Source organism: Atheta coriaria, unplaced genomic scaffold (assembly GCF_025399875.1).
Source record: "Atheta coriaria isolate IRGN ID8LTWV9N9 unplaced genomic scaffold, Caltech_Dcor_3.1 hic_scaffold_1_pilon, whole genome shotgun sequence".
In the NCBI taxonomy this organism is placed as follows: domain Eukaryota; kingdom Metazoa; phylum Arthropoda; class Insecta; order Coleoptera; family Staphylinidae; genus Dalotia; species Dalotia coriaria.
Genome location: NW_027045443.1, coordinates 4,131,711 through 4,624,831, shown reverse-complemented (window position 1 = coordinate 4,624,831; position 493,121 = coordinate 4,131,711). Strand labels below are relative to the sequence as shown.

The window sequence follows — 493,121 nt, the reverse complement described above, 5'->3', positions numbered from 1 at the left end:
TCGTCGCGCGTGTTTCGGCCGCCCGCGGCTGGTTCGATACGATACCATTGACGAAATTGGCGATTACGCTGAAAATTAAAAATTATATCGATAGCCGAGTCTGATGAGTCGGCGACGGCGGCGAGTGTGAGCGATGCAGACGCCGGCCGTGGTTGTTTTTGAGCGCGTATTTCCACCGTTCTCTACGAGCGAGCGCGGCAATAACAACGGCAAACATGTGTGCGGCGCGCAAACACAAATGTTTTCCAAGCAATTAAATCAAACAGACGAGATATGCACGTCGGGGCGAAGATGTGATAAAAGGGGAGCGTGCAGGTTCGCCCAGGTTAGTGCCGGGCTTTTTCTGATCGAAATTTAATTGTGTCGCGTTTTAATCAAGTGGAAACACGAAAAAATTACAAGTGCGCACGAAAGAGGACGGACAATCCACTCTGTTTTATGCTCTTGTTGTGAGTATTTATTTGTTTTATTTAATTTGATTGATTGAGCGGACTTTTTTAATAAATTTTTTATTGTTTTGTTGTAATGCTTGGAAAATATTTATGATTTTTAATATGAGTACGAGTTGGATGAATAAAAAAAAAAAACAAACCCACAGAAGAATAGTAGTGCGGAGTGCGCGAGTTTTCTCCCTCGCGAATTCACCTCGGCGACGGTAGGAATCGCTTTGGCTCAGTATCCAGCGCGAGTCGGCGGCGTCTGCACGTCCTCCGCATCGCTCCTTCGCCTCCCTCGCATCATCCGCGCGAGTGCCGCGCCGGTAGACGCGCACGCACGCATGCCACGAGCCGCCGCGGCCACCGAGCGACACCGCAACGCGCTCGCCTTCTCAGTGCAACTCAGCCGTCGAGTGAGGTGCCGTGCTATCATCGCGGTAGCTCAGTACGCTACACGAACACGCCGCGCCGCGCCGCGCGAGAACACGCCGCGCTGTTGTTTGCACAGTCTTTCGGACGCGCTCGCGACGCTCGCACACTACTCCGCTGGCGAATTTGAAACGAAAAGTTGCGACGACGTCGGAACGGCCGCCTAAACAAACTGACCCGACGATTTCGGCCGGCTTGGCGGTTTTTTTCTCTTTTCTTTTTAACAATTCAACTTCGACTTTTGACCAGCGCCAAGATGCCGCGACTCCGTCACCATCACGTTGATTAGTCCGCACGCATCAACGAGGTAAGAACTTTGAAAAGTGATTTTCCCGCATTTTTGCAATTACTTCAGAAATATGTAATGCTAACGCGCTGAATATCGACGATATCGAGTGACGCTCGCGCTTAGATAGTAAACGTAATCTGACGAGTTCACATTTGTGTGTTTTCCGTTTTATCGCGCTGCCAAGAACGCAGATAAGCGCGGCGAGTGCTGGCAGCATAATTTATTGAATATATTTCGGCGTACTTAACACCATGCATGCAAATTCTAAAACTAAATGTAACTAAGTTTTGAAGAAAAAAATGCAAAACAATATAAACAACGCGTCTTGTTTGCACATCGCTGCCGGGTGTCGCCGCATTCTGCATAAATAATAATGCACCATCGTCGCCGTAAGCCGATCCACTCGTTGCGTTTATATTATGCATTGATTTGTAATTTTAAGCGTTGTGAATTAATCATCGCATTACTGTGTTTGCAATACATAAACAGCGCGCTAATAGAATTACGTGTAGCGATGCGTGATAATGACGAGCGGCGTAAGTTATCAAATAAAAACGCCGTTCGCGGCGACCAGTAATGACAATTCGGACGTGTGTCCGAAACACGAAAAATCGTCATCAAATTTCCCGTCCTCGCGTGCGTTTGTGCGTTTTTTTTTATTTCCACGTCGGGCGTGATTTAATGAATGCGATGAGCGATTTACTCATAAATATTTATAAATCCGTGCGTCGTGCGCCGGCGGCGTCTTCGCCGGACTTCATATCACCGGGCGCGTTTGTTTGTCCTCTTCACCATCCGACCGGCAGGCAGTCAATACGCGTCTTATTTGTTGTTTATGCGGCGTCGTCCTCGTCGTTGGGGTGATTGCCGACACAATGCGCGAGCTGCTCGCGGTGCTGAATAATTTAATAGATACACAAAATCGCGGTGACAGTGTTTTCCTTCAGCGCGCGTTAATTACATGTCACGTCGGGTCGGCAGCTTCGATTTCGCATCACGATAAAAATAGCACGCACTGTAAAGTGGCATTTGTGTTGAGTTGACTACCAATCCTGCCTGGACATTGAAGGACTGCCGGCGCGTATGCGGTGTCCTTGCACGTCGGGCAAAATTCATTATTATGGTAATTATGCGCGCGAGGGCGGATTTGTCGCAAAGTTGGCAACAATTTGCAATTCATGCAGTTGCTACCCATCGCGGCTTTTTAATAAACGAACACAGTACATCATATTATCACTGATAAGACGTGCTGACAAGCGTTCATGCTTTTTTTTTGTAGCAGGGAATTGATTAGGACATGTTTCTTTTGAGCGTTTAATGGATTAATGCAATTTTAAGCTCGGTTGATCACAGCGAATGCGATAGAAATCAAATTTTTTTGTCTACATGCACACATTATCTATGAATGTGTGCGAAATTAAAAAATAATTTTGGGACTTTGTTTCATGTAAAATTTTTTATTAAAAAATAAAAAAATGACGATGAATTTAAACGCTAAATTACACTTTAATAAATATAAATAGTAATAAAATTAATTTACAATTTTATTCCGTATTCATCGGACGGGATAATTATTTCACACACTTGGTCGCTGACAATTTAACAAACAATTCATGTAAATATTAAATACCGGCAACAAAATTGCGCCAAGCTACTTAAAACCGCGAATATTTGCGCGCGTTGTTCCGGACGAACGGATCGCGGCAAGTACAGCTCGATTTATATTAATAGATATACATATAGTTTAAAACATTTCCGGTGCGAATTTGTTTCAACTCAATGGCGAGGAACTCGAGTGCCGACTTTTTTTTTTGTCGTTCGGCAACAATTGCGAAGAACACATCAGTCTGTTACACATCACGCTGACCGCAGCACCCACGTTTCGTAAATACCGATTAACAATGACAGGTGTGATAACAATGGATAATAAAAGTCTACGGTAATGTTGCGTGCCGATTTTAACTACGTGTACCGAATTTTCCAGTGCATGTTTTATACGCGATTTTCTATGAGACCCATACGAACTCTGATCTGGAACGCGGTTCGTAGGCTTAGCGTGAATTTATTTTATTGCCGGAACAAAAGAAACCGGCCATTAATGAACGTAATTATGTACGATTAATTTATTCGTTTTCATTTCTGCGGCGTTCGCTATGCACGTGCACACACACCTTGTGTTCTGCTGCGTTTTCCCGGCCGTGCGCGCGCGGTTTGTTGCCTTCGCGGAAAGCTTTCCACATTCGGCGGCGCGCGCTGCCTGCAACTAAATTAGTTGCAGCGGCACACGCATTGTGGCTGTGCGCCGATGTGGAAAATTGTCGCCGAAGAGCGGCCGTAATTGTTTGTTTAACTTTTGAAAATTGCCGGGGACGTACCCGAAGCGCTGCGCAATTCTGCAAGACACGATTAATTCGAATTCCCCGCATGAGAGTTGAAATTTTTAAATACGCACAATTATGCAAACTATGCATGTTTCAATTATTGCGTTGTGTGTCAACCAACGCAAGAAAGGAAAGTTTTCCGGCGTGTGCGTGTTTTCACTTTCTTGGTTTTCCACAGCATTTAACAACATGTTTGGGATTTTTTCGCATAATTTTTTAAATTCAAATAAAAATGATGAAATTAGAAGTATAGTCGATTTTTTAACAAATTCTTTCTTTTTTATTGTATTTTCTTGAGTTTTGTGTCGGTTAATCTCGATATTGACATTGAAAAAAACTTCGGACGTAAACACTTGTTGAAGCCGCGTTGAAATACGCGAATGCTACAAACTTGTAACACAAACATCGCCTATTTTACAAAAGACTCGTCCGACAAGTGTGGTTTAATGCCTGTTTTCGGTTTTTATCGATCATATTATCTCAGCCATTGAAACACGTTGCTTTCAATGCGCGCTAGGCCAATAAAATCTGCTCGACAACTCGCGTTATTAATTTTCCACGCGTGCACTTGCAAAATTGGTATTCTTTGAGCGTTATCACACGTCGCTTTTGTTTTCTATCGAATTACACCGATGGAAACTCCTTCGACCGAAACGTGATAAGCACGTTATGTGCCCATTTGTCGAAGTTCGTAGGTGTTGAGTAATTAGCACGTGTGGCGCTCGTAAATCCACCAAGATATAAATATCCTCAGACGTAATACAATAAATATCTAACGAAAATGACCGGCTGACGGCGTAAATTTGCGACATTTTGATCGACACTTGCTTGACACACTCTCTCGCCCTGCATGCGGTCTAATTACATAATGAGCGAGTTCACGATGGCATCGCGTATCAAACCGAAATGCATGTTATCATGTACATGTGCATAACGCGCGCGCCGTGTTTTGCCTGCGCTCGGCTGCATCGATTTTCGTGATTATTTCAGCTAGGCGTCGGCGTGTGCTATGCTGCCGGTTTTTTTTTTGTGCGCGCCGCTGAAAAGAAATTGCGAGATTTTGCAGCGCGCTGAATTTTTAATACTGTCTGTTATTAATTTTAGCACGGCGCGGGCCTTTTGCTTTGCTCCAGCGAGTTAGTTTGATCGTTGTTAGTCCGTTAGTTTAGTCCGTGCGAACGCAGCACGTATTTGTATTAGCTTGACGATTAGCTCACGCGATCCGGCGATAATTTAAAGCGTTCAACGCCTCGCGCCGCCGTCAAAGGGCATGTTTTGTGCATTTTTGAATCGCGCCCGTTTATAATTTACTCTCCCACTATAATTTAGATTTATCAGGCGCTCGCGTCGGAATATTAAAACATTAATTCTCAAATTGTTAATTAATTAACGCCGAAAGTAATTTGCCAGTTTTATGACGTTATTAATGTAAACATTAATTTCACCGCCGGTGGTGGCTGCAGAACGTGACACTCGGTATCACCGAAACAAATCGTTCGGTTGGGGGTTTTATTTTCTACGGGTGCAAATGTGCGTATGACTATGTGCTTTCAAACAATTTTGTAAACTGTTTGACGGTTAACACGCCCAACTATAGCATTTATTCGGCTTGGGTGATTCTGTTTTTTGTTGTTTGTTTTTTGTTTGTTTGGATCGGCTCAGGTAGCTAAATCCAATTTTTTGCGTTATATTTTATTAGCCTTTTAATGGTTGATGAAATGTTTTAAATTTATTCCTATAGCGAAATACTCGTTCTTAGAAATTCGTGCTCATTAGTGAATTCAGAACCTAAATGCCCGGGATTTTTGTAAGCGGGTGGGGAAATAAAATCCAAGCCGACTTCAAGCATCTTCGGTTTTTCTAGGAAGGATAGCATCGGGTTTATTTTTGTTGCTATTTGGTTTTGTTGGCGATTGGAGAGTGACTAAGTGGAAGTTAAGATAAATGAGAAATGACCTCTCCGTCTTCCTGCTTCTCGGTATCGCGCGCGCACTGCAACAAAGAAAAAAATGATCTTTTATCAGTATGCTGCGCCGGTTTTATATGCTAATGAATTACAAACGTGATAATACCCATTCATCGTATGCGCATTCGGTTTCATTGAGTCGCGCGCGCGCGCACAAATTCAAATTCAAATCTTTATTTTTTTTTCTCTGCCGGGCGAATAAATAAGTTCGCGGCGGGGTGCGAGCGCATGAAAAAGCGTGTTGAACACGTCGTAATTATGAGCGCTTAATTGTTTCCCGCCGCCAGTGTCGAAAGTTTGCGCGTAATATTTCAATGGATTTCATTTCGAATTTCAACGAATTTGTTAAACACACGGCGCACGCCTTTGCCGCACTGCCGGCAGTGGCAACAAATCCCTTTGTTATCATTTCCGTCCCTGGCCGTGGAAGCATGGCAGGAACGTCTAAGACTAAGAACAAGGAGGTGGCGTCGCCCGCGCTAAGCACTCCAGTGCGCGATCGTTCGGAAAAAGAGCGCGCCGGGGGCAGGGACATTGCAATATAATAAATTTCGCGCATTGCGAGCGCACCGGCGGCGGCGGCGGCGTGCCCGCCATCGACTCCGCTCGCGCGCGCGGGCGGCGCGGGCGATTAATTAAAACATTTCATTTTCCATTCGCTCGCTTTGCAGCCCGGCTTTGCCGGCGCTTCTTATTTTTATCACCCGCGCGACCGCCGTCTTTGCCTCACTATTCTTGAGCGGCGTGGTGCAAATTGCGTTTCACGTTCTTGTGTTTCACTCTTTTAAAATGTGTTATTATTGCTTCAATTATTAAAAGCCTTATTAGGGCGGCAAACTATGGAAACACAATTAGCACCATTTGCAGCCCTAGCAATTTGCGTGCGTCTAATTTTCGCTTCCAATTAATTTTCCCTTCAACATCTTGCAAGACGTTCGAAACAAAACAACAAAAAAAAAAACCAACTCATACAACCTACTACGACTATCTACACTATTTATTTTATGGCAAAGCAATAAAAAAATTTTACAATGCACTGCAACGTATTAAGTACCTATTAAGTACATTGTCGCTTTGGAATTTTTTCGAAAAGATTTTATTGGCTTGCCGCCTACGCAGGCCCCGCTTTTATAGCGCAAGACCACAATACAGGTCATAAATCTCCGCAGGATTTAACAATAATTGTTTACTTTTCGTTTGCATCAGTGCGATGCGATAATGTATTGCGCAACGTGTAAGAATCAAATCAATACGCACGAAAATAATACGATTAAATCCAGCTCTGAGTGAGTTCATTCTCGATGCGTTGTCGACTGGTCTAGCCTAGACGGGCAGCAGCTGAGTTGTTGCTGGTGCTCTGTGTGTCATTAATTTATTGTATAACACACTGGGCTGCCACCGCAGCGCGATACATAACAATGTAACAAGCGTATTATACATTACGTTTTATCATGGATAGGACGAGTTGACAAGATAATGCGGCGCGTCGTTACGTTTTGAAGAAATCTCGTCTGGCCTTCCCGTGTGAGTGACTGGGTGTAAGTGAGGCTTTGATTTCGTTTTATTAACGTATTGAGCTCGAATTTGGACGCGCGCGCGATGACGAATCATGCGGCTTCAAGTTTCCATTTTTAAATGCCTCATTTTAATTCATTATTCAATAACAGCGCATTAGCATTGTGGTGTGCTGTGGTTAGAAACATTGAGCTGCGAGTGAGTACTTCACGACGCACACTTAGATACATGTGTATTGTTCGGTGAATGTGTTGTAAACATCGAAAAAAAAAACCGTCGACGCTTGTCGCTTGTTTGTTTGACGGCGGAATGCGACAAGGCTGCGCGCGAGTCACGACAATAACGCACGAAATCGTGCGAATAGCGAAGAAAATCTTTTTTGTAGTTTTTCCAGTTTATATCATTCGGATGTCGATGATGACGCCGGGCGTCTTTTTCGCGTTGTATTTTATTTCTAATGAGCGATTTTTTGCTGGCGTTTTATTAAGGACTGATTAGGACGATAATTTTCTACTCTCGGCGGGGTAGTGGTTGTACGAGTTTTTGATGGAGTGCGACTGGTAGCCGGCGGCAGCGACTCGAGCCTGTTATCGGCGCGTTATCGCATTATCGTCGAAATAGTAAATGTTAATGCGGCGTAATGATTATTGCGTTAAGTGTGCCTTTGGACGGGCCGCGCACTCTGCACATACGCTGACCGCACACGAGCATGCCTGATGTGATGATTAAATTTCTTTGCCTGATTAATCGGCTGGCGAAATTAGTTTGTCACCTTTGGCGGTGTTACCCAAAGCGAATTTTTGCCGATTAGGAAAAGTGCAACGAGAGGCCATCAGGTGCACGCGGGTGGCTTTGAGTCGATTCTCGGCTCGCCGGGCCGTTTTATCGGCTGTCCTTTCAGCGAATCAAAAAGCTAGCAAAGTGGCAATGTTATTAAAATATATTGCCATTGACTACAGGGTGTTGCCTGGCGGATATCGCATTCACTAAATAGTTGCATCGTTTTTCGCTTGCCGTGCTGACTGGCAATATAGTTCGCAACGAGTATTAATTGCCGATTGAAAATTTATGCATTCGCTAGCTATTCCTTTATCGTGCGCGCCACCGCCACACGGCCGTCACGTTGCACAGCGCCGCGTAAATATTTTATTGTTGCATGTTTTGCCAAATATGTACAATGTTAACAAGCGCGCGCGCGGGACGCTTCGACTTTGCGCCGCGTGCCTGTTAACGAATTGCCGGTTTGGCATTATTTTTGCTTAGCGCTCATTCGCGGAATATTGCGCAAATGAACGCAAATTCGCGTTTAATGGACGCGCGATTATTGCGATCAGCCTCATTAGGTGTATAGGTACGTACAGTTTGCAAATTGTTGCGCTTTCAACCCGCTGCAAGCTGAAATCGTTTGACTTGAATATCGTTTTCTTTCAAACGCGAAAATTACATATTTACTGATTTACAGCTCGTGACCAGGTTAATCCATGTTTAATACACTGTTATGACTCTGCTACGATTAATTTAATGTACCTTTGAAGCCATTTCAAATTCAACTAGTCATGTATTTGTCACGTTTGTTGTTCCTATTTTTTGTTTCACATCACACAACACACGCGAATTGCAAAGCGAAATTACAAATAATGTACTTGACCTTGTGCTCGGTTAGTTCCATGTCAATGAAAACATTTCACAAATGTTTCTGTGTCGTACATCAGCGCATGTGATTCATTTCAACCATGTGATAATTACATTATGTGTGCGTGGATTTTTTCCACTGTATCTTTCTCTTCGGCAAATGTTTGCCCACTGCGTGTGTAAATTAAGCAATTAAGAGTTGTTTGATTGTTTGCACGGCAAGCAGAAATGCCATCAGGTGTTTACATTGCTAAGCTAAACTTCAACAAACATTCAAAACTGATACCTCGCATCGTTTCGAAAATTTCGGATAAAACAAATTGATGATAAAAATATTTTCGGTAAATTTTACGCGTGTTGCTCCGGCGGAAAGTTGGAGTTGAAAGTTAAAGAGTTGCGCACTTCACAGAAGGGTCGCGAGTGGTACTTATTTCGGTGTTTAGAGTGTACGAGTGTACGTAGAGTGCCCCTATCTGCCTCTGCCCCCCTGTTTATTTACGCGCGTGTGTGCAACTTTCGATAGAGTAAGTTAGGATTCGGTAAGGTAACAAGAAGAAAGTTTTCCGGTTGCGCTGTGCTCGGCCCGCATTAAAACTGCCTGTGCCGGCGTGGAGGGTGTAGAGGGTGTGTAAATCACACCGCGAGACGTTTAATACAGCGTGTTGCCGCAAAGTTTCACTTTTTCACGTTTACGTCTTGTGTTTGCTTTACAGTGAGACAAGGCCGACTTATATTTAAACGCTCTTGATGCACACTTGCACTTAACGGCGTGTGTGCATGGACTAGATTTCGTTTGTTGTTTGTTGTTCGATGGCACGCCGCTTTCCGTGATTTCAAGGAGTGGAAATTTGCGTTTGCCAAAGATGCGTTCAACTTTAAATATAGGTTGAGTGCTTCGGGAGTTATGAAACTATCGATAAATTACACACCCGCGGAAATTGAAAATGTTGTCTCTAACTTTTTGTTGAACTTGTAAATAAATTAAATAAAACCACGACACATCGACGGGTGTCTTATGAAACATGTATTCTCACCACGAATCAAATTCTAGACGAAATCTATCGAATACAATGAAAACACGCGCCGGCTATTTATATTCCAGTACTACGTCCAGTTCGGTGTAAATGACATCCAGTGCATTTAATTTCCCACCGCTTGTCCACTAGAAATAATTAAAACACCTCGAAATAATTCGAGACTTTCACGTGTCGCGCGCTTGAATCATGAATTAGCCTCGCGGTCGTTTAATTAACGATGATCTCGTCGATTTCATTCAGGCGGCCACCAATGCGATTTCCTCACCGAATACAGCACCACGCTGTTATGCAATATCACCTAAAGTGCGAGCGAAGGTGTGTAAAAATACGCGAGGATGCGTAAGATCAAATTTGAAGGTGTACTAAAAATATGCCCGCCCACGCATTCAACTGCGCCGTGAATGCGAGTGCTGTCTTCGCTGAATACCTACATACATTCATCGGTTAATTCGTATTAGTGTCGCACGGCGCTCGTGGCCAAATCACATCGCGAACTAAAATTGGAACCGTAAACCTTATTGACGTAATCCATCGCGAATTACGCGCCACAGCCGCCAGCAGGCTAAACAGCCAGCAAGCGAGAGTCAATGTGCCGCGGGGAAGGGGGGACTCTTGGGTCAGTTGTAACAATTTTATGTCGGGATACTTTATGCAATGGCATATTATTGCAATGTTTACAGCAATTGTTACAATTCACACCGGCGTGCGGACACACTAATGATATTTTGATGTTTTCTTGCGTATTTCTTACAGTTTTATGAAAAAAATCAGGTGTGGACGGTTATATGGGAATATATGGTCAGGTACCAACTGTAAATATTTATATTTAGGTTTAAAATAGAAAAATATATAGAAATATCAATGGAGAATCAAAAATAGTTTTATGTAAGTGTTAGTTGCGTTACTTACCTAACGGGCGATAGTTTCGGACGGTTTTTGGACCGTTATTTAAATGTTTATTTAAAAAGTTATTCTTCTGAAACGGTTTAGGTACCAACTACTTATCTATGTCTAGATTTTCATTTAAAAATAGTTGATAACAAGTGATAGGGATAAAAAAAAATAAAAAAAATGGATACTACGCCATTGTGCTCGTTGTTTGTACGTAATCTCCAACATAGTGTTTTTATTTTATTTTTTATTTTAAACATTACAAAAGTGTAACATTAATTGTTTCTATGTTGATCAGTAAAATCGATTTGTGGCTGTAAAAAATGTTCAACACGCGTGCTAAAAGAAAGGAAGAACAGTATCGCATGTGGACGCAAGTGAATGTATGTTTTACACTGTGCGCGCGTCCGTTTTGCTCGCTCAAACGTAATTAACATAACGTGATTATTAGCACGTGGAATTAGCGCCGCGATGAATAAGTGTTCCTGCGATTAGTTTGTATTTTTTTGAAATTTCTATACTCATACTCATACTTCACGCGATGCATTTCCCTGTCGAATCCAGTTAATTCTTGATTACGTTGACAATTCCTACAAAAAAAGCAAAACAATTCTATTAGGGAAAATTAGGCGTATTTTTCTGTGTGCGCAATGTAAATATGTGTACTTTCTCCACATAATAATTGTGTTGGATGTTGGAGTAATTTCGTAATTCAACACTTTTATTCGGTTCGCTGTCAATATAATATAGTGTAAGTACATGATGACGCGCCCTCAGTCCTGAAAAAGGCGCGTTTTACCCGCGCGCTGTCGCAATTCAATTTGAACTCTTTGAATGTTTAAACATTTGCGTTTTCAATAATAAACGAATGACATCGGCAATCATTCAAATCCGGTCGAACAATAATGAGACCTTTTTCAGCGGACATGTGTTGGTTGTGTACACTGCCGATTGAAAATGCAGGCTGGTATTTGTTTAAACATGCATGCCAACATGTCATCGGCGGTGAAATTTTCAGTTAACATCATTTGTATTACACACAAATTGTTTTGTTGTTTTTGTTTTTTCTTCTTCTCGTGGTGGTCATTTTTTTTTGTCAGGATGGTGAATATTTTTAAGTACTGGTCTGAGACGTACGCCAGCCAACAAATCCGCGTGACAAGCGGCGTGTTCATTGTTGCATCGATAGTTTTGCGCTCGAGCGCGGGATCAAAAAGCATCCGACATGAAAATAACCGTGCGCTAAATTCGCCGGTTTTCAGCATTGCGTACCCAGCCTGAAAGCAGCGCGCCTGCCACGGCTGCAGTAATGCGTATCGCCGATCACCGCCGTATCAGCTCGACGAATTGTACAAAACCACAATTTAATGTTTACGTTCGCTTATATGTAACGTACAGAAATTAGTTTCGATGCGATTGAATATGAATGCGCGAGGCGGTCGTGATGCCGGCAATCCTGCAGGCTCCTGTTGACCTGCGGCGCACATTAATGCATAATAGTTGCCGGATGGCGATAGCTGTATTAATAACACAAACATTACGACTTTTCGCTCTCCTTTACTCACGCCACGCTCTGCGCACGCGCGCCATCGATTGCAATTTGTGTAATCATGTACGCGTAATTGTTTATTCGGCCTATCGATTCATCTTTGCATCGTATCAACAAGATTTGCACGTGCACGACAATGGCGGCGCTAATTGGCAATCATCAATCATGACTTCGGGCCGTAAGTCCGACTCCGGCGCGCGCGCGTTCCGCGAAAGAAAAAGTGAAAATGTTGGCGATATTTTTAGCCGAGCTAAGAAGTATTTGGGTCAAAGGTATCGTCTCGCTTTCGGGATAATTCGTCTTTGCACATAACTATTTATATAAATATTCGCACTGTGAAAAGGAGACAGTATGTATGCTGGCCTTCAAAAATTTGTCGCGCGCCTGCTGAAAATTTGCATTTCAAAATCGCTCTTATCAGAAAAAACAATATTTGAAAATATGCCTGACGTGATGATTAGTGTCGATCCTGGAAAAACCACTTCACTGCTGCGAGCGAATCCAAAAGCCGCCGAAAGCGGTCACGCAGATGCACAAAGCGTTTGACGTGTTTATCGAACACGATTGCACCATTAGCAATGGCCTGCCGATGAATAAATAAGGCTCACATCGCTACCGCGCTCTCAGCTCTCGCGGCCGGGAACGCATCATCAATCATTTCCCCATTACGCCGAAGGAGAAAAAAAATTGAAGTGGACAATAAGCTAATTGTGCGCGCCGCGCGTCTTCGCCGTCGTCTGTCACTTTCCGAGCCAGTAGAGCGCGCGCCGCCCGCGCGCTGCATTCCAACTGTTTTATGTAATGAACGAACGATTGAAAAGTTATCTTCATCAATCCGACAAGTCTCTGAGTAACCCGCTTCGTTTCATCCGAGATTTAACATTTTCCTCTCTCGCGTGTTAGTTATTGATTCGATTAGTTCATTCGTTATGATATGTTTATTCGGCGGCTGTGCGAAAAGATGGTTATGAAAGCCGCGCGCGATGAGTCAGATGCCTGTAAAATAGGCCATGCTAACCAGTTAGATGTAATATGTAACAGATCCCAGTTGTCTGGCTTCCAACTGCACTTGCCGGTGAGGGCGGAGGGGAAATGTGAGAAACTCAGGCGTAATTATTAATGTATTTATCCATTTCGACCAGAAAGCTTTTAAAAATAGCGAATCGAGTAAAACAATGTGGTTTTACATATGCGGTGCGAACATATGTTTAACTTTGGTGAAGTAAGTGTTGATAACTCGTCTCTAAATAGAACCAGCGCCGGGCGCGCCGCGAGTTTGTGTAATATCGCGGCCGCGAAATGCGATTCTTTGCCAAAATGACCACAATCGTTTAGCGGGACACATGTGCGGGCCGGTTGTGAAAGAGTCCCGCTCGGGATAATTAAAGAGACAATAAAACTAACCAATCTAATATTAGTTTGATTTTTTTTTTGTATCAGTAATAAACGACGACTTTCCATTGCGTTAATTATGTTTTAAAAATAGTTCATTAGTCGGCGGCATTAAAATGATTACGAAATTTATGCATCATTTACCCGCCCGAAGATACGAGCGATTATAACATTATAACATTATGAATTTCGCACCTTCCGCAAGGTTGGCTCACGTGTGCAGCGCGCGGTGCGTTAGCGCCTCATGTTCCAATTTTAATTAAGATTAATTGCACGAAATTAATTACGGCGTCATAATAGAAGCTGGTCGTGCGCGCGCGCGCACCAAGTTACAGTTACAGTCTGTTGCGCGTGTCGCATTTGAAGATGGTTGGTGGCTGTTGCCGCTCCCGGCGGACGTCCGAAATCGCAAATATTTGCGCAGCGTGCGGCGATATTTATTCGCAACAATCGTATGCTCGAAGATGCTTTCAATGAAATTAAACACCCCGGTTTGCAATTGCAGTTGATGTTGGTTCGAAGCCAGTAATAAACTGACTGGATTATAATTTGCATCGCATCGCACGGCGAAGGAGAGATTAAGGTTAACGCTTAATTTAGCAAAATAAACGAGTGCTCAAGTTGGAAGAAGAAAAAAAGGCGTTTGAAGAAATCGATTGACCCCGGCGATTGCGATTGCATAAGCGGCAACGCGCACATAATTCCGGAAGAGTGTGCAAACTGTACACGTTCGAAATTAAATTTAATATATTGCATGGAAATGCAGAGATAAAATCATTTTATGCACGCGAAGCAAATTGTCTCAAATGTTGTGTGATTCAATTAAGAAAAAATGCCACTATTTGGCGCTTGTCCGGCATGCCCGCAGGAAATAAATGTAAATTAATTGTAAATGAGATAACAAGACGCACAAAAAAATGGTGAAACGTGTAATTAAGAATTTAACAAGAAGGCACGTCGGTACAAACAAGCTAACAAACTTTTCGTTGTAATTTTATAATTCGTGCGAGGTTCGTTGACTGGATTAATTTCGAGTGTTGTGCTGCGAAAAAGAACTCGTTTAGGACATTTTACCTCCGCTCATTCATTTGACTGTTCATTTTTTTTTTCTGATCTGGAACATCATCAGATCCCCGAGCCTTTCATTAACATTTGCAATTAAACGCAACAATAAAAAGCGGCGTCGCTCGTTGTTCGATGATTAGCGATGTTCAGCATTTGCGCGTTTGCTCTGCCTTCCGGTCTTTTCTCTGTCGCCGTGTTTATTGAATTTCTTAATTATAGATTCGGTTCAATTAACCTTTCGTCGCAGCAGCCGGCAAGCGAACTTATATTCGCCGTATTCTTTTCTCGTCGTTGTTTTTTTTTTTTTTGTATTTTTTGCTCGGCGCCCTGTTTATTAATTCACAAAAACCAGCGAAAAAGCGTTCCGTTTAATTTTTCGCTTTATTCGTTTGACGCGCATTCATTTGGCAAATGAGCGCGACACGCGTAAATGAAATCTCATCAAAATTGTACATTCCGGTGGGCAGCCGCCGCCGCAGGAACGCTGGATTGTACAATAATCCCGCATAAAAGCGTAATAATTACGCTTGCGTTTCGTGTAATTATCGAAAACAATTAAAAACCACTTTTTGCTTTTGTTCCTCGCCGGCGCATGGGCGCATAATATTCTTGCATGGGCCACGGCCGTGGCATTTCTTCTCACGACCACGCAACAGCTTAATTTTAATATGATGTAAAAATTGAAAAGTTTTTATTATTAAAAGCGGCTATTAATGAGTCGAGCTAATTACCTAGTTGATGCATAGAGGCAGAGAAGAATGAAGCGTTGAAAGTGATAGTTTTGTTATGCATACTCTGTCGTTTCGATTGCTATAAATTCATCAAAGCGTTGATCTTCTAGTTGGGGACTATGCGGCCGACGATTGTCGCCCAGCTGCATCGTGTTACTTCAGTTACATGCGGTTTTTGGCTTTCGACGCGAATCTCGGATGCAGCACTGCATGCTCAGCTGCGTCCGGCTTTCCTTCGCTTTCCCGACAAGTCTCTTCGGAATTCGCGTTTAATGAAAAGCAATGTCCATTGTGGTTTACAAGCGCCATTCCTTTCGCTCCTCCGGAGGACTTAAAACTCCCATTCTTCACGTCGAAGAATAACTGCTCGGCGGCAGCGGCAGCGACGACACAATGAGTATACGGCGAAAATTCGGTCGGCACGAAATCCACGAAATGATTAACAGCGCGCAACCTTGAATCGGGAAAAACCTTCGGCGCGCTGCGAGTTAAATATGCATTAGCGGTGCAAGCACGGAATGAAAAGGAACGAATAAAGACGTCCGGGTGACATTAAATAAAGAATAAAGCGAAGGATCAAACAAGTTGCGCTGAGTATTCCGGCGATACCGCGTGTTGGCCGAAAGCAAAACGCTGCCGAAACGCTTGTCCATCACAAGATATCATTTCTAGCGTGCGCTGGCTTATTGTAGGTATAGCGTGATGCGCCATCAGAAACGAAATTTGCGCCGCAATTACGCTCGCAATTGCTTGTTTCGCACGCGGGAAATTTCGCGCAAGCCGCTGTAGCAGCACGCCCGCCCGAAATGTACTTCTCGGGCGCGCACCGAGCGCACCGAACATAAAACGCGCTCCTTTTGTGCGGATTACGTGCCGAGGCGAATTCGATTTTAATTACGCTAATCGATCCTAATCTCAATGACTTGTTCAATTAGTCGAAATGCGCGCTCGCGTTCGCTTCCAACGACCGCTCCACGCGGCGACTGATGGACGCCGGAGTCGAATAATAATAGTGGTAAAAACCGGCCGGCGAAGAGAGGAAAAAATCACATCGACGCAAAGAAAACGCGAGCGTCGAAGCGGATGCGGGGTTCAACGCGGGCGACCGGCTCAACGAGCTTTTGCATTCGGCGGCGCCTTCGCCACGCCGGAATAATAGCGCTCATTAAATAGCGTTTTTCGGTTTCCATTCGACGTCGAACTGTTGTGGGATATTTCAACGGGAAGAATGCAATCGAGCGCACTGCATTCAATGCAGCACGAGCGTGCGCCTATTAATTGTACATTTCGGCGAGCTCGCATCGCGAAAATATTAAATTAGAGCCGGCGACTTTGGTCGCCGATGAAAAATGATCGGCGCAATGGAAAAAAGCGCACCGCACCGAAGCAGTTATGGGCCGCTAAGTATTATTTATGCATTTTTTTCTCCTGCCGTGCGCATGTTGTTTGCGAACGTGAAAATTATGCAAATCCAATTAAATTAATTAAGTTTTAATTGCCGACAACACAAGCACTGTTGGTGTCTAATCTTCCACTTCTCGCGCGCCTCTCATGTCTGCTTCGGAAAGTTAAAAGCGTCCCCTATTCGCGACGCGACTGCAGCGCGGGTTTTTCGTTCGTTTTTGGTCGTTTATTCGCTTACTTGTCCCAATACCAAGCCGCGCGATAAGAACCAGACGCACTTAATAGGCAATTAGCTCGTTATTAGTCGACTAATTAATTAATTTATAACTTCCGTAAATCTAAATATTAACTGCGTTCGTGTTTTTCCACTCGAAAATGCACGGTTTCTCATTTTGAACGCGTCTTCTTTCTGTTGCAGAATGGGGTTTCACCTGCGGTGTTAAGCGGAGACCCTTAACCGAGGGCTGGAGCCCAACGTTGATGGGCTGCAATGTCTAGAAAGCGCTGCGGCCCAATTCGATACATTCCAATCAAGGGAGGCCACTGAACGTTCAACGAATGTCGTTGATGTCCAACGGTCACCTCTTAGTTCTAAGTTACTAGCCCGCAAGTACAGACGCCCTGTACCGCCGCTACCGCCGCCGCCAGCATCCACACAGACGTGTTTATTTAATGAAACCGGCAACAGCACCAGCGGCCAGCAGCAGCAACTACAACCGCCCGAACCACCCGAGCGGCACGGCGTCGACGCACACCATCCGGCTCACAATCAATTTCTGAGTCAGCCGCAACCGACCCTTGGCGTCGATGGCTCGCCGGCGCGAAGACGCAGTCTAACTCCCAGCCCACAGCGTCCCCCAACTATCTACGTGCCCGAGAATCACATCCAGGAGCAATACTCGCCCGACCCACGCCGCTTGAGTAAAGTCTTCGAGCTACCGCTGATACAGGTCGACGAGGCGCCGCACGAGCCGAGTCAAGACCAGCGCACACTCACCAAGGAGAATCACGGGTTTCTCGTCGGTAAGCTTACGCGCTTTCTCAACAAGCGCACGCCGAGCCCCTACTCCGAGAAGAAGGTACAGTTCCTTGAAGTCCCCCAGCCCTCCGACCCCAGTCTTCCGCCCGCCTTCGAATCTCCACCTCCTCAAGTTAACTACTCTTCGATACCGTCTATCCCGTCCTCGTCTAAGAGCAAGAAAACTTATAGTACTCTATCGGACGGCAGCAACTATTCACAAACACGCGGGCCTATCACGAATGTCATCAAAACCGTCACCAAGACCATCCTCAACACCAGCCCGCATACTGTTGTACTGAAAGAAACCAAACGCTACGACGTTATAACCACCCCACCTGAATATAGCGTTGATTTTGAAGATCTACAACCGCCCCAAGCTCCCGTGCGAAAGAAAAAGCGCAAACTCCCCGGGATACTTAAGAAAAGTCAGGAGAACTTAATTGATCCCGTCGCCGAGGAGTTTATACGACGCAAGTCGGTCAACCTTGAACACCTCGAAGCTCTGCTACCAGAGCAGGAAGAAGAACGCAAGTTCTTTGACCACGTCCGCCGCGGTATCAAGAAAATCCGCGAGCCGCGCAATCGCGCCAAAAGCAAGTACATTTCCGGCAGTCGATCCACCGACTGCAGCCCCAGCTTAACCCTCACCCAACGCATTCAATCGGGTTTCGCTAATTTCAAGAAAAATCTCAGTAGTACTAGTCTAGATCGCAGATCCAACGTCTCTAGCTCCAGCTACGACTCCACCAAGGATTTCAAAGACTTTGAAGTCGATTCTGACACTGGTAAAGAACCACCCTCCAAAGAACCATCCAAAGGTCTTCTGCGCAAGTTCTCATCGCGCAAGAAAGACGAGTTTAACATCCGCACGTTTGAAGAGTTACCGCCGCCGGCAATACCGCCACCTAGTCCCAAGAGTTCCGGTCTAACTCGCGCGTTCTCATTTAAAAAGTCAACGAGTCAACCGCAAGTCGAGCAGGAACGCTTAATAGGCGATGCACCTCCTAGTCCGAAACCATCGAAACTAGGACGCAAGTTTACCTTCAAACGGTCGCAGGACGATAAGGAGCTTGCACGTAGCAACAGTATTCGAAAGAATCTGTCCAGCTCGAATCTGCAATTGAACGAGCGTAGTTTTGAACGTTCGCAATCCGCGCGTGGTTTAAGACGCAACCGCTCCACCGACAACCTTCGCGATTCTAGTCCGCAAGCAAGACTTAGAAAGACCTCGATTACAAATCAGGACTCTCCCAAAGCCCCACCAAAGGATAATACCAAAGATAAAAAGGCTTATTTTGTTGATACCACAACTGTGACGAAAACAATCAACGAGTATTTCAAGAAGACGAAGTACTCCCCACCGCCGATACCGATTTATCAACGAGCGACAACTGCTGCTTCTCCTCCAGCTGTTCCACCACCTTCATCAGGTGGTCCACGACCAGTTCTCAGCGGAGGACCAATAGACAAAGGAAAACCCTCTGCGCCGATTCCGGTAGCAAAGGAAGAAATTGAAGAAATCCCTGTTGAATCACCAAAAAGTCTGGAAGTCACCCTGGTAAATCCGGACGCAAGCCGGATTGAGATGACCAACGGCCCTACACTACGCCGATTATTTTCTGTATACTGTACCAGCCCAACGATGCGTCTCAAAGAGCGTTTCATCTTCTTCGCGTGCGTAGTCGCCGTGTTGTTTACCATGCTACTGGTGCTCGATCTACAGATGGATCTGGGCATGACCGGCAAACACCTTGCTAGTCAACATGGGAAGATCAAGTATGCAGATGAGGACGATGCGCCCGGATCAGCGTACAATAGCTTCCGGAAAAGGTTCTTGCAGAAAACTCACAGGTAAGCCGATATGATTTATATACCAGGAAATCGTTTGATTTTCTTTTGATCGTTTCCTGCGTGCATGCGTTCGATGCACAACACTTCCGCGCCTCGGGAATTACAATAATGCATATCAAGTAGTGCAAGCGAAGTAGCAAACTGTAACTGTTCACTGCGTGTGGTTGTTACGAAAGACACCTCCAAGGTGGAGAGTATTTACCAGTGAGATGACCATGAAAATTTTGCAACACATACATTACCATCAATTCACTTTTCCCTAACAACTTTTGGTTCTTACGCGCTAAAAAAGTAAAAAGCAGCGAACAGAAACAGAGGACTAATTCGTTGCTCATTGTTTGCGCTGCGTTCGGCGTGCGAATTCGCGAACCGTGACAATGGCTGCCGCATAATCATTGCAGCAAACCCATTCGCTCTCTTCGGCCGCCTTCGCGCTTTTCTCATCTCCGGCGGCGCAGCGCAGCGCGCTCTTGAATCGAAATCGAAAAAGTACACGCGCACAATCGTCGTTTTTCTGGCGTTATTTAAATTCATTTTAATTGTTGCCGAGGGAACGCAATAACTCGCGGTGAACGTCCAAGTGAATAACAATTGTTCTCAGCGCGCGCCTCCCCCGCCGGGGGACGCCTCTAAACGCTCCATAAACTGCCTGATAGAAATAGATGCGGTGAACGAAAGTCGACGTAAACACTACGATGTGGAATGAATGAACTAATGATAACTATTGAGCGCGCGCACAAGAAAAAATACCGATGCCGATATTAGCATTAATTTTATGCCGTAACGGTGCAACGATTCATTTCACTTAATCAATGCTCGCTGTATTTTTTTTCCGTCGTGTTCCTGGTTTCTTGCATTGTTCTAATTGCTGGCATTATTTAATTGGAAAGTGACTCGAAGACGTGCACTTTTGATTTCTATATTCGCATTAATGCTGCTGTTTTTTTAATTTTTATTTCCTCGTGGTTTTTACTTTTAATCGCATATTAATTACACGTCGTGTTTTCCGCTACTATCAATCAACTGACAGACCTGTTCATTAGTTACGTGTAAACCTCATCGCTCGAAATAACCGTAAGTAGGTAATGCACATTTTCGAAGATTACTTCAATTTCACACTTTATCTAGCAGAAAATTATGAATAAAACCGAAACGAAACACATCGAGGTCATAATGTTAACGACATAATTATCAATGTTTCTACGAGTCGCATCGACACCCAATATCATCACAATGAATATGCATGCGTTCGGCGCATGAATTGAATTTCAAATATTCGTCGAATATTTAATGCGGTCGGACACGTCGCGCGAATGCAACACGCTATACGTCACAAAGAAAGGAAAATTGAATAACAAATTGTTGCCTAATGTGCATTAATAATAGTAAAATCTCTTGGGATCTCCCAAGACACTTCAAAAACGCAAGAAACGGCGCAAAACGCGGCGGAATTTAAATTGTACATTGTTACATGCGCCGCGGTACTTAGCTTTGTGTAAAAAAATGCTGCTTGTTGTTTTATTATTTCTATATAAAGTGTTGTGTAATTTTCATATGTAGGTAGCAAAAACGTTTTATTCATATTTTATTCGCAATTTACATCGTGTACATCGGTTGTGGTCCTGCGCTGTAATTTGTCGATATTTTATTTACACTCATAAGCGATTATTATTCAACATGCGAATAAAAAATCATAAATAAACGAAAATTGAATGCATTCCGCGATATTATTTAATGTTTTCATTGTTTTATTATACGTAAACAGAAGTTCAATAATACGACCAGCATGTTTATGGCTTTTGTGTTTCGTGTTGTATGTTATCGTATCGAATTTGAAAAACATTCCACGCTTGATAAACTGAGACACCTGTCGAATATTTACTGCTTAATCACTGTTTAGCTACCGTTAAAATGTAAGGCAAAGCATTGACGAACGAATTTTAATTTTCAAATTTTACAATGTCGAAATAGTTGAAATTTATGCATACGACTAAGGTCGGTCGCGCGTAATTCGACAGTAAACTTCGTTTCTTGCCTCGTTCATCGCGGCGCAATAATACGAGGCATCCGCGAGCGTGCGCATGCAAGACGTATTAACATAAGCGGCCGTGAAGACGCTGCGCGAGGAAACTCATCCGTAAACGCACCGAATTTATTCCCGTTTTGCATGTAAATCACCAGACTCACTCACTCGATGGTAACCATCGTGTATAGTTCTCGAGTTAATGCGTACAACTAATTAGGCGCTTACGTTTTGACTGCACGCTTAATGAACATTTCCGACCGTCGAAAATGACGACGGCAGACGAGCATTGTTTTTGCCAATGATTTTTTTTCCGCGCGCGCTCACAAAAACGCTGAAATGAAAACAAATTAACATTCGATTTTCTGTCAGCGGCACGCGGCGTTTACAAGAGAGATGAGCGCCGACACCGAAAAATAGTTGACGCACGAAATAAATTTACATTAATAACGCGTGCGTAAAAGGTGGGTACGTTTGTTAGGGGTTGGCGGCGCGTGCCAGCTTGCAACAAAGTTTAAAGCCGAAGAAACAACCAGAACGACTTGCGACCTTTAACTTTCAACGCACACACTGAAACAATGAAAAGCTTTTTAGTCCGTAAAGTTTTCGGCGCTAGTGCGCCGACGCAGAATTCTTTTTCGGCGGTGATTTAACTATTTTCAAGCAATTATTCCGCTTGTTTGGTTAGGTTCACATGCGAGAAAATTGTTTGCAAGTTGCGGACAGCTAGTAAATTTGGCACAGCAGCGAATTCCCAGCAAATAGGTAAGAATCGCGCGTTGTGGCGGCGGCGGCGGCTCGGGAATTGCTGGAATTGTGGAAGCGCGCGCGTTGGATCGTGCGCGGCGTGACATTACACGTATATATTATCGGTGATTTCGCATAAATCCCGAATCGGGAATTTCCTGCAGCCGGGGCGTCGGTAGGTTTACGGTAATGTAGCGGTTTACAACCAGCCCGACGACGGCTAATCGCGGCAATGTTGTGTTCTTGTATTGTGTGCCGCGCCGCGCCCGGCCCTCATGGTTAATGGGCACTGTTTGCGTTCGACATGTAACTACCATATTCATATTTAACTAACAATTGCGATACGGAGCGAAATAATCGTGGATGAGTTTATTGTTCCGTCATTAAACCAATCCCACTCTTGAAATTATCGTTTTTTTCTAGTTCCAGCACAAATGCATCGAAAGAAAGCCTCCAGAGTGATCATCCGGGTGCCGGAGGCGGTACAGCCACCGGCGGTGCATTCGAAAAGGTCCGCACTCGGCCGTACACCTCGACAAGGCGCACCACAACCCCGCATGATGATTTCTCCGATCTTACCGATTACATGCTGCTGGACAGCAACGAACGCGCCAACCATCGCCTAGAGACCGATCGTGAATTCGCCGTCGTGCATCGCGATGGCTACGGAACGCAGATCAAGGACGAGAATCCATCCCTCTCCGACCTGATGAAGATTCCCATTCGGTAAGTCCGACCGAAACAATATCAAAGCGCCCAGCGCGCAATTACCGCTCGAAATGTTTTAATGACGCGTCTCGTTTTGCGCATAATATGCCGCCGCGCTAAATTATAAACTTTTTCGGCGCTGTGCTTTTTTTCGGCGCTTGAAAAACGAGGGTCGCATCGTTAGAGGAAAACAAATTTAAAGGGCAATAACTTCACTTTTCTAACGAGTAAGGCGAACGTGAACTACATAGGCTTATCACACAGGTCCGTATCGAAATTTCACACATTTTTTTATAATATTTACATTGTTGGTAGAAGATCCGTCTCTGGAATCGTCCAGAATGTGTGTGATAGTTCCAGAGGAGCTTGCAGTTGCAGTTTTGTGAAAATCGTCCGGATTTAGCAAGTTCCCAGGGCTAGGGCCATGTTGGTGTGAAGTGCGGAGGGAAATGGGAAACGCGAGCCATCCGGGTCGTGTTTTCCTCGCGTTTGGCGAACGCGCCCGCCGAAACAGGCACTAAACTGGCGTGGCACCTAACTAACGTATTATAAAAGCGTATAAATTACGCGCCGCGCGCGCTTCTGCACGGCTCCGACGGCGTCCCGACGGTGCTTACCTTAAAGCCATATTCATATTCTACATACTCATGCACAGCCGCGCATACCGCGCGCTTCATTCTTTTCGCGCGCCGGCTTTAACGAACAATTAAACGTTTCAGCTTGCAGCGGAAAAAAATAACATCACGCCGAAAAACGCCGGTGACGATTTCGTCGGCGGAAATTTTGTAATATTAAATATTTGATCACTGCGCGCGACTTTCAAACACTTTGTAGATGTGCATACAATTTGCGAGCGTACTCATTAAAATTCTATATTAGTACAAGAGCTCTTTTCGTGTTGAGACCGACCGAAATTCAGTGAAATGTGTTTGAATTTTACCTACGCGCGTATATCGTAAATGTTAAGGGTCTGGTTGTGTTGACGAACACATTTTCACCCAGCGCCAACTAAAAACAATGCCCCGAAGGCTAGATAAACGTTTTTTAAACGAACAAATTAACGCGTAGAAAGTCATTGTTTGCATTACTAATTACTCAACGAGCGCCTACGTGTCGATGCGTTCGTCATGAATTGTTGCGAGTTGCACGTTTACATTGTTTTTTTCACACCAATTAACAGGCGCAAATTATTGTCGGCAAAATGCGGAAAAGCGTCCACATGCGTATCTAATAGCTTCACTCGTCAGGATGTGTTTTGCATCAAACGGTGTCGTCTACGTCGACCGAAAAATGAATGTTTTATCGCAAATTATACCCTGCGCTATCTTTCTATGTCGATGCGATGCTTAATTGTTGCTTTGCCGAAGCACAAATTACGAACACAAAGGTAGTGACAATGCATTTTTGTTTTCGTTTTGTCGTTTGCCCGTTAATTAATACAACTAGTTAATTATGGGCACGAAGAATGCGAAATCATATTGTACCGTTCGTCGTCGATCAATGAATGTAACGCAACGGTATTCGCCGGAATTTATGGAAAGCGTATTCTTCTTACATTTGCAATCGAAACAAAAATGTTTTAACTGCAAACAAAAGCAAGGAAGCAAGGAAGGGAACGTGACAATACACAATCGAAGAAAAATTAAAATTTGCGCTTGGAAACCAAAACGTGCACGAGCTGAATTCATCCGGAGACTTATTGCGCGAATATCTATCACACTTGTTCATCAACGGCGTGCTGGCGTTCGTAATTGTGTGCCCCAACGACACGTCGTTTAAACGATATAATCGACTATTCTTCGAGGCAGTTACATTCACTTTGCGCAACGTGCCTGGAGCGCTCAATTTGTCATAGCGTCAAAACAATATCGACAATATCGATTGATTCAAAACCACCAATTATTATTTATTTACAATATTATTATTTACTTTATTATGTATTGCGGCCATTTGCGTTGTCGCCCTGATAAATCGAAGGCACGGCCGCACAATCAATCACTTCCACGATAGTAGCAATTATTTTTTATTGTTTGCTCGTAAATGGTTCTTGTTAGTTAGTGCTTATTTATTGTTTAGCATAAAAATAACGAATGTGGGCAGTCCGAATAACGAGCCGGCTGCATTCTTTTTACTGTCTTTCTATATTACGGCTTAATGCCTGTCATCTACGTTGGTCACTTATTTCGTCTTATACTTTTGATCAACTATTGCTTAATTAAGTAACAATGTTTGCGATAAATCATAAGTAAGTTTAAATTGCGGGACATTGATTGCGTATTTTTCAAAATTATGACCTGCTCGTAAAGCTACACTTAAATGTTAAATGAATACTTTTGTTTAAGTTTTTCAAAGCCTCCTACGCCGTTTTGGTGTGATATAACGAACTCCACGTGTTGAGTACCGCTGAAAGTTATTTTTTTTATGTTAAAAACTTTCTGTCATTGTTTGACACACGGGGCACTCAATAATTTAATAGGCGGCTTGTTAAATTATAATTTATTTGTTTCTGACAGCTGCTAACTGTCATTTATTGGCTAACAAAATTGTATAGCGAGTAATTTGGTAATTTGGGTGCAAATTTTACTTACTTAAATTTTATGTGATAAATTCCTTGAATTATTCCGAAATGCCGGCCACAAAACGTTCACATGACAAAAAATCGCGTCCTGCGAAACCAGTAACAATGGGGAATGCAATATTACAATTTTTGAAGACATTGACCGTGATGCAATCTAATATGACGCAGTTGCAATCGGCAATCAAGGGATTCGTATGGAGTGCATCTGATAAGCGGAAAATCAATAAGCAGGCTAGGAGTCTCAGGTGTAAAACGTCGAAAATGTCCAAACATACGAGATCGGCAAATTCTAGGAGGGCTAAGAGTCAGCGTAAGAGGAAAGGATGCAAGGCCGCTAAAACTACGAAGTTATAGAAGCACCACTTTTTTGTATTACATTTTTTTGTGGATAAATTCATTTCTTTCATGCTTGTCGCATTTAAAATGCTAACTAAAATGCTTACTTGATTTCGATTTTAGAAAACAAAATTTTAGAAAACAAAAACTGTTTTTTATTGAATAATAAACGCATTGTTGAGAAAATGTGTTTTGTCGAATTTTCTATTACGATTTTGTTATATAATTAATCTGAGCATGCCGTGAATTTTTTTTTCATTCGTTTAAACAACGCTTCACGTCAAATTGCTCATAAAAATTCTCGTCCCGATCGATTTAAATATTTCATTCCTTACGATCAATTCAAACACAAATTCATTCAAAATCGTTAACCATGCCGGCACGCAAGACGAAACCAGCATCCACACCCAAGAAAGTCAAGTCCACCACCCGCAGAGGCCGAGGTAAAGCAGCACCAAAATCACAAACGGAAGGGTTTTTAGGCTATGTCAAAGAATACAACAAAAAACATGGGAATGTTAAGCCACTGAAGGATGCCATGCAAAGCGAAGAATCTGTACTGGCCGAGGTATCGAAAGTTATGTTAAAAGAGTCTAAAAAGCGCAAGGCGGCGAAGAAGGTGGTTAAGAAAGTGGACAGTGACCAGTCTGTTGTATCAACGGTAACCGTGTCGAGCACCGAAAGCGTGCAGAAATCAGACAAGAACAAAGAACTGAAGAAGGAACATAAGACAGATCAGAATAAAGACCAGAAGGACGAAACCAGAATTAAGAGAAGGAAGACACCGTCTGGATGCGTTCAGAAAAATACAACAATTAAAAAGGTGTCGGTGTGGCAGCATATATCAGACACCGTCACTAGTATTTTCTTTTATTGCTTATATCTATAAGCTGTTTGACAAAAATCAATTCAGTAGTAAACGACACGCATTAATTTTCTCATGTAAATATATGGAACAATCACATTATCAGTATTAATCAAAATATTGTTTACTTCATCGTTTGACATATAATTCAGCAAAGTGCAGAGAATTTTAGTAACAAAACTGAGTTGATAATTATTTTAGAGGAGTATTCTGGTCTAGAAACTTAAAAAATATCAAAACTGTTTTTTTAAACGATTTCTTAAGTTCTACTCAACCGATTTACTTCAAATTTGGTGGAAGTCTTTTTTATTGACTTCTACATCACATGAATTATCACCATTGTCAAATTTCAATTTTTACTATTTTTAAAAATTCGGAAAACAAAAAAGTGGTACAAAAATGAATGTTTTTCTCTAACGGTCGCCATTCTGTGATAAAAAAAAATGTTCAACTTTTTTATGGTACAACGATAGCGGCATTATTTTAAATTAATAATCACTCTAAATTAATAACCTCAGATTGCTAGGAGGTTTGGAATTGTGGAATTTTTTGAGATTCCATATTTATTTTCGTGTGCCTCAATTAACCACGAAAGAATATTTTGATATACTCCGACAATCCGTAGAAGGGCGCTGTGACGTGTGTATCCGGAGCTAATTAACAAGAACAATTAAAACGACAGCGTGTAATGAGAATCTGCGTGAGCCGCAGCAGCGACGATCGCTTGTTGTGGTTTTCGCATCCGCACGCTCCCCGCCGGCCGGCCCGGAGCTGCTGCCGGCCATGCCATCATCATCGTATATCGTTACTAATTAACGATGCGCGTCTAATATTTCGTGCGCTCCTCGGAAAATGAATGTGCGCTGGGCGGCACCGATATGCGATGCCATAGAAAGACAAGCGGATGATAATAGACCGGCACAGATTGATATGTGGCTATTGATGGACGCCCGGCATCATCCGATTCGATTTCATGTTTGTATTTTTTTCTCTGTGATATCCCGTGAAGGGTTTGGGCTTTTGCGTGGGGGCGCGTACGCGTGCACACATCGTCTCCGCCGCCGCCGCCCCACGAACCACTTGTTGCACTTGTTGGCTTAACGCCGACGGCGGTGCTCCGGCGGCATGCTCGAAACACTCTTAAACACACTTAAACAGCGCTCGCGCGCCTCCTTTTCCGCTCGCTGTGTGCGTTTTGTTTCGTTTCGTTTATTCAAGCCGTATAATCGCGCACCCTAATGCAGCGCTCTCGGACCGCTCGAAACTTCGGCGAAATAAATTCGATCCGCAGGTCGCATTTTCCGTCTATGCGTGTGTATATTGTGTTTGTGTGTGTGCGCTGCGTATCGTTGATGCTCCTTAAGAGTCAACAAAGGGCGAATAAAACGCGAACAGGTACTTTCCCGTAACCGGCGTACTTGCCATTCGCGAAAATGATAAAAACAAGTTGTAAACTCCGAAGTTGCGATGAATTATGCATGCGCATCAGTGTTTTTCGAACAGATACAAAGTACGCGAGTGAAAAACGTTTAGATTTTCACCGCGCCGCGGGCCATTGTCCTTGACAGGAGGTGGTATTATAGCAGAAAGAAACTTTTGTGCGAAAAAACTTACAATCTGCCGCCTACAATTACATCCGCTTCATAAAAATATTCGTTACATATTGAAATGAGATCGACGAAATCAGCACGCGAGTTTCCGAGTTAATGACTTGATTTTCCAGCCGGCGTTTTTTTTTTTCTGACTTGCTGAAGGTGTAAATATATCGCGCGTAATTCCTCGCCGTCTTCGCCGGCGTTTATGCGCCGCGCTCGCTTTTTTAACGATTCCACATTATTATTGCATTATTATTATACAACTTGGAAGTTTAATAACATTTTAAATATTTGATGTGCGCGGAAATGAATGCCCGCCACCGTTCATTGCTTTCGTGGGGCGGGCGGGCGTGCTGTTAGCGCGATACCGCCACCGCCGTACCGCCTGCGCGCCCACCCCACAGGACGAAAAGCGATAACGAACCGAGGCGATAACGTCTCGCGGTCGTTCGCTAACGACGCGTCGATTTTTTATTGCGAATAATGCGCCGCACGCTTTTATGTCTTCGCTCGCGGGCGCGTTTTTTGAATAAAGATGCTGTCTAATAAAAATCTGCGTAATTATCGCACCTTTCAATTCACGGATACGCAGGCGGCTGTTTCGATTTCACCACCGCGATGTTATTTCCGCCGCCGGGCGGGCGGGCGAGCTGCGTGTCGAAAATAGGTCATAAAGCTTAGTTGGTTTTTAATGTGCGGTGCGCGTTTTATTGCTTGTTTTTTAAATACTCCTGCTAATAGTCTACCGATAATCGCTGTAAGCTTTGAATGCGCTTTACGGTGCGCGCACCACGGTTTTATTAGTTTTGAGAAATCATAACTTTATCGCGCTCATTCTTTGCGCGCTGTTATTATTGTGTTCGATTGCATCGATATTGCAGGACGTGAATTATCGTAACATTGTTTCAACATAATCGCCGAACACAAATAAGGAACAAGGAAGTAAAGTGTGTCTATTCATATCGGACGCACGCTCTTCGCGTGCCTCTGACGTCAATGAAAACTGGTTCTTTTCCAAATGTGAAACAATGTAAATTATGCGACGCGCGTGTGCTATCTTATCGAGGCGAACTGTTTAGCGAAATTATTCGAGCGCCGCGATTTTTGCGCGCCGCCGTCCAGCGGCATAGATAAACCAAAACCAAACCAACATTTTGATATGTTGGGCAGTAAAATATGTTATGCGGAAATGGGACCTTCCGCATCAAAAATATATTCTAACTTTATGATTATCTGGGGAAATCCGCACGCGGAAAATTGTGCGCGTATATTTCCGGGTATGATGCAAGCATGGATTTTTAATTGTGCATTTTATTCACTAACGTCGCAAAAATGGTGAGTGTTGTGCGTTCGTTGGTCCCTGCAAAACACCGTGCGAAACACTTTTGGCAGAGCGCACGCAGTTGGTGCCGAGTGTGTTTTTCACTATTTTTCGCGCGCGCCGGCCGTGTTTTTCTATTCTAAATATATTTTCGGCATGTTGTTCTAGCTATCGCACGCATTATGTTGTAATAATACGGTTGCGCGCAGCGTGCGGCCGTCCCGCTCATCTTAGGATTTGCTTGCCATTGTGAAAGTTTGCGTTAGATTTTCGGCGGCGGCAGGCAGTTAAAAGCATCCTGTCGACCGCCCGCCGGATTAAATGGACTCATGTGCGATAACTCATACTTGCGCTCGTGTCGACGCACTCGCATGTCCTTCGCGCTTTCGCACCGCCGCCCTCGATTTCAATTATCGCATTATCGAAAAAGTCGATTACGCCCATATTGCCGGAATATGTTAACGCTACCAAACACACCACCGAAATTCAGCCGCTGCGACATGTTTTTAAATGTAAACCGTCGTAATTTATAACGCGACAACGCGCGCGACGTTGAAATATGCGACTCGAAAGAAGTTTTCCTCTGACAGCGGGACTTTTCCTTTTCGGCGCCGGGCGGCACACTTTTAAGTAAACGCACGCTGATTGTATAGTCGCCGACCGGGACGAATATTATTCGCGATAAGAAAACGCCGGTGCGCGCTGGAAAAAGCTCCGAGCGCCTGAAAAGTGACAAAACATTACAGCGACACGCGACAGCCCTGAGAAAAAAGCCAACCCGCACGAGAAACAAGAAACAAACTGAAGTGGCACGCCTGTTTTGGAAGTAAGAAGCAAGATAAATATGCGAATGCCGGCGCGCCAATTAAATTACGCTTTTTAGTTCTCGTCGAAACTAGTTCTGGTTGGAAACTAAAGCGTTAAATTCAGCCGGGGAAAAACAGCTCCTTCTGTTACATCGACAGTATCGGGGAGTAAATAATGCTGTCGGGGTTGTGCGCCCGTTCGGTCCTGGACTGGAGGTTTTTTGCAGCGCACCGCACACGCTGTTCGACATACTCATGCATACGAATTGCTTGTAATAAGCGAATATATTTCCCTCGCATAACCGCAGTGTCTTACCTTCCGATGGCGCGTCCGCCTCGATCTGGACATATTTCATTGTACCGACGTCCGGCCCCGCCACACCAGCAGGACCCAACCGGGACGCGCTGTTTGCAATTTATACAGATTCGAATTTCATATTCCGCGCATCGATAAACGATTGCGGCGCGTCCGTAAAGTATTTACACGTGATTCGATAAGCGGCTGCCAAAAAAATTGCGCGCGCGAATAACTTATGTGGAATTTATTCGCTTTTTTTTGTCTTATGAATGGCGGCACAGATTCGATCTGGTAATTATTGTATGTATAAATCACTCAAATGTTTTTATCAACTGCCTACATGCTCATAACGAATCGATTTTAATGCACTGTTAATCAAGAATTAAAAATGCGGCACGGGTTTTGTCTAGATAAAGTCGAAATGTTAAAAAAAAGCAATTTCGATGAGTAATTTGAGAAAAAAACACTGAGAAATGAAAAAATAAAACTTTTTTTTGTTAAATTTAAACATTTTACGCGTTTTAACATGAATAGAAATTAATTTTTGCAATATTTTTTGTTTTATCACTAACCATTTATAAATTACAAGCGAAAATCTTTAAATTTGACTTGAAAATTATATCGTAAGTGTACAATTTTGGTGTGACATGTAAACGCGCCCATTACAGATGTTATCCATGCGCAACGGATTAATTAATTTAAAATCGACACATTGTTTCGCATCGAACAAGCACCGATTTTCATCTTGACACGCCTGAGTAAAACCATTTGCGCGCGCGCGCGCGTGTCGTAAATTCATAACTGAAAACGAATTGCCGATGATGCAAACGACTGCCGGGGCCCAGCACCGCTGCGATTTTCAAAGGTGAATGCATCAATTACGCGTGAACGAGTAAGTATAGGCGTGGGAGAGCTGGGATTGCAATGCGCATTGTCTAGGCTCGGACCCGTCGCATTGTGCGAGTGTCCACAATACAATATTCATTCCGCAGTCCCATCAACGTCGTCGTACGTACGGCGACATGTTAGTTTTGTGCAATCGCGTTTGATGCGAGCGCTTAAAATGTTTTCTGCCGCCTGCGCGCGCGTGTGTTGTGTAGGTGGATTCTTTTTATTCAGCTAGTTTTCATTTGAAATTGTACAAAGTTTGCGCAAGCTGCGCTGTGACGCAAACGCACGTAACCGTCGCCACACAGATGCAGACGCGATTAATGCGTAGATGTATTAAAACGCAATACGCTTCCAAAATCGTCTTGGCAAGAGTAATCCCGTTGCACTGCCATTTCACCACCTTAAATAATATTTTTCCAAGTGGCGCCCGCGCGAATTAATTAATTCGGTTTTTTTTTCTCTTTCACTGAGCGCTCGTTGTCCTCGCGGCGACGTCGGTCGCAATCGCGTTGCGTTTAATTAAAAACAAATTGAGCTTGTAAGCGTCGCGCTGCTCCTTAAACTTTCGCCCGGCGGCGGCAACGGCGGCGGCGCTTCTCTTCTTCATTTTTATCTCGCAACGCATTTCCGGAATTTTTCGCTCGCGCGGCGGAATTGTAGATCTCGGATTGAGGGTGGCATTGTACTTTTAAATTTCTTTTAAAGGTATCGCACCCTTTAGGGCTATAAAAGGACGACATTCCTCCATTCGATTTCGTCTTTTGGGTGCACTTATCGTGACACTCGCCTCGTTCCATTCCATTTTATTCCATTCCGGCGCGGGCGCGCAAACAAAAAACGCATCTGCGCCGCGCCGCACGCAAAAGTGCACGACGCCAATGAAAATAACGACGGCGCGCAATGCAAATAGACAGATTGTGTTACTGTTCGGAAGTTTTGTGTGTGCCTGGTTTACACATTTCAATGTCACATTGTTGCTGCTGCCGCTCACTTTGATGCTTTATTGCGGCTCGTCGTAAACTTCGGCGCGCGCGCGCTTTAATGAGCTTTTTCTGTGCTAAATGCACTCGAGTGTGGCGCGCGCGCTGAAAAATGCAGCGACCGTAATGTGCGCACTTTGTGTGCTTAATTAATTACCGGCGTTTGAAAGGATTAATCAGTTCAACGTGTAGGCAAACAATGCGGCGCATAAGTAATTGCTCGACTGAAGAAATTGTGCTTTTCAACTTCTAGACACGCACGATATTTTATTGGTAAATATTGTGAAAAGCACAGCGATAAATCAAATTGGATAGATGATAGATTAATTTTATGTGGCAGTCTTTAAAATTTACACAATAATTGTATCTGTGAGTCCTTGACACAGACGCATGAAAGTTTTTCATTTTTGCCGAGCAAATAGAAATCTAAGCGCGCGCGCGACGAAAGAGATTAATGTACACGGCGCGCGGCGGTGATATTAATTGAAACGCGTTGGGGGCGGCAGCGGCCACGCATTCATAACCGACCTGCACAAGCCGCTGGTCCGTAATCTAGTCCGGCGGGCCGCGTCCAAGTGCGCCGGTTAAATAATAGAACGACGGCCGCTCGCGCTTCTACTAGCTGCGCTGCGGTGGCGGTTATCGTCGAAATGAGCAAAAGTAGTTTTCCATTAATTCCGGGCCCCGGCCTCGCCGTTTAACCATCTGCCGCTGCTTTGCATCGCCGCCGCCGCCTGTGACATAACACATGCGATGACGTCGGACAACGAACATCATAATAAATGATGCGAGCAGCGCGTGCCCGGGCAAAAAACAATGCAAGAAACGAGTTGATAATTTATCCATCCGTGTCGGCCGGCCCGGCGCACTTGCCAGCGACGTAAGAAGTGTTTCGAAGCAGTGTTTTACGTATTCGTTCGGATTTATGGCACACATGGCAAACTCGTTTTTAATGGAGCCGTAATTAATTTATCCCGCTGTATCGAAATGGCTTTTTGCACATTTAATCGCTCAAACTATTTAGTCGCCGGACAATCTGTCGCGCGCGACGCGAACTTTGGCGAGTATGAGTTCGGTCGAATGTGGTCTCTGCTTTCTGCTGCCTTACTTTTGCCCTTTGCGATGTTTGCCAAAACGCAAACTGCATTTCACATTTCGACACTGCCGGCGTACAGTTTCAGGTGGCTGGTTTAATCAAGAGGGCGATGCATTTTTAAACCCGGCGCGCATAAATTGAAACACGATTACATTTCGGTGCACATCCTGTGTGCGTCCTCCTCGAATAAATAGCGTTGGCGGTGGTGTCGCGCGCGCATTTTCGAAACGACCGAAAACCGTCGAACGGGGACCCGTAAATCTGTGCCCGTTTTTTTGATGTGTCCGGACGGTGTTCCGCGCGCGCCGGTATTGCGTTACCGTTTAGAGTTTAGAGCGGAGGCGCCGGGCGACGGCAATCCTGTTTCCGAACGCAGCACTCCACCTGTACATACGCGTTCGCATGTAGATTATATTCGCGCTGGTGGATGTAAAAGGATATTAGAACTAGGCGTCGTATATAAAGCGGGCAGAGGGCGGCCGACGGTCCTCGACACGTGAGTAACGAATGGTCGACCACACTGGGACGAGAGTCAGCAGGAATGGAATAAGCTGTAACTATCGCTCGATCCGCACGATCCCAATTCCGAACTCGTCCGGCGTCCTCGGACGTGCGCGCGCGTTTTTTTCGCCTTCTTATTCCATCCGCGCAAGTGTTTGCACTGTGATTCGCGTTGTACATGCATTTACCGCTCTTGCGGAGGGCTTAAGGACGCGCGCGGGTAATGACGGCGCAGCGGGGAATTCATAATTAATAAGGGCAATTAAGTTATTGCGCTCCGATGCGATGCGGAATGCGTTCGCGCGCGCCAAACCGGCCCACAGTATATCATCGGTTTGTTTGGTCTCGTATGTTCACTCGGTCGGTCGCCACCCCCCAAAGCGGCCCACCGCCACCACCACCACCGCAGCACACGAATGGTTCGCATAGTTTCGTCCTGCATTTCGCCGGCGTTTTCCCGTGAAATTATCAAAGTCTCGGAAATACGAAAAGCGAATATTTTACGTGACCGCGCGTCGACGGCGGCGCGGGTATTAAAACTTTACGCGCGGCGCGCACACACGTCAGGAAGGAAGAAAGAAACACACTCGCGCGCGCGCACGCTCGCCAACACACAAAGGAATTATTGCGATTTGTGCAGCGCGCGTTGTTGTACACCTTCTGGCGGCGTCTAATGCACGTATTAGGTGCACACCAACCAAGATTGGAAGCGGGACGTGCGGGGTGGTTAATACATACTCACATATACAAGGTCTTGTCACCGCTTGGTTCACGCGTGTGCACATTGTGCGCTGTCCAAAATTTCGCGCCGCTTGTATATTGCTGTACTGACGCGTTGCTGAGTTTTGTTGTGTTGTGTGGCGCTCGGAAAAGTTACTTCATTATTTTACGAGCTAATATGTCTGTTCGTTCGTGTCAACAAGTGCGCGATGCTTCAGAGCGAAAAATGAAATTTGTGAGATTAAACACATCTACTCGCCAGCGTGCGGAACGCAATTAAATTAGTTTGTAGTCGCGATTAAAACGAACTTTGTTGGGGGGCTTGCGCTGGTGGCTTGACGACTCCTTATCGCCGCGATGTACGCGCGCGAATTGCAATTCCTCTCGACGGCGGCGCGAACTCGAGATGAAGTAATCCGCAGCGGGCGTCGATGGCATCAATTAGACGCTCGTCGCACCTCTCGTATCGCACACTCGATACCACCACCACCCCCCCGTGGCGGCGCGCCGATATATCTATCCCGGAGCTTGTCATTCATGCATTCCAGCACGTCGCAGACGCCGGCAGTTCGTTAATTGATATTTGATTATAATCTTAATACGCCTTCAGTCTCCGGCTGATTAAGTTTCCTCGCGCGCGCCGACAATGATATTACCGAATATAATGGTTATCAAAACGGCGCTCCCGGAGACGAGCAAACAGCAGCAGCGGCGCTTGTAAAATGCGGTTAATTTGTTTGTAATTAATGTAAACGCTGTTCGCGCGCAGTAATTGAAAGCGGGCTTTATTTGATTTATGCGTTATTTTCCGGCCTCGGATTAAATGCTTTGTGCAGACGATCGAATTATTTTTGCACGCCACGCATTCTTTTTGTCTGCTTATATTTTTTTGTGTTTCACTTTCCACTCTTAGACGGAAAATGTTAAATAGCAAAAACGAGCACTCGGAGAGAGCCTTGGCGACAGGAGACGTTTTAAGGCAATATAAATTTTAGCGGCGTATTCAATTTATTATTCCATTATTTTTGTCCCGCCGGCTAGCGCAACACTTGCGCTAGATTTCAGCTAGCGATACAGATTGTTGCGCGAAGCATGCAAATCTCGTTCAGCGCGCGACAATTTTTCGAAAAATTTTTACAAGCACTCAAGGTGTTATAGTTAGCGCGCGGCGAGCGGATGTTGCACCGCGTCTGAATGCGTCGTTGAAAATAACGTCGACGCCCCGCGACGCAATTGCCGCCGCCGATGTCACTTCGACGCCCTCGCTTGAGGCCCTAGCATAAGCTCGGGCCTAATTTATTTAAATCGAATAGAATAAGACGTAAGAAGGGCGACGAGGACGTATAATGACAAAAGCAATTGGCTTAGCGCTTAGAAGCGGCGGATAGACAGGTGGAGGCACAGGACAATCAACCTGCGCGCCTTCAATGCTCTGGGTGATGATATTACGAGAATTACACGCGTTGAAATTGAAACGAATTATGCTACACGTGTAGGTAGATACTTGAATTGAATTGAATTTTAACAATACCTTTTTACCGGCGTTACTCACTGTGTTAATTTCAGTTTTTATCTTTCTGCTTTCTAATCAGCCGTGAAACTAGATGCAATATTATTATTATTAAAGTAATATTTTACTGACCAGACATTAAAGTAAATCTAAGTTTTATGCCGATATAATTAAACTTTAAAGTACATTTACTTAGTATTGTCTTCAAAAATGCATAATTTACACACTGGGAGACAAAAAACTTCATTTTTCATTTTTTTTAAAATTTAAATCTTAAAATGTTGTTTATTTGCTTTATTTCGTTTTATATGTGCTGGAAAACCATAACTGCTACCTGGGGTACCGCCCATCCGCTTTGTTTTTGAAGATTTTCTAACTTTAATCAATCACCTGGTGGTGGCACCTTATTGTATGAAAACTTAATTAGTAATTTTATTGTTCGTTTAGTATAACTCGATTCCTTACCCGGCGCGGCGCGTTTAATCAGATTTTCACAGAGTTCTAAAAGTTTATTGCGTCCGTAGTTTTCCGTCGGGAGCGTATTGTTATGAGAGGCGGTTTATATGGAAATCTCAACACGCTAAAATAGTGTTATGTTATTAGTGTTTTCATTATACTCGTTATGTGTCTACCTAAATGGTTTTTTTCTCTCTATATATAATGATTCGGACAATTATCGTCACGTTAATGATTATATGTCACAAACCAGGTGTCACATTCAACATTTGTCAAACATAATCATTAAATATTTATGTTTCACACAATGCTCGCAAGTGGACTAAACTATTAACTTTGGCGAAACGATGCATCAGATAATAATTTAGTATTTTATTAAATGCATTTTGATTAAAGTGAAATATCTAAGAAAATATAAATCACACAGCATTGGTAGACATACAGAATTAAAGAGAATTTAATTCTTCTTCGTATGCGCATAGTGCGCGTAGAAATCTGAAGCAAAAAACTAAAATTTTTGAGTGGCGCTGCTGTGCTTAAACGAATATCAATACGTGAATACTCATATGAAGAATAAAATTACAATTTTATTTTAATCAATGATTTCTTTGTTTCAGGAACAACATGAGCATACTGGAGAAATTCCAGCTGAGCATCTCGAAGCGTGAGCTGTATCCGAAGACCAGCGTCCTGGTTCCGCAGCTTCTAAATTTGATGGCGACGGATGCAATCCTTCACGTCGGTGAGTACCCCGCTTGTTTTCTTCTAGTGTCTTTTCCATACCTACACCGCAACGCGATGCTTTTATTATTATTATCGCGGCGCGCAGCGAATTTGTTTCGGCCGCCGTCGGTCCGCGCGCTCACCTCGCGCCCGGCGCTTAAGATTTATATACCTCGGAGACGTTTATCATTTTCGTAATCTACCCGCCCGGCGGAGACGTCGCGCCATTCCTATCACCTTCCGCCGTCGTGCTTCTTCAGCGATTGCGTAAAGCCTCCCGCGACTTGTAAATATGTCATTTGTTCGCCGCGCGGCACTGCAATTAGTGCACGCGGTTTATGATCAAGGTTACAATGCGAAAATAAACTAAACACGCGAATATTTTTTCACCTTGAGCTCTGGAATTATTGTTTTATAATAGGAGATTAGTGATATTAAAAAATAATTATTATCCATGTTGTAGTGGAATGTTAGCAGTGAATTTACGGCTGAATTGTATAATTTTGTTGAAATTACGAGATTAGTTTGCTTCACTTTATTTTGAATCTACACAACGCCGGCGCTCCCCACGGGCTGGTTTGAATACGATCTGGCCGCCGGTATCAGCTATCCTTTACGATTGTTTGTTTGTTGACCGTCGGATGATTGACAACATTGGTCTATGATTTTCCTGCAACATGAGCAACTCAGCAACAACAGGAGACTGGCAAACACCGCGACACGACCCGCCACGCGCACACGAACAATAATACGTTGATCAAACATTGCGCTAATGCAGAATGGACTCCACTATCAACAGCAAAACATTATTACAACGCACGGCGCGGCGCTGGTACGCCCGAAATTCCAGAAGCGGGCGCGTGGCGCGTGTATGAACCGCCGCCGCCGAAACCGACGCACCCGACTCACCCGCCCGGCGCATTCACCACCGCGAAAACATGCTTTGCATGCATCGGTGCGCAAGTGTAAACAAGTGCGGATTTTTCGCCGGCGCGCCGCGTTTGTGAGATTCGTTTGATGTCGCGATACTTCTTGATGATGTCGGGGTGTTTGCGAGCGCAATTTGCAGTTTTCTTTGCGTCATCAGCCGGAATAAGAATGGCGCGCGCGCATAACGAATTCGCCGGAAATCTGCTTAGTTTTAGAGGGCCTCCTTGTATCGAAAATGTGGCCCCGCACTCTCTCCACTCGAATGCCCCAACTAGATTGTTCGTGTTTTTCATATTGTGCATGTGTCGGATGTGTTCAATTTGTAACACAATTTGTACGTGTTATCGTTGTAATTTTATGCAACGATACGCACACGTCACTTGAATGATTACAACGGCTTCGTGTGGGCGGGTTTACCATAACGTCGTTTGCATCACTCAGTAGATTCAGAAACTCGCAAGTATAACAGGGGAAAACTAGTTTCACGCAATACGATTTTGATTTTCTTCCTATTCCAATGTTCTCTTATTATATTGCCGCTCGCAGGTAGAACTTTAGCGCATAAAATTATTCGCACAAAAACGTCTTTTAGTGCAAATACTTAGATTTATGTTTAATGAGATTTTTAAAGTTTTTTCTACACTTTCCAAGACTCGGCACTTTAATCATTTTCAGAGCATTGCGATTGTGATTTGCATGCAATCAATTAGAATCGGACAGAGTTTTTGATTTGCCAGCGATTAAAGTGTTATTAACAAATGTTTCTCTGTTCATTTGCATCCAAATGATCTGCGGGCCTCGACTACTTGAAGCAAAACGCACGTGAAACATTAATTTAAATACGTAATCACATTTGTCGTTGGCGGTTGTTCGGGCGGGTGGTGGTGCGCTAGTGGATGGAACCAAATGAAAGCACAAACATGGGCGAGAGTCATTTTTCACGATTTGCCGTCAGCCGCGTGTGCGACTTTGCCCTCGCACAATGGGAGCGCAATCCGAACACAATACAATATCCATATATACATAAACGTCGTTCTGTTCGTTTTCTTGCGGCTGGCAATGACGGGGCGGGGGCGAAGACGAAAAAATAAATACCGGCGCTATTTGGCGCTGCCGGGCGCGATAGGCGAAGTAATTCAACGATTCACGTTTATTCCACACAGTAGCAGCATTCATTTCGATTTGATTGATGTGACGCGAATTACCATATTTAATATTATTTTCTATTAAGTTAACATATTCGAATGGCCGCGCGGGCGTTCGCTAGCCACGCGACGTGGGTGGAAAGTGTGGAAACGAATGCCGGTGCATTCGAGTGTGATTATGAGTTTTCATTCGATTGAATTTTTCTAGCGTAGGTTCAAATGTGTCATCGGCGAAAATAATAGCGGTATTTTCTCAGCTTATTATCTCTTTTTTTTTATCTCTCTCAGAGCCAATTTTTACGCGAAAATTTTTACATTTTGCGTCCGAATTCAAAGGACAGTTTTACCATTGATTCGATTATAATAGACTATTATTGTCTTGATTGGGCTGCTGCATAAACCAGAATGAATACCTGTCGGGCGAAACAAAAGATGTGTTTTGTTGCCGAATTAATTAGCCGCTTTTGATTTGCCCCGATGGGGATTAACGCCGCGCATTAAATGTAATGAGTCGCGTTTTAGTTAAACGCGGCGCGCCGCGACCTATTTGCATCGCCGGGCATTCGACGGGGCGAATGCGTCCACCGTAGTCATTCCGCATCCGTCCGACCGCAAATATTTCCACCCGCTTCCGCAAATTCATTATCAGTGCAGTTATCGGGTCCCGGTCGATCGTGCGATGCACTCCGGCGAGTTAATAATGCCACGAGCAAAACAATGGCGCAAATCATGCTTCGTGGTCGTGGACGTCGACGTCGGCAAAACTAAATATTAATAATAGTGTCAATTACGAGACTCAGCCGGCCGCCCGGCAGGCTCCATCTTGGCGCCGCCGCCGGCTGGCGTCTATTCGCAATCCGACGTTGTTAATGTTGTTATTTCGATGACGTAATTATGTACACCTGGTAAAATTTACAATAGTGCCCGTAATGAAGGCGCGCGCGAAATGGGCGCTCGCACGCCGGAAGGGTGGAGGGTAGATTAATATATGAAAGCAGTTAAGACTGTAGCAGCTTAATGAGGTGTTTTATACGAGATTGCGTAGCAAAACGAAGCGGGAAAGCAAAAACGCTTTTCTCGGCTTGGTTTTTTTTCTGCGCTCCCGCCGCCGCCGTCTCAACACCTTCAATCACCCAGGCCGGCGGCGTGAACGTGTTGCTACATTAGTTTTTGCCGGCGCGCTTCTTCGCTGTGGACCGGCTCGTCCAGCTTTTCTTTGTTTGCGTGAGTCCGCACGCTCATGAAACATCATAAAAAGCACATCGCATTAGCGCACCAACTCAACGGCAAACTTTAACCGAACTGCGGGTGTGTGCAGGGAAAATATGAAAAATGCATTCCACCGAGATATTGTTACGGATAAATGCAAGTAATCGACGCTAATCGACGACTTGTAGCTCATAAATTCTAACAATGCGAGCACAGAGGACAAAGGGATGTCTATTAACAAAACACGAATCTTGGGGCTCTGAGGTGGCTTAATCGATGATAGGAATTTCTTGCTGATGTTCTTGCGGAACGTCTTCGCATCGTCTTATTTTCGTTAAATTACTGCCGAAGCGACCCGAGCGCTTGTGCGCAAACTAATTAATATCTATTGCGGTAAGCAAATGATTCATCCGAGCGGCCGACGCTCGCGAATCTGATACAGGCCGAGGGCCATTACGCGCGGCGGCGTTCGTTACGCTTTGATTACTACCCAGCTACAAGGTATCGTGTCGTCTCGCGGTTATTGTTCTTGTATTAAATGTGCACGTTCATGCCCATTGCCGCTGCCGCCCGGGTGAAACCCGCCACCACCACCACCACAACCGCCAGCCATCACCCGACGAAAGGTGACGCGACAGAGGTTAGTGGAGGGCGGCCGCGGTCGAGGAATCCACCTTTCCTTACCGACGTGTCTGCGGCTTGTAATGTCAGCGGTAATGTCGGAGGCGGTCATCTCGGCTCTCCAGCGAGCAGGAAGGTTTATTGAGTCGTCAATGCGGTTGCACGTAATGGTTCATCATCCTGATTATGACGGCGGCGTCTTTGCGCGGGCGGCACACTTGGCGCGTTAAAAATGGCTTGTATAAATACATCAAGTATGGACATAAACGCGCCGCCACTATTATGCGATGTTACTACCCTCAGCCGGCGTAAACAAACAGCTTTCACCCACACGCTTTTATTTTGAGAGATAGTCAAACAAGCGCTATGTTTGCCGTCACACTGCGGCTATAATTACGGAAAATTCCACACAAAAATCAGAGCTTCTCTATTGTAAATTGAATTTTTCGCACATCCACGCAGAAAATCAAAATTTAATAAAAATTTTCAAAAAAAATTTTTTTTTTGCTTTTGGATAGTATTCCCATAGAATACTTTACTTTTCTTCCACTCGTGATCAACTGCGCGACTAATGTGTGTATCACAAAACGTGTAAATTACACACTCACCTAATGCGCATAAAATCGTGGTGATTTCCTGCAAATTTATATAATTCCTTCCATTGTGTGCCTTTGATATCCCCTTATACTACGACGATTGCAATTCGTTCAAGCGGCCAGTAAAACCATAAATAGAAGTACCTGGGCGCATTACACACGTAATTGAATGCCTCAATGATTCAATAATACAATCAGTTTACAATAATGCGCGCCCGAGTAATAAATTTCTAATAAAATTCTCTGTGCGATTTTACAGCGCCACTGTGCAATGTTGGTAGAAATTTCCATCGGCCGCCAATCCGATAATGCCTATCACAGGATTGTAATGTAGCCGAAAATGCACGCCGATGATTAATTGCGTTTAATTCATACATTTATTGATCCGATTTGACGAACTTGCCGCGTGATTTTGTCCGTAACTTCACGTTGATTGTGCTCATTGTTTCCTTTCGGTTTGCTCCATTTGCGCCGCGCGTCGTTTCGCTGCGATTTTATGGATTTCTAGTTTTTATCAAGCCGCCCCCGCGATTAACAGCGCGGCACAGCGACGCATGAAGTCTATTTTATTGTTGTTATTAATTGATTGTTCTGTTTTGTTGCAGCGCAAAAGTCAGGCGGAACGCAGATTAAACTCGTCATCGACTATCCGAACAATGTCCAATCTTTGTTCAAACCAATGCGGTGAGTACTTGATCTGCAATCTATGCGCGCTGTACGATTATCTAGCACAAAAACCGGGGCGAAATCGCTTGTCGGATTTGTTTTGCTCTCTTACCAAGTTGATTTATCAAACGGTGGGGTGTTTGGGCCAGAGGCTATGCTCGACATTTTCTTAGATCGATTCAGCGAGAGATTTGAATATTGGACACATGTTTTGGCACATTGTTCGACATTTACAACTTTGCGGGGGCTTTTTTCTTTTTTCTTTGTGGATCTGGTTTTCTTTTATTTACTTTTGGGTTTACGAGGCGCAGTGAAAGAATTTTCAAAGATTTTTCATATTTTTATATATCCTTCAATCTGTCTCGTTTATTTTGTGAGTTTTCTAATGCGATATCTTTAAAATATTTATCGAACAGAAATCAAATCCTAATTATTTTATATGGTAATAGATTTGAAAGTTTATTCCTGATGCACTGACAGCGCGATTGTTAGTAATGCGATTGCGCTGCCGATGCACAATTGCAAACGCTTCGAAGTTGGAAGAAAAGCTCGTGAATGCGCGATAAAAAACGCAAACGGCTCGAATTGGCATAGATTGCGAATAGACGGCGAAGTAGGAAAGTGGAAAAATTTAGGCGCAATATAAAGGGGCTGCTGGTGGCGGTTGTGGTGGTGGTGCCTCTGCCACACAAAGCGAAGAAAAAACATCTGCCGGCATAAATCTGACCGATCGCGAAAACGCATCGATACGAAGCGACCTCCTGTCTCCCAGTGTGTTGTTCCCATTCGGTTATTTCCAGATTTCCACCTTTGGCTCGGTTTCTTTTTTTCTTCTGTGCGGTCTCCAAAAAGGAATGGAAATGCAAAAGATTTTTCACTATAATACACATTACCTATACTGAGTGTCCACTGACAAACCCCAACTGAAACTTTTCTAAAAATGCGTTATTCGAAGCGTTTAAAAAACGAGATTCAATAAATATAGCCAAACTGAAAAGAAAACTTTAATCACATTATTATAAAATAATGTTTGCATTTTACAAAGTTTACTTTTAGCATCTTGTAGATGCCACATCCAATATATAGGATCTATACCAATCCAATAATATTTGTTTCGACTTTATTTTTTTCTTTGCGGATGCATAAAATATTTACGCGTTTTTCGGATGCGGTGCGCGACGTAAGGTGCCTATTCGAAAAAGGAGCGCTTCGTTATTTCGCCCTTTATATAAATATAAATTTTGCGCGCCCCTTTCTACCCGCCCCCGTGCATGGGCGCACATTTTTCTCCTCGATATTCGTTTTGTTGGGCGGCCGAACAAATTCTTTTATCCACTTTACGCCGAATTTGCCGACGATTTGAGGGCAATAAAAAATACCCGAGCGTAAATTAAAACTGAATTAAAACTCGAACGAAGTTTAATAGCGCGGGCGCGCACGCTGTTGTGCCGGATTGATATTGAAATAAGAAATAATCCGACAAGGGGTTCGGCGCTCCGCTGACAAATAGCTGTAGATGCTTGGGGATTCCCGGGGGGATTTTCAAGGCGTGCTCATCGTCATTGAAGATATTCGAAGTGTCTGGGGAGAGTCGGCATCCACAGTGCTTTTCTTATAGCGGCGTACAGTGTGTTTCGAATCGGCTGTAATCCGGCGGCATTCTTCCAGCGGCAATAATAGTCGAGTGTGAAAGATTTTCACTTAAAAACTTTTCTAATTAGAAAAATCTTATTAGCGGAACATAACCGCGTTCGGCATTTTTGTGTTCTAATGGGCGCAAGTTTTGCACTTTTCCCGTCACCGTCATTCCCACGATGAGTTCGCGGTTAGTGACACTGCGGTGGAGGAGTCGAGGGAGGGCAAACGCCACCCGAGACACTGTCTAAGTGTCGCCTATCGTCGTGTCCATTAAATTCCTTATATCTAATTCCGACGCGATGAGTTATCAGACGGCAGCGCGCGCGCGCGCGATCGTGGCGTGTTAACATGTTACAGACATTATCGTGTCATGCGTCGATTTTCATTAAGCGCCAGCGCGTCGGGGCGCAGGTAATCGAAAGGTTATGTCGATCATGTAATCTTCATTTTGTTTAATCATATTTTAAATTTATTTATTTATATTTGCTTCTCATGGAAACAAAGAAAAACATTTATTCATGCATTAATTACATATAATGTAGTTATTAATATATAAGTTTCGGCGAGTGCTACACTCGAGTCAATTGGTAAATATTAGGGCAGATTTTGTTTAATTATAATACTTCACAAGGCGGGCGGCACACCGAGGCGAGCATGTCGTGCCAATCGACAGTAAAATAGAATAGAATAACCAAATTACAAGCACAAAAGGAGAGAAACTTGTTTTGTCACAGGTCCGTAATAAAATCGTGCAACATATGCTTCAACTTCTAAAATGAGTGAAAGTTCCGGTAAAGAAATTGCTTTCTTGCGGTGATTATTCGTATTACGGATCTGCTCGTGAGTCATTTTGATTCGCTGCCTCCGCCTCCGCCTTACAGTGGCATAAAATATAAAAATATTATTATGATAATAACCAGCACAACGAAAAAAGGAGCCACCCCCGCTGAATATTGTAATGTAACGCGATCGTTATCGCCGGCGGTTATTTGTTAATGCCGGCAGGCACGGGGCCCCCGAATCGCCACCGCCGGCGGCGGCTCGCGTTCACGTTCCGGCGCGCGGCTGGCCCATTGTTGTCGACGACGTCGGCTGCGGCTGGCGCGCATCGGCGGCGGCCGAATTGGATTTCGCTTGATATAACAACTATATTAAAGCAATTACAATTTTACGCTCCAATTTCGTCTGTGATTTATTTCCTTTTCACACGTACCGATAGTTTTCTCGCCGCTGGCACGTGCGATGACGACCTGACGCTCACACGATGCGAATGAAAATGAATTTCCCTTGCCGTTTTTATCCATTATAATAAATGTGTTATTTCTTTAGTTTCGCAATAGGTAGGTGCCTGTTTGTCATCGAAACCAGTTCGCGATTCGTCAACATTATCTTAATGCAAAGCGCGGGTGGCTGACAGGACGAAAACGAGCGAAATATGCAAAACATGGGCACTAAACGTCGCGCACGAGTACAACCCGAACGCTAGTTATACATTAATGGATTTAAATTTAATACGGAGCGCCTAATCTTATAATAATACAGTGTGTAAACAAATTAGCAACTAAAATGAGCTCGACTTTGTGCGGGGCTTTGATGCGGACGGCGGCGGCAAGAGAGAATATTAGAGCGCGATAAGTATCCAGCGCGACTTTACCGTCGGCGCCGCTCCAGCGACACTCCGATGCTTTCGGGGGCGGCGAATCGAAGCGTTTGCAAGTCTGCGCTGTCCGCTCATCCTGCCGGCCGTCAGGAACGCGCCAGACGGCGGCGCCCGCCGGAGCGGAAACCTTTACGATGTGTGTTTATCGTCATTCTATTGCGCTCTCCGTGCACACCGGCGTGTTACTGTAAATGTAAATGCGCGGCGCCTCTTTTGTGCAATTGCGAGCGCATCGGAAACTCCTCGCATTTGCACATTCTGATTTCCGGTTGCTTGGCCTGTTTAAATTTTGACTACTCTGCGGTATTTGATGACAGCCCGCTGAGCGAGCCAACAGGTATTCCGGAATGTTTGCGCTGCGAGTCAAAAGTTTGCGCGTTTTATTCCCCAACTTCAAAATTCCCTCTTGAATTATAGCTGATGTCAAAGAACATTAATCAGTCATCAGACCTGATATTCTTCACAGCCTATTACAGAGTGCCATTAGTTTCTCCAGCAAGTAAGCAGCAATATCCAACTGATACTGACTAATGTTCTTTTGCATGTTGCCAGTGTTCAGCCCATTGGAGAACGGCTTACCTGATATGCATAGGGTTGCGCACGCTGGAAGAAATGAAGACCACTGATCTACAAAACCAGCAAACTGGGAAGAATTTACGTCAAATCAAGTCAAAATAGTCATGAAAGTAATTCGATTGTCATGCATGTATTCTTGATCATATTGCTCTATTGCTTAAAATTGATAATTTTGATAGTGAAGAAGAGATTGATGGGTAAGTGCATGGTAAACCATTCTCCAGTATTCTGTTCCTTTTGTTTCAAAAATTCCCCGGACCCTTGCGAATTTCTCAATTTTCAAGCGCACGATAATGGGACACGTTTTGCGGTGCTGTAAACCGCCGCCACGTTCCGCGTTGGCTTTGTGTCCTTTGTCTCTGCGCCTGACGCCGTCAGTCGTTTGATACGCGCACACTCTGTATAAATATGTAGCAGTTAATCTAGTGTGTTATCATAGTTACCCGTTTGTCTATCTCTTGTATCTCGTGCATCTTATGGAGAACTATCCGGTTAAAGTGTACAAGTACGAGTGTATAAAACGTACACGACCCGCGCACAACTTTCCGAAAACTGCTGAATTGCCCATCGCTTCGCTTGCACATTAATGAAACATTTCGTGTGGTGGTGTTTTTTTGTGAGGTGTCGTGGATGCCGCGGAAATGTTAACGTCGGTGTTTTCCATGCGGCGGCGGTTTTATTGCGGGCGGTTATTGTGCCGTCGAATCGTAAAACTTGTACGCCGGCCCGTAGAAAGAGGATATAAGTAACAGTAGTAGATGTAGATATAGTTGCTCGGACGGTTTGCGCTCGCACACGGCGGAGCGAAAGACTCGGCTGGCTGGCAGCGGCGGGAGGCATTGCGGGTAAGCAAAGATAACCTGTCCGGCGGTGGCTGATTTGCATCTCCCCAGAGGATGAACTATCTCTTGGCGAGAGACCCTCGAGTGCCTTACTCCGATACGATACCGAACGCCCGGCGCTTCGCCGAAACGCCCGTGTAAAGCTTCGCAAACTCTTGTCTCGCGTCTCTCGCTTAAGACCGACGCGATGAATGAACGTGGCGAGCACATACCGATTGTTGGTCGAAACACACAAACTAATCAGCGAGGATTTACGCTCAAATCAAACAAGAAGTGCTTCTTTTGTCTCTGCAAATGTCCAAGCAAAGCAAATGTTATCAGTGGAATCTCTCGGCGTGAGAAAACTTGATGCTTCTGGAGTTAATGTCGTGGCCTTTTTTGTGTCGCGATGACACGAAGAGATGCAATCGGAAACATTTGGTATGCGCGCACAAAGGACAAGACGTAAAGATCTACGGCCCGAAAATGTAGCGGTCGTTGTGACTTGTCCTCTCCCAGTTCTCGCCAACGTCGTTATGCGCCGCATTATGCCAACTGTAAGTCGTTACGGCTTGACGGCGGCGGCGTTCAACTACTTGCCGAAGTAAACTATCGCGATACAGCAGGCTCCGGCCGGTATAATCACGCAACATAATGTAATGTCCATATTGGCATCGGCGACATCAAAAGCGCGCCGCGCTCGTAATGATATCAACAATCAGCCGGGCGCGGCTGCAGTGAAGAAGTCACCGGAGCAAACAAAAGTTACATTCGGCGCGAAATGTCTTGACTTATTGCCGAGTTAATTTGTCTCTTTGTGACCGGCGCGCATTTGTATTCGCGCGCGCTCGCGGCTATCAAAGATGACACAATTTGTTAAGGCAAACAAAAACACGGCGCCGCGATGAATATGAAAGGGACTTATTTCGCAAATAAGCATTCATTATGCGCGAGTCGCCCGCCGAAACGTGAAATACAAACGGCACTCGAATGATGACGAGAAGGAAAAACGGGGGCGATGGGTGTGAGGGTGTCGCGACGCGCGCGCCAGAATAAGTTAGGAGTTCGCTTCATTGTCTTTCGCTGCAGGTGCGTTTAAACAAAAAATATGATTCGCATTAAATTCTCTTCTATATTCATTGCGGCAAAATAATTTTTCCGACTGTTTGTCTGTGCGCGACTGCGGCCCGCCGGTGCGACGTCGTGCCACCACGACACGGACGAGTTGGCGACGCCACCACGCCAGCCGCCCGCGCTCGCATGCATAAGTTCTTCAGCGCGGGCGGCACTTACGTTCGGGTTTTTGCCTCCGGAGCGCGCGCTGGTGTGCGAGCGCTGCTCCTTCTGTTCAGGGGGGCGCGCGTGGATGTGGGGCCGAACGAGATAACGAATTGAGCTATGCGCTACGTGCCTTGAGTGGCGATCGTGCGACATTTACATATCTCACCTTGTAGATCTAATATTATTCGGAAGGAGAGGAGGCGCGCGGTCGCGACGAAGACAGCGGCGGCGGTCTATATACCTGTGTCGGCTGCACACCTTCCTCCGGCATATGCCCATCCATTCTAATCTCGTGCAGCGTCTCCTCGTGGTTCTTTTCTCTGCTGGCGTATCAAATTTTAAAAAGGCATCGCGTTAGAAATGCATTCCGCATCAAATAAACAACTTCTAATTTCGATTATTGTTCTGCTTTCTGTTTTTCTTCTGATACTACCTAAATCGTATAGATTCAAGGGTAAAAATCCATCAAAACAGTATTCGTTTCGCAACAGACGCTCTGGAAGCAAATGTATGTCGAAGGGGTCTCAGTTGGATTGTTTAAAAATCTTCGGCGAATCTTTCCGTGAGAATCGAAGTCTTTCAGCGCGCCCCGGCGAACGAACTTCTTTATATTCAGTCGGTGGAAAATTATAGAATCGAATCATATCTAGGCGAAACCCATTTCACGTACGTCTTGCTTGTCTTGTCTGCTTCGCGCGCCCGCCGCCCGCCAGACCGCCGACCGACGTCTTAACGCGCCCGCCGCTCTTTTTGTTTCGCACGCGCACGGCTGTCTTTATCTGCTGGCTTGCGCCGGAGCATAAGCGCCGCTTTTCCGCCTACTTTAAAATCGCCGAAAATCACGCAAACGCACGCAAAAAAAGCGGAGAAATGAAAGACACCTAAACGGAAAACCGAAATCTCATTATTCAAACCTACAAAAAGCTTCCAGCGCGCAGAAAGCGCGCCCAGAAAAAAAAAACAAAAAGAAAACTGACGCAAGAAAAACAATTTGTTTATTGCGCGTGCAAATCTTGTTTTCCACCAAAGAAAAACATACATTTTTTTGACAAATTGCGAAAATATTTGATTAGGTTATCGGTACGTAGTAAATTATTAACTTAGTTTGGAGATATGCACAGCCACAAACAAAAAATGATGACGTTCAAAAACTGGTTTGGATAACAAAAAAATGTGCGCTCATAACTCACGGCAGCTGAAAAGAAATGGCGAGGAAGATGAGACACTTTGGTATTATGCACATTAGGTCGTCGTGTGGAACATAAGGAGCGTGCAAGTTCTTCACATTCTTCGGCTGCCTCTGCTTAACGTCATTTGTCTTCTCGTTGACTGCATTACGTTATCAGAGCAAACTCCATACTCTATGAGACCGCACTTTATTCCGCGTGAGCGTCGGCCAGCACACAATTCAATTCTTTTGTCGTTTGGACGGCGGCGCTGATGCACGCCTGATGTCTTCGGCCGAAAGCGAGATTAGCCACGTAGTCGGCGAGGTCTTGATGACTCTTGATCTTGGCATTATGCACTCTGCGGTCTTCAGCTATCTCTGCCCGTTTCCGTTCCATTATTTCTCTATTCAATCGTTTTTTTTTTCGTTCTGCGCACACAGCGCCGTTGCAGGTCCCTATTGTTTTATTTGCGATTTCACCTCGGTGTGTGCGATGAAAGAAAGCGTTCGGGGAAAAGTGCGCCGCTTGATTTGTGGCGAACTATATATTAATCAAGTAGGCGTTAGGGCGGAATTGACGATCGGCGTCGCTTAGACGACGCGTACTGCGAAGCGGAGCGAATTGCTGAGTCTATAACTAAGCGTATTTGTTGCAGATTCCCACGGGAACAGCAGACTTTGCCCAATCACTTCTATTTCACCGACTTCGAGCGTCACAACTCCGAGATCGCCTCCTTTCATTTGGACAGGTAAAAAAATTGCGCATCGCTTGCATGTCTCTTTCTTTGCGAGTGTTGAAGGTTTCCTCGCGGCCTGCACAATAAATCGCCCGATTTCAAACGCTAAACTGTTTTGACTTGATGCAGGTTGTTGGGATACCGAAGAGCGATGCCGGTGTCAGGTCGTCTGGTAAACATGACGTCGGAGCTGTATCACAAAGCGGACGGCGAGCTATTGAAGACGTTTTTCGTGTCGCCGTCGGATAATCTCTGTTTCCATGGCAAGTGCAGCTACTACTGCGACACCTCGCACGCAATCTGCGGCAATCCCGACATGCTCGAGGGCAGCTTCGCCGCATTCCTGCCGCCCAACGAGATCGGCGCCCGAAAGGTAAGAATACTCTTCACACCTAATAGCGCGCGCGCGCTCTGACGTCATTGTTTTCACATCGCACGCCTAGGTGTGGCGGCATCCCTGGAGGAGATCCTATCACAAGCGGAGGAAGGCCCAATGGGAGCTGGAATCTAATTACTGCGCTCTGGTGCGCGAAATTCCGCCCTACGACAAGGGACGACGTCTCTACGATCTCATGGACATGTCCATCTTTGATTTCCTCACCGGTAACATGGACCGACATCATTATGAAACCTTCAGGTAGCTATCCGGACGCTTTTTAGCTCATCGCGTGGCTGTTTTGACGGGTACGTCCGTGTGCTTGCAGGGAATTCGGAAATGACACCTTCACGATTCATCTGGATCACGGCCGTGGCTTTGGCAAGCCGTTCCACGACGAGCTCTCCATCCTGGCGCCGCTGCTGCAATGCTGTATGATTCGCGAGTCGACGCTCACCACACTGCTCAAGTAAGTTTCGTTTCTTCATCGTCAATCTAATCAATGCGCGTCTGTCTGCGCCGGTTTCACGAGCGTCTCATTTATTTACGACTAGCGCCTAGACGCGCGCGCGATTAACGTGTAAATAATGCACGCGTAGAGGCGGCTAATGAGTTCCCCGCGCCGACTTTCACCGGCACGAAATCGAGAGACGCGGATGGGCGATAGCCTGGCTCCCTCGACTCACAGGCGTTGCCGTCGCCAACACGCGCGTCGGGGGTGGCAAGTCTATCGGAACGCGTGATTGTCAGGGCCTTTTCCATCCGCCCGCACCCGCCGAAAACGATTTCCACATTCATCCAGCGCGAGTGAATTATTCATTCGGACGTTGTGAATAGCTTTCCGACCGATTAATTGATTTCTGAATAAATGATGCGCACATTTCGGCCTCGATTTTTTCGCCGCAGTCGGCACTCCGGCTGTACACTCCGACTGCGATAAACGTTAACAAATAAATAAAACAGCGCGCGGACGCGCAAGAAATCGGAGCGAAAGAATGCTTTGAATAAGCAAAGAGCATCCGATCGAAAGATGGTCGGGGCGCGACTTTGTCGAACGCTTCGGGCGAAATAGATTCGACCTTTAAGATTGCCTTAAATATAAAGTAGCAATCAGGCGCGCGCGGTGGTAGTGTCTCGGACCTCCTCGAAGAAAAGGAGTGAGCGAGTGCGTTTCGATTTCGAATTAGCTTTGCGCGTCGCGACGCAAATGCGCGCTCGTCCCCGATTACGATCGCGACGCGCACGTGCGCCCGGGCGGAAGATTACCAAATGGAATTATAGGAATCGTCGGAATTACACATCTTCGCCGGACATGTTGATTGCATTGGTTGATGGACAAACATTCCGATCGTCTCTCCAATTGCGTGGAAGCCAGGTGACATGTTTACGTGTAAACGTGCGCTGAAACATTGCGCGAGCGTAATGACAGTAATAATCCTTACTGGGCGTAACGTCGAAACAAGTACGCGTCTCTTTTTTATTACGCTCGCATCAGAAAGCAGCGAATTAAGCTTTTATTGTCGTTTAGGTACGCGCACGTGTACCGAAACAATCCCAAGCATTTGCAATCGATTGCGCTGCGTACTTATTAAAGTAGCACACATTCAATTCATCTGTTTCATTGCGATACGGATCTAAATCCAATACCGGTTAAAGGGTGATCTCGCCCCCGCTCATCTGATCGTCGTCGCTACTTTTACGATCGCGCTTCTATCGCTTCGCGTGAGTTAAATAAAATGAAGTGGCGGCGCGGAATTGAATTTGCGCAATCTAATGTGCAGCGGCGCGCGGCCGACGTGGAACTCCTCGAGGGGCGGCAGTTAATTGGCTTCCGGGAGTAATTGGCCGCCTTTTAGCGTAATCCGTTGATTGTTTAAACGCTGTCGAGACATTAGCGCGCGTTTTCCGCCGGCAGCGCATCTCTAACAGCATGCGAATTGTTTCCACGCGTAGGCGGTTGAGGTCGCCGAACGACGTTGAATGACGATTAAGTTAATTAACGGAAAAGGTATACGGAGAACGGCTTAATATCATCGCAGCAGCGTGCTAAAAATTGATTTAATCCGCTGCGCGCATTAAATTTCGACCGTTACACACACTGCTATACTGCAACGGGCGCGCGCCGGCGGGCGGATCGAAATCAATTGCCCGAATCATGTTGGGGCACTTAAACGACGCAACACAACTTGTTAAGGGATGTTTGCCTGTTGGAGTTTCCGTGCACGGCCCCTACTATTGAACGATTAAATCGATTGCGTGTACGGCGCGCCGGTGCGCTTGATCCCGGCTTAATTGATATAATTAAAAAATAATTAACTTCGACTGTGTATTAAATAAAAATTTCAAACTCTTTTTGATGCGTTGCAGTGCAAAGTTGCAAACTTTTTTACACGTAATTAGTTTCAAGCAAAGCGTATAATCAGTTTAACATATTTTTAAATTGTATGATTCATTTATCACATGATTTATAATCCGCTTTTGGTCGGTAATAAATCCGAAAATAATTATAAACTATCCGGGAAGTAATGAGCGTGCAATCCTTTAAAATAATGCGCCAAGTATTCGAGCGTGTGACATCCGTAGATTAATTCACTCGCGACGCTGAAGAAAGCGCCGAAGAAAAAACAAGCCGAGGATAGGAGATTAACGAAATCAATTAAAGTTTATTAATTGCGACGTACGGCCCTTGACGATACAACGCGACCGCCGTCGGGTTCGTGCCGCCAACGTCTTAATCGCCCGCCGCCCTCGACAGGAAACATGCCGAAACGACGTTCTTTTTTCTCTCCCTGCGGTGCCGCGAGATGCCCCCATACCGTCGTGTATTCCCAGTTTACTCTTCGCATTATTTCATGTTTCCCGGCAGCGCGTGTTTGTGTTGCGTATTTGTTTTCGGTTGTTTCGGCCGGCGGGCCACGCCTTGTTATTTACACTCGTTTGTGCGCAATCCACCGCAATTTCGGCGTGGCGTTTTTATCGAAAGCTGATTATCACTTCTGTTGATTCTTTTTGTTCGCTTATTACTAGTTTATTAATTTATGGATTACCTGCTGGTGCTTTCGCGCTTTGACAAAAACGAGGAGTAAATGATTACGGGAAACGGAAAGTGCGCTTAATGTTGTGAGTAATGTTTTTTGCGGGCAGAAAAAAATGCATTAATTTCTTGTTCGACACAATGTGAAGGCGCCGGGCATGAGTCTTCGGCTGTTGTGTTTGAGCGCACGTAAAAGCCGCTAATGTTTTTTAAATGATGGTAGATGTAGTTTTGTTTTGCTTTTGCCTATTGTTCTTTGCAAATCTATTAAAACGCAACTCGCTAATTTGCAAAAAGGGGGAAATGTTGGTGAGTATATGATTTCTACATATAATAAAATGAATAAATAGTTGCTTGTTACAAAAAGCACTGAAAATAAATGTATCTATGTTAATACAAATGAATATTCACTTAAATATAATTATTTACTACTCAAAGAGCGAAAGTAATAGAGTATCAAATGAAATATCAAATCAAAACACAAGAATTCACTTAAATTAAAACCAGGTCGAAGTTTTTTTCCGATCTGTGGCTGATAATGAGTCCGAATTTAGTGTGTTTTATTAGTTTTGTTTCTTTAACGTGTCGACGTCGAGAGGAAAACGACGCGGAAAAAGCGAACGTGTCTATGCATTACTCAGGAGGGCAGATTGGCTGCTGTAATATGCACGCGGGGAGAACCTGTCGCATCAATATTAAATACTTTCTCCCAGGTGAAGAGCACATTTCGGCGTCGCGTCGCCGTGCCTTTCTGCTTTTGCGTACCAAAAAGCGTCGAAGGGTTACCACTGCCACCGACGAGTCTAATTCTAATTCCCATCGAACCCACACACGTCCGTCGTCGCCTGAAATAACAGCCAAACGTCCGGAAAACCTATCAACCGCACGAGCAAATCAAATACATTAATTTTTTACTTTAATTTTTATTTTATCAGCCCGGTTTTAATTTCGCCGGCCCCATATACGAGCAGCACTCTCCAGTGAGTCGCCATGCAGCACTTCAAATCGAAAAGTAAAAAATTCGTTGGCGTTTGTATCATTTTCCATTAATTTTTTGCCCGGCGAGAAAACAAAACACACAACGTCGCGTCTCGAGAGAAAAACACTCGGAGTCCTGAATAAAGTAATAATATCGATAAAGTAAATGCCCGGATGCATGCTGCATTAAAGTGCGCCCAAATTTAATTTCTCTCCCCGTTTGACGTCCTATCATAACAGATATTATTGGTTTAGGAAATATGGGAAGCGCTCGGCGCAGCGGCCAATAAAAAAAAGCGCCAATTAAACCGAATAAACCTGCGCGCGACTCAGGAAAAGCAGTTAATTAAGCATTGAACTTTTCATAATCGAATCATACCGCTGTAGTGTTCGGCGCTTTTCATTGTTCGCGTTTAATTAATCACCGCGCTTTGTATTTATGCCGCTTTTGTATACACGATTATTAAAAGTGTCACATGTGTCTGCCACTTTGCGCGACATGCGTACAAGTAAATATTAAACGCAAAATCAAACGTAAATAACATTACAAAGGACAACGTTGTTTTTTGTTGCTTTGCTGAAAATATTTAGTGTATAAATAGAGTTGGAGCGCGTCGAAAGCAGCCTGTATTCGCCTGGAAATAATTAGTATTAGGAAATTAGGAAACGCATAAAATTTATGAAAATTCATGAAAATCTGCTTTATTACGGCGACTTCACCGCCGTTCGTAAACGTACAACGCCGCGCAACAAGGTGAAATCGTTTTCGGGTTTTACGTGTGCACGTATTATATTTTTATGTCGTACGTTTTATGATTACAACATTAGGTAGCGCGGCGGGGGCGGCAGCGCTCTCGTCTTTTATCTCTCACACACGCGGACGCGGGGCTCTCGTATGCTGCCGGCTTGCGCTCACCGTATGTATCATGCATGAATACATAATCTGCGCGGGTTGAATAAACACTACACATTTCATAAAAGTCAATTTCCGGCTTTCGCATCGCGTCCTGCCTTTCCCGTTTTCGGCGAGGCGCGCGCGCCGGTGCGTTTGCGGCGGCGGCGGCAGGCGGTTACTTCCATTACTTGCGCCCATGCCCATTGCCGTGCTCTCGTGATTGCATAGTCGTATTTTAGCGCAAACCACAACGTCGAAAGCTTCTCAGGATGGAGAGACTTTTCTCGGGAAAGAGCATTCCATTAAAACGCGCCTGGAAATCATATTTTCGAGATTTTAACGCAGCGGATTAACGTGGTGGACTGACTCACCGCATTCGAAGACAACGTGTGCTGCAAGTTCACGAGTTCAAAATTCGGACGCCGGACAAACGACGCTGCTGCGCAACAACGACGTTTCCAACTAACATCGAATATACGAGCTCCGTAACAAACTATGCTTTTCACTACCGAGAAAAGCGGCTTCTTCTCGCGCTCGTTCCGCCAGCCTTCCACTCTCCGGTTGGCGGCACGGTCCGCGTCTGCCCGCTGTATATCTAGATTAACAGGGTGTGTAAATATTTTACGTAGCGCTTCCGGACACTTTTTTAACGTCTATTTCTCAACAAGTCGCCGACGGGCGTTATATACGAGCGCGTTTTTCTCAACTCTCCAGACTGCCCGGCTGCTTCCTCCTTTTTTGCTGCTACTCGGCTCCTTGCTTCTTTTACTCGCGTTTTATTTTGTCGCAGTGTTTTATTTGTTAATGCCGCGTCGAAGGCATACGGTCTCGCGACAAATTTGACGATAATAGACGCTAATTCCTACAATAAAAAGCTAACATAAACTCCATTAAACGCAGAACATCATCATTAAGTTGTAACAACACATGTAACTTCAAAGTGGCTCGAAGAAGGGTAAAATTGTGGATAAAATCTATTTTGGCGGGAAATTTCAAAATTTTTCAAATTCAGTTTTGTCTTGAGCCAATCTACAATTGGCGTGTACTGGAATTGAAATCGTCGTTTTAGTTCCTGTGCGAACGCCAAGAAAAACTTGCAGGCAAGCACTCTGTGATTTATTTTCGAATAGAGATTTTCTTCCAATTTAGTTTTATAGTCTAATACTTCACAATATTTAAGCATCGAGCATTTTTCCTGCTATCCCCGCTCATACTTCAGGCATGTGCGGTTTTTTCCCTTCTTTCCTTTGCTTTATTCTTTCGCGTGGATAATTTACGAGGCACAAAAGGTGATAAATGTTTCCTATTTGAATGAAAGTCTTTATTACAAACTAACCACTATAATTAATTCGTGGGTGTTTTCCCCGCTTGCATCGCCCGGCGAGTATTTCGGCAGTTCGTGCATTTTTACGTGACTGATGTATCGCAGGATTAGCCTTTTGCTTTCGATGTAACGTTTAAATCATTGATAGCAATCTGCGTTGTCTGTCGACAGTCGAGCGCCACAGTACAATCCAAAAACATAGCGTCCACATCACATCCACTAGGTGTTTTACGGAATTACTTAATTAAGCGTAATTAACTAATAGGATACGCGTTCGTACGTGCGTGATGTTCCGAACGCACTTCACTCTGATTTATCTTTTTCGCGCACGGCTTCCGCCGGTGATTACTTTATTCGCAAGAGATGAAAGCGCGTCGAGTGAAAATTAATTCGCGAGGTTTATGCGCACGTTCGCTGGTGTGTTGTTGTTGTGTGTGTGTGTTTTTTTTTCTGCGGCTGCGGAATTGTTTGCTTCCACCTTTGCGCACCGCATGTGCAATTGTGTTGTCTAGCACGTTTGCAATCGCATCAAAAATTTAGTTTCCATTAAACCAACCGCAACGATTTCATCGTCTTGCTTTCCGTTGAAGCTCTGCGCAAATTTTACTCTGGAGATATTGATGGGAATATTCACGAATTACAGAATTTATGTGCGCGCAATTAAAAGAAAACTGATTGCGTGTAAATATCAACTCCGGAGACAATGTATGTTGTTATTCTGGAGAGCGCTCCGGATTCAATTCGAAGGTGAAAAGCAATCGATTGCGATTGGGTACTGACAATATAACTAGCGGGGCGGGCGAATGGATTAACCAACATTTAAACATGCGTGGGGTACATATAAAACATTGAAATTAATTGTATTGCGGGTGATTGTAAGCTCTGGCGTACATTCACGCGCATTTCCTAGATTGCTATTATTCTGTGGCTTTGTACGGTCGAAATCGAAATTTCCCCGCCTCCGCCGCCGCCGCCTGGTTTCGAATCGCGCGCACTCCCAAGCACCCAAGTACCCTTCCCCACCTCATCGGATCATAAACAACGATTTCCATTGTCCGCGCATTTATTTATTCGTTGTTCATTAATCAAAAAACCTTTTTGTGTATTGACTTTTCGGTTAAAAGCAATCTATGCGGGCCGCTTGTGCGGAAGATATTCATTGGCGGCGGCCGGCGGATTTAACACGCTTTCATCGCGCACTTTGCGCACAATAAGCGCGATTCGTAACCGATTCTTAGCAAACAAACAAACGCGTACCGACCGCACACCGGCGAATTTCTGCATATTTTCCGCAGGCCGTTCGCGTAATGACTGATTGTCGCGTATCGGCGAGGTACGCGTTGCGAAAATAACGAAACATGAAAATCCGACTAAGTCGGCGACGCTTTAAGCCCGCGCGCTTTGTGCGCTATCGAAACAGTTTAGCGAGGGCGCGAGGCGCGGAGGCGTCGAGGGTATCGCCGCGACGACTGCGGTTTCCTGTGTGTTGAGCATTAGCGATGAATAGCGCTCTAAACAATTTGTATTTTATGCTGAAACATGTAGTCGCCTGTGTGCGCGCCATTCAACCTCACACTCAACCCTTTCATGTCGAAAAACTCATTGAAACGGTAACGCGCTGTTCCGCCCCGCGTCCACAATGCACCCGAAATTCAACACAAGTGGTTTTTTTTTGTGCGCGAAAATAAACAAACACAAAGAATATTGCTTGCAATTTATCCGCGTTTTATTGTACGCGGGTGTAAACTAAAAATAATCATTTACATGTCGCAACGCGCGCATTTTTCATGCACGGGCTAAGTAATGTATCACCGAATGCTTTCTAAATAATTATATCTTTGTTATTCTCGGAGCTAATGCGCGTTCATTTCATTTTTTACCAGCGCTCGGTGCTTAATCAATTTCTGATTAAACATTGATTCCGATTTGCGGCCGAAGCTGTAATTGCCGTATTGTCCTTTCAACATTCGTGTGCGCGCGCGGTTTTCATTTATTTTCGTTTTCATTTGCATTTTAATTTGGACCCGGCGCGAATCCGATGGAAGCGGGATATCATTGACATTCATTGTTTTCAATCAATCTCGAATCAAAATAAACGCATCACACTGCCCCGCGCGCATTTCTATAATTTCATTTCCATTTCGGGGGCGTTGCAATCCCATTAAGTATTGGGCAATCGTGCCATCGTCCTCGCAATCCGCATTCAAGTAATAATACTAATTGTGTCATTTATCGTATTTGGTATTATTAAATTTCACCTGCAGTGAAAGATTATACGATTTAAGCGAGTAAACTTAAATCAAAAACTCAAGCGGGTTTGTAATTAAACAAATTGCACTTGGAAATTAATTAAAAATAGGTAGATAGCTTCATGGAGGGTCCGAAGTTGGCGCTAAGTGCGTGTAGCGTATTAATTTCGCCCCCGCCGAATGGACGACGATCTCTATGGGTCCAAGTTCGAACCGCGCCACAAAGACGGTAATAACCAACTCGTTTCGCACGCAATTTGCGCGAATTGCGCTCGGTAGGCTCGTAAAAATCCACCGGCGATCTTAAAACGAATGAAATCATAATTTCCACCAACTAATCGAAGCGGTCAGAAATAAAATCAAAGTAGCTACGGCATATTAGCTCGAATCACTCATTCTGACACAAATCGACTGGCGGAAAACGAATGGAAACTTTTCAACCTTGAAGTATCTACTTTAACGCTCGAACAATTCTCTAGTGTCTCGCTTGCGATGGATCTTCCGGCGTGCGCGGCGCGCCGCCTCCGCGGGAGCGCAAACTGATTTCGCATCGGCGCTCCGATCCGCTCGCCGCCGAATACGAATCGCCGCCGCCGCGCACTCAAGACGCACTTAATCCTTATTTTCCATTAAACTTATACAGCACTCGAACGCGTTATATCAGCGTGCGCGCGGCGCAAAAGCTGCATAAAACGCGCGATCGCTCATTAGTCGCGGTCTCGGATTTAAACCACCCCGCGCGCCCCCGCGACGCTATTAATTAATCATCAAACGGTGTTCTCTCGCTGTTGCAGCTTCCACAACGGCAAGCCGCTGAAGCTGAGCGAGGCGATGCGGAAGAGCATGGAGGTGGATCCGGTGGCGCCGATCTTATGGGAGCCGCACCTCAAGGCGCTGGACCGCCGCGTCGGCATCATCCTCCGCGGCATCCGCGACTGCCTCAGCAAGGGCGACGAGGGCGGCGAGTCCAACAACGACGTCGAGGATGTCGACGACAACAACATCAACAAGCAGTAGGCGGCCCCCCCATCGCCGGTCGCGCACAATGAATCAATGTACAAACCACACGCGCAACACACGGAACGAAATCGATAGCTAATTTACATTTGTTAGGTAGGGAAATCACTCGAGACGACTCAATCCAAACAAGGCTAGTTGTATTTGTAAATACGCTGTACATAAACTATTTAGAGAAATCTTTTAACAACTTGTAACACATGTCGCAACTTGATTACCCTTGGATGTACCAATGAAAAACCAGAAGTCACTTTTAGTTTTATTTAGTTTCGAATTAGTTTAGGAACAATTCACTTACTAGCAGAAATATTTACCGATATATTAAGTCATAGCTATTTTATTTGATATCTTAAAGTGATTTGTTTTGCCAAAAAATATTTAATTCAATCTTATTTTAATCGATTATTATTATTTACTAGTACTTATTTTATTTCTGATGAATATTCCTTTTAAGTTAGTTAAATATAATTTATACAAATGGGGTAGAATTAAATTTTAACATGACGATCGTCGGATATCAAGCGCTAATCGTTTCAATGAACTTACTTAAAGGTTGTAAACAGTTGTAAACATTAAACTATTTTTTGAGCGAACACTTTATACACAATTCGATGGAAACGACCGATGAGGAATTGTGCAAATCTCAACTAAGATTAATGAACATGTATAAATGTAAATGTTACTATTAACGATTAGCCACTATGCTAAAGATACAGATATTGATACATAAATTTGTAATATATGTATATCATAACAAACAACTATATACCATATAAATGTGACTTTGTATTATGATGAAAGCTTGTCGGAGTAATCCGACAGCGGTGAAACATTGTATCAATCACCATCTACCAAACTAAATATAAATGTGAGAGATAAACATGTGAGAAATATGCCAAAGCGCTTCATATTATGTTTGTACATAGAACGCTTGTTGTGTAAAGCCGTCGGACGGCACGGAAGCAACGCAGGTGACCAGCAGCATCAGCTGTCAATACTGAATCGCAAATACCACGCCTGTGTTTGGTTGTCGAGACGAGCAGTTAGCGATTAACTGTCATCAATTTGCTTGTAAGTGGGTGGAACAATGTAATACGGCCACAGATGAAGTAAAACCAAACCATGCGGCACTTAAATGGAACTAAGCTAGATAGGAGATAAAGCTAAGCGGTATATAAATATAACTATAACGATAACGATAACATGTGATGAAAATGATGATATTTAAAATAAAAGTGATTGAATATTGAAACTTGCTACCTGCTCAGATTTATTCCTTGTGTTCACTTTTGTTTTTTCAGATTTTCGAGGAAATCGCGCCTGAAAAATGTTTTTCACTATGTCCTAATTGCAAATTTTAAAAGCTTAACTCATGTAGAATTGTTTGCTGTACGTAATGCCGTTTATTGTTTTTGTTTAGCTTCATTAGTTTGTGAGATAATTGGCAATTAAGTATTGCTGCAAGTACACGTGACAGTTACCCTTTGTCCTTCTGAATAAAAAGTTATATCAATAAGGAGATTAAAAGCCCCTCTACACAATGGGATAATTAGTTTTTGATGTTTAAAACAACTTCTAATTAAAATTTCAGCGTCCCCGAATTTTTTTTATTAATTAATCACATTGTTTGAAAACGTGTGAGATCACGCAATGTGGCTACCTATTTACTTAAACATAAGTAATTCTTCAATGTCAGCCAAGATGTCGCTGAAATGCGCAAATTTATATTAAAATTCTGAATTCGTTCATTGCAGCGTGTTGTTTGTTGGTGGTAGTGAGTGCACATCGCCTAAGCTGGCGAATTGCGGGCCCGGTAATATCACGCGATTTTGTACGTCACCTCGTGTTTTTATCAGGTTGTTTGTTTACATCCGCCAATCTCCTTGCCGTGGGATCTAACGCGCAGCGACTCTACTTAAGTGCGTTGCATTCGGGCAGTCGCGCCTTGTCATTCGGCTTTGCGGGGACACAGTCGACTCCGGTTCGCGTATCTGTGCGGTGCTTCACACGAGTCGCAATAACGAAGTGTTAATTCGATAAATCGCATTGTTTTCAATTAAAATATCGATGCCATTTAATATTGGTTTTTGTGTATAAACATCTTCTGTTATCGCGTTGAACCAGCTCCATGCTGCTGCGCTAGCGTTCGAACGTTTCAGTCAATTCTAACCTGCACGCGGTTCGCCACGTTTCTTTCTTTCAATTCAATTTAAAGAATTGCATTACATTTTATAATCTGCTATGAATATCGGCGTAAACATCGGCACTTAATGACAAGAGACGTGTTTAGTATTTTGTTAATGATAATTTGTGCGTGAAGCGATTATAAAAGTAGTGTCTTTATTTGTGTGTAAGTGCTCCGTCGGCCAATGAATTATTTTGGTAATGACCATTGGAGTTAGATATACAACTGGCAAATTCAAATATGTGTATATTTTCGCTATGATCGGATCAATATCCTAACACGCGAGGGTTTTTTTCTTCATTTTATAACTCAATACACTGGTAAGTTTGTAATATTAATACATTTCTTTTGTCAATCCCTCGGATGCGTTTTTGGTATCTCTACAGAATGTCTCACCGAGCTGATCATCTCTTTAATTGCGCGAAATTTTCTCAGCTGGTATTATTCTTTTGTATTGTTAATTTTGATATCACAATGACAATCAAATATTGCTCATAAACTGTTTGTAAAACGTAACTTCAATGTCCTTCGCTTATGCATGTGCGATGCCGTCGGCCGACACTTTGTCTTGTTCGAAGTGTATCTCAAAACGCGTCGCAAAGAAAATTCTAGTTTTGCTATAAAATTTTGTAATTGTGTTCTATTTGTCTATTTATTTTGATAGGGAATTTTCCCTATTTTCCTTTGATGGGTTGGAAGGAAGATAGCCCTTTTGTAAGTGCCCTGAAAAGCAATATAATAATTTGCATTTTCTTAAAATTTGGAGACATGATGTGGAAAATACCCTGTATCGCGTGAACTAATTGACTTTTTTGGTGTTTGTCTCCATCAAGTTGAAGTTCGAGAATCACTCTACACGATGCATGCTTTTTTGACCTACTAACCCTTCCAAAAGTATCCTAAAATGTCTTTCAAAAATAGGTATTTATCATAAAGATTAAAAACATGACGTGGAAAACACCCTGTATTTCGCGGACTAATTGAATTTCTTGATGTTGCTTAACGTCATATTGAAGCTCAAGCGCTTATCTACTCGTTGCACCCCCTTTTCAACCTCTAGCCCTTCCGGAAGTGCCCTATAATGCTCTTCAAAAATAGCTGTTTTTAACAAAAATTAAAAACATGGTGTGGAAAACACCCTGTATCTTGTGAACTAATAGACTTTCTTGAAGTTTCTTAACGTCATATTAGAGATTTAGAGTTTATCTACACGATGCACCCCCTTTTCAGCCTGTAACCCTTCCGGAAGTGCCCTATAATGCCCTTCAAAAATAGTTGTTTTTAACAGAAATTAAAAACATGGTGTGGAAAACACCCTATATCTTGTGAACTAATAGACTTTCTTGAAGTTTCTTAACGTCATATTAGAGATTAAGAGTTTATTTACACGATGCACCCCCTATTCAGCCTCTAACCCTTTCGGAAGTGCCGGAAAATGCCCTTCGAAAATATCTGTTTTTCAAAAAAATTAAAAACATGGTGTGGAAAACACCCTGTATCTTGTGAACTAATAGACTTTCTTGAAGTTTCTTATCGTCATATTAGAGTTCGAGAGTGTATCTACACAATACACCCTTTTTCAATCCTCTAACCCTTCCGGAAGTGCCCTAAAATGCCCATCAAAAATAGCTATTTTTGTGCCATAAATTTGATTTTCTGGTCTAAAACCTGGTTTCAAAATCGTATTTATAGTTATTTTTTGTCGAATTACAGGGTTGAAGGTCTTTCCTGATGTTTTTCTTTTAATCATGTCATTTTCTTTTTGCAACACCCTGTACATTTGTTTTCCTTGGTCCAAACAAAAATTGACTACATTTCTGGTTTTATTGAACTTTTTAAATATGGTAATTTTCCGTTTGTTACACCCTGTATAGTAATTTTCGTTGATTTCTTAATTAGAATGGTGTATGTATTTTACAATCTTTTATTTAATTATTGAATAAAGAAATGTCGAAAGAGATTGTGATTTTCCTATCCGCACGTAGAAAATCACCTTGTAGGAATTCGACCTGCAACCCGCGAAAATTGGCATAAAAGGGTGAATTTTTCACCCTTTCTCGTGAAATGTTTGTATTTTTTTGGGTTTACGCGCGATCTAAGCGGCTCACTAACTTCACCGCGGTGTTTAGTGATGTGGAATTAAATTCTCCATCGGGTGGTATTTGTTTGTTGCAGGAATTCGGTGTGCAACCCGCGAAAATTTGCATAAAAGGGTGATTTTTGTCACCTTTTCTCGAGAAATATTTAAATTTTTTCGGATTTACGCGCGATCTAGGCGGCTCACAGCGCTGTGTTAGGAGATGCGGAATTATATTCTCCATCGGATAGTATTTGTTTCTTGCAAGAATTCGACCTGCAACCCGCGAAAATTAGCATAAAAGTGTGAATTTTTCACACTTTCGAGAATTGTTTGTATTTTTTTGGGTTTACGCGTGATCTAGGCGGTTCATTAACTTCAGCGCGGTGTTTAGAGGCGCGGAATTTAATTCTCCAACGGGTGGTATTTGTTTGTTGCAGGAATTCGACCTGCAACCCGCGAAAATTCGTATAAAAGGGTGAATTTTTCATCTTTTCTCGTAAAATATTTGTATTTTTCTGGTTTACGCGCGATTTAGGCGGCTCACTAACATCAGCGCGGTGTTGAGAGATGCGGAATTAAATTCTTCATCGAATGGAATTGGCACCATACAAGGGCAGCGATCGAAGTGACTCGTATTCAGGGCACCGTACAAGGGCAGCGGTAGAAGTGACTCGTATTCAGGGCACCGTACGAGGGTAGCGGTAGAAATGACTCGTATTCAGGGCACCGTTCAAGGGCAGCGGTAGAAGTGACTCGTATTCAGGGCACTGTACAAGGGCAAATCGTCAATAATTGAAAAATTGAGTACTTTCAGTCGCGGTTTGAGACTTTTTACCCCATTAAATAAAATTATTTTAAATTTCCGTCTGACTGAAAATTTTCTAATCTTCAATAATCTATAATTTCCTACTTGCTACCTCTTTTAGTTTAGAATTTGCCCATTTTTTCTTATGAATTAAAATTTTATCTATTTAAGTTCCAATTGAACTAACTTATTCTTTTGGTATGCCGAGAAATATTTAAAGTAAAAGTAAATTTCGTGCATAGGTATGTATTTCAACATTGTGAATTTTTAGTTTCGTCTCAACTACGTGTTTATCAGTACGTTTGGGTATAAACAACTTTTTTTGTTCGACTGACGCGTGATATTGCTGCATACCTGCCTTGAACTACGCGCAGCGCACACGGCAGTTGTTTCACCGCGTGGTCCGCGAGCGTGTCTCTAATCGCTACGCGTTTTGAGGTTTTAATTGGATTAATCGTCGTGTATTCTTTCGGCTATCGGCAAAATGTTCGCAATAGGCATGTGTGCCTGTTTTGTTTAATGATTTGGCGGTTAGAGTCTTCTTAAGTGAGTAATAAGTGTCCGTTAATCCCTGCGCGAGTTTTCAGTTGATAGAAAATATTACAGGATAGAAAATCTCCTCATCAATGCACAGGTGGGTGGATAATTAAAATTTTTCGCGGAAAGTTAGGGCGGTTTAACATAAATTGATTATTCAATAACATTCTTCATTTAATTATTACAAGCACGGTTTTTCTCTGAGGATTATTAAAATGACAATATTCATGTGGTCGACCACGCTTACTTTGCCGTTGGCCGTCGGTTCGGTCATGTTTTCGAGAATCACGAAAACATTTTTAATCGAATTGCATCATTAAATTAATAATTTCTTGTTGAAATATTGCGTTTTCGCAATCTAATTATATCTTAATATTTACAAAGAAATAGTTATTTTTTCGTCTTTAACCAATGTCTTGTTACACGCCGTCGCTTGCCGTTTGTTGATTTAGATGTTTTCCGCTGGATATTCTATCAATTTATGATGATGCTTCACCCGTCGGTTACCTTATACAGTTGATGCTACCATCAATTAATAAATATATATTCACAATATATTAAAATGTAAGTGTTTAATTTTTGTAGCACCCTTTTGCTCAATTTTCCGATGTTTTTCGGGCAAAATCTCTGTTTTTAAATTAAAATATTGTTGTTATTTTGTAAATTTCCCTCTTCATATTGTGAATATTGAATCCCTTTGTAGTTTCTAAAAATTTCTTTTTGTAACACCCTGTATATTAGTTTTCCTAACAGCACGTAGAAAATCACCTTTAGTTGTGAGTTTTGAGTGCTCTCTGTTTTGAACATGCAATTTTCTTTCTAAAACACCCTGTATATATGTTTTCCTTTGCGTCCGTGAAAATTTTGCTTTAGCTCTCGTTTTTAGTATTTTCCCGTTTGCACCTTGAATTTTCCTTTTGTAACACCCTGTATATTAGTTTCCTTTTTCAATCACCTAGAAAATTGGCTACTTACTAATTTCATTATTCCGGTATAACTTTATGAAGTAGGAGTACTTGCTGGCATGTGAGCGGCTGTGCAGGTCGTAAGTCCTGTTTCAATATGTGGCGACATGTATTCTGTTGACTTGTAAAATATAAACTTGTATTCTATTGTTAATAAATAAATTAGTAAGATATATTGACTTCTTTGATTTGTGTACCCCTTCTATCATTTCAGGAACAGGTCTCTAAGAGAGTTCCCTCTCTCAGGGATGATCCCCACTATAAAAATTGTTAAGGTATCCTGTATGATTTGTGTTCTCCATCTTTCATTTCAGCTACAGGTCAGAACATGTAAGAATATTTTTAAGTGTCCCCTCTCTTGAGGCGACTTAAAACTTAAAAATATTTTTACAAGTCCTTAAAAGGATGTCCTTATAAGGAGTTCCCTCTCTCTGGGGGTGATCCCCCACCATAAAAATTGTTGATATGCCTGATAATTTCGGGGATGAAGCGCAGAGACATCGTAGCTGTAGGGTGGGCCGGGAGCAATGGACGCATCGAAGCAGTGGGCGATCGACCTGTGACTGTCTTATAACGACACGTGCCAAAAAATTTAAAAATTCCGTCACCCCTATTCTCTTTTCTTCCTGTACTCTCTCTTCTCTTCTTACTTCTCTCCTATTCTCTTCTCATATTCTCTTCCACCATCTTCTACTTATTCCTATTGTTGCTCCGTACTCTGCTCTTCAACTTATTTCTAACATTCGAATCTATATTTCTGTGGTATGCAACCCACATTTCTTAAATTTCTTATTCTTTAATAAAACTGCTTCCTACAACTGAGATTCGAACCATGAACCACGAATCCCAAGCATGCTAGCATACGCACATGCCAGCTGAGCCACCGAGCTCTCATATCAAAGCATATTCGTTTCAGGTATAAATGTTGTTGTTTTTGTTACCTTTTTAAAAACAACAACATTTATATACCTGTTATTCGCATTTCAAACACGTACTATCAAATGCGGTCTCTAAATCTAATTCTGAAAACGACAAAAAGGAAACACAGACAAATATACTAGCAAATGTAATATTAAAAGTATAGTTTATTGCAACTCATACAATCACAAGAGTACATGTTGAATTTTAAAATTATTTGTTAAAATTGAATTATTTTTAGAGTATTTACTTATACAACGGTTACCTCGCTTTTCCTTAACGTCTGATAAATTTATTTCGTCCATGAAACATCTTCACTAATTGTTTAATTCATCGAATGTTAATGTTACAATTACCTACGTGCACTTTCTCGGTTAAAATGTTCCACACGGGGACAAACAGTGTTTAGTTTCACAAATTAATATCATTACGCAAATAAAACCACTGGGACGGACTTCTTAGCCAACGTAAGATATCCGACGGTAGACGGCAAAAACGTGCGCACATTGTAAAACTACACAATTCTGACTTCCACGCGCGATTCATTAACTGCACGCCGTACTAGTCCGTTAATTCTAAATATTATCTTTGCTGATCGATTCTAATTCAACTACCGACTTAAAATCACAAGAAACGCGCAAACTAGTTACGAAGATCGACTTGTGAACAAAGCACGTGTGTACTGAACAACATCGCACGATCGACTAAACAAGGAAAAGATATAGCAGGCTACGTGAACAGGGCCAATATGAAAATGATAAGAATTTCAATACTTACAATTGAATGCGGGCACGATTGTACACCGAGGTCACGTTCAACTCCTTGAGATCTAAAATCAAACACAAATCAGATGCGCTGTGATTTGTCACTTTAATTAATTTATAATTCGCTAAATGAACTAGAACTATATAGCACCTAAATATAAAGATAACAAAAATAAAATATAATACGCTAATGGAGTACTATACGCAACAAGTACTATGACGCACACACACATCTTTCAATATAACTCGCGTTACGGAATTTTCTTGCAATAAATTTCAATACAGGGAGATACAGAATTTAATTCTGCATCTGGGAAATTTATTCCGAGCTTATTGTGTCACCGCGTTCGCATGTTATATCAAAGAAACTACAATTCCAAGCGCAACGAGTACTACGGCGCACACACACAACTATCAATATAACTCGCGTTTCGGAATTTTCTCGCAACAAATTTCAATACAGGGAAATACAAAATTAAATTCTGCATCGGGGAAAATTATTTAGAACTTATTGTGACACCGCGTTCGCGTCTTATAACAAAAAAACTACAATTCCAAGCGCAACGAGTACTACGGCGCACACACACAACATTCAATATAACTCGCGTTGTGCAATTTTCTTGCAATAAATTTCTATACAAGAAAATGCAGAATTAAATTCTGCATATCGGAAAATCATTCCGAATCTATTGTGACACGGCGTTCGCGTGTCATAACAAAAAAAACTACAATTCCAAGCGCAACGAGTACTACGGCGCACACACACAACTTTCAATATAACTCGCGTTACGGAATTTTCTTGCAATAAATTTCTATACAGGAAGATGCAGAATTAAATTTTGCATCTGGAAAATTTATTCCAAACTTCTTGTGACACCGCGTTTGCGTGTAATAACAAAAAGAAACTACTTTTCCAAGCGCAACGAGTACTACGGCGCACACACACAACTTTCAATATAGCTCGCGTTACGGAATTTTCTTGCAATAAATTACTATACGAGGAGATGCAGCATTAAATTCTGCATCTGGGAAAATTATTCCGAACTTATTGTGACACCACGTTCACGTGTCATAACAAAAAAACTACAATTCCAAGCGCAACGAGTACTACGCCGCACACACACCACTTTCAATATAACTCGCGTTACGGAATTTTCGTGCAATATATTTCTATACAGGTAGATGCAGAATTAAATTCTGTATCTGGAAAAACTATTCCGAACTTATTGTGACACCGCGTTCGCGTGTTATAACAAAAAAACTACAATTCCAAGCGCAACGAGTACTACGGCCCTTCAAATTAACTCGCGTTTCGGAATTTTCTTGCAATAAATTCCTATACAAAAAATGCAGAATTACATTCTGCATCTGGGAAAATTATTTCGAACTTATTGTGACACCGCGTTCACGTTTTATATTTAAAAAACTACAATTCCAAGCGCAACGAGTACTACGGCGCACAAACACAACTTTCAATATAACTCGCGTTACAGAATTTTCTCGCAACAAATTTCAATACAGGGAGATACTGAATTAAATTCTGCATGTGGGAAAATTATTCCAAACTTATTCTGACGCCGCGTTCGCGTGTTATATTAAAAAAAACTACAATACAGGGAGAAAAATAGAATTGAATTATTAACTTACCAGTGTACAGCTTATCGGACTGCCAGGCACAACGAATGCTGTAACTAAATAAAAACATTTAAATTTAAACAAATATATTTCATACAATGGAATTATGTAATTAACAATCAACACAAAATAAACAATCTGTTCTGTTAAAACAATCCTTACACAAGCCTGATAGATCTTTCTGAATGGGAGCGATATAAATATATGCGATTAATTTAGTAACCGACACCAAACACAATGCCAAGTGAAGAATGTTTTCAAATCCACTATCACGCGACTTGTAATATACATAACAAACGCGATCAAAAACCGGCATTTCCTAACTTAAACAAATTACTATAGTCGCAAAGTACAAATAAATAGTCGATTGATCTTCCAGTATAACACAAATTTTGAATATTAAAGTCCGAATAAACGATATAAGTCTCTCAAAACACGACTGTATTAACCAGCGACCGGCACGAAACTGGCTGCAATCCACCGATAGTGCATGCCGAAACTGCGTAAACAACGACGGGACAGTATATGATAAGAAAGTAAGAGGTGCGCAAAGACGGTCCGTCGAAGACACGCGGCCTTGTGCGCGAATTTGCAATAGGCACAATAAATCGCAGAAACTATTCTACGGACTATTGTCTATCAGATAGGATAGTTAAAAGGGAAATCTGAGAGATGAAATTTTAATTCTTAAGAAAAAATTGCCAAGGGGGGGGTGCTTGATACTTTTTTTTGACAATTTTTGATAATTAATATCTCTTTAACTAAAAGAGATAGCAACCCACGAATTGTTGATTATGAAAGATTGGAAAATTGTCTATCAGACAAAAATATAAAATAATTAAATTTCTCACAGTAAAAGGTCGAAAAACGCGACTAAAAGTGCTAAAAAGTGACATTTATCAATTTTTGCCCATTTCATTCAATCGCGAATATCTCGTAAACTAAAAGAGATAAATAAGATCTGATTGCAGCGTCTTAATCTACGGACTATTTTCTATCAGATAGGATAGTTAAAAGGGAAATATGAGAGACAAAATTTTAAGTCTTAAGAAAAAAATTGCCAAGGGGGGGTGCTTGATACATTTTTTTGACGATTTTTGATAATTAATATCTCTTTAACTAAAAGACATAGCAACCCACGAATTGTTGATTATAAAAGATTGGAAAATTGTCTATCAGATAAAAATATAAAATAATTAAATTTCTCACAGTAAAAGGTCGAAAAACGCGACTAAAAGTGCTAAAATGTGACATTTATCAATTTTTGCCCATTTCATTCAATCGCGAATATCTCGTAAACTAAAAGAGATAAATAAGATCTGATCGCAGCGTCTTAATCTACGGACCATTCTCTATCAGATAGGATAGTTAAAACAGAAATCTGTGAGATGAAATTTTAAATCTTAAGAAAAAAATCGCCAAGGGGGGGTGCTTGATTCTTTTTTTCGACGATTTTCAAAAATTAATATCTTTTAAACTAAAAGAGCTAGCTACCAACGAATTGTTGATTATGAAAGACTGGAAATTTCTCTATCAGATAAAACTATAAAATAATTATATTTCTTACAGTAAAAGGTTGAAAAACGCGACTAAAAGTGCTAAAAAGTGACATTTCGCAATTTTTGTCGATTTTATTCAATCGCGAATATCTCGTAAACTAAAAGAGATAAATAGGATCTGATCGCAGCGTCTTAATCTACGGACCATTCTCTATCAGATAGGATAGTTAAAACAGAAATCTGTGAGATGAAATTTTAAATCTTAAGAAAAAAATCGCCAAGGGGGGGTGCTTGATAATTTTTATCGACGATTTTCGATAATTAATATCTCTTAAACTAGAAGCGCTAGCAACCAGAAAATTGCTGATTAGGAAAGACTGGAAAATTCTCTATCAGATACAAATATAAAATAATGATAGTTCCTACAGTAAAAGGTCGAAAAACGCGACTAAAAGTGCTAAAAAGTGACATTTTGCAATTTTTGTCGGTTTTATTCAATCGCGAATATCTCGTAAACTAAAAGAGATAATTAGGATCTGATCGCAGCGTCTTAATCTACGGACCATTCTCTATCAGATAGGATAGTTAAAACAGAAATCTGTGAGATGAAATTTTAAATCTTAAGAAAAAAATCGCCAAGGGGGGGTGCTTGATTCTTTTTTTCGACGATTTTCGATAATTAATATCTCTTAAACTAGAAGCGCTAGCAACCAGAAAATTGCTGATTAGGAAAGACTGGAAAATTCTCTATCAGATACAAATATAAAATAATGATAGTTCCTACAGTAAAAGGTCGAAAAACGCGACTAAAAGTGCTAAAAAGTAACATTTTGCAATTTTTGTCGATTTTATTCAATCGCGAATATCTCGTAAATTAAAAGAGATAAATAGGATCTGATCGCAGCGTCTTAATCTACGGACTATTCTCTATCAGATAGGATAGTTAAAACAGAAATCTGTGAGATGAAATTTTAAATCTTAAGAAAAAAATCGCCAAGGGGAGGTGCTTGATAATTTTTATCGACGATTTTCGATAATTAATATCTCATAAACTAGAAGCGCTAGCAACCAGAAAATTGCTGATTAGGAAAAACTGGAAAATTCTCTATCAGATACAAATATAAAATAATTATATTTCTTAAAGTAAAAGGTTGAAAAACGCGACTGAAAGTGCTAAAAAGTGACATTTCTCAATTATTGGCCATTTTATTCAATCGCGAATATCTCGTAAACAAAAAGAGATAAATAGGATCTGATCGCAGCGTGTTAATCTACGGACAATTCTCTAAAAAATAAGCTAGCTAAACCCCTTATGCGATATCAGAATCTGATAAAAAGTTTGATCATTTTACAAAGGCTTTCCGCAATATGATCTGTTTTCCATAATACCATTATGTGAAATTTATACGGCCCCCCTAATTCGAGGGCTATTGCAAGACGCAGGTGAAATGTGATAAAACATTTAACGGAATAATATAATAGTAATTTGTGAGGCGGGGTTTTTAAGCAGTCTATTAATATAACTTAATTATAAACTTACCAATGCAGCGCTCCTCGGATTGCAAGAATACGGCAAGTACGCTAATTAAAAGAAAACATAAGTTAAAACAAAAACATTTCATACAATATGATAATATTATATTCACACATGGGAGAAAACAAAATTTCTGTGCTGAGTATCGCAATGGTCAGATAAAAGTAACTTACTCAAGCACGAATAGGTTTCCAATTGATCTAGCGATCGACCACGTCCCACAATAACCGACAATAAAACCGCAGCATTGTAATTTGAAATATAAACATTAAAAGCAAGCGAAAAAAAATTAGGCACATTAAACGCACAATTACTTATTAGGAAAACACTGCAGATGCATATTACGACTAAGTCGATTGATGACCGAATATAATGCAAACTTTGAAAATAAAAGTCTGATAAAACAAAACGCGTTGCGCGATATACGTTTGGACATGGCAGAGAGCGGCACGAAACTAGCTGCAATCCATCAATAGAGCGTGCCGAAACTGCGCACGCAAAGATGCGACAGTTGACAAGCAATAGATGCGCAAAGCCAGCGCGTCGATACCATGCGACCTTGTGCGCGAATTGCAATAGATGCGCAAAGCCAGCGGCGCGTCGATGGCCTGTGATAAGAACTAAAGTAAAATGTGCTGCATGCGACAACGCGACGAGAATCTTACGCGTAGCACCTCGCACGAGGAATGCGATAAGAAAGTTGTTTATAGACAAACACTGATAATAGAACTGTCTTCAAAACTAATGCAATTCTATTTCATGATTTAGTTCATTCTAGTGAACTAAAATTTAAATCATGAAATTATGATTTGAGTTTTATTGAAGAAAATAGATACTATAAATGATTAAAAATTTTACTTACCACTGTATCGAACACCGCAAATCAAATGTGAGTTGATACTGAAATATGTTTACCATAAATTTCGTCTTGTTCTCCATAATTATTTAAATTAGTATTCGTACCAGGTAACACATTGAGCCATTGAGCGAGTTGTGCCGAAGTCAAAAATAGTTCGCAGAAGTCCAAAATATTATTTATAATCACACACAAAGTCTGCCGGCCGGCGTCCGACGACAACCGATCAGAAATCCACGCGAAAATGTAATAAACACACAAAATATTCAATTCCGAAGATTACATACGCGATAAATATTTACCGAATTATCAAACACGTTAATTAACACTTAATTCAATAAAATATACCGCAATATACCGAATTTACAATGAGAAACACGAATACTCGACGCAGTATTCTTATCTGTCGCACGAAGTAAGAGCTGCGCGCCGGCATCACAACTGTGCTCGTCGACTTTCACTCGCAGGAATATTTTCAGTTAAAACATGCATCGTTGCGCCACCTGAGAATACTTTCTGGTACCTCCAGAAAATACAAAGCGTTTCAAAAAGTGTGGCGTACATTTGAGTCAGTGAGCGATTGCGTATGAGTCAGTGAGTGGTCACGCACTTAAGTGGCCGTGTTCGTGTATCACACGTACACGAGAGTGCGCATGTGTCACCCTATCAAAACAAATAGCAATGTTTATACATAACTCAAGACTTCAAATATAGAAGTCAATAAGATATACTTATTCAAAATAAATAAATCGAATTATAATATTATTAAAATTATTATTGTATTATTAATTGATAGTTTTTATCGACAATTTTCGACAACGAATATCTTCTAAACAAATTATTGATTACGGAAGACTGGAAAATTCTTTATCAGATAAAAATATAAAATAATTATATTTCCTAGAGTAAAAGGTCGAAAAATGCGTCTAAAAGTGCTAAAAAGTAACATTTTATATTAATATACATTTTATCAATAATTACAATCTGATGCAAGAATGGTTCTTCTAGGACATCGGGTTGAGGAGCAAAACCCCTAAACAAGCTAAAACTTTCGAAACACAAAAATGCAATTTTTGTCGTGCTTTTGTGAGTTAATCACAAAAGTTCTTTATGAAAATGATAAAGAAATTCAATACTTACCATAGAAGTTTCCCCACAGTAAAAATACATGCAAATCATTAACCACGAATGGAAGCGCGCAAATGCTTGCGCATTTAATTGCAAATGCCTTACACTCGTATGTGCAGTTGTGCTTTACCTCCCCGTCGTTGATTCCACATGTAGGTATTTGTTTTATTCGGGAAGTATCCCACTTCACACACTCCGCACCATCAGCACGACGAGGGTGGAAATTGCTGCGTTTGTAAGTACCAGACCATAGGGCCTCGTACGTCGACTGCGTTCGGCCAAACTTTCCAAACACTTGACTCTCGAAAACTTAAACATCGAACCGACTCGTCGTTCGGCGAACATAAGCAATTAACATGGAAACGACCGACAGGCCGCGGCAACGGCAAAAGCACGTCAAACCCGGCAAGGAAGCGGTCAGTTTCACCCGCGAATTATATCATACATTGTTGCTAAGAGCAGCGACAGTTGACGGCCCAGTCAAAGTTTAATTATCGGAATAGACCTTTTTATTCGGCTGGGCACACCGGTGCGCGTTTACATCCGTCAGTCATCTTTGGAAATTTCCCTCGCTGGCTTGCTTTTCGCGTGTCATTCGCAGATTGTTTGCCCTTTCGTGGAAATTTCGGACGGCTCCGTATTTAATTTCCACTCCGGCGTCTGGAACTATTAAGTGCGGGACATGAAATGAATAAAATAGTTGTATTTGAGTAGGGCCGGATCAAAGACTCAGAAATAATTGATTTTTATCTTCACATGTTTGCCGGGGAAAACTTTTCGAAATTAATCTCTCCGCCTCACTCTGTTTTCGTTCGCTGTGGCTGTGGCAGTGTCAGTAATTTGCTGATTTATTATGTCGGCTTACTCACGTTAAGAGTACAAAGTTGCATCACTTGTAATTCCGTATGTGCGCTCGAAGTTGCGCGTCGGCTGAAAAAGTTCGCCGCGAAAGCGTCACCGCAAGTTCTCGTTTCGTTTGATATTTTTACTTTTAATTTCTCCAAGTTAAAAAAAACGTGCCGCGAGTCGGCAACACGCTCAGGCGCAACTTTAAATTGAAATAAAAAAGCCGGCGGTCTTCGGGCGTGTTACTTTTAGTGCGCCGATTATGTGATCGGCATTACAAATACCTATTTATCAACGTTGTGTGAACATGACGAGCGCAACATTGCGCGCCCGTAGAAATTCCGCCTCCACCCCCGCGCGAGGAAAGCTCGCAGCTTACGTTTTCAATATGGCGCGCGGCGTGAGGAATCTGCACACGCGAGGGTTCAAATAAAATCTGCCGGTGCCGAACGCGCTCGCCACGACATTCCGAAGCCACTCTTAAATTATCATAAAGGTTCGAAGGTCTTTAGGACCGCTAATAATTTTTGGGGATTATATTTGGGGCGGGCGCTTATGCCGGCAAAACCGAAGCCAGTAAATTCGTTTAAATACCTTCGGCCGGGGCCGGCGCTCGCCGGCTTCGTTTTTGGCGGCGCGCGGGCGGCGGCTGGCTTATCTGTTCGGTAACCTGCGGACCCGGCGCGCATTTAACTTCTTTATCGTGCGAACGCAACCGGCGCGACGATGAGCGGCGGCGGCGGCAGCGCCAGAGACACTTTTTACAAGTTCATAAATTTCGAGATTTGCCGCCGCATCTCCGCCACTCCAGACTGTCGCGCGCTTGTATTTCCGCGCTATATATTTGCGAGTGCATGCCATTTCCGTCCTGCATTGCATTTTCCGCTTGGCACTCAGCGACGTACCAAGTAATTCGCCCCAAACCGCCTCTTGCTGCTTTCTAATATTACTACATTTTATCTAAGTCACAACTCATTTTACTTCAATATTGATATTGATAGCAACAAATCTATAAATAGAAATATATGAACACTGCTTTGATTCAACAAATTTTCTTCCTTTAACAAACTGCGCAGACAAAATAGCAGTCAATATTTTCTTTGATCATTTGGATTTGGATGTGACTTCACACATTTCACACAGTTTTAAGAATTCCTGAAATTAATAATAAACAAAACAACAAAAAATAGTGATAAATAACAATTTTATTTAAAAAAAATTCTCTTCTCTTCAACTCAAGCCCTAAACAGAAACAAAATCACTATAAGAAACATTAACAATTGCAAAAAACAAACCTTCTCCTTCTTGTAGGTGCTTGTCCAGTAGTATACCAATACTTGAACATCCAACATGCTGGGACTTTACACGTTGCGTCCGGGCAACGTTTTGCATGTAGTGCGATCTTAAATGCCAATGCCTGACATTTTATGCAAGTTTTGATCTTGTTGCCGTGTTGATCCACACAAAGAGTTACATGTGCCATTAGTGATTTTGTACTCCGGCATTTGAATCGGTTGCAATTGATATTTTTGCATTCATTATAGTGCAATAATAAAGGCACAATCTCTCGTACTTGCACCAACATCAGTCGGCCCGTCAGATAAGTGAATTGATCATTTGTGAGCGTATGTATTGCTCTGATGAATGCTTCTCTACTCATTTTTATTTTATTTTAAGCGATATTAAAACTAAAATTAAAATAATTCACAAAACAAAATTCTATTAATAAATACTGTAATATCTTGACTACCTATTTCCATTTTACAATGAATGCAATGTATTTAAGTAATAAATCTCTTTGACTGTATCAAAAGATGTCTGCCTACTTAGGTACTTACCCTGTGTCTCCGTCAACGGCTGCTGCGGTTATGCGAACATTTCTCTTATTCACGTCGAAGGAAAATGCGGTTTTGGCGAACGCGCAAGCGTATTGCACATGATCATTTGTTTTTGTTTGTTGAATATCATAGCAACAAGGCGTTTTTCACTTGTTGCTATGACGTAAATCAACAAGATTCACGAAAAAAGAAAGTCGATGACTTGGCACTTTCCGAATGACGCGTATCTCTGTCTCAGTCATACATTTAAAATGATTAAAGTAAAGTTTTTCCGCAGCAGGCCATGATAATAATTAAATGAAGCCAATTTTCAACGTTGTTCTTTGGCAACATTTATAAATAACCACTAAAGTTGGAATGTTTTCTCACTTTCCGGCCCGCATCTATCCTCGGCCAAAGGCACATTTTCTTCCCTTGAAGCGCGGCCGCTTCCGTTCGCTCCGTTTCAACCCAACTCTTAGAATTATTAAGAAATAATTAATATCATAACGCATTTGAAATTGAAGTAAAACTACGTGAAATTCAGCGCGTTGCTACGGAAACAGCGCGTCCAGGCAACTTACGAGCCAAGTTCAACCGTTTTGCCGAGTCAAAACTCGAAATTGCACGCGAAATTCCAAAGATTTTCCGTTTTCGTCTGCGCGCTGCGCAAAAACGCTAAGGCCAATTGCGCTGCGAATAGTTTAAATTACGAGCCAAAGTTTAAGCTTTGCGTTTCATGCGCTTCTCAAAAAAAATAACGCGCAACGAAAGGTCCGTTTTCTTAATAAATTACTTGCAAATTGTTATTTTGTATAAACGTTTCCGGCGCATGACGTGCAATTCTTCGAGGATGCTCGTGCGCGAAGAATGAGATGCATTATTCATACGTTTTCCGATTTTTTTCGCCGCGTGTATCCGCTTTCATTGGAAGCGCTTTCCGTTGTTTCGCGTTATTTTTTCGGTTTGCACATTTGTTTTGTTTCTTGATCGAATCCAGACGGTGCGGAACAGACAACTATAGAGAAAACATTATCCTTTACAGCTTTACACATTGCCACCGTGCGGGGGCGGTGCGGGACGGCGGCGGTAGCAGTGGAAAAATGGTAAATAAGTCGCGGGGCTCGCGAGACAATAGCGAAGGAGCGCGAGACGTAAATAAAAACCCGGAGAGCTATTGTTAAAGATTATCTTTTAAATAAGTCTTATTGCCCTCGAGGAAGAAAAATGATACGCCGGCACAATAACGTCGAGGCCAGGCGCAGCCAGGCAGTGATACACGCGGCGGCGGCGGCGCTATTTATGCTTTTCATTCGCGGCAAGTTGAGCGAACGCCAGCGCACAATGTGTCTGTTAAAGCCCGCCAGTGGTACTCATCTTGTACTCTGCTTTGTTCCAACTGGATTTGTTTTCTTCTCCTGAAAAGCGCGCTTTTTAAACGCGTCTGCATTCGTGTACGCAAAACTATACAACTCGTACGCAATCTTCCATTGTTTTGCTTTTATTATTGTTTTCTTGATTTTTATTTTAGCGTTAAATTTTAAAGCTCATATTTTAGTAAATTGCTAGACTTTTGTTATCAAACAGAGAAATTTAAACATCAAAAACTGAAAATCTGCAATATTCCTTCAATATTTTACGAAATAATTGTTTTTATTTTTGTTTTCTTAATTTTTATTTTTGTGTTAAAATTTAAACTTCATATTTTAGTAAAAATTATACTTTAGTGATGAAACTTTGAAATTTAAGTGTCAATAATCGTAAATTTGCAATATTTCATCAAAATTCCGCAAAATACTTGTTTCTTTTATTATTTTCTTGATTTTTATTGTTTCGTTAACATTTAAAGCTATTATTTAGTAAATTGTGATATTTTAGTGTTTAAACTTTGAAATTTAATTATTAATATTCAAAACCCTGTAATATTCTATCAATATTTGAAGTACACGTTGAAAATCAAGCATTTCCTCCGATGTTCAAAACCCAAACTTATTTCCAATCGCAAGCGGCGCGCCTGTTCCCATCGACGACACGCAAACCACGAATTTATCATAAAATCGGTGTTATCCGCGCCCCGTCACCGAGTTCATTGTTAATCCATTAACAAAACGGTACTCGGATACCAGTTTCGCCGCGATAATAATGCGCGATTGTTTCACCTCTGGAAAAAACCCGGCGCATCGACGTATTTCGCTGCAAGAAGTGTGTAGGCGAATCGGCAAATGTTTCAAGTTTGATGGTTGATGGCGGGCCATCCGGCGGCAGCGTTCTTTAAACGACTGTTACCCTCCCGAGGGCTGTTTGCTTATTGCATGCCGTTACGAGACTTATTTTTTCACGCCAGATGCCCGCCTGCCGTCGCAAACGCTTCGGAATGCTACAAAGCGGACGGCGAAATAGAATGGAACGCGCCAGAAGCGAAGGGCAGAAAAACGTGCGCATATTACGCGCCCGTGGACAAATCGCTTTCTAACGCGTTCAACGTTTGCTTCTGCCTTCACCTTTAACAACTTTGTGTATATAAAGTATCTGCCTGCTACATTTTTATGATTGTAATTGTGCGAAAAGATTACCAACGCTTAATTTACTTCGAATCTTATTCAGTGCTGTTTGAAATATTACTTGTTTAGACTTCAACGTTATGCAACCCATTCTACACGTTACAGAATATACAGTTTTATTAGTTGTCACTGTAGGCAACCTCAATGTCAAAAAATCAAAAACTTAAAAGTTTTTTCCTGCAAAAATTGAAAATTTAATAAGTTTTTTAACAACTAAAACGTTGGTATAGCAAAATCTGATAGAGTATGATTGTAATCATTTGTAATTGCTTAGTTATCTTCAGAATTCGGGTAATTCGCTGAAGAATCCGAGTCAATCAGCGGCTCAGTATCCGATTCGTCTCGATGATGATGCACCATTTGCACGGTACTCAAAACTCTCTTCACCGCGTTCCGTGCGCATTTCTTCGCCTTCTCTCTGGCGCTCTTCGCCCGTTTAGTACCGGATGGTTTCTTATATGAAACACAAGTGACATAAGGAAATAAGGAAATATATTTCATGATATCATGATAAACATTTATCGTACAATAACATCTGTATGGAACTCTGGAAGGCATTTTCAAGTTTACATTTAAATTTATACATTTCAGTTTTGCTTTGAAGTCCTCGGCTAACAAATAATATTGCGAAATTGCTTTGGTAAACGCAACCCGTTTGATAATACTAGTTTCCGCACGCATATAAAAACTCGGCGGCCATGCACTTTTTAAGTGTCGCTGCTGCGTTTTGCTTGGTTTTCTGTTTTGATTTGTTAGTAAACTCCCGCATCATTCAACTGGTCAAAGACTAAATTTTAAAGTATTACAAGTAGTACAATTATAGTCAGTATCGCTAAACATCGCTAGATGATATTTTGTTCAGTCAGGAGGCACAACGGTTAAAAGTCACCCTTTAATTACAATTTAATTAATTAATCGGCAATTACTTCCTGATTGAGTTGATTCTTCTCACAGATAACAGACGGATTGTAACATTGATTTGTAATTCACTGACGAGAGATTTTGTAGAAGTGTCAATTTCTCATAAGGCATACATCTAACACAGTCATGGGAGTAGGTCACATAAATCACATTTCCAATGACTTAAGCGCCATTTTGTAACATTTAACGTCTGCAACGTGTTCGCATCAAATAACATCGAATGAAAGATTGGCAAACACCATGCCACGAATACACATTGCTTACAGAAGTTGTGATTGCTTGCTACCTGTCAAATTCTCATCGATTAATACTAATTGTACGATTTTAATGTTCGCATCCGGGATGATCACAACAAAAACTCAGCTTTCAGTTCCGTAAAAAAATATTAATACATTCGTACACCGTTTTGAACTAAAATGTGCGCTTACCTTTAAAATAATTGTGCAAAACTCCGTCGTCCCGGACCTCAGATTACAAACTAAATAATATAACAATATTTATAACAAAAATATGCAACGTGCGTGCGTTGACGGTTAAATACTAACAGAATACTAAACGAAACTACTACGCGTGCGCAGCAAATGACTAGATTATATAGAATAAATTCCCTGTTGCACTTTGGTTCCTTCTGTTTTGTGTGTTGCGTCTCGTGGACGTCGAGGCGCGCGCCATAACTGCCAATGGCTGACTGGTCGGTTACAGCACGTCCATTTTGTGTACAATACACAGTTTAATTTAATAGTAACTTTGAGCGTTTTGTATCTTTGGTGAAATGTTGCGACGAATTTGGATTGATGTGTAGCTGGTTGCGGTATTTATTGTAGGCTACATACCAAGTTTTCGTCCTTTGCGCCGTGCGCCATTGCGCGGCGGCGGATACCCTCTAGGTACACGTCCCGGTTGAATAATCCTGCGTTCAGCGGCATCCTAAAGTGATAATTTAAGGTTGGTTTATATAATTATATATTTATTTGACAATGAAATGCCTACGTGTCAATTCCAGGACGAACGTGCGCTTTGAACACACCCCAGACAGGTTTGTGATCCGATGTGGTGATTGATGGTACGGAGTCGTATTCGAGACACGTTATCGGTGGTGTATCTGGTTGGGTGCTCAGCCGACGCGTCTGTCGGTGTTTGAATAGAATTCGATCCGTGTACGCTGGTGCTCGCTGTTTCGACGAGGTGTCGAAATTTTGTGTGCCAGGATCGTACTAGATTTAATGAAAACATTTAATACCGCCAGCTGTTAATGAGGGCGCACGTGTTGTTTACCTTATACGTCGGCGGAAATGTGATATTTGCCTCCATGAATCCCCTAAATGCCGCGCCGTCGGTTAATACTGAACAAAGCTGATCGTGATGCATGTAACCGTGAGGCAAATGTGCTGGGAGCGGAAAACTCGTATGCGACAGCCATTCCAATACGTTTTTGCGCGGTGTCGCCAATCGAAAGTTGAGATCGCCGTTCCAGAAGACATAGTCAAAGTTCTGCGTCACGTCTTTGCTCTTATTGCGACAGGGAATGTTTTTCGGCAAGTCCAGTGACTGCACGATCTTTTTCACGTCCGACACGCGCTCTTTGACTTTCTCCTGATGCGCGGTAAGATGTGTGTTGACAAACAGAAACGACGTACCAAAGATCATGAAGCCGGTGGCGACTGCGCCCTTCGTTTTGAACGCGACGCCGGGCCGCACGGAAATACTTGAATCCTCCGGTAAAGATGCGTACCAGATGAGGTCTCGCCGCATGAAAACAGCGAGGTGGAGTGTGCCCAGTGACACCGAATGGAAGAGCACGTGTGTGGGACCGATGGTTTCCTGTAGGGACGCTTCCCATTCGAATTTTTCCGAACAGGACTCTTGGGTACCGAACGCAAGGATATCCGGCACGTGCTCCATGTTAATTGGTAAAACAAAATCGTTTAATTCTCTGCAAAAACGCAAAGAAAACGTTTTTTTTTGAGAAAATTTAAAAAGTGTTTTTTGTTTACCTTGGCGGCGTTTGTCCGTTCATATTCCAAGTCCCAACAAAAATATGAACCTCACGACGCGGTAGCGTTTTCTCCAGTTCCTTACTGCCAAGCAGTGTGTTAGTACCCATTCTTCCGTGTAAAAAGTTCCTCTGTCGCGCTTTCACTGTAGGTATAAGGTGTAAAACTTGCGCTGCCATCAACGCCTTGCGCGCTAAACTATTCGCGCTTGACGGCGATCGTGACACATTAGTGGAGCCATCTTTCAGGATTGTGTCGTGCGACATGCTGCGCTCTGACAGGTTGGTTTCGGCAATCAGCGACGCTTCCGTTCGTATACTGGTGTCTTCCACACTGCTACATCTTCTCAACTGGTTGAACGACCCGCCGAAGTCTCCGTTTACCTGCACAATACAAACAAATGTCATTTTTATACAAAAAAAATGCTATGACTTTGTTTTTTTTTTGTTTTTTTCAATGCAATTCACCTGTAATCTATTGCCTTCCAAGTCAGGTGACAGAAAAGGCCTGCCAGCCAAAGAGGGTGAAGGGTTTTGGCTGCATCCACTTTCGGAGTGTGTGGGGCTGATGTTAGAGACGTCCAGGCTGAGCGGGCGGCGTGAAACGATGATCGGACTCTTGGGTAGGTGCGCTTCGTCGTCGTTGGGTTTCTTCCGTCTGATTGTACTTTGCGCTCGGGTGATCACAATGCCAACTTTATTGGGATTCTTGCTGGGCAGCAGCAGCTTTTTGATGCTTTTCTTCTGGCTAAGTTTCGAATTATTCGGACTTGAATTTTCAGTCTCCATTGTCATGATTTATTGCTATTTGGCTACGTGAGTGAGTGTGATTTAATTAAATTTTCGCGGTGCAAACCGGCGCCGAAAGATCACATAATGTTCCGAAATGAAATCGAAAAAAATTAATTAACCCATGACGATTTACGCGCAAATTAAAATTAGACGTATGTTAGTGAAAGGTCATCGTCGTTAGGTTAGACGGCGGGGGTCGTCACGACGTCCGAACCCTCTCACAATGCGCAACAGGACGAGGTCCTGGCGAGCACGCCGCGCTCGTGATATAACGCACCGCGCGATTCGCACGAATTGTTTTTTTTTTTTTGAAAAACGGACGCCGCGCAACTTGTGCGTCTCCGCGAACTCCGCGAGATTCTCAACCGCCGCCGACGAGGCGGACGCGGCGCGCCGCTTGTTTGTATTGACGGCGCGTGTGTTTCGCTAGCCGAGCGCTGTCTGTTTGCACCATGCTGTCATGGCGGTCGGGCGCCGCGACGCTCTGCGTTGTGGTGATTCGGCGCGATTTATTGATTGCCCTTGAATGCCCACATTTTTTTTCGCCTTTCTCGAAATGCCAAGCCATGTGTGTGCCGCGCGGCTCACGCCGCCGCATCCCCACCGGCCGCCGGCCGTGCTAAATATAAATCCGGCGACACATTCGAAATGTTGTCGCGCGGACCCAGCGGCAGCGGCGGGCACGCATCGTGGAGACGCACTTGAGCGATTCGATAAATATAACTCATAACTGTTATTCAACAGCATGCTTAACTTCTATGTATTTGCTTGCATTGCGATGCAAACTCGTCACCAAGTTCATGACTTCACCGACATTTCTTCTCGGAATCTCATTCTTACCATTAACAACGCAAAACAACACAAATCACAACTTTACATTCACATTCAACTAATTCTCTTGTAAAATTATCACCTGTTGCGTCGTAAAACCTCTCGATTTTGCCGAAATACTCGATATTGAATGATTTATTTTCGTCAAACTTGAATGCGACTAACTTTCGCGTGTTTCGAATATTAACTGGTTCAACTCATCTCAATACACAACTTTGTATACACACAGATGTACAACGACACTTCAAATATTGGAATGCAATTTAAATGAGTGTGTAATGCACCTGTTGCATTTTCTACTTCAAATTCTAGTGAACCATTAATAAAAGGGTCGTAATTGAACAGAAAAACGTCGTTATCACTGAATAAACATAATTATTTCGCTTCAATTAATTACAATTATACCCGCAATAAATCATCCGTAGTCTTTTCATTACGCATATCTCGTGTTTGTGACAAATGTACGTATCAAACAAAACGCATTCGCGTTTAGAACTCTTCGTGCGCATTCAACCTTGGGTCTATTTCATCCGCGTCCACCTCGCCATCGATCTCGATGCTAGAAAACAATATACACATTAACATTAACAAAAAAGCATACAATGGCAACAAATCGATACGAGTTATTAGATATAAAATAACGAGAAACAAAGCACAATAAGTGTTCACAGGATGTTTGATTGAGGTACATAATAAAAAAGCAATCAAGCTGCTTGCAATAACATTCAATAAATTTTCTAATACAAAGATACCGTTCACCCACACGCCCCAAAACACAACATTTAGGCCAAATGACAATATATTAATTTGGACTTGACACGGTTGCGGCCGAATGAGAATTCCTCATTGTCCGTAATGTGCGGGTTGGAAGTACAAAATTGAGATTCGTGAGCAAACACACAGGTTGATAATTACATTGACACATTTAGAATTAGTTGTACGCCAGGGCTTTTGCTTGTTTCATGGTTTCATTGTAACGTTGCGCTGTGGTGGCCGTGATATTTACTTGCTTAGCGGGACGTGGAGATACTCGGCGACGAAGACGCGGAAAATCTTGTTGAGATTCTCGATTGTGTTGACGTCGATCGCGGTGCGGTCATCCGAGACTTTGTGCCACACTTTCGGGAAAGGTGACGGAATGATATGCAAGATAGGAACACCTAAAATAAAATTATTAGAAATAAAAGGTTTAAAAATATGAAAATTGTTTACCTTTTCGCATGAATGGCAAGTGATCATCTTCCACATGCGAATTATATCTTTTCTCTTGGAAATATTTTCGTTTATGATTGGATAATAAATGCGATTTGGCCAGAGCGTCTTCCGCACGACTCAAAGTCAAATAATGCCTGTCAGTGTCTGGGAAATAACTGTAGAATGTCGGGTTTGGTGTACCGAGCAAGTCCAGCAAGACAAAAACATCCATTCGGTCAAGCATTGACACACTCTCGCCGTTTGCAGAGCGGCCTAATGAATTGTCGAATTTTTTCGCCAGGTTACGCGCGCCATAGATCGAATCAGTGTCTGACCACTGATGGAATGCTTCCTCACCATCCAGGAACAACAGCATTAAACTAACATCGTTGTTTTTGACAGCTTGCAGCTCAGATTTCATGGTTTTGATCAAGTTCAGCATCATTGCACATGGAACAGCTGAATCAGTTGCAGCTACAGGATACAAAAGTTATAAAATTATCGATTAGAGGCTGAAATTGTAATGAATTACCAAGAAATTCAAAGTTTGCAAAGTATTTGCTGTCATAGTGACATGCTAACACCAAGAATCTCTCTGCATTTGGATTGAGCACTCCTATAATGTTCTTGAAAGTCAAAGAGCCAAATATAGGCACATTGTCTTTGAACATATCAACCTCAACAGTGAAATCATTATCCTCTAGTTGCTTCTTGATGTATTTGTAGACTTTTGTGTGGGTTGGTGTTTCAACCACTCTTGGAATTAAAATGTTGTCCAAAACAGAGTTCAGATGATCCACATCTGACAGTCTTGCTAAATGCTGAATCTGATGTCTGTTCAGCTGGTGGATTGAATGTTGCTCCTTTAAAGAATCAAATAATTAGTCAAAGAACAAAGCACTCTAAGTTGAACTTGAAAAAACTTAATTCTCGCCTTTTTGTATCGAAATTGCGCGCAGAGCACAACGTTTATCACCAGCACAAACAGTAATGAGATTCGCGAATGCATCTCAGGAGCGCGAAGGCAAAAGCTGGCACGCCGATCAAAACTGATTAGTGATAATCACTTGTTGATTGCGAAGAGCGTTCAAAGCATATGTCAAAAACTTAGGCGGGTTACGCTTTTTTAGCGAGCGGTGGGATTTGCGTACATGGAAAGCATTATGCTTTGTTCTACTTCTGGATGATTGGCTTATCAAAAAAAAAAAACTACAATGGCATTAATTTTATAGCACTTTTACGATGCAAGCAATAAATTTGCGGTATAAGTGATATTCGGGTAGAATTAAGAGTTTCGATATGATTCGTACGAATATTTTGCATCGTCGACCATATGACCGGCTTCGAAATGCGCGCAACCAGAAATACATCGACGTCCACAAATTATGTACATATTTTCGTATTACAAAATTTATTCCGAAATATGTTATATAAAATATTCTATATTTGTAAATCTACTGTTTTAATATTAATTCAACAACATATTTAATATTGCCACGTTGTTCTTTAATAATTTCATAAATCCAACATGCTGCAACCAAGAGTACAGCTAAAATAACAATTAATAAACACTGTACGATGATGATCGTAACCTAACAAACATGTTTAAACATATCAACGTAAAAACACAAACAAAAACGGTTGTAATAGTCGCGAACTTCTCATAACGAGATGTCGAGCGAAGAGAGTGTGTATAATCTTGTAACAAAACTATGTGAACATCACTTAGCAAAGAACTCCAAGTGTGTACGAATCAATGATGTGAAACGCCTCAGAGCCAAGGCATTTAAAGTGCTTTTGCACCAACCCAATCCTGTATCAGGTAATAATTTAACATTTTATTGAGATTTTACTTATGTCACGCCGAAAATATACTATTTAATGCATGCTTAGTACTTCTGGAATGTCAAACAACTAAAATTATAATTGTAAATGCAATAATTTAAAATTTTGATCCATAATTGATGATTAGATGCATTCTGGTTGCCAAATTGCAACTGCTTGGAGAGCCAGTTCCTTACCTGGCAGTACAACGTGCAATTTACGTTCAAACAGCCGGAACAAGCGAAAAAAATACAAAGTTACTATGATACAATCAGTAATTCCAGCTGGGATGATCTAACAAGTAAAGCAATTTTACATTTTTTGCTAAAACTGCGCAAAATACCTTTAAAACCCAAGGTAACACAAATTTAAACAATAAAAATCATCAAATATTCATATATCTATGATCTACAGAATGAAATTGCGCCACGTTTGTACGAGAGCGGTTATCGTGTATACAATGAAAGCGATTTTCACTTGGAACCGATTGAAAACACATCAATTAAATTCTCAAATTGCTCCCTGGGCGACACATCTCGCTGGAGTGATCTCTTCATCGATGCTGATATACTAGACAACTCCACATCGAACAATTCTGATGAAGGATTCGATAACCGAGCGTCACCAGAGCCAAATATCTGGGATGTTGTCTCCCGGATGAAATACACAAAACGTCGGACGTGGGAATCTTTGGGTAATCCACTACCGCCGAGTGAAAAACCATTTCTTTCAGATAGTAGTTTTAATGTGTATGCATTGATGGATAAAGGAAATTGTCTGAAGAAATGCGTTAATAAACCGGTGACAGTCATAACTAAAGAGCAGTACATGCGAGATTTGAAACAAGTTGCTCGTAAGTTAATTATTAATACAAAAATGTAGAGAAAAAGTGTTGAAATTTATGAAATTTTAGTTGGACTTGAGTCTCACACGTTTGAATCAAGTGAAGATGGATTCTCTTTGAAACCAAATGTTGTTTTCGATAAAATATCCTATGATGTCTTCAAAAAGTACAGTTGTTTGATGATAAACTGTGGAATTTGTTTCAAAGCGCTTCAGAATATGGTGTCTTCAACAGAAACATCTGCATTTGGTAATGTTTATAAATACGGGCCTATTTATGCTGTAAGTATCTAAAAACATGAATTTTTATTTGTTTTATGACATTTTAATAAAAATATTTATATTATAGGAATTTTGTAGTGCTGTTAATCGTTACCTGTCATATTATTACACCGCAACAACAAAATTCGACGAAAACAAAGGATTGTTAAAGTTTCACGCGTTTATCCGCATGTTATCACAACAATTATTCGCTGTTGCTAACATCTGTAAGGTAGGAACTTACAGGGAACCTCACGGAAGTACAATTCCAAGCGGTGTTGATTTATTAAATTATTTATATAAGAAATTATTTGGACAATCGAATAGAACGATTCTCATGGTGTTGTTAGGACTGTTATTTCCATGTTTACAAATTTATTTCATGTAAGTTGCACCTCACAGCGTAAAAATCATAGTATTAATATAAATTAATTTGTATTCTTTGGTTTTCAGACGATATCTTAGTCCGTGGTTGCTACAAGGCGTCGTAAATGACACGCACAACGAGTTTTTCATCCGTGTGTCACTAAAATTCCTGACTAGTAAAGACAGGAAGTATTGGACGCATGGTTTTACAATCGTTGATTCAAAAATACCCGAGTTTCTTATTGATCATGCAAAGAATATTCTAGATTGTGGAAAATCCGCGCATTTATTGAAGTTATGCATGCCTAAGTCACGAATTGTTCAGTATTTCATGGCGAATAAGTCGCATATGATTCAGTGTTGTATTACGCGTGATTTATTGTTGAAACGAGAGCGAGCTATTAAGGCGTATGAGTTTGAAATGGTTGTTGCTGGCGGAGGAACGCAATTTTCCTTAAAGGATTGGTTAGCGATGAAAGAAGATGAGAAGATTATTTTTAGCAAGTGTGTTGCTGCTAAACGCGCGGCAACTATCAAACGGATTCAGCGTAAGTATAACAAAAACATTTTTAAAAATTTTGTTTTGAAAGTGTATTTACGATTGTTTAATAGAACAAAGACTGGAAAAGTTATCCAAAGAAAATGAAAGGAAACAAGAACGTTATCGCATGCTGCGCGATGAATATGACAAACAATTAGCTTTAAAACAAGAAGTAAAACTTGCTGAGCTTGCCCGAGAGCTCAAAGAAGAAGAAAAATTCGCGGCGATGCAGGAAAAAGTCCAAACTATGATTCAAGAAGAAGCGTAAGTACAAAAACAATCAAAATGTATTAAAAATTAATAATTGTACCTTTAATTAATTCTAGCCTACGAATGATTGCCCATTATGAGCAGATATACGAAAACGCAACACATATGAACGAACGCATCTTAACCCACATTGAAACAATCAAAAATATTCATCTGGAAGAACCACCGACACCTAATCCACCTATTCCAGCAACACAAACAGTGGAAACAATCGATGTTGACGTAATCAATGCAAACGCTGACGGAAACATAAACACAGATCAAAAAACTATCCCAGATGACAAAATCATTCTCACTGATGCGCAACGCAACAAATTAAAAGTAATGGGTTCTTCAATCAATGAAAAAACCAACATTCTGAAACCAAGTAATACAAATATTATCGTAACCGACGCGCAGAGGAACAAAATGAAGGTAATGACGGAGGAGTACGGCCAGAAAACCGATCTGGAAATTAATCGTGATTATTCAATGCGTAGTAAATTAACTTTTAATGATAACGATTTTCTTATTACCACAAACGCGCCGAATAATAACAATCCACAAGATGGCGCCGAGAACAAACCGCAAACGTCGAAGGTTGAAGGTGACTCAGTCACCGATAACGACGGCAACTTAATTACCGCGAATGCATCACGCTTGGAGAAATACCGACAAGAGCGTAATTTTAAATTGGACGTTACGAAAACAATGGCCGAGTACGGTTATACGCCGTATCAAAATACGCCTAGCTTTGACTTTTTAAAATCCGATTCGCTGTTCACGGCGACTGCGAGCGCAAGCGCGGGATGCTCGTTTACTTGTACACCTATGTACGAAAACGCTGGTGAAACTATTCATCTGGATTATGATTATCCTATGAGGGTTCCCTTGGCAGATGTGGCGGACATTCAAGTCTTGACGTTGGATAATTATATTCGACGTAGTCTAATGTTGCCATTGGAAGTACAAATGAGTCTGTTGCGTTCTGATCTTTTGAAACATTTCATAGTCGATCAAAGGTTTCTCACACATCTTGAACAACTCCGGAACTATTACTTTCTTTTAGACGGAGAGTATTGTATTAGAATGACACGTGACTTGTTTAAGAGTTTATATGCAGGTGGAGAAAGAGCTGTGTATGGTTTTCCAGCTCGTACGCAATCATTTATGGCGGATTTGCCGGAAGATGGCGATATTGTAATGAGATTATGTGTGAATTCTCTAGCGAAAGGATTAGATTTGGGTAATATTAACGCCTTCGATGGAATTTCATTAAGTTGTGATGTTAAATGGCCATTGAATATTTTACTTCCGAGGGATACTATGGGTAAATACGATGAGATATTTAAATTCTTATTGAAAGTTCATCGTGTTGCGTGGGTTTTACGCAATATTTTCATGGTAAGTGGTGTAATCGTTCAACAAATCAAAATTTTGTAAATATTTGTGTTAATAGGACTTGAAAATGATGCACAAGGAACATTCCCAACACGCAGCGTTATTATCCTGTTCACCGCATTACCAGCGCGTGGAATTGTGCAGACACATCATGACACATTTCATCCAAACATTCCAGAATTACATCGTAGGCGAAGTATTGCAGAGTGCGTGGGCTAGCTTTCAGGAAGCACTGAAATCGATTGATCATATTGATGATTTATATACTGCACACACCACATATGTCAAACAAATCTATTTCATGTAAGTATTCATCATGATTTTTATCAATTTAATATTCCGATTTACGCTATTTATATCACCCAGGTGTCTTCTTAATAAACAATCAGCACCGGTGAGGAAAGTAGTGATGAACATATTCAAAGTAATACTCAAGTTTTACGATTATTTGCGTTTGCGTGATTGGGTGCTCAACGACACCGCATTCGAGCATCCAAATTACGCCAAACTGGAAGAAATCTTCGCGAATTTCATGGTAATGGCGAAGTATTTCTTCAAGGTAGGCAAAAAGGTTACACGCAGCGCGTATCAGTCACAATTCGCACAGCTTATCGATTTATTGGACATCAATGGATATTTCAGTGCTTGTTTCAGCGAATCTACTTAATTTCAGCTTTATAAAGTTCACAACAACTAATCAACACGTTATGTATTTATTTGATTATTTAATAAACGCGTACTTACGATTTGAAATGTTAGCAGTAGTAAAAAATCGGTAGTTTATTGTAACGCTTAATTTTACGCATATAACAAAATGTTTCCCACGAAATCATAACAGGAACCAGCAAATTTGATGATTTCGGGGATTGTCACAACACAGAATCAACTTACTAACTAATAATACTCTACTTAAATGTCATAATCATCAAAGGCACGAGTTAGTCGCACCACATGTGTGCGTTTGCACTCAACTCTCAATCACAAATCTTCAAAAACAATTATTAAACCTAAGCAACATCAAAATCAATATCGTATTTTATGTAATACTCTTTGGACCTCATACGAATCAGATCACGATGCAATATGCAACATTACTATTAAATACTCTTTGGATCTCTTTCACTGAGATCACGAAAAACTTAATGAACGTCTAATTATAACATACTCTTTGGATACTCGTCATTTCAACAACAATACTCGTCTAGAAAAATATAAAAATCTGTGCTTACAAACTAAATTGCAAAAAAAATAATGAGATGATTTAAGTTTATCAGTTAATCAGTCCTGGAGCGTTTCGGTGGCGGAGCTTCATCATCCGAATCCACAATGATAGACTCATCACTCTCGCTGTCATAAGCTGCAAATGTGCTATGCTCACCATACAATAACTCACCAACCTTATTCAACATCCCTGTGTCTACAATCCACGGATGCACCATCAGGTCATCCATCTTGATGCGTTCTCGCACATCAACGGTCAACATGCGTCGGACGAGATCCTTGGCGTCCTCGCTGATGCTCAGCCAAGTATCACCACAGAAAGTAACCTGTGATGTCTGTGAGAGTCTCCTCTCGTGTTTAAACGGCAGATCCCTACCTAACATGAAGTACAACACGACTCCAAGACTCCAGATGTCCGCTTGATAGCCATACAACTCACGCCTCAACACCTCTGGTGCCACATACATTGGAGTACCGCAGACGGTGCGTTGGAAGTCGTTTTCCTCATCAAGAAAGCGACTCAGACCAAAATCGGAGATTTTTACGATCGAGTCCGGGTATGGGGTTTTGAGCAGGATGTTTTCCGGTTTGAGATCACGATGGATAATGCCGTTGGAGTGTAGATAGGCGACAGCCACTGCGATTTGGTAGAATAATTGTTTCGCTTGCGCTTCGTTGATCGGATGCGTTGTTTCGACTAATCCGTTGAGTTCGCCGCCTTCCATGTATTCCAGAATGATGAACACACTGTCTACGGTGTCTTCTATGTCTTTCATTGAAACTACACCCGGCTATAAGCACAAAAAAGCAAAAATATACAAATTATTGTCTTGGAAAATACAAATTATGCTTAAAAATTACGATATCATGGAAACTTACATGTTGCAATGCTCTTAAAATATTAATCTCTCTTGCAATCTTCTCAGGACAATTGATTTTATTCTTGCCATTCAATGGTGTGGCTTTTACAATCTTTTTAACAGCAAAAGGCCTCAAAGTTTCCTGAAATTTATAACTTTTTAGAGTTTAAAAGTTAAAAATTGCATTATCAACCTTTTCAAAACACAACTTGACTTCCCCACATGCTCCCCTTCCCAATAATTTAGAGATTTGATACTTCTTCCTGAGTTTCTCTGGCAAATACTTGTTATCATCCAAGTCACAGATGATTTTAAATATGTACACTAAAAGCAATCAATTTAAACACACTAATAACCTAAATATTAACTCCTTGACACAATTTACCTTTCAATCCCTTGAAACCAATTGCAATCTCATCATCATTCTGCAGAATGTTGGTTCTACCCTTGCCAATTAGATTTCCATTAAGATAGGTGCCATTCTTGCTCATATCTTTGATGAGCACCAGGGAATCTTCCTTGGTGATGACAAAATGCACCTTGCTGATTGCCACAATTCTATGTATTGGAATGTTATCTTGAGTTATGATTATATCACAGGATTCAGCTCTTCCTAGGCTGTATGATTCAACCTCTAAATCTGTTTCAAAATGAAATTAATGTTTTACTAAGCCAATTGGAAACTGTTTCACATACCAACTGGACTAAGATGAAGATAAGTAGAATACAGTCTTCCCCATGCATGAATTGGTTGAATAATATTTGCTTTAGTCGCCGGTGTAAGGCTCAATAAGTCAGGAGTTTGAGTGTCTAGAGATTGGCAAGACATTTTCGTCTAGTTATAGTTTACATGCACACTTTTATTGATATTGAGAATATTTTGCATGCAGCTGAGTTGGGAAACAAAAGTAAACTACGAGATGAATTTGGTGAGGTTGTGTGGGTGATGAATGAACTCTTTCAAGAAAAAATGCTATTGCAGCATCCGAAAATTCTCGAAGGTTGACCGGAAGGAGACATTCAGCGACAGTTAGAAACTGCACCAAAGATCCAAATACTCATAAAGAAAGTCATAATCGTAATTTGGTTATCATAATTCTGCTTAATTAACAAGTTGATGTTTTTTACGTTACGAAACAGTCGTTGGACGAAAATTAACGGAAATCCTGCTTTGAAATTCGAAGGAAGAAGGAACTCAACGAACTTAATGTTTTCGTGCGTGCTCGGTTCGTTGCGTTTGTGTTTGCTGAATCCGGCGCTGTGATTGGTTGAAAAAGCCGCCAGAGTGTCCCGCGGCCATTATCCAGCGTTGCCATCGCAGTTAACCATTCCGCGCATTTTCACCATCCACTACGCACCGGCGTTGTTTGGCGCGCTGGCGTCTCCCGAGTCGTTCGCGTCGTTTGTTTCGTTCAATTGTTCTTAGCAAATTCCATGTGCATTTGATAGTTGAGAAACGGAAACATGGGCGACAAAGGTGACGCAGGTGAGTGCGATAATTTCTCTCGCAAATCGAAGACTTCATTGGCATCGCGATCGAGTGTGGATCTGCATGATTCCAAGCCGGCACTATGCTCTGCAGAAACGTTCGACGATGCGGTGGAGGAGCGCGTTATCAACGAGGAGTACAAGATATGGAAGAAGAACACGCCGTTTCTGTACGATCTGGTAATGACGCATGCATTGGAATGGCCCTCGCTGACCGCGCAGTGGCTGCCGGACGTCACCAGGCCGGAAGGTAAGGACCACTCCATCCATCGGCTCATCCTCGGCACGCACACCTCCGATGAGCAGAACCACCTGCTCATCGCCAGCGTTCAGCTGCCCAACGAGGACGCGCAATTCGACGCATCGCACTACGACAACGAGAAGGGCGAATTCGGTGGCTTCGGCTCCGTCAGCGGGAAGATCGAAATTGAAATCAAGATAAACCATGAGGGGGAAGTCAACCGCGCTCGCTTCATGCCACAGAATCCATGCGTGATCGCCACAAAAACACCATCCAGTGATGTGCTGGGTAAGCATTTCCTCCAACCCACGTGAATTCTGTTTTTATATTCGAATCTGTTTATTTACTTAGTGTTTGATTATACCAAACACCCGAGCAAACCGGACCCAGCTGGCGAATGCCATCCGGATCTGCGTCTGCGTGGCCACCAAAAAGAAGGCTACGGTTTGTCGTGGAATCCAAACCTCAACGGCTATTTATTGTCGGCCAGTGATGACCACACAATTTGCCTCTGGGACATCAACGCGACTCCGAAAGAAGACCGCGTGATTGATGCGCGCACGATCTTCACGGGACACACAGCTGTCGTCGAAGATGTCGCCTGGCATTTACTGCATGAGAGTTTGTTCGGCTCCGTTGCCGATGACCAGAAACTGATGATCTGGGACACGCGCTGCAACAACACCAGCAAGCCCTCGCACACTGTCGACGCACACACCGCCGAGGTCAACTGTCTCAGCTTTAATCCTTACTCAGAGTTTATTCTGGCGACTGGGTCAGCCGATAAGACTGTCGCGCTGTGGGATCTGCGAAATTTGAAGCTGAAGCTGCACAGTTTCGAGTCGCATAAGGATGAGATCTTCCAGGTGCAATGGTCGCCGCACAACGAGACGATTCTGGCGTCGTCTGGTACGGACAGGCGCTTGCATGTGTGGGATTTGAGCAAAATCGGCGAGATGCAGACGCCGGAAGACAACGAAGATGGGCCACCAGAGTTGTTGTTCATTCACGGTGGACACACTGCGAAAATATCCGGTAAGTGATTGTTTTTCATGTGTTTATTGTGTTTTTTTTTTTATAAAATTTCAGTTTAAAGTAAATATTCTTGTTATTTGTTGCAGATTTTAGCTGGAATCCAAACGAACCCTGGGTGATATGCTCCGTGTCCGAAGACAACATAATGCAAGTGTGGCAAATGGCCGAAAACGTTTATAATGACGATGACGGTGAGATGGCCATCTCGGATGCCGAGACCCCCTCTACCAACTAATTCCTATATCCTCATAATCCTATCTATTTTTCCACTTTTTTTAGTTGGTTTCCAATCAGTATGGTTGGTGTTGTCGTCTATGATGCGTAGTATGTCGGCGCAGGCAACGAGTCAGTGATTACGCGCCCGATCCAATTTAAGATCGGCCGCGCGCGCGCGCGTCGTATGGTTCCATTTTGATGTAGTTTTTCTTTCTCTTTTATTATATTTAAGCGCATTGCATTAGTTGCTCCCGTTGGACAACGTTCGTTTCAACTAGAGTTTATTGTTTAATAGTTAATGACAAATTTATATCACTTAATTAAGAATTTGGAACATCGATCTTGGTTGATAGAAATCACTGATTACGTATACTTGCAACTATTATGTTTATACTAAGTTAAGGATTATAATCGCAACGCTGAGAACGAAACACTGTTAATTTCCAGAAACTACTTAAGTCCATAATTTTGTGAAAAAAAAAACAACAAACAAACAAAGATGGGTGTTCATTTTGTACTGTAGATCAACATTCACAACTTCATTCCTGTAAAGTGGGATTTCAAGTCGCCCCAACATTTGTAGTAATCCTCTTCTAGCTTTTGACATGTCTTTAGGCCCCACTTTGTTACGGCTAAACCCAAGCAACTTTCAAACATAAACGCCTGCAACAAAAGGTTAATTAACTACAGTTTTTCGTGATTTTGTTGTATAATTTTGTGTTTATGCTACGTATGCAACCCACGCAACATGTAGCCATTTGCATATAATATTTTAGCCCAGCAATAATTCCACTGCATCCATAAAATGGAATTTACCTGAGTGTTATCTGCAACCCTCGCTGGTTTTAAAACTTCACTCGATCCGAAATCAAAACATTTCGCGTCTGGTCCATGTGGAGTCATGATACTGTGCAGAGTGGCACCGCCAGGTGCGAAGCCATCTTTCTTCGCTTCGTACGCGCCGTGAATCAATCCCATGAACTCCGACATGCAGTTCCTATGATAATATGGCGGACGGAAAGTGTGCTCCTGCACGGACCAACGCGGAGGGAAGATTACAAAGTCAGCGATTGCGGTGCCTTTCTTTTCGGACTGGCATGTCAACACTGTGAAAATCGACGGATCCTAAAATAATCACATTAATATTTTACACTTTCCTAATTTTCTATTGAATATATTTAGGTGTACGTACACAATGATCAAACGAAACGGAGTTGATAACTTGAAATTTACTCAAGTCATACTTGTAAGGCACGTAGTTACCATGCCAAGCGACAACATCAAAAGGACTATGATCCTGATTACAAGCAAACATCCCTCCTTGGTATTTTGAGACAATCTGATAAGATGTGTTCTGCATATCTTCATAGTAAGCTGTCGGTGTGAGAAAATCGCGTGGATTTGCGAGTCCGTTTGCGCCAATGGGACCCAAATCTGGCAGTTGGAAATGTTGCCCGAAAACTTCCAAAATGTAACCGCGGCTTGCCTCGTTCACCGCAACAGAGAAACGCATTCCTTGCTGGATGACACAGATTTGGTTAGGGTGGACTTTCATTAAGCCAAATTCTGTTTTAATATCCAGGGGACCAACTTGTGGCACTAAAAATGTAAAAAATTAAAAAGTGTAATTTTTAGTAAATAATTAACTCACCAATGAGCAGATCCCCATCGGCATTGTAAAATGCTCGGTTTTCCATTGATATACTACATGAATAAATATGAATGGCGAGTCCTGATTTCATTTTGGGGTCGCCAGCACCACAGATCGTATGCAATCCTTCAACAAAATCCACATCTGGCGTTTTGGGTAAGTCAAATGGACGCCATCTCATCTAAAAATTAATTTTAGTTTATTTTTGTTTATTTTATGTGCGAATAAAATGTACCTGGTTGGGATCTGGTTCCTGTTCGTCCCAATCATGTGTAAGAAATCCTTTGGGGAACTTCGTGTACGGTCCGTGGCCCACAGAAGGACGAATTCTATAAAGCCAAGTTCTTCGGTTTTCCGCGCGTGGTGCAGTAAACGCCGAACCTGACAATTGCTCAGCGTATAAACCATAGGGACATTTTTGTGGTGAGTTTTGTCCTTCGGGTAACGCGCCTGGACAACGCGGATCTTCGCTTACAAACTCGCTGCCAAACCCAGACAAATACTAAGAAATAAAAGCAAAACAAGTGAATATGTACGTAAATAGTTAAGATATATAATGTTACTTTATAATTATCTTCTTTCGTCGCCATTTTTTATGAATTTTAGTTTTTTTCTTTCAATGATAACAGTCCGGTCGTTGGTGTGCAACTGCGCGCTCGCTCGCAAAGTGCGCATATTTGAATACAAGTTTTGTCACCTCATCTAGGATCATGGAAGTTGTTTTCTTCGCAAAGTCGGCGCGGAGACTTTGGTAAACAACGTTCGCGGGTTCGTTGCTTGGCAACTATCGTGCGCCGTCGAGTATGCTAATCAAGTCGTCACTCGACACTTGTTTATAATAAAATCGTAATCTCGCCGTGTTGTAAATATTGAAACAAGCTGAGATAGATCTCCTGCAGTTGCTGAATGTGGAATTACTGCATACCAGGCGAAACGAAGAATTTTATTCGGAATAATTAGTGAAGTTGTTCTCGGCGAACGAGTATTCGATAATTACATGTAAATTTAATGTTGTTTCAATCTACGAGTGGCGTGATATGTGATAGTAAAAGTGTTACACGGAATTCAAGATTATCAACCGGCAGCATGATGCTTGGAAAGAAAAATGGTTTGTAATGTAAACAAATAGGAGTATTGTCTTGTAATTGTAGTAAAACTAATTGATTTCTATCAGTTTATGTGTGGTCAGGTCAAGATTTATGAAAATCGGGAGTTTTATAAGTGATTTCAACTGTTTTACTTAATTATTTGAACATTTATGGGGATTAAACTTTGTTTTCTTGTTTTTCAAGGTCATGACACAGTGAATTCAAAGTTGTATATGACAAATCGTAGTATTACCCATGTGAATCTATATTCTAATAGAATTATTTTTTCAGATTTACAAAATGGACGAATTTCCATGGCTGAAGTGAAAAATAAAGATGAAGGATGAATTGCCAGGTAAATCATTACCTAACTTGTTTTTTTTTTACCATAAATATCAAAATGTAAATGTGAAACTATCGCTGAAGGACATTTTACAAATTCCGAAAGATTTTCTTATTAGTTACATTTATTTGTGTTTATATTGTAGATAGCAGTAGGACAATGATATTTCTATCATTTATTGCTAGTTCCAGTTGATCCTTGACCCCAAAAATGCCAAAATTGCGCTAAAACTGCAACAATCAACAAGTAAGTGTAACTTTTATTCTACAAGTGCTGGAAAGTGGCGGCCATTTTGTTAGAAGTAGAAACAAGACACGTACGAAAAATGATTTATAAATTAATGATGTATTTCATCGGTTTTTCAATAATAATAATAATAATTAATCAATTACAAGAGAACTAATTCGGACCAAAACTGATTCGTAATCGAATAAATAGTCATCTTAATCATACTCAATATGCATATTACATGAATAATCCTAGAATATATTATACGTTCGAGAGAACAAATCAACAGTACAAACAAAGTTGTTGTCTACTGTTGCAACGCAATCGTCAGATATATTATCGTATGCAATCAGTGTTTGGTTTGCTTCTTACGCTTACGCTGCCTCCACACTGCTTGCGCCGCATCATGTTTGCATGCACTTAAATTTTAGTTTTGTTGGCGTCGTTACTGCAACGACGACGTCCTCTGCGACCACCGTACGTCCTTATATCTTACATGTCTAGCTGTATTGAGTTATTATTTATACTAAACGCTAGTCTACGATCCAACGGAAACGCAAAAACGAACAATGCACGCAAAGAACTCAACGAATACAATTAGGCAATAAAGTACGCGCGATACGATGAATGAACACGAATTCAACGCAAGGAAGCGACTCAATCAGCAGCAGCATCATCATCAGCATCCCATCAACGCGCCGCAATCTTGAACTCAATCAACAAGCAAGTGCAAGATGATGACAATGATTACAGATTAACAATCGATACATCAAGTAAATACAAAAGTCTGTTACATAGATTTTGATAGGTTTCCTGTTTTCGGTTTTGCACGTCTGCCTCTTTTGTTACAAACTTATCATTTATAGTACCTTATCTAATCAGTTGTAATCAGTAATCAGCAAATAGTTTTACGTCAAGCGTCATGCACAATGATGGTGGATGATGATGTGTGTTCGATGATGAGAGTTGTACGCGCAACGATGCATGTTGTTGTTGTTGTTTTTTTTTTTTCAGTGTTGTCATGTGTGAGTCGTGTGCGAATGTATGTTTATAGTCTCTCCAAGGAGTTTCTCTTTAAACAAATCAGTCTTGTCGTCGCCATGGCAACCAACGCTGCGCCGATTGCCGTGCCGAGCACATTTACGTTTGTTCTTGTCAACTCTGCAAGAGTCTGCAAGTTTAGAATTAGAATATCATGCTTTTGTGTTGTTGGTGGCGTTATCATTATTGCTACTATGTTAGATTTAGACTTGTGTGTGGCGGCGCCAAGCGCGCACGATTTTATTGATTATTTCGTGATACATCTGAGTTTGAGTTTGATGCGATGACTAATTCAGAATCAATTGCTTGCTCCTGATGCATTTGTGATTGGATCGGTGATAAGAGCGCGCGCGCAATCACACGCTTACAGACACTCTGCGTGTGATCATTTTTAGTGAGGATTCGTGTTAGTTTTGTTGTTGTTTGTCACATGTTACGCATCTTGTGCAAAAAAAAAAAGGAGTGAAGCAAACGAATATTTTCGACAATTTCGATTTTAATCTGTTGTTTGCTTTTTATGATTTGCCCTGCTCCGCACATTAATTCATACAGTTAATCTCAGTGCCAGCAGGTACAAATCATCGATAAATCTTAACATAAACATGAATAATAGTATTTTTACAGCTTCATTTATCTGGTACAATTTTTTTTTTAGTCCATATTAAGTAGAAAATAATTATTTACGCGACCAAAAATTACTAAATCAAAACACAATTACTAAGTAGATATAAACATTAGTTTTTGTGGGTGGCCAGCGTGCAAAAAATAAACTGAGTGCCTCACACACACGAATCAATAACATCGGGCGCCGCAGTTGAAATAAAAACACGACACGACACTTGATAGATTATGAACTGGTAAACGGTTCATTTATTTTCATTTTCCCATTTTTTTCCGTTTTCTTTACTTTGTATACGTGTATAATGGTATGTATAGGAATAATTATTTAAAAAAAAAAGAGAAGTGTATAATAAAGCCACGCCGACTAAGCCATGCCGAAAGAATTCCGCCGTGGATCTCATCATGAAGATCCCCTCACGTCGCATGTGTTTTCTTTCGGTTTCGCATAATATAATTAACTTGATGATACGACTTTAAATAAAATTTGTAGAACGCATGCGTAGTTGAATGTTTTTACCCCGATAGATGTAGTGTGTAGTTTTGTGTGTGTTCCGTAGAGTTGAATTATAGCTGAATAATGTGCGGGGATTGATACGATGCTTAAAGAAAATAGTCAGGCGTTCGGCGCGTCACGTGCGGCTCGCCGCGTCTTGGTGCTGGATCAAACTGCAAGCTGTAAAACGAAAACATTATCACTTTCTAGTCGAGAAAGGCAACATGTATTAATTGATTTTAGTGAGAGTGCAATGAAAAAGAAACAAGTTGCATGCATGACGCTCTCGAATGACTCTCGGATGTGTGAATTTGAAGTTTGCACTTTGATTCTGCCACATGCATCAATCTCAATAAACTGGTTATCATTACAAAACACTAAAATAGAGTAAATAAAAAAAAACATGGTAAAAAAAACTTTTAATGTGGAATGGTCTAGGCACACTGAGGATTATACATTGGACACCGCACACCAAAGGAATACAATTTGCAATAATGAAGGCGCTAAGGAATACAATACGGGGAAGTTAAGAGTTAGTTATGGAAGACGTGATTCCCCACTTCGTATGTTAGCTTATTAGTTAACCAAGTAACTGAAGACGTGGAATATGGACGTGAATTCACAGTAGGTTGGGCTAGAGGGGAAGACACGTTAACAAGATTCACTGCCGACGGCGACTTACAATGAATACTTTAGGGCATCGTCTAGCTCCATGATGGCGGCTTGATTGCCGCACCGATAGCAGTAGTTGGGCGCGCTAAATATGGTAACCACGTTACGATCGTGACACCAGTTGTAGCCCTCCATGACAAGCTGGTGGGCGCGCGACACCAGCGTCAGGCCGTTCGAATGGTTGAAGGTCTCGGAGATATCCTGGCCGAAGGTGTAGCCGGCGCCGCGAGGTGAAATGCCCCAACCACCGCGGTCGTCCGGATCGGACCACAGTAGATCACACATTGGTCCCTCATGTGGCACCTATGCACAAATCGAATTTTTGTTAGTTACAGCTGTAGTGCGTTGTTTGTGGCGTTTTCTCACTTCTTGCAAGCGATCTAGAGCTCGAATATGATCGAGGGTGTCGATGCTGGGGCTAAGACCGCCGTGCAGACAGAAGATCTGGCCGTCGACGAGCGCCGTGAGAGGTAGATAATCGAACAGATCCGTGAAGAACTTCCAAACGTTGGCATTGCCGTACTTCCTCAGGCATTCGTCGTAGAAGCCGTACACCTGGGTGATCTGACGCGATTCGTGGTTGCCGCGCAGTATCGTAATGCGTTCCTTGTAGCGCACCTTGAGTGCTACTAACAAGGTGACGGTTTCCACGGAGTAGTAGCCCCGATCAACGTAGTCGCCCATGAAGAGATAGTTTGTGTCGGGACTGCGCCCGCCTATCCGAAACAGCTCCATCAGATCGTGGAACTGGCCGTGCACGTCGCCGCAGACGGTGACCGGGCATTTGACTTCCTGTACGTTGCATTCTTTGGCGAGAATCTCCTTGGCCTGGCGCGCAGATGAAACGCACGGTAAGTCACGGAAGATGTACGATTATAGCGGGCACTTACCTTCTCGCAGAGCGTCTTCACCTGACTTTCTGTGAGTTGCTTACATTCGTTGAGCTGTTCAATCCACTGGTCGAGTTCCTTGCAGACCGACTTCTCGTCCATGCTGATTTCGAACTGTTGAGATACGTAAGAGAGTGAGGGGCGGTCGGCGCGCAGATGTTACCTAGCACGCGATTAAAGGGACTGCGGCGCGACGGGACGCATCCGCACAAAACGGGACTCGCTCACCCGAATGTCGGCAAAATGGCGGATCTACCGACTGGTGGTGACGTCACGCGTCCTGGTGGATCGACAATGCGCACTTTGCAAGCCGCGGGGGACAAGTCGCCGACGCCACTGGATGATGCACGAGCGCGAATTTTCGGCCTCGCCGGCGGGCGGGACGCGCACTGGAGCGACTTTTGGTCGTGGAAAACTGAACAGGCGATGGGTGCTCGACGACGCGCGACTTGCAATTGGCGGACGGTCCTTTAAAAGAACATGTGCGGAAAGCTCGAGCACCCACTTTGCAATTAAGTTGGTATCTACGGTTGGTACGCCTGGCGCGATTACATCGCGGCGCCAGCGCGTTGCTCACCCTAACGGACTCCAGTGGAATACGCAGCGAAACGAGATATGTTTATGACTAACGCGATAAACAATGGTTACTCACCGGAATATGTCCAAGAATCTACGGCAGAAACATAAATATTATTATTTACAGTGTTTATTATTGATTCCAAAGTTAAATTCCAATTATGCGCTCGGGCGATTGGTATGCGCGCGCAGCATTTGGAATCTATTCAAATTGGGCGAGACAATTTCAACAATTTCAATACAATCTCAAATTTCATGGATTTAAATGTTTAATATAATTATTATTATACATCTTTCTTTCTTTTGCAGTATGATTTAAATTAATCTAAACCTATTAAAGCTGAGATGCTTACCTCACTGGCGATGCCACCCGAATTCACAGGATTTATGGCGTACGAAGTCGAAGCAGCAACATCCATTTTGAAATTTATTTAAAACCTCGAATACGTCTGAATTTCTAGCTGTAAAATTCCGACCAGATATTTGATAGAATTATTTGCAGCGACCACTTCGATTCAGGTTCTAAATTGTTTTAAACATCACTGGAAAGTTTCTTAGCAATGTCCTCGTACATCGTTTATCTTCGGCAATCTCCGGCACTAGAGTCAGATATCTGACACCGCGCGCAGCGTCACCATGCGGCGGTCGCGTATTTAATTAAATCACACGGGGATCGCGGAACGTGCGCATGGCGAGTGCTCCCGTGGATGTCGCGAAACGGACGCGGCTGCATTAAATCGGAACCAGAAGGATGATCTACGGCGCGTTTGCTGCATCACCAGCGAGTGTTGCGTCGTAGTGCGTTGAGTGCGCCACCATGGTCGACCGGGACTACGGCGATGAGGCGCGCGAGGCCGAGGAGCACGGCGACGAGAGCTTCGCCGCCGTCGCTGATCGCGCGTTGCGCATCATCTTCGCCGAGGAGCGGCACGTTGAGGCGATCACTGGCATGAAGGACATGACCGAGAAGTGGCGGATGACCGAACGGGTATGCTGCAGCCAGCCGCCCGGCTAACCTGCAATTCGCGATATGTTCGCTATCCCTCTGCTCTGGCTTGTTGCAGATGAAGACCGTCAGTGTTGCGCTCGTGCTCTGTCTGAACGTCGGCGTTGATCCACCAGATATCGTCAAAACGCAGCCGTGTGCCCGCTTGGAGTGCTGGATTGGTAAATTTCATAGCATCACACTTACAATATTGTCACTCCAGCAAAGTGGTTTGCCTCTGGGTTTTCCCCATTTTATTCTAAATTATTTAATCTACAGCAGCGAAATTTACAATTCTGGTTCAACAGTATAACGGGACGATTTATTAGAATAGAATTAAGTAATCGTAGTATTATGTGACGAGTTATCAGCAAGTTTATCACAATTTTTGATCTGCATAGGCAACCAACATTGCACATGAAAAACAAAATGTTGATAATGGCGGATTCAACTGCAATTTATTTAAATTCTGTGATTTGTTTGCTTTAAGATCCACTTTGTTTGTCACCATCGAAAGCTTTAGAAACAATCGGTAGCAATCTTCAAAAGCAATACGAACGCTGGCAGCCACGCGCTCGCTATAAGCAGTCACTAGATCCTACCTCTGAAGAAGTGAAAAAGCTCTGCACATCGCTGCGCCGCAACGCAAAAGAGGAACGCGTCCTTTTTCACTACAATGGACACGGCGTACCGAAACCTACTGACAATGGTGAAATTTGGGTCTTTAATCGGGTAAAAACACATGAATTTTCAAATCAAGCTGGTATTTTTATGAATGCTTTTTAGACTTACACGCAGTACATACCACTAAGCATATATGATTTACAAACGTGGATGGGTGCGCCCTCTATTTACGTCTACGATTGCTCGAACGCCGGCATTATTGTACACTGGTTCAAACAGTTCGCGGATCAACACACGCGCGAACACGAGCAAGAGCGCAATCCTACCTCGGCGCCCTCGTTCCAGAATTGTATTCAGCTCGCCGCCTGCGATGTGGGGCAAGTCCTGCCTATGAATCCTGATCTTCCGGCGGATCTCTTCACCGCTTGCCTCACTACACCGATTAAAGTCGCTTTGCGATGGTTTGTCATGCAATCTACGAGTAAACTAGTGCCTAAAGTAACAATGGATTTAATAGACAAGTAAGTTTTTATATTTTAGTAAAAATTTAAAAAGTTTAAAACTATTTTTAATAGAATTCCAGGTCAAATCGCCGATCGTAGAACGATGATCGGTGAATTGAACTTTATTTTCACCGCAATCACGGACACCATTGCTTGGAATACGCTCCCTCGTGAGCGTTTTCAGAAGCTCTTCCGTCAAGATTTGCTTGTGGCGTCGCTGTTTCGTAACTTTTTGTTAGCCGAACGCATTTTGCGGTCGTGTGACTGTACGCCGGTGTCAAGCCCTGCGCTGCCTCCGACTTATCAACATCCAATGTGGCAAGCGTGGGATTTGGCACTAGATTTATCCCTAGGTCAACTACCAGGCATTCTGGAGAATGGTAATAAGTTTGTACATTTACCATTCTTCGAGGAGCAGCTGACGGCGTTTCAAGTGTGGCTGGATCTTGGTTCGGAGGAGCGTAATCCTCCCGAGCAGTTACCAATTGTACTGCAGGTATTACTCACGCAAGTACATCGCATGCGCGCGTTGGAGCTGCTCGGGCGGTTTCTTGATCTCGGACCATGGGCGGTGAATCTAGCGTTGAGTGTGGGGATATTTCCGTATGTATTGAAACTGTTACAAAGCTGTGCGAAAGAGTTACGACCATTATTGGTGTTCATTTGGGCGAAAATTCTCGCTGTCGACCATGTAAGTGATGGAAATTTCACTTAAATTAACTTAAATTATTTAATAATTTGTGTTTTGTAGACATGTCAAGCGGATTTGGTACGTGATAAAGGCCACACGTACTTTTTGCAAGTTTTGCAGGATTCTTCAATATCAGTAAGTGAAAACCCAAGTGAAAATATTGGTGTTTTATTTAAAATTTGTGTTTTTAGTCGGATGACAGAACTCTGGCTGCATTTGTGTTGGCGTGCATTGTGAAAAACTTCAAGGATGGCCAGGAAGCGGCATCTAAAGGTGCACTAGTGTCGATTTGTCTCGAACAATTGGACGATAATTCATCAAAACTCCGTCAGTGGGTCGCTATTTGTCTCGGACGTCTTTGGGATAACTTTGACAAAGCGCGATGGACTGGTGTGCGTGATTCAGCTCACGAAAAACTCTACACACTTCTACAAGATCCCTGTCCAGAGGTATACACAATTATTTTATTATTTTTTAAATCATAATTATGAAATAAATGCTTAAAAACTTCAGGTTCGAGCGTCAGCTGTGTTCGCTCTGGGAACATTCATAAATTCCGTGCAAACAATGACCGAGCACTCGAAAGTAATCGACCACAGTGTAGTAATGACACTGGTAAACAACGTCGGGAACGATATGAGCCCGCTGGTGCGCAAAGAACTCGTAGTGGCGATACAATGGTTTATTCTGGCGTTCGAGCGCTCATTTCTAAGCGTTGCAGCGCACGAGGCTAGCAAAGACGACAGCAATACACCGCCACATAGCGGTGTTGACCTGCCACGCACCGGCAGTCGGTTATTCGGTGAATGGTCGCACCGCGATGACCGCATAAAAAGGGTTAACTCCAGTTCGTCGATTAGCACAATCGCCTATCCGATTATTTTCAACCACCTTAGCCCGATGATGCCCAGCCATGGCTATGGTAGTCTGGGCGCGCTATCGGGCACAGTCTATCTGAAAGTATGGAACGCGCTGGCCACGTTGGACAACGACCCTTTCCCGGAGGTGTCCGTCATGGCCGGCGTGGTCATCACGCACATCCGCTCTCAGCTCAAGAAGGACTCGGGCGATGTGCGGCTTAGTTCCAGCATCAGCCTACCGCCGAGCCCAAATCGCGCGTCCTTCTTGAGCGAGAGTCCGCCCAGCAACGACTCGCCACGGTTGAAGTGAGTAACGATTGCGCTTTGTACTCACACTAACTTTTTACATACCTTATTATTATTATTATTATCATTATTATTGCACCTTGGTACCAGATTGATTTTTGTTTGTATGTTTATTAACATTTTGCTTGCATGGGTGGCTTTTGGTTGTAATTTTTCTAGGGATAACCGTTTCGCACATTGCTTTATTATCGTGGCTGATTTTGAAAAATGTCGCGTTCTTGGAAAAACCTCACCGGAGGTGCGCGTACGTCTGGTCGGTATTTGTCGATTGTTGTTTGTGCTTACGCTTGTGGTTCGCATGTTGCAGGCTGCAGAAGAAGGGCCAGTGTCTTACCATCAACGAAGAGGCCAAGCCGCGTGCGCCGCTGGTTTGTACACAATTCATCGAGTGGGCGTGCAAGGGATTTGCGCAGCCGGTTAAAAAGACCAAAAACGGCGATGTTGAATCTGAGGATTATTATATGAGAGAATGGCGGTATACAAGGTAAAAAAAATCAACATTTTGATGTTAAAATGTCAAAATCTCAATAAATTTCCTTGTTGGAGTAGAAATGCTGAGCGGAGATCGGAAGCCAAAGAAGAACAAGTGCGGGCGTCAATGTCACGTCTTGAATCGCAAGTGTTTAACACCCGAACGCAGGTGCCGCCGACAATAGTACAATTTCATCCCTACGAACACCAGATTGTCGTTGTGGGTAAGGAGACTTTCGGCGTATGGGATTGGAGCACCGGCGCGAAACTCTACCAATCACGAAAGGCCGTGTTTTCCAAGATGTCGCAAATCACGAGTATGGATTGGGTGAATCCGCAAGATGTCGCGCTTTTTATGACTGGTTCGGACGACGGCACTGTTTCCATCTACAAACCTTCAAATAACAATTTGAAACTTGTCACCGCATGGCAGGCGCATAGCGATTTGTCGCTAGGGAATAAACTCAACAATCCAGAGGGTGAGAAAGTAGACATATTTAGAAAAGTATGTTCAAGATTTTTTTACGATTTGCGAGCAATTATGCGTAGATTGCATGTGAAAAGAACTTTTAGGCGCAAGTCTCGATATTATCATCTTTGCGATTGTTTCAAAGAATATTAATAATGGTTTCGTATTTGTTTAAACTTAAATTTTCAGTGATTTTGTTATTATAACATATCTGTTTCTTTGTCCTGACAATTTAGCAGTGTCTAGTGGTTTGAGATTAACTTGGGAACAGTACACGCAATCAGTGATAACCACAGGCGACACACGAGTGCTGCGTTTCTGGGACGCCGAGCGCGAATTGAAACTGTTCGACTTGCCGACAGGCGCGGATTGTTCGGTGACAAGTCTCGACTCAACCTACTCATGCGTAGGTCACGAGCAGGAACCATACATGCCACCCTATCAGGGCTGCGATGGACTAGTGATGAATAGCATTGATGCGCAATCAACGCGTCCAACTCATCGTGGACTAGTCGTCGCCGGCTGCGCGGATGGCAGTATACGCGTCTTTGACCGCCGCTGCTCACCAGCGGACTCACGCATTAAAACCTGGATTGACCATTCGTCGCCAGTCATCGGCGTACAACTACGCGGCAATAGCGTAGTCAGCGGTGGCTCCGCCGGCGATATAAAAATCTACGATTTGCGGAAAAACTCGGCGGTTTGTCCGATTTCCAGTGCGCCGACGCCGATGATTGCAATGGCGGTGCATCGGAAAGCAGATACAATCGCATGGTAAGAATATTTTTCATAAAATCATCTTAAAACACCATACAATAAATGTATTCATCATTTCATAGTGGTTATGCGAATCAAACGATTGGGATCTACAATCTTCTTGGACAGCCACTGAACGTGATACGATTTTATGAGGGCTTCATGGGTTACCGCATTGGACAAGTAGCGTGCCTAGGCTACCATCCTTACAAGGTGGCGCTGGCGACAGGCATGAACGACTGTTCAATTAGCGTCTACTGCTTGGATAATCGCAGATGACACCTAGAACTATTTAGATACTAACAATAATCCGCGGCAGGTAATCACACGCATACGAAAACGATCAAATAATGAAGATTGCAATGCTTGCGCGCCGAAATCACCACAACTAGTTTAACGCATACATTTATTTTACCAGTTAAATAATGAGGGGGATTTTTAATTTGTGCGAGGTTGGTTTTTCTACACGCCACGAACGTATGATGTATATTTTTAAAGAGATATTTATTGTACATACAGTGATCGATAAGTAATTCTTCGCAAAATCATTGATCAACATGTTATATACTTTTATAGTTTATTCTAATCGCCGCGATTCTATTCACATATTATACGCTTGTATTTAATTCGTAAATAATTCATTCGCTTTGCAATCGTATATTGCATTTATTTACACCGCGCTAATTATATTTAAATGATGATGATGATTTCTTTGATTGACAGCTTGAGATATACATATTTAATTTACACTTCTTTTTTTTTATTATTTACACATGGCTGTTTATTGATGATGATCGCGAGTGTTACTGTTGAGACGATTATCACGCAAATTAAGTAATTTCGATTTCATCACGATTAATTGACTATCAAATAATTCATAAATGAAGATAATATATTTAGTTATTAAGGATAACGATGACACGCTGATGTTAGAAACAATAACCGGACAACACACAATGCGCATGCGCGCGCGCGCGACAAGACGAAGCAATAATAAATTCCATACGGATTCACGCACGTTTACATTGTGGTGGTGTGTTTTTGTGGGAGTTACGCACAACAATAATTGATTACACACACACCTACACACCTTTTGCTTGCGCCACTGTATAGAATAATAATGTATTTTTGTATAAGTATGCACTACTACAACCGTTCATTGTTTTTGATTTCGTCATCTCGAAAGGGTCGATAGCGTAGCGTAGCTCATACATTGCACTTGTTAGAGTCGATTGTGCCATATATATCCACATATTTACACATTTTATTTGATTGTTTTCTTTTTATTTGTTTTGTTGTTGATTACTTGGGCTGGGGGCGAAAATTTTTCAAATAATTGCGTACGTCTGATTGACCCGAACGGGCTTCGTCGCTTTGTTATTATACATTAAGTATAAATTTTGATGGAAATGTTTGGATGCGGAACGAAATCGGTAGGGAGTAGCTACGATGTAAGAACTAGTTAAGGGAAACCATGTTGTTATACTGATAAAAATAAGAAGTATGTATAATAATCACACCAGACACACATTCAAATTAATTAATGTACTATTTTTATCGACATTTTAATTATATGCGGTTTTTAAAATTAGCCACCTTTATCTGCAACTGGTTCCTATTTAAGAAAAAGTTCTGTTTTAGAACTCTGTTTAAAAAAAGAGTGAATCGCAAATAAGGTTGCCTATTTTAAAATTTAAGCGTAAAAAGAGTTGCCTATGATAAACAAGCAATTGTAATTTTATATTCGTAAGTTTTAAGAGTTATACACGCGTATATCAAATTGTTAATATAAATATTGTTGTTGTATGTTTATATATCAATCATTTTTTGTTGTAGTTTGTGTGCAGTGATGATTTTGCGAAGTAATCTTTGTTTAAACTGTTTCAACGCAGACAGATGGCGCGTCATGTACCGTTTTGAAGATATATCGACATTAACATTTTAGTGAGGTTAGGATCGAAAATTTGGCTTGTAATGCCGATGACTGACCATTCTTAGGCGCCTAACGTCGGCGCTCAGATCAGTCTTGTTTTGTCTCAGTTAGCGAAACTCACAAATTATACATTAAAATGCCTGATCATCTCGGGGACGATATGCGCAAATTGCGGACGGATGAGCGTGAACTGGAGAAAGATATCAAATGTAAGTACTGAACGCGCTTGTTTCATACGCCATATTCTTATGTTTTGCATTGTTTTACAGCTCTGGATGAAGGGGATATTCATTTACTAAAAACATACGTAAGTACTGCGTTCCTTTAAAGTACTGAACATCTCTTAATCGTTGTGGGTTTTTAGGGCCAAGGACAATATACAAAACCAATCAAAGGTGTTGAAGATGACATTCAGGTTATAATCAAGCGAGTGAATGAACTGACAGGTATTAAAGAATCAGATACTGGCTTGGCAGCACCAGCACTATGGGATTTGGCGTCAGATAAGCAAACATTGCAGAATGAACAGCCACTGCAGGTGGCAAGATGTACCAAAATCATTAATGCTGACACTGATGATCCCAAATACATCATCAATGTCAAACAATTTGCTAAATTCGTGGTGGATTTGGCTGATTCTGTTGCGCCAACCGATATTGAAGAGGGAATGCGCGTCGGGTAAATATTTCTATACTTATTACGACTATTTCCACTCATTTTGATACTAATTGTATGAATATTCAGTGTGGACAGGAATAAATATCAAATCCATATTCCTCTGCCACCGAAAATCGATCCGACTGTGACAATGATGCAGGTTGAAGAGAAACCAGATGTCACCTACAGTGATGTGGGTGGGTGCAAGGAACAAATTGAGAAGCTGAGAGAGGTAGTGGAGACTCCCCTGCTACATGTAAGTGTTAAACTTAGATTTTTCTCATTATTTCTCATTATCAGGATCTAATTGGACCAAAGGAGATTTTATGTTTTTGTCTTATTAAAATGTATGATAAAATTAATTCTACTGCAAATATTTGGGTCTCTTTGAAATATTGCTGTTGTAATTTACTACTTAAGAGTAGTTCATGCATGTTTCTGGTATGAATGATTTTATTTCTGAGGATTAAATGACTTTGGCGTTTTTTACATGCATTAAAATAATTGATACTTTTATAATTTAAAATTCACATGTGCAAAGCAATTTTGCGGAGACCCAAATACCGCTCCACTAACATTCTGACCTCATCACCTGTATTCTATGTTGAGTAATTAATCATGATAGTTTTGAATGTGTTCAGGTTTAAATAACACTTGTTTTTAATGTTTGACTCAACTAATCAATGTTCATGCATGATTTTCAGTGTAAAATGGTGTAAAAGTCAGAATGTTAGCGATATTATACCGAAAAACTCGTTTGGAAACAAATCTGCCTTTGGTTAATCAATATTCTTTGACTTTTCGTGCATTATTTGTCTCATTTCATTGTAATAACTTGATTTTTGCTGATTTATTGTTATTGATGACTATTACATGCATGATGTTTAGTTATTTATGTTTTATGTTCGGTTGGGACGAATTTCAAGACAGATTTGTTCCAATAAATTCCAGCGCTTTGCTTCTCACTGACCCATTTCCGACCGACGTGCGCGGCCTCCACTTCTTCGCCGCAGCACGCATTCCCGCGTTCGTTGCTCCCACGAGCGCACGCGTGCGCGCATGCTCGCCGTACTTACCGTACTTCCGCCTCACCTTGCCTCGCCTTGCCCTCCTTTCTCCGTGGCTTCTTCTTCACCTACCTTGTGCCACATCTCGGCGCGCGCGGCCAGCGGTGTATACTTTTCTCCAATCAAACTGTAAGTGCTTAGCGGCCGGCAGACACGCCGCTTTTCGATATGAAAATCGCGGCTAATGCCCGCTCTACTCGCGCGCGCGTCTCCTACCCGTCTCCGGCGCACTCCGCCACTCTTTGCTTTTCCATCGCGTCGACCAATCGCGACTTTTTCTTGAGACACTCCAGCTGTTATCGAATTCCGTTCTCCTGCCAGCTTCGATCCAATTTCGTCGCGTGGTAATGCCAATGTCAATGCCACCGGCGATGATGATGCTGGACACGTCGTTGTATCATGCTTTGTTTTTTAACCATTTACGTTTTATTCATTAAATATCTTTGGGAATTTAGTTCTTCAGTAGTAAAAGCATCTAAAACTTATGATTACAGCCTGAGAAATTCGTCAAGTTGGGCATTGAACCACCCAAGGGTGTCCTGCTCTTCGGCCCTCCTGGTACTGGTAAAACTTTATGCGCACGAGCTGTTGCCAACCGTACGGATGCATGCTTCATTCGTGTTATCGGCTCCGAGCTGGTGCAGAAATACGTCGGCGAAGGTGCACGCATGGTGCGTGAGCTATTCGAGATGGCACGCTCGAAGAAAGCATGTCTTATTTTCTTCGATGAAATCGACGCCATTGGTGGCGCGCGCTTTGACGATGGTGCAGGCGGCGACAACGAAGTCCAACGTACTATGCTGGAGCTAATCAACCAACTGGACGGTTTTGATCCACGTGGCAACATCAAGGTCCTAATGGCGACCAATCGCCCCGATACTCTTGACCCTGCTCTGATGCGGCCTGGTCGTCTTGATCGTAAGGTAGAGTTTGGTTTGCCCGATCTAGAGGGTCGCTCACACATCTTCAAGATCCACGCGCGTTCCATGAGCGTCGAGCGTGACATTCGTTTCGAGCTGCTCGCGCGTCTCTGCCCGAACTCCACCGGTGCTGAGATTCGTTCGGTGTGCACCGAAGCGGGCATGTTCGCCATTAGGGCGCGCAGGAAAGTCGCCACCGAGAAAGACTTCCTGGAAGCCGTCAACAAGGTCATCAAGTCGTATGCGAAGTTCTCCGCTACGCCGAGATACATGACTTACAACTAAATTAACTAACATTTAATTCATGTAGGGATCTTTGAAATTACAGCTAAGACGTTTTGGGATCCAGTTTATAATTTTATGTAGTACACATTACACACTACATCTCTTTCGTTTACTTCATATAATCATGGTTCGTAATAATCGTGTGAAATTTTTAAGATGTTTATCCTTGATCCTAATCAATTCTTTTTTTTTATTTGTGTTTGTGTGTAAATAAATTGTACATCCACTTTTATTAATTTCCAGCCTCAATATTTAAAAGAAATGAAAGATTTCATCGGTATTGTCATGCTTAATGCGATGATTTAAATGCAAGGCCGTCGTAAAATTCGATAGAAATTGTCATGCATGCAAATGTACTTAATTTTATCAAAGATCCGTAAGCGAATGATGATTTCCGTATGACTAGTGTAACTGAATCGAGGTTAGTGAAAGCAACCCAGCTGTAGTGTAGACATAATGTGCGGGAAACTACGCACGCGTGTGTTGTTTACTCATTTACTTAGCGAGTTATTCTCATTTTGATGGAAAACGTTTTAGATTTCTGCGTTTCAATTGCAGTGATATTGACTGACCGAAATTTTATTCAGTGATGGCGACGATTTGTGGAGTTTATAAACTAGTAACATTAACATCGTTTCGATTGAAGTTTATTCGATAATTTGGTAATATAAAATCGTGGACGAGCAGCCGGTGCCGGTGAAGGCCGGTTTCCATCGGATGGAGCACAACCACAACACAACGGCAAACCCGTTCTGGTAAGATCGAAACGAAATTATGTATATTCACGACAAACTGCGACAGTGTGTCCGGTGTTCTACACGTTGTTTTGTCAGTTATTGCATAAATATGGCTATTTTATGACGGGCCGGGCGATTTATTTACACAACTGTTACTCGCTCACACTTTGAGAGTTTGTGGGAAGCTACGGTTTGAACTTTGGGTGTTTTTATTCATCGTTTGGACGTAATCATTGATAAATTTGCATAAAAAACAAACCGGAAGTGTAGGTGGATAATATTTCAAATTGAATTCGTGCTGTTCTATCCCTTGGGCGAAAAAGAAAACTAGAAATTTGATAGCTACCATGGAAAATTAATAATTTTCACTTGAAAGCTTTGAGAAAGAGTTATAAACCTGATTGATTTATAGCCGTTTTTATGTCTTGTTTTGTTCCGGAGTCGTGGTTGTAACTATTTGCTTTGCAAACATGTTTTTTCTTTGCGTCCTGCGATAACTTTTTTGTTGATAAACGTTGTCGATCAATTCCTACCGCAACCAAACCGCACTTTACTCAACAAATAACAGTGTTTTAAATCGTGTGAATACTTTATTACGAGCTTCGGAAATGAATGTATAATAACAAAAAGTGGCCTGGAAATTATAACTTTGTCCAAGAAATTCGGGTATTTCGCATGTTTCTCATCTTAAAAATTTAATTTCAAAATCGCTATTAATTACGACAAATGTGGGCAATTCAAACACAGTTATGTTGAGTCAGCAATTCATCATAAACACTTAATAACTGAACAACAATACAAACAATTCCTGATTAGCATTAAACCGAAATCGAACCACAACAATACCGACGATATTTGTATATCTTGATGGTGAGCCGTCATTTCTCTTTTGTTTCTTTGCATTTTTAGCATGTCAGTCACGTCTTCTAGTGGCATCGTGTTTCATTTTCATTGACGTTTGATAATCGTTCAATATTCAAGCCGTCAACACTGCTTTTTTTTTGGTCTGGGCGGTTCTACTATTTCATAGACGCCGTTTTGCTTTTTAACTGCTTCGGGCAGAAACAGTTACGTCCAATGGCGAATGGAGCGTTGTCACAGTTATTAAACGTTCGTAAATGTTTTATCTTTATATGTAATAATGAATTGCTGCCGTTAGTTTTACGAAAATTAACAAAAAAACGGGTGGATTGATTAGATTTATAATTTATTTCTTCGGTGAGTGGTTTATGGTAAACCAAAAGCAAAATTTAAACCAATTATCACATTTATAAAGGAGATTAATTTGACATAGGTTCGTTTTTTTTAATTTATGATGGCACAGGACCCGCAGTATGTCAAAAATAGGGCCCAGGTTCTTTAATATCTACGAGCGACCCGCAAAAAGAGGTGGGGGTACACCGTAGTTACGCTGTACCTTGACCGCGATGCTGCGAGCTTCAGGTACCTCTGTAAACTCAATTTAAACCCGGTTTAATCTGAAATAGTAGTTATTAAGAAGGGTTCACATTAAATAGATATCATTTTTGGTTTTAATTGATGTGTTTTTATTCACTTTAGAAATAATATTCATTAATACTTCAAGCTACAATAAATATTACAATAAATAACTACAATACACGTATAAATAAAAAGCAGTCTCTAAAGATCTAATCAAAATCCATCACGCAAATAAAGTAGAAACGCAAAACAATAGATTTCTATGCAACTATGAAACCTCAGTCGACATACTGCCCGTCATAAAATTATACCTAAGAAAACTCTGGTCATTTTTGTCTCGTGTGGATCTCGTGGTAGATGGATTAGTGAGGTGGTGGCTTAAGCATAGACCTCGCCGCGGAGGCGAGTTTCCTCGACACCACCGACGCGATGTGCGAGCTGCGCTTCCACATGTACTCCTTGGTCTTCTCGTGGTTATCGGCGCTGTCCACTCGCACCTTGTTCGCGCAAGAAACGCGTTTGATTAATCTAGATCAATAGGTGTACATCTTTGGCGTGTTGATGATTCTTACCTGTTTCGGTTGGAGGACCTTGATGGAGTGTAGAGTTGCAGCTCCGCCATGGACAATACGCAGGGTTAACTTGCCGAACATTTCAGCGGTGGTAGCAGTTGCACTCTTCAGTTGACGACGGTTACCCTTACCGAACTGAAACAGAAATTGTTAGCTCAAAACATTACCTTGATATAAATAGACGTAGATTACTTCTTTCTCGACGCGAAGTGTGAGAGGTCCCAGTAGGAAGTTGGTCTTTACACTTGTGTAGTCCTTCAGGGCGTTGACCACTACATCCCCATCTCGTCGTAAGGTACTTAGACCATACAAAGTAGCTCGCGCTTTGGTACTAGCGGTATTCTTATTGGAAGTTGAACTGGATGAGGTATTCTTGTTGGAGTTTGTATTTTTTGTCGAATTCTTCGAGGGTTTGCGTTTTTTGCTCACTGGAGAAGCGCGAACCTCAAGTGTAACGTTCCTAATAGGATGTTGCGTCTTGATATCACTGGTCTTTGAAATCAGGACGAATGCGGGTTCCCTGGATTCAGATTCCGTGGACCTGGCAACTTCAAACTCGCCCATTTTGTTGGTCAACTGAGGAGCCCTCGAACGATTCGAGTTCTTCTTCTTCTTGTTCTTGGTGGCTTTGTTTTTGTTTTTATTCGCTGTAACCTTGGAGCCAGTCTTCTTGTTGGATTTATCCGCGGGCGCTTGCAGTTTCACTCGGACGGGATCGTAGGACTTGCCTAGGATGCGATTGATGCGTCCGAGGATGTTATCAACGAAACGATTATACTTGGCGATGTAGATGGCGGGCATACGCGTTTGGGTCGAGGAGGCCTGCCCCTGGATGGCACCTGTTCAAATTGAAATTTGCGTTGTTCGTTGTGATCGGCGTGCGTATTGCGATAGAAAGTTTGTTCAGGCGAGAAGAGACAATATGAGGTGTAGGCTATGACCCAACACAAGCATAAGATTGGTTAATGACATCCGGTGTTGTTGATATGAGCTCGCCGAGCAGGTTGTTCATCTTGCGGATGAAACTTGCCGGTTATGATTACGATTGGAAAATGAGAGGCGCATGCAGCGTGCACGACGAGTTCTGTAATATTCAAGATCGCCCGCGGCGTGGAGAAGAAAAAAGCTGCTTTGTAGGAAGTAGGTCACCTAGTGACCTTGATACATGCTTTCTTTTCATCTTCCACTGCCACTGCGGCATCGCGCGCGCGTCGAGGACGAGGTCATCAGCATCTCTTTTTCAACGGCGCGCACGGCTTGAGTCAACTTGACTCAAGTGCATGCACACATTGAATGGAGTTTTGTTTTGACCGATGCCCGGAAGTAAACGAGTGCCCAGGTCACGGCCACGTCCAAGACCTAAGGCCAAGAGCAGGGCAGGAAGTTCACCGAAACGCGGCATCTACCAGTGGCAGTAGTAGCCATCTTGGTGATGTCTTTTGATCGAACGGCAATAACTAATTAACGCGGCACGGCGTGTCGCCGACGACGAATATATTCGTATGCGGCACGGCCGTGTGTCGTGTACGTTTTCATAACGGTACAGATATCGGGTCAGTGGCCATTCCGGGTCAGGGTCAGAGCCTACACCTTTCTACAATTTCTTCGACGAGTCTGCCGCGCCGCGCGGCCCGACCCCAGCAGGCCGCCACAAATATTTGGGTCTCGCTCGATAAGCGATTTGACCGAAACCCAAAATCGTGCTGAGCGATTGGAAACGTTAAAGCGAATTCGCTCGGCGGATCGGTGCCGAGCACACCGCCATGCGTCATGCGTCCGTAAGTTTGTCATGCTGCCAAACGAGAGGAGAGAGAGTCAAGAGAGTCACCAGCATGCAAATTGTCGCATCACATCGAAACCCCACATCACTGGCGAGCGATGATTCTCTTATCACATCGACGCCGCCGTCGCCACCAAGTCACACCACCACAATTCCACACAGACATTCTCATTGATCTTGCTTCAGCGGGAGGAGCTCCGAAGCTCTAGAATCTTATATCCTAGCATGCAAGCGATTAATGGAGCGTTTGTTTATTGGCATGCGAGTTCGCCCGCTTTGTTAATCGTGTTAATCGCCCGGCCGACATGTGAGATGTTAGTAGCTGTGATTAATATGCCGTAATCGACTAGTAATTAATTGATTAATTAATAGATGCATTAGCCTAGATAAATGTCACACACACAAATGTTATATACAGCGAATGTCTCTCATTGTTAAAAGGAGCTTCAATTTCGTGAAGGATTTGTTCAGACAAATGAAATAAATAATCACAATTTGTTAATTTTTTCAAGTGTTTTATAATTTCTATTGTTTCGTTTTTTTTTTGTACAAATTACTCGTACTTGTTACAGAAAAAAAAATGCTATTTGTTCTCTTTGTGGTGAAATATTCAATCGATTATTATTGAAAGCGAGCGGATAATTGCGGCTGCCACTTACTGCTGTGACATGTACCTAGTTTAATGCAACTAAGTCAATTCTATCGTCAAATTGAAACAAATATGAAAGGTCTGTTAAATTTAAATAAATAAATATTCATTATAAATAGTAAAATAAATAATCAATTAATTATAGAAATAAATTAAGATAAATTATTTGAGTATTGAGCGCGCGACACCAAGCAAACAGTTCAGCGGCCAATAAATCCGAGCGGAGACGACATTGTTTTTTTGTTTTGTTCCTGTCTGCTGAGTTCTGAATGTATTTTACTGATCGAGTGGGAAAGTTTTCAAAGTGTGCGAGTCGGTGGGTGCAATTTGTGTGTGAAGTGAATTAAGTTTAAGTCTTTGCGGCGGCGGGGGCGTTCGCAGTGTTGAGCTCAAATATTCACTAGAAACTAGAAACCTAGGAAGGCCCCCGCGCCCTGGAAGGCCTACTGAGTCTAACGTTGAGTTTTTCGTTCGTATCTTTTTTTTTTTTTTGGAATGACTGTTATTCTGTTATCAATCGCGGCACTAGGTCGGCGCTTATCTCACTTTGGCGTTCTGCGCGCTTTTGCGATTCTTGTGGTGTTGTTGGTGGTTATTGCGTGATTTGTTGTTGTTGTTTTTCTTGTGATGTGTTTTGCGGGATTTCGACTCACGTGATCTCTTTGCCTCGATGACGTCTTCGAGATCGGTATCGTCATCGTCGTCGTCGTCGTCATCGTCGTCATCGTCGGCGGTCGTCTCGTCGTCGTCGTCATCGTCGTCGTCGTCGTCGCCGGCTAGCTCGTCGAGTTCGCCCTCGACATCGTCATCGTCATCATCGTCGTCGTCATCGTCATCGTCGGCCTCGTCGTCGGCGGGCACCGGCTGCACGACGACCTGCTGCTGGACGGCGTTCGAGGCCGCGACGGCGGGGTCGGCGGGGCTGGACTCGCCGAGCGGCTCGGCGTGCTCGGCGGCGAGAGGATTGTCGGTCTCACCGGCGAGCTCATCGGCGGGCTGCTCCAGGTCGGCGCCTTCCTGCGCGTTCTCCGGCACGGCGTCGGCGGGCTGCGCGAGGCCGCTGCTGGGCGCGACATCGTCGTCGTCCTCCTCGTCGTCGTCGTCATCGTCGTCTGCAACAGTAACGGTTATTTGAGCCCGGCGGCACGGCGCAACGCATGCGATCGGAGAAATCGGCCCGTTTTAATATTTATTAGCCTAACTGTTCAGCCGACGCGAGAAGCAGTTATACGACTCTACGAGAAATTCTTGTCTAATTGCCTCCCGGGGGGGCACATCCGCCGCGGTCAACACTCTCAATCGATCCACTAACCTCCTAAGATGTCGTCGAAGAAACTTTCGAAGTAGTCCTCGTCGTCATCGTCGTCTCCCTCATCACCGGCGGCGGCTGGCGACTCATCCTCATCATCGTCATCGTCGTCATCATCGACGCCTAGGTCCAGATCGTCGTCGTCATCGTCATCATCGTCGTCATCCGACGAGGAGCTCTGTCTTCCGGTTTCTTTGGGCTTTGGCACTTCCTCTTTCACTTCCGTCGCAGCGGGGACGGTGGCGGCGGCTTCCGCGGCGACATGCGCCTCCGCGACCGGAGTCACGAACACTCCCTGGGTGTCTTCTTGCTTCTTGCCTTCTTCGATAACTTTCTGCTCATCCTTTTGAATCGGGCCGGCATTTACGTAAATTACACTCAGGCAAACAAGTGCCGCCAATAACAATATTCTCATTTTGATTGAATTTGAATTTTAATTTTCTATAATGAAAAACAAGAAAGGCACATGTATTCTGATGACTGAATGACTTGTTGAAAAATGACAAAAATTGCGGTGATCTCTCGCGTGGGGAAGGACGTGCGGAAAAACTCACCCTAGAGTTAGTGAAAATTCCTAGCACGGCGAGGGCGGCGCTGGTTAAAAGTCGGAAAAATCGGCACTCTGTTCGATTATATTCTCAATCAAGCGGCAACTGACTCTCTAATGAACTGCGAGCACTTGACACTAATAAATATTGAAGAGCTATGACCGGTGCTGACCGCTCCGGAGCGGAATCGACTAACAGGTCGCGCTTCTCTACATACTCTTCTTATACCAGCACTGACGTCACCTCTTGGAGGCAGCGGCGGGCGCGCCGACTGCGACGGCCCTCACTTCTTCGCGCGGAAGCGACGGAGAGGCAAGACGCGCCATCGTCGACGCTTCCTCCGGTCGGCTTCCACCGTCGTATATAATCAACCTACAAAAAAAATACCGCCAGCGTGCGCCTCAAAATCAACAACAAATTACGACAAATTAACAACAATACGTCGGCGTCGCCGCCTGCCCCGTTCGGCGCATTGTCCCGCTAATATCAACTCGCGAAACACATCTTCGATACACGTTGAATAACAACAGTTATAGCAAATGTTGAATGACGCGCCTCGGCGGCAAAAAAAAAAAAGAATTTTGCGAAAAAAATCCGCGCTGTGATAATAACCGGTTGTCGGCATCGAGTTCAGCCGGCGGACCGCCGCCGGTGGCCGAAAATGAAGGTCGTTTTTTAGCCTCATATGCAAATCATACCGAGGATTTCCAAAAACGCTCACGCATTGATATATTATGGGAGCGCGTCGGATTGCACAGTTAAATTTCACGGAAACGAAAATTCCTTCGCGCCGACCGTTAGCCTGCGATTTCGTGTTAGCGGCGCGAGCGGAAATGCGGATTCGTTCGAAATTCGCGCGCCGCACGACTTTCCTCCATAGGTCGCGAAGATCGCGGCGCGCATCGAAATCACCGCCGCCTTCATGAGCATCCAGCTCACTTGCAAAGCGCTATAAATTATTTCGAGAAAAAAAACTAGCACGCCGATGAGAATTGCGTGCGCGTTCATTTGCAGCCACTGAGCAGCAACAAAGGGAAAAATAAAAACATAATCACGTCGATTGTTGCAAGTTCAAAGCCAGCGGCGAACAATGCGGAAGGCGCAATTAAAACCGAACAAGCGACACGCGCAAATTTGATTAACTATTTGGCCGGCGCTCATTGTGTGCTAATGACTGCTAGAAAATGGAGCACGAGGTCAGAATCTGACTAATTTTCCTCCGTGCGCACGCGGCGTGTGTCCAGGACACATTCTGATCGGAAGATCATTCACATTCGCATGTTATTAATGAATTACCATTTAGATAATCCGTTTAAAGTTCTCCTGCATGCCTCGCGCCGCTGCTTTGCTTCTTTTTAAACCTATAAATAAACGGTTGCAAGCGGCGAGCAGCCGCGCGCCGGCCATTGGTGGCAGCCATCAAGGAGAAAGTTTGAAGAGATGTAACGGTAATAACAAAAAATGTCCCGTCCAGAGCTGTTGTGCCACGAAGTCGCCTGCCACCGTGCCACGATTTCAATTCCGGATTATTCAAAAAATCGCGCGCGCGCTATTGGCCAAATCGAAATCTCGCCGAAAACGCGGGCGCGCATTTTGTTCGCCCCGCATTGTTCTGTAAGCGGAGTTAATTGCAACGCCGTTTGACACGCTCGTTTAGGCGCGCGGCTAAACGTGTAATCGTTACGCATTTTCGTGTGGCACGCCATGCACAGTTAAGCAACGCATGTATTACATCGGTATTAATTTGTTATTTGCTGATTAAGAACCATGGCGGATTCACTCAGGTTCAAAACACTGAAAATTTCGGTAAATAATGCTTGGTGTTGTTTTCAATCGGGCGAACTTAGTAAATCAGCTTCGAAAAAAAGTAGAAGCAGAAGAAAAAGCAGATGAAAGTTGTATACTTGTGATAAACACAAACAAATAAGTAGTCCGACACGTTAGGAAGTTAGCACTGGCGTGCGCAATTAGTATTGTGAGTGCGAATTGGAAAAACAAAATCGAAGCGAGCGCGCATCCGAAACCGCACGTCGACGACGCGCTTTTGCATTCATTCCGCTTTTGGCATCGCATTACACTTTCCAAGCCAGCAGCCAACGTGCTTAATTTTCACCTGTTATATTCTAAAACTTGCACGCCAACGATGATGTGCGCTCTTCTCATCATCATTGCGACCTACGGTCTCTCCTTGGCCTGGCCTTCTGGCGTGGACCTCTTGGGTCGATGGCGTCGCGCTGGCCGTGACGAAGAATTCGACCTTGCCGCCGATGGTGCCGCCGCCGGTTTTTCGTCCGAGTATCCTTCACGCTCGCCCGTTTCTTCCTTCGGCGCGCCGCGCACCGCTTCATATATGTTTCTAGGTCACGCACGCGTCAGTGGGTCACATACTTCTTCAATTCAGTTTCTAAACTAGTTTTAATTTCATTTATGTTGAACCCGCGCGCCGGTCCGCCGAGCGTTTTCCGCCGGCGAGACGAAGGGAATTTGGAATTGTGGGTAGTCGGAATGAATTTAAAAATCCTTCTTGAGCGTTTGATAAAAATTTCATTGCGCAGCTTTCTCGAAGCTCTTCCTCGAAGCGTACGATTTGCAGAAAGTCATCGTTTACAGCGGAATTTCAGATATTTATGCTAATGAATGACACAATCTCAACGGCAACCTGCTGTTATCGTAAATAATTGTACAAAGTTCTATAGGTACACGTTGTTAGTTGTGAGTTAGATAAAATGTTATATTTTTGCGTTAAATACGCGTTTAAACCATGATGGTACATTTCTACATCATATTTCACATTTGAAACCTCATGGATGAATGTTTTAATACTGTATACGTATAAAAAAACAGAATTTAGATCATAAATATGTTTCCTTTGCATTTTCTTTTATTGTTAATTCGTTTTATAACGAAAATAAGTTTTATTTCAAACGCATTATGCTGCCGTAAACTGTTTGGCGTGTTTGGACGCGGCAATGCCTTCTTAACCTACAAATTCATGTCGCGCTTCTTTACAAATTCCATGTTTATTTGCTTCAAGAACATCGCAAAATGTATTCTGCGAACCATAAAACAATCTTCGTTCTGGACCACACACCGTACTTTGGCATCCCCTGTGAAGCACCCATAGAATTCGACTTTATCAAGACCCGTGGTACATCACACATTCCAATTAAGCCCATTTCTAAATCTTTGTGGACATGCAGTGTGGAAGCAGCAATCGAATATTGCAGGATTGCTTGGGATTTATTTCCCACCGGAAAACTAGTACGTATAGTGTTAAATATAAATAGTGTTGTTTATTTTATTCGCTAGCTGATTTTCATTTGTTTTAGATCAGATTCATAGCCAGTGATTCAGTGCCACATATTCTAAACAACTGGAATTCATCACAACAATCAATAAGTTGTGTAAATACTTAAAGATTAACAAAGTTTTAGTATAGTATATTTATTTCATTTCTATTTAACAGATTATGAGTGGATTGGCACAACTTGGGATTCCACCATCTTCCAGAACAGCAAATATGCCTGAGCACACAGTTATTCATGGACTCAGGACAGCATTATCTTCTTTTGTAGAGTGTACAGACTTGCAATGGGAAAGATACAAAAGTTTTTCAGCAAATGACGATCAGAAACTCATTAACAGATGCAGGGTTATCTGCATAACATCAACCAGAGATGATGAAAGTATGAAGCGCCTAGAGGACATTTTTCACAATGTTTTACTGCAACAAAATCAACTCTGTCAGGGCGGTAAGCGAAAAGCAGACATTTCGTTGGCGATAGATCATTGCCATCTGGTTATTATCAACACATATCCAGTTACAATAGAGTCACAAGTTAGCAACCATCCACCAAGGCATGTAAGTTTATTCGAATGATGATACAATATAATTTTATACAAGAAATACTTTTATTTTATTTAGTTATCATCGATTCTAACAACAGAAGTACATTCAATCAAGGCAACACTGATTTCAAACAAATTATCTTCACTAATATTAGAACACTACGACTTGGCGAGTACAACAGTCACAGGTATACCAATGAAAGAAGAACAAAATGCTTCTTCATCTGCAAATTATGACGTGGAGATTTATCACGCCAGTTCAGCTCACACGTCCATACTTAAAGGAAACGCTGCGGATACAGCAGCGATAAGAACGAAAAAGGATGGTCACGAGTACGAGACTGTAAGTAAACTGCCTTTTAGCATAAAATTCAGAAAAGATATTGTGTTAAACTCTTGTTGCTTTTCAAAAACAGGTGACATTAAAGTGGTGCACACCGAGAAGTTGTAGCGCTGCTGAAATGCAAAACTGCACGTCAATGCATCGCATCACACCAGTCGATGTGAATTCGCGTCCGTCGCTATGTTTGATTAATTTTCTGTTGAACGGCAGGTCCGTGATGCTAGAGATGGCTAGGAAGACGGGTGGTAAGATTACGAGCCATCTGCTGGCGGCGCATGGAGGCGAGATCTTTGTACATACGCTGTCCACGGCGCGTTCTGTCCTCGAGGATCCGCCGTCCATCTCCGAGGGTTGCGGCGGCCGTGTGACTGATTATCGTATCCCGGATTTTGGACTGTTTATCAAGCAGAATCGACTTTTTCCGCTGAAACCAGGCAATTACAAGGAGATACCCACATTGAAAATGAAGCAAAGATTGGCCAGGCACACGAAGTACTGGCCTCTAACTATTAGTTCAACGTTGATATTTAATTTAAAAGCGGTATGTTAAGTTTTTTTACCCTTTGTTCGTTGTGTATTTTCATTTTGTTTTTTAGTACATTGACCCGTTACCTGCCTTGATTACTGAAGAGAAGATCACAGATGAAGAGGTGAACAGATGCAAACAAGTCATTTACAACTTGATTGGATTAGAGTCTAAGCATGAGTCTCTGCACCTCACGAACGTCGGGCAGAAGTTTAAGGGACAGAAACGCGAGGAACAGTATAAGTGCGTGTGGAAGGAGCTTGAGACACTTATTAAGAATAATCTGCACACCGAGCAGCACAGAGCAATTTACACCTGTTTGCGCGAGTGTTACAAATTCAATCCCGACGTGAGTGCGGATCGCGTTGAACTTGACCAGGCAATCCGAGAGCTTGATTACTACGAAAATGAGGGACACCAGCGTGCGACTGTGATACGCGCTACCACGGATTCGCCCATGTCACCACCGCATTCGTCAGCTACGAGGAATCCTACCAGGGCCGCGCTGGGAGCTAAGAATTTGTTCGACATTTTCATGGCTTCGCATAGCATGGCTGCCAGCAAGAAATCACGATTAGACTTTGCAGGGCGGAGAGAGGGTGGAACAATTGCGACGCTGTATGCTAATCTTAAGAAAGACAGTGAAAGAGTCACCAAGGGTGAGGGTATGGTGATTGAGTGACTTTACAATGGCATAATATTTGTTTTAATACCTTCATGACTTTTTTCATCGAAATAATGTTGAAATTTGATTCTTAACAAGTATAATAAATCAGAGTATTTGTTTTTAGTTTGATGGAAGTTGTTACTGTGGCAATGGTTAGCGTTTTGAACCTAAGTTGATTTGTATCATGCCAGGTTTTATTGTGCGGGCAGCACCCTTATTAGATTGTGAGGATGTATATTCTTCACGATTAAGTCAAGGATGGGCCACGAAAATGGAATTTTTGAGAGTCAAAGGTTCTAATCATTGTTTGTTTTAGCTCTACACCATCAGAATTCGACGTTGCAGGATAATCGCGCTTGCATCGGAATTGAATATCTTTGTTGTTTTCATCTACGAAGCCTTAATTTCTCATCGATAAGTCGCAAAATGTGGATCAATGAATTCCAATCTCAATTTTCAATAATAGCGATAAAAATTGTTTTTCTGTGTTGCTTGTTTTAGGGGTTTATTCTTCGTTGCGTGATATTGTACATTTGTAATGTCGGTAACATGTAACTGCTTGTTTCTATCCAGTGTTATCGAATAATTTTTACGATTCTATATAATATCGATAGTTATTTATTATCTTTCGCTCAAGAAACTAAGGTTGAAATGCAGAGTGAGGTGAGCTAGAGCAAGAGAGAAATACTCTAAAATTTCATGTTCAATCAATGTCTTTTATATGATCCGTGGAACTTTTCACGCTTTGTTTATGTTCTCGATTCGGCCTTGACTTACGCGCATACTGCGCGCTGCCATTTGAACACTACCGTGCCGTACCGGCTTAGTCAGTCGGTTGTGCGCAGTCCTGCGGGTTGCACGTGTTCTCTTTCTCCGTCAACCTTCACCGCGACTATTTGCAATTCTGTTGTTTTAATACGCTGTAAACATTCGAATCGTTTGGTCATCGACTACTGACTAAATGATTTATCGCGGATCGACTCCAGAATTAAGAGAGTTCACCACGTGCGCGTGTATATGCCAGTAGCCGATGGTCGTCGGGTTTCCTCCGTTGGGCTACGGATTCCAATTGGATTTATTAGTCGAAATGGTTCAATTGTTAATTCGTTAGCTCGTGTGGAATGGTTGCCAGGACAAAAGTACTGCAATGAGTGGTAACATCAATTCCACTTTGTGGGGTTTTATGGTTAACTCAATAAAGGATAATTTATTTATAATATCTCGTTCACATTTAATCCTGATGTTTACGTTGTCGTTTTCAGTTTTAGTTGTAGTTACAGGCATATCATGCATCTAATGTGTGTGGAGCGTACACAGCACAACTGTTGCTTATGTTGTGTTGTTGTTTTTAAAAAGTTGAATAAAGTAAAAATATAAATAGAAGAATCAAATATTGATAATAAAAACACTCGGTGGTCGAGTGGTTACGTGCACCTGCTAGCATGCTAGTACACTCGGATCGAATCTCAGGTATAGACGGCATTTTTCTCAAATATAAAAATAACAGGTGAAATTTGGGTTGCATATGTAAACTCAAATGAAATATAAGTGAAATTGCAATACAAGCGAAGGCAATAAGAGAAGTACAGAAAGTAAGTGGAGAAACGGAGAACAGAGCAAAATAAGAGAAGAGAAAAAGAAGGAGTAGTAAGTCGAGAGAGCAGCAGGAGAGAATAGGAGAAGTGAGAAGAGAGAGTACAGGAAGAAAAGAGAATAGGGGTGACGGAATTTTTAAATTTTTTGGCACGTGTCGTTTTAAGACAGTCACAGGTCGATCTCCCAGAGCGCCTCTGGCGCTCTGGTCGATCGCCCACTGCTTCGATGCGTCCATTGCTCCCGGCCCATCCTACAGCTACGATGTCTCTGCGCTTCATCCCCGAAATTATCAGGCATATCAACAATTTTTATGGTGGGGATCACCCCAGAGAGAGGAACTCCTTATAAGGACATCCTTTTAAGGACTTGTAAAATATTTTTAAGTTTTAAGTCGCCTCAAGAGAGGGACACTTAAAAATATTCTTACATGTTCTGACCTGTAGCTGAAATGAAAGATGGAGAACACAAATCATACAGGACACCTTAACAATTTTATAGTGGGGATCATCCCTGAGAGAGGAACTCTCTTAGAGACCTGTTCCTGAAATGATAGAAGGGGTATACAAATCAAAGAAGTCTATATATCTTACTATTTATTTATTAACAATAGAATACAAGTTTATATTTTACAAGTCAACAGAATACATGTCGCCATATTGAAACAGGACTTACGACCTGCACAGCCGCGCATAAAGTTATACCGGAATAATTATATTAGTAAATAGCCAATTTTCTAGGTGATTGAAAATGGAAACTAATATAGAAAAAATTTCAAGGTGCAAACGGGGAAATACTAAAAACGACAGCTAAATCAAAATTTTCACGGACGCACAGGAAAATATATATACAGGGTGTCCTAGAAAGAAAATTGCATGTTCAAAACAGAGAACACTCAAAACTCACAACTAAAGGTGATTTTCTACGTGCTGTTAGGAAAACTAATATACAGGGTGTTACAAAAAGAAAATTTTAGAAACTACAAATGGAGTCAATATTCACAATATGAGGAGAGAAATTTACAAAATAACAACAATATTTTAATATAAAAACATCGAAAAATTGAGCAAAAGGGTGCTACAAAAATAAAACACTTACATTTTAATATATTGTGAATATATATTTATTAATTGATGGTAGCATCAACTGTATAAGGTAACCGACGGGTGAAGCATCATCATAAATTGATAGAATATCCAGCGGAAAACATCTAAATCAACAGACGGCAAGCGACGGCGCGTAGCAAGACAGTGGTTAAAGACGATAAAAATAACTATTTCTTTGTAAATATTAAGATATACTGAGATTGCGAAAATGAAAAACTAATCACCGTTTAAGATTTTATTTCAACAAGAAACTATTAATTTAATGATGCAATTCGATTAAAAATGTTTTCGTGATCCTCGAAAACATGACCGAACCGACGGCCAACGGCAAAGTAAGCATGGTCGACCACATGAATATTGTTATTTTAATAATCCTCAGATAAAAACCGTGCTTGTAATAATTAAATGAAGCATGTTATTGAATAATCAATTTATGTTAAACCGCCCTAACTTTCCGCGAAAAATTTTAATTATCCACCCACCTGTGCATTGATGAGGAGATTTTCTATCCTGCAATATATTCTATCAACTGAAAAATCGCACAGGGATTAACGGGCACTTATTTCTCACATAAGAAGACTCTAACCGCCATAAATCATTAAACAAAACAGGCACACATGCCTATTGCGAACATTTTGCCAATGGCCGAAAGAATACGCGACGATTAATCCAATTAAAATCTCAAAACGCGTGGCGATTAGAGAGACACGCTCGCGGACGACGCGGTGAAACAACTGCCGTGTGCGCTGCGCGTAGCCGGGTACAAGGCAGGCATGCAGCGATATCACGCATCAGTCGAACAAAAAAAGTTGTTTATACCTAAACGTAATGATAAACACGTAGTTGAGAAGACGAAACTAAAAATTCACAATGTTAAAATACACATAAACTTTTACTTTCAATATTTCTCGGCATATGAAAAGAACAAATTAGTTTAATTTAAGACATAACATTTTAATTCATAAGAAAAAATGGGCAGTGAATATCTTCTAAGGGGCTGTCCATTAATCACGTGATCTTTTTTTTTCATTTTTTGGACCCCCCCTCCCCTTGGTGATACGTCGTGAGGTTTAAGATTACCCCCACCCCCCACCCCCATCATCACGTGTATTTTAATCCCAACAAAGAATAATAAAATTTTTCTCTTTAGAAATCGTGCGTTTGACGAAAAATAAATACACGTGATATCTTACTCACTCCCCTCCCCTGGTGATTTTTCGTGATTTTTAACAAACCCCTCCCCCCCCCTTCATGCCTCACGTGATTAATGGACAATCCCTAAACTAAAAGAGGTAGCAACTAGGAAATTATAGATTATGGAAGATTAGAAAATTTTCAATCAGACGGAAATTTAAAATAATTTTATTTAATGGGATCTCAAACCGCGACTGAATGTGCTCAAAATGCAATTTTTCAATTTTTGAAGATTTATTTCAATTCCGAATATTACGTAAACTAAAGGAGATAGTAAGGAACGAATCGCAGTGTCTTAATCTACAGAAAACTCTATATGAAAAAGTTAGTTCAATTGGAAATTTAAGAGATGAAATTATAATTTATAAGAAAAATCAAGATTTTCTTTGCGACGCGTTCTCTAACTTGAGAACGAAATAGGCAAAGTGCCGTCCGACGGCATCGCACAGGCATAGGCAAAGGACATTGAAATTTCGTTTTACAAACAATAAATTTATGAGCAATATATAATTGTCAATGCGATTTCAGAATTAAAAATACAAAGGAATAATACCAGACATTTTGTAGAGAGACTGAAAACGCATCCGAGGGCTTGCAACAATTTTGAGTTATTACGGTATTCTCGTTACATACGGTTAAAGATAGAAAAATGTTTTGAAATATTTACAAACTTACCAATGTTGCAGGTAATCAAAGGAAGTACTGAAACAAAAGAACACGAATATAAGATCTCGCACTATGCTTCACACTTGTCAGGTCTGTCAGATAATGGTCCTGCATTGCAAGTGGCATTTTGACCCACAATGATCCGATCATTGCGAGCAAGTCAACGTTCTTAAGCACCCGTGAAATCCTGCCCAGGGCAGACGCTAATTATAGGTACTTGAAATTAACAACTGTATACATATTTCTAATACCAATACTCAGCATCGAAAAATCAAATAACCGACGGACAACTAACGCACAAATAAAGATACAAGTTTTTGATCGTTTTACACACAAATCATCGTCAGACAAACACTAAACACGTCTATTGTTATTAAGTGATGATATTTATGAAAGAACGAAAAGTGCCTAACCGCGTGCAGGTAAGAACTGACTAAAACAAAACTGAAATGCATTTAATGTTTAGAACTCTTCCGCTATTAAAAATGCCAACGGCATTAAATGAATTTTATTCTGTGGGGTAAAAGTCCACAAACGTGACTAAAAAGTGAAATTTTTCGTTTTAGTCCAATTTTTTAATTGCATATATCTTGTAAACTAAAAGAGATGTATACGAACAGATTTCAAATTCTTAATCTGCGAAAAATTCTCTATAATATAAGGTAATAAAATGCATATCTAAGAGATGACATTTTAATTCATAAGAAAAAATGTGCAAATGGGAGTCAGCTAGATATTCATCCACGTACTGTGCCCTGAACCCGAGTCACTTCTACCGCTGCCCTCGTACGGTGCCCTGAGTACGAGTCACTTCTACCGCTGCCCTTGTACGGTGCCCTGAATACGAGTCACTTCTACCGCTGCAAATGAACGGCGCCCGGAATACGAGTCACTTCTACCGCTACCCTCGTACGGTGCCCTGAATACGAGTCATTTCTACCGCTACCCTCGTACGGTGCCCTGAATACGAGTCACTTTTACCGCTGCCCTTGTACGGTGCCCTGAATACGAGTCACTTCGACCGCTGCCCTTGTATGGTGCCAAATAGCACCCGATGGAGAATTTAATTCCGCATCTCTAAACACCGCGCCGAAGTTAGTGAGCCGCCTAAATCGCGCGGAAATTAAATAGAATAGCAAAAAGGTGCTACAAAAATAAAACACTTACAATTTAATATATTGTGAATTAATAGAATATCCGGCGGAAAAATCTAAATCAACAGACGGCAAGCGACGGGGCGTAGCAACACAATACTTAAAGACGATAAAAATAACTATTTCTTTGTAAATATTAAGATATACTAAGATTGCAAACACAAAAAACTATTCACCGTTTAAGATTTTATTTCAACAAGAAATTATAAATTTAATAATGCAATTCGATTAAAAATGTTTACGTGATCCTCGAAAACATGACCGAACCGACGGCCGACGGCAAAGTAAGCGTGGTCGACTACGTGAATATTAACACAGCGCGTTCGCGTGCTATGCTAAAAACTACAATTCTTAGCACAACGAGTACTAGTATGTATACACACAACTACCAATATAACTCGCGTTACGGAATTTTCTCGCAATAAATTTCAATACAGAGAGATACAGAATCAAATTTTAAATCTGGAAAAATTATTCCGAACTTATTGTGACACCGCGTTCGCGTGTTAATAAAAAAATACTACAATTCATAGCACAACGAGTACTACTGCATATACACACAACTATCAATATAACTCGCGTTACGGAATTTTCCTGCAATAAATTTTAATACAGAGAGATACAGAATTAAATTCTGCATCTGGAAAAATTATTCCGAACTTAGTCTGACACCGCGTTCGCGTGTTATTAAAAAGCACAATTCCTAGCATAACAATCGTTGATAATTTTTATCGACGATTTTAGATAATATCTCTTAAACCAAAAGTGATAGCTACCAACGAATTGTTGATTATGACAGTTTGGAAAATTCTCTATCAGATAAAAAATAAAATAATTATATTTTTACAGTAAAAGGTCGAAAACGCGGCTAAAAGTGCTAAAAAGCGACATTTATCAAATTTTGCCAATTTTATTCAATCGCGAATATCTCGTAAACTAAAAGAGATAAATAGGATCTGATCGCAGCGTCTTAATCTACGGACTATTCTCTATCAGATAGGATAGTTAAAACGGAAATCTGAGAGATGAAATTTTTATTCTTAAGAAAAAATTGCCAAGGGGGGGTGCTTGATACTTTTTTTCGACGATTTTTGATAATTAATATCTCGTTAACTAAAAGCGATAGCTACCAACGAATTGTTGATTATGAAAGTTTAGAAAATTCTCTATCAGATAAAAAAATAAAATAATTATATTTCTTACAGTAAAAGGTCGAAAAACGCGACTAAAAGTGCTAAAAAGCGACATTTATCAAATTTTGCCAATTTTATTCAATCGCGAATATCTCGTAAACTAAAAGAGATAAATAGGATCTGATCGCAGCGTCTTAATCTACGGACTATTCTCTATCAGATAGGATAGTTAAAACGGAAATCTGAGAGATGAAATTTTTATTCTTAAGAAAAAATTGCCAAGGGGGGGTGCTTGATACTTTTTTTCGACGATTTTTGATAATTAATATCTCGTTAACTAAAAGCGATAGCTACCAACGAATTGTTGATTATGAAAGTTTGGAAAATTCTCTATCAGATAAAAAAATAAAATAATTATATTTCTTACAGTAAAAGGTCGAAAACGCGACTAAAAGTGCTAAAAAGCGACATTTATCAAATTTTGCCAATTTTATTCAATCGCGAATATCTCGTAAACTAAAAGAGATAAATAGGATCTGATCGCAGCGTCTTAATCTACGGACTATTCTCTATCAGATAGGATAGATAAAACGGAAATCTGAGAGATGAAATTTTTATTCTTAAGAAAAAATTGCCAAGGGGGGGTGCTTGATACTTTTTTTCGACGACTTTTGATAATTAATATCTCGTAAACTAAAAGCGATAGCTACCAACAAATTGTTGATTATGAAAGTTTGGAAAATTCTCTATCAGATAAAAAAATAAAATAATTATATTTCTTACAGTAAAAGGTCGAAAAACGCGACTAAAAGTGCTAAAAAGCGACATTTATCAAATTTTGCCAATTTTATTCAATCGCGAATATCTTGTAAACTAAAAGAGATAAATAGGATCTGATCGCAGCGTCTTAATCTACGGACTATTCTCTATCAGATAGGATAGTTAAAACGGAAATCTGAGAGATGAAATTTTTATTCTTAAGAAAAAATTGCCAAGGGGGTGCTTGATACTTTTTTTCGACGATTTTTGATAATTAATATCTCGTTAACTAAAAGCGATAGCTACCAACGAATTGTTGATTATGAAAGTTTGGAAAATTCTCTATCAGATAAAAAAATAAAATAATTATATTTCTTACAGTAAAAGGTCGAAAAACTCGACTAAAAGTGCTAAAAAGCGACATTTATCAAATTTTGCCAATTTTATTCAATCGCGAATATCTCGTAAACTAAAAGAGATAAATAGGATCTGATCGCAGCGTCTTAATCTACGGATTATTCTCTATCAGATAGGATAGTTAAAACGGAAATCTGAGAGATGAAATTTTTATTCTTAAGAAAAAATTGCCAAGGGGGGGTGCTTGATACTTTTTTTCGACGATTTTTGATAATTAATATCTCGTTAACTAAAAGCGATAGCTACCAACGAATTGTTGATTATGAAAGTTTGGAAAATTCTCTATCAGATAAAAAAATAAAATAATTATATTTCTTACAGTAAAAGGTCGAAAAACTCGACTAAAAGTGCTAAAAGCGACATTTATCAAATTTTGCCAATTTTATTCAATCGCGAATATCTCGTAAACTAAAAGAGATAGCAGCCACAACCACTTATAGAAGATTGAAAAATCTAGCAGCGTCTTAATCTACGGATTATTCTCTATAAGATAGGATAGTTAAGGCAAAAATCTGAGAGACGAAATTTTAAACCATAAGAGAAAATTTTTATCGATGATTTTTGCTAGCGAATATCTTCCAAACTAAAAGAGATAGCAGCCACAACCACTTATAGAAGATTGAAAAATTCTCTATCAGATGTATGTTGTCATAAGAGATGTACTAATATTTACAAACTTACCAGTGTATTGAGCCTTTTATAATCGCCTCACGCACAAACTATTGTTAACAAAATATTAAACACGCTTCTTGTTAATAAGTGCCGATGTTTACGTCGATATTTATACCAGAATATAAAATGGAATGCAATTCTTTAAACTGAATTGAAGGAAAAAGGTGTCGAGCCGCGTGTAGGTAAGAACGGACTGAAACATTCGGACGCTAGCGCAGCAGCATGGAGCTGGTTCAACGCGATAACAGAAGGTGTTTAGTCACCAACACCAATATTAAATGGCAGCAATATCTGAATTGAAAACAGCGCGATTTACCGAATTAACACTTCGTCATTGCGACTCGCGAGAAGCACCGCACAGATTCGCGAACTGTAATCGACTGTCTCTGTCTCCCAGAAAAGTCGAATGACAAGGCGCGACTGCATGAATATAACACTTAAGTTCTCGTGTTCACACGGCAAAGAGATTGGCGGATGTAAACAAACAAACTGATAAAACACAAGGTGAGGTACAAAATTGCGTGATCTCACCGGACCCGCAACTCGTCAGTTAAGACGATGTGTGCACTCACTACTACAAACAAACTACAGGCTGCAATAAACGGACTACACACGCACAAATGAAGACACGACTTTTATAATCATTTCACGCACAAACTATCGTTAGCACTTTACACGTCGAAAGTCATTAGGCGTCGTCGATTACCGATAAGATTTAATGAAATTTATTGAAATGAAATGAAAGCAAGGTGACGAACAGTGCGTGGACAACAAGAGACTGAAGCGTCCGCAGCCTGTACGCTGTAGCGCGAGCGCAGCATGCGATAAAACACTATGTTTATACACAAACACTGATAAGCGGCACATGCAAAACACGTTCTTGTGGACATTCAAGGCCCGACAAATGAAGAACAAAACACAAGTCACACTTAGGATTAAGCATATACATGTAATAATAATGATATTAAATTATATTAATAAAAACACATCAACCCTAATGATCTACTTCGACTAATGAAAAACAGATATTACCAAGTTAAGGAAAACAAACAATTCAATAATTCAAGTACTCCTAATAAAATTCATTTTAATGCGTCAACGCATTACAACTTCTGCAGTCATCGTCTTGACATCATTTACAACTAAACTTGTTTACTTCTGTTTAGACAAAATGGTAGACAGTTTGTTTATCTTTAAGAAATGTCTATATTACTTCGGTTTACTACCGAACTATAACGAAAAAACGCACAAATTCACACCAAACAAATCAAAAGCAGCATTTGCTTTCATTAGTTTTACTGTAGCAGTTTCGATCTCAACTTATTTCATTCAGAATCGCACGGGTTACTACAGAGGCGAATTCAAGATCGTATGTGATTGGGTGATGTACCTGACGATTACATCCTGGATGGTATTCAATAACACGAATCGTGCTGATAAGTTAACTAGCATCACAGAGATTCTACTTGATACAAAAATACCACTAAAAAAGTACACTTTATTGACATTACTTTATAATATTAAATTCTTTCTAGTACTACTAACATTAAATGGGTATCATTTAATGATGGATGCAGAAATTAACTGGCAATTATTACCGATCGTAATCGATATGTACACATCGCAATGTATCAGCTTTATGTACTCAACGAAATTCTTTCTGATTGTTTTGTTAACCTGCAGATGGATAAAAATGAATAAAAATTTAGAAGGATTTTTAGATGTGCTGCCTGCGCAACCTCAGCAGGTGTCGAGAATTATCACTGAACATAATTTACTAAACAATCTGGTAGATATGTACAATGATGTATTTGGATTTGAAAGTTTGTTGGTCAAGTTATACGAATTGGTTAACCTTCTAGCAGTTTTGAATTTCCTGCTGGATAGAAAGGCGTCTGAGAACATAACCGTCATGTTGTTTGCTTGGGCAGCTTATGTTTGCGTAAGTATTGTAAGTAGTAAGTGGTGTACAACCGAGAAACCTTTATTAATTTCAGAGTATGGGATCAGTGCAAGCATATTTATGTGAGCGTTTGGGTAATGAAGGTAAACGCACCACCAGCTTAGCGTATAATGTCCTCGAACGTTACGACAATTGCAGTAACGTCCTCATGAAACAAAAGCTGTTCATATTTGCCCAACAGGCGGGTAATAGAAGTCCGCGTTTCACAGCCTGGGGATATTTTGACATCAATCACGAGATGATTTTTATGTTATCTAATCTTACTATAACGTATGTTATTGTTTTGGTTCAATTGAAAATGCCAGGAATGGTTTACAAAAGCACACAAGGAATTATTGCTGCAGGTGCGGATTAAAGTTGTGCAATTCAAACATAAAAATGACACAGATTCATATTTTTGTTGCAACTTACTACATTGTACAGCTTAAAAAAGTCCCATTTAATAAACAACAAAACAAACATCACTTGTTTATTCTAGTTTATTAGTAATATAGTTTGAAGTTGGAACTGAAATAAATTGGCAGATCGAAATAAATAGGTTTAACGAATTCCACGTCATAGTTATTACCACAAAAGCGACGAATTGCTCGCCGGTGGCGCATTTATTTATTCACAGTTTATCAGATAAGACAATTCGATATTTTTGATAGTTTTAGTTAGTTTACTTCTTCACGAGGCGCACGTTTACAGCAAACTGCCGACATCGGGCAGCCAGTTCGTCGTGCACCAGACTGAAGCACATAGCGACGACGACAAGACCAAGGAAGAGGTACGCACAGCATGCGTACAGCTGCAACTGCGCGTTCATCTCGGGGTTTTGAGGTAGGCGATCGCCCAGCCCAATGGTGGTGAGCGCTATGAAGCAAAAATAGGCTGCGTCTAGAAACGTCCAACCGCTGGTCGCGGCGAAGACGAATGCACCCAAACACACGTAGCCCGCGAAGATGAGCAGCACGAGCGTCGCAGGCACTGTCGGTGCGCGCCGAAGAGTCGCAGATGAGAGCGAACGCGGCGCCGGCGACCCCAGCGAGTCTGCCGCCTCCTGCTGCCGGCAGATGAGCGGCACCCTCGATGGAGTATCATGTGCGCACATTCTATAGATTAAAAACAGATTGAAGACTGGCACATAACTAAACAACGCTTAAACTGCTTAGAAACCATTATTACCCGTGCTCCTGCTCATTATCTTCTTCATCTTCTTCGATGTCCGCCGTTCCGGTGAGAAACCCGATGGCGTTTCGAGTTGGGGTTGAGTGGGTGGAATGCGTGGGGCAGAGTTGTGGATCAGCAAGCATCTGTCGCACCTGCATTTGTCTGCATCGGCCACGAGCATGTGAAGTGCGCACCGTCGCTAGAATTGTTTTCTTTGGCGGCTCCAGATGATCCTGGTATTCCATCATGTGCTTGTTGTTGTGGCAATTGTTCTGGGAGGACGTTATCTGTATCGCAGCGCAGTCTAAAGACAGGAATATATTACAAACTCACGAAATTTTGGCTCATAAAACCACACTACAATCATACACACCGTCGTGGTGACTCTTGCAGGTGTGATTGTAAGTCGACATTGCTCCCGTGCTTGCTTTGTGATAGCCAACCACCGAGTGGGAATGTGACGACTTTGGCACTTTGTGTTTGCAGCATAGTTTCGAATAAACGCGGCGGCAGCCGCCGGCAAGCAGTGAACCGAGTGCCGACAGCAGGACCAGCATCAACGGTACGCCGATGAGTGCATAGAATATTGCTGCAATTTTCCCCAATGCAGTGCGCGGAGAAAGTCTGCCATACCCTAAAAATTAATAAACCCACTTACAAAACGAAAAACCTCATATACAAAAAATAAACAAACCTATAGTAGTTAAGAGCGTGAGGGAATACAGAAGAGCTCCACCAAAGGTCCACTGTGTTCCTGCAACTGTCGATGCACTCGTCCTACCCGATTCGACCACGGCCCTCTCAAAGCGTTTCAACTGCTCGGTGACCAGCTTCGTCCAGTTCTTCTCGTACAGGACGTTTAGGCGTTCTGAAACAATTGTACTTATTAATGACTCGCACAATGTGAAACGTTTGCGCCAGACTTGGCGCGGCGACTAATTGCCCTACCAATTAACGAAATTAACGAAATCTATTGAATAATTTAGTTGGGTTTAAAGCAATCAAAGCAAACAAAAACTTGAGAACAAAACGGCGTGTTATTGTTCAATGATACAATGATACGTCTCGTTTATTGGAAAATATTGGAAAGCTCTTTGATCTCCAGTGTTGATAAAATCATGGACGCTTTCCGCTTGTGAGACAGAAAGGGCCCAGATTGAATTTTCTTCCTAACGTTACCGTTCCGCTCCTTTAAGAATATTCGTACTCAAGGAGCGGATGCATAACGCACTCATGTGAGAATTATTTAAATTGTCTTGCAGAAATAGTCCATTGCATATTAAGTGTATGAAATAACTCCCTTGGCCCCGCAGAGTGAGAACAAAATTCTCAACATCGTCTAGACAGTTAAATGATATTTTTCGCAATTGCAACAAGTAAACAATTGCAGCCGTTTTTGTAATCAACTTTCATTACAAAGATGTAGTTTTGCTCAATTCGATTTGCGGTTTTATTGCAGAATGCGCAATGCGACACAAGTGCAACAATCAAACAGTGTGCGCGCACAAGGAGACCGCATGAGCAGCAAACAGCCACAATGGGACACTAAATTGGCAAATAAAGTACTAACTAGATACATTAAAAGAATAAACAAGATGCATAAGAAGGGCGTAAAACATCCAGCACCGAGGAAACTTTACCGGCCCCTCGCAGAATGTTTAATTTGTTGAACAAAGTTGCGCGCAATAAAATACGTGCTTCGCATGAATTAATTTTTAGTTTCCTGCTTGTTCCCCGGTTGGCAAACCGGCCCGCTCGTTCGACGCATCTATTATTTATATTTAACTCTTGAGTGCCGTGCGCACGCCGCACGAATTGTTACCTATTGTGATAGATAAACAAAATATATCTACGCCGTTAGCATTCGCTGATTCGTCCCGCTTGCCCTACAACTTTTAAAACTTTGATTGAGTTGAATTTTGCCTTGAATTGCAGTCAGATTTGTCTCCGAATCTCGTTAAACAGATTGTCGCTGCGAAATGGCATTCGCAAAAAGCGTGTTATGAAAGCCGCGACACGGCGCGCTTCTTTGTTAATTGCTAATTAGACGAGGTATGAAAATTAATCGGGCTCATTTGCTTCCAATTACTCGACTGCCGCTTGCGTGGCGGGCCGGCTGCGGCGGTCTTCGTCCCGCTGGGAAATCTTCTTATTCGGATGCTGCGGAGACACCAGCCCGTCAACGCAGATTGAACGGCGCAGGACGGCGGCATATCGTGACCGATCTTGGAAAGCGGCGTATCTTTACATTTTGTCCATTAGTTGGCGCTTTAAGTCGGTCGTTTCGACGTTTTACAGGCCGAGACGGAAATGTTTTACGCCGAGATAGTGTTGAACCGCCGTCAAAACTTAACAGCCTAGTATTCATTTATAACCCGTTATATTTTACGATTATCAACATCATTCCCGAGGAATTGATGTTTTGTTGAAAGCATTTGTAATATTGGTATGTTGATTTAATTGCGCAATCATGTCTTCATGCTAAAGACGTTTAGTCAATTTTTAACTAGGCTATAGGCATTTTGATGCTATCGCTCGGTTTGTAAACACGTGGTAATTAATTATTATCACTCTGACGACTCTCATTACGATTATAGCGAGCGCAACAATAATTAAAGCTAAAGCACAGCGCAGCCGGAACAAGAGCGGCGAGTGTTACCGGATAATGGTTTACTTGATTGAAAAGATGGCAGGGAGTAAAGGCGCAACGACTTTCATTGTGACATCCTCGCAGACGTTTCATTTATCATTAACAACCAACGTTATGTCGGCTGTTTCACTTAATCCTTTAGGCGGTGGAAGAAAAGTTTCCAAGATCGGACGAAATTGAGCGTAAAGTTTCAAAAATTAATTAGAATTGCTTGTGCCTTTTTTTGCGCTCGGTGTAGTAACATTTTAATTATATATTAAAATCAGATGCGGGAAACTTTTGACAGGATAAAGGGCTATACAAGATTGTATTAATCAAAGTATGAGAAATCACCTCGCAGATGTTGCGAAACGGCGCGCTTTGTTTTGTTTCAGCGTCCGCAAGTCGTCACCGTACGAAGGAGGAAAGAAAAATATACACGTAAGAACATCCGTAAATGGCAAATCTGTAAATCCAGCGAAATATTGAAAATACGGCAAAACATGTAAAGATGAAAAGATGAAACGGTGCGCACCGGCGAAAAAACTAAACAGAAATCCGTGAAATCCAACAAATCCGATTCTATATGTCAGTCATCGATCATTCATTCGCTCTTTTGAGCTTTCTCTGGTTACTCGCCGATTTTTTCCTGTGTGGTGTGTTCTTATTCTTCACCAGCTGGCACACAGAGCATTGGTTTTGTTTTTATTTATGGATTGCGTCGCTATTTTTTTATTAAATTGCTATGTTTTTATGAAATATCCACGCAAAGAAAAACGGTCGCCTGGCTTTGGCATGTTATAAATTAGCATTTATCTTTCAGGGTTAAAGTGTAGACAATGTTGTGTTGTGCGTTATCTGTCTCAATGTTGTTCCGAATTAGCATTTATAATAATAACCCGTCGGCACAATCGCGTGGAGTCCCGGGCATTGATGTACAACGTGTAATAGAAACGTCCGTGGTTAGATTACGCCATGAATAAAGAAGGAATTCGCCGTGACCTTTTCGAATTGCGTGTCCGCGGTCGGCCGTCGTCTCTGCACATTAAACTGTCATAACACGCAGCCTTTATTTTATAGAAATTCATTCATTCCGGCTGCGACTATATCCAGATCCTAATGCTGGCAGCGTCCAGCCGGCTCTAATTTCGCGACATTCTGATGTTCCGCGGTGGAGCGTTGAATGGATGCCATCCTGCGTGGCGGCGCTTTAATTTGCCGCCCGCGATGACAACGCGCCGTCACGTGTGACGTCCTAATAATGCCAAAGTGTAAAGTGCAAACTGTTAACGAATTGTTTGCTCAGAGCGTCGGCGAGCGGCGATAATAATGAAATATGATGGCGGCCCGACCGCCGCGCGCGGATAATCTATTTTCTATTCAGCTCTATTTTGGCTTTTCCCGCCGGAGCGACGCAACAGAGTTGTTGCGCGCATTTCTAATGCGATGCAACATCATAATTTACAACTGGCGCATTGAATTCGCGTCGAGATTGAAGAGTAAAGGAAGAAGCGTGTAATTTACAGTTTACACCGTGCGGAAATTTATGACGAGAAAGGTTTAACTTTACATCAAACCATTAATTCATTTAAAAATTGTGTGTGTTTTTTTTCAAAATCGGAAGTTGAAAAACAATTTGTTATAGTCCTGTTTCTTCTCGTGTTATACAATAAAGCATTTTGTAGCTTAAGCTCCATAAATCCGTATTCGGTTATGGAGTAACAATTTTTTTTTCGTGGGTTAAACGCAAGTAGATTTGGTTATATAAATTTCATTAAACGCAAGATTTAAAGTTCTTTCCGAAATCCAGCAGACTCTAAACTGACAAGCGAGCGGATGGGAATAAAATCCTGATCTCCTGACAAAGCGCAGAACAAAGGAAATTTAAAAATAACATAAATATGCATGCAATTTCTTGCTTCATTCGTTCGAATGTGCTTTTTGCTCTTCGGTCTTTTGATGGCTGTGCATTTTCTTCTCGCCGCAAATTCTTATTTGAATATCTGGGGCAACAATGAGAAATGAAAATTTAAGTCGGAGGAACAAACGACGCAATTTTGTCTTGTTTTGGGCAGATGTTTGCTCAAATTCTTTTTCGGGCACGTTAAACAATACATATTGCATTCCAACAAACAGAGCAGGATTGATATTTTCGCGGAAAATCGCGCCCAGAGCCGATTATTAGTTTTCGCTTTCGTTGTTCCAAAAGCCGGCCCAAAGTTGAATGTTGATTTTGCGGCTCGGCTTCAAACGGACATTTAATTTATTCATGGCAATGCAGCGCGGCGCGTTTGATTAGATGAGATAATATTAAAGCAACTTGCAATTGCCGGATCGACGAAAAGTTTTCGCCAACGTTGCACTATTCCGGCTGAAATATGGAATGTCCTAATTAAATTCTATTTTATTTCTCCGGGACGGAAGAACGAGGTCAAATATTTGCATCGAATCCGCCAAACAAACGCCGCACATTTAATAAATAAAGCTCGCAGCGAAAACGATCGTGTCGTAGCGCGCTAGACAGACGAGCAGAGAAAAAAATGCGAGCCAAACGAGCTAAAAAAATACCGAAGACAGACGCACGGATAATGACAAATGCCAGTCGAGTGCTTTGAGTAACTGCGCGGATAACAAATGAAGCGCGACCGTCGCCGCCGCCCCTCTGCGCCTGTCACCCGGCGAAGACGGCGGGAAGCACAAAAACAATAAAGAATTTCCGTTAATTTACTCTTTGTTCGTTGCGCATCGTCTCGTTAGGTTTCCTCGTGCGAGCGCCGAGATAGGCGACGGCGTCGGCGGCGGCGTGAGTGGACGTGGAGACGTTAGACACACGAAATTAGCAAAAAACGCCGGCCTGAATTAGTTAAAACCTAGTCAAGACCCACGCCTGGCAAAAAAAGCACACGCGAAAAACGCTGAGGTAATCTCGAGCGTTAACCAATTATAAAAATTGAACAGTTACAAAAGAAATCCACAAAAACGAAACATTCATCCCTTGCATATACACGAAAATAGACGCAAAGCGAAACGAAAAAAATATGTTTTCCATTTACTTGCGCGAGATAAAAGTTGCGCAAGAAAACAAATAAAACGAGCGTGGAAAAAAATAAATAAAACCATATCGTGTGCGTACGTAGTACGCGAAGTAGATATTTCAAAGAGCACCCTTTCCAACCCCCTTAAAACATCACACATACTTTATGATATCCACCGTGCGAAGGTTACACATATTTCTTAGCGCGCTCGTTTCGTGTTCTTTCAGGCAGCGTATCTGTTTGAGTGGCAACAAGCCTCTAAAAGCACGGCGCGGAGAAAAATTATTTCACGCTTCGCTTTCACTAAGAGGCAGTTTCAATAGTGCAAATCGTCCGCCAATTTCCATCCCTCAATATTCCCCGCCGTGAAATATATGCTCGCGTGCACAAAAGCCATGATATTTTTAAAACTTGGACGGCCTGATGTGCCAATAGTTTCTCGTCACTTTGATGAAAACTTATGTCTGCTGAATGCGCACTGCCCGAGGAAATCTGCGCTTGACGCGCACAACTCGAAAGCGTCGCACAATGCGAAAAGCGCCGCGAAATGTACACACGTACGTAGCACATACTGCGCACCTCGCTATCGTCGCGAAGATCGCAAGCGAGGCACAAAAAAAACGAAGTAAGAAGAAAAACCTGGCGGGCGACGAAAAGAAAGCGAATGTGCGGCGACGGCGGCGCAAAATAAATTCGTTTTTGAATAGGCGGAAAATGTGCGCGGAGCGTTTTTCGAAAAAGGCCGCCGAACGCGGAGGTTGCGCGCCGAAGGTGAAAAAATGTGGAAATCCGATCTGGTTTTGTATACATCTACATGTTCAGCATCTTATGCGGGCCGCCCCTGAGCATGTTATACATATGTATCGAATCGTTCTATTTAGGTTGCGGATATGCGGCAGGAGCAGCGAACGCTTTAGCAACATTCGTAATGCGCTCGCAGGATGTAAATGTAGACGTCGATTCGGCTGCGTGTGCATTCAGCATGTTACGAAAATCGGAGATTTTACACAGCGAGGCAAACCACGGGCACGGTGAGCTTGCTAATTGGAAACGAAAAACTCAACAGAAACTTTCTGATTGACTTTTGCATTTTTTTAACTTTGTCAACACATCACTACGCTGGTGATTGTACCAACACGTTTGCAACATGCAGTATGTAGGTATAGATCGAAAGCAATGCATTGAGTTTATCAAGCGTGCGGTGCGGAGCTTGAGCTTAAGCTCAAATTACAATTTTCCCGATTCTGTCAATTCGCCCCCGCTTCTTTCGTGAACCGAATGAAAAACAAACCGGGTGAGCGTCCGGCAAAACCGTACATCATCTAAATCACGGCGATCGAACAGCTCGAATCATAAAATCTCTATTACATTCTAGTAGTAGACGATTGGGATTGAAATTAGATTGAAATTAGGTCCGAAGCGGATTCGTCGACGCGCAAAATGCGAAAATAAAAACATCCCAGGGGCAAACAAATTAAAACAAAAATTCAAAGCGAAAATATTCGCATTCACGCCGCCCGAATAAAAAAAAGAGGCAAACACAAGCAAACAGAGCAATTTCATCGGTGCGAAAATACTGTTAAAAGCGTTGAAATTAAGTGAATTTATGTGCAGAATGAGCGTGATCTGGAAAAGGTGTAAAATTCAATATCACACGTCGTAATGCATTGTCTTCGAGGCCGATGTAGATGCGCGCGTCGTTCTGCACCCGACGTGCGCCAATTTTGTTTGCCGTCATCTGCCGCCCCCGCACGCAAGAATCGGATATCAAATGCGATGCGTTATTAGAGCTTCTAATGCCAACACTTCACGAGAGCCGAACTAAGAGCGGCTCTTTGCCCCAATCTCCGCACGCCAACTTCTGCGCTTCCGCGCGCGCTCAGATTTCACCCGGAGTGCATTTAACTACCTACTAACAAGTGAGCGATCGACTACCATCCCACCCGCTTACGCCTGTATTAAAGATTAGATATTTATTACATCGCAGATGTGATTTTTATTTTTCATATAGAAAAGTATCAGTACAGCAAGTTTGATATATCTTTGAATGTCGTGTGCTGGATATTCCCCTCTGAACAGTATTTACCTTGCGCTTGTTTGTCGATTACAGTATTTACGTCGGTAAACGCGCTTTAAGCTTGCAGCAAATACGAAAAGTAATATTTCTAAAGTAACGTAAATATAAGTACACAAATATTTGTCTGTTTGTGCGCGACATTATTTGAGTGCGTGTGTAATTAACTTGAAGACCCCTGCGTAATGCACGCACCCTAATAATTACTCACTGTCTTTTGGATCTTTGATGTCTTCGAAGAAATTGTACATTTCAATTTCAATTCGTTTGGAAAATCGCTCGTAAAGTGTGCCCGATGTATATCACGGTGTGAACGTCGATTGTGGACGCATTTAAAACTTCAATTTCCACGCCGGTTGTAAATTAGATCGCAATTTCAAGTGTGAAAAGCAAGTGGCGCTGCTCGGAGAGCTCGGAAAATATTTATGTTAATATTCGAATGCGACGGCGATTGTGTTCGATCGGGGATCCGTCGCTCCTGGGTACCCGAAGTAATATTTATTGCAAATACGCGCACAGGCACGTTATTGGTAAGGTGGCGAAGTGGAAGAGCGTCCGTACCCGCCGGAGAGTTTTCACTCGCCGCCTCCACCGCCACAAACATATTCATGCTTCGCTCGCGCGATATTAAACGGTTACACCGGCCGGAGAATACGCTTGTGTACGGGACGATGCCACATCGGGGCATTGTCCTTGTTGTAATTTCCTATTGCATACTTATCGATTTTCAAATTGAAAGCTAAGAAGCAAGAAAACAAGCGACGCTCGTTTTGCGCACGCCGGCGTAACCGATACTCTTTTCCCGGAATTTATTTTCACAGCCATTTTACAGCTGGAGCAGCACAAGTTTTCCACGCTCTTTTGAAATTATCTGACGCGCAGAAAAGCACAACAAAAAATGTCGACGCGCGCGCGCGGTGTAATTAAATTTGAAAAAGAAAAAAACAGCTTGAGAAATGATTACATGTTAAGCGCGAGGCGTGCAAGTGGATAAATTCCGCTTTTGTGAAGCGGTTTTCAAAACTCCTGCATGATTAATGGCTTGTCAAACGTCAATAATACGATACACAACATTCGATGATTATTAATTTGTGCGTGGATCGACGAAGCGCAAAATATTTTCTGCTCTTCGACCAGCACGCGCGCGGCGGACATGGACACGTATTTACATTGAGGCATTTATCAGCCGACAGTGCGAAACAAAGCTTGAAGGGCTTCAGCGACACAATGCCGCATGACTTGCGAACGCCGCCGGCCCTCAGTTCTCAAGTTTCCATCTTTCATTACAGTTGGGTGTTTCTTAACAAATCCAAGAAGTACAAATTGTGTATACACATAACCTAGACGCCTCCAGGGGAAAACGGTCATAAATTATTAGTAAATGCCGCGTTTATCTTGGTGACACTAGCCATAGAATAACAATCATTTTAATACTCGTTGATTGTGTATCTAGGATACATATAAATCAAGGGAATTAAAAATGCATGCTATTGGAATGACAGAACATGTCAAAATATGTCAAAAGTTTTTAGAAATGAATAAATATCGCAGTAGTCATTGAAACATCAAAACAGAAAATCATCAATTTTTCAGTTCAAACAATTTTCTAAATTAAATCACACCTAAACCTTTTTAAATTTGTTTTAACATACAATTGCATTCAATACGTGTTGTTTAATTGAAATTTACAGTACAAGATGAATACATGGTCGGCTCACTTGCTTTTGGCTAAAAAATACCTTCTGCACGTTTTCGATCTCGAAATTATTTCTATGTGGCAATGTGTAGAGATTGCCTTGGGACTGCTGATGGTCACAATCTTATTCTATTTGATGCTTGAATCCAGCAAGTACGAAAGAGCTGTTAGAAACTATGCATGCCCTAACTCAATCCAATTCAAAACCGAACATCGAGGTGAGAGAAAATTCCATCTTTTTACAATTGTCGATTATTCAATTCTATGACCTTTCTTAGATGGGCTACATGATTCGGATATGAGTATTGGCTATCAAGAATACAGAGCAAGACGAAAATTGCGTCCATGTACCCTATCCAAATTAAGTTGGACCACGGAGGAACGCAATAAGTTCGTGGACATCCTCAACGGAAGACTGGAAGTAATGAAGGGTAGTCCAGAACACGATCGTTATGCTGAGCAACTATTATCGCTATCACCATCGCAATTCGTCCGACTGGATAAGGAAGAACAGAAGCGAAAAGTCGCCTGTGCGCTGTCACTGTCAACGCTGTATCGCAACGTGAAGGAAAAGCGCTTCAGCGATGAAGAGTTACTGAAACAACTCGAAGCCGCCAAAGAGGAGTGTCAATATTCAGCCTACGCGCGTGAAATTATGGATTATGTTAAAGCGGAAAACGTCACTGATAGTCTGATTGACTTACTGCAGGAGTTCATTGATAACAGCAGTGTTGACAACCCACCACCCATGAGTGAATTCACGTCGATGGTCTATGACGTTGGTAATTTCAACATAAAACCTTTGAAGAAACTGCAAATGTAAATTTGAATTCCATTTCCAAATAATCCACCAGTTTGGAATATTTATTGATTTTGAAAATGAAAATGCATGAGAAACACTACAAATTTTAGCGATAAAACGTTTTAAATTCATAATAAAAATTTAATAAATTCCGGAAAATTTGAAGCGAGCCACAAAAACATAGAATGCAACATGTGAACATAATATAGTCCATGAGCAATAAGCAACAATTTACAGCATGAAAGCTAAATTCACTCAATCATTGATTCCGACGGTGCGCGCGTTTGTTCGTCAATTTGATGGCCCGGAAAAGCTTAATGAGCAAATTCCCATTATCAATTTCCCAATCTCGCGCCTGAAGCACGTTCGGCAAGAGCGCGCCCGGCTCGCAACTAATCGCACTTTTACTACAGTACATTTACTCGAAGAAGTTCATTCTTATTTTGAGTTTATTTATACTCGCTACACGGCGTTCGGTTAGCTGGGCGCGAGCAACTTTAAAGTTGCGAAATAAACGCGCCGAGTAAAGCGCGGACGACGATAAAGTGCGCGACCGGTTGGGAAATATAATGAAAAGCAGGGAACAAATTATAATACAAAGCGAGGCACGATAGTGTTCATCGGCGGAGCCCGAGAAGAAATGAAAGTGTTAACTTGCCGCCGAGCAGAACACAGTAGCAAAGATGCGAAAAGATTTGGAATACTTGGCAAGAGTTTTAATTAAAAGAATTGCCGGCGCAACATTCGAAAACACTTTCGCAACTATTGTAGTTGTTTCCGCAAGTGTAAGTGACCAACGCCGAACGGAATTGATCGAATTTGTACAACAGATGTTTCTTGCCGCGTGCAACAATCACGAACAAAGTTTCGCACACGCGCGACTTAGCACAAGCCAAAGTGCCGACGACTGGTGCCGGTTTAATTTGCAGCGCGATCGACGCACAAATTTAAAATCCGATCGCTGGCCGAGGGCGAATATTAGCGCGATGCGTACGCAAATAACAACCAAATAATGACCAAAATTGCGAGGCAAACTGGGCCCTGTTTACCGGATCGTGTCATCAGATCCAACTCAAATCAAACACGTACGATAAATACCCATGTTCGGGTGTGTCAATGTGTGCGTGTGGTAATTTCGATGGGTTTACAGCTAATGAGCACGGCTTGCAAGCAAGCACTGTTATGTAGCAGATCATGATTGATCTGGAGCGTCATACAAACACGCCGAGCTAAAAATACGAATTGAGATTGTGCGCAATTACAGTCATTCATCCCTCGGCAAATTCTAGGACTAGATTGTGTCGTGTGCTGGATGTAACCGCAGAACTATGCGCGAAATATGCGCCCTCTGTCAATATTATAATTATCAATAATTAATTGACGCTTCGTCGGCGGCATGTCCCTTCACTCGTTCAACATAATTCCGCGTTTGGAAGCTTTGCAAACTGGCAAGCGCATTAATATTCCACCGAGTAGAGAATGTGGGCGAGATTAAAAATTGATGAAATTGGTGTTATTGCCGACGCGGCAATTTTCCATCGGTGTACCTGCGGGGCGCAATCCCGGCCAACACCTATTACCCTAACCATTTGACAATGCTGGCAGCGTACGACGAGTTGTGCTGTAGCAGGGACGCAAACGCCATATAAACGAATCAAATTGCAATGAATCCCCGGTATCAATCCCTCATTTCGCCGGCGCGCCGCGTATCCCTCATTTCCAGCTGTCGCCCACCTGTATTTCCCGGACGCACCTTCGGGTTCGGGCGCGAAATGTACACGCATTAACGTAAATTTAATAACACTGAGCCAAGGTGTCGTATATATTATTCATAAATTTCGATTTGTATCCCTTCGAATGCTATTTTGCATCTCGAAGCACGCGCGGTTATTGTACATCCTAGAAGACCCAAAAGTGACCTACTTTTGTAAGTCAAATTGATTGATATTTTATAGAAAACTGTATTACTTCACTCACAATTTACAAAAAATGATTTTCAAAAGTGAAACTTGGTTAAATGCTAAACTATGAGAACCATAGTGGCAATTTGACTCATTTGCCACCAATTTGCCGGCCTTGAGCGTGCAATTGATGAAAAAATGCGTGATTTAATCAGGAATGCTAATTGCAAACGTTTGATTGTTAGCGGACTGCGCCGGGAATAAAACGATGAAAGCGAATAAAACTACTAAAGAGATTAAAGCGATGCGGCCGTTCGGGCAAACGCCGAACGTTCGCAGAACGTTGAGCACTCACTTTGGGCCGGTGTGCGCGCAAGCTGGATGAGCGCGCATTTGTCATATATTGCCGTGGTAGTTTACAAATAGGGGCGCAATCACGCGAAATGGATATTTTGCTATAACGCGAGCCGGGGCGCGCGTATTTGAGTTTGGGATTTTGCTTTCGTCCCCGGCGCGGCTGATATAATGTTTTGTGATATATTATTTCACATTACAAAGCATTTAAACTGCACATTCGGCGTTGATCAGCGTAATTATTTTGAAGAATCACCTCCCGGCATTGTTGTGTAGTTTTTCTATCTGATGTCATAAATCGTCCGCTCGCGCGTCCACAGCGAAATAAAATTGCAAAATCTGCGTTTTCTTTTGATGACCTTTTCTGTTCTTTCATTCTATTTGTATCAACACCTGATGTTTCACAGGGTTTAAAAATCGGAAAATCTTGCTTATCACGCACTCCACGATTCTATAGGAGTGTATCGTATCTTCAGAGAGACATTTCTTTTCCACGCGTCCAGATATTCAATAGCGGGGCTCGTCTGTTTTTATTTCCGCAATTCTACCGCTTCCGTCGCCGGCGCTCGACGCTCGCGAATCCATTCCTCATTTCCTTCGCCTCGCCGTGCCTATCGCAATAGGTCAATAGCGCGCGTCGCCAAAATAAAACGAAGAATGGGAAGCCGCGATCCGCTCGTATATTAACGCAAAAACGACCACGATGGCAAAGTGCAGCGAATACCACACGCCAAAAAGGAGGAAAACTCGATAGGAGTCTATGAGGTGAAAAATGTGAACACTGCGAACGCGAATGAGCGCGATGTTGAAGATTGGAATACGCCGGCGAACAGGATGCCGGAAAATTAACAATGGGAAGCCGTGAAGCGCCGCCGCGACTAGCATCGAACAGACACAGAAAATCTGCCAGCGCAATTTTTTTGCGACAATATCACCTGCTTCTCGATATCGGCGCGATTCCGCATTTCGACGTCTGGTGTGCCTCATTGTACTTTTAGCCCTCGCTTAGCAAATTTTTGATATTGCTAGATAGAGAAGTGGAATGCGCAAAGAAGCGCCAGAGAAGAAAAAAACTGACAAGCAAAAAGGATGATTTGTGACGCAGCGAGCGAGAATTATGAATAATTTATGAATTTATTTACCCGGCGCGGAGGTGAATGCAAGCGCGTCGGGATTTTACCGATTAACTTTCTTTTCAGCCCGGGGTTTGTGTATACCGTGTTAATAACGCGCGCGCGATTTCTCATGCCCGACTGGCACGCCAAGTGCAAGTTCATCAAAATAATATTATTAGGCTCTAATGCGCGCGCAAAAGAATTAATCCAAAGTGAAGACTTTGCGCTAATTTTAAATGAAGCGGACGCAAAAACATAGCGTGTAGCAATTTATTCAAAAAGCTGCACAAGCTTGAATTTCTATTAAAGCTTAAAAATGTGTGTTTTTTTTTTGCAGTGCGCGCTACAAGAACGCAAATAAAATCACGTAACGAATGTATACGCAGCGCGCGGAAACCTCAAAAAGCACCGAAAGGTAGAAAACGCGTAAACACGATACAGCACTACGTGTTCCTTTAACCGCTTGCTTATTTCTGTATTTCACGTGTTTTACACAATTTAAAAGGTAGGACATACGGCTGTAAACACGAACTCGCCGTCTTTTCATCCCGACGACCGCCCCCGTTTTACTTTATCTTTTTTTCAACGTTTTTGCGTGCGGTTTTTTGCTCAAATCGTTTCTCCACCCGCCATTCGGTGCGGAGCGTTTTAGTTTTAGTATTATCAGGTTTCGCCTGCTAACTGGTGTACGACGGTCTTGCGATTTCGCCCCCCAACAGCATGTACTACATGCGGTAATGCCGCACGAGTGCACGATTTGATGGCATCATCAAGAACATACGTGTTCACTTTTTCCTTCGATCGTGCCGATCGTTTCGTCGTCCCGTTATTCTGTCATTCTGTCATCGGGGAAATTTTGAGGCTTTCGCGTGCGCGCAACAACTTTTTACGCGCCGATTTATTATTGATGCGCTCTAGTGCAACATTTGTGGATAATGTCATAAACGTAGATATATACTCGTCATGTGCACCAATATGCCAGACGGGTTTAACTGGGAAGTGCTTCCCAGGTTCGAATATGTGCGATGTGCGCTTTTCATTCAAGTTTGTCAAGTTTGTTAAGATTGTCGGGCGGGAAATGCAGACGCAGCAGTCGGCGACAGTTTCAATAGTCTCACGTGATCCAACTGGCATTGTTTGCTAGTTTCGTTATCGTTACTTTCGCGGCTTCAGTTGCGACTGGCGACCGATATGGAAACGTTCAACAGTTTCCTAACGTCGCGTGCGAAATTGCACGAATGCATCCATCGGCAGAATGGATTTGGTCCATCCGATATAATCCTCTGCGCAAAGACATTTCACGAAACAAATAGATTTGGCTTAATTTTCCGCTTGATTTGCGCCGCGTACAAGAAACAACCTGTAATACACATCATGTACAGAGTTGTCGAGGATGAAATGTAAAAAAATATTTTGACAAACGACGTCTCGGTACGTCTGGTCGCATTTGCTCGATGGCGGACGTTATACGTTGCGATTTTACGATGCGCAATGATTTACATTGAAATTGCATGTTTATTGACTACATCTTCGAAGTTGACTTCCAATGCGACGTTTCGTGCACCGAAATATGATAGTAAATAGTAAATTCAAGATGGTTACAAATTCCCTGCTTCGTTTTTGCCAGCCAGCCGCGAATATACAATTTTCACAGCGTGTTTGCATGCACAGATGTCCGGACGGAAAATTGGAAATCCACTCAATGCACAATGCAACACAACATTTGCTACTCGTGCTCCAACACGTGCGATAAAGACATAATCTAACCAAAAACAAACACAACAAAAGTGCAGGTATGTCTGGAAGTCTAATGAAGAAAATGAGAAGAAAACGTGATTGCAAACTCGATTATTTATTTTCGCAATGAAACAAGAAAAAAACAAGCACGGGCTTCTCCCCAACACGCGCACGACTAAACCGCGGCTAGGAAATGAGGACTTAGGAGGTAAATTGTAGTCGTGCCTGCTGCGAGTTGAGTAGGGTTGAGACGGGTAAGACTCGCTCCGCACCGCTCTGCCACCCCCCTGCCTCCACAACCTCCCCATTCATCCAGGTTAGAATATTAAGGGAAAATTCAGCCGAGTGTAACTGACATTGATTTGATTGATAAATAGATGTGCACGTACGACGCGCTCGCGGAACACGCGTGAGGCGGCCGCGTGAGGTGGGCGTTAGCGGCATTAGCAGACGAACGAAGCGGAAGGCTAAAAGCTGCAGGCCTCGCAATAACACGACGATTAATACGGAGATGATTGTCGGCTGAAGCGATGCAGGAAATCGACGCGACACAGCCGAATGCATCGCCCGCCGCCGCAGCCGTGTCTAGCGTGTCACCGCAACTCCATTCTCCGCCGCAGCGCCGACCGCATTCTAATGCGCGAGAAATCCAATTTTGACGCTCTGAACAAGCAAGCAAGCGGAAAAATCAGCGCGTCGCGAGTGTCACTCGAACGCACCGGGCTCGCGCGGCGGGTTAATCGTGTTCCAGCGATTGTAGCAACCTTTTCACACGCTTTTCAATCGCGGGACGTGTTAGTCCCGAATGTCCCTGTGTTTGCCAACATGTGTGTGATGTGATCAAACACAAAGAAATCGTGCGCGCAAGCGAAAAATAAAAAGCCAATATCGGTTAGATTTAATCATAACTTAAAGGATCAAGGAAACAGAGAAAACAATGGAATTGTTAGAGGAACCCGTGGAGGTATTGGTTCGACAAAGGAGGGGAAAAACCCAAAAAAGGTCAATGAGAAACCCCATTAAATCCACCTGTTGTGTGCCGCTCTTTATCTGTGATCCTTTCTCGATGCATTCACTTTATTTTAAGGCAAATTTAAATGTAAACGCTGACGCGAAAGGAAATGAAACCCAAAGTGCAAACAAAACGTTTTACAAATCGTATTAAAAATATGCGCCTCTTTGCTTTTTTTCTGCTTCCTCTTCAGCGCGTATACTTGAATATTCTCCTTTATTTAATGGCCACTTAATTTTTTTGTTCATTTAATTTCTTAAGATAATAATGCTTATAAATTGCTCTTGAGATTCCCCAGACGTTTAAAACCCAATTCTGCAATCAGTATGGTTTTCAATTCAAATTCCCATCCGGCCTCCGTGTCTCTCTCACGGAGCGAAGAACAAAGGCTAAGCGTAACGGATGATTCTATACTGTTATTGATGCAGTCGTAGGCGCAAAATCCAGCCGCGTTCCGCGTCAAACGGGCACAATCAGAACCAGCAATAACAACGTCTTGATGTCATTGGAATTCAGGGTGTGAGCGAGGTCAGAATGTGGATGCTCCCGAAACAACACAACGGGCGCAAAATTGATGAAGCAAGCTGAGTATCGCAATGGCGCGCACATAGTTCGCCCGCTTAGAATATAAATTATTTAAATCTGGCAGCGCGCGTGGCACGAGTGGAAGAGACTAGACGAAGACGCCGCACTGAAAACCGCCGAAGACGAAGGCGGCAAAGGCGAGACAAAGGTCTCCGCTCGCAAAACAAACCTCGACGCGGATATTGTGCGATAAGGAGGACGCCGCACATCCCCGAGCGGCAAAAGATCAAGTGCAGGACCAGGCGCACGCAACGCCCGACGCTAAACCACCAATTAGAAACCGCAATTTCGATTCGAGTGCATAAACTGTGTTGTATTCCGCTCTGCTCCCAACACACTCCAAGACGACACCGAAATGGAAAATTCATCATTCCGTTCTTGGTCTGCGCCTCAAACCGGAAGATGCGTGCCGGGCAAACCCCTTGTTATTTGCTGCAGATGTGTTGCGCCGATAAGCAACACTGTAGTGGGCAGTCATTAGACGAAATCCTCTATATAGTGATGGCGGTGTGTTGGTGATGGTCCATCCCGTGCCAATTCCACATTTATAGGAAGGAAATGATCACGTTATGACGAGCATAAACCGCACCGCTGCGCGCACCCGCTGACCTGCTCGCTCGGCGCTTCGTAATTCGTCGTGCAGTAAAATTTTCGAAATGCGCCGTTCCACAACTGCTCGCGAGCAGGCAATTTCGCACATTCCGGCGAAGCATTTTACGCCCGACCCGGGCCAACAAATTAATATGATGTTTGTTTGCTTAAACAGCCAGTACCGTGCCCCGGGAAGTTTGCAAACGGCAAACGTAATAATAATTGGAATAGCGAAACTAAACGGTGATGGAATGGATGATTAGAATTGGGGAAACATCCCTTCAAGGAGTTACGCGCCTAGCCTCACCTATGTGTACACAATGGACTATATACCATTCTAATTAAAACCAAACGACATTATAATTGGCATATTGATATTCATACATTTTAGTAATCCCATGAATTTCAATGTAATTTCTATCTAAAAATACTGAAATTTATCAAAAAAACGTCGAAAAACTTTTTGAATTTTTTTAGTGTGAAATTCCATTTTTTCGCAATTTTCACACACAATTGCGGTTAAAATCTCTCAAAAGACGTTAACACGCAACAAAAAAAAGGCTGACGACTGATACAGAGATTTAGCAGATTTACAAGATTCATGAGCGAGTGACTTTATCCATCTCATGGAGTGCTTCTTCATTCCGCTCCTCGATCTCACCGCTTTCTTCTCCGCCACCGATTCGTCTCCATCGCTTCCGTCTCGGCGACGCGTCTACGAGTCTATTAGTTCCTGAATTGAACGCAGGATTCGACATTAAATATGCCGCCGCTTGACGCTCTCGATTCCCTCAATTTAAAACGCAGCGTTTGACTTTAATACCCTCGTAGCGCCACCGCGGCATGCTTGCCGATTAGGGGATGAACAGACGTTTGTGTCATTAAAATAATGTTTGCGTATTGTCACAAACGAAATTTTACCAAAAAAAAAAAATGTTCCAGGAAAATGTTTCCGGGTTGATATTGAATTATTCAACTTATTTACATCCCCTTCAAGGGCGATATATGACTTGCTCGTATAAGTAATCAAAAAAATTGCCCTTAGGTCATCGCAGAATTCCACCACGAACATGAGTACTATATGCCTCGGGATGGACTGGGAATAAAGTCATAAGCTGATGTACGTACTCGCACTCATCCCCCCATGCACCGCAAAGCTTCCAAAAAAGCACTCACACAGCACTTTTTGCCGCAAGGGATGTACACACGCCTGGCGTCTTGCCGAGAGCAGGTTCTTCGCGGCCGCTTACTTCGTGGAACAAATAAGTTAGAATAAATTCGCGCGTACGTTACCCCTGGTTACGTCGTAAGCAAGTAAATACATAAACGGATTATCGAAGCATGCAGCGTTCAAGTGATGGGAATCCGATTTGCGCACAGAGAAAGAATAACCTGTTCCCCTGTCTCAACGAGAATGAAACGGATGAAGATGTTGATCGTACAGGGTTCACACCCTCTCTCACATCAATCGAAATCTTGGTATATTTACTTTTTTCTTCGTAGTGGATTTAAAGTATTCGGGAATAAAATAAATCGAGCCGAAGCAAGTAGGCACATATTTTAAAGTTAAACGTACAAGGCGAAGGGTTAAATGTCTCGGGGCTCTTTATCGTTGACGCTTAATTCGGGTTTGGCAATTTTCGCTCTCTGCGCCGGGCTTTTATTAAAATCAGACGAAGGCGCAGGTGAAACCGGCGGCCGTAAATTCGAATGCGAGACGTTTGCTGGCGAGCGGCGCGCTGTTTAGATGTGTATGCATCAGTTTCGCTTCGCGGAGCGTGACTACCACGCGAAATTGATGCGCTCCATGGTGGAGCCAGTGTTGTGCTCACCACCGAAAAGGGTGCCACTCCGTACCACACATTCAAATTGGATTATACAATTGCTGTAAGGAGTCCAAGAGTTGACTCGAAGTGTACGAGTATATTTGTATGCATAAAGCATTCAAATTTCTGCTTCTAGCTAAGACTTTTTTTTAATCTCAAAATTAAAGTCTCTATTAAAACATATAATAGCTGCTTGTAAAATGAGGCCAATTTCATGCGCTCGAAATTAATTAACTGGCATAACTCACAAAGCAAGCACCAATTTGTGACTTTTGTCGGTTGATTAGACCGGCTAAATCTCACATCTCTTCGCATACCCGAATGTTTCTTCACTTCACGTTTGCTGGCAAATGCCAAATTAGACCCCGACCGCGCAGTGCCACTCGTCGAATTCGGTTTTTTTCTCGTGTATTTTCATAATAGCACACGCGTAACTCCCATATGCGATCCGGCAATCTCACAACCAGAAGGGTCACTCGCCAGATGATTGCCGGCATTACCGGCGCCATCAGCATTAACCCAGTATTCCTATTACGAAACCTATACACGAAGCGGGTACTTGAACGCGCCAACACTAGTTGCCCTTGCTGGCCGGTACGCCGCCTCCACCCCCCCCCGGCGAAAGGAAAGTTAAAGCCGATGCGCCTCGCCGGCAGGCCGCGACGGCCGCTCTTGCGCTAATGGTATTTACCTCTTTACTTCACTTGCATGCGCACTGCCAACATATCCGGTTTACATTCAACTTCGGCGAGCGACTGGCGGACCGACGACGTTAAAAGGAAAGAAGATGCGCCTCTTCACTTTTCCTCACTTCACCACACTTCACTTCCATTGCGCGAAGGACACACATGGACGCAAATTGTTCTATAAAACTTTAAATTGCAATTTAATTGCATAATAGTCAACCGACACATTTATCTCTTTCAGGATGCAAGTGTTACAAAAAAAAAAATGCGCGCGGTACATAGTAAATTCGACATAGGACACAGTAATGCTTTTGAATAATTTACCAGTCGGAATATATTCCAAATGGATCGGGCGGAAATTCTAAACAAAACTTAGCGAGTTATTAATGCAATTGCATACATTTTGCATACATGTTTAAAGTGCGAATAATTCGGCTTGCGCATAAATTGACGGTGTGTGTTTGCCGCGTGTTCAATCCCGTTACCAAATTCCCAGTTTACACCATGTCGCATGTCGTTTGTCGGCATACAGTCGGAGAGAGAGTTGAACAATTGAACGGTTTCGAGCAAGCTCGCGAGCAAGAAAGTGCGTTGGGGCGGTCGCGCCGGCAAAGAGCGCGAGATAATGCAACTCGGGGGGTGGCGCTAAACGCTCCGTCTCGGAATTGCACATGTCCTTGTTGACATTTACACGTGTACAAAACTTAATTTGCAAATCACCACACAGACCTAAATATTGAAATCTAGTTTGTTCAGTATATGATTTAAATATGATTTTTGGACTTTTTAAGAAATCAGTTAAAGTAACAAGGTGTAAAAAACGTTTTTCAATCATTTTAATTAAAATAAGCTTTAAAAATATACAAAAAAAATTCTTTCTGTAAGTTTCTCGTGTCTGATTGATATCTAACTATGCTGAAAACGTATCGGCACGCGTGTTGCATGTGTGATGAAACAATTACGATGCAAATTGTATTAATTAAGTATTTAATTTGGTCCCAGGTGCTAAACGCGGCCGTAACGAGTCGACCGAAAACCACATAAGACAATGCTGCGCCAAGCCGGGTCTTACCATCGTCGGCGTCCGTTTGCCGCCGCCGCCCCCGCGCGTCGCCGTCTGTTTCTCAATTCCCAGCGGAGTTTCTCTTAATACTTCTCGCCGTTGCTCGTACACGGAACAAATTAGAAGACGTCACACTTTCTGCATTTCCCCGCCGGCGGCGGCTTCAGCCAGCCTGCACTCGGTTTCGGTTTTACGCGGCGCATTAGTTTCGCGTGCGTCGCCATGTTGAGTAAATTGGGAAAAACCGCAACGCGTGTTAAAAGTAATGCTTCACGTTGCGTGTAACTAGGCAAACAAGTTCCAACTATTAAGTCGAGTGATCTTGAACAACATTATCATATATCGCGCATGCATCTGCACAATTCTTGGGAAGTTTTTATAGTTTTTAATTTATAATATATGCATTTTAGCGCCATCTCCATTCGAAATATATAACTGTAACTATGGATAAATTACAATAACAACTTTCATCCCCTATTTTACACTGTAGAAGTTAGTTTTTTGTAACAAAAAGTAGCAAACATGCTTCTCTAAGATCAAAACTATCTCCATACTAAAATTTATCAAAATTACTTCGATGGCATTTGTTTGAAAGCGATACAAACATACAAACAAACTCAAATTTGTATTTACCATAATAGTTATGATTCTACATTTTCATTAATAACACATTGCATTGAATTGATTGGTAATAACTCGTAGACAACACGAAAAAGTCAAGCGTAGTTGAGTTAAGGCCACCGAGGGAAATGTAGCAAATGAAACGTGAATGAAAACGAACCGTACCATAAATGAAATATGTTTCGGCCACTCGTATTTAACACATAAACTTTATAAAAAGCGATAACTACCGGACTGTCAGCACAAGTTGCTGGCAGTTTAATCGCGTTTAAGTGACCGCTCCCAGGAGTAAAATACGGTCGCGCATAAGAATGACTTTTTATTAAACGTACCTACTCGTAGTTCTACATCCTCGAGTAGAAAAAAATGTGCAACATTTTGCTAGTGCGACATGACGTTGTTGCATCAAAAAAGCCTCGCGTATTTAATCGAATTATTCAAGTTAAAATGATTTTTATTAGATTTATTCAAGTGCAAAATTAAAACCTGATATAATTGGAACATTTCACTTTTGGCTCGCTCCGAGCGCGGCCGCTTGACCACGTTTTTAATTTCCTTTGTATTTCAGTCCTTCCAGGCGAATAACTCACCTCGAACCCTTTTTAACCCGCGCGCGCGCCAACACGAGACTTCTTCTGTTATTTGTCCGGCTAATTGTACAAAAAGTTGCGCAACATTCGACCGAAAAAATTACTTCCGTCACATAAAAAACCAAAGGGAAAACAAACAATAAACATTATGTTTACAAGCGTTCGCTCACGTTGAAACGAGTAAATATTACAAGTGTGTCAATGTATGTGTTTCGCACAAGTTGAACACATGCACCACCAGCATTAGTTAATTTCCCGATTCGCATATTTTTCCGCCGGAATCTGCACACCCGCTCACTGCTCAAGCGCCATTTAAATGCGCGTGTGTCCATTAACATAATTGAAATATTAAAGCGAGGCGGACTGATAATAAAGTGTAATTACTTCATTTTTTTGCATTCGCAGCGCCACCGGTAGTAATATTCACATTACTTTCTTCACTTCGTGTTAGTTGGCCCGCGCGTGCTTTGTGTCGGTCGCGCGATGTCGACGACGTCGTGTTTTCTCATTCCGGGCAGACGGGACAGCGCGCCGCTGAAAGTTTCATAAATGTCAAGCAAAGAAGCCCTAGATTCCGTGGAATATCATGTCTGTCGCGCTGTCCCCAATGAAGAAAAAGGTAAGAACAGTCGTATTTCGATTCGTCTAATGGACTCATTAGGTAACAAAACCATACAATATTATGTAGAAGCATTACTTTCTTTTGACATTATTAAAAAGACGTTTATATTTATTGCTTTTCTTAGATTCCTGCTTTGTTATTCAATTTTTATTATTTTAAACGGAAATTTTATTAAATAACTTTACCATGATTTGTATAGTTTTGCTGCTAATTATTTTACAATATAAATCAAGTCAATTTGGCGCTGTTGCCGCGATTGATCTAGTAATTAATACACTTATGTCACGTTTTCCAAAACACAAGTTCCCAAAGCCCTTAGTTTTGTTGTTACGATGCATGATGTGACACACACACACACACCACGTTCGTTATCGATTTCGACGACGCACTAGATGGCAACGAAATCGGGAGGCGGCGACCGCTGCCGCCTTCACAACGCACGGTTGCTCTTAATGGTTTTAATCAATTTTGTAATTTTCGGATTTAATTATGCCGGCTTAATGTTACACGCGTGCGGCGAGCGAATCCATTAGAAACGACAAACTTCCGATTGATTTCGATTTAAAATAATGCCACTGAGCGGATTTTTCGTGCTGTTTCTGATTTTCGAACAAAATCAGCAGAAAGAAGTCTCAAAGTTGCAGGGGGTAAGTAGACAGGTAATTATGATTAGTTGGAGGTGGCATTACCGCTTGGCAGACATGCCGGATTATTCAACATGAATTTATGGTTATTAGAACATTTCGAGTTGCTACTAACAAGCATTAAAGCAAACGCAGACGTAGGTATGTAAGTACTATGCGAGTATCCGAGGTCTTGTTGGGTCGATCGAAACCTGGAGTGCCTTACTAGTTAAGAGTTACTTATCAGATTAATTTCAGCAATTAATAAGTGCTTTATAAACAACTTCACTTACATTATATTATACATCCGATTAGAATCACAGATTATATGGAAACCAATAAGTTCCGATGGAGTTTAAAACCTGCACGCACCAGGTAGTCACACAAATGCATCAAAGTGTCAAATATTTAAATGTTCACTAATTATTTTCACTATTAAACTGATTTCTTAAATTTTTAATTTTAACACAACGTGTGAGTTTCGAGAACCGCGTGGATTTACTGATTCTAACAATAGAAGAAACTAATAACACAGCGTGCAAGTCTCAACACGTTCACCAAGCGATAACAAAAAAAAAACAACTCACAAGAATAAACAACTTCAGCGAGAATTTGGCGTAGAATTAACTGCGAACAAGTGCATACTAGCGCCATCTGGGCGCGCGTTAGAGAGATATATTTATGCATGATCTGCGCAGTAACTCAACTCAACTCTGCGCAAGGACATGAGTATCGCAATTACGCGCTGAAACATTTTAATAAATCAAGCGCTAAGAAGTCCCCTGATCTAATTTAATACAAATAAACACAAAAATTATATACAAATGTATTATTTACCTCATAAAATAGTGTTTTCAGATCAACACAAAATTAACTACTCAATATGAAACGCATAAAATTGTGATCAACATGTAACAATATTTACTCACATCAGCACGAACGCAACACCGCAACTGGATGTGCAGTTAATAACAAGTTCTTCGTGCAAGTTATAGCACATCCGCGTATCGACGCCGTATGCTTCGTGTCGAAATGTAGTTTTCGAAACAATGGCAACGCAAGTGGCACTCGTTATTACACCGGGCCGCGCCGCCGCACACACCCGAAATATAATAAAAATAACAGTTGGGGGCGCGATTTACGTCGTTATGTGTACGAGTTTACGTTCGGCCGTAAAATCCGCGCGCACGCTGCCCCACAGCACAACACAACCCGCCGTGGCGCGCGTATTGTTCCTGCCACGGCGCTAGGCAAATGAGCGCGCAACATTTTAACGCTCATTATCGCCGCGAGTAAATTACGAACGCGACAAGCACCGCGACGATGTTGGGACACGGGACGCGGACGGTGGAAAAAAAAAATGTAATCAACTTTCGCGACACGTTTCCATTATAGCGGAATAAGAAACCAAATAAATAGAAAGCAGACGCGAGCTTTCCGCGCCCCACCTGTTTAGCGCTCGAGCGTCAAGTAGTAAAATAAATTATATGCGAGCGTTTCGCGTGCGAGCTCGGACGATTTTTGTTGTACGATTCCTGGGGAGGAGGTCGCGCAAGGGTGGTTTGGGCATTCGGTTGGGTTTAAGCGTGTATTGTGCGCGTGGTATTAACTAGCGGTGAATGAAACTCCACCACCTCACTTGTTACATTCGTTATCTGCGCCAATCTAATGCAAACTTTTTTATTTTTATTTGTTTTGTGATGGTGTTGTGCTTTCTATACAAGAAAAAAATAAATAAAAATTGCCACTAGAGTAAAGATACGCAGATTCTAGCGCATAACCTAAAAATCTAACCCTAATGAGTTGGCTGTATGCTGTTTCCATCAAGGTAATTGCCCACTGACATCCGTTACCAGCCAGAGACGAGGTTTGCCGTATATTTAGTGGGTCGGTGCGGCTGGCAACGTGATAATGATAGCAACAAGTATCTAATCTGAGTCGTGCACTCCCAGCGCTTAATCGCAGCGAGTTAGTCAATGATTGCAGGTAGGACGGGCGCGCCAACATCGGCGAAAACAAATATCCTTGCGAGCGTAAAAGCGCAACATCGCGCACGCGATATTGCAATTAGTTGCGTTTTTTTTTTCGTCGTCGTCGCTCGAGTTTTCTGCGCAGTCTGAATTGCCACTTACCGCCTCGGCCAACCACCGGGGGCGCTGATGAATGTTACGCAAATATCTTTCGTAGTTTTAATATGTAAATCTAATATTAGTGCTATTATATTCGTGTAATAACGACGACGACAACACAAGCTTTCGGGTTTCTTTAGAAGCACGCGCACGCGCAGATAATTACCGTTGCACGCCATAATTATGAATGGTAATAAATGATTCTATTGATGTTATTCATTGTAGCTAATGTAAATAAAATTCATATTACACATGAAATTAAGCAGTAAAATGTTTAAGGGCCGATTGATTGTCGTCTATGCTCACGTTGAGGGTGTGGGTGAGTGTGGCGTTTGCATGCGCGCCGATGCACGTGGATGCCCATCAAAAACACGTTGGATTATTCTGGTGGCTCCGGAAGGACGATAAAAAGCATTGGAAACATCGACAGTAAAACATATTTATGACGCACGCTGCGGCGGACCGAGGGCGAGGCTGGCGGGCGGTTTGATTCACTCTCAGAATCCATATAGCCAACCAACAACTATGCATGCCTCGCGTATAAAACATACATTTGTTCATTCTGTGTGTTTTTTTTTATCGCGGATCGAACGCCTCCGAACGATGAGCATCAGATGATGAACTTTTTACAACCAATTTTTCAACCGCCAAGCAGCCTGCGCGGAAATCTTCGCTCAACTTCAGTCATCTACTGATCTAAAAAGCGAAAGTTTTCCACCGACTTTTTACACGTCGCAACATTTTAAAAGCAGGCGGCTGATCGACAAATAAAAAGCGCAGAAGAAAAAAATACGCGCGCGCGGAGAAAGAGGAGCGAATAAAAAAAGTCCATCAAATCATCATCATTGATTTTGTTCGTGCCAGCGGTGCGTATGATGTCGTTTCGCTCTCGGTTTTGTGCACCACAACGCGGGATGCAATGTGGAAATGTATTTTTTTAACGAGACGATGACAACGAAAACGCAAATAGATTCGCAGGTAGATTCGCAACACAATATTTTTTGCATTTGCCCCGAGCGCGCCATCCGCGCCCGCCGAAAACACAATTACGCGAGCGCATCGATAAATAAACCCATAAACATAATTGAAAGTGAACTCGAAAGAAAATGGAATGCTAACCAGACTATTAGAAGAGATGTGCTGGCCTACTTCCGGCTTTGCGCTCGGATAGAAAATTCCTGCTGGCAAATTGCCTCAGCTTATGATAATCGTCGAAAATGATTGCTCAGCATCGCCGCGCGCTTGCCAGGCACCTCGTTATCCAATGAGCATATGAAGAAGTTGTGAGTATTGAGAAATTTAAATGAAAATTCAAATGGAGGCGGCGCGACGCCGGAATATCAAGCAGGGATAACAAACACCGCGCTTGGCGTTGTGTTCGAACAAAATTTCGGTTTTATCGAGATGAATATCCCACACGAAAAAAAATTACGATGAAGAAGATGAGAGTGATGCGGCAAATCAGGCCTGAAATTGTTTATAATACAACCGGCAGCTGTACGCTATCAATCTGATAAAATGATATTAGTGGTGTCTGCCAATTCTCGTCCAATAATTGGCGAAAGGGAGAAATATGAGCGGGGCATTATGACCGCTGTGTGTGCAGAATCAGAAATATCGAAAAATGATCCCGGGAAGTACATATTTCATTTATGGCACAATAAATCATTTAGTTGCGTTTCCACACCCTTGTGGGTGATATTTTTTGAGACTGTTGTTTCCGCTTTATTATTTAACACTTTCTGGCCCGGGATGGAAGCAAAACAGAAAACATCCAATCCACTAAATCATCTTAGTAAGAATCTTATCTTATAAAACACTATAAATACAAATATTTAACGTTTTCAATGTTTTTTTTTTGAATAAATGATTTTTTTGTTATTTACGCATTGAATATGTCGATAATTGATTTTAAAATCACGTCTTTGTTGAGTTATCTCGATAACAGTTGGCAATATTACGTTGTGAGCTTCTTTCAAGGACGATTGAAAAGGACGGTGAATGGATGTGTCAAGGTAATGTTCACAATCACATAGAACGTTCAGTTGTATCAAGCTTTCATAAAAAATAATGATTTTTTTCTTTCTCAATATCACTGGTTTTATGAAAACTTTGATGAAAGCTTGGCACGACCAAAATAATTACTCACCCGATGTAACATTTCGTCGACATGGGAGAAAAAAATTCCGCATCGAGATTCACGTCGTGTTCAAATTATGCATGCATGACTCTTTTATCAGCTGCAGTTGCGAAATCTTCGCTCTTCTTGCTTCTTCATCCCACAACGCTCCGGTGACAACTACATTGAACTGATTCAAGAAATAGAGGCGAATTATATAGGAACTTGTTTGGGGGCAAATCAGGAATCAGGATCAGAATGTAAAACAAACCAAAACTAACCGAACAAAAGAGAAAACAAAATGGAACAACATCAATTTAGCGGTTTAGTTATATGCGTGCAACACGACGTTCGATTCTCGTTTTTTCTTGCTTTCTACCAACAGGTTTGCCTAAAAAATCCATTCCGAAACACCACCACGTTGACCTATCGACTTGCGCCGTTTGCACCCATGAATAAAACATCACATAATACAATTGATGACGCGAGGTCTGTTCTCCCTTTCTTTATATGATTGACTTGTTTAAGTAGGCATCAAAATTCACTTTATCTTATTATTTCGCAGCAGGATCAAAAAGGAAACGTTCCCCGTCTTCCGGAACTGAATTTCCAAGACGATTCGCAAGAAAGTTGACAACTCACCTGCAAGCAAACAACAAAAAAATGTGTTAATTAAAACTGCGCTGATAATAACTTCTAATTAGTAGCAGTTATAAATGATGCAGTGAGAGTGAGGAGGAATGCTGGCCCCATTGTCGAATTATCCTGCGCGCCGCGCGAGTGCCTGTGATCATTAACGTCGCTAACAATGGCGGAACGTGTATAATTAACCACAAACAATGCGCGTCGCGACGGTTTTCCGCACGTTTTACGAATCAACAACTCGCACGCGTGTGCTTGATTGGATACACTACAGCAAGTAAGACAACGACGCCTACCGCCGAAAAAGCATTGTTGTCTCATGTGTGCATCGCCAGTATTGATTTAATCAATTTTCACGTTCGGGTTGAGTTCGCAGTTGACAATATGCACATTGTTTGAACTGGGGATTGAAACCTCAACCTCAAACCATGAACTGGCTACGACCACAAAAACGACAATAAGAACTATCGACCGACCGGGGATGGTGGTCGCCTAGTGTGATGAGACTTTTTGTTTGTTCGGCCCCGCCGCTGGAACACGTGTAAGATCGCTTTGATGGTATTTGAATATAGAGTTTGGTCGTTTAGGCTATCAAATTTCATTCGGTTGGAAACGAAGCGTCGAGGAGAGAAGTTTGCCCAGACGATCACTAAGTTAATCAGACGCCGTGGAGGAGCATTAGGCAGACGTTCGGGAGCATTGGGAATAATTTAAATCAGTCGCCGGCTTTTTCTGCTCGTTAAAGAACGATAAAAGGATCCGGTCCCATGATGTCCTTTCTGGGGCTGAGAAGGAGGAATTGGTCGGGAGTCATTTAAGTGCACAAACAATGCGATTTTTACGCGGGCTGGGATTTGCGCCTCGAAAATGAACTATTGTTTGTTTATTTTACTTTGCCGGAGTTTTCAATTCCAGACAAAGTTCGCCGGCCAAGAATGCAAAAACGAACTATTGAGCTATTGACTCTGATCCTCAATACGAGCTTAATGACCATTGATAAAATCGTCGGCGGAAAGTTTTAAAGCGCTCGAAACAAACACAACTTCTTTATGAAAGATCCGATCTTGGATCGGACGAATCAGTTATGAAGAATTACGACCGGCGTAATCCCTGAAGATGTGAAATTTCAGTTCTGTGGTTACAGTGTTGTCAGCAACACAAAAACTACGCGCACTTAATTATTCTAATCTGTGTTCTGTTCAGCGTGGTGCTGTGTTCTATTATGTTCTGTTTTCGCACTGCGGAACAATGCGCGTCGGCAGAAACAAAGTCACTCTCAAGCGCAGAGTGGAGTACGAAAAGGTAAATCAAAAATTGCGGGCGCAAACAGAGCGAAACAGCGACAGCCGCAAGTCTCACGTGCGTACTTAGACGAGGTTGAAAGAAGAGCGTGTGACACTTCTGTTCCTCGGTTGACAAACGGCAACGATAGCGACATCGACAGACACAACAACCCTCTTTAGCCGCGATCCGTCGGCCGCCTCGCACCTTTCGCATTCATCTCCCTACACACCCACACAGTAGTTCTAATCTCCATGTGTCGCGCGCAAATTCCTTTTCTTCGGTTCGCGCCCGCATGCGAAACAAAGCCGCACGCGGACAAAGCGAGACGTGCGTGAAGAGTGAGGGTTGGCGCGACATTACCTCTTTACCTAGTTTCAGAGACTTCCGTCGCGCGCTTTGCGTTTCCGGCTGCGTTTTAGTGTCAACGTGTCAATCCCAAATCCCCGACGATAAAATAAAATTGTGACGCTGCTGACCGTGGTGGAGGAGATTTTGTTTTCGTCTCTAATAGCAGCCGGGCACGCCTAGTAGCATTGTGTCCTTAACAGTCGACGCGCGCGCTGTTTTTTTTCCTAGGGCGCCTCGTGATTTTGCGATTTCGCATTTTTACGTTTCGCGTTTTCAAGTTTACGGTTTTACGGTCCGGGGGTTTTACCTTGCCGGATTCGCACTATTGTTCCCATTGTCTACGAAATGAAAGCAGTAAATGTTTCGATACGTTTCATTTGTTTTATAGTTCGATATGAAGATACAATTCACGGCAGCGCTCGCGCACAATACCGGCAAATTAAACGGCAAAGTGGACACAATGACTCTTCAGAATTCAAAAATGTAAACACGCGCAAAATATTTATTAAAATATTTCCAGCAACTACAGCGTAATAGTTTATTTTATTCAACACCCTCGTCCAGGTGATTATTTAAAATATTTTAAAAATAATTCAAATTGCAAATGTAGTGTTCGGTGCTTATATCGCAACTCAAAGCATCAGCGCCAAAAATAATTAATATAAAGTATAAATTTTTCAGCTTCAGCTTGCTGAAGGCACATAAGTGGATGTAACAATGTCGTTTTTAAGAGTTTCCGCGAAAACGCGTTTAAATTACGCGTTCTAAACGCCGTAAGTGAGAGGTTAAGATATTGCTCGAAAGGGGCGCGGAACGTTAAAGGCAAAACCTAATACCTAATACGTTAACGTCCCCCGTTTAAATGTACCAACGTTAAACGTAAAATATGTAGGTTGCAATGCCCGCCCCTCACACATTATTATGTTCGGCAACGACGTACTCTCGCATCTCGCTTTTTCCTAGCCGCCTATTTTCCGCTCCTTTTTGCCTTATCGTTCATCATATTGCGAAATTAATCAACTATAAAACATCGCCGCGCGCCTGTAGTGCACGCCTCTATCGGAAGGGATAAATCCAGGCCCGCATCTAGCAACTTACCTCCGCCAACTTTACAAAAGCTTCTTTCGTTTTCATTACCGAAGTTAAACATTAAACACGAATAGAAAAAAAAAAGCAATAATCTGCGGCAAGTTATTAACTTTTAATTCGATGTAAGGCGCATTTTAATCCGGAATTGTTTGCATCTTGTGGTGTAGTCCGGACGGTCGTTGGGAGTCCGTAGTCTTTCTTATAAAGCTCACAAGTAACTCAAGGGATTAATTTTTTGCGTCGGACATTAGTAAATGCTGCCGGAACAAAAAACCTACAAAACGTTACACAGCGTTATGGGGAGTAATTACGTGTTTTATGAGTTTGTACTTATGTTCGTAGCGCCCCTACTCATGTAAGCTGAGGGCGTCCACAGTCTGGACCCTCTAATCGCTGCCGGCGACCCGTATTAGGCGGCGAAAAATATAATTGTAGGTTCATTAAGTTGATTAACATTTTTATCGCTGTAGCAGCGATGCAAACTATGCATATTGCTTAATTTATGAAGGCATTATTTGAAAACTTATATATTGGAGGCAAACAGCGGCAAGATTTCAATATGTGCGCGATTAAACTTGCCAACAATGGGATGAGATGGAGCGCGCGTTTGGCAAAACGGCACAAGCGGTGGAAATTGAATTGAAAATTGAAATTATGAATAATGCATTTTTCACATTTCCCAACGCACATATGTCAACATTTCTGTGCCTGAATGTGCACCCAGTTTTTCTGTGCGCGCGCTCCTTTGATAGTAAATTTCTTCTATTCTTCTATAAGTTATCCGAGGGCAATATTTTTTCAATTCAATTTTAAAACAAACCAAAGTGTGCTATATGTTAAAAATCGTTCTCAGGGTTTAGGTTTAGAGGTAAAGTATAATTGAGAACTTGATTTTATGAATTTGTTTCAGTTAAAACCAATATATCACATTATTTCTAATGTGGCGCTAAAAAAATAACAGTAATTGCGAGCGTATTTATTTCCACGATTTTCGACAGAGAATATATCTTCTAAACTAAAAGAGATAGCAACTAGAAAATTATAGATTATGGAAGACCGGAAAATTCTCAATCAGATGGAAATGTAAAATAATTTAATTTAATGAGGTAAAAAGTCGTAAAACGCGACTAAAAGTGCTAAAAAGTGACATTTTTCAATTTTTGCCCATTTTTTTCAATCGCGAATATCTCGAAAACTAAAAGAGATAAATAAAATCTGATCGCAGCGTCTTAATCTACGGACTTTTCTCTATAAGATAGGATAGTTTAAACGGAAATCTGAGAGATGAAATTTTAATTCTTAAGAAAAAATTGCCAAGGGGGGGTGCTTGATACTTTTTTTCGACGATTTTTGATAATTAATATCTCTTAAACTAAAAGCGATAGCAACCAACCTTTTGCTGATTATGAAAGACTAAAAAATTCTCTATCAGATAAAAATATAAAATATTTATATTTTCTACAGTAAAAGATCGAAAAACGCGACTAAAAGTGCTAAAAAGTGACATTTTTCAATTTTTGCTCATTTTTTTCAATCGCAAATATCTCGTAAACTAAAAGAGATAAATAGGATCTGATCGCAGCGTCTTAATCTACAGACTATTCTCTATATGATAGGATAGTTAAAACGGAAATCTGTGAGATAAAATTTTAATTCTTAAGAAAAAAATGCCAAGGGGGGGTGCTTGATACTTTTTTTCGACGATTTTTGATAATTAATATCTCTTAAACTAAAAGCGATAGCAACCAACCTTTTGCTGATTATGAAAGACTAAAAAATTCTCTATCAGATAAAAATATAAAATATTTATATTTTCTACAGTAAAAGATCGAAAAACGCGACTAAAAGTGCTAGAAAGTGACATTTTTCAATTTTTGCTCATTTTTTTCAATCGCAAATATCTCGTAAACTAAAAGAGATAAATAAGATCTGATCGCAGCGTCTTAATCTACGGACTTTTCTCTTTAAGATAGGATAGTTTAAACGGAAATCTGAGAGATGAAATTTTAATTCTTAAGAAAAAAATGCCAAGGGGGGGTGCTTGATACTTTTTTTCGACGATTTTTGATAATTAATATCTCTTAAACTAAAAGCGATAGCAACCAACGATTTGCTGATTATGAAAGACTGAAAAATTCTCTATCAGATAAAAATATAAAATAATTATATTTTCTACAGTAAAAGGTCGAAAAACGCGACTAAAAGGGCTGAAAAGTGACATTTTTCAATTTTTGCCCATTTTTTTCAATCGCGAATATCTCGAAAACTAAAAGAGATAAATAAGATCTGATCGCAGCGTCTTAATCTACGGACTTTTCTCTTTAAGATAGGATAGTTAAAACGGAAATCTGTGAGATAAAATTTTAATTCTTAAGAAAAAAATGCCAAGGGGGGGTGCTTGATACTTTTTTTCGACGATTTTTGATAATTAATATCTCTTAAACTAAAAGCGATAGCAACCAACGATTTGCTGATTATGAAAGACTGAAAAATTCTCTATCAGATAAAAATATAAAATATTTATATTTTCCACAGTAAAAGGTCGAAAAACGCGACTAAAAGTGCTGAAAAGTGACATTTTTCAATTTTTGCCCATTTTTTTCAATCGCGAATATCTCGTAAACTAAAAGAGATAAATAAGATCTGATCGCAGCGTCTTAATCTACGGACTTATCTCTTTAAGATAGGATAGCTTAAACGGAAATCTGAGAGATAAAATTTTAATTCTTAAGAAAAAATTGCCAAGGGGGGGTGCTTGATACTTTTTTTCGACGATTTTTGATAATTAATATCTCTTAAACTAAAAGCGATAGCAACCAACCTTTTGCTGATTATGAAAGACTAAAAAATTCTCTATCAGATAAAAATATAAAATATTTATATTTTCTACAGTAACAGGTCGAAAAACGCGACTAAAAGTGTTAAAAAGTGACATTTTTCAATTTTTGCCCATTTTTTTCAATCGCGAATATCTCGTAAACTAAAAGAGATAAATAAGATCTGATCGTCTTATTCTCTATAAGATAGGATAGTTAAAACGGAAACCTGAGAGATGAAATTTTAATTCTTAAGAATAAATTGCCAAGGGGGCTTGATAATTTGTTTCAACGATTTTCGACCGTGAATATCTTCTAAACTATAAGAGATAGCAACTTGAAAATTATAGATTATGGAATATTGGAGAATTCTCTAGCAGATAGAAATTTAAATAAAAATCATGTGTGCAGTGCACACGCGGTAGAAGTGAAACCATCAGAACACTGTACTGCGAGAGAATGAGACGAAAGTAGTATCAGAAGTGGGATAGAGTTTATTTATTATAATATTGGAACCAAGTGTAAAAGTTATTTAATATTTTTCTGCCGATATTCACGACACTTATCGGCATCAATTTTTGGTATACTAGTATACTTGAAGATTGTTAATATAGTATATTCAAAAAATATTCCGTATCAAGTGGCTTAAGGCAAGCTACGAAGTATCGCACAAATAGGAGGCGAAGATAATAGGAAACAATTGTGTTCTCTTATTCTCTCGCAAGCTAAACCATATAAACGAATATGTTTGTCTCTTTCTAGTGTCGTTTCATTAATTTTGAAATCACAACGATTCTAAAGAAGTTTTCACTTCAATAATTTAAAAACCCCGCCGTCCCTGAATGCAACGCGAACAATTGTACAATCCAGGTTGGAGACTTACGCCCAGATAAGGCAAACGATATGAAGGAGGGACGGCGCGTCGTTCGCCAGAAGGAACAGTCTAAGTTCGTGGAAATTGGTATGTAATTTAAGGCGACGTATAAAATCTTATTGTCGTCCGTGCACGTAGTCAACTTATCCGCCTTATGGAGACATCACGACACGTAGTGCCGTGCTCGCCCCGAATCAAGATCCCGCCGGAGAGCATTCAACATATTCAGGAAATAATCCAAAAATCGAATCGCATTGAGACGAATGAAACGAGACGAATCGAATCGAACGGTCGACTACTTCCACCCCCGCCGGAGCTTGCTCGTTTGTTCGCTTCGGTAGTTTTTTTTTTCTAGTTGAGGGAAAACCCCGACATGGAAACTCATCTCACACACAGGGATCATTTTTTTTTCGAAATGGGATTCGGGCGATTTCAAGAGATTGTAATTACAGGTTTCATGAGTGTGGTTTTTTTGCGCGCTAAATTCTTAAATGGTCGTTTATGAACGTGAAACGTGCAATATTCGGTTTTGATGATTGTTTTGCGCTTTATTTCATTTTTTATCCATCTCGGCAATTTGGTATAAAGAATTAAATTGCGACTTTAGCACGTCGCCGTCTGTCGCATTCACGGTAATCCCTAATAGCGTGCGCGTCGATCGTCGATCGGGCAATCGTTTCCCATTATAAATAAAGTACGAAATTCGTCTATAAAAATCGCATAATGGAAGGCACTAAAGAGTAGCAGCGACTGAAGTGGTGAATGCCGCGTCGCTCATCGCTGTTGATATCGATATCGATATTAACTTTATAAGGCCATTAAAAGCGAACGTGTAAGAATATTGAAGTTTGTCAAGTAGCTATTCTTCGTGCACCTTGTTTTTCAAACAACTTTTAGGGTAATATAGGAAAAAAGTTGAGGTTCATATCATCATTATTATTTGAGCATTTAGGTTCGGTATCAACTTTTTAACAAACAACATTTTTATAAAATAAAATGTTTGGGCAAAATGGGTCAAATTGAAACGCTTAAAGAGATATTAATCAAAATTATCAGAGAAAAATCGAAAATAAAAATTTCTATTGTTATTGAAACTTTTACTTTCTACAACACTAACCATAATGCTTGTACCATAATTATAAATAATGTAGATTATAATAAAACTCTGAATATTATTTTTTTCTTTGTATAAAAACATGTTAAGCAAGTTTCTAAACTTTTAATGACGCAAGTGATACATTTTTTCTAACTTATAAGTTCGTATATATTTTTTTATTAAAAAATCTGTACATATGAAATTTTTTCCCGTTTTGTACCGTTTTCCACGTTTTTGAGACACAAAAAGTGGTTCTTTAAACATGGATGACCACGGCCGTGACTAAAGTACTGCTTGTGCCTGTGCATTTGCTCGTTTTTAATGATTCTCGTGACAAAAACACCCGTTTAACCACTTGATATTTAATTCACTATTTTTTATTAAAAAAATCATTTTTAAAATTGTAAAACTCAATAAATGTGCGAAAAAATAAAAAATAAAAGTTGCACAAGGACGATATTTGCTCATCGCAAATTTCATTAGGACTGCTATTGGAAAAGCAACTTTCGAAAAGTTTGATGATGCAAAATGGTACTCAGACGAAGGCGGAAATAAAAAGTGTACTTATAACGTATTCTAATCGCAATTTTTTGCTCCCTCGCAGTAAATTGCCTACTCCAGTCTGAACTTACAGGAAGTGATGTGAAGTACTTTCCCCAGCGAGTTTCGGTTACTTCTTTTTTTAAATGTGTATTTAGAAACTAGTACACTGACAAATACAGGGTGATAAAAAAACTCTATATAATATTATTGGTTTTCTCTAAAAAGAAAAAAAAAGACTAATAACCTTGAAAATTGCAAACAAATACGGCTGAAAACAATCTCACGTAAAGCGCGTATTCAAAGCAAACACCACAACAATAACGCCTTTGCCTCCGCTGGCAAATTATTAATCAAACTCTCCTGATATACGACGCATACAAGCGACTGTTTTATAAATTTCGCTTTTGTCGCGTTTAATTCACAATTTGTCCTCGCTCACATTGTGCACACGCTCAGCTTTACAGCGCAATACGGGCAATAGGCAAGCAGCCGTGCTGAGACGGCACCCGCCGCCCCCGCCGTCTCCGTTGCCGCAACTTCAATATTTGACGTTCCGGCGCTGCGCTCGCCTCGCGAGTTTCCTTCGCGCACACTTGACGACTCGCTGCCTTCCGCGCGCCCCACCCCGCGCTAGTGGCATTCACGGGGGCGCGTAACCACCCTCTTCATTGTATTATTAGATATGACGGGGACGGATGGCGGCTGTCGGGCGGCGAGCTCGTTAGATTAGTTCAAATAGCTTTATATTATATTCTAATATAATATCATACACGGCGGCCGGTAGTCGTAGTGCGCGTTGTATATTTTCTGATTATGTTTTCCAATTTGCCGGCAAACTCGCGGAGCAATCAAATTTAAGGACGCCCTGCGATAATAAAAACGCCGGCGTTCTATTATACTCCTGTAAACCGTATTTTTGGCTTTATTTTAGTGTTTCCGGCGGTTTTTCAATTAAATCACTACAATTTAGTCTATAATACACTAGAAACCGCGCATGCGCAGTATTAATACCTCCACTATCGAAAGAATTTATTTTTGCCGGCGGAAAATTGTTGAACATATTTGTTAAACGGAGGAAAACGGCTAGTGACACGATATCTCACAATTTTCGAATTATCTAGCGGAGCGCGCACGTCAACATTATTTCTCGCTTGTGGATGCGCCAAGCAAACGCGCCCCCCAACCCCAAAGTGCGCGAGTATGTGCGCGGGCGTGCACGATTCATGCATTCAACGCGCGTCGTAGCCGCGGCATATTTTAGTTAGTCGGCGACGTTAAAGCGGCATAAACAAATACGACGTCGAGCAAATGGCGCACAAAACGGCGGCGCGCCTTTGAAGTGCCACCACCCCCCACGTGGTCTTCGTGGCTTTTTCGGCAGCACAACAGCTTCGACTGCGGTGCACTTATTTGTTGTTCATAAACGACGCATATATCACCGTATCACGTGATATTTATTGCTTCATATTGTTCTCGCTTTACACTCACACTCACACACATGCTGACAGCATGAGTGGAGACCAAGAAACGCGCGCAAATTGAAGCCGACGCAGGAGCTGAGAAGAACTTATGAGCGAAACTTTCGCCAGCTACATCATGCCGCCGTTGATAAGAACATAACCGACATTAAAGTAATGAAATAACTTTTCATTTGACCAGTCGCGCGCCCCCATTCTATCTGTCTCGGCGGTATCAAAAGTGGCAATCTCAAAAATGAATAAATAACGAAACAATCGCTGGAAACTCGCCGCAGGGGTGCGCAGCAGCTATCTTGAAACCAAAAAAAAAGCGCGCACGCCCCTTACAGTGGCGGCAGTGGCGGTTATCGCCTTGCAGCGTGCACTATTGACTTCAGCGGCGCTTTATCAATCTATCCATTATATTATCAACTTTATGATGCGACGGTGCAGCCGTGTAAAGATTAAACTTACTGGAAAAGTGAATTTAATTTCCACCATCGGCGGTATCAAATATTTTATCCAAAAAAAAACACACAGCAGCAAATATTAGAGAAAGCACTTCTACGAATTAAATTTTTTCATTTTCTCCTGTCCCTCATTTCAGCGCGACCGCATCGCGTCGTTTTATTGTTTTACCTTTTTGGCAGGCCTCGAAGGCGACATCTTCTGCCGTACGCACATTGAATGAGCACTCAAACCCAATACTTGTTATTCGTCCATTCGACCGTAGCTATTGATATTGTCGCCTTCCATCGAGAATGTATAAGTGAAATTTATTTGAAGACATTTGTGGACCTTTTAAGATAATATATTATGTCTGGATGCTCCTGTCGCTTTCAATTTTTGTCAAAAAGTGAGAAAAATAAAATTTTTGCAATTTGCAGTGACTAAAACGTTTAATTGACTATCAATTTATTTGTTGTACACCGCGTTAGCTTTTTCAGTCACGTCGTGTAACTGTAAACAAGCCTGATACAAAACAGACAACAAATTGACAGCGAGTTGCAATTTAATCAAAATGTTAAAACGTAATTGTCAATAAACACGGTTTTGAATCAAAAATATGCACCAACATAAAATATTTTCCAACTTATTCTACGAGTTACTTTGATCTGAAAATCGACTTCCTTCTGGAAAGTAGATATAAATAAACAAATTCAATGTAGAAATCTATTCTTACGCGTAAACTAGCTAGAAATAACATTCTGTCGTATCCAAGTAAAAGTTTCGAGGAAAATAACTGTTTCGAAATGTACTAAGCGTAGGTAAGTACAAGTAGTTGACACGAAAAGCGTAAAACCTCGATAAAAGCGACGACCACGCACTAAAAGCAGCCGGGCGGTGAGTGGATGAGCGAGGAGAGCGCGCAACTCGATAAAGTAAAAATAAGTCGGCGTCGGTTAATATTTCAGCGCGGGCGTTTTTGACACCGTTGTATAATTCATAAGGGTTCGCCCGAGCGCGGTCGGCCGATCGAGCCGGGCGAGCCTTTTCCAACAGTGTTTTAATAAATGCCCAGGCGCAGCAGTAGGGCCGAGAACGACGCACGCCGAGTTCCCACAAGGTCCGGCGCCCCGAATCGAAGCCACTTTATGTGCCCCGGCTGCTATTTATACCATTGCGTGTCTATTGAATAAATGTTGCTAATGTGTGCACCATAATAGTATCAGTTCCGTCGCTCCTCGGCCGCGTGAGTCCCTTTTGGCTTTCGGAATGCATTAACATTTCCACGTACACGTTATTTACCTACAAATATTTTAACATCCTCGTAATTCACTTTCCATTAGCAACTTCTGTGCATCAAATTTTCAACCCGGAGACGTCGAGAGCAATCATGCAAGAAATGGAGAAACTTTTCATTTGGCTAAGACGGAGGAGCTCATCATCCGAAAGCCTTGCTCATCCTTTTGAATATTGATCTACTTATCTATAGCAGGTTGTCCTTGATCAACTTAAATCGGACTTTAATGAGTTAGGTCGAGACTGTCCGCAGCCGTTGATCCACTTCAAATTCACGGCGACAGCTGGAGCCTCCCGAACCATGCCTGAAAGTGTATCAGTAATGCCGTTTTCCACTCTAATAATGGCGCTGCCGGCTACCCCTGCGTGAAGGATATAGGTGCATATTGGAATCGGGTCCCAGGCTTACCCTCGCCGATGCATAGGTGCCCAGTACGCATGGAAGGTAGCTTAATATTGCGAATAATAAATCACTTTCCTACAGAAGCCTGGTTGGTGCGCGCGTGTGGGTCTTTGTCTGATCTGTCTTACTTTCTGCAATATTGAACACCGCTGGTTCCGCTGTTGGTGCTGATGTTGACGGTGGTGTTGGTGCTTGTGAAGAATTAGTAGATTCTGAATTGGTGGATTTCGGCCGATGTGGTCGAAGGTGGATGGCGTTTTGGAGGGTTTAAGGTGAATAATAACCTGGTTATAAGGTGCTCAGGTCGAACGAAATTGGATAGATATGTACTTGGCTTCGTGCGGGATAAGTCGACTTAAGAGCGATTCGGACGAGTTAAATCGCGCACCTGCCTCGCGAGCGGCTTTATTGTCTGCGCAATTTCCTCTCTTTAAATGTTTTCCTAACTTTATCAACTATCCGGTCTGGTGATCATCTATCAAATAAGATATTTAGACGTAAACTGTGTCTACGTGTGTTGGTAAATGTTAAAATATTTACTCTCGCAACATTTTATTTGATCCTTTGCAAAATGCAATTTGACGAATTTCATTTACCTGACGCTTTTTACATTCGTATAATGAGCGCGCGTTAAAAGCGACTCGCATCTAGAGGAAAATCAAAGCCGGCGTTGGAAGAAAAAGCGCGCTCCGAAAGTAAGAGATTTCCTTTTTATATTCTTAAACTTGAAGTTACACCTCAGCCCGCGTCCGGCCACTCGAAACGACTGGCAATTCTCTTGCGCGAAGCGTCGAGACACTTCTGCGTTCTTGAAGCCGTGCAACAACGCGCGTATATTTTGCACGCGAAGTGAAAATCCCCGCAGCACCGGACAACACAACTCTACCGCACCCTTCTCAGCCCAGCAGCTCGACGAGTGCTGTGGTGTGCAATGCAAAGCGTAAAAAGTCCGGGAAGCCCACCGCTATTAAACAACACCGAGGCGGACTGCGACAAGCGACGCGAACTACCTCGTCGCGCTGCGAACGCGCTCATAAAGCGTTTAGGAAATGGGAAAAGTTGAGCATTGCGCCGGATTCGCATTCGGCGCGAAACAAGCGCGATGTTTATGCGCGCGACGAAAGCGGCTTGAAAAGGTGGCCGCGCGCGAAGAAAGCCGGCGGAAATTTATCGGGACGGTCGAACGACGCCCGATCGAGAGTGAGTGATAACGTTAAATACTTATTTAGTTTATTCGGGTTGGAATTTTAACGTTTTTCGGGGGAAACTTTTTAAATTATATCAAATTATTCGTTATCTTTCGGCGCCCTCTTTAGTACTACACAGAAAATAAACTTCTGACAAAATCACAGAAAGATATTCATTAAATTTCAATATATTTTGCCTTTTTAGCGACCAGTTCTTACCTTTGTACTTCAAAACTTATTTCGTAATATATATTACAAAATATTCCGTCCGATACAAAAAAAAAAATGTCGATCGTGTGTTGTATTCTAAGTGTGTATTCGATCGAATTGCTTTTATTTTTATTGTTCCGACCACGTTTCCGCTTATGGTTACTGTTTATTGTTATGCGTTACATTCCTTATCTTCATTATGTTTTGTCCGTTTTTCGCATCGATATTGGCTTAGCATCACGTCGCCCTTCTATAGACCCAATCGCGTTCCGAAAAAATAATTGACAGGTGAAACAAAACGTTGTTGTTGTATTTTCGGTGCGGTTTATCATAACGCGCCGCCGAATGAAGATTGCAATATTGTAATTACATCAAATGGAGACAATAACTTGCAGCCGCGGGCCAATATCTCCGGCGCGCCGTCTTTGAAATTAGGAAACCGGGGTTTATGCGGAATTTACTAGTGCGGTGCGCCGTAATGTGCGCGTCGCGTCGCCGAAATGTTTGAGGTCGCAGGCGGGAATCTCGAAGCGGCAAGTCTCGGTGCGAAGCCGGTCCTGATGAGGGTCTTTAACGGTTTCTAAACGTTTTACTAGCTATTACCGAACGAGTACCGCCGTACCACTGCTTGCACTTGCACTCACTGCTTATGCCAACGCAGATGGAATTGAACTAGTCAATAACGCCAGCGTCGCGTTCCACGGAAAGCTTTTCGGGGCGTGCGAGAGCTCAAAACGTCGAACTTGAAACTTGAACTCCAACTCCCGACTAGGCGCCGGAAGAGTGACTACTTGAAGGTGGTAAACTATAACTCCAGACGTCGCAAACCGTCCGAGGCGCAAGGAGCAGGCAGTCATCCAGAGGGTGCCACAGCGGATACACAAACGTCTTTCGGGAATATGCGGCCGGATGCTCGGCCTCATGATGATTTCGTCTCGACGAGTCTCAATTTCAAACGCGCACCATTTTCCTTCACGTCGAAGCGAGCTTCTGTCTCCTTTCCGTTTCTGGACACACTCCTCATCTTTTTGATTCCATTATCAGTCGACGTTCGCCTTCTCAACAGGACGGCGGATGATTTATGCCGTTGCTCATGTTTCAATATATCAACACAAAACAAGACATCGATTCCAAGAGAGTTTTGTTACACCACTGAAATAATATGCTAACGTTGAAAACACGCGTTTCTAATCTCCGAATTGCCTCAGTCACCCCATCGGCCTGCGACGTCTTCTTTTATTGTGCGCTTCTTCTCCGAGCTGTAACTGTCGTAAACGTCTTCTTTTTATTCGACGGCCTGTCTGTGTTTATTTTTCGCCGCTGTTGTTTGACAAAACACTATCGCTTTCCATTGAAACATATGAAAAGCACCGCTTCAAAAGAAAACGCAATAAACGCCGGAAATGGCTCAAATCACAAATCGACAACCAGTTCGGCCAATATCCTGCGTTTCATAGATTTTATTGGCGTGACATTTGACAATGCGGACGTCGGTTTCATCCCACAAACCCCAATCCCGAAAAAAAAAGCGACAGTAAGTGGAAGAACTAAAGCACAGCGCGGAATGAGGAAAAGTTTAAGCAATTTATTGTTTAAAATGAAAAAACTTTAATTCTTCTTTTGTCTCCATCTTCATTTACTCATTCACCCGTATGGCTTGTTTCTTTTTTATTTCATGCTCGGAACATCTTCACTCCACGCAAAGCTTTTGTGTCTGAAAACTAGGAGGAAAGAAAAAGTTGACAACGAAACATATTTGGAACTACATCGGAGCAGCGGGCTCGCGAGCGCGCGTTTTTTCCTTGTTTGTACTTTCTTTTTGCAATTTATGTGGCCTCCTGCAGCGGCATGAGGGTGGGCAGCAGCACCCACCGCCCCTGCGCCTCGTTCCGCTTTAGTTTGTTGCAAAGAGCGTTTTGGGCAATTCTTGAATTTTCCTCTTGTACGTCAATTCCCTTAGTGCAATTTGCAAAAATCATTTCATTTGGGAGAACTTTGTGCACCGAAAAGTTTTTCAGTTTGCTTCGGAATTTCCGGGGAATTCTCCGACTGATTTTCGCAGATTTTCTCGGCGATTTGCAAAGTTGAATTATACAATTTGCAAATCGAATCGATTTCAAACTTTTATTTATTTCACCTGGTCGGTGGCTCAGATTGTTCGATATCCGGAAAGATTCTACACAGATTGCTTTTGAATGTTTGCTCTGCGGTTAAGCCATTCATATTTTATTGCAAACTTTCAATATCATATTTGTCCACAAGGGATCTATTCTTGAATATTTCCATGATTTCAATCAAAAACAAAAAAAAAAGCAAAAGAAAATAATATTTCACATATTCGTCATCTTTCCGAAGTCTCCCCAACGTTAGTTAACTAATCCATGCTAAGCAATCCTCGAGCAATCAATGATAATTGAAAAGAAAGAAGAATCACAAATACATCGAGTAAACCAGAAGAGCGCAAACGTTCGTTTACTAGGAAGAAGGGCAGTGAAGGGAAAGCAAAACGCGATGGTCTCGAATCGAATCGCCGTAAACGAGGAACGAAACGACCGCACCGTAGCCGAAAGATATACGAACGACGACGAGAACAAGAAAACAATGACCGGCCACCGCCGCCGCCGCCGGCATCGATTCGATGTTCGACCGGCCTGCCGCGAATTCCAACAATGGATTCATTCTTTTCACCAATGAGCTCTAAGCAATAAGCACTAATAATGGTAGTGCCGGTCGAAGGTACTGACGGTAGTAATAGGACGCAGCACTAAAAAGAACGAAATTGTGGATGGTGGAACGCGAAAAAAGAGCAAAAAAAAACACAAGCAGAGCAAATCGATGGACTGAGTGGTCCATCGTCATCGTCTAAAACCAGTCCTTCTAGAGTCAAGTAGGAAACTTCAGAAAACGAAAAACTCAATGGAATGAACTCAAGATATAGCATTAGCTAATCGTTCAGCAATTAGTATTCCTTCAGGAAAGATATTTATTATTATTTTTTCAAACGTAATTAGAGAATTAATCATGACTTCTACGAGTTACAAATTTCATCACCTTACGTTGCACCGTAATGCAATCCGTAATATCGCATTAAGCTTTTAGCGCACAGCGCAAATTATATTCCACTTCTTATGACGATGTTTTAGTTAATAGTTTAGTAATTAATTAATTAATTTGCTAGTCTATTCCCCTATTAATTAAAACTTTCACTACTTCGCCGCAACGCCTGACGGGCTTGTAAGCTCGCGCGGCGCGTGTTTCACTCGGCGTTAACTTTTCACCAAAGTAAACTAATCTTTGCCGCCACTTATTAATACTTTGCATTCGGCCACGGGTATCGCTCGCTTCGTTTATCTTTTGCCTGTCAAACAGAAAAGTCGACGCACTCGACGCGTTTCAAGTCACGAAAACATAAAAGCGTGCTGCGCATGCGTGAGTTCAAACATGCAATCAGAAACAAAGCAGAAAATGTATCTTTTTACATCTGGTTTGTTCCGGAAGCTATTTTCCACTATTGTATTGAATTGTGTAAACTCACAGGACGAGAAAATGAAGTGAAGTTCGGAGTGCATTCGTACATAAATGTTGGGCGAAATGTTTCCGCCGGCGTTAAAGTCTATTTACACCTCGGACGTGTTGGCAGGAGACGCGACTGCTGCTGGCAGAAGCACCTCCTTGACTCGCCAACTTAGGAAACTACTTGCCGAAATAGGCCATAACCACCACATAATGTTAGTTTAGTGAAGCGCCGCACAAAACTGTCGCGGCGGGCGTGAAAAGGACAAATAATTGCGTTAGGACGCGTGCCGCCGGCAACTGTTTCACCTTCTCAATATTATGATACCTGTTGAATTCGATTTGCATGCGCTTCTTGCCGCCAACCATCAGACATATAACATAAGATAACATAACTTTGCGCGAAGTGAACTAAAGTCAGCATTTTGCGCCGCAAAAGTAAATACTCACTAAAAGCTTTATAAGTCTAATCATAGGAAATATTAACGTGCGCTGTGGCATCGTAATCGACTAATCGGGGGTATTAGTCGATGTCGGTGCGCCAAGCGGCAGCAAATATCAACCACATCGCCAATAACACGCATCGCCAACGCCCCGAACACGAAAGCGCACGGATTACAGTTGGAAACTTTTGGCGCACGACGCCCAACCAACTCACATGCACTTTTTCCGTCTGTCGCGCGTATTACGTATTTGACCCTTGAACATTTTGCTTGCACAAGAAGAAAAATACAAACCTGATGTAAGCTGTAATTTGGAGATATGTTAATGGACATTTTCGGTAAGTTGAAGTACATTAGTTCCCCAACTGGATTTCACGCTTTTGTGACCCGCAAAACATTCGGCTATCAAAAAAAACGCAGCAGCGGATTTTTATAAAAGTTGGCCTCGTCAGTCGCAATTTGTAATGAGTCCGACTGAACCAACAGCGATATTAGTTCGCTCCTGTCGCGTCACTGATGTAGATAGTAATTTTTTATTCCGCGCGCGCTGGTTTCGGTTATGTTTTCGTTTCCTGGCCGGCGGCGCGTCGAGCTTCCGCGAATGCTAGATGTTTATGTTTTTTGTAGGCCGTTTGCAGCGTGCGTACGTGCGCGGGTCAAATTATGTGAATTATGTTGCGCATTTTATCAACTGTTTATGCCGGTGTCACGCGAAAAATAACGCGTTTTTCCAGCTTTATTACTTCCACAAGTTCGCTCTAACGCTCGAAACAATGCGCGGGAGAAAGCCCCCGCCGCGCTCGCTGGAGGTGTGCGACGATGTGCACGTGGGTAATACCGATTGTTCGCCGAAATTGTCCAGAGCATCACCGGCGGCGATTTCGCTTTATCTAATATAACTCAGTTTGCGGCTAATTTCATTGGGGATCTGTCTTGCGCCGGTGCGCCGCCAGCAACATTCGGCTAATTGATATTGTTTTGCCTAGTTAGCTATCTAATGTAATGTAAATCCGTCTCTAAATAAGATTGTGTATTCATGATCTTCATAAACAAGTTGATAACAGCGCTGGTGGTGCGTTGAATGTAATAACGCTTATTTGATTTTTGCGAAGAGCATGTGTATTTCGGGGCGAAAATGAAAATTTCAGCGGGCGTTTAATACGAAGCGGGCGCAAAGAGTGCGCGAGGATAAAAAGCGGGGTGGATAAGGATAAAGCACTTGCACGTACGCGGATTAACTATAATGGCTATGCCATCAAAAATGAAATAAATGTACCGCATTCACGTTCTCAAGTGGCTCGGAGCGCCGACGCGGCCGTATTAATTCGTTATCAAGGCGAATTCGCGCCGAAAGCGCCCCGAGAGTGCCGCCAGCGCACCGCAAGAAAAATGGATATTATGTTTTTAATTGCGGCGCATTCATCAAATGCATTTGGAAGCGGCGAATGAAGTCCGCGCGACCCTTCACGGCGCATTAATTACGTTCGCACTTTGAAATCTTCGCCGCTTTGTTTACGTCCGAGCTCGTCGATGAAGAGGCATCAAGTATTGTAGTTGATGTGCGTGCCTTTCAAAGCGCTGCGAATGATAGAAGGAAAAATGGAACGCGACGAGTGCGAATCGAGCACAAACACGTAATTGTTGCATCTTCATTCAACCGACAACGAGGCAAAGGCGTATCAAACGCTATTCTGCGGTAATTGGCACGTTATTTTTTTTGCAAAATGAAAATGTTTCACATCGCGCTCGCTAAACTACTTGAAATCACGTCGTATGCAGCCGCCGAGGTACACAAAAAGTATTAAAACGCTTTCATACAAAGTACCTTCTAAGAATTTTAATAATTTTTCATAAATTTCTTTTTTCGAAAGAATTTTTATTACGAAAGAATGTCTTTTGTTGCTCGCGTTAAAAATTTTCATAAAATTGGCTAGGAAAAAACCCACTTGGGTAAATAATATAGCGCCGAAACTAATTAGCCATTAGTGCTGCCTAGCAATAATAATATTTAAATTTTTCAATTTGTATTCATCACTGCCGGCTTAGCGTTTCTTTGCGGGTCGCCGCATGTTTATTAATTGCACACGAATACGTCGCGCACGCCGCAATAGTCAGGTAAGTTTTAACGATTCATTAATTCAATTTTAATTAGCTAACTTTCCGCTTGTTACGCTTATGAATACCACCGGGTTGCATCCGCTCGCAACAAATTGCGACGCGCCGACAAAACAAATCCAGATCCACACACAACTCAGCAGACATCAAAAACGGGCAGCCGCGCAGATTTCACCAAATTTCTGTGCATTTCTTGCAGCCGCTAACTCGGAGCGTAGGTAATCCTCGATCCGCATGCATGCGAACGTGCGTGCGCAATTAAAATATTGCAAAGGTTGCAAAGCATAAAGCACGTCCGAGAGCACGCCAACGTTTATGCATAAATATCACTCGGCGTAGTGTGCGTTGCGTTCGTGTGTTGTATGTGCTTTGGGATGACAGCGCACAAGAACGTGATTTACGCGGCGAGGCGGCAAGGTAATGCGGATTGTGAATTTGTCTTTTTCTGCTGTGCGCGCCTGACTACACAATATTCGTACCTACATAGAAATGAGGAACATTATGCGTGTTATTAGTGTAGTGTGGAGTTCTTTTGTTCTCATAATTGTGCAGGTGATATGGGCAAAGAAACGGAACTTTGTTGCAAAAGGCAACTGCGACAAAAATGGACTTTCTGGCGCTGACATTAAATATTTAAACTTATATAATGTGCCCGGAGCACGAAGATTATTTGTTTATTTATGTTTATATTATAATTTACTATTAACTATTAATTCACACATAGTTAAATTATAAAAATACATTTTTCTACGTCACTTACTCTTTCTAGTTGTTGAGAGTGTTTATATTGGAATTCAATTCGTTGTTTACTTTTTGATGTCAAGAGATAGAAGTGATAAAAGTAAGTTATCTGCGCATGCAGCGCGCGAGCTCAGCACACGACCGACACTACACTACCACCACTAAAGCAACATCATTCGCATTTAATGCAAATATCTGCATATTAGCGCCATCTAGCGGCGCATCAAAGGATTAAATTTAAGTAATATGCGCGCAGTGCTTGTGCTCGCAGTGCAGGTAAAGTTATCAGAATTTAGATATAAGTATTAATAAAGTGCATTCTAGAATCAACAACAAACAGATTTATTTATATTTGTATAGATTTGTGTGCACTGTGAATGTTTTAAACCAATTTGACTTAAATAAAATTACTTTCTATGAACTTTCTACAATGATTTTGAAAACTGCGGAAAATTGCACTTGAAAATGTGTTTCATATCTGCTCTTTAAAAATATAAAACCTATTTTCTTAATATTGCACATTTTATTTGTTTGCTCGAATGCAATTTCCTGTTTCCGTTGTTCTCGAATGAATTCGACTGGCCACCTCGATGCGACCAGATTTTCATTGTATTCACTGCTTCTCTTACAATTAGCCAGCGTAGCGAGATAAGCACACCGTGTGCGAACGTGCTTATTGCGCCGAAACAAGCGCAAAAACTGCGCGAACATATACACAAAGGTCCTTATCGCCTCGCGACTCGTGAACGTAACGATTATGCAGATTTATAGCGTCATCGAAGTGTTATTCGCACCCGCCGACTCGAGATACTCAAATACTCATTCGGTGTTATCTTCGCAACAAACAACTACGACGACTCCAGTGTAGGTTTATTTTTAATAAATTATGCCAAACTACTTGTGCGCTTAATTTATAGTCGCGCGATTCTGGGCATGAAACGTTTTGCAGGATTGTGAAGGCTTCACCCGTGATGAATTTCGCGTTTCACGATTTGTCCCCGAGCTCGCTCGCTGCTAATTCTTAATTACCATCGGCTGCGCATCTCGTGCAAGACGCGCCGCCGTCGCGCTTGAATTATGGCCGAATGTGCGCGAAGTGAGGGAGCAGGTGAGGCGGTGCGGCGGTTCTGCAATGTGCGCAAAAAGAAGAAACAAGCAAAATATTACGCCGCCGCCGCCGGTGGAAAATGAATGGCCGCTCGCGAGGCAAGAATAAACGCCGGCGTGCCTTCTTATCTCAACCTTTATCTGCCTCGTTATCATTACTACACCCGGTAGCTATATAACACAATATATTAGTACCTTTTTGTTCTCTTCACTGGTTTCACTTTAGGTTTCTCGTGTTCTGTTACATACTGGATGCTACAGAATATTTTTTCAAGAAAATCAAAATTTTCCAATGCAAAAAATTCTTAAAATTGATTTTTCATCAGCACCAGATAAAAAATAAATTATTTTTTAAGTAAAATCACTAAACTTTTCATTTACAAGTTTTTTTCAATAAAATTCAAAGTAAAAATGACCTAAATCACTTCGTAAGGTGAAATAAAATTTTGTTTGTCATTGAATGGATTTTTCTGTACGACTTGGTAGATTAAAAATTAGCACACCGTGAAACCGAGCGCTCGGAATCGCGAAGACGTATTTATTAAGCGATGGCTCCCCGCTCGTTTGCCTTTCGCGCGCTCGTAATTAGCACAAGTCGTGCATTACGCCGTAGGCGAGCGGGCGGCGCAGGAATGGGAAGAGCGAGCATCGGGATTAATGTCTTCATGAAATCATGACTCTTGTTTGCGGGGAGCGAGTGGAAGAAAAGGTGGAGCACGCAACGAATTAAGGAAATTCCGCGTGTAATGCGCGCCAAAAACCTCGAGAAGCGTCGCGAACAAATGGCCAGCATAATGGAACACCAAATGTTTTCCATATTGCGGAAAATTATACAAGAGAAGCACACATATTAATTAATCCTTTAGTAAAACGATAACACTGCTCAACAAGTTTCGAATTTTGCAGAAATATTTAATATAAATATTTCAATTCATAAAATTTTCTTTATTTCAGAATGAAATAAAGTTGAATGAAAAGAATTGTGCACAATAAGCTGAAATAATATTGTTTTCACTTCTTGTCTAAACTAGATTTTTCTTTGATGTGATATTTCATAGTTACACTTCTTTTGTTATTCGCCTGCGTAATTTTACTGCAAATAATTTGAATTTATAATTAAGAAATTCCCCGTTAAGTTCCATATTGTTCGTGAATAGGACTAAATTGTCGTCCTTATTTCACAGCAAAAGATGCTCGCCGTATAATACGCGCGTATTTCAGCCTTTTTATTTGTTTCGCCCATCCCGTTGGAGCCGCTATCTTCCTTTTTTCATATTTTCGCAAAAATTTGTAAACGGAGTGTAACGAAATACGGAGAGCGGGAAACGCAGAAGACGACTAAAAACGGCGACCCGCAGACGCGCGCAATAAAACCGGCGTCAGTAAAAAAGTGTAAATTAAAAGCAATATAACTGTCCGAACCACCTATTTTCCACTTTTCTTCTGGCTCGCGTGCTCCTTGCGCATTGCACGGCTTCCAACCCCAACTCAAACAAAAAATTGACTTTCACAATGAACGCTCCCCGGGGCCAGGGAAAGATTAAGCGCGCAAATTTACGTTTGATCAACTTTATTTTATTTGCGCAAATTCCAAACACGAAAAACCTGCGCGGTTGTAAGTTGATTATTAGAGTTAAATTTATATTTCGTTTAAATTTCGAGAATTTGCGCTAATTTGCGAGCGTTGAGCGCGACATTTGCACCGTGCGCATTGTCTGAAAGTATGTCCAGTTATTAGTTGGTCGTTGGCATAGCAACTTTAGTGCGTGCGCTCATGATACGTAATTGGCACAAGCTTCAAACCACTTTTTCATTTGCATTTCTACGAATTCCAATATAACATTTCAGTAGAACCATTTTTCATTTTTAATTTTGGAGTTCTCATAGAAATATAGAACACAAGGACAACCCTAAATATTATCAAGTGGGTAAACGGGGGTTTTAGTCACGGGATTGATTAAGGGCGAGGGTTTAACAACGTTTAGCCACGTAATGTTTAAGCTATTATTTTCTACTTCCACTGTATTTCCACATTTAGTTTGTGTATTTGAACTTTCTACTTTAAATCTTCGATATTCGCTGGTACAATACGTAGGCGCACACTCCACCTAGTGACTAAAACCCGTGGCTAAAATACTTTAATCACAATGCTTGTTTAAAATACCACTTTTTGTGTTTCAAAACCGTAAAACTCGCGTTTTAAAAGTAAAAGTTAAAAAAAAAACGATTAGAGAAACATATGTTAATCGATACAATAATTATGTCGAGTGTAATTAATATAATTGATACACTTTTTCATTTGTTCATTTTATCAGAAATCAAGTAATCGGAATTTTTATCACAAAATCTGAACATGTTCCACATTGACTTCTAATCAAACTATGGGCATGCTCGACTGAAATGTCACAGCAATCAATATCACGCGAGTGAATAAATAAATATCCAATTGGTGCACACTAATGACAAAGACGACATTTACGCTCGCGCCGTCCCCCACCCGGGCGCATCTCACATTCCTTGTCGCGTGCAACGCCACTTAATCTATTCTTTTCGCCCGGCTTCTTTTTCCGCGCCGCTCTCGGACATGCATTCAATAATCCGTCTTGCATACGAAACTAATACGTCGATCGAACACATGAATTAACTAAAGTGTATCCCCTTATTGTCTACGATATTGCTTCCGTGCGCGGTCCTTGCCTCCGACTTAATAACGTTTCGTATGCCGCATTCAGCTGTAATCGAAATGAATCGAAATCCATGGCAATGTTGGAGTACACGCCAAACATCGCAGCGTGTGTCATTAAGCTAGTCGAATGAGTTCCTTTTTTTTTCACCGACAACTAACAATATTGGCTGCGGGAGGCCATTCCAGTTCCAGTGGATCGTATTTTTTTTTTTGTTTAATGCTATTATGCAGCCAATAAAAAGAGAGACATAAAATGTAACTGTGGTAAAGTAGTGGGCTATTGTTGCAGTAGTGTTAATGTGGTAATAATAACTCGATGGTTTGTCGACGACACACCGAACGAGGCCAATTTTCCATTCGGCATGAAATTGTTGATTAGCACGCGATAAATCAAATTATAGCTTCGTTTGGTTTCCGGCATGATCTCAGGTTGGGAATTTAGTTTGCGAAAGACAAATATTTTTCAATTAAAATTCCGCGTGCGCAAAAAAAATCAATATCCACAGGAGAAGTTAATTAAATTCTCATCTCATTAATTCGATTCCTTAATCCCTAATCCGGGCTTTTCGAAGATACTAAATTAATTTTCCATTTCAACTTCTTTTTATTGTTCTTGCATCTTGGCTAAGTGGCTAAGTGAGCTCCTAATCTAAATTAATCACTTTATTTTCATTGATTTTTCGACTTTTTAGTGAAAATATTACGCGTAACGGTTAATTAAATACGAGAGCGTTGTGAAAATTGCAAAATATATGTACAAGTATATAATGTGTGATAATGTGTGCTGTTTGTCCGTTCACTTTACTCTTAAGAAGCAGGAGTGGCGCATGGACCAGGAGCACACGACGAACTGAATTATGCATTTCATTAAAGGACAATTTTGCATCCCATTAGAAGGCAGCGTCCGAAGCATTCGCGTTCGTTCGTCTTTCTATTTACGTATTTACATAAGCGAAGCAGCGCGCGTCTTCAGCCCGCCTCAAGTCACTTGCGGCACCAGAGGCGGCAATAGCTTCCGCGCGCGCCTTGCGAAGAGCGTGTAATTTATTGTTATTATTGCGATATTATAAATTTCCTACGAGGCCACTCACAGCAACTTCAGAGAGTTCGTTATTCAATTTGTTGCATAAATATCCAACTTTTAAGTCCGCAAAGAAAAAGCTGCGACAATGTTATGAATAAAAGCACAAGATAAGTACAACAGCGCATCATATTAACACTTAATATTTTATTTATTGTTGTTACTAATAAATTCTTAATTTTTTCTTCAAAATATTGTACAATTAATTAAAACGCCCAGGTGAATTCGTCTTTTTAATTTTACGCATTCCGCGTTGGCTAATGTTTATGTTTATTCCGAAAACATTTTTCGCCGGCGTCGGCCCTATTAAATATAATAATTGTTTATGCCCTCCGTATATTTTCGGCGGTTTATTGTAATGTCTAACAGCCCTCATATTGTTTATGTCGCCTTTGTTCAGTCCGTTTGTTCTTTTGTAATTATTCGCGTCCGAACACAAATTGTAAATAACAGTAGCACGCCTCCATATTAAAACCAAAAAAAAAAGCAAGAAATTTTTGTTTTCAAGGGGAGCGTAACCTTTACAGGTCCTAAAAAAATCTCGCAGTCATTAAAATGTGTTCAGTTATAAGGAGGCGCATCCATGCCCTCGCCGAGTTATAAAAAAAAAAGTATTGAAAAAGCTATTGAGTGCGTTCGTAATGTTTTCACCGGCGCGCTGCTTTTGTGCGCGTATCGCGCTTTTTTAAGTTTTATTGTGCCAGTAAAATGGTTATATTCGGGGCGTTTCTTGTTTTTTAATTAAAAAGAAAACCGAACGCGCGGCTGGAATGAGCTCGTTTCGCCCCGCCGAAATATATAAAAAACAAAATCGATCGAGCGCGAATCATCACCGCCGACAGGAAGTTAATATTAATCAGGATATTGTATTAAAAAGCACGCTTTGCGGTTGTTATTAAAATGAGTGAAAAAAACACGCGTGCGGGACCAATAAAACGCAACTAATGATTTCATCCAACGATGGTGGCGGCCGGAAGCCGATGACAGTGATATGCAATCGGCGCGTTTGAACACGATTCCGGCTGTTTGCGTTCGCAAAAAACTGTAAACGAATTCAATTTAGAGCGCACGAAAACAATGCAAGACGCGAATGGCGTTCAATTAAGCTGACAAGCCATGCAGATGCATGAAAAAAAAAAAAAATAACCAGCACTCGAAATTAAACTAAAGTGCGACAAATTTCCCCACTTACCACTTTTCATCAAACTACTTTACTCAATTAAAAAATCTCCACAGCGTTGATTTGAAAACGCAAAGAATGGAATAATATTTCTATGGGAATGTTAATGAATGCATCGCGTCGACTTTTTTTTCCTCCCTGCGACTCGGCTGGAAAGCGAGCGTTTATGTCTCAATGACGGAATTCACAGGTACCGCACAGGAACGGCGGCGGCTAATTACGAATGCCGCCGCCTGCGTTGTCCTCCATCTCGCAGCGATATCATATTATTAACTCGGTCGGCGCTCGAGAGCGGCGAACGCTTTTCATCCGGCATCGTCAGTCGGCCCTTTGTGGCCGCACTCCGGCAGCCACATTACTTCGGCCGCAATGTGTTTGTGTGAAATCGCGCGCGCCGCTTTGTTCCACGATCCCATCATCTCTGGATAATATGCAGGTGAGCCGGTTGCACCTAATTATTTGTTATCGGCGCGCCCGCCGCCGACCAGCGGAAGAGTCTGATTAATTAAATACCGGCTTTGTCCACGCCGGCGAGCCGCAAAAAGCAGCCAAGATTGTTTGTTTTATTATTATCACTGTGCAATTATTGACTCGTATTGAATTTTGTATATCGGTGCCAGCATTAATTATGTACACGCAGCTAATCAGGCGCGCAATATATTCATACCACGAATATTATAATAATAATTATTATTATTTTATTCGCTGTTAAAAATGTTGGGAGCGAATGAATGATTTATTGCGCTCTTGTCGAAAATAATACGCCGTTAATTTGCATTTCGATTCGGGAATGCACTGGACGTGTTTTGTACACGTTATTAAATAATTTCGTAGTTTAATTTGTTAATTGATAAGCGTGATTTATCGGCGTTGTTCCGTATCGGTGTTGTCGTGTCCCGGTTTTTTCGGTTTTTTTTAATGCGACGCCGTAGGTGGCGGCAAATTAAACGAAAAAATGGGAAAATTCTTCGCTGTCATTGAAAAACGAGCGGGCGTGGAACGCTGAGTGGAAAAACTGGCCGAATTCTTACTTTCACCGGCTCGCCGGAGGAACTGGCATGCAAGGGGTGAAAAGAAAATGAGAATAAATTGTCAAAATCGCAGGAATAGTGAGAGAGTAAGAAATTGCAATGAATTTAAAACAATGTAGCGCGTTAAACAAAAAAAAATTTCTGAGTGAAAAAATAAAATAAATTAATAAAATGTTAAAATTTCATTTGAATATAAAAAAATATAGTTTTTTGTGTTAATATTTAGGACCCAGTAGAAAAAACTAACACATGCTGACATATAGTAATGTGTGATATTAGAAAAGTGGGTTTTATTCCTTGTTCCAGTGGCTGATCCTCTCGTTTGTCTCCCCCAACGAGCCGAACGGGTAAAACTAGAGGGTGGGTGAGCAAGGTGTGTCAGTTTCGCTTGTCGCCTGAGAAATGTCGGGATTACCAGAGGTGCCGTATGGGGAAACAGCTCCGATCGCCGAAAAATGCGAATCCGGCACGGAAAACTTAAACAAACGACAGCCGCAGCACCCCGACGACGAATAGACCCGAACCAAATGGTTAAATATTTGACGCGTGCAGCATTTTCTGCCGATATCAGCATTCTCTGTTTTATTGTCGTCCGTGCATGATAAATTCAGCGACGTAATATTTTCAATTTATGCTGATATTCTGCATTCGCCTTAAGTGGCGCGCCGTAAAGAAAATTAGTTTATTAAACCGCGGAAACTGCAGCCGCGGTTTACGCGCGCGAACGTTGTTTATTATACACGACGAGACTGCGAACTTTCGAAGTGGCAAATCCGCGGGCCGGACGCGCGTAAAAAATGAGCGCCGCGCGTGGATCAGTGCGGCGGCGAACGTCGGGGCGTAAATGCAGATGATATATGCGTGAGTGTGGGAAAATAAACGAGCCCGAAAGAGAAAAATTGAACCGACCGACCGTAGGAAAAGCGGAGCTAGTAAAAGTTTGTTGGCCGACGCTACACGTGCATAATCTCGTACTCGCTACATAAACAAAACACGAACAACATTCGCATCGAACTACCCAATCAGTTACTTCTATTTGCACATTCTTTATTTATTCATAAATCTATTAAAAGATTTAGATTTCAAATAAGCACGGTTAATCCGTGACTAGCGATAAATTACTAGATGCCAAACATCCGTAGTAATTTTTCAGTGTTTCGCGTGTAATCAAAACAGAAAATAGCGAAGAGAAAATGTTTATCGTAAAGTAAAATTTTTATCTGGTGCAAATGAGATTTTAACTAGTCAGAAGTCACTGAGACATATTTTTGATTTTAATATGAATAAAAAAGAGAATAAAATATGCGCCGCCGGAAGTTCGTAATTTGACTATTTTGGGGATGTTTTTTAGAGTGGAAAATTAGTCCGGTACCTTCGGCCGGTCATTAACGCGTTGAAATGCGTGCGTGTGTGCGCCGCCCCTCGGCGTGCTATTTTTGTAAAATAATATTTACATTTTTCGCCCTAATCTAATTAGATTAGATAAAAGCGTGCGCGTACGAACCCACTAAATTACATTTTAACTCACTACAAACGGCCGAAACAAGCAAACAAAAGCTCAAGATTATTCAAATCACAGTGGAAACACGCCGAAATTCTTCAAATAACTTCAAATAAATCAAGATAACATTGGGTTATCGCATGCGTATAAATATTTCTTCGCTAGCAATCAATGCGGTCGGGCTGGTAAATATTTCCCCGCGTAATTTAGATGTGAATTGCTAATTGAATGGCTGCGAGTAATTAATTCAAACGAGTTCATGTTAACTGTCGAAGAAAAATAAACATTCCTTTGGTTTCAGCTGCGGCTTCGAGCGGTATGTTAATGTGTGGAAATCTGATTAAAACGCGCAATTAAAACCAAAGAAAATTCGTGACTATTAACGTTAATAAATCATTAAAGCGCAAATACGCCAAAGTACCAACATACTTAAAATATGAAAAACACACACTAGTTGTGTGAGTTTTTAATGAGAATGAGAATATACGTTTATTTAAAATATTTTTTTTTGTTTAAAAATAGGCATCACTATGAATGCGGAATTTTTTATGCGTTTTTTATTCGCTGCCGTCACAAAATCACGAAAAATATGCACAAACACAAATAAAAACGTTAATTATCATAGAAATTGTCGGAATTGTAGGATATACGTGTTTAAAAAGCAAAAATGTGAAAAATACGTTAAAGCGAAATGTAAATCAAGTTCATTTGTCACCCTAGTTATTTTTTATTGTCGAATGCCTTTCTTCATGCACCGCGGCAGCGGCGGCGGTGCGCACGTACACTCCTCCACATTGCAGGATTCGGTTTTTGAAATTTTTATAAATGCCAGTCTAATTCGCAATTTGTGAAAAACTTTGTGTTTGAATTTTTTCCGCCGAAGCTCTAATTGTTGGCATTTATTCATGACCGTCGCGTGGATGTCAACAAAGTCGACGTGAACAAATAAAAGTTTTTTTTTCTGTCAACAGACGAAGGCTTTTTATGCTGGGTCAAGCGAAACAAATTTACGCATGTGTATTACGTATTCTAATGCAAACCAAAACCCCACAAATTTTATTCCAATGCAATTTTCTATATTTTCATGCAAGAATAGCTAGAAATTTCATTTTAAACACTACAAATGCAAGAATAGAATAAAATGAAATAAAACAACCCAATTCCAGCGCCTGCGTAATTTGTGCAAATAACAAAATAATAATACCAAGCATAAAAAAGGGCGCACGCATATAAAGTGCGTTAAGAAAGCAAATAAGAGTCACTCGACACCCGCCGTCGAGGGGCGCGCACTTTATTACAATTTTACACACTTTGCATTTTCTCATTTTCGTTTCCGGCGTTGGGCAGGCGGGCGGCGCGCGTAAATGTATCAACACCGTAGGTAATAATAATGCAATTAGAAGATGTACGCGGAACGCATGTTTATCCGTATTAAAAATGCCCGAAAGCCGCCGACGCGAAAGTGAAAAGGGCGATAAACAACGCAAAGAATATGATACACTCGCGACCCGGCCGCATCAGCTCTCCTCAACCCGAGTGGTAATACACGCCGAGGAGGAGGAATAAATGTGTTGCCGCGTGAAATGAAAGTGTCTCATCTAGATCCAGAAGGACGTTGGAAATGAGAGCGACTTCAAAGGCTGTGCCCTGCTTCTGTTCATCTTCGGGTAGTGTGTGTGTGTTTTTTTTTCTCTCCGCCAGGGTTGTGTCAAGTCAGTCGAAATTCGCGCTTGTTTATACGCGTTTTATTACGAACTACCGCGCATATCGTATAATATATGATTAAAACGTCTTGCAAACGACAGGGAGAAAAAAAAACTTTTTATTTTTTTGTCTTTATCTGCGCGGTCTGGGTTATTATTATTATTATAAGACGGTGTGTTTCTCCCTCGACTACGCCCACTAATGTGCATAAACATAAACGGCTTATGAAAGCCGAGTCACCTTGACAGCGTGCGCTTAGGCATTCGCGACGCATGCGAAATAATTTGCCCGTCTGACTGCACGGCGCCCTGTAAAACACAAATCGCTCGTAAAATGCGCGCGCGCCGAACGAAACGAAAAGAATCCAGCGAGCGAGCGCGAACAAAGGCGACATCTGATGTCAGATATGTCAGAAACAGTCACGACCTGCTCTCGCTGGAGAAACTCACAATCAGCGCAAATTGGAACATAGAACAACGCAACTTTACTATCCTTATCACAATACGAAACAATTTAGCTACTACATATCGGGAATATTATCGTTGATATTTTTTACGACTCACACATTTGTTACTTCCACAGCGAGGATTAAGTAAAAAAGAAAAAAAATAAGAAGGAAAAAGTCGAGAATAAAATGCAGTTTTTAACATATGTTCAATTCTTGTACGTGAAGTCCAACATTGGCAATTTTTTTAAAATTTTTGTGCAAAACTGAAAATTAATTCTTTCCTAGCTAATTAATCATGCATTTCCACCTTGTGGATTCATGTACGTTATTCACCTCGAGTTGTTGTTGCACAGCAACAACGAATAATATTTACCCACGATGAAAACGGTGCGAGAAGTGAGTGAAACCACCACAGAGCGCTAAACGCGCGCGCCCCGACTCCGCGTAAATAAAGCAAACGTAAAATGAACATTGCCGCGCTAATATGAGCGTATTAACAAAGATACACTCGTATTTTTGGGTATCAGTTAATTTGGCGCGATACATAATTCAGCAGGTGCGCACATCGTATCGCTTTGTTCGCGCGGATCGTGCTCTCTGCGCTCGTTGGTGTTAATTATAAGGACGCGTGGAAATAATTAATTCGAAATCACTCGCAGTCGCGGGTATCCGTCTACGTCGCCCGTGCTGCCCGCGAGCTATAGCGATCAACGTAATTATAATTAAATAAGTGGAAATAAAGTGAAAATCATTTTTCGTCTCTCGCTGCTGTTTTTCTCGGGTTTTTTAATGAATAAAAACACAATCCGTGGGCTAAAGCAAGACAATGGCAACGTCCGGTTGGAGAAAATGCAAATACGAATTGAGGGGGCGAGAATAAAATTCGGAGCTGAACAAGATTTATCGGTAACCTCTGTTGCAGACTAACGAGCTCATAATAAACAACTAATGAAGAGGTCCGGTGATTTTTTTTAAACTTTTCTTTTCGTTTCCTGTTTCGCCCGACGACAAATTGCGATCGAAGAATACAGAGCTCTGCAATGGATCGCTATGATGACTAATGACCGCGCGCTAATTGTGTTCGTGAATTCGGCCAACAGCAAGCTAAAAAGTTGAAATTATTGAGAAATTCACGCTTGACTAACACGTAACAACACGCCGGCATAGTTTCTCTTGTTTGTTTGTTTTGTCTCGTTGGGCTCGCGGCTGTTTGTCATCCCCGCGGGCAAATCCAGTCCCGACAATATGTGCATCATGTTGTTGAGGACATGTGACGCTGCGCACATGTCCGACTAATGCGCTGCCAACGTCCGGCCACAACGCCGGCCTAAACAGCCGAAGATTATTTAGATACATAATGTAGCGTGCGGGTATACGGGTGTGCTCTTCGGCGGCGGCGGCGGCGGCGACGATTTTGGTCCGGTGAACGATGAGCGCCAAAGAGTCCAACCGTGCGGCAACATTTCCAACCCTCGTCTGACCTACTCGTATTCCCGAAGCATCGCTATCAATATCGAGTGTACACGGGCGTTGGGAGTCGGAAAGTTGCTCGGTGGTAATATCAGCGGTCGTAACGGCAATGGTAACTGCATGAACGTGATGATAAGTTCGGTGAAACCCGCTTGTTTGTTCAATGGTCGGATTTCGCGCAATTGTGCGCAACTGTTTCCGGACGCGAGCGTCTCCGGTGTTGCACAGGCTTTTCTTATCGCTCGGCCAAATGCAAATGGCTTGCGAGTTGGATGGATTCGGCTTAAAACGAGTTGCCAATTACAGAGATCGATGGATGAGCGAATGGATTGCCCGCTAACGGCGTTACGAACGGCAAATGCCAATTACGACGGCATGCGCGCCGGACGAACGAATCGCTTTCCTGCCGCCTCTCGGCCGGACCGACGCAATAACGAACAGCCGCCGACGGACGTTGGCAAATTGTCCTTAGACAACTAGCGAGTGAGTGATTTCTCTGGTCGAATTCCGCGCCAGTTCCAACCGGTTGAAACCAAAACTTTTTTTCGCTTTCATCGTTTCTAAGCGATGTAATTAATGTCTGATGTCCTAAATCAAATCCTGCCATGGTACAACACTCGGAACAATTCGTGGCTGGGCGCAGACAGGAAGACAGGTACAAATTTAAACATAAACCCGCGAAGAAAAGACGACCGCCCGGCGGAAAACTCGCCGAGTCGTACGCGACTTGGGCGGCAACTCAAACTCAAAAACAGAAACGACACACAGCGCGCCAAGCAAAAGTATTCTCTTTTCGCCGGCGGCGAATGATGATGATAAACGACTTGCGGGTTAGGCGGTGGAGGCGAGCGCTGGAAATGTTTGCATAGGTTGAGTCGAGAGACACGTATAATCTGAAGATGGGGTTGTAACTGGGATATAATGTCATAAATAATGCATACGGCGCGGAAGGATGCAGAAAGATAGAAAGCGTCCGTTGAAGACGGAAAACTCCGCCGGTTTTCGGGCAGATCTAGACTAAACTAAACCAGAGCGTAACCACCGTCGCCAGATGCTCAGCGCGAATTGAGTGTCGCGTTTTAACCGCGATGAATTGAATGTTTACGGGATTCATCAACCGGAAAAGAACAGTGTTTGTACTGCTCAGCGCCGGCCGACTTCCGAGGCACACTGCGAAGTGGTCAACAGGAAGGATGCGACCACTGCCGTATCGGATGTGCGGACGAATGCGCGAAATTAAAATTAAAATTGCCTTTTTGAATTAAAAACATAACTAACGCTCAGCGCTGTACAAACCTGCAACAAGCTTTCAGACTGATGGCGTTTTAAAATACAATCGGCCACCGCTGACCAACCGGTTGAAATTACAAGAATGTGAATGTGAATAAAAAGTGTGGCATAGTTGGACACAAAGTTGTGCAAAAAATTGTTTCATTTTTACAATCGCACAAAGCGCGCAACACGAATATTCACTACACACAATAAACAAATAGCAAATGAAAATGTTATTCGCAACTTTTTTTGGGCGATTTCAATTTTATCCGAAATTCAACAACGGGCCGAAAGTAGAAAAGGTAAATTTGAGCGGATTTACTGTTCTAACGACTTTTAACGCGAGTTATAACGACTTTGTCGGCCCGATATCAGACGGCAGATCAGCGCGGATCGCGATTTATGCCAAACGACGCGAATCTAAGCCGAGCGGATCGCGCGCGCCGAATCGACTTTCAATGAATCTATATCGAATCAACACGATTAATGCCCGACAAGGAACTGGAATCCAGTTTTATGCAAATCAGGCAAGAATCAATCTTCGACTAGATTTATGCTTCGTCCTTTTGTCCTTAAACTTTCTCCGTTTGGACGATTCCAGACCGTTGGAGATCCAGCTGGAACATATCCCGATGCTTTAAAGATTCGACTGGTTGATACTCTTTGAGACTAGTTAAGTCTTATTCTTTATTTTGTTCGTGTTTGAGTTAACGGAGCGATTTTATTTCATATTTTATTTAATATTAATTAATTTTAAATTCTTGGAGACGAAAAATATTCTCTAAATGACTCACATTATTTAACTAACTTCTTGTTGGTTTAATTCTACATCAAAATCCGATTTTCTTGCTTTAGTAAAATGCAATCTCTTGTAAAAGCAGCAGACAGTGACAAAATGTACTTAACAACTTTCCAGCTGCACATGCACATGTAAAATGTGCAAGATATTAATTGAAGCAGCGCCTTGGAAACTTTCGTTTCCAATTTATTGTTTCACTGCACTTTTCTTACACTTGCCACTTGTGAGCAATGAGCGCTGAAAGTCAATTTTCGGCGTTTTTCGAAAATTTTCGTTTCATTGTCTTCACACGTCAACAATGAAAAGTTTTTAATTAATTTTGTTTTAATCAGGGTGCGCATGCACACTGCTCGGGGGGTGTCGGGCGTAAGAACGTTAAGCGTATTTCACGTCGGCGGCAAGTTCGGTGCTCGAATTGACCCGGGAACAGCTGGAGCCGAGTGCGCGTGCTCAGTCCGAGAGTAGATCGCGCCAAGTTAATTAACACGCATGTTTATGAGACTACTTAATCCGCGCGCTTAATCCATGAATACTTAATTTTTACAGTGCGCCTTTTTTCGAGCAGTGGCTCAGCCCAGCCGCGCGGCGGGTTAATTAAACGCGCGTTTCAAACCGATTGCAATCTTATCAAACTCCAAATTACAATCATACATCATCTTCTAACCTTGTGTTTGGAAGCTGGCCATGTGAAAGAGTGGGTGACAAAACTTCATTAACGATGTTCTGTGTGTGTGGCGGCGCTGATGTGTGAGAATTATAAATAATTACGGAGGCTTTTTAGTGGCGGCGACGAAAGTTGGCAAACTTAAATAAGTTACGACTTGTTGAACCGCGCGGGAACATTACCGAAATTTTAAGTTTCACGCGGAATGCGGATGCCGGCTTAGTTTCACCTAATTTCCGCCTAGCCCTGTTTATTTTCCGCGCGCGCAAACACCAACAATTCCGAACAATTTCTGGCACTTTGCATCTTTGCAACTTTTTCACCGCGCTCGACCTCCCCACTTAAATTTCCGATGTATTCGCGCGCATGACGTGAATGCGAATGCGGCGGAAGCGCTTTCGGAGCGTGTGAGCGAAATAAGAAAGTGAGAATTGTGTGCATTATGAAATTGTTGAAAATTTGCTCACGTCGTTAGCGCGTTTGCTTGCGCCTAAAAGCAACATCCGCTCCGGCATGAATGATATTAAATCAGGAAATCGAGAATCCCCCATCGCGGATTTTCGCCGAGCGAAATAAACGCGACCGCGTTCTACTTTTAATGATCAGAGATCAAATCAATGCGCGCGGCGAAAAGTTTCGCGGTGCGGAAAGTTGAAAGTTGTGCGGGGGAAAAAAAAGTACGCTTACCTGTAACAAAAGAAAAGAGTATGAATATTACACAGAACGTTCGTAATTGATTTCATTAATTTTTTCGCATTCCTAATGTCTGCTTAATATTCCGAAAGTCGGACTACGGGAGGCTTTCATAGATTCTCGGGAGTTTCACTTTTACTTCGCTTTTAATCCGCTGCGTTGATATTTATTAAAATAAATTTGCGAGAAATAAACAAACACAACTTTATCATGCATGAAGTGTGTGGTGGCGAGCATGAGTTCGCAGATTGCAGAAGTTTATCAACATGAAAATATGATGTCAGACGCCGTTCGGGCCATTAGCGCTGACACAAAATGCATGACACCAATAAAAATATCAAGTGAAGAGCGCGATTTTCCAGTGTAAACAACCAGCGGCGCACTGGCTGCTGCGAGGGCGATTTTGCGAATAAATTAAACGCAACGCAGCGCGCAGAGATAAAAAAAAAAGAAAAAGAAAAAATAAGCAGCGGCATCGAGTTGACTCCGGCACTCCTGGCACTCTGGCGTGATCGCTAAAGCGGACTCTTCGACGTATCGACGTCGCCGGCGATGAAGCGATAGCGCGACGAGGGGACCGACGGATAATTAATATTGATTGCGGTCGAATTTCGCTGCGTTTGCGGAAAAACTACATAAAGCCATATAAAGTACACTCGCCGACGTGCGCGCTCGGCGCCTCCACCAGCGTGCGCCACATTAATACTTCCGACGCGAGCCTTACTAATATCGGCTAACGCACACTCCCGGGCGCATTATGCGGCTGTAATGCAAACACCAGCAGCAGCACCACCACCATGCGAATGAAAGCTGCCGCACTAATCTACGCGTGGTTGCGCCGCGCCGTACATAAATCCGCGTAATACGTACAGGTAGGTTTAATATCGATACCGGCGTATAAATTGATGATGCGTTCGAAGAATCAACCGTATCAGGTATTTGGTATCAGCGAAAGGCTCGTGTGGGCTGGCGGATCGTTAAAAATAACTTAGCGCAGCGGGCGAGTTCCTCTCGGGAGCGGTTTTTAAATCGCGGTTGTAATCAAATCAGGCCGTTATGATTAAGCGTAATGCGTGGACGCGGCAAATTAGAAGACAAACACGAGATGCGGAGTGCGTGCAGACGCGAGTCAAATATTGGTCAGGCTGGGGCAATTCGTTCCAATTTGTTTGGCAACCCGGCGATGTTTAACCATTGTAACCGAACTATTCGCTGTACAATGCGGCGGCCGGGGAGCGCGCCACGCCGCGCGAGCGCGAACAAACCCGGCCAATTACTCGACTTCACTTTAGTTGAGTTTCGCTTAGTTTTAGCTAGTTTCCACAGTTATCTGTTGCGAATTTCAGGAGGGTGGCGAATTTGTTGCGAGCGGCCCGCCCGCCCGAATCGGCGCCGGCAATCAGGAATGTGAAATCAAGTGCCTTGTTAGCAGTATAACCGTAATCATCACAATGGCGGCGAGGACAACAAAGGCGCGCGCGGGCAAAGGCGGCCGACGTAAAGTTAATAAGTGAAACATTAAGTGACCGCCGAACGGCCGGGCAGCCGGTCAAAGGATGGCTGCGCGCATGGAAGTATTACGTACTTCTATCCTTAGCCACCGCCACCCGTACTACTCGAAGAAGAAGGCGCGCTGAAATTGCGCTCTCGGTTTGATTGCCGCATTTCGAGGCGAGCGAGTTTGTGAGGTTTTATTTCGCATTGTTGCATCGGACGGAGGAAGTACGAGTAGTTTCGGCAAACGGCGATGCAAAGCCGGCCAGTTTACCTCAACGTCAGCCATTTGAAGTTTGGGCAAACTTTACAAGTTTACCAATGGGCCTATCTTATTTTTTCTTTTGCAAGCTTTTAACTTTATTATTAACTCACTAAAAATTGCGTAAAAAAAACTGTAGATGTAGAAATGTACCGATATTATTTCAAGGTTAGCACTGTTGTTGATGGCGAACAATGTGTTACAAGTTGTAACTTACAACCCATCCGGAGAATACTGATTCACTTATACGGAATTGAATGGTTCGCTCGCCTATCAAGGGTGTGCTTCTGGCACTATCAGCCGACGCGGAAGTCCACAGTTCTATACCCATCCCCAGCAAACACTAACCAAAATCCGATAGGAGCTATCATCGCCCATACAGTGAGAAAATACATTCTTAGGCCGCAAAACAAGCTCGTTATCAAGCTGGAAACTAGTCTTCTGCGTGAGAGTAAAGTTACGCTAAAGAAAATATTTTCGAAACTCACCTGTTATTAACCAAAGCTCCCGGAGGCAGTCCTCCCTGGATTTCTGAATCTGCGGCGCTGGATGGCTGTGCGCCGGCGAGTCGAGGCCGCCCTCGAGCGTCTTGAACAACAACGCGCCCATCAGCGCATAGCCGGCGACGAGCACCAGAAGGCCGGTCCGGTTACAGAAAATACGCGTGACACAACCGCCTGCACCGCCGCCACCGCCGCCGCTGCGTCTCAAGTGCCCGCGCGTGGTTGACTCCTCCAGGTCGTCGTCCATCTGCAACATGGCAAACAACAGAGGCCAGCCGTGAATCGAAGCCGAAACAATAGCAAAACAATTTGGGGACATCATCCCAAACGCATTAGGACACTGTCCTAAATAAACCGAGCGGGTTTGATGCAAATCAAGCGACTTCATTGAAAAACATGCAAAAATTGCCAGCTGTGAGTAACGCCGCTCAAATAATTATATTTATAATTAATCAAACGGCAGTGAGGCCGCGCCGGGATTATGAAAACGCGCGTCGCGAAGACTTGGCGCGAATAAAGCGATAGATGAGGATTAACAGCTAGTACGCGGCAGTAGTAAAGTAAGCCTTGCCGGATTTGAACGCCGACGAGTAGGCGAGTAGGATAAATCGTCGCCGACGACGATGATGGTCGGTGGGGAAGACATCAGATTTCCGACATCAGTTTTCTCGCACGGCAAGTCTTCGTCTCGCCCAGCCCTCATCCCCCAAGCCACCCCGCAGTTGAGTCACGTACAGGTGCTAAATAATGTCACGAGAGTAATAAGCGTTCGCTCCCGGACGGCGGCTCGAAGTTGATTTGATGCAGGCGGGCGTGCGGAGGCAGAAAGAAAAGGAGTGCAAACAGGAAACACAAACACAATATGGACGCGAGGACGTGCGCGCACGCTGAAAAGGATGCGCAAACCAGTGCATGAATGGATGGGAAATAAAGCGGAATGAAAAACGCTCGCACGGTGCAAGGAGAAGAAAAAACGGAGCACCGACCGCGCGTCGAACGGAAAATAATAAAATAAAAACGTAGAAATGTGAAAAATTCGGGGCGGCGACGTCGTGAAGCGGGGTTGACTGTCGAAGCGGCGAGAGATATTAAAGGTGGAGGCGAAATGCATCCTGAGTGAAGGTTTAATTAATCTTGTGCTGCTCTGTTGTGTAAGTACCGGCGGCATGCGCGCTCGCGGCAAGAATTCGTGAGAAATGAATTCGGGATTCGCATTTGTTATTATTAATTTTTCATTGCGATCATTCGTTACGCATTTGATGCATTGTTCGACGTGGAAATTTTTAATTTTACCTGCGCCCATTTTTAATGCGGACGACGTCATTAATTTTAACAGTCCTAGGACGCGTTTTATAGTTAATTTGTTTTATTTATTACGTTGCAACGTTGCATGCGCGTGAAACCAAATTTATTTTTGTTTGAACAGCGAACAAATTTTATACAATAAATATTGCAATTTCGTGGGTATTGTGCACTTGAATACAACCGCATAGAATGCACCGGCTTGTCAAATACAGCGTGAATTTTTCATATTTTCAAACATTTATGCACTCTATCTAAAACCATATGAATCAAACTAACACAACATTTTCCCAGCGTGTTTGTACTTACATTTGTCAGGTGCAAAAAACTGAGAAAATAGTTTTTATCCGCTTGAAAATCTCACGTGATTAATTTAGTTCCGGCGAAATTTTAATGCGGCCCAAGTGGTTGGCATTGATTTACAAAGTCATCATCGACGCGCACTCACACGAAATTTCATTTAAAAACTTGCAGCGTCAAGTGGTGCGCAACGGCCGAACATGGTTTTAAACTATTCCGACAGTACGCCGAAGTTGTGGTCGGAAAAACGCGCGCGCCGCAGAAAAAAAACTTTGTTTGCTGTGCGTTCGAGCGAGCGTGGCGTGTTCTCGAAGCCTCGAGTGGCGCACATCCCCCGCGATGGAGCTGGCGACCTGCGTGCCGTCCGCAACACGACTGAACTCCGCGGCTCCGTGAGTGAAAACGCTCGCTAAACGCCGCGCCGCCGCCGCCGCCGCCGCTCACAGAGCGGCATACCTTCCACGCTAAGCGAATAGATTGCGCCGTCTCCACGCGGCGCGTTTCGCATTCTTTCGACGCGGGCTACTCCGGGGCCGAAGATAACGCGAAAGTGCCGCTGGTCCTGTTTGTGTCATCCGAGCCGCACGAAACCCTTCAGGATGGTCGAGGTCGACTCGGACTTGACTTTCGGCGTTTTTCTATTTCTCAATTGTTAAATGCGCAAATTCCTTTGACATTGAACCGCGTGAACGGCGAGGAATTTTTATCTTCTCGAGTGCATTTTACAATTGAAGATGTGCATTCTGCGAAAAATGTTGCTTTCGGAAAGAAAATTTAGATTAATTCACTTTACCACCAAAATGCAATAATTTCCTTCAACAAAATGCAATTCTATCTTTCTCTCTGAGTTACCAGTCAAATATTTGCAATGTCAAGACATTTCACTTCACTTACAAACATTTGTAATATAGATCCACATAGATGACATGCAAAATTTAATAAAACCTCTCTCCCTGGTAGAATAATCAAAACATATTCCCAATAAAAATATTTCTGCAGTTAATAAATTGCTAGTATCCTAATTATTCGTTTCAAATTGAATTTTATGTATTTTATATTTATTTATTACTTTTAATACCGCGGATTATGTCCGACAACAAAAAGTTCGTTTTAAATTGCATGTTGTGTAATTTGTTTCGGCATGTTCTGTCACTAATTAAATGTAAAACAAGCGACAAAATTTTCTTTGATGTGTGCGAACCGGCAAACGATGCGATCACGTTTTTGTATGTCATTATTTCCAGTGGCAGAGGATTACTGCAATTTGTTTCATAACAAGACTGTTAAAAAACTAAATAATATTTCGCTGGAAATCGACACCACGCTCGAAAATGCAGGAAAACTGAATAATACAGTTTTGTCTCGCGCTGCGCGCAGGTAAAATAATATCATTGTGCTGGGATGTACATGCATCGCATCCTGTTTCAGCTCCCCACGTGCCACGCCAACATTTTATATTGTCTGAACGTCGACGGCGCACGTTTCCGAAAGATATGTTCCCCACGTTTGCTCCTTAGCGATGTTGTACGTGCAACTTTGACTCCGACGTGCACGCCGACAGATACAGATAGAGAGTAAACGCTCGCGCCGCGTCGAAATTGAAATCGTCCACGCCATAAAGATTTTCATTGTCGATGGCTGGTGCGCTTTTAATGTCTGCTGCAAAACGGCAATCAAACGGCGGCATGCGAATGCAGAATGCAGGCGGGCGTCTTCAAGTGTCACGCGTCGCGTTTTAATTAAGTGCGCGACAGCCAGCGCGTTAATTATTGCAGGACTGGTGGGAATATCAGCGTGATGAGGAATGACCAAAGTTTGTTCCTGGTAAACGAGTTTCGGTGACTGCAGCGAGTCAAACGTACAGCCGGCGCTTGATAGCATTATCGGATGCTATCAATTATCTAAGCAGCACTAAAGCGAACATTATCATTAAATAATAATTCCACGGATGGGCCAAGAATACATAAAAATGATTTACGCGTCGGCTTTTTTCGAGGCGCAAAAAGGCGCTTGGAGAACAAGCGCGGCGTGGCGCTGGGGCGAGCGTGTAAATCTTCGTTTCTTCTTCAATCTTGCTCGCGCGTGCAGTCCGGCGGTGGCGGCGGCGGCGGCGGCGGCTCGGTCAGACAACCTTTTGTGTTACGACACTCCGGTGCTCATATGGAAAAACGTGCGGCGCGCGCCAACGCAATCTGTACATCTCTCTGGCGACTTTACGGCTTTAGCATTCTCCAACGGTGCATCCAGACACCCCGACCAAGTCTTCTTCATATCCATGAAATCACATTTCACGTCCATTCTTTTCCTCGTGTTGGTTTTATTTTTTGTAAGCACAAACTTACGAGTTACTAAACACAAGGCGTTTAAAATAAAAAATAAATGTATGTTTATGCAACAATTGAAGCAAAATTTAACAGACTAACAGGGCTGATAGTCTCATTGGCTTACTGCAGGTGTTCCTTGATATCACCAGTGTTGAAAACCTACAACTCATTGGTAAATTAACATCGGTAGTGTATAACATTGATAATCTCACCATGAATCTTCCATATAACTGAGTAAAACAACATTTTTCTCTGAAATCAATGCCAACTTTAAATCTACTACTTAAAATACAAACGTTTTAAGTTGATATTGTTATACAAACTACAAGAGACGAGAATTCTATGCAAACCATGCTGCCAAAGCGCAGTCCAACCTGAAAAGGAGCCTAAAGAACTACGACCACAAAAGAAAAGAGCGCATGCTACAAAAAAAACTCGAGCAGCCCATTCAAACGGAAAACGTATTGTACTAACACGTCTTTACGAGTATATTCAGTAGTTTAGGCTGTGTGTCATCCATCCAACAGAATCGTATACTTATATTTTGAGTGCGAATAATACTACAAAGTAGAGCAATATGCAATTCACTCACCAAACAAACAACCGATAAGAACAAGAAACCTGCTGCACGCCGCACAACTCACAAACAACTAATCGCATCGTCCAAACAAGTCGGTGCAAGTCTACTTCGAATTTAATTTCAATATGCGTATGGTAGCGCCATCTAGCGTCTCAATAACGAGTTATCTATAAGTAACATTTACTTAACGCATTTCACATTTAAAACATAATAAAAATTATCACGAATTTCCTACAAAGAAAAAAAAAAACACTTTTATTCATTTAGATTTATTTTGTTAATAATTATACTCGCTTTGTTAATTACCAATAAGTTCAATTCAGTTATTATGATGACATCACGTTTTGCACTGAACGTAACTAAAATAAACATCAACATAAATCAGTTTCATTAACCAACACTCGTCAACAAATGAGATTTTCATAGCGGAGCGTGTCGGTGTGCGCGCATTTCACTTGCAATTACCCACCGTTCGCTGTGTCATATAAATATCGCGTGCGCGTTGTTCATTCAATAATATTTGTATTTATTTGTAACGAGCGCCCAAATGTCCCGCGTTAATATAAACATTGTAAACGTTAAAGTTGCCGTTTATAATGTTGATATCGCTTCGTAAGTTAATGTAGCTATAAATCTGCGTTACGCGCGTGAGTGCTTGTTACATTTATGCAATTTTCCGTGCACGTCATGCAGATGAAACATTTATATTGTCAGGATAACAAAACAAGACGGTAGTGCACCAGGAGGAAATAATTTTATGTTTGTTTCTTAGAATAATTGTTATTTAGGATGAGAATTGTAGCGTTAATATGTGTTATAAATACGTGTATGAGTATTTTGAGCGATTTGTATGTTTGTTCCTCTTTCACTCAAAAACTACTCAATCAATTTTTATTAAACTTTACAAAATTATAGCTTATTAATCAGAATAGGAGATAAGCTAGTGTGTGTTGCGGAAATATTACTCCAAGGTGGTAAAATTAAGGATTAAAGTTGACGCGTATTAAAATTTCTCATTTCTATAAATTAGCTGCAAGAAATACTTTGAAACATAAACATTTTTGCCCGCATTTTGTCGACAATAATATAACGACTGGGACATTCACTCATCTATGCCGTAATTCCATAATTCCATTCCTGCTCGACGCCTGTTCCGTTGCGTTTCCAGCACTTCCGCATTCTTCGCTGTGTATTCTATTCCATATCGCTTGTAACTCGCCGCTTGCAATTCTATCAGCTATGCGTCTGCAATATTTATGCGCATTTTCACTACACTATAAAACCGTGCGTTTCCGTTCGCTTCCGCCTCCCCTTTATCATTTGAAGGGGGCGCGAGCGCGTTTCGGCGGCGGCGCGCACCGCCGACGTGCTGCCAATTGTTTCACGCAGGACCGGAACTTTCGACTGCTTTCAGCACATTTAAAAAGCTAGCGGCGCTTTGGGCACCGGATGGCAAACGCTGCCAATCCGGCCCTGCCGCCGCCAGCCTTGGGGGAATGATAAAATTTTTATGTTCGCGCCGCCAACGACTGCGACGACGATTTTATTTACAACCCTGCGTTCCTTTTTAACTCAATTTAAAGACGATTTACATAAATACTGAAGGTGTTCAACTCTTTTTTACACTTTATCACTTCGCGGCGCTGTTTTGTTTCGCCGTTTGGCGACGTGGCTTCCACGCCAAATCGCTCGTAATAAAATGATGAAGAATTGGGATTTATGGCTGTATAACAACACGCGTTTATTACGATCACAATAAACCGTGAGTTGTAAAATTGGTTGACAACAACGCATACAGATTTCTCCATCTTCCAGCTGGATTTTTCGCCTTTTCCTGGCTCCTGGGAAAGTCGCCGGTGTTATGTCGTTCTTTGCTCTTTGATACCCTATACTTAACTTAATTAATATTTACCCTTAAATACGCGCGCCACCTTGAAACTTGCTTCCGACACTCGTTACGGCCGGCGCAAACGAGCCGTCGACGACACCCTTCCGTCCGCACCGCCGGCGCCCCTCGCGAAACCGTCAAGTTTTACGCCGCCTCGCGCCTTTCTTTGGCTCTCCCAGAGGAAGTGTTATGAGACGAGGACGCAGCACGCTGGCCAACGATGATGAAGTCGTCGACGGCGGCGGCGATAAAGTTTCAAAAGCGTTTGCTATTTTCGCTGCCTTTTTTGCTCCTCCGCTTCATCTGCGCGCGACAGAAAGGTGACGATCGTGATGATGATATAATCATGAGTTAACAACTTGTTTAGAATGCATCAGCGAGAACAATCGCCCCTGGAAAGGCTGGAAAGTGTTCCAAAGTCGTTTAAAAATTGACTTTTCAACTGATTCTTCATCATTTAAACGCACATGTTTGCATCGAACAGAGGAACCATATCGATTACAGCGTTTTGTTTGTATCCAACGAGCATAAAGCTACAGGCCACCATGGCACATTAGCAGAGGCCACCGTATTGCAACCGAATAAACACGCCGCAGTCCGCGGCTGTTATGTCGTTGCCATGCTGATACGTTTCACGATTTAAATGTTGTGATCGGCGTAATCGCACCCTCTCACAGTGCAAGGCAAGCGCCGACCGAACTATCCACGCCATACAGTGTACGCGATTCGAGTGTAAATGTGCGCCGTTTATATAATTGCGGTTTGGTGATTATTAGCAGGGCCGTTCGTCGTGGTCGGTCTTGTTCTTGTGCGTTGCGCGCCGCATGCGGCGGCGTGATTGCGCGCGATGCGTTTGTAATTTGCGGTGGAAATACAAGTTCATTGCCAGTGTAAATAGCAACAATGAAATGATCATGTTACAACGCTTGTGAGCCAGGGCAAATATCAGGATTGCGATTTTGGTAAACATGGATGACCTGAATATGTTTGGAACCAGGTAGATTGAATTATCATTAAAACTTTGAATTTTTGGAAAGCAGAAAGCAGAAAATAATCAAACTAATAATATTTATTATGTTTTTTATATATTTAGTTGCAAATTAAGTGGATTAAAAAGTGAAAAAGCTAAAAAATTAACCGATGACGAATTGGACCGTACTTTGAAGGAAAATCGAACCAGAAATCCAAAAGTGGAGTAAGTCCACATTAAATAATCCACAAATAAATAAATATTTTACTAAAAATCAATTTTAGGAATTTATTTCGTTTCTTGGACGAAGTAGACTCCACAAATGCAAAATTAGCAGACAATTTAGCAGATTCGATAAACATAACAAAAATTCAAAAAGATTTGTCAATTTTGCGGCAGGAAAACTGCGAAATAAGCAAAAATCAAGAGAATAAAATTAAGCAGCTTCGAGAGCAGAAATTGAAACTAGACGAGCAGGTCCAACGCCACCAAAAGATGATCGATGAAGTAATGCTTGATAAGGTAGCGCTAAACAAACGCTGCGAAGAGCTCCTCGCCGAGTCGTTAACTCGCGATATCAAATACAAAAACAATCTGAAGGCCATGGAGGAGAGGCACGCCGAGGAGTTGCGGCGCGCCAAAGAGTTGCTGAAAGCTGCCAAAGCAGAATGGGCCACGTCAAAAGAAAAAGTGAAAAAAGTAAAACAAAAAACTATTGTGTTCATAATTTCACACCTTTACTTCTTCTTTTTTTATTATTTTTTAGGTGCCATCGGTTAAGTGTATTGAGAATGAACTTTTAGCCCTCAACGACCGATTTGCACAGAAAGAATTCGAGCTGCAGCGGAATCATGAGCAGGAAATTCGATTAGTTCGGCAAGAACTAGAAAAGGCCAAGGCAACCGAGCTGCAAATATTAAAAGAAAAACTCACGGCAGAGAAAGAAACGGCGCTGGAGGCAGAGCGCCAGCGTCTGCATGAACAACATCAGGAAGAAATAACTAAGATGACTAAACTACATGAAAGTCAAAAGCAGAGTTGGTCGAAGTATTTCGCTGATAGGGTCAAGGACTGCGAAGTGCGCGAGGCGCACGCACGCTCCGTACTGGATCAAGAGATCGAGCGAATCAAACAAGACACGGCGAGGCAAATCGAGGCGGTAAATGAACAACACCAGTTTGAGCTGGTGATTGAGAAGGATAAAATGAAGTTGCAGATGCAAAAATTCACGGTGGACGTGGAGAAGAAGCTGGAAGTTGTGATGCAGAAGAAGGAAATTGAGATTCGGAAACAAGTCATTTCCGAGCGAGATGTGCAAATTGAGAAGATCACCGAGGAGTTTCAACGTGTATTATCCAGAGAAAAAAGCAACTATCTTACGAATATTGCGTATTTATTTATTTTTTATTGAAAAAGTGAAAAAAATGTTATTTTTATTTAATTTACAGGGAATTAGTGGAGAAAAATAAAATAACTGTTAACAACTACGAGAAACAACTAACTGAATCAAATGATCTGAAAATCAGTACACACAAAGTTCTGCAATCACTACAAATTGAGTTAAATGATATAACTCAACAACTACAAACAAAAAACATGGTAATACTAAATATTTTTTACTCAAACAAAGTATTAATGCAATATTTTTAGGAATATAAAAACCTGCAAGCTGAGAAATGTTCAAAAGAACGAGAAATCAACGATTTGAAACAACAGGCTGAGTTTAACCAGCTAGCTCATTCCCAAGCAATTGAAGAAGTTGGTGAAAGGTACACTACTTTATAAAATGATTATCTGTATTTAAAAAATAACGATTTTTTTCTCTTTTGCTTTGCAGGGTGAAACAAACACTGGCATCTAAAGATCAACAGATCACATTGTTATCTGAAAAAGTAAAAGCTCTGCAGGCTGCTTTCAAAGAGCAGCTGAATAACGCCAGTCCAATCTAACTGCAAATATAACGTATAATCGTATACATCGAATAATTATAAAACATTTATTTTCGTCCAGTAAATATTAATATGAATCAATATACTGATCATTTAGTTTCTCAACCAGATTGTACTTTTGTATGCCTGTTGGGTGGGAACACCTGGTCCCATTCACTGTAGCGCTTCTCATTGAGATTCTCACGCATTACCAGCTTATTACCGATTTCCATGTATTTTTTATTTTTGGTTGTATATGGTTCCCACTTGGTGTTGTCGAGGATATCTGTAACGGTGGGAATAGGTTTGCCGGATTGGACGAAGTTCGCCCACAACGCGGTCATTTTCTGTAGCATGGTAGTCTCGGGATCACTCTCCTTGAAATCAGGGAAGCTGGTGGAGTGGAAGAGGTACATGAGGTCATCGCCGTTGACGACTCCGTATGGTGTGCTGTTGTTGGTTGTTGGGTCGTAGAAGTTGCTGTATTTGCCAGCGTAAGTGAAACTGTAGTAGAAGACACTCTCGTTGCTCTTCTCGGCGATTACATTGGCGGCATGGTTCACGCCATAACCAACAATGGCATCAGTGAAGAACTAAACAATAAATTATAATAATAAAATATTTAGTTTTGAATAATAAGAGAATACTTACTAAAGCTAATTTAGAAAGAGATGAATTATCGATTTTAGCATCCTGCAAGTAGAAGGTCCTTAAAGCCTTGGAAATGATTTTTGAATTTTCAGTCTCCTTCTCGTACATGAAAACTTGCGGTGCGTATTTCTCAAATTCATTGTCCATGAGTTGTAGTTCCGTATCATTGTTGGTCAGACCTACAGAAACAAAAACAACACAAAAATAAACTTTTGAGACTAAAATTTTGTCTGGATAATAATTACAGAAAGCTTTGCATCCAAACTCGTCTTTTGTAGATCCAATCAAAACAGGCACTTTATTCAATTTCTCCTGAGCAATGAGTTCCAGCGGGTGGGCAGTTAGGAACCGCGATTGTACAAAGTCTTCTTCAATGGTAGGCAACCACAGATAGTGCGGGTCCTCTGTACTTACTAAAACTTTCAGATCTACATTGTGATCGGTGATCTCCTTTACTGTTTTTCCTCGCAGACACTTAATCAAATTAGCGGTGGAGTCAATCGGGCAGCTTAAATGTTTCGCCAGTTTCTGGATCACATCCAAATTGTTGTTGGAGATTGGGACGTTACCGAATGCAGAGCCACTCATAATGATAGCCTTATTGAACAAACCTATCAAAAAACAACAAAATTATTTGCGATTAAAAAATGATTATTACTAAGTATACCTTTAGATAAAGGTGAGACTAAGTGCAAAGAAACACTGAAAGCTCCAGCTCCATGTCCTGCTAGAGTGACCTCATCAGCATCACCACCGAAGGCAGCAATGTTTGCTTTGACCCACTTCAAAACTTCAACTTGATCCTTCATCCCATAGTTGCCAGTGCCTTCTTTATCGCCGGTATTCAGGAAGCCAAGTGCGCCCAGGCGGTAATTCGCCGTCACCAAAACTATGTCTTGATCCAAGAGATAGTGTGGGCCTAGAATGGTGCTCATTCCAGACTTGTTTGTGAAGTCACCTCCGTGAAAGAAGACAATAACTGGACGTTTTGGATTATCGTTACCTTTATTAAGCTAAATAAAGTGAATTAAGTAAAAAAGTCTAAATGTTTGTAACTTAACAGTACCTTTGTTGTGTAGACATTCAAAAGTAGGCAATCTTCACTGGTAGGCTCCAAATAAGGTTGTGGACACGCAGGGCCATCCTGTGTCGCATTATACACTCCTTCCCATTTTTCCGGCGCTTGCGGAGGCTGGAATATATCAACAATATTGATCAGTATTCAACTCCTTTGAAATCCGTGAACTTGGAGAAGCGGGTAAGGAAAAAACACGAGGAGCAGTCTGCGCTCGCACGCAGTGATCTGTTTGTAATCGAGTTATGCAGGGAGGAAGCGAATGATAATTACTTGGAATCTGAGTTCGTTGATGGGCGCCTTGGCGTATCTGATGCCGCGGAAGGCGTAGATGTGCTTGCCGAGTCGAGAGTTTATAATGGAGCCCTGGATGTCGCCCAGCGGGGAGGCGATCGTCGGGTAAGCGCTGTGCAAACTTGTCGTTTTGCTCACCGGCACACCGTAGACGCATGCGAGCAGCGCGTAGAAGGCGAACGCAATTTGCCCAAGTTTACACATTTTTCTTGGCTGAAATTAATTCCACCTAGACATTCCCACAGTCACAAAACTTATACTAACTGTATGTCTCTATGGATTGCTAGCATATCTAACATGACACTATTTAGTTACAGTTTCGTGCATGAAATAATTCGAATAATTAAGTTTTATCCGATTTTCAATGGAGAATACTCACTATTCACTACAAGCAGCAGTTGTCTGGACATCAAGTTTGGACAACAAACCACGAACTGGGTCATAGGTATCCAAGATTTGCTTTTATACCCGCGTTAACCATCAGCTTGTTATCTTACAATTGCCATGATTTTTTAAGCATCAATATTATCCAATTGATGTTTCTTTTGATGCGAGTCAAACAATTTGGAATATTCCAGCAACCAACTTCACGTTTCACGTCTCACGACGTGCCAATGCACAGTTTTAATAATAAATTATAATAAACGATTACCGCAATGACATATTGTAAGTTGATTGTTCAGGAAGGTGATTTTCTCATGAAGTGATAAAAGTGCGTGTCAAACAAATTATTGAACGCACTGTATGTTTGCGTTGCTAATGTCCACGACAAGGGCCAATTTTCCAATTTGGAATATCATCCGACCCGTTCAATATTAAGATATTGCATCCGTTTGCGACCTATCACAAACAAATTACGATTAGCACACTAAATTGCCGCTCAAATTGCTTCAACGAGTTCCAACAAACGCTGCTATCTCAACTTGTGCAAACATCAATCAACTACAAGCCGAAATAATCCATCAAAGGCACGTCGTGATTTCTGCAAGTTTCAAAGCATAGAAAAAAATATATAAAAAGAGTTAAATATTGACTTTATTTTTATTTCGTAGTAACATTTGTGGCGAGTATAAAAAGGAGAAGAGATAAAGTTCAAGATAAGTTTAGAATTTTGTCTCTTTGAACATTGACTGTATGCAACCCAAGTTACAAGGAATAAAGTATGATTCCTACCAATAAATACTTATTTTCAATAAATGTTGCCAAAAGACACTGTGGAATGCAATTTTAAATAGTTTAAGAAAATTATTGACAGTTTCTTTGGCCGAATGTATGTAACATGACAAATTTCGGATGTGCTTGGATGCTGGCGCATTGTCATTGGAATTCTTGAAGGTAGATTTTCTCCAGGAGCTTATCCACTTGGATATCACGCGCTACAGCTTGCACAGTTTCTTCTAACAAGGTATCAGCAATTCTAAAATGTTTAATAAATCAATACTAATCGATCTGTATTAATAAAACCTACCGTGAGATGATTAACCATGCACAAAAGTCAGGACTCCTTTGATAAAGGAAACTCGCTTTAGCATCGGTATGAAATTGCAGTTTATATTCAATCAATTTCAAAATTTGTTCTTTTGGCAGGATTGACAGTAAAGGAAGATCTTTCCCATTCATTTTCTCGGTGAAGTGCGGTTGTCTCACCGGAACTTTCTTGAGTTTCAGCTGTTTCAACGGTGATTTCCCCTCAACCAAATGCTCTTTCTCTTTATAAATCAACTCATTGGAATCCGTGCATTGGGTAATACTCAAACTGCTCAGCTTCCGCAGAAGTTGATTATTTGGATCCATCATTTGTATCTGTGCCATAACATCACTGCATCCTTCATCCGACTGCGCCTCTTTCACGCAGAACAACTTTGCATTGTCAGGGCCAGTCACAGAAATCGTCCGGCTGAAACAAGCGTAGAAGAAAATGTGTTTTCATCAATTTCAAGCATCTCCCGATGAAATTGTGCGAATCACAGCGTTTTGATTTTCGATGATGTTTCTCGAAATTGAGGCGTGCAATGTTTAGATTCGGTAAATTTATCGGACGGCGTGTACACCAGACGCACATAAATGTAAATCCGAACGTATTATTAGACTTTATTTTACTTATACATTTTTTTGGCAAACGACAAGCTGCAAAACAGAGAGCTCCGAGCTGTTTGCACCCAACACCAGCGACCGTGTGCAAGTCACACCCACGTTCAGTCATTGCCATATGTCCATCAGAATTTTCTAATTTGTCGGTGAAATTGTTCGATTCTAATGAGAAAATTCACCATGTACGTTGAGCATGATGAATGCAAAGCACCGACCTATTGTGCACTCTCAATCCCGGACCCAATTATATATCATATTTTCGTTTTTCGGCACATCGCCAAATGATGAAGTCGAACGCCACAACTCATTACCCAGAAGATGCGCACACATTTATGATTACACGTCCAGTTTGATCAATGCTATTAAAACCCTGTTAAATTGGAATTATCTTGATCTGGATCACTGTCTCATTTCGCTACACAACATTTATATATAAATATTTCACTTATTTCTCTTAAATCTAAATATTTTCAAACTGCCATAAATTACTTGGACCGCGTGTAATGATGTAAATATTTAAGTAGATTGCTGTGCTTCTCACATAGAAGATAGCCAATTTGCCGATACTAATTGGCAGATGGTCGGCAATGCTTAAACGAGATGGAACAGTTGTGAGCGCTTCGTGTCAATATTTTTCGAGCGCGTAAATCGGAGCACTTCGAGTTAAAAGCCATGTTGACTGTTTAATGTGTTTCTAGAGCATCAAATCATTTCTCTAGATACACGCTGAGGTTACATAAATTAAGCAGTGCAGCTTATAATATTTAGAATAAAATATCACCTGCTTATTTTTGGCTTTATGTATTATTTTGTCATCTGTTGAGATGTGTTAAAATGTCCAGAGACATTGTTGTTGCACACAGCGTGTTCGCAATTGAATATTGGATATATACAAACGTTGAAAGTGGAAATTTTCTTTAAAAATAGCAAACGCCGTGTGGTGGAAAACGTGTAGGCGCATGCTTTTTATATCATTCCTTCAGAACACGACGCATCAGTCTGTTCCACACTCCTGGACGTTGAGCATCAATTTTAAGTGCGGCTCTTTAACAATTTAAGCAATGGTAAGGCAAATTTTTGAATTTAATTACTTACTAGATGATATTAAGTATTTTTGAGTAATTTTTTTTCAAAGTAATGCATGTTTTAAAATATAATTTGTATAAATAAAATGACAAATGTATCAATTGCGAGTGTCCTGTGCACAAAACATTCACACAACCGTGGGTGTAATTTTATTACGCTTCGGCTGAAAATCTGAAATGTATGTCAGCTGTCCTGACGTGTCATTAATAATTTTCTATCTGCAGTTGTTCGCAAAGTAAGCATCTTTGTAGTTGGAAAACTAATGAATTGCAAAACAAAAATCTCGCTAACTTTGAACTAAAAATTAATTTTCACGTAATTTTAACGAATATAAACGTTGGTGGCCATCTGGTAACTGCTACAGATGATGATGATGATGATGCGTGTTTGTAACAAAGATGTTTGGATAGGAAAACTAGAACAACGTTTTTAAAAATTGACCGGCTCGCTCTCGAATTCTCTCGAGAGATCGCCTCACAGCCGGATGCCGCTTGCTGTCCTCGCTTGACCGGCTGAAATGCACGTTTTTTCGGTGAAAACCATGTTTGCGCGCGCTGTAAAAACATCTTTCCGCTATAAATAATCGTCGAGAATAAGCGCAACATGTCGACTTGTCAACGATAGCTGCGCCTACACAAGCCGTACTGTATTTGGCGACAGTGGTCGACACGGTTGTGAGTTGCCATAGCAATTCTCGGCGTAAATATGAAAAGGAATAAAAATCACTTTAATAATAGTCGTAAGTCATGGTGCGTACGTTCGATATCCGTTCCGAACAAAACGACGCCAAGTTGTGTGCCGAAATAAAACCGCTTTTATTCAGGATGTTAAAGATTGCGATTCAGATTGAGTGGAGGATTTTTTGAGGCCAAAATGTGAGTTTGATTCACAGATAATTTGCGTTGCATTGTTGTCCGAGCGATAACAGATGTTCTTACCTCTTGAAGGACTTCTTCGGGCTACTGTACGGAGTTGGAGTTCTTTGTAGTAAGCGCGTTTGTGAATTTGCATGGTGGATCAGACTGTTGACGAAGCCTTCAAAGCTCATGTTTGCAATCGGTTGCTGAAACTTGATTTCCAGCAATTGTTGAGTTTTCCGCGGTTTTGATACATCATTTGCTAACTTCTCTTCACCAACAATCTCCAGGAAATGATCTAGTATACAACCATATTCCTCAGTAGACATTGGCTGAAAAAATAAAAAAATTAAAGAGAATATTCAACTTGATGTTGATAATTTTGAGTTTTATGTGTTACAGGCGGACGCTGAGAAGAAACCCCAAGAGTGCGATCACTGCAAGAAGCCTATCGAAGGTAAATGCATCAACGCACTGGGCAAGGCCTACCATCCGATGCATTTTGTCTGTGACAAATGCAAGAAACCCATCACGGATAATGAGTTCCAGCAAAAGGATGGCAAGCCTTTGTGCATGAAAGATTACGAGGATATGCTACCCAAATGTCATGGTTGTAACAAGGTGATCCGCGAGAAGGTCATCAAAGGTATGGGCAAGGAATGGCATGAGGAGCACTTTGTCTGCAACCTCTGCAAGGAGAAACTCATTGGGCAGAGCTATGTGGAACGCAAGGGTAGGCCGATTTGCGAGAAGTGTTTCAACACCAACATTGCCGACAAATGCAAAGCCTGCGAGAAGATCATTGATGGCCCAGCCACTGTCGCACTGGATGCAAAATGGCATCCGGATTGCTTCAAGTGCAAGGTTAGTAACTAACAAACACTCAAAATGATAAAACTTTCTATTTGTTATGATTACACCTTTCAGAAATGCAAAAATCCCATCAAATGCGAAAAGATCAAGGTGGACACTGATGGTATGCCCATCTGTGACAAGTGTTAAACCTGCCCTACACTCGTCTTGCTTGGATCTCTGGATCAATATTGATTTCAAAGTTAAAGTACCAATCATCTGATGATCACGCCTAGCTTACTTACTATTTATTACGTTGTGTTTGTTTCCTTTGGTTAATTGTTTTTATAAATACAAGCAAATAACTGTCAGCTTACACACCTGAGTTCCTTTGGTGACGCGATTGAAGAATTCCTGAGCGTATCTCTGCATACTCTCTGTATCGCCATATTTCGGATCAACTAAGTTGTAACCTTGGTCAAAGGCAGTGTCCTCGACAAATGTGGATACATCACTGTCGATATCCATCACTCCCAATGGTTGAGAACGTCTTCTACTGGTAGGTCCCGCTTCCCTTGGAGATTTATTCAAATCAAGCGGCTCCACTTGTGGTATCCTCCTTCTACGGAGGAGCTTTGATGGAGCTTCCTCAGGTGTTGATACAGGTTGTGGTGGTGGGCGATGCTTGAAAGTAGCTGTTCTGTATTTTGAAGCCACTTGATACCTGGAAACCACAGTAGAAGATTATTATTTCATTTTTTATACTAAAGATTTCTATAGATACTTCTGTGGAGGTACATTCTTTGAAGAGCCATCTCTGGAAGAGCTATACATGGATAAACGCTTCTGGATTTGTTGTTCTGATGTGTTGCTTCCAGTGGTAACCGTACGACGTCTGGAATGTTGCGGAATTGTTGGAGCCATGCGCGTTGAGCACAACAGGGAATCATTGAGCATGTTGTGACAGACCTCAGATAGCAACTAACGAAAAAATCTTTAACTTTTTCTATAAACACTTTGCAAACACTTACATCGATCATAGTTTCTCCTACACAGGGTTTATCACATACGCTATTATACATTTCGTTCAACTTGATAATAAGGTCCAATAATTCTCGAAACTTTGGGGGCATTCCATTCAATGCGCCAGTTGGAAGGTGTTTTCTGTAAGCAGTCAATGCTTGGTAAATGGTGTTGTAAGCATTGTAAAATTTCTGGCCCAGAATGACAGAGTTGGTTGCCTTGTATGCGTTCCCCAGTGGATTCACAATGTTTTCAATTTCAATTTTCTAAAAATAATGTTTTAGAACCTCAAATTAACTCTAAATATAATCACATACAATCCGTATCAATTGGTAAAGAAAATGTCTGGAGAATCTGGAAATGAATGCAACGGTTCGTTTCTTTCTGCGTTCGAAATCCTCCCGTCCATCAGCAGGTTCAATCCCACATTCGAAAATGGACCTGCACTCCTTCAAAGCATTCAAACTCCGTTCGACCATACCTTTAAACTTCAGATCTGCGATTACTCTCAGTTCTCCAATCTCTGTTTTTGAACAATCATCCGAGGGTATTTCACTGGCGAAGGTGCTGTCCCTGTCACTCCGTTGGCTTGCGACTTTACTATCCTGAAACGATTCAGAAGGTGACTGATGATGATGGTGAGTTGAAGGTAGCGAAATTGCTTCGGAATGGAGGCGTGAGGAATAGGATTGTGACTGCATTTGTGAGGTGGATGATCTGGGTGCATGCGAAGTTGAATCTGTCCTTGAAGTGGAGGGTTTATTCTTTGGTGGGTTTCTTAACCTAATGCCCCTGCGATCTATTTCTTTTATGAAAGTTCTATAGCATGCCATGGACTTGTTTCTGCTGGATCTGTCGGCAACAGTGCTAGGTCTTGCCTTGTTTTTAATCTTTTCCAATTCGTTCAATCTGGCAACGCGTGCGGAGGGATAGTCAGGTTCAAAGCGGAAAGCTTTAATCCGCTCTTCGATATTTTGCGTCATTTTGTCGAATTCTTCATTTTGCGCACTCATATCACAATAATCATCGGAGGAATCAAAGCATGCAAATGTTTTCGGGGAGGGGTAAGGCAGAGCGTTTTTGATTACTACTACCTCATCTTGAATGGTGGGAGCCGTGGTATCCCCATCACTCTCGAAGTCCTCATTCCGCAGGTAATTACGTGGGTGTCTTGTGAATCTCGATGCATTCTGGACTGATGATGACGCTTCCGAGGAAGACATTGGAAGATTGAACGCCTCCTCAAGCTTTGTGCGGTCGGGCAGACTCCTAATCAGCTCCAGGATCTTTTTCGTTGATTTCTGTGTTCCAAATATTCAATTCAAGCGTTTGAAGCAACAGGATAGAAATGATATATAAATAATAATGATTAAAGGATGGTATGATCTTACTTGAACCAAAAAATCAATATTGTTCGAACCCTCGCCTTTAGGACGCAGCGACATTATGACCAACGATGGTGAAAAACCCGGGTTTCAATGAGCTGAATCGTCGACTAATACAGAAAAACCTGCACTGTATATGATTATGATCAATGAATAAAGCGATTGATGGCTGCGGAGTATAATGATTGTATAAAACGTGAAAAACACTGGTGTAGAAAAAATTGTAAATTGGGAGCGAGGAGGAACGATCACAAAAATACGTTTGACAGTTTTTTGTAGCTGTCATTCTTTGTTTTTACATAGCCACCTTGTTTAAATCACAAAATAAACAAATTTCTTTTTCGTCAATTTTCCACGGTTTTTATCCAAAAAAATGGCACTTTAAATACGGACAGCCAAGACCGTGACTAAAGTATTCTAGTCACGGGGTGGAGCTTGCGCATGCGCATTTGAAACTTAAAATATTTAATATACTATTCTTTTTTATTTCTTCAAGCAATAAAATAATGTTATAATTATAATCGAAAGTCAAGTAATTATCTATATTTTATGGCGTAATAAATAATTTCACAATAAATTAATTGCCGAAAGAACTTAAAGTCAACATGCACACACCCAACATTCACCTCGTTTCGTGTACATAATGCTATTTATATATAAATCAGCCATAGACGCCGGATAAACACGAAATGTGTCATTATATAATCACGCTGAGTTGTAAGTTTTACACACCACAATAAACTGATAACGACATTTCAAGATTAAATTTAGTCACATTGCAAGCAAACAAACCAATCAACTCTGTGACAAACACACTAATCTCGTATAATTCCTGCTAGGATTACTAGATTACCGATTGGACATACCCGTGTAGAAAAAAAACATTTTTCAAGAGTTTGTTTAATGTTGAATGACTTTGTTGTGTGCGAAGTGCTTGCATAGCAGTGCGTCTCTTTGACCAAATTAGTTTGCATTCGCATTAATCATTCCGTACGTGCACAGAGTATGCACTTTGCATACGTTTAATTACAGTGCCAATCAACTACGTAGGTATATATAATATTGAATTATTTTTAATAATGACCTCAGACGTGAAATTGCTGAGTATGAAGTCTTGTGGTTCGATTAATAACAATACGTACTCAAATATAAAAATATTGTTATCGCGTATGAGAGCATTGCGGTTACGATTTCGGCAAATACCCAGCTCTAATTAGATTGTTGCTGTGAAATGCGTATGAGTACGAAAAAAATGACGATTTTGATGGTTCGGTAGCATTTGTTTTCTCGGCGTGCTTTGTTCCGTAGACTTGTTGAAAAGTTGAAAAATCAAGTGTGCCGTAAATTCCTGTCGTTATGGGATCAAGAAACAAAAATAATCACAATCTCTACACACGTCGAAATTAGATAACGCGCCGGATAATCTCGTGTTCTCGAATCGAAGGTAAGCGGGTTTATTTTTGGCAAGATATTGTGGGAATTCGCATGAGGTGGCCGGGGTGCATTGGGGGCGCCGGTGATAAGACGCCGGCGCCTTCCAACGCCGCCGGCTCTCTCGTGCTGATTTCGCGATTTGTTAAATACGCGACCGCGTCCGCAGAAATCGGTATTCGTGCGCGACCCAGCTAAGCAGCCGCAATTGCGTTCGCGGTTTCAATCGTGTGCTCTGTTTCCAGCCAGCCATCGAAAATCCAGTACCAGCTTGTTCCAGCAGGACGTCGCATTGCAAAGCTGATTTAAGCATAACCCAAACCGAAAATAAATAAAAATGGTAAGTGACATTTCATTTTTTCTTTTCATTTTCGTTGCCTAGCAATTGAAAGTAAAAACATAATTAATTCAACACATGCAACGCATACTTGTAATACAGGTCAATTTTGTTTAACTAAACTTAAAGTGAAAAAGAATTACTCTTAAAACACGCATGATTAATGTCGGTAGTTAGATTTTTATTTTTAACCAGTCATGTTGAACTTGAAGTTTATTTGATGTGCGTGCTGCTTGACGATAAATGTTTATCGGTTCTGCGGCGATGGGACCGCCATGCCCGAGACTCACCGGCACCATCATCACGCTGATGGCTTTTGGACGAATTCATTTTCACCTTGTTTCCGATTCGAGCCCGTCGCGGCTCCTATTACCGGAAAGCAATGCTTCGTCTCGCATAATTTATACAAAACTTATAAATAGCGAAACATAGCGCATTGCTCCCAACAATGCTCTGCGCACCGCGCGAAATTTCACATTCGTCCTTGGCGAAGTCAATAATGCACGCACGAATCTACTATGAGTACGCGTATGATAACATTGACTTGTTATTGTTATTAGAAAAGTCCACAAGCATTGTTTCTTTTTGTTTTTGGTTACAATGACGCGAATAATCACCGAATTTTTTTTATCATTTGTCTATTTCTAACGTTTTGTAGAAATAGGTGTGAAATGATTGTGTGTGCACTTTCACCTTGCTCGAAAAAATTATGGACACGATTTGCGACACTGACGATGATGACTCACCGTCACCGTGTTTGCTCTTGTTGTAGTGAGGAGAATGATGTAATGCGCTGCGGGTCTAATATTACTGCACCGCATCAAATTGCAAATATTTACCGAGCACACTCTAACTACATACCTAAATATTATGAGTTTCGTGTATAGGTATTACATTCAAAAATATCCTCATTGGAATTTGAATATTCTAGGTTATGATTTGTGACACCTGCAATCAGCCCATCGAGGGCAAGTCCGTTTCTGCACTGGGCAAAAACTACCACCCCGAGCATTTCGTGTGCAATATTTGCAAGAAACCCATCACTAACTCGACTTTCCATGAGATTGATGGTAAACCGGTGTGTGATGCGGACTTTGAGGCCACGTGCCCCATTTGCGCCACCTGCTCGAAGCCCATTCTAAAGAACTCCTTGATCGCAATGGAGAAGTACTACCACCCGGAGCATTTTGTCTGCTCCCTGTGTAAGACCCAGATCACCAGCAAGGAATACCATAATAGGGATGGTGCACCTGTTTGCAATGCGTGCTTCTTGGAGAAGGTGGCGGATAAGTGCAAGGGTTGCGGGGAGCCGATTCCAACACGTGCGACAGTTGCTCTCAATGCTAAGTGGCACCCGGAATGCTTTAAGTGCTCGGTAGGAATAATAAAACTTAGAAAAAAAAAAGATTTTCATGACTAAATTTTTTTTTTACAGAAATGCAACAAGGCCATTAGTTCGACATCTTTCAAGGTGGATTCGGCTGGTCATCCACAATGCGAGAATTGCTAAATTTCTATGATCTACTGCTTTCTTTAAAACAAAAAAAAACTAAAATTTTGGCTAAAAAATTTCTTTGAAATTAATCCTTTTCGAACCCTGTTCAAAATTAACCTTGCACGTATTCCTAATTGCTCATAGCACCTTGAGTCCTCCAAAACAAACGAAAACTAAACATGAAGTTGATACAAGCAATTTGTTATTTGAAATAAATTTACTGTGCACTTACTTTTTGTCTTTTCTTGTCCTTGCCACAGCAGTAAACCTCCACCAATAACTCCATTGCCATTCGAGTAATTTTTCTTCCCTGCTCACAAATTAATCACTAATTAACTCCATCATAAGAAACACGAGCGCCTGTGATTAATGCCACATGAATACACACAATAAACACAATGCGCATAATGCCGGCATGCTCAGCAAATGTTTGTGTTGAGTTCGGCGTGTGTCAGCTGTGCGGTCGGCATGGCAACCTCACTGATGCACAAAACGCATTCTCCCCTATAAATATTCGAGCGGCGGCCATGAAGCCCTACCTCTTTCCGCATCGACCAAACACCGACACCTCAGTAACACCGGCTCGTAGGAAATTATTGTGAATCTCGACTGGATTTGTGAAGGTGTATGTCCGAATAGAAGCTGACGTGGTGGTCGTTTGGAGTTAGGCTTTCAGATCCCACAAACTTTGAAAATCTTCAAAGGTTTTGAGCACGAAGGAGAAGAATCGCACGAAGGTGGGGCTGTTACTGGGGTGTCTAATGCGAGACTACCGAGAGCGGGGTCCGGGCCCCGTACTCGCTCCGCGGAAGACGTCCAGAGTGAACACCATCGTGCTACCACCCATCGACTTGAATGATCACACCACGTTGTTTGACAGTGAACTGCTCGAACTGCTCGTAAGTAGCGCTTATATAGTTTTCTTAGTGGATGACGAACATCGCATGAGGGTTGAAAGCTAAATATAGCGCACTGGTCACTTTTGTAAACAGGGTAGACTAAATTTAAACTATTCTCAAATTAAAAATTAAATTTTACACATTCAGACAGTGTCAGTTGAGTTTATGACAATAATTTTGTTATGTTAAGGATTTAACGTGTTTTTCAAAGTTAAACAATCATAAAAGTAGATAATTTATTGATATTATGATCTATCTTGGTGTGCCAGTATAAAATAGTCTTCCTTTTGGTTAAAAATTCACTCGTAATAAATTCTAGAGTCAATATTTAACCAACTTTTGAATTGGTTGTGAGGGGATCCCATGAGATCACCTGTTTGATCACACAATATCATAATTTTGGCACTTTAGCAAAATATTCTTGACTTTTGTAAATTGTAAATAAACAGTTTTTGCTGATCTCAGAATTTATATGAAGACGATATATTTATAAGATGATCTAATTCCGTGCGAAAATATGGTGTGATGGTCTCACCTCAAACGTAATGATTTTACAAACCGGCCGGTGTTATTGTCATAACAGCCACACATTGCCTTGGTCACGTACGGTATTGTTTGAAACCGGTGTGCACTGAGCATGATTCAAACCGGCGGCGTGCGTCGCGCGCGCTCTCCGCCGCCACCGCCTGTGGCATAAATCAATAAAACATGCACTGCTGCCGCGCCGACCGGCCCGCGACGCAAAAGCTTGGCGTAGGCGTCGTCGCTCGCACGCTGCTCGCGCGCTGTGACTAACCGAAAAACACGTAATGCACAAAAAATAATCCCGATTGAATTGAGACTGCACCGCGTGCACAGTGCGTCGAGAGTGTCCGCGGATAAGTGAGGCCATCATCGTCGCCTGGCGGCTGGGAACTTAGCGAATCTGTGAAAAGGCGCGCGTTGTCAGCGATAACACTCGCCGCTGCCGACGCACAGGACGAATCCAATATGGCTTCCAAAGTGATGGTGAAAATGCCGGTGCAGGCGTTCGCCGGCACCACACAGGTTAACTTAACACTTTGCACAATTAAATCTAATCAAATTTTTAACTGTTTCCTAATCAAGTTTCAGAATACAAATATGTGAGTTGAATATTATATTATGCTTTTGTATGCAGGTGAAGAGTAAGAATGGTCCGAGTGAGGTGATGCCCATGCCGAGGAACACCGACATTCGATCGCCAGATTCCAGCGGTAATCTGAGCACGATCGCAATTGGCAGTGTAAACAGCACGCCGCCAGTCGCGAGCCCTGTGACGGTGAGCAACGGTACGGGCGATAATCGTGTCGGACAGCTGGAGCAGAATATCAAATATCTGCAGGAACAACACGCTTTGATGCTTACCGGCTTGCATCATGAGATCGATTGTTTGCGGCACAGGAATCGCGGTAAAAAATGCAAATAAAATAAATACAACGAGGTTAATTGTTTCAATTTCACAGAATTACAGTTCCAGTTGGTTTTTGTCAAGGGAACCAATGCCAGCACGCCATCATCGCCGGAGGACGATAAACCGAAGGTAAAGAAATAAGGCGAATCGTTAAACTTTAATTACGATTGCTAAAAAATCATGTTTATGGCATTCCAAACTTTTACTTTTGTTTGTATTTATCATTTTGGTAGCATCAATGTTTATGGGTCAAGAAACAAACAGAACACGAATGTATCGTCATTAAAATCTATGCTAGTCGAATTAACTACATTCTGGGCAATCAAATAATTATAAATAAATATCATGCATGCCACAAAAATATTTATTCATTATTAATGCTATGAAAGTAATCGTGATTTAGCAATTTGTGACCTGAGATTTTGTAATTTTGCGAATTTCATGTGTTAATTATTTTTTTTAATTTTTAGTTATACAGCAACAGTCCAAAGGTGCTCAATGTCGTCCCACTGCAGGTGGAGATATTGGAAAAAGAGCTCGGGGAGATGAAGATACAATTACAAGAGTCCGAATGTCGCAATGTCTACCTCTCTGCTATCGTCGATGAACAGAAGAAGTTAGTAGTATTTATTTAAATTTAACAAAAAATAATTTATTGTGATTTTTCTTCAGGAAATTAGAGCGATATGAACGTGATCGTGAGCGTGAACGTGAAAGAGGTATCCAACCCGATCCAGAACTCCTCCGTAAACTGGACGACGCCGAATCTCTCATTCGTCGTCTCCGCCGTGAGAACTCCGACCTCCGCAGAGAGAACGCCGCCGCCACGGTGGCGGCAAGCGCGACTGTTGCATTCCCCCAACCGCAGCAACAACGCGATTACCATCAGTCACGCAACAACGGCTCACGCCGTCGTGGTGGCAATGGTGGTAACACTGGCAGCAGTGTTGTTGGCGGTAGCACCGCCGGTGCGAATCCATCAGTGAGCACTGCAAATGTATCCGGCGCAGGCGGGGGTGGTGCTAACGGGCAATCATACCGCCCGAATTGGTTCCCGCCGTTGCACACACAGAACTACTGGCAGCAACAGAACCGCCCGCAGGCATCGCACGTCGACAGCCTGCCGCAGCTGACAACCGGTGGTCACCATGTGGTGTACCCCTCACAGCAGGGACCGATGCATGGCAGGCGTGGTGGTAACTCAGGTACTGGTGGCAACAACGCCGGGAATAACGCAGGTAACAACGTCGGCGGGGGCGGTGGCGGTAACAACAATCATTACCAATACCATCCGAACGGCGAGCGTAAGTATCGCGGGAATCAACCAAACCGGGGCCAAAAATCCTCCTAAGACCTTAGGGGGGCTTGAGCGTAGCGCCGAGTATCTGTTAACGTCGTCGTTTCTCCGAACTCACGAATCTTGATTCGATTTACTGATATATACCGCTTTCCGTTTTTTGTTTTCTCTTCTTGACACGCCGCACCCGGCGGCAAGTGCCCGCAAACGAATTGCCCAAAAAATGGCGGAGGAGAGTAATCAACGGCTAGAATAAAAAACTAGGAAGTAATTACCTACCACAGGAAACATATTAAACAGGACCACTTATTTATCGATGTTGCTAACACCCAAAAATAGATCCAGTGCAGCGAAATTGCCGCCGGATATCGAAAGAACGCGCGAACCAGTTTGGGTTTCACCTACCGAAATAGAACGCATACAGATTCCATGCATAGTTTATGTCGGCTGAACCATAGTGTAATCTTCCTGAGTAAAAAAAAAACACTAAACATAAAGAAAAACAAAAACGAAACATAAAAATATGTAATTGTGATATGAATCTTACTATATATGATAAATGATACTATGATAACTAATTAATACGTGTTTTCGATTGTATATCATTAATACAAAAAGCTTTACATATTATACCTTATAACAAAAAGTGAAAAACGAAAAAAAAAATTACAAATACGAACAAATACGTGAAAATTACCAGTGGATAGATCAAAAACGACAAATTAAATAGACGAAATGATTTTATGCTTTGTCTGTGAACAAAATTTTCAAAGAAAAACTAAAGTTAATTATTTTTATCTCATGATGTTAGTTAGTCTGATGTTTTATGTCTGGCGGACAGAGCGGAATATGTGGTGGTGGACAGCAGTTTGGTATAATTAAACTATCTAGTTGATATTATTTGTTGTTGTTTAGATAAAATGACGAACGGACCGAAACAAATTTCCGCGCACGCCGCGGAATACTTATTTGAACGAGAAGGAGTTGTTGATGACTAAAAAATGTTTAGAGCCTATACGTATATTTAATATTGATTATTCAAACGCCATATGTACTAAATACTATATCAGTGTTAACAATACAAGCATCAGTTTAAGATTTTCGTCATGGATTTATCTGATCAGTTCAAGAGATGGATCAAATTCAATCACAAGCGTAACATTGCAATTTTGTAAGCGGGTAATCTTAACCTCCAAGGCACAAATATTGACTGTATTGTTTAAATGTTGGGGCGATGTTTTGAGTTCAGTAATGAGGCGATTAAAGGTGTTTATCTATGTAGTTTTGAACGGTTCTGGGAAGGCATTCGAAGTTATGTGGCCATAGTTACATTTGAAATTCTCTGTCTATAATAAAGTCTCGAGCGCTCTGTAAACTCTACTGTAAACTACTACTGTAAACTTCTAAAGAATCTAAAGTGTAATTTAAAATTGAGATTCAACGATTCCACTGATCTATGGCTCTATCTGTAATACCGTTTTGTGAATATAAGCGATACGAAGGTTATCTTCATCTATATGTATCCAGTTTAAGAGTACTGACAAACGGTGGTTATTATTGCGGATTCACAACCCGAATGGTTGACTTCAGATTGTTTTTGTTTTTGTTTTTGTTTGATTTTTGAAGGAAATTACTATTGTACTATTATTATATTTATTATAAATTATATACAACATATTGTATTATTTATTATATTGATGAGTATTATTAATAAAATGCATTAGACCAAATATCAGCAATGGTTGTTTGATAGTTTATGAGTGTATCATCGGTGAATAAGTGTAGAAATTATTCCTATATTTATGATTATACGATTGAATGTTTATCGTGACTTCTCAGGTTTTAATTTAGTGTTTGGGATTGATTATACATTGATTATATTCCGACGAGTTATTGTTATGACTAGTGTCTTTTACTAAGGTGTTTGTGTTCGGTGTGATTCTGATACCTGCAAAAGTAAACAAATAAACTGCAAGCGAACGTTTTTATGTTGGGATGTTGCGGTAATGTTGCTATAGTGTATTATTTTTATTTTGAAACTGCATCTTACTGCCATCTTCTGGGAATTTAGCGAAGTATCAACAAAATGTTTTGTTGTGTCAGTAACTTGTGTATTGGTAAAATGATCAATTTGCAACAAGATTTAACTGCTTGCGTCTTCTTCACGGAGTCATCCTATTAACTGGTACCCTTATTATTAGCGACGTATTTCCTCCTTAAGTTTTTTTCTCTGCTGATGCCGCGGAGGACAAATCCAAGATGGCGGCTAATCCACCGCGATTATTTACTTAGTCTTGGCGTTGACTCTTTGGTGCGGGTTAAAGTTACTCAACAAATGTGCTCAGCATTCGAATTGTTTATCTTTACCAAGCTGCTTGATTGCAGTCGTTGGCGGGTTTTTAAATCAATGTAATTCTATAAAATTCTATTCCTATTCATGTAAAATTATTAATAATTATTAATTGCAGCTCACGAGTTAAATGTCAACTTCGCTTCGATACGTATACTCATCATAGTCGCGATGTTATTCGGATATATTCTTATCACTAGTCTGAACGCTGTGCTTGTTTCCCAATTGACAAATTTGGCTGTGGTGGCTCCTATTGATAATCTGGATGATGCCGCTGTCAAACGCACGCATTCGTTGTGTTTACGCAATAATAGTTTCGTGTACAACTATTTCTTGGATGAGCGAAAAGAATTGCTACCGCAGTGGAAACACATCGTCAATGGGCCTGGATGTGGTGATATCAAAGACCTAGATAATCTAGCTGCAATTATTTGCAACCCTCGTGTGATTATATTAGAAAATCGACCGGTATTCGCCTCCATCTTTAATCGCTACTCAGTACCGTGTAATCTACGTTTTTTACCCGGGCAATTATTCACACGATATAATTTTTTCGTCTTCCATAAATCATTCGCGTATGAAGATTTACTCTCAAAAGGGTAAGTAGGGGGGAGGAGGAAAAGTGGGCCCCTAAAATTTTTGATAAATAAGAGGAAGTTGCAAGACAAATTCGAAGTAAGAAATGAAAAAAGAAAATAATATAAGCAAAAAATTGATTTGATACAAAGGTAATAGCACAGCACTTTGGGCCCACTTTGCCCCATATTCTGAATTTTTTTATTTTGATAGACACGGCTTATTAATATTGAATACTCAACAAGAATGTAAAAAATAGTGTAATGGGTGAAAAAAGGTAAAAAATCCTTTTTTTCACTTTTGGGACCCACTTTGCCCATCCCCCTCCCCCTTCCCCTAATATTATAAGTTGTATTATTTGATTGATAAATTAATTTCTAGGCTGAAGCAAATTCGTAGCAGTGGAATGCTGGCCCACTTGGAGTCAAAATGGTTCGAGATCAAAAGCAGCTACAACCCGGATGCAAGCAGCAGTGCAATACCAGCGGTTAATCTGAACCATGTCGCGGGGGTGCTGATGATGCTCCTCGCCACGATGGCGGTCAGCGTGTTAATTTTAGCATGCGAAGTTGCTCACCGCAAGTGGCACCACTCACTCACCTGAAAACAGTTCGAGGAACTTTTCCACGCCGTAGTTGTTGGGGAAGCGATAGAGCGGATCACGGAGCGCGTCCGTCGTGTGCACCTTGATGCGCTTCACCATGAACGTAATATTGTCAGCTTTTCCGTCCTGATTGAAATCTGTTGAGTTGAGTAAAACACAAACAAAACCATCAATAAACATACACATAAAATTTGTTTCATTTTTGTACCTGTATTGCGATAAATTGAGTTGACTCGTTGTACATGGCGAGTCATGACTTCAATGCACGCTTCTTCAGTACCGTACTTTTGAAAAAACTGATGATCCGCCTGCAGGTAAAGCATACAGGTAGTTTTCTTGGGGTCTACAGTCGCACGTTTGTTGACATTGCGAAAAATCAATCCCGACGCGTCCGTAAACGTGCGATTCGTGAGCATATCCATCTCTTCGTCGATGGGTTGATTGTACGGTGTGTGAATGTCAAACGGTGGACTCATTGGTTGTTTGCGAAGACGGTGGTCATCATCAGTGGGCGGGTGTTTGGCTTCGGCTTCTAGCAACCATCGCTTCCAGCGGCGCTTGTCAGCCGCCATGGTTTGCTTGATGTGGAACACGTGCGAGGCGCATTCGCCGCCAGCGTTCGGGTGCGTCACGTCCGTCGCTTTATAAATAATACTGTGGTGTGGTGTGGTCGTATTGGGGTGGTAACGGCCCAGTGGTTCGATGTAGAAGTCGTCCACCTGTGTGTGGATGACGCCGTCGAAGAGGCCGTCGGTGGTGAGGATGCCGTGCACGGATGCGGAGTCATCGTCTGAAAGACAACAAGCGGTGCGTATGTAAATATTATGCTGATGATAGTGGTGGAGCATCCCGCAGGTCGTCACGTGCAGATGGCTGATGTGTTTCACTCGTTTTGACTCTAGGCAAGCTTTGATTTATGAGGGGCCTTGTGTACACGCGATAAATGGGATCTCCCGCACAATGCGAGAATGGTATTTAGTGCATTGTGAGGAAAATCGGATTTTCTTCGTTGCGTAACAATATTTGGGCTTGTATTTTATTGGAAAATATTGCCAATACGCAATATACTCAATTCGAGGGTGAAAAAATACAAAAAATAAAAAGCTTTTTTTATTTTTACCTTGAAAACGCCAGTTTTCCACGGTTTTGATACTAAAAATTGTAATAATCCACTCCAGGACAAAGTCATAATAAGTAATATTATAAATGCGAAAGTTCTGATGTTTGTTACACTTTCACGTAAAAACTACTTAACCGATCATCATGAAAATTTGTACACATATTCTTAGTGGTCCCCGAATGGTTATAGGCTACTTTTTATTTAATAAAAAAAATATTTTTTAAATAAAATAAAGAAATAGTTTAGCCAATAATACCTCTGCATCTGGCTATTTGACTACTTTAACGCCATCTAGCATTCCAGCAATGAAGCTCAAACCTAAGTACTATAGTACCATCACACTGTATTATCACACTGTATTACCGACAGCTACGTCAACATCAAATCCAATTGACTACACTATGGAGACTGTACACTATACTTCCATAGACTTTCAGCCATTTTAAACTTCCCGCCATTCTACTTCATTGATACTTCTTCTGTGACTACAGACGCGTACGGAAGCAACTTTATTATTTTAGATATTAGTTAAAGCTAGTTGCCAATACACAATATACTCAACTCTAGGGTGAAAATATACAAAAAATAAAAATCTTTTCCACTTTCACTTTAAAACCGCCAGTTTTCCACGGTTTTGATACTAAAAATTGTTAAAAATTTATAATAATCCACTCCAAAACAAAATTTCTTTTAATCAAGATTTAGAAGATAATGAATGTGTGAAGGAGTGCTGTTAATTGACATTAACGCATCCGGGAAATGCACAACTGGCGTTGGCATTGTTTTATTATGCATACAGCGCGCTCGACAATGGAAATGCACATTCGTAATAAATCATCACCAAACATCAGCAGTGTTGCTGCGCCATTGTGCTCGATATATCAATCAATCGCAAATACCAGCGATTCGTAATTGTGTTTCAACAAGTCGCACATGATTACAGCGCCAATATTGTACTTTTAATTGCAAATCACGCTGGCACGTGCGTGTCCCGATCAAATTGACTCCACCGAAAGTGTGCTTACTTATTAAAGCACTCCACTAAAATCCCAATAATAAAATCACCCCCGGGTTGTTTCTGTTTAATTTTTCCTCGGCATGCATTATTGTTTGCGTTCGGATCGCGGTAATTCAATTTTCAATCAGCGAACGAATGCGTAATTCGATTACGCCGCGCGCATTGGTTCCATACAATTCGGGATTTGCGGGATTTTGCAATATCTGCTAAACTCGTGATATTTTTGTTTGTATGACATTCATAGGTGTAATTACGCAACACAGGTGGCGTTGTTTGGCCTGGTTTGCTCTTTGAATGAAATGTAGCTGTAGTTGGTCTTCGGGGAGTCGTTGCATTCGCCTGCGTCGTCGCCGGCGTCGTCGTCAACCTTGGCGTAATTACACTCGGCGGAATTTAAGAAGTTTTGCGCCCGCTCGCATGCGGCGGCCATAAAGGGCGCTTCAACAAATTCAGTCGAAACGTGGTGTAGGTACGCCCACGCGCGACGCTCGAGTGCCTCGAAATTACGCGTCCAACTTTTAAACTAATTAACCCGATTTCCCAGCGAAAAAAAATCGCGCAAAAAAAGTTATGAACAATTGTAATTATATTCGGGAAAATATGTGTTCGAAAAGAGCAATTAAGATAACAACCAGTAAGATTTATTTTATATTCGTACGTAAACACGTTTCGTCTCTCATTTGATATTTGATAGAAAATTTAGATCGCGTTGGAGGAGAATCAACTGAAAGGGAAAGCAAAATATCCAACTGCGCACAGCAGATTTAATTATATCTCCCTTGCCGCCTCCAATTGCCATTAATTTTGATATTTATTCCTCAAAGGCAGTAATTCACAATTTCTCCTGCAAAGATGATTCTAGTTTTGAAAAAATCCAGCTGCACAACTTGTTGGACATTTTTGTTTTACGTTTTACGACTTTCAACGGCATTTTATTACGTCTCTGTTAAAACATTACTTTCGATACGCGTCAGAATGCATTATTCAAAAAATGAATTCTTAATGCACCCGCCACGTTATTCTTTTTCCGCTCTTCCGGTGCGCAGCCATTTTATATGTGAAACACGAGAGGGGAAGGAAATTCGGTTTTACGACAACACACTCACATACAAAGTCGTCAAATTTTACGATGCGGATATTAAAAAAAACTTTCCACGTACTGGATTAGGAGCGGAGACGTAAAAAGTTAAAAGTGACATTAACATCAATTTAAGTTCGGAGGGTTGCAGCTAAATATTTAACTTCAAATCTGATCGCTGGGAAAATAATTTAAAAAAAGCAAAAGCTTTTGCGCACACAATTAAAAATAAGCGAAACTGTTGCCGCAGGGAATCATAATCCTTGGAGCCATTAGCAAAACTCACGAGCGCCACATTAAACACGCTGAAAACGAATTACATAACGCAAGAAAAGCGAAACAAAGTGGCAAAAAGTCGCAGCTTGGTGTAGTGCTTAACTTTGTTACACACTCCCGCCATTATCTTGTACTTTAAACACATTTATTACCTTGCAAAGTTCCTCGATAGACAACAGCCGGATCGAATATAATAGGACCGTCAGTGGACTCGAAGACGACGTCGTCGGCAAAGACAGCGTCGTCGGGCGTCAACTTCATCTTGAAGACACTGCAACAAACAAACACGAACCTATAAAGAATGCAAATGTTGCAAATCAGTGGTGCCGACTTGGCTTTGAATAATAATATCACATTTATTATTCATACATTCATAAGCCTGGCGCGTAATATTCTAAACTGTACACTCGGTATAGATTCCAGCCCGGCGCCTACGCTTGAGTAAATCAAGTGTGTTCGCCTGCCACAATGCAAATTACGATTTAACCTCGGAAACTCGGCGAAACTTTCAAGTCCATAGCATGCGGTTTGTTTCCAAAGTGCAATGCGCACTCGCAGCCATCTTAAATGCATAATACACACACACACACACACACAGAGATAAATGACGACCCTTTTTTTGCGCTGTACGACGATCAATTATTCAGTGTTATTATACGCGAGAACAAAAGATAAGAAGCGGCGCACAAAAGACCTCTTTTTATATGTTTTATGAGCATAGAAAAATGTAATCCATTAAATTGAGGCCAAGCGGAGGCTAAGAATATTTGAATTTAAAATGCTCCGGAGCAAATGATAGCCATTATCCCACCACAATAAAATATTACATTTTGCTGTGATACACATTTTATTATTCTTCAGGATCTAGGATCGCGTGACATTTTTTTTCTGCGTACGATTGATAATTGGTGCAAACAGACAAAACAAACGATGATACAAAAATATATTTGTTTAAATAAATAGAAACTAATATCAAATATTTGTACGATGTATAAGTGACACATAAGAAAGTGGGTTGTAGGAGAATAAAAAGGCGTAGCAATCGAAAAATAACTTCATTTTAGTTTACATGTACCTACGAGTAGCATTGTTAAAAATGCGTCTGATTTTAGTGAGTTTATGCATTATAGCCATAGTTACGGCTGAAAGTGATGAAAAACATGAAAAGAATAAAACAGTAACTACGAAAAATAAACGCAGTTTCTTATTTCCACAACCGCTTGTCCTCGGACCGTATCAAGCGCCACCGACTGAAGATAACTTCAATCTCAATTCAAACGCAGGCAATAATCAATTTGATCAAGTACAAACCCAAGGAGGTTTCCTACCTCTACAATCATATGATACCAACGCAGGAAATTCATATGCCGGGCAATATACCAGCTATAATGCAGAATCAAACAACATAAATGGATTACACGATGATTGTGGAGACGATCACTCGCATGAATATCATACCCTTCAAGGAGTATACCAATCAATTCAAGACACTCAAGGTTATAATTATCCTGCACCACTACCACAACCTCAGAAAGTGATCACTAAAGAAGTTCGTATACCAGTGCCTCAACCATACCCAGTTACAGTTGAAAAACATGTTCCTGTGCCTGTACCACAACCCTATCCAGTGCAAGTTATCAAAAACGTACCCTACCGGGTGGAGGTGAAGATACCAGTGCCTGTACCAAGACCATACCCTGTTCAAGTCACTAAGAAGGTACCTGTACGTGTGCCGGTGTATGTAAGAGTGCCACAACCCTACAGGGTGGAGGTGCCTGTCCCTAGACCATACACAGTTGAAAAACGTGTGCCTGTTGAGGTCAAGGTACCTGTGTATATTCGGGTACCTGTGCCGGTAAATACTGGATTCACAGAGCAGCATCAGCAACATATTGAAGAACATCATAATGGTGTGACAAGTGATTGTGACCATTTTGTTGGACAACCACAACCCGCAGCTGTCTATGGCCCACCAGGTTACCAATCAATCAACTAAATTAACTTCCGCATTACGTGGTTATTACGTGTATATTACAATCGGTTTAAAAGTGAAAGTAGTCTCACAAAGATGAAGAATAAAGAATTAACGTTTCGCATGTAGGTGGATGTGCCTTTCACCTTTCAAGAATAGCTCCGAATATTCCAGATCTCAAAGTTAAACTGGAACGAATTTCGTACTTTTATAACAATCCCCTCAATCCGCGCGTAGTTTTCGAAGAATTGGACTTTTCCACTTTGCAAACTTAAATATAATGTATTCATTCATCTTGGCAGTCTTGTCAGCGTTCGAAAAGTTTGTCATAAGTTGGAAAACTAGAAACTTTTACTTAGCGGTTACAAATCCGGCATTTATAGTTTTTCTGTGTGTGTGGGGAAAGACATCGAATTTGTGATAATTTGTCATGACGTGTGTTTTTTTTTGCTCTCTGCGGTTTCCATTGATTTAAGCTGATTCCGTTTCAAGTGAGTGCACTTTGGGCGTAACTCAATTTTCCGGCTTTGCTAAAGACGCGCAAAGCTCGACAGAGCAAATGTCTGCCAACGCTTGAACCATTCGCTGGAAAAATTGTCGATGACAGCAATTTTCATACTGATATTTACTCAAGAAATCCTGAGATTTAATAATAAATTTAAATAATTGCAGTGTTTGATTTAAAAATAACCAGCAGTGAACTAAAAATTCAACACCTTTTTACCACCCCATGCCGGCGCCTGGTTGGCGACACTTGCGCCCCCGCAGCATACGAATTGCTTTGAAAAGCCGAATCTCATTTAAATTCGCAATAAATACACTCGGGACGTGGTGCGGTGTTAGTTTTACACTTCATTTCGTCCGCGGAGATAAATTGAAAGTTGGAATATGATAGCGGTAGAAGAGCGTCGTTAAAACGAGGCCAATCGATAAACGCAGAGCGCGCGCGACCGACCGCTGAATGAATGAAGATGTTGCCGGAGAAAAGAAAATATGTGTGCGCGTTGTACTCACCGGCCGTGTCCTTTAATTTCGAGGTGGACGTGCCGATTGCGGTCAAGGCTCCTCCGGCTCCTGCCCAGCGCGTCCGCATCATACTGCGCGATCTCGTAGTGTCGTATCCACGAGTTTAATACGTAATTTCCTGCAATCAGACAAAACAAAAACAAGCGGAGATTACTACAACGTGCAGATTGCAAAAATATACCAACGAAAAATACGTGCGGAATTTAAATATTAGTAGTTTAGTGGTAAATTTATCAATTAAGTTTGTGTTTTGTTGACCTGGCGCACAAATTGCGCAACCATGTGTGACGCGTGCAAAAACAACAAAAGGGCAAAAAGGGTAAACTCCGGTGGCACGTTTAACTTTCACAACTCGCCATTTAGTCTTGCGACGTCGCAGCCACTCGTTGCCCTTTTTCCGGCTTTGCTTTGAAGAGGGTCTGATTTAAATTTAAATTCGTTTCCTTTTTTCATCGACCAGCAAATCCAGTCTAGGTTGAATTCATGCATTTCCGCTATAATTACCAAACGGTAAAAATATTAAATCTAATTTGGTCCACGCAAGTTAATGACCACATCCGGGCGAGTGAAAAGTGCTAGTTTGCGCTGTAAGCCACCCAATTTCGATCGCTGTCAGATCAAATAACATCCAATCAAGTACGGTACACCGACCCCTGATGCCCGCAATTCCACTCGAGCTTTTAATGCCGCCCTATCTGCGCCCATCGCATTCAATATGTAATGTTGTCGCCTCAAAGAACTACTTGGACTTGAGGAAGTTACAGCAACCGCAAAGGGATCGAGACAAATGAAATTAGTCGGCAGACACACCGTTCCTAGATCAATAACAATCAAATGTTTGCAAATTTGTGAGTATATGAGCAAATTCACAATGTAATTTGGACGCGTTTCAGAGGGTAAACACGTGTGCGCGCCATCTCCCCACATCTCCCATCTTTTTTCCTGTTTGCGCGACAGCACATCCCCACAGACTTCGGTGAGCGACCCCTTGTCGCCGGCAAAGATGCACTCGGTGTGCTTTCGAGGGCGTTTTCTTCTCTCCGGCTGCCAGGAGTAGTGGCGACGTTTTCAATTAAATTGAATTACGCACGCAATCTCGACAACGCAAGCTTCTTTCGATCTATTTTTCTACGATGATTCCGATAAACACCAAACGGTGAATTTATGAGTGCAGAAATTAGAGGAAAAAGGTGCGCACGTGTCGCCCAAGGACCTTTTACCCAGCGGCCGCAATCCTGTGCCTGTTAGTGGCGCACTTTGCTTGAAGGGCTTCTGTTTCAACCGGAGGGTTTCAATTTCACTACGCACTAGAGTGCTCACTCGACAAATACTTTCTTTGCTGCTTTACTTTAATTTTCCTGACATAATTACAAGATTGCAGAAAATTTCAAAGTAAAAACTAAATTTACGCTGAAAAACTAAATTAAACATTCGCTTAGTTCATTGAACTCTTGTTTTTCCTACCAATTGACAACAACAAAATCTTGTCTGTGGGCGATCCGCGTGATTCATATTTTTCCAGGTAACCCAGGTGCGTTGTTGTTGTTGCTATCCGACGAAAAGAAGACAGGTAATGAAATAAAAGTTAACAAAGTCGAATCGGAAACTCAGGAAACGAAGGAAACCCTCGAAAGTTAATTGGAATAGTTTTTAGCATCGGCGTGCCACATGTTTCCAGGTCAGTAACACAGATGATCCGCATTGTGATGTTTTAAATGTTGTCGCGTTGCAGATTTCGCACGCACGCAAGAAAACACTATAACCGTACATTATATACAATGTACTTGTTCGCTGCGGTCGTAAATTTGCTGTTATAAACATTTTGTCTTCGAAACACATTAAAAAGCACTTAAATTGTTTGACATTTTCGTTTAAAATCAATCCATCAATTTATTAACATCACCTTTGTAGCTACTTTTGCCCTTGGCGTCCAAACAATCCTTATTGAAAGCAACCGACGTCATCTTTTTCCGATACCAGCCACCGCAGAGCGTTTTTTTGCCTGCGACAGCTGCGGCAGCGGCGAATTTTGGAGGAGGCGCCCGTCATTCATGAACCCACCGCCATGATGACGAAACGATGAACACGCAGGAAATGTCAGGAATCGAACGGAAGCGAAGATAGAAATCCCCCGCCTCCTCTCCTCAAATATTTAATTTTTGCGCGCATCCGAAAGTCACGAAAGTTATACGTATGTTCGTGCGATATAATTTGAAAAGTTCGCCCTGAAATTCGTTATTTCCGCGTGACAAACGCGCGGCGTGGATGCGTGGATGATGATATGCTTATCTTTTGCCGGTTTTGAGTTTTGCTAACTTCAAACTTGACGCGACGCAACGCGACGCGTATACTGATAGCGAGAGCAGAAAACTTTGCTCGGCGAATATTCACACCACGCATAAGGCATAAGGTGCGCACAAAGGATAAAACTTATCACATAATTAGGTATTTACTTAATACACTCCCAAAAATTTTATATCCACAAGTATTGCATTGCATTTCATATCTGTAACAATAAAAAAAATAATTTGGTTCAAGAGCGGAATTCAAGTGCAAATTTAGCTTACGTCCTCGTTGACAATGCTGTAACGCATGCTATGTAATAAATAGAAAAGTGAAAGTTGCGCAGTTGTGCACGAGAGGCTCCAGGTGAGCAAATAACGCATCCAATACTCCCAATAATAATGCACACGTTTTTGCAAATTTCCCCGAGGAGTATCCCGCTACTCTCGAGCGAAATAATTGCCGAAAGGTATGCACACGCATGAATCGATACGCGCATTCACCAACGTCAGGGATGATACATGGCTGCATTGATCACGTTTCGCATTAATTCCCATCGCAATTCGTGCGTTTTATTCGCCGTGTGTGCCCTTTGTGCAACACTTGTTGTGAAATGTGTGCCGTTCGGAAGTTGTGCATCAAATTTCGAAGCGTGAATCCTTTATACGTTAATTAAAAAGCAATTACGCACAAAACAAACTTCCGCAGCACCGGTATGACTTCACCGTCTTGGGCATTCAACACAAAACTGCTGATGGCCTTCGCGTTTCCGAGATTAACACAATTAATAAACACAAGGTTTTGTTTGTTGATTTAAAGAAAGCTACGATTGATAATGTATTTTAATTTCAATTATTAGTTGAACCTGAATATATGTTTTCGACCCACTTTGAGTTTGGGAGCAACAGATGTTAGTCACACTTGCGCTTGAGGCAATGCGCTGAATGCGCATGAACAAGACGCTGAGTCGGAGCGCAGGCAGGTAAAAAGAGAGTGGCGTCGCTCGCTCACCTTTACTTAGCTGAACAGGATCTAACGGTGTTGCGTGCGCGCCGCGGCCGACCACGACGATGGCGACGGCGATGGCGATGGCGAGCAGCAGTGGCGGCGGCGGCATAGCGCTGGCCCCTGGCGGCGGCAGGAAGACGGTCGTCCTTCGCACCTCGCATTCGCACCGCTCATCCTTTTAGGGCACTCGAAACCGACACAACAACATGATACACATGAGATACATACACACAAGTTTCCCGCTTGTTGTCCGCAGCGCAACTAGAAATCCACTTCTTTCGCACACGAGCACACGCGCAAAACGACCGTTAAGTTAAATGCGGGGACGCAACGCGTAAACAATTGCTATTGAACAGCAAACTAAATAAATATAATACACTAATTGTTGTCGCGCTATTACGAAAAACGCAGCGCCCCCGTCGACACAGACCTATCGCGCGACGTCGCGGCGCTTGACTGTTTTCCTCTTGCGCTTCACTCCTGCTGCGGACGGCGAGAAGACCGCGCTAGCAGGAAAACACGCCGCCGAGTACGCTCGACAACACCCGAACACCAACTCTAATGGCCGATGTAGCGTGGGTTGCAGCGTTCTCTTACCTTTTTAAAATCCAACTCAAAATCATTAATTAATTCATTTATTTCGGTTTAATTTAAGAAGTTCGTCGCATTTAAACCCGTTTGACTCTGCACATGACTGTTTCGCGAGTAAAATACAAGCACAGACGTACCTGGCACACACAGCTCCGCGCATTGACCCTGAATTGTAATTAGGCGATGTTGGCGTGTTGTTTACCTTTATGACGCATTCTTTGGTACTTTTCCTGCGCGCTCGGACGCCCACAGCAACTAATTACTACTATAGAACGAAAAAAACATTCGAAGGTAAATAAAACTGTATGCAACACTGCATACACCAAGTTCGACGTATATTTTATTAAATAAATTGCTAACCTATATTTTGATTCGTTATAAACACAATAGTAAGCATTACATAGCACAATATTAATGTAAGCCAGAAAATGATGAATTATTTGTTATTGCTAACTACTACACTTAATTTCTATCAATTAGTACCTATAAATTAGTCAAGTGTGTATGGAAATACTGTTGAATGTGATTAAACGCACGGTTCGACATAATTGCCCGGGAATAAACCCGTGATTCCGTCCATGACGCCCTCCCACCATCCATCGTCGTTCTTCTTCAGCACGTAGATAACGGAGCTTTCCTGGAAGCTCAACTCGTCGTCTTTGTCCGCATAATAATCATAAATGGCAACGACTGAAACAAAACAGTTGAATTTTCTCGAACATCACAAGTATTATAATAGGAACCTTTTTCAATGTAGTTCTTCGGCACCCATCCGGGAAGATCCTCTTCATCGGGGACTATTGGCTGCACACCGGAAGTCCTCGGCCGACCGAATCCCTCATGTTCATCCTCTGGTGGCGGCGGAGGAGGTAATGGAGGTGAATGAGCACCGCTGGTACGTTGCATGCGATGCGACAAAGTGTGCATCCCTAAACTACCCTGCGGTACAGGCCCGCGCTGTGGCATCATTAGAGAGTGGTGCCGCATGGATTGATTATTTGGGACGATCATTTCCTGTTGTACCAACGGAGATGGTGGTGCTAATATAATTAAAAACAAAAAACATAGTTAATTAAAGCGGTAACTAGAAAGGTATAAACTACATACGTGGCATACTAATATGTTGTTCATTCATCGCATAACCAGCATTATTTCCTGGTGGAGGCGGAGGCGGCGGGGTTTGGGGATGCTGCTGCTGCTGCTGAGCATGGTGCACACTCATTGGATGTACCATGCCAATCTGTGGCGACTGTGCCATCGGCAGTGTGCTGTAATCCCGGCCGCGTTCACAATTTCCTACGCGGATGGCCAAATGGGATACCTGCGCATAAATGGCTAGGTATAATCTGTGGTGGAGAGCCACCATTTATGTGGGCAGTACGGTACCCCCGTTTCCCTTTTTACCAATGTACCACCCAGATAATTGTAAAGCAATCAAATAAATAACATTGCCTCCTGTAAAGAGATTGAATGCTGCCCCTGACTAGATCCCTCTGCTTCTTTATGCCCTACGTTTGTTAGTGCAGTGTATTCCATGCCCAATTTCATCAAATTCTAACAAAAATAGAATAAAACAACGGAAAACATATACAAAATCATCTAACTTACTATTGTAGTCAACTGGTTTCCTCACATATTTAATAGGCTTCTCTGGATTAGCTGGTGCAATGATCTTGTATTGCCTGGTGGTGCTCTTGTTGGCAGTTAGCACCCCAATTTCTCTCCTGGCCACCTTCTCCTTGTGGATCATCACTGTTTGTGAGATATGATTCATCTGACTCTCCATTTCAGCCAACTGTGCAGTCTGCAGCTCCAGCAATTGCAGGAAATTGTATGCCAGAGTATTGATTTGGTATGCAACACTAGCTAGGGATTGAGTGGTGTAATTTTTCGTTTCATCTAGAGCTTGCCGCTTGCTTTCAGCTTGAAAATAGTTGGCTTCGCAGTACTCGGCGACGCGCTCCAGATTCGTATGATTGTCTGCCAGATTATTGCGCCCCTCAGGAATTTCCTGTCGCAAGAGCGACGCTAACTCCGCCATCGCGATGATTTGCTAGTTATTGTTGAAACAATTGACGACTCACTGCTTTATAATTCAATTGTGTGTAATGTTTATCTGCCTAGGGCGAAGTGGGCGAAGTTACAGCGTGTAGAAAATGATAATGCTGTCAACAATGGTTGTCAAATTCAAATGACAGATGTCAATTTTCTTCAAATTTCAAATCATTTCGTTGTACTTTTCTTTTATTTATAAATCATTGAGTGTGTTTGTAATGTCTTTGCTGGTGCACATTATTATTTAAATGCAATGATAACAATTTCTTGATTTGGTTTCTTGTGTGTTTAGCGACCTCTAACAGCAGCTAGCAGAATTGCATTTAAGCAAATGACCTTCAACGCTCCTGCAATACCCTGCATGTGATTTCGTGTTCTCGTCGTGCACATGTGTTGGGCGAATGTCCTCCTCCCCGTCCTTTCGTAAGTGCCTATCAGTTGAATAACTTCTGTTTTGATCGCCGGATCACGCATAAATCGTGGGGCCGAAAACGCGTCCGCCACCGCTGGCGCTCGCATTGACATGCGGAATGGTACGCTGCGAGCCAATATCGTCGATTTTAGCGTGTTGGTGCGTATTTTTGCTCCCTCTCGCTCTGTCTGCAGACGCGACCCTGTTTCACCTTGAATTGGCTGATTTAGTTTAGTATTAAAAAAAAGTAAGTGTAATAATTTGATTTTTATCCGTACCATACCCGTATCTGTTCTTTGCTATTTTGTAGATTACAACAAAAGGTGTGCAATGGCTTTGAAATGTGTGATAAAAAAGATTGCAGTTGCCCCGCGCCTGCATACAAGATGTCTGTCAGTTTCTTCAGCAAATTTCGCGCAGAATATGACTGTTCGCGATGCATTGAATGCAGCAATCGACGAAGAGATCGAACGTGACGAACGCGTTTTCCCGCGGCGGAGAAGAAGTGGCTGGGCGGCGATTTGCGCCTTTTGCCAAAGTACCTAGAGGCTCCGTGGAAGAAAATGGGGGCTTTATAAAGAGTGACTACTGATACACCACCCACGGAAATGTGGGCTTCTTTATTGGATCGCTGTCGCTGGTGTTCAGGCTTTGCGCCCATTTGTGAATTTATGACTTTCAATTTCTCAATGCAGGCAATTGATCACATCATCAACTCGGCAGCAAAGACATTCTACATGTCTGCAGGGCGATTTAATGTTCCGATTGTCTTCCGTGGGCCAAATGGCGCCGCCGCAGGTGTTGCTGCACAACATTCGCAATGTTTTGGTGCCTGGTATGCACACTGCCCTGGTCTTAAAGTGGTCTCGCCTTACAATTCGGAAGATTGTAAAGGTCTGCTTAAGAGCGCCATCCGTGATCCCGACCCCGTTGTATTCCTAGAGAATGAGCTCATGTATGGTGTGCAGTTTCCTATGCCAGATGAAGCTATGTCTAAAGAGTTTTTACTGCCAATTGTAAAGGCTAAGATTGAAAGGGCTGGTAATACTTGAATCAAATTGTATAAGATGATAGTAATAATTTGTTGCAATTGCAGGAAAACATGTCACACTTGTGGCGCATTCGAAAGCTGTTGAGTTGGCGTTGATTGCGGCGAAGGAGCTCGCTGGTAAAGGCATTGAATGTGAAGTGATTAATCTGCGCTCCTTGCGGCCGCTGGACATTGAAACGATAGGTAAATCAGTGATGAAAACCAATCACATTGTCACCGTTGAGCAAGGCTGGCCTACATGCGGTATTGGCTCAGAAATTATGGCACAAATCATGGAAAGCGAAGTGTTTTTCCATCTGGATCAACCTGGAGCGTGGTGACTGGTGCTGACGTTCCGGCGCTATAAGCGCTGCTAGCACCTGTGCGTACAAAATTTCCACAGCCACCAGACGTCGTCGAAATTGTACAAAAACTGCTCAAGGTTAAATAGTGCGTGGCCGGAAAGGCGCTGGCCTGAGCTGTGGTAGGTAAAGCTTTTATTTTGCGGGCTTATAATTTCGGCGAATTAAAGCAGTTTTACGCCTTTTATTAATTGTTTTGTATATAAGAAAGATACAAAAGACATTGCTGGAAGCTAACGGTATACAACAAAATTGTGTCTTGTCATTTTTAAAACCCGGAAATATTAGTGTTTAAATGCCCTTTCAATGGTGAAATTTGAAATATGCTGTGGAAATACCTTTCGGTATCATGCCGCACCTGGACACGCATAGCATCGCTCCTATTATTCATGCCATACGGCGCAAACAATCTGGAAGTGCCCTACCAAAAATTGTTATTTTTTTACGTTTTTTAAATGTTTGCTGTGAAACGGACAAATTTTTAGATTTCAATATCTTCTTTTATTCTGCAAAAACTTGAAATACTTTTTTAACATTTTTTTGTCTGAAGAACAGGGTCGAACTTTTTGGTTAAAATATTTTGGCCGAAGAACAGGGCCGAACTTTTTGTGTTAAAATTTTCGGCCGAAGAACTTTTTTTTCCCAAGTAGAAATCAAATTAAACTTTTAAAACGCTAATACAACTCCTGAACTGTGCGGCTGGAAGGAAAGACGGCAGATTCTGACCCCTTGAAGGGATTCTTCTAGTCAAAGATAGGCTAATAAAACATCCCTTTTTTCTGCTCAAAACTGAAAAGTGCAAAGTAGGTACCTCTTTTATAGGTTTTTGATTTTTGAAAAATCAAACTAACCACGCTATTCCTTTTGTAGAGAACCCTTTTTAAGGGATAAGGCCTGATATCTTTTTGGCGCTCGCTTTTAGTTTCCGAGATAATCGTATTGTACTTTAAACGTGTTGATACTGAGATCAGCAGCTGAACAACGGACCCCAGGCCTCTGATCATTAAAGCGGTTCTCTGGCAGATAGCGTGGTTAGTTTGATTTTTTCAAAAATCAAAACCTATAAGAGGTACCTCTTGCACTTTTCAGTTTTGAGGCGAAAAAGGGATGCGCTTTTTGGTTGAAGCCTATCTTTAGAGAATCTTCTGGCGGGTTGGAGAATCTGCTGTCTTTCCCCTTTTCTAGCCCTTAGTTCAGGGAGTTATTGGAAGCTTAAAGTTTAATTTGATTTCTGCAGGTGGAAAAGTTCTTTGGCTGGAAAATTTTAACTTTTAAAAGTTCGACCCTGTTCCCTTCCGACAAAATGAGATGGTTTCAAGTTTTGCAGAATAAAAGAATGTTGAAATAAAATTTGTCCGTTTCCCACAAACCCAAAAAATTTAAAAACGTAAAAAAATAACAATTTTGAAGGACATCTTTTAGGGCACCTAGATTGTTTAGCGCATTAAAATGGCATTACCTGTGTAGGGATGGCCCTAAAACTATGAAAACGGCGTTGAAAAACCGGGCAAAAAGTGTATTAGTTCAGTGAGATACAGGGTGTTTTCCACAGCATGTTTTCAAAATTTCCAAAAAGGCCAGATGTGTTTGAAGGGCATTTTAGGGCACTTCCAGAATGTTTTCATGGATTAAAATGGACATTGTATTGTGTGTGTAGAGCGTGTCTCTTGTTATAAAATGACGCAGAAAACTCAAAAAAGTGTATTAGTTTGTGAGATGGGTTACAGGCGTTTTCCCACAGCATGTTTTCAAATTCTAAAAAGGCCGATGCCTTGAAGGGTACTTTTAGGGCACCTCCAGACTGTTTAGCGGATTAAAATGGCATGTATTGTGTGGTGAGCGTCTCTAAGCTATAGAATCGCGTTGAAAAAGTCGAAAGAAGTGTATTAGTTTGCGAGATACAGGGTGTTTTCCACAGCATGTTTTTAAAATTTCCAAAAAAGGCTGATGTTTGAAGGACATTTTAAGACACTTTCAAAATGTTTACCGGATCAAAATGGCATGTATTGTGTAGTGCGTTTCTAAATCCATATAAAATGGCGGTGAAAAACTCCAAAAAAGTGGGTGCATTAATTTGCGAGATGTTAGGGTGTTTTCCACAGCATTGGCCTTCAAATTCCCTCCCAAAAGTGGTGCGGTTATTAGATCAACATTTTAGGTCATTTTTGCAGGTTAAAAAAGCATGCATCGTGTAGAGCGTCTCTTAACTATCATGTGACCGTAAGAAACAAAAAGAAGGTACATTAGCTTGAGAGATACAGGGTGTTTTCCGCACCATGTTTTTCAATTTTTTTAAAATGCCAATGTTTGAAGGGAATTTTAGGAGACTTTTGTAATGTTTAGCGGATAAAAATGGCATGCATCTTATAGAGCGTCTCATGAACTATAATATGGCGGTGAAAAACGATGTATTCAAATTTTCCGAGTTCCTCTGTTCTCTCTTAACACGCCGTGAGCCAATGACACCGCGACACTACGTATGTATACAACCTTTCGTACACGTCTCACTGTCAAGCACTGAATGCTGACGCAAGATCGGCAGTCTCTGTTCCATAATTCCTTTAAGTAACAATTGAGTTAGTCCACAACTACTGAGGACGATGCCAACCATTGGTGTGAAACGAGATCTCCTCTTTGAGGCGCTTGGCAAAAAGTATAGTAAGTACTTTTCACACAAATATGTTCTAATTGGAGGTTAACCATAACTTCTTTGCTTAATTTCATGCAGGCGATGACGAATTTCAGCATTTATGCTTCGAGTTTGGGCTGGAACTTGATGAAGTCGTGAGTAGATCGTGCAATTTACCATATATTTACTGATTGAACAAGTTTCTAGACCACAGAAAAGCAGATGATATCAAAAGAACAAGGTGAAGATGCCAAGCAAGCCGAGGGAGCATCTGAGGATGTCATCTACAGGATTGACATACCTGCTAATAGATATGATTTACTTTGTCTGGAGGGACTCACATTAGGATTACTAGTGTTTCTTAAAAAGTAAGAAAAACTCCAAACACAATGCTGTTAAACCATGAGTTATTTTTGATCTATTCTAAGGATGGAATTCCCAATGTACAAAACAGTGCAGTGCAGTGCTTCAGATAACATGAAACTTGTCATCAAGCCAGACACTGGAAAAATTCGCCCATTTGCAGTTGCGGCCATTTTGCGTAATTTGTTCTTTACTAAAGATTCCTACAATTCATTCATTGATCTACAAGACAAGTTACATCAAAATATATGCCGCAAACGTTCGCTTGTCGCAATCGGCACTCACGATCTGGATACTCTTGAAGGGCCTTTTGTTTATGACGCTAAACCTCCTGGCGAGATTAAATTTATTCCCCTCAATCAGACCAAAGAGTTTACCGCTGCAGAACTTATGGATTTCTACTCAGTAAGAATGAAATTTGCTTAAAATATACTTTAAACAATTTAAATGTTTTAGACACATGCACAATTGAAGCAGTACTTGCCAATTATCAAGGATAGTCCGGTATATCCTGTCATTACTGACGTCAATGGTGTGGTATTATCATTACCACCAATCATCAACGGCGACCACTCCAAGATCACATTGAATACGAAGAATGTGTTCATTGAGTGCACTGCAACTGATTTAACTAAAGCGAAAATCGTGTTGGATACACTCGTCTGCATGTTTAGTAAATATTGCAAGGATCCATATACTGTTGAACGTGTGCGCGTCGAGTATCCAGATGGAAAATATGAAGATTGTCCTGAGTTGGACTATAGGAAGGAGATTGTACAGTGTGACAAGGTTAACAAGTGCATTGGGATTAGGTAAATGTGTATTACTGATTTGGTTGATTTAAAGTATATTTTGAAAGTTTAAATTTAGTAAAACTGGTGAAGAGATTGCGACGCTGCTGTCAAAGATGTGTCTTGAATCCGAGCTTCTGGAGTCTGGCGCGGTGAGAGTGACGGTTCCTCCCACGCGGCACGATGTTATTCACGCTTGTGATATCTATGAAGATGTGGCGATTGCGCATGGATACAATAACATCGAAAGGACCCTGCCGAAAACTTCAACGATTGGTCAGCAACTACCGATAAATAAATTAACTGACCTCTTGCGTTTTCCGATTGCACAGGCCGGATTCACTGAAGCGCTTACTTTTTCACTGGTAGAGACAGCTATTGTTTTAACAAACGATGTATATGTATTGATTTAAACTTGTTTTTAGTGCTCACGAGACGATATTGCTTCGAAGTTGGGTTATGACATCGAGCATGTGCCTGCTGTGCACATTTCCAACCCGAAAACACTCGAATTTCAAGTGTGTAGAACCACTCTTTTGCCGGGGCTGTTGAAAACCATTGCTGCCAACAAGAAAATGCCGTTGCCAGTGAAAGTTTTCGAAATTTCTGATGTTGTTATTCGTGATGAAGGGGTTGAGGTGGGTGCTCGAAATGAAAGGCGCATTTGTGCAGTCAATTGTAACAAAACCGCTGGTTTCGAGGTGGTTCATGGTTTACTTGATCATGTTATGATGTTATTGGAAGTGCCTTGGGATGCCGAGCTAGGGTATCAGCTGCGTCCTATTGAAGGCAAGTGCATGATGCAGATTTTGCATAAACAATATGATAATGTTCGTTTTTTGTTTTCTTCTATAGATGCATCATATTTTCCACGTCGGTGTGCCGAGATTGTTATGCGCGGCAGTGTAATCGGTAAAATCGGTGTATTGCATCCGGAGGTTTTAAGCAAATTTGAGTTGAATAATCCTTGTGCAGCTGTTGAAATTAACATTGAGCCGTTCTTGTAAGCACTGAAATAAAGATGATAATAATTGAAATTGTTCTGTTTTGCATTGTCACGATTTACGTGCCTGGCGTTTGGGTTGCCTACGTTGTCACGTTTGCAGTTTGCTGCGCCAGATATCGCTGCTGCCTGTGGCAGAGGACGCTGGTGGCGACGGAACTCGGGTTTAGCTGGAATTCGTCGGCCATCGAAAGAAAATGGCGACCGTGATCAGACTTTAATCGCGCAAGCGAATGTGCATCGAATGTTCCATGGTGATCGGTAGTGAATCGCAGAAGCGATCGCGTTTATCAGCTCCGGGCGAACGGTGTGCGATCGGTTCGGATGTGCGAATGATTGGGCAAACATGCAGAATGTAGCACAAGGATCCGGCGCCGATAACAATCCGAAAATAGAAAAAGTTGTGAACATTCACCAGCAGCAGCAGCAGCAGCAGCAGCCACCGCAGCCGCAGGACTCGTCGTCGACACCGCGCTCGCATTCGACCACAAATTCGAGTCCGGCCAAATCCGAGACGGAGACGTACTCTGAGCATCGCCAGTACATCTCCGACACGTCGGAGAGCGAAGAGGACAGCGTTTCTGAGGTAGGTCATATTCGGGCATTTTGCGCTCGCTCGCACACGCACGCACACACGCGAGCGCGCGCGCACCGTGCATGCATGCATGGTGTGTGGTGTGGTGTGGCTGGGTGAACCTCGACGACGACGACGGGGAGGCCGCACGGTATCAATGAACTTCCGACGCAACGAGACATCTTGCGGCCCGAACTAATGACATGACAATGCCGGACGGGGGCTGCCCGGCGTGCGGCAATTGTTTTTTTCCAGAACGTTGCGGTAGCGGGATCGACGTTGCCATTGCAAACGCCAATGAAACAAATGAATATCGCGAAATCGTACCGTCTCGCGCATATTCTCCCAGTATTGCAACACGCATATTTTCCTAATCGTCGCAGTGATTGCGTTTCTTCACGGCGGCCGCCAACACAGACAAGCAACGAACGATTGTCTTCCATCTGTAAGTGCCATACATTCATGATGTATCGCTTTTGATTGCTATTTGAGCGCTGTCAGAGTGACAGTTGCGGGGACAACCGGAAGTAAGGATGAATGTGACAAACTGACGGTCACTTTGGCAGTCCTGCACTTATTTCGGCGCCGCCGACAAATTATCGTGTTTTATTTATTATTCTTTCGATTTTATTTTGCGTCCGGTTATGTGGAGCTAGCACATTTTGCCCGAATTCCGAGCCGTGGCGTGCGAGCGCGCGGCATGTTGCGCGCATTGTCCGTTTTGTTGTAATGCGATAGCCGAAAACCTGTTTGCCGCGACTGCTGCTGCTCCACCGGGAGGAAGGTGAGGTGGATTTTTGTTTCTTGTTTGAATTTGAACGAACCTGAAACACGGACGGTTCTGGAATGTTAATCGCGATTGAAACACTCGGTATATCGTTTGGTCACTGTCTATGCATTGCGGTTTAGGGTTGAGCTCATTTTCAATTTTTCGTCGCTGTGTAAGTACCCATTGCTAGTTTCGATTTCGCTCTTGTGAGGTTATGATTTGCGGAACATGGCGTGCCACCAGCCACCAGCGAATAGGAATGAAAATATTGTCGGTCATAGTTTACGTGCGCCGTGTGTCTGCTGACATGCAACACTGTTTGTTTTTTTAAATAAGGTGAAGGTTCAAAATAATGAATTCAAGTCGATGTTGCGACTTTTTCTTATCGTTCTGATGCAGTGTGGAATGAACGGGCACCGCGCTGCTGCGATAATTGCGGATGCCGACAATAAAAAGTGTATCATCAGCTCTCTGCACATGAGTCGTAATTTAATTTGGACGAAGGCTAATAGGTGGTTTTTATCTCTTGGTGTTGCAAACAACAATGGTGTGTTCGCATTCTTTGTCGGCGAGAGAAAGTTGGTGCTTCCCGGTCACGTAACGCCATGGCTAATGCGTGTGTTTGTATGTGTTTGCAGGTGGAATCGTTCGTGATCGACGAAGGGGACAATTCGTTGGAGGCGGCGAAATTTCTGCTTAACGCGCAGCAGAATCGCACCGTTGATCCGTTGACGCAAGCGCGTATTGAGCAGCTGCTGCAGGCTGCGGGTATCGGGCAGCTTGCCACCAAGGATGGTAAACATCTAGCCGATCCGGAAGTCTTGCGCCGGCTGACATCGAGCGTCTCAAGCGCGCTGGACGAGGCAGCGGCGGCGCTGACGCGCATGCGGTCCGATACTTATCCCGGCAGCAATAGTAACAACCCTCAGGCGGCGCCACAGCAGCCGCAGCTGCAGCAGCCGGAGAAGACGTCGCTGGTGGAGGCGTGCACCGACGGTGATGTGTGCACGGTTAAGAAGCTGCTGACCGAGGGACGCTCCGTGCACGAGACGTCCGAGGAGGGCGAGAGTCTGCTGTCGCTCGCTTGCAGTGCAGGCTACTACGAATTGGCGCAGGTGCTGCTCGCGATGAACGCCAACGTCGAAGATCGCGGCATCAAGGGCGAATGCACGCCGCTGATGGAGGCCGCGTCGGCCGGCCACTTGGATATTGTCCGTCTGTTGGTGCGGCATGGCGCGGAGGTGAATGCGCAGTCCACCACGGGCAATACGCCGCTGATGTATGGCTGTGCCGGCGGACATCAGGATGTTGTTAAATTTCTGCTCGAAAAGGGCGCCAATGTCGAGGACCACAATGAGAATGGGCATACGCCACTGATGGAGGCGGCCAGCGCCGGCCACGTCGGCCTGGCGAAGATCCTCCTCATGCACGGCGCCGGCATCAACACGCACTCGAACGAATTCAAAGAGTCTGCGCTTACGTTGGCCTGCTATAAGGGCCATTTGGATATGGTTAAGTTTCTGCTCGAGGCCGGCGCCGACCAGGAGCACAAGACCGACGAGATGCATACCGCCCTCATGGAGGCCTCCATGGATGGGCACGTGGAGGTGGCGCGCCTGTTGCTCGACTCGGGCGCGCAAGTTAATATGCCGACGGACAGCTTCGAATCGCCGCTCACGCTGGCAGCTTGTGGCGGGCACGTTGACCTCGCCATGCTGCTCATCGAGCGCGGCGCCAACATCGAAGAGGTCAACGATGAGGGTTACACGCCGCTCATGGAGGCGGCTCGCGAAGGCCACGAAGACATGGTGGCGCTCCTGTTGAACCAGGGTGCGCACATTAACGCGCAGACGGATGAGACGCAGGAAACTGCTTTGACATTGGCTTGTTGCGGTGGCTTCACCGAAGTGGCCGATTATCTCTACCAAGCGGGCGCTGACATTGAACTGGGAGCATCAACACCGCTGATGGAGGCGGCGCAAGAGGGACACCTGAAGTTGGTCGAGTATCTCCTGGAGAAGAATGCGAATGTGCATGCGCAGACGCAGACAGGCGATACTGCTCTCACGTACGCGTGCGAAAATGGCCACACTGATGTGGTGGACAAACTGCTGCATTATGGCGCGAACATGGAGCACGAGTCCGAGGGTGGTCGTACCCCGCTGATGAAGGCTTGCCGTGCGGGTCACCACTGCGCCGTGCAGTTCCTCATCACCAAGGGCGCCAATGTGCACCGACAGACAACCAACAATGATCACACCCCACTATCGCTAGCTTGCGCCGGCGGACATTTGAACGTTGTTGAGCTGTTGCTGGCGACTGGTGCTGACCCCAACCATAAGCTCAAGGACAATTCCACCATGTTGATCGAGGCGGCCAAAGGCGGTCACACAACGGTCGTTCAGCTCTTGCTCGACTTTCCTCATTCGATGCTGATGAATCAACCTTCTGCGACGGCGGCCACTATGCTCCCCGGCCATGTGTCTCCCTTGCCCAGCAACGCCACGCAGAGGATGAACTTTTTCCAACCGACTGCAGGTAAGCGCATCACTTTAAATAATGATTGTATGACAATGACAATGGGCGTGTTTGACTTAGATTTCTCGCCGGCGGTGCTGCAAGAGGTCCCCGAAGCGGTTCGCATCGTGCCACATGAGGAGGGCGTCGACAAGCAACTAGCTGAGAGCCTGGCTCAGGCGGATTCCACTGCTACCGCGTGCAAGGACAATGTGCGCACCTCTGGCGTCAATGTTATCTTTGACACGGCGCTTACCACCGCCGAGGCGCAGCAGGTGCGCAGTCAGCCTTTGGCGTTCAGCGAGTTTGAAGACTGCGATCTGTACGCTGCCACCACCGCCACAATGGAGTTTCTGGCCAAGCAGCAGACGACCCAAGCACCCGGCGGTCTTATCGACAAGAAGACTAGCATCCTGGAGTACGTGAAAAATCGCAAGAAGCTGCCAATCCAAGTCCCCCCCACCGCGGTGTCCAGCGACGAGGGCAGTCAAAAGCAGCAGATACTCGATGAACTTCACGTAAGCTGCAATCAGCAAAATTGGGGTGTAGTGGGAGAGCAGGAGGGTGAACGCAGTGTGTTGTTGCAGAGAGTGGATAGAGAGTTTAGCGGAAAGCAGCAGCAACAACAACAGCAGCAGCAGCAGCAGCAGCAGGCGCTGTTTCCGGCTAATGCAGTGCCTCAGGACGACAATTCTCAAGCACCACTGCCGCACAGGTCTATTATTGATATTGACATTCAAGACGACGGTAATATACAAACATATATTGTTGATTATTCGTTCAATTTGCAGTGTGTTTGATTCTAGGCGTGGGCGGAAAGCGGTCGGTATTTCCAGTTCAGGATTTGAACGCATTTTATGCGGGAGTGCAGGCCGCCGACCTCATTTACCAGACGGCGCAGAACCAACAGCCGCCGTTTTGTTTCCCTCCCATTAGCGCCACAGCCGCTACTACCACGACGGTGACGCCGGTCAAGATTCAGCCGCACGCCGACGTTAGCCAGAATACCGCCATCAGCGACCGCCCGAAGGCGAAACCTGTCTCGAAGAAAGAAGGCAAGAATGTGCGCAAGGTTTACACTTTCCAGCAATTGCCGCCACCGCAACTGCCGATGGTGCAGCCCGACGTGGCGATTACGGCCGCGCCAACCGGCAGCACAGCAACACCGATTGCCACTGCCGCAGCGGCGACCTCAGTCGACAAGTCGCTCTATCCCCTGGATCTCGATGATGCGCAACACGACAACCTCAACACGGCCAACTTCCTGCAAGACCTGCACAACCATCCACTCATTCGCGCCGCCTTTGTCTCGTCACCGTCTGCCACTTCTACATCCACTTCGCCGCCAGTGGTCGCGCCGCCGAAGAAAGCCAATCTTGATTATGTCTTCAAAAGTGCGACCAAGTTTATTGAGAAGCACACCAAGGATTTGCAGTTGCAGGATTGCATTGTCGATGACCTGCAGTGTTATAATATTGGCGCTGACCAGCCACAGCAGTCGCCTGTGCCGACGCAGTTTTCCGAATCTCTGGACGAAAATATGCTGCAATCACTCGCCCAGCAGCAGCAGCAGCAGCAGCAGCAGGATTTAGCCGCCGGCGATGACCACGACGGGGACGTGTCGCGCGTGGAATACTTTGCCGTACCGAATCACAGCGTCGACTTGGCGGGCGTGCAGGTAGGGAATATTTTGTATGCGCATGAATCACGAGGGGGGCTTGATGTAACTAACCGATGATGTTTGTTTTAGCGCACTTTTGATCCGTACGAACAATATCTGCAGGCTGTCGGCAACAATACCACCGGCACGTTGATCAAAACGGCTTTCTGTCGCGGCTTCCAAGCGCAGGCCAACTACAGTCGCATGCAGCATGCGACAATGGGCACGGCGGACCAGCAGCCGGCGATGCCGATCATCACCGAGACGGACGTGTCACCAACGTGCACGCACATTGGTCCTACCACAATCGTTCAGACGAATCACTATTGTCAGGTGTCGTGCAGTCAACACTTGAATCAGGTCCAAGCCGCAACGCAGACGCAGATTCAAACGACGGCTGTTGACGCGGGCAAGAAGTGCACCAAGACCAGCAGTTCTTCTACCACTGGCGCCACTAGCGCAGTGGATAGCGTGAAGAAGAAAGACCGATACTTGTATCGGAATGTCCAGAAGAAGAAACTGATGGACCCGAATGCGATTGGCGCGCAGTATGGCGACACGGTCGCCGTGCACTGTCCGGCGGTGGACCAGGCCAACTTCTGCATGGATGTGGACTCGGAGACCGAAAGCAATCACGATACTGCACTCACGTTAGCTTGCGCCGGCGGCCACGAGGACCTGGTGGGATTGTTGATTCAGCATGGCGCCGACATTGAGCATCGTGACAAGAAGGGTTTTACGCCGCTGATTCTTGCCGCGACCGCCGGGCACGAGAAGGTCGTGGAGTTGCTGCTCAAACACAATGCCGATATTGAGGCGCAGTCGGAGCGAACCAAGGACACGCCACTGAGTTTGGCATGTTCCGGAGGGCGGTACGAGGTGGTCGAAATTCTGCTGAACCGCAACGCTAATAAGGAACATCGCAACGTTTCCGATTATACGCCACTGAGTCTGGCTGCATCGGGCGGCTACGTGAACATTATCAAACTGTTGCTGCAGCAAGGCGCAGAGATCAATTCACGCACCGGCAGTAAGTTGGGTATCTCTCCCTTGATGTTGGCTGCGATGAATGGCCATACGGCGGCGGTGAAACTCCTCCTCGACCTGGGCAGTGACATAAATGCGCAAATCGAGACCAATCGGAATACGGCGCTAACACTGGCTTGCTTTCAGGGCCGGCATGAAGTTGTCAGCCTTCTTTTGGATCGAAAAGCTAATGTTGAACATCGCGCCAAGACTGGACTGACGCCCCTAATGGAAGCTGCCAGCGGCGGCTACGTAGATGTGGGCCGAGTTCTCCTCGACAAAGGCGCAGATGTCAATGCTACGCCGGTGCCGTCGTCAAGGGACACCGCGCTGACCATCGCCGCCGATAAGGGACACGTGCGGTTTGTCGATCTGCTCCTGAACCGTGGTGCGGCAGTGGAGGTGAAAAATAAAAAGGGCAACTCTCCCTTGTGGTTGGCGGCGAACGGCGGGCATTTGAATGTGGTTGAACTGTTGCATGGGCTTGGGGCCGACATCGATTCGCAGGACAACCGAAAAGTGTCTTGTCTAATGGCGGCCTATCGCAAGGGACATGTCAAGGTCGTGAAGTGGATGGTTAATCACGTGACGCAATTTCCCAGCGATCAGGAGATGATCCGCTATATGACCACGGTGAGTGAGAAAGATAATGACCTTGTCGACAAGTGCCACGAATGCATTAAGATTATTCGCGCCGCGAAGGAAACGCAAGCGGCGAAGGCCAACAAGAACGCTTCGATTTTGCTCGAGGAATTGGACATGGAGAAGAATCGCGAAGAGTCGAAGAAGGCAGCGGCTGCGCGGAAGCGCGAACGCAAGAAGAAGAAGAAGCTCGAGAAGAAGGAGGAGAAGCGCAAGTTGTTTGAGGAGAACAAGAAGAACGAGTATTATGAGGACAAGGACGATGACGACAAGGATGACGAAGACGAAGAGGACGAAAAGGTGCCGATTCCACCTGTTGCCGTTGAGCATTCGGCTGACAAGGAAGAGGGCGACAGTGGCATCGACGCCAATAGTCAGGGTAGCTGCTCTAGCAACGATGTTAAGTCGAAAGAGAAGCGCAAGGATAAGAAGAAGAAGAAACCCAATGGCACTCTTGGCTCCTCCACCACCACCACCACCACCAACACTTCATCTTCGACAACGGGTCCGCTGTCAACCACCGTCGTGCCGAGCCCCACAATAAATATTAGTGCTACACCGATTACAACGTTAAATAATAAACCTTCCATGGCGAGCGTCAAACCAGAGAGCAAGAAAGAGAAACAGAAGACCAAGAATGAGTTGCGCAAGGAGAAGCTGCAAGCCCAGCAACAGCTCTTGCAACAACAGCAGCAGCAACAACAATTGCTGTCCGAAGCTGTCTGCACCAAGAGTCCTGCCGATCGCGACGAGTTTGAGCCGTCCGGCAGCGACAGTTTTGTCACGCCGCGCAAGAAAGAAGCCGAGATTACTAAATCGTCAAGTTCCTCCACCAGCCCCAAACAGGGTAGCAAGCGTGAAGAGGGTTGGAAAGAGGTGGTGCGCAAGTCATCCGTACAACCCACGCAATCGGACTCTGGCGTGAAGAAGGTGTCTGTCCCGCTGAATGCAATTTCGCGCGTGATAGGCCGCGGCGGCAGCAACATTAATGCGATTCGCGGCGCAACCGGCGCTCACATTGAGGTGGAGAAGCAGAGCAAGGGACAAGGCGAGCGCATCATCACCATCAAAGGCTCCACTGATGCTACGAAACAAGCGCATACTTTGATTGCGGTGCTAATTCGCGATCCGGACGCAGACATATTGCAAATGTTGCCCAAGACAAAGGCTCCGCCAGTAGCCACTACCCTCTGGGACAAGACGCAGATTGGCACGAAGAAGGTGGCTGTTAAAGCGGTCAGTCAAATTGGGCAGTCGTCTGTCGGCAGCTCCGTGGTTCAACAGCAACCACTACAACAAAAACAGCTAACGGCCGTCGTGCAGGTGCTGAGGAATAGTGCTGCGGTGGGCGGCAAGCCACGTTTAGCCGCGCCGGGAGGATCGGCGCCAGCTCCTAGACTGGTTGCGCAAGCCGAAAAGGAGAAGGCGCAGCAACAGCAACACCATCAGAGAGCGGTTGCTATTTCGAATGCAGCACGTCTGCCAGCTCCTTCTATCAAAGCTGTGCAGAGGAGTTTTGCCGCCAAAGTGAGCGAGCACATTGGTGCAGTCGCCACACAGCCACAGCCTCTCGCTCACCAGCAGACAGCGATGCAAATTCAGAAACAGCGCCTGATGGCGGCGCCTGCCCCTCCGCCGGGCCCGATTAGTCCGAACGCTGCGCTCCCGCTGCATCAGCAAACTTCGACGCAATCATCTCCCAAGCACAATTCGCGTCCAGCGCCCACGTCTTCGGCACCGCCCAATATGCAGCACGTGCCGCCACCGCCGCCACATTCGCAATCTGCGGCCAAAGCTTTTTCGCAAGCGAATATCGTCACCAGCCCCACCGGCGAACAGCAAGTGCTTAGTCAGCCCTGCAGTCCAACGCCGAGCAAACCCGATGAGAGTGTGAGCACTCAGCTGTCGACCGCTACGTCCACGACGCAGAGCGTGTACACGCTCTTCAACGATATGGAGAAGCGGCCCATTTGGCGGCACGATACCGAATCTCAGAAGCAGAACTTTGCTGCTGTTACCGGCGGCGGCGGCGGCGGCGGCAGCAGTGGCGGTGGCGCAGTTTCTTCGAGTGGGGCGCAGATGCAGAACAAGTATGAACATCCAACGAACATCATCACCATTGATGCCTCCAAGGCGCCCGGCTATCGTGGCAATGCGATGTGCTCTCCGGTATCGTCCAAGACGAGCAGCAATAGCACCACTCCACCCAACAGCAGCTATCACTATGATAAACCACCACCGATTGCGCCGATTGGCAGCCATATCCCGCACAATCGCCCGCCCAGCCAGAACCAAAATCAGACCGATTCCGTCGGCAGCCATTACTTTGACCGGCCCCACATGCCACTGCAGATGCCGCCGTCATTTGCGGCCGATATGAATTCACATTATGGGTTCCAGCAGCATCTCAACTTTGCTCATGCGCAAGGCGGGCAGGACTCGCGCCTCAATCCCAAGGCGCCCGACTTTCACGGCAAGCACCAAAGTCATCAGAACCAGAATGTCTACAACGGTTACAGCAACATGTTTAAACCACCAAGCATATTTCACCAACAGCAACCGCCGCAACAGCAGCAACAGCAGCAGCAGAGTAACGCAAACGCGTGGGCGATGCAGTTTAACCCCACCAATGAGCAGCACCAATTGATGAATGGCATGGCGGGTATGACGCTTCAGCATATTGCGCGTGCGACTGATCCGATGTATGAGGTTAGTGCGGTCGTGGACACCTCGCCGACATTGTCGCCCAAATCTATGATGCATTTTGGCGACCTCCAGCAGATGGGAGGTGGAGGAGGAGGTGCTGGTGGTATTGGTGAGGATCGTAAACTGCCCCAACCTATTGGCCCCATCGGCATCGAGCGTTCGAGGAAACTCAACCCCAACGATAACAACGGCTGGATCAAGGAGCGCCAGAATACTATGCAACAGATGTGGCAGCAGAATGCGCCCCGCATTCCGAATCCGATTGAGCCGAGGGAGTATAATATGCAGCAGCGTGCCGCCAATCTTCCGCCGATCTACGATTACTACCAAGAGGTAAGTTGAAGATGAGCATTATTTACGCATTTATATTCATGCAATAATTATTTTCCCCCAGCACTCGATTGGGGTGTTGATGGAGTCGAATATGAACATGCCCTACCCGTCGCCGCATCACCAATTGCCGATGGCGTCCAATTTGGGCTTGGAGTATCCGCCGGAATACAAAATGACCACGTGGGATTCACGTTCCAATAATGTCGATATGCAAGACAAGCAACAACAACTTGTAAGTTGCCAGTATGCTTGCGGTGCTTGGGTGTTCGTGAAGTGAATGAATATATTCAAACTGTGATTTATTTCCCAGGGATGGTCTGGCGTAGCAAGCAACAAGTGGAGCTCGTAACTTGGAATAACTGGCACAGGACGTTCCAACAATAACAACAGCAACAAGATGAACCGCGTAGAATTTCAGTTTCGTTTATCCATTATCTAATAATTTCACTCTTCATTTCAATCATTTTTTGTGGAATTTTTTTATTGTGCATGGGGCGTCTGGACCGTGATGTATCTAAATGTTGCACGCGACACACATACACACACTAAGCAGCCGACACCCGGCTCTGGTAGACGTAATCCTTTAATTACTACATAACTAAATGAAAAACACTATATATATATAATTATATTACTGAGGAGGTGGAAAACATGAGTGCAGGATGCAAGCGTAGTAGCAGAGCCGCTGTTTCTTTTTGTTAACGATTGATATATTTATTTATATATATGCATATTTCTATATACATATATATTCGTAAATATATTCATAATATAGAAAATATAAAGCATAAAAATGAGATGTATATTATATATATGAGAACAATATGAAAATCATGGAAAATAATGATCGAAGCTAGTAGCAGGTGTGGCTGTCCACATGAATACAATGGAAGTGCGGAATGATTTTACATGAATTAAGAAATGCGATTATATTGAGATGGTGAATAATATTCAGAAGAAGGGAGAGTGTCAGGAAGTTCTCACAGAACTTGTAGGGTTATATTATACGGATTATGTAACATTTGCTTGTACATGAAGACTTAAGTATATCTTTATGCACTGTATGTTCATGATGTTGTAGTATTTATCCACTCACTTTTTTAAAGGATTCTTTATTGAAAAAATGAAGACAATGCTAGAATTTGTCGGGTGATGTTAATTTTAATTATTTTTAATTTCAACCAATTTTCTATATACGTAGCGCATTTTCAACAAATTTCCAGGCGAGGTACTGGATTTTCAAACTTACAACCAATTTTGCATGCGCAGACAGGTGGCGTAAAAAAGTTCCCTCTATTCCCATACACGCTACTCAAAACTTTACATTATGCCGTTTAATTAATTTTATTTGCGCTTGTCAATTCGGTTACGGCATAGAAATTAAGGAAATATGCTGTGTGCGATTGCAGTTTTCCAGTTTTCTACTAGTATGGGCCTCCGCCATTATACAGCGCTAGTAGCTTTAAAGGCGGCATGCAGTCTCAACTTCGTAATTATTTTACGTGCCGATAGATGACGCTACATGCTTCTTTTAAGTTTATTTTTCTGCAATTAATTTTAATTGTCTTATTTTGTGCGTTTAGCAGTTGCAGCTGACGAAATCTTTTTTAATTCGCTAGTACTATTATTTAATGTAGCCCTTTGTCATTTGTCAGAGTTGAAATACGGCAATAAAACATTTTTTCCGTGAAGCACAGGGTCGAACATTTTAAGTTAAAATATTTTCGGACGAAGAATAGGGTCGAACTTTTCAAGTTAAAATATTTTGGGTCGAAAAACAGGGTGATTGAACAGCAGAGTGAACAGCATGTTTTCAAAATTTTCTTAAAACACCGATGTTTCAAAGGCATTTTAGGGCGCTTCCAGAATGTTGAGCGGATTAAAACGACATGTATTGTGTAGAGCGTCTCTTAAACTATAAAATGGCGGTGAAAAACTCAAAAAAGTGTATTAGTTTGGGAGATACAGGGTGTTTTCCACAGCATGTAAAAAGTGACATTTTTTAATTTTTGCCCATTTCATTCAATCGCGAATATCTCGTAAACTAACAGAGATAAATAGGTACAACTCGCAGAGAATATTCTACGGACTAATATCTATAACATACAATAGTTAAAGCGGAAATCTGATAAATAAATTTTTTTTTACTTAAGAAAAAATTGCCAAGGGGGGATGCTTGATACTTTTTTCGACGATTTTCAAAAATTCATCTCTCTTAAACTAAAAGAGATAGCTACTACCGAATTGTTGATTATGAAAGATTGGAAGATTGTCTATCAGATAGAAATATAAAACAATTGTATTTCTAATAGTAAAAGGTCGAAAAACGCGACTAAAAGTGCTAAAAAGTGACATTTTGCAATTTTTGCCCATTTTATTCAATCGCGAATATCTCGTAAACTAAAAGAGATAATTAAGATCTGATCGCAGCGTCTTAATCTACAGACCAATCTCTATCAGATAGGCTATTTGGTAGTAGTGAGTGCACATCGCCTAAGTTGGCGAATTGCGGGCCCGGTAAGATCACGCGATTTTGTACGTCACATTGTGTTTTCATCAGTTTATTTGTTTACCTCCGCCAATCTTCTTGCCGTGTGAACTCACGCGCAGCGATACCACAAATACTGGTTTGTTTCGGGCAGTTTCAGGTATGACTTTCGTTGTTTTCAATTTCATTGCAATATCAACCTTGTTGCATATTTGATAAATGTGTTTTGAATATTTTTAAGTTGATAAATATTTTCAAAGGTTAGATGGCGCTACGATGAACGGTTTTGCATTAAATATTGCTTGTTGGTGGTAGTGAGTGCACACCGTGTCCGTGTGGATCACGCGATTTCGCGCAAGAGCTAGTTTGTTTACCTGCAGGTATCGAATCTTTATTTCGTGGAATCAAAACACACCGTTGTTGTTTATTATTTTAGCATCGTAAATTTAAATATTCTTCAATTCTTTCATGAATATAACTAACAATTTTATATTAATTCGAATACATTTTTATTATCAGCAGTTGATTACGGACTAATGTGTTACCTGGTAAACGAGACACGATGCATGTTCAAATTAAATATCACTTAAATATTTGATTTAAAATCTGACAATCTGTTAGCATAAGAAATCAGAATTACGCAAATCGAATTTTAATTTTTTATTACCTTTACTAATCGAAACTACTGTATCATTTATAGATGGCAATAGCATGTACTAAACATTCTAAAATAAACTTGTACTGTTTATTTCTATATTTATCAGCAAGCGTGAACCTTCGACACAAGAATTGTGGTTTGTTTGAACACAATATACACATTCTAATCGCATTGCTGTGTGTCGTCGTTGCCAGCACCCCATGCCGCATGTTGCTGCATCTTAGTTTAGTTTGGATCCCAGGTAAACTGCCAAATGCAATTCGTGCACTAACTGCCTCATCTAGAGATGCGTAATTAAATTCTCCGTCGGGTGGTATTTGTTAGCGGTAGAAGTGATTCGATTCAGGGCACCTTACGAGGCTAGCGGTAAAAGTGACTCGTGTTCAGGGCACCGTAGAAACCCGCAAAAATTCGCATAAAAGGGTAATTTTCACCCTTTCTCGTGAAATGTTGGTATTTTTTCGGGTTTACGCGCAATCTAGGCGGCTCACTTACTTCAGCGAGGTGTTTAGAGATGCGGAATTAAATTCTCCATCGGGTTGTTTTGTTTGTTTTAGGAATTTGGTCTGCAACCCGCGAAAATTTGCATAAAAGGGTGAATTTGTCACCCTTTCTCCTGAAATGTTTGTATTTTTTCGGCTTTACGCGCGATCTAGGCGGCTTACTAACATCAGCGCGGCATTTAGAGGTCCGGAATTAAATTCTCCGTCGGGTGGTGTTTGCTTGTTGCACGAATTCGACCTGCTACCCGCGAAAATTTGAATAAAAAGGTGAATTTTTCACCCTTTCTCGTGAAATATTTTGTATTTTTTCGGGTATACACGCGATCTAGGCGTCTCACTAACATCAGCATGGCATTTAGAGATACGGAATTAAATTCTCCATCCGGTTGTATTTGTGTGTTGCAGGAATTCGACCTGCAGCCCGCAAAAATTAGCATAAAAGGGTGAATTTTTTCACCATTTCCTGTGAAATGTTTGTATTTTTTTGGGTTTACGCGCAATCTAGGCGGTTCACTAACTTCAGCGTGGTGTTTAGAGATGCGGAATTAAATTCTCCATCGGGTGGTACTTGTTTGTTGCAGGAATTCGGCTTGCAACCCGCGAAAATTTGCATTAAAAGATGAATTTTTCACCCTTTCTCGTGAAATGTTTTGTATTTTTTCGGGTTTACGCGCGATCTAGACGCCTCACTAACATCAGCGTGGCATTTAGAGATGCGGAATTAAATTCTCCATCGGGTGGTACTTGTTTGTTGCAGGAATTCGGCTTGCAACCCGCGAAAATTTGCATTAAAAGATGAATTTTTCACCCTTTCTCGAGAAATGTTTGTATTTTTTCGGGTTTATGCGCGAACTAGGCGGCTTACTAACTTCAGCGCGGCATTTAGAGATGCGGAATTAAATTTTCCTTCGGGTGGTATTTGCTTGTTGCAGGAATTCGATCTGCAACCCGCGAAAATTTGCATAAAAGCGTGAATTTTTCACCCTTTCTCGTGAAATGTTTGTATTTTTTCCGGTTTACGCGCGAACTAGGAGGCTTACTAACTTCAGCGCGGTGTTTGGAACTGCGGAATTAAATTCTCCATAGGATGGTATTTTTTAGTTGCAGGAATTTGGCCTGCAACCCGCGAAAATTTGCATAAAAGGCGGAATTTTTTACTCTTTCTGGTGAAATGTTTGTATTTTTTCGGCTTTACGCGCGATCTAAGCAGCTTACTAATTTTAGCGCGGTGTTTAGAGATGCGGAATTAAATTCTCCATCGGGTGGTATTTGTTTGTTGCAGGAATTCGACTTGCAACCCGCGAAAATTCGCATAAAAGGGTGAATTTTTCACCCTTTCTCGTGAAATTTTTGTATTTTTTCTGGTTTACACGCGATCTAGGCGGCTCACTAACTTCAGCGTGGTGTTTAGAGATGCGGAATTAAATTCTCCATTGGGTGGTATTTGTCTGTTGCAGAAATTCGACCCACAACCCGCGAAAATTTTCATAAAAGGGTGAAATTTTCACCGTTTCTCGTGAAATGTTTGTATTTTGTCGTGTTTACGCGCGATCTAGACTGCTCATTAACTTCAGCGCGGTGTTTAGAGATGCGGAATTAAATTCTCCATCCGGTTGTATTTGTTTTTTGTAGGAGTTCAACTTTTAACCCGCGAAAATTTGCATAAAGTTTTTTGATTGAGAATTTTTCAATCTTACATAATCTACAATTTTCTAGCTGCTATCTCTTTTAGTTTAGAAGATATTCACTATCGAAAATCGTGAAAATAAATTATCAAGTACCTACCCTTGCCTATTTTTTCTTATGAATTAAAATTTCATTTCTTAAATTTCCAATTGAACTAACTTATTTTTTTCATCTGCCGAGAAATATTGAAAGTAAAAGGAAAATTCATGATGTGTATTTCAACATTGTGAATTTTTAGTTTCGTCTTCTCAACTGCGTGTATATCAGTTGGTTTGGGTATAAACAACTTTTTTTGTTCGACTGAAGCGTGATATCGCTGCATACGTGCCTTGTACCCGGCTACGCGTAGCGCTCACGGCAGTTGTTTTACCGCGTGGTCCGCGAGCGTGTCTCTCTAATCGTCACGCATTTTGATGTTTTAATTAGCTTAATCGTCGTGTATTCTTTCGACCATCGGCAAAATGTTCGCAATTGGCATGTGTGCCTGATTTGTTTAATGATTTATGGCGGTTAGAGTCTTCTTAAGTGAGAAATAAGTGTCCGTTAATCCCTGCGCGAGTTTTCAGTTGATAGAATATATTATAGGATAGAAAATCTCCTCATAAATGCACAGGTGGGTGGATAATTAAAATTTTTCTCGGAAAGTTAAGGCGGTTTAACTTAAATTGATTATTCAATTTGAGGGTTATTAATTTTGTAGATTACAAACACGTGGTGGCATTTTTATTAGAATTCTGTTTAGTCGCGTTTCCGAAAATAACCTGCTTCATTTAATAAATACAAGCACGCTTTTTAAAATAATCTGAGGATTATTAAAATGACAATATTCATGTAGTCGACCACGCTTACTTTGCCGTTGGCCGTCGTTTCGGTCATGTTTTCGAGGATCACAAAAACATTTTTAATCGAATTGCATCATTAAATTAATCATTTCTTGTTGAAATAAAATCTTAAACGGTGAATAGTTTTTCGTTTTCACAGTCTCAGTATCTATATCAGCTACGCGCCGTCGCTTACCGTCTGTTGATTTAGATGTTTTCCGCTGGATATTCTATCAATTTATGATGGTGCTTCACCCGTCGGTTACCTTATACAGTTGATGCTACCATCAATTATATTAGTAGGTATGTGTTTTATTTTTGTAGCACCCCTTTGCTCAATTTTCCGATGTTTTTCGGGCAAAATCTCTGTTTTTATATTAAAATATTGTTGTTAATTTTTAAATTTGCCTCTTCATATTGTGAATATTGACTCCCTTTGTAGTTTCTAAAATTTTCTTTTAGTAACACCCTGTATATTAGTTTTCCGAACAGCACGTAGAAAATCATCTTTAGTTGTGAGTTTTGAGAGCTCTCTGTTTTGAACCTGCAATTTTCTTTCTAGAACACCCTGTATATATGTTTTCCTTTGCGTCCGTGAAAATTTTGCTTTAACTCGCGTGTTCAGTATTTTCCCGTTTGCACCTTGAAATTTCTTTCTGGAACACCCTGTGTATTAGTTTCCCTGTTCGTCGAGTGAAAACGAGCGACGTTTGTAGTGTTGCGAGTTTTTTGTTTGCACTTTAAATTTTCCTTTTGTAACACCCTGTATATTAGTTTCCATTTTCAATCACCTAGAAAATTGGCTATTTACTAATTTCATTATTCCGGTATAACTTTATGAAGTAGTAGTACTTGATGGCATATTCGCGGCTGTGCAGGTCGTAAGTCCTGTTTCAATATGGCGACATGTATTCTGTTGACTTGTAAAATATAAACTTGTATTCTATTGTTAATAAATAAATAGTAAGATACATTGACTTCTTTGATTTGTGTACCCCTTCTATCATTTCAGGAACAGGTCTCTAAGAGAGTTCCCTCTCTCAGGTGATGATCCCCACTATAAAAATTGTTAAGGTATCCTGTATGATTTGTGTACTCCTTCTCTCATTTCAGGTATAGGTAAGAATACTTTTAAGTGTCCCCTCTCTTGAGGCGACTTAAAAATTAGAAATATTTTTACAAGTCCTTAAAAGGATGTCCTTATAAGGAGTTCCCTCTCTCTGGGGGTGATCCCCCACCATAAAATTTGTTGATATGCCTGATAATTTCGGGGATGAAGCGCAGAGACATCGTAGCTGTAGGATGGGCCGGGAGCAATGGAGGCATCGAAGCAGTGGGCGATCGACCAGAGCGCCGGAGGCGCTCTGGGTGATCGACCTGTGACTGTCTTATAACGACACGTGCCAAAAAATTTAAAAATTCCGTCACCCCTATTCTCTTTTCTTCCTGTACTCTCTCTTCTTCTCTTCTTACTTTTCTCCCTCTTCTGCTGATCTCTCTACTTACTACTCCTTCTTTTTCTCTTCTCTTATTTTGGTCTGTTCACCGTTTCTCCACTTACTTTTCTTTACTTCTCTTATTGCCTTCGCTTGTATTGCAATTTCACTTATATTTTATTTGAGTTTACATATGCAACCCAAATTTCACCTGTTATTTTTATATTTGAGAAAAATGCCTTCTATACCTGAGATTCGATCCGCGTCTTCTAGCATGCTAGCAGGTGCACGTACCCACTCGACCACCGAGTGTTTTTATTATCAATATTTGATTCTTCTATTTATATTTCTACTTTATTAAACTTTTTAAAAACAACAACAGAACATAAGCAACAGTTGTGCTGTGTACGCTCCATACACATTAGATGCCTGATATGCCTGTAACTACAACTAAAACTGAAAACGACAACGTAAACATCAGGATTAAATGTGAACGAGATATTATAAATAAATTATCCTTTATTGACTTAACCATATACATGTATTATAAAATCAATTCAAATGTATCTGCAAAATTTAAAAAACAGAAAAAAAAATTTACTTCTTTACCTTTACATACTCATTTCTTGTTCCATCCAACCAATGGCAACCATTCCACCCGACCTAACGAATTAACAATTGAACCATTTCGACTAATAAATCCAATTGGAATCCGTAGCCCAACGGAGGAAAGCCGACGACCATCGGCTACTGGCATATACACGCGCACGTGGTGAACTCTCTTAATTCTGGAGACGATCCGCGATAAATCGTTTAGTCAGTAGTCGATGACCAAACGATTCGAATGTTTACAGCGCATTAAAACAACAGAATTGCTAACAATCGCGGTGAAGGTTGACGGAGAAAGAGAACACGTGCACCCCACAGGACTGCGCACAACCGACTGACTAAGCCGGCACGGCACTGTTCAAATGGCTGCGCAAGCCCAGGCCGAACTGAAAACATAATTCTCTCTTGCTCTCGCGCACCTCATTCTGCATTTCTATATTAGTTTCTTGAGCGGAAGAAAAGAAAAACTATTCATGTTATATATAATTTTAAAAACTATTCGAAATGACAGGATGTAAACAAACAGTTTACATTACCGACATTACAAACGTACAATTAATCTGATAATTACACGTTCAACTAGTGCATCCCTTACGACAATAGAATATAACACAAGGAATAATTAAATTCTATATCTTTAGGGTCCCCGATGATATTACGGGGATGTCGTGCTCAAGTGGTAAACCCTAAAGATAAGATCTAAGAGATATGTTGCTAATTAAGCAACGAGTGATATTACTAACTTGCTAACCCTCGCACTAAAAAAAAACAAATAATTCGGTGGCAAACAAATAACACACGACAAAACTTGTTACGAGGGCACATAGTCCAAATTTCTATAGTTTGGTGCAATAATCGCCCGAATTAGTTAATCTACGAAGTGGTAAAATGTTCAATACCTACCTGATATCAAAGGAAATCAGTTTATAACTTCAGAGAGAAATATAACACAATTACACCTACATTTGTTTGACATGATTAAAACAATAAAACTATTTTCATATTGCATTCTTGACATTTATGAAACTTTGTTATGATCAAGCAATGAATTACACAATTTGTTCCATGTACATGCATGACTATAAATTTATTCATTGAGTATCTTTAGATTTAGATTTAGAACAGTATTCATTGTCTAACAAAACTTATTAATGCACAATCAATCTCGCCAAACAACACAAAAAGTGTTAATTAGGAATGTAATATCATATTTATTTAACCTTAGGAGGAAATTTAGGGAAATCGCCCTGAAAAAAGCAATAGATGTCATTGAAGAAGAAAAACACGCAATATTCTCATTTACACCCGAAGATACCCAGTAATGTAACACTTGACAATTTGTAATAACGCATTAAAGAAGTTCATGCTTCATAAGCACTAAACCAGAGACAATATTATACAATTTTATTGCGTTCATATCGAACGATTCATCATTTAAATAGGTTTTAAGGATTGAGTTCAATACTTACTAATTTATTCAACTACTTTCTATACCACATTTGAATAGCAGTCATCCGCTTGACTTTCTTTTGCAACTGCAGGATGCCATACATCAGAGCTTCAGCAGTAGGTGGACAGCCAGGTACATAAATATCTACTGGGATGATTCTATCACAACCCCTGCAGCAATCAAAGATTAAATTAAATCAAAACGTACATCAGTTGAGTTGCTATACCTGACGACAGAATACGAATAATGATAGTAACCGCCACCATTCGCACAAGATCCCATTGAAATAACCCATCGCGGCTCGGGCATTTGATCGTATACCTTCCTTAAAGCTGGAGCCATTTTATTCGTCAACGTACCCGCGATAATAATCACATCAGCTTGACGTGGTGACGCACGGAAAACCACACCATACCTAAAACAAGCATGAAATGATTGAGTCCAACACCAATCAAAAACCATACATACATCACTTAACATACCTGTCCATATCGTATCTGGGAGCTGCAATGTGCATCATTTCTACTGCACAACATGCTAAACCAAAGGTAAGTGGCCAGAGGGAACCCTTCCTGCCCCAATTTAAAAGATCATCCAGACGGGCCATTGTGTACTCAGCCATATTGTTGGTGCTCACTCGGAAGGGCGAATAGGGCTTGTAGGTGCCCTCTGGAACCGGTGCAGGCGCCGCTGCAGGTTTGGTCGCCTCATGTCTTTGCACGACACCGAAACTGCCGCACAGATTCTTCAAGTTACTCACGAGTGCAGCACTCTGGCTGGAGGGCAGGAGAGCTCTGCTCAACATCTGAAAACGATGTTATGTAGTAAAATACTAACTAGAATGATGTTTATACCATTTTCGACGGTTATTCTCAAATAGAAACAGTATTTACGTAATAATTAAACCAGAAATGGAGGCAACCACATAACCTGCGCCTTTTCGAGACTGCGCATGACACTCATGACCTTGACGAGTGTCAACTACACGCTTGCCAACTCAACTCACCGCACCACGAATATTTGAATTGGCGGCATGTATCCAGCCCGTTTATAAGATCCTTAAATATCCTGGGGATGAACATGGTGTGCGAGGCTGGACTATAAAATGATAGAACTCATCGTAAAAGAAATTGATTTATATATGACTATACGTTTCTAGTATATAGAAACAGTTTTTCATTAATATGTTACAATCACTGATCCTTATGAATCATACACATATAAAATGGTCTTCTAGCGCTTGGGAGGAATAGGTACAAATATTATCTACAATACAGGCTCTATCTACACTCGCATTGTGTTGCATTATTCGTACTGCTTGTTTGCATTTTGTGTCGTTTATAGTTAGAAACGGATTGTTTGTATGCACAGTACACACACCATTCTAGCCGACGACCGCTTTTTAACGAAAAGATCAGATTTGTATCGAACCAAAACGCACTCCGTCATTTTAAATGTTGTTGCAAACCCAGGATTCGTTTAGATCTTGTCTCATTTTGTGAGTTTTTTAAATACATGTATAAATTAAATATCATAGAAATATGACTAATTTTTACCTCCCTTGGTCCTTTCTAATTTAAGTACACATAAACACACTATCACTATGTTCACTGTGAACAGAGTGTGACAAATGTATGTTTTTACAAGAAATGTTCAAATAAACTATGATACAATAAAACTGGTTTCGCTCGCTTGTTTCGCCTCGAATGGCGTCGCACGCCACACATCACGCTTTCTGTTATCTTACAGGGATGGTATGTGCATGTTTGCATTTATCACACGCTCGCACTTGCGCCGCGACGGCTCGGCCGACTGCATTTTATCGCATTATATCTCTCATGATCGTAGACGATTCGTCGACCAGCTCTGCAAACATTCGGGCGCGCACCGTCGCCGGCACTCGCATTCAACTCATCATCTCATTCACACTGCACTCGTAAAATGAAAGAAATAAATTATCGTTTTATGCTATTCGTACATAAATAAATGAATATTCACTAGATATAGTTATAAAACTGTTTTAAAATATCCAGCAGTCTTAAAGTAATATTGTAGAAATCAGGAAATAAGTTACATTCAGCGAATCAAAAAAGCCATTACAGGCTACACCACGTTTTACGAATTTGTATGTACACTTTGCTCGCCAGGGGCCTCCCTGAACATAAATTGCTTTCTGTCTTTTTACGGCCGCGCAAACGAGCCAATTGCTCTCGAATAAACCAAGTTGATAAAACGCGCTTACAAATAATACAAAAACTAGTTAGACAATATTACAATAATGCTTAAGCAGGTATCTTCGGATTTTTTTTAGATTCATTAAATCATATCGTCTCCCACATATTTTCTCCGTCCTAGAGTCTCGAGTCAAAAATATTTACAATTTATTTATATATTTATATATATATTTGTATATATATTTCATATATTTCTTTCTTCTGTCTGTAATTTCTAAGTTTTCTTGCCATTTTCTTATTAACAGCGTCCGCCACTTTGCGTCATGAGCGGACATGAACACAATTTTTCCTCATCATAGAATTCAAAGAGAAGCATATACCTGATTTTCCACACGTAGTACTTACTAGTAAAGACAGTAAAGTGTTTTTTTTAAAAGCAGCCGCGCACGAACAGATGACGTGAACTCATAAAAACAAAACGAGGAGTACTAAAATTTTGTTAACGCTACCAAATCAAGAGGGCACCGCAGAGTGGGGGCGCGACAGGGCGCCCGCATGAGTTAAGTGCCACCCTCACGCGGCATTGAGATTCCTAATTTATTATCACCGAATGTGCTATCGCGGCTCCTCCTTTTTGTGAAGGTCCGTCGGCGGCGTGATGCTGAGCTTGTGCGGTGGCGGCGGGCCGGGACCACCAGGCCCGGGCCCCGGTCGCAGGTGCATCAGCGTCGGGTCCTTGGCGCGCAACTGGCTGGGGTGTTGACTGGCGGCGTGCGCATATTGGAACATCTTGACGCGCTCCTCCTCGGCGCGGAAGGCGGCGTCCATGAGCGGATTGGTGCCATAGCGCAGCGCTGCATCGTAGCGGAAGAAGGCGTCAGTTGGCGGAGGCCAGTGCGACGGCGGCGGTGCATAGTGATGTTGTAGACTACCAGGAGGCGGTAGCACTCGCGATAACTGCAGCTGCTGGTGTGGAGGTGCGTGCCGCAAGTAGGGGTGGTAGCGTGGATCGACGGCAGCGGCCGACCGCAACAATTGTACAGTCTCTTCCTCCTTGGAGCGCGGTTCCTCTTTGATGCGCATGTCGGAGACGTCGCCGTTTCGAAGCGGCGACCGGTCGCGTATCACAGACTGCATCGGTTTGGCGGCGTCGGCAAGCCGCTGCTGATGCAGCAGCCGCTCCCTTTCACGATCCCTCTCCCGTTCGCGTTCACGCTCCCTTTCACGTTGCTCGCGTTCTCGCTGCTCCAGTTCGCGGCGCTCCTTCTCGCGCCTTTCGCGCTCTCGCTGCTCGGCTTGCTGCAACACGACACAAGACGACTTAGTACCATTATTCCATGCGGGTAAGGGCGTAAATGCCGCAAATTGAACCATGTGCTGGCGTTGATAGCTTACCTGCTGCTCAATGCGACGCTTCTCTTCACGTTCGCGTCGTTCGCGCTCCTCACGCTCGCGACGCAACCGCTCGCGTTCGCGCTCTTCACGCTCCCGCTGCTCGATCATCGGATCGGGCTTGAGCGGCCAAGGCGCCATCGTCGGTGGCAGCGCCGGCGGGAATCTCCGCCAGTCGTGCAGCATCGTCAGATCGCTCGGCCGGCCGGCGGCCGACGGCGGGAAAGACGATACGTACGGTGGCCCGCCCGGCGGCTGCGGAAAACCGGGCGGTGCGGCGCCGCCGTACCGTGTGAAGGGTGAAATTGCGCTTCCTGCAATTTTCCTCTCTTTATACACGTCCAGGTAGGTACCGACTGGCTTACCTATGTGCGACGCCGGCGACGCGAACATACTGCTCGGGTGCGGCGGCTGGTCAAAGGTAGGCGGCGGCGGGCGGTGACCGAGCGAATGCGGGAACGAGGGCAGATGCTCGTTCGCTCGCACGCTCGGGTTGAATAGGTGCGTCGGCTGCCGCAGCAGCTCGCCTTTCAACGTGCCCGGCCCGCCTTTGTCGCCCTTGTGTTGATTCTGATATATCTCCCAAGCGATTCGCACGTGCATCGCATTCCATTTACCAGATTTCTGTACAAAAATCAAACTTATTTAGCATACGAATGCATCATCAGGGCATTAGTAAAACACAAAATGTGTTACACCTCAAGCAATATATCACAGGCAATAGCAATGAAAGTAACAAAGCAACAACGATAAGTCATTGGACGATAAGCTTTTGTGGGATGATTTCGCTCGTTCCCGATATTGATATTTACGTACCGTGATCTTGGGTTTAGCGGGCTGGTCAGCGGTGGAGGGCTGTGGACAAAGATACAGATTGTTAGGGGGCACATGCTAGTTAGTGCAGGCATGCCAGGACCAACGCACACACTTGGCTTGGTTAAGTTATACACAGCGCGAAAAGCCTGTTGTTTTATGATTATTGTATTAATGCCGAGCGGTGTGCGGAAAGAATGAACGTACCTTTGGTTGAAACGCTGGCAGATGACTGGGTGGCGCAAATGGCGTCGGTCCGGCTGCTAGTCCAGGATGATGCAATAAACCAGGTGTGTAACTGGGGTAGGTTGGTGGCATACCAATATTCTGTCTGTAGAATGGAGATTCGTGCCCACCCAACTTAGGAATATCTTTAAACTGCGAAAAGAAAGTCGAGTTTTTAGTAATCTTGTTGTAGGGACATTAAAGTAATGCAAGCTTACCAATGGTGAGGGAAAGAGTGACGTCGAAGGCGGCGGAGGTAGTAAGGAAGTTGTGTGCTGATGCACGTGCGTGTGATGGTGCTGATGCTGGTGCATTTCGGTGCGGAGATAAGGCGGCGGAGCAACGTTCATCCCGCGACTGTCCTGCGACGCCAGAAACCTGTTGTCCAGCTCGCGGCGTAGCATGTCCTGGCTCGACGACTGGAACAAGCTCTCCGCCGAGAAGGGATTGGGGTTGGTCGACGGCGGTGGCACCGAGGGCACCGTTGGACTAGCAGTGGACACAGTTGGCGGCGGCAGCGGCGTGGCGAACATGGGCGGGTACGGCGCGCCGTGTAACGGTGGCGTGGGCCGCGTCGCCGGACTCAGCTGCGGCGGCGGTCCCGACCACGACTTGCCGGAGAGACTAGAAGACACTGTGGTGGTAGTAGGCGGTGGACAGCTAAGCGGCGTCACGCTCGTTCTGCTCAAACTGCTTACATTGCTGTGGGCGCAACGTGCGCAAAAACAAATGTTAAAAATGCGTCCCAGAAGTACTGAAAGTGGGCTGTGGGAAGAAGAACATCAACTCACCTAAAACTTTCGCGTTCGCGTTCCCGTTCACGCTCTCGTTCTCGCTCGCGCTCCCGACTCGGTGAGCTGCGCGGCGTGGGCGGACGAACGGCCGCCGCCGGCGGGTGGCAGGACGCCGTCACAGTGGTGGCCGGTGGCGTCGGCGTAGGAAGAGCCCCCGTGGAGGAGTACGGCGTGTGCACATTGGCCGCATATGGTGCGTATGGTTGATAAGGCGGATGGTAGCCAGGCGCGGAGGTAGCCACGGCGGGGCTGTCCGTCCGCGCGCCCGGAGTCGAGACCAACGCCGGCGGGTGGTGCGCGACGGGCGCAGCGGCCGGCTGCGGCATTGCATGGCTAGCGGCCGTCGTCGCCGCCGACGGCATATGCACGGAACCTGGCGGCGCCACCGCCGCTTGCGCCGGCGAGGGCATGCTGCTTGGCGTTACAGTCATTGCCGCCTCCAGCGGCTTCTTGTCTTCGATCACGTGCCTCTGCACGACAACCGGTGGTGGCGGTGGCAATTGGGCGGGCGCCGGACTCGGTGGCGGCAGGTCTGGCGGCGTGGGCGCCGGCACCGGGCTGCTGCCAGTGCCATTGTTCAGCGAGGGCAGGCTGGGTGGCAGCGCGCCCGGGAACTCGTGCTTCCTGGACCCAGGCGTCGCGCCAAATATCACCGAACTCGCATCGGATCCCTGCAAACGAAACGTGGATACGATTAACTTCAGGTGTCATCATCATCATCATCGTGCAAACAAGAAAACAAAGTCATCGACACAAGTACAATACTGCCCGGCTCGAGTGTGTTGTCGAGCCAATGTGATGAGCCCTTCGCGAAGAGCGCCGCGCTCGCGGGTGGAGGCGCAGGGCAACGTGCGGCGGGCGGCGCGCCGCGTAGGTAGCAGCAGCGCCGGCGACGGGCTGCATCTTGCAACGCGGATTATCGATTGCGGCGTCCCCTTTTTAATTGCGCCGACTCGCAGACTCCCCGCGATCCACCTTTTCTAAACCGACGCGCAAAAACAACTCTTAACTGATTCTCCCCGAGCGCGCAATCGAAAAGTAAACAAGTTCGCCGGTGAAACGAATATGCCACTTCATTCGCCCGAAAGCACACAATAACAAGTCGCTTAAACTCCCACTCGCCCCTTTGCGCCCTCGGCGACGGGCGCTAAATCCAATATGTCTTATTGGAAGCGTCTCAATCTCAATCTTACACATTCCCGCGACGGTGTCGGATTTACACCACGCATAATTCTCCGCGCACTTCGCACGCAAAAGTCGAAATATAAAATTTACGGATTTGCGAGCGTGGCGTAGGAGGCGTCACACGGGGAGCGAAAACAAAGTGACAATAAAACTGAACGTGAACGTTGGTACAGCGCGCAAAAAAAATAGTGAGTGCTCGCTCGCTCGACGCGCGCGGGCTTTTTCTCCCTTTTTCCGAGCGAGTCATGAATATTTCAAAAGCGCTCGCGCTCGTTTCCCGCCGAATGCATTTCGCCGCCCGGTCCTTTGCCGTTTATACGACCGCTTAGGCGGGCAGCGTCGGCGGCGGCAAAGGCAGCTCGCCGCCGCGCGTCTACACACTCCAGAGTCGCGCGAGCGCGCGCGCGCGAATATGTAAACGCAATCGTAAACTCAAACTCAAAGCCGAAAGGTAGCGAGGCGGGCGAAGCACGGGATATGATGGCTCGCAAACGCACGCATCGCCTTTTTACGGCTTACATAAAGGACACAACAAGCGGATATATACCTCGTGTGCGCGCACTCTACCAACGGCTTTGCGCGAAGATGTTATAAGACACACACACACACACACACAACCATCACGCGGGCGGCTTTTACGACCACTTATTTGTTCGTCGCGAGCGACTTCTTCGCCACCGGAGTCACTCCGCTGCTTCTCATGCGGTCGCTTCACTTTTTTCACCGTCGCCTTTGTTTATGTTTATCTCTGTCGGCGCATAGCTTCGGCTTTAATGCGCGCGCGGATTAAATATGCATGCGCGCCGTGCGTGTGTATTGATGTTGATGAAAAATCGTAGATTTTATCGTCGCTTAACACGAAGTTAATGCGCCGTGTCGAAGCGAGCGAAACTGTCGAATGAAATGCATGAGTGCCGTCGGCGAGCCGCGCTGCTGGCTGTTGAAAGCATAAAATGTAATGCAATATAAAGATAACGAGGGTGCATACGTTAAAAAATATTTGCGTGCCATGGAAGCCCCCGGACGCCCGCTGAACGTTTTTACGCCGTCGGGGATGCTCTACAGGGCATTAAATATTCCGCAACGCAGAAAAAAATAAAATAAAAACAAAGCGAACGTCGCAAAGAACACAGGCGGTTAAGGGATGGGAAAACAACCCTCTTAGAGTCATGACTACATTAGATGAGAGAAGCGATTCAAGTTTAATAACATCGAATTTCGCAAACACTCGATATACTTGAGCCGCGCCGCGGATTCATACATAATATAATATCGCGTTGCGTTAGTTTCATCCCGCTTTCGGCGGGGGAGCAGCGCACAGCATTCGTATGCCTGACGCGTGCACCCCCACACCCACGCACACAGGGACAACGTCGGTCAGATTGCGCGGCCGGGCGGCGGATTTTCCCTTCGGGGCTTGCGGTTTATTTGCTATTAATTCGAACACAATCCCTCCGCAGGGGGTGCGCTAATCTCACGAGATATGTTTGCCTAGTAGCGCGCGCCGCCGCCCCCGGCCGATGTCCCGCAGCTATTTGGTCAATAATCGTGCGAGTCTTTTGCGCTAACGCGCGACATGACGACGAACACAGCGTCGATAACCACGTTAGCGCGACCCCAGCAGCTCGCCGCCGCACGACACTTCTTCCTGCATAATTAATTCGTCTCGATTACGAGCCGCGAATTAACTTCGCATCGCATCCTCGCGCGGCGGCCTGATTGATACCCGCAGCACCGAACACATGCGGCGCTCCGCTCGTAAAACAGCCGACATTCGCGCACCCCTTTTATATATCATGGCAAACGTCGTTACCTCGGGGTCGTATACATGTAACGTGCCTATTAACATCGCCGACTGTCGCTAATGTCCTATCATAATCGTAACCGTTAAACGGAGCGCGCACAAATGAGGGACGCGGGGTGAACGACGTCGCCGGCGCCCTCACACTCACTCACTCACTCCGGCATTCACACACCCATTCGCGCCGACCTCTTTTCATCCCGTTTCGGAAAAGCTTAAAACCTTAACGCCGACGCCATCCCGGGCGCTTCCACTCCGCCGGTAATGCGATGTGTAACGTAATACACTGTAATGTGTAATCCAACGACGGACGTAAAAGTTTTCATTCTGTTTTATTTAACAATCGCGGCACTAAACGCCTCGGATTTTCACACTTTCGGGTTCGCTCGCTCGCGCGCGCGCGCGTCTTTATGTCTTCATCTACTTTTTGTCATCTCTTGTTATCGCGTGTTTATTTAGTTTTACGTTTGCCGCGTTTGGCTGCTTTCTTTTTGCTCGAAACTTATTTTTTATTTGATTATCTCTCCCCACGTCGTTGCTTGTTTTATGATTTAGTGCCCACGCGCCTTCGCCACGCTATTAGATTAGATTAGTTCGCGAGTAAATGAGGCGTAATCGACGACGACGACGACTATGCGACGACGTTGCAGCCGGCGATAAAACGCGCGAAGACGTCGACGTCGCCGCCCGCTCGTCGTCTTGCTGCTCGCTTTTTGACGGGTTACAATGTCAGCAGCGCGCTGGCGGATCCTAACAGCTTTCTCGCGCGAGACCCGATCGTGACATGCATAAGTGACTCGCTTACAAATTATTACAGCTTGTAACGGCGTGTGATTCCTGATATAAATAGGACTTACCAGCGAGCGCGCGAGTTAAACTGGCCGTGATACAAACGACGGCTTCGAAAATAAATCGACGTGTCGACAAATCCGCGCGTTTGGCGAGTTAATCAATGTTTGCTACTTTTAAGTTTTCCGCGGCGCCCACAGGAGGGGAATGAAAAATTGAAAGAAAAATGTTTTCCTGCCATAAATCACAAACGAAAAGCACAAAAAAAAAACACACGCGCGCAGAGAACGAGGAAAATATAAAAATCGAGCGGAAGTTCGCAAAGTTTGCGCTGTCTGTCTTTTGAAAGAAAATTAATATAAAACTTTGCGTCTTGCGATGCTCCGGGGGTTATACAGAGTGTTGTTACAATTTGAGTACACATGTTCGCATCGCAGTGAAAACATTCAATTTCGAGTTTTTCCCCGCCGCCGCCCCCACGCACGATTGCGTGATTGTGATGTATGCATCCGTGTATATAGGTATTATCAAGTAAAACATAAATATCAAATCAAGAATGCTAAACTAGCGCTACACGCTCTGCGTCCAACCAGCCACATGCCTAATATGTACGCCGGTTTCCCGTAAAATTAAATAAAAGCACGCGATCGCATAACTTAAAACTTTTTCCAACTCACTTCCCTCGCCGGCGCGCATACAGCATGTCCACAGCGGCGCGCCGTGGAGGAAAAAAAATCGCAGTCAATAATTAACACTTCGTTCGGACGCTGGTGCGCTGCACGAGCAAACAAAGCGCTTTTACTTTTCCGGCGCATTGGCGGCGATGCAATAGCGCAGAACACACTAATATGATTTATTATGCGCTTGTTAAACATGCGGTATGACGCGACCGGGACGAAACTCTCGCATGCATCGTCGGCCGGGGCGGTTGTTTGTTTGATATACGCACACTCGCGCTTGGGTTTCGTTTTCCTTTTTCCATGTCTTCTCGCTTAATAATAACATTGTGTGCTCGTGTGTTCGATTTTCTGAGCGGTGCGCGCGTACATGTGTTCGTGCGCAAAACAAACAAGCCCTCCCGGGCATTATAATTGAATGCACATTATAATTTATTAGTTGTGGTAGTTATGGCTCGTTGTAAAATAATGCGCGACATGAACTGGATCGAAGTCGGGGCGGGCTGGAGTGTACGGCAACGAAGCAAGAACAAAAAAAAAAACACCAAGAAGAAACAATGCTTAATGTGATACACCTATGATGTACAATTGTTTTTCGCAATAATAACGCTTCTGAGAATATTGTTTGCAGACTTGTTCTAATGGCTCGCTTCGCTCGCCTTGACAAGCAAATTGGCAAACTCATTGGTTTCGATCTGTATCCTATCGGCTCGCTGGTTTAAAGTGAGAAGTGGCGCAAAAAGTTGCACCGCTCGGATCTGCCCTCGGCGTGATTTAGCTCTCAAGATGGCCGCGATATGGTAATTGGTGTCCATTACGATGTGCGTATGCTTCGCGGCAGGGCGCGGGGTGCGTGCACATTTACGACGCCGTTAATGAATGGTTTAAATGTTTTTTGAAAACAGTATATACGAATATATATATATATATATATATATTATGGTCGTAAACGGCGACTGGATTCGACCGACCATCGTAATAGATTTTATGACGGCTGTTAACATAACTACCATTAAATAAATACCCTCGCCACGGCTAATAACGCCATAAAACATTTTTATTGGCGCACACATACGCGAGCTCCGCATCCCGCGGCCCTTCGTGCGTGTTTCGGTTCCGTTTCGCGCGCGCGCGCTCCCCATTTTTCTGCGCGTCGCGTTTTTCATCATCGCCTTTGTCTTTCGAGTTTAATTCCCAGCGCGTTTCGCTAGTTCGCCGGGTTTTTTTTATTCCCCACTGCGGTCTATCTCCAGCGCGTTAGTTATGTTACATCAGCGGGCGCGCGCGCGCGTCGGATAATAATAAACATCCCTTTTTTCGGGGCGGCAAACAAGCGACCACGTAAAGAGACCACGGTTGAAAACAAACTTTTTCCATTCGGCGGCGCGAATGCTCGAGAAATGCCGGCGCAAAAAAGCGCCGACGCCGGCAAAGAAACAAAAACGATGGACCGGCCGCCGGAAAAAGTTAACTCTTTTGTGTTTTGCCCGAGCCACGAACGCATCACAACCGTAATAAAATGGACACGAGTTTTTTACGCCGCCCTCTTAAGCTATTTCGTCCTGAATTCGCGCTCGTTTATCAAACGCGCACAATATGCCCCGGACTCTTTCACCGAACAATAACAAAGATATACGGAAAAAATTTACGGTCACGACACTTTTTCAACTTTTTTTTTCCGCGAGCCGCAGAAAACTATTCCCAACTCAAATAGAAAAACACCGACAAACATTATTATAAGTTAGCCGACTTCAAACAGAGCGCCCGGCCGTGGATTGTCGTCATGTTTGCACACCTAACACGATGTGTGTCCAAGCCCGGACGCCAAAGGTGGTCGCCGTCGTTGTGCAGAGCCTTGCGGCACAACCTCTTGTTGATCATGTGCTGACCGCGGGACGCGAACACCACGTTACGACATACGCAATGGACCAACAAGTTTAAAACCATATGAGAGCTTCAATCAGTCGGGAGGCATGAACTCCTCTTCGTTCGTGTGTAAAGTTTAAACGAAGCGAGCCGTTAGAATCAGTCGACGAATTGATCATGACAATTGCAAGTTTACCAATGAGTTTACTTACCAGGAGGAGATTATATAATCGGGCAGATAGAAGTGGATGTGTGTATGCTTTCTAATGAACTTGAAAGGATTCAAAGCAAACGTTCAACGGCATTCCATGACACCTCGAATGTGACTTGTAACATGCATGATTGAGATCATTGAAAGACATGAATTGAAATGAGCACACCATCATCTTGACTTGCATCCCGATGAGTCTTCTCCTGTCGATTAATCCATTCGGCACCAAGCGCGCGATAAAAAACATCCATACAATCCGCACAAAGCCCAACACTTCCTAAGTTCATAAAAAACATCAGAACCCACTGTGAATGCGCCAAAACGACGACGAACAATTAGAACAAGTCTCCGGTTGGTGCGCATCGATCATCATATATCGGTTTTCGTTTGTGAAATTTCTGTTGGCTTGCGTACGCAGCCGCAACCAGGTTCGGCAGGCAGGTATTCATTACGCAAAGTATGCACGCGGGCGAGGCAACCCCGTGGCGCACCGGGCAAAGGAGCGAGGCGGGCGCGCGCACAGGTGTATGTTTGACTTGTAAATTGCGCGCCGCAACGCGCGAGAGGCCGCTTTGAGGCGGCCAGGTGAAGTGTCGAATCACCTGTTTGCATTCGCCGCTCGCATGCCATCCGGCCGAATTAAAAGCACCTTCATTGTGTGTTGGTGTGCGTGCGCCCTCATTACACGTTTGTGTTATGTGTGAAAATGCGCCCCACAACAGCACCCCGAAAGCATAGCGCAAACAAATTTTCCAAAGTTTCCGCGCGCCACGCGTTTGTTTCTCTTCTATAGCACCCCTGATACGATGATACTGATACGAGAGTTGATCTAGATTAGCGTTATACCTGTTGTTGAGTTGATATAGTTTGATTTGATTGAGTGTGCGGATCGGTGGGCGGCTGGAGATGCGGCGGCGACTGAATCGGCGGCTGGTGCTGCTGGTGCGCCGCCAAGTCGTCGCTGGGAGACGTGAGCGGTGTCTCCACGGTCTCCTGCCGGCCCTCCTTCTCCTGGGGGGCACTGTCATCCCTGCCCCCCTCCTGTAGCTTCACTATGATAGCTATCTTGCCGACGCGCGCGGTTGATCACGGTGCGAGCGGTCCAGCGGTGGCGGCAATCTGATGATGGCTCACATTGGGCGCGCTCAGCACGCGCCCTTGTGCGAGTTTGTCAACGTGTCCGATTGCGCAACCACGCGCCACATGCTCCTGCTGCATCGCAACAAAACCAACCACAGATTGTGAGCAAAAGAAAAACCACCACACACTCTGATAGTGTGTGTGAAAACACGACTCGAACTGCAATGACAACAACACAACGTCTTCGATGATGTTTTCCGCGATTGCGAAACAAACATGCGATTTATTCACAGAGCGCGCGAGTACTTTGTCCGCGCGCTGGGGGATTAAACGTCGGATTAAACCGAAGCGGCTATTAATGTTAATTACACAATTTTCGTTTTATTGCGTCGCTCAAATCGATGCAATTATGTGCAGGCCCGACGTTTCCAAGTATCCTGCCATCTTATTAATGCATGCGCGGCACGTAACCGCACGTAATGTAACGTAACTAATACTTTATCATTACATTACGCTGTTATTAAGTGTTATTTAGTCGGAGAACATTACGATTCCATTCAATTACGGCCGCGGCATTTCATTTTCTACAGCTCATTTTAATGTCGTATTATTAAAATGTTATGATAGCGTTCCGAGAAAGTCGTCAAATCGATTAAAACCGAACGAGGATGGAGCGCGCGCACCGCGACGAAGAGAAGAAGACGCCGCGCGCTGAAGAGACGGGGATAATTAATATTTCTATATAACGCAAAGTTGTTTTCACTTGTCATGTCAGCGTAATTGACGGCTTGTAACTGTTAATTAAATACGTCGCTGAAAACGCGATGTGAACAAAGTATTATAACCGAACGGCAAAACGCACTCGGCACGCCACAACCGCAGGAAATATTAATCGGTGTGGTCGACGTTTTATTATGCTCGTGCGTTTTTTGTTTTGTTTCGTTCACATTTCGCTTCTTCGCAATCGCGTAATGAAATCATGAAATATTTATACAATTAAATCGAGAACGGCCGTAATGCGAAAAGTAATGCGAGCGATTTTATCATTAATTCAGCCGGCGCGTATAAATAATAAATAAATCTATGAATGTAAACGCGCATGTCGAGCATGCATATTGAATGCGACGCAATTTGCTCTCGCTTTCGCATTCAGGAGCCGCGCGCGCGCGCGCCCCGGCCGTCATTTGAATTTCGAGTCTGATGCCCGAACGTGCGCCGCCGTCGCTAGTCCGGTATTAATATAACAATTTTAGCAATGCGCGCCACGTCGGCCGAGAACAAAGTTTGCCTTGTTCGCGGGCACAAGCACGTCGCGCCGGCCTGAATGGCATTTGATTGCGCATGCAGTTGCAGTTGTTATTGGGCCAGCAGCGCCGAGGCGTGCACAATACCGCGACTTTTATGGCAGTCAATTATCGTCGATCAATTTATTATCGCGTTGCCCCAGCATGCGCGCGCTCGTTAGAGCACAAATATCTATTATTGCAGCTCGTAATCACGATATAAACGCGAATGCAAATCCGCATTATTATCGAGTCCCCGAGTCGACTCGTTCCTCCTTCTTTGCTTCCGCGGATATAGATTATGCGACTGTGGCGGCTTTCGACGTCGTTGTTTCTCGCACATGCATAATTCATAAGCGCCCCGGCCAAAGGAGCGAACACGAAAACGCTAATGTCGCTTCCTTCGAATGTATGCTAAACATTACTGGGAAATCTTCGGATCGCGACGCGCACGAAATAACAAAACGTCGAGCGAATTCAATTACTGGGCGGTGGCCACACGCGCAGCGAACAAACAAACACCGAGGAAAAAAAAATGTGAACGCAAACTATTCGCCCCAACTGACAACTAAATTAATTCGCCGATGAATATTCGAATCCCCGGGAAAATCGCAGCGCGTTCCGGCGCGCTAATTGATTTTAAATTAACTCGTTACGCCACTGCCGGCGTGAACGAGTGCAAAACAAAGAATCCCGAAACGCGGAACAAATCAAATTTGTTTTTTCCAGTGGCGAATTTGCCTGTCGCTAACGCGGACGCGCGCGAAACACAAATCGCTCGCTTGCTCGAATTACGCCGGCGAACTTTTTGCGAGCTTTCGCGTGCACGCCGCCGCCGCCGCCCCTGATGAATTTAATCCCAACATTTTCATTCGGCTGACTTTTGCCCGATGGCTAATGAAAAATATATTTTTATTAAACGGGGAAACGAGCGCGAACGTTTCCAATAAAGCGGCTGAGAGCACAATCGAATAATGAATTTATTTTTGAACGGTCAAACAAAGCGAAAGCGGCGCGAGATAAATTGGCAGTGAATGCACAATATAAAAATAAAAGCTGCGCCCGCCCGAGTAAGATTAAACGCAACTCGGCCGCGGCGAGATTCCATTATTTAAATAAACACAAAAAATGGTTACGTATTACTTTCCACGCACAATACACCCAAGCAATATTAAAACGCAATTTGATCCTATTCATTCCAATTATTATCGCTCGTATCGCTTTCGTGGAATTAATTTGTAAAACAACAAAGGCCAACGAGCAAAATAAAAGCTAAACCCCGTCGCGTTGCGTTGCGCAAAAAACGCGAAATCATTTCAATTTTCGCGTCTTCTTCTGCACGCTGTTTTCCGGCGGCTTCGACTTCGACGATTTTATGCAATATTTTATTTTATCGCGGCGTATTTTTTTTATATTCGTTCCCATTCATTCCGCTTTTTTCCCTCGGCTCGCCCGAAAACCACACACAGTATATCGTCGCGTTCGTAAATTTTATTTTATTTCATTTCACGTTATGTTATTTCATTCCGGCGCGTTTTATTTTATTTTATTTCGTTTCATTTAACATAAACGAATGGTGTTTTTATAGCCTCGTTAAAATATTCAATATTCACACAAACAAGTAGGTACACAATACGTTTACCACACATTAATACGTGTACGTTAAATTCGTGTATAAATATGACGTTTCTGTAAATTTATTACCGCCGCGCGTTTTTTTTTCTTCGTTCTCTCTTCCTATTTGCTTTGTTCGCCGAAGCGCGCGCGGTATACCGGAGCGTACGGAAACCGAAAACGCGGCGCGCGCACAGAAACGTTTTCCGTTCCGCGGCAAACATGCGTTTTATGTGTTTTTCATTAAGCCGAGAAACGCGAGTGCATTAAAACCTAATCTCGCGTGATTAAGCAATTCGATAAATCACGACGACGGTGCGCGCGCCCGACCGCGCAACATCCTGTACGCGCGCGCCGCACAATTAACGTACATGTGTTTGTTTACATGTCATTCATTTCGTGTTATTAACTATTATTATAACGTTACATTAATTTCGTATTTGTAAATTATGAGCGCGGCGTTTATCGCTTATTACCGCGCGCACATTATATTTATTTATAAGCTGGCCGAGTGCCATTCATATTAATATGCTGCCTTTAAATACCGGCGTGTTGATGGAATGGTGGAGAAACTCAACTAACAATAAAAAAACACAAACGCCCGCAAATTAGCGGGTTTACGCGTATGAAATAACCGATTTATAATTTGATCCACACTCCAATACGCACGCACGAAAATTTGCGAAGGGATTAAAACGCCCCGCCGTGCCTTAGGCGGCTACCACAGGGAGGAAAATTATGAATAAACAATTAATTATAACTAAAAACAATTTCCAAGCGCCAAGCGTACAAATTGAATTAATTCCAATTCGTATTCATGCCCCACCCGAACACACATCAGTGGAAATTTGAATAAATAAATGCATTAAAGCAGGTAAATTTTAATTGCTCGATTAATTCCGTAAAGAATTTGCATGCCAATCTGAAAACTGAATAATTATTCAGATTGGCGATGCTAATTATAACCGTCGGAGATGAAAATAATAGCAGTTAATTGATCGCCGGGTACTTTTAACGCGACTAACAGCGTAATTACCAATAAGTAATTGCTAATTGATAAATTGCTGTGTAACTCGGCTGGGCGGGCAGCGCAAGTGATTGACGGACGTTAATTTGAAAATAAAAACGCATGCAAATTGCAATAATTTTTTTTGTTCGGCGTGCGCGGAAAAAAAATCAACAACCAGCAGCAAAATCGATAGCGCGTTTGGGAATTCCGGAGGCGGCGCCGTCGCGTAATTGGATAATTATCGGACGCGCTGCGCTTCGCTCCGCTCTCCGCAATTATGTATTTGTAATTAGTGCCTTCATTAGTTGTGTGCGTTTTGTTTTGGGCGCGCGAGAGAGCTAATTTGACACGGCGGTATGTTCCCAACGCGCGCGCGCGCACGACTTGAACCAATTTCGGAGATTTGTGTCGGCCCGGTCGCGGACTGGGGACCACGCGCGCATCACAGCATCGGGCCGAGCGAGGGCAATTTGCATTCGCGCTTAATAGATTTAATAGACTAATTGGGTAATAGACTTGGCTAATAGAAATTGCGCTGGGGTGGCGCAGCGCAGCGCGCAAACGTTGCGAAACGTCGCCGTATGGTGAAAAATGCGCGTCGTCGACGATGGAAAACACGCGCTGATTACCGTACGATGCAATAAATTCCAGGCATTTCTCGGCGCGAAACACGCGGATCCTGGCCATAATTAAACGATAAGAATTTAGCGTGCCGCGCGTTACACGAACACGCCGTGTGTGTAGAGATACCGCTGCTTTCGATGCGGTTGATTATACAAATTATCATTGCAGTTCTTGTCGCTGTCCATATTTGTATTTCACATTTCGCAATTACGCCGGTTGTGGAGTGCCGGGTTTTAGCGCGCAAACATTTTTCCCGCAGCCGGTTACGAAAAAGCGAATTCGAAATAAAAACCAACACAACACAAAACAGCGATAAAAAAACAAACAGCGCAACGCGTGTAAACCTCGACATCTCGTTGAACCGGGAAAAGCGAGTATCGATCCTCCGGTTGGCGCGCGACGACGAATTACAAAACGAACGCGAAAAAATGGAATAAATAAAAGAATACACACGCGCGCGCGGCGCGGCCGAACGCGAGCGAAATGAAATATAAAAACGAAATAAAATTAAATCACGACCAGTCTAGCGCACTAATATAGACCATAACGGCCAAACCGAGAGCGTGGCCGCGACTCAAACAAACGAAAATAAAATGTATAAAAACACAACACACCGAATGGGAGAGAATTGAAATAGAAATAAAATTCTTGTATCTATTTATACATCTCGATGCCAGCGGGCGGCGAAACATATAAATTACGAAATGACAAAGCGACGCGAACGTGTGGCCAACTTAAGACACAATAAACTTGTCTTAGCTTTCCCTGACAGCGAGAAGTTGAACCGCGCGCGGACGCGACTCAAAGTGCGAAATTCAATTGGAACGCAGTCATGCGATTATTTATAAACATCGCGATGGAAAAAATGCGATAACGCGAAAACCCGATGCACGAACCAACAACAAATCGTAAATATGCGATTGTGAAATACAAACAAAGACGAACTAGTCTAAATAAGCCGAGTCACAAATCACCTTCTTATCAAGCGGCGAGTGAATTTAGAACATAAACAACAAAATGATTCAGCCGTGAGTCAATTGATGAAGTCGTCGAGGTGGCGAGAATATGCAAGTGTTATCCAAGAATGGCGTAATCCAAGTGTGATATGCACACGGTTTCGGGGTGTTGCACCACTGGCCGGCGCGGAGGAGACACACACGCGCGACTGTTGACGGAACCACCGCGCGCGGGAGTAGTATCTGTAGTATCAGCGGAAACTCGGCACCGAAACTTGTTCGCGACGTGTGCGCGCAACAATCGGCGGTCGAGAACTGACTGGCGGCAGGCCGCGGCGCTGCACACCACGCAGCAGAGCAGCGCGCGTTTGTTGTCCCGGCGCGCGGGCTGCGCAAGCGTCTCCCGCGCGCGCGGCCCGCGGGACGCACCTTTTCCACCTTTTAATAACGTGCGCCTTTCAGTTCGCATTACGCACACATTCAATCGCGATATTCCTGCGAGCTGATATCGCACACGCGGTGAATTAATTAAAACCGCGGCCGGAAACGTAAGTTTATCGCGTGGCACCTCCACCCTCTCCTGGCAGCAGCGCTGTATAGAAACAACACAGAGATGATGGAATTTTGATAGCTAACTTTATATCTATGTTTATTATAAACGAATAATGAAAGAAAGCGTTGTAAATCATAAAGGTATAAATTTAATTTTATTGCGCACACATTTCGTGTTATATCGTTTTTATTTGTTTCGGCGCAGTGCCGCACTTGGCGAACGCGCTGCCACCTGACGGACGCGCGCCTGATTAACGCCGTTAATGGTTATTACTTTATGATGATAACTCGGCGCGAGTTAAATATTTAATGCGCATTTAATGCGACGCCGTCAGTTCGGTGCGGACGCAGCAATGCCGCGAGTGCGGCGGCGATTAAATAACGCGTACGTGAACGCCCGGTGGATGGCCGGCAATATGAGCACGGTGTTTTATGCGCGGCAAATTTTTAATGCGCGAACGCTATTAAAAGTTTATTAAATGCCAGTTTATGGACGTCGTTCCTTCCTCGCGTTTATGTTTCGGGCTCGCGTTTACGAACCCGCGCGCGAGCGCGCTGGGGACGGTGGCGGCGGCGGCGGCGACGACGACGACGAAGGCGAAGAGCTTGCGCGCGACTTTTATTGAACAGTCGTTAAATGTTAACGCCGAACGAGCGTCGGCCTTCATTACATGCACTAAAACGTTTTATGTACCTTCGCAATTTCGCCGCTAACATGCGCGCAACACAGGATGGTGCGCATCGCTAACAAATCTGCGATTAAATTTTCACTTTTTAATTTTGCGCCAAGATGAAAACGCGCGTGTGTACAGAAGGCGCTGTGTTTTGCGAGTGAGATTTCTTAATTCGCGGATTATGACGCCCGTAGCTCGGAAAGGGTTGAAATTCGGGGGTTAGGAGGCCGCCGCAATCTTTAGTGCGAGTTAATCGCGGGCGATGCGTCGTGGGAGGCCACAAAAAGCTTTTAGCGTCTATTAAATGGTAACAGTTTAATATAAACCCCCGGCTTAATGCGCACTTACAGCGCCCGATCGCCTAACCATCTCGGCGACCAATCTAACACGCTGCTGCCGCCACCGCCACACCGGCGTTTACACACGTCGGTAACGACGCATTCGTCGATGTCGTCGTGAATATCAAGCCGGCCGTTAAATGCTAATTTTTATTACGCGTCCCGTGATGATCGAAATTAATTTAAGCTTAATGGAGATTTCACGCCGGGGAATAAAATGCTCGATTCGCGATAAAATCACGATAAAATTTCAACCGATCGTCAAATGTCTCTCTCGCGATGAGGTGCGATGGAAATTGAAAACGCACAACAAACAAAGTGAAACCCCAAAGCGACTTTCAATGTGTGTGTGTGTGTGTGTGTGTGTGTGTGTGTGTGTGTGTGTGTGTGTGAGGCTGATGCATAACACATCGGCGGGCGCGGAAACTGAAGAACTGAACGACGCAACTAAACGAGTAAACTAAACGAATTGCACTCTACTCGTAAACGTAAAAATCCCAGGCGATAGTTGTCTCCTAGTCTCGCGCCGGCGATACGACCCAACGCCGGAGGACGATGACAAAGGAAACGCGCACGAACAGACACAAGAATGGACTAATAAAAGGGAACAATCGACTCGTAAAGTACGCGCGCACATAACATAAATACGAAGCGGCGACGAAGTTTTCGTGCCGAGAGTGTTTGCGCCTCGCGCATATATGGCCACCGGCTGCCTGGTGGACAGCCTCCTTCGATTTTCGATTCGGAATTGCTATCATTTACGTAAATTATCGAAGATAAGAAATAATAGGAAGGCGACTTCAGTAAAGATATCGAATTGATTCGGCGCGATTGCCTTAAAAAGTAAATCGAAAAAACCGGCGGCGCGAAAGCTCGAAAATCCGATGATTTACATACAAACCGTTTTCGTCCGGCCGTCGCGCGCCGTTTAAATTCAACATCGTTGAATGTTGTCATAATGCAATGCAAAGAATGTCCTATTCCCAAACACTATATCAATTGTTGACACATGTTCGTCAGCAGTCGGACCTAGGACTAATATTATTATTGATGTCGATAGTTTATCACTGTGCATATTTGACTTGGCGCTGGGAGAGCGTGAAACCAACAAGTGGGACGCGGTGCGCCGACGGCGCGTATCTCGGACTAATATAAATAACAAATTAATGTAAATTTACATCGCGATATGACGCTGGTAATCGCCGGAATGTTTGTAAAACCTAGAAAATTAAAACAATAGCGCTGCCTGCTACCAACTCCTCTAACAGCGCGCCAGATAAGGCTAATGCGGCGTGAAGATGAATAATAAATTCCCGCCACGCTATCCCGCGTTCAATAGCACCGAAAATGATAATTACCGCGCTACGTTTTGATTGTTTTATTAAGTCCTTTATGATCCCCGATGAATAATTAACGCCGCCGCGCGAAACTCGAGTGAATTTACTCGAATTAAGTCGGGATGTAATTACGCTATGGATGTGTTTTTTCCACTTTGCTTTTGAATGCAATTTAAATCAGATTTGAGGATAAATCAAATGATTCCTTCCCGAATCATTTAATTATATTGTTTCGCCACGGTGGCGGTGTTTACAAAATCGAGACACTTCTCGCGTCGAGAGTTACTTTAAAGCGTTCATTAGCGTTTATTTAATTGGCACAACTCGTACGTACTTGTAGCTATCACGATTCGAGGAAACTGCGGGCGCGGCACAGATTTTAATCACGCCGAAATCGCAGTTTATCCAGTTCCGGCGGATTACGCCGATCTAGATTGATTCGCAATCAATATTTTTTTATTGATAAAAGGTCGATAAAGTGTCTGTGAACGGTGTGTTTTTTGTGTGCATAGCGCTCTCGACATTCCCGGATCGTGAATACCGAGGCAACTCCTCGAGCTGATCTTTTATTAATGCGCTGTCTATTTGTTGAAGTGCTCGCAGGCACTTATAATTCGGGTGTGTTTTATTAATATACCTGTCGTGTAAACGACGTGACAATTGTAATAGATATGTGTCGAGCACGGGCCGAAATCGATGGCACGCCAGCGGGCAATCAACGGAAGCGAAAAGGACGACACGGCGCGCGGATTGACGGCAGGCTCGCGCGCTCGCCGCTGCTGTCCGGCCACTCGACGCCCGACGACGATAAATTGTTTTGTCCGCATTAATGTCGAATGCGCAAACACTCGAAACTAATTCGAGGCTCGACATCATCCAATCGCCAATTGACAAATCATTATTCTAACACTCGACCTCGCCGGATCTTCGGCCGGCGCTTTGATAAACTCGACAAACTACTTACGGCCGCTTGACGACGGCGAAATGGAAAAAGAAATAAAATCGTCACGGAGCGCAATAAGATGCAAAACGGAGCGCGCCTGAATCTGAAGTACGCACGATTCCAATTTCCTGTAAATCGCAAAGTGGCGCGTGATCGATTGTGTCGATCGCAGTCAATGCGCACGTAAGTGCCCGGCGCAGGAGCATATTTATTTCATAACAACATAAAGTATTCAATTGGATTGACGTGCATTGTGCGGAAAACGCGCGCCCGCGCACGATGTGACAAAATCATTGCCGTCGCCCACTCGCGCAAACTGTTCGTTCCCTGTTCTCGACTAATATCCGCAACAAATGTACTTACAACACCCTCGACACGGTGTTGGCGCGACATCTTCGGCCGCTTTATTGCCCACACTCGTCCACGATAAGAGATATTGAAGTTGATAAACTAGCTGACACGACATAAAACGAGCAAAAGCTTCGAATTTCCCAGGCGCGCGCGCATTAGTTTCCCGGTCTGCACTCGCCATTGCGACGCTGCTTCCCCAGCTCGTCATTTATATCCTCGAACGACAAACATACTGTGATGTCGTAAAGCATTATCACCCTTTTATTCCGGTTCATAAATTTGCGGATCTCGCCCGATTATTTCGGATCATTAAAACGTTCACGTCGCTGCCGCGGCGACGTTTTATCGCTCCCGCAGTGTTTAATGAAATTTACAAGTTATTTTGGAAAGTTCGCTCGACGACGACGACGCAGCGACCGTTCCCCGGCGCTTTTTTCCTTCTGCCAACGGCTTCCTTTTTCGGAAGTTCTGGTTTTAGCAGATTGCGCGAAGAGTTATGGCGTATTGTGTTTCGGCTCGTAAATGATTGATCTCCCTTTGTGCGATTGTACGATTGTGCGATATCGCATGACACATGGTTGATTTGGCAAGAGACAGAGGGAAAAACTAGTCCAACTGGTCGAACTAGTAGGTAGTAGCAGCGCGACGAGAGAAGAGAAAAGAAGGAAGCTAAGCGATGTTTGTTTTGATTCCGTTTGCGCCGGAGCCGCATGAAAGAAAGATTCGGTACGAATTTGATCCGACGGCGGGGGCTAGGGGCGGCAGAGCTCGCTTTATGGCCCGTATCAATCCTCATCCGCGGCTCGTAAAACCGAATTTCAGGACACGTACCGCCACTAACCGAGGACGAGCCGGAGCGCGCCGCGAAGATGTAGCCGAGCGTCGCCGGGACGTGCAGCATTTCGGCAAAACGATCCACCAACGCGCTCGCAATAAAATTTATTGAGATTACGTGGCTATCGGGAAACTAAACATTTAATACAACTTTGTCCTTCCTTTCTTTCGCGCTGCGCCGCGTTTTTTGCGGGCGTCTCGCTCGCGGCACGGCGCGCGCGCGCATGTGTTCGCTTGGTTGGCTTGCAGTTCCTCTTTTCCAATTGCCATTCCCATAAATGTATGTTCGACGATTTGCTATCCGAAGCACATTGCCGCAAGACGGGCGAGAACAAAAAGCTTGAAGAAGAATGCGAAAAAGGGCCACGCCACGCCGACCGGGCGCAAAAAAGCCACCGGCGTGAGAGGGACGGAGCAGGGAAAAAAACCGACGACGACGACGCAAGAAAACGTAAAAGTAATAGTCGTAACAGTGGAGGAAAAAGAAAGCGCAGCGGAAAAGCGCTGCGATGTTATTACCGACTCGTTTTTCGGGCTTCTTTTTCTGCTTCCTCTTGAACGGAATAAAATATCCAGTCGTCGACGGGAGTAGTCGAGTCGACTGAAAATTGAGGAAAAATATCCGACACATTGTCGTATTGCTCGGGTGAAATACGCGCACGAAATACTAAGAGCGGAAATAAAATAAAGGGAAAACATTGAAGCCGGGAGAGATAAAATGAAATGGTGCAAAAAATCCCAGCGAACAAATCGCAAAAAGTATCTCTATGAAACACAAACGCGTGGGCGAAAAAAAAAAGCCCTCGGCCCGGCGGGCGCAACAAAAAGAAACATAAATACGCCAACAAATATAAATACAAATTATTAAACAAAACAGGGAGAGAAAAAAATAAACATGAAGTGAATAGTACACCCACAATAAAACACGATCCTCGCGGGAGGATGAGAAGATGTTAATGAAAAACGAGCGAAAAAATCGCGTGTAATGTGTGTGTTATGGCGCGCCACGATTCCGATGGAGGCGCCGGGGGCAGCCTATTGGAAATATCGATTTCACTGCGCGCCTCGTCGCGTCTACTCATCGTCAAGTGGCGCAATATGTTCTTTGCCTCGACGGCGTTTCGCAGCGTCGCGCACTCGTGCTAACGACGCGGACGTCGCCACCATTCCGGTTAAGTTTCGTTTGTTCCTTGATTAAACGCCCCGGCGGACCGCAATCGAGGCGCTTCCTTCTTCGTGCCTCCTGCGTCCTGCCAACCAACCCACAGTCGAACACAATCGTTCATCTCAAGCACTTTCCACTCGGTTTTCTTTCGGTATGGATTTTTCCGGCCCCGCATGGCGGAACGTTTGATTTAATAGAACGTGTTGTTGCGGATTTACAACGACGCTTATCTCGGCATCGCGGCCGCCCGCAAGAACGGGCGCAAAAAGGAGACGCCCGACGAGGGAGCGCCGGCGTGTACAAGAACTCTCCGCTAAGTCTCTTAATGTGACGCCGACGTTAACCGCTCGAACGTACTCGACCGACTTGCGTCGCCACGAGTATTAGAACATTAGTTGTTTTAGTGCATTAGTGTCACGAGTCAAGGGGCTACAGGATGTGACGGCATTAAAATTCAGCGCCGGAACCGCGACCCAGCTACCTGTCAGCTTTGAATCATTGATTCCAACCTCATTTGGCGCCGATCTGCACTCGTCAGCAGACCGGCGGCGCGCATTAAACTTGCACGCGGACAGATCACCCAGCAAAACAACACGCGCGCTCTGGCTTAAGTAATCGATTTTCGCACGTCGTCCTGTATAGTCGGCGGAGTGCGCTAGCTGTCAAGTTCAGCGTTAACGCCTCGTTCATGATACAAGAAGGATTGACTTACAGGCGAAAAACAAGAAAAAGCAGTGTACGAGAATGAAAAACCAACAAACAACACAACACGCCGAACGAAGAAAGCCCAAAAACTCTCAACGCGGCGAGCGAAAAAAACAAAACGCGAGAAAAAAACCACCGAAGACGCGCAACACGCAAGAAGCAAAAACGAAAAACTAAAGAGCAAAAAGTTAAATTCGCGTTGTAGTTGTGTAGTTTTCTGGCCGGCAATCTGTCGAGCGCTAATAGACTAAAGACGTCGACGAGCCGGAGCGTATACGAGATGAAAATGAAACAAGAAACAAGCACGCCGGCAAAAAATCTCATTAAGTTTTTCCGCACGGATCACGACGCGAGAAAAACGCGGTCGGGGGGGAAAAATTCATTTTTGGAAGCGAGTCAACGCGCGCGCCGTGCGCGAAGGAAAGCCAAACAAACGTTTTTTTTTTTGCTTGCTTCCACGGATAATTTATGGCGTTTTCATGTTAATAAATGGTTGCGTTTATGGCTTAACTGCGACTCAAAGTTTTGTTGTTGTGGCATTGTTGATAATGTTGATGTTGTGCTAACGCACACAATCAACTCGTAAAGACGGAGACCATGAGGCGGCGCTCCTTCGGATATGAAAATGCAAAAAAAAATAACACAGGAGAACGGGACGAAGGTAGTAGTACACATGCGCGACACGAAAAGAATGCGCGCGGAGTATAATAACGATTTCGTTTAAAATGCAGATGAAGCTGGCGCGGCCCGCGCATACCAGGTGTTGCGTAAGGCCAGAGAAGTTCGGCAGTTAGACAATGCCGGCGTTATTGGGTTTCCACGATCGCTCGGTGGTTATTGCAGGTACTATAGCAGATAGTAGATAAAAGAAAAGGTAGAGTGAGGATGCATTATGCGCGACGATACAGGCACACACAAATTCAAAGAATATGAAAACCAACTCGACCGCATTGGAGCAGCAGCAACTCCGGCGGCGCGCTCGAAAACTCAACAACGGTTTCCACGGGCGTATCGTTATCAGGTTGCGCCATCAATTTTCAATTTAGCTTCCCTTTTATGCGTGTAACTCGTAAAATACATAGGACGCGCGCCGCAAACAATGCGCGTCTTCTTTCACGGCCGGCGCTATGCTTTCGGGAAGAAGTTGTTTGGCTGCTGTGGATTCAAAATTAAAATGCCGTGCAAGATAATCATTTACAGCATAAAAAAATGTTTCCCATGCTCAGATTCCTGTTGTGATCAGTGTCAATATGCGGGCCGTTGTTTGACGAGCACACATTAGATTTACCGTGTAAATAATTAATGTGTCACTTAGCGTAGCAGCGCGAAAAGGGAAAATGACACTCTAACACCATCCGCACATAACCAGTGCTGCTCGACAACACACTCTCGTCGCAGCAAATCGCGGCCGAACGACGACGCAACGGGCAATAAAGAGTTGCGCAAACACGCACGGGTCTTGGCTCTGTGCACTTACCTTATCGTCGTCTCCTTCGCTATCACACTGAAACAGAGAAATCATCGCGATTATAATAAGCATCGTTTTAGATCTAGCTAATTATCGCGCCGCGTAGTAAAACAGAGGAAGAACGACAACGACAAGCCCCTTGGTGTTATTTGGTTAATTTAATTTGCTCGGCGGGTAAGTGGAAAAGAAAAGAAAAATGCGCGCGTACGATGAAATATGAGCGTAATGAGTTTTTCAGCGCCAAACCGCAGGAAAGCTGAGCCGAAGCGCCGCCGGCTGAAAACTGCAAACTTCGCTCCAAAGCGCAGCACACCGCCGCAGCAAACAAAAAATAAAGTAAATTATAAACGTAATTAAAGAGCATAAATGTAACTTTAGCTTAAGTTTGCGTGCGCGCCGGTGAAAGAAATCCGGCAAAGGAACAAGAATGCAGCGCGAGCGGAAAAAGAATGCGCGAGTTTGTCGCTTCGGGTTGAAGTTGGAGTTACAACGGTTACAAGAAAATTACATTTTTCCCCAAGGAAATTCAAGTATCATCAAACTTTTTGAATTATTACAACCCTCATATTCTGATATTCCGCCCGCCTGCGCCCGCGCCCGCATTACTTCCCAGCCCGAGAGCTCCCCTTGTTCCACTTTTCTGTTTTTCATTTTAACTGCCGAGATATTGTGGCCGTTAGGATTACGGCTAACGCGTAATAAATGCGCGCGGACGGGCGCGACTGAAAATGACGGCAACGAGTTAACAAATTGCGCAACACTCGGTAGATGCGGCTGTCTATTAGGGCCGGGAAAGTTGCGCGAAAACAAGCGACCGCCGGCAGACATAGAAAGTAAGACGTTTGAAAAGAAGCTTCGCCCGCGCGACTTGCAATCTTCACCGGCGGAGGGTTGGAGAAGCCCGGCACATGGTACGCGCGCCTCCGCAGGCGGCGCAGGACTTTGGCTTAATATTATGTAATTGGGTTTTAAATTCGAAAAGTTTTGAATTTTATTAATCGATTTTTCCAGTTTGCATTTTGAAGCGGCAGCGGCAAAAAGTTCCCGAGATCAAATCAATGCAAATTTGATTAGCCGCCTCGGCTCGCTTGTAATTAGCATTACAAATAATTAACCACTACTGCGCCTGGTAAGCGCCAAAAAATAAGCAATGTCAAATAACAAAGCTCGATGATTATATGCAGTGAAAATTTTTAGCATGGCGACAGCAAGTTTCCATTAGCACGTTTTAATTAAGCGCGTCGGCGTACCCAATGTTGTTAAAAGCAGCAAATTTGTAGTTTGTTAGCTGGTAATTACAATGTAAATTTCCTACAACTATTTTCTATCCCGAGCTGAAAATGCGGCGGCTGGAATATTCACCGGCGGCGCTTCTATTTTAGTTTGAAAAAGTATTAAAACGCTTTCCCGTTAATTAAATGAAATTTTTTCGGGGCGAGTTTGTGCGCGGAATTCATCCGGGGATCAAGTTCAACAAATACGCGGAATAGCGCGCAGAAAAATGAGCAGAAAAACACACATCAAAAGGTTGGAAAAATTAAAAACAAAGTATGACTGCGTGTGCAGAGAGAAATAGATACGGATGGGGATAGTGGTTGGAAGACAAGAGCACTTACGATATATCCTTTTCCAGAGCTGCATCGACTGCTCGCGTCGCTGAGCCGGTCCCTGGAGCTGTCGGCGTCGCGCGGCGCCCCCGAGGAGCCGGTGAGGCGCTCCGACGCCCTGCCGCTGTCATCGCTCGTCGCCGGATCGAGAGTCAACGTCAAGCCCTGCAAAGCATACACACACACACACGAATCAATACCACACCACTCTCTACGCCAGCAAATTGCACGCAATTATTAAGTAAACACGCAAATAATTAAATTAATCATAACCGTACACTTTAATTTGCCGGATTAGCGCGAGCGAGCGAGCGCGCCTCCGAAACGAAAGCGAAACTAAACGCTCGTTTGTGCCGCCGAGCGGAAAATCCCAGAATCACAAGAATCCCAAACCAAATTGCGAAAAGCTTTTCGTCGCTTAATTATTAATTTCCCATGTTCCCTCTTTACTTACTTCCAGAGCCCGGAGGCGAGCGGCGGCGGCGGCGCGAGCGCCAACTCGCTCCGTCTCGCAATCTCGCCGGCGGCGCGCTTCTCGCTTTTTGCCGCAACTCTTACACTTATTCGCTCTCGCAAACATTACACATTTCGCGCCGCGACGCTCCTTGTCAGACGGCCGGCATGCCCTCGAACGGTAATTAAAGTCGCTGGCATCGTTCCTTTTAATTAATTACATTTCGTTAATTTTTAATGCTCTCGTGCGCTCGGAAATCTTTCGCTCCCACTCTCTCTCTCTCTCTCCGGCGAACTTTTCCGCGTTTCCACTGCCGCGACATCGTTAGCGATACCCAAACACTCGAGCCATTTTCGGTAACTGAGTGGTAACTACAGTCTCGCAATGCGAATTGAATAAAAACTATCAAAAGAGTTTACACGGCGTATAATGTCGGTAGATTATTCATGCCTGCGCAACTTTGCGAGTCTGTATCGCCCGCGGGTATACATCATACAGAACGCCGCTTTGCAATTATTTAATTAAAGCAATACCGCGGCGGAAATAAAAACACACGCATAACATATTAATAAATATTTAATAGGATGTGCGACGTCAAAGCGTGGCGAAGCGCGAGATGGGAGGCAGGATGATAAATATGTGCAGCGTGCAGAAAATCCGCTTTAAAAAGGTTTTCGAGTGAAAAGAGGGGTCGAGTGGCTGGATGGGTGGCTGTAGTGGCGGCGCGTGTTCGGCGCTCGCGTATCGCATCAAAGACTTATCTGTGAAGCGTGAAGGGTTGCGATGGCGACACCTTATGTCAGCGCGCCCGCTTGCGGTGTCGCTTACGTGCCTTTTTTCCTCGCATGCACTCCGCGCGCCGGGGCGAGCTGCACCTTTGCGGAGATCATCCCCTAGTACGCGCGCAGCGCACGTACGCGGGGCCCGACCCGTGAAAAAACGTGAAAGGTGCGAAGCGTGCGAGCCGAACACTTTGACACTCTTGTTCTTTTCCGGTTTACAAATCGAGCGCGATTTAATCCACCAAATGAACCCCAGACACAACAAAAAATAAGCATACATAATCAAAACAAGCGGAGACAACCGACAACAACATCAAATCCTCCGGCGAAAGAAACACGAGCGCGCGGTGCGGAAAGTCCTAGACAATGGAAAGCTTTACGCGGCTTTTCTCCGAGTGCGGGTTGATGAGGGATGAAATTCTTGGAGAGCTGGAGAGTGAGCGTACGCCCGGCCGCCGGAACTCCTAGTGACACCTAGGAGCGTTGGCGCAAAGCGAAAGAATCCTCGAGTCGAGAGAGTTTATCCAAACTTGTGCCAGCAAACAAGCGCGAGCGGGCCGGCATCGACCGACGACGCGCTTTATCGACCATCCGCAGATATACACACCACACGCACGGCGCCCCGGCGCTCTTCCAACGCCGTTTTGATCGCATGATTAATTAGAATTAATACGCCCGCGCGGGCAATGCGCGCACGTGCAAACGCCGCTGCCGCTGCCGATGCTAAATATACGAAAATAGATGTTTTAATTACGAGACACGCAAGTTCGGAGGGGCTATGTATACATTCAGCGCGCAATCATTGCCTGATTACCCTCATTCATAAAATCCACAATACGACAACAATAAAAATAAACTTCTAATCAAACAAGTGTACACATAATGGGTATTAGTGCAATAGTCACGCTCGAATTTGATTCGATCGTTGCGTCATTAATTTTATTCAACACACGCCAACATTCAACCCTCGTTTTAATTAACTACCGCTAAGTGGGTATAATTAGCGCCGTGTAAACTGGACACTTTCGTTGTTTTCTCACAAACACAAACACTCAGCGAGGTAATTTTCGTCCTAAAACGATCAAATTATACCGAAATTACCAACGAAAAACTACCTTACAATTTAAAATACCTAAAAATTAATTAATTATTTTCAACAAATGCAGGATGTGATACACACACTCAAAAAGACTGACAAATTCGCGGCGATTGGAAACGCATTAGCGCGTGTGTTGTGTGTTCGCGGTCTAATTTACTCCCCGAGGCGAGCGACGAGCAGCAGATTATAATATTGATGATTGATGATATGAGCGCGCCGGCTGGATACATCCGCGCGCGATATAAACAACAACGCGCCGATTCGCACTTATTACACGTTGCGTAAAACGCGTCTAATAAGCCGAGAATTACACCGCTATAAGTGGATGTGTAAATACGGTGTTAAGTGCGCGCAAACAAAGCGTCCAATTTATTATTGTTATTAGCCCTGGTGTTATGATAATGATTACAAATGTGGTTACGCGCTGAAGCCGGCGAATGAAAAGTGTGTTAATGCTCCACGCAGTCGTAAAACGCCTTTGTGCGCCGGTCGCCAGTTGAACACATGAAAAGATTAAAGCTAAGACGATTTCAAGTGAAGAAAGAAAAAAAAAACACTACAAAAACTAACACCTAAGTAGAAGTGGAGTCGGGCTAGTTGCCGTTGCACGCGTTGTTTCTGCTGGGTTCATTATCAACCTATATTATCATTATCGCCCACTATTGTAGGCGCATTAAATGCGCGCGTTGTTAACCAGCTCTTGCACCGCGCGTTGTGCTTTCGTTTGCGCGGCGCGGCGGTTTATGGCGCGCGTGTGTCGGGTGTTTATTCGGTAGATTATAATTTCGGTATTTATAGTGTCGGCTTACGTAAACATTTCGTATACATTATAATGCCGCACGACTGCATATTCCAGTTTTTGGCGCGGCGCACGGCACCCACACCCCTCCGGGTTGCTGCTAGTTCTGTGATGCTTATTCATTCATTCATAATTCATAGCATCCGACGAGCGACCGCAGCCCAGATGAGCTCAGAAACGTGAAAAACCGCACACGCTGTGCGAGGTGGAGGTTTGAGGGGTTGATGCAAAACTAAAAGTCGAAAACGTTTCGGAGTGAAGCGTATTTGTCTTGACCCTCGTCCTCTCCGATGATGTAATCGATGGCTCACTCTGTATGAATTATCTACGCGCGCCGGCGGAAAATATATCCACTTATCCGTGTGTCAATTTAAATATTCACAAGTCAATTTCATCGCGTCGCATTTTTCTATTTCCGAGCGCGTTGCCGCTATTTGCGCGCGTCTCCAGCCGGCGCGACGCATAAGTGATTCGATATGCGAAATATTTACATTCATATAATGGCGGGTCTTATTCGATGCGCATCGACGTTTGCCGACGCTAAAAATTGAAGTTTATTTCCTAGGAGTTATACATATGTGAAACCCAGCCAGATGAATGAATACTCCTCTGGCGGCGGAAAGCGTGGAGCCAGTCGAGTAGAGAGCGCGCATAAACCAAATCGGCGAACAAAGGGATCGCAAAACGAAGAATGAAACCGAATCGCGCGCACGCGAGCGCACACAAGAAAAGATCGGAAAATTTTGTTTTCAACATTGATATACGCATGTAATCTAATACGTGTTATTTCGTATCGTTGCACCGTCCGTTCGGCAATCTCACAAATCGGCAACGAGAAAAACATCGCCTCAAATAACCCCGAGAGGCATTTTTCCTCTTCTAAACCCTCGATGATCGGAATAAAAACCCGTCCACGAATTATGATTTTATTAACTTTTCGTACAATCAGTAGAAAAAGCTTCTTCGCTGTTTACACGCCGACGTCGGCATTGTGTGGGTGTGATAAATAAGAAAGCAATGAATCACGATATCAGAACGCAAGAAGGCAATGTGATTGGTTCGGCTCCAGTCTGCTGCGAGAGAAGAAGAACGCCGATGTCATAAATTCGTATCGCATTATAAGTAGTATATTTCGCACGACCGGCAGAGTGGCATTCAATGCGCGCTCGTAAAACAACCCGTTCAAAAAATAGAATCTTTTGAAATACCGCGGCCGAAAAGTACGACCCTGGCGTGGAAAATTCCGTATTCTTCTCGCGTCGTAATATGGAGATAAAATATTGAAGCATACAAGCGTATTATAGTGTTTATGTACGGTGAAATTTCCACCGAACGAAAAAGACGCCGAGGCGAAAATCCTAGGAAAAGAGTACAACCATCTTCTTTCTTTTGAGTATTTTAACGCAATTTTAAGTTGCAGCCGGAGAGCAAGCGGATGAGCTACCTGACAAGAATAAATCAGCGATCTCTCGATGTTAATGCGCCATCTGAAGCATTTCGCATGACGCAGCGAATGTTTATGATATTTATGACGAGTGTGTGGAAGAAAATCTCGGCGAGATGAGGAATTAATTAAATCGGCGAGCGCGCATAAAAATTGCTGCTTCGACGTTTATTTTTATAGTTTTCGCCGGCGATTGACAAATTGTTTTCTTTCATTGTAATTTCTTTTATCGCGTTCGACGTGCTTAGTCTGCTTTGTGTTGCGGAGTCGTCGTCGTCGGTCTGCTCGGCGTCCTTAACTTGTAGCTTTCGACTTATTGCCACTTTTTCCCCGGCGCTTTTTTTGCGCATGTTTAGCCCGAGGCGGTGTGTGTGTGGGTTTTTTTCGGGCGCGCGTTTCTTCATTTTCAACGATGTTCATCTTCTACATGTCATATTGTGTTTTTATCGTTTTTTGGTCGATTTTTTGCGCTGCGCCGAGTCTCGGCAATGATTTCGCGCACATTTCGTACGCTCGCAGCGTCTCGTATCAACCCCGGTGGCGGGTAAGTTAGAAATTGCCCGGAGGGACGTTCCATTCCCTCATTCTCTTGCGCCGCTCGCTCTCACGACGCAGCAAGCACCGAAAGCTTCGAAACACAAGCGGATAGACAGGCTGTTACCGCGCGGCCGGGGTGGTTTTGCGCCCGACCGAACATCGACTTCGTGTACACCTCGTATTAGGTAGCTGCTGCTTTCGCACAGAATACCAATATGGTGCCCGCCTGTACGCGATTTCCACGCCACGACGACCGGATGACGACGACGAAGAAAAAAAAAACAACCCTCGATTCTTCAATTCCATCGCTCGCTCCACTTTCACTTCTTCTCGGGCCTGGCGTGCTCCGGCTCTTTCCGAAACTTTTATCTCGGTCCCGAGTATATCGAATTAATGCAAACATCTTTTTTCCTCCCGCGCGTCCTTATTTATTCATGCGCCGGCGGCCCGCACCCTCGCGCAAACTCGCTAACTTCCCCGGCGTTCCAACTCCCTCGGTGCATTTTTTCTGTTTAATTTGTTACTAATTAACCCAACGCCTTAGCCAATAAATTCAGATTTACTTCGACCTCTTTGTGCCCCTTTTATCTATCGCCCGAGCAACTTCTTTCCATCGTTTCGCACCGGGCCCTCTCGCTGCGTTTTTTTTTCTATCTCCGGTGGCGCGCACGGCGCTTATCGTCGTCGTCGCTCATGCAAAACTCGCGCGCACCAAATTGAATATTCGCCAGAGTCGAAATTAATCCGAAATTAGATTAAAAACGTGAACGGCGAGGCCGGTTAGCGTGATGCGGCGCGCAACGGAGCGAAATTCGATTTGTCAATTTCGCAGCAAATTTCTTGTGACAATCGCAGACGAAAAGTTTTCCAAACGTCGCGCGTTATTTTATTCACTTACCGGCGCCGCGCCGCGCGCTTTTAGATCTTCATTTCTCGACACCGACTGTACTTATATTTATTTACCTTTTTTTCGCGCGCGCGACTATAAAAGCCGATTGCGAAAAAAAGCGCCGGAGGCGTAAACGACACACACAAAAAAAGCGCGTGCGACGACTGTTTTTCGCTCGAGTTTTCCCAATATGTGTTAACTTTCTCCGACGACGAAAAAATAAAGACCGTAAAGGGAAACTAAATCAATGGCGAGTGCGAAAAAAGTTCGACAAACAAAAACGAAATTTTAGATTGGTTCGTGAGCGGACGCGCGCACAGATCCGAATTGGCAAACTTTCACAATAACATGTGTTGCGATAACAATTACCGATTTTATAATAGAGCTCTCTCGTCGAATCGCGAAAACGCGCGCCATAAAACCTCAGCGCGGCACGGCGCACTGGGAATAAATAATAAAACCGCTTTTATTTCCATTTTAATTTGCCACAACTTAAAGTGGCTGGAACAAAACGGGAAAAACACAAGTTAAAATGTCAAAAGGAAAGTTATATAAACGAGCGTGTGCGCGCACCGGCCCGGAAAATATGTCGAGGAAAACGACGGCGGAAAGAAACTGAGATAATCCACTTACGTGCGGCGGATGCGCCGAAATGTGGTGCGTTATGAGCGGCCTCGGTTCGTGTTTCGGCCGCTCAATTTCCACTAATCGCTGGACGTTCTCCTTGCTGGCGATCTTCAGGCAGACCTGCAACACACAAACGGAAGACCAAAATCAGCACACGAGCAAACTTCACCACCGCATCCTTATCATATTATTTAATGCATCAATTCGACGTTTCCTTCGCTTTTCTCCTCCTCTCTCCCGACAATTTATCTAATTTGTTTGTGTTTCTTTTCCCTCGCGCGTGATTTATTTACATTCGCCGTGAAAACGAGGCGCTGCGTGCGCCGTCCGTCCGTTGTTCTACGACTTCGTCGAAATAATCAATGGCGCAAAGTGCTCGCGGATTGCGAAAGCACGGCGTAATGTATCGCCGCCGTCATTCCGGCCGTGTACCCGCCGGCGAAGAATAGAACCCGAGGCGCCTGCCTTCGCGAGAGCGCACCGCACGCGGAATAGATAGATACGATTTTTGTTAGGACGCGCGCGAGTGGTAGCAGTTTAGTGCTTGTTGGAATGCCAGCCGTTTACCTTGAGGACAGGCACGCAGCGCGGAGCACTGACCTCCCCGGCTGCATTCGATATACTTATGCAGGGCGCATAGAAAGAAACACATGCGTTCGAGGAGTATAGGTTTACACACAGTCGGCCACGCAATCCGAAACATCATCATATGTCTACGTTTCTTGCGTATCACCCAAATGAAAACACCGAAAAAAAATCAGTCGTCAGCTGAGTGTCAGACTTGCTGTTTTGCTACCTTTCGGTGGCAGGACAAACAACGCGCGCGCCGCATGAATATTGTATTTTATTCAATACACGCGAACACAATGCACGAGCGGGACGACACTGCGGATGACACATGTTCTTCGGGCTTTCGGCGTGTGTAGCCGTTTATCTCCCGTTTTGTTTTCGTACCACGCCGGGCTGCCCGCCAGCCATCGACAGCTCCCACTCGAGTGGGACCCGAACAACCACCTGGTCCGGTCACCTGACGGCGATCCATCAACATTTCATAACTAATAACCAACTAATAACTACAATCCGATCTCTAATTAATTCCAACACATAATCGGCCAGCATGAAAAAGCGCGGAATGCTAATTAATCGACGTTAAACGCTACAGCTTGTTAATTGATTATAATTAACTGATATTAATGATTGCCGTCGAATGTTTGCTGAGGTTATGATTATATGCTCTCGCAGAGTTACATTTGCATTATGTGATCAATTTCTCGTTCGACGTCGCAGCGTGCCGGAATCACATTATAATTTGAAGCTAATCTATAATCGTGACCATTGTAATAACAATTATACGATCCAATTAATTATGATTTCATAATTATCAACTATTAAATACGGCGTCCGGTGTGTGTGCGTGTGTTGCGACAGCAGCGAAATTTGTTTGCATAAATTATCAATTCGTTTGTTAATAATTTGTTTTAATTAAATTATTCAGAAAGCAGCGGACCGGGAACGAGCCGCGCAATTAAATATGAATGGAATAATAAATATAATATCAAATAAATGCGGTGTAATTAATAAATGATTGTTTGCATGCATGGCGATGCGGCGGTCTGGGCGCTGCGAGCGACAATAATTATGTCAATGCAAAATGCACGAGAGAACAATGGTGGAAAGAAAATGTACAACTAGAGAAGCGGACCGCAGCCGGCCGCCGTGCATTCTCGTGCGAGAACAGCAGCCAATGAAAAACACCGCTGTAAGCATTCATTATTAATTAACTAATCGACCATTCAGCAATGTATAATTATGCATTACTACAATCTGCAAATTACGACCGCTATTAATACAAACAAGTCATAATAAGTCGTAACTCTGTTTTTATTTGATAAAAAAATGTATTTTTACTTGTCTTCATCAAAACTGACGAAAATAACCAAAGCGTCACTTATTATCGAGCATTAAATCGCATGGGCTTGGATGGTGAGTTGTGTTCAACTCACTTTTTACGTATAAATGCATAAAAAGGAGTCGTTGGCACAATTGAGGAAATAATAGAACGAGAACGTGTAATTTCGTTATAGTCTAACAACACGGCTGTTGTGTATCATTAGTGAGCATGTTAATAACATACATCAACATAGACGACGACAACGACGGCGTTTCGGCCCGATAAGCGCCCGGCGTGGCCAGCGCGATGAAGAAATGAAAATAAATAATATACGCATTGTAATAAGTATCAGTAATTTTGATAATTGTGTAAACTGTAAAGAGTCACATAATATATACGCGTTGGAGACCAGAAAAAAATAACTAGAAACAAATTGTAGTGGCGGCGCGAGATGAAAAACAAAAAGTGATTTTCCAGGTGGAAACAAGCGCCGTTTTAATCGGCGGATTGTGCGCCCGCCGCCAAATTGGAAACATTGTAAACGCAAAAATTGGCGAAATTGGAAATATTGGAAATGAAAACGCGCTTTCCCTGCCGGGCAGGGCGACCGACCGACGCGACGTGTCCAAATAATTTGCGCGGCGATAATAAAAGAGTAAAACCAGCGAAACGCGCTTAGGTTTTTTTCGGTGGCGGCGGCGCGCGGAGAGTAGTGCCGAGTGGCGGGCGTAATGAAAAGCGCACACGAGGCCCCGGCCGATTCGCGGGCGCGCGCTCAATGCAAACACACCGGGCGAAAATTCGAGGGGAAAAACGGGCAAACAAATGGGAAAAATTGGATTCCGCGCGCTCGGCGATTTAATTTCGCCGTTTCATTAAAAATCGCGCGCGAAACAGACGCGCACAACGCACACATACAGGAAAAACACCGCCGCCAACCAACCAACAACAGCGGCGCGCGGATTTGTTTTATTCATAATATCGAGACTTCCCAGTGCCTTTTTTGATTATTTTCGCTTTGGTGGTGCGCTTTTCGTGTTCCGATTACGTCCGAAATTAGCAGAATAATTCCAGCACTTCATCGACGTCGCGCAATCACCATGCCTGCATGTAATTCGATTACAGACCAGTTTCCTAGTCATGAATTTACCGCCCCACGGCAAAAAAACATAAAAAATCACATTATTGTCAACACGAAGCTAAAATATTTAACAAAAAAAACCTCATCTCACATTTATTTATTAATTGCGCCGATACAGAAATAACTCGTTTAAATATTAATTAAAGAGCGTTGCGTCCGATGCGCACCGACGCGTCCCGCTGATTGATACTTTAATTAAAAATCGTGTTGGCTGATGCTCACGTCGCGTCCCGTTGCACGAAGGTCCATTCGATGGGCGCTCGCGGACAGATGATTATTGGTAAACGACATAATTGCCCGTTCCGAAATGCGGCGCGCGTGACTGCGACTGTCAGCGATATTAATTACATCGGAATTAGATTTTTTCTAATTATAATACGCGTAATCTCACATCGACGCCGCTAATTTCGATAGTTTATTCATAGCGCAATCCGCTCGGCTATAAATACCAGCGTGGGTCCCTTCTTCTTGGGAGATCCAGCGGCTTAAATTAAGCGCACAATGAAAAAGCATTAGTGTGACGAACCACTCGGGAAATGCTTGATCCATCGACCGTAAACAATGATCATTTCGGTGTGGCCCATCGACTTTTTCCGGCCGAACAATAGATAAGTAAATATTTGATCTGAAGGCTATTAAATAATTCAGCACGCCGGCGGCCGGCCGACGCTCGAAATTATAGGATACCTGAAGATAGGGTTGCGCGCCGGCCGCATTTCAACCCTCTCTCGCGCCCCGGCAAACATCTGTAACAGGCACCACCAGGCGGCCTCCTCTCTCTCCTCATTGTTACACAACCGCATTTAATATTTACATTTGGCGAGCCCAATTGATGGTGGCTGACGAAAAGCAGTGCGTGCTTTTCCGCCACGCCGCTGGGTGGTCGTTAGCGGGCGCGGTTTGACAAGCACCGTAACATTTCGATTTCAATTGTCGGAGTCGCCGGGAAATTGAGTATTTAACAAAGCATTCGCCACAGGAGCGCGCATGTGCGGCAAAAAGCACGCGACGCGGATATAATATGCTAAAATAACAATAACGCATGGCAGGCACGCCAGGCGGAGAAAAAAGAATCCACGCCGTACGCGCCGCAATGCGCACTGCAAAAGGTATGAAAGGAACAACGAGAGACGAACAGCGCACACAACACACAACAAGCCCAGGCTAAACGTTTCTGTGCGAAGAAACAAACACAGCCAGCCAGCAGAGTGCGGAGTGGAAAGCCCGTGAAGTGTATCGTAAAGTAAAGTAGCTTACGGCGAGCGCAGAAACATTGAAACCTCCTTCTGAGAATCAGCCGAAGGGATTTCGAAAATTCAACATTTATTTTTATCTCGTACCTACACAACGCATACGGTGGATGTTTGTTTCGGTAGCAGCCAGTAGCTAAATTGGTTCGGGGAACATTACAAAATTACAAAAAAGCCACAAAGAATAGGCAATACCTAATGAAAGAAACGAGCAGCTTTTTTATAATTAATTGCGTGCTCTAATATGGAGCGGGTGCCGCGTCCCGAGCGTTTCTCGTTATTCTTTCGAGCAATAAGTGAATAAATAAATATAAGTGGCCGGCAATAAGTGAATAAATGTGCAGGTGCTGCGGGATCCCAAGCAATCCCCTTCGGGTGTTTCGGTTTTTTTCTTGTTACCTCACCTTGGCGGCACGGCACATTTGTTTCCCCCACGTTCGCCCGTCGACAGTCATTCAAACACGCATAATGTGTTCGTTTGTAGAGCTCAATACTAAACGGCGAGGAAAATTTGTTTCGCCGCAACACGCCGTACACGAAACTTCATTCGCAATGCGAACGCGCAATCTCGTTTTCCCTTTCGCGTGTTCGCGAAATTGTACCGCGACAAATGCGACTCGCTGCGACTGGATATGGCGAGCCTTCATCTCGGGCTTGATGGCTTATGGCCGTTTGTGGCGTGTCGCTTTTGCCTTATCGGCCGCGACGGAAAAGTCGCGCGCGCGAGAGAAAAAAGCCGAACTCGAATGAATTGGAACGGCGAACGCAATTTGCTTTTTCCGCGCGCGCGCGCGCGACGCTTTAATGCACGATCAATTTCGCTTAATGAATTGATAAGGATTTCAAGAAGCACAAATCACATGCGAGCAGCGCACATAGAAAAACTAATAATGCGGCATAGTTTTCTCGGAGTGAATTTCAACACGAGTGGGTAAACATAAACAAGCAAATATTTAATTTAACAAACTGCCATCATTTCAGGCTTCACGAGCGGCTGGCCGCGCAATGTAAATAAATTTACCGGCTGTTGCCGCAAGCAAAGAATCGCGTTTTGTTCGCGCTACAATCGCGAATTCATCCCCGAAATAAATTAACAAAAACAAAGCGCGCGCGCGCACGAATGGCCGATGCAAATATGACAGGCTCGCACGTGAAATCTGTTGTTTCCGCGTCCGCGTTCGCGTTTTATTTATTCATCGCATTGTTTGCCGGCCTGCTGCGCCACACTTCATGAAAACGAAAATATTTTCGCGTTGATAATTAAAATAATTTCTGTAAAAAGCAGCACAAAATAAACGCTGCACAGGTATTTAATTAATGGAGACAACATCTTACGCACGTGATAAATTATGCGTCAAACGGCCGATGGTGTAATTTCATTAAGACGAGATTGATTAATTATTAGCGAGTGAAAAACGAAACACAACAGGAGTTTATAAGCTCGGTGACATTATTTCGCTAATCGCGCGAGATGCAGGTTGCGAATGAAATCGAGCTAATCAAGCAAAGTGGCTCGTAAATATTTGAATTTAATTCCGCGCCGCGATGCAAAACAAATGCAGCCGCGTTAGCGAAAACGCAGTTCATTATGATTCGATCAATATTTTGATTGCCCAATCCCGGCGAAATGAAAATAAAAAAACCAACACACACCGTGCGCGCACGCACAAAAACGCGAAGCGCCACTCAATTAGCAAACATAAATATCCGAATAAACGAAACACGCATAAACCCGAAATCAGTTATTTGCACGATACATTAGAACAATCGAATAAAGCCGAAATAATTTAATTAAATCTCGGCGCGCGCGCGCGTTTAATAAAATTATGTATGCACGCACTCGAAACAATAAATAAACGAGCGTGTAGGCAGGCATAAATTACGAATTTAATGAAAAAATCACCGGCGGGAACACACGCGTGTAATAAAATCGCAATAAAATCGTTTCCGGCGCGCGCAAACCAAATCGCACGCGTTTAGAGTTGCAAATCACCTAATAGCACACACATGCCAACACAACATTTCTGAACGCTGTGTGTGTTATGTTTTGCGCTCTAATCATATTTTATTTTGTTGTGACCGTTCGCGCTGCACACACAGGTGCAGTGCAGTGTAGAATAATGTAAGCCGCGCGCATTTTATGCCGCCTCTTAAATCAACATCAAAGTCGAGACGGCGAGCGCGGTAATAAAACGTGGCCGTAATTAATTTCTATTAATTTTCGAAATGGTTTGTAATTGACACATGCGTTATGAAATTGCCACCAGCCGCACACGTGGATATCGTCGCGATGCATGTGTTCCTCAGCGGTGTGCAGGCAAAAATGGCGGTGTGCACGTTTTGTCATCCGACACCGCGTCCGTTTGTTGATACGGCCGTGTGTCGTTTATTTACGATTACACGCGCCGACTTGGTGCGCCCACGTGCCATTGTTTTCTTGGCGCATGTAGCACAAATTATGCGTGGATTTATTACGCGTGCGTAACTGCCGGCATTGGACATCTTAATTTGTCGTTAATTCGCGGATTAAGTCGATTATAACGTGCGCCCGTGTTAAATCCAAAACGGTGGAAACCGTGCTGATGGACGATTGACGCGCGTTAATTGTGCGTGAAGCTTGAAATCAAGATAACCGAAACACGAACGGGGCGCGCATACGAATTTTCCCATGCAATGCGTTTATCACACGAGGTAAACCTCCAAACGAATTCGCGCAAAAATATCAAATCGACACACGAATTAGAACACGAGACTTTACCGCGAATACACAACACAACACGTGCAGCAACACAACATCGGAGAGAGCTTTAATGTAATTTTATAGTTGCAGAGCGTTTGTTACTCGGAGCTTTGTTGTACTGTAATTGCGCGCGCGATTGTAATTCGAATTGTAATTGAAAGAAGCTGGAACCAGAGCCGGCGAACACACGCCGCGTTCTTGAAACTCTCGGCTTGTTTCCGATGCACATACACGAAATTACGCCGAAAGAAAGCGAACCCGAAAAAGATTGTGTAATACGCGGAGTGATTTAACACCACCTCGATTTTCTCCTGCGCTACAAGAAAAAAAAGCAAGGATGACTTCACAAAACTGACAATAACATGCATGAATTGATCGCGGGCACTGGCATGCATTCACCGCGCAAAGCGGCAATCAATTAGCCGCGAATTAATCCCAACTTGCGGTGGTGCTTGATGAAAAGATGAATGGCGCAGAGAAAATCCGAGCATCCGAGAGCGAGGTTTTTTCGGGCGCCGCGTGTGAATTTATTTGTGTTGGTGCGCGTGTGTGTGTGTGTGTTGAAGTTGTTACTTCAATAAACTTCCAGCAAGCGCGAATCTAGGCCACAATAGTCTCGTCGCCGCTAATGTAAATGTTAACGTTACGCGAGGACCATAATGGCCCGTAATTTATTGCCAATACCAATAAGAATTTCCACATAGTAAATAAACTGGACGCGAGAGCGTTTATGATGATCATTTTTTTTTTTTCGTTTTTGTTGAAAATCAATGCACGTGCCCGCGGCCGCGTTCTTTTTGCGCTCATTTCCATGCGTGTTTATTCAGAGTACATGTGTAGTGATGTAGTGTTGTTTGCATTAAACAAATAACGATTGTGATTTGTGATATCCAGCGTGACAGATTGATTGGATAATATTTCGTCAATATTTATACACGTGGTGGCGTAATCATTGCCGCAGCCTGCTGATTTTCGGCAACGGATTGTTGAAGATTGCAACAAAGTGTAAACAAACAAACATATGTTCAGTGGCGTTTTGGGAGAGCAGCACCAGGTTGTTGGTGCGCGAGCGGCGCTACCTGGGTGGGTTTTGCCCGACGGTCGCGGAGTTAACGGTACGCACGGCGGAGCCACCGGGGGCCACCACTCGGTGCGTGCGCGCGGCGGGCGCGGGCCGCGGGGGGCGCGCGTGTACGACGGTTGACTAACCTCCAGGTCCTCGTAGGAGCGAAATCCGTATATGGCGAAGCCGTCGATGATGTCCTCCTCGGCGAGCGGATCCTTGCTCTTCTTGCGGCGGATGGGCGGGCGCGGCGTCTTCTCGCGCACCGGCGACTCGTCCTCCTCGTTGCTGTCCGCATTCTTCGTCTTGTCCCTTTGGGCCTGCATGCGTTGGGCCCGTTTTCTCCGCCGGTTCCGCTGCTTCACCTCGGCGTCCATGGCGCTGCGCGGGCCAGCTTTCACCTCTTTATCATCACATACATGCCGCGTCGCGGTGCACCACTAACGGAGGCGGGGGAGTCTTGCGCAGCCGGGGGCCAGCAACACTCGTCGTCGTCGGCGGCGGCCGCCGCGGTGCGCGTTCCTACGGCGTTCCGGCTGGCGGCCTCGGCTGCTCGCTGCTGGGCGCACGACGTACACAGACTGGCTGCGGGCGCGTCGGAGCGCCAACGTGCGCGACGAAAAACTCTCGCGGCGGCGGCGACGCGTTCATGGAACGCGCGGTGCACTCGCGGCCAGCCCGAAACGATGCTGCGAAAATTCGTCGCGTTTCTATTTACAAGTCGCAAGCCGAAGACACGGGCCGCACACACACACAGAGTCAATACAATGTAAAATGTCGCGGTGCGCGCAACGCCCCTGACGGATCGACGCCTAACTAGGCGACGTTCATTGTTGCCAACATCGGCGCGTCGTATTCCACTGCGGCAATTCCTTTGTTCTCGGCTGCCAGGTGGGGGCCGCCGGTGTGCGCCAGCGCGGCGCGCCACACGCGCGCCATCCCGGTCGGTGCGGCGAAAGACGCGAACGTCCGCTGCGGCTGCCGTGGCGCCGCTCAACCGCTCAACTCGCTTCAACGAGTTCAACTTCATTCAACTTCCTATAATTCCCGTCTTGCCAAACTCCCGGACTTCCCTGAGAACCAGACCACTTTGACATCCTGAAGGTAAAACAAACCATAGAATGAATATATATGACAGATTTATAATAAAAATATATGCAAAATTAAGAATTGATGATTTTCTGTTTGTGGCATTGGTTGCGTATCAAAGGTTCTTGAATCTGGCAGATGTTGAAAATCGGCCCTTTCATGGCTACCATTCGTCTTTTTTCCCGCTCTACAACACCTTTTCCGTTTTCATTATACACTGCACCCTCTTATATAGTTTCTTTGACAGGCAAACGTCACAAAATGTTATTTACGTTACGAAAATCTTCATGCTTCAAAAATTTGTACAATAAATTGAATAAAACTGTGCGATTGATTTGAAATAAATTCTGAGATCATATAGATAATGGATCAGCCACAGCAAGAACCATAATTCAAACAAAATTTGCAAATATTGAACAATTAAACAGAAAAACCTGATTAAAAACTACAAAAACATAAAAAATACAAGATTTTACATCAAATTATTGTTTTTCTTAAAGTTTTTTGACAGATTTTTCTTGTTTTTAATCTAAAAAAGTTTAAAACTACAAAATATGAATAAAACAATGTTTGTAGTTAATACTGACATTTAAAAGTGTAATATACGTCTTAAAACATCTCCAAAATTATTTAATACTCAAAATTATGATTTTTAGCAAGATTTCTTCAAGAAATGAAGTTTTTAAACTTGTACGCCATCAAGAATCTGTACATTTTGCTTTACAAAACCACAACATCAGATGTTTACTCGTCTAGCGCAATTAAATCATTAATACCCGCTGACTGGCGCAAAAAGTTCGAAAACATTCCATCGCCCACAGCAATTTGATGATCGGCGTGATTTCGACCGTGTCAACTGTTGATTTGCATCCGTAATTCACACCATAGCTCCCAGCGACAACGTAGCAACATAATTGATTAAAATAATTAGTTGCTTTATCAGCGTGCGCTGTAGCATCGGACACATCTTCCAATTCGGGTGCGACACATCATCGCCAACGTCTCAACCATTAGAATCGAAGTTGCAATTCAAGTTCTACTCAACTTTCGTAAAGATTAGACGTGATTCTGGTCAACAATGGCTTTCGCAGTGGGTGTGATTAACTTCCTGCTAACATTCTCTTGTTTTTGTGGCTTGGCATTATCCATCTATGCTTATACAGTGGAATTGCAAGCTTCGGTGAATGAAAACTATGAAGCCATGTGTGATATTAGTGAGCATATGAGTTGTTCAAAAGTCTTCACCTCTCAGTAAGTATTATTACTTTTGTTGATTGATTTATGCTTATTTATTGCAATTTTTATTCAGATATGGCAAAGGTTTTGGTTTCATTGGGAAGTTACTTGGTGAAAAGTCTCCTTTGAATGTTCCAAACAGTTTGGTTGGTATTATGGCCTACAGTCTGCTTGCCACACTAGGTATGTCAATAATTACTGATTTAATTGATGTGTTATTTCATTTTATGTAAATTTTTAGCTCAGTCGAACTCACTTTTCATCACCAAAATGAGTTATGTGTTGGTACTGGTGTCAAACCTGTTCTCACTCTACTTTGCCTACATTCTCTACTTTGTTCTCTATGATTTCTGCGTGGTCTGCGTATCGACATATGTCGTGAACTTCCTCAACATGTGTCTTACATTGTTGAAACTCAAGAAATTGGATAAGGCAGCCAAGGTGGACAGCAAGAAGAAGCGTAAATAGACGCTGAAATTGGCGTAAATATGTTTTTTGTTATTGGTTGATTTTTTATTTTTATATTGTTATTAATTTTTCTTCAATCAGCTGCGGCCAAAAATAGATATAGCTTCATTTACACTGAAAATACTTTAAAATGAATGTGATTTATTCTAAGTTGTAGACATTTACTATAGGCAACCGAACATACACCAGTCAACAAGTATATTTCAGGAAAGAAAAGGCCTTAAAATTTATATAATAATGTCGAACAGCTCTTAGTTAGCTCTTTGGAATGCATTTTGTTAGTATGTTTATATTGTGATTGTAAACTACAGCCAAAAATAGATGTAACTGCATTTAAATTATGAATCACTAAAATAAATGAATGTCTGAATTATTTTCAAAGTTGTAGAGATTGACTATAGGCAACCACGCATACACCATCCGTCTAATATCTTTCAACAAAACCAAAATTTTTAACTACTAAATTAACTACACACGTGTAATGCATCATAATTCTATCATTTCTAGATATTTACACGTTAAACTTTCTCTGTAGGCACATAATAGTTTAAACGTGCGCATGCGCAACTCATAATTAACATGATTCCTTTACCACCGAGCATGTATAAATGAACCTAATCGAGTATACAATATCCATAACGTGGCTGTGTTATACACCGCGCGCCGTGTGTGCAGAAACGAAACCGATGTAGCAATAAAACCGTATTCAATTAACTCGAAAGATTATCGAGGCTTTTATCGGCCGCTCGAGATGCATAAAGATTGCGCCGCATTACACTGGCGCTGAAAGGTGTGTTCTCGGCCGGCTGAAACGCGTTTTATGTGGGTTTTTGTGCGAGCGCACCGCGGCGTTGATTAGAAAATCCCGAATGCATTATGCGCGCGCCAACTCGCAATCGCGCGCGAGCGAAAATAAAATATCGGAAGAAAATTGATTTTGAAAGGCTTTCACCGCGCGCGGTATTGTCAGGGAAGTCAGGCGCAGTTTAAAAACTTAATTTCCGCTCGAATTGAGACTCACATCAGTCAGCAGACAACTTTATCAAGTTAATAACTTTTTCAATAAGTAACTTGATTTATTAAACAAACTATGAATCAGATTCATGAAAAAAAATAATTTTAAGATATAAAAAATGCTAATAATGCATTTTAACGTCATTTTTACTTTTTACGCTCTTTTAGTTATATTTTTGCATCAAAAAGTAGTTTATTTGCTTTTCCTGAGTCAAAAATACCTGAATACTAAAATTTATCAAAATTGCTTGAGTAGTTTTTGCTGGAAAGCGTCACAAACATACAAACAAACTCAAAAACTATCGATTTCTACGGGAATTTGAACGAATTTACTTTCTGAACTAATTTTACAACACAAAGAATGAAAATCCTATCAATCATACAATTTGCATATGCATTTCGATCCAGATTTGAATTCGGAATTTGCATTCGCATGTGCGCCCGAGGTAATTATTAATTGTCGTCGCAATCAATGGGAACCGCGCGTCGTAACGACTTTGAGACAGCAGCGCAAGTGTGTGACGCAACTAATCTGGAATCCGAAGAAGTAGGTGTTCGCTCAGCGCGCACATAACAACATAAATCCAACAACAATTCCTATCCACGTTATGGACACACAACAATACAACAATTACACACATTGCAATCAATCGAGTTTGGAATACACATGGATTTATTTCCGGTAATTGCATCAAAACACACCTTCGATCGATTCAGGAAAATACGCAGTGCAAAAAGTGTGGTACAAAGAAAACATTCTTCGTTGATATGCAGAATGTGAAGCTGACAATCGAATGTGTACCTACTAGACAAGGTGATCGAGCCAGCCCACCACTTTCCTATCCGCACAAATCAAACGAAACGCAGTAATAATAAAAGCGGGCAGTGAAAATTTGCAAACAGGTCGTTCAGAAAATTTACAGAAAAAATGTTTGCGTTATTGAGCCACGCCAATGTTTTATGTTTGCACAATGACATAACACGCACCGGATTGAAAGAAGTTTCAAGTTTTGAGAAAACTTTGTTATGACACTGATTATCATGTGGTATTAGTTGTGTGGTTGAAGTATGTATGAGTTTGGTGTGTTTTTGGTCGTCTCGCCGATCGGGCTGGCCGGGCTGGTGGCATTCAGTGGGCTGACATCACCTGTCTCAATATCATCGAGGCGCGCGTCGCGACCGCCGACTTCATTCGCGAACTCGCCGCCTCGCCGCGCGTTCAAATCCTTCCCATTCACGTAACGTCCGTCGGCGCGCTTGTTTTGCTCGCTGGTACGCGGCGCACGCAGAGCAATACCTGTCGCGCACGTGTGCGCGAAAAATCGATTTTCGCGGCCGATATCATCGCGCAATTATCGATTTTCCCATCTGTGCCATTGTGGATACATCAATTCATCATCGATACACTCAGAAACAACTTTTGTAAGTAATATAAATTCAAAAAAACTTAAAAAATTTTTTAACTTTTCCTACAACGGATGTTTTTATCGATGCTTAAACAATTGCTGGTATTTTATATGTGTGTGTTTTTATTATTGACAAGTCGCAAACTGGAAGGATGACAAAACCAGTCCGTCAAATGACTCATCGCGGTTACATCTCTGCTGTAACCTTTTTAAAAATCACTCAAAACTCGCAGGAATCGAAAGATATTATGCAAAAATCAGCGTCTTGGACGAAAGTGTGTTTAATTAAGTGAATGCGCGCGCTCGGAATTGATTTATTGCGCGCAATTATTATTTCTAACTTTATTGTTCCGCGTCGAAGTGGACCACCGATCTCCGGGCGCGCGCGTTTGTCTGTCTCTAATCGTACGCATTGTTTATTGCCTTTTTATTGAATCACGTCCACGCTTATCGCGCTCATTAAAAATGCGTTTCTCCGGACGGCCGTGCAGCCGAACGATTATAACCGCCGACATTTTTTAACACGCAACTAAGCGCACGATTTATCTGCGAATTGCATCACATCGCAGCTCTCAGCCACTCCGAAGATAGAAGAAAAATGTTTCTTCGGCTGCGGTGTTGTTACTGCGCTTGGGAATCTGTATCGATCGTTCGAACCTGCCTTGCACACTCGTAACTTGCAGGTTACGAGCATTAATCATTCAGATTTTTTTCGTTATGCGTGCGATTTCTTTCACGATCGCAAAATCGTCAATTACAAGTCTTCATGCATGCTACACACGTTCGGCTACGATGATACATGTACCAAGTTTGTGAGCAATTCGTAGAAAATATATTTTAGTGATTCATTTAAACCAAAATCAATATTCCAATCAATATACTGCGTGATTACTATTGTTGAATCGTTAGATACGGTTTTATTCTATTGTAGTACTTTCAGAACGCGCGTTGAATTTCACACGTTGTGGCTTTAGTAAAAAGTAAAACTTAAAATTAAAATACGCTAAATTAACATGCAAACAAATACTCGCGATGATTCATTGCGTTTCATACGCTGATTTTACTCGAAGTCTTATTTAACCGTGTTTTCCTCATTGTTTCTTCGAAATATGACTGCGAGAACGGATTTCTCATACTTCGCCAAACGGATTCACTTTTTTTTCTATTGAAAAGGCAAACAATTATTACTCGTATTATTTTATGTTAATTTAAAGTCCAATAGTAACATACAACTAAAAAAATGATTAAAAATAAAACGATTAATTTCACATGAAAATTTTTTAGTTTAATGTTCATGTAGAGAATAAATATCAAAATTCCTTCAACTTTAGTTGATTGTTACTACGATACTTGAGGTTAAACTATTCTTGTCTTACCGAGAATGGTACTAATGGCAAACGCAGGCAACAAAGTAATAAAAGCTTAATAAAATTACTCAAAATATGCATGGGCTCGGTGCGCCGCGCAAAATTTGCGTGTGTGAAACGTTTCTCGCAACGTGGATTTTTTCATGTTCGAAATTTATCTATTCGTTTCGAATGCGATTCAATTGCGTATTATATTACATCGTACAATCGCAGCTGAGTGCTGCTGATATTATCGATGGGAAAATACTTCCATTGAACAAATTGTCATTGCCTTCGGTGTTGAAAACTACGTTTTCTACGCTTTCGAAAAACAAAAACACCTCTTCAGACGCACATAAAACATGCTCAAATTTATCGCCGATTCACTTCGCGGATGATTTCCAATCGTGTCTTCCGCGCTGAACTTTTGTTCTTTAACCTCGCGACATGCATCGCGACGTGTGCGCGAGTATGATCAATGGCAGCAGCCCAATGGCTGGCATTTTCCGAATTCGTTGATATCACTTTCGTTCGCATCATTATCATCCTAATGACATGAATCAAGCAATCGTGTCGCATCCTCGACACACGCTCGTACATAAATCAATTGACATTCGCCACACACTGGGACACCTTTGATGCCAGCGAGAGAAGATTCTCTCGCGGCGAGGCGAGCGAGACTTTCTAAATCCGAAGATTCTCAGGTAACACGTGTACCTATGCAACGCGACAAAATTAAGCAACAAGTGAGAAATCTTGCGAAATTCACAAATATTATTCATGATATTGCGTTCTAGTTATTGATTCGTTCGATTTTGATCGACGAGATGAAAACAGCGTCGGGCGTCACCTTGTCGACTCTTCCTTATTCGGCATCCTGAATTGAGTCAAGGTCGCTCAAGGAGAGCCGCACGTAACACGTGAGCACGAATGGATTATGAATACATAATCAAATGTGATATTGTCATCAGCCGGACGAAATTCGCCAGATGGTCAAGCCAAACGTGTGATTGCACAAGTTGCGCACACGTCTCCGGAATTATCGCAGCCGAATTACCGAATTACAATCGCGTCCTTTACGACTACTCGTGAGACTTTTACGCCGGCGTCAAGTACGTTTTACGTTTTGGGGCATTGTTTCACTAACCTTAAAGGTTCCCGGGAACAATTCATGCTAATTCATCATTAATTAGAGAATACGCGGATAATAAGCGCCATTGAAACGAGAATGAAATTATTAAAATGCCCGCGCGCTAATTGTGCGCTATAAAAAGATTTAAGCGAACAAATTGCTGCGTTTTTCGGACGCGAATTGTGCGCGCACGTAACTAACTCATTCATTAAGTCGCGCCCGATACGAGCATTATTAGTCAGAGAACCTTGATGCGCGTTTACTCAAGTTACCTGTTTGGTACGCGCCGATTTGACGGCTTATTATGTTAAATAATTAGTCATGACATGATTCCGTTCGCCGCGTGCTTCTCCAGCGAATGAAAAAAAAAAAAACAAGCAAAAACTTTTTGCTCAATTTTCGTGTGTTTTGTCACGCTCAATTATTTCCGATTTATTGCTAATCACACCAATCATTCAAACAGCGTGTAATTTCGTATTTACTTTGGTAATTCCAAAGTTTACCCAATCAATATCCGCTGTTGAAAAAAATTCTTAAGTAAAACTTTAAAAAACGAAGACATTTTGTAAATTGACATACACGTACACGTATGAAATATTGTATGAAATATTAAAAGGTTAATGTTGGGTATTTAATGTTGAAATAATTGTCATCAGGTCTTCGGGCCAGGCGAAGAGATGCAATTACGGCGACTATGACAACACAAGCATGACAATAATAACAGTGGTTCTAGACGACGATTACGCGCGCAATTATTTATGCTTCTCGTGTGCGTCGAGAGCACACTCTTCGTACGTGTCGTACGAAATGTTAATCTCAAGCGTTTGTTTTATTTCCAGATGTCGACAGCGAAGGGCGACAATCTTGATTTAAGCCACGGATTTTCGAGGATTACGAAATAATTTCGAGGATTGTGAGAGATTTATGCGGCAGGCATGACTGAAGTTGCTAGTCTTATTCCCGCCGATCATAAGCTGACGACTGTCAGGCGATATGAGGCTGGACCACCTGTTGAAACCGTAAGAATTTTTTTCTTCTTATAAATTCAGCCAACAATGCATACGAAACGCGTAAAAACGAAAAATTTACATTTTTATATTCATTGTGGATGTTTAACATAGGCAACCAACTATACACGCAACCACAACTCTGTATAAAATTACTTTTAGGTTTTTTTAACTAAAAATTATAAATACAACGTAAATATTGTACTAATTAAAATTGTTCATGCTTCATTGAACATTTTATTAATGTTTTAATTAAATAATTAATATCAGTGGACCGTCGCACGATTCATTTGGTTGAATTCGTGTCTTTCGTAGTTTAATCGACGTTCATGTAGGTGTAATTAAGAAATCGGCTCAATTGGCGTGACGTCCTTGACTAAACTGTTTCGAATATTGTCTCGTCGCCATTGTAATTTCGAGACACACAAACAAAACGCGCTGTGTAAATATTTCTAGGTAGGTATCGGCGATAGATTTACAAGGTTTAAAATGCAATTACAGGCGCAATTAATAGAAAATAACTAATCATAATAATTGATGTTGTACACACACACAGCATACCTTTAAATGTCTTCGGTATTCAGCGCCATGTGCGTCGTGCGAGTGTAAATTACGATGAATTTATTTAATGACCAATTCGTGTAGCGTTCAAAGAGAATAATTAATTAATTGGTTCATTAGGAGCGCGGTAATGGGTAAAAAATTGTAAACATTTACGAGTTTGACTTCTGCGCAAAAAACAATACACAATTAGAATCGTTGTAGCCGGAATGTCGCAATGTCGAAGATTTCACGTGCGTGTCGCGCACGTTTGCAAATTCAATTCGTTGCTGGCTGGCGGCGGCGTGCACTTGCATTGTGGCCGGGAATTTAGCGAAGCTGCTTTTGCAACAGTTCGGACCGCGGCGCGCGCTCACGTAACATTACATATCGCGCGGTTGTTTATTGTTTATTCTCGTTTATTACAGCGGCGCGGCGCGCGTACTTCTCACGGTACACTTCGGCACATGCATGTAGGTAATATAATGCACCTCGAGCGGTTATCTCTAATGTAGAAATGTGCATTGCAAAGTTCAACATTGAACGCAAATGCGAATATTAAAGAAAAATTGTGCCGAACGCACTGGAAACCGAAAGTTCGCATTCCGCGAATATTTGCGCCAATCAAAGTGTTTTAATTTTAAATACGCGCAGGTACTTGGCGTGTACACAAAGGCATTGATTGTGCTTTGTTGAGTGCGTTTGGATCTTTGACATAAATCACGTACACGAGCGACGAAACGTTTTCCAACATCATCGCGCATTGTTATTGCGCTCGTCTATTACAGCCGATGATGTAACGTTACGGCCGACACTTTTCTCTTCGTTTGTCTTCCATCGTGCGCCTATTAGGATTACAGTACCACGGCGCGCGCATTAGTCAACCACGCGATAAACGTTTTCTCTAACGAATAATGTGAAGTACCAGCATTGTCTCGCTGTTTCACCTGTTCGGTATTCGGTGGTGGTGTGTTTGTGTTATCTGATTCCGCTGCGGGCCGCGCGTTTCCTCATACCTGCTGTGTGTGAGTTGGTGCTGCGATTGTTGCGAATTCACAAATTAACACCCCGAGACTCGGAGTCGGAGTCGCTGCGCGGTCCGGCTTGAGCAACGCGAGATGGACGCAATAGAGCAAACGCCGTTAGACAGCCCAGAGACCTACAGGCACATTGCGCTCACCTACATTTTCAATTTTACTTTCATACGCGATCCGGCGGCGCGCGCGGCCGCACTGCAGCCCAAAGCGCTGAAGCCGCACTTGTCGAAGACGCGCGTTTGCTTTATTTATTGCCGTGCCAGTGCGACATTTCGGTTTTCTTTTCATTCACGTTTCCATCGCGCACGACGAATCGACATCGGAAAGTGCGTGTTGTGTGATCTTCTTAAATAATAACAGTGACAACAATAAAAACTTGTGGCGTAACTTTACCAGTAAACTAAAAAATAAAAAATAAACGTTTATTTTGTTTAAAAATTGTATAAAATCGTTTGATATTGCGTAAGCTTTGATTGAAATCAATAAGCAAATACATAAAGTTGCATCACTTGCATCGTTTTTCATACACACCGCATATAATAAACAATCCGCGATTGAATCGATACCGATCGACTCGTTTTGTTCGGCCACTCGATTTGAGCATTGTCGCAATTGCACCGCTTGCGATTATTACGATTGCGCGGCGCCGTTTTATTGGTTTTGCTACGCGCATGTGAATCAATGAAATTCTAGTTGTAAATAAACGGTGAATGTAATTGTTCGCAAAAGAAACCGCTCCGAAGGCGATTAAAACGCATGATCTTTGTGCAAACTTACGTAAAACCACATTCAACTCACTTGCTGAAGTAAGATGATTTGATTTCAAAGGTAATAAAGTTTAATCATGTCCGAAATAATTACGGAGTAAATCAATCAACGTTTTCCCGAGCGTAATTAATGAGATAGCAATGAAATCAAAATTTCATTTCGCCTGATTGATCCGGCGAGGCGATTGCATTGACCACCATCGGTCTGATTTATCGCGATCGTGAGCTGCGTACTGATCAGTTGGACACGTCGGCCGCATGCGAATTGATGTGATTAATTAACATGAAGCGAAACGCGCAAATTCGCAATGAGTTATTACACGCGCTGCCTACGCGCTGCTAATTAAACACACGCCAGCCACACGCACTCGACTTTAGTTAGACTCGCCTGTGAACGGAAGCGGAAGTGTGTAGACTTCGATTTCGAATATTAATTAATGAATGATTGATATGTCAATACAAAATTTAATCACACGTAGACGATTGATATTCGTATTGAAAGTAAGTAGTACAAATGATGGTTAAATGGCATTCTTCGGTTGCAATTTGATTGCGATTGTGAACGCCCGTCACGACAACAATCGCGAGAATCAACAATATCAATAACAATCAAGGATTGTTGCGCTCGCTTCGCGCAAAATGGCAATTACGCTCGTCGACATTAAACGCAACCTGCCAGCGCAACCGAGCCTCTAGCGCATTGATAAGCACGCCGGCGATTTATCTATCTGCCGCCGTATACCGTACGCAAAGTGCATTTGCTACGCGCTATAAATGTTATAAATAATTACGCAACAGGTTAATTATTTCGCGACGTGTGTGCGCTGCCATTTATTTCACGCCGGAGTTCGCGTTCTGCGTATTTCGCTGTTTGTTATTCAACCAGCACAGCGATATTTCTGTACTAGACACGTATTTGTATACTGTGTAAGGACTTGCCGTGTCTCGTCTATTGTGCCTTTGTGTTCACAACTGGCCAGAGCGGTGTCCTATTGTGGCTCGCACGGAGCGACTGAAGAACAAACAGCCGAATACGCAAGAGGTGCTAACTCGCGAATAAACCAACTTTTTTCAGCGCCAAACTCAACAACGTTAATAAAATATATGGTGACCCAGGAGAAACAAAGAAACGTATTTTAAAAATTGGATAAAACTGATTTAATTGTTGTGATTTCCCATACGAGGAACTTGAAACTCCGGAAGCGAAAAGCCGCGCGCGCATTTCGTGTGCAATGTTGGATGGTTGTCATTTTGCTATTATCGGACCTTCACGGTCCATTTCGTCCACGTACGTCCACGAGGCGACGCGTGACCTTTGTATCGTATGTCCACATTAAACCGTTGTTTTGCACGCAGATTCAATCAGGCGACACCTTCGCGACTACCAAAGAAGGTAAGAGTTTTCTATCAGCACTCACACATGCTCATAATCACCTAACACTCGGTTAAGATAATCAGTTCAAGTCCAAGTGGCAATTAACGATTAATTTACCATTAAGTTATAACTACCTATAAACATATAACTTTATTTAAAGTTTATTTCAATGCACTGACTATAGGCAACACAAAACACAGGAATACCTGCAGGCGGTAATACCTGCAATTCAACACTTTCTACTATAACTTCAACTTAGAAGATGTTAGATTCTGACTCTCGTATCCGACCTGCTTGCATAAACATTTAATGGCACATCCTTTCACCATAACAAGCCTCGTATGATTATGATGCTAATTTAATCATCGATTTCCGTATTCGCAGAGGAATGGGTGAGCAAGAAGAAGACCGAGGTGGTCAACACCAAACAAATCGAGACTAGAGTTAAGCGACAAGTGGTCCTCGAAGATGGGAAGGTCGTGGAGGACTCAGGTCCGCAGGTCACCACCAATACCACCGAGGATAGTGAAACCCAGGAACACCATCAAACAGAAGTAAGCAAAAACTGCTTAAATTTCCTCCCAAAGTATAGAAATTTACTATTTTTTAAATTTACTTTTAGTTAAAGAAGTTGGGAGAAGATGACGACCTGTACAAGATCACAGAAGGCAAAGATGCAGTGGACGGCGGCAAGTGGGTCGCGGTGGCAAACCCTGACGGAGTGGTACGCGAAGTAAAGGAGCGACGCGTTATTTCCAGGGAGGAGACCGAAGAAGTCAAGGAAACCGAAGATGTGCAACACCTTGGCGACATCACTGATGAGGTCAGTATACCATCAAATCTAGTCAGCCGTAAATACAACTGACAGGGTGTACCTTCAATTTGTGTCAAATCGACTTGTCATACAAACGTTCTATTACCCATCAGTGTATAAAATTAAACAGAGAAAATTCGGAAAATGGCGGAATACGTTCGCGACACCATTTTTATCCTCAAAGTCTTTGAACTGGTATGAGATTTTCATGGTAATCCTTAAAAATTGCTCCCATGATCATTTTAGAGTATATTGGTCATGATTTGGTTAGTTGGGGCCGCGATAATTCAATCAGGCGTGTTTTGTTGCTGGTATTGGGGCCTGGTGATGCTCCTGGCCGGGTTATGGACGCCTACATACCTCACCGGCATTATGATCTGGTACCACTCAAACAAGGACTACATCCCATCGTTAATTTTCAACGCATTGCTAACCATGCTTTCTGGGGTGTCTTTGATTGTGGGCTCCTTGGGGTACTTCGTCTATCCACATGGTATAGTCGTCAAAGAAATCACCTATGGTTTGGAGACGATACACTGTGGCATTGGGTCCTTTTTATTCGCTGCGTCTACAGTGGCTTTGGCAATGTGGTTTTTCGCGGATGCCATGTACACCTTATACTACTACCTCACTCTGGAGGAGGAAGAAGACCGCAATGAGAAATAATGCTCTATATGATTATGCAATAATTGAAAATTTCGCGTGAAGATTCGCGAGTAAAATTTATACTTGAGTAAAATTTTCCAGTGCTTTGTGGGAGGATTTCTTCATGATGGAATAGTTGTAATCAGGCAATTATTCACGTGGTGTTGGCAAAATTTCGCAAGACGCGTCGTGCCTTTATTGTCCATTGTGCCCGCGCCGGAGAGATGCGCGATGCAAACGAGCGTCAGTATTATTTAACATCCAATCAGTTCGTTCAGCTCATCGCCGTAAATCGCGACCGCACGGCGGAGAAGCGCGCGCGCGCGCGCCAAGCGAAAACACGTCCGCCGTGATTTACTAATGTAATAAATTATACGATTTTGTAAATCACGACGCGGCATTAAACGATCCGTACGTTCGGCGCACTTGATTGTTGTTGTCTTATGCACACCCTTCATGAAATCGACCTTTCTCTACGCCCGGTGAATTTATGCACGTTGCGCAACGGCGCGCGATTCTAAGCCGGTGTGGTCCCGAACAATAAAACACCGAATAGTCATGCATGCTCAAAACCATCTCTCCACAATCAATGCCTAATTGCACGAAAAACTTCAAATTTCAATCATTAACCAGTCGTAGTTTCTAGTGCGTTTCACTTGCCAAAAACTAGAAGCTTAATAAACAATTCGGACAGGCAATGTGCAATTAAATAGCCATTAAAATAATCGCGCGAAAAGTAAAACTCTCAAAGTGGGCGCGTTAGAATTAGAACTCGTTCTGGTATAGCGAAATTAATTTGGTCAGAAATTTCACTTTGCGTCGACGTCGAATGGCGATGCCGCGGCGCGATTGTGGCCGTCGTCGTGAAATGAAAACAAACGAAACAAAAAACCGTCTGCCGACGGTCTGCAATTATGAGCTCTTCTACTGCAACATTAACTACTAATTCGACTCGGACTTATTGCGAGCGCTGAGACGCTGGTACTGGAACCAAACGCCGCGCGCTGAATTGGTGGTTGCGCGCCGCAACTCGCTGCTGGGATGCAAAGAAGTTATTAAAAAGTATAATTACTCGCGTAATTTATGTGCTTCGGAAAGAAGCAGCTTTCAATCTTCTCTCCATTTGTTCTTGCTTGCATTATTACGCGCGCTCGGATGGCAAAGTTGAATCAAACATAAACAAAACATGGCGCATTTGATCGATCTACAAAATTTACGAGCTGTGATTTATAGTCGCTTTTTATCGAATGGCTTTCTTAACGCGCTGGTTAATTAAGCGTTATTAATCGGCTATTAAACGCGCACGCAATTTGCCAAAACAAGTGCTCAAAATAATTAAGTATGTAGGAATAAATAAGACAAAAACCAGAATGCAAAGCTCGCTGTTAACATGTGTAACATGTGAGAGGATGCGGGATGCGCGCGGCCCGGAGGAGTGAAATAATTGACTAACAAATAAGAACGAAGAATGACGAATAGAAGCAGCAGCAGCAGCCGAGGACGTGGACACGGACGCGTCCTCGACGTGTGTCTAGCGTCTAGTTTTGAGGCTTGAATTACGATGCGCGCGTCCCGAGCGAGAGCAAATAAATAAAGGAGCGTTATTTGCAGATGGAGGATACGAAGGCATCCAGTGTTGGATTTGAGTCGGAAAAGTTCGTTGTTTCTCGCTGATGGCAATGAACACACTTGCACACTGCGAGTACAAGTGTGTCGGTTAGATTTGCGCGTGTTTAATCGTCAGATACGTTGCTGGGCGCTCGGAGGAAAGCGAAACGAGCGCAGATACGGCGTCCGAGTACCGAGAAGAGCGCGGTTATTACATGAGGCGTCCGCGTGTACGAACCGGCCTGCCCGGCGAAAGAAGCGCAGCGCGAGAGAAAGAAGAGAAAAAAGGCGCGCTTGCATGGTGGGACTGGCTGGGACCCGGTCGGACCGGAGGAACGGAGCGCGCCGCGGCCCGCAGGTTCTTCGCCGACCGCGCTCGCGAAGACACTGCTCCGTGATCCGACGAACCTCCGGCCTGCCGAAGACAACGCCGGTGAAGCTGTCCAGTGTGTGCGCGCGGACAAAAGAAAGGGGCAGAAGCGCTAGCAACGCAAGAAGGTCGCCGGACCTCGTGTGCCTCTCAAGGACTCTACAGCTGGTACGCAAAAGACAAACAATTCGAAGACTTTGACTTTGACTTGACGGACGGTGCCGCGTCAGTTGTGTCCCTTCGTTCAGGGCGCGCGGTCGGAAAGTGAAAAGCTCACTCGAGTGCAGTGAGTTCATCCTTGGATTTACTGCGACTGCGGCGTCAAGTGCAAATTTGTTCATCGACTTTGTGTCAAGTGCAAAGCCAATTAAATCGAGTGAACGACCGAATTAACATTATACTAATCAAGTACGCATACTAATAAGGTAAATTTATGAATGTTTTTCGGTTGAAAAATTTGCGCATTTTGAAATTTCCATTGAAATTGCTGCCTAATCACGAATGCTGTTCTATTAATCGGTTGGAATGGTCGCGAGCGCTCGTAAAAGACAACTTTTCCTGGTAGAAATACTTGGAATGCTTTTGACGTTTATTTCGTTCAACAATTCAGTCAATAGCTAAAGATAAACTGGTTCTTTGCCAATAAACTGGTTCATTTTATGATTTATCAGCCGATGTGGCCTGAAACGGAAAATGCAATCACCAGATACCTACAATTGTGGATTATTTAACAGTCAAATCGTAATGCATGCAAATATTTAATGTTTTTCTTACTCAAAAACGAGAATTTCTATGAATGATTGAATTAATAACCTATTCCAATATTTGCACGCTTGTGAAATTCACGTCGCGTCGTTTGTTCGCTAATTATGCTTTAATTACATCCAGGCTGAAGTCAATTAGGATCAATTAAAACGCGAAAAAACGGTATCGCTTTGCATGATTTATCGCAGCGGCCGGGACATCCGCTCGCGTTGTTTTCGTTCGAAATTAAATTACAACATTAACATGCTTGAACTCGACTACTTTCGGAGGATCCACACACCGCGGCAGCGCCATTGTTCCACTTGTAATCGAGGCGCGCATCCGCGAAACAAACACGCCGAACAAAATCGCGGATGATTATTAATCATATCGTGGCATGTACGTAAAAGTGTGAGGATCGTGGCGCGCGTAGAAGAATGGAAGAGAAGTGGCGGAGCGCGACGCGTTCGTAAATAAACGAAAAATAATAAGTTCTATCTGTGTCAGTGTGGCGCGCAAGGTTACACACTTTTTTCTTCTCAAGCAGAGAAGAGGAGAAGAGTTCCACGGGCGCGAGAGGTTGAGATTGTCTCTTTAACGCGTTATTTATTATAGTTTGCTGTCGATGTTCACAAGTTATGACGGGTGAAATGTGAGAGAAGTTTTGGAGGCGCACGGTCATAGGTCAAGCCAAAAATCTATAGATTTTTATCCGTTTTTCTTTACCTAACTTAGATCTGTTTTCATTTTTTTCGTTATGAAGAAATTTGAATTACAAATTCAATTCGCCGAGCGTAAAATCGCGCTCGTAATGTGCTTTCATTGCATTAGCGCGCAAACACAATTATCATACTCATACGCTTTTAATAAATGATAAAAACGTAACGCAGACATTGTTAACACTTTGTAACGCGCGTCGGATTGTTAGCAAAATGCTTCGTCCTGCTCCATGCACGTGAGTAATTAAAAGCGCGATGAAGAACACTGAGAATGCTCGAATGCTAATCGTCGTAATTACACTTATTATATCTATTTGTTTGGCGCGGCCCGTATTGTTGATATGCCGTGCGCGTTAATTTTTTTCTTCTTCGTCATTTTTTCGTTTCGTGTTTTACAAGACGCGCGAGGCGCACAAATAATGCAAGAAGATGCCGATCGCAATTACGATTACGATGCTCGTTTTGTGGCCGCGATTATAATTATACCTGCGTCGTGTGTTAAACTCACGCGCGGCCTATCGGCGCGATCAAATGTCGAGAAAATTACCCACATTACGTAATTCAATTCATATTTCAGATTTTTAAGTGAAGCTAAACGCTCCTTAGACAAATTGATATGCGCTGAATTTGGGAGTTTTGTTTGCAAAAGCCTTGAATTGGTTTTGAAATTATTAAATATTTGTTTGTTTTATACACTCGTACTGGAGGTTTAAGAGGTTTGTGAATAATTGTGCCGTTGATGTTAGAGCACAACTTACCGCCGGGAGCCAAAAACTTTCTTCGTTTCTGTCACGATCGCCCGCAGCACTACGAAATAAAACCGAACATGGCAAAACCCAAACACAAAATATCCATGCATTCAATTCTAGTCAATAGTCTAAATACGTATTAATTTCTTCAGCGCGCTGTTAAAGTTGAATCTCTATATTAAACAAACTTTGCCGTAAATACCTACTCGAAGCTGTAAAATATTGTTATGGCTGGTATAGTGCAGGCAATAGCATTCGCTATTAATAAGTGCGTTGATTAACGACTCTTTGCAAATGCACGTACCTCAACAACGCTCGCAAAGCTCAAGTTTCTAAATATCCGCTCCGTTCGGAGCATGTAAAGTGAAACTATATATGTGCGCGAGTCGTATACGCCGCTTGTTTTGTTTATGGAATGTTGAACATTAATGTGGCGTGCGTTGTGTTGTTGCAGGACTTCCTAGCGGCGGTGAACTCGGGTCGCAAAGACGTCCGCTCGGTGCTTCGCGCGCGCGAAGCCGGCAAGACGTTAGTGTCGACCGGGCCGCGGCTGATCCGCGACACGAACAAATCCAACAAGGTTACCGATACGGAGGAGACGCGTGAGTTGAGCTCGGTGCAGGCGGACGGGAAGATCATCACCGAAACGCAGCGGACCACCGAGCACGAGGAGTTGGATGATCGGGAACTGCCCAAAACCAGCGAGGATATCAATTCGCACAAGGAGAGTTCCCAAAGGTACCCGGTATCAATCAATTCAGTTACTTAGGTTACGAAAATTATGATTTTTCTGTTTTAGATACTTCAAAGCAAGAGAACAGGAAGAAGTTGATTACTATGCGGACGGTGTAAAGATCGGTCACGAAATGCGCTTCAAAGGCGAGACCACCGAAGGAGAAAGGCGAGGTGATGGACTGGACGACACTGATTGGGACTCCCTTTCAGCGAGAGCCCGCCGCAGGACCAACCAGAGACAGTACCAGATGCATCGCTATCGCTTAGATGCAGCCCCCGGCACCAGTCTCTTAGAACGCAAAGACGCTCTCACCCGCAGACCGCTAGATTTCGATGCTGAGGAAGAAACCCGTAAGGTGGAAACCTCCAAGTGGTTGGAAAACCACTTCGGCAGTGAAAGCCGCTCTTCTAAAGACTCATTTGTAGATGAAGATGAGAAAGAACCGCCGGCAACCTCATTCTTCAATGTCACCATCAAGTCTTCCCCGAAGAACGAACCGGCCGTTGTCAATCCACCGCACCATCATCAAACCCACCAACAGGTCACGCATTCAAACCGGCAGCAACAAAGCGGGTACTTTAAAGGGATCAGCGAATGGTCTGAGAGGAGACAACAGGAAGAGAGAAGATCTCCTGTTCATTACAAGACAAAAAGCTCTCCTGTGCAAGATTATAGACATTTCTCGGCGTCCCCGACGATGAACCGATCGCCAGGGTCACCCATCTCACCGCGGTCACCAAGTCATCAGATTATTGATTCTACTCCAGTGCCTCCTCAGAGGCAACGGAGACAGAGGACTTCACAAGAGAGCAGGTACGATAGTGGGTACCGCACGCCGACAAAATTAGATAAAGAGGAACCGGAGGAACCTCCGCCGGATTACTCACCTCCAACACCTCCACCCATTCAAGGAGAGAAGAAGATCCAGAAGACCCGCTTCGCAGAGACGAGTTCCAGCCATTCCAGGGAGACACCTGTGCCAACAAAACAAAAAAGTGGGAATATTATTGGTACGTTTACAAATCACAAATTTTAATATACATATTAATGTTTTTTTTTATTCCTAACAACATTCACAGGTCAGTCGATACGTAAACTAGTAGGCAAGATACGTTCAGCGAGCGCGGAGCGCAAGGCCAAGCAACGCGCGAAACAACGCAGTCCCAGCCCATCCTACCAGCCAGGACATCAAATCGACAGGGATATTACAGGAACACCACATAGTATGGACAAACCTGTGCAGCGGTACTACCTGGGAGAGGACCCATTCGCGGGGAGTATCTACGGAAGGGAGAATAAGTACGATGGGGTGAAACCAGCGCGCACATCAAGACGACAAGGTCGTGACTCCGGACGGATCGAGTATGAAGAAAGGTAGGACCCGCTTGATAATTACATTAGCCGAATTTGCCAGCCGCACGCAACTAAAACCGGCTGCTATCTCATAACATTGACAACATTTTACATTTTACTAGTTAGACTAATGAATTAACCATGCTCATTGAGAGGACCACGAAACAAGTTAAATCCTCTACGTTGCTTATACGCTTATTAAATCGAGACCATTAACGAATTGAACATATAGAATAATTTTGTAATGTTTAGCATACATTTTAGTTGAGATAGGATGAAAATTCGTTTTCACATTTTTCTCTCCTCTTTACTTTAAATCGAGGATATTTTAGTGTTAGACCGACAACTAAATTGTAAAAATTTGTAATAATTGGCAAAATTAATGAATAAATGTGAAAATTTACAAATCTTGCGTTTCTTTTGACGATTCAGTGCAGTCTGTAACCGAAACTGGGTATGTATTATAATCTGAATTAATTTCTGCACATAATGCAGTTTTTGCAACGATATTTGCAAGGAGCACTTTGTTTAACTGTTTGGAGCATTAGAATACAGCGCACTGTAAATTTCACCTGCATGCTGGTCTTGTGCATGGATGTATAGTAGAATGTATCGTGGTTGTGGGTTATAATATTGCTGCCAAATTTGGCAGGACTCATTTCCATGTTGACTTGTTTTGCGACGTCTAGCTCTGCATGATTGGCACCTCGAATCCGAATCGGATAGTAACCTTGTTACCTTATTCTCGGGCGAATTCCATCGTAAACCCACATTTTTTCCCGACATTGTCAAGTGTTTGTTTTTTCACATGCCGACTGGTTTTCATGGCTAATTGGCGAAACCAGCCGCACGAATTTGGCGCGTGGGCAGGCGGCGAACGCCGCGCGCCATTGAGTGACGTACCGATCGCCAAATAAGTCCCGAGTCACTTTCAACGCTCGCACGCCTTATTCACCTTCCTCCCGACGGGTTACGCGCTCGACATTCAAGAGCACCCACCATCCGCACAATGCGACGCGAGCGCGTAATAAATGACCACGCATCGCGTGTGTGTCGCCGCGTGTGTACCACCGCTCCCCCCAGAGATTATTAATTTCGCCAATGCCAATTTCAGATCGGCGATCAACTCTCTTGGGCGATTCAGTAAGTCGACGCCGCGCCTGCAGACCGCCACGACGCACGAACGCTTCTCGCAGACGCTGCCCAGGCATTCCACGAGCAAACACGAGACTCCGACGCGTCTGGAGCGCAACGAGCACAGCAACAGTACCATCAACGTGTCGATCATCAACAAGCACCAGCAGGGTCAGCCCAGCCCGCCGAAACCACAACGCACTTTCAAGACCAATCTAGCAAGGAGTAAGAGTTTCCAGACGGCCGGTATGTACAAGTCCAACCCGCACCTCAGTAGGATCAACGATATGCAGCCAGGATTGAGTGGACTCACAAGTCCTGGACTCATCTCCAGTCTAAGTCGGAGTCAACGAGATCTCCTCAGCCATCAGGACACCTCTTTGGGATCTAGATACTACGAAACTACCACAAGCACAGGGAATGGTTTCGGAGATGATTTCAGCAAGAAGTACACCACCAGGGAGTATTATATGACCCCGACCACCCATGAGGATACAGATGCTGCCGCCAGCAACTTCAAGACCACGTCGATTCTCAAGAGCACCTCCAAGTACGGCGGTGATATTTACGAGCCGCCCACGCGGCTGCGTGACACTCAGTACGCGACCACATCTGCACCAAGTGCAGGGGCAGCTGGTAACACTGTCATCCGCCGAGGAAGCGTCAGTAGTGACTTCTCGGAGACTTACCATACAACCACGAAGAACGACGACCCTCATAGACCTTCGATTACTAACACCACGCAGAATATTTCACGTAAAACTCTGCCGTCCAAAGATGGCCGCGCGTTGCAGACCATCGAGTCCACTGAGACTCACTCGGTGACCAGGAGTCATTATAAGGGTGAACCCACGACTAGAACTTACTATGATGGCGAGTCGGGGCAGAGATACGGCAGTGTCAGCCCTGTGGTGATCGAAGTTAAGCACTACAACAACAGACGTTGAAACTTTATCGCAGAGAGTAAAAAATCGGGGTCTACAAGATGGCTCCGCAAGGACTGCGTAACTGCCCACACGTATTCAATTTGCCATGGAACTCGAAGTTTTTCACTTTTATATTTATGTTTAACCGCGTTATTTACATTAATTTATCTAAATATTAACCAGCGTCGTTTACTTATACGAGTTTAGGAAGGTAGACGATTCGGCAGTGCTCATGTTAGATGTATTCTTTACGAAATAAGGTTATTCAGATGCAAGCTAATGTTTTAACTCGAATTCTGTACGTTGTAATTGTTCTAATACGTATTAATAAATTATTGTCGATAAAAGTTGCTTACTTGTTACTGGTACACGGATGGTTGCCTCATTGTTGCACAAATACTTTTTAATTTAACAAATTCGTTCAGCAACGGCACGCCATTACTAGATTCTAACTGATTGTGTGAAAAATAAACTGTTTTTTTGTTTTGATCTGCGTTGTCGCTAGCGTCCCTCTGTAAACGCACGAGTTTGAAATCGGAACTAGTCAAAAGTGTTACTGGGCACGCATGCGTATTTTATCGGTTGCTATGGTAACAACGGAACACCGGAAGTAAAATAATTGCGCTAGTAATTCAAATTTACGCCGATTGGATTTCAATAATAATATAATAAATAACGTGCAATTTCAAGGTTGCCAACCGGTGTAAAAGTTCTAAATAACTGTAAGTAATCTAACATTCTATTTTACAGTTTCAATAGGTGTATGGAATGCAAGTGGATTCGATAACATGCACATTTTTAAATTGTGAATCGCTATAGGCAACTTATATTACATCAATACCATGTCAAACGTAAACATACCACACAATTATTTCAAGAGGGCTGTTTTAATTGTTTGTTATTTGTTTAAACAATTGATTAAACAGACTCTGTTGAAATAAATATTGAAACAATACAAGGTGACAAGTAAAGTCTTGTTTTGAAAAAATTAACTCAAAATAGCATCAAAATTCGAAATTTTTGTCATTATCACAGAATTATATTAAATATAATATTTATGCTTGTTTAATAAGTGTAGATATTTATAATTTTAGCAAAATTAGTGTGATTATTGTTTGTAATCCGCAGTTCCAGCTGTCAAACCGAGTTTCGTACCGACGTAAAACCAAATACATTCACACACGTAAGAAAACACCGCATAAATATTCAAACCTTTAATTCCTGTGATTAATTTATCCACAGAGAATCGAACAATACTGCAAGTGCATTACAATCCGAACGTAAGCATTCTATTTCTTGCAATTCGAACTGCATAACATATACTTATTGCCTGCAATCGCTCGCTTTACAACAAAACACGAATCATATTCAAGGTTATGGATCCCTGGTTAGAACTGGAACGTATCGAAGAAAACGAAAACCCGATAAAGAGTGCCAGTGCCACCGCCAGTGCCAGTGCCAGTGACGACCAGTCGCCGTCGACGAGCAGCGGATATCGGTCACCTTCTGATAAATTCGAAGACAATTTCGACGCGCCACTGCAGCGCCTGCCAGATTCCGACGAGTATCTTGAAACGTTAGGTAAGTCTTCACATTTCACTACTTGATTCGGATAATATTCATAAGATTAACATAAGATTAACTCGTGGATGATTACAGAGAAAAAATTGGCGAAAATTCGGCGTGACCCCGACGTGGTGAAGCAGCTGTCGGCGAAACGCGAGCAGTGCATGATAGAACTGCTTGAGAACACTGATACCCTTCAATACAGCACATTTGAGGAGCCCATTGACAACAGCCACTCGTTCATCTACCGGTCGTTCTATCCCCAAAGGGTTGCGATCAAACGCGGCGAGATTATCGGTCTGGTAAAGAATGACCAGTTCAACACTTCAGATAAAGATGAATCCGATTGATTTGTCGAAGAAAACCGTCGCGCTGGTCACGGGCGCATCCAGGGGCATTGGCAGGGAAATCGCTATGTTGTTGTCGAAGGCGTTATGTAATGGATCCGTTGTTATCTTGGTGAGCTGTTTAAGTGTTAATTTAAATGTGTCGTTTTGTTTATCTGCTATTATGCAAATGAGTGAGAACGTGTTTTTTCCAATCCGATTTACATTCGCTTCAATAATTGAACTTCGGACTCGTTTTTTTCTAATTCAAAGTCGTTGTGTAATTGCAGGTGGCCCGCTCGGAAACCGACCTCCAAAAAACCGAATCGTTAATGAATCAAACCATCAAAGTCTTACGTTTTGCACTGGATTTATCCAAACCGTCACTGGGTGATTATGAAAAAGTCCTGCGGGAAGCGGCGCAATATTCAGCTGGTATTGAGAACGCTATTATCTTTCACAATGCTGGATCTCTTGGCACTGTTGATCTTCTTTCGACTTTGACTGACGCTGATCAATGGCAGACGTTCTGCAATTTGAACATATCTTCCGTGGGTATTCTCAACCCGGTTTTCATGAAGACATTCGCCGCGATGAAGAAGTACGTGGTTAATATCACGTCGTTGATTGGTTCTGTGCCCTTCAAGTCAGCGGGCATGTACGGCCTCGGCAAGGCAGCACGCAACTATTACTTCAAAGTTTTGGCCGTCGAAGAACCAGACTGCGTTGTTTTGAGCTACAGCCCGGGGCCGGTCGACACTGAAATGTTCCACGTCTGCTCGGAGAAGATTCAGGACGAGACAGTGCAAGCCAGCTTCAATAATCTCAAGACAACTAACACGGTGTTGACCACAGAGCAGACCGTTAGTAAATTATTGCGTTTGCTACAAAAGGGCGACTTTTCCAGCGGTGATATTGTTGATTATTATGATTATGAATGAACGGATCTTGCGCTGTTTGTATATTTTTGGGTTTAGAGCTGGGTGTTTCGATTTTTATAAATTTTAAATTAGCCTAATAAATTTATCATGTACATGCACAACTTTCTTTATATTTATATCAATTTGTGACTTGTAGTATTAGTTGCATATGTTACATTGGTTGTAATGTGAAATTTTTAACGTGTAATTTGGGTTGCCTATGTTAAAATAACATTTTGCGAAAAATTCAATTTCTTCGGCGAGTTTTCGATGAATAACACGTCAATTTTTATGTTTAATGTGATTTACGCCTTTAAAAACATGGTAATTTATGTTTGGGGATAAATTATTATTCCGAGCGTGTTTATAAATACCAATATGGTTGATAAATCAATAAGTAATGCGACTTCAAAGAAACTGATTGATGTTTTTGAATGTTTGCGACTTTCCAACAAATCACTTTGAAGTTATTGATGTCAAGCGTGTTTGTTTAAAATGTTTTTGAAGATAATAGTCATATTTATGAAAAATAATGCCTTGCAGAGTGGTAATAAGTCGTCTTGGATGGCAAGACTTGGTAAAATTTCTAGCGCCCGCGCAAAAAGCGCCGCCGCGACGCTTCTCGCACGCATCGACGGCGCGCGGTATATAACGGTCGGCGTTCCTGTTGCTTCAACGCTCCAGTTTAGTGTAGTCCAGCCGGCGTCGCGACGCGATCCCGTTCATCCCTATACCGACCGTACGCACGCACACACGACTCTCGCACCACCGTTCTCTTCGCCGAATCAGCTCGCTCGCTCACACGCCGCCGCCGCCGCCAGCCAGCATCCAGCCCCCGTCGCAGACGGAAGTCGACGCGGGCGATCGCGCGACGGGCAAAGTGCGAAAAGTCGCGCGACTATGATTTTTCCACCGCTCGCCGCCGCTGTTTTGTTTATTTGCGCGCGGGACCGCACCCCGTGAACCACCGGCCGACCGCCCCCCAGGAGAGTGTATACTTAAGTAACTTTTGGATGATGCAGTAAAGGGAGCCGACGAGCGGCGCGGCGATGGTCGATCTCTGCGGCTGTTAATTCGTGTCGCGCGCAAACTTGCGAACTAGTTCTCCGCGCTCCGTGCAACCGCCGTCGCCGACGAAGATTGATCAGCAGCAGCGAGGATCGCCCGCCGACATGCATTCGATGCATTACAACACCACCGGCTACATGCATTGCCGATCCGATTCGGGATTATCGCATCGGCGAAGAGATTGCACCGACGATAGCGCCGACTCGACGCCCTCGGATCTCGAAGGTAAGTCGTCTCTCGCGCGTGACGCTTTTCCGGTTCAATTCTTGTGCGCACTTACTTTCCGAACTTGCGCGGGACTCGCAACACGTTAAACGCAATGCATTCGATGTGATCAAACCCAATCATTCCACCATCAACGGATAATTACCTCTCTCCCGTTAGATTTCCACTCCGGTGAGTTCGGAAAGTAGTCGTTCGACTCTTCTCCTTTCACCTGAGAAACTCACCTGAAACAAAAAATAACTTTGCTTATTATCAAGAAAATACAGAAGAAAAACCCCAACAACAACACCATCGAAAGAACAGGCGTCAAACAACGTCATGCATGCCCAGTGTCAATAAAATAAGAACTCAATTCAATTCCGACGAACTTTTCGTTGTATTGCTCTTCAAGTTGAACAATCGAGCAAGTTGTGCAATAAAGCCAACGCTCATAAATTCGTCACGATGAAGACCGCCGCCAATGTGGATTTGCGCGGAGTGCATTCTTCTTCATGTAAGTTGTAAGTATCCCGTGCGTGTTTGTTTGCGTTGCGTTTTTCGCTTTGCCCGCGATCCCCGCTTTAATAACTGCGGCGCGTAAAGTTGCGATATCGAATTCAAAATATTTTCACTGCTCTCGCGCGCCGTGTTCGGAAAGTAAAAATAGGTTGCGAGAATCCTGTGCAAACACTGAATTCGTGTGTGGACGAATTCACGTGTGCGAAGAAAGGCGCGCGCGGCTTTGCACTGTTTACACGAAAATTTAAAAGCGGATCTGTTTTGTGTATATTATCCATCGACGAATCAAAAATATTTAGACAGGTAATTAATTTTTGAAATATGCGCGAGCGCAGACGAACATGATGCAATGCTAAAAGCTCTTGAAAAGAAAAAAAAAGCGCGCTCAGTTTTATTCATTCATTCATTGCGATATTGATTAAAATCGGTTTCAAGATGATTTTTAACGAAACGCATGCGTTTTAATTGTGTCCAGTTTACTATGGGGATTAATCATGCGTATTGCATCATGATTACGTTCAATTCGCCATTAACGAGCACACACACGCTTCAAAAGGATTTCGACAAATGTGTTTTAGTCCATTGTGCGTGTACAATTCAGAGAATTTCTATGTTTTATAATTAAATTAGTTGATTATTGCATGCACACTGTATGTACCTATTTTTAAATTCGTATAAAGCTTATTTCGCGCACTTAAAATAGATATTCATGGTATTAAATATATTATGCTATTGATCTGCCGCGGGAGTAATTTACTAATGAATAAAATTTCTCGTGCGCGAATAAATAATAAGTGTTCTTCGTCTGTCGGAGTAATTATTTCTTGTTTAAATTATAAAGGGAGGAAATTGAATGCAAATAAGTGCATTGTAGTGGCATAATAATGATTAATTGGTTCTTTACATGTTCATATCTAATTTTAAACTATAAAAATTTAATTTTTGTGAAAAATAACTAGTTTATGTGCTTTTACAAGGTTTAAAACATGTCTATACTAAAATTTAGTCACTCCGTGACTAAAACTCATGATTAAAGTACTTTAGTCACGGCCGTGTTTAAAATACGACTTTTTATGCATTAAAACCGTGGAAAAATTGACGCTTTGAAGGTGGAAGTAAAAAAATAACTGCAAATTAATCAATTTCTCGAAAAAAGCAAACATTTCTTGAAATAAAATTTAATATATTTATTAATAATCAAACTATTTCTTGTAATATACGAGTTAAATTATATTAAACTGAGCTAATAAATTAACTTCTTGTTTTTTTTTGTAAGTAAATTCCCTCCAAAAGTGAATTATTATGTTTGCTGTCTTGAATTGATTGAATGAAACATAATCGTGATTGTGTTTCGGTGTAGACGAGCGAAAAATAGCGTGTGCACAACTGGCAGAAAGTGGATAGCGTTCGGATTCAATCAACCCGGGACGCCAAACACCATTTGCCGCCTTTAGCACACAATCTACTATTGTTTACACTATGAATATGCAATTCAAATTGGCGTTTTAGATGTTATATATGCCCGCGCTGAGCTGTGTCATGCACACGCGAAGCAATCAGGCGACAATCTTCAAAAATAAGCAAATTCTGCGATTGTAAATCAATTTTCATGGAATCCACATGCGCAAACAACTAAAAACTTATCTTGAGCGTGGGATGCATTTCAGTTTCACGCGTAAACAATGCAATTGTATTCGGGAACAATTGCGCACAATAAATTTTCATTACATATTATATCGAGTAATTAATTGAGTATTTATTTAATAATAATGAACATATGCAAAAAGAGAAAATGTAATTTTAATCGATGTTTTTATTCGCGGATAAACAATTCATGCAGACTGCGATTTCGATTAGCAACGTGTTTCTCTATCAATTATTAGTTCTGTTGACAACTCAATTTTCCGTCGCCGGCAGCCGATTGTGATCCGATCAACAATTGGCTGGCTCTAATCAGTTTCATCAACTCGCGCAGTGACGAAGTTTCGTAATTAATCGATGAATATGCATGCCGATACGCTGGCCGATAGCGTTGTTAACAATAACGCACGACATCGCCATATTCCCATTCGACCGCGATCCACTAAGACGATAACGGCAAAGCCCGGATAAGGGCGCTGCGAAAGACAGACTCGTGCGGGAAATTGGAAAAGGACAATTACGGCGCATCCGGCCACGATGTTTGAATAAAATATTTGGATAAAATGTGAAATAATTCGGTCGGCGGACGCAGCAGATTCAACAGGAATCGAGGGTAAATAGACGGCTCCAGCCGGGTGGAATGCCAACTTTGGTACGCAAAGCGCGGAAACTCGCGCAACGTGTTTTAGTGAAAGACAAATATGAAATGCGCGGAGAATAGAAATATCGAAAATAACTTAACTTGCTTCTGTATGCTTTTTGTTAGTGCACGAAGCCGAAGCAGAAGGAGAGGAGGAAAAAAACACACACAAGCTGCGGAAACTAATCTTGCGGTTGAAAACGTTGAAATGTATTTCCTTCGGGCTGAAATAACGAAATTGAAATGCAGACGGGTGAAAACCTGCGCATTGACGAAAGCTGCCCGCCGATAAAAACGAGTTGAACGCTGCAAAAGTTTATGCACGGCGTCCGCCCGCCGGACGCATTACACTGATAAAATTTCTTATTCCAATGGGAATCTAACGACCATCTCAGTTTCCATTATGTTTCGCATTTCTCTGCACAACACAGCAGAAAACTAGATGTTCTAGTTTTGGCGTATCAAGCTTTCACTTGTATTTCTATTCGTTTTCGCATCCTGCGCGCAGATTTTTCGGAGTTTCGGAGCTTAATGTGTTCTAGACTAGCTCGAAATGGCTAATAACATCGGTTGTTTCTTCAGCCACCTGATTTGTACCTAAATATTTCGATAAAATAACATTTCAAGACGTTTAAAATCAAGTTCAAGGTTATCTTATGTAATGCATCATCGAAATTAATTGAGTCGCTTAAAAATAAATTCCGCCGCTGGATTTCGTGTAATAATGCGCCGGCGACCCGAAAATTGATTAGCCGCACGCGAGTGCACGCAGGACGCTCGCGTGTTTGTTCATTTCGCCGACTTTAAATAATAGATTGACTTCTTTCCCCGTTTTTTTTTCTCTTCTTCTCTCGTCTCGCGCTCTTCCGTGCCAAGCAGCTTACGATATCTATCTAGTTAATGGATGCCCTTGCGCGGCGCACATTTGCCAATTCGGTTCGATCCACCGACCGCACAATCCTAGCGAGCAGCTCAGATGTTTCAGATGCTTCGCGGAACGAAACGCCCGCGCGCTATTAGCAAATCTGAGCGAATCCCGCGAGCCGAGGCAAGACAATGCCCGCACGCGAGGTGAACCAAAACAGGAGAATTACAAGAAAATGAGAAATGCTTCACAAAGCAAAGCAAAAAAAAACCGCTAGCTACAACGGGAAATAGAACGGAGAAAAACAAGTAAACAGAAAGAAGTAAACTCAGGGATGAGTAATTTTAAATGAGAGCTCAGACAAGTTTTTCATTTTTTTTCGCTTTTGACTAATGTTTGTTATGTACGATTGAATATTTATGGTTTTCGGTGTTTGGTTGTTGTTGCAGAGACCGAGTCAGGATGCAGCGGCACCGTGTCTGGGCTGGAGGTCGATCCGAACCTGAAGTACCCCGGCTTCGCGCCCATCCTCTACGGCTACATCAAGCAGACGACGCGCCCGAGGAGCTGGTGCCTGGCGCTCATCACTAATCCATATCCTTTTTCAACAACTAATTTGTTTTTAACGCATGGCGCTAGTAAAAAGGTAAGCTTCGTTTGCTAATCTGCAGTCGTTGAAATATTTAAGTTCGATTTGTGAGCGCGTCTCCAAGGACGCGCTGGCGGCGTAAACAGGAATTCGCAACACATATAAGAACCAAGCGAATAAAACTTTCAGTTCCGGCGGCGCTGGAGTTTGCACTCCAATTCACACGTAAATGGAACAAAATTCATCCCAGGCTTTGCAAAAACATTACGCGAATGTAATATTCGTCGAAATGCAACTATTTTATTCCGGTTTTGTTAATTTGTGTCCGGCAGGTGTTCTACGCTTGAATAATTGTTCCCTCAATGAACGTTTAGACATATTCAGCGTGTATGCAAATTTCAAAGTTTGGGCGTGAATGTAATACACCTTCAGGGCGAGTCAATAATTTTTCGATTACCATAAACGGCTTTGGCGTGCGTTTCCGATTCAGCCACCGGGAGGAAAAATCGTTCAAATAAACATGCAAATTGAAATCAACTTGAAAGTGACCGTAACTCAAATATTTCGATATTTGTGAGAAATGGATGGGATTAGCTGCTACTCTACGGCGTAGTGAATAAACGCGGCGCGCAGTTTTGGAAAAGTTATAAAATAAACGTAAACAAACATCGGCATTGGCGCTGCATGCGAGCAGCAGCGGCCGAGCAATTACTAAGTTTAACTTAAGTCGATGGTAGTTGTGGCAGCATTAAAGGCATTTAGGAGGCATTATGAGCGGCCGGAGTAGATGAGGCACAACGAGTTAATGTTGCGCATTCAGAGCTGGCCTAACGTGGAAAAACTCCTTTGCGGACTCAAAACTGGAAAATAAAAACAAACTGCGCACCAAGAGGAAAACTTGGAAAAACCTCTCTTGGGAAATAATTCACTCTCGAAAAGGTGTAGTGTTTCGATATGTTTGCACGTCGCTAATTGCTTAATGGCAAATGCATTTATTTGATTTCTCCTGCTGCCGGCACTACACCACTATTACGGACGATGATTTTATTTACACGTGCCGGGGCCCCACTAATTTTAAAATCGTGTTATATACTGTTAATAACGTAAATATTTAACGAACGCGCAAAGTGCAACCGCATCAGGGTCCTGCTTCGTTTTTCCGCCCGCCGCCGGCGCAGCGGTGTTTTATTTAGTTGTTTTTTTTTTCGTTCGCCGCTGGCGCCTGGGTTTCCAATCCGTTTACTTACATTTATACACAAATCCGGGCGGTGTTCGCGCGCGTGAAAGAAATCAAAATGGATTAAGTGTGCATGCTGAGAAACATAAAAACGCGCGCGTGGAAAACCAAGTCACATGTGATTATCGCCTCGATAACAATGCGGGTAGCGACTAAATTTAGTTCTCCGTATTACATCATGCTCGAAAACTTTTTATAGATTTTTTTCTCTCTCGGCTGCGAACATTTTCCAGCGATTTAAAAATTCGCTGTGTGCATGTCTTGCGGGAGTTGGTCGGTGATTTTTCTGGGTTTCACATGACAACATACGCGTAGCAAAAGGGTTATTTACCCTTCTGCTCCGCTGAGATTACATTCATTAGAGATGTGAGATTTTCCATTCGGAATTTTACAAGTGCTACACGCCTAATACCTTTCTCTAATGAGGCACGAAATTCGTTGCTTTTCCTCTGTTACAATAAATAAAATATAAACGCACTCTATAAAAGTGGCTGGTTGAGACCCAACGATATGGAAAATTAATTTTTCCGGCCGGAAAAAATGTCGTCTGTGCCCGGCGTGTGCCTTTATCGGGTGAACTTCAAGAGATGAAAGGCTACAGCGTCAAAAGTCAAATTTTACCAAGAAACGCACAAATGTGATGGAAACGATTTTCTAGTCCAGACTATAATTAAATATCGAGGTCATGTTTTGTTCCGAAATAATTAAATCTCGGCGCTTAACGAATGATTCGTACAATTCAGTATTTGTAATTTTAAACGATTACAATTCGACTTACAATTTCGACAATGGAACGCGCGCAGCATTGTCTCCGCTCGTCGTGGGAGCTCATTAATTTTCATTATTTCTAATTGCATACGTACGGCTGCGCAAACAAAGGCGGATACAGTGCGAATGTGTTCTTTAAATTTGCGAGCTAAACGGTTTCAGCATTTATTAGTGTAACTCGCGCGCACAGACAGCGCGGATGAAAGAAGCAGCAGCAGCAGCGAGCGGCGAAAGACAAATGAAGCGACGTCGCGAGCAGGTTAATTTATTGGTTTACAACTTAAAGAGCAAGTGTCCTGCTAGTAGTTTTACAAGCTGAGACATCTTTTAATTACATTAAATTTTTTTATTTTTTTTATGAAAACAAAAGAATTTTTTATGTTTTCAACATTTTTTTACTAAAAATTCTTTAATGCGATGTAAAACATGATAAAAACAATAATTATGCAATTCTGTGTTATCCCACAGACAAAATAAACAAAGTTTTAGCCTCCTGACGATGTAAAACTACCAACAAAGTGAAATTTCCGTGCAGGTGGGCAAAAATGATCTCACGTTTAATAAATAATAATATCTACTTAGAAAATGAGGAAAAAGTGAGCAGAAAATGAGGCGCATAATCGCCAGTGATAAATGGCTGGATTTTTTTAATCAAAACCTGAAACCCTAAATTTTTAGGTTTTTTTTTCTTCTTGAGCTTAAAACACTTAAAGGCGTTTTAATACAGGCGCACGCAAATAACTCGAACGTTGCTTCGCATAATTAAACAACATTTGATCGCACAAAGCGCGTAGCGCACACAATCAATACGCATTAAGCTGCGCGAAATTAATAAAGCATGTTCAGGCGTGTGCACGCGCAAGAGAACATTAATTATATCAAAATTCACGAGTTGCAGCCAAACAATGCCGGTGTGTTACGGATCCCTGCTATCGCTGATGTACATAAAATTAATATTTAATACGCCGGCCGGAAAATCAATCAATTTTTGCGTTTAATCATGCATTGAAGATACACGAACGGGTTTTTAGTTTGCATATGCAATTACAACCCCTGCATCCGATGTGTGAGAAGTGTGTATGTATTATGCACACGTACATAGTGGATAACAACTTACGATTCGTAATTAAGGCGCTGTTGGCGTCATTGCAACCGCTGCAATATTTAATTGAGATTTATAATTCATGCACAGCGCAGAGAAATGGTGTGTTCGTAAATAACTCATGCGCACGACGCGCGACCAAAATGCATCAAAGGACGCGACGTTTATCGATTCCGGCGCTCGATGCTTTAATTAAATTCGTCATTTCGTCGGTGCTCATAATATTCTTTGTTTAGATTATTCGTGGAGATATTTCGCGCGGCGCGGCGCGCAAATTCTAGTTTACGGCGACATTTTGCTGCGCGCCGGGGTCGACGTTTTATAAGATTTTTATTATATTTCGCCCAATTTCGGGCAGGTATACACGCGTCGCGGCGCTCCCGCGAGAATTCCAAAAATGAAATTCAACATTGATTTTCGTACAATGTACGAGCTCATGCGAAATTTATGTATATTTTGAATTTCCTGCCGTTGGCCGCCCTTAAACAGCACGCTTATTTTCCCAGCGCGGAAATAAAAGTGTGCCGAGCGAGCGATTTCGAAAAACGCACCAAACAATAACAATATTCAAGATAAATCGCGCATCTACGCAAAAATTCATTTAATATTTGATTTATGAACATACAAATATTTCATTTGTAAGTATCTTAATTATAAGAAGATGTATATTACGTAATTCTCGGAGTAATTAACGAAAATATGCCTTGTGTTGTCAAGCGCACTATAATGATTAAAGACGTGTGGGTGGAGGCGAAGTGGCTTAGTCTAAGATGAAGATGCGAGCTATTTTCGGCCCGCCCGACCACCGCTACGGATAATTCTCTTAATTAAAACCATCGAACGCGCTTGTCGAACAAGCCGGCTCAGGTTGCTTCCACGCAATTAGATACCTATTTAAGCGCAAATCAAATTTATCCACGAAACCATATATAAGTGAATTCCTCTGAAAAATTCCGTGTGTATATCTAAGGATGTTGATGATGCGGTGATGGAGGCGCGCATCCCGAGCGGAAAAGACCGCGAAGTAACGCAATATCTCGACCTTTCGACTAATTGATGCGAAATGACGTGCGGCGCGCAGCGGAAATGTTACCATCCTGTTTTGTTAGTCCGAACAAGAGGAGGCGGCGGCGCGGCGAGACGCGCGTGTTGGCGGCGGTCCAGCAGCCCTCGCGCGCCCGCGCTCCAGCTTTCGGTTTCGCACTGCATTCCCAATACTTTTTTGATGTTCGCACGCCAGTGAACAGGATATCCATGGATCGAGGTCGGTCGAATTGAAAAAACGCAGCAAACGCTGCGGATATACACACAGACGCAGCATTTTTCAACAATTTACTTTCTACATGTTTTGTGTGTGTCGAAAGCGCCGGCATCAAATCAAAAAACCTGCGCGTTATGTTGACTTATAAATACACATTCGATATAATTGATGATAATCAGCGCCCGGCTGCATTGTGAAATTTACAATTATATTACAACACTAAATATCGATTCGCCGGGGCACTCAAATTGCAATCGAATGGAATCAAATTTTACGCTGTTGCGTATTTTATTTTCATGCGCTGCATGTTTTTTCGCTGTGTTTTGTTTTGTTTGAAATTATTTTTATTTTGTGCGCGTACATTAATCTCGCGCGCAGTGCGCGGGCGGCGTGTGTACACAATGTACGTACATTCTGACATTCGTCCCGAAACATTATTATGTTTGTTCACAGCCAGCTTCAATTTCAGGTGCACTTCGAACGTGCAAATTTTCCAGCCCACACACAAAAGCAACACTGACGGGAATTACGAATTATGAGCAATAGTTACAACTGTTTCAACTTTTTTTTACATCGACACGGATAAAAATATCGCCCGAGGCAACAGAAAAAAAAACAACGAAACTCTGTAATTAATTTTATATTTAATTCAGCAACAAACTCGGAATTGTCGAGTGTGCAAATTCGCTTCGCAACTGATAAATTCCCATCGAAACTTTGTGCGCATTGAAAATATCACATGCATTGCGCGATTTTACGCGTGGATTTTATTGCAATTAATGCTGGAGAAGAATTATGTGCGCCCGGGCGGAATACACGGAAAATGACTCTATTTATCGTCATGCGAATGCAAAGTTTCACAATAGCACCTACCGCGCATTGAAACGTTGCATATGTGTAGCCTTGACATGAAAGCCGAAATGTTAACGAACGCGCCACTGTGTTTTTTTTTTCTTCTCTGTGGCGTTGCGTTTCCGAGCGAATGCCCACTTTTCTTTTCGACGCGTTTTTCCTCTCTAGAAGTAAGCAATTAAATGATTTATGTACCGACAGGCATCTAACATCAATTCGGCGCGAAATTATTGTTTACAGCTCGCTATACTTCTAATGAATATAAATAAAAAACGGCGCATAAAAATAGATTAAATATAAATACTGAATTCCGCTGTTTTTTGTATTTGTTTGACACATTTGTGATTCAACAAAAGTATTTTTATCACAAGTGAAAAAAAATTTCCGCTACGCGTAGAAATTTATTATTTATTCTTCATTTCTAAGTTTAATTATGCTGTCTTCGAAATTTATGTAGGTCCGCCGGTGAACAAACCACATACATTTGCTTTCGTTTCCTTTTTCGGCTCTCGCGCGCGTAGAGTTCGACCCGCATTTCCGGCGCCCAACACGTCGTTTCGTGTGTTGCCGTTTCCCTTTCGCGATGCTTTTACCAGCTCCATATCTCGCCGGCGCCGACCCTCAATTATCCCCGTAAGTCCCATAAGGTAGCTGCGTCGGTGCGACATACTGTTCAATAGTCACGCGAAGATTATGAGGGTGACGATGGTGCGGCGGATTGGGATGGAGATGCGCATGGGGTTATGGTGGAGGCGCCGGCGGTCTTGTTGGTGGAGGCGCTGGATAAGTGGCTGTGCGTCTTGGCGCCGCGCGAAGATAACGACGGCAACAAGGAGAATTATACCGTGGCGTGGAGGAAACCGAGCCGGCGTATATACAAACGCGGAAATGTGCTCTAATTGCCACGCTAATCCCAGCCAGATTTGTTTGAGATACAGGCGCCACACTCTCGTCAAACGCGTTGCGCGCGCGCGCTCGTTATTGTCGAATCAACAATCTAACATTCCAGCGTTCAATCATTGCCGGATCTCCGCAACGCTTCCATTAGTGAGATTAGTTTTATTAGCGTAATTACAAACAGCGCGCGCGTAATTCGATTCAAGAAAGTCATAAATTGATTCGGTTTTTTTTTTATAGTTTTGCGCAGCCGGTATTCAACTCAGCCGCAAACAGTTTCAATTGATTTTGCGTTTGGCGCGTTCGTATATCCGTGAGTTAAAAATCCACTTTGCTGCGTAATTGCATCGGACCACAATCGCAACAACTGCGTACGTTCAATTAGATTTTATTTATACGGTCAGCGACTGCCGGCGATTAAAAATATATTATTTCTGGTGCAACATGTGACAAAACCAATTTCTACACTTGTTGCACACATTTTACTACATTAAAAAGCAAAAAAATCACTAAAAAATCAATTTTTATCAATTTTGAGAAAACTAGGATGAAATGGTGATGAGTTGAGCATCTTGACAAATTTGTATCAACGTGTTTGTCCATTTGTTAGACGAACTAATAAGGGTAGGAAAGTTATGCGTTAGTGCCGGCTCGTCGACCGCATCTCTAATGACTGCGGCCCGGGCCGGGCGCGCGAGCACGTGCGACGCGTCCGGGGGCGGCAAACATCTCGTGCGCTAAGTGCGTTTGTTTACCCTCTGCGGCGGATCGTAACAGCCGAGAGATGGAAAATGAACCCGTCGACATGTTCGCAAACATGTATTATACACATGCGAGTTAACAAATACCATTCGGGCGCGCTGAATGCTGGAGAATCAAGGACAATGCGCACAATGGAATCGTGGACTATTTATGAGTATTGGCCTAATTCCCACCGCATGTAATTTCGACTCTGGCAGCTAGTATTTCATGATGTGTGCTGCTCTTTATAGTTTCTTCAGATGTTGGACGCGTGTGTGATGTGGCATCGGGTTTCAGTGCTTTTAAGCGCCGGTGGGCGGACGTGTAATCTTGGATTTTATTTGTTTAACAATTCAGCAAGGCAATTAGTCATTTGCATAGTGGGTAAATCCTCGGCGGTGCAAAATACGAATTGTAAATTAAAACGACTTAAATTCACATGAAATGAAGTTTAAATTTAAATTTCAGAGGAAAAATTTAATTTTAAGATGCAGTATTTTAGAGTGGATAGTAACGTTTTGTTAATGCTTCCAACCGCCTCCAATCCCGGCCCACGCTCGGAGGTTCAACAAGTGCGTTCCACATTCGCATGCACGACCACAATCGCAAATAAACGCGCCGGTGTGCGCGCCGGCCAAGCCCTGCGAATTACAACGCTCCCCGAAGACGCTGGGATTGCGCCGCCCCCGCCGCACGCCACATGTCCATTGTCTTGCGGTGGCGGCCCGGCGACAGAATGATAATTGAAAAAGTTTCGGCCATAACCGGGCATGACAGGCGCGATGAAAATAAGGAGCCGGTCGGGTGGGTGCCTACTCCTCCACCGCTGACGATGACGAAGGTGTTGCATTATTTCGCCCTTGGCGCAAAAACCGCTTACTCCCGCTATTCATACCGGGCAGGCCTATAAACATGTTTCAATGGCGCGGGGAATTTATGATGCACGAACATTTGCGAAACAACTTTTCGGGACGGATACCCATACAGACACAGACACTCGAAAGTGCCATTGGATAAATTAATAAAAACCTTCACGGAGCATCAGCATTTTGCGCTCGCTGCTGCCTGCGTATGCTTACGTTTTTCATTTACAAGCGCAAATTACCAGTTCAATCCACCGGCGGTAAAAATAAACGCGTTTTGTGCGCGGGAGTACAAAGCACACGTTGTACAATTCCAGCCTCTTTGAGCTGGTTTCGACCGGGATGAAACCTGTGGCAGGCAGGCGGCGGGCTCAAGCCGGAAATGAAATATTTAACATGTTTTCGCTGTGTGCGCATGCGATGCCTTCCCAGCTACGTATGTATTTTATGTACATATGGATGCGGACACGTAGCAGCGCATGCACTCATTTCCCGGCCGCCTCCGCGTGAATTTTTCTACCTGCGAGCTAAAGGTTTGGTTAGTTTTTGTAGGTACTTGGTAAGTTGTTAAAACACATTGAATGTGTATGAAGCAACAAACGTGTGCAAATGTAATATGTAAGCTTCTTGTGTACTTCTTGCGTTTTAGTTTGAGCCGCCCGCGCGCGCGAAAGTGCACAGTCGAGGAGATGGGAAAATTTCGAAATGTATGAGTTTCGATGGGCCTCTTGAGGTCGCATGCGTACACTGCCTGTTACAGTTAGTTTTGAGGCTCGTAAAACGCAAAAAACGAATTTTTTCAACGCGTACCTCAATATATCCTAGTGTTGAACGTGTATGCTTCGGGCAATATTCAGTAAATTCAGTAGTTTGTCGCCTGGCTGATTTTGTTTCGTGTGTTTTTTTTTTCTTTCACTTGCCTCGACGACATACGCCCGGATAACTGTGCAAACTGTGGTGCAAATAGTTGTTTCGTTATGCAAGGGTTCTCTCGGCAGTATTTTTCAGCGAACGAGCATCTTGAGGGTCGCCTGCAAAGCGTTCATTCCATGCGAAAATTTGTATGTGCATGTGTTTGGCGAAAAGTTACCACTGCCGCCACTGCCGCCGCTGTAGAAAAAAAGTTGCAAAACATTTGCATTGCAAATTACTTTATTGCCCTCTTTTTGGGCGTCTTTATTTCGCCCGCATCGCCAACAAAATCCGAGCATATTTTCATTGAATTTCGAACACAAAATCAATAATGTTATCAAGCTGTATGGAGATTTTATTGGTTTATTTTCACGTGCATGCATCCCACGTAAATAGCCCGGGAAGAATGACAAAAGTCCAAGCACGAGAAAAAAAAAACGCGAATTCGATTCGCATTCGGAGAAGGAAATGCAGCCCGGAGGTGAATTGCGATTTTCCATTCGCGGCGGCGGGTGAATTCTGGAAGTAGGAAGTTGTATCGGACACTAAAGGGTCCATCTTGTTAGGCGCGATTTCAATTGAGGGCCAAACTTCAAACACCTTTCGCGGACAGCGCCCGCCCGAAGGCGTGCTTTTCGTTAGCTGATTCTCGACTATTACTACACCTGTAATCCGTGTGGTGATGTGTGTGTGTGTGGAGAGGAGCGGACGGAACACGCCGCGCGCCATCGGAGCGTAACACATTTAATGAATTTCGGAACTCCGCTCGTCCGGACCTTTCATACACGCGGGCGCAACTTTCGGCGAGCTCAAACGCGAAAGTGTTTTCCACGCTTTGCAGCGATACCATCGCACAACACCTTTGAATGCGCCTCTGCGCGCTTCAGCGAATTCTTCAACGTGCAACGCAACAAGTTACCTTTCACATCCCCACACACAAAACTTTTCTTTTCGTCGAACGCCGAGAATAGTTCGATCTGCGTCGGTGTCGATAAACAACAATCCAAATTGTTTAATTGACTGCGTAGAATCAGAGAAAAAAACGTGGTTTAATGCGCGAGCATTGACACCGCGCAACACGCAGTTCAAAGCGGCGAATTCCGGATGCTATTAGCCTCATGCTGAGCGCTTGTTAGAAGTGTAGTTGCTGCTGGTGTGTAGTTTCCACCTTCAACAAAACGCGCGCGTGTATGGCGAACAGTCGTAGCGCAAGCTGGCACGGCAAACATCAATGTTTACGCATGTTTCGTATCTTCTGCGTATTAACTTGGCGCGGCTTTTACTTTTGCGCCCGCTGGAACGCGAATGTTATTACACGCGGACGTGTTTAGTATACACGCGCATAAATACGCCACTGAACGCGCCCGCTGAAATGGGTCAAGAACGTCGAGCGCGAATCCATCTTCTCCTCCCGAACTCGTAAAACAGTCATAAAAAAAAAAACTGCAGCACCTGACGGAGGAGCATCTGGTATTGAGGTAGTGGTGCGATAGACTCATTCGTGGCACACACCAATGATTTGCAAACTTTTCGCATTTGTTGCCCGCGGCTGCACCGGATGCAGCACTGAAGTAACGCAATCAGCCTGCAAGAAGAGCAGAGCAGAGAGAAAAAAAACAGTAAAAACTGAAACAACGCCCGAGGAAGACACTGTTACATAATAGAAAACGGCGAAGATTTATTGTGCGGGCTTATGGTCATTCATTCTTTTGGCAACGTACCCAGCAACTAATAAAAAGAAAAATGAATAAGAAATGATAATAACAATGATAAATCGTTGTTTTTCTTCCAATTTCCAGCGCGACATTGTTTGATTGCGAAGCGCGCGCTCGACAGCTGGACTACGGACTCAAATTGAGTCGGCGTTTTCAATTTGAATTGATAATTATGTCGATAGCGCGGGGGGATGACACGAGACTGTTCACGGCAGCAGGACAAAAGCACGCGGAATAAAAGCAACTGGAGCTCTTGGAAGGTGCGAGCTGCGCGCCGATAAGGATAAACGTGGTTGTAAAGCCGGGCTGTGATGTCGCCAAAAAGAAAACGAAAGGAAAATGCGGCGACAAAGACGAAATTGATAACATCACAAAGGCCGACTCGCAGCGAAAGAAGGTTGTTAAATTTTAATCTTTCGACTCATTAATTTTCACTTAGGCGTCGCCACCGCCGATCTTAACATCACAACGTGCTCGCCCAAGCGTGCGAAATTTTTACAATGTGTTTACAGATTATATTGCAGTGGATTCTTTAAAAAATTCAAAATTTACGTTGAAAAAATCGCAAAAAACACAAGAAAAAATCGCGAAAAACACAAAAAAATGACAAATTTTTCGTTTTTTTAAGGTTTTCTTGAGCAATTGCGGGGCGTGAATGTGTTTGATTACGAAATAAAACCCATGCACTTTGGCGCTTAACAGATGTCCTTTAGTTATTCATGCCGCGCCCGTTCCAGACGCACTTTGCGCCCGAAAAAGCATGTGTTTTTTGCGCGACGCCGAGAAAAATGTCTTTGTTCGCAATTTGCGCGGGCAGGCGGACTTGTTATGCGCGCTGGGAGTCGTGAAATAAGACACTGCGCGGAATTCGGGCGCGCGTGTTGAAGAAAAGCAGCCGCGAAGGCATCGTAAAATTGAGCAATAAACACAAAAATAGCACCAAATATTGATTCTTAGCGTTATCGTTAATGCGTTCGTGTCGAACATAGACATTGACCGCCTTGTGACGTTGATGTACCCCGTTAAAGGCATAACAACGCACGTTAAACGAAATATCGCTAGTTAACCGAACATTTATAGACGCTGGAGGTACTCATAGGTCGGGTTTATATCGACTGCGTCTTCAATTCTTTACTGGCGCGCTTAATTAATAAACGCGCAGGTACAACCCCGAATAGGCAATTTACGCGCGCACATTTTTTTCTCTTCTTTCTCTGAAATTGATTTCGCTTTAGTGTCTGACTTATTTTCGTTGCTGGCGGCGCGGAGGTAAGAAATAATTGATGAAAATAAAACAACAACGCGCAACAGACACGATCGGAAATTGATTGTGATTGATTGACAATATAATCAAAGTGTTTGAGCGCGCTGGCGGGGGGCGGCAAGGCGGCGTGCTGGATGATTGGAAAGGTTGCGCTTCAAATCGGATTTGGGCGAACCGAATCATCGGTTGCATTAAATATTTAAATCGAGGCTAAGCGGCTATTCCTATTAAGGAGTTTTATTTTTATGTTTTTCCATTCGGGGTGCTGCATTTGAAGTGTGCGGGTGGGTGTTATTCAAATCGAAAACTTAATAATTAAAGCGCGGTGGTGAAAGGTCAACAGATGGTGGTGGTGGTTTAAGTCTTCGTCTGGTTTCGGGCGGCGAATTTAATTGATTCGACGATTGTGCGTGGAATGGCGGCGGGCTCTAATTGATCCTTTTGTTGTTTTAGCAGCGCCGTGACGCTGATCGCCACCCGACGCTTGCGGTTGTTGTGATTATTATTTACGTTTTGTTGTGAGAAGGGATTTGCGACGCGCGGCTAAGCAAACACAGCGCGCAGCGGTGAAACTTTCGACTTTCCAGCGGGGCGCAACATGTTTTTTAGTGAAAGAGGCGGTCGAAAGTTCGAAGAGCATTAGAAAGTTGGCGGCGCGCGCGGCAATCGCTTAGCGGCCAGGGCCGATGTTGCGAATATGGAGTAGGCGCTCCCGGTTTAATTTTGTATACTTTCTTGTCCATGCATGTATGTTTAATATAGGGCACGGCGCAGGTAAATGATCAATAAAGTTGCCCCTCCGCGGCGGCGGCGGCGTGGGGCGTACGGGCCGGCCGGCGGGAGGCTGTGCGCCGTTTTGATGTGTGTGTGTATTTTATATATGTGTGTGTCAGTGTGCGCGCCCGCCCACACCTACATCCGCGGCGCGTGCATCGTGTTGCCGCCGCCGCTCTTGCTCCTACTAACCTAGGCACCTACTTTCGCGACTCGCATACATCTTCGCGTATTGAGTTGACTCGCTAAACCCGCACACGAGGCACGTGCTTATCGCCGGCGCGCAGCAAAATAGAAAAACAAAAACACGATCAAGTGCCACTAGACTCCGACGTTGCGCTGCCGGCTTAATTGACCAGCAACGCGCCGGCTGCTGTGCTTTTATTTCCGAAAATATATAGACCTGTTAGTCTATTACGCACCGCAGGATCAGGTTCATCATGCGATTCACGTGCGCGCGTGCAAAATGAACGCGCGAATATTACAAAATTCCATGTGAAAAGAACGATAATGAAAATTATTACGAAACGGCGGCGGCGGCGGCTGGAATTCACCGCCGATGCCACAGCACGCCGGCATTCCAACACTACCTTGCCGCCAACTTTCCGCACGACTATCCCGCACGGAAAGTTTCGCCGCGCGGCGGAATTTCAGATTTTACGATTTCATGAATTGCGGCCTAACGAACAATTTCACTTCACAACTAACAATAATATTTAAATCGTTTCTTCGCAGCGTCGTTTTATTACATCACCATAAACGCTGCTGTGTTTTTTTTTTCTCTGCTGCCTACAGAATTAACGTTGATCCCCAACGAACTGATGTGCCCAGTCAAGCGTGACGGTTTTTTCCCCGACAAGGGTTTGATTTTCGACGCTGCGAGCAAATGTGCCGTGATAAAGAGCGCGCTCGAAATGTTCACAAGTTGTAAATGCTTGTAAATGCCAATTTATGATAAGCCCATAGCACAACAACCAAAAAAACAGCGAAGATATTTCATTTTTGTTTAATTTTTTTTTTCGAAAATTTTTTTGAATTTTTTCGCGCGCGTGATTCGTGTCGGAACGCAGCGTTTATACTAAACTAGGAGACAATGTAGTTTTGAAAGTTATGCGATGGTTCATAACGCACACTCAATTGTCGCGCCCGGGTCGCGCAAACTTTTCGATTTTAACTTTTAACTGCCGCCGCGCGCGGACATTTGAATCGGAGACGTTCAGCGCGCAACTTTTAACTTAATAAGAACGCGAGCGATGATAATGCGCACATTACGTTGTTACGGACGAAGATAACACCGACTACCTGGCGATGACGCTGGGACAATAGCTCGCGGAATTTAATAAAGTTGGGAAAAGATGGGCGAGTGGGCGCGAAGAATGTAAATACGCGCATAAATTTCGCGTCTGATTTTTTTTATTTTCGGGCGTTTTAACTCTTTGCTTTCGCTGTTTGCATATTGCACGCAAGCCGTGAGTGTGGAACAAACGTATTATTCGGCTTGGGGAAACTTGGGATGTGCGAAAGTTGCGCACTTTTAAAAGGTTTCGCATATTTTTTCGCGAACGAACGCAAACATTTCCATTTGCGCATCTAACATATTTTAAATCCATGTTTTTAGCCGAATATATGAATATGAAATTGTTTTTACGTCACAAACTTTTACAAACTCAATGCGAAATTGTGAAATTTGCAAATTTGCAAATTAAAAAACCGAATTTGTTTGCATCCCGAGTTTTTTTTTATTTTATTGTAAAAAATATAATAAAAAGTTTTCGGAATGACGGCAATTTAGAAAAATGGATTATAACTATACTACCGTGCGGTTTAATGAGTTCTAAAATCGATAAATACTAGTTTCTGCATTGAAAAATATTTAACATCCGCATGCGATAAAGATGATTGCCGGTTGTAGATACTTTGTAAGCCGGCAATAAATGCCATCGGCAACTATTTGGTCGTTGTTATCAATCTGCGCCCGTCATCGAAATGCATGAATACTTTATGCGGCCATAAAGTTTGTCTCGGCGACATTCGAGCGCGAGCTTTACGACGATGTACGCTCTCGCAGATGACTGCACAATATTGAAATCTACGCTCACAGCGCACAAATAAATGCGCTTGTTGTCCGGAAACCTGCATATTCCTCGAAATTTTCAAGTGAAAACTTTGATGCACTTAGCGGGCGCGCCTGCATTTTTCACATCGCAATATTCCGAACTGCACAATGCACGCCCGGAGAGTGCATTTGGCAGCGGCGCGTATTGACGTCGTGATTTTATCACTCCGTCATTTGTGTAATTGTGAATCGATGGAGCGGCGCGGAGGTGAGGCAGGCGAACAATATCGCCACAAATCCGGTTCAATGTCAGGCGTACGAATGGCGCTTCTTGTTGTCTGGGTATTGTTGCGCGGTGGGCAACAATGCGCCACCGAATAAACGTTATTCCGACGGCCGGCGGGCAGCGAATCGCACACACCACTCTGTTATCTATCAATATCTATCTCTGTCTGCTCGCCAGAGGTTTTCCTTCGGCGCGCGCTCTTTGTATCATGGCCTTTTGATGCTGATAAGGGGATGGAAATCTAGGTCAGCGATGAAAGGCGCAGATTAATCAGCGAACGACCCGGCAGCGGCCGCAAATCGCACGTGCGATATCTACCAGAATTAAAAACTGATGAGCACTGCACACTGCAGGCTTAAAGAATGCATTGTGTGTACGTGTTTGCGAGCGCGCAGGAGCGAGGGATTTAATTAAACATGAGGATGGATGTTGGCGGTATTAAAAAATAGCTTAATGTTGCAACTTTCCGGAATGCTTGAATGCCACAATGGAGCACTTTATGTATCGTATAAATCCACGTTTTGCATGACTCTAACCCCTAACATTGACCCCATTTATTACCGGAATGTACAAAAAAGACATTCGCAGACAACTACAAGAAAGAAATGTAGATATGCGTAAGAAGTTCGCTAGCGCAGAGGAAGACGAAAATAAATGTATATAATCCACGCTGGCGTCTTTATCTTGACCGGACGGAAACGCAATAATAAAACTGGCGTTTTTGTATGTAAGACGCAACATTTTTCACAAGGTGCACAAACGCTTTGTAAGCTGCAACTCGTGCGAAGAGTAAAAAACGCCGCGCACAACAAACGAGCATATTGAAAATGAAATTTCATTTTCACACGCCGCGTTTTTACTTTCTCGCCGCGCAGAAAGACAAAAAATACACGCGGTAGAAGGCTGCACTTAGAAAAAAATTCATTTCGAATAACAATCGGCGCCGCTGATGGCGGCAGATGATAGAAAGGTGGAAAATGAAAGCTCCGCGGCAAAAGAAAAGAAAGTGATTTCCATTCGTGCGAAAGTTTCATTCGACGCTTTTGACTTTGTCGCCAACTTTCCGGCAAAAATATCAATTCAGTAAAGAGGCACACCTTGTGCAAATTGCACTCCTGCAATAATTGATAATGAAGGCTCCAAGAAAAGCAAGAAAAAACTCGCGCGCAAAGTTTCAAGCAGCCCTTCAGGTTATTTCGAGCACATTTTCGTCAAAATATAAATAACGAGACACGCACAACAAGTTGAAAAGATAAACTTTTTAATAAGATTTAAAAGCTCTCGACGCGGCGTTACCTGTTGACCTGTTGAGCTCGAACGCGTTCGGCGGCGGCGGCAGCGAGTTTAGGCGTGTTGTTTAATTACGGCGTTCGAGGACGCCAGCGACTTGAAGAGGATTACGAGCAGCACGCTTAGTTGGTATTGGTATAATAAGGGCACGATGCAAACGAGTGACGGCGACGCCAACCTTTTCGCATAATGATGTCAAATATTATGAAAGGATACATAGTTGATGTGAAAAATCGCGACGCGCACTTTGTTGATTTTGTTAATTTGGAGCGTCGGGGACATGTGATAATGAAAATGAAAACTTGGACGCAGGTGCGCACGCATTGTTTGTGGCTGCATCAACAGGCAGCCCGGCGCCTCCACACCGCACACTCCATAATGGATTATTTTAAAGAAGCGGTTTTATGTGCGCGCACAGCTTGCACAAAGTGTGCACGAGTTTCATTACACATTGTGTAATACGCAACAGTTATTGCTCTCGGGTTCCACGGCGTGTAAATACTGAATTGCGGAATTATACGCGGTAGATTTACTTAATCAATAATAACGGATCCGCACCGAGCGTATCAAATGAAACAAGCTGGCATTATCCAACGGGGCTAATTCCTCTTTGGAATAAAATACGAAACGTCGATTGTTTGACGAATGCGCAAATAATACCACCGGCGCAGAGGAATAAAAAACGGTTTGCTTGTCTGTTTCGGTATAATGCGTCGATGTTGGACGGGCCGATAAATCATACATTTGTGTGGTCTCATCGGTTCGCGCGGCTCCAATAAAACGTGATGCAGACGAATATCGAATTTGCCGAATATTTTCTAACATGGACCAACTACAGACATTAATATCGAGCACGTTCAGGTCGTGCCGATGAAAAAAAAAACGACGAAAAAAGAAAACCGGCGAAAAACATTCCATTGGAGCACATGATAGAATTTTTTCTGCGTGCATTTGTTATATTTTATGATATGCTCTCAGCCGCACCTAGAATACTTCTTCACAAGTTATGCTAGAGTAATAACTCCGCAATTTTTCGCCGATAAAAGTCGTTCATGCGTTCGATTCAATGACATTTAAAGACACAATGATATTATCTAATGGATGTTGTGTGAACACTCGGTATAGTTTTGTAAGTTGGAATATTTTGGCACTTTTGGCACAAGCTTTCGCGTTGTCCTTGCCGCTCACGACGAATTCGTCCTTGTTTTTCCTCCGCGCGCGCGCGGCCCGAAACTATTTGGAAGGATTTATGGTTCCTTTAACTTGTCGTCGTGTGGCCTTGAAATATTTGTTTTTCGCATATTTCCTGCGCGCCGCGTCGAAATTAATTGAAATTAATACTCGCGTGGAAGTTTCAATGAAGGGATTTTTGTGCAGGTGGGACGCGCGCGATGGAAAATCGATAAATTGTCGAAATTAGAAATTATGTGCCCTGGAGACTCTCGAAATAAATTCACCACTTAAGGGCTTAAAAGGCATAAATAAAGTTCGCCGCCGGTGTGGCGCGCGCTCCGCGCCCTGCACACTCACTTTCTCAAGCCGAACTTACCACGGGCTTATCTTCAATAAAAAGAAAGCAACTCGACAACTCCGGGGTTCAAACCGGCCGAGTAGTTTTATTATTATAGGACCGAAACAAAAGTTGCTGCCGCACGCAAAGGAAAGCGAAGAATAACAGAAGAAGCCCGTCGAGGAAAAAACGCGTGACCCGTGCCGGGCTAAGCGCGTGCAAGAAACATGCAACAGTTCATTAATTAATGGCAAATCTACGGGCGTGAGGGGAGCATTTTTAATGGAACACTAAAAAGACGGATTATTCGAGAGCCGCCCGAAGAAAATCTCAAGCGCAGGCCGAGAAAAAAACATTGTTGACTAATTAATTGCTTTCCGGACGGCTGAACCCTTCGTTTTTACGATTTCTACGCGCGGCGTAAGCCAGTTTTTCAATAAGAATATTAAAATCGCACCAAATCAGGTGTGCGCCCCGGCTGATTTGTGATGTGAGCGCGTGCGAGTTTAACCCGAAAAATCCAAAGCCACATCCAAATCCCAAGCACCGCCGATCCCTTTTAGGGTCTTATCTTTTTCATTTTCATTCCGCCTCGTCTTTCTTTCGATGCGTGTGCGTGGCGAAAATGTGCGCCCCATCCATCTTTGTATTTATATTGAGAGTTGAACGACTGCGAAAGCCGACATGCGGGAGAGCGCACACTGTTGCTCTGACAGCTTCGGTTTCCAGCGCCGCACTTTGGTTACGCAGGACCTCGGCGCAAAGAAAAAAGGAAAAAAGACGACGTGGAAAGCTTACCGCGCCGGAAATACAGGTCGGGGCGCGCTGAATGCTGCCGCCGGAGAAAACGCAATGTCGTTCGGCGCCTGCCTCGCGGCCGTATTTCTCGTTGCGATTCCACTTTAATATCCCTGCCGCAGCAGGTGGAGAGACCGCGCGCGCGTCCTGAGAAGGTATCTTTAGCAATAATGCACGGATATACCTTGAAATCCATGAAACGCGCAAGATACGCCGACTTCCAGTCGTATAACAACAGAAAATAAGAAAACACAAAGGCGAACCACCCCGACAAAAAAGTGGGCTTACAACGTCGGATCACCAACGCAACATTTACAATTTTCCATACGACATACTCGAAAAATGTTTACGCGCGTTATTTGCCGAATTTCACACGCTGTCGCAGCGCGTAAAAACAGATGGAAATTAAATTAACGATGTGAAACAGTCCGCCAGCCCGCATTCAACATTCAATAAAATCGAAATGAAATGAAAATCGCGTTTACATTTCCGCAAAAGAACCGCATGAACCTGATGTACAAAGCGACTAATTAAAATTAATGCAACAATAATGGGGAGAGGCCGTCGTGAATACTCTATTTTGTTTAATTCACTCGGCGCGCCGCAACGACAAGCTTATCGACGTTTATTATCGCATTATTATGACGAAATTCGTGCGAGCGCTAATCCGCAAAATCAGTCTCGACGTGCTTTTATTTTCGCGCGTGTCCTTATCCCGTCCCGGCCCGAATTTAATCACATTTAATCGATATTAATGAAATTATGCCGGGCGTTTTGTTAGTTATGTATTTAATTCGTAATTAACTCGTTAAAACGGCCGTAACCGAGTTTGCGGCGCAATTTACGGCGCGAAATGATCGAATTTACGCGTTTTACGTGCGTGCGTGCGCTTTTTTTACGCTTGCGTATTTATTTTGTTTGATAGATTGGATTGTTTGGTGCGCGCATATATAACAAAAAAAAAACCGACGAAAATAGTCGGCGGATAATATTATGCACAAACATGTGTGACATGTGAAACGCACGTTCGCCGCTTTGCAATCATGAAAATCCTCTTATGCTGCGAGCATAAATATTTACATTTGCAATTTTCCGGTGCGCACATTGCCATAAAAATGTCAAAACTATTTCTAGTTTATTTTTCACCTTGCCATCGCTGGAAAATCGAGTTTGTTCCAGAAAATTTGCAGTAAAAATCAAATAAACGTACTTAATTAATAAGAAAAACTTTAAAAAAACGTATAAAAATGATTTTTTTTATCATAAAAGTAATTAATGTGTATTTAAGAGTTCATAGAAGACTAGAATGAAAGATTTATGCTTTTCTGAGTGTCAAACAAAGCGTAATATAACAAAATTTTATTTTTTGTTTGTAAAATGTATTTGATTTGGATTTTTTTCCGCTGGAAAATCCAATATTGCGGTAATACCGATTTTCGAAGCTAAACCCATGTTTATTTATAGCCCGGCGGTCACACGTCAATAAATAATTGACGATTAACATATTCATATGCATGTTCATGCGGAGCAGTCAAGTTCAAACATTTGCCAAATTAGTATTATGCAAAATGAATTATGCATGCATTGTGCGGCGCGTTTTTTTGCGCGCCGCCGCCGATATCGGGCGCACGTGCTCGTAAATTTTATTAATAAATTAATATACATCGTGCGCGGCCCGGTCGTATTTGCATACTGTTGCTTTTTCATGCGTCGCGTGGGCGCCGACCGTTTTTCTCGAGTGTTTTCGAACAATTTGTGGATGGCCGTTGCATAAAAGAACATACGGTACGCGTCGGCGCGCGGCCCCCGAAAAAAAAGTATCCCCTAAAGAAGCACACACAAGGTCCTGAAAGAGCGCCGCCGGGGAATTCGGCCCGGGCGAATAAACTGTTGTGTTGTTTGCTGGGTGGTGGCCGGAGCGGAATGAAAAATTATGCCTCGAAAATTGGCCGGCGGGTAGATTTGCATGCGAAGGTTTTTCTCCAGATCTCGATATTCATACCGTCGATTATAATTGCAAATATTGTTTGTCTTTCGCCGTCGCCACGCTGGAAAACAACGCGATGAATGCGAAAACGTACGCACATACCTTATGCATGCATGATTGAGAGCCGGCCGGCGCGCGCGTTACTTCATTTCGCAAACTCTTAGCGCGCGCGCCATCAATCAGCCACCTAAATGTTTCCCAACAGGACCGCCCGGCCCCGGACATCGATCATGTCTCGGGGCCGGCGGGCCGTCCGAAAATTGGACCCAACACTATTTCCACTATACACACACCCAAAAGAGCCGAAATAGAATAAAAAACAACGCGCAGGGAGAAAAAATTCAAGCCGAGGGACATGCAAAAAAAAAACGTTGTAGAGATAAACTTATTATATCCGACTGGGCATAGCTAGACATGGAAATCTCGTGGAAAAATAAAGAAACCGACGCGTAAAAAAACGCGCGCGCATGAAAAATGATGTCAAGTTCGTAAAATATCGTCGTGCGGATGGAGAGGGCGCGAATTCATGTTTACGCTTTATGGACTCCGAGGGTGTTAAAAGCATTAACTCCACTTTTGTTATTTTATTGCGCTTGTTTTGTAGCTGTCGGAGTCGGAGTAGATAATTATGCGCTGGCATGAGTATGTGCGCGAGAGCTGTGTGCAAACCACCCACGGCGAGGATAATAATAGAAGGGAAAATAATAGAAAATGAGCTTTTGCAAATTTTATATAATAATTAAGAAGCATCGTTAATGAGCCGCAGGCTGAGGGTAAGCTCATACTCATGCGTGTGCGCGCACTTTTCGATCATACCAATCGTTTCGAGCGTATTTTCCACGCACTTATTCACTTTTCAACCCGTAAACTTATGAGTACTTCAGCGCAAACATCTGCTTTTATAATTAGTATACTCAGAAAGCGGTCGGCGTGAATTTGAATGACAAACACAGACGCTGGTCTCCTAATGACTCGCTGCTTTTTCCGAACGGCGTGTATACTCGCGGCTTTGTTTCCCTCGCCGCATCACCGAAACGCCGCTTGTCTTTAATAATAATGAACGATTCAGCCGGCGAGGCGACGCGTGCGCCAGTGAATAGGCCGACGGAACGCTCACGAATGATTTTCCCTTTTCTTCTTGCGTACGTGCGCGTCGTTGATAATTCGCGGCGCAAAGTTAAAACGAATTTATTTCGTTGATGATCGGAAAGCGATTGCCCGCACAGACGAAACACGCGTTAGTTTATGGCCCGCTGGTGGTATTTTCGGTCAGTTGAATGTTTGTTTTGTTTGCTGTTGTTTACGGCCGCGGCGCGTTGCGTGTGCAGCATGCGAAAAAGCGCGGTGATGTCCTTGTTCGCTGCGTGTTCGCGTGAAGAATGCGCGTGGGAAAGCGCGATTGTGTCCGCGCACGCTCGCAGTTTATTAACTGTTTCAGCATCGACGCGATTAACACATTTTACAGCTCGGAACGATTGACTCGTTTACGTATCGAGCGTAAATAAATTGGTTCCGAAATTTGTTTGGCGTTCGATGCTATACGAACAGAGAAGCAAAAAAAAAATCGTTATTTAGAAACTTATGGGATATTTTGTGGTAATGCCGTCTCTGGTGGGTGAGGACGCTGCCAAGAAAAAGCGAAGACACAGAACGAAATTGGCTCCCCATGACCAATTGTCTTCGGAGCGCCATTATGCGCACCGCCCGTCGTCTCGCGTCGCTTTTGTATCCGCGGCGACGTCGGCTCGTTACGCGTGGAGGCAATCTTTGTCTTCGATTGCGTGTGTGTAGCGTCGCCAGCCAGTAAACCCTTTTTTTCGACGACAGGGCGGCAGAGACGAAAATACACCCGCTCGAAACAAAAGCCGTGGAGAGATAAATATTGTCGTCGCGAAGTGGCAGGCATGAAAGAATTAAAGCCGAGTAAAAAGAGTGAAACGCATTTAATCGCGACGAAGAGCGAGAAACGCTTCAAGGGTTACTTTTACTTAAATAATAGCATTGGTTATACCAATAGGAATAATAACGACGAGGTAGCGCGGAGACAAAAACGGACGTAACAAGATAGGCCAATTATTATTGCGTTTCAAAAGAAAACGCGACGGGCAACATAAAAGAATACACCATCAACAAACAAGTGCGTTTGCGTTCATTTGCATTCACTGGTAATATCAACGTTTCACTGACGGCGAACAAAAGTTGCGCTAGAGATATAAATCCCATTAATAAAGAAAGAGCGCCGCACGGAAAAATTAATTACCAGCGTTTCCATTTGCTCTCGGCGCAATGCCATTATCAACATTCGTGCATTTGTCCGCCGAAAGTGGAATTGGATAAACTTCGGTGTATCGAGAAGCAGCGCGCGTAGCATAAACATATTCGGGTGTAAATTATAAATGTGAACCTGCGACGGTGAACTTAGCAACCCAGCGCGCCGGAAACGCGCCGGGGGTTGCGCGCGCGAGCGCTGGAAGTACGCAATTAATTATTATACACATCTGGAAATTGGGTCGCGCATACGAGCCGACCTTCAGGCCGAACAGCCGCAACGCTAATGATAACTACATATCACCAAAAAGTGCATGAAAAATTCAGCGGCGCCGATGAAAGTTTCATGCGCGCAAATGTGCAGCCCCGCCGGATATTAACTAATAATAAGTCGTCCGTCCGCGCGCGCGCGGATGAAATTTCAATCAAGTTTCAATTAAAAATTTTCCGTGCGGACGTAAAGGAAGTTAATTTCTGGACGCGCTAATTGTCGCGCGTGTGTCGCGTAATTTTGAGACGCGGAAATTACAATCAGCGAACGGATCGGCGCTTTAATTAGTTTCAACAAGTGTGGGTGTGTGTGTGTGTGTGTGTGTGTGGAGAGTTTCGGCGAAAACTGCACTCGGAACAAAAATTTGCGTCATTTCGTTGCGTTATTATCTTTGCTCTTGCAATATGCATTTAATTAATCCCCGCTTTTGCATATATTCATAATACGCCGCTTTGGGCTTTCGTATTTTATTCGTTTGAAACGCGCCGCCCGATTTTCGAGGAACTTCATTAACCACATTTTATTATCGTACAAACGCATCCATTCAGGCCAAACAAAGCGTGCAAATGCGCGCGAAATTATTCATTAAAGAACGCGCAAATTTCGCTCGGAAAAACTTACAATTTGCGTTAATTAATAAAAGAGGTATCGCTGTACGGCGTACAATGTGCGAGCGGCTGGGAATTTCATTCCGCTACGTTCATCAAAATTTCACGCGTCCAGGAATGCCATCCAGGATTCAACAGTTTGCCGAAAGGGCGAGCACGCAAAAAACGCACGGATGTGAAATACGGCATACACGAAAAAACAGGATGGACGCGTTTGCAAACCAATTGCGAAACGATTTCGACTTTAATTAAGTCAACTCGATTATTCCCATTCTACATTCCCGTCTGCGCGCAATCAACGCGCAACGTTTTTCATAACATGCCGCCTACCTGATTTTTGCCGGGGCCGGTGAGCAGGATAATTAAAAGCGCAAACAATTCCTTCAAAATTCGACTTTCACTCTTTTTTTACTTCAAAAATTACAGATTATCTTGTGTGTATAAATAATTTGTGAAAATAATATTTGAAGTGAAAACTTCTTTAGCATTGTTGTGATTTCAAAATTAATGAAACGACACTAAAACCAGACAAACGAATTCGTTTCTATGGTTACAATCGCGAATATCTCGTAAACTAAAAGAGATAAATTGGATCTGATCGCAGCGTCTTAATCTACGGACTTTTCTCTATAAGATTGGCTAGTTAAAATGCAAATCTAAGAGAAGAAATTTTAATTCATAAAACAAAAATTGCCAAGGGGGGGTGCTTGATTCTTTATTTCGAGGATTTTTGATAATTAATATCTCTTAAACTAAAAGAGATAGCAACCAACGAATTGCTGATTATGATAGATTGAAAGATTCTCTATCAGATAAAAGTATAACATAATTATATTTCCTATAGTAAAAGGTCGAAAACCGCGACGGAAAGTGCTAAAAAGTGACATTTTGCAATTTTGGCCATTTTTTTCAATCGCGAATATCTCGTAAACTAAAAGAGATAAATTGGATCAGATCGCAGCGTCTTAATCTACGGAGTTTTCTCTATAAGATAGGCTAGTTAAAATGCAAATCTAAGAGAAGAAATTTTAATTCATAAAACAAAAATTGCCATGGGGGTGGTTGATTCTTTATTTCGAGGATTTTTGATAATTAATATCTCTTAAACTAAAAGAGATAGCAACCAACGAATTGCTGATTATGATAGATTGAAAGATTCTCTATCAGATAAAAGTATAACATAATTATATTTCTTACAGTAAAAGGTCGAAAAACGCGACTGAAAGTGCTAAAAAGTGACATTTTGCAATTTTTGGCCATTTTTTTCAATCGCGAATATCTCGTAAACTAAAAGAGATAAATTGGATCAGATCGCAGCGTCTTAATCTACGGAGTTTTCTCTATAAGATAGGCTAGTTAAAATGCAAATCTAAGAGAAAAAATTTTAATTCATAAGACAAAAATTGCCAAGGGGGGGTGCTTGATTCTTTATTTCGAGGATTTTTGATAATTAATATCTCTTAAACTAAAAGAGATAGCCACTAATGAATTGCTGATTATGATAGATTGAAAGATTCTCTATCAGATAAAAGTATAACATAATTATATTTCTTACAGTAAAAGGTCGAAAAACGCGACTGAAAGTGCTAAAAAGTGACATTTTGCAATTTTTGGCCATTTTTTTCAATCGCGAATATCTCGTAAACTAAAAGCGATAAATTGGATCTGATCGCAGCGTCTTAATCTACGGAAAATTCTCGATAAGATAGGCTAGTTACAACGGAAATCAAAGAGAGACTTTTGAAACCTGTGCTAACGATTGAATTACGGTATAACCACCAAACATAAACTTTCCTATGTATTTTTTTTTAATTAAATTTCTTTTGTCGATAATGTTGCATTCATTTAAAGCTTTGATACTAAAACATTGTCTCGTGGTAAAATTTGTCTCTAGCTTTCACCCTCAAATAACCAATCAGCCAAAGTGTTTAATCTTCGTTGTCATCAAGCGTTTGTGTTGATATAATGACGCTCCACTTTGATTATGATAATCGAATTATGAGCACGCAACGACGACGATGTAATTTTCTCCTGTCAATGTTGATTTAATAGTTATAATAGAAGGGCTCGGCGTGGTGGCATGCTAAGAAGGTGCCAGCGGCATGAAAGCAACGTCGTCCACACATTCGAGCCGCAGATTGGAGCAGCAGCAGCAACGACTCGGCGGAATCAAAATCAAAGGAATAGTTTACCTTCGGCTTGTTTGCCGGAAAGCCGGATACACGCGTACAAGGTGTCATAATCGATTGCGTAACTCGACGTTTGCGCTGGCAAATTGTTCGCTATGGATTTTTTTCTTCATGTCGTGGTGTTCGCAGGCGTGAGTTTTATCATGCATAATTTCGAGTTTATCGCCTTTGAGCCGTTGGTGTTCCCCGTCTGCGAGTCGCTTTGTACTCCCGCCGAGTTGTTTGCTGTGCGAGCGCGGCGCAAGCGTTAGCTTATTCACGGTTTTCTCTTCCGAACGTGCACAATTCACTTTGTGCGGGCGGTGACGGCGCCGGCGTCGCTTTGTGCGACGTCTTTAGGTCCTTCTTTTGCGAATGATTTATGCTTTCGTACCAGGACCGCAACATATGCGCGCACAAAGTTTCGATTTGTCTCGGACGGCGCGTGGAACGCACGAGCAGCGAACATTTGGGAAACGTCTGCATCGCACAACCGACGTTTGTAGGTTTAGGGCCGAACACACATGCCACCGCTAATAAGTTTCCCATTTGCTCGGCTTCGGCACGTGGCGTTTCAATTGCGAAACGTCTACGTTTTCAGCCGCACGTATATAAATCATTATGAAAATTGAATAATCAAGATACAGGATGTCCCAAACGCAATTTGCATTTAAATGGGACATATTCGGACAGGGATAAACCGGTGACACATGCTGTGGTCGCCGGGCATTGTTTCCCCTCGTCCGGGGCGTGTGCACAAACACAGCGTAACCGAAACCGCGAATTTGCCGCCCGCGCGTCGAATTACAAACACGCGAAAATTGACGCGTACTTAATGCAGTTTTTGTGTACGTGCGCGCGCGCAATGCGAAATGCATGTGGTATAAATATCAAATGTGGCTCGTCTGCGTTACGCCCGTTTCGCCGCAAAGTTGATACGGCGGCGGCGGCGTAATGTCGCCGCTGCTGATTGCAATACTAAACCGCGAGCGCGCGCGCCGCGCGCCACCGAACGTGATAACGGTACATTTCGAAATTGAATTCCATTGTTCGCGTCGCTGAATCCTGCAAGCATGTTGAGCATGCTGTTCATTATTTATTTTCGGGCGCGCATAAAGGTAATTACAAAAATACACGTAATTATGCTTGTAAACGTTATGAAATTTCGAGCGAATTTTCAATTTACGAAAATCAAATTGAACGCCGCGCGCCGCATGCTTTGACTCCGGGATGTAATGATATTAACTTTTTCATTTCGGAACTTTTTGTGCTTTTAATAAAACTGTCAAGTAAATTTGATATAAAAAAATATATATATATTCACATCGAGAGACATTTGATATTTCGATACATAAATACCGATAACGCAGGTCTTTGACTCGTGAAGCGTGACGCATGGTAAATATGTTCACCTCACTTTTGAACGCGGTTTCATTCAATTGAATGCGCGTCGTTTCAATATCGTTTTGTGTCTGTCTGTCCGCCGTAGACGGCGCCAAATCAAACCGTCAACTCGCGCGCCGCCGCCCCATCAATCGTCTCTCTATTTGTATCGTTTTTTGCGCCGCTCGCGCAAATATTTGTTTCTTTATTGTCTTCGACAAGCGGATGAGATCTAAATTATTCATCGAATACGCGACGCACACGCTCAGCTGCAAGCGCGCATCAAAATTTCATTCGTACCGAAGTCGCGCGCGCGTTTACGAGATCGGTGTAACCCACATCGTCACTCCGGAGAGAGGATCGATTCAACCCTATTCATCCCTACCACGGGACGGGCATTGTGCTGGAAACATGCCCGAAACTGAAACATTGCCAACCCGCATCCAGCACGCAACGCGATATCATATCAATTATATAGAAATGTTTAAGCGCAGACAGCTGCTATTTAGTTCTAACGAGTGTCAAATTAATTTACTTGTAGTTGCAGTGGTTTTTCGCCGGAAAAATCACCGTCATTTTTCTTCACCGCGTTCACGTTGCGAAAGCTCGGCGCCTCCACTCGCGCGTGATACACGCCAACAAATCGGTTCGCTCTTCACTTTTCGCGCTTGGCGTATTCATGTTTTCCTTCGCATTACTCCGCTGCATGCGCGACAACGCGAATTGCGATGTAAACGAGCGGTTTTTGCCGCTCTTAACGATATGCGCGAGCACGGGATCTCCATTTGAAAAACGAAGGGCGCTAAAGTATGCTTTAATAGCGTTTTAACCTACAAGCGGCAAAAAAAAATTGATGCGCAAGATGAAGAAGCCACCCAGCAAGAGTCAAAATAGAGTTTCTTGCTGGGATGAGGCAAGAAGTCAGCAGAAAAAACGCGTGGAGTTAAGTGGAGAACTAGAGCATCGATGATAAATTGTTCATTGACAAGGCGTATTAAAGTGCGGAAGTCGAAAGTATTGAATTTCAAGCTGGCAGACAAAATGAAAACAATCGAACGAGTTGTGCATCGGGGGCCGAAAAACGATCGACCGTTTATCACAGCCGAGCGCTGCGAGTGGCAAAACTTCGATTCTTCGGAGGTACAACAAAAACTTCACGGCGAAATTAACTTTTTCGAGCGCTGGCAGTTTAACTCATCATTAATCTGAGTAGTTTTCATGTCACGAACTGGCTGCCAGCGTAAAAATGGCTCATCGAGACAAACTAGGCCGAATGCGAAAGTAATACCGGAGTCGGGGTTAGAAGGAAGTGAGGCATTAAGTGGTTCTGGTTCATGCCGAGAGAAAAGTATTTAGCATCCGCGCGCGCGCGCGCGCGCCACCCGACGATAAATGGAATCGTTCGCCGGAAGTCGTAATCCTGTTCAAGATGCGGAAGATGTTCCAGTTCATGAATGCAAATCCTTCGTTGTGCTTTTCTCGCTCGATGGTACGCTCATTTTCTATTTGCAATCATTTATCCTTTATTAACTATTCAATTCTAGAAAGAAAAAAAGCGTTGAATTTCGTGTGCCACCTCAACGCGCAGGTGTTTTATGTGCGCGGCGCGTAAGTAAATACAGCTAATGAAAAGTAAATGCACGTGAGCACAATTAATTACGCCACGCAAATAGATTTCGTTAATTCGGGCATGCCGTACGGCAGTGGAGACATGTAATCGAATAATCGAGTTGATTAACAAATAGGGAACGAATTGAGCAAATTGCGGAAATTGAATTACGAAATGCCCTGTAGCGCGAAGGCGGGCGCAAAGCGGTGTAGGTACCATGTCAAGTCCTTTGCTCCGTGGAGCGCGCGAGCTCGCGTTTCGGTTGTGTACTTTGGTTCCATTTCTATCCGGGCTGCCACCGCGTTTGTAAATCGCAAACTTTCCGGTGGCGTTTGTTTCTTGCCATCGGTGCCAAACGCACGCAATACACGCTCATGATTTCAGGTTTTTTCTAAAACACGTAAAACTCGATTTTTCTTGTGAATTAAGCACGGCCCACTTTATGCAAGTACTTATATCGAAGTTCGCATGTCCGCCGAATGTAAATTTCCGTCCACTCTTGACAATTGCTTTGAGTGGCCACGCAAACCCGAACAAAGCACAATTAAAACACGAAATATGCATGAGCGAATCGCGTGAATGTGCACTTTAAAAATAAGACACGTTATGCACAAAAGAATTTCGTATCATCACTTATGCAAAACAAATACTTGCGCGGATTACGTGCAGACTGAAACTGGCACACGGATGGGCGCAGATAGCTTCGTCCGGCACACAGCGCACGTTCCTTCCGGTTTTCCGCATTCTTCACGTGCAATGTTATACGACAAAAAAATTACTCAAATGTATTTTTAAGTGAAACTAAAATTAATGCAGATATCTTTCGCCTACGCTCGTGGATCTACCTTAATTACAATTTAAGTTGAGTTTAAAGAGACTCGAGTCCTGAAGACTAATTTCGTCTTAATTAAATAAGCAGCGCATTCTTTCCGTCCCCTTTGCGCCGCGTGTCTTTGAATACTTGTTGCACTATCTGATGCATCCGCTTAATTACGCCCGGGATGAATATTCCGCAGTAAAAGTTATTTATCATACCTTTTACAGGTAAAAACCGGGCGGAATTCTTCGTTATTTCATTTCCTTTCGACAGCGCGCTGCGCTTTATCTCTCGCCGGTGCTTTTATGACATTGTATTTTTAAACGTTTTACGCTCGGAGTTCACCTGCGCAACTGAACAACCAAGGTACATTAGATTCAATAGGTCGGATCAACCGCACAATTGCAGTATACGATCAAACGTGCGCGATGCACATGAGCAATTCGCGCCCGAGGCGGTCGATTGCCACTGCCTCGTGCCTAATCATTGTTATCGCTGGCGCACATGCTCACAGCGCAATAATGCGCGAGTAAATGTATGCAAATTCGGAAGAGCTCCAAGGACTCCACTCGATTGCCGTCTTCCGAAAACATTCTCAAGCCTCAACGTGTTGATTCTGCGTTACGTCTGCGAGCAGTAGATACATTCAACAATTCGGCGTGTTTCCTGCGATGATTTCACCTGATTTTCAACTTGCAATTATGTTTACAGGGTTTTCTTGTAAGTTGAAATGTTCGTGGGAATTGTAAGCATCTAGGGATTTGTTTCCGCTTGCGACTAGACGATGAATGATCCGCATTTAATTACACGCCGCACGCGTTGTGCACGTCTCAACGAGACAACGTTTGTTAGCTGATATTGATATGAGTTGGTTTTGAGCTGCAGAAAAGCCAGCCGCAAAGGTAAAAGTTTTGGCACTAGCGACGAAAAACAGACCCGAACTACACACTTAAAATAAGCTAATTAATCCGATGTGCTAAACTTAGAACTTAAAAAGTTTTGATGTAAAGTGTTGAGTATATACGCAGTCCAGGCCTGTGTTGGGGTTGAAGAAACACGAGGGGGCGGCTGGCACAGTTGAGCAAACATGTTTTGCAAAATTGCGAACTCGCAAAGTGGTTGTGCGCAAATGAATAACGAAGCGGCGCGCGGATTACGCCCGAAACACGCTGGAACATATTTTATCAGCGACGCAAAGGTAGAAACGCCTCAGATACGCCGAGCAGTGTGAGAAACACTGAAACTGTATATCATAACGCCCGCGCGCGCGTCGCAAGCGCCACTTCATGATTTAGCATAGTGCGACGACCGCAAACTGATTCCCAATGCCCGCCGCCCGCCGGAATGCTGTGCGTGCCTCCAATATTATCATATTACGATTAAAATGCGGAGTGCCGCAGGTGAAAAGTGTCGGGTATTACGTGCGCTCGCAATACCAGCTCGGGTTTCGTAAGGGCCTTGTATGCGAATCAATTCCCACGCTTCGCGTTGCTATCTCGAGCATCAATTTAATTATCAACTGGCAATTATTCAAAATTATCGATCAGGTGGTAACTGCTACGCTCGCTTGGATTACGTTGGCGTGGAACTACCATTAGCACAACCTGGGTCCTCAGGAGGCGCACATACCATGTGTTTACAGAAATATTACATTATTATTCCTCAATGTAAGAAAACCAGTATAGAAAACCACGTTTTGGGCTTAAAAATGAAGATTTTCGTATGCGACCCGCAAAAAGTGGTGGGGGTAAGCTGCTGGTAGGCAGTTAAATTAATACTTTAACTCATTGCCGATAATTGTCCGTCGATATTGTTGAATGTTTACGTTGTGCCACACAATAACCCCGCAAAATGAGGATAAATCATCCGCCCGCATGAATTCCGCGCGCGCTCAGAATGTAAACAAACAGCTGATAACGCATTAAATGAAATATTCATAAACAAGAGACCCGCGAGACCGCACCGAATACAATTGTTGGAGTTTTTTTTATTTGATGAAATACAAAATACAAAAAATACATGCCGAATCAATACGGTTGCTCATTGCGCCCTTGTGGCTTAGCCACTCGCACGCCGCGACAGATGATTGAAAGCATCAGGATCAAATACGTCCGACACACCATTTCGCTGCCAATAAATATGAAAAACGAGATTAATATTGTGCGCATTTGATGGCGGCTTTCAATTCGACGGTGTTGATCCGGCCGTGGAGTTTAAAAAAATATTACACCAACAACAACGGTTTAATTACTTGCTTTTACCCAGTGAGGGAAAGAGATGGATGGATGCGGGGCTCGCAAATTGTGAAATTACGAACAATACGTTTTGTGAGGTTTGTGGATTCGGAAAGAACCATTTTGCTGGCGGCGACAATTTGCTCGCTTTGTGTACCTGTCCACTGTTTGTTGTTTGTTCGGTGCAGTGTTATTCCGGTCCCGATGTGACCCGCGCGCTCGCTGGCCGAAAGAGGCAATGTCAATTAATAGTTCATTAAAAAGTTGCACCCCAATTCGTAATTAACGCAATAATTAACGTATCGATATTCCGGATTCGCGCGCATATCAGTCGACAAAAACGAGCAGCACCCTTAATGTCAATAATGTAAAGTGTGCGGTGGTAGGTGGATGTGGATGTGGAAGTCATGTGCACACATCCTGCGCGCGGTTTTTGTTTTTATTGCTAATTGTACGGCGTGCACGAGAAAAAAAAACTCCCGGTTTGCTATGATGCTGCGACCTGGAACCGACCTGCACGCGGGGGAAGCAACCGCGCCGAGGGGGCAAAAGCCGGGCGCGTTTCGGACAGGCCAATTAATATTTTATTCTCCCCCTCGCAGCCTAACAGCGTGTCGGGTTGATGTTGTCGTAAGGATTTTAATGATGCGACGTTTCCAAACGCTGCGTTTTTAATACCGCTTAGAAGTTGACGGGCGAAAAAAAGCACGCCAAAGACACGCAAAAACTGCGAATTAAGAGGCCCGCGGACGAAAGTGAAACATTAAAACCAACGCGCGATGAGCAATTAAAAGCCAAGCTCCATTCGGTTTTTTTTTTTACGACTCGCGAGAGCGGACTTTTTGCTTGCGGCAACAAAAATCGTTAATTAAATGATACGGAAGAAATGCGACGATGACGACTTCATAAAATGCTGCATCCACGGGTTCAAAAGTATCAATTAGCATCATCGCTGTGATTAAAATATAACAAAAGCGCGTAAAAAATGAAATGGACGGCGGAGGAAAAAAATTATTTGCTTAGAAACGCGAATCGCCCGTACGTGATTCACATTTTTCATTCGCTCCGCTTCCATGGTGCTTCCACTGCACGCGAGTTTAAATTGGCGCATATGAATTATCCTGCCGCGTGCGTGTCCACATATCCCTGGTCTTTGCGCTTACAAGTGGGACATAAATATTTTTTGCGCATTCTCTGCTCTCCGCCCCGGCGGACGCACGTAAAACCCGAGCCATACAAAGTGATGCTGACAGTAAAACAATAAAGCATATTTAAAACATTGAAATTCATCAGCAGTGCGCGAAGGCAAATCCGCTGGTTTGTCTCTGTGGCTTTCATGCCAACAGCTTAATTCTGACTTCGACTGCACCGTCGCGCTTTTGTGCGCGCTGCTGGTTTGCGAGCCTTTGAACACTCGGTTTGCGGTGGCGGCAAAGGATTTGCTCCCTTCGAATGCATTCCAGTATTCGGAATGTTTCAATGTTTCAATGTTCGAATAGCGGGTATTTGCCCTGCCAATGATGTATTGCCAGCGCAGATGGCATGAGCGAAATCGGCGTGCAGCGTATAAATGTACAAAACATCCTCGAATATGATCGCGCCGGAAATTGCCTCCTTGTTTTCGGCGACTTTGTGTCGTTTTGCACACGGCGCTCGAAAACGATCGGACGCGAAAGATCGAAATGAATTTCCACATGCCGAGTAGTTCAAGGCCGGCGCGGGTAATTTATCAAAAAATTACTTTTACGATTGTGCACAAAATAAATGACCAATTTAACCGCAGTTATTCCCCGCCCGCGCGGTGCAATAAAAATAACTTTTCCTTTCGTTGCGATTTTTCGACAGCGCCGCTCCCGACTAATCCGATCCGATAGGGAAATAGAGCGATTGGGAATAGGCGTTTAAAACGCGAGGGGCGGCGAAGTTCCAGCCGAAGCTTTTGCATCCAGGGGCCACATTATAAGATTTCGCCGACGTTTTCGAGCGTTGCCGAAGCGTTTCCCAATAAATTTTCCTTTGGGGAATAAGTCGACTAACTTACTGACTGGGATTTTCCCCTTTTCACGCTGGAGCGCCCGCCGCCGCTCGACAATGCGAAGCACGGGCGGCGGACATATTAGCGAAGCAACAAGCTTCTTCGAAACTACATGCGCGTACCTGCAAGTATACGCTTCAAGTAAATTGAAAGCCGTATTACCATTCATGTTTATAAACTCAAATCACAATCGGAGCGAGTTTGCGTCTTCGTAATTCGAAAATGGATCGCGTGGAAAGTCGGAGTCTTCGCGAGTGGACGAAAGTTTCAACTTCCTACAGCGACATTTCTTGCGAAAAAGAAGTTAGAAAAACAAGTCTTCACAAAGTTTACATTCATTACGCTCTGCTGTCTTAATAAAATCATTAATTAAATCCCGCCCGGGCAAATATTGAGTTCGGCGGCATTGTATTGAATTTTCGCAACTTACGAAACGAAAACTGCAAAGTTTTCCTCGGATTTCGGCTGCGGTTTACATCATGTACATTGTGTGTTGAAAGCGATATTTTGCATAAAGTTGCGCGCCGGTTTAATGTTACCATATTGCCGCGGCGAAAAGCCATTCTGCGCCGCAACAATGAGCGCACTTACTCTCGTGTTCCGCGCGACGAGCAGAAAGGGGCCAGAGGAGCGGAATGTAACAACTGTTTGCAGCAATCGTCGGCGGGAGTGCGTCGGCGGTGGTGGCGGCGGCGCTGCGGTGCGGCCGAAGACGCCGACGGCGGCGCATTCTCTGCGGCCGCACGCTGCCAGAACTAATATTGACTAGTTTAATTATTGCCGAGGTCGGATTAATTACGACAGGCGCGAGGCCATACCGCCCGCCCCGATATCGTCGCTCAATCACGTTCACGTTCCTGTCTAAGGGCTTTACCTTGTCAAAATTCATTCAATTCTATTTCAATCTCAATTCATTTACATTCTGTTCAAGTGCTGTATTACTAGGATACGCCTAATAATAGACCTCGACAATGCATTTATATTTTATATATTTTTGCGTAAAATGCAAATTTTAAGCACTTCTAAACACTTTGAAGGATAACGCGTAGATGCAAACGATAGAAACACTCATCCCCTTCAGAATGACAAAGATTGCACGAAAGTCTAACAAAAGAATCGCGAGATAAAGAAGATTTTCTATTGTGTATCTTGAGACTTTGTAAATGCTTTATACCAATCCGTTATACGTTTTTATTTACTAAGGTAACAACGCTGTTAAACTTATTATAAGCTTTTGATAAAATTCGTATTCAAAAACTACTCCGCTGCGTATTAATGTAATATTGATTTTTTTTTCGTGGGCGAAGCAAGTTAGAAAGTTGATATAACTCGATAACTAAGCGGCATTACGGTGCGTGAATGTTTGACAAATCACTCGGCTTGCACACGCGAAAACTTCGCTAATGCGCGATGATATCTCATGTAATATCTTGCCGTAGCAAACTATTGAAAGCACTTAGAAATTCCAAAGACATGTCGGCCAAGTTAGCGCCACCGCCGCTACAATACAATGTTTGACGTCGTTTAATTTACTAAATTGGAATAGAACGTGAACGGTCCAAATCCCCCAAGCAAACTTAGAAAACTTGCCCTGCTCGCAATTCATGCCAACCGCGTCGAAAAAATTCGATAATTTAATCCACTCGCCCTCACGGAAAAAAAATTAAGGTCGTACCTATTTATACTTCAACGTTGTAGCAAATAATCGAATTGAAAAATAGTCGGTTTTTGTTGTTGTTTGATGACAACATTGAGTTTGCGATGATGAATAGGCACGCAACTCAGCCAAATGGATATTACGAGTAGGTAACTTCTTTCGCCGTAAATCAGTGGTAAATTGGCGATTATTGATACATTCGCCGGCGTTTTTGCGGCCTCCTTCGCCGCGGCTGTGATTAATCGGCGCGCACATTTCATTTTCACATGTTTAGTGCATTACAAAACACATTACGCGCCCACATTGGAAAAGCTTTCACGGGCGTGGCGCCGCCGCCGTAAAGCCCGCCAGCGGCATGCCATTAGTCGCGGCTTGTGTGAAATCGGTTTATTAGCTCTTCGAATTGACGTCGTAAACGTTGCAACCGCTAGCAAATGACGCGGAGCGTAATCGTCGATTGTTCAACTCGGGCCGCCCGTTCTTCACGCCGGCATGCTAACAATGTTACGGCACTCCATTGTCACGCCAGGCGGGGGAGATAACGCGCTGGTGGCGCGGTTAAATCTGATCAAAGATAGATGGATGCTTCATTTGCATAATGTCTATGGAATTATTAAAGTCTTAAACGATGCTGAATGCGCATTAATCAATTGTTACGAACCTCTTCATTAACCGGCCGCGCTCGCATCGCAATAAACATCATCATCCTCAACAATTATCTATTCTCGTGTGACATGTCTCAAGATGTCGAAAATCTGCTTGTCAACGCTTTGTATTTTGGCGTGTTTAGTGCACCCATTGTATTTATTATCTCTCCGCTTCTTCTTAATTTGTTTTGTTCGCGTTTTTTTCTCGTTTTGTGTTTCGTGTTTATTCTGCGCGTGTTTATTCTCGCCCTACAAGACTTAATTAATGGCCGCCATTAATATTATGACAAAACGTTAAGAAGACGTCCGGGAAATGTCTCGCGAAAAAACACAAGGCGGCCAAAGGATAATGGAAGTAAAGAAAAATATAGATTTAATTGACGCTTGCTTGCCCCCGGGCTTCTGTAGACTGGCGCCCGGCGCCTCCACCCACAGGAAAAAAGCAACCACCTTCGCTTCGCCGCTGTAATAAAACACCTTGGCGCGTATCGTGGACAGGCAATTTTCGTTCTTACTCTTTGTCCAATCGACGCACACACTCTTACCATCGTTGGTGTATACACATGTCGTGCCGGCGCGACCGATTTGACGTGTGCTGGTGTAAATTGCACTCTCGTCGTTGGTTTTTGCGGGGCCGCTTGTTTTCGCCGTTCTTTGTTCTATTCTATTTGGACGTGTTTGCAGCAGGAGCTGGAGGATGGAGGCAGAGTTTGGTCAGCAAATTGATTACGCGACATTCGTCTATATCTGGCAGGAGCTGCGGAAAATTCCTGTCGGGCCAAATAGGCATATAACACGCGTAAAGAGTTTCGTGATTTATGACGCAGTTACGATAATTGATAGGGCGTAAAATTTTACAACTGCAGCGAAAGTTTCCTTAACTCAGACCAACACATGGTTCGAACGCATATCCATGATCATCATTTTACTCAACTGTATCACACTGGGCATGTACCAACCCTGCGTCGATGAGAAATGCGACACGAAACGCTGCCAAATCCTGCAAGTGAGTTGAAAAATTACTACATTTTAACACCGGAAATAAAATAAATAAAATCAAATATCATTGCAGGTATTTGATGACTTGATATTTCTCTTCTTCACCGTGGAGATGATGATCAAGATGATGGCGATGGGCATCTGGGGCAAGGGCACGTACCTGGCGGACTCCTGGAACCGGCTCGACATGTTCATCGTGCTGGCGGGCGCCGTGGAGTACTGTCAGGACATCGAGAACATCAATTTATCGCCGATAAGGACGATCAGGGTGCTAAGACCGCTAAGAGCCATCAACCGAATTCCCAGTGAGTATAACCGACATACAAGTCGACCCGGCGTTCAAGTTTCGATGCGGAGTTTCTATTCGGCCCTCATCAAAACCAGCAAAATTCTTGCCTGTCGTGTAATCGCTCTGTAAACCAAGACAAGTTTCATCTTTGATAAGAAGCTCGTGTTTCAAGATTGAAGTTGCCGGCAACTACGCATACTGTACGTTGCCATTAGGTCGTAAAACGTGCAAATAATCGTAGCTAAACACATATGTCATATCCGTGGAGTTTGGAGTTATCTCCAGTGAAAGGAAGAAAAAAAGCAGAGGATAACGATGAACTGAACGAGTGTAGGTTGAAAACGCTCGCAATCGAAGTTGACATAGTTCGGGTAGTTACACGCGACTTTGCGAGTCGGCAGCAGTCACAAACAGACGCCGGTGGCGGTGCAGACGTTCGAATAGTTGCCAAGAGATATGGTAGGCGGTGTGCGCAACGCTTGGCAGGTGTAATCTTCCGGCGGATCGACCGCGAGTTCACTACTTTGCTGTAAGTCTATGTCTGCATGTCGTATGTCCTTTGCCTTTGCGTGACTCCGAGTCGCTGGCGGTTGTTAAAGGTTGAGATTTCAACAGCAAAAAAAAACCGTGAAATTCCGCGTGCAAGTCTGATGATTGGGAAATATGTGAAAGTAGCGTGATATTGGATGGATCACGAGGATAACTCCCCCGTCGAAGCCCACGCAAGGTGTGCGGCTGCGCTGCGATCAGTTTCCCCGGCGAAATTGTGCGAAATATATGACGGCTTTCAGATTGACTAGTGCGCGCATAAATTTGCCCTAGATTGGATCGCAAGATGCGCGGAATCCTTTTCCAATTTGCCATTTTCAGGCACGTCGCGTGTTTTTTTTGCGCTTGCTTTAATGATTTAAGGAACTGATTTAAATACTAATTAATCCAGCCAAATTAAAAACTCCTTCACTCGCTGAAATTTGTTTGAAATTCAATCATAAGTTGCCTCGTTAATTAAAATTAATCACGTTTGTCAACGTCACTTAATTAGCGAACCATTAAAGCGATAAACCGAGGCGCAAAAAACCCGAGGCGCGCGCGGAATTATAAAGTTTGCGAACGCACGTTTCTAAGCGCGCTGAAGACGCGCAGAGGAAACGGGTAGGTGCGGAGCGTACACAAATGAACGCGCGGCCGTGAAAAATGCAAAACACGCAAACTTTTTAATAAGATTCGTCGTTTTGCTGGCGTGGACGCATCAAAAGCTTGCGCGACGAGAGACTTTTGATACGGTGGTAGCTTCCTCCATCCACCAGGCGTGTTTGCAAGCTCCTTCGTTATTTCTATTTCGCAGTTGTTCGAGAACCGAACTTTCCTTTGGTATTTTGTCCCGCGTCGCGCGCTCCATGCAGCACTCGTGCAATAGGCAAAGATGATTCGTTCGTTCGCGCGAGATTTGCGTTCGCGTCGCACTATTTCTCCGTTTTTCCATCTTTCCAAGTGCACTCGACGCGCGCGCCAAGCACATGTGCCAAGTACACCAAGGACTTGACATTTTTCACCCGTCGTCCCGACCTCGTGGATAATTTGCATACAGTGTCTGTCGAAACACGAAACATTAAACCACGAAAATATTTCAGGTATGCGAATTCTGGTCATGCTGCTGCTGGACACGCTGCCGATGCTCGGCAACGTCCTCCTGCTCTGCTTCTTTGTGTTCTTCATCTTCGGCATCATCGGTGTGCAGCTGTGGCAGGGCATTCTACGGCAGCGCTGCTACATACCGAAAGCATCTCATAACTTCACATTCCCATCGTAAGTATGGCGCTCGCTGGTGTTTGGAGATAATGAAATACTTAATGCAGAGTACATTCCATTTTGCAGCCGTCATTGCATTTATCACGTTTTGTGAGGCTAGGTACATTTTTTGACCGAACTGCGCGCCACGATTTTTACCACAAACGCTTCTTAAATTCAGTTTTAAACGATTTCATGCATTTTTTGCGGCGTCGCCCACGTTGGCGGCCACACTCATTCAATTTTCATTCAATTCTCGCTGTCCTATGAAAATATTATTACCTAGATTTGATATTTATATATATATAATAGTTGTGTAATATGAAGAATTCACGAGTTTTGATGAATGTATTTTATAATCTCCCTTGCAAGTTGTAGCCGCCGCGCGCCCCCATCTAAATGCCAATTTCTAGATGATCACATGTTGAATATGATTTGAATGAGGCCGGCTTACTTCTGTTGCAGGAATATATCGGCTCCGTACACAGTGCGAGTGCCTGTTACGTAAGATTGTGTAACGCACCCGTGCGCTTCTTTAATTTAGCGTCTTTTCCTCTTTTTCGATCTTCGTGCACACACACTCTCCACAGCCTCGCACCCACCCAGCGCTCCGCCCATCCACCCACGCGCGCGTTTTTGCATTCATCACGCCGAGTGACTCGCCACGCGCGATTCGTGCTAACGACAGTGATTCGTGTCTAATTCGAGCGGAACGAGCGCGTCTCTGTCTGCGGCCGACGCCGCCGCCGGCCTGCCGTCTCTCGGCGGCGCTAAATTTTATTATAGTTTTGCTTTAGTTCGCGTCGGCCGGGAGACAAATAAGTTTGCTGCGACGCCGCCACGCCGGGACACCTGTCAAGTTGGGAAAGTTAAGGCTTTCGTATTAGGATTCGGTCCATTAAATCGGCGAATCTCGCTGAATTATTAAGTGGTTTTATGTGTAATCGCCGAGAAAAGTGGATGAGGACGAGTGGCCTTCACCCGCACTAGCCGCACGTCGGCTCTAATATGATCTCGTCCAAAATTAGACACACCTACCGCAAAACCACCTAAACGTTGTTGTTGGATAACACAAATATTCCAATAATATTCTAAATAAACGTTTTTCCTCGTTGCTCGTTCGTGGAATGGCGTGCGCACGCGAAATGCGGGTCGAGAGCAGCGCCGATTGTACATCGAGAGCAATTTCCCCGCATCGGAAAATTTAATGGAATATGTCTCTATTGTCGGCGGCGGAATGTGAATGCGCGGCATTTTCGGTCGACAACTGCATAAGCGCTCCCTAAATGCGCGCGGTTTCCGGCTTCTTCGCGATGCCACGAGAAGCACACACTTAAGTTCGTTAAAATTTGCGCGCCGCAGGAATTGGTTACACGCGCGCGCGCAAATAGATTTTCCACTCTCGTCAATGGCTTTATGATTGCATTCATATTTTAATGAAGGAAACTTGACGGCGGGCGGGCGATATCATAATGGCGCGCTGCGTTGCACCGGCCGCCACGTTTCGATTTAATTGTAGTTATTTCAGATTGTAGGCATTCGGCGCGCATTGCGGCCGCGCTATTCATCATCAGCGCGGCGCGCGAAATTCAAAGCGATAAAATCGGTATTCATGCTGGGGAGTCCATAAAAGTAAAACACTGCCGAGCGTGTGTATTATAAAGTGAACTTCATGTTTCATATTCCGCAAGCTCGGCGTGAAACAATCGAAAAGTTTGTCGAACCGTTTTGAAATGTAAATGGCGATGTAAATGCGTATGGAAATTGATTTCCATTTGCACTGCCGCCACCCTCTGGCGAACACTTTCGGTTTAGTTTTTGTGCAAATAATGAAAAATGCATTTCGCCGCGCGCGCGTGCGGTTTGTGTTTATGTTGAAAAATTATTGAAATACAAACTTTCGGCGCGCCGACACGAAATTATTTCAATATAAAAAAAGAAAACGATTGCGGCAATTGCGCCTATTGTGTTGGAGGTGCCTCTGAACCGGACGAAGAAATACGGATGTACTTTAATTAAATTATTTTTTGCGTTGCGTTTTATATTCAATGGACGTCCAACTAGAAAGAAAAACAACCGAAACGCTTCTTTAGAATTTTCTGCGTGTGTATTGTATATGAAAAAAATGTTTTTTCCGCTTCGTCTCTTTTCTTGAGCAGTGCGCACATGGGCACCCGCCGACGATGATTGTTCTTCGTTGTGACGCACTAGGAGTACATGAGATGTTCCGCTGAGAGACGGAAATAGCAGTGCTCTTTTCGAGAACGATGTAAATACACGTCGAAATTGCGGAAGCCTCTCGCAGCTTCCGCTGGCGATGTTCGCTCTTCGATTGTCGTCGCGGCCGCGGACGAGCGCATTAAGACCGATTGAGACGGATCGGCGAAATATTAACAAACTTTTTCCACTCGAGCCTTCGCACACACAATGACGACGTCGGCGGCGCCCCCGACGCCCGCCACCGCTTCCGGCCGCGAATCGGTCATCGCATCGATTTTCAGTTCAGCGTCCGCCACATTGTTTGCCAACGCTTCGAGTGTTGTTGTTATGTTGATATTAAATACTTTCTGCGCCAACAATACGACGCTCATAATAAACTTGTGCACAATGACGAAGACCGAAGACAATATCAATACGTGCCGAGAACAAAAAGCCGCCGCGCGCGCAAAACAATAAACACCGCGGCAAGACCAGCGGCGGGAAAGAAAAATACAACTGCTCAGTTATTACAGTCAATAAAATTCAAGTTGAGCGATTGCATGCGACTGAACTGCGCGCGTATTATCCACTCGTTTTACTAATAATTCACCGAACAGACAACGCGCATAATAATAAAAAAAAAAGCCGTCAGCGGCAATATTCATTCGGAAAAGTGAAACAGTTTGCAGTTAGTGTGTGCGCTGCATTCATGGACTTCATTAAAGAACAATAAAAAAGTCCATATCCCGAATGCTGTGAAAAGTATAAAATTCGTTAGAAGGCCAGTCGGCGTGGCGGGCTTATGCAAATTTAATGAGTTTTCCATGTTTCATATTGGATTTGCGTCGGAGTGAAACTTCGGACGGGAAAATCTCCTCCTCCAGCTCAGCTCCGTGAAATTCTAAACTGAAGTTTATCCCTTCACCGATTTCAATCAGTCTTAATTCTTTAACTTGTGCTTGTTGGTGGTCTGCCTGGCATCATTTCTTCTTCACTTCACTCTTGTATTCTATTCTATACCCCTGGTGTCTTATGTACGTGTACGTGGTGAATGAGCATGTCGGAAAGGGACGCAATAGGCAACTATTCGTCTTCACTCTGTTCTGTGGGTTAGAAATCTCTGGTTGCATTCGTATAAAAATCTTCTTGTGTCTAAGCATTCGTTCGTTTGTGTTGCGCCCCCCCTCACCCTCATCTTATGTTACGTTCATTTGATTTCGATTTGTTTCACATTCGATCACTCGCCCGCGACTGGCGACTTTACCTGTTGACAGACGAATGAAAATGAACGAATTCGAAAAGGATTTCTTCGCGGAACGAAACGAAATCATTTTCAAAATTAACCATCTCTAATCAACTCTATATGACTGTGACTAACACCTCGTCGTGCCTAATAATTTTCTGTTCGCCGATGGTCATCCGGATGCTAATCGGAGTGATTGTGTTTCAGAGACTTGTCGTTGTATTTTTCCATCTCCCAGGAGCAGGACTTCATCTGTAGCAAGAACGATCACAGCGGCATGCATTACTGCAAAGACATACCACCTTACAAAGAGGGCAACAAGACTTGTCACCTCACCTACGAGGAATACATGAGTAATCAAAGTGGTTGCATAAACTGGCACCAGTACTACACCAATTGCCGGGATGGCGAGAAGAACCCTTTTCAGGGTACCATCTCATTCGATAACATAGGCGTGGCGTGGGTCGCAATTTTTCTGGTAGCTTCTCCCTGAAACTAATAACCAGAACATAAAATTTAAACAAATACTTTTTATGCATAGGTGATTTCTTTAGAGGGTTGGACTGATATAATGTATTATGTGCAAGACGCGCACAGCTTCTGGGATTGGATCTACTTCGTCCTGTTGATTGTGGTGAGTGTGCATTCGTTGTGGTCTTAATATCGTTGACACCCGCAATCCATCATCGTCTCAATTGCGCGCGCGTTTGTATGCAGATTGGTTCGTTCTTCATGATCAACCTGTGTCTGGTCGTCATCGCGACGCAGTTCTCGGAGACAAAGAAACGTGAGATGGAGCGAATGCGGATGGAGCGCGCCCGATTCCAGAGCTCGAGCACATTGGCGTCGAGCACAAACAACAGTGAACCAACAAGTTGTTATGCAGGTACGTAACAAGCCTCAGAAGTGCACCCGCGCGAAAGTAATAACATTTATGTTCCAATGAATTCATAGTCTTAATTTTAAAAGGGAGCCTGATGAAATGTTTGTTTGCATTGTTCCAATGGCACTTTGTACTTACCATATAGATACAGAAAGTTGGCATACGAGTACTGTGATTTTATGTTGAGTGCAGAAACAATTCCTTTTACATCGCTGCGAAGTAGAAAATTCTTGTTAATTTACTTTACGAGCACGTGTCGCAATTCAGTTTTTTCATTACCTTTCCTAGGGTTGTTCACTGTCCGCACGGCGTCCAGATATCCCTAACGCCTTGCATTCCACATACATTAACTGTCGTCGTTTACTTGCAGAAATTGTAAAGTACATCGCGCATTTATGGCGACGCGGCAAGCGTCGGATCATCAAAAAGATACGACTCATAAAAGATAAAAGGAAGCGAGAGAACGAACGCAAAGTCATTTCGGGCGAGACGATTCGACTTAATTACAACAAACGACACCATCCCAGCTGTCCCAAACTCTTGGTAATTTATGTTTTATACTTACACATTGTATGTGATTACAACGCCGATTCTACCACTCCCAATAAGACGCATTAACTGTGGGATAGTAAAATCGGTATTGTAATTAAACTGATGTGGATTATATGAAAACCATGACCGATTATCCAGCAGCATAAGAGTGATCCCTCGCTGATACATCAAGGCATCTCGGGTACACCAACCAGCTCCATTCCGCCGAAAGAGAACGACAACAACAGCCGCTCATCAAACAAGGAGAACAAAGATGAAGATCCCGACTCGACATCCATCTCCATCTCGATGGGTGTTAACCAGAACTCTAAATCAAGCAACAACAACGAGGTATATGCGTGTTTGGCCCTAGGGTACCTAAAACTTTCATTAGTTATCTGGTGTGCAGAACTCGGAGTTGTTGACACCCCAGCCGCAACGACGACGTTCATCGGTGTTGTTCAGCGAAGTGGTCGTGTACCATGGCGGCAGCAATCCGGTGGCGGCCAGTCCCAACTCCTCATCAAACGCGGTCAATCTCAACGTGGACAAGAAGAATATAATGTCAATTGAAAAAATGACACAAACAGGTGAGTGAAATATCAATACTTACGCTCAATCTTCCGCTTATCTTCCGGGTGATCAGAAGTCTGGAAAGAATAGAGAATAAAAACTTGCCGGCGGGATATCCGAAGACGTTAAAGTGCTCGTCGAGTTAATCCGGCTTAGAGATTAAAAGCGCTCTCGATCTTCGACGAGTGGCTTACGAGTCGTTCGCAGCAATTCGCGCAAGAAGTTCATGTCCACTCACACCATCCGCAATCGGCGGCAAATGCCTGCTGATGCGATCTCCTACTACCATTCGGCACTTAGTGACTCCACTCTCGCGTGCGCGCTGCCGCCAAACAATGAACGGTGGCACTCTCGGCCGGCAGTTAAGGGTCGCTTGTTTCCCAACGACCAATTTATAGTATCGACAATGCATACCAACACTTACATTATGCGCGGACGTCAAATCAAAACCTGAATATTTCTGAATCAAAATCAATGAAGCCAAAACATATTTTTCCACTTTAGGTGAAGGTAACATTTGGCAGATTTCCTCCACGCCTACACCTCAACAGATGATCCATACTCACTGTTTCCCGCTGACCAAAGGTGAAACAATGACATGCCAACAACTCTTGGCTCTTGGGGGGATCAACGCTGCATTACCCACTGGTCATGGGTTAGACCTGATCTTCAGCTCGTTGTCCAAAGGCAGTAAACAAAGCGATGATGACGTTTTCTTCCAATCACTGGATGACTACAGCTGTTGTCAGGATATGTGGCATTGTGAGGCGGAGTACCGCAATGCCACCCGCTCCAAATGCTACGTGATCACGTGCCTCACCATCAAAGCGGTCCTTCGCTTCCTGAGCACCGTGCGACGTGCGATTAAGATCCTTGTCGAGCACAAGTACTTCCAGCAGAGCATCCTTGTTGCGATTCTCATCAACACCTCATCAATGGGTATCGAGTACCACGACCAGCCCAAAGAGCTGACTTACGTCGTCGAGACGAGCAACATCGTCTTCTCGGCGATCTTCGCCGTTGAAATGCTGCTGAAAGTTATCGCCGAAGGGCCCTTCGGCTACGTGTCGAACGGATTTAACGTTTTCGACGGCGCAATTGTGATTTTAAGGTAAGAGCGGATCATAGGATTGCGGTGGGATTTTCTAGTCGGGCATGGGAAAAATGCGCACGGATTTGTTATTGTTTTCGTAGTAAAGTATATAGCGGACGTGTGGCGTGTGCGCTGATCGAAATCCGCAACGTGTCGCTGATTTTTTCCCTGTATGTGCATTTATTTCTGCAGTGCCGTGGAGATCTTTCAAAAGTTCACCGGCGACGGGCAGGGCGATTCCGGGCTGTCGGTGTTGCGTACGTTCCGCTTGCTACGCATACTGAAACTGGTCCGATTCATGCCCAATCTGCGCCGCCAGCTCTTCGTCATGCTACGGACGATGGATAACGTGGCAATCTTTTTCTCGTTGCTCATTTTGTTTATTTTCATATTCAGGTAAGACAATCTTTCGCTACATCGCTCAAATCGGTTATCCGAACAAATGGCGCGGAGACATGCAGGTCCGTTTAGATATTGATTCGTGTCGCAAAATGCAATTCGAGCTGCACCGAACGAAATTCTGTAGAGAAAAGAATGAAACATCAACATAAAATCAAACTATTAAATCAAACAGAGGAAACTTATACTCTCCCCCGGCCCAAAAACAAAACAAAACGGGATAAATTAATGACCGAACAAAAGACATGATCAAATGGTAAAGGGTGGCAATTCGATAAAAGCCGATTGCCATTTCCAATTGAACTAATCTCGATTGCGATAAATTCTGACTTGATTCGATAAATACGTGAATAATACTTGGAATATTTACTTACTTACTTTGATACTTGACTTATTACTGTACTTCCACTTTACTACTACTCGTACTCTTCTTATTACTCGTTATTACTGTTTGTTTTCATTTACCACGAAATTTTTCATATGTTTTACCTGTACTCGTACTTGAACAAACTTTTTACACAACAAAAGCAAGCCCAGCGCCAATGCCACTCGTTCTCATTCACCCATGATCTCACCAGTTTGACCACTTTCAGTTTGATGCATTCTACTTTACAGATATTCATGCATACTAGACAAACGAATTTTCTAAATCAGCCCATCAAATAAACGCACAGACTTAAAACCACAATCAAAACTGAACAACATGCCATTAAAACAACAACTGGTTGTACCAGGAATAAATAAATACAAACATGACCTTTGATAAAAAAAATCTAACCGATAATCTTAATTGACTGACCCGCGCTGAATTTGTTCTAATATCTATCGATCACTTTAACATCGGCGTGGAATATTTGCGTTTAATTGTTGATGACGTTTGATTGGTATTTTTCTAGCATATTGGGTATGAACCTATTCGGTTGCAAGTTTTGCGAGAAAAGTGAGAAAAATCATGATGGCAAATGTCCGAATAACGAAGACGAGTTCAAAGATCGGAAAAATTTTGACTCACTCTTATGGGCGATTGTTACCGTCTTCCAGGTACATTGACTTTCAAACTAAAACCAAGCAACCTGTTTTGTTTTTTTCTTTTTCGTTTTGTTGTCTCGTTGTCGAAGGACTAGCAGAGAGGAAAAACGGACTGAGCAAAAGTCGTACCGAAAGCAGAACGCATTGTAGACACTTTCATTGCGATAGCTGGAGCTGGAGATTAACCCCCAGGCGCCTAACCGTTAACGTAGTCATTTCATTTTCGATTAACAACAACGTTCATTTTTGCCAATTACGTAGTAGTTCAGTCATGTATAATTTCGTAACAAAGTTAACAGCAGCCCGATACCGAGCCGGTTGCACATTTTGCAAAGCCAATGTAAATATAAAGCTTTCCCTATTAATTTCTTACTTACTATTACGAGATTTCGCTTTGCTGCAATCGCCGCCTGCGATTTACGCTGTCAGCAGTACTCACGACGTTTTTTAAAATATCTAAATCCTAAAGGTAAATCTAATGCGACCAGGTACGTACATATTTCTTTTCTTGTTTATTTTTTGAGTTGACGAGTTCATATTCTCTGTTCGTTTGGGTTTTAAGATATATCTCTCATTCGACTATTTCTCATTGTCATGGTTATTGAATCATCTGCCGAAGTATACCTGCATGCGTTTTTTGATACTCATTACTGCACCATTAATTGCACACTTTGATCCCACTTGCATTCGAACATTCTTCCCAGTCTGTCTTTTCGAAGTTTCTTATGAACTGACGGATTGCGCATTGTGCAAGCTGCATCTATCGATTGTGTCCCCCAAATTCTACTTTTACTAACTTTGTATACTATTGTGCTGTTACCTACCGTTTTGTTGATTTTAACTTTACTTAATCTTCCAATTGATTGCAACTACAACTAAACATGATCGTAACGAATCGCTTCTAAAATTACCTATATTAACGCAACATGTGAATCTCTCTTGATATGAACGCAACATTAACCGAAAGAAATACTCATTAAACGATAAACCGAATAACAATAAACCGAAACCGAGATGTTTCCGCAACCATAAAACGACAAAACAACTTACAAAAATAGCTAATAGTTTTTGTCACCCTTATACCATTTGTTAATTACCATTTACTTTTAGCGATTTAGTCGATTGTGTCGTTAGCTTTTATTTCGTATACGTAAACAAGTAATTTATTAATATTATCAGTAGCGTAGGCGTAGGCGACATTCTCACATTTTCCACACATTGTAATCTTTGACGAGTAGCTAGAGCCTAGTTAGCGGGCGCCAGTAATCGTAGCTTTTGAGAAGAGCAAATCGCACACGTACCTCGTATCGAATGGCAACAAAGTCGAATCTAGTACAGAATATACAAGACAAGAAAACGTTGTTTCGAAACCGTTGCCTTTGTTTTTTTGTTGATCACTGGTATTTGTACATGTGTTATGTAAATATGTGATACTGCTACTCGTATAACATCGTGTTTGTACCTTGTCTGACGTATGATATTTGTATCTAATTTTGTGTGTGCGTGCGAGTCGAATTTCTTTGAGTTGCGATTTGCGATTTTTTGATTTCGTTCGTTTCCTTTGAGTTTCGTTTCGTTTGTCTTACGTACCCTTTGTGTACACGTATTACATTGGTATCGTTCGAATTTTTGGGCTTGTTTGCGTACTGCGTGCGTGTTTTACCAATTTTTTTGCGTCTACACACACAGTCGTTATGTCAAAATGTATGCGTGATTTCGTTTCGTTGTGTTTCTTTTCGTTTTGTCTTAATCTGAGGAAACCAACCAAACAAATGCTTTTTGTTTTTGTCCATTCGAACAGCATCCTTGGCATGTACTTGTTTGGGGGTAAGTTTTGCAAGTACGTCGGCGACGATGGCGTAAGTAAAGAGTGCACGTGTCAAATGATCGTCGAGCAGGACAAGCGGTGCGAGTGCGATCGGAAGCACTTCAACAATATCCTCTGGGCGACCGTCACCGTTTTTCAAGTAAGATCGAAACCAAACCGATACCAACATGTTCATCAACACCCTCCACCCGCCGGCTAGCCGATGTCATTGCTCATGTGATCGTGTATTTGGACCGCATCATCTCACCATCACATCACTCATCTTAGCTTTCATTAATTCTAATTGAACTAAAAACGTTCGCTTTCACGATTTTGTTGTACGTAGTGTAAGCTCAGCAGAAAACCTTTCAATTTAATAACATTTTCGGCGAGCGCCTAAGGAGCTTATTGCCAAGCCAAACGGATGTGTCCGTCTCGCGCTCCTTCAAAATTTTCCACCAAGTCCAAGTTGTGCTATTGTTCGCGCCGGCACTATAAAACTCGAAAACTTCCGAAACTGTTTTCATAATAAGCTCTTTATTTCTCGCCGTAATTGAGAGATCGAAAGTTTGTCAACGTGACTCAGTTGGAACGTTAAATTCAGAGGTTTTTGTTCTGTTTGTTCCGTTTCCTTCTCAATGCCCACAATGCCCGCCCCGGTTCTAACACTGACATCTCCCGCACATAGATCTTAACCCAGGAGGATTGGAATATGGTGTTGTCAAACGGCATGGCCAAAACCTCCCATTGGGCCGCACTGTACTTTGTCGCTCTGATGACTTTCGGCAACTATGTGCTTTTCAATCTGCTCGTTGCCATCCTCGTGGAGGGCTTCAGCTCCGAGCGTAACGAGCGCCGTGAGCGCGAGCAGCGTGAAATGGCCCGGCGAAAGATGTCCATGATGGACCAAAGTGGTCGCGAAAGTTCCGACGAAAGCAGTCGCTCCATATCGAGCTCCTCGTGCAACAGCTACCACAATAATGTGAGTTGTGAACTTAATTCACTTACAATGCACTACTAAACCCGGATATGCCCGCAGCAGGAAATGAGGCATTACTCGAAATCAGCGGAGGAGCTCCGGAAAGTGAAGCACACTAATGGTCAGCAGTGCATTACCGACTGCCGCGAGTTCCCACGCGAGTGCTGCCCGCTCAATTTGGAAATTGATCCAAAGTGCAACATTCAGAAGGAGTCCAAGATGATGAAGAACGCGCAGGTGAGGTGCTTCCGCGAAATAACACCGCGCTTACGTGCTAACCCAAAATGCCATGCCAATGTTGCGTTCATCCGCTGATGCGTTTGTTTGTTGTTTTTTGCTGTTTTAAAGGTGTCTCCGCCAGTAATAACACACACAGCAGCAACACCGCAAGACTCTCCCAGCACCACACTTGACGACTTTCCCGAATTCCGATACAGTATCACACACATTTCCGGCGACACGGCGATGTCCAATGAAATTTGCAATTTCCCGAATTCGTCTAGTAATAACTCAAGCAAATCAGTAAGATGTGGCTTTGTTTGCTTTCCACCGAGCGCTTACTAAACCTAGCACACTTTGCCCCACAATTTTCAGACCTCTAGCATGCCCGGCCTGCTGAAACCGCCGAGTCATCTCTCGCCTCCGCAGATGATCTTCCGACCATTCGACGCGCAACCCGCCGATCCACCGACTGCATCAGCGAAAATCATCACGCATAACGAGCGTATTGGTTCAAAAATTACCTCGTATTCGGAGAAGGTCGGACCGGCAAAATCCAATGACAAGGCGCGCCTGCAGCGGAAAACATCTTGGAAATTGGGCTCACGTTCCAGCCTGAAGGTGCGCAAGAAGAACCGCAGCGTAAGCGATTCAGAGGCGATGCCGCTGAATAATGGACGAGGGCAGGAACACGACCTGTGCAACGGCGGCGGCGTCACCCGACACGTAAGTCTCCCCTTTCCGGCCCGCACTGATCACCTAATGCACCCACTCGACTGTTGCGGCAATCAGGGCAGCCTCCGCAACGACCTGCTGCAGTCCTCCATGCGCATCCAGAACGACACGCAGACGGACCCGCCCAACAACCGATCCCCCCGTGGTCTTAGCCCACCGAACGCCATCCGCCTGCGTAGTAACACACAGTCCACCTCAAACACGATGCGCCCCAACTCGTTGCTGACTGCCTCACAGGTCAAACTGGAGAACGACGCGAACATGCGACTCAGCCACAAGTCCATCAACGAGGCGCACGAGAAGCCCGACCCCGAGAAAGCCCTACCGGTCATCTGCATGGAAGAATGCGCGGAGGGAGCGCGATTATCCACCTCACCTCCAGCAAATGTCAACCGAATCAAACGCGTGCTCAACTACCTCGAGCCCAAGGGTTGTATGAAGGAACGCGATGATTACTCTCTGTATGTTTTCGCTCCTGCAAACCGCTTTCGGCGTTTCTGCGCATGGTTCGTGGCGCAGAAATGGTTCGACAATGTGGTGCTCCTGTTTATCGCCCTAAACTGTATCACGTTGGCGATGGAGCGGCCTAATATACCGCCCGACAGTCCAGAACGTCTCTTCTTGTCCACTAGCAATTATGTTTTTACCGTTGTATTTACCTTGGAGATGTTCGTAAAGGTGGGTCTCAACCGGTTTTAAATCAATTTAGCCGGAAATAAGGCGGAATTCTGTTGCAGGTTGTCGCGTGTGGAATGTGCTATGGAACGGATGCGTACTTCACCTCCGGTTGGAACATTATGGATGGTTCATTAGTTATAATATCGATTGTCGACTTGCTAATGAGTCTAATTAGCGAGTCAAGTCCTAAAATATTTGGAATTTTAAGGGTACGTTAATTAATCATTCGGCACGCGCCGCATTCTAACTGGGGGCCTCGTTTATTTCGCAGGTATTTAGATTGTTAAGATCGTTGCGTCCATTACGAGTCATCAACCGAGCACCGGGACTAAAGCTCGTCGTTCAAACACTTCTCTCCTCGCTGCGCCCCATCGGCAACATCGTGCTGATCTGCTGCACGTTCTTCATCATTTTCGGCATTCTGGGAGTACAGGTGATTGAGTCTGGCGTCTGGTATGGAATCCGAGGGTGATGCTTGAATGTTGGTTGCTCTTTCAGCTCTTCAAAGGCTCGTTCTACTCGTGCAAGGGGCCGACCGCGCCTGGCGTACGCAATAGGACGGAGTGTGAAGGAAGGGGTAATAAATGGGTCAACCAAAAGTACAACTTCGACGATTTGGGAAAAGCGCTGATGTCTTTGTTCGTGCTGAGCTCGCGCGACGGCTGGGTGAACATAATGTATACGGGTCTAGACGCCGTCGGCGTCGATCAACAGGTAGGATAAATCGATTCCGGCGTGCCGGGCGTTACTCACGCCCGAAACCCGGCACATCCTCGCCGCCAACACCGCCACCACCACCGGCAAGGGATTTTCCACCCTTCGCGTATTTTCCTCCAATTCCTTCGAAAAACAAACTTCTCCCCTGACGCTCGAGAAAAATGAAAACTTTTAATAAGTTTTCATTTGTGATGCCACTGCTAATTGAAATCAATGTTTCAGCCGCAAATCAATTACTCCGAATGGCGACTGCTGTACTTTATATCGTTCATTTTGCTTGTCGGCTTCTTCGTGCTGAACATGTTCGTCGGCGTCGTCGTCGAGAACTTCCATCGCTGTCGCGAGGAGCAAGAAAAAGAGGAGCGCGTCCGGCGCGCTGCCAAACGCGCCATTCAGATGGAGAAACGACGCCGAAGTAATTGAATTATTTGATAGCCCAAAAACGCACCCGTTTCCATTGCCAATAACAAACGATAATTATAAATTAAAACTCGTTCTTTCTTGTTTGTCCCGCAGAAATGAACGAACCGCCCTATTACATCAACTACTCCCCGAGGCGACTCTTCATCCACAACGTGGTGACTTCGAAATACTTCGACTTGGCAATCGCGGCCGTGATTGGCTTGAATGTCGTCACGATGGCGACGGAGAGCTACAAGATGCCCGAGATTCTCAGCTACATACTAAAGATATTCAATTACTTCTTCACGGCCGTTTTCATCCTGGAAAGCACCATGAAACTAATAGCGCTGGGATTTGTCCTCTATTTGAAGGACAAATGGAATCAACTTGATGTTGTTATCGTTATTCTATCAGTAGTCGGAATTATTCTGGAAGAATTGAAGAGTAATATCATCCCGATAAACCCGACGGTTTTACGGGTTATGAGAGTAATGCGCATTGCACGGGTGTTGAAATTGTTAAAGATGGCGAAGGGTATACGCGCTCTTTTGGACACCGTGATGCAGGCGTTGCCTCAAGTGGGTAACTTGGGTCTGCTATTCTTCTTGCTGTTCTTCATATTTGCAGCGCTGGGTGTGGAGCTGTTCGGGAAACTAAAGTGCGACGATGAAAATCCCTGTCAAGGTAAGTGTGTTATCAGTACGCGCCGGCACTGCAGGAAATCGGCATGAAATTGTTTCAGGGCTGGGCGAGCACGCCGACTTTTCCAATTTCGGGATGGCTTTCCTGACGTTGTTCCGTGTCGCCACCGGCGATAACTGGAACGGCATCATGAAAGACACCCTGAGAGAAGGATGCGAGAGTGATGCCGATTGTGTGAAGAACTGCTGCATCTCGCCCGTGATCGCCCCGATCTTCTTCGTCATCTTTGTCCTGATGGCACAATTTGTGCTGGTCAATGTCGTGGTAGCAGTGTTGATGAAACACTTGGAAGAATCTCACAAACATCTCGAAGACGAGCAGGATATGGACAATCAACTGGAACGCGAGTTTCAGGAAAAGCAAGAAATGGAGGAACGCAGGGAACTCTGCCTGGCACTGCAACTCGATTCCGAAATGCTTCAACCGAATTACAAACCGCTCACTAAAGTGCTCTCTCTGCCTTCCAACTTTATCTATATTCCTCCCGGAGCTGCCTCGTCGATCAACAGTAACAATCACAGATCCCGGGTGCCTGTACGCAGACAAACGGTACATTCCCAGCAGCCGATTATGTTGTCCACCTTTGATGACTTCAAAAACATTGATGACTCACAATCGGAGATTTACAGCAAGAATAATGAGAATAAGAATCTTCTTGGGCTGGAACTAAAGGTGACTTGCAGTGATAGTATACTGAAACGCAGCAACCAGGGCCTAAATGAGAACCTGCTGCCGATTCCGAAGGACGAGCACGACAGCAGTAATTTCCGGCGGCTCTATGGCAGCACCAAGCACCTGTTCATGAAACCCTCGTCTTCCCCACCCAAGGACGTCACCGAAGAGACGCCTTTCCTGCAGCCGGAGTCGCAGATCAAGATCCCCAAGCACGACTCGCAGGAATCCGTGCAGCGGATCATCACCGAACGACGCAAGATGGACGAAAGTCTGAAGGATGTCAACGAGTACGATATCTTCGACATCAGCAATGGCAGTGAGGAGCAGCTCGTTGACAGTGAACCCGCCGAACGCATCGTTCCATCGAACTCGAGGTAAAAGTTGCGAGTGGAGCAACAAGTCGCCGGATCAAATAAGCAATAATTGACCAACGTGTATTTATCGTTTCATCTAAGCCCTTTCAAGCGCCAGTATTGCAATGCGACTGCAGAGGAACAATTAAACATGAGCAGCACTTATTAGGGATTTGACTAACTCATAGAGTACTTATAATGGCGAACAAATTGACGGAGAGATTTAAACAATGTTAGCTAAAACAATGACTTATTAAATTTAGATGAGAGACATGTCTTAAACATACACACACACACACGCAACGTGTTAATTAAACTATTAACGATCAAACAAACAAGGAACTTGACAAAAAAAACGAATGAATAAATTTCGACAATCTTAAACTAGCCTTCTCGTTAGAGGATACTGTATAATTTTAGATTTGTTATGATTAAAAACGACTTTTAACAAAACCAAACGCAATTGGCAAACAAATAATTACTCTCTCACTCACGAACAAAGGTAGATTCCATTCTTGCAAGCGCCTGTAGTACCCAGACTATCAGCTAATGTACACTCACCCGTTGTTTGGGACATCGCCACACTTCACTCACTTAGAGATTAATTAGTTCGTCTTCATGGCCTACAACTAGAACAGGGTACTACTTTCATCAAGTAATTTTTAAACACGAAACAATAAAATTGAAGCGGCACTAAACGACCGAATAAAATGATACCAAACACGTGGCTGTAGCTGATAACGTAGTCACGTAGCACGGACAAATAAACGTTAGAAACCTAACTGAACCACAATGAAACTGAAAACTGGAATTGTATTAGTTCAACAATCAAAGCGCCTAGCGAGCGACTTATTGCCGAACGTTCACGCATGCGCACGATGGGCAAACACACGGAAAATACATTTTCGGGGCAGTCTGTGATATTTTAGTCCCTTAAAATGTTAACGCCACCTGAATACCCGTTAATAATTAATTAATTACTCCAGGGAGAGCTAGGAGGACGTAGAGCCCACATAGAAAGACAACGGACCGAAAAAGCGGAGATTGGTAAATAAACTATTGAAAGAATTTATTTTGAAACGTTGAGCAAATCTTGATGATTATTGTTTTAGATAAATATATATACAACATATACATGTACCTTTAACTACTCATAAGCAAGCAGGTTGATGGCAACTTAATTGCAGCAGAACTTTCCACGCAATTCTGTTTCACGTTCATGAACAAGCAGGAATTGCCTGTATCAGGTTGTAGTCTTATTCTTTGTTCGAATCACACCGATTTCTCCACAACTACCAAAATTTCTAAAGTAACTGTAACAGACGTAATGGTCACTCGTTAAAGAAATGTCTATATTCTTATTCTAAGATGATAAAAAAGGTCTATATATATATATAAAATGGAACACTGTGTCAATTCGATGTTTTGTTATCTTTTGACTCTATACTATAGCTATATTCATGTGAGTAATCTATCAAATGCGGCGCGTTTGGTGTAACTACTCAAACGTGAAGATTCTCCCCGTGCCTTTCCTCGTCTTTGAAAAACAAAATGAAAACTTTTGAGAATAACGAATAACTCAGCAAACGAAGCAGCCGACGAACAGCTCACCAAAGAATAAGAAACTCCTCACGTGTTGTTTGTTCTCTAATAGTTTTCGTGTTTAAATTCATTGTGATCATACTGAGTAATTGAGAAACTAAAGCTAATGCAGAGTAACTAAAGGTAAAACAATGTAATTATTCAATTTTAAACATGAGAAGAAACAGTTAGATGTAAATGTAAATTTAAACGTCATCATTACAATAAAATGATAAACAAAGCACAACCACTGGCAGCGTATCAATCACAGCAGAAATTGACACAGCCGATAAATCACACACACAAACACATAAAGAAAAAAAAACAAGGAGATTAAATTAAAGTTTAGCAAGATATTTATGAACAAAATGATGTTAAGTATTGTAATAGATTATTGAAGGAAGGGAAAATACAATGAAACACATGGAAAATGTGGCAAACAAAGATTGAACGAGACACAATCGAATCACTTGTACTGTATACGCTACGCAGCGGCAGTAAATCGTAAAAGAAACCAATGTAAATCGTAACGTAATTAACTGTAGAGCATCTTGTACTGTTAACTGTTAATCCTGTACTGTTAACAGAAGCAAAAGGCAAAAAAAAAATACAATGTGAAATAAGATATTTTAAATCGGACGTAAATAAATAATCAGGTGTGTATTCATTAATGAAATCAATTGCAGAGTAACGTGCGATTGCTAGCTCTTAAAACTTTAGTCGTTGATATTTGTGGTTACGAAGATGTGCAACGTAAATCCGTAACAATAAACTAAAAATCAGACATATATATATGCGGTTGATTTCGCGTTCAGTTGGCTGTCAAATACAAATTCGCGTTTCGCTTGCGAGAGCTGTGTTGTTTCGAATTTCGTTGGACATAAAGATTACATACTGATGATGATGATATATTTTGAATATAAGTCGTTTCAAATTGTGTAGAATATGAACGTACGTTTGTTGAATTATTGATTCTCTAATTGCAGTAAGAACGAATAAATGTATTCTTCTAGTTTTCTAAATAAATTTGTTTCTGTTGGGGAGAAATACATCGCTTGCACTCATCACAATCCCACCAACATAAATCATAATGTTTTGAAAAAGAATTCGCTCATTTTACAAAAATTAAATAGAACATTGTTTTAATATACATATTATATAAATATGTGAACTATAAATATTTATTATAGAATATGTGGTTGTCAACATCAATCACTACACATCTTTTAATATAAAACGAACATTAATAGTAGTAATACGTATTACAATCAATCGGTGCTCAAAATGAAACTCAAAAATGTCCATAATTGTAATTTAAAGTTGGAACTCATCCCGCCGAAAAAAAACAAACAAACCGATAGCATTCAATGTTATTATATAAATATTTTTGAAATACACTGGGAGTCTCCCTGCGCCCGTCTTCAGCTAGATGCAAATGCACGCGTTCAAATTTTGTTTCGGTGGCTTTTAAAATATCATCATCGATTTTTCTTTCTTGGGCAGACTAGAAAATAATATGCAATTTTTGGAAACAAAATTTACTCTAAATGCGCTTGTTATTAATAATACGAAGAAATAAAATAAGATAAGAAAGAAAAAGGTAAAAACCTAACAAAAAAATGTTACGAAGCCCGCGTTTGTCTACCCGCTCTCTCATCTCTCACCATCAACACACCAACCAACCCTTCTGCCCCTTGAAGTGACAAACTTATGGATTCGTTTCGACCGGAATCGAAGTCGTAAAGGTTGGCGTCTCCAATTCCTCGTGCTTCTTCATCTTCAGCGCCTGCTGCAGCTTGTAGTGATTGATGATGTCCTGATCGGCAGGACAGCTCTGCGTGAAGGCGTCCAGCTGATACATGTGGAACATGTAACGCCACAACGCCCGGAACTCCTTCGGGATGTCGAAGTCGACGAAGTACTTGGCGGCGACGCGGATGTGCTGCAGGCGCGGCATCAGCTCGCAGTCGAAGCAGCACATGGTGTCGCCAGTGAGGAAACGTGTGCCACGTTTCGCTAAGTGGGTGTCGATGCGCTGCAAGTGCGATTTGAGCATGTTGCTCTTTATGTCGTCCTTCTTCACCAGCACCAGCTTCAACTTGCTGTACAAGTTCTCTATCAACGTCGCCACTTCTTTATCCTAAAATCATAACATGGTTAACATAACATCATTGTTAAAAGAATAAAATTTACCTGAATGAAGAGATTGTGTCCACCTGGCACGTTCTTCATGATGTAACGCTCGATTTTCTCGTTCTCTAATATGGCCATGCCGCCGTCGATGAGAATAGGTGGCGGAGTCGCTTCGAAGTTTGTGCGGAAGTCTGGCGGCGGCTTCTGCATGTCAACAGTGGTTACTTTGAGACTGATGGTTTTTAATTCAGCTAGTAAATACAGATCCATGAAGTACTCCTGGCAGAAGAGGCATGCTCCCTTGCGGCGGCCATCAATAGTCGATGCCTTGAAGAGATCAAACAAATTCAATCAGTAAAAACGCAATTTTAAATCCTTCAACAAAGTGCTACATCTGCTTTCAAAAGAAACAGATAAAAATACAATTTCGTGGCCGCAGATGTTAATGAGTTGAATTTGCGTCCAGATCTAAGTGAATTTGAGCGGTTTTCGGATGATGCATGCGTGGAATTCTGAGCGCTGCGAGTGAAAGCGTCTCATATTGCAATATTCCATAGTTATCGCATGAAATTTATGACTGGCGGCGTTTGAAATTTGCAAGAATAAATCGGAGCCTCTCGGCGGCGCATTGGACGTCCTGTCACGTCCTCCATTGTGTTCGCGGCAAAATCAAAGTTCGCGCATTGTTTTCGAATGCGGCGCGCGGCCCGCCGAACACGAAAGACGTTTTGAGGAGACGTCGAAAGATCGCGCAAAAGTAAGCTAAGAGAATAATGAAAGCATAATGCCCATATTTGTTCAGGTTGTTACAATCTAAATGTCACTCAATAAACAAACGCCGCTGAAAGGCGCGCGCGGAGCGTATATCGATAGGTGGCAATAAATCGGCAGCGGGATCTCGCATAATAGAGATACTTTTCTATGCTTGCGTTTAAGGTGATAAAATTCATGCCATTCCTGCGCTGACAGATTTATCTCCCATGTCAATATATAGGTATGTTAATCCGCGGATATGTGACGAAGGCTGCCATTACGCATTGTTCACGTTTGATTCACATCACGATAAGAAATCGTAATTGTTCTAGAAATTTATTAAAATCTTAGAAAAACATTGAAAAACAAGGATTTAAACAATTTAAAACCTAAAATACTGATTACTCATTGATATTATAAACAAATGAGTTTAAAAAACACTTAAAAATGTATAAAAACATTAAATATTTGCTAAGAAACCGCAGCGTTTCCTAAGTTTAAGGCCTTAGTCAAGTCGCAATCAATCAGAACTGAATCCGGTAATCGTTGACACATATCTGCGGTGCGTTGTGCATTCGCATTGCTCACATTCGGCGAAAGCAAGCATAGAAACATCTCGAATGTTCCATGTGCCGTCCACATCTTACAAACCGTAAGTTCTTACTTGCGCGCAGAATGAACACTCGCGCCCACATCCCGCGCGAGTTTTGAATTTCAAACGGCCCAGTAAGCCACACGACCACGCCAGCGCATTACGAAACGCATTGTGCATACCTACGCCTCGTTATTGCTGAAAATGAGAGCAAAGCAAGAACAACAACGGAAAAATCACAATGACTTTTCCGCGCAACGCTTAAAAATCGCTATAAATAGTGTGATTACGTACGAATTTTTGTTTTAATCACCTTTTCACGTTGTAGTTTTCTCATAATTACTTATCATTGTGTCAATATCGATAAGCAAGCACACAAAAAAACGTCGAGTGCATTAGATATGACATTCAAAGTTTACCCGACGAAATTAACAACTTTCCACAAACAAATTAAAATACGAAATGAGATGTACACGCATTTAAATTGTTTTTCCAATAATTTTTCATTGGATGAGCATAAATATCGCGTGTTCAAACCATTTGTTAAGCGTTTTAATACCGAATTGAACAAATACGTGTCATTCGCGATTAATGACGCGTTCGAAATTACACTGCACACACAAAAAAAATGCTAAAGATGCAAGATTATGAATATAGGCATGAAATGCGAGTAGTTTTTTCGCAATCACGATTCAGATTCTGCTCCGCATACTCAGCGCGGCGCACTGCAATTATGATCAAGAACAAGATCCAGTTAATTTCCGCTCCGATGTTAATTGACATCGATGCGAGAGGAGAGAATGTGCGCTCTGCGCCATTATGCAAATCGGGAAAGGCCGTATACTCCCGCGAAAAGTGACGCATTGCGCGACACTCAGTAGCGCGCTGTGGGATTACGGTTGTCCGGCCGCGACGCGATTCAAAACGCAAAACGGGGCATTTATACTTATTACAGTTTATCGAAAGAAACTTGACATTCAGGTCGGCCGGTTGCGCGTGTGGTACATGCTGATTTGTGTTCTGTACTCGTTTCGGTTTCTCACATTGCCGCAGGTTCGAATTTAGGTTGCACTCGCATTGTGCCCGGCTAATACTAAAGCATGCAATCATCATCGTCGCTGGTTTCCTGCTGATAGTGCATCGATCGATCGATGTGCATTGCGCACTTTTGTATTCGGCGATATTCGAATGCGCGCTTAGATTTCGACATTTTTCACTCACAGCGTCTTGACCTCCTTAGAAATCGCCAGCCAATAAAGTCTCAAACGCATGAAAGCATAACAAATCCGAGTGATGTGGTGACGTCGATCACATTGCGGCTTTCTTTCGAAGGTGTAACGAGATGTAATCGCGCCCGACTCAATGTTAGCTAATCACGGAACAATCTCGTTAGATAATCACGATTATCACGAAAACAATGTCATACCACATCGCGATGATATTGCTCTCGTTTGTGGAATTAAATCACTAGGTGCGCCGCCGTGTGTGTGTTAAACTTTCTTGCGTCCACATACGCCCGCGGCCCTAAAATCCAAGCATTCGCGTTGTAAATGAACGTCACTCGCGCCGGCGATGACTCAAGCGAACGAAAGTTCGTTGTCTCCTGTTGCTTACGCCGTCTGTAATCTATTAGCGCGCAACAATGGATCGATTCAAAGCCGAACTTCAATTAGGCGTAGCAGAAGGTGTGCGGAAACAATGCGTTAGCATTTCGCTGTTTGTTCCACCAACTCGACTCGCAGATTCAATTCGAATCTTCATCGCGCGTTGCGCCATCGAGATGTGCGCGAATTCCGCACACTTTTTTTTCCTATGCACGAGCCGTGTGTGTGTGGTATGTGTGTGCCGATCCTTTCCTTTCTCGCTGCTTGCGTAATCATCAATAATAGAAAGTATGACTTAACTTAAAACACGACACCACGACGACTGTGTGCTTCATGCTGTGCCTAAACTGGCGGTAAATAAACTTTTATCCGAAAAAGTTTCAAACGAAAAGAAAATCGCACAAATCGAACGAAAGTGTGTTTCCTTTGGCGTGCGCGCAATCGCAACTTTTCTTCAATTCAACACTTTTTTTTTTCATATTCGTCGTAATTTATGTCGGCGAGAGGAGAAAAAAAAGTAGGTAGGTTCGTGCGTTGCGCTCGGCTTCGCGTATTTTTTCGCGTCTCGCGCTGGAATGATTTTGATTCCACAATCATTCCTTCGATCAGCACCTTATAATTATACATATACGGCTTATGAACAGAAACCGTGACCGCACTTTTACTTCGGCGTGTGTTTAATCATTTTCTTTCAAGCATTTTAATAAATTAATAATTGTAACGCCACGCAGTCGCATACCATCCATAGTCGCGCAGGTTGAGTAGTTTACGCCGATGGCTCAATTTCGCACGCAGTTGTTAAAGATGCAGGCACATCATTGACGTAATTCGCGATTGACATGTTGGGGGATCATGTTCATGCAACAACCAGAAATGTGTTAATTCGCCGCGCAGGCTTCTGACATGGTCAGCGCGCGCGAAACGAAAGTGATTTTTAATTTTACGCGCACAAAAACAAACAAACAAACACACAGACTGCCACCGGGTTTTCGACTGCATGCATGCCATAAATATCAAGTGACACATGACTCTTATCAGAATTTGTTTACAATTCAATTCACTACACATGCATGACTCTGAAAACAATCAATTCAATCATGACGTTTGGAGATAATGTAGTCTCTCTGCAAAACAAGCAGGCATTAAAGAGAAGTTATCGCACGTGTTTGTCTTAACAAGAAACAAGTTTTTTATTAACAATTATTCTCGGAAAATCCGGTAAGTAGTGTTTTTTATGATGACCAACACACATAACTCTTGAAATTCATGTGATGCTTCATTAATTGATGACTATTAAACAACCTACGCGATATTTAAGCCCATGGCAAATAAACGTGTTAATTTATGATTGATAAATAATATCTCAAAAATTTTTATATCACACGTAGCTAATTAGGCTGTTCGATTAATCAACAATCACGATTAGACGAATTTTATTGATGATATTATCACGACATCAACGCAAGTTTGTAATTTTTGCATCAAAATCATCAAAAATTTTCCATTTTTTCGCATTTATTCCAAAACCTTGGGGAAAACAAACGTAAAACACGCATGAATGCTAACATATGATAGGATAACATGTCTCGAACGACTAGATTCTCGCGTTTTCAACGGGACTTTCAAGGTTTCGACATGGTGCGGCGGCCTCCTGCAGTGTATGCAGCCGGGACACACTCGTAACACAATAAACGAATCCCAATATAATTCACAATCGGAAATGCGACGCGATTTCCGCCTAAATCACGCGCAAGAAATTCTTATCTTATCATGTGTCGCCGTATGCGCAGGGTACATACGGGAATTAATCGAATTTTAAATAATACTGTGAGAAATGCACGGAGAATTGTGTTATAGCATACATAAGTATAATATCGCTAATATCAGTAATTTTCTAGTCTATTAAACGTTCATAAAAAACGCTCACGAACACGCCGGTCGTGGACGTGCCTCCTAAACACACCGTGTGTTAATGTCTAATTGTTACAGCGCCGACGTGTGTCGCATATTAGCATATCTCGGCCCGATATCGACAAATCTCAATGAACGAGAGTATTCACGTGTGTGTAGCACCGAATCGCGCGAGCAAATATGTGCTTGACGAATTGCCGATGAATGCCTAATTAAATATTTGCAATGGAACGTCAGCGCATGATGTAATAGGGAATATTCGAGAATAAGACGCGGGACTTTGGAGGATTCCTTACATCGTGAGTCATTCGTGTTGCTTTTTTTTTGTTTTTGGTTTGTTCAGAAACGGTTGCGAGGAGAGATTGCCGTCGTCTTGCAGTGATGACGACGTCCCGTGCACGGTTTCGCGTTTCGGTTCGATTTCGGTGCATGTAGCTGTAAATGCAACTAACTGCACAATATGCAAAACCGCGAGCGCGCGCGCACGCTGCACATGGCAGCAATTTATAAATAGTCGCGATAGCCGGCTAAGCATTGCCGGCGTCGTACCTGTTGGTCGACAGAAATTTCCGGCCGAAAATGGTGATAACGTGAATTCGTAGGCTCGTTTTTCACGTATGCATGTAAATTTCGTGCGGCGCGCAGAAAATAGACGCGCACGCAGTTAAAGCGTGTCCAAGGCCGGCGGCGCAGCCGGTGTTGTGGTGTGGTGTGTGTTTTTTCTCCATTTCGTGCGTTTGCCGCGGCGGCGCTCAACCGAATTAGCAAAAATTGGTAAATAAGCCAACGCGCCAATCGGCCAACGCCACCCACACACCTGTGGTGCACACACTGTATGCGCTTTAACGTACGCGATGCTTGCTTAGAAGACGTTGCCCGTATAAGGACTAAACGAAATTACGTAACGACGACGACGCTGCTCACATGTTTGTTATGCGTATGATAATTAGAAAGAAAGTTAGATACGAAATTCAAGCGGAGCGCAAGTGGGACCGACGTGAATCACACGTGAAAACACTGGGTGACTTCGTGTGACACCCGGTGCAAGTAAACATCATGCATCCGCGAGTGAAACAGTTCTCTGCGCCACTTTATTGTGTTATTAGACGTTTTTTGTGGAACACGCGGCTCCGTCGAAGCGACGGCCACCGACACGCCCCACGGTACGCGCGTTTCTTTTCGTTTTCGTTTGCGAGTTGAAAACTAACCAACGCCAACTGTGGGAGCCGCGCCGCGCCACATGTTCGCAACATGTTTTCCAAATTCTATCTGGTATTCGACTTACCTTGATGATCAGTTCGATCTCCGGCACGTCGCCTCCGCCGCCGCTGCCGCCGTCTCCGTCACCACCGCTGCTGCTGGCGCCGCCGTTGGCGCGCCCGTTGACGACTAGCTCGGGCTCGGCCGACATGATGTTGATAGTTGTGAAGGGCCGACTCGGTTCGATGCGGCTGCCGCTCGAACACTTGCTGTTTGATGTGGTTTGATGTGTAAATGTAGAAGGCACTGTCGGTGTGTGTGTGTGTGTGTGATCAACCGCCGTCGAACTCTCCTCGAAGACTGGAAGTTGAGTGCGGTTGCAGGCAGTAGGCTGGCGTAAGTTGGGTACCGGTGGGGGCGGGAGGCAACCACGGCAACCGGCGTTACAAACAATCGCGGCTGACGCGGTTATACTTCTATAAAAATCCGCTAGAGGTCGACACTTGTCCATATTGTGGACAGACTTTTGTTTAAACATGCATAGATGTCTCCCGCTCAATATTGTTCGCGCAACGTACAAATTCACAACTATCTAACCTTTTGAAAACGTCGAAGCAAAATTAAATTCTCGTAGAAATTAGATTCAGTGCAACGTGATAACAGGTAATTATATGCTCCTAGTATACTCCGTAGCATGATTTCCATATTCCATAACCTCCCGAATATTTCATCCACGTAGATTGTGCGCAATTCAAAATTCAAGGACCGACCGAACATTGCACCTTACCCAGCGCCTCTCAAATCAAAAGGTAAGCCAATTTCTATGATTAATATCAAGTGCATTTAGCGTTATCGCTTGCGAACACCGTTTGTATTTCTACTATGCATAGAATCAAATCATCGTACATGCATACAGGCGCAGTGCAAACGCGCTTCTAACCACGAAAATCCGGCTGATTTGAATAACAATGTGAATTGTTTATTAATTATTATCGTTTTTTTAGGCAGTTACTAGTCAACTGTGCTGACACGCGTTTGCCTGTCAGCACAAAGACAGACAATCAAATTTCGGTGATGCACAGCTAAAGCACTAGACACAATAATTTGAGACCAAAACCGAATTTGCTACAAAAATATAAAAATTAATCAAAATCTGCACCAAGATGATGCTTATGCAATTCAGTAAGCGTGTCTGCTACAACCATGGCGGAGTGATACGCCGCACACTGGTGGATTACTCCTCAGAGACACTTCTGAGCCCTGACAATCTCCTGCGAGCTGCTAGTAAGTTTGAAGCCCTTCCTCTGATCCGCATGCAGACCACGCCAACCCGACGAAAGGCAGCCGTACTGATTCCTCTGTGCGAAGTCTCGGACCGTGTGTCCCTGCTGTTCACGCTGCGCACTTCATCGTTGCGCTCGCACAAAGGTCAGGTGAGTTTCCCCGGTGGCATGCAGGATGTGATGGACAAAACACTGAAAGCCACCGCGTTGCGCGAAACGCGCGAGGAGCTTGGTGTCCTGCCATCACAGGTGAAGCTCTGGGGCCAAGGCCAGCCGATTGTCGCACGCGGCGAGACAAGCGTCGTGCCTGTCATCGGCACCATCGAGAAATCGGTGCCGTTGAATGAGTTGAATGTGAATGCGTCTGAGGTACAGATGGTGTTCACCGTACCTATTGAAGAGCTTGCCAGACCTGAGAAGGTGCGCTTCACGCAATTCCGAAGTGGTTTTACAACGCCGTGTTTCTTCGCTGGTGATATGCGAATATGGGGCCTGACGGGCATCATCACGCATGCTTTTCTCAGGTGTTTTATCCCCGGTAATGCGTACCAGCCGAGGATTCGTTTTGTGTCACCTGTACGCACGATTGCCAAAGGAGCATCAGAATGAAGAGCGCAAACATTTCTGGTCTCAAATTATCTCCTGTGAAGTTTTATTGAAAATATCAACATGTAATTACCTGTACAAAATTATCCTAGTTTTGTTATAAAATCAAACTCATTTTATTCCCTGACAATTTATTGCGCTGACATAAGATTCAATGTGTGTTTATAACTTGTTTGTACAATTTACACATAAACAGCGTTATCGTCTTGTTTCGGGCATTCGCCTTGACGGACTATCCTGGCGTCTGCGTGGCCGTGCTTCTGGTGGCAGTTGAAGACGCATTCGTTGGAGTAAGTCCTGCCTTCGTTCGAGCACACCGGGCGGTAGATCCTTGGGCACGGACAGGTGGGTTCCTCTTCGGAAGCCCTCACTTCAAATGCGGCCAGTGCCAAAATGGCGCACAAAAAAACCAGCGCGTATTTCATTCTGACGTGTTTTTATTAACTTGTGTGTTTATAATTTCACGATGTGGCGTCGATGAACAACATGCAACAAGTGACGACTCCACTCAATTAGCGTGAAGTACACATGAACTGCAATCACTCATCTGATACATATTCTAATTAGCATTTGGCAATAACGAAAATACCAAGGTGACACGATATGCGGCGTGAATAACAAGCCAATCTATCTGTGAAGCCCACGGGGCCCCCAGTGGATGGTGTCATTCGTTGTAATAGCTCATCACTCACTTGAGCCGCACTGATAAGATTACCTCATGAATCATTGCCCTAGAAATTAATCGTGTTCAGTATTATCGACAGGTTGTCACAAACAAACTAGCATGTTTCTAGAAACATGTATTCAAATACAACATGAACATTATGAAGGTGAACTGCAGGAAGAAGGAAAAAAAACAAAAAAAAACAAGATTGCTATCAACAATTGAATCGGTCAGTAGTAGAAGGATATCTCAATTGTTTATTTTTGTAATTTAGTGAAAGGGCACGGCGTCTAAAATGCGCATAATTAACTTTTTGCTTTCTGATTCAATATTTCAGTATTCACTCAACTTGCGACCCTATAGACACAAAAGAAGGTTGTTTCTTGGAGCGCCGCTTCGGCGTTTTTCCTTTATCATCAGAGTATTCATTCGGAATCGACTCGGCTAACGACGCAGCAAAGGACACTTTACTCGCGCCGTACGACTTCTTCGGTATGCGGATTGACGGCTGCTTTGTAAGCTTCACACTAGACCCACCTTCAGGCAGCAGCGAAACACTCCGCGAAATTCCCTTTAAAGCTTTCAAATCCATCGAGACATATTTCTTAATATCATAGGAACTCTCCATTACATTCGAACCGGTCTGACTTGCACGCAAATGTGAGGAGTCTTTTGGTGAGACCACTGGCTGGATCCTCTCGTAGATATATCTACTACAATTGCTGATCCAGAATGGTGTTTCCTCATTACCATCCTCGCCGGAAACGCTTGGCGTGAAAGCTACTTGCGACGGTTCGGATACCACAGTCGAATCTACATTGTTAAGCGGAAAATGACTGCAATAGTCATCGAAATACGCGTATCTAAGACTGCGGTAGTTTTCTTGTAGTAAAACAGAAGGTGCGTCTCGAACGTCAACGACATCCGCACTGGCAGTCGCACCACGATCCTCGATGTATTTCTGGATCCTTGGGAGGTGTTTCGCCATGGCGGTGTCTTCCATATTAAACTCCCCGCAGTTTATAATGCGGATTATATCCGAGGGATAGTCGTATGTGGTGGGTAAGTTCTCCAAGTGGCGTAGGACGTACTCACCCTGCATCACCTGACCAAGGGCGACATATCTATAGTCCATCCAGGGGGTAGAATCCAGTGTGATAAAGAATTGTGTCTTATTTGCCACATGCGGTCGGTTACTGCACATTGAAAGCACACCACGACGATTGTGGGGTACAACGTAATTTTCATTAGCCATTGAATCAATCGGGAGCAGAAAGTCTGCGAATTGTATCCATCCCCTGTTCATGATACGATGTACTCTGGTTCCACAGTATCCACATGATCGGCTTTGGCATCTTTTCAAAAACATTTTGCAGGTTTCCGGGAGTATATCATGGTACAACTGAAAATACAACCAAAATTAGATATTATGCATTAATAGTAATTTTAATTAAGAAATACCATGATGATTAGACTCCCGACGTATTTTCCGTTGACAGCAAGAGAAAAGAAGACAAATTTCCTCTAAAAACTCAAAAAATCAGTAAAAATATTAACAAATAAGATGATTTACAGGTACCCCTAGCTCCTGGTACTTCTCATACATCTCCGCGACACCATGCAGCGCCAAACACTCGAAGTCCTTGTCCATTTTGACAACAAACCACTGCGAGATGTACTCCTGCAGCTCGGCAGCCGATGCAATCTGAGTTTGATTTGCGAACATGATGAAGGGATTGTCGGTGGTCCATAGTTTCTCGCCGTACATGCGCTGCGCCTTGGTAATGTATTCTGCCCAATCAAATTCTAGCATGGGTCGGATAAACGGGGCTCGGAAGCGATGTGGTAGCCTTTTGTGTAGGTATTCGATGATGGCAAGGCATAGCTGAAACTCGGTAGAGCCCACGAGTCCTATGAGCGTGAAATGGATTTCGTGGGGCTCCGAAGTACCATCTAAACAAGCAATTGCGCCGGCCATAATTTTCCTTGCACCGCGATCACCAAAATTTTTACTTTGACATTTAAATTTGAAATTTATTTGTTTCAATTGTTATAGGTATGTACAGTCAAATATAAAATCAATCAATATAATAATAGAATTTGCGGTTGCCTTGTGACAGTTGAATGCGGGTCCAAAACGCACAGGCAACTCGGACTTAAACTTAGAGAAATATAAATAAACGCGATAAAGTTTTATTCAATAATAAAAACAGGGGTTGTGATGATGAATCGTGAAACGTAATACTAAACGAAATCGAAAAAGTCTCTCTGTGTGTGTGAACCAGGTTCTACATTAGTAGGGTCTCCAAACCGCCGAGGGGTCCGCAATCTGTCGCTGATCATCCTCGACGACTTGTTGCGTTTGCTGCTCGGCGGGCGGCTGCTGTGAGTGTGAGTGCGCGTCGGCGGTGGCATTCGCCGCCGCTTCCGACGACCGCGCCGGCATCAACGCCAGCCCATCATGCACGCTGAAGTTGTCGAAGATCTTATCCGTGGCTGGACCATGCAGGTGCACGTGGATCTGGTTCTGGTTGACCGTTGGGTAAATGTGTGGGTAGAGGACCATGTGCGGTGCATTGCCATACTGCTGGTTATTATTGGGCGCGTTGTAATAACTGGGGTAGTTGGCATAGTTGGTGTTGTGCGGTGTCCAGTTATTGGGGTAATAACCAGAGGACTCGTTGTACCGCGGGCTTGCACCAACCATGGGATCCAGATCCGCCTTGACGCTGTTGAACATCGGCGTCGTGGGTGAAGTCAGCGAGGTGTTGATGTACTCCGTCTGGCTGACTTCAGGCAGGACTGCGGAAAAGCAACACTCAATCAGTATCAGAGGAAAAAATAACAAACGCAACGACGAATTCATTAAATCATTAATGCCGGTTGTTGGTCGGATGGAGTGATAGATGAGAAGGAGGGAACCGTCGCGCGGCTAAACATTGAAAATGTTTAATTGCATTATTGACAGGCGTTGGTCGAGCGGCTGCAACCGCAATTTTTTAATTTTTGTTGCGTTCCGGCGTTTTTTCATTGCGGCACCAAATTGCTTTTTACTTGCAACGCAAGTTGGAATAACGAATACATTGGATCATTGCGGTTTGGCGCGTGGAGAGTTCCTGCATGGTATTAAATTCGTCAAAGGAGTGCTAGTGCCGTATGGGTATCACTCATTCACGCGCGTGCGATTTTTCGGCCTTTCTGTGGTCGGGGTGTCGTAACTCGGTTGGGCTCATACCTGCGGGTAAGTGAAGCGTCTGCGAGCCGGCGTCTTGGTGTGGGTCGTAGTATCCCGGCGGCTGTGGAGGGCTGTACGCACTGTACGCCGATGAGTATTCCGCCCAGTTCGATTGGCACTGCTGCTGCCCGCCACTCAACGGATTCGCCCCGCTCGTCGTCACATCTGCAAAGCAAGAGCAATCACAAAGTTAATCGACCCGACAAACCGGGAGATCGCAGTCATCCGCAGGACCCGCGTCCGAAAATTCATTTCTTTCCGCGGCGAGTAAGAAACACAACCACCCTGACGTGTATAATTTTCACTTTTCATTTCCTTCAATCGCCGGCTGATTTCGGCGTTGGCGAAGGTTACGCTTTCATTTAATTAATCTCGCGTCAAACGTTCGGGATGCAGGCGGGAGGGCGCGCGTCGACGGGGGCTGTGGAGCCGTTCGTGATAATGCGCTAATAAGGTGTCATTTACAGCGTGTACTCAAACTGCGGTCTTTACAAAACAACGAGCGCCGGCGCTGTCGTCTTGGGAAAACAAACTTTCCTCACACGCGGCGAGGCTTCACGCCGCCGGCCGAAAGTTCGCCTAATTTATAGTTATTAATTTAAGTTTACTAATAATGTATCCACGGGCGTCACAAGTCGCGCGCGCACCAAAGACAAAAAATCGCTGCCGGAACTTTTGATTCCAGTCTCTACGTAATTAACGAATTTCGTAACATATGGCGTTGGAATTAGTCACGCCGAATGCGGGAATTCGGAGCCCTCCAAAGACGTCAAACCAAACAACAACAAATTTGAAAGTTACGCATTGATATATCTTCATAAGCAGCAGGTAATCATTAATAGGCACCACCTAAGAGATAATCGTATGCGTACCGGTAGGTACGCACGCCTTAAAAGACGCGACAACGCGACAACAAAGATATTAAAACGAAATGTGAATATCTGATGCGTTCTGATTGCCGCGCTTTGTTTTGAGCTATCACCAGCGCGAATTGGATGAGTCAGACGCAAGCCGGAGCGCGCGTTGTTATTATTTAATTTGTGCGCGCCAGCTTATGAGCATATATTAATACGCCCGCACGCTGCTAACAATTAAAAAATGTAAGACGCGACTGCAACAACTGCAAGTGTCGCCGGATGAGAAGCTACCTAGATCCCCATCGGCCTTATCGCCACACTCGGTTTAATAAATCCAACCAAATATCCAAACATTGAGATTAAGTTCCACACATGTGCTGGGGGCCTCGCAGCGCATGTGTGCAGATGCAGATATTCCAGTTAAAAATTATTACTCACTCGCGACGGCGTTGCGTAGATGAACTGCGATGACAGTTTTTATTAACGTAATCATGTCAGTAGTTCAGCGAAACAAAAAACCGAGCGTCGACATTCGATCTATCGCATGATAACTCGACTTGCGACTTCTGCGCAAAAATAAATTAAAAATCGTAAATTGATTCGAATGTTTTCCAGCGTTTGTCGAAAGGAGCAAGAAGCGCAATTCGTTTTGTGCAGCAATGAGATTTGTTCCAGAAGCAGCGTGCGGGTTTCAATTAACTATAATAAACTAATTTGGCGTAATTACCGAAATAACACGTTACGTTCGATTCGATTTCGATTCGGTAGCCGAATTGTACTTATCGACGCTCTCAACGCGTTTTTTCTTCTTCGCTTTTTCATCTCGGTTTTTATTACCATTTCGAATTACCTACATCAATTTCACAATTATTATGCTGTTCAATTTCAGTGAGTACAATTTCAATTGGAATTAGGTGAAGACAATCATGGGAATTTTCATTCGGAAAAAAATTATATGAAGATTCGTATGTTCGGGACTTGTACGGCAACTCCAACATTGGCCATAATTTTAGGTTAAACGTGTCCAACCTGAATACAAATTTTTAAAGATAGAAATATTTTTCTCATTGAAGTGAATATTCGGTAGCTGGTTGGGTGCACTCGTCGGCTTAGCACATTACCATGTAATTGCAGGTCTTGTGCGTGCACGGCCGAGGACATGAAATTCAATCTCGCCCTATCAAACACAAACCAAAACGTAAACATAAACATCCTGACGACCGTCGATATCAATCGAACGCAGCGGAAAGAAACGGCCGAAGCGTCCCGGCTACCGAGCAGCGAATTACGTGCGCCGATGAGAAACGCGCCTTCTTCTTCGTCGACTTCTTCGACTTGATCGCGCGCTCTCGTGCTCCGGTGCGCGCAGCCGGGGCCGTTAATGCGGATGATTGTCTCGCTATACGTAGTCATTGACATAATCGGACGTAAATTGAAATCAAACCTGTTGAATCTCTCCCATCCATTATCATTACGCCTCAAACGAGCGCGCTTCTTGTTTTGACTAGCTGCCGAACACACACACACACACACAAACAGGAAGGGGGAAAAAAATCCACGGCGTAATCATCATCTCGCAAGAATCACATTACAAAATAACGCAGAAAATATTCTAATCAGCTGAGTCGTCGGAGGCTCGAGGAATAGTTGTGAATAATTGCGTACTTTCCATGGGAGTCATTTATGCATAAAAAATTTATCGCGCAGTAATCGTACGGAATATTAAGCGAGTGACGTTGTCATTAGACGCGTTCGCATTGTCTTGAGCAGCAGCGCACTTGACTCGCGGCACGTCATCACACGATTTCCATTCGAGATTACATTTGTTTTATATTCATAATATAAGTCGAAAAATCGAGTAGGAATACGCTTCGTAGAAGTCACAGTGACACACTTTATCAACGAATTTTGTAAGATTTGGCAAGTTTTCTGCATGAAATCAGGTAAAATCTTACATCTACGAGTAGTATAGGTATGTGAGCGTCGAAATTCGATCTCGCATCGCGGGCCCCGTGTAATGTAAGAGATATATTTGCCGCTTCGATGCGTCGCAATCAGTTTTACTAGCGCCGACCGCAATTTTTACCTGACGATCTGATTACATCCATAACGTCTCACGTCGCTCGCATCGCTCCTCACATCTTTGCGACGGCGGCGCGCAGGAATCTGAATCGCGGCGCGCTGGATGTGTAACAGTGTAACACGTACTATTCTTTTAGTGCTTCGTATTCTTGAATGAGAAAGCAACGCCCGGAGTCAGCAAATTACCGGCTACTACGATTGACTACGCGTCGACTACGCGAGGAAATCGAAATATTCAATGTTCAATATTTGCTCAAACAGTAGCTGTAATACGGAAACGAAATTTTTCATTTTAAAAGTTTGTGTGGTCCACCAGATGTCTAATAGGTGCAAATTTGATAATTGTTTGGTTCAGGCCACCACCCAAGTCGCTTTCTTCTCGGCGTCTAATCTTCTCCGGTTGAAAATTATACCTATGGGTGATTAGGCGCCGTGTTCAAGTATATTTCAACTTAGAAAAATATCAATTACTTCATATTCATGTGCATGCATTATTAGTTAAAACTGACTGATTTGTCCATTCATTCATGCATTAGACTAGACAAGACTGGGATCAAACGTGGTCGTGATCCAGATCGTGACGTGCGGCGCTCGCACCTCTCGCAATTTGACGGTGTGCTGGCGTGAATCATGAATGGACCTAAAAAAGAGCAAGCTGGAGCGAGTTGGAAACACTTGAACACAGGCTTGACGAAATAACTAGGTATATCATTCGATGGATCCGATCGATTACGTGCGGACGGCCGGAGCTTCCCACCGAAAAACGACTTCCGGCGGTCAAGACTCTTCGAAGCCGTCTGTCTTGCGCGGTTCTGATTAACGAAAAATCATGCCGTACATCGTGCGCAGGGCATTATGGACAAGTTTATTACGCTGGATGCGATGCTTTTGAATTACATATAGGAGGAGCAAACATCGACGGATCCGACGTTACGCTTCGACGCGTCAAATCTTCACGATACGGGTAAAAAGGTAAAAATTCAATTATTACACGCGGCCTGAAGTGAACATGAACTGTACACGAGGTACTGTATTTCATCGACGTGCTTCATTCACCTGCTTCGGCCCATTCAGTCAGTTAGATGACTTGTAGAACAGAAAACAATACTCGTCGACTATCTATACACTGCAAGATTGTTTTAGTTAAAATTGACAATTTTGTGATTTATGCGTTTTAAGCGATTTTCACTTCTCGATAAAATAAAATAAAATCTCAAGTATTTTTTGTCGTTGCTCTCGGATGCAGCTCGGAGTTTCGTTACGGGTGGCGTTTTCGATCGGTCACAATTGATCGCACACTTTTCATCGTTAACAAGCATCGAACGCTGCATAGATCCAAAGTTTAAATCGAGAGAAAATTCGCAATTTGTCTTCATCTCTTCGGTCTTCGCCAGCGCAGCGACAAAGCGTACAAAACGATAAAGAAATCGTAAAATAAAAAAAAAATCCGCGTTTTGTGCAACTTTCAATTGATACGCTTCATTCGCGTTTGTTCTCGATGGCTGCACCGCGCTCCGCTTCTTTCTACACTCATTTTCTTTCGCGCTGCGCGCAAGAAATGCTGCTGTAGATAGAGTAGGTATACATAGTTACAGCGCGTATAAAATTGCAAAATTATATAGGCGTTGGAAAGTATTGTGTTTGGCTGGTTTATAAATAGAACGGAATTGTCCGGTGAATCCCTATTTTCCGTCAAATTAGCATCGAGAACTGGATTTTGCCGAACGCTTGAAGGTTAATCATGCAAATCACTCGCGATCGCATGCCGCTAATGTAATTATCACGAATCTCGAACTTCTGCGTTTGCAAAAAGTACATTTCCCATTTACGCAAGCGCCAGCACGCCCACCCGACGGAGGATAATGTCAAAAGCGATGATTAATATTGTTAATTAATACCTGTCCTCGGCTAGAAAACTTCCCAATTTGTAATTGGTAAGTAAGTAAATGATTTGTTGATTGTTTGTTCGGAGAACACACAGGTATGAATAATGTTTGCAGAAAAAGTGTTTTTGAGATGTGTTTGTCGAACCGGAAATGCCGTTCTCTCCAGAAATCGTCAAAAAATCATTATGTCTTAATTTCGCATGTGTGCATCAAGGTCGTTTTTTGCCGTTGAAAGAAGCTTCGAGTTTCACGTCGAACCCTTCTTTGCCCAAGGCGCGTGTAAAAAAGATTTACTTATATTGTTTCTTTCGCGTCGCCACGTGTAAATTGACACCAGCCGTCATTTTCCGCCGCGCGTAGCCCTATCTGTCTTCAGGACGCGCGGAAACCTTAAAACGCCTCCTTTGGCTCAGTTTAAACTTCGGAGCGTTTTAATCTCTGCACTGAAAAACGGCGTACCTTGCGGGTCCGGCTTATAATCTTGTTTGTACGCTTGCGGCGCGGCCTGCTGCGCGGGTCCTTTCCGCCGATACTCCTGCTGCAGGTAGCGCAAATGCGACGAGAACGTCGTGTCGATGAAGGGTCTTTGCGCCTGCGGCCCATCTGCAACACCAGGATTTCGATCATCAGATTGGTTTGGTAATGTGTTGGTGGTTGTGTGGAGGGAAAAAAGTCAAACGAGCAAAAAATTTATAACGATAGCGTGGAAATGATGATGTCCTGCCGGACTGGCTGTAAATTTTTGCGCCGCTGCGGCGGTGGCGGCGGCGGCGGCATTATGTGTGCGCCCGGATAAAATTCATAATGGGCCACTAGTGCAGCGCGCCGAACTACCGGAAGCCATCAGACCCCGGACCGATGCAATCACTTCCGCCCATGGTCATTTCCGTCTCTGCATGTCTGTATAATGCGCTAAACAATCCCCTCGTCACTGCGCCGGGGCCGCATCGAGTTTTCACACGCGTTTTCAAAACCCGAAAAATTAAAACGTGAAAAGTCGGCGCAGCATTCAAATCGAGAATTTTGCGGAATTTAATTGTGCATCGCATAAAGTAACACACAGATCGATTGATTGATTGAATGGCTTAGCGCGAGTGCGAGATAAGCGGACAATTAGCACCTAATCAATTGTTTATAAATAAATGAATGAGCATTTACACACACGTATGTAATGCTCGCGCTGCTCGCAATTCGTCCTGCCAGGCAAGGCTGAAAAGAAGTTAAAGCGAGCATGCGAATGCGAAATGTGCGTTTTAGGATTCGCATGCAGCAGCGAACGCACGAAGATATAGCCGCCACCCCCCACATCACCGTGCGCTCGCTGCTGCTGGCTAAATAGAGTAATTACTTACAATATAATGAGGACGTAATTGCAGCAATAGCAGATTTGTAAATTGCTAATCTGACGCATTTGTCAATGATTGGAGTTGGATTTGTGTGCGCTCGCACACACGGACGTGCGGCGGACGACGGCGGCGGGCCGACAGGATACGCACGGACTCGGCCGCGCTAAGTCACCCGCCGCCACCGCCGCCGCTACCCCGCCGGTGCGCCCGGCGAAAATCCGCACACAGCGCCGCGTTCTGTTCTAGCAATTACACGTGTTACGTGTGCTGCCGAACATTTGTAAATGTGTCCGCCACGCCAGGACCTAACTTGTCCTTAAGTCAAACAACAAACCAACTTGCAACTTCTTAGAAAACTTTTAAAAACCTTCAAAACTCAACAAAACCACTTATAAAACCTCAAAATTTTCACTTTATTAGATGTTAAATTTTATAGGTTATGATATTTTAGGTTATGTATGCTTTTAAGTAGCTGATTGAGAAGATATGGCGGATTTTTCTGCGTTGGAGTCGTGATCAATCAACAAGTTAAATACGGTCCTCGATTCGTGCGAATTTCGAACGTATTTGTGAACGATTATCGATGTGTTGGACGTGTTTGGCCAGCGCTACCGACGCCGAAGCTATTTGTATCTGCGTGCGGACGCGCGCCACCCCCCGGCCGCCCCCCGCGCGTGTGCCGAAACAGAACGCGCGAACGCGCGCTCGGAATTGCCGTATGATTTGTGCGCCGAATGAAACTATTGATGATAGTTGCGAGTCATAAATAATATATAAATCGATTTAATTGAACCTATTTATATTTTATGGCGAGAGATTTTCCGGACGGCGCGCGATTGAATTATTTAATCGAAATTTATAACGGCGCGCGCCGCGTGTCGATAGCATCGAAAACATTTGTAGCAATTACGCGGACCGCGAATGATGAAGACCGAAATTGGGCGCGGAAAAAATTTCGAGCGGATTTAATGAAAGAATGCGATCGTAAGTGGTCGGATAATGTCTTACTCGATGCGCGCAAAACATCCGAAAGATGACCGCGTTATAGCATTCCGAATTGTTTTATAATTTAAAGCAGAAAACACATTTCGGTTGCGCAACGCGGGTGAAAAACGATCGAAATTGTGATCATTTTCAATTTATCGATACGTTTTATTTATTTGTGGATTTCTTGTCTTCCAGTTTTCTTCCTCGGCGCTGCGCGCCGAACTTTTTCAACTCTCGCGCAGCAGCAAATGAATGAGAAACCATTGGAGCGAGAAATAATTTCGAAACTAATTTTATACTCTGAATATTTTTCATCCGACGAAATCGCCGAGTATCTTGATTTGAATTTCAGCCGCCGAAGTTCGAATTTCACCGCTCGCGCGCGCGCGCCCGCGTCTGTCAACGTTTTTTGTCATCCGCGCTGACGGTGATTAATATAATACCACCGGTAGTCGTGTGAGATACGCCGATATCGATATGCCGCCGACATCATGAACATGAATTAATAGAATATAGAGAAATATTTTGAGGGCGCGCGCGGAAAACGGATAAATATTGAATTGAAATGCAGCGCTCAAACCGCGTCGCGCGCGAATGGGATGTTATCACAACAAATACCGTCGCATTCGTATAATTGCAATTTGCGGTCGGGAGGACACATTTGCATATACGCGTCCTGGGAGCATCTGCGCGCGGCCGGGCTGCGCGGCGGGCGGCGGCAAGTTTTATCCACCGCCGCCGTCCACGCAGCGCACGGTGACGACGGCAAAATGCGACCGGGTTTTTCAAAAATCGTCGCCGGCCCCCCGGCCCGCCGATGTGTGGCAGGCATTCCGCGCCCCGCGTCGCGCAAACAATAATGATGACATTGTTTCGGTTAATAATGTTTGCAAATTTGCGCACCGCACGATTTATTTTTCGAGCGCGCGCGAGCGTTTATTTTATATTTCGATTTATTTAATTAAAGCGAAACCGAAATTTATGCGCTCTGCGGCTAATAATCGAATCGGGATTTTATTAAACGCAAAATTTGATTAGCGTTCGAAGAAATTCGCCGCGCGTCAAAAACCCGCATGTATCACTTTAATGATGTATCGAATTAGCGAATGCAAATCACTCCCTACAATATCATAGATTTATTTCTTTTCTATGCAACTTTGTAATTTGAGACGTGCGTGCCATTCCGATAACGGCAAGTTGTGTTGTTTGGCAATTAGACAATTTCGAACGTATTTTTTTCCTACAAGAAGTTGTGGGAAACTTGGTGCACGTTGACGATAAGAAAATTCACTTCCTGTGCCAGTTGATAACAGCCGCACACACACCAGCAGAGAATAAAAAATCGAGTATGATTTCAGCTAGAATAACATGATTCGGACGGCGGAAAAAAAGAACGCGAACACAACGCGTACACAACGCGTGAATCAGTCACTTTCTGCACAATCGCAATCGCGTCAATATCACGCGATTTACCCAAAAAAAAACGCCGAAAAAAAAAACGTTCGTCAACTACGAAGAAAAATCGCAAACATTTGTCGATGCTTGCGTGGCGATCGCCGCCCTGGGCACACATGTCAATATATTATGAAGCGTGCGGGGCGGAGGTAACACAATTAGACATATGTTGATTGTCGGGTAGTAATTGCGCTCGTACGTACACAGTCCGCACGTAATTTTTTTTTTTTGACGAATTCGTGATCGCGCGCCCGACGGAGCGCGCCGCACAGCGCACAATACAATTTTTCCAAACTCTTCTGTTCGATTCCTTCCTTCGGCCGTACCGGGGGATAAGTTACTTAAAATAAGTTAATACGCACGAGGTAGGCGAGTGCCATGCATTTTTTACGGTTATTACCGACATTTCGAATGTGAAAACACCCTCGAGTGAAACGCGCCGCCACTATTTTTACCTTTTATGTCTTTTTCCATTCTTCTCCTCCCGGTTGGCTTTTTTTTTTCATACAAACATTATTTTTTCAATTATATTTTGAGCAAATTAAGTGTAATTTACAGCACGCAAACGCGCCTCATACAGCATGTTTGAAAACCCTAACAAGTCAAAGCGAAATTGACTACTGTATTCTTCTTGCTGCCATACATCGAGAATGCGAAATATTTACGTGGATCTTATTTCCCAGAAGCAAATGTGACGAATTTGACAACCCTATCAGTGAGCAATAACTCCTCTTAGGCTTCGGATATGTATGCTTTGTTCAATTAGCCGAGAATTTGTTTGCACGCGCCTCTCGCAACCGCCGCATTAAATTCCAATTAATACGACGTGTGCGTTGTAATCTCAAGAATATTTCTCTAATTTATGTAAGTATTTTGCGTCTTTAGAAGGTGGAGGCGATGAAAAAAAGAGTTGTATACTTACTAGTTTTGGAGCGTGGCTCGCGTGGCCCATCGACGGTGACCTTAATTGCTTTATTGTAAGTGGTGACTTGCGGCGGCGTCGTGGACACCGTGATGGTGATCGTGAACGATTTTCCTGAAAAGTGATGCGAATATTAGCCCAGCAGAAAAACCGCAGCCGCGTGGAAAAATGCGCCGAAATTCACGATGACCAACCGCTAGAAAATCGACCAGCGATTCAATTTTGGTTAATTATTCAACCGAAAGCAGCAGCGAAGATAAATAACTTCTGGTGCGCGATGGAAATGATGTTAAATTGATCGGAACTAGAAATCAATCAGAGCATAATTCACGTGCGAGTACGCGATGCAATCAGCTTCTAGCTTTTTTTGGTTTTCTTCAATTTCTGATCGAGTTTTTTTTCGTCGTTAATATTATGTTAATATTGTTTCGGTTTTTGTGTGCGACGCGGACGTGCGTGCGCTATGCGCCTGCTCCCTGGTATGTCGCCGCTTATTATTCATTCAATTCCGTTTTGATAATGAAGTTCGTGTAAATATTTACACGAAAATTACACGAAATACACCAGAGAGAGGGAGAAAAAAACGCCTAAGTATATCAATTGTGTGTACGGAATCTTGGTGTCCGCGTATACATGCACACGAACGTGGCACGCCGTGTTCTTTTCTATTATTACTAAAAATGTTCGAAACCACATCCACGGTATTTACATAAAAACATGAAAGTTTAACCGCAACAACCGTCCCCTAAGCCTAATCGTAAGCGCAAAATGCAACACGGAACGAAAACGACGACGACGACGGCGATAAAATCTCGACGCTTGTTTGATGAGGACCCAAATGTCTTCACCGACTTCTTAAACTCCCAGCCAAACGCAATAGAAATTAATTCCATGACGCCGGCCGGACAATCTTCATAAATTTAAATCAGTTTTCAATAAGTCACGCCGCGACGCTGTAAAATCGCGCACAGAGTTTCGTAAATCATTTCAACGTTCAGTTAATGTCGGCGTTTAATGGGTATGTGACACCGCAAAAGCGCTGAATTTTTGCCCTGGATTGCGAAATTGTCGTACAACTGCAACGTTGTCATGTCATACATTTGTACTCACTTGTAGCATCGACACTTTGAGACATATTATAATTTATTGTTTATACTTTCGCGCATTAACATTTATTGTCTCGCGTCTCGGGTCTCACGTCGGCGCGCTGTCAATGCGGTTTACGTTTACGACTCGTAAAATCGCCGAGACTGTTGTGCAGCGCAGCCTGCATGGTCTACATCTTTCATCCGTGCGAGTGTCAATTCTTTTCGGTTATTAAATCACGCAAATCCACTTTTAAACATTTACAATGTGGCATCGATGCGGATGGAGTCGCGCCGCATTTCAGATTCCCAGCGATTAGGGATAATAATATTATGATGTGTTTGGTCTAGGTGGGCTTTTGTTCGGGGTGGAAATAGATTCGCGAGCGGGGCGAGAAGTGAATATGTGCGGTAAACGCGCCGAAACGAATGCCGCCTTTTGTCGGCGCTATTTACGGCGATCGGCGCTAATTGTTGCGGCAGGTAAAACACCAAATAACAGGCCTCAACGAGCCACCCAACCACACGCTCGCACGCAGACCGAGAGCGGCACAGCGCCGACCACCGAAACACCTCAAACGCGCCCGACAAAACAAGAAGCCACCTAATCATCCCAGCCCGTCCCGGAGAGCTGCTTTTATTGTGTATTTTTTGATCCACCGGTGCGGCAATTCCAGCGCATCTAGTTGGAGGTCTTGTTAGAACACAACTACCTGCCGCAATTTTCTGTCTAATTCTACTCATTTATTACCAGGTTAACGAGACAAATTGCTCCAGTTTGCAACTGCAGCTGACAGTCATGCAAAATATTATGTGTTTATAATTAAGTATTACAAGCATGACGATTTCGATTGCAATTTGATTTTTTTTTTTTTCAATTGGGCCGTGTGGGTGCTTTGTGTGGTGATCATGCGGATTATTAGATATGTTGAGTTGATTTACGCAACAATTCCGTGCAACAAGCGTGAACTGGGGGCGGCGGATTTCAATAGAGGCACGTCGGTGTGACACGCCGACGTGTCCACGGCACGCTCGACGGGCATCCTCGGGTGCAGCAGAGCGGCGTGATTGTGGATGAATGCGGGCGCTCCGTTGGGTGGTCCGCCGCCGCCGCCGCCGCCCGATATCACACCGCGTGCATGCATGTAACGCGCTAACGACAACATGATTATGACCGCCGGATCAGCCCGCCGGCGATATTGACACAATGGTCACAACAAATTGACGCGGATTAATATTTACCTCGTCCGCTGCGGCCCACGAAGCGTAGATCGTTGAATTTGGCGATCTGGTTCTTCATCACGGCGGTGCAGTTCCTCAACTCAGCGCAGCAATTCTCATCGTTGCCGGCGCGGACGGTCACCACCGTGCCGTCCCCGATGTCACCAAGTGCGATCACCTTGAATGCGACGGGTAGAGTCTTGTTGGAGCGCCAGTGGGACGGCAGGGCTGAGCAGAGGAAGTACGGGCTGCCGGTGCGCACCAGCTCGTTGGGATGCTCCGCTTGCAGCTCGAGGACATGCTGCTCAACCCACCAGACGTCCTGGTTCGGATTGTTGTTGTTGTTGTTGTTATTGTTGTTACCGCCGGCGGCGGAATTGTAGCCGCCCGTGGTCGACTCGCACATTCTGTTGGCGCCCTTCGGCCAGTCTTCGGTTTGCGCAAGCGGCACTGGTAAATGCATTCGGGGTTCGGAGCTGCGTCGCTCGTTCAAGTTTCCAGACGAACAGAAAAAACGCGCGCCGAAAAGGACGAGCGACTTTCAAGGGTCCTGCGCGCACAAATCCGCGTTGATCCGTCGCACGAGTAACTTTCTGTGGGGCGGACGAAAGAATTCGGCGCGCTTCCGATTAGTGTCTGCTGGTCTGTTTCGGTGAAGTCCTCGACGTTTCGCTGGAGGAGAACCCGCTGTGTTTGCGCGCAAACATTTAGCGCGGACTTGACGCAACGAACACGCTGCTGCTGATCGCCGAACGACTTTCCATTGATGATTCACGTGCCGCGGTTCGTAGAGTTCGCAGTTTATACAGACAGTTTTATTGTCGGAATAATCATTAAGTCATTCAGGTTTTTACGTCACGCGTTCGCGCTGGACGCGAGAGCTCGCGCGAGCTCCGCGACGGTCCTCGCGCGCGCGAAACTTCCAAACTTTTCGCGGAAAATTCGGCCGGCGACGCCACAGGTGTCCGAGCGCGGTTCGTCGCGGCCGCGGTGCCTTCTTCGCGACGACGATCCGCGACAAGTGCGCGGCGAGCACACCGACTGACACTCGTGAGTGAGCGTGAGAGGCGCGGACAGCAGCGGCGGCGGTGTGTGCGGCGCTCAGCGTGCTCGCGGGACCTTTACTCTTCGCGAGTTCGTACGTAACTAGCTCCGAATTGTGTTGTTGGTGTGTGTAGTCATTGAATGCATTTGCGGTTAGCCTTCCCAATAGAGAAGGCGCGCTTCCGGGCGGCCTGCCGCCGAGTGAGACGACGACAGCGAGACGCAGGCGCGACTCCGTAGGCCGGTTCCTCCCGCACCGAAGCGGCGGAACGCGCGCCGACGAGCCAGCCAGCGCAGCGCCGGCCGTCCGTGAGCGCTTTTCGCTGCCGACCATCCGCCGCTTCGCGCACGCCACCGATCGCGGAAAAGTTTTTCTTGCGCGGTGCGGCGGCGGGCGAGCAGGCGGCGGTGGGAAAACCTTCTTATTGCCCTCCTTCCCAGCAGCGTGTGCACGCGACGCGAGTGCCAGCCCCGGAAAAAGGCGTTCGCTAAAGGCGGGTTAATCGGTTTCTTATCGTTATCGACGCGCTGGAATTCAAGCCATGTTTTTGTTAGCAACTTCATCTGCATGCGTGTGCGCTAATTAAAATTATCAATTCCACAACATTCGCGCATATTCACACATTTATTTTATTTTATTGAACATCGCGAACATGCTTATCAGTGAATCAGTGTTTGTTGCCTTGCGCTTTCACTTTTCTCGGCCATGTTAAGCCATTTAAAAGTTTTAAATGCGATCAGACGCTGTCAAAGGACCGCCAGACAAGGATATTATTATATTATTCGGACGCGTCTTCGCTGCGCCCGAAACTTTCGATTTAATCACCCTCAACATCAAGCTGCTTTGTATTTCGAGGTTTTGTCTACCAAAACCCACCCCAAGTTATGACAATGTACTCTGGAACAAACAGAAACTTCATTTTTCGGATATCGGCAATAAAATTGTATTTTAATGCCTAGGAACTAAAGAAAACGTAAATTTAATCAAAAATCTGTTTTGATCTACTTAACATCAAGTTCCTATCAACAAAAGAACAAAATTTGAGTTTAAACTTACATTTTTATATGATTCAGAAATAAAATCATATCTACCTTGACATTGAACTTGTTTTAGACGCATTAATATAAATAATTAATTAAATATTTATTAAATTGTTAAAAAATTGAGTAAATTACAATTTTTCAACATTTTATTTACAGTTATCACCGGAATAAAAAAAATTACGAGTAAAATAATCCGTTTTAAAACTAAAATCTTTAAAAAAAACACAAATATTCTACAATATTTGTTAATTTATGTCAGGTAGAGCCATCTGGTGCTCAGGTTGCGCGTGATAAATAGACTTCTTTCCCCAACACGATACGTCGATGAAGTCGTGCTCTGTGAAAAGCATAAACCGGTCTATCCTCTCACATTTCCAATAATTTCAAACAGATGGTGCTAAACACACAAAACTTCTTGTCCTCTATTTTACCATTCGAGCGCTAGTTGTAAACTTAAACAAGGTCAATTATTTAAAACTACCTTGAACAAAACAAAAATACATACACATGTTTCACATACTTTTCATGATGTGTAACGTTCTAAAAAAACGCTCCCAACTTTAATTTTCATTCAATTTGCTTCGAAATTCTAATTTTTTATGGAATTGAAAGAAATGTTACGGTTTCTTTTCAAAATTGATTGTCGTTGAACTTGGGGCGACCCAAAAACCAAGCAGCAACTAGTTTTCACCACCAAGGTAAACCAAACACGGCCAAAATGGTCGACCCCTTTTTACCTTTATGGTAAAGCAGTGTTCTCTGTGTGTGCACATGCACATCTCGAAAACTTTTCTATCGCGCACCCCCTTGCAACAATCGGCGGCGTTCACATGCCTCTCTCAGCGCGCCCCGCGCCGACAATTCGCTTAATGTTACAATCGGGGCGCACAATGCACGCCGCCCCGCCGTAAAGACCGGGCGCACCCCTTGCGCTCGCGCTAATAATGCGACAACCTAAATATATTATGTAAGTTTACACTCGGAATTGTCGCTCGACGCAGGCAGGCAGCAAAGGGGTGCTTGTCGCGATGCGCGAGACGCAAAAACCCGGGGGGCGATAGGTGATAACTACTGTTGACATATTGCTGAATCAATTATTATTGCTTCGCGCGTGCCTTTCGTGCGCGTTACATTGTTTGACGCGCTGCGTGCGTTCATTAGGCGCGCAAACTCGTTACACGGGCGCAAAAACTCCTCGTTTGATCTTTGTCTCTAACGATGTTGTGATTAAATTTGTTTGTTTCGCGTTGCGAGTCTTGGGTGAAACAGTGTCTGCATTGTGCTGCCATCAATGTCACAAAAACGAACTACGAATATAAACTTGATAAGAATGTGAATATTCATCTTTTTATGCATCAAAACACAAATAAACATAAAAACTTAAATATAAATAAAAAACACAACAAATTACGTTGTACAGCATAAAATCTGTATGATTAAACACCGAAATGACAATAATTTTCTTCATTACATCAAATTAAGTCTAAAGTGTCGACATTATCGACAAAAATAGAAAGGCAGTGACGAATCCAAACGTCTCAATGTCAAGTCTGTTGTGTTTACATTTTTATCGGTGTTGTCATTCTCATGCGACTACAAAACACTCAACTAGAATTTACGTTAAATTTTGTCGTATTTTTATGCATTAAATATTGACATGTGCATATTTACATGATTAAATCTGCTGAGAGTTAAACACACGGCATATCATACGCGTAAGTACCTAGAATGAACGTTAGCAATGCGAGTACATCCCTGATGTGACCGATAACATTATAAAAGTTTTGATTAAATACACGGTGACATAAAGAACAGGATGATGAAATCGACCCTGTGCCGTTCTGTGTTCAGATAGGATCAAAACAGGCCCAGCTTCAAAAAATTAAAAATCAGAGATGAAAAACGCATAAGTTTTTATTATTAAATAAATTAATGAATTATTTTTTATTTAAGTTGAATTTTCTTACAAAATTTCTTTTTTTTTTTTGTTGTAATCTTAAATTTCACACCTGGTTACATCACGATGACTATCAATTTCTTTCTGTTGTGAGTTAATCCCCGTGTCACAATAAGATTAAAGAGATTACCTATATCATCGTGTTTTTTGCGAGTTTTGGGCGCTTTCCTTGCGAAAATTGAGACATAAAGGTTCAATTACACTATTTACACGTTGGTACATTGTGTTTACACACTATTTTTGGGCTTTATCACATTGTGTGTCACCGAGATTCGAGTGCACGCCGAAATCTCTCAAGTGTGCAGCGCTATTTGCGCTCAAGTTCGCGTGAAATTTCGAACTTCTTATGAAATTATCGCACACAATGGGCCCGACAGAACTCGGTCGTAATGCGTGTTTTGTGCGACACCTTTTCAAGCTGATATTCTCAGTTCTCAGCCTAATGCAGCACGTTTTTTTTTTGTATTTCGATAAACTAGGTAAATATAAATTACATATTCTTGGAAATTTTGATAATAGAGATTTAATAATAATAAAAAAGTGAAAAAAAGTATTTTTTATGCTTTTATTTTGAAGGGTTTTTAATAAATCAAAATTTTGAATACTTCCTTAATGCTTACAGTGTTTTGATGTTAGCTGTCGTCTTAAAACGCGCCTGAATTCGCACAAGAATTGGTTAAGCACTTTTTAATTCAGTTCTTTATGCGTTTTTCCGTGCCTTTTATGCGCCTTTTACAACCCGGTCAACAAAAAGTGAAAAAAAAACTCCATAAATCTCCTCAAAAAAGTCGCCCACTTAAAAAACTCCGTAACGTTTATTTAATTTTCTCGATTTTTGACATTTCTGATCATTCACCGCATTCGGGCTTTCATCTACTCCTTGATAAATCTTTATTAACCACAAAAGGAAAACAAGATGTGAAAAGGGTCAACCGAAGTGAAAACCCGAGCCGTAACCGGCGTGCCGCGTGTGCAGAGGACAGATTAACCAGTCAGTAACCTGATATAAAATATAAATGTCAGATTAGCATCCTTTCTTTGCGCCCATGCCTCATGCGTCTTCTGTTCCCGGGCACCATCATCATGAATGAAGCACAAAAAACGCGTTTTTTTTTTCCAACCGGCTATTATGCGCCTTGTAAAAGTGCTTAAAAACGAAGCGCGCGAATAGAGAAGAGGTTTTGATATCTAGCTGAATCGCGTCGGATTGCCCGCATGCGGGCACGGAGGCAGCTTTTGTCTGGAGGATCCGATTCAGTTTTTCATTCATAATTCTGATCCGTGGCGCGCATTCAAAGGGTGTGTGTGCGTTTTGTGGGCATCGCGATATAGTTGCATAACACCGAATTGCTTGAATGGGTCTTGATTGTATCCGTCTGAATGGCACAACGCTTATATATAAATAAAAATAAAATCTTCAATCATTAAAACTCCAAATTTTGAATTTTTTAAGTTTTTATCGAAAAAAATTGATTGTTTTAGATTTTTTGCGCTTTCCGCATGATTAAGTATTAGTAATCGATGCTCAGAGGTTCCCAGGCGATACAGATCGCCGGTGTATTATCTGCTGGGCTCGGTTTTGTTGCATTACACACAGAAAAGTAGCGCTTTTTCAAGCACCTAATACGCTCTCTGCGCCTACTTTAAATTTCTCCACCACACCACGGACGGTGTGAGTTACATTAGACGACATTAGAGGACACCGAGATTATGCCTCAAAGGATATCGTTACATTCATCAGGCGTATCGCTATCCCGGCCAACTTGCGCCCCTCTTACCTAGCCGCGCCGCGCTGATAGATTTTGCGACAAAAGCGGGCGAGCCGAGCGACAAAGGCGACTAATGTTACACAAAAAGCGCCCGATGAAGGAAGATCGGCCGGTGATAGAGGACGAGGAAGGTAATGATATCCCGTTGCGAGATGTTTTGCTTCCTACGCACTCACATCTCGAAGTATACCTGTATGAAATCGCAAAAAAGAAAAAAACTTTGAAAAAAATGTCGAGCTGCAAAAAAAGTGAAATCTACTTAACGCAATAATAGCGACGTAATTTAATAAATTCTTAGGCTGTATGGTATTTAATTCCATTTCCTGATTTACGTAAGCAGCTCTAATTCTAGATTTTTTTATATTTACGAATACTATTTGTTGATTTTTTGCATTTTTCCGTTTTATGTCAAGTATTGTGCGATATGTGCAGCCGGCCATCGTGCGGCATGTTTGATCTGGAATATTTTTCGCAAAAAATGCATAATTCTATAATTCGATCATTTCGATGATGTGCTATTATACATTGTATATTTCATAATTCCATTGTTGGTCCAAACCGAGAAGTTGGGGTCAAGTTTTGGGGCAGCGTGCCACAAACCTCACGAATTTGTTTGCGTGTGTCCTGTCCGTCATAGATTTTTGGCACTTTTACACGTGAATAAATCCGACACAGAATTAGCCAGTTAAGTCCTTAGCTAATCCATTATTCGGCTGACCATAAAAGATTTTTATTTGTGGATTAAAAAAAGGAAATAAGTTCAATAATATCTCGTAAAACGTTGAATTTTACGCAACAGTTAAAAATTCGAATGTTACGCTTGTCATCGTCTATCACGCGACGTGCAACCGCTTGCAATCCGCATTGAGGCCACACTCGAGACCCCGATGCGACAATGGCACTGTTTTGAGTGCTGAGTTATTATTATCGATAAGGAAGCTGTAACAGTTACGCTACGTGTTTTTGTGTGTGTGTGGATCGCGACAGCCGTGCGCGAATGCGTCGCCGTGTCATTGAATCGCGACGGGGCACCCCTCAGGTTTCCGGTCTTATTATAATGTCAGCGCAATTCAAACTGGGCTCTTTATCCGAGCACATCCAGCTCTCGGCGCGCCACTGAGCAAGAGTATCAGAAACACAGGACGTGTCGTCAAGTTGTACGCTGTGCAGCTGGCTCTCCTCACCTACATTCAATGCAACAAAGTGCAAATTTTGTCTATGGAGGCGACGATTGTAAAGAAATCAGAGCCATTCAGGGGCCACTTTGGAAGCACTTCTGGTGGACATAAAAATATCTTTAAAGTATAATTAGCGAAGAAATTAGACGTTTTATATGGAATTTTATTTAAAAAACTTGAAAAAATGATTTTTAATGAAGTTTTCTATGATTATTAGCTTGAAATTCGATGGAGAATTGAAAATTATTTCCTCTATCTTCTAAAATTTCTTCTAAAACGCTGAATTTACTGAATTTATGAACAAAAAATTGCATATTTAGTTACTTCCATAAAATCCATTGAAAATTTTTAACTATTTTATGGATAATTTGAACCACATGCATAGAAAACCATCAAAACTCAAATAATTACAAAATTAAAGCATGAAACAGCATAATAAACCTCATAAACCTCAGAAATCTTTGTCACTCGATAATTTATTTACAACTTGTAAATCAGCGTTGACTTTAGACGTTTTGAGGCAACTTTTTCACCGCAATTTCAACACAAAAAAAATCGAAAATCTTAAGAATATCATCGTAATACTAATCATTGACTTTGTGGTGGATGCAATAAAGCAATTTATATTTACGAAGAACTGGTCCATTCTGGTGTGGTTCGAAGTCCTTAAAACGAACGCATAATCGACAATTATGGATACGGAACAGTTCGTTTTGTTGCGTGCGCCCTTCGATTAGTTCTACTTCGATGTCCGTGATTCGAGAATTGAACGTCCGTTTTTGTGCCCGGCTGGCGGGTGTTGAAATTCCGTCCAGTCCGCAGCGATTGTGCGCTAACAGCCACAGGGGTGGCTGGGGTCCCTTTTTAGTTAAAACTAGCTTATCTTAGGTCATTTCACATTTCGTGCGAAACGTCCACTCGGCGACTCCGGGAGGACGCGCGTCGCATGCGAATGAAGACATGAGGAGTTCCGCGCCGCCGCCGTCGTTAGCCCGACCGCTCGGCCTTTTTGGTCGAGTAAACTTTATTTCTTTTTGATGTTCGCCCCGCGACGCACGAGTTGCGCGCCCCCCCGGTTGTTGTGGATTTTATTAGCCGGAAAAGGCCGAAAATTTCAATAAGTCGCTAGCATTAGGTCATCGCTTAATGAACCTCCTAATTCCGCTGAAGACGCGGCTTCAAACAAATTTCTCTCCACGCCCGTTCGTTTTTTGACCGAGTGAAACTACCGTTAATTACCCATAATGTTTGTTTATGTGATGGTAATTCGTAGTTGTCGTTAATAAACAAGAATAAATGTGCGCATTTGACGCGTCCAAGTCGTTGGGACGGCGCGTTTTGGGCGGGCGACTATTTCGAGAAAATAAAAAGTGTTAACTTAAATATAGCGTGAAAAATCTATTATGTCTTTATGGAGCGAGCGAGGCCCGTTCACGCCGCTCCACCCACCCGGAGGCGACCCTTTGGCGTTCGACTTTTTGGCTTTCCGAACAGTTTTAGCATTTCCGAAGAATACACGTACTTAGGGGCGACGCTATGAAGACATTAAGTAGACCATTTGTCATGTCACTCGCTGCTGCCAAATTGCGCTCTTCTTTTGGGTGGCAAACAGGAAACTTAAAAACTTTCCAAAAATGCTTTACAGACAGTATACAAATAACGGAAGCAAACTCTTTTAGTACTTGTTTCATGTATTGTACATATTTCTGTGTTTTTCTACATAGGTAAATTAAAATTTTCCAACTTCAGCAAGAATTTTGTTATTGTCGGAAGTTTACGTGCTTCAAAGACACCGCAAAACTGACCAAATGTATCTGTACATACGGAAATGTATAGATGACCTACCCTAAATTCTATATACATAGTTAAAAAGCAGCTTGCATAATTGTCCAACGTACAACTCGCAAATAAGCAGATGCTGAACGTCCAATTGTCCAACTGCAAAGTGTCACATCTTGCACTATTTGTTCCATATTTAAGAGATACACGTGCCGAATGTGTTTCCAATGAAACAGCCTTCATTGTCGCCTGCACGTTCCGCACTCACAGTTTTTAATGACCGCCGTTGCGACCAATCCCCCGCTGATTGAGACGTCGCCTGGTCCAGTACAATGATGATGCGCGCAGCAAGACATTGTGCACCTTTGTACGTTGACTTGTCGCTTGCATTGTGGGGCGTTGTATTATCGCCACAAAAGTGCACCAGTTGCAACCGGTGACTGAAAAGTCTCCAAAGTAATGTCGAACGAGTAGAAAAGTTAATTTTCGTGCTCGTAAACATCGTGCTGGTGCGCAAGGTGCAGCTAATAAAATTAATTGAGTCGTGACACAAATCGACCGCCGCCGTAAAGGTCGGCAGGCAGACGCTTGCGCTTGCCTTATCAGTCGCCATCGTTAGGGGCAGTTTTGTTTAAGATTGTGCGCTGCGCCCACCGCAGGCCGAGATTCGTCTGGCCGCAAGTGATATATGTGTCTGTTGACTGTTGGCGGCCGGACTTGTCGCATTTTACGGTTTTCCTCCGACCGCATCGTTTGGACTCTTGAAAATAGCGAACTTGTTAATTTGTCCCCAAAGATCGAAAGCACCTGAAATTTAAACATGCTTGAGATAAGCATTTGGCGAGTCTTGTAACAGGTTGAAATGTTTTGTGCTGTTTTTGGTATGTCACTGACCATAATAGAAAATTGAAAGTAAAATTTCTTCTCCACCCCAAGAGGGGGACACACTGCGATGATGATGTGTAGAATTTTGATTTTGGTGTTTGCTATCTGTTTTACATTTGTGTCTTGCGTTTGGGACGATTCCCGGCTACAATTTCACATGCACATGCCCGGAATGAATATTACCCCATGGGGGTTGTTCGTGCGCGTTTCGACTCAATGCCCTTAGGTGTCTATTAGCCGGGTTAAGTGCTTCTAAACGGGAGAAAATGGTGTCGGAAGGCGATGTCCAGAAGGCGCGCGTGTAGAAATTGACCTATTACGTTAGATTGAGTTGCGATTCTTGGGGGTGGCGGACTATATGAGCTTTGTTATTAACGACCCCCATCAAACACGCAAGAATTCTTCATTTCTTCACAATTTTTTTTTAGAAAAATAAATTTTACTATACCTACATTTATGATTTAAAAAATATATTTTTTATTCGTTTATGTTGCTGTTGGTATTTTTTACCCGCTCGGTTTTTTTTTGCATACTTTCGAAATCATTTTTTAAAATCTAACGGGTTGCGGGCAAAAAAAAACGGGTTGCTTTACGACAATACCTCACAAAGGTTTATTTTTATGATTTGTATTATTTACATGCGATGGCCACAATTGCCGCATTGCTTGCCCCCATTTTTTACCTCTTTGCCTCCCATTCAAATCGCTGGCTTTTACATGTTTTAAGCCTTTTATTCTTTTATTTGCGTCGCATTGCAACTATCTTGTCGCGTCGTTTACAAGGGTTGCGCCGAAGGGTTGAAGCCGCCTAAGCCTAACGGTGCTTATTGCCATTTATTGTCGAGTGCAGCATGTAAAAAACGGCATTTTTTAACAATATTCCCAATAAAAAATCACATAGATCTGTAAAAAGTTGGCATTCCGACCAGAACAACAAAAACACCGTTTTTTTTTTCGGTTCGATTTTTTGTTGTTTACGTGATATTTCCAATGCGTATTTAATTCCAAAGCTGTTGGTTTCGTGGTAATACACAAATTTATTTAAATTTCACCAAACGTTTTATTGCACAAACAATTTTATTGCGCCGATATTTTTATTGGAAAATTTTTGGCCAAAGTCGTTTGGAGTAAGTAAGTCGCACCGCAAATCGTGGCAATAATAATAAATTGGAGCAAATTCCATACGTTTGGGATACTTCTGCGTACCAGTAGAGTTAAAAACTCTTTCTGAGGAACGGATTCGATGTTGGGTTTTACTGATGCAATAAGTAATCGTAAAAGTTACGTAAATCTGCGTCGAAATTTGCATTTTGGCGGTGCCTTTTCGTCGTCTAGGCATTCGCACCGCAAAATTAGAGCAATAATAATAAATGCCGTGTAACGTAAACGACGTGATGCAACTTCTAATGCTAAAAACTCTTTCAAGAGAACGGATTAGTTTGGTTTATTGCCTTTTTTGTTGAAAACCGAAAGTGGTGCATTGCTATATTGCCCTGTGATTCTCGTTACGTAAATGTGCTTCATAAATTTGCATGTTACAATTATTATCCTTCAACAATTTAGTGAAAGTTGTCAAATTTATAATTTTTGAGTTTATGGAGTTACTTTTAGTCATAGTTTATTTACCTACAAGCAAATCTTAGAAAATTTAAGGGAAAATTTAATAAAAATCCGTTTAACGTGTGCGTAAATTTAAAATATTTACTCAAGGCTTTGTTTGTACACTATGATCATAAAAAAAACTGCTCTCATTTTGTCGAAATCCCGAGCACTATTTATTGGCTTTTTTGCCAAGTGCACGGAAAAAAAATCACAAATACCTCAAAGCAATAAAGTTATTTGCAATCCCGGCCCGAAACTTACGCCCACAGAACGAGCGAAAAAAAAAAACGCAGCAGCGCCCGGCACCAGAAAGGCAAATAGTTGCGAATCGCTACCTGAAATTCGCCGTGCGCGCGCTCGCAAATAAAATAAAATAAAAAAGTGTATATTGCATTACGCGTTTCAACGGAGTGGCGCGGCGATGATTGAATCAAATTCCGCATTCGCCACTTCAATACTTCGATAAATTGGCCGCCGCGCCAGCAATATATTCATAATGCACTCCGCCAGCGAGCGCCGATAATAATAAATGAAAAGACCCACCTTTCTCACTGAAGCAACACCTCCGTCAAAATAAAAAAAAAGTACGAAAAATAAAAAAAATGCGAGAAACTTTCACCACGCGCGCCCGGCGTGAGTTTGTCGCCGGCGGGCACGGGGTGCATTTTAAAAACCAAAATCTGCATGTCAATCGACGTTCCTCGAACGCTTTTTACGTGCGTGTTCGGTTTCTAAGCAAGCCGACGAGCGAGGGGCATTCAGTTAGCAGCTCGTTAAAATCAATTACCCACTTAGAGTCTACTTAATCTTTCTTTGGTCTTCCATTCGCGCCCGGCGCGCATTTTTAAATTTACATGAGCGCCTGGTTAAATCAAATCGAAGAGGGAAGACACCATAAATTAAGCTCAAGTGCTCAAGGGCTTATTGAACGCGTACAAATCAAATGACAGTTTTGTGTAATTTCTTCTAAAACTCAGCAAAACGTGACTAAAGCTATGATAATATTTAAATTTCGTTTTTGAAATATTTACAGCGTGGAAATTTCGGTGTTTAGATCGAAGGTAAAAATCAGTGCAATAAAAAAAGACCTAGTTTTGCAAAAAGTCGGGCAAACCTGTGGATTTTTTATGGCCAGCGCAATTACACTTGCCAAAAAGGCAGCAAAAAGTCGAGCATAAAAGCATAAAACGTGCTCCACAATAACGTAATTATATTGCACTATTGAAGACAGCAATAATTCTAATTTTGCGTTATCTGCAGCCACCAACAGAGCGTTGGGTCGAAAAAAACGTATAAAATTTATAGGCTTTACATAAATATGGGGCACTTTTTTGCAAAATTTTCGGAAAAGTCATATTAAACGCCCCGGCAATAATTCCACGAACGGCCGACGAAATATTTAGTTATTGCTTTATAGCACGCAAATTTATAGCAAATTTTAAAGCATCGCCTGGAATTATACAGCGTACAATTTGCGGTGCCTTTTTGGCTTGCCTACGAGGCAAGAGATTTTGCAATATTGAGCGTGCAATTTAGTTTACGTAACCCTGCGGTAACCCTTGTTATTGCACTACTTTTACTCATAATCCATTCTAGGTAAAGAGTTTTACCCAGCGAATTTGGTAAATTTTACTCGTGGAAGACGTTTTATTAGGGTTGGTTTCTTGCATGAAGAAACTAGTCTTGCGCGACGTGAAGTTTTGCATGCATATTGCAAAATCTTGGCCATTAGCCCGCAAGGTAGCGACATAAATATTTCACGAGGCTGTGAAACTATAGTAAGACGCGTCAATTAGAACGGAGAAAATTAGGATGGCGCAGAGAGCTCGAACGGTGATGTTTCGATTGTGAGACGCGTTTCCACCCTTTTGCGAAACGGCCGCTCGTTCGTGCGAGATTGACCCTTAACCCGATTAAATCCCCCACGGACCGCCGCCGCGCCATAATGATCTAAAGACGGTCGTCCCCGAGATTTACTTTAATAGTTGACGGAAAATGACTCGCCGCTTTAGAGCCGAGGCGGTCGAACGAGTTGCAGGAGGCGCGCATTGTACGGGAGCGAAGGACGTGCGGCTCGTCGGCGGCAACGGCGGCGGCGGCGAGCGGCCGGCGCTCGAAAGGGGGGCCGACGCGCCTTTCCGGCCCGAGCGCGCTGCTCGCACGCCGGTCACGGCCGTAATGGCAAGGGAAATTGGTCCCGTGCAGTTTCCGCGACTTAATGACACCTGCAGGACCTGCACGGCAATGGCGCGCCGCCGGAGGGCAGCCTGCACAGCTAATACGTTCCCTGCACGAGCAAAAAAATTACAAAAACGCAAATTTAAACAAAACAGAAGCAAAGCAACACTTGGAATATTAACTCCGTGAAACACGCTTGGTATCTGCGGTTTTCCCGCATTATAAATTTTTATGTCGTTGGTTTAACTCGACTTAGCAATCGGAGATTTGCGCCCGCGCATGTTTTATTGGGGCGGCCGGTGGATGCCAACGATCGTGAGCTGTTTTATTGCACGTCGGCGCCTTTGGAGCCGCTGCCGTTGTTCCCGGTTTATTGTCGTCATTTTATAATGCGGGATAAAAGTGCGGCGAGCATTTCTCTTTCGTCAGCTTTCACAATTTCTTCGATATTCGGCGTTCGTGTGCACGATATTATTGTGGAATCGAGTGGCTTATTCCACGCATCTGTAACGTTTGCGGCCGGGGCGCAGTTGCTACCTGGACGTGCTGTAAACTTTTATTTGTAAATTTTATTATGATTTCTTGTTTGCACGTTGATCAACATTGATTTTGCTGAAATGAAAATATTCGCTGGTAGGACTTGAATATGCTAAATATTTAATTAAATAAATTTATTTCGTAATTTATTAGTTTGATTAAATAGCAAAATGTTGGAGTTCATTATTTAAAATCTCAAAATTCAACGAAAAAAAAGTATGGTTTATTTTGTTATTTAATATGCGATGGTTTTGTTAACTTGTGCAGTAAATACGTATTTAACTAACAAAACAACTAATTTAGCCAAAGTTGTTGTTTTGAAGATTTATTTGTTTATTAAAATTATTCATTCGCAGTTTACAATTAAAAAATACAAACAAAACTTAAAAAAAAAATTTTTTCAAAAAATCTGGGCGAGAAATCAAAGTAAAAAAACTGTAAACCACAGTACACGCTATAAAATAGCCACATTTTGAAAATTTTTATGATTATATGATAACTAATATCTTGGAAGCCAATATGCAGAAATAAAATTTCTCCTGCCGGTAACCGCTGGTGGGTTAAGCAAGCCATAACCAGTCGGTAGTAATATTTTTTAAAACCTTTACCATTCTTCTAGCATTGTCCGATGATTTTTGGACTTTTTTTTATTACGTCTTATAAACTATCAGATATTTTATGCGTTTTATGCGTTTTTTTAACCGTTAGAAGAGTGCTACTGCATTTTTTTACTTCAATATTTACTCTTTAAAATCGCCGCCTTACAACCCTAATAAACGGGGTGTTTACTGCCCGTTTATGGGTCAAACATAAGTCCGAATGATAAAAATCCCACGCCGGAATATTTTCGCAAAAAAAAAACATAATTGCAAACAGTAGCTGAATTTCGTATTTTATTTTGGACGTAGATATTTCAATTAGCAAAGGGTGCATTCACTGCATACAATGGTAAACGTACCGCCCGTTGTATTGTACCATCGCTGTGGAGCGTGGCGTATGGTAGATGGTGAACTCCGAAGATTATTCTTTGAAGTGCGCTGAAGATTTGCGTGCGAATTGAAAAGGTGGTCGCGCTCGCCGCTCTTCGGCAAATTTGTTGCACCCGCACAAAGGGCGCGCGGCGATAATAAATCCCATTAGGTTTTATGACCGTTCGAATTTCCAATTTGTTGCACTGCGCGCCGAACAAGGCGCATGTTTGGGATAAATATTTGCGCGTCTCAACCCTTTTCGCCCTTTTATAAGCCGAATATTCCGGCTGCCCCGGCGTGCGTAATCGGCGATCATAATACGGCGTGCTCGTCGAGGGCTTACGCGCCCACGCGGGCGGTCCACAGCGGCGCTTCTTTGCGGCGGGGCGGCGCGCGTCCAGAAACGATACGCCCGAAGAGTTAATCCAATTTGCCGACTTTGCGGAATTTAATAGAATACACAAATATTTAGCCCCTCGGACAAACGAGCGGGAATTTACATTTTCATGCCGGGGATTTGCTTTCAGAGACCCTCAGGTACACACATTGTTGCACTCGCAACTCTTTCACAGTCTACGAGATCGACGATTTCTTAAACGGATTCATTAACGGTGTAATGGATCTTGTTATTGAATAAGTGAATAATCCGCTATTGAAAAGTTTTTTTTTTACAAGAAACCAGTAGTAAAAGCTTCTTTATAATAATTACTTGAATGTTTTGAGCTTATTTACAATTCTTACTAAGAAATGGTTGAATTTTCAAGGCCAATGTTTTCAAAATACTTCTGTAACTGCGTAAATAATTGAAAAAATTATGTGTCAGCGATTAGTTTCAGTTTCAACACAATTCCGTCACGAAAAATTGTGTCAAAGACGAAAATAAGGCCAAAAACTGAATTTTTTTGCCATGTTCGTCACAGTTTAACCTACTTTCCAACCCAGTTGACCAGATTCGGTCGAAATTTACAGTAAATTTCGGCATCCGGTAGGAAAACAACGTCCGGCGAACAATACTCGACAATGCTTTGATTCTCCACGGACGCCGCCGCCGGGCAGCCGCATCTCGCCCCCGTCGACGTGTTTATGATGACCCAATGGTACAGATATTTGAATAAAAGTCGAGCATTGTTGCGTCGTAAATCTAATTTCGTTTTCAATTGCCGAATTGCACCGGCCAACAATGCGGAACAACGAAAATATTGACCCTATTTTCAATACAGCAATGGGATGATAGGCCATCATAAAACCCATTTTGTGCATTGTCCGGCGTACTCGGTTTGCCGTTTGCCGGCCGCATGCGGCCACTGCCCGAAGACACACGAAGACATCGAAAACCTATAAGAGTGGTTCGCTTCGTGCGTCCTCGGCGCACAAACAACCCAATAAATCCAAGCAATACGATTCTGAAAAGTAATTTTATAGTTATTTTACAATATAATTGCTTTTAGTCTTCTCGCTACTGTTTCCCAGAAGTCAAAAGAGAAAATCTTGGGCGCGCACGACCAGCCGACCTACATATTGACACAGCAAACTAGAACTGGACTATAAAGCTCGGAATTATTGGGCCCAATTTCGGTCGACTTTTGACTTGCGCGCGCCCACGTCAATACACCGTGCGTTTTTGGTAGCCGAAACGCACAATCGCATCGTAAACGCTCGCATTGCAAATTTCACAGCTTTATTGCGCGCAAATTTCCACTGCAACAGCAACAAATTACAATAAACTATATCGCGGCTGCAAGTCAAACCATCGATATAAGATTTAATATTCTAGCAATAAATTACGAGTGTGGATAAAATAAATAAATTTCGCCGGAAAATGCAAACACGCGCGCGCTTTCCTTGCGGGATTGCTCGCACCCTTTGCCGGATTCCAACCCCTCGCACGCCGAGAATGTCATCATGTGTACACGAACTCACCCTAAACATAAATTGAAGAGATTTGATTAACAATATGCGTTGTAAAAGCGGGATTGGATTTTTTAATGCGTCGAGCATGCATTGCCCAAACTAATAAATCTCTACTCGTATATCGCATGCGTTGCGTCGGCTGGCATTTCAACCGGGGCTTCATTAAAATATTAATAAACACGTAATAAAATTACGGCAAAAGTTTTAAAACACTTTTAAAACGGCCCTCATTAAACAGCGGCGGCCCCCTTTTTCGTCTGTGGATTAAAATAAAAGCGAAAACGCTAAATTTCATCCGGTGGATTTTTATGCGTCGACATTCGGCTCATTATCATAAAAGGAGAAAACTTTTCCGAGAGCTCAGGCTGCGTTAAAGTGTGCGCTGTGCTGTGTTGGTTTCTCTCACTTTCTACTTTTACAATCACACCCCGAGCCCCGAGCCCTAAAACCTCTGATTTCCGATCGACTTCTGGCTGGCAGCGCATAGATGAGATTGCACTATGCAGTATTTACGACGTGCATCGTGCACTAAATGCGTACTAAATATAGAAATGGCCCACGCGTCAAAGCCATTTACGGCATCATCCTCGTGACTTTCCAATTGAGGGCGAATTCTTCAAGGACGCGCGCGTCGTCGACCAAAGAGTACATCTCAGTCAATAACGCAGTCATATTCCTGGCATTATTGCTTCGAAAATGTTTCTTTGCTTTCGTCTCGGTTCGTAATGCAGTTTTCTTTTCACTCGTGCACTCCAGTTGTAAATCACCAAGGCAGCGTGCACTATACTTACGAAAATCATCAGTATAATAAATGATGTTTGAGATGTTTCAGATGGAATATGGGACACGTTGACAAAAAAAAAACAATTCGCTACGCTTTGAAATTGTACAAATCAACTTGAATGCACTTTATTATAGTGTTCATTATAGTTTCAATGTCAGAAAAAATTAAATATAACTATTTCTTGAGTTGTAAACGAAAAAATCAAAAAATTAGTTGAATAGAGTGAAAATTATTAGCATGTCCTAGGGTGGTGAATCGTAATGCGTATAATTCCGGCATTGTCGAGCATATTATCAAATGCGAAACGATTGCGATGCAATAACTAACCCCTTTCGGCGCGGCCGTAATCAGCGCGCTTGCAGGAGGCGAACAAAACGCGCGCGAGCGACGCGTCCCCCGGCGTGAGGGGCCCGATTGCCGCCGCGGCGATGCCGCTATTATGCTCCTGGTAGACCCGTAGTTGGCCGGCGTGGTTGTTCAGTGGGAACGTTGCGGGCTGGCCCGGGGCGATAGACCACGCGCGCCCCAAAGCTGACTCACTCTCGGCCCCAACCCCGGGATGTCGGTCTGCGTGCGTCGCCGCAAGGGCACACATCGTCCCTCGAATAATCCGCGTACAAATCCGCATTGTGTGCGTCAGATAAGGCGCGGAAACAAAAGGAGATTGAATTTTTCCAGCCCCGCACATGTTCGGCAATCAATAAAATGCAAACATTTAATTACCTGTTTCATTTTTTTTGATGACAGATGAATGTCATTCAATGGGATGGCAGGGATGACAAAGTCCGCAAATATTTGGAGATGTGCGGACAGGTATCCGGCCATTAATTTGAACGTCTTCATTCTTCATGGCGTGCGAAATCTATGCCCGAGTGACACAAAAAGCTGGCGTGCAATAAAAGCGGCGACGAATTCTTGTTTGCACAATATGCGTGCGCTTTTCCACCCTCGTAATGCCTTCATTTAGAACACAATGCGTAAACGTCGTACAATATACAGATTTCTCTTCGGTCAAAACTTAAAAAAACCTTCATTTATCATGTTTTATATTCTTGTATTTTACAGAAACCAAAAAGCTGCTGTAATCCCATGGTTGCGCCCATGATCAAACTACTTCCACGGGGTTTGATTCGCTTTGTCGCCATCACTTGTTCACTATGATTAATTGATAATGATAGTCAACAAGGAGACTCTTTGCGTTCGACAGCACGTCGTTGATGATGATTGATTTCGCTTGTTTTCCGCACTCTGGCGTAGGGTTAGTCGATTGGTTTGTCAGTGGATGGAAGCTGGCAAGTGTTCGACACTAGTGATTTCGCGAGTTACAACCCAGCAACAAATTAAAACCGGCCGAACGTGTGTGCATTGTTTCGCGTTGCACCGGCATCGAGTGTGCGCGATGCAATCGAACAAAACATTTCGTGCGATGCAAGACGATCAGCAGAGCGCATATGCATAGTGTGTTACCCTCTGAACTCAAGGGTAAGGGTAAGGGGGCATTATCGCAAATAGACGCCTAGGCCAGGCCGCGCGCACGTCAGGGAATATTAGAGGGTGCGATATGATTGAGGGGGCGCAAGTTCCCTTTTTTGAATAACCCCAAAACGTCCCTACATACATCACCGCCGCCGCCGACGACTTGCGGGGTCAACCCGAATCGAAGCATCTCCGACAACTTCGAGCTTGTCTTTCCGATCATACACAACTAACCAAGTTATAGTGTGAGACACAGAGTGTTTCCAGAATGTTAGAAATAATTTTTTTAAATTATAAAGATTTTTTTAACGAATTTTGAAGAATTTTGTGTGTAGTTTTGATTTTATGGTGAAATTTTGGTGGATTTTTATGTGAAGGGGTAGAAAATTTAAACTTGTTTTTGATGGTACTGTAGATAGTTGCAGTAGCATGAGGGAATATCGGAAAAGCCCCTTTTGGAATACATAATACCCGCACGCGGCTTACTTTACGAACGCAACATATCCACCACGTTCACCACGTTCGAGTTCGCATCCGCACAGAAGGAGATGTTCGCGTTCCCATCAACATTAAACAGGAGTGGCTTCTAGTACCCAGTGAAATTTTCAACTTAAAACTAAAAACAAATCCAAAAATTTACTAAAACTTGCATTTTTATGTTGTTTCATACTAAATTTCGTTGATTTTTTGTGTGAAATTTTAACAGAATTGTTTTTTAATTGTGGGTAAATACAAGTTAATCCGGCTCTGATAGAAAAATCCTCTCCATGGACACATGTGCGGCGTGTGATTCGATTTCTGAATCAAAGCTCGCCATCAGGAGCGTCGTTCGCCGCTCAGTGCTTCCATCCTTTTGTAGTGCCACAGTTTTATTTCATTGCGCGCAACTATCGCGACCCCCTGGCTGCACAACTAAGCCTAACTGATGGTAACCGATGCACCCTTCCTGCGCGTCATGAACCAAAATCAAAAATGCGAATCAATAATGTATCAACACGTACTATTAGCACTATGCAGTTTCCTCTCACTCGAAACTTTCGAAAAAAAAACTTCGCCCCGAAAACTATCTCACGGTGTTGCACTTTGTTGCGCACTTTTGGTGATTGTTGTGCCGAATCTGAATGACTTCGGCTTCCTTCTTCTTTCACACATCTTCGGGACGGTTACTACCGTTGTGTTGTGTGCGCCCCGCGCAGCACGCTTGTGTGTTTATTTTCGCTGGCATTCAGAAAGCCAAACATACCACATAAGCGGCCATGGATCTGCGGCCCCGAAATGGTCAACCAACACACGAAATTCTCAAATCATAAGCGCACAATGCGCCAAAGACGGAGAATTAATGAAAAGAACGCCCGAACGCCCGCGCCCCGCCGTTATAAATCACCGGATGTGATGCACGCGCAAAAAAGACGCAACCAACCTGTCAGATTATTTCGGAGGTGCATTGAGAAACGTGTGTGAAATCGAGACGCGTCGATTTATTACAAGCGCGCATTAAATGTGTCACACAACCGGGAGACAAGTGTGCCTTACTCAATGCCAATGTCAACTTTATCCACCAGCTGGCATTCAGTAAATTAAATTAATATTACAAGGATGTAATCCTGGCGCGCAAAAAATTTGTTGGCACAGTTATTAGAAAGTCATTTTTTATTAGCTTACAAGTTTTTTTATTTTGAAAAAAATTGATATTTGAATGTTACACAACATAACCTCAAACCTAACCTATTATTAAGTTGTCATGTGTGATTCTAACCTCAAAAATTCTCATGTTAATTGTAAATTTTGCTGTTTTTGTTTGATTTTCGTCAAAAAATTTGTTAGCACAGTTATTAGAAAATCATTTTTTATTAACTCTCAAGTTTTTTATTTCGAAAAAAATTGATATTTGAATGTAAAACAACATAACCTTAAACTTAACCTATTTTTAAGTTGTCATGTGTGATTCTAACCTCTAAAATTCACATGTTAAATGTAAATTTTGTTGTTTTTGTTAGATTTTCGTCAAAAAAATTGTTAGCACAGTTATTAGAAAATCATTTTTTATTAGCTCTCAAGTTTTTTTATTTCTAAAAAAATAGATATTTGAATGAAAAACAACATAACCTCAAATCTAACCTATTTTTAAGTTGTCATTTGTAATTCTAACCTCAAAAATTCACATGTTAATTGTAGATTTTGTTGTTTTTGTTTGATTTTCGGTTTTTTTCTTCTTCTTCTCTTCGTCTCTTCGGTAAGCTTTGATTTTTATTACGTATTTGTCTTTACGACGCATGGGTTTTCGGTTTTCGACTTCGGCTAACCCCACAGCGTGCGTTTAACCAAATCGGTGCGCTGCTCGCTGATGTGAATGTTTTATGTTTTATTTATACCCATATGAAGACGTTAGCTAGATTGAAGTCGTTAACATTCGACCCTCGTCTATTTATGCTTATTGTTATTGCCGCGTTTCTATTATTAGAGAGGGGAAACATGTGTGAAAATGCGCCTCGCTGCGACGAGTGCATCCTTAGCCCTCGTCGCACCACGATGATGATGATGACCCGAAACGGGCGCGCCAAAGGCCTATAATTGCGAAAAATCATGTATACGAGAACAACACACACGTAACTACATAATTATTTAATCGTGGATCTCGTGCAGTTTTACGTCTGTTTACACGCTGCGTTTATGAACGCGAGATTTGCGTAATGCTCGCCAACCAGATGTGTAACACCATTAAAATGGCAGGCGCATTAAATGCGCGATGCTAAACACGTGAAAACTTTCGGGCGAAAACGCCGAAAAATAGATTTATGTGTTTGTATACATCGGCGTTTTATGCACGCATAGTTTGTATACACAGAGGCGTTCGCCCGGCATTGAAAAGCGGTGCCGAGGAGCATTTCCCGGTATGGCCATTCAACCATTGCGTTCATTCACTATCACTATGCGTGTAGTGATAAATGTTTCTTCGCGTCGGCCGAAGACATCTCAATAATCGTACGCCGAAGGCGTTGTGTGGAGTACCGTCGCATTGTCATCGGCTGTCAACTCTTAAATAAATATTTGGGGAAAAGGCGATAATAAATCTCATTACGTTTTTGCGGTTCGATTCACACACGACCATTACATGCAGCTTAAACTGTTTGGCAGTTATGCACAATGCGTCCAGCAAAGAAAAGTCGAAAAATGTTGAAAAATGTTACCGAAATTCATGAATAGACTTTGCTCCAGCTTCAGGTATCAACACATCTTTAATTACATCGGTGAATATTTTTGCGTGACAATGCTGGAGATGGTGTTTTATTGCGTCGTTTTGCAATTAGCATGCTCGTTACACGCGGCCATTTCTCTTGTTTGGTCAGCGAAAAAATTCCACTCCAGTTTGTCCACTTTGATTTCAGCGGGTGTTTATTATACGAATAATAAACCCCCGGCGTGCCATCGGGCAGCCGTCCCCGCGTTGCCGCTAATTCCCGCGCTCGCTGCTCGCCATCTCGATACGTGTGTGTGCGGCGCGCGTAACTCGTGACGTGCAGTTGACGGAGCACAACATGCGATTATATGCGCCCCGGACGCGGCCTCCGCTTCTTCCGTCTCGTTTCGACGCACGGCGGCGGCGTGCATGTGTTATTCGGGTACGTGTCGGTTGGCGGTGTGGCGGCGCGGCGTCCCGCATGGCATCGCCGCGTTGGGGGATGAGGTTGCAAACGGCATTCAGGACCGAATTAAAAATTTAATTTATTTATTCATTTATTTTTTGATTTTTTAATTTTTTTTCCAAAAAATTTTAAAATTAATTTGTTTTGATGTAAAATACTATAATTATGTGTAAGTAGAATTGTATTGAGTACTGGTCTGATTGACTACCGGTAGGCCGGTGTGTTTGCGCGTCTGTGCATGGCAAGCCCCGGGGGTGGGCGGGCGCCTCGGCGTGTCGACGGCGGACCGCGCTTTTCGGGCGGCGGCCTCGGCGGGCCGCGTTTTGCGCTCGGCGATTTTCCGACTCGCTCTGTTTTACAACCGCACCGACACACACGCGCGGCAGTGGCGGCTGCCGTGTGTGCCGAGCGGATTTGCCGTATGCGGCGCTGGTAATTAGGCTCTTTGAGCGCGCGTCACAATCGCCCTAATCGCTAATCAACTTACCTGCCTGTCCCAATCAGTACACGGCAAATATTGGTGCGCCCCTCGGACAAGGACAAGCCCTTCAAATTCGCCACGGCTAATGAATCGATTTTTTCGAAATCGAAAAACGCCTGAAAATTCTAGGTCCCAACAAAATACTCTCTGTAATTTAGTTTGATATCTTTATTTGCAAAATTAAAATTCAAATTCAAAATAAAACTCACATATTGGAGTTGGTATATTAGGTGGTGTTTGGTGCTGTGGAAGGAAAGTTTGCACATTGTGCCCATGGGGTGCCAACAAGTCGCCCTTTGTTCCCCCATTTATGAAATCTCAAAATTCGAACGCGCGCGAAGCACCTCTCGTCGGCGCGCTCGAAAATCACAATATTTTCGGTCTCCTGTTGTTCCGTTTTGATACTTGTGCAGCGAATCGTGACGACATAAAAAGGGCTCGCATAAACACGGCGTAATATACGGCGCCCTTCGCCGCGCTGCATCTCATGCAGCGAGCGCACAACTCGTAAATCGGTTTCGAATAGGTGCCCATGGCGTGCCCTCGTCGAACCTCGAGCTACCGACAGCCCTCTCGACATTAATCATAACCGTAGTCGGCTGGTTTTCGCGAGCGAGGCGCGCACATCTGTTGTGTCCTACCGAAAATGAACCCAATGCTACTTTTTAACACTTTTTAACACCGGAATAGGTTGGACTTAGATTTTTTTTTTCGTTTTTTGGGTGATACTGTGTGTAATAGTTGGCAATATTTGAAATCGGAAGACTCGATCAACTGCTCGCGTTGGCAGTCACACAGCCACCCTATCGCGTTGTTTGCCGCTCGCCTCGTTGGCAGTCGCCAACGGTGACAAGAGGACGCCGGGACGTGTGTGTGTGTGCGCGTTGGGAACGCACATGCGACGAGATGCACAAAGGACTCGCTGGTCCATGAAATTCGATGAAATGTGACGCCCCATGTATATGCTCAATTCGCGTGTGCGTCGTCCCCATACTGGCTGTCGCAAACCGTCTTCGCCGTGCGCCCGGTGACTTATCCCGCGCGTCGCCGAAAGTGACGGCGTCGTTAGCGACGAAATTCATAAGCGCCCCATGGCGTCCCAGAACGCCTCGCCGAAAGCACGTCGACTGGTGAGTTTGCGAAGCGCCCGTGATGCGAACGCAATAAAATCACTGTGTGCGCGTTCCTCCGGCGGTGTTTGTCCGAGCGACACCCCCCACGGTCGACGGGGGGCGGCCGATCTCTGTGGCGCTGCATGCAACGCGGAACTAATCAACGTTTACACGCCTCGGCGTGCATGTGCGCGCCACCGAAACTCGAAATCAATCCTAATTAGTTAACCAACTAACTAGCTGCCAACTAATTATACTCGCCTGATGAAAAATCCACATGCACATAGCGCGGCGCGCATTCCGCACGCCGCGGTGTGCAGCAAATTAGTCGATTGATAATCACCAATCAGCGCTGGCCCAGCTTGATGTTCGTGTTTCGAGCGAGGCATGTGAAACATCAATTCGTGCATTAATACATCCGAGACGGGCAAGGCCGGAGCCTGACGTTTTAGCGTGCATGAACTTTCGTGCATGAAACAAATGACTTAATTGACAACATGCATGACTTAAGACTTTCTCCAAACAAAATTCGCGAAGAAAAATCACAAAAACGCGCTGAGTAATTTATAATAAAATTTATTTATTTATTGTACTAGTCAAAAATCTTATTTCTCTTATTTCTGTGGATCAATAATGTTAATTACTTTCATCTGTACAAAAATACGCTATAAAAATTCTCCGATTCTTATCATGCCTAAACATTACTTAGCCTATTTTGTTTATATAATTGTAGTCGTCCACAATACTTTCACATCCTTCTGCTATCACAATTGCAGTACTAAATATACCTCTAATATATAGAATACCTTTCTGATGTATATAATAAATAAATTACACTTTGAATTTACAATTTACAAAATCGTATGTACAAATATTTACACATATATCCTAGGGCCTAGGGGGGACACATCCACATCTATTGCAGCTTAAACACACCTCAACTCATCGTCGCACCATTGGTCTAATATGGCCGCCACACCGGTTTCGTCGCATTGGCGGGCTGGATCTTCGTCGACGGCGACTTGTGTCCTTGCGTTATTGGGCTGGATTTGCGCGCGCTCGGCGCTTTCAGTTCACATTTGACGCGCACTGGTTCCTCGGCGACTGTGGTGGAGTCGGGCGCTGGTTGCACCTGCACTTCCTGCAACGCCTGGCTGGCGAGCTTGATGGGCTGGAAGGCGGACTTGACCACGTCGATGTCTTCTTCATCATCGGAGTGTTCCGAGTTGGAGTGGTCCATGGTGGAGTTGATGCGTGGGCTGACACTTTCGGCTTTACTCATGGGTGATAAGCGTACCGAGAGTTGTTCGATTGGTGAAGGTACCAAAGGTGGTGAGATGTGGAATTGATGGTTAGGTTGGCTGGATTGCGGGATGTTTGGTAGGAAGGATGGTGGCGGATGGAAGACTGGTGCTGTTGTGGGCATGTAGAAGTCAGCGGCGGCTTGAGCTGGTGTGGGAAGAGTGGCGGGCATTGGTGGTTTGACCAGATTCTGGTGGAGTTGTTGACCACGGTTGCGGAAGTAGTCTGGCAGTGCGTAGGACATATACGCAGCGTCGAACCATGATGGGTTGAGCAGGAATGGGTTGAAGTTACCTGGCATGCCTGGTAGACCATATCCTGGGTAACCAAAAGCTGGAAAGAAACAAAATCATCAGTAAAGACGTCAAAAATTACCAAAATTTTTGTCTACAATTTTTAAAAGTTAAAAAGTTTTGATTTTATCGAAAAAAAAAACTTACTTGATTTGGTTCGGGGTTCCCTTGGTCCGTCAACGGTGACTTTAATGGCTTTGGTGTAGGTAGCAACCTGATAAGGCAGGGAGCTGATGACGATCGTCACCGAGAACGATTTACCACGTCCACTGCGTCCCACGAAACGCAGATCATTAAATTTGGCGACTTGGTTCTTCATCACGGCGGTGCAGTTCCTCAACTCAGCGCAGAAATTCTCATCATTACCGGCTTTGAGGGTGACGACGGTACCATCCTGGATGTCATCCAAGGCGACCACTTTGAACGCAATTGGCAAGCTTTTGTTGGATCGCCAATGCGTCGGCAGCACGCTGCAGAGGATCGAAGGACTTCCGGTCTGCACCAGCTCCCCGTGGTACTCCTGAAGAGCGTCCTGCATCTGCGCGTACATATCCGAGAACTTAGGTGCTGGTAGATGCATTGCACTGTGTACGTGTGTGTGGGCGAATGTAAAACTTTGCTGCGTGTGCGGACCGCGCGTTCGCTCTTCGTGCACTACTTCACGGCACCGAAGTTACAAGTTGTTTGAATTCGAATCACTTTGCGGCGTGCGTTTTAAGAAAACTCAGCGCCACCACTACCGCTGGCAGGCGTAATCCAATTGCGAGCGTTGACGAAGTTGGTCGAGCGCGCTTTTCCTCTCGGCGTAACGTAAATCCCGTCTGGTGCTGCGTTTTTCCGAATGTGCCTTTAAGTCCTTTGCGGCGTTGTACGTTGTTGCGCTTCTGGACTGGGAACTTTTTACGTCCGCACTCGGCGATACTTCGAGGTGAACTGTTGGAAACTTTTTCGTTCTGGTCAATATCTACTCAACGCCGACAGACGCACACACACCCCCGCCTAAATGCCCCCCCTGTGTCAAGAAGGGTAGTTTTTATGGGGCACATAAATAGGTATGAAAAGAGAGGACTGATTTGTCGCTTAATAATGAGCCGGGGTTGGCGCGATGCCTGGATGCTCACGAGTGAGACGCCGCATTCCCCACCTCTTCGGCGTCGACGGTGCGAGTGTGCGAGCGTCGAGCGTTTTTATAAAACTATTAAGAGCGCACGAGACAGACCGAGCCGACAAGGACGCCGGCGTGTGGAAATGCATGCGAAGCGACATGGGGTGCGGATCGAGCGAGCGCGCTGCGCTGCTGCCGACTCCGACGTGGTTAATCTTGAAAAGAGTAAAAAATGCCGGCGCACACGTTGGTTGGATGCAGACGGAGCGCGACGGCGGCAACAGTAGCGGCGGTGGCGGCAGCGAGGGAGACGGGCGCAGCGGTTGCGGCGAAAGATGGAAAATCGGATTTTTTCACGCGTCGGATAGAGAGCGACGCGACGGCCAATCCAGTGGCGGTTTTTGAGGGCCCCGCGCGGTTTGGTCCCACCCCTGACATGCCGCACGTTGAAACCATGCCCTATTTCACCGCGCCGCAGCGAGGGTGCGCTCCCTTCCACCGCGCGCGTTTCTTAGCGCGAATACGAAAGACGCAAACCGCAAGCACACCGCGCGAAATGGAAAACCGCTTTAATTTTATATCCGTTGGCGCTGCGCGCAGAAGCGCCGACCGCCACACAGCGTCGTCGTCTGAACCGGACCCCGTATCAAATGAGCAGGCGGCAAAAATAAAACGCCAACCTGACCTGATTTCAATGTTTCGTTTAATAAGCGTCACCCTTGCTTGCTGTGTCAACGTGCACCCGCAATGATTCATAACTTTTTTTTCTCTCTTCAGTGTGCAATACGCGAATAATTGAATAAAAATAAAAAACACGGTTCAAAGGTCGGGCGTTCGAATGTTCTTAATAACGATGGTAATTTTATGCTCCCGGGTGGCGGCGGTGCGCAAATGAACCCGAGCGGGGCGCGCGCGTAACACGTGTTCGGAACATTTCGGGATGTGCCACCCCTCGAACGCACGCCGCCCGAAAAAAGCGCCGCGAAACAAATTGCCCTAATGCACGCACATGTTTTTTATGTTTTCGTAAATGATCGACTCGACAACGAGAGCCAGCGCGTCCGTCATCAATGCCACCCTCGGCCAAAACCGCGCACGCGTTAATATGAAACAATTTTTTTTTGTTCGACAGCCGGCGATGACACTGCGCATTTCTTATTCACACTCCGGCGGGTTGATTAAGATGAAGCAGCGGTAATGCTCCCGGAGACGTGTGACACGTTTCGGGCAGAAATTCACTATGCGCCGCGGATCTAAAGACTGCCGCCGCCCAAAGATAGTTCACGACTTTCCCATTTCGTTGTTTCGCTCTCTGTGTGCACAACTAAGTATAGGTTTAAGTTCGCCGGCTGAGAAATTTACGACGTATGTATATTTAATACAGAGAGGAATGTGTGCTGCCGGTTGCCGAAATTCGGCGATTAGAAATACATTTACGCTTCCTGTTGCTGAATTGTTGAGTGCGCAACAGTCGGTGGATGGCGAAACTACGCCAGCGCTAGCGAAATGGGTGGCGCGCGCGCCGGATTAACTATGTTTTATAACACGCGCGAGTGTCGAACATCCGAAACGTGTGTGTGATCAAGTAAATCTAGTAAATCTCCGCGGCACTAAAAGTAACGCGCAGTAAACTATCTGCGCGCGCCGAAGAAACCGAAAAGTAGAAAAGTTGAAAACGCGACGATTTACAACCGCGCGCAGCTCTAATTTGTTAGCCGGGGGATTAAAACCAGCAACCTGAAAGAAATTCCGCGGTGTGGCCCTCCGGCACGTTTATTATGTGGAAAGGCAAACATTTTAAGAACTGAAAGTTTCCAGCACGAAAATAACCGGGACGCATAAAGACTCCAACTTCAAACAAACGCTTTACTTACGTTTGGTTTGCTTTGGAATGGTAATACGTCGAATGCTAAAATATAATTGCATTACAAGAAAATGCACGAAGAAACAAATCCATTGTTGTGTTGTGTGTGCATTGTCCTTGTCCGGTGTATCCGAAGAAAATCTTTTTATGTTCGGTTTCTTTAAAGCTCTTGCAATCCCGTAAATCTCCGATGGTAGATAACCCAATGTACGAGTATGGATTACCTTGATCTTTGCGCAAATATGTATCAATGGATTTCGCTTCGATTGTTGCGCATCGATGAAATATTTCCAACTTTTTCATTAAAATAATGCGAAGCGAAGTCAGTGAGTGTATTTATGAAAACGTAAAAAATCTCGCAGACTCTTAACGCGCCAGCAATTTCGAACAAAACGCGATAGAAAAAGTGCACGGAAGCATCCGCGAACCGGAAATGCATCCATTGTCTCGTCGACATTATGCATTTCGCGTGCGTTTTGTATTTTCAACGCGCGCAGCATTTCGCATTCTATGTCGACGCGATGGGGCATTCTTTCGCGCCTTGGTTTCGGCGCGTCCCGATGTTTCCATTCAACCGCCTCTTCCCCGTTATCGCCGTCTCGCTGCATCCGCGCGTTTGCATACATTAGGACATTAGGAAAATTGCGCTTGTCGCGCGAGAGGTTTTGTTGCGCGTATTGTCATCCGTCCGTCGTTGGGCGATGGCGGCCCCATGCGTGTGTGCATTGTAAAAGAGAAAATATGGGAAAAAAGTCGGAAAAGTGTGCGCGCAAAAGTTGAAAACAATCAGCGGCGTGACTTCCCGACGCCCCCGACGTGTTTAGCAGAGGACGCCCGATTCTTAGCGCGCTCTTTTGTCGAAATTTATTGCCGGCGCGTTTCCCGTCGCGCGCGCGCTTTTTCCATGCGGCTGGAGCGGCGGCGAATAAACTCGGATCGGTATCAGCGCCGGCGGCCGCGCGGCAGGAAGGAAGTCGCTTGCACATTTTTATGTCTTTCGTGCGAGAGTCGCGAGGCGAAATCCGCTCCGGAATCAACCTCGCGTGTAAGCCGGTGCAGAAAGTGGAGAGACCGAGAGTACGAGGGAATAATATTGTTCTAACTACTCCTGCTCGAAGCTGCCACCACAATCTGGACCGGAATCCAGCTCCTGCTACAAGGCGATTGCAACCGGGTGATTTTAAGTTTTTCGCTCAAGCAATCCAAAGATGCAACACTCAGTGGAAGCGATAGGAAAGTAAAGACATAATAAAACTTCCCCGATCACGATCGTCGGCGAGCGCTGGCGGCGGCGGCGGCGGCGAGACTCCCGATTGAAACTATGCGCCGCTCGTATAAATGCGCGCGTAACGCCGGCCCGTATTGGCGGTGGTATTGGTTGAATCAGCGGCATCTGAAGCGCCTTCGGTCGCAAAAACCGAACGATTTCTGGTAAGCCAAAATCCAGGATCAAGATAAACCGAGGATATATAACGACTTCGTCGAGAATATATGATAGAGATTTCGGCCAAAAACGGCGATTCTTTCACGCCGCGCCGCTCCCGGAGAGATTTAGGTACCATAACGTCGAAACTACTTTTGTATACACACATAACATCCAAGTACATAATATCATCCATAAATTTTCTTTTTTTTATGCATAAAAACCACATTTTGATGAAAAAATGTCTATAAGCAAATTGATGATAATAAAACAATAAACTTAAGGCAATTTTATATTGACTCAAGTTACTTTCTGAGGCGTTCTTGAAGAGATTAAGGTTTTGTGCATTTGGGTGTCATCGTGTTCATCGCCAGCGTCAACGTAACTCCCCAGCCCTCAAAGCAAAACTCCTTCTGCAAGGGCAACAGGATTAAGGCGTCATTAACACGTCTAATCCCTTTGTTGTGCTTCTGTAACAAGATTTCACTATTCACTCTTGACAAAAGTTGAAAAACGCAAAATTTACTGAATTTGAATTGGGTGGGTAGCTTTGAAGTTAGGCAACATATGTTGCATCTTGCGCAACTTGTAGTGTACAATGAATTGTATAAGTGATTCGTAGAGTAGTCGCACTCGTCGCCCAGAGATTTATTACCCTCGCGCGTATGTCACACGACTGCAAGGGACGTTTTTCAATATGCATAAATCATTGAGTGATTTAATAAGCGTTTATTTAAAACGTTCGGAGTTCAACACCGAAAGGGTTCATTTAAAGTGACTTAAAGGCAGCCGTAAATTCCTTTCGTTTGACAATGCATCTTCTTTCAACATGCGTTTATTTCAATTTACTCTCGGATTGTGTGGATGTGTAAGCAGCTAATCTTTTAAATTTCAGCCGACAATAAATTTCAGTTTGACAAAGTGTGCTCAAGTACACTCACTTGCGCAAGCTTCGATCGTCGTCGATCGTCTTGTAATGTTTGTTGTTCTGTTGTTAAGTGTATGTTATGGGAGTCACTCCTCCTCGCCTTTCATGCTGCCGTTCGGGCTGGCATTGTGTCGCCGCTTCGGGGACGCTCACGGGCCGTTAGCCGATTACAATTATACTGCAAATGTTTATCCAACACACGCACGGCAGCCCGCGCTGGATAGAAAAAAACTAAGTGAAACGAGGACACTCGAAGCGGCATAATGCGCGTCCGTAATGAATAAAAGAACATTTTCGAACGCCAGCGACGCGGAAAGAAATCGCTGAGAATGGCCGCTGCAGGCGATCTTCGGACGCGCGCGCTCCGACAGCAAGAAATCAAAGAATTAAACGACACGATGTGATGCCAACGATGGGGAACAAGGGCGCGATTTGTATGAAAACAGGGCCGAAATTTATTTCGGTTTGCGTTGTCGGTTTTGCGTGAGCGTGCCTCCTCGTGCTCGTTTGTCCATCGGAATGAGGAAAATCGAGCGTGATGAGTGAGTGGACCCGGTTCATTCACGACAACGCCGATTCATTCAGACTAATCGAGCGAAATGAAGAAGTCAAAAGGACTCGGCTCTCGGATATGGCTGTTTTTTATGGTGCAAGGGCGCGGGCTGATCAACTTGCACCTGGTGAAAACTATAATTCTGAAAGTTGGTCAATATTTTTTTATCGGGACATAAATTCACAATGGTGGTGTGCCAGAAACACGCAGAACAGATTTTTTTTTAGAAATTCAGAATTTATTTATGGCTAGAAGTAAAATATTAAAAAATCTTAATGTTTGAGTTGCCGTACAAGAGCTGAGCATATAGTAGAAACCCAGAAATGTTGTTTTACTTCTAAAAATATCATTTTACTTAAAAAAATTCATTTAATGTGGAACAGAATATAAAAATACACAGATATTTCTAGATTTTTAACATTTTTCGTTTTTATTAATTAATTTTATAATACAAGGTCTAAATAAAAAAAAAAATAGATAAAATTTTGGGTTGAAAATAAAGCCATCAAAGTGAAAAGTAGTGCAACAATCCGACAAATCGTTCAATCAGCCGGTGAAAACGCCCAGCTCTCTCCGAAGAAAAGCGCACAAATAAATAAATCAACTCCAAGTAAATATTGTAACAAGTTTTCCGGTGCCACAGTTCGGGACATAACAAGCAAACGGAATAAATAGAAGCAAAGAAAACGAAATGTTTGCACACCGATTCCCAACATATTTACGTTAACATTATTCAATCGGATTTTTATGTCTTTTTTCGTTCCCCACTGAATGCGGCGCGGGCACTATTTGCATTTGCGTCGGTATGAGTGTGCAGCCGAAAGAAAGAAGACGAAGCGCAGCAAATAGTTGAAACTTTTTGCAGCGCGCTACCGTGCGCCGGGCGCATAAAAGAGTGGATCGGCCGCAAGCCATTTCCACATCATCCCCGGGCCAGTGTCATGCGAACGCAATGCAAGCCCTTTTCGGGTTTGTCTCCGGCGGCTTCTGAGGGCGCGTATGATGCCGCCGGTAGGAATCCCTCGCACGACTTTCATTGTGCTCGTGTTCCGTTTGTTCGGTCTGTGCGCTCACCCGACCGCGCCAGGACAATGCGGAGAAACAAACTGTAAGTGTATGCGAGGGAACTTACGCTGGCAATAAAAATAAAAACGAGAGCGGCATCGGCATAGAATGGACTCTCTGGGCCAGGCGAGCAGCGAGCGAGGTACGACGAGGATGAAAACTTGCGGCGGCATTTTAGGGCACCTCCAATTTAGTTTATTGTATTAATAAAACAATATTATGTGCGTAAAATTTTATTGTCGTTCGGTAGATTTCTGCGGTTGCGGCGCGTTTGCGCTTTGCGTGCAACAAACGCGGATTATATGGTGCATCAGGAGAGAGTTTCGAAAGTATGCTGATTCCTCTCTTCGGGGCGAGAGGGTCTTGTGCAGTGAAAGTCGATCCGCTGCCCCAGTATTGGCGGCTATAAAACTGTTTTCTTACATTTTTTATTGACCGCTGCACCCTTTTAAATTCATAAAGTTAAACCGCTGCATGTTTACACCAACCACACTTTACAATATCCACAATCAAATTAAATACAAAATCGGAAGCCGAATTCAAATTCTTTTTCTGATGGCAAGAAGGGGAGGACATCAGGATCATTAGGCCGAAACAAAAACGTTTTGTGCGACGTCATGAGTGACACCTTGCGTTCGCACTCGACGTTTGAGTGGTGCGCGTTGGAGTCATTTAGCGTTTCACCTCACAGACCGGAAATGCCCTTTTACGCCCGGCTCACTGCGGGGTGGTTCGTGCTAACCTGCGTTTCCTGTGTTGTTCTCGACCCATATGCATAATAATTACTTACCAAACATATCGCTCGCGCCGTGACGCTGACGTGCCACGATACAAACAGTCGATAGACGGAAAACCGGCGCGCGGAGGAGGCAAAAAACGAGGCGCCCGGCGAGCGTGCAGCGCTGACAAAACGACCGACAAATTCGAGCAATTATTTAGTCATTAATTATGTTAAACTTAGCCTCGGCCTCGCACCGCACCGAACTTAACGAACACGAACTCACCCAGCGCGCTAAACGCTAAATGATTAAGTTGGATACAAATGGTAAACGGAAGTAAACACAATTTTAACAATTTTTCTTTTCATTCGTAAAATTTTACGCGTTTTGATTGTGCAACTTGAATGCAGAAATGTTTAGGGAAATAGGGTGGCCGGATAGCGTCTTGCTTGCATTATATCCAAAGATCATGTCGCCTAGATAAAGACTTGATTGTTTTTCTCCTCGGCGTGCCATATTCAGCCTCCTGCTTCGCCTGAATGTTGATCCAAATATATTTGATACTCCGAGGGGAAGATGAAAGCTGATAAATGCGAAGATAAGACACCAGTTTAGTGTAACAATGCGGCAAGTATACTATACCTCACTACGACTGGATACCTATATTATACAGAGTGTTTTAAATCATAATAAATAAAATTTTCAAATATTTTTAAAATTTTTATGTAAAAAAAAACGATGAAATTTTATAGAAAAAATTTTTGTTTTGATTTTGAATTGTTTGCTTATCTCGTAGACGATGTAAATTCTATCAATCCCTTTGAGTATTCCCAGCGCCCGTTCATTGATCACACCGCGATCGCGATCACAAACCGAATCACGCCCCAGAAGGCGACGCCGCCGCCGCCACAGCACAACCAGCGCATTATGCATTCCAATGAGGTTCATTATTGGTTCACCGACGCTTTACTATTTTCTCAATAAACATCCTTTCCGTCTCCAACAGATGGGAGCCACACATGCCCGCCGTAAAACAATGGGCATAAAAATGGGCGCGTAATTAAGCCGAGCTGAAGAATAAACATTTTCTATCATTCCTCGGTGGAAGAATGGAGCGTGAAGCACGAGCCTCATTAAAAACTAATAAATGATGAACGAGAACGAGAGCATGTTTCAACCATCAACCCTTTTTTCCAGTTTACATTCGTCTAGTTAGAGGCAGAGGCGGCCGACATTCACACAAACGTCAAGCTGGCGGTCGGTGGCCATATGCTTGGCCATTTTATGGTTTTCAGTTATTTTTCGGACTTGAGTATTTCCGGCCGATCGCTGTGTAATTAAAACGGCTGCTGCGCTTCTAAATATTGACGAATATATATTTCGATGAAATTTATTTTGTGCGTGCATTTTCCGGCAACTAGGTCGAAATATAAATAGGAATAAAATAAAATTAAACTGGAGTGCAGGAAAAACACCAAACACGGATAATCCAATTAACACCTTTTTCGCATCAGCATCGACACCGGCGTGTGTGGGCGGCCGAACGGCGGTGTGCGCGCTATGACAGCGACAACGAACACACAATCAAACCGTCAAACATAAAATGCGAAACTAGTAACGCCGGCGGCGCGTGAAAAACGCGAAATCAAAAATAAATTTGTAAATAAACGTGTTAAATTGCGTTTTCCGGGCGTGCAACACAATCGATCGCCGACGCGCTCATATTTTAGTCACATTGGAAAATCAGTTGTAACTGTTTTTTAACGCTTCGTACGGTGGATTTGTATAAATATTCCAATCTTTTGTTCAAACTATCAGTTGCCGCGTGTGTTTGCAGTTTTTGCGCGATGCACGCACAGAGAAATCGACTCAGCCCAATTTCACCGCCCCCCGCGCACCAGCACGACCTGAAAGCGTGCCCAAATCATCCGCGCTCATCCCTGAAATAAAACCGATTCCGGCGCTCCACGCGCCACCGCCGCTGCCACCGCCGCCACCGCCACTATGCATGATTCAATATTTGAATTGTAAACCTTTTTTGCGTCCCGCACGCAAAAAAATTTGTTCCGCGATCAACGCGCCGGCCGAAAACAAATTCTTTTTACAAAAAACCGGCCGTCCCGGCCGTTGATTTCTGCCCGCGAAATAAATAATCAGATATCGGTCGGGATAACTAGCCGGGGCGCACGCGAATATATTTAAAAGCGGGAACCGCCGGTGGCGTAGAATGGGGCCGAAATAAAACCGAACGAATCGTGTATTTTCCGCGCTCGGCGGCACAAATGCGCGCAACGCTGAAAGCAGATTGACCGAATATGTAAATAAAAGCGGGTGTAGAGTGGGTGGGTGGCGGTGGTGTGTGGTGTGTGGGTGGCCTGCGTGTGCATTCTGCATGGTGAGCTCGCCTCTTGCGCGAATCGGACGCTGCTTTTTAACGCCGGTTATGTAATTTCACATTAATTATTTATCGCGAGCGCTGTTCAGTATTTAAATTTATTCGCCCGCAATCAGCATGGCAATAATCGGAGTTTTTCGCTGGCGGAAATGCGGATTGGAGTTCGGGTGATTGAAACGCGGTAATGCCGCGGGCGCAGCCAGTTCAAACAAAAATGCAATCACAAATATTTGCTGCATGATAAATCGATGAGCGAAAATAAACTAGATGTTTTGATACTTTATTGCCGTTGGCAACGAGTGCGTGCGGCGCTCGCTGGTTATCGTAGATTATCGTGATTGCCTAAGAGCTAATTCGGTTGAAATCGGAATTATTCGATGAAGCGAGCGAGTGAAATTTCGCGAACGCACGGCGCTTGCTCACTACTCATGCGCTTGAGTAGGAGGGAAGCAGTCTCTGCATGGTGCTGCCCTCATTCTTAGTAGTCAAGTCGGTGAACTAACAGCGCGTCAACACGATTCGCATGGTAACTACAACGTCCATTGGTAATTTCGTGTTTTATTTTATTTATTTATTTTCTTTTCAATATGTTTGATTGCAAAATTTTAGATGCACCAGCAGAGAATCTCTTTTCAATGTGAGATTGAATGTGCCCCAATCACGTGCGCCAAGCAAACACTAGTTGGGGCCGAAGTGCACGTATTGAAAATAAGCGTTGCGAGTTTCGGAGTTTTTTTTCGGCGGCGTTTTGGGTCGCGGCTCGTGGGCCGTAGGTGGTCGCGCACATTGGACGCGTTATAGGCATTTTAACTGATCCGAGAGGGCATTCATTATTAAGCGGAACATACAATTCCACTAAAAACATCGATAACGACCACGGTCGTGCGCGAAATGTTCGCCGAGCGAAAAAAAACCGCATTCACGGCGCGCACTCACCCACCCATCTCAACCTCCGTTCGCCATATTTGTGTGTGTATGTATGTGTTGGCGTGTGTGTTGCAGTACGTTCGCGGCGCGCTAGTTGTTTTTCAGGCGGGCCTCGTCGCGCCCGCACGAAAGTAGTGAAAACACGACCACCACCCCCCCCGGACAGCGTCGATATCGATGGGGGCGGCGAAGTCGTTACCGTGCGCTGCCGCGCCGTTTTTCGCTCTTTATTTTCGCGTAAAATTTGCCTGATGGGGGTTTTCCAATCAAACGAAAACAAAAACCGCTGCGCTATCAAAGCGGATCAGTGTTCGGACCAGGCGAGGGTTAAGGCGGAAGTGGAACTATGCGCGGATCGCTCCGGGTGGGACAATTACGCAGATTAAAAACTGAGCGGAAATTTTGAATAGTTGTACAGCGATACAACGTGAGGAAAACTTCTTTTTAATAATAAGTAAAAAATAAATAAATTACAGACATTTTTGGACAGTTCCCAAGGGTTTTAGTGAAAAAAATGAATATTTTCTAGTAAAGAATTTATTTAACTATCATATAACGATAAAAAACCACAAATTGTGCAATATCTACAGGAGATACAAGGTGTTTTCTACACAAAATCTCAGCATTATAAAAATAAAAATGATTTTTCTATTTTTTAATAAAATTAATAGTATTCTTAAACGGGGGAGGGGGTAATTACCACCAGTTAAAAAATGTGGTTACAAATTCGAGTTTTAGCGCAAAAAACGACGAAATTTCCAAATTTCTTCTTTTTTTTCAAAGAAAATAAAATAAAAGTGATTTGTACATCTGGGTAAGTTGCCTGGTACACATAAACGATAGGAAATTGCATATTTGTCTACCACCGATAGACGAGCTGGCTGAGGAAAATGTGAGTCGAAATAAGAATCGAAGGGCGATGGAGCGTGAAAGCGAAACGAAGAAAATCTAAAGAACCCATAGAAAAGGGCTTGATGACAAAAGCGGGCCGAAGAATTTCCGGAAATTTGCCGGAAATGCGATTTCCTATTGAGGCGCAAGCACCTTTTTTACTTCCCTATCAATTCCAACCGAAAGCCATCAAACTACAAATTATCCATCATAAAGAAACAATAAACAAGTCTAATTGTTATGAAAAAAAAAAAAATTAGAAACAAGTTGATTTTTACATTTGCGCATTTATCTTTTTTAAAAAAGTACGCGAAAAAAAAAGTATAAACACCAACAATTTTTTGTTTCTGTTGCCCGTATTATATTTTACTCGCTAACCTGCTGCGTGCTGTGTTTCAGTTCCGTATGCCGTGTGGCGGTTAAAGCCCAACACACCCCCGGCACACATGCCGGCGATGTTTTTGCGAAAGTTGGGCGCGGATGTGAGGTCGGCCGCTGGCGGCTGGCGTTGGCATCGCGTTCGAGGGGGCGGCGGTGGTAGTGGGTTTTTTGGGTGCTGGAGAGCAGGGTGGTGGTGGCGATGGCGGTGCGGTGGCGAGCGTATTCGCGGGGCACCGCGTGTCCCTGCGGCGTATAACTGGCCGGGCCGCTCTCATTAGCGTGTAAAAGTCCGGTTACGCTGCAGTTTTATCATGTGTTTCGCGTCCGCGCCTCGCCGGCCCCCGCGCCGCCCCGCGCCGCAAACGTGGCCACATATATAATCCGCCACCAATGCGCGCCCCGGACTTTTTCCCGCGCCGCCGACCGCCGCTGCTCTCGGCTGCGGGCTTCATTTACACTCTCGCTCCACCGCTGCCGCCGCCTCTACACCCACGGGCGCGCATTTTCGAATCACGTGTATGTGGTGCAGTTTGGCTTTTTCCTGAAACCCGCGGCACGTTTCGTACGCCATATAAATAACTATGAACTGAAAATATGTCCGTTTGTGCATGTGTGCAATGATATGTTATCGATTTTATTTGATATTTTACCCCGTTTCGCATGCACATTTGTTCGCGATACTTGCTGCTTTGTTACCGACCACCAGGAGTGGACCAACAAACGAATACTTATCAAAAACAACCAAATTCCGCAGGCAACTCATGAAATTTAGCTAAAAACCAAAAATTACCCCCACCACTTTTTGCAGGTTTACTCAACTAAATATCAGTTAAAACATAATTTTCAAATTTATTCCTGATGTACTAGTCCAGGAATACGTTGATTTCACCCATGCGCTTTGTTTCAGCACTAACAACCCTCGTCCGTATGCGTTTCCAAGCATCGAGTGGCAACCCTCGTGCGGTACTTCGCATACTTGCGTCACTCTTTTCGGCAGGCTTCGAATTCGCCGGCGTAGTCACCGCACCGAGAAGCAATGGATAGTCGATGCAACTAGGGGGGGTCGAAGGTCGGGGGTGGCTGGCTGTTAGACCGATTATTACACACACGACGCGCACACATTAATGCAGCCGGCGTGAGGCACACGCATATCTGACGCCGGGCGGCGGCAATAAGCGACGTGTTCGATGTTCGCTCGATGTTTGAGCTCTTCAATGGGAGCGTTTAATGTAACAGGTGCTACCTACAAACGGAGCACACTGCCGGTCGCCGCCCCCTCAAGGCAATGTGTGATATTTCCATTAATGATTTCTTTCCTTTGATTCTGCAGTTCATCTGTATGTTTGCAGGTTGATTAATCTCAGCTCGGCGAGGATAAAACTATGATAAATGCCGGCGGCGAGTGAATACACGCCGGAAAAACATTTTCCGAAAGATAAACTATCGAGTGTCGGCGTGCGCGAAGCGTGTCGACGAGCCACCGAAACAATCTGTCTGTTAGGTTGCCGGGGCGTCGATCGCAATTCATGCGCGCCCCGGCGGGCCCTAGGTGGCACGCGGCCGCCCCCGCGCTTTACCGACTCATTAAAACACTGTCCAAGCCGCCATTAGTTTCGGCTCGGTACAAATTACGTCATATGTCTTTGCCACCGTACGGGCTCCATCATTTATCTCTTAAATTCCAGCCGCCGGCGGGCGCGCGCTTTCTCTCCCTTCGTTTAATGCCGAAATTAATTACGCGCACCGCAACCGACTATTTTCCGCCGCACAGCTCGGCGCGCATCCGCCGGAGTTCTCTCGACAGCGCGTTTGGCAAATCGCTTCTAAATGCTTTGATAAAAGTGCGATCATCGTTGCGAGTGGCGGCGGCGGTGTGCACGCACGCACGGGCGTTCATCATCCGCACGAGAGCGCCTGCCACCGCGCGGGAGCGGCGCAGCGAGCTTTCGAGCTTTCGCGGCGGTCGAAAAAGTGCGCATGGTGTCGCCATCTCCAGAAATCGGGCTGAACTGTGAGCTTTTTTCCACAGCAAAATTTCAGCTTTTTCACACCGATCTACCTACAATTTTTACCGTACACCTTCACCCACTAGTTTTACAAACGGCGCAAAATTTGTATATTTTGACAAATGCCGGAAGTGAAAGAAACACAACTTTGAACACGTTTAGCAACATCCCATTTCAAACTTTTATTTTTCTTAGATATTTTCTTTAACTTCATAATGATTGTTTATTTAAAACATCCGTTTCTTGAGTTGAGCTTTGACAAACAAAACGATGCACAATTCACACCTTGTTGTTAGTTTTGACACTTTAAATGATCTCTAGTTGGCCTCGTTAAGCCTTCCTTGCACTGTCTTGGAATGTAAATTGGAGCGTCGGCGAGCCGGGAATTTTTATTACCCCTCGAAGAATGCCGCTCGAACGCCGCACGTAGGTTTGATTTATAACGCCGAAAACCACCCCCGAATAAAAAGCCGACCACATTTTAATTTCTGCGCGTCGTCTCGTCTTGCCGTGCACTAATTTTTATTCCTTTTTGAATTCATTGTGCGCGGGCGGCCGCGGCTGCCACCGTCCGGCGATAAAATAAAGGGAGCGACGCTGAAGCGCGCCAGCTTTACACATTAGTTAAGTTGGAACACTACCCAGGGGTGCGATAAAAAGCTACGAATTGTGCTGGCGCCGATTTAAAATTCGCCTCCGAATTTCCGACGCGCGTGAAATTTCGTTCTGCATTACAAATATGAGTTAATGTGAGGTTACACTTTGATTATACAAACAATTTGTTCCCTGAGTTTTAAATTTTCAAAAAAATAATAAAAATTTTGTTTGTGTTTTTCAATTGTCTACTCAAAGTGCTTAAAATCTGTTTTTCTCTCTACAAAAGCACTTAAATTTTATTTCGGGACGCGTCGGACATTAAACGTTTTATTATCGTTTTATTAATGACTCAATCGAATGTGCATGCGAGTTGTTTACATGCTGGTTGAAGAACGTGGGTGACATTTGCGTCTGTGTGGGCCACAAATAAAAATGATTAATTAGTGGGGCGTTCCGATGCATATTTTTGGTCATTTTCGGCAAACTGTTGCTTCGGTGATTTTTAAGCTGTTTTGAGTAATGTTTTTCTAACAAGCCTACCGCCGAGAGCGGAAGTCACGCGCGGCGTGTTTGGGGAAGCAGGTCATTTTCAAGTTTTTGGCTTTATTTCTATTTTGACAAGTTGGTGTGTGTTCCGCGTGGAGAGGAAATGTCCATTTATTAAGAACTGTCACATTGTAAATTTTGGTGTAGATTTTTGTTGTGTTTTGATGCTTGGAGGCTGAAAAATCAGAAATCTTTTAACGCAAATAATTACATTCATTCATTTTGTGAGAGGGCTTGAACCCATGCCGAGAGTGCGCGGGCCAACACACAGAAAATCATTTCGGTAAAACAAAAGGCCTAAGCACATATAATTCAACCCTTTTTAGTAGTAAACGACGTACTTTATATTGTAATGTGTTGTATTTTATGTATGTGCGTACGAATTGTATGCTAAATGAATATACACCTATGGGCAACATTATTAGAACCAAAATTTTCATCCCCCACAAAATCTCTGTTCGATTTTTTAGAAAAATAAATATTTTTAAGATGAATTAAAAAATATGTTTGTTAGGAGAAATAATTTTTGTTATAATTTAAATTTGTGAATGTAAACGTATGGTTGTAAATTTTCTGGAGCGTTGCGTATGTGTTTGGAATATCTCTTTTTGGCGAAAGGGGTGTCTTCCCCGAAGGCCTACTGGGCTCGCACTACTTGGGGCTACTTCGTAAATGACGCATGTGCAATTATTCGAGATATATGAGTGCAGGCCGTGCGGATCGTGCCGACCCGTAGCCTTCACGACGCCGTTTATTAATTCCACGCGCCACGCGCCCCCTCGGACCCGCCGCCCCATATGCTCGCGCGCGCACTAACTATGCGAATTTCGTGCGCGCTGCTCCCGGAGGTTCCCGGAGGTCCCCGGCGCACCCTCGCACTATTCCTCCTCCTCCTCGCCGGCGCATCTTCATATCGCGCGAGTAACGAGCCCTCAAAGGGTTAGCTAGTGCGCTTGACCGTGTGCGCGCAAACAATGCAATGTTTTTAATTAAATATGCATGCGATACGCCTTCGCGCTCGCCGAAGAAACGGCCGAAAAACGCCGCGCCGCAGTTTGTTCAAGACCTCCGCAATTTTGAGCATTCGGAAAATCTGCGAGGAAATCCTTTTGTCTTTTGAGACCGCTGCCGCCCGCCGCCGCCTTGCGCCCCACCATCCCGGCCATCCTGGTGTATCACAAATGGACGATTTCATTTCGTTTGGGTCAGTGAAACAAGCGCGCCGAGCGCGAGCCCGCCCTACATTACCCCTAAGTTCGTTCGCCTGTCGGTGTGTGCAAGTCGCCCGGCTTTAAAATCCCTTTTCGCGTCCGTCCTATCGAACGGCGGCTGCCGGCAAAGCCAGCGTACACATTCGGGGCGCACCCTTGGACAGTGGCCGGTTTAAATCCACCCCCTTTACTTTAATAACTCCTGCCCTTATTAAAGGGTTGCGATGTCCGTACGGTCGGCAAAGCAAAGCAAAGCTGCTTCGGCTCCACAGCATCAGCATCAAGCTCGACTTGGTCCAGCGCACACCAACACACACCCACACAAATACACGCGTGCTTCCATTGCACTTGTTCTTCCTGCACGGGGTTAATCTCGTTACAGGAGGATTTATGCCGCCGAAAATATCTTTGCTTTCCGTCCGCACTATGCGCGCTAAGTAAATGAAACCGAAACGGAAATGGGCGACACGCCGCTGCGCCGGCGAAAGTAAAAATGCGGACGAAAAGTGGAAAGTTGGAAACAGATAGACGCGGAATTTATTGCCGGCGGCGAACAATGCATAAACAAAGCAGCCCGCGCGCGTTTATTTTATATTTCGTTTCTTTTTGCCTCTTTTAATGGGCTTTCTCCCGGCGGGCCGGGCCCGCTACCCTTCACTTGTTTTATCTATTGTACAAACTTGGAAGTTATTTAAAACATGCGCTTACGGTTGACCTGTGAATTCTAATGAATTCAAACAATATATTTTACGCAAGTGTTACAAACTCAACCAGGTACCGCAATTTTTTGTTTTTGTTTTTTAGAAACAAAAAAAAAACATTTCTTCGGGTGAATTCACTTTGGTTTGGACTGTTTGTAAACGCTTGGGTAATTTCAACAGCGCGTCAAAGGACATCTTAGAAAACTCCCTTTGAAAATCTTAAAAGACCTCAATTCCTTGGCGGTACGCCGTGGAAATTGTCGGAAAACTCAAACAAGACGCCCCCCCCAGCAATTAAACTAACAAATGCTCGAATGGACACGAAATTAAACTCAAACAAATTTCACCTAAGTGGCGTTTCCTGGATGACTGCCTGAATGAATTAGTTTTTCCGCAATGATGAACAATTGGTGTCAAGTTCCCATTCATTCATCATTTGCGGCGTGAGTGCGAGGATATGAATGAAAACCGGGCGGGGAAAAAAACGCGCGCTGTGTATCGGCGGTCGTCGGTCAGTTAAAGCTGTATGAATAAAGGATAAGTAAGTTAAAAAAAAAGCCTCGAAATGTAAATATGGTTAAAATTTTCGCCGCCTCTTTGGTTTTGCGCCGAGCAGGCGAGCGAGGGAGCGCGGCGTCGGGCGGCGGACACGTATGTGGCGCTTGCGTACCGCCGGCCGCCCCGTTCCACGGCCGCCCGCTCACCGCTAGCAAATTCGCAAAACCGCCGTACCGACGCAGCGCATCTCGCTCCGATCGCTCGGCGAACACGCGCGCTGCATCCTTTATCATCGCGCGCCCAAAAGCCCGGCCCAATCTGACCGCAGCGCGGCGTATCTCGTTTCGTCTCGAGCGCGCCGCCTCGCCGCCTCTCCGTCGGCGGCGCCGGCGAGCGCTCCCGGCTCGCCTTCACGCGGCGCCTCCGTCCCGATGCGACATCTCACTCACGCCTGTAGGACGCGCGCACCGCGGCGCCTTCGCGCGGGCGGCGCTCCTTTTTCTTCTGATAAGCGAAAAGGGTTATCAGCGCGGGCGGCGCGGGAGCGGGCGCCGCCGGCACCACCTGCTACGACTCGCAGCCGCATCGGCGCTCCTCGTCGCGCGCGCACGCCGCCGCCGCGAGCCGCGCGTGCATGGGAGGCGAGCGAGACGCCGCCGGCGGCGCACACGCTTGCAAGTGAGACAGCGCGCGCCGTTGCCCCGTACTCGAGGGTGGTTTATTTAATGCCGAAGAGTGGTGATACTCAGTTTCGTGTTTACTGCGTGGATTCGCTTGTACTGTTGGAACGTTTAGTAGCCAAAATACCGCTCGACCAAACTGATTTGGATTGCGGACTTGCTCCTGCACCGGCTCCTGCAACGTGCGCGCATTTCAAACAATCGAACAAGAAGTAGTCACAAACCGTCCGCAACTTTTTTGAACGCGCGCGCGGAAAAATGCGCGCGTGAACTGACTGACGTGTCTCGTGTGCTCGTGGTCTTCGCGCGCGGCGTCCAAGAGATTGTCGTGGTGCGGTGCGGATCACGTTTGATCTATTTTTAAACGAAGCGTGCTGCCAGCCGGATTTTTTTATTTCATGTGTGAACTGTGTGTGGTCCGTTTGCCATCCGCGAGCACCACGCGCGGACTCGCGCGAGTGAAGTCGTGAGAGCACATTGCAGTCGTCCATCAACGTCGGCCAAGCGTACATCGCGCCCACACACACCGCCGCGCGATTGGAAAAGTTGGCAAAGTTTTAATTAGTTCGTCACGAGCCGTCCGAAAAGTTCGCGAGCGCTGCTGCCGCCGCGCTGCACGCACGCACACCTGCCCGCCGAAGAATTAAAAAATCCCGCGCGCTTTCCCAACTCCCCCACCACCACCACATCACACACGCACGCATATTTTTTCCCGCGTGCTCCGCGTGCAAAACACCTGCGGATGAAGACGCTGGTGAAGTCTTTGGCCGACGCTAGCAGATGTGCACGCTGAATGTACGGTGACTGGAATTCGTCGCAGGGCCAACGCAGCGAAGTCACGATGCATCTGACAGCGACGAACACCTCCAACAGCCAGACGGCGACCGGCGCCGCCGCCTCACCGGAGGGCACCAATATCATCAACGACACCTACAGCAAGATGACGTCGGACATCCTCGCCGAACGTACCCTCAATGATTTCCTCTCCGAACATCCTGGCGAGTTGGTGCGCACCGGTAGTCCGCTGTTCGTGTGCACCGTCTTACCGCCGCATTGGCGGTCGAATAAAACTCTACCGGTGGCATTCAAAGTAGTCGCGTTGGGGGACATCGGCGACGGGACGGTGGTCACTGTGCGCGCCGGAAATGATGAGAATTACTGCGCTGAGTTGAGGAACTGCACCGCCGTGATGAAGAACCAAGTGGCGAAATTCAACGATCTGCGCTTCGTGGGCCGCAGTGGACGAGGTACACTTTACACACCTTTAAATCACACACACACACACATGAAGTGCGCATACATAATATGGATCGTAAACAGAATTGAAATTTCATGCATGCTGAAGGATAACAGCGAAAAAAGCAGGCGCGGAATATGCGGAGATATCAATTGCGTGGTGCACGCGGCAAAACGCTCGTTGGAATGTTTGATTGTTTGAACGTTGAAGCGCGGAGGGTGAATGATGGGGTCGGACGTTCAAGTGAATTAAATCCTTGTTCAAACATGCATGTTGGGACATATTACTCGTGGCTGTGTATAATGCATGATCGCCCTTTTTTTTCCATTTTTTACGCGCCAATTTTTCAATTATCTCCACGCGTATTACACCCGCCCGAAATTCACTTTTAAACGACCGCGTGGCTTCAGCTAAATTAACTTTGCAAGGATCCGGTGCGTAATAAGGTGGTGACTTTAACGTCCGCATGGAAATAAGAAAATTTCCTTCACGGGCGCCGATTCCGCCCGACGAATCGGAAGTTGCAGGCGAGGCGAGGCGGAGCGTCGCATCCTCCTTTTCTCAACTTTTCCCGCCACTTATCCGCAAGGATACTTCCTTAGCGTATTACGCCGTTGAGTAAAAAATTCCTCGCTGGGAATTTTGTTTCATCCTCATGTCTACTTTTGCTTCCATGCCTCCCGGATGCTCGAAACCGATGTACTAAATTTTTCATCGACCGCAATCCGCTTTTTCCTTTGCCGGAAGCAAAAAGTGCGCCGGCAAAGTTTCGGCCCGAAACACAGCACAAAGTGCTCCAACTCCGGGCAGGTTTTTGCGTCGGTGGGCGCTCGGAAAATGTGCGCGGGGAACATTTTCGTTTCGGCGAACGCGCCTCGTCATTCCTGGCATCTTTTCTTCGGCGTCCGACGGGCGGGTAACGCGAGCGCGTCGAGTTAACTTTTCCGGCGAAAGATAGTTGGCATTCTTATAGACTGCCGCTGAAAACGTCGAACGGATGCGCGCGATTTCAGGAATCTTCGATGTTTTCTCTGGTTTTATGCGCTTACTTCTCTATCGAACATACTTTACGTGTTAAGTAGATTTTATCAAGGAATTTTCATGCATCGCATTCAGCAATCGAAGCCTAGATGTTTGGAATATTTTTCGAAAAAGGGTCATGCATGCGCTGAGACAATCTACATACCTGAATGATAATATTTCAATTGTTGTGAGAGTCATGCATGATATTTTGTTTCGGCTCGAATTTTCGTTTCTGACGAAAGGGCGTAGCGATTAATTAATTAATTAAAACGTAATAATTGTAAACCTATACGCAATGGACGCATAGTCCGGCCGGCCTAGCGACGGTCGCTGCAGCGGCGGCGGCAGCGGCGAAATTTATAATTGTCATTAATATTTTAATTAATAAATTATGTAATTAACGCGCGTGCACACATTGCAGCTCTACCTAGCGCGCAGCGTATAATTAATCCACTCGTTCAAATGAATTAGGGGCATTAACGAGTCCGCCGCGCCGTCGGGGCATATGTTTCGCAATGCAATGCAACCGGCCGCCCCCGGTTGCGCCACCCACTATCAACAGTCGTGGACACGTGTTTCGTGCATGCATCATGCGACGCATGCAGACGGCGCGCAATCGTTTTTGACCCTTTTTGCTAATCGAAAAATCGTCGGCAGCGCAAACGGGAAATCTTTTTGATGTCACAATCGAAATCGCGGCGGGGTATCGTTTGTCTGCATTGGAATTGCTATGCATAGAGCGCGGATGATTGATAGAAGTTGTCGGTTATTTGATTAAAGAAAACTTTTAAAGTAGTTGGCAAGTAGTTGCGTGTCGGCGGCGGCGTGCACGTGGAGTGACGGCGTCGCCGGGGGTTTTTGGCTCGGTGTCTGTGGAAGCGGTTGGGTGCGGTGGCGGCGCGGCGGGCCCGTAATGCGCGGCGATGGCCGGGCGCCGGCGGCGGCAGGCACCGGGTCCGCGGTCAGGCCACTGCCTAACCCCGGCATCGGTTGCGTGGTCGACCTCCGACGCCACATACACCACGACCATCGCCACCGCAGCCACCCACTTACACTAACGCGATTTCCACCTAAATCTTGATCGAGCGCGCCCGCACACTCGCAGCGTGGCGGCGGCGGCGGCGGCGGCGGCGACGGGCGCACGCAACACACGAGCGCGCCCGCACGAACGGGCGCGCGAAACCGACATTACACATCGACCGATATTACACACGTTCGAGTGTTTCGCAGCCGCCACCGCCGACGCCGTCACCGCCAAACCGACCCAACGCACGCCCGACCGCCGATTCGGATATTCAGACGTTTAGACGTTTCGCAGCGCGCCGCGGCGAGACGCATAAACAACACAATCGGAAGAGCGCCGCCGTTATGGGGTTTGCCCGACCGCCGCCAGGAACAAGGATAACCGACTTCTGACTTTATCAAATTTACCCATTATCCAACAACTAGCACGTGTCTCTCCGCGAATACACCCACGCACGAGTTATGTAAAAATTAATTCAATCGAAACGCCAACGTTGCACACATTTTGCGGCGAGCGCAAAAAATACGCGCAAAATAAAAACACAACCATCAATGAATGACGCACATTGTACGATCAAACGGTTTATTCCTGCGACAAACCTCGGCGCACATGCGATAAACGCTTGTTATCGGATTAATGAATGAATATTGCCGGAAAAAAATCAACGACCACTTCATCGCTGCATACATGCGGTTCGCATGTTGTTAATAAACCTTCATTAAACACATTGTACCTTAAAATTACATACAAGGTGTTAATTTTACAATAATGCAGAAAAAAGTTATTTTTCGCCTAAAAATTTTTTGAGTTTTAAAATTTTGTATTTTGTTTCAAGCGAAACTAAATGAAATATTTTTGGGTTTTGGCACAGAACGATTGGTATAAATAAAATGTTTACATGCGTAATTTATGCGCTATGTGTGAGGCGGCGACCACGCTGTGTGTGTGTGTGTGCGAATAGCGCGTTAAAAATCGATGCGTTTTAAAAGTGGCCAGAATGTAGCGGTATGTTTGAGGTATCACACAAACCCTAATGGCCGGGTTAAACACATCAAGTAGTGTGCATTTTTCAACCGGAGAGCGGCGCACACACACATTTTCACATACATTCACCCACGCCTACACACCTCCACCGCTGGTGGAAAAAGCTCGCACGGGTGTTTTCGACGTATTGGTGAGTGTGGAGTATATACACACACACATACATGCACACTGGGGGCGGCGATTCGCGCCAACACGCGCCGCTTCCTAAGTGTCCAAGCGCACACGTACGAATGCGGCGGCGGCGCCGGTGTGTGGTGCATTCGCAAATAACGCACACACCGAGAGTACCTCCGAGCGCGAATTGACGCTTCGTCCAGCAGCACACACTCATTACCTTTGGGCCGCGCGCGCAAACATGCGAGTCCGCTGCCGCCGCCGCCGCCGCGCGGGTGTACGGAAAAAAGCGCCGCGCTGAGCAAGATAACACCACCGAACGCGAGCGCAAAGTGGAAATGAAAAAAAGCAATATCATCGAATGCGCGCTCTCGGCGGCGGCGGCAGCGGTGCACGTGCGGTGGTAATGCGTAAAATACGTCGGTCGCACATCATACACACGTCGGCGCGCGCGCGCGCGACACAACATTTTCCTACAATAAAAACCGCCCGCAAAAACGCCACAAACGCACTTGAAACTCGACGCGTTTTTTTTTCTGCGCGCTGCTTTTGATTTACAACCAGCTCTCGAAATGTTTTTGTAATGATTGATATCGCTGTGGATGCTAATCGCAGTGTGTTTTATTTCAGGCAAAAGTTTCACGTTAACGATCACCGTGTCGACGTCGCCGCCCCAAATTGCCACCTACAATAAGGCCATCAAAGTCACCGTCGACGGGCCGCGCGAGCCCAGATCCAAAACGAGTAAGTTTTAATTTATTAATCTTGCACTTATTTAAATTTCCACGCCGAACGCAATGTTATTAATTAGCTGCAGTGAGTGAACCCCATTTTCTTCGCTGGTTTCCGGCTCGTGATTTCCTAATTTATTAAATTCCGAGCGTCTGGAGCGCGTTAAACTCTTAGCACTTCTTTAAACTGTTGCTTGCGGGGGCGAAAAGGAAGTCAGCGCAATGCGGGCAAATCCGATGGGGTCGAACTTTTCCTCTGCCTCCTTATTCTTTCCGCATCTTTACACACTTTCGCCGCGGCGTTTGTCTTTGCTGGTAACCTGTTGCATTCGCCGTGGGGGCCGTCTTGGCTCGCCGGCGTCTTTAAAACACGCCAAGATTGCAAATCCGGCGACGGCGGCGCGAACGTGTCGCGCCCCGTTCTCGGACGACTTTATTCACCCCTCTTGTTGCGTCACCTAATTCCCGTGTTTGTTGTTCATTCTTCGGTGTCTTATGCGCGTATTTATGAAGTTCATTACTTCATCATCTCACATTCCGACTTTTGGAATTCTTCGCTATACCACAGAGATTTTTGAGTTGGAAAATGTGAGGAAAATTTCGGAAATGTTTGCGATAGTCTACGTCTAATTCCGCACGCGAATAATTCAAATCAGGATGCATCGGATAAGTCCCTCGTCCCCTTCGGTTCGAACTCACACACATTATCCAGATCGCATCAGCGTCAACCCGGCGTCGGCGAACGACACGCGCAGGCAGGAAGGCGCGCGCTCGCATTTAGGAAATTGACTGACCCCTCGAGGAGATTCGTAGATTAAACGATCGATTAGTGCGAGCGCGCCAGAGACACATGCGAAATTACTTTGAATTTATCAATTAAATCGAGAAGAAAACTAATTAACTCAAAGCAAAACTACCAAGCCCAACACCCAACCATTTATAATTTAAACAAAATTAATTTATTAATTTAAATTCCCGTGCAGGTATTATTATGATATGTATGCATACCGGCTGATAACTGCGGGGGTCGTGTGAAATTTGATTCCGTGGACTCACGCGGCGCTTGCATCTGAATGTGTAAGCAATGCTCGGGAATTGTTTATGCACGCGCTGGCGTCTAATAATACGCGAATATCTCTGCTCCTGGTCGGTAAACCAAATGGGCGCAGCTTGAGTGAACCGTGTTTACGCTTCGGGGGACGCCGCTTTGCTTTTATTACTCGTTTTGCTGCTTTTTTTTTCACTTTGTGCTGCGCGCCTCCACCGGCTGCGCGCAAGACGACAATGCATCGCGGCGAAAACTCTCTGATGTCGTCTGCCGGGCGTCTTTTTTGTCTATCGTTTTATGGTTACTTTACTGCTTCGTTTGAGGCGCGCGGCGAAACTCCCGAACTACGAAAAACTAATCGTTAATTCTCGACTATTAAATTCTGCAGCCGGCGGCGAGTGCAAGCTTAGAGCTTTTAAAAGCACGCACACACCACCAACACAGGCCGAAATGTTACATACAACTTGTTACCGGATTTCGTTGCGAAACCCGAAAAACACCAACTTTTCATAATTTTCCACTCGCGAGAAATTTTGCTCAATGCGAAAGTAGTTAGTTGCAATGCTTGGACGGGATGCAAAATGTTGCTGGCAGCCGCCCCCCGACGTGGGGTTAATTATGTATGAAGTTTGAAAATAGTTCGGTTTAACAAGCTGTATTCAATCGCTGAATCAGTGCGGAGTGTGTGCACTTTCCACGCTGGGAAAAGTGCAGCATTTTCCCGTCGCCTTCACACCTCCCAAGCTCCGCCGGAGTGCGAGGACAAGTGTGCAAACTCTCACCCTAATCTAATACATGTCAGATCCGAGCGGAGACTCGCAGCGCGAAAAGTGTCCATCTGTCCGAGCGGCCGTGCGGGGCCCACGTGATAACGACAACTACAACGAAATTACGGCCGACTGCAGGCGCTGCTGGAGACATTTCGTTAATAGCCGCGCGCGCATTGTCGCAGGTTTTGTCTCCTGCTGATTGCACCGCTATCGCCGCCGCCGCTGCCGTAGACGTTAATTAATATATACTGGAAGGACGCTCGCAAAGTGGGAAAACGTAATTATTTTGATGCGAGCGCTGCGCGTCGAGTACAACCCCAGGTTGTACCCGGCTGTCACCCGGACGCACTTCCGGAAGACACTGATGTAGCGATGGATTTTAAACGAATTATTGTGTGTCATTTTGCGCCTACAGCCCGCAAACGCCCCTGACACACTCCTGGAACTGATTCGCTTAGATTAACGAAAAATATTTCCTATGAAGGGTACGTGAAGCAAATACACCTTCTAAATATTCATCCAGGCCGCCGAAAAGTTTGCAGTGTAAGTCCTTGGTGAGTGTCGAGTTCGATCTGCATGAGGCTGGCGTGAGGAGAAACGCAACGAATTTCCCTAAATTTGCAAGCGACGTGGCGCGGACGCGAGCGCGGCATAGGTACCCGAATTAATGAATTGAATTGGTTGATTAATTAATTAGAGACCGGGGCTCATCTGGGGCCTCTCCCGCCGATTCTCCGACTCGGCGAATATATCCGAATCGAGTACCATTCCTGACCCTTTCCTGACGTTTTCTCAGCTCGCCGCCGCCGCCACCCCCAGCCGCCTGCCGACATCGCGTGTTACAACTATTGCGCCCCTTTCGCCGCGTACCTATTTCCCTATTTCAATTTACATTTACATTTATTCTCATTGATTTCCACGTTGGGATTGGGTCCTCGGCCCGTAGCTACTCGTTTATGCATTGTGTTCAGTTGTTTCAGCGTTGGGCATGTGCGCGCCGCACTTCGAATTTGATAATTAAGCAAATGCAAATTCATTAACATGCATTGCCGTTTTTCTGCAAAGTTCCACCGAGTAAAAACAACAATTGCAGCCAGTAAAACACATTTTTTACGTGTAATGTGCCATGTGTGTTGCCTATCTCTATAAAAATAGCCAAACAGAAGCCATTTTGGTAGTCATAAAATAAAACAACGCTTTTTACACGTCGGTTGTTGTATTTTATGAATTTCGAATTTGTTTGATGATAAATCATAGTAAGACGCTGACAGGCAGACGTCGCGGGCGATAACCGCAGGGCTTGTTTGCCAGATAACGCTCGGGGGTCCTGAAGTTTACGCGCGCCGTGGCCCCAACGACCGACTGGAAGCCGGAGTGGAAGTTTCAAGCCTAGTTTGTTCCAGAGAAATTGCTACAACTTCCTGCTATATTAGTTCACTTTAACTTCTCTTGTTCCCTTCTAGGAGAGCTCGACGGCCATCCCGTTCATTCCAGGCGACATCCTCATTTCAGCAAACTTGCGAACAATCATCTTCCAAAGGGTGCCGGTTATTAATAAGAGATATTGAAGACATTTAAGTCATTGCAGTACAACTTGGAGCACCCATTGAAGTTCGCCAAGTCATCGAGATCATTAGCTTACTAATTCTGCAACTGCGGCTGGAATTCAACGATTTATTTTTTTTTCATTGTTGTTTATTGTAGTTATGTAGTTGGTAGCTATATGTGCCTTTTATATTGATTTCGGACAGCATATATGGATCTAATGCGATAGTGCTTTCCCTTCTAGGACAGCAGCAGCAGTTCCACTTCGCTTTCGGCCAGCGGCCGTTCCCGTTCGCCGCGTCGGACCCTCTGACCGGCTTCCGAATGCCTCCGATCGGAAATTGCAACAGTACGTATTCTAATTATTATCGTGCTTCATAAAAACCAGCATCCAGCTTGGATATAACTCAGATATAAGTCGGGTCCGGAATAAATTTCGAATCTAAGTCAGGATGTTGAAAGTCTCGAAAGAGGCAATAAATGCACGGATCTACGCTTCTTTGAGTGCCATCCAAATATATTTCGACGCCGGAGTTGGGGCACTAAGTAACAACATGCAATAGTCAGCATCAGCAGGTCGTTTAGCACCAGACTGGGTTCCGCCACGCGCAGTCATTAAGACTAAGATCTATGAGGTGCAAGTTGGAGATTTTCGTAGATTTCCACACTTCGCCGATAGTTTTATGCAAATCTTTTAGTTTTCACTCGTAGTTGTGTAGTGTGCGCAACACCGTACAATTCAAGTACGCAGAAAGGAGTACAGGAAGCGGAGTAAAAGGACATGGAATGGAAGATTAAACATTGAGCAGTGAGTACTGAGCAAGCACGCGTACTCGGCGTACATATTAAAACGATTCAAACAAATTAAGTTTAACTTCTCCCAATGGTGTAATAAATATAATTCATTACTTTCCGCGTTTTCGCGCTCGGGAGCGTGCGCGCGCGGCGAAACCGAGCGGAACATAACATATTCAAAACGTTCCGGCCGTTGTCGACCTTTTGCCACCACTGGCTGGCACTGTTTTTCACCCCGACGCGTTATTTACATGATTTACACGAAAATTTCGCATGGAAAATTCATGCGCACGTTGCGTCAAAAATTACATCCGCAACAAGTCATCAAATCAAACCGAAGCGAGCGCAGTTTTTCGACTGATTTAATTAAAATTTACAAATCCGCTGAGCTCATTTATCCGATTGTTGCCGGTGATGATTTTCATCTTTGATCGTTGTACATTTATTTCATTCAGTTGGTGAGTAATTTGTGAAGAGTAAAAATGCGTGCTGCTGCTGCGTTTAAGTAAATTTTGCTTCATTATTTGCGGTGGCAAACAGAAAAATTACATCGATTCGAATTCAAAATATGCCACGCAAACACACATTGTTACGCGCTGTGTTTGTCCCAGCGCGTCGCGCGCGCGTTCGATCGAACATTTCGGCAGTTTGTTTGTTATTGAATCGCCAGCGGTCGCCGCAAAAACGAATTAATTGACTTTTTTCCATTTTCCAATTTTCCATTTCGCTCTTTATACATTGCGATGCGTGGCGCGTTTGTTCCCGGCCTCATACAGCACGTTCAACAAAACAATCCTCAATCGAAAATTCAAACAAACACTTTAAAAACTTCTCCGGATGAAATACGATCGAATCAAATGAAAACAAATCTGTCTGTTGACGATTTCAAGATCAATAGTGTTTGGCAATGCTAGCGATTTTTTTTTTGCGTAAAAGTAAACATAAATATCAACACTCGGAGTTGCTTGGAGTGCACAAATGTCCGCAAAAACAGTCACGACCGATCATCACGCTCGTGCGTCGATTTTTTTCGCAATTCGCTTGTTTAAAGCGAACAACGCTGCGGAAAAAACGATCAAATTGTCAATCGTATCATGGCACATCGCCGCAGCGGAAAGCGAAGCGCGATAAAATGCGAAGCACGCGCGCGGCCGATTTGCGTATTGTTTTTCCACGCATTGCGTAAATAATGATTTAATTGCACGATAATTAAGCGATGCAATTACTTGATGCAATGATTTCGGCCACCGCGAAGAGGCGCGATTAATTGGCCATAATTTAATTTGGTACTCATTTTATCGAATGCACAATTTTCACGTTTCGGCCGCGACGGCTGGAATTTTTATGCGCGAGGATTTAAATGAGTGAAATTCGGTGACACGTCGATGACAATTCGGATACCTTTTGGAAAATGTCATAATTTCTGGTAATTACGATTGTTCGCTGCAATTTTCCGCCGAGTGTAGTTGACATTCGACGTGGGGCGACGGGCGGCGGCGGATGGCCGAAAGCTGTGGGAGTTTTCGGGTCGATATATGCTCATCAAGTGCATTACCGACATGTACAGAGTACACACTCCATTATATCAACTATAATACCTATTAGTACACCAATTAAATTTCCCTCGGCAGCGCCCCGCGTGATCGCAATGTGTGGGCGTCCGAAGCCGGCGTTTCGTTACGTTTTACCGCCAACGCCGCCTCCGCCGCTGCAACACATCCGCAGATAATGGACCGTCCGTGCGCGGTCCACACCAGCCCGCACAAAGTGTAATATGAAATGGTAAATGAGGTCGAATTGCATCGGCGTACACTGCAGCATGCATACGCGCGCAGCGCTGCTGCTATTAGCGGGCGGCAGGCGGCGGGCGATACTTCTATCCGTTCCATCTGATAATTTAAATTAGATTATTACCGTTCTGCAATCGATAGAGGTGGGCAGTGTGCGCGTGAAAGCGCCACTCGGTTATAACTTGCCACACACTACCATCACGCTGCTGGTGGTAGTGGTGGTGGGGGTATTTTTTAGCCGAAATCGAAATGTGGCCTAATTGGGTTGTTGGAAATGTACGAAAAATGTTTCGTTGCAGACATGCCGCAATTCGGGCTCACATCAACGAACTCCCATTGGGGCTACAGCGCGGCGAGCGCGTACTCCCCGTACTTCACACCCAGCTCCTTGGGGTCCTGTCCAGCACCTTCCTCCTCGCAGTTCAACACTCCAGCGTTGGGTTTCTCCGGGGCCGCGCCTGACCAGACCACCACTCAGGACGCGTTCGCATCAGGTAAGTAAATCAAAAAGATCACCACTGTAACCCACACGATTTTACGTACGTTTCCATGTTAGTATTACCAGATACGGGTTCCTCGGACCTGGATCAACACCTTGGGTTAGTCGCAACGCAAACCCACACCGGCGGTCAGAATCAAAACAGCTCCTCGCTGCTGGTACCACGTTATCCATCCAATAACGACTTCAGTCTGTCGGGTTCGCGTTCCCTCAGCGACAACTCCAGCACAGCGGAGAGCCCCGTCCAGGAAGACATCCTCAGCCAAACCCCCCTGGGTGCTTCTGCAAATGTCAACCACCCGAACAACTCCAGCAACTTCCAGTTGCATCAAAACATGGCCCCAACGACGTATGCTTCAGGCAACTGTAATAATTCGTTGTACCCTGTACTACCAGCAAGTTTACTCTACTCTCAACTCTACTCAGCTGCGAATCAGTCTCATAATTTCCACTCCCTGCATTCACACTCCTCGCAAGGACACGCCAATGATTTGCAGAGCGTTATGGATCAACTCTCCACAACAAATCAGCGACATGGCACGCACGGTACGCAGATGAACAACGGCAGCACCGATTTGCTTCTCACCAACTCAGCGTCCTGTGCAGCCGCAGCTCAGCGACAAGACGACGCACGGCTCAACGCCAATCAACAGCGAGGTCCAGCCGCACACAACACCGACGCAGTGTGGCGCCCATACTAAAAATATCCAAAGATGTACAAAAACTTAATTAATTATCATCAATCATCCAAAGTCATACAACCTAAAAAAAGTGAGCCAATGTATACATTAGCGTAAGTTCTACCTTCTAACGAATAAAAATAAATTTTTTGTATAATAAATGCTCGGAATGGACGCAAGTTTAAACGCTAAGTGCAATATAAAGCCAAAAAAGTTTTAATTAATTTTAAACAAATCAACTAGTTAATTACGTGTATAAATAACAGTTAATTACGTATTTAATGAATTATTACATTAAACAAACCACTAATCGTAAACCGATTTAGGCGATAAGGGAATTAAAGTGCAAACAACAACATTTTTGACGATGTGTGCGGACAAAAGTGAAGTGAAAGCGTGGAAATGATGGAAAACTAGGTTGATGTTTTAAATCTCACTGTTATTTATTGCATATGAACTCTTACTGATAGCATTATTAAGGTGTGATACCAAGGACTAACCGAACTAACCATAAATACATAAATGTGAAATGTATACAAAAGGCAATATTAAATATGCTACTAAAGATCATGGGGCTGTTAGTATAATAACTAGACACATCTCAAAACTTTTCATTTTTTAACTAATTTAATTTATTTCATTATAAACAATATGTGCAAAAACCGAATGCTATGAGCCATGTTCTGTTTCTTAATGTATCCTACGATGAAATTCTATGAGAATTGTAAATTATTAATTAAAATAAAAGCAACGATAAATCCAAAACCAAAGGCGGTTTTCATTCGCAACTTTCTCTCTGTGACTTTCAGGAGCTGGAAAATGATCGAGGCTGTGTAAATATTTTACATACTCGACGCGCGTAATTAAAAGATCACAATAGCGAGGACTTAAACAAATTACGAACTTTTCATTAACTTCATTACTCGCCTAACATAATTCATTCATATTTAATATGAAACTTTGCGTTGTATCCGTTCGTCGGAACTTGCGAAGGTTTGCTGCGTATGTACGCGCTTATTACCGAAATGATCTATATCTTGAAGTGCGTGTTTAAACTGCGCCGCTCCCATTTAAGTTTTGTGTTCAGATTGCGAACGGGATAAGATGCTGCTGCCGCCGCCCCCGTTGCCGCCGTCAAATGTTGTGCACACACGCGCGACCCTTCGACATGGTTGGTACACGTTGTACGTGTCTAGCGACACGCGTTGTTTCGCGGATGCCACTTTGCTCCTCGACTAAGTGAGTAACTCCGGAGTTCCCAGAGGTGTAATAAGGGCATAACCCTGATTAACACATACTCCATCTTGCGTTATTATCTTAACCCTTCTTGATTAATACGATATTCCTGCGGATGAGGTTTACGTCATACTCCTGGGAGTATGATGGCATATATTTTATACAGAATAATTTTTTGTTGTTGTTTTGAGATGAATTTTCTGGAGTAATGCGGATGCGCCCCATACGTAAGAGAAACACGTTCGAAACTTCAATCAAGATATAAATTAAACACACTAAATCAATATAGGAAAGTACTCGCTCCGCTCTCGTAGATGCTTTAACACACACCGCCGCCGCCGTGTGCATTACGCGCGCGGTGCTGCCGCCCCCAGTACATGTTTACTCGTCGCGTGTGTGCGTAATGCGGCTTTGTTCTTCTCCTACACGCCCGTCTGCCGGTCTCCACCGAAAACCATCTCTTCATCCATTCGATTTTCGCAAATTCGACTATGCACGGCGCGGCCGCCGCTCGGGGAATACGCCGTCTATACGAATACGACGAACGAAGTGAGACGGCGATAATTAAAGCGCGCTCATCAAACGTTGCACAGCAATCAAAGCGACCGCAGGATTTCGAACGAGCCTGCCGAAGGCAGACGCTGCTGCTAAACGTTTTCTCTTGTTGCCCTTCTATTCGCATTGTTATTAGTTTTGCGTTCTTTTTTAACTACATTTTTCTCTTTTACGCGCCGGAAAAAACAGTTAAAACATTGAAAGGAAAAGAAAATGATTTTCTTATGTAAGATTGAATGCGTGGCGCCGCCTCGTGTCTCCTTGAGACAACTTTTAAGAAGTAGCGACTTGGAAGAAAAGCACCTCGCTACTTGAAGGGGAAAAGTGGCAGTTTTTCCTCGGGGTGAGGGCGCATGAGAACTACGACTTCGGCCGTCTTCGGTTATACCCGCTCTGGTGTTTACTGCAGGGTGCTTTGAACCGATGATGTCCGAAGCAGGGGAGACGCGTGGAAAGCGCAGGGAAAGTTCCCCTGCGACTTTCTTCTTTCTTTCGTCCAAGACGTTGGGAATCTTAAATATACCAACTTGCACCCGACGCCACCAGGGTGCGGTATGTGGTCGTCAAGAAGAAAAAAATATTTCTAGAAAATAATTCAACCACTCTCTTCTTCTTAATTCTAATCCTGCTATTCGTAGATTGCAGGAGATATGAACAGAAGGAAAATTGCGGTTTGTAATTGGTGGCAGCGCGCTGCCGATAGTCGTTTTCATCAATTGGATGAGTACACCGACGAATTGTATTTATGGTGCGTTGGGGTGGCGGGCGACGCGTTAGACGCTCGCCGTCGCGACGCATCTCTTCTTGCGGTTGGTTTGCGGTTAGTCGGGGCGTGGTTTGCGGTCGCGCTTTCCGACGCGATTGGAAGTCTCCCACGCGCGATTTTGCGGTTGACGCATGTGGCGGCGATCATCGTCGCCGGTTTTTATTGGACCTAGACGCTACCCCTTAATATGCACCCCTTAGCTCCGAAAAATTAATGATGTCCATTTTGAATGTGTGCCCGAGGAATTCCTCGCGATATTCAATATCGGGGAAAAATTGTTTGCGTTTGAAGCACTAGATGATAATAAAATAGGCGAATCGACGGACGCGGAGCTGGAGAATGCACAGCACAATATTTTCAAATAACGCAACGCGAATATTAAAATCGTGCAGGTATTTCATATCGATAACAATCTCGGCAGCGGCGGCGCTCGCGCATATTCCGAACAATCCTGGTATGCTTCCGATCAGTGTTAATGGGTGCGAACTGCTGGAAATAGTTGGGATTGTTATCGATAAAATGCGAATGACGCATATTTGTCACTACACGTTACGTCCCGCGCGGAATGTAACAAATATGAAGTTTTGGCGCATGCAGAGCCGGGAGTAATGCTGCCGGCAAAACCACCGCCGGCGCACACAATGGCAGCTTGCATTTCCACGATTTTTGCCCCCCGATGACGAATGCCATTCCGGCACGCGCCGAATTTAATTAATAAATAATCAAATAGTTAGTTGCATCTTCATAAGTTTGCGCGGGGCTGGAATGCGGCGGAGTCACCTCCGCGCGCTGCTTGTGTCACCGGCATCATAATTAACATTCCAGTAATAGTGCGCTGCCGCCGCCGATCGATCGATTATGCGCGCTTTTTCGGAGCGCGCTCGGCGAACACAATCGAAGCCAGCGCTAATAAGCCACTTGACGCGCAGCGCAAGACAACGAGTGGCGATGCGTCCGAGACTCCGAGGGTGTTTTGTACTTTATGTTGTTAAGGGTCTGGCATCGATCCCGTCGAGCGGTACTCCAGTTACAGCGCGCCCAACCCCAACCCACCCCCACGCCGCCTCCGCGACCTTAAAGCGCAGCCGACACGGCAATAAGGAGGCAGAAATATAAGGTGTTCATTAGAGGGTAATTAAGACGCAGGTTATTACTCCGCAGAGGGCGCTTTCGCCGACGCTAATTAAACAAACTAGCGCACCGAGCACTTTCGCTGCCGCTGCCGCTGACAGCCCCTTCAAAGAAATCCTCACGCAAAAAAAAAAATTTCAATTTTTTTCTTCTTCACTCGCCGCGTGTAAATTAAATTACTCACAGGTCATAACGATAATATTGTTTAATATTAATAAGACGAAGGAGGTGTCAGCATGGTCCTGGGTCCTTAATCTTAATGGCGATCGCACGTTGTCGTGCATATATCAGGATGCCCGCCGTGTCAGCGCCCAAACATATCGCTGATACGCATTCGGAAAGCGCAGCAAACAACAGTGTTGCAGGAGGACAAAGGACGAGCGCAGGACTTATCGAATATAGGATGTGGAGCGCCGGGGAATTAACTAAAACACACTTACGTTTAAAGGGGCTTGTTGTTTGCCGCCTTGGAACGCTTGCTTTTAGCGCTCCTTAGACTGGAGGCGGCGGCGAACAATGGGCGCAAATCGAACACAAAGCCTTCTCCTCCGTCCGAGCGGCTTCCCGCCGGGGCTGGAAACTAATTTCGACCCATTTGGTTATTAAAATGTTTACGCGCGCTTTGTCTGCGATTTTTGCATCCCGGGTCTTGAAAATTAGCTAAGCTGCCGGCGTAATTAACGAGCAATTGAAGGCGTTCGCGGGCGATGCAATGTTTTAATTAGAAAAAACGTCGAGAGCGCTCCACCGCCGCATATTTAATGCTCATCGGCGCATATTTGTTTGGAAGCCGCCTTCGAAACGTCTTCTTAATATCTAAGACGCCGGGGTTGAAGATGGGGGTGAGGATAGCGCTCCCGCGGGTGAAGTTGCGCTAATTAATGGGACGCTACTTCGCTAAATACAACTCCGCCTGCATAATTATTACGGGCGCTACGGGCGCGAACCATTGTCAAAAACAACCCCTGCCTTTAATTTTCAATTTCTACGTTGAACGCGCGCCGCCTCCAAAGTGGCGAAAATGCATTTTCAAGACACAGTCACCGCGTGTATAACATTTTATTAAAAACGGAAGTCTATCGGATGTGTGGGTGGTATGTATGCCCCCAATATATTGTATAAATATGGCGGAGGCGGTTGTCGTACGGCGGCTGGTAATAACTTAGGTGTTGTTGGTGTTCCTGGCCGCGCTCGGGGACCGCCTGCGACGCGCTCGAATTCGGAATCAATTTATGCCTTCTGGGCCATAATATTGCATATTTTGTGTATCCCTCGGGGGCGCCGCCGCCGCCGCGCCATAGTAACATGCACGGCCGCACGCGTCTGAATATTGCACGAGCGCCAAGACGCACATTGGCGAAGAAATCATATTTTCGGGACGCGCGTTTTTATGCCAGCAGCGTGTTTTTTTTCTTCGGGCGTCCCACTCATATATTGCTCGTGAATTATTACGGGCGCGCCATGAAGAAATCAAGGCCGTCGGTGAACCCTCCAGTCGGCGAAAATCAATGATATCGTCATATATTGACGAGCGGGCTGATCGTGCGATTGCGTTGAGTGAGTGCGGAATCTTCGATTTGATTCGATCTGAAATTCCCGACCGAATCTAATTAAAAAAATACAACGCCAACGCCGGCAAATTTAATAGCTGGGCTGACGCGGGGGAGGCGATTCGATTTTTTTCCTCTTTATCTAATTTAATTCGTCCGCGCGACGCAAACAGCCGCCGACGACGTGAAGGCGTCGCCGCCACCGCCCGCAATTACATTTTCCCCGTTTCGTTTCGTTTTTTTTTGCTTCTGTCAACGGCGCGGTGATAGGCGCGCGTCGTTATGCACGAAGAAGTTAATGAAACGAGATTTTTCACGCGCGACGCCGGCTGAAAAATCCTGACAGCTCAAGTTTACGACTTCATGTACCGAGAAGCGAGGAAATTATTTGCCGGGCGCGAAGATGGAAAGCGGAAAATGCTTCGGGTCGAGGCAAGTTCTTAATGAATAGCCTCAAATGCTGTACCAATCGGCACATACATCTTCCTTGTCCAATTGTTAACTTGTTTCTTCGCTCGTATATCATTCGGGGCCTTCTTCTGCACACGGGTCGGGTACACACACGCACACACGCCTGAGGAATGGGAGAATGATGCATCGAGGTTCGTTTGCTCTTCCGGGAGGCGCTGCGCAGGCAAACGAACGAGAGATGCTGCCCTTGTCCTGTCGGCAACTACTGCCACCGACGGGCAGGAGATTCGCCGCGCCGCCACCACTACATATTAGAGAAGTACTAATAAATCAACCCCTCATAACGCAAACTTATTAGTGCGGCCGGTTGTAATTTATTAAATTAATTTACGCCGAAACTAGACGAAACTCCAGATAAAAATCATTTCGAAGCAAAAGCAGCTGAAGAAGCATCTCATCCCCCTTGGTTTAAGTACCAGCGAAAGATGGATCTGCTGTATAAATATTAGAGCATGTCCTGACCTTAAAATGCAGACGCACACAGACATCGCGCATATTTAAGTATGCAAACATATTCAGTGCGCTGCCTTTTCCGTTCCGTTTGATTTCGCTCCGTGCGCCCTCCGGCAGCATCGCGCTGCTGTCAAACCGAGTCGAATCAACGAACCGTCAGATCGCGAATATCGCCTGCTTGTTGTTGGCGTCACTTTACATTCGCTCCGGCAGCCGGCAGCCCTCCAGTCGGTTGATTTAATGCGGGCGCTCCGCTGGGGCGGCGCGATACTGTTACATGTGTACATGGAAAGTATCAGCAAATATGCGATGTCAATATGTCATCAATGTCAACTTCTTGACGTATCAATGTGGGTTTTATTTTTTTCCCCACCAGAAAGAAACATTTATAATATTATTGTGTATTTTTGTTTTTTTTTTTTAATTTTTTAAATTTAAATAATTCTACGCTGACAACTGAAAAAGGTGGAATTCTTCCTGGTATGGAAATTCAATGCGAATGCTAGAGAATTCTCTTTTTCCTGTTGGGTATCAAAGGGTTTTCGGATTACTTAATGGCGTGTAAATGCCATTGTTCTTTTTTCCGCCGGTGAAGATTCGTTTTTCGGCCCCGCTTGAAAGGGTTCCCACTTTCCGAGCAGCAACTGGGAGTATTGCTAATAAATATTAACAGCAGCGGCGGCGGCGCGCACGCCAGTCCGTAACTCTTTTTTCTTATCGCGAAGACAATGTTTCTCTTCCGCCATGCGCGAAGGAAATTGCATTTTTAATAGACTTTTTGCCGCGTGCGGGCGTTGATCAACCGAAACGAGCCACCGATATTATGTGCGCCCGACGGCGGCGGCGCGATGCGCCTACGCGACGCGATGATGGCGTCGCTCGTTATTATTATTACGAGAATAATAAGGCGAATCGCGCTTGGGTAACGTCGCCCGAGGAGGCGAGGCGGCGAGCGGGGGTGGAGGCGGTTTGGCGGTGTAGCGGCGGTGGGCGCGATGCTCGACGACGGCAATACGCTGGTAAGGCGAATATCCCCAACAGGACCTCTCTATCTCCCTTCTCGGGGCACCGCAGCGCGGCGAGCGGCGACCCGCGTAACTTCAATGCAAGATTTAATTAAATCCAAGTCTTGATTTATTGTCGCTCGACCCCCGGCGAAGCTACCGGGCGGGCGGGGGCGGCGCGCACAAGGCAGGCGAGGAGACGGCGCGCGTCCCTGGCAGTCTCTTCGGGCACGCCGCGCACTCCGCCGCCGCAGCCCGGCTTTTTCCCTAATGCC

At 43.6% G+C, this 493,121-nt stretch overlaps 36 protein-coding genes and 6 long non-coding RNA genes across 65 annotated transcripts; 23 read left to right on the top strand and 19 right to left on the bottom strand.

The window, feature by feature from the left end:
* The first annotated feature begins 12,291 nt into the window (after positions 1 to 12,291).
* LOC135793748 (uncharacterized) lies at positions 12,292 to 61,917 on the top strand. Its single transcript, XM_065304823.1, has 10 exons — positions 12,292 to 12,304; positions 17,163 to 19,590; positions 22,784 to 23,086; positions 37,639 to 37,763; positions 42,851 to 42,929; positions 50,712 to 50,804; positions 50,922 to 51,165; positions 51,236 to 51,429; positions 51,497 to 51,637; positions 60,443 to 61,917. The coding sequence occupies exons 1-10, from the start codon at positions 12,292 to 12,294 to the stop codon at positions 60,663 to 60,665; spliced, it is 3,843 nt and encodes a 1,280-aa protein (XP_065160895.1). The 3' UTR covers positions 60,666 to 61,917.
* Positions 61,918 to 68,306: 6,389 nt separating this feature from the next.
* LOC135789498 (uncharacterized) lies at positions 68,307 to 74,879 on the bottom strand. Of its 3 annotated transcripts, XR_010547587.1 has the most exons (5): positions 74,551 to 74,879; positions 74,450 to 74,487; positions 73,594 to 73,634; positions 70,567 to 70,610; positions 68,307 to 68,984 (listed from the first exon to the last, which is right to left on the bottom strand). It is a non-coding gene; the product is annotated as an uncharacterized lncRNA (long non-coding RNA). The 3 variants fall into 3 exon arrangements; XR_010547585.1 differs by having other exon boundaries at positions 74,450 to 74,879; XR_010547586.1 differs by lacking the exons at positions 74,450 to 74,487; positions 74,551 to 74,879 and adding an exon at positions 73,761 to 74,020.
* A 2,725-nt stretch (positions 74,880 to 77,604) lies between these two features.
* LOC135794201 (uncharacterized) lies at positions 77,605 to 78,300 on the bottom strand. Its single transcript, XR_010548825.1, has 3 exons — positions 78,256 to 78,300; positions 77,713 to 78,105; positions 77,605 to 77,659 (listed from the first exon to the last, which is right to left on the bottom strand). It is a non-coding gene; the product is annotated as an uncharacterized lncRNA (long non-coding RNA).
* A 2,721-nt stretch (positions 78,301 to 81,021) lies between these two features.
* Positions 81,022 to 84,930, bottom strand: INPP5E (Inositol-3-phosphate synthase). Its single transcript, XM_065303623.1, has 6 exons — positions 84,178 to 84,930; positions 83,711 to 84,093; positions 82,992 to 83,649; positions 82,707 to 82,930; positions 82,550 to 82,643; positions 81,022 to 81,248 (listed from the first exon to the last, which is right to left on the bottom strand). Exons 1-6 carry the CDS (start codon positions 84,502 to 84,504, stop codon positions 81,066 to 81,068), a joined length of 1,869 nt encoding a protein of 622 aa, XP_065159695.1. The 5' UTR covers positions 84,505 to 84,930; the 3' UTR covers positions 81,022 to 81,065.
* A 757-nt stretch (positions 84,931 to 85,687) lies between these two features.
* LOC135799038 (glutaminyl-peptide cyclotransferase-like) lies at positions 85,688 to 87,879 on the bottom strand. Its single transcript, XM_065312078.1, has 5 exons — positions 87,461 to 87,879; positions 87,059 to 87,389; positions 86,545 to 87,000; positions 86,339 to 86,492; positions 85,688 to 85,891 (listed from the first exon to the last, which is right to left on the bottom strand). Exons 1-5 carry the CDS (start codon positions 87,533 to 87,535, stop codon positions 85,822 to 85,824), a joined length of 1,086 nt encoding a protein of 361 aa, XP_065168150.1. The 5' UTR covers positions 87,536 to 87,879; the 3' UTR covers positions 85,688 to 85,821.
* Positions 87,880 to 87,924: 45 nt separating this feature from the next.
* On the top strand, positions 87,925 to 92,764 carry LOC135798204 (gamma-tubulin complex component 6-like). Its single transcript, XM_065310999.1, has 10 exons — positions 87,925 to 88,348; positions 88,499 to 88,707; positions 88,765 to 89,203; positions 89,264 to 89,475; positions 89,543 to 89,838; positions 89,908 to 90,368; positions 90,433 to 90,625; positions 90,688 to 92,014; positions 92,070 to 92,314; positions 92,378 to 92,764. The coding sequence occupies exons 1-10, from the start codon at positions 88,198 to 88,200 to the stop codon at positions 92,676 to 92,678; spliced, it is 3,834 nt and encodes a 1,277-aa protein (XP_065167071.1). The 5' UTR covers positions 87,925 to 88,197; the 3' UTR covers positions 92,679 to 92,764.
* LOC135798776 (ovarian-specific serine/threonine-protein kinase Lok-like) lies at positions 92,765 to 95,309 on the bottom strand. Its single transcript, XM_065311767.1, has 5 exons — positions 94,789 to 95,309; positions 94,478 to 94,732; positions 94,286 to 94,416; positions 94,112 to 94,234; positions 92,765 to 94,023 (listed from the first exon to the last, which is right to left on the bottom strand). Exons 1-5 carry the CDS (start codon positions 94,919 to 94,921, stop codon positions 93,286 to 93,288), a joined length of 1,380 nt encoding a protein of 459 aa, XP_065167839.1. The 5' UTR covers positions 94,922 to 95,309; the 3' UTR covers positions 92,765 to 93,285.
* Positions 95,310 to 95,418: 109 nt separating this feature from the next.
* On the top strand, positions 95,419 to 97,570 carry Caf1-55 (chromatin assembly factor 1 p55 subunit). 2 transcript variants are annotated; one of them, XM_065311644.1, is made up of 4 exons: positions 95,419 to 95,578; positions 95,675 to 96,109; positions 96,173 to 96,856; positions 96,943 to 97,570. In XM_065311644.1, the coding sequence occupies exons 1-4, from the start codon at positions 95,557 to 95,559 to the stop codon at positions 97,089 to 97,091; spliced, it is 1,290 nt and encodes a 429-aa protein (XP_065167716.1). In that variant the 5' UTR covers positions 95,419 to 95,556; the 3' UTR covers positions 97,092 to 97,570. The 2 variants fall into 2 exon arrangements, with proteins under 2 accessions (XP_065167716.1, XP_065167637.1); XM_065311565.1 differs by having other exon boundaries at positions 95,419 to 96,109.
* hgo (homogentisate 1,2-dioxygenase) lies at positions 97,337 to 99,474 on the bottom strand. Its single transcript, XM_065311877.1, has 6 exons — positions 99,287 to 99,474; positions 98,959 to 99,225; positions 98,724 to 98,904; positions 98,265 to 98,671; positions 97,889 to 98,197; positions 97,337 to 97,735 (listed from the first exon to the last, which is right to left on the bottom strand). The coding sequence occupies exons 1-6, from the start codon at positions 99,311 to 99,313 to the stop codon at positions 97,604 to 97,606; spliced, it is 1,323 nt and encodes a 440-aa protein (XP_065167949.1). The 5' UTR covers positions 99,314 to 99,474; the 3' UTR covers positions 97,337 to 97,603.
* A 57-nt stretch (positions 99,475 to 99,531) lies between these two features.
* LOC135799224 (uncharacterized) lies at positions 99,532 to 100,542 on the top strand. Its single transcript, XR_010549958.1, has 3 exons — positions 99,532 to 99,831; positions 100,103 to 100,166; positions 100,300 to 100,542. It is a non-coding gene; the product is annotated as an uncharacterized lncRNA (long non-coding RNA).
* Positions 100,543 to 101,899: 1,357 nt separating this feature from the next.
* Positions 101,900 to 104,593, bottom strand: mts (protein phosphatase 2 catalytic subunit mts). Its single transcript, XM_065312184.1, has 4 exons — positions 104,100 to 104,593; positions 103,576 to 104,037; positions 103,220 to 103,512; positions 101,900 to 102,717 (listed from the first exon to the last, which is right to left on the bottom strand). Exons 1-4 carry the CDS (start codon positions 104,199 to 104,201, stop codon positions 102,645 to 102,647), a joined length of 930 nt encoding a protein of 309 aa, XP_065168256.1. The 5' UTR covers positions 104,202 to 104,593; the 3' UTR covers positions 101,900 to 102,644.
* Positions 104,594 to 105,268: 675 nt separating this feature from the next.
* Positions 105,269 to 111,931, top strand: raptor (regulatory associated protein of MTOR complex 1). 3 transcript variants are annotated; one of them, XM_065311195.1, is made up of 12 exons: positions 105,289 to 105,663; positions 105,740 to 105,842; positions 106,151 to 106,392; positions 106,447 to 106,805; positions 106,860 to 107,478; positions 107,539 to 107,613; positions 107,670 to 107,927; positions 107,992 to 108,644; positions 108,952 to 109,128; positions 109,194 to 109,594; positions 109,824 to 110,358; positions 110,424 to 111,931. In XM_065311195.1, exons 1-12 carry the CDS (start codon positions 105,493 to 105,495, stop codon positions 110,617 to 110,619), a joined length of 3,789 nt encoding a protein of 1,262 aa, XP_065167267.1. In that variant the 5' UTR covers positions 105,289 to 105,492; the 3' UTR covers positions 110,620 to 111,931. The 3 variants fall into 3 exon arrangements, with proteins under 3 accessions (XP_065167348.1, XP_065167267.1, XP_065167190.1); XM_065311118.1 differs by having other exon boundaries at positions 105,292 to 105,663; positions 109,821 to 110,358; XM_065311276.1 differs by lacking the exon at positions 110,424 to 111,931 and having other exon boundaries at positions 105,269 to 105,663; positions 109,194 to 109,620; positions 109,821 to 109,981.
* Positions 111,932 to 112,274: 343 nt separating this feature from the next.
* Positions 112,275 to 115,438, top strand: Rpt1 (26S proteasome regulatory subunit Rpt1). The gene is made up of 5 exons (XM_065311981.1): positions 112,275 to 112,482; positions 112,543 to 112,580; positions 112,638 to 112,951; positions 113,018 to 113,186; positions 114,492 to 115,438. The coding sequence occupies exons 1-5, from the start codon at positions 112,410 to 112,412 to the stop codon at positions 115,200 to 115,202; spliced, it is 1,305 nt and encodes a 434-aa protein (XP_065168053.1). The 5' UTR covers positions 112,275 to 112,409; the 3' UTR covers positions 115,203 to 115,438.
* Positions 115,439 to 115,541: 103 nt separating this feature from the next.
* On the top strand, positions 115,542 to 127,745 carry asun (integrator complex subunit 13 asun). 2 transcript variants are annotated; one of them, XM_065311452.1, is made up of 7 exons: positions 115,542 to 115,957; positions 125,272 to 125,498; positions 125,567 to 125,641; positions 125,704 to 126,099; positions 126,163 to 126,429; positions 126,503 to 126,970; positions 127,026 to 127,745. In XM_065311452.1, the coding sequence occupies exons 2-7, from the start codon at positions 125,283 to 125,285 to the stop codon at positions 127,635 to 127,637; spliced, it is 2,034 nt and encodes a 677-aa protein (XP_065167524.1). In that variant the 5' UTR covers positions 115,542 to 115,957; positions 125,272 to 125,282; the 3' UTR covers positions 127,638 to 127,745. The 2 variants fall into 2 exon arrangements, with proteins under 2 accessions (XP_065167524.1, XP_065167454.1); XM_065311382.1 differs by lacking the exon at positions 115,542 to 115,957 and having other exon boundaries at positions 125,162 to 125,498.
* On the bottom strand, positions 117,463 to 122,442 carry LOC135793912 (nucleolin). The gene is made up of 6 exons (XM_065305040.1): positions 122,244 to 122,442; positions 121,693 to 122,130; positions 121,034 to 121,492; positions 118,144 to 118,790; positions 117,952 to 118,086; positions 117,463 to 117,876 (listed from the first exon to the last, which is right to left on the bottom strand). The coding sequence occupies exons 2-6, from the start codon at positions 122,102 to 122,104 to the stop codon at positions 117,742 to 117,744; spliced, it is 1,788 nt and encodes a 595-aa protein (XP_065161112.1). The 5' UTR covers positions 122,105 to 122,130; positions 122,244 to 122,442; the 3' UTR covers positions 117,463 to 117,741.
* Positions 127,746 to 138,101: 10,356 nt separating the features above from the next.
* LOC135793174 (uncharacterized) lies at positions 138,102 to 138,738 on the top strand. The gene is made up of 2 exons (XR_010548550.1): positions 138,102 to 138,258; positions 138,314 to 138,738. It is a non-coding gene; the product is annotated as an uncharacterized lncRNA (long non-coding RNA).
* Positions 138,739 to 138,827: 89 nt separating this feature from the next.
* LOC135793722 (uncharacterized) lies at positions 138,828 to 210,257 on the bottom strand. Of its 2 annotated transcripts, none has more exons than XM_065304791.1 (6): positions 210,159 to 210,257; positions 205,626 to 205,887; positions 140,126 to 140,299; positions 139,805 to 140,065; positions 139,447 to 139,735; positions 138,828 to 139,373 (listed from the first exon to the last, which is right to left on the bottom strand). In XM_065304791.1, exons 2-6 carry the CDS (start codon positions 205,885 to 205,887, stop codon positions 138,941 to 138,943), a joined length of 1,419 nt encoding a protein of 472 aa, XP_065160863.1. In that variant the 5' UTR covers positions 210,159 to 210,257; the 3' UTR covers positions 138,828 to 138,940. The 2 variants fall into 2 exon arrangements, with proteins under 2 accessions (XP_065160863.1, XP_065160872.1); XM_065304800.1 differs by lacking the exon at positions 210,159 to 210,257 and adding an exon at positions 207,252 to 207,603.
* Positions 148,724 to 149,858, top strand: LOC135793737 (uncharacterized). Its single transcript, XM_065304811.1, has 2 exons — positions 148,724 to 149,083; positions 149,144 to 149,858. The coding sequence occupies exons 1-2, from the start codon at positions 148,867 to 148,869 to the stop codon at positions 149,686 to 149,688; spliced, it is 762 nt and encodes a 253-aa protein (XP_065160883.1). The 5' UTR covers positions 148,724 to 148,866; the 3' UTR covers positions 149,689 to 149,858.
* Positions 210,258 to 213,294: 3,037 nt separating the features above from the next.
* LOC135793712 (trichoplein keratin filament-binding protein-like) lies at positions 213,295 to 214,654 on the top strand. The gene is made up of 3 exons (XM_065304784.1): positions 213,295 to 213,703; positions 213,771 to 214,393; positions 214,453 to 214,654. The coding sequence occupies exons 1-3, from the start codon at positions 213,500 to 213,502 to the stop codon at positions 214,652 to 214,654; spliced, it is 1,029 nt and encodes a 342-aa protein (XP_065160856.1). The 5' UTR covers positions 213,295 to 213,499.
* Positions 214,654 to 215,058, top strand: LOC135797349 (uncharacterized). Its single transcript, XR_010549517.1, has 2 exons — positions 214,654 to 214,773; positions 214,842 to 215,058. It is a non-coding gene; the product is annotated as an uncharacterized lncRNA (long non-coding RNA).
* Positions 214,949 to 217,432, bottom strand: LOC135797307 (esterase E4-like). 2 transcript variants are annotated; one of them, XM_065309588.1, is made up of 7 exons: positions 217,332 to 217,432; positions 216,932 to 217,165; positions 216,650 to 216,775; positions 216,251 to 216,596; positions 215,829 to 216,194; positions 215,584 to 215,762; positions 214,949 to 215,525 (listed from the first exon to the last, which is right to left on the bottom strand). In XM_065309588.1, exons 2-7 carry the CDS (start codon positions 217,154 to 217,156, stop codon positions 215,055 to 215,057), a joined length of 1,713 nt encoding a protein of 570 aa, XP_065165660.1. In that variant the 5' UTR covers positions 217,157 to 217,165; positions 217,332 to 217,432; the 3' UTR covers positions 214,949 to 215,054. The 2 variants fall into 2 exon arrangements, with proteins under 2 accessions (XP_065165660.1, XP_065165669.1); XM_065309597.1 differs by having other exon boundaries at positions 216,932 to 217,181; positions 217,332 to 217,380.
* Positions 217,433 to 217,969: 537 nt separating this feature from the next.
* On the bottom strand, positions 217,970 to 228,480 carry LOC135797341 (uncharacterized). The gene is given in 9 exon segments (XM_065309642.1): positions 217,970 to 218,369; positions 218,421 to 218,849; positions 221,068 to 221,318; positions 222,160 to 222,502; positions 222,563 to 222,714; positions 222,717 to 223,067; positions 223,119 to 224,102; positions 227,682 to 227,759; positions 227,989 to 228,480. Coding segments are annotated over 9 exon segments (2,700 nt in total). The 5' UTR covers positions 228,001 to 228,480; the 3' UTR covers positions 217,970 to 218,269.
* On the top strand, positions 225,471 to 227,680 carry LOC135797328 (transforming growth factor beta-1-induced transcript 1 protein-like). 2 transcript variants are annotated; one of them, XM_065309629.1, is made up of 4 exons: positions 225,471 to 225,630; positions 225,863 to 225,957; positions 226,886 to 227,329; positions 227,390 to 227,680. In XM_065309629.1, exons 2-4 carry the CDS (start codon positions 225,955 to 225,957, stop codon positions 227,462 to 227,464), a joined length of 522 nt encoding a protein of 173 aa, XP_065165701.1. In that variant the 5' UTR covers positions 225,471 to 225,630; positions 225,863 to 225,954; the 3' UTR covers positions 227,465 to 227,680. The 2 variants fall into 2 exon arrangements, with proteins under 2 accessions (XP_065165701.1, XP_065165691.1); XM_065309619.1 differs by lacking the exon at positions 225,471 to 225,630 and having other exon boundaries at positions 225,656 to 225,957.
* Positions 228,481 to 229,076: 596 nt separating the features above from the next.
* Positions 229,077 to 232,807, top strand: LOC135797319 (circumsporozoite protein-like). Its single transcript, XM_065309608.1, has 5 exons — positions 229,077 to 229,395; positions 229,508 to 229,778; positions 229,833 to 229,909; positions 230,251 to 230,396; positions 230,453 to 232,807. Exons 1-5 carry the CDS (start codon positions 229,339 to 229,341, stop codon positions 231,129 to 231,131), a joined length of 1,230 nt encoding a protein of 409 aa, XP_065165680.1. The 5' UTR covers positions 229,077 to 229,338; the 3' UTR covers positions 231,132 to 232,807.
* Positions 232,808 to 234,386: 1,579 nt separating this feature from the next.
* On the bottom strand, positions 234,387 to 247,161 carry Abi (tyrosine kinase Abl). The gene is made up of 7 exons (XM_065304772.1): positions 246,588 to 247,161; positions 246,492 to 246,533; positions 246,087 to 246,275; positions 241,086 to 241,215; positions 238,252 to 238,370; positions 234,816 to 235,397; positions 234,387 to 234,744 (listed from the first exon to the last, which is right to left on the bottom strand). The coding sequence occupies exons 1-7, from the start codon at positions 247,018 to 247,020 to the stop codon at positions 234,596 to 234,598; spliced, it is 1,644 nt and encodes a 547-aa protein (XP_065160844.1). The 5' UTR covers positions 247,021 to 247,161; the 3' UTR covers positions 234,387 to 234,595.
* Positions 247,162 to 247,223: 62 nt separating this feature from the next.
* Positions 247,224 to 248,827, top strand: LOC135790268 (pyruvate dehydrogenase E1 component subunit beta, mitochondrial-like). The gene is given in 5 exon segments (XM_065300419.1): positions 247,224 to 247,457; positions 247,757 to 247,941; positions 247,943 to 247,999; positions 248,001 to 248,487; positions 248,543 to 248,827. Coding segments are annotated over 5 exon segments (1,026 nt in total). The 5' UTR covers positions 247,224 to 247,435; the 3' UTR covers positions 248,818 to 248,827.
* Positions 248,828 to 251,315: 2,488 nt separating this feature from the next.
* On the top strand, positions 251,316 to 253,658 carry beta-PheRS (phenylalanine--tRNA ligase beta subunit). The gene is made up of 8 exons (XM_065308856.1): positions 251,316 to 251,496; positions 251,567 to 251,622; positions 251,675 to 251,835; positions 251,896 to 252,235; positions 252,287 to 252,642; positions 252,701 to 252,986; positions 253,047 to 253,410; positions 253,477 to 253,658. Exons 1-8 carry the CDS (start codon positions 251,439 to 251,441, stop codon positions 253,626 to 253,628), a joined length of 1,773 nt encoding a protein of 590 aa, XP_065164928.1. The 5' UTR covers positions 251,316 to 251,438; the 3' UTR covers positions 253,629 to 253,658.
* A 104-nt stretch (positions 253,659 to 253,762) lies between these two features.
* mask (multiple ankyrin repeats single KH domain) lies at positions 253,763 to 264,915 on the top strand. Of its 2 annotated transcripts, none has more exons than XM_065308837.1 (8): positions 253,763 to 254,210; positions 255,606 to 257,505; positions 257,566 to 258,002; positions 258,072 to 258,231; positions 258,291 to 259,162; positions 259,235 to 263,851; positions 263,913 to 264,083; positions 264,162 to 264,915. In XM_065308837.1, exons 1-8 carry the CDS (start codon positions 253,971 to 253,973, stop codon positions 264,198 to 264,200), a joined length of 8,436 nt encoding a protein of 2,811 aa, XP_065164909.1. In that variant the 5' UTR covers positions 253,763 to 253,970; the 3' UTR covers positions 264,201 to 264,915. The 2 variants fall into 2 exon arrangements, with proteins under 2 accessions (XP_065164909.1, XP_065164917.1); XM_065308845.1 differs by lacking the exon at positions 253,763 to 254,210 and adding an exon at positions 254,843 to 254,982.
* An 8,524-nt stretch (positions 264,916 to 273,439) lies between these two features.
* On the bottom strand, positions 273,440 to 274,513 carry LOC135803632 (NADH-quinone oxidoreductase subunit B 2-like). The gene is made up of 4 exons (XM_065317335.1): positions 274,357 to 274,513; positions 273,985 to 274,307; positions 273,729 to 273,917; positions 273,440 to 273,672 (listed from the first exon to the last, which is right to left on the bottom strand). Exons 1-4 carry the CDS (start codon positions 274,357 to 274,359, stop codon positions 273,534 to 273,536), a joined length of 654 nt encoding a protein of 217 aa, XP_065173407.1. The 5' UTR covers positions 274,360 to 274,513; the 3' UTR covers positions 273,440 to 273,533.
* A 110-nt stretch (positions 274,514 to 274,623) lies between these two features.
* LOC135803305 (autism susceptibility gene 2 protein-like) lies at positions 274,624 to 317,507 on the bottom strand. 5 transcript variants are annotated; one of them, XM_065317077.1, is made up of 11 exons: positions 316,832 to 317,507; positions 308,607 to 308,720; positions 301,979 to 302,134; positions 300,372 to 300,398; positions 278,898 to 279,571; positions 278,325 to 278,808; positions 278,089 to 278,259; positions 277,885 to 277,923; positions 277,434 to 277,692; positions 277,072 to 277,382; positions 274,624 to 276,975 (listed from the first exon to the last, which is right to left on the bottom strand). In XM_065317077.1, exons 1-11 carry the CDS (start codon positions 317,060 to 317,062, stop codon positions 276,292 to 276,294), a joined length of 3,150 nt encoding a protein of 1,049 aa, XP_065173149.1. In that variant the 5' UTR covers positions 317,063 to 317,507; the 3' UTR covers positions 274,624 to 276,291. The 5 variants fall into 5 exon arrangements, with proteins under 5 accessions (XP_065173149.1, XP_065173003.1, XP_065173227.1 ...); XM_065316931.1 differs by having other exon boundaries at positions 277,072 to 277,692; XM_065317155.1 differs by lacking the exon at positions 277,885 to 277,923 and having other exon boundaries at positions 316,832 to 317,506.
* Positions 317,508 to 318,497: 990 nt separating this feature from the next.
* Positions 318,498 to 319,851, top strand: Vkor (Vitamin-K epoxide reductase). The gene is made up of 3 exons (XM_065317440.1): positions 318,498 to 319,025; positions 319,084 to 319,193; positions 319,252 to 319,851. The coding sequence occupies exons 1-3, from the start codon at positions 318,853 to 318,855 to the stop codon at positions 319,476 to 319,478; spliced, it is 510 nt and encodes a 169-aa protein (XP_065173512.1). The 5' UTR covers positions 318,498 to 318,852; the 3' UTR covers positions 319,479 to 319,851.
* A 1,824-nt stretch (positions 319,852 to 321,675) lies between these two features.
* On the top strand, positions 321,676 to 339,247 carry chas (chascon). 3 transcript variants are annotated; one of them, XM_065299068.1, is made up of 9 exons: positions 321,676 to 321,914; positions 325,216 to 325,395; positions 329,084 to 329,120; positions 329,487 to 329,656; positions 329,725 to 329,925; positions 335,206 to 335,489; positions 335,551 to 336,497; positions 336,567 to 336,861; positions 337,955 to 339,247. In XM_065299068.1, exons 2-9 carry the CDS (start codon positions 325,312 to 325,314, stop codon positions 338,919 to 338,921), a joined length of 2,985 nt encoding a protein of 994 aa, XP_065155140.1. In that variant the 5' UTR covers positions 321,676 to 321,914; positions 325,216 to 325,311; the 3' UTR covers positions 338,922 to 339,247. The 3 variants fall into 3 exon arrangements, with proteins under 3 accessions (XP_065155140.1, XP_065155218.1, XP_065174271.1); XM_065299146.1 differs by lacking the exons at positions 321,676 to 321,914; positions 325,216 to 325,395 and having other exon boundaries at positions 327,871 to 329,120; positions 335,551 to 335,837; positions 335,913 to 336,497; XM_065318199.1 differs by lacking the exons at positions 321,676 to 321,914; positions 325,216 to 325,395 and having other exon boundaries at positions 327,871 to 329,120.
* On the top strand, positions 329,959 to 330,986 carry LOC135789488 (uncharacterized). The gene is made up of 2 exons (XM_065299372.1): positions 329,959 to 330,111; positions 330,163 to 330,986. Exons 1-2 carry the CDS (start codon positions 330,061 to 330,063, stop codon positions 330,580 to 330,582), a joined length of 471 nt encoding a protein of 156 aa, XP_065155444.1. The 5' UTR covers positions 329,959 to 330,060; the 3' UTR covers positions 330,583 to 330,986.
* A 1,118-nt stretch (positions 339,248 to 340,365) lies between the features above and the next one.
* Positions 340,366 to 341,834, top strand: LOC135789411 (sepiapterin reductase). The gene is made up of 3 exons (XM_065299262.1): positions 340,366 to 340,481; positions 340,538 to 340,925; positions 341,083 to 341,834. Exons 2-3 carry the CDS (start codon positions 340,776 to 340,778, stop codon positions 341,731 to 341,733), a joined length of 801 nt encoding a protein of 266 aa, XP_065155334.1. The 5' UTR covers positions 340,366 to 340,481; positions 340,538 to 340,775; the 3' UTR covers positions 341,734 to 341,834.
* Positions 341,835 to 342,402: 568 nt separating this feature from the next.
* Ca-alpha1T (Ca[2+]-channel protein alpha[[1]] subunit T) lies at positions 342,403 to 404,148 on the top strand. Of its 5 annotated transcripts, none has more exons than XM_065307587.1 (26): positions 342,403 to 343,005; positions 347,099 to 347,245; positions 384,145 to 384,254; positions 384,321 to 384,552; positions 386,168 to 386,342; positions 386,790 to 386,828; positions 389,974 to 390,244; positions 390,308 to 390,400; positions 390,484 to 390,652; positions 391,020 to 391,192; positions 391,340 to 391,531; positions 391,575 to 391,770; positions 392,258 to 392,864; positions 393,039 to 393,242; positions 396,076 to 396,241; positions 396,770 to 397,063; positions 397,124 to 397,297; positions 397,409 to 397,582; positions 397,655 to 398,005; positions 398,072 to 398,692; positions 398,752 to 398,901; positions 398,964 to 399,125; positions 399,191 to 399,406; positions 399,632 to 399,824; positions 399,926 to 400,495; positions 400,554 to 404,148. In XM_065307587.1, the coding sequence occupies exons 1-26, from the start codon at positions 342,885 to 342,887 to the stop codon at positions 401,564 to 401,566; spliced, it is 6,813 nt and encodes a 2,270-aa protein (XP_065163659.1). In that variant the 5' UTR covers positions 342,403 to 342,884; the 3' UTR covers positions 401,567 to 404,148. The 5 variants fall into 5 exon arrangements, with proteins under 5 accessions (XP_065163659.1, XP_065163650.1, XP_065163665.1 ...); XM_065307578.1 differs by having other exon boundaries at positions 397,121 to 397,297; XM_065307593.1 differs by lacking the exon at positions 396,076 to 396,241 and adding an exon at positions 394,142 to 394,286 and having other exon boundaries at positions 397,121 to 397,297.
* LOC135795845 (uncharacterized) lies at positions 389,048 to 391,058 on the bottom strand. Its single transcript, XR_010549165.1, has 4 exons — positions 390,929 to 391,058; positions 390,788 to 390,861; positions 390,107 to 390,261; positions 389,048 to 390,051 (listed from the first exon to the last, which is right to left on the bottom strand). It is a non-coding gene; the product is annotated as an uncharacterized lncRNA (long non-coding RNA).
* A 141-nt stretch (positions 404,149 to 404,289) lies between the features above and the next one.
* Clic (chloride intracellular channel protein 5) lies at positions 404,290 to 411,841 on the bottom strand. The gene is made up of 3 exons (XM_065307615.1): positions 411,401 to 411,841; positions 405,316 to 405,582; positions 404,290 to 405,262 (listed from the first exon to the last, which is right to left on the bottom strand). The coding sequence occupies exons 1-3, from the start codon at positions 411,824 to 411,826 to the stop codon at positions 404,831 to 404,833; spliced, it is 1,125 nt and encodes a 374-aa protein (XP_065163687.1). The 5' UTR covers positions 411,827 to 411,841; the 3' UTR covers positions 404,290 to 404,830.
* Positions 411,838 to 413,323, top strand: LOC135795832 (mitochondrial coenzyme A diphosphatase NUDT8). 2 transcript variants are annotated; one of them, XM_065307626.1, is made up of 3 exons: positions 411,838 to 411,978; positions 412,055 to 412,124; positions 412,320 to 413,323. In XM_065307626.1, the coding sequence occupies exon 3, from the start codon at positions 412,479 to 412,481 to the stop codon at positions 413,205 to 413,207; it is 729 nt and encodes a 242-aa protein (XP_065163698.1). In that variant the 5' UTR covers positions 411,838 to 411,978; positions 412,055 to 412,124; positions 412,320 to 412,478; the 3' UTR covers positions 413,208 to 413,323. The 2 variants fall into 2 exon arrangements, with proteins under 2 accessions (XP_065163698.1, XP_065163707.1); XM_065307635.1 differs by having other exon boundaries at positions 411,911 to 412,124.
* Positions 413,324 to 414,105: 782 nt separating this feature from the next.
* Positions 414,106 to 415,859, bottom strand: LOC135795780 (probable inactive peptidyl-prolyl cis-trans isomerase-like 6). The gene is made up of 3 exons (XM_065307566.1): positions 415,448 to 415,859; positions 415,330 to 415,392; positions 414,106 to 415,270 (listed from the first exon to the last, which is right to left on the bottom strand). The coding sequence occupies exons 1-3, from the start codon at positions 415,844 to 415,846 to the stop codon at positions 414,209 to 414,211; spliced, it is 1,524 nt and encodes a 507-aa protein (XP_065163638.1). The 5' UTR covers positions 415,847 to 415,859; the 3' UTR covers positions 414,106 to 414,208.
* Positions 415,860 to 415,874: 15 nt separating this feature from the next.
* Positions 415,875 to 430,073, bottom strand: LOC135795762 (protein lozenge-like). 2 transcript variants are annotated; one of them, XM_065307549.1, is made up of 5 exons: positions 428,966 to 430,073; positions 426,639 to 426,752; positions 422,388 to 422,531; positions 417,104 to 417,268; positions 415,875 to 416,670 (listed from the first exon to the last, which is right to left on the bottom strand). In XM_065307549.1, the coding sequence occupies exons 1-5, from the start codon at positions 429,405 to 429,407 to the stop codon at positions 416,162 to 416,164; spliced, it is 1,374 nt and encodes a 457-aa protein (XP_065163621.1). In that variant the 5' UTR covers positions 429,408 to 430,073; the 3' UTR covers positions 415,875 to 416,161. The 2 variants fall into 2 exon arrangements, with proteins under 2 accessions (XP_065163621.1, XP_065163628.1); XM_065307556.1 differs by lacking the exon at positions 422,388 to 422,531.
* A 23,785-nt stretch (positions 430,074 to 453,858) lies between these two features.
* On the bottom strand, positions 453,859 to 455,802 carry LOC135789674 (segmentation protein Runt). Its single transcript, XM_065299629.1, has 2 exons — positions 455,038 to 455,802; positions 453,859 to 454,930 (listed from the first exon to the last, which is right to left on the bottom strand). The coding sequence occupies exons 1-2, from the start codon at positions 455,468 to 455,470 to the stop codon at positions 454,257 to 454,259; spliced, it is 1,107 nt and encodes a 368-aa protein (XP_065155701.1). The 5' UTR covers positions 455,471 to 455,802; the 3' UTR covers positions 453,859 to 454,256.
* Positions 455,803 to 474,206: 18,404 nt separating this feature from the next.
* Positions 474,207 to 486,331, top strand: RunxA (Runt related A). Of its 2 annotated transcripts, none has more exons than XM_065299733.1 (5): positions 474,207 to 474,627; positions 478,453 to 478,566; positions 482,161 to 482,265; positions 484,801 to 484,995; positions 485,058 to 486,331. In XM_065299733.1, the coding sequence occupies exons 1-5, from the start codon at positions 474,222 to 474,224 to the stop codon at positions 485,699 to 485,701; spliced, it is 1,464 nt and encodes a 487-aa protein (XP_065155805.1). In that variant the 5' UTR covers positions 474,207 to 474,221; the 3' UTR covers positions 485,702 to 486,331. The 2 variants fall into 2 exon arrangements, with proteins under 2 accessions (XP_065155805.1, XP_065155795.1); XM_065299723.1 differs by having other exon boundaries at positions 482,146 to 482,265.
* Positions 486,332 to 493,121: the final 6,790 nt, after the last annotated feature.

Coding starts and splice junctions, on each gene's coding strand:
- LOC135793748 (XM_065304823.1), top strand. Junction 19,591..22,783: donor TTCTTGCAGAAAACTCACAG/GTAAGCCGATAT, acceptor GTTTTTTTCTAG/TTCCAGCACAAATGCATCGA. Junction 42,930..50,711: donor TCTTTGTTCAAACCAATGCG/GTGAGTACTTGA, acceptor TATTTGTTGCAG/ATTCCCACGGGAACAGCAGA.
- INPP5E (XM_065303623.1), bottom strand. CDS start 84,504: ATGACAATGGAGACTGAAAATTCAAGTCCGAATAATTCGAAACTTAGC. Junction 83,650..83,710: donor AACGGACAAACGCCGCCAAG/GTAAACAAAAAA, acceptor GCGTTTTTGCAG/AGAATTAAACGATTTTGTTT. Junction 82,931..82,991: donor CATTTCCGCCGACGTATAAG/GTAAACAACACG, acceptor CATTAAATCTAG/TACGATCCTGGCACACAAAA.
- LOC135799038 (XM_065312078.1), bottom strand. CDS start 87,535: ATGCATTCGCGAATCTCATTACTGTTTGTGCTGGTGATAAACGTTGTG. Junction 87,001..87,058: donor TGCAAACTTTGAATTTCTTG/GTAATTCATTAC, acceptor TGTATCCTGTAG/CTGCAACTGATTCAGCTGTT. Junction 86,493..86,544: donor CTTGCCATTCATGCGAAAAG/GTAAACAATTTT, acceptor ATTTTATTTTAG/GTGTTCCTATCTTGCATATC.
- LOC135798204 (XM_065310999.1), top strand. CDS start 88,198: ATGTCGAGCGAAGAGAGTGTGTATAATCTTGTAACAAAACTATGTGAA. Junction 90,626..90,687: donor ACTATGATTCAAGAAGAAGC/GTAAGTACAAAA, acceptor AATTAATTCTAG/CCTACGAATGATTGCCCATT. Junction 92,315..92,377: donor GTCAAACAAATCTATTTCAT/GTAAGTATTCAT, acceptor TATATCACCCAG/GTGTCTTCTTAATAAACAAT.
- LOC135798776 (XM_065311767.1), bottom strand. CDS start 94,921: ATGTCTTGCCAATCTCTAGACACTCAAACTCCTGACTTATTGAGCCTT. Junction 94,733..94,788: donor TCTTCATCTTAGTCCAGTTG/GTATGTGAAACA, acceptor ATTTTGAAACAG/ATTTAGAGGTTGAATCATAC. Junction 94,417..94,477: donor TGGTTTCAAGGGATTGAAAG/GTAAATTGTGTC, acceptor GATTGCTTTTAG/TGTACATATTTAAAATCATC.
- Caf1-55 (XM_065311565.1), top strand. CDS start 95,557: ATGGGCGACAAAGGTGACGCAGGTGAGTGCGATAATTTCTCTCGCAAA. Junction 96,110..96,172: donor ACCATCCAGTGATGTGCTGG/GTAAGCATTTCC, acceptor TTATTTACTTAG/TGTTTGATTATACCAAACAC. Junction 96,857..96,942: donor ACACACTGCGAAAATATCCG/GTAAGTGATTGT, acceptor TATTTGTTGCAG/ATTTTAGCTGGAATCCAAAC.
- hgo (XM_065311877.1), bottom strand. CDS start 99,313: ATGGCGACGAAAGAAGATAATTATAAA. Junction 99,226..99,286: donor CGAAAGAAGATAATTATAAA/GTAACATTATAT, acceptor TTTATTTCTTAG/TATTTGTCTGGGTTTGGCAG. Junction 98,905..98,958: donor AGGAACCAGATCCCAACCAG/GTACATTTTATT, acceptor ATTAATTTTTAG/ATGAGATGGCGTCCATTTGA.
- mts (XM_065312184.1), bottom strand. CDS start 104,201: ATGGACGAGAAGTCGGTCTGCAAGGAACTCGACCAGTGGATTGAACAG. Junction 104,038..104,099: donor TGAAGACGCTCTGCGAGAAG/GTAAGTGCCCGC, acceptor TCTGCGCGCCAG/GCCAAGGAGATTCTCGCCAA. Junction 103,513..103,575: donor CTCTAGATCGCTTGCAAGAA/GTGAGAAAACGC, acceptor ATTTGTGCATAG/GTGCCACATGAGGGACCAAT.
- raptor (XM_065311118.1), top strand. CDS start 105,493: ATGGTCGACCGGGACTACGGCGATGAGGCGCGCGAGGCCGAGGAGCAC. Junction 105,664..105,739: donor AGTGGCGGATGACCGAACGG/GTATGCTGCAGC, acceptor GGCTTGTTGCAG/ATGAAGACCGTCAGTGTTGC. Junction 109,129..109,193: donor AGAGAATGGCGGTATACAAG/GTAAAAAAAATC, acceptor TTGTTGGAGTAG/AAATGCTGAGCGGAGATCGG.
- Rpt1 (XM_065311981.1), top strand. CDS start 112,410: ATGCCTGATCATCTCGGGGACGATATGCGCAAATTGCGGACGGATGAG. Junction 112,483..112,542: donor ACTGGAGAAAGATATCAAAT/GTAAGTACTGAA, acceptor ATTGTTTTACAG/CTCTGGATGAAGGGGATATT. Junction 113,187..114,491: donor TGGAGACTCCCCTGCTACAT/GTAAGTGTTAAA, acceptor TTATGATTACAG/CCTGAGAAATTCGTCAAGTT.
- LOC135793912 (XM_065305040.1), bottom strand. CDS start 122,104: ATGAGAATATTGTTATTGGCGGCACTTGTTTGCCTGAGTGTAATTTAC. Junction 121,493..121,692: donor CTTCGACGACATCTTAGGAG/GTTAGTGGATCG, acceptor TTACTGTTGCAG/ACGACGATGACGACGACGAC. Junction 118,087..118,143: donor CACTTCGCGTCGAGAAAGAA/GTAATCTACGTC, acceptor TTTCTGTTTCAG/TTCGGTAAGGGTAACCGTCG.
- asun (XM_065311452.1), top strand. CDS start 125,283: ATGTATTCTGCGAACCATAAAACAATCTTCGTTCTGGACCACACACCG. Junction 125,642..125,703: donor CACAACAATCAATAAGTTGT/GTAAATACTTAA, acceptor TCTATTTAACAG/ATTATGAGTGGATTGGCACA. Junction 126,430..126,502: donor ATGGTCACGAGTACGAGACT/GTAAGTAAACTG, acceptor TTTCAAAAACAG/GTGACATTAAAGTGGTGCAC.
- LOC135793737 (XM_065304811.1), top strand. CDS start 148,867: ATGAATACATGGTCGGCTCACTTGCTTTTGGCTAAAAAATACCTTCTG. Junction 149,084..149,143: donor ATTCAAAACCGAACATCGAG/GTGAGAGAAAAT, acceptor GACCTTTCTTAG/ATGGGCTACATGATTCGGAT.
- LOC135793722 (XM_065304791.1), bottom strand. CDS start 205,887: ATGGACGACGACCTGGAGGAGTCAACCACGCGCGGGCACTTGAGACGC. Junction 140,300..205,625: donor GGAGCTTTGGTTAATAACAG/GTGAGTTTCGAA, acceptor CAATTGTTTCAG/AACGCCTAAACGTCCTGTAC. Junction 139,374..139,446: donor GATAATGAGCAGGAGCACGG/GTAATAATGGTT, acceptor TTTAATCTATAG/AATGTGCGCACATGATACTC.
- LOC135793712 (XM_065304784.1), top strand. CDS start 213,500: ATGATCGATGAAGTAATGCTTGATAAGGTAGCGCTAAACAAACGCTGC. Junction 213,704..213,770: donor CAAAAGAAAAAGTGAAAAAA/GTAAAACAAAAA, acceptor ATTATTTTTTAG/GTGCCATCGGTTAAGTGTAT. Junction 214,394..214,452: donor AACTATCTTACGAATATTGC/GTATTTATTTAT, acceptor TTTAATTTACAG/GGAATTAGTGGAGAAAAATA.
- LOC135797307 (XM_065309588.1), bottom strand. CDS start 217,156: ATGTGTAAACTTGGGCAAATTGCGTTCGCCTTCTACGCGCTGCTCGCA. Junction 216,597..216,649: donor TGAATGTCTACACAACAAAG/GTACTGTTAAGT, acceptor CACTTTATTTAG/CTTAATAAAGGTAACGATAA. Junction 216,195..216,250: donor AGTCTCACCTTTATCTAAAG/GTATACTTAGTA, acceptor GTTTTTTGATAG/GTTTGTTCAATAAGGCTATC.
- LOC135797328 (XM_065309629.1), top strand. Junction 227,330..227,389: donor CGGAATGCTTTAAGTGCTCG/GTAGGAATAATA, acceptor TTTTTTTTACAG/AAATGCAACAAGGCCATTAG.
- LOC135797319 (XM_065309608.1), top strand. CDS start 229,339: ATGGCTTCCAAAGTGATGGTGAAAATGCCGGTGCAGGCGTTCGCCGGC. Junction 229,910..230,250: donor CGGAGGACGATAAACCGAAG/GTAAAGAAATAA, acceptor TTTAATTTTTAG/TTATACAGCAACAGTCCAAA. Junction 230,397..230,452: donor ATCGTCGATGAACAGAAGAA/GTTAGTAGTATT, acceptor ATTTTTCTTCAG/GAAATTAGAGCGATATGAAC.
- Abi (XM_065304772.1), bottom strand. CDS start 247,020: ATGGCGGAGTTAGCGTCGCTCTTGCGACAGGAAATTCCTGAGGGGCGC. Junction 235,398..238,251: donor CTATCGAGGAACTTTGCAAG/GTAATAAATGTG, acceptor GTTGTCTTTCAG/ACGATGACTCCGCATCCGTG. Junction 234,745..234,815: donor CTCAATTTATCGCAATACAG/GTACAAAAATGA, acceptor TCAACTCAACAG/ATTTCAATCAGGACGGAAAA.
- beta-PheRS (XM_065308856.1), top strand. CDS start 251,439: ATGCCAACCATTGGTGTGAAACGAGATCTCCTCTTTGAGGCGCTTGGC. Junction 251,623..251,674: donor GGCTGGAACTTGATGAAGTC/GTGAGTAGATCG, acceptor ACAAGTTTCTAG/ACCACAGAAAAGCAGATGAT. Junction 253,411..253,476: donor TCAGCTGCGTCCTATTGAAG/GCAAGTGCATGA, acceptor TTTCTTCTATAG/ATGCATCATATTTTCCACGT.
- mask (XM_065308837.1), top strand. CDS start 253,971: ATGCAGAATGTAGCACAAGGATCCGGCGCCGATAACAATCCGAAAATA. Junction 257,506..257,565: donor CTTTTTCCAACCGACTGCAG/GTAAGCGCATCA, acceptor TGTTTGACTTAG/ATTTCTCGCCGGCGGTGCTG. Junction 258,232..258,290: donor TATTGACATTCAAGACGACG/GTAATATACAAA, acceptor GTTTGATTCTAG/GCGTGGGCGGAAAGCGGTCG.
- LOC135803632 (XM_065317335.1), bottom strand. Junction 273,918..273,984: donor CCCAGATACGATATGGACAG/GTATGTTAAGTG, acceptor TGCTTGTTTTAG/GTATGGTGTGGTTTTCCGTG. Junction 273,673..273,728: donor TATTCGTATTCTGTCGTCAG/GTATAGCAACTC, acceptor TGATTGCTGCAG/GGGTTGTGATAGAATCATCC.
- LOC135803305 (XM_065316931.1), bottom strand. CDS start 317,062: ATGGACGCCGAGGTGAAGCAGCGGAACCGGCGGAGAAAACGGGCCCAA. Junction 277,693..277,884: donor CCGCTAAACCCAAGATCACG/GTACGTAAATAT, acceptor ATTTTTGTACAG/AAATCTGGTAAATGGAATGC. Junction 276,976..277,071: donor AGCGTCGCATTGAGCAGCAG/GTAAGCTATCAA, acceptor GTCGTGTTGCAG/CAAGCCGAGCAGCGAGAGCG.
- Vkor (XM_065317440.1), top strand. CDS start 318,853: ATGGCTTTCGCAGTGGGTGTGATTAACTTCCTGCTAACATTCTCTTGT. Junction 319,026..319,083: donor TCAAAAGTCTTCACCTCTCA/GTAAGTATTATT, acceptor ATTTTTATTCAG/ATATGGCAAAGGTTTTGGTT. Junction 319,194..319,251: donor CAGTCTGCTTGCCACACTAG/GTATGTCAATAA, acceptor GTAAATTTTTAG/CTCAGTCGAACTCACTTTTC.
- chas (XM_065318199.1), top strand. CDS start 328,967: ATGGTTGTCATTTTGCTATTATCGGACCTTCACGGTCCATTTCGTCCA. Junction 329,657..329,724: donor AGGAACACCATCAAACAGAA/GTAAGCAAAAAC, acceptor ATTTACTTTTAG/TTAAAGAAGTTGGGAGAAGA. Junction 336,498..336,566: donor AAAAAGTGGGAATATTATTG/GTACGTTTACAA, acceptor CAACATTCACAG/GTCAGTCGATACGTAAACTA.
- LOC135789488 (XM_065299372.1), top strand. CDS start 330,061: ATGGCGGAATACGTTCGCGACACCATTTTTATCCTCAAAGTCTTTGAA. Junction 330,112..330,162: donor TCCTCAAAGTCTTTGAACTG/GTATGAGATTTT, acceptor TGATCATTTTAG/AGTATATTGGTCATGATTTG.
- LOC135789411 (XM_065299262.1), top strand. CDS start 340,776: ATGACCAGTTCAACACTTCAGATAAAGATGAATCCGATTGATTTGTCG. Junction 340,926..341,082: donor ATGGATCCGTTGTTATCTTG/GTGAGCTGTTTA, acceptor GTGTAATTGCAG/GTGGCCCGCTCGGAAACCGA.
- Ca-alpha1T (XM_065307578.1), top strand. CDS start 342,885: ATGCATTCGATGCATTACAACACCACCGGCTACATGCATTGCCGATCC. Junction 384,553..386,167: donor AGCCATCAACCGAATTCCCA/GTGAGTATAACC, acceptor AAAATATTTCAG/GTATGCGAATTCTGGTCATG. Junction 398,902..398,963: donor AAATATTTGGAATTTTAAGG/GTACGTTAATTA, acceptor TTTATTTCGCAG/GTATTTAGATTGTTAAGATC.
- Clic (XM_065307615.1), bottom strand. CDS start 411,826: ATGGACAAGTGTCGACCTCTAGCGGATTTTTATAGAAGTATAACCGCG. Junction 405,583..411,400: donor AGATCGAACTGATCATCAAG/GTAAGTCGAATA, acceptor GATCTCTTCAAG/GCATCGACTATTGATGGCCG. Junction 405,263..405,315: donor GACACAATCTCTTCATTCAG/GTAAATTTTATT, acceptor TTATGATTTTAG/GATAAAGAAGTGGCGACGTT.
- LOC135795832 (XM_065307626.1), top strand. CDS start 412,479: ATGATGCTTATGCAATTCAGTAAGCGTGTCTGCTACAACCATGGCGGA.
- LOC135795780 (XM_065307566.1), bottom strand. CDS start 415,846: ATGGCCGGCGCAATTGCTTGTTTAGATGGTACTTCGGAGCCCCACGAA. Junction 415,393..415,447: donor AGAAGTACCAGGAGCTAGGG/GTACCTGTAAAT, acceptor TTGAGTTTTTAG/AGGAAATTTGTCTTCTTTTC. Junction 415,271..415,329: donor TCGGGAGTCTAATCATCATG/GTATTTCTTAAT, acceptor TTGTATTTTCAG/TTGTACCATGATATACTCCC.
- LOC135795762 (XM_065307549.1), bottom strand. CDS start 429,407: ATGCATTTACCAGTGCCGCTTGCGCAAACCGAAGACTGGCCGAAGGGC. Junction 422,532..426,638: donor CGAGCCACGCTCCAAAACTA/GTAAGTATACAA, acceptor CTGGTGTTGCAG/ATGGGCCGCAGGCGCAAAGA. Junction 417,269..422,387: donor TTATAAGCCGGACCCGCAAG/GTACGCCGTTTT, acceptor CTTGCTTTGCAG/ATGTGACGACGAGCGGGGCG.
- LOC135789674 (XM_065299629.1), bottom strand. CDS start 455,470: ATGCATCTACCAGCACCTAAGTTCTCGGATATGTACGCGCAGATGCAG. Junction 454,931..455,037: donor GGAACCCCGAACCAAATCAA/GTAAGTTTTTTT, acceptor GTTTCTTTCCAG/CTTTTGGTTACCCAGGATAT.
- RunxA (XM_065299723.1), top strand. CDS start 474,222: ATGCATCTGACAGCGACGAACACCTCCAACAGCCAGACGGCGACCGGC. Junction 474,628..478,452: donor CGTGGGCCGCAGTGGACGAG/GTACACTTTACA, acceptor GTTTTATTTCAG/GCAAAAGTTTCACGTTAACG. Junction 478,567..482,145: donor CGAGCCCAGATCCAAAACGA/GTAAGTTTTAAT, acceptor CTAATGCGATAG/TGCTTTCCCTTCTAGGACAG.